The sequence below is a fragment of the Tachyglossus aculeatus genome, chromosome 14, assembly GCF_015852505.1.
Source record: "Tachyglossus aculeatus isolate mTacAcu1 chromosome 14, mTacAcu1.pri, whole genome shotgun sequence".
In the NCBI taxonomy this organism is placed as follows: Eukaryota; Metazoa; Chordata; class Mammalia; order Monotremata; family Tachyglossidae; genus Tachyglossus; species Tachyglossus aculeatus.
In genome coordinates, this window is record NC_052079.1 from 48,091,119 (window position 1) to 48,667,834 (window position 576,716).

The 576,716-nt window shown below is 47.5% G+C and overlaps 8 protein-coding genes and 3 non-coding genes across 18 annotated transcripts; 2 read left to right on the forward strand and 9 right to left on the reverse strand.

Annotated features, from left to right (window-relative positions):
• Positions 1 to 2,734: 2,734 nt before the first annotated feature.
• MYH9 (myosin heavy chain 9) lies at positions 2,735 to 129,118 on the reverse strand. 3 transcript variants are annotated; one of them, XM_038756514.1, is made up of 41 exons: positions 128,986 to 129,118; positions 80,393 to 80,744; positions 67,067 to 67,223; positions 47,959 to 47,986; positions 45,790 to 45,883; positions 38,176 to 38,268; positions 35,910 to 35,973; positions 34,246 to 34,344; positions 33,868 to 34,011; positions 31,397 to 31,492; positions 30,435 to 30,553; positions 29,633 to 29,785; positions 28,746 to 28,919; positions 28,237 to 28,410; positions 27,599 to 27,713; positions 24,987 to 25,180; positions 24,058 to 24,179; positions 23,269 to 23,338; positions 22,223 to 22,383; positions 20,731 to 20,839; positions 19,104 to 19,235; positions 17,495 to 17,701; positions 17,056 to 17,193; positions 16,306 to 16,429; positions 14,695 to 14,866; positions 14,094 to 14,306; positions 13,207 to 13,351; positions 12,701 to 12,907; positions 10,436 to 10,540; positions 9,925 to 10,077; positions 9,235 to 9,483; positions 8,789 to 9,001; positions 8,145 to 8,357; positions 7,011 to 7,172; positions 6,572 to 6,700; positions 5,759 to 5,847; positions 5,425 to 5,548; positions 3,941 to 4,149; positions 3,284 to 3,392; positions 2,999 to 3,171; positions 2,769 to 2,886 (listed from the first exon to the last, which is right to left on the reverse strand). In XM_038756514.1, the coding sequence occupies exons 2-41, from the start codon at positions 80,723 to 80,725 to the stop codon at positions 2,769 to 2,771; spliced, it is 5,883 nt and encodes a 1,960-aa protein (XP_038612442.1). In that variant the 5' UTR covers positions 80,726 to 80,744; positions 128,986 to 129,118. The 3 variants fall into 3 exon arrangements, with proteins under 3 accessions (XP_038612444.1, XP_038612442.1, XP_038612443.1); XM_038756515.1 differs by lacking the exon at positions 128,986 to 129,118 and adding an exon at positions 84,182 to 84,235; XM_038756516.1 differs by lacking the exon at positions 128,986 to 129,118 and having other exon boundaries at positions 2,735 to 2,886; positions 80,393 to 80,725.
• A 67,805-nt stretch (positions 129,119 to 196,923) lies between these two features.
• TXN2 (thioredoxin 2) lies at positions 196,924 to 214,374 on the reverse strand. The gene is made up of 4 exons (XM_038756389.1): positions 214,220 to 214,374; positions 209,183 to 209,463; positions 206,203 to 206,326; positions 196,924 to 197,608 (listed from the first exon to the last, which is right to left on the reverse strand). The coding sequence occupies exons 2-4, from the start codon at positions 209,461 to 209,463 to the stop codon at positions 197,492 to 197,494; spliced, it is 522 nt and encodes a 173-aa protein (XP_038612317.1). The 5' UTR covers positions 214,220 to 214,374; the 3' UTR covers positions 196,924 to 197,491.
• A 7,803-nt stretch (positions 214,375 to 222,177) lies between these two features.
• FOXRED2 (FAD dependent oxidoreductase domain containing 2) lies at positions 222,178 to 261,499 on the reverse strand. 5 transcript variants are annotated; one of them, XM_038756669.1, is made up of 10 exons: positions 261,426 to 261,499; positions 253,008 to 253,553; positions 251,615 to 251,866; positions 248,032 to 248,301; positions 247,523 to 247,689; positions 240,264 to 240,429; positions 239,396 to 239,637; positions 236,247 to 236,417; positions 226,042 to 226,137; positions 222,178 to 222,884 (listed from the first exon to the last, which is right to left on the reverse strand). In XM_038756669.1, exons 2-10 carry the CDS (start codon positions 253,535 to 253,537, stop codon positions 222,541 to 222,543), a joined length of 2,238 nt encoding a protein of 745 aa, XP_038612597.1. In that variant the 5' UTR covers positions 253,538 to 253,553; positions 261,426 to 261,499; the 3' UTR covers positions 222,178 to 222,540. The 5 variants fall into 5 exon arrangements, with proteins under 5 accessions (XP_038612597.1, XP_038612598.1, XP_038612600.1 ...); XM_038756672.1 differs by lacking the exon at positions 226,042 to 226,137 and adding an exon at positions 231,274 to 231,537 and having other exon boundaries at positions 222,802 to 222,884; XM_038756671.1 differs by lacking the exons at positions 222,178 to 222,884; positions 226,042 to 226,137 and adding exons at positions 230,109 to 230,522; positions 231,274 to 231,537.
• Positions 261,500 to 265,524: 4,025 nt separating this feature from the next.
• Positions 265,525 to 291,079, reverse strand: EIF3D (eukaryotic translation initiation factor 3 subunit D). The gene is made up of 15 exons (XM_038756694.1): positions 290,794 to 291,079; positions 284,679 to 284,811; positions 283,680 to 283,725; positions 281,660 to 281,796; positions 280,821 to 280,906; positions 279,818 to 279,890; positions 279,515 to 279,627; positions 279,239 to 279,371; positions 278,761 to 278,908; positions 275,782 to 275,912; positions 274,479 to 274,564; positions 273,681 to 273,810; positions 269,034 to 269,176; positions 267,230 to 267,510; positions 265,525 to 265,676 (listed from the first exon to the last, which is right to left on the reverse strand). Exons 2-15 carry the CDS (start codon positions 284,799 to 284,801, stop codon positions 265,663 to 265,665), a joined length of 1,644 nt encoding a protein of 547 aa, XP_038612622.1. The 5' UTR covers positions 284,802 to 284,811; positions 290,794 to 291,079; the 3' UTR covers positions 265,525 to 265,662.
• Positions 291,080 to 319,516: 28,437 nt separating this feature from the next.
• CACNG2 (calcium voltage-gated channel auxiliary subunit gamma 2) lies at positions 319,517 to 424,339 on the reverse strand. Of its 2 annotated transcripts, XM_038756650.1 has the most exons (4): positions 423,885 to 424,339; positions 336,371 to 336,454; positions 321,641 to 321,781; positions 319,517 to 320,098 (listed from the first exon to the last, which is right to left on the reverse strand). In XM_038756650.1, the coding sequence occupies exons 1-4, from the start codon at positions 424,093 to 424,095 to the stop codon at positions 319,563 to 319,565; spliced, it is 972 nt and encodes a 323-aa protein (XP_038612578.1). In that variant the 5' UTR covers positions 424,096 to 424,339; the 3' UTR covers positions 319,517 to 319,562. The 2 variants fall into 2 exon arrangements, with proteins under 2 accessions (XP_038612578.1, XP_038612579.1); XM_038756651.1 differs by lacking the exon at positions 321,641 to 321,781.
• Positions 356,163 to 356,300, reverse strand: LOC119937374. The gene has a single exon (XR_005454048.1). It is a non-coding gene; the product is annotated as a small nucleolar RNA SNORA7 (small nucleolar RNA).
• Positions 424,340 to 427,111: 2,772 nt separating the features above from the next.
• Positions 427,112 to 427,250, reverse strand: LOC119937340. The gene has a single exon (XR_005454015.1). It is a non-coding gene; the product is annotated as a small nucleolar RNA SNORA7 (small nucleolar RNA).
• A 25,182-nt stretch (positions 427,251 to 452,432) lies between these two features.
• On the reverse strand, positions 452,433 to 467,653 carry IFT27 (intraflagellar transport 27). Its single transcript, XM_038756621.1, has 7 exons — positions 467,381 to 467,653; positions 462,961 to 463,040; positions 460,953 to 461,012; positions 459,163 to 459,222; positions 456,230 to 456,347; positions 454,568 to 454,677; positions 452,433 to 452,687 (listed from the first exon to the last, which is right to left on the reverse strand). The coding sequence occupies exons 1-7, from the start codon at positions 467,412 to 467,414 to the stop codon at positions 452,589 to 452,591; spliced, it is 561 nt and encodes a 186-aa protein (XP_038612549.1). The 5' UTR covers positions 467,415 to 467,653; the 3' UTR covers positions 452,433 to 452,588.
• A 20,347-nt stretch (positions 467,654 to 488,000) lies between these two features.
• PVALB (parvalbumin) lies at positions 488,001 to 507,925 on the reverse strand. The gene is made up of 5 exons (XM_038756716.1): positions 507,829 to 507,925; positions 507,057 to 507,124; positions 504,828 to 504,960; positions 502,907 to 503,016; positions 488,001 to 488,220 (listed from the first exon to the last, which is right to left on the reverse strand). Exons 2-5 carry the CDS (start codon positions 507,115 to 507,117, stop codon positions 488,192 to 488,194), a joined length of 333 nt encoding a protein of 110 aa, XP_038612644.1. The 5' UTR covers positions 507,118 to 507,124; positions 507,829 to 507,925; the 3' UTR covers positions 488,001 to 488,191.
• Positions 507,926 to 530,220: 22,295 nt separating this feature from the next.
• On the forward strand, positions 530,221 to 557,392 carry NCF4 (neutrophil cytosolic factor 4). The gene is made up of 10 exons (XM_038756647.1): positions 530,221 to 530,547; positions 532,392 to 532,476; positions 533,126 to 533,279; positions 536,433 to 536,503; positions 543,127 to 543,254; positions 546,576 to 546,633; positions 550,363 to 550,461; positions 554,424 to 554,554; positions 554,686 to 554,751; positions 557,080 to 557,392. Exons 1-10 carry the CDS (start codon positions 530,516 to 530,518, stop codon positions 557,276 to 557,278), a joined length of 1,023 nt encoding a protein of 340 aa, XP_038612575.1. The 5' UTR covers positions 530,221 to 530,515; the 3' UTR covers positions 557,279 to 557,392.
• A 4,144-nt stretch (positions 557,393 to 561,536) lies between these two features.
• On the forward strand, positions 561,537 to 561,674 carry LOC119937343. The gene has a single exon (XR_005454019.1). It is a non-coding gene; the product is annotated as a small nucleolar RNA SNORA7 (small nucleolar RNA).
• The last annotated feature ends 15,042 nt before the right edge of the window (positions 561,675 to 576,716 follow it).

Below are 576,716 nucleotides of genomic sequence, written 5' to 3' on the forward strand. Positions count from 1 at the left end.
TGTCCTCCCTCCGCACATCCGCCAAGCTAGCTCTCTTCCTCCCTTCAAAGCCCTACTGAGAGCTCACCTCCTCCAGGAAGCCTTCCCAGACTGAGTCCCCTCCTTCCTCTCCCCCGCCTTACCTCCTTCCCCTCCCCACAGTACCTGTATATATGTGTATATGATGCAACATATTTATTACTCTATTTTACTTGTACAGATTTATTCTATTTATTTTCTGTTAATATGTTTTGTTTTGTTGCCTGTCTCCCCCTTCTAGACTGTGACCCCGTTGTTGGGTAGGGACCGTCTCTAGATGTTGCCAACTTGTACTTCCCAAGCGCTTAGTACAGTGCTCTGCACCCAGTAAACGCTCAATAGGTACGATTGAATGAATGAATACCCACTCCATTTCTTACTTGGGCAGCGGCTAGCAAGGGGAAGGCAAGTCAAAACTCACCTGCACTGGGTAGCAGCAGCATGGGAGAGAGTCGAGGGCGGAGACAAGTTTACTGCGTGGAAGAAGGGAGTGGTAAACCACTCCCGTATTTTTTACCAAAAAACCGTTATGAACACACTTCCAGAACGGTTGCAGATGGAGGTGGGTTGTTCTGGGAGAGCTGGGTCCACGGAGCCACTGTGGGTCAGAAATGACTCAAGAGCATAAGACAAGACTCTCCCGAACACTTAGAACAGTGCCCTGCACACGGTAAACGCTCAATAAATACGATGGATTGGCTCTGGAGAAGTCCATAATTCCCTGGGCCACTTGGGAGATCCGAATGGAAAATCCAGCTACTCCAGAAAAGGCTGCGGGGTTGGGGGGAGGACTGGAGTGGGGCGTGGCTCAGTGGAAAGAGCCCGGGCTTTGGAGTCAGAGGTCATGGGTTCGAATCCTGGCTCCGCCACATGTCTGCTGTGACACCTTGGGCATGTCACTTAACTTCTCTGACCCTCTGTTCCCTCATCTGTAAAATAGGAATTAAGACTGGGAGCCCCATGTGGGACAACTTGATCACCTTGTATCCCCCCCAGCGCTTAGAACAGTGCTCTGCACATAGTAAGCGCTTAACAAATGCCATCATTATTATCTAACAGCCAATCCCATCATTGCAATTCTCAATCGGAAATTGAGCGCTGTGTGCCAAGCACCGTATTAAGCGGTCGGGAGAGGACGATACGATTAACCACGGAGGAAAGGAACGCAACCTGCAGCTCTGGCCTTCGGTTTCCACCTCTCCCCGCGCCCCAAGAAGGAGGGAAATCGCCCAGAGCCCGGCGTGGGGAGGGAAGGGAAGCAGCGGCACGGCACGATACTTGAGAGGGGCCGGGGAATAGGGAGGGACATCACATACCATCACACAGTTTGTGTAGCACATGGTCATCTTTATTGTATTTCCCAGTGGCACCAACGCCAACCACTGATGCGTACGTAGCGGGGCGGCCGCAGCACCTATGCTAAGGCACTTTTATTATATAAAAAAAGGAGGGGGGAGGGAGGGGGTTTAAGGTCATTTTCCGGTGACGGCAACTGGGACCTGCATTCGGAGCTAGAAGGCGGACGCAGCTCTATATACTGAAGGGTCGGGGTACTTTTCTAGTTAGTTTTCCTTGCTAAATGCAGCATATACAATACGGTTAAGAATATAGGGAAATCCAGCAACCAGTGTACGGTGTAAAAAAGTAAAGACTACTCTCTATATATCCACGGTCCCAATAGGAAGGCAGTGATAAAGACCTTTATTATTCATTACGAGAGATACAAGACTTTAAAAAAAATATCTGTGCAGATTAAAGGGTCTTCGAGGGTCTCAACTACACTCGGTCAGCGGGGGCTCGCGAGAGGACGAGGGAAGGGGCTACTGGAGAGGGTGGGGGGTCCGTCTCTTTCCCTCGTTGACCCCACAGCCGCCAGGCCCTGCCCTCGGGGGTGGGGAGGGGGGGGGTCTCTGACCGTTGAACAGATTTGGTCCCCGAGAGAGGGAAAGAGAGGGGAGAGAGGGGAGGCTCTAAGGAAAGGCTTGAGGAGGGGGACTCTTGCTTCCCCCTGCTCCCTAGCTGCTCCCAAGCGGCGGGGCGGGTGGGGGAATCATTGCACTTGAGCCGGTTCCGGACACGGAGTCGGGAGAGTAAGGCTTTGGCAGACATCCCTGGGAGCGACGCCATCCCCCCCACCCCTCCCTACGGGGGAGCAGGACGAGGCGACTGTGCCCCCGCCACCCCCCGGGTCTGAGCTCCGCCCCCCGAGCCGGGCGGGTGGAGGCAGCGGGCAGCCGTGAGGTCATCGGACATGATTGCCAACAGCAAACAGGGGAGGGAAGAAGCGGGCGGGGGGGGGGACGGAAGGCGGAGAGGACTCGCCCCCTGCACCCGACGACGGAGGAGACTCCTTTAATCTGAAGAAAAATAGGCGACCAGAAGACACTCGATCCCCGTCCCTCCTGCCTCTCTTCCCGCCGGCCTCGGCTGCTGGGGTTTCCGGCGGGGGCTACCCCCGGCCCCAGCCGCGGTCGCGCTGTCAGGCTGGGGGGGGGGGGGTCCTGAGCCCTGACTCCTTGCTATTTCGAGTCACGGAAGAGCTGGTAGCCGGGAGGCGGGACGAGGCGGGTGCCTTCGCATACAAGGCACGTGGAAAGAGAAGGGTTCTCTGTGTTCTGCAGTTCCGACACTCCCGGATCTGGGGGGGTGGTCAGGGGAAGCGGGTGAGGGGGAAATCGCAGCAGTCTCTAGGAGGGTGAAGAGTGTGGCGGGGAGGCGGGGCGGGGGGACGGGGCGGGGGGAGAAGAGAATTATTCAGTAGCTTTGGCTTCGCCACCATCTGCCTTGCCGTCCACCTCCTCGTCCGAGCAGTCGCCCGTGCCCTTTCGGCCCAGTCGGCGCGGCACGACGAACGGCAGGTCGCCACGCCTGCGGGAGGACGGGAGGGGTGGTCAGACCGGCGCGGCCGCCCGGCGGGGAGGAGCCGGGGCCGTCCCGGGCGGGGGTGAGCGGGGGACCCTCCGTGGCCGCCGTCTCTCACCTGAGTTTGTTCTTGAGGGAGCTGACCTCGCGGTTCATGGCGTCAGCGGTCTCCGTGACGTCCTCCAGTTCCCGCTGCAGCTTCCGGCGGGAAGCGTTGGCTCTCTGCGCTTCCTCCTCCGCCTCCTCCAGCTGCCGCTTCAGCTGCTTCAGGCGGACGTTCACTTTGTCGGCCTACGGAGCGGACAGCCTCGTCTCAGCCGGGCCGGGCCCGCAGGCTCCGGGGGTCCCCGGCCCGGACCCGCAGGCCCCGGGGGTCCCCGGCCCGGGCCCCTCTGGGCCTCACCTGGTCCTTGTACTGCTCTGCATTCCGTCTCTCGTCATCCACCTGCAGCACGACGTCCTTCAGTTTCTTCTCTGCACGGCGCACCTGCTTGCAGGCGGCCTGGCGCTCCCTGTGCGGAAACTCGTGTCAGCGGTCAACGGCCCTGCTCGCTCGCCCACTCCCACCCCTCCCGGAGAGAACAGGGTTTCCCTCGGTCATCATCGATCGTATTTACTGAGCGCTTACTGTGTGCAGAGCACTGTACTAAGAGCTTGGGAAGTACAAGTTGGCAACATATAGAGACAGTCCCTACCCAACAGTGGGCTCACGGTCTAAAAGGTCCCCACTTGGGATGCAGAGGGGAGCAGCACAACAGGGAAAGGACCTCGGGAGGCTGATTTGATCCCCTGAGAGAAGCCGATGCTTGGCCAGGCCCAGAGCTCCCGAAGGCCCCCGGCCACAACGGCACGGCCGGGGGTGGGAAACAGGTCCAAGCTGTCCGATCCCCAGGGGCACGGTTTGGGGCCCAGTCCTGGCCTCAGACACAGGGGTGCCAAGGACTCCTGGTAGGGGGGCCCTGGTTACAGGCTACAGGAATCCGAGAGCCCGCGTCCTCTCTCCCGGGCCTGAAGAGGCCCTGGGGAGCCCGGGGGACCTGCTGGGGTCTGGCAGACATACTTGGTCTCGTTGTCCAGCTGTTCTTCCAGCTGGGCGATCTTGGCCTCCAGGGCGGTGATGGAGGCCTTGTATTTGGACTTGACGGTGCTCTCCATCTCCTGCAGCTTGACCTTCAGCTCCTTGTTCTGGCGCTCCATCTGCTGCCGGGCGTTCTCGTTCTTCTGGGCGTTGCTGCGTTCCATGTTCAGGTCGGTGTTGATCTGGTCGATCTGGGGACGGAGGGGGAGAGGATGAGGTGAGCACCCCACGGGAGCCTGGGCTCACAGGGCTCAGCTTTGGGGATGGGGAGCATCGCATGGTGGCCTTGGGGGCGGAGGGGAGGGGTGGTGACAGAAGGGCCTTGGCAATGACCGTCACGGACCCAACTTCAAGCCGAGGGCAGTGGGGCAGTCTGCTCGAGCTCCTTGACCTCTCTCCCGCTAGAAACCCGTCTACCTCTCAAGGATGTAAACACCCCCACCACCCCTGGAACATCCGAGGCACGGGCTGTTCCCGAGCTGCCAGGATGTGCCACCCTTCTTTGGGCAAAGGGTTTAGGGGGGGTGCTTTCTGATGGGAAAACTTCAGAAACCCCAATCCCAGCATCCCAGCCCAGACGCCTTCAAGGCCAAGGCTAGCGGGACCTGTGGAGTCCTGCAGATCAGCTGTGAAATAATGATAATAGTAATAATGGTATTTGTTAAGTGTTTACTCTGTGCCAGGCACTGTACTGAGCGCTGGGGTGGATACAAGCGAACCAGGTGGGACACAATCCCTGTCCCAGAGACTGGCGCAAAGACTCGGGAAGGGCTTGGGGAGGCCAGGGACGTGGGTGGGAGGGGTGGGGATGTGGGTAGGGGGGCGGAGGAAGTGCAGAGGGGGCTGGGGTAGAGGTGAGGTGAGGTAAGAGGGCTTCTGGCAAAAGGGAAGCAGTGTGGCTCAGTGGAAAGAGCATGGGCTTTGGAGTCAGAAGTCATCGGTTGAAATCCCAGCTCTGCCAATCAATTGTATTTATTGAGCGCTTACTGTGTGCAGAGCACTGTACTAAGCGCTTAGCACTGTACTGTGCCACTTGTCAGTTGTGTGACTTTGGGCAAGTCACTTAACTTCTCTGTGCCTCAGTCATCTCACCTGTAAAATGGGGATTAAGACTGTGAGCCCCACTTGGGACAACCTGATCACCTTGTAAACTCCCCAGCGCTTAGAACAGTGCTTTGCACATAGTAAGTGCTTAATAAATGCCATTATTATTATTATTATTCTGGAAGAGTCCGGCTCTACCACTGTGGCCCCAGCCCCTCTCCCGAGCCAGGGGAACGTGACCTTCTCGCCTCCGCTACTCCCACTCCCTGGTTCTCTTCCAGCCAGCTTCCCCTCGCCCCCGGATACCCTTGGGGGGCGAGCACCTGGGTCCAATTTCTACCCCTGGCCAGGAAAGCGAGCTCAGATCAGGAGCCCCAAGGGAGCGGGTGTGACCCCGCGGGCGGGCGGGCGGGCGGGCCCACCTGGAGGTTGGCTTTCTTGAGTCGGTCATTCACTAGCTCCGTGTTGCTCTGCTCCTCCTCCAGCTCTTCCTCCAGCTGGGCAATGCGGGCCTCCAGTCGCCGCTTCTCCTCCAGCGCCAGGGCTCTGGGGGACGGGCGGGACGCGGCCCCGTCACCCCCGCGGCCGCCCGGCTCGGCCCGGACGGTCTCCTTCCCCTCCCCGGTCCTGGAGCTGGCAGGCCAGGGGACAGCGCCCAGACTGCGGCCCGTAGCCCGTCCTCCCCAGCGGCCCCGGACGGCCGCCCCTCCTCAGTCTTCCCCGGCCCTCCCAGGCTGGTGGTGGGACGTCACTCACCCTTTGCCACTACTGTTGGCGATCTCATCCGCCAGCTCGTCCCGCTCTTGCTGGGCCTGCCGCTTGGCCCGCTCGGCGGCGGCAAGTTCCTAGAATCCCAGATGGCCAAGGGGGCGGGGGATCACTGAGGGTGGCCTCAACCTACCCACAGCCCAGGGGGAACGTGGGGACTGGGTGGGTCATCCCCTCCTTGTCTTTATCAATCGGATTTACTGAATGCTTATGTGAGCGGAGCACTGTACTAAGTGCTTGGGAGACTACAATAGAACACAGTTGGTAGACACGTTCCCTGGCCACAATAAGCTTACAGTCTAGAGGACCCATCCACACCCAACCAAGTAGCACAACCACCCGGCTCAGTGGAAACAGCATGGGCTTTGGAGTCAGAGATCAGGGGTTCAAATCCCGGCTCTGCCACTTGTCATCTGTGTGACTTTGGGCAAGTCACTTCTCTGTGCCTCAGTTCCCTCATCTGGAAAATGGGGATTAAGACTGTGAGCCCCCCGTGGGACAACCTGACCACCTTGTAACCTCCCCAGCGCTTAGAACAGTGCTTTGCACATAGTAAGCGCTTAATAAATGCCATCATTATTTATTATTATTAGTGCAGATGCATACATGACAATCAATCCAAGTCTTGACAGATGGCGATGGCCAATCTTGCCCCGGAGTCTGGGGTCACCGCGCCACAGCGGAATTGAGCCCAGAACGGCTCCTGTCAGTCGGTCTTCCCTAGCCCTAGCCGGCTATAGCGCAGCCTGGGTGGCTTTGAGTGGCCTCAGTTCTCGGGGCGGGGAAGGAATGGGCTCTTACCTCCTGCAGCTGGATCATCTCGGCCTCCATGCTCTTCACCTTCTTCTCATTCTCCTTGGCCTGGGCCAGGATCTCCTCCCTGGAGGTGCGGGTATCATCCAGCTCCCGCATGTAATCCTTCATCTGGGCCTGGAGAAGGGGCAAGGGGAGCCGCTCAGCAAGGGGACCGCGCTACGATCCCAGCAACCCGCCCTCCCTGGACTCCTCCCTGAGGGCTAGTCCTACCCCTGACAAAGAGGAAGCTCTGGCCAAACAGTACCCATTTTTGTTGGCCCACCCCTGCACGGTCTTGCTCTGAGCCTTGGGTTTCCCTTTAGCCCCAAAGCTTCCTTACTTCCACAGCCCCGACAGGGATAATAGGGGTCACTGGGAGACGGGGAGCAGGAGCCCCAGGTGCCCTGGGGACGGGAGCCCAGCGGAGACGACGACCCTGCCTCACCTGCAGTTTGCGAAGCTGCTTGATGGCCTCGTCCCGGTTCTTGTTGGCCGTGTCGATGTGGGCCTCCAGGTCCTTCAGGTCCATCTCCAGCTTCTTTCTGGCCGCCACGGCGATGCCGCGCTGCTTCCGCTCGTCCTCCAGCTCGGCCTCCATCTCCCGCACCTGGTGGGCAGGGAGTCCAAGCCGTCACCAGAGCTGGGCCCTGGCTCTACCCTCTTCCCTGCCCGCGCTGGTCCCGCCACCGCTCAGCCGACTCCTCGGCCCCCGGGGCAGATTTCCCTGGAGCCTCCGCCAACTCTGATCATCAGGGGCATAAATGATGTAGGGTGTGGAGCTCCCAGAAAGATGGGGAGAGGCACGGGGCGGGGTGGGAGGGGAGAACACTTAGGGTATCCATTCAATGTTTTCTAGGTGTCAAGTACACACCTAAACATACAACAGGGTAAATACAAAATAGTCAGATCAGACACAGTCTCTTTCCAACCTAATGCTAACAAGCTAAGAGACAAGGAAATCATATTTTTCCCCCCATTCTGCAAATGAGGAAACAGAGGCTAAGAGGACTTGTCACACATCAGGCAAGAAGTAGATCGTGAAGCTACTAGGACGGTTCAGTTTCCTGCTCATGGTAAGCACTCAAAAGCACAGCTTAGTGGATAGAGCACGGGCCTGGGAATCAGAAGGACCTGGGTTCTAATCGCAGTTCCGTCACTTGTCTGTGTGACCCTGAGCATGTCGCTTTACTTCTCTGTGTCTCAGTTCCCTTATCTGTAAAATGGGGATTGAGACTATGAGCTCCACGTGGGACTGGATTGTGTCCGACCTGATTAGCTTGTATCTACCCCAGTGCTTACTGCGGTGTCTGGCACTTAGTAAGTGCTTAACAGATACCATTTTAAAAAAATAAAAACAAGTGCAACTTATTGATTGGGGCGGCAGCCAGGGTCAACGGACTAAGAGACCCACGCTCTTTCCAGATGGCCACCCCGCCTGGCCGAGAGCGGACTGTGGCCAAAGGGGAAAGCAGCCTTACCCTGCCCTGCATTTCAGTCTGCTGAGGAGGAGCTCGATTAGGAAGACGGAGCTAAGCCCCAAAGGGCCCAGGGTGGGCCGTCGGCGAGCCGGCCCCCTCACCTGTCGGACCAACTGCTTCTTCTTCTCCTCGCTCTGCTCGTCCCGGCCCTGGAGGTCTCGCTCGAACTGGGCCTTCAGGGCCTGCAGGTTGACCTCCAGCCGCAGCTTGGCATCCTCGGTGGCCTGCAGCTCGTCCTCCAGCTCCTCCAGCTGGGTCTTCATCTCCTCCACCTGCTGCTCCAAGGCTCGCTTCGACTTCTCCAGCTCGTGAACCTGCGGCGCGAGAGCCGTCCCGGGGCCGCGTTAGAGACACCAGCCTGGGGAGCGGGCAGCCGAGCGCACGCTGCTCGGTGGCCAGGTCAGGGGACGGGAGGCTGGTCGGCCTCAAGTAAGCAACACCAGACTCTCCTCTTTCACGAAGCACAGCTCCTCAACTAGGGGGTGGGGAGGGTGTGGGGTCTTATCCAGCTACTCCAACCTCCTTAGATTTAGAGCCTCCTGAGAGCCCTCACTCCTAAAGGGGCAGTGAACCTTTGCCCTCCGGATGTCCCCTCCGAAACCCCACAATGGGACTGACTGTCCATCGCACAGACACCCTCCGGCCCCACGGAGAAGATAAGGGCGGGTGCAGGAGGCGGTGACCGCAGGGTGGGTCCCGCGGGAGGATGGGAAGGGACCTGTTTGTGACGGGCCGATGTACTTACGCTCTTGCCCACGTCATCCTTGGAGCTCATGAGGTCCTCCATCTCCGTGCGGAACTGCTTGTTGAGCCGTTCCAGCTCCGCTTTCTGCTCCGTGGCTTCCTCCAGGGCCCGGGCCAACGAGAGGGCCTTGGTCTCCTTCTCCCTGGCCTCGGCCTCGGCCCGGTCGCGCTCCTCCGCGTACTTGGCCGAGATGGTCTTCTCTTCGGCCAGAAGCTGGGAGGCACACGAGGCAATGTGAGTGCCGGGAAAGGTGCGGTTTCCCCACGGGGCCCGTAATGGGAGGGATGGCCAGGGCGGGGGGTTAAGGAGCAGCACGAGGGTCACGTATCGCCTCTGACCACTGACCCTACAGCAGTAGAACCACAGCCTGATTGACTTCAGAGCGATATTCTCTCCGTCTCTGGCTCTCTGAATGGGAGGAAGGGCAAGACACTGAGACTCCATACCTGATCAAACTTCTTTTGCTTCTTCTCCAGGTTGGAGACGATCTGCCTCTGGTGGTCTAAGTCCACCAGCAAATCATCCAACTCCTGCTGCAGCCGGGTCTTGGTCTTCTCCATCTTGTCAAAAGCCGCCAGCTTCTCCTCGTAACGCTGGCTCACCCCTTCCAAGTCCTTCTGCAGCTTCTTCTTGGCTTCCTCCACGGACTCCAAGCAGCCCAGACCGTCCTCCATCTTCTTCTTCATGTCGGCTACCTGAACGACGGTGTGAAAAAGCACGATCGTTCCATCGAGGGCACCGATCGAACGCTTACTCTGGGCAGAGCACTGAACCTCAGGCATCGAAACCACGGCCAACAGTCACAGGATTCAACGTGGGGGTTGGAGAGAAGCCATTTTTCCTCAAGAAGCAGGGGAAATTAATAGGGCCCAGGACGAGAGGTTGAAAAGGGATTTCCCCAGGACTGAGGACTGCTCTTGTCACCGTAAGGGCTCCCCCGAAGCAAGGAACGAGTTTCCTCAAGAGAATACTCTCCCTGCCCGGGAACAGAGTGGATTTTAGAGGGAAGGCTGGATGTCCGAAGGTTATCCCTTAAAATTCCTTTTGAGAGGCCATCGTTTCTGGGCCCCTTAGCCCAGAACCGTACCGCCTCAGGGACCAACGGCAGGGAGATGTTCCGTGCGAGAGATCCATACCTGGCCGTGCAGGGTGGAGATCTGTTTCTCCAGATTTCTCTTGGCCTCCTCTTCCTCCTCCAGTTGCTCTTTGAAGGAGTTCTTCTCGTCTTCCATCTGTTTCAGCTTGGTACTCAGACTCAGCTTCTGGCGATTCTCTTCTTGCAACAGCTCCTACTCACCGAAAACACGGAAATCAGATGGGGGAAAGGGGGTGCGTGTGCCTGTAAGCATGGATAACGGGGAGGAAACGGGGTACCGGTACTGCCTGAGCGGCAAGACTTCAGAATTCCCCAGACCTCACTGGAAGGTAGTTCAGTGAATTTTGAGGCCGGAGGGACTAATTCAGAGTGGGCCAAGAATACTGAAAGGAGTAAAAACCAGGAACACATAGCTCAGTCGACCTCTTCAGACAGAAACCTTAGGCCTGGATTTGATGACTGAGCAAGGGTGGCGGGGGCCTCCCGGGGACGGAGCTGTGTCGGGGATCCCTGGAGTTCAACGGAAGCGGCCCCGACCCCAGGCCCCTCACCTGCGTATCTTGCAGCTGGGATTCCAGAGCAGAAAAGTCCTTGGTGAGCTTGATGGACTTGCTGTCCGACTGGTTGAGAAGGCCTGTGATGTTGTCCAGCTCCACCTGTATGGGGGGAGTGAATGACAGCAAGTGAGAACGAGACCTTTATAACCCTTCCACATTAACTCATGCTCGAAGATCAAATCTCGGAACCTTAGGGGAACCTCTGCCAAGGGCAAAGGTGTAAACGAGGGCCCCTTGGGATGTTTTTCCAGGCCGGACGGGTCTACCAGACAAAAGTGATAAGTTCCAGATTCCGACATGCCTCATCCCATATCCTGCCAATGAAAGGGGAGGTTCTGCTCAGAATCAAACATCGCTATTCATCTGTAACTATAAACTGTAAGCTACCGGTAGGCAGGGATTGGATCTACCAACTCTGCTTTACTGTACTTTCCCAAGTCTTTAAATTACACATAAATTACCTTTTAATAAAAATATCTGGCTACTCCTCTGGACTGTACACTCCTTAAGGGCAAGGAACGTATCTACACACTGTTTTACTGTACCTTCCCAAGTCTTTCAATTAGATCATAAATTACTTTCTGATGTTTATGTGTCTTCCCCTCCAAACTGTAAGCTCACTGTGGGCAGGGAATGCGACTGCTAACTCTGTTGTTCTCTCCCAAGAGCTTAGTACAGTGTTCTGCACATAGTAAATGCTTATTGACTGATTGACTTAAGTGCTTAGAACAGTGCTCTGCATACAGTACGCTAGTTACCAAGGCTCTCGGGCTTCATTTGCAGTTCTTGGGCAGAACTCAACACAAGTACTGTGCTGGCCCAGGAAGGGGTGGGACTGTGGGCTGGGGGGCAAACGGGGGGGTGTGCATATGGCAAAAGTCCCACTGAGGCAGGAGAAAGGGAATCCCATATAAGCTTACGGAAAAATAATGGTATTTGCTAAGCGCTTATTATGGGTAGGCACAAGATAATCAGGTTAGACACAGTGCCTGTCCCACTTGGGGCTTCCAGTCTAAGCAGGAGGGAGAACATTTTACATTTGGGGAAACTGAGGCACAGAAGTTAAGTACATGCTTTGTTTTGTTGTCTGTCTCCCCCTTCTAGACTATGAGCCCACTGTTGGGTAGGGACTGTCTCTCTATGTTGCCAACTTGTACTTGTACTCAAGCGCTTAGTCCAGTGCTCTGCACACAGTAAGCGCTCAATAAATACGATTGAATGAATGAATGAATGAAAGTAACTTGCCCAAGGTCACAGAACAGAAAAGTAGCAGAGCTAGGATTCGAACCCAGGGTTCTCTAACTCCCAGAGGCGTTTTCTTTCTGCTAAGCCACGCTAGAGAAGCAGCGTGGCTCAGTGGAAACAGCACGGGCTTTGGAGTCAGAGGTCATAGATTCGAATCCTGGCTCCGCCACATGTCTGCTGTGTGACCTTAGGCAAGTCACTTAACTTCTCTGAGCCTCAGTTACCTCATCTGTAAAATGGGGATTAAGACTGTGAGCCCCAACGTGGGACAACCTGATCACCTTGTATCCCCCCCAGCGCTTAGAACACTGCTCTGCACATAGTAAGCGCTTAATAAATGCCATTATTATTATTATTATTATTACTTCCCAAGACAGCAGAATAAGCCCGCAAACCCAACTCTTTTGCCACATAACCCATGGGTGGTTTTTGTTGCTTCTCCTCCTCTAGACTGGAAGCTCATTGTAGGTGAGGAATGTGTCTACCAACACTGTTGTACTGTACTCTTCCAAACACTTAGTTCAGAGCTCTGCATCCGGTAAGTGCTCAATAAATGTCACCGACTGATCGGTTGATTCTCCTCGCCCACCCTTCCCAGGATTCTAGAACTCCTGGCCTTGGCCTTTTCGCATATTAGCTGAGCGCTTTTTTTGTGATATTTATTAAGCGCGTACTATGTGCCAGGGTAGACACAAACTAATCAGGCTGGACACAGTCTCTGTCCCGAATGGAGCTCACAGTCTTAATCCCCATTTCCAGGTGAGGTAACTGAGGCACAGAACGGAAGCGCCTTGCCCAAGGACACGCAGCAGACATGTAACAGAGCTGAGATTTGAACCCAGGTCCTCTGACAACCTCCGACAACAGCAAGGCCATGCTGTTCCTTGCCACTGCAGGCAGAACAGAGCCACAAGACAGCGATTTCAAGAGAACGCCGTCGGGCCAGCTCCCTCCCCACGCCGCCGCCAGCCCCTCCGGCTCGGTCCGGTCCCCCAGGCCCGCCGGGCCCCTCACCTGCAGCTTGTTGACTTTGTCGGCCAGTTCCGTCCGGACTCTCTCGCCCTCGTTGAATTTCACCTGCAGCTCCTGGAACTGGGTCTCTACTTTCTTGCGCTTGTGTTCGGAGTCTCCTTTTCCCTGCAGGAGGGCCTTGACCTCATTGGCCAATTCCCCGCGCTCACTTTCCAGGGCCTGCTTAGCCTTCTCGAGGTTTGCTTTCACCTGAGGAGGGAAGGGGGAAAGGAAATGAAGGAACGGAGAGAGGAGCCCGACGAGGTTTCCGCTACACTGGTGACTCTCACGCCAACTGGGGAGGCAGGAGGGCCCACGGGCACGGTTTTCCTCTGACGAGGACCCCAACCCTCCATCCAGAGGAGCGGCGACCAAGGGCGGTCCAGGCCTCCCGAAGATCCAGCGATCGGCGAGGGGAAGCGGTCAGTCTTTCCAGCAGATCCACCTTCTGGGCCAGGCCACTGACGATGATCCCCAATGCTCCCCCACGGCCCCACCGACTCGCCTACCCTTTTGGTCTGCTCCAGCTGTTCTGCCAGCTCCTCCACGGCCTGGGAGTGCTTCTGCCTCATCTCCTGAATCTGTGCCTCGTGAGTCCTCGCCTCCTCGTCCAGGGTCTTCTTCAGGATGTTCACTTCCTGCTCCCGTTTTGACCTGGCACAAAAAAAGACCCCTCAGAGCTGAGGCCACGGAAACTGGTCGGCCCACCCTCCCTCCCTGGGGCTCGCCCGCTGGGCCCTGGACCTAGAGGTAAATGGCAACTCGGGAGACCGACCCCGAGTTTCAAGTGGCTCTAGGCCCCTTTTCCTTTAGGCCCTACTTCCCCAAAGTCACAGACACTTTCCCCACAGCCCCAAATCACTGATCTACCTTATGAATCCATTTTTTTAATGGTATTTGTTAAGCACTTATTATTATTAGAACAGTGTCAAACACTGTTCTAAGCACTGAAGTAGATATAAGTGAATTAGGTAGGACACAGTCCCTGTCCTGCACAGGGCTACAGTCTGTTGGGTAGGGCCTGTCTCTATATGTTGCCAACTTGTACTTCCCCAGCGCTTAGTACAGTGCTCTGCACACAGTAAGCACTCAATAAATACGATTGATTGATTGAAGAAGAACAGGAGAACTGAGGCCCAGAGAAGTGAAGTGACTTGTCCAAGGTCACACAGCAGAGCCAGGATTAGAACCCAGGGCCTGTGACCCTTTCACTAGGTTGTGCTGCTGAGAACGGCTAGGAAGCCTCATGTTTCCTCTGTGCCTTTCTCTCCTGCTGCCTCTGCGAGCAGTTTGCTGCATTTGCTTCCATGTCCAAGTCTCAGGGCATCCCCACTGCCCCTCCGCCACACCGCTCCCACCCTCCGTCCCAGGACCCCGAGAGCTCCGTGGCGCCTACCTGAGTTCCTGCTGGGCAGCCGTGGAGTCTAGCGTGTCCTCCAGTTCCGTCTTCAGCGCTTCCAGTTCCTCCCCCAGGTCTCTCTTCTGCTTCTCGGCCTTGTTCCGGGAAGCCCGTTCTGATTCCAGGTCTTCCTGCAGTTCAGAGATCTGAGATTCCAGCTCGCGGATCTTTTTCAGGGCCATGTTCTTCTGAGCAGCTTCTTCCTCCACTCTATCAGAAGACACGGCCGTGTCAGAGCAAGGCAAATCCTTCCTACCTGTACTCCTCCACTCCCCTGGGTCACCTCCCGCCAGGAAGCTGCTTCTCTGGGGCCCCAGAGGGTGTTGTGTGTGTGTGTCCCCATTCCCTCCCCACACACCGTCACTAGCTCTTGGGCTTACGGCCTGTGGAAAGCCTCAAACGAGGCTTGAGAAGCAGCATGGCCTAGTGGATAGAGGATAGGCCTGGGTGTCAGAAGAGGCTCTGCTGTGTGTCTTTGGACAGACTATCTGAAACGATGCTCGTTTCTGGATTCGGTAGATGGAGGCCGGGCCGTAGGGCAGGTTGCCCCTGCCGAACCTCTGGCTTCCCCGCAGAGCTCGAGGGAAGGGGGTCTCACCGGGCCAGGGCGGCCTGCAGTTCCTCCTCCTTCTTGGCCAGCTGCATCTTGAGCTCGGCTATCTGCGCCTGCAACTCGGCGATCTGGTCATTGAGGTCGGTGGAGTCTCCCTCTAGCTTCCGCCGGGTCTTCTCCAGCTCCTGCCGCTGTTTCTCCTCTCTGCGCAGACGTTCTGGAAAGGGGGGAAAGACCGCTCTGATTTCGGGGAGGAAAATGGGCCTCTTGGATCATTCTGAGCAGGGGCCCAGAACCAAGTGGCTCTTGGCTTTCACTTCAGCGGACCTCTCAGTGCCTTCCCGGGGAATCCTACCGCTACTTCATCCATCCCATCCACCTAACTGAACCTGCCTCTCAGTCCGTAGTTTTTACTCCTGGTTGGCTTTCGGTTGTGCTCACCCTGGCGCCCTTTACAGTGCCCTGTGGCCAATAGGCGCTCAGTACAAAATCTCGATCGGCCGATTTACAGATCATCATCAATCGTATTTATTGAGCGCTTACTATGTGCAGAGCACTGTACTAAGTGCTTGGGAAGTACAAATTGGCAACACATACAGATGCCTAATCGTGAGCATGCTCGGCCGCTTGTTCCAGTGAACGGCAACTCCACTAGTTCCTTCCCTCATCTCTCTGGAAACCCCAAAACGTAAGGGCTGCTTCTCACACCTACTCCCTTCCTTTGGGACTCCCTCTCGAGATGTCAAAGCCTATGGAGGGCACAGTTCAATACTGAGATTAGCAAGAAGAATCATCGAACCTTTGGCCGTGGACAGGGAGAAAGGGAGAGGGAAACAGGCCTTTGGCTCCTGTGGGACAGGGCACCCAGGAGACAAAGTCTCCGCCCTCCAAGTCAACAGCTGCTATGGTGGGTGAGGGAGGTGGCTTTTAGCAAGAGCCTAACGAGGCCTCATTATGTGGGTCAAAGTGCTGAAACCGAAATCAAAGGGTTTGCGGCGGACTAACCAACTAACAACTAAGAATTGTCAATTCTGTGGTTTTCCAGTGACAGTGTTATGGATCTGAAAGCTGCACAGTGGAAAAACAGGACAGAAAAAGCATCGATTCTTTTAAAATGTGGCATCGGAGAAGGTTTTTGCAAATACCATGGACTGCCCGAGAAACAAACAAATGGATTTCGGGAACAAATTAAGCCAAAGTGGTCTTTGGAAAGCCAAACGACTAGACTTAAGTTAGTATATTTTGGACACATCATCAGGAGGGCTAATTCTCTGGAGAAGATACTAATGGTAGGAAAAGTCAAGGGAAACTGTGGAAGAGGCAGAACAGCAGCCACATGGATTGAAACCATAACAATGATAACAGAAGAACCGTTAGCAAGGTTACGGATTATGGCAGAAGACAGGTCGTTCTGGAGAAAATATATCCATAGAGTCGCTATGAGTCGGAAACGACTCAGCAGCGCTTGATGATAGTAATGACCCCCAAACCGGGCCCTCGGTAACTCCTGTCCCTGGGGATTCCTGAAATTCTGGGCCGAGCCCAGGCTGGGCAAGTACAGGGTTGGGAGAACCACTGCGGGAGGAGAGGCCACAGTCTGCCCAGTGCCCTGGGGGACCAGGCCAGGCAGGTCCCCCAGGCTGTCGGCCTTCCCACCTTCCAGGTCTGTGATCATCGCCTCGTGTTTGTTTTTGAGTTTAGCCAGGCTCTTGGATTTTTCCTCTTCCTCTGTGAGATTGGTGGTGAACTCAGATATCCTGTCCTCCAACAGTTTTTTCTCCTACAGGAGAAAGTGACACGGATCAGTTCGGCCCCGAAAGTCTCACCTCCCGCCAAGTACGGAACCGAGGAGCGCAGGATCGAAAGGAGAGCTGACTGACAATTTCCTGAGGGCTACAGAGTCCAAGAGAGAAGAAGGGAGGGACTCGGGAGATGCCCCCAAGACCAAGGCACAACTGCGACACCGACTCCATCTCCCAGAGTTGGCAGAACCGCTAACCCCTTCCCAGTAGCAAGGCCTAACGGAAAGAGCCTGGGTGTCAAAGGGCCTGGGTTCTAATCTGGGGCTCTGCCAGGTGTCTCCTGTGTGACCATGGACAAGTCACTTCCCTGACTCAGTTTCCTCATCTGTAAAACGAGGATCCAATACCTGATCGCCCTACGACTTAGACTGTGAGCCCCACGTGGGACAGGGACTGTGTTTGAGCTGAATATCTCATACCCGCCTCAGTGCTTAGTGCGGTGACTGGCATATAGTAAGCGCCTAACAAATGCCCAAACAAAACTGATGCCCTGCTCAACTCCCTCAGCCCCGAGGCCCGCGGGCGGCATTTTACCTAGAGTGACTCGTCCTCGGCCCCCACACTGAACGGCCCTACCTGGGGGTTCGACTGGGCGGCTACTCACCTTGGCCAGCTTGCAGTTCTGGTCTTCCATGATGATCTGTTCCTCTTCCAGCTTCTTCAGCTTGGCTTCGGTGGTCACCTTCTCCAGCTGCAGCTTCTGCCTCGCACTCTCCTCTTCCTCTAGCTGCTCCTCCAATTCCTGCGCCAGTCCCAAGAGGAGACCCCGAAGCCCTGAGTAGCCGCCTCACACCAAACCCAGCCGGGGGAAGTCAGGCAATGGAGTCGGCTTCCAGGGCCATCTGCCCAGGGGTTAACACCAGTTGTTCTGGGTGGCCGCCGAGTCCAACAAGTCCAATGCTTAGAATAGTACTCAGCACATAGTAAGCACTTAAAAACCAAACCATAATTGTAATTACTATTATCTTCTCCCCATACTGCCAGCCTCCAGTGGATTACATCCTTCTCAATCCCCTTCCCCCCACAACCCCAGGCTAAATTACCTGGATATTCTGCTGCATTTTCTTCTTCTCGGTCTGTAGATGCTGACACCTCTCTTCCTCTTCCTCTACTCTGGCCTCGAGGTCATGGCAGATCTCCTCTAGCTCTTGCTTCTTGGCGGTGAGGCGGGCTCTTAGCTCTTCCGCCTCGGCACAGAGCTCAGTTTCTGCTTGCAGCTGTTCTTGCAACTGCATCTTCTCGGCCATCAGCTGTAAACGGCACACAAGAAACGCGGGCTCCTTCCAGTTCTGGTCAGGTCCTCCCACCCCAAAGACCCAAGCCCTCCACCGAAGCAGGCCAGCTTTGGTGCTGGAAAGGATGGAAGGGACTCCATTCGGAGAAGTCACTGGGACACCAGTGAAATACAATCAATCAATTGTATTTTAGTGAGAGCCTATTGTGTGCAGAGAACTTTATTAGGCACTTAGGACATAATGATATAACGGATTACGGTATAACACACCTCAAAGCTCTTTGGTACCGTGCTCTTCCAAGAGCTTAGCAGAGTGCTCTGCAATCATTCAGCACTCAATAAATTCCATCGATCGATTGGATTAAGCGGGCCCAAGTCCCAACAGCGTTCCCACAGCTAAGCACAGGGGCACTTCCCAAAAGCAACCCCGACCCAAAAGGAGTAAGGCCATTAGCAAATCCTCTAGACTGTTAGTTCCTTGTGAGCAGGGAATGTGTCTACCAACTCTGTTCTACTGTTCTCTTACAAGTATTTAGTACAGCACACAAGAAGTACTCAATAAATACCACTGCTTGACTGATTTTCCAAAGAACCAAGTGGTCCTTTCACTCCCAATTCATTCATTTATTCATTCAATCGTATTTATTGAGCGCTTACTGTGTGCAGAGCACTGTACTAAGCCCTTGGGAAGTACAAGTTGGCAACATACAGAGAAGGTCCCTACCCAACAACGGGCAGATGAGATCTCCTTTAGCAAATCCCTGCTCTCTGGGCAAAGCAGCAATTGGTGCTGAAGTAGGGGAGAGGCAAAAAGTCTTCCCAGAGGTGTGTGATGATGAGAGACTCCTACAATCAACTGGTTTAATTGGGGCAGGTGGAGGGGAAGGAAGGTCCAGAGCCATCAGTTCCCATACTTAGCTATCCGGTGCGCCTTCAGCTCCACTATAGTTTCCCCCAACACAGAGGTCCATATTCGATATCCTACATCATACATAACTGGGGACCTGTCTGACTGCTGTTTAGACCTGCTTCCTAACGAGGAAAGAGGTTCGGGATCATGGTTAAGGACGACAACAATGGCACTCCTGGGTTAAACCATCATTATGGTCACGGCAGACCAATTTCCCATCACAGCCAGGGTTCAGTTTGACTCCAGCAACAGGATACCTGGAAGGAGAGGGTGTTGGCTACTCTCTTGACATCCACCCTACTGGCTATGGAAGTCTCTGTCTGTCTCTCTCCCAGTCTCTTCTTCCTTCTAGTTGCCATTCTGGACCTCTCCCCCAGGAATTCCTCCAAACCCCACGAGCCTCTGGAAGCTCCCCACTCCTCCAAGTTGGTGGGCAGCCCCCTGACTCCGTCTGACCGTGCCCCTGGGCACACCTGTGCCCCGCAGAGGGGGTTCTGATCGCACTCACCTGGGACTGGAGGGTCTCCATCTCCGTCAGTCTGTTCTCCGCAGCCACCTGCTTCTCTTTGACCTTCACCAGTTCCTCTTCCTTAGCCAACATCTCTTCCTCCTGCCTGCTCACCTGCAGCAGGGGTTTGACCTACAGCGGGGGGAAGAGGAGGACAGACGTTCCGTGAACAAGTCTCTCGAGAAGCCCCGAGATGGTTCGCGCCCCGGGGGGCCTGCTCTGTTGATCCATAGTTTAAGATTCGGCAAGAGTCTGTTCTGGCCACCTGGTGAAGAAGGCTGGCTCCGGACCGCGTCCCGAACTCAGCGGGGAATGGCTGGCACCGGAGATCTGGGCAGCAACAGGTGCCATGCTCCTCACTTGAGGAAGAGCGGGTGAACGGACTGACTTGGCAGAGCATCAGCCTCTCCCCTCTTGCTGAGCCACTGAAACACGTGCCCCTTTACCACTAAAAAGGCAGCATGGCCTAATGGATACAACGCATCCAATGGATCCTCTCCGATCTCCCATCCTCCTGTCTCTCCCCACTTCAATCCATACTTCACGCCACTACCTGCATCGTCTTTGTGCAGAAACGCTCTGGGCATGTTACTCCCCTCCTCAAAAGTCTCCAGTGGCTGCCAATCAACCTTCGCATCAGGCAAAAACTCCTCAACCTCGGCTTCAAGGCCACTTCCCCCTCCCCATCCCCCCGCCTTACCTCCTTCGCCTCCCCACAGCACCTGTATATATGTTTGCACGCATTTATTACTCTATTTATTTTATTTGTACATATTTATTCTATTTATTTTATTTTGTTAATATGTTTTGTTTTGTTCTCTGTCTCCCCCTTCTAGATTGTGAGCCCACTGTTGGGTAGGGACCATCTCTATATGTTGCCAACTTGTACTTCCCAAGCACTTAGTACAGTGTTCTGCACACAGTAAGCACTCAATAAATACAATTGAATGAATGAATGAAAATCCCAGCTCCACCACTTGTCAGCTGTGTGACTTTGGGCAACTCACTTCACTTCTCTGGGCTTCAGTGACCTCATTTGTAAAATGGGGATGAAGACTGTGAGCCCCACGTGGGACAACCTGATCACCTTGTAAACTCCCCTGCGCTTAGAACAGTGCTTTGCACGTACTAAGCGCTTAATAGATGCCATCATTATTATTAAGTGGCAGAGCCGGGATTAGAACCCAGGTCCTTCTGACTCCCAGGCCTGCGTTCATTCATTCATTCATTCATTCAATCGTATTTATTGAGCGCTTACTGTGTGCAGAGCACTGGACTAAGCGCTTGGGTAAAGTTTGCAACATATAGAGACAGTCCCTACCCAACAGCGGGCTCACAGTCTAGAAGGGGGAAACAGACAACAAAACAAAACATCTAAACCAAATAAAATAAATAGAATAAATGTGTACAAGTAAAATCAATCAATCAATCGTATTTATTGAGCGCTTACTGTGTGCAGAGCACTGGACTAAGCGCTTGGGAAGTCCAAGTCGGCAACATCTAGAGACGGTCCCTACCCAACAGTGGGCTCACAGTCTAGACCCCAAAATGGGTTCAGAACACGCCCGCCGGCTAACCGGGGAGCCCCAGACCCACCGCAGCGCCGTTCCGGTCCCCCGGGGCCTACCTTGGTGAACAGCCTCCACCACTGCCAGTTGCGTAGCTTCAGGTAGGCGGCACAGTTTCTCTGGAGCACCTTCATTGCCGTAAGCTGCTGCTGGCGCTTGGCAAAAGCCCTAGAAGAAAGAGCGGAGGAGCCGGACTTGGGGCAGGTTCCCCTCGCTTCCTCCCCCTCCCCCAACCAGAGCCCCCATCCGGGCAACTTGAAGCCATATGGCCTCGTGGAAAGAACCCAGGCCTAATAATAATAATAATCATCATCATCATCAGTCGTATTTATTGAGCGCTTACTGTGTGCAGAGCACTGTACTAAGCACTTGGGAAGTACAAATTGGCAACATAATAATAATGATAATAATAATAATGGCATTTGTTAAGCGCTTACTAAGTGCAAAGCACTGTTCTAAGCACTGGGGAGCATACAAGGTGATCAGGTTGCCCCATGGGGGGCTCACAGTCTTAATTTTAGACTGTGAGCCCACTGTTGGGTAGGGACTGTCTCTATATGTTGCCAACTTGTACTTCCCAAGTGCTTAGTACAGTGCTCTGCACACAGTACGCGCTCAATAAATACAATTGACTGATTAATCTTAGGAGGCTTTCCCAGACTGAGCCCCCTCCTTCCTCTCCCCCTCCTCCCCGCCTTACCTCCTTCCCTTCCCCACAGCACCTTTGTACGTATTTATTACTCTATTTATTTATTTTACTTGTACATATCTATTCTATTTATTTTGTTTTGTTAATATGTTTTGTTTTGTTCTCTGCTTCCCCCTTCTAGACTGTGAGCCCACTGTTGGGTAGGGACCGTCTCTATATGTTGCCAACTTGTACTTCCCAAGCACTTAGTACAGTGCTCTGCACACAGTAAGCACTCAATAAATACAATTGATTGATTGATCCCCATTTTAATAATAATGATGATGGCATTTGTTAACCACCTACTATGTGCAAAGCACTGTTCTAAGCGCTGGGGGGATACAAGGTGATCAGATTGTCCCACGTGGGGCTCATAGTCATCATCCCTATTTTACAGATGACGTAACTGAGGCTCCAAGAAGTGAAGTGACTTGTCCAAGGTCACACGGCAGACATGTGGCGGTGCTGGGATTCGAACCCATGACCTCTGATTCCAAAGCCAGTGCTCTTTCCACTGAGCCACGCTGCTTCTCTATGAGGGAACTGAGGCTCAGAGAAGTGAAGTGACTTGCCCAAGGTCACACAGCAGACATGTGGCGGAGCTGGGATTCGAACCCATGAGCTCTGACTCCAAAGCCCGGGCTCTTTCCACTGAACCACGCTGCTTACCTACCCGCACCTCTTCATAGCTCTAAGCTCCCCTAGACCTGTAATTTTTTTTTAAGAGTCCATCGTTGGATTATGAACTCCTTGAGAACAGGAATCGTGTCTACTAACTCTACGGTACTCTCCCAACCACTTAGAACAGTTCTCTGCCAGAGTGAGCGCTCAACTAATATTATCAATAGGTAGGAGGATCTTACTTTCTGGCCAGATAGCCCCTGCAGCATGCCTGGAAGCCTATGATGACATCAGTGATCTTCAGATCTCTCTCCTCTTCCAGATGGGCAAGCACGCCGGCTCGGAAGAACACTTTGCTCTGCCCAATGCGGTACAGGTTGGAATCCAACTCCAGGGCTTTGATCTAAATGGAAGGCGAGAGTCTCTTGTTTCACCCAGCTTCATCAGGACCCCAGGGAGAAACATCACAAGAGGCTTACTCTCCTAGCTTGGAGAAGATGAAAACCTCTCTTCCAACCGTTGAGGTAGAAGCAGAGCCTTCTGCCTGTTGGGCTGAGACAGCAGGCTATAACGGGACGAATGTGAGGCCAGAAGGGGTGGGATTGAAAATAATGAAACCTGGCTGCCCTGTGGAGCCAGGTGGCAAGACTGGTCTTTGTTGCAGGTGAATAAGGATGGGTTTTCTAGTGTGTCTGCTGGGTCTTCATTAGGTGGTTAGCTCTTTGAGGGCAGGAACTATAACTACTTGTTCAAAGGGATGTCAAGCATCTGGGAGACTAAATGGGCTTTGGAGGAGGACCCTTAGCCACCTCATAGTTGGGGGTTCCGGCGTCTTCACACCCCTCCACACTGGTCCTCTCGCAGCCAGGATGGAGAACCCCGAACCAAATGGCCTGGCAGAGGGGAAAGGGCAGGAGCCATCGCTTCTTAGCTCTTCCCCTGCCTCTCCTTACTCTTCCCACACACACCTGTTGATATCTGCCACGGACCCCGAAACGTCTTCAATTCAGAACCCCCCGGTAACTCCCCCAAAGGGGACACCAGCCTACACCCTGATGACACTCGGACCTGCCTCTGAGAGAGGAAAGGAGCTTGTGAGGGGGAAGAATCTTAGGTCCATGTAGCACAGCTGTCTATGGCAACTCCTGCCACTGTCTCCCGTTTTACATGAAACCTCAAGCAACGCTAATGTTGCACACTCTCCCTGTGTCAGAAGGAATCACTGTAAGCCCTCAGCTCCCTCCAGCCCTTAGTCAGGCAAGGAGGATGAGATGGCATCTTGGCTTACCATCAACACGCACGCCTGCTTCCCATCCATGAATCCTTTGGGAATTGAATTTGGAGTCAGGATCTCATATCTGAAGGAAGAGAGGAGGAGGGGGAGGAGAAGAAGCACCAGCTCAGGTGACTTGAGACTTGATTCGTCAAGACATTTGTAAAAGAAACACCGCTGGACTAGTGACAACGATCATGTGAGTTCTAGTCTGGGTGGGGGGCTGGGGGGTTACCCCGGCTGTGACACTGCATAAGTTAACGCTCACTTCTGTCACCTGAAAGAAAGGAACAGGAGCACTGGCGTCCTTGCAGGAATGCTGGAGGGACTAGTTAATACACAGTGAGCCCTGGGGTAATCAAGGATCCATTGTTACTACAGAATTGCTAAACAATTATTAAGCAGATAAAATATGCTGCCAAGTGCCTTTTAGACCCATGGTATGAAGGTGCGCTGCTTTAGCATTTCAATTTCCATAAAGTTGGTTCGCTTCCCAAGCCCGGGGATACTCCCCTCTATGATTTTTATAGCCCCGGCAAACCGTGGCACTCAGACATTAGACAGATCAGGAAATCACAGAGTCGTTGGGGAGTGGAAGCAAAGTCCAAGGATTGTAATTTCAAAACAGCAGGGAAACTCGCCCCTCTAAAAGGCCAATAAAAGAGGGATCGAGTCCCGCACCAGGAAGAGGCAGGCTGCCCTGAAACCAGAGCCGGCCCTGGGATCGGCCCTCGGGGAACTGGTTGGCCTGGGGGAGTGGTGGCGGATGGGAGGGGGTGGGCCCGGCCCCAGCCCCATCTTTACCTCTGCCTGAACTCCTGGAAGACGACGCGGTTGGGGAAGCCCTGCCGGCAGATGCGGATGCCCTCGAGCACCCCGTTGCAGCGCAGTTGGTCCAGGACCAGGTGGGGGTCCAGTTTGCCAGCCTGGGGAAAGAAGAAACCCCATCAGGCTACCTAGCTGGGGGAACCGATGGACGAGGGGGTGGGCTCTTTCCCATAAGACATGATGCTGACCCCCAAACCCTGCAGGATTCCCAAGAAACGTACAAGAACCATGGAGCATCACCACTGGCAGAAATCGGATCAAATCACATCAGCCCTACTAAAACCACAACTCTTCAAAGAGGCCTTTGCCGAATAACCCCTCGTTTCCCCTATTCACTCTTCTTTCTCCACTGGCTCTGCCCTTGAATCTCTACTCTTTAAGCGCTTGATACTTGCCCTGCCGCTCAATAAATACGATGGAATGAATGAATCCGTAATTTAGTTATTTATATTAATGTTGGCCTCCTCCTATAGGCTGTAAGCTTCTTGTAGGCAGGGACCATGCCTTCCAACTCTTTGTACTCTCCCAAGAGCTTAGTACAGTGCTCCGCAAACAGGAAGTGCTCAATGAATACTGTCGACAGATATGTTTCAAGGTGGCAAATGGGAAAACTGGCCCAGTCCTCAACTGAGGGCTCCACCTCTCCCAAGCGCTTAGTACAGTGCTCCGCAAACAGGAGGTGCTCAATGAATAACGTTGACGGATATGTCTGAAGTTGGCAAATGGGAAAAATGGCCCAGTCCTCAACTGAAGGCTCCACTCAGTCGACTGGTAGGTAAAGCCTGGATCGAATTTTGAGGCTGCGGAGGAGGGATGGCCCGCCCATTCCTCCAACACGTTCCCTCCGCCGCCCCCCGTCGCACTCATCTCCTCCCATTCAAACACCCACGAAGAGCCGGGCTCACCTTCTTCTCGTGGTTCGGGATGATGCAGCGGACGAAGTTGGGGTTGGTATTCCTCAGGGTGGCCATCAGCTTGGAAAGCTGCTCTTTGTAGAGCTGACCCACGGTACGGAACATACCTTTCCTGGTCTTGAAGGCCCCTGGCATGGCGGTTTCAGACATGCCAGCCACCTGGTCCAGCCCAATGATGCGGTCAACTAAAGAGACCAAATGCAGGCGCGTTACAGCCCGGACCTTCCTCCCGGCCGGTAGGGACACGGGAGCGGGATGTCTGGACCGAGAACGGATAAGGGGAGAGGAGATGTGGTGGCTTTGCCGCGACATAACACTTCGTTCTACATTGACGTAGGCAGCTACGGGCTGGATGTGGTGGGAGACGGCAGAGAGTCAAGCAGGGTGGTCGGGGGGACTCATTTCTCTCAGGGAGATCCCCCCCTGTCCCCACCCCCGATCCAAACAGCCTCAGGTGACAGAGCGTGCCAAGAGAGACAATCAGATGGTAATCCAGAACCTCTTATGACCTGGGACCCACTTGGTGCTGAAATTCAGTTCCATTTCTGCACTGAAAACATTACTTAACCACACGGTCAGAGAAGCCACACTCTTCTCCTACTGACCCAAGGTCTCGAACTCCAATTCCATGCCCTTGGATCCTAGAAAGCACTATAGAACCCAAGGCTATCCAAGCTCCTTGGAGCCTCCGTCCAGCCAAAAGTCTTATTTTGGCTTTTCAGCACTTAAACCACCAGAAACTAAATTCAGCCTCCTCTCCCCTTATCAGTGTGGCTCACTCCCAGCCCCAGAGTGGACCACATCCTCAAAAGGGAAAGCTGGAAGCTGTGTTACCCGGCCAGCAGTGCGTTATGGTCTGCCAGTCTAAGATAGTTGTTAAAATTAAGGTGGGGGGGTATTTTTTTATTTGGATTCTTTCCTCGGGACTTCAAAGAGTCACCCCGCACCCAACTGGCCAATGGTCCTCGAAGACCGCAGAAAGGCCAGTCACTTAGGACAGAAGCGGGAAATGACAGGGCCACATACAGATCAGCTGAGTTTACCCCCAAAAAACCCAAGGACTGGACAACTTCTAAAAACATTTCGGGGGGCTCATGGGAAGGTACGGCTTCAGTCCAGCCTGAGGCACCGGTGTCATAGCTGGCCAATCTGATGTGCAACCACCCCATAACCCTACGTTTCCCTGGGCCTCTGGCCTGGAATTAGTTGCCCCGTTCCAGTTGAAGAGGGGAGATTTGAGGAAGATTGGTTTGAGTGGTGGGGGTGTTGTGTAAACAGCCACAAATGTTCACATTCAGCAGTATCCTACTTGACGCAGTTTTCTACACAAAGCGTCCTGGAGAGAGGAGGTTGGGGAATACCAGGGGAAGGGAAAATGGGGGGACAGGTGATAGAAGCAGAGGATCTGAAGGCAGAGATGGGCAGGAAGAGCTGAAAGACTAAATGGAAGCATTTCTTGCATGGCTCAAAGTTTTCTTACACACACACACACCCATACACAAAGAGAGACAGGACACCTGGGCAGCCCGGTGGTCACCTGGTTCTAGATGCAGAATGGGAAAGTGTCGATAGAAATAGGCTCTCTGAGCGTTCAGCATCTCTGCAACAGAGACGTTAAAGCAAAACCCGACACAAAGAAAATGAGAAACTGGCAGTGACAGTCAAAAGGCACAGAGAGAATAAGCCTGCCAAAGGGGGAGAGAGAAAAGCAAATTCGAAGAAGCAGTGGGGTCTAATGGAGTGAGCACAGGTTTAGAAGTCGGGAGTCCTGGGCTCTAGTCCCAGCATTGTCATCACCGAATGACTGTGTGACTTTGGGCAAGTCGCTAAACTTCTCTGAGTGTTTTCTCATTTGTAAAATGGTGAAAAGTAAACTGCTTTACCACACTGTTAGACTGAGAGCACCATGTGGCTCAGAGACTGTGTTCAATCTAGTTATCTTGTCTACCCCACCACTTAATACCATCATTATTCACTGAACCAAATGTCTAGGAGATAGGTGACTTTTAGCTCATTCTTATTTTCTTGTGACAACCCCACATTCAGAAACTACAACCTATAGGGTGGACAGAGACAAAAAGGAAGACCTTTTTCTTTAGTCCAAATGTTTTGCCTTGAAGAATCATTTTCTGCATGATAGGAAGTTCATTTGAGCAGATCCTTCTCTTTCCTTCTAGAATGCTCTAATTTTTTAAAAAATGGTATCTATTAAGTGCTTATTAATGTGCCAGGCAGTGTACTAAACACTGGGGCAGATACAAGATAATCCGATTGGATACAGTCCAAGCCCTACATGGGGCTCACATTCCTAATCTCCATTTTACAGATGAGGTAACTAAGGCACTGAAGTTAAGTGCCTTGCTCAGGGCCACACAGCAGACAAATGGCACAGCCAGGATTAGAACCCTGGACCTCTTGACTCCTAGAACTGTGCTCTTTCCACTAAGCCACGCTGCTCCACACGATAGCTATCCTCTAAAATGGCTCATTCCTAAATTGGGGGCTGTGGAGGCCACATGGCCATTTCGTTTCTAGGCTTCATGTTGTATAAGAATTGGGTAACGAACAGTGGACTCCTTGGAGGCAGAGGGTTAGCGACGTACCATCTTTCCACAGCTCGGACACAAATTTATCCGAAGACTGGTGGAGAAGAGTCGCGATGTTATCGTTCAGGGGGTCCATGTTCTTCATCAGCCATTCGTCTGCTTTGTAATCCACCTGGAAGATTCAAAATGGCCTCAGCCACTACAGGAACCAGGCCGATGGAGGAGAGTGGGAAGATGAAGGAGCCAGTCCCAGAGAACCAGAAGCGAGAGACCAGGCCTGCTCTGTAGACGAGTCTACGAGAAGAGGGGCAGCCTTGCCCGCAGACCCCACCATTCCTTGACTGCTGGACCTGGGCCTAATCTTACACCTAACTGAACACTGCTCCTCGTAGGTCGTTTAGAAATTCGTTCTTTCAAAACGCGACAGGAGGTGGGGACTCACACCCCGAGGAGAGAGTATCCGTCGCATTCAAATGGCACTGGAAGATTAGGGGGTCCCACACAGATGGAGGTACCCCAAGACAACTGATTGATTCGAACTGTTGTACTGTCCCTGTCGGCTGATGCATAAGACTTGGGCATCCCCTGGAGGGGCAGATCCTCTCTGGAGCCCCCATCTCCCACGTACTGCACGGACTGGCTCCTAGGCCTCGGGTGGCCCACCTAGACCCCCGTGCCGGCCAGGGGCTCCTTACCTTGCCAGCATAGTGGATGATGCAGAAGTCAGCTTTGTCCTTCAACTGCTTTGGCTTCTGGAATTTAGGGTGCGTGCCCTGTTCCTGCATCACCTTCTCCACGAAGCTCTTGTCGGTGGCTTTTGGAAACCAACATTCCTCATCCAACAGCGCCAGGATGCCAGGAGGACCAGCCTGGACGGAGGACAGACGCCCGAACTGGTCAGTGCTGCACCCTAAGCGACTGACACAGGCTAATAGCTTCGTCCTCGGGTCCCATAGCCTTTTAACTCCATTTAGCACTCAGGACGGAGCGGGGAAGAGAGTGGAAGTCAGAGATTCCCTACGACAATGGCAAAAAACCTGATGGGCAGAGATGCCTTTACAAGAATTACCTGCACTCATTTGTCTGCCAAGAACATTCAAAGGGACTGGTTTGAAGAGGGGCGGGAAAGGAACTGCACACAGTAAGCACTCAATAAATACGATTGAACGCGCTGCCATCATAGAGGAGGGAGTCTGTTCCTCACCGGCTTCTCGATGAGCTCGATACAGGGCTGTAGGTCCAGGCCAAAGTCGATGAAGTTCCACTCGATGCCCTCCCGCTGGTACTCTTCCTGCTCCAGGATGAACATGGTGTGGTTGAACAGCTGCTGCAGCTTCTCGTTGGTGTAGTTGATGCACAGCTGCTCGAAGGAGTTCAGCTGGAAAAAGGGGGTTGGGAGAATGGTTAGGGTTGGCAAAGTCTGACTGTCCCCGGAGCTACCAAAAGGCAAGAAGACATTCATAGGAGGTGGCCACGTGGGGAGGAAGGAAGTGGCGTAGCCTGGTGAAAAGCGCATGGGCCTGGGATTCGGAGGATCTGGTTTCAAGTCCCTGCTCTGCTGCTTGTCCGCTGAGTGACCTTGGGAAAATCATTTCACTTCTCTGGGCCTCAGTCCTCTCAGCTGTAAAATGGGGGTTGAGAGTGTGAGACCCATATGGGACAGAGTTAGTGTCCAACTTGACCAGCTTGTATCTACCCCAGCACTTAGTGCCTGGCAAATGGTAAGCGCTTAACAGATAGCATAAAAAACATATGTCTGTAATCAAATGGGGAGGAAATCCAAAGTATGGAGGCAGGGAGATCGGGACAGCCGGACTTCCGAAACCATTCCCTCAACTTCAGTGATTCTACCAGACTGAGCGAATGATTTTCCAGTGGTCCCAAGCCCTGCCAGGGCAAGGGGCTGCTGCTTGGACCATGCCCACAGTGAAACGCAGACTGGGGAGGCCTTTATCCTTGACTGGCAATGGGCAGACTCAAGGGCCTCGGACGGCCGGGGGAGCGGATGGGACACGAAGACGCTCAGACAGCCAGGAGGGACCGAGGGGGCAGGAGGCCACAAGCAACTTGGGGCTCAAGTGAAAGGCTTACATCGAAGATTTCAAAACCAGCGATGTCCAGGATGCCAATGAAGGAGGCCCCTTGCCTCTTGGTCTTATCCAGAGCCTTGTTGATACGCATGACCAGCCAGCGGAACATGCGCTCGTAGGTGGCTTTGGCCAAAGCCTCGATCGCAAAGTCGGCCTGCGCAGGAGGGAGAGAAGAGTCAGTAACAGATGGAGGGCCGGATCCCAGGCCAGCGCCACTCTCCTCCGTTCGGAGGCGGCCGGGAATCCAACAGGGCGGGGCGGCTAAGAAATCCCCAGATCTGAATTTCAAATCCGCCGGTGGGCTGTTACTAGTTCAGGGGTGAAGAGCTGTCTACAAGTATTTCACCGATGCTGCCAGACTTGAAGGAGGCAGCGGGACCTAGCAGCAAGAGCAAGGAACTGGCTGCTAGGAGTCCCGGATTCTACCCCGGCTCTGCCCCTGGCCTGCTGTGTGACCTGGGGCAAGTCACTTAACCTCTCTGAGCCTCAGCTTCCGCATCTGCAAAAAAGGGGCTCAGACAGATGGGGCGGGCCCTGCTGGGGAGCGACTGGGTCCAATCTGACCATCTTGTACCCGTGCCGGCGCTTAGCACGTAGTAAGTGCTTAATAAATGTGACCATTTCACTGAAGGGCATTCCCAGCTTTCAGCAGAAGTCACCCGTGCCACCCTCTCGAATGAATCCAAGAAGAAACCCCTCAGGCAGGAAAGATCCACATGTGCCCAGACTTCTCTCGCTCCTAGTGAAATCAACTTCCCTGAGATGGCCTGACCCCGCTCTGGCTTGTACCGGGAAGGACGTACCTGTTCTTTGGTCTGGGCTTTCTGGACATAATCCCTCCCCACCTTGATGCGGGGGGTGAGAATTCCTCTGGTGAAATCTGTCACATTGATTCCCAAAAGGTGGGACACTTTCTGGGCGGCTAGAAACATAAAACAGTGGAGAAGAGAAAAGACAATTGAGGGCAGAAGAACAACTCCCTCCGCGGCAGAGAGAGGGGAGAAGAGAGGAGGACGGGGGACATCCGAGACCTCTCTCGAGGGCCTTTTGATGAAAGTTGTCAGATCTGGAGATCCAGAGGGCACTTGGCTGCCATCCAGCTGGTAGGGTGGAACAAGTAGGTTTAACTATTTCTATCTACGATTAGTCACCGAGGTAGAAAGCGAATGCCATCTTGCCATGAGCTCCTGCCAACTGACTCTCACTGCATAGGGAGTACAGGATTTCTCTAGACCTCAGCCTAACCTAATGTAAGCTTGTCCTGGGCAGGGAACGTGTCTGCCAACTCTCCCAAGCGCTCAATAAATACCACTGATGATGATAATCTCTCCTAGTATTAGTGTCTCCCCTGGTCCCCGCTAGGCCACGGTATCAGCTCAAAGTCCCAGGGCCATTTTGGTCTGCAGAGGGACTCAAGGTAACATTCCCAGCTAGGCCAGGAAATGGCTTATCCCCGATATCCTGCTTCGGATACAGTTCTGAACATTAAAGCTGTAGTCTCAGAGGGGAGGAAGCAGCAAAGGAAATAAGTGTTTTCACACCACAAGACAAGCAATTTGGTTTGCAGAATGACTCAGAGGAAGCCCGGTACAGGACATGTTACTTTCCAACTCTGCTTCCAGCAGAATTTAATAAAGAAAATCCGAATAATTGTGAGACTGGGGTGTAGTTGGGGCCTCTCTTCAGGAGAGCCCTAAGGGTTCGCCAGGATGTCACCTCCCATTCTCAGCCCTCTGTATTTAGTGGGGAAATGAGGAGAAGTTACCTGTGTTGTCGGGCATGGACGCTTGATCGGTATTGCGCTCCTTCTTGAAGACAATATTGCCGAGTTGGAGAACCCCTGAAATCACCTTCAGCAGACCTTCAGAAAGCAAGAAACAGTCCGTGTCACGACACTAGAATTATTATTAGCATTATGGTATGTCAAGTGTTTCCTATGTGCCAAGCACTGATCTAAGGGCTGGAGTACATTAAGTGAACCGGATCAGACCCAGCCCCAATCCCACATGGGGCTCACAGTCTGAGGAGGGAGAAGAGGATTTATCAAATCCTCAGTTTTTTTACAGCTGAAGAAACTGAGGCCCAGAGAGGTTAAGTGACTTGCCGAAGGTCACTTAGCAAGCGACTGACAGAGCCGGGATGAGAACCCAGGTCCTCTGATGCCCAGGCCCGTGCTCTTTCCAATGGGCTTCGCTGCTCCCTGAAGGACAGAGGGACACCGGTTTATGACCATCCACCCAACAGAGATGAAGCCTTCAAACAAGTTGTACTTCCCAAGCGCTTAGTACAGTGCTCTGCACACAGTAAGTGCTCAATAAATACGACAATGAATGAATGAGTTTTCAAGTTTCTAGTATGTCTCTAAGTGGACAGGGACTGTGTCCAACCTAATTACTTTGTATCTACTCCAGAGCTTAGAACTGTGCCTGGCACACAGTTAAGTGCTTAACAATATACCATAATTACTATTGTAGAGCATGACACATACTAAGCACTTAATGAATACCATTATTACTATCTATCCCAATGTTTAGAACAGTGCCTGGCACATTATAGGGTATTAACTAATACCCTAAAGGGGAAAAAAAAAGACAGATGCTGAATTTCCAGCGTAGGTTCCCGCTGCTAAAACCGGCTTGGAGGCCCCAAAACTTACAGCAACCTGGGAAAAGATGACGCTAATTATTATTTCTGATTCCCTACCCCCTTCATCCGGTGGTGAATAGACTTTGAGCTTGTTGTGGGCGGGGACTGTCACTCTTTAGTGTTGTATTGTACTTTCCCAAGTGCTAAGTACAGTGCTCTGTACACAGTAAGCACTTAATAAATACGATTGAATGAATGAACAAATGAAGTGACATTCTCTATCTCTTGCAATAGAGAGATCTGTGCCGGGGTTGGTTGGAGAAGCATGAGAAATTCACTCCGAAGAGTCTTTGTCTCTTTCCTCCTCCACCCCTGACACAACAGCGTGGCATAATGGAAACAGCACAGGCCCGAGAGTCAGACGGACCTGAGTTCTAATCCCACTTCCCTGCTAAGTACTAATTTACTTTGGGCAAACTGATTCACTCATTCATTCAATCATATTTATCGAGCGCTTACTGTGTGCAGAGCACTGGACTAAGCGCTTGGGAAGTACAAGTCGGCAACATATAGAGACGGTCCCTACCCAGCGACGGGCTCACAAGATAGAAGATCACTTCACTTCTCTAGGCATCGGCTACGTCATCTGTAAAATGGGGATTACGACTGAGCCCTATGTGGGATGTGGACTGTGTCACACCTGATTTCTAGACTGTGAACCTACTGTTGGGAAGGGACCGTCTCCATATATTGCCAACTTGTACTTCCCAAGCGCTTAGTACAGTGCTCTGCACACAGTAAGCGCTCAATAAATATGATTGATTGATTGATTGACTCGTATCTACCCTAGGGCTTAGTACAGTGCCCGGCACAGAGTAAGCACTTAACAAATACAACTGTCCTCTGGCTAGCAGCCTCATAGTGCACCAAAAGGCCATATAATAGTATGACAACATAGTAATAATAATAATAATAATAATAATAATAATAATAATAATAATAATAATGGCATTTATTAAGCGCTATGTGCAAAGCACTGTTCAAAGAGCTGGGGAGGTTACAAGGCGATCAGGTTGTCCCACAGGGGGCTCCCAGTCTTAATCCCCATTTTGCAGATGAGGGAACTGAGGCCCAGAGAAGTGAAGTGACTTGCCCCAAGACACACAGCTGACAACCAGCAGAGCCGGGATATGAACCCCTGACCTCTGACTTCAAAGCCCGAGCTCTTTCCACTGAGCCACGCTGCTTCTCTCAAACAATGGGGTCACGTTCACACTATACTAAGTCCTCTCCGATCCCTCAAGACCCTCAGTGAGGTGTATGTGTGAATAGGCTATTAAGGAGAACTTCAGCCATTTGACCCCTACGTCCTCCCCCAAGTTTGACCTTAATGAAATCAATGGTATTTATTCATTCATTTATTCATCCAATCGTATTTATTGAGCGCTTACTGTGTGGTAAGCGCTTGGGAACTACAAGTTGGGGGCTTACTATGTGCAGAACACTGTACCAGACACTTGGGAGAGTACAATACAGTTAGCAGATAAGTAGTGTTACACGTTCCCTGCCCACAGTGAGTCTACAGTCTAGAAATGTACGACCTGAGTATCCCCCCTCCCTCACCTCCCCAGACCGATGTGGGGCTCATACCTATCTGCTCATCATCCGGAATGCTCATGATCCTCATGGCCTCCATAGTCTCTTGGAACATGTCCTTGTCCTGCTGACCCGGAATAGTAATTTGCCCATTGGACAGGAAGCGATACTTGTTCCACGACTCCAACAGGAGATCGGCTAGGGAAGAGTCGGGGGACACAAGATGGTAAAAACAGTCACTGTCTAGCAACGTCAGAAACGACAGGAACAAACCCACGGGATAAAGGGGGAAAACTCAAGTCACCTTTGCCCCTAACCCCAGCGCCTTCTCAGATGGCTTACATCTTGCAGGAAGTTGGGAATGAACGGGGGAAATCTCAGAAATCCGGCCTACCCAAGTGTTACGCTGCACAGGGAACAGACGCTACTCACTCTTTAAGTGTTCTCCAGCCCCTGACAGGAGATAGTAGAAGATGTGAAAGGTCCTCTCTTCCTTGGCCTGACGAATGGCACGTGATTTCTCCAACAGATCTTAGAGCGGGTCAAGGAACCAGAGAGAGGTCACACGAGTTTTCCAGCGGGACCGCTTCCTCGTGCAGTGGTAGGTGTCCAAACGCACCAACAGAATTTAATTAGCGCTTCCTGTGAGCACGGCAGTGGACTAAGTGCTGGGAGGGAACTCGCAGTGGAAATTCATTAGCCTCGGTCACTGTCCCTCGTGGAGGGATCACAAGCTAAGAAGCTGCAAGTTAATACCATAAGATAAATACGTGGCTCAAATTAGTCGCTAGTCTGAAAGGGGTTTAACTAACTTCTCAGGCTAGCGGTCTATACTGAATTGTTACAGGGAAGGTAGGGATATAGAGGAGTAAGGAATGTTAGCTGGTACTTTTTTTTTATGGCATTTGTTCAGCGCTTACCATGTGCCAGGCACTGTACTAAGCGCTGGGGTAGATTGGATTGTTACAGGAAAGGTAGGGATATAGAGAAGTAAGGAATGTTAGCTGGTACTTTTTTTTTATGGCATTTGTTCAGCGCTTAACATGTGCCAGGCACTGTACTAAGCACTGGGGTAGACACAAACTAATCAGGTTGGACCCAGTCCATGTCCCACATGGGGTGCACAGTCTAATCCCCATTTTACAGACGAGGTAACTGAGGCCCAGACAAGTGAAGTGACTTGCCGCTTTTCAGTGAGGGAATTGGATGGGTGACCATGCTAGGGCAACTGGCCTAGAGATCATCCACGCTTCAGATAATAATAATAATAATAATAATAATAATAATAATAATAATAATAATGACATTTATTAAGCACTTACTATGTGCAAAGCACTGTTCTAAGCGCTGGGGAGGTTACAAGGTGATCATGTTGTCCCACGGGGGGCTCATAGTCTTAATCCCCATTTTACAGATGAGGGAACTGAGGCCCAGAGAAGTGAAGTGACTTGCCCAGAGTCACGCAACTGACAAGTGGCGAAGCCGGGATTTGAGCCCATGACCTCTGACTCCAAAGCCCGGGCTCTTTCCCCTGAGCCACGCTGCTTCTCGGTTGTATTGTACTCTCCCAAACGTTTAGTACAGTGCTCCACATACAGACTGTGAGCCCGTTGTTAGGTAGGGACCGTCTCTATATGTTCAACTTGTACTTTCAAGCGCTTGGCACAGTGCTCTGCAAACAGTAAGCTCTCAATAAATACGACTGAATGAATGAACGAATGAAAGCAAGCGCTCAATAAATACGATTGAAAAAATGAATGAATCCCTTCAAAATCAAAACAGATGCGTAGTTTGTAAACACGTTATGGGCAGGGAGCATATCTGCTAATTCTGTTGCATTGAACTCTCCCAAGCACTTAGTACAGTGCTCTGCATAGAGTAAGTGCTCAATAAGCACTACTGGTTGATTCATTCATTTACGCTAGTTTCCGGCATCTTCCAGCTCCACCAACTGTGTGAGTACCGGGAATTCACACAGTATATATCAGATTATTCCCCCAGTGGGGAAATTCCTTTTCTTCCAGCCCTAGTGTTGTTCAAATGTCTTTCCTTCCCTATACTTTATCACGGGTGACGAGAGCTGGCAGCAAGGATACACGTCTCGATATTGGCTCCGACAATGTAGCCGTTGACGTCAAAGTTGATTCGAATGAACTTGCCCTGGGGAAGAGAGAGGAATTAGTGACCTTTTGTTGTTGGGAGAGAAAGGAAAAATAAATATATATATATATATATATATATAAAAAAATCAATGGGTTCCTTTCTTCTTGAGACTGTGCAAGAGTCACTCAGCTCATCCACTGAGCCACAGGGCCCCAGCACTGTTATGCTGTTTAATTTCATTTTTGCACCGCTGATTGTTGGCCCGTTTATTCCAGCTAGAGATAGGCCCGGAAACAAGGGAACATCCTAGGAGCTCCCCTGCTTGATCCTTTGGGAGCTGTTCCGTCCACTAGACTGTACACTCGCTGTGGACAGGGAATGTACGATTGGAAAGAGCCCAGGCTTGGGAGTCAGAGGATGCGGGTTCTAATCCCGGCTCTGCCACTTGTCTGCCGTGTGACCTCGGGCGAGCCGCTTCTCGTCTCTGTGCCTTAGTTACCTCAACTGCAAAATGGGGATGAAGACTGTGAGCCCCTCATGGGACAGTCTGATTACTTTGTATCTACCAGCGTGGCTCAGTGGAAAGAGCCCGGGCTTTGGAGTCAGAGGTCATGGGTCCAAATCCCGGCTCCACCACTTGTCAGCTGTGTGACTTTGGGCATGTCACTTAACTTCTCTGGGCCTCAGTTACCTCATCTGGAAAATGGGGATTAAGTCTGTGAGCCCCCCGTGGGACAACTTGATTACCTTGTATCTACCCCAGTGCTTAGAACAGTGCTTTGCACATAGTAAGTGCTTAATAAATGCCATCATCATCATCGGCACATAATAATAATAATAATAATGGCATTTGTTAAGCGCTTACTATGTGTAAAGCACTGTTCTAAGCGCTGGGGGGGCTACAGGTTGATCAGGTTGTCCCACAAGGGGCTCACAGTCATCCTCCCCATTTTACAGATGATGTAACTGAGGCTTCAAGAGGCTAAGTGTTTTGCCCAACGTCACACAGCAGACCATGTGACAGAGCCGGAATTCAAACCCATGACATCTGACTCCAAAGCCCTTGCTCTTTCCACTGAGCCACGCTGTAAGCGCTTAACAAATAACCTATTATTATTATTAATGTATCTGCTAGCTGTTGTACTGTATCCTCCCAAGTGCTTACTACAGTGCTCTGCACAGTTAGCATGCAACAAATACCACTGATGCAGCCATATTCTTCCCTTCTAATCTGGAAACTCCCTGTGGGCAGGGCTCTTGAGAAGCAGCGTGGCTCGGTGGAAAGAGCCCGGGCTTTGGAGTCAGAGGTCATGGGTTCAAATCCCCGCTCCGCCAATTGTCAGCCGTGTGACTTTGGGCAAGTCACTTCCCTTCTCTGGGCCTCAGTTCCCTCATCTGTAAAATGGGGATGAAGACTGTGAGCCCCCAGGGGGACAACCTGATCAACTTGTAACCTCTCCAGCACTTACAACAGTGCTTTGCACATAGTAATGCGTAAAAAAATGCCATTATTATTACCAACTCACTGTATTGTCATTACCAGCTCACTGTATTGCCCTTTCCTGCGTGCTTAGTCCAGTGCTCTGCCCACAGTAAGTGTTCCACAAATACTGATGATGACAGTCTGCAGCCATATTCAACCTCTCCTTCTAATCTGTAAACTCCCTGCGGGCAGGGATCGACCCCACCGGCTACTCGGTATTGCCCTCTCCCAAGCGCTTAGTCCAGCGCTCCGCACCCAATAAGCGCTCGACAAATACCGCTGACTGGTCGAACCTGGCTGTTTGGTTTTGTCCTCTGTCTCCCCCTTTTAGACTGTGAGCCCACTGTTGGGTAGGGACTGTTTCTGTATGTTGCCAATTTGTACTTCCCAAGCGCTTAGTACAGTGCTCTGCACATAGTAAGCGCTCAATAAATACGATTGATGATGATGATGATGATGGGCTCAAGGGCAGTTGCATCTGTATTCCAAGTCATCCCTCTCTCAACACCCCTGCGGCCTAGAGGTTAAGGGAATTCCTTGACCCCAGCTTCTCCGGTGCTCGAGGTGACAGGCAGCTCCGCAAGAGCACGAAGCAGAGTCACACACCTACTGGAAACGTCAGGACTAGGACCGCGGAGGGACAACTGTTCCTCAAAACTCGGGCCCACCCAGGACCTCCACTTAGGCGGGGGTCATCCTTTTAAGTTTTAGGGCGGTACAGAGTCCGCAGCTGACCTGCTCTCAGAAAAGTTGGGGCACCATCATCTGCTACTCACAAATCGCGAGGAGTTGTCATTCTTCACTGTCTTGGCATTGCCGAAGGCCTCCAGGATGGGATTGGCCTGCAGTAGCTGCCTCTCCAGTTCACCCTAAAAAAGAATCCAGAGAACCGTAAAGCCCAGTGAGCGAAGTCGGAGGCGGGGGGACACGGTCCTCGGCCCAAAAGCCGGGGCCGGGCGGCAGACCGGACTGCCATCCGAGGCCCGGAGGGCTGAGGGTGACGCTTTGGAGTTGGACCGAATGGCTTTCCACACGGCCGTAGGCCAGATCGTAGGTCAAATTCCACCTGAAATGCCGGCTGGACAACCGGGCTTTTCCAGGGCCTTAAATAAAAGGTCCTTTCTTGCTTCCAAATAAACTCCCGTTTTTAGCGTTAAGACAGGAACTCATTCTCTTCTGCCCTCCCCGTGGCAGTGTGAGCACCTCGATGCGGCAAGCTCCTTTCCTCTAATGGGACCAACCTTAAAAAAACTGGGTTATTGTGAGTCCAAAACTAGCTTAGCCATCGAAGAATGCTTCCTCTAGAAACAGGGTGATCTTGGCAGATTTTTATTCTCCAACCCAGTGCTGGCTCCACTGGGGTGACGACCCTCCCGGCCTTCTGAACCGGACACCTTGGACAGTGTAGCCTAGTGGGAAGAGCACTGGCCTGGAAATCAGGTGATGTGGGTTCTAATCGCAACTCTGCCACATGTCTGCTGGATGACCTTGGGTAAGTCACTTGACTTCTCTAGACTTCCCAAGCGCTTAGTCCAGTGCTCTGCACACAGTAAGCGCTCAATAAATACGATTGATTGATAGATTGATTCTCTAGGCCTCAGTCCCCTCGTCTGTAAACTGGGGATTAAGACCGTGAGTCCCATGTGGGACAGGGATTCATTCATTCAATCGTATTTGAGAGCTTACTGTGTGCAGAGCACTGTGATAAGCGCTTGGGAAGGACAAGTTGGCAACATATAGAGACGGTCCCGACCCAACAGCGGGCTCACATTCTGTCCAACCTGATGAGCTTGGTGCTTAGAACAGTGCTTGGCACATAGTAAGCTCTTAACTAATACCACAGTTATTACCACAATTACTATTATGTTGAGCCTCTGACAAGTCCCGAGAGTTTCCATCGGGGTTGCCAACATCTCAAACGGTGGCTCTCTGGTCCACTGGCTCACCCTTTCTAAAATCCTCACCTCCCACCCCCGCTATCGCTCCGGGATTCAGCCAAACGTCGACACCTAGGTATGTTATGTGTTTTTATATTTTGGAGTGGGAGGGGAAGACAGGACTCCAAAAAAACTGTCTGGTCCCCTGGAGGTCTCCAAACCCCAGCACATTCCCACCCTGGGGGCAGAACGGACCCAATTCCACCCTCCGTGGGGCAGGAAACCCCACCACATAATCAGCCCAATCCAGAACCCGAACAGGGGCCCTAAGCAGTCCGACTGAAAACCCTGTGGAGCTCCTTGTCATTCTGAATCACTGGCTCTTGCTGAGCTACGGTCAGCCTTGGAAATAGCCCCTGGCCTTCCCACCCAGCCCAGGCACGTCAAAAAGAGATTGTTCATTTCACTCCTTTTACTACCGGTATCTCCACGGGGAAAGGCAGGCTGGAAAAACCTTGGTGTGGCCTGACAACTTTTTTATGCTCTTTTTATAAGCCTGGATTGGTGCCAAACTCACACACACACTGCAGCGAAGGCAGCTTTTAACGATCAGAGGGAGAACCAGAGGTAGCAGCAGTAGCAGTCGATAATACACGGAGTGGCTGGCTAACACTGCCTTCGAAAGAGTGGCGCTTAGCACAGCGCTCTGCACACAGTAGGCGCTCAAAAATTGCCATTCATGATCTTGGTGATGACGATGACCGTGAAGACGGGTGGCCTCTTCCAGAGCACTTAGGGAGTTTTCCAGTGGCAACGAGGTGCAGGGCCTGTCTCCTCTCCTCAGAGAACAAGGAAATGACCGGAATCTCAACAAGATGAAGTTACAAACAAGGGTTCTTCAAGAGGGCGGCTTTCTTACACCGCTCCTCCATCAGCAAAAGCGAGAACCACCCGATTCCAGCCGCCATAGATCGTCGAGCAAGAGGGACCGCCTCCTGACATTCTACGCTGTCAGCTCCTTGTGGGCAGGGAATGTGTCTGTTTACTGTTATACTGTATTCTCCCAATCAATCAATCAATCGTATTTATTGAGCACTTACTGTGTGCAGAGCACTGTACTAAGCGCTTGGGAAGTACAAATTGGCAACACACAGAGACAGTCCCTACCCAACAGTGGGCTCACAGTCTATAAGGGGGAGACAGAGAACAAAACCAAACATACAAGTGCTTAGTACAGTGCTCTGCACACAGAAAGCGCTTGATAAATACAACTGAACGACCCGGCGGCATGGGAATACCGGACCAGGCCCCAAAGGCGGGAGTCGCCATAGGGAAGAATTTCTCCACGGGCATTTCCGCACGTCAATAGCGACAGCGCCGCTGGGTCTCTGACCCGTCTCTTGTTTTGTGTTTAGAGGCTTGGGCTGAGGAGGGGATAGAAGGCCCACCCGAGAAAGCTGCTTCCTCTCCAAAGAGATGGACTTGGGCAAAGACCTCTCTCCACTCGCTGATGCTCCCTTCAAACCCCAGGTCCATCTGCCAGCGTGGCCACATCACCCACCCCCGCTCTTTCAATCAATCAATCGATCGATCGTATTTATTAAGCACTTTCTGAGGGCAGGGCACCATGCTAAGTTCTTGGGAGAGTATGACACAATGACAGACACAAGTGGGAAAAGCACGTCTACCAAATCTGTTGGATCGTACTCTCCCAAGCGGGTAGTATAGTGCCCTGCACAGAGTAAGTACTCCATAAACGCACAACCGATTGATTAACGGACTAGGCCAGAGCCCAGGATCCAGCTGCCCACCTCTGCCTCCCCTCCCAATCTGGCCTGCTGCTGGAATCCGGAGCAAAAGTCTGTAACTGGTTGAAACGGGGTGGATGGGGATGGGAGACAAGGGGATCATCGATAATCACCCATTATCATCTGGACTGTAAGCTCGCTGTGGGCGGGGAATGCGTCTGTTATACTGTACTCTCCCTCGCGCTTAGTACAGTGCTCTGCGCCCAGTAAACATTCAAATACGACTGACTGACTGAATTCATCAAGCTCAAACGTCACCGCTCCGCTCTGGGAGCTTTAAGGTGTAGTGATTATTTCTTGGACTTTCTCTTTACCAGACGCACGTCTGCTGCAGATTTAAAACCGGGACCATGCTCTGCGCACAGTAAGTGCTCGATTAAATACTACTAGTACAGTGAAAAGGAATCTTTTTGCTAGTTGTTCTCAGAACGGCTTTAAGAAACGCCTGTCCGGAAGAGTCAGTGTCTCCTGCCACTAGCCTCACTGTGTGACTTTAGGCAAGTAAGTTACCCAGCTTCTCTGGGCCTCAGTTTCCTCTTTGGTAAAACGGGGATATCTGCTTTCCCTCCCGCTTTGATGGTGAGCACCAACTGGGAGAGGAACTGGGTCCACTCTACAGCACAGGCCTGGGTGTCAAAAGGGCCCGGGTTCTAATCCTGGCTCTGTCACTTGCCTGCTGTGTGACATCGGGCAAGCCACTTCACTATGCTTCAGTTACCTCATCTGTAAAATGGGAATTAAGACTGTGAGCTCCATGCGGGGCAGGAACTGTGTCCAACCCGATTTGCTTGTATCACCCCGGTGCTTATCATCATCATCAATCGTATTTACTGAGCGCTTACTATGTGCAGAGCACTGTACCAAGCGCTTGGGAAGTACAAATTGGCAACATATAGAGACAGTCCCTACCCAACAGTGGGCTCACAGTCTAAAAGGGGAAGACAGAGAACAAAACCAAACATACTAACAAAATAAAATAAATAGAATAGATATGTACAAGTAAAATAAATAAATACATAAATAGAGAAATAAATATGTACAAACATATATACAGGTGCTGTGGGGAAGGGAAGAAGGTAAGAAGGGGGGATGGAGAGGGGTACGAGGGGGAGAGGAAGGAAGGGGCTCAGTCTGGGAAGGCCTCTAGTGCTTAGTACAGTGCCTGGCACAGAGCAAGCTCTTAAATGCCTCAATTATTATTATCTACCCCAGTGCTTGGCACATGGTAAGTGCCTAATAAAAACTCTCTAAAGGTCCTCAAGGGGAATACTAATGAATAAACCATCACTGTCTGGGGACTCGAGTCTGATTTTTCTCAAGTTCTGCTTCTGAGGAGATTTGGACAGGTGAAAAGTTAGAAGGGGAGGGGATGGGAGTTCCTGCCGAGAGGGAGGAAATGTAATGGGAAAGCCTCTTCTCCAGGCCAAAGCACGTCTGCCTCACCAGCTTAGAGCGCCAGGTCCCGGCTTGGCATTCCGACCCCGAATGGCCTGGGGCTTCCCTGGGGCAGCCCTGAGAAGCAAGAGAGTTGGGATGCCCTGGCTCCGGGGAGTTTGGGAATCAGAAGGCCATCTGGTCCACAGCCAGACCCAAATGAGCCCGGCCCCCTCTCTCCTCCTGGGTGGCACTGCCAGGCAGGATGGCAACCGACCGGTGCCCCGTGGAGCTTCGAATCCCAGCAGCGGCACTACAATCCCGCAGAAGGGAGTCTCGAGTCTCTTCCAATAATCGTAATAATACCTAGTGGAAAGAGCACAGCCTTGGGAGTCAGAGGACCTAGGTTCCAATCCTGGCTTCGCTGCTTGTCTGCTGGTCAGGTCACTTCACTTCTCCGGGCCTCAGTTCCTCCATCTGTAGTGCGTCAAAGAGAGGGCCTGCCTGGCGGACCACGCAGCCTAACGGATAAGGCATCTGACTTCGGATCAGAAGATTGAGGGTTCGAATCCCTCCGTGGTGAATTTTTCTTTTCTTCTAGACTGTGAGCCCACTGTTGGGTAGGGACTGTCTCTATATGTTGCCAACTTGTACTTCACAAGCGCTTAGTACGGTGCTCTGCACACAGTAAGCGCTCAATAAATACGATTGATTGACTGATCTGTGAAATGGGGACTAAGACTGTGAACCCCATGGGGGCCAGGGGCTGTAACCAACCCAATTATCTTGTATTGCCCCAGAGTTCAGTACAGTGCCCTGCACATAGTAAGCACTTAACAAATACCATTTAAAAAAAAGCACTGTACTAAATACCGAGGGAGATGCAAGATAACTGAGGCCCAGAGAAGTGGAGTGACTTACCCCAGGTCACATATCCGAGATTAGAACCAGGGTGTTCCAACTCCCTGGTTCCGCCACTTGTCTGTTTTGCGATCTTTGCTTCTCTCTGCCTTAGTTACCTCATCTGTAAGATGGGGAGACTGTGAGCCCCACGAGGGACAGGGACTGTATTCAACCCGAATTGCTTGTATCCACCCCAGTGCTTAATACAGTGCCTGGCACATAGTAAGTGCTTAACAAATACCACAATTATTATTACTATTACTACTACAAGTGGCGCAGTGTTGGTTAAATAGCTAAGCCCAGGCAGGCCCCAGAACACCAGAGTTACAACCATAAATCGGAGAGAGGCCTGTACTCCAAGCCTGCAGGAGAAATGGACGGAAAATAAGTTGAGGTCACAGAAGAGCTTCCGCCATCTCAAGGTTCCACAATATGCCTTCCCGTCCTCTGGACTTTAAGCTCCTTGTGGACGGGGAACGTGTCTACCGATTCTGTTTACACTGTCCTCTCCCAAGCGCTCAGAACAGTGCTCTGCCCACAGTAAGCGCTCAGCAAATAGGACTGACGGATCGATCAATCGGACGGGTGGGGCCCGGCAGGGATCTATCTACCTCATCGGCCAAAAAAGCTCGGTAGCCCGTAGTTCCGAGCGTCAAGTCCAGTTACAGGTGCCCTGTAAAGTTCTGATCCTGAGGAATTTCTGCGGGCTCCGGGACCGGGAATCTAGAGGTGGGAATTTGCAACCAGGCTGCTCAAGGCCCGACCACATGGTCCTATGTTTAAGCAATCATCCTAAAAAGCAGAGGATGGAAAAGGAGGGGGCAGGAGGAGGGAGAAAAAGGCTTGAATAGTTTCTAAATATAACTACCGACGCCCCATGGAAAAAGCTTCAGAATGTCTTGTAAGGTTTGGCAAACGAAGGTTATCCTTGGTCCGATTCCAGAAGCCTCGGCTCATTAGGACGTTATATGAAGTACACGCCCCGGGTCTGCATGCGGAGACGCCCACCCTTACGTATTCATATACTGCTGAACGCGACGTGCCAGGCCGTACAGGGGCCGGGGGCACCGGATCGTACTCGGAGGACACATCCGGCTCCTCGGTTTCGGAAAGAAGTTTGAAAGTATGTGCACGGGAGAGGAGGAGACACACCCGCGTGCACGCAGGCACACAGGCGCACACGTGTGCGCGCAGGCACACACACATACACACGCAGTCATGCTGCAAAGTTGGAACATCCCATCCCACGGACGATCCCTCGGTGAGCTTTCCCAGCACTCTCGCCTGTCTGGGGGCAGTGCGTGAGAAAGAACAGCCAACATCTGGTTGGAACACATGCACACGGGACCCTTGGCACCGCTCTACAAGCGCTCGCCCCCAACCGAACCACGCTCCAGTCAGGTCCCCGCAGGGGGATGCTCCAGCCACAGTGCACTGTGGGAAAGTCCGAGTCAGGGTCTCGGGCGGCAGGGACTGGGGACGCGGCCCCGGGGGAGGTCGCCAAAGGTCATCGGTTCAGAGTGAACAGAGAGACACTGTGCATCGCAAGGTCCAAAAAAGGAAAGACAGAGTCAGTGAGCGGAGTCTACGAGAGTCGTTCTAATTGCAGACGGTGAGATTGGTGTGGAGTGAAAAGCTGCTCAGAGATAAACAGATTAAAAAGTCACACAATGGGCAGAACACGCATTCCTGGTGCAGACCGTGCAGTAAAACGTGCAGCTCACCTAGCGAGGACACAACTGATGAGTTCGACCATAATCCATCAAGGGAGAGGGGAGAAAAACGTTAAGTGAGACAACTTTCGAGAGGTCCCCTCGTACTGTCAACCCGGAGGCCGTCCGTCCAGCCGAACTTTAGCGGGAATCGAAAGAGCTCAGGGAACAGATAACCGCTAGAGCCAAAGCTTCCTGAAAAAAGACATTACACCTCCCTCTTCTCACTCCCAAAGCCTAAATAGCGACCGAGATATCTCTCCCTTTCTCCTACACTCCCATCAAGGACCGGGCGTTTCGCACAGTGCTCCGCACAGAATAAGCGCTCAATAAACACTACCGGTTGATGGATGGACTGGCCCTAGGAGGGGAGGACCAGGTCAAAATTCCCTGGAGGCAGCCGGCTGAAGTCTTGATTGAGAATCCCGCTTTGGACGTCACTGGTTTCTACAGAAACCCTACAACTTACCAGACCGAGGAGGAAAAATCCTCGCTAACTACCCGTTCCAAACGAGACCGAGGAAACGACTGATGCGTTTTTTGGGGGGTAGACGTCGTAACAAATCTGCAGTCTCCTCCCTTTCTCAGAGGGCCGTTCTTCAGAGGGTGCCACTCGAGCTATGCCCCAGGAAGACCCACCCTCCCTACCCCATCCCTCCCAAAACCTACAACTTTGGGAACATGAGGAGAGTGTGAACTTCCACGTGGGCACTTACCTGATCTTTCTTGCTCTTGTGTGAAGAAGCAACGTGAGCCAAATACTGAATGACTTTCTTGGTGTTTTCAGTCTTTCCAGCTCCCGATTCACCCCTGGAAAGGGAACGTGGGGATTACTCAAGAGAAAACGGGGGCATCTCTAAATCTACCCTTCTCAACACAAGCCATCCTCTTGACCGCAAGCTTGTTGTGGGCAGGGAATGCGTCTGTTATAGCGCTATATTGTACTAACAATAACAACCATAATTGTATTTGTTAAGCGCTTACTATGTGCCGGGCACTGTACTGAGCACCGGAGTGGGTACCGGTAAATCGGGCTGGACAGAGTCCTCACTGTCCCACACGGGGCTCACAGTCTTAATCTCCATTTTACAGATGAGGCAACTGAGGCAAAGAGAAGTGACTTGCCCATGGTCACACAGCAGGCAAGCAGAAGAGCCAGGATTAGAACGCAGGTCCTTCCGACTCCTGGGCCCGTGCTCGATCCACGCTGCTTCGCCTAAGCACTGAGCCCAGTGCTCTGCACACAGTAAGCGCTCAATAAATACGACTGACTCACTGATAATGGGAAGATGGCACAGAAACACTGCCCTGCTTGCCATCCCTTTAAGCCGGCAGCAGTGACCCCAGGCGCCACAGGGACAGCTGCAGCCAAAAGCGCCCCCGAGGAATTCGCACTCGGTCAGTTTCCCATGGTTCTCAGGAGGCCCCGGCTAAAGGAATCTTCTCCCCTCGCTCGCCTGGTCACTTGGCAGCCTTCATTTCTAAATGGTTTAGGAGCGAGTTCGAAGGCAGCTGCCGAGCTGGGGGCGGTCAGAGGCACTTAGAACAAGTCTCTTCAAAACTTAAGTTGTGTCCAAAACAGAATGTTTTGTGCCATTAACTCCTTCGGCATTCGGGTGTGCCAAAAGTTTGTTTTTTGTTGGGCTGGGAGGGTGAGGACTCAGGAATGTAGGGGCTAGTCTAGCCCTCGAGTGGGAAATTACCTCCCAGATTCTACTGAGTTGGGACTGATTCTCATTAGCCTGTACTGTGAGAACTCCTATCCCGTAGTCCTTTTGGGGAAGACGAGTCCCAACTAGGGCTATGAGGTATACATTCAACTCGCTCCACCTTCCTGCATACCGCCCAGGGTATTCCCAGTGGAAGAAAGGACGAGGCGGTAAGGAAGATTTGTGTGGGGAGGTCAAAACAATCAATGGCATTTATTGAGCATTGACCATGTGCAGAGAACTATACTAAGCGCTTGGACTCAGGAATGTAGGGGCTAGTCTAGCCCTCGAGTGGGAAATTACCTCCCAGATTCTACTGAGTTGGGACTGATTCTCATTAGCCTGTACTGTGAGAACTCCTATCCCGTAGTCCTTTTGGGGAAGACGAGTCCCAACTAGGGCTACGAGGTATACATTCAACTCACACCACCTTCCTGCATACCGCCCAGGGTCTTCCCACTGGAAGAAAGGACGAGGCGGTAAGGAAGATTTGGGTGGGGAGGTCAAAACAATCAATGGTATTTATTGAGCGTTGACCGTGTGCAAAGTACTATACTAAGCGCTTGGGAGAGTACAATATAAGTGAGTTGGTAGACTCGTCCCCCATCCATGACGAGCTTACAGTCTAGAGATGTCGATTATTCCCCACAGGGAAGAGTGTCAGGCAACTCTACATGTTTTGTTTTGTTGTCCGTCTCCCCCTTCTAGATTGTGAGCCTGCTGTTGGGTAGGGACCGTCTCTAGATGTTGCCAACTTGTACTTCCCTGTATATATGTATATATGTTTGCACATATTTATTACTCTATTTATTTTGCTTGTACATATCTATTCTATTTATTTTATTTTATTAGTATGTTTGGTTTTGTTTTCTGTCTCCCCCTTTTAGACTGTGAGCCCACAGCTGGGTAGGGACTGTCTCTATATGTTGCCAACTTGCACTTCCCAAGCGCTTAGTACAGTGCTCTGCACACAGTAAGTGCTCAATAAATATGATTGATTCCCAAGCGCTTAGTCTAGTGCTCTGCACACAATAAGTGCTCAATAAATACGATTGAATGAATGAATGAATGAACTCCCCTTCCCTCTCATCGCCCTCCTCCTCCTCCCCCAGAACCTCTCTGAGCCCCCTCACGTCACAACAGGGACCACCCCCCAGAAGGCAATGCCATACTTACGTGCACAGAATGGACTGATCTTCTCGATCTGAAACAAAGGGAACACAGGATGAGACAGAGCAAAACCAGTTTCCGTCTGTTACAAAAGCCCTTTGTTCAGACTACAAAGACAGTGTGCTGCCACTGCCCCAAACATGAAGTGCACGGGCCTCTCAAAACTCCCCTACGAGAGGATCTTCAGAACGGCGGCCAAACAGAGGCCGGCCGCATGTCTCCCGTGACGGAGGCATGTCCCGTGTCTCCCCCGGGGCAAGCCGCGGCGATTCCAAACCCTCGGCCGGCCGGCCCGGTCCCCCTCCTCCACCCCGCCTCACCTCAAAATCCGAGCTATGGAAGATGGAAATCAAAACAGACTCGTGGTCCGTGATCATCCTCCTGTCCTGCTCCACCACTTCCCAGCCTGACCCAAGACCGAACAAACGGGAAGAGCTGAGCTCGGTCCAGAACTTACGACCTCGATTACAATCTCCACAGCGGTCGACACCCTAGGGGGCTCAAATCCATTTTCTGACCTCCAGTGAAGTGAGTGGTGGCCTACTTTGCATGCAAAGGTGGAGAAGCAGCGTTGCCAAGTGAGAAGGGCGTGGGACCTGAGTTCTAATCCTGACCCAGCCACTTACCGGCTGTGTAACCTTGGGCAAGAGACTTCACTTCTCTGTGCCTCAGTTCCCTCATCGGCAAAATGGGGATTCAATACCTATTCTCCCTCCTACTTCAAGTAGGAGCCTCATTTGGGGCCTGATTATCTTGCATTAAGTGCAGCGCTTGGTACATAAAAAGAGCTTAAAAAATACTACAATTATTACTATTTTTATTATTATTATCATTAATTCATTCATTCAATCGTATTTACTGAGCGCTTACTGTGTGCAGAGCACTGTACTAAGCGCTTGGGAAGTACAAGTTGGCAACATATAGATACGGTCCCTACCCAACAGTGATAATAATGATGGCATTTATTAAGCGCTTACTATGTGCAAGGCACTGTCCTAAGCGCTGGCGTGGTTACAAGGTGATCAGGTTATCCCACGTGGGGCTCACAGTCTTCATCCCCATTTTACAGGTGAGGGAACTGAGGCCCAGAGAAGTGAAGTGACCGGCCCAAAGTCACACAGCTGACAGGTGGTGGAGCCGAGATTTGAACCCATGACCTCTGACTCCAAAGCCTGCGCTCTTTCCACTGAGCCACGATGCTTATTAGGCCAGATATGGTTTTCAGAGAAAAAGCCCCCCTAAAACTCTTTTCCAATTAAGTTCCCACACCTCCAGTAGCAACAACCCAACAAGTTACACATTTCAGACCCATCCTTCTGCTCTTAGGTCTATGTGAATATCCCATTATTTAATCAGCTCTCATCCTGACCTATTCCCCGCCCTACATGCTCTACGTTCGTTCTTCCTTCTACTCTCACCACTGACAAATTATCTGCCTGTCTCTCGCTTTAGCCCGTAAGCTCTTCGAGGGAAGGAAACGTGGGTTTGACTTCAGCAGGTTGTTCTCTCCCAAGCGTCTAGCACAGTCACTGGCACTCAGAACGTGCTCACAGACCATCGGCCGATCGGAAGCCTCAGACCGGTTTCCTGCACCAATCTGCTCTGCAAAGAGTAAGCGCTCAATCAATACCACTGATTGATTGATGACAGAACTCTTCCCCTCTGCAACCGTTCCCTCTACTGACTTCACATCCCTAAGGGTTGTAAGGAGCAATCAATCTGAAAACAAAGTGCTGAACTCACAGCCGCTACAGTCGTGTGGGTCCATAGTGAGATCTTAAACCACCACCACCACCACCACACAAAACCTTCTTCCGCCCCCCCCACCCATCCTAACCTCCGCTAAGGCAGGTTCAGAGACGACCTCAATAAATACGATTGATGATGACCTGATGGTCATTCTGAAGACCATCTTCGCTTGAAAAGCAGCCTGGCCTAGTGGATAGAGCACGGGGCTGGGAGCCAGAAGGACTTGGGTTCTTAATCCCGGCTCTGCCACTTGTCCGCCCAAGATCAAATCACTTCACTTCTCTGTGCCTCAGTTCCCCCATCTGTAAAAAGGGGATTGAGACTGCGAGCCCCACGGGGGATAGGGATTGCGTCCAACTCCATTTGCTTGTATCCACCCCGGGGCTTGGTACAGTGCCCTGGCACATAGTAAGCACTTAACAGATACCACAATTATTACTAGCGTCTTTATTACTAAGGTCCATCTCACTGAGGTTGGAGAAGGGCTCACCGCACCATATGCCAGGTGGGGCTCGCATGACTGGGCCCTGGGTGACTGAATCAGGAGAATGACTCATATCACCCTTGCACACAGCCTGGGGTGATGTTTATGGTAGTTCAGTATTAGAACGGACTCCCAGGAGATCCTGGGTCACCTCCCTTCCAAAAAAGGTAGCTCTCGCTACTAGCTTGATCTCTGCCAATAGGTTGGCCCTGGGCCCTTCATCCCCACTCTCACCTCCTACCCACCGACTGTTTGAGAAGCAGCGTGGCTCAGTGGAAAGAGCCCGGGCTTTGGAGTCAGAGGTCCTGGGTTCAAATCCCAGCTCTGCCAATGGTCAGCTGTGTGACTTTGGGCCACTTCTCTGTGCCTCAGTTACCTCACCTGTAAAATGGGGCTTAAAACCGTGAGCCCCCCGTGGGATAATCTGATCACCTTGTAACCTCCCCAGCGCTTAGAAAAGTGCTTGGCACATAGTAAGCGCTTAATAAATGCCATCATTATTATTCAAGAGAGAAACATACATAACCACACACGTACCACACAACAACCCATAAGTCCCCCCACCCCTGCAACTTCCCCCAGGAGAGAAATACAGCAAAAATAAATTCTGGGGAGAAATCTTTGAGGAGGATATTAAAAGACACCCAAGCCCAGGTATCAGGACCCAGAGCTCCATCGCTTTCCTGTGAACAGACAAGTTTCCTCTTCCTCTCTTCACCCTCCCCCTTCTCCCCAACCCCTCCCCAGCCACACCTCAAAATGAAAAAGACATTCGTTCATTCATTCGGTTGTATTTACTGAGCGCTTACTGCGTGCGGAGCACTACACTAAGCGTTTGGGACACTTTCTCCTACCAAGCACGTAAGACCCCAGTTCCACAGTAGAGCCTGAAATTAGGATTTAAGCTGCAAATTGGCGAAAAATTTGCAAGCTGAAGGGACGGTGGAAGGGTGGGGAAAGTCCCACACTGCGGCAGTTTTGCGGCAGTCTGGTAAGTGGGTAAAGTCTTCTGGGATGAATCCAACCGTCAATTATACGGGATTCCCTCCTCCCCTGCCCCATTTTGTTCTCCCCTTGGTCGAAGCCGGCTGCAGACATGTTTAGTCATTTTCTCCTGAAGCCGGCAAGAATGTACCTGCAAGCGCGGGCGAGCCACATGGCGGCGGGCAGACACTACCATAAAAGGAAACATTCCCATCCGAGATCCAGAAGGAAATGCTTTCCCAGAGCAGTCGCGGGGATAGCTGGAATTCCTTTAATTGTGTGAGGACGAGTCAGATGCTGTATTGCTGAACAACAGGAAACGGGACCCTATCAAAGAGGCCTGAGAGGCAGCAGGGTTAAATTACTTCTCTCTCTTTCACACACACAAACACAAGCAAGCGCTCCAAATTCCAACCTTACTTATCAGAATCCATTACCTAACCGTCCTCCCCTGGACTGTGTCTCACAGGATTTCTGAACAACATCCACAAGAGGGGCGATCATTTTAACACGGCCTTAATGTGGAAATTACGGGCCCTTCAAAATTTGCTTCCAGCTTACTTTAGCGCTTGTACTCACCGCAAACAACCCCAACTGACCTCACTGGCCATTATTACAACCAGGTACCCTGCTCATCCCTGCCACGGACAGACAGGAATCCATGCTGGGTGAGAACTCTTTCACCCAGTTCTTTCACTGCCCAGTGTGTGAGAAGTCTCCTTGAATTTTGATAATCCCTCTAGACTGTAAGCTCCTTGTGGGAATGGAACATGTCTGGCAACACTGTTATTTCATATTCTCCCAAGTGCTTAGTACAGGGCTCTGCACACACTGAGTGCTCAATAAACACCAACAAAATGACTGATCTGAGAAACTCAGAGAGATTTGGACACGAGTTGATCCTCATATCGCCTTAGGAAGAAGTCAGGGAGCTCAGTTCTCCCCTAATTTTGAAGCATGCGTATCTTCTCAGAGGTCAACTTTCTCACTTGAAACTACGGCATTCTCATCAGTTTATGCCTATCTCTCTCCGCGTGCAAGCTCTTCGAGGGCAGGGCCCATACCTTTCACTTCCTTTCTACATGGGACCTAGTTTGGGGGAATCGACATGCTCTCCAAGAGATGCAATTCTCCCTGTGCAGGTGAGGAAGCGGAACCACCACGTGATGGAGATTGCCCAAGACACCTCAGGATTTCCTGAGCGCCAGGCCGGCAGAGGAAGAAGAGAGGGGGATCTTTAACCCCAAGCCAGTGCCCAGCCCCACTCCAGCTCACAGACTGCACTGAAAAAACATAACTCACACCCCGTCCAAACCAAACTTCTTTGAGCACTGACAAGATATGAAAAGATGTTTAATTCAAATTCAGCCTCATCAGCCGGTGGTAGTTATTATTTACTGCGCGCAGAGCACTGGACTAACCGCTACAGAGAGAACATCAGAGTTGGCAGAAATGATTCCAGCCCTCAAGGAGTTGACAATCTAGTCTAGGGGACGTTGCTTCAAAAGAGGCTGGGGACAGAAAGCCAGGGGCCTGGCTAGCTACACTGAGGTGTGGAGCCTGGTGGGGGGCCGGAGGGTGGTGGGAGGAGCCTGAAGTTTAAAAGGTTGCGGGGGAGGCTCACCAAGCTGCGCTCTGACCCCCAAATCCCAGAGATTACTTGGGGGGCCCCGTTTAAGGTGCTGGCTAGGGTAATAATAATAATGATGATGGTATTTGTTAAGCGCTTACTATGTTTCTAAGCACTGCGGTGATCAGGTTGTCTCACGTGGGGCTCACAGTCTTAATCCCCATTTTACCGTTGAGGGAACTGAGGCCCAGAGAAGTTAAGTGACTTGCCCCAAGTCACACAGCTGACAACTAACGGAGCCGGGATTTGAACCCGTGACTTCTGACTCCAAATCCCGGGCTCTTTCCACTGAGCCACGCTGCTTCTGGGATCAGCCCTCGGGATCCTTCTGTGAAACTTCCGTGGGCTTAGGGGTCCATAGCTCTTATTTCACACCAACCTCCTCCCTCCAGACCAGGGCTGGTCAGCCCCGCCGAACTTAGGGGTAAACAGCGCAGCCCCCACAAAAGTGGGGTTTATGGTGCCGATAAATCTAGGGGTCACCAGAAGACGCCCCGGGCGAATCCTAGCCTTCTCCCAAGTCCGGCAGCTCCCTCGGCTTTCCCGGGGAGGGCAGAACCTGCGTGCCTCGCTCCTTTTCAGCTGCTTGTGCTAGAATCCTGCCGGGAGGTAGAGATTGGATTTTAATTTTTGGTTTTCAACCTCTTTGATGTTCGATGCTGATGAAAAGCTAGATTACCCTTTAAGTGTTTTGTGTTTTTTAAAAAAACTACCTACTTGGGTGCTAACATCATCCGTGCCAACTGAGTCAGGAACAGCCACTAAACATGCTGGCGCATGCATTTAATGGTGGACGAGAGCCATTTCGAAGCTGGCTGTAAAAAGGAGGGAGGGGGGGGAAAGAAGTGCAGGGGGGACAGTGAAACCCTAACCTCTAGGGTTTAGCCTCTGTTACAGAATACCCAGCAGACCTTATCATTCACTTCCTCTGTAAGAAGAGCTGCGCTTGAGCCCGTTCTTCTCCATAAAAGGCAAAGCAACTCTGGTGATGACATCAGTTCCTAGAGGAAGTGTAATGCAGGGGCTTGGTTCACCACTTTTTTTTCAAACCTCGAACTGACTCACGAGGACTTTCAAAACGGGAAAGTGGCGGGGGGAACAAACCGACCAAAGACAATCCCAACCTCCTGTCTGGAGGACTCTGGCCGGTCCCTAGGTCTGGCTGAACTGGAGCCCCGCCGGCAATACTCCCTCGCTATTTCTCGTGACTATCCGGATCTTGACACAAGGTGTCTGGTGCGTGGAGGCCGGCCAGAGCGGTTTACACATTTCCAGTCTGAACTCCCCCCGTCGGGTGGTCCTGGTGGTCCCATGAGAAGCAGCGTGGCTCAGTGGAAAAGAGCCCGGGCTTTGGAGTCGGAGGTCACGGGTTCAAATCCCGGCTCCGCCGCTTGTCAGCTGGGTGACTTTGGGCAAGTCGCTTCACTTCTCTGGGCCTCAGTTCCCTCATCTGGAAAATGGGGACGAAGACTGTGAGCCCCCCGTGGGACAACCTGATCACCTCGTAACCTCCCCAGCACTTAGAACAGTGCTTTGCACATAGTAAGCGCTTAATAAATGCCATTATTATTATTATGACTGCTCGGTGGGCTACGGGCCGGTAATATTCGGGACAAACCCAGATTAGAACAGTGCTTTGCACGTAGTAAGCGCTTAACAAATGCCATCACTATTATTATTATTTAGCCACTGAAGGAGCTAACTTAGCAGACCTCCTCAAAGCCCCTCATTATAGGCTCTGTTCTACCTCCCACCTGCAAGATAAATCTTTTCTTCTTTACAGTGACAGAGGGGTGGCAGTAATAGTATTTATTAAGCACTTACTGTGTGCCGGGCACCATTCTGAATGCTGGGGAAGAGTGTACGGAGGCGGGGAGAGGGAGAGAGTAGAAAAGGACTTTGTTCTGACAATCTGAATATTTGGGTGGCTGGGGGGATGGGAGGCAGACACATCGGTAGTGAAATACTCAAACATAAGGGACAAAGGCAAATATGCAATACACAAAATAAAAAACACCTCATTACTCTCGGGTTGTTTTTGGTAACAGGGTGGGGGAGAGGGAAGACAGGAGAGAGAAGGTTTTACTTTTTGGTTCTCCAATCGATCTGACTGGTTAAGGTTTCTGGCCTAGCACAGACTCCTGGAGTTTGGGCAGCCGGTGGCTCTTGGAAAATTCCAGGAAGTGGGAGGGTGGGAAAGGGAAGGGGGAGATGAGATAATAATAATAATGATGGCATTTATTAAGCGCTTACTATGTACAAAGCACTGTTCTAAGCACTGGGGAGGTTACAAGGTGATCAGGTTGTCCCACAGGGGGCTCACAGTCAATTCCCATTTTACAGACGAAGGAACTGAGGCACAGAGAAGTGACTTGCCCAAAGTCACAGAGCTGACAATTGGAGCCGGGATTTGAACCCATGACCTCTGGCTCCACAGCCCGGGCTCTTTCCACTGAGCCACGCTGCTGGTGGAATAGTAATATATTAGGAAAAGCTCTAAATTAAGAGCTTCTAGACTGTCTTCTAGACTGTGAGCCTACTGTTGGGTAGGGACCGTCTCTATATGTTGCCAACTTGTACTTCCCAAGCGCTTAGTCCAGTGCTCTGCACACAGTAAGTGCTCGATAAATACGATTGAATGAATGAATGAAAACAGAAGCTCAAATGTTAGCTTCATCACTAAAACGCAAGATTCCTAGGTGGCAGGCGGCCTGTGGACAAAGCAGGATGTGATCCGGCTGGAGGGGAACATGACATTGGTGACCGATGGCAAAAGCCCTCCCCACTGCCCGTGTGGAGAAACTGAGGCTCAGAAGTCAAAGGCATGTCACAGGCGAGCGGTCGGGAGAATCCCACAAGAGCTGGTATGATTCCTGCCCTACCCGGGAAGCTCCACTGGGCTTCTAGACAGAGCTTGGGGGGCAGGAATGCCGAGGGAGCCCTATTCCCAGGGGGACGGAAGAGCGCACCTCGAAGCCCAAGACGGCAGCTCCGGGAATGGTCTCTCCGGGTCCTCTTGGAGCCCGGAGTCCTGACACAAGCATGGCTTAGTACATAGCGCAAGGGCTTGGGAGTCAGAAGGAACTCGGTTCTAATCCCAGGTCCACCGCGTGTCTGCTGTGTGAACTTGGGCCAATCACTCCACTTCTCTGGGCCTCAGTTATCTCATCTGTAAACTGGGGATTAAGGGAGTGAGCCCCATGGGGGACAGGGACTGCATCCAACCTAATTAATTTGTATCTACTCCTGTACTTAGAACAGTGCTTGTCGCACAGTGAGTGCTTAACAAGTACCGTAATTATTATTATTTTTGTTGTTGTTATTATTATTAACAGCTTTGCTAAGCAGGAACTAGCAGAGAAGCAGTATGGCCTAGTGGAATGAGTTCGGGTCTGGGACTCGTCCTAGCCCACCAATCACCTGCCATGTGATCTTGGATAAATCAAGTGCCTCAGTTGGTCTCATCTGCAAAATGGGGGGGGGGGGGGGGATACCCAGTCTCCCTCTTACTTCGACAAGGAGTCCAATATGGGACTGGGACAGAGTCCCACCTGATCAACTTCTCTCTACCCCAGTACTTAGAACAGTGCTTGACACATAGTAAGAACTTAATACTGTAAAAAACCAAAACGATCTGGGAAACGAGATTTGGGAAACGATCTACTCAGCACTTTGATGCTCTTCCCCCTCTAAACTGAGCTCCTTGCAGGAAGAGAACCCGTCGACCAGCTCTGTTATACTGCACTCTCCCGTGTGCTTAGTACAGGCTCGGCACACAGTAAGCGCTCAATAAACATGACTGATCTTGAGAACAGGCCTCAACTTCCCCCAAGCGCCTCCCCTTCGGTCCCCATTAACCCAGCCAGGAAATGTGTGGCTGTTTGCAGGCAAGGAGCAGGTCCAAGCATGAACTCTTCGCTTGGGAGCCACACTGCCAGGGGGGAAAAACCAAAATGTGGCAGGAGGATGGGGCGCACCCTGGAAACCAGCGGGCTTTGATGAACGCGGAAGCCATCGGCTTCTGGGCCAGGAGCCGGAAGGACCCCGCTCCAGGGAGGGTGAGACAGAGCCACAGGGTGGGGGCCGAAGGGATGAGAAATTAAGACAAACAGGGCAGGGGTTGAAGAGGAGTGCATGTGCGGGGGCGGGGGGGAAGACACCTGAACAATGCTTGGATAAATCCGGCTCCGAAGCAAATCAGAAATACGCCCTGCTCCCTTCCCGCCTGAATCGTGGAGTGTAAAAGCCAAGCGATTTCCAGATGGCTAAAGCAGCAAATGAGTAAGTCGGGTCACACGGGATAGGACAGTGACACAGTCACACTGCTTTTGACTTCAGGGAGGTGCGAGAACTACTTTTACCCACATGAAAGACTTTTTTTTTTCATTATTTTTTAAGCGTCTTAAACAGAACTCCCTGACTGGCCTTTGTCTAAGACATCCTATTAGCAGTTTGGAAAGCCGCAGCTTTTTCTAGCCGGATTCCCAGGCTGTGTTTGGAAAACAGGTTTTGCTCTGTAAACTGGCCAGAGAGGAGATAGCAGTGCAGGAGGCCTCTCTGGTCTGCCATCAAAAGCCATACCGACACACTTTATCGGCAAAAGGAATGCTGTTTGGCCTAAGGAGACTCCGGCTTTCATGTTGTAATTAGGGAAGTCTTCCTCAGCAAGACTGAGGGGATTTTAGGGGAGTACTTAGATCCCTGAAAACTTCCATTCCCTTGAGCCTTTGGATACAAGGGTGCTCCCTAGCTGACCATCTCTGTGGTACTGTACTTTCCCAGTAAGTACTCAATCAATCAATCAATCAATTGTATTTATTGAGCGCTTACTGTGTGCAGAGCACTGTACTAAGCGCTTGGGAAGTACAAGTTGGCAACATATAGAGACGGTCCCTACCCAACAGTGGGCTCACAGTCTAAAAGGGGGAGACAGAGAACAAAACCAAACATATTAACAAAATAAAATAAATAGATTAAATAGATTTATATATATGCCATTTTAGATAACTGGCATTGATCAATTGATTGGCCACCATCCAGAGCTTATTGCTGCAAAAACCAAAGAGAGGGAGCTAGGGTTAGTGCGTTGGGTAAAACAGCGGTCAGCCAGATCTTTTCCAGGGTGGACAGCCTGGCATGCCTCCCCCCTCGCCGCCCTCCATGATATTTGTCAGCATCCCCCACCTCATGATCCCTGCTGCAGGGCCTTGGGCTCTGGGCCTCAGTTTCCTCAACTGTAGACTGGGGATAAGATACTTGTTCTCCCACCAGCTTTGACTGTGAGTCTCTTACGGCACGGGCACAAGAGCTGCTTATATTGTATCTACCCCAGCACTTGGCACAAAGAAATTCATAAATGTCGCAGTTCTTCTTGATACAACCCCACACAAGCTCGTACAGATAGGAACATCGAAAAGCTCATGTCAGCAAGCTCATGTCAACTAATCTACAGTTAGAGTTTCCACTTTTTTTTAGGGCATTTGTTAAGCACTTACTATGTGCACTAAGCACTAGGGTTGATACAAGCTAATCAGGTTGGACACGGTCTGTGTCCCACAGGGGCCTCACAGTGTTTATCCCCATTTTACAGATGAGCTGAGGCACCAAGAAGAGAAGTTCATTCATTAAATCTTACTTACTGAGCACTTACTGTGTACAGAGAACTGTACTAAGCGCTTGGAAGAGTACTACACCAAACAGACACATTCCTGACCCTTAAGGTCACACAGCAAAGTGGCAAAGCCTGGATTAGAACCCGGTTCCTCCAACTCCCAGGCCCGTACTTTAACCACTAAGAATGCTGCTTCTTGTAAGAATTATGGTTTTTGCAGGAGAGAGAGAACAGGCATAACACGGAATATCAAGGATTTTAGGCCTTGAGACTGGTAAAGTATGCAACTCATACGGGGATCTAGACTATAAACTCACTGTGGGCACAGAAGTTGCCTGCTAATTCTGTTGTATTGTACTCTCCCAAGTGCTTAGTACAGTGCTATGCACTTAGTAAGCACTCAGTAAATATCATTGATTGAGTTCACAATACAGTAAATAAAGAGCGAGTCCATCGACCGTTGAAAGATAATTCCACCACCACCCCTTCTCTGTAAATAAAATGAAAAATCATGTTCATCAAAGCAACAGAAATGCTAAAAATCCTGGGCCCTGCTGAGTGAACCCGTTAGGTATTTGGTCTGTTGATGTGGGTTTATCGAATGAGGGAAGGTAACTGCCAATGTGTCTTTCCTGGGCCCGTCCGTGACTATTGATATACCGAATATAGAGCGTGCATTCAACGTAAAACCAACGATAAACACACCTTCCTTCTCGTTGGCCCTGGAAACTAACCTGGGGCTGAGAAGAGTCAAGAAGTGTCCAGCTTCCCTCCCGTCCCACAGTCCAGTGGGGCACTGGGGCATTAAATATATTTGCACACGAGATGCCAACCCAAGAACTGATAACTTTCTCCTCACACTCCCATTAAAGAGAAGACGCGGTGACATCATCACCCCCTCCAGTGAATCACGGGAAGGCAGGGAATGATGATGAAGTCAGCCGGTCCGTATTGGGAAAGTGGGGATGCGTCAGACAGCCTGCGGACATAAAGTGGGGTGGCGGGGATTGACTTGGAAGACCCAAAGGAATCAATCAATCAGTCAATCGTGTTTATTGAGGGCTTAGAGTAGAAACAACGGGTTCCGCCAAGGATTGTGATCAATCATCACAAGGATTGTGATGGGATTTATCACGGGGAGACAGACTGCTGGAGAACTGACAGAAAGGGAGCTAGAGCCACTTTAGGGTTAGAATGAGTAATAATAATAATAATGGTATTTGTTAAGCACTTACTAAGTGCCAAGCACTGTTCTAAGAGCAGGGGTACATACAAGGTAATCAGGTTGTCCCACATGGGGCTCACAGTCTTAATCCCAGCTCCGCCAATTGTCAGCTGTGTAACTTTGGGCAAGTCACTTAACTTCTCTGTGCCTCAGTTACCTCATCTGTAAAAATGGGGACTGACTGTGAGCCCCCCGTGAGACAACCTGATCACCTTATATCCTCCCCAGCGCTTAGAACAGTGCTTTGCACATAGTAAGTGCTTAATAAATGCCGTCATTATTATTATTATTATTATTATTATTATTGTTAATCCCCATTTTACAGATGAGGGAACAGGCACAGAGAAGTGACTTGCCCAAAGTCACACAGCTGACAAGTGGTGGAGCCAGGATTAGAACCCGTGACCTCTGATACTTTCACCTCATGTGCACAAGATGATTTAACTAGTCTGTCCTTGAAAGGATGATGACAGCGGTGCTTGTGGCTATTAGTTCCACCTCAGCGTCATGGTCGGAGTATTTTGTCTCCAAATGAGTCACCCCATCTGTGGCTTTCTCTTACTGTCATTTCCCCAGCACTAAGGCTTGATGGCTTCAAACTCTGCTTCAGTGTGTCCTTGGAAGATATCTTTGGAACCCAGTCTGGGACTGACATGGCCCTTTTCCTCAGAAAGGTTTCTGAGAGGGGCCAGGCTTCACGAAAAAGGAGCTCCTCTCTCCCACCCCCAACCCACTTAGCCTTTTTTCTGTTTTTATGGTATTTGTTGAGCGCTTACTATGTGCCAGGCACCGTACTAGGCACTGGGGTAGATACAAGCTAATCAGGCTGGACACAGTCCCTGTCCAACATGGGGCTCACAGTCTAAATCCCCGTTTTTTGGGGGTTTTTTTACAGTTGAGGTACCTGAGGATCAGAGAAGTCAAATGACTTGCCCGAGGTCACACAGAAAACAAGTGGCAGAGGTGGGATTAGAACCCAGGTCCTTCTGATTTCCAGGCCAGTGGTCTATCCACTTGGCTATGCTGCTTCTCACACCTGAACTGATGAGGAGGTCCCTCAAACAAGAGTGGCTCAATGGAAAGAGCCCGGGCTTGGGAGTCAGAGGTCATGGGTTCGAATCCCAGCTCCGCCACATGCCTGCTGTGTGACCTTGGGCAAGTCACTTCACTTCTCTGAGTCTCAGTGACCTCATCCGTAAAATGGGGATTAAGACTGTGAGCCCCACATGAGACAACCTGATCACCTCGTACCCACCCTGTGCTTAGAACAGCGCTTTGCACGTAGTAAGTGCTTAACAAATTATTATTATGAATAATTTGTTAAATTATTTAGTTGTCTTTATTCATTCATTCAATTGTATTCATTCATTCGTTCATATTTATTGAGCGCTTACCGTGTGCAGAGCACTGTACTAAGCGCTTGGGAAGTACAAGTTGGCAACATATAGAGACGGTCCCTACCCAACAGCGGGCTCACAATCTAGAAGTCCCCCTCGTCCCCCTCTCTATCTCCCCCATCTTTCCTCCTTCCCTTCCCCACAGCACCTGTATATATGTTTGTACATATTTATTACTCTATTTATTTATTTATTTATTTTTATTTATTTGTTTATCTTGGACATATCTATTCTATTTATCTTATTTTGTTAGTATGTTTGGTTTTGTTCTCTGTCTCCCCCTTCTAGACTTGATAGAAGGGGGAGACAGACAACAAAACATATTAACAAAATAAAATAAATGGAATAGTAAATATGTACAAGTAAAATAGAGTAATAAATCTGTACAAACATATATACAGGGGCTGTGGGGAGGGGAAGGAGGTAAGGTGGGGGGGACGGGGAGGAGGGGGAGAGGAAAAAGGGGGCTCGGTCTGCCTTATTAAAACAAGGCAACGAGGATGCTCTGACCACAGCTGATTATGCTCAAAACTAATGTTTAGGGCAAGAGACTTAGTGTCTAGAAAGTGTACCCAATGTCTACTCAACCAGGAAGGGCTCCAGGGCCACGGGGAAATCAATCAATCAATCAATCGTATTTATTGAGCGCATACTGTGTGCAGAGCACTGTACTAAGCGCTTGGGAAGTACAAGTTGGCAACATATAGAGACGGTCCCTACCCAACAGTGGGCTCACAGCCTAAAAGGGAAAGCCAACCTTCTGACCAAACATTGCTTAGGCAGCCTTCCACCACGGTGTGGGCAATTGGGGATAGCTGAGGGAGGGGACTGGGGCTGAGTAACGGGTTAAATCGTTTTTACATGAGTTTCAGCCAGGGCTGAAAGCGGTCCCTGCCGCTTCTCCCCACGAAGCTCCGAGAGCTTATTAAGAGACCATAAATTCCCTGAAACCGGACCAAATTTGGCAGCCAGACTAATGAACGTGTATGGCTTTCACTGTCAGCCAGCTGGCTCCTGGACCTCCCTCCCGCTTTCCCGCCAGCACCGGGGGTGTTTCACAGCCCCCCTTGAAGGTTTCCCGGAGAGTTGGGCTCAGGGGAGGGAGACAAGGATGCCAGTCCTCACAATAATAATAATAATAATAATGATGGCATTTGTTAAGCGCTTACTATGTGCAAAGCACTGTTCTAAGTGCTGGGGGGGATATAACATGATCAGGTTGTCCCACGTGGGGCTCACAGTCAATCATCATCATCATCAATCGTATTTATTGAACACTTACTGTGTGCAGAGCACTGTACTAAGCGCTTGGGAAGTACAAATTGGCAACATACAGAGACAGTCCCGACCCAACAGTGGGCTCACAGTCTAAAAGGGGGAGACAAAACCAAACATACTAACAAAATAAAATAAATAGAATGGATATGTACAAGTAAATAAATAAATAAATGAATAGAGTAATAAATATGTACAAACATATATACATATATACAGGTGCTGTGGGGAAGGGAAGGAGGTAAGATGGGGGGATGGAGAGGGGGACGAAGGGGAGAGGAAGGAAGGGGCTTAGTCTGGGAAGGCCTCCTGGAGGAGGTGAGCTCTCAGTAGGGCCTTGAAGGGAGGAAGAGAGCTAGCTTGGAGGATGGGCAGAGGGAGGGCATTCCAGGCCAGGTTGGCATCTGTAAATCCCCATTTACAGATGAGGTCACTGAGGCTCAGAGAAGTTAAGTGACTTCCCCACGGTCACACAGCAGACACGTGGCGGAGCCGGGATTCGAACCCATGACCTCTGACTCCAAAGCCCGTGCTCTTTCCACTAAGTTGCAGAGCCACTTCCTTGGGCTCTGACACTTGTCTGCTACGTGATCTTGCACTGGTCATTTAACTTATCTGGGCCTCGGTAAAATGGAGATCGAGGCTGTGAGCCCCAAGTGAGACAGGGACTGCATCCAACCCGATGTGCTTGTATCCAGCCCAGCGCTTAGTACAGTGCCTGGCACAAAGTAAGTGCTTAATAGACCGTGAGCCCGTTGTTGGGTAGGGACCGTCTCTATATGTTAGGAGGCCTTCCCAGACTGAGCCCCCTCCTTCCTCTCCCCCTCACCTTACCTCCTTCCCTTCCCCACAGCACCTGTACATATGTATATGTTTGTACGCATTTATTACTCTATTTATTTTACTTGTACCTATTTATTCTACTGATTTTATTTTGTTAATAAGTATTGTTTTGTATTGTTTTGTTCTGTCTCCCCCTTCTAGACTGTGAGCCCACTGTTGGGTAGGGACCGTCTCTATAAGTTGCCAACTTGTATTTCCCAAGCGCTTAGTACAGTGCTCTGCACACAGCAAGTGCTCAATAAATACGATGGAATGAATGAATGAATATGTTGCTGACATGTACTTCCCAAGCGCTTAGTACAGTGCTCTGCACACAGTAAGCGCTCAATAAATACAACGGAATGAATGAGTGAATCATCAATCGTATTTATTGAGCGCTTACTGTGTGCAGAGCACTGTACTAAGTGCTTGGGAAGTACAAGTTGGTGAATGAATAAATACCATAGTTATTATTACTATTATTAGTCACAGATCTCAGGTGACTGCAGTCCGATTACTTAATAATAATAATAATAATAATGATGGCATTTATTAAGTGCTTGCTATGTGCAAAGCACTGTTCTAAGCGCTGGGGAGGTTACAAGGTGATCAGGTTGTCCCTCAGGGCGCTCACAGTCTTCATCCCCATTTTACAGATGAGGGAACTGAAGCCCAGAGAAGTGAAGTGACTTGTCCAAAGTCACACAGCTGACAGTTGGTGGAGCGGGGATTTGAACCCACGACCTCTGATTCCAAAGCCCGGGCTCTTTCCACTGAGCCACGCTGCCTCTCACGCTACCTCTTCCGTGCGGCTTCCTGACTCCCTAAGATTTCTCCACTGAGCCGCCGGGAGAAAAAGGTCTTAGCACTTATGCACGTGGCTACAAACACGTGCTCACAGTCGATCCCCATTTTACAGATGAGGTAACTGAGGCAGCGAGAAGTTAAGTGACTTGCCCAAAGTCACACAGCTGACAGTTGGCGGAGCCGGGATTAAGACTGTGAGCTCCACATGGGACAACCTGATTACCTTGTATGTACCCCTGATTGACTTCTGCACACTGTAGGCGCTCAATAAATACGACGGAATGAACGATTGGGGTACCAAAGGACCAAGTGGATCCATCTCACCGCGGGCTCAACTGCTCACTAACCTAACCCATCCTCTTCGCAGGCAAAGTAAACGCTCACTCGCCACAAACCCGCCACTTGCTCAGAAAAGGAAGTCGTTTCCTAGTTCTTGCTTACGAAACGCAGAAATGGCATTTCCCTGCAGAAACCAGGCGAAAGGGCGGGCTTGGGTTCGGCTCCGCACCCGGGGGGGAGGGCAAGGACTCCTAGGCTAAATTGGCAGGCGGTATAAACTTTGAGGAGGGGACGGGGGTGGTGGTGAGGGGCCCCGGAACCCCACACCTACAAAGTAGCCTCTGGCAGGTGGGGAAATGGCGTCTTACTAGACCCCCTTTCTTCAGCAAGGAGGGCCAGTAATTGCGGTCAATGTTCAGTGCTCACTATGTGCCAAGCGTTGAGATAGTCACGATACAGCTCAGTGGAAAGTCCCAACTTGTACTTCCCAAGCGCTTAGTCCAGTGCTCTATCAATCACATAAATACGATTGATTGATTGATTGCTCTGCACACAGTAAGTGCTCAATAAATACCCCTCCCCCTCGTCCCCTTCTCCATCCCCCCCCATCTTACCTCCTTTCCTTCCCCACGGCTCCGTAAACATGTATATATGTTTGCACGTATTTATTACTCTATTTATTTATTTTACTTGTGCCTATCTGTTCTATTTATTTTATTTTGTTAGTATGTTTGGTTTTGTTCTCTGTCTCCCCCTTGTAGACTGTGAGCCCACTGTTGGGTAGGGACTGTCTCTAGATGTTGCCAGCTTGTACTTCCCAAGCGCTTAGTACAGTGCTCTGCACACAGTAAGCGCTCAATAAATACGATTGATTGATTGACTGATTGATTGCTCTGCACACAGTAAGCACTCAATAAATACGATTGATTGAATGAATGAATGGAAAGAGCACGGGCTTGAGAGTCAGAGGTCGTGGGTTCGAATCCCGGCTCCGCCACTTGTCAGCTGTGAGACCTTGGGTAAGCCACTTAATTTCTCTGTGTCTCAGTTCCCTCATCTGTAAAATGGGGATTAAGACCGTGAGCCCCAAGTGGGACAACCTGATCCCCTTGTATCCCCCCCAGTGCTTAGAACGGTGCTTTTAGACTGTGAGCCCACTCTTTTAGACTGTGAGCCCACTGTTGGGTAGGGACCGTCTCTATATGTTGCCAACTTGTACTTCCCAAGCGCTTAGTACAGTGCTCTGCACACAGTAAGCGCTCAATAAATACGATTGATTGATTGATTGACTGTCTCTATGTTGCCAACTTGTACTTCCCAAGCGCTTAGTACAGTGCTCTGCACACAGTAAGCGCTCAATAAATACGATTGATTGATTGATTGATTGATTGCACATAGTAAGCGCTTAACAAATACCACCATTATTATTATAAATCGGGTTGTCGGCAGTCCCGGTCCCACATGGGGTTCACAGTCTAGGGGGGAGGGAGAATGCTTTCTGAATCCCCATTTTAGATGAGGAAATGGAATTGACTTGCTCAAGGTCACCTGGCAGAAAGGTGGCAGAACCGGGATTAGAACCTAGGTCCTCTCACTCCCAGGCCCAGGGTCTTGCCGCTAGGCCACCGCATCAAGTGCTGGGCAGCTTGGTTCGGATAGGAAGCCATGAGCTGTCTAGATAATAATAGTAATAATAATAATGGCATTTATTAAGCGTTTACTATGTGCAAATCACTGTTCTAAACGCTGGGGAGGTTACAAGGTGATCGGGTTGTCCCATGGGGGGCTCACAGTCTTAATCCCCATTTTACAGATGAGGTCACTGAGGCCCAGAGACGTTAAGTGCCCAAAAACACACAGCTGACAACCGGCGGAGCCGGGATTTGAACCCATGACCTCTGACTGCAAAGCCCGGGCTTTTTCCACTGAGCCATGTTGCTGTTAAGTGCTTACTATGTGCCAGGCACTTTACTAAGTGCTGGGGTGAATCCAAGCAATGCTTAGTACAGGGCTTGGCACAGAGTGGGCTCTTAAATACCCCAATTATTTACTATTATCACCGGGAGAGTACAATCATCATCATCAATCGTATTTATTGAGCGCTTACTATGTGCAGAGCACTGTACTAAGCGCTTGGGAAGTACAAATTGGCAACATATAGAGACATACAATAAAGAAAGCAAACACGACCCCTCCCTCAAGGAGCTTACAATCTAGCAGAGGAGGAGGATTAAAATAAATGACAGGTAGGGCTGCCAAAAAAAGAACTCTCCGAGAGGACTAACTGGAAAGGTCTCACTCCTGTGAGCGCACTGCTGGGTAGGGACCGTCTCTATAGGTTGCCAACTTGGCCTTCCCAAGCGCTTAGTACAGTGCTCTGCACACAGTAAGCGCTCAATAAATACGACTGAATGACTGAATGAATGAATAAAACAAGTATTATTAACATTAGAATTCCTAAACGTTGGCTAGACCAGTCCAACGCCACCCGTGATGCATTGCTCAGGCGCTTAGTACAGTGCTCTGCATTCAATAAATACGACTGAGTGAATTGCTCAGCCACCGCTCACAGGTGGCTTATGGAAAGCTTGGCGTTTTTCGGTCTAGCTTGCTCTCCCCTCTCCAAGGAAGCCTGGTTTACAGAACAGATGGGAAAAACAACCCCGATAAGTCTTCCCAATCAATCAATCGTATTTATTGAGTGCTTACTGTGTGCAGAGCACTGTACTAAGCGCTTGGGAAGTACAAGTTGGCAACATATAGGGACAGTCCCTACCCAAGAGTGGGCTCACAGTCTAAAAAGCCCTTCTCTGTTTTAGGGGACCCTCGCATCCGACGCCCCCCGACTCACCCTGCATCATGCTCCGGTAGGCGGTGTCTGTGATGGCGTAGATGTGAGGGGGCATCTCATGCCTCTTCTTCCCTTTGTACATTTCCACGATCTCTTCAGAGTAGATGGGTAGGTTCTTATAAGGGTTGATGACCACGCAGAACAGGCCTGAATAGGTCTGAAGGAAGAGAGAAAAAGAAAAAAAGAAGCAAATGAGAAGGCCTTTTAAACAGTGCACTTCATCCTCAGCGGCCTGCCGGTTTGGCCAAAAGTTTCCAACCAGAAATGTCCTGCTGAAGACCAAAAATAAAAGAAGAACTGAGCAAAAGTGGCGAGCCTGAATTCATTCATTCATTCATTCATTCAATCGTATTTATTGAGCGCTTAAGCGCTTGGGAAGTCCAAGTTGGCAACATATAGAGACCGTCCCTACCCAACAGTGGGCTCACAGTGTAGAAGGGGGAGAATTGCCAGTCATCAATGGTATTTATTGAGTTCGTTGATATGTTTCCTGCTTTCAAGGAAGCGGTATGGCGTAGTGGACCGAGCGGGGGCCTGGGAGTTAAAAGGACCTGGGTTCTAGACCTGGGTCTGCCGTTTGTCTGCTGAGTTACCTTAGGCAAGTCTCTTCACGTCTCTGTGCCTCAGCTGCCTCATCCGTAAAACGGAAATTAAGACCGTGAGCCCCATGTGGGATAAGGACTGTGTCCAACCTGCTCACCTCATACCTACCCCAGCGCTTAGTACAGTGCCAGGCACATAGTAAGCGCTTAACCAGTACCATAAAAAGAAAAAAAAAGGGGGACTTTCCAGTCTAGAGGAGAAGCCAGGACCATTCTGCCTTGCTGCAACTTCCCAGGTCCTTCGGCCTACTGAAGGACCATCCGCTAGCTTCCATGTCTCCAAAGTTCACGCTAAATTCCCATCCCGCCTCTGCCTGGCGGCGGCAGTCCACACAACTGGTCAGCCCGTGCAGATAATAATAATAATGGCATTTATTAAGCGCTATGTGCGCAGCACTGTTCTAAGCGCTGGGGGGGAATACAAGATGATCAGGTTGTCCCACGTGGGCTCACAGTCTTCATCCCCATTTTACAGGTGAGGGAACTGAGGTCCAGAGAAGTGAAGTGACTTGCCCAAAGTCACATAGCGGACAAGTGGCGGAGCCGGGATTCGAACCCAGGACCTCTGACTCCAAAGCCCGGACTCTTTCCACTGAGCCACGCTGCTTCTCTGATGGTGAGCACTCCAAAATTCCCAGACCGGTGCTCTCTACACAACATCCTCTACCGAGGTGCCTGGCGTGCTTCGGGGCGTCTAGCCAACAGAGCCCGTGCAGGGTGCAATGAGCCGACCGTCTAGTGGGAATCAGAAGGGCCTGGGTTCTAATCCCGGCTCCACCACTTGTCTGCTGGGTGACCTTGGACGGGTCATTATTCCGTGCCTCCGTTTCCTCATTTGTAAAATGGAGAGTAAGGCTGTGAACCCCAGGCGGGACAAGGACTGTGTCTCACCTGACTAGATTGTATCTACCCCAACATATACTTGGCATATACTAAGCACTTAAATATCGCAATTATTATTATCATCAGGCTCCTGATTGATTACTAGATGCTGCCGCGGGGCAGGTTTTGAAAGTGGACCCCTCGTCCCTCTAAATTGAGGTGAATCCAAGCTGACATTGGTCATCGGGGATTAAGTTCTCTTTTCTCCTCCTCATTCTGCAGCTCTACGGAAGATGCTGTTTTCCGCTTGAGGAAGTTCACCAAACACTAATCCCGGACGGGATGGGAGGCCCCGTTCTCTCCTGGTGGCTCATTTCCCGCAGATTTTTCTACCCCATGGCTTCTTGTCACCACCTTTCCTTTTCAGCAAAATCAATCCCTCAATGCAGCAATGGTATTTACCGAGCCCTTACTACGTGCGGAGCTCTGTGCTGAGCGCTTGGGAGATTACGAAACAAAAGAGTTGGCAGATACGCAGCGAAGCAGAGTGGCTCAGTGGAAAGAGCCCGGGCTTTGGAGTCGGAGGCCATGGGTTCAAATCCCGGCTCCGCCACTTGTCAGCTGCGTGACTCTGGGCAAGTCACTTAACTTCTCTGTGCCTCAGTTACCTCATCTGTCAAATGGGGGAGTAAGACTGTGAGCCCCCTAAGGGGCAACCTAATCACGTTGTAACCTCCCCAGCACTTAGAACAGTACTTTGCACATAGTAAGCACTTAATAAATGCCATTATTATTATTATTATACGTTCCCTGCCCACAAAGAGCTTACAGTCTTGAGTGCAAATGCTTAGCAATCCAGAAGGGAGACCGAGCTGCCCTTCCCCCTATACCACAGGGAGGAATAATAACAATAATAATGATGGCATTTGTTAAGCGCTTACTATGTGCAGAGCACTGTTCTAAGCGCTGGGGGGATACAAGGTGATCAAGTTGTCCCACGTGGGGCTCACAGTCTTAATTCCCATTTTACAGATGAGGGAACTGAGGCTCAGAGAAGTTAAGTGACTTGCCCAAGGTCACACAGCAGACATGTGGCGGAGCAGGGATTCGAACCCATGACCTCTGACTCCAAAGCCTGGGCTCTTTCCACTGAGCCACGTTGCTTCTCAAGGAATATTAGCTTAGTGGATAGAGTACGGGCCCGGGAGTGCGAGCACCTGGGTTCCAATCCTGGCTTCGCCACGTGGCTGCTGTGTGACCTTGGGCAAGTCACTTCTCTGTGCCTCAGTTTCCTCAACTGTAAAATGGGGATTCAATGCCTATTCTATCTCCTTCTCAGACTATAAGCCCCCACGTGGGACAGGGACTGTGTCCAACCTGATTAACTTGTATCTATCCCTAGCACTGAGTGCTTGATAAGTGACCAGTTAAATACCCCTGTTACTATTATTACGGCCAGAACCCGACAAGAACTCCACGGGGAGGTAGAGACTTCATCATTTCTAGACTGTAAACTCACTGTGGACAGGGAACGTGCTTGCTAATTCTGTCGTATTGTGCTCTTTGAAGCACTAAGTACACTGCTCTGCACACAGGAGGTACTCAATAATCAATCAATCAATCGTATTTATTGAGAGCTTACTATGTGCAGAGCACTGTACTAAGCGCTTGGGAAGTACAAATTGGCAACATATAGAGACAGTCCCTACCCAACAGTGGGCTCACAGTCTAAAAATAAATAAATAAAATCGATAAATACGGTTGATTAATCTTAAGTAGCTGGCTCTTCCCCTGCAGCACAGAAGTCTTGGGCACTTGGAAAGCTCCAGCTGAAGGTAGTTTGGAGGTGTATTATACTCTCCCGGGTGCTTAGTACAGTGTTCTGCACACAATACGTGCTCAACAGATATGACTGAATGAATGAAAGGAATTTTTTATTCAAGAGAGCAGCTGGGCCGGGAACTGAACAAGTCAAAGATGAGAGCATTTCTCGTTTGGATTAGAGAACGGTGGGTTGTCGATTGCCTGTACTCCTGGGAATACACTGGCCATTTGTTTTCTGCCCCAAATTACCTCTTTCGCAAGGGGCCAGGTGAGCACAATGGCAAAGATGATGAAATTTGGTTATTCAAGCTCAGTCACACCCAGGAGGACTCCGGGGCCTGAGTGACAGCACTGCGGGCTTCTCCAAACAGAACGGCTGGAGACTCAGGGAGGGAGGGGGCTGTGAAGTTGCCGGTTTGGGCTTCTAGGTTTCAGGGTCACTTCACACTCGGAAAGGTGGGTGTCGGAGCAGTGTGCGGTGAGTAGGATTTTGGTGCATTTTTTAGGAGAGGGTTGCACTGGCAATGCGGAATCTCAAGGTCAATCCCTTGCCCGCATCTTTCCTTGGGCCTAGAAATCCCCCTTCACATTCACGCTCTCCCCACCTTCAAAACCCTCCAAAAAATAAAAAAAAAAATCACATCACCACTGATAGGCTTGCCGTGACTAAGCCCTTTATTTCTGAGTCGACTCTGCGCTTGGTCCTATGCCCCTTAAGCACTTTGACATTCACCTCAGCCCCAAAGCACTATGTCCACATCCTTATACTCTCCTTTTTCCCCCAATCTGAAATTTTATCTCACTATGTCACCTCCTGCAGGCTGAAACATCCTTGTGGGCAGGGAGTCTGTGCACTGTATTCATCTATCCATCCTATTTATTGAGCGCTTACTGTGTGCAGAGCACTGGACTAAGCGCCTGCAAGAGTACGAGACAACAGAATGGGTGGACATGTTCCCTGCCCACAACAAGCTTACAGTCTAGAAGCGGCATGGCATAGTGGATGCAGCACGAGCCAGGGCGTGGGAAGGTCGTGGGTTCTAATTCTGACTCTTCCGCTTGACCTCGGGCAAGTCAAGTCACTTTTCTGGGTCTCAGTTACCTCATCTGGAAAATGGGGATTGAGGCTGTGAGCCCCACGTGGGACATGGACCGTGTCCAACCCGATTTGCTCGTATCCATCCCAGCGCTTAGTACAGCGCCTGGCACACAGTAAGCGCTTAACTAATACCATAATTAGAGAGGGAGATGGACGTGAATATAAATAACAGAAAAGTACTTTAGTGCTGTGGGGCTGAGGAAGGGATGAATAAAGGGTACAGACCCACAGGCAGGGAGGGCCTCTTGGACGAGGTACGCTTCTAATAAGGCTAACTGTACTTTTCCAAGCGCTTAGTCCAGCGCTCCGCATATATTAAGTGCCCAATAAATACCACTGATCAGTTGATCGGGTTCATCTGGGTCCAGTGGGCCACGCTGCCAAAGAAGCGCCGGACTGGACGGAGCGCCGTAGCGTGACTTTTTCCCCAGCATGGAATCACACAGAGACGCAACTCTCCCACAAAGGTAAAACGGGGTGAGGATGGCCTGCTTGGAGAAGCCGCTCAGCTTAGTACAGAATAATAATAATAGCATTTATTTAAATTTATTTAAACAATTTATTTAAATAAGCATAATAATTTATCATTTATTTAAATAAGCATAGTGCTTATTTATTAAGCACTTACTATGTGCAAAGCACTGTTCTAAGTGCTGGGGAGGTTACAAGGTGATCGGGTTGTCCCACATGGGGCTCAAAGTCTTAATAAGCGTTAGTAAGCGTTAAGCACTTACTATGGGCCAGGCACTGCTCTAAGCGCCGGGGTAGATACAAGGCAATTAGGTCGGACACAGGCCCTGCCCCACGGGGGGCTCACCGTCTTCATCCCCATTTTGCAGGTGAGGTAACTGAGGCCCCAGAGACGTGAAGTGACTTGCCCAAGGTCACCCAGCTGAGGTGGCGGGGCCAGGTTAAGAACCCATGACCTGATTCCCAGACCCGTAACACAAGCATTGGAGAAGCAGCGTGGCTCAGTGGAAAGAGCCCAGGGCTTTGGAGTCAGGGGTCATGGGTTCAAATCCCCGCTCCCCCACTTGTCAGCTGTGTGACTTTGGGCAAGTCACTTCACTTCTCTGCACCTCAGTTCCCTCATCTGCAAAACAGGGGTGAAGACGGTGAGCCCACTGTGGGGCAGGGCCTGTATCCGACCTAATTACCTTGTATCTACCTGTATATATGTATATATGGTTGTACATATTTATTACTCTATTTATTTTACTTGTACATAGCTATCCTATTTATTTTATTTTGTTGGTATGTTTGGTTTTGTTCTCTGTCTCCCCCTTTTAGACTGTGAGCCCACTGTTGGGTAGGGACTGTCTCTATGTGTTGCCAATTTGTACTTCCCAAGCGCTTAGTACAGTGCTCTGCACATAGTAAGCGCTCAATAAATACGATTGATGATGATGATGATGATCTACCCCAGCGCTTAGAACAGTGCCTGGCACATAGTAAGCGCTTAACGAACACCGTAAAAAGAGAGAAAAGGCTAAGAGGCTCCCAGGCTCCATTTTGCCCGGGAGAAGGCGATCCGGGCAGAGCTGGAGACTGAAGCTCAAGGGGGTGGAGGGAAGGAGGCTCAGCTATTCAGTGAGTCACTCTCACTTCTCCGCTCTGGCAGGGCCTGGATGTGAAAAGAGGCTTGCGCCAGTGGTTTTACTCCTACATTGGGCCCACGAGGGATGACGGAGTTATAGAGGCCCTTTTTGTTTCAGGCCACCCCCCCAGCCAGGGCCACTGCGGCTCCGAATTAGTCTCACCTCCCACGGTGCCCGGGAGCCGGCTCTTAATAAAAGCTCACGAGGTACCATTTTGGAAGTCGGAAGAGGCAGGCCGCGGTGGAGAGGAGAGAGGCCGAAGAGAAGCCCGCCTTCACCGGCTGAGTCGTTTCTTTCCCCAAAAAACTGGGGGTCCTCCTAGCAGGACGGTTTCATATACAAATTGGGCTCTCTAGCAGAACTAAGACCTCTCTGTACTGAAAATTGGAAGAGCCCCGGGGAGCCGAGCTGTGGACGCCAAAGAAACAAGAACTATTAGTGTTGACGGACTGTTCTAGGCTCAGGAGGAAAGGGATCATCATCATCAATCGCATTTATTGAGCGCTTACTATGTGCAGAGCACTGTACTAAGCGCTTGGAAAGTACAAATTGGCAACATATAGAGACAGTCCCTACCCAACAGTGGGCTCACAGTCTAAAAGATAATAATAATAATGTTGGTATTTGTTAAGCACTTACTATGTGCAAAGCACTGCTCTAAGTGCTGGGGAGGTTACAAGGTGATCAGGTTGTCCCACGGGGGGGGCTCACAATTTTAATCCCCATTTTCCAGATGAGGTAACTGAGGCACAGAGAAGTTAAGGGACTTGCCCAAAGTCACACAGCTGACAGTTGGCAGAGCGGGCATTTGAACCCATGACCTCTGACTCCGAAGCCCGGGCTCTTTCCACTGAGCCACAGCAGCTTCCTCTAGCTGCTGTCCATCTAGGGATGGACAGAAATCCCCCCTCAAGAAGTGGAACCCTTCCTGCCTCTCCTTACCAACTCGTGGAGAAGCAGTGTGGGCTAGTGGATAGAGCGTGGGCTTGGGAATCATCAATCAATCAATCGTATTTATTGCGTGCTCACTGTGTGCAGAGCACTGTATTAAGCGCTTGGGAAGTACAAGATGGCAACATATAAAGACTTTACCCAACAGTGGGCTCACAGTCTAAAAGGTGGGGGACAGAGAACAAAACCAAACATACTAACAAAATAAAATAAATAGAATAGATATGTACAAGTAAAATAAATAGAGTAATAAATATGTACAAACATATATACATATATACAGGTGCTGTGGGGAAGGGAAGGAGGTAAGATGGGAGGGATGGAGAGGAGGGCGAGGGGGAGAGGAAAGAAGGGGCTCAGTCTGGGAGGACGTGGGTTCTACCTCTGGTTCCGCCGCTCACCTGCTGTCCCTCTGTGCTGTGTAACTTCTTTATTATTAATAATAATGATGGCATTTGTTAAGCGCTTACTATGTGCGAAGCAGTGTTCTAAGCGCTGGGGGGGGATACAAGGTGATCAGGTTGTCCCACGTGGGGCTCACAGACTTGATCCCCATTTTACAGATGGGGTAACTGAGGCTCAGAGAAGTGAAGTGACTTGCCCAAGGTCACACAGCGGACATAATAATAATAATAATAATGATGGCATTTATTAAGCGCTATGTGCAAAGCACTGTTCTAAGCACTGGGGGGATACAAGGTGATCAGTTTGTCCCACGTGGGGTTCACAGACTTCATCCCCACTTGACAGATGGGGTAACTGAGGCTCAGAGAAGTGAAGTGACTTTCCCAGGGTCACACAGCGGACGTGTTGGCGGAGCTGGGATTAGAACCCATGACCTCTGACTCCCAAGCCCGTGTTCTTTCCACTGAGCCACACTGCTTCTCTATTAATTAATATTTAATATTATTCAATACCATTGATAAATTAATTAATAATTCATGTTAATAATTATTAATGTGAGCTCTGAGTTCAACCTGATTAGCTTGGATCTAACTGTATGTTTAGAAAATAATAATAATAATGGCATTTGTTAAGCACTTACTATGTGCAAAGCACTGTTCTAAGCACTGGGCACTGTTCTAAGCGCTGGAAAGTACCTGGCCCATAGTAAGCGCTCAACAAATACCATAATTATTATTATTATTATGCAACTCTAGATGTCATGGCTGGCCCAATCCACCCTACGTTTTCTCCAACGACATTTAGGTTGCTTCCAAAAATCGTTCACAGTCGGTCGGGGGAAAGAGCTATGTTTGTATCGAGTAAAGGTCCAAGACAATAATAACTGTGGCATTTTTAAGTGCTTCATTCATTCATCATCATCATCAATCGTATTTATTGAGCGCTTACTGTGTGCACAGCATTGTACTAAGCGCTTGGGAAGTACAAATTGGCAACATATAGAGACAGTCCCTACCCAACAGTGGGCTCACAGTCTAAAAATTCATTCACATTCATTCATTCACATTCATTCATTCAATCGTATTTATTGAGCGCTTACTGTGTGCAGAGCACTGTACTAAGCACTTCCTATGCGTCAAGCACTGTACTAAGTGCTGGGGCAGATCCACGATCATACGGTCCCGCGCGCGGCCTGCAGTCTAAGCAGGAGGGAGAACGGGTATTGGATCCCCGTTTTGCAGGAGGCAAAGAGGAGGTGAAGTGACTTGCCCATGGTCACGGAGCAGTGGCGGAGGCATGATTAGAACCCAGGTCCAAGCCTGTGTTCGTTCCACCAGGCCACACTGCTTCCTATGAGGTGGTTTTCAGCCTGGGACTAGTAACGCATGTTCATTCAGTCCAGTCCTCTGTACACAATAATGGCTTGACAACCCCCAGCTAATGGGTGGGATCCAACCCAGCTCGAACTTCCAGCCTCACAGCAGTTATGTCAGTGTCCGTAATTTAAGAACGGTGCTTTGCACATAGTAAGTGCTTAATAAATGCCATTAGTATTATTATTATTATTATTATTATTATTATTATTATTATTATTATTATCATCATTATGATTTATATTAACGTGTCTCCCCTTCTAGCCTGTAAGCTCCCTGTGGGTAGAGACTGGGTCATCATCATCATCATCATCAATCGTATTTATTGAGCGCTTACTATGTGCAGAGCACTGTACTAAGCACTTGGGAAGTACAAATTGGCAACATATAGAGACAGTCCCTTTAACATGTCTCCCCTTCTAGCCTGTAAGCTCCCTGTGGGTAGAGATTGGGTCTGTCACCTTGCACTCTCTCGAGCAATCAATCAATCGTATTTATTGAGCGCTTACTGTGTGCACAGCACTGGACTAAGCGCTTGGGAAGTACAAAGTTGGCAACATATAGAGACGGTCCCTACCCAACAGTGGGCTCACAGTCTAAAAGAATAATAATAATGATGATGGCATTTATTAAGCACTTACTATGTGCAAAGCACTGTTCTAAGCGCTGGGGTGGATACGAGGTGATCAGGTTGTCCCACGTGGGGCTCACAGTCTTAATCCCCATTTTACAGATGAGGTAACAGGCTCAGAGAGGTTAAGTGACTTGCCCAAGGTCACACAGCAGACATGTGGTGGAGCTGGGATTTGAACCCATGACCTCTGACTCCAAAGCCCGGGCTCTTTCCACTGAGCCACGCTGCTTCTTGCTCTGCACACAGTTAGGCGCTCAATAAATACGACTGATACAGAACTCGTCCCAACTCTTGCATTGTACTCTCCCAAGCCCTTGGAACAGTGCTCTGCACACAGTAAATGCTCAATAAATACCACTGATTGACTGGCCCGCTGAGTAGAGAAGCGGCGTGGCTTAGTGGAAAGAGCCCGGGCTTGGGAGTCGGAGGTCGTGGGTTCTAATCCCGGCTCCACTGCTTGTCAGCTGTGTGACTTTGGGCAAGTCACTTCACTTCTCTGGGCCTCAGTTACCTCAACTGCAAAATGGGGATTAAGACTATGAGCCCCACGTGGGACAATCTGAATAACCCTGCATCTACCCCAGGGCTTAGAACAGTGCTTAGCACATAGTAAGCGCTTAACAAAAACTATCATTATTATCATTATTATTATTATTTATTTCTGGTGGCCCATAGAAAGAGCCAGGAGAACCATGCGTTCCTGCACGCCAGCCAGAGCTGCCGAAGGAAGCAGGCCCCATGAGAGGCCTGGTCATGCTTGTGGGCTGTGAGGTGACGTGATTTGGCATGGTCTGTACTTCCCAAGCGCTTAGTACAGTGCTCTGCACACAGTACGTGCTCAATAAATACGATTGAATGAATGAATGAATGAATGGTCAGGGTGCTTAAGTCACGTGCCACGGACAGTACATGGGAATGGCTGGCACCTTGGACAAATGAATCCATATTCAAGAAGACCCTTGACATGGGCTGGAAAAAACAGTCCAGATTTAAAAAAAAAAAAAGGTCAAACAGGGTCACATGCACAGTTAATTCACTAAGGGTGGAAAATCAAATTCCAGAAAATTCAAGATGGGGCAGGACTGGATTGCACAAGTTCAGCAAATACAAGGAAGATTTCAAATCCCAATGGACTTCAGAGTGTCATGCTTTAAATATTATTGTTAATTCAAGAGCCTAGGAATAGCTTAGTATGGTGCTTTCTGCACAGTAAGTGCTCAATAAATATGACTGAATGAATGGGAATTTAACACGTAGAATCCACAAGGTCACCCTCTGCTGACCCTCAGGATCCATCAGTTCTATGAAGGCACTGAGGGACCCCATTGTTTAAGTTTTGAGGGGAGAATTCCAAACTGAACAGAGATTTTAAAGTATATTCTGGAGAAGGAGCAGAGGCAAGCAATAAAAAGCAATTAATGGTTTGGAAGACCAGCCCCGTGAGGAAAGTTCTAACGGAGCTGGGTTTGCTTAAACTGGAGAAGAGTGGCCTGAGGACGATTTAATTATGGAGTTTTTCCGTATTCAGTGGGAGTTCACGGATCAGCGCTCAGTTTCAGAGGATAGGACTGAACGTTAAATTACAGCAGGAGGGAATTAGGGTTGATTTTAGGAAGAACTTCCTGGTCAAAGGCACTGGATACCAAGGGACATTGGGGTGTCATCTTTTGTGGGTCTTTTTTTTTTTTCCTTCAAGGACAACAGGCTGCTTATCTTTCTGAGACAATGCGAGCTCAGTCCACCCAACTGGTCGATTAGTGGCCCCTACCAGGAGTCTTTTTAGTAGTAGTAGTAGTAGTAGTAGTAGTAGTAGTAGTAGTAGTAGTAGTAGTAGTAGAAGTAGTAGAAAAAGAATTTATTAAGTGTGCAGAGTACTGAACTAAGTGCTGGGAGAGAAAACAGTTGTGAATTAGACACAGTCCCTTAGCTTCTGCTAAATTTACTACTTGGGAATACATTTGGCCAACTCCGTTACATTGTTACTCTCCCAAGCGCTTAGTACAGTGCTCTGCACAGAGTAAGCACTCAATAAATATGACATTGATTGGAATAGAGCCCTGTCCTTTTGCAGATCTGCAGGCAGGGAGGAAGTTGAGAGGTGAAGAATCGCCTTAGAGCACAAAGCAGCGTGGCCTAGTGGAAAAATAATAATAATAATAATGGCATTTATTAAATGCTTACTTTGTGCAAAGCACTGTTCTAAGCACTGGGGTAAATACAAGGTGATCAGGTAGTCCCACGGGGGTGGCAGTCTTAATCCCCATTTTACAGATGAGGTAACTGAGGCCCAGAGAAGTGAAGTGACTTGCCCAAAGTCCCACAGCTGACAATTGGCAGAGCCGGAATTTGAACCCATGATCTCTGACTCCAAAGCCCCTGCTCTTACCACTGAGCCATGCTGCTCCTGGGCATCAGAGGACCCAGGTTCTAATCTAGTTCTGCCACTTGACTGCAGTGTGAACCTTGAGCAAGTCACTTAACTTCACTGGGCCTCAGTTTATTCATCTGCAAAGCGGGGATTCAATTCCTGTTCTCCCTTCTACGTAGACTGTGAGCCCCATGTCGGACCTGATTATTTTGTACCTACCCCAGCGCTCAGTACAGTGTTCGGCACATAGTTAGCACTAACAAATTCATTCATTCATTCAATCATATTTATTGAGCACTTACTGTGTGCAGAGCACTGTACTAAGCACTTGGGAAGTACAAGTCGGCAACATATAGAGACGGTCCCTACCCAACAACGGGCTCACAGTCTAGAAGTCCTTCCCTTCCCCTTCCCTTCCCCACAGCACCTGTATATATGCATATATGTTTGTACATATTTGTTACTCTATTTATTTTACTTGTACATATCTATTCTATTTATTTTATTTTGTTAGTATGTTTGGTTTTGTTCTCTGTCTCCCCCTTTTAGACTGTGAGCCCACTGTTGGGTAGGGTCTGTCTCTATATGTTGCCAACTTGCACTTCCCAAGCACTTAGTACAGTGCTCTGCACACAGTATGCGCTCAATAAATACGATTGATGATGATGATAGAAGGGGATTGTCTCATTGCTGAATTGTACCTCCCAAGTGCTTAGGACCGTGCTCTGCACACAGTTAAGCGCTCAATAAATAAGACTGAGTGAATGACAAGATGGAGAGGTTTCCCCAGAAAGTGAGCCATAAATTACTGGATTTTTGACCCCCCCCCTTCCTTCTTAGCTGTGGGGATAACAAATGCCATCATTATTATTATCGGCCCACAGAAGTGAAGTCACTTGCCCAAGGTCACACAGCTGCCAATTGGTGGAGCCGGGATTTGAACCCACGGCCTCTGACTCCAAAGCCCGGGCTCTTCAAATCCCGGCTCTGCCACTTGTCAGCTGTGTGACCTTGGGCAAGTCACTTAACTTCTCTGGGCCTCAGTTCCCTTATCTCTAAAATGGGGACAAAGACCGTGAGCCCCACGTGGGACAACCTGATCACCTTGTAACCTTCCCAGCGCTTAGAACAGTGCTTTGCACATAGTAAGCGCTTAATAAATGCCATTATTATTATTATTATTATCGGACATGGTAGAGAGATATGAAAGGAGGAATGAACCTGGAGGGAAATCCTCCCCAAATAGGGGTAGACCCTTCACTGAGGTTCTAGATGTGGTGAGATGGGGTGGGGAAGGGGGAGGAAAGAGAAGCCAGATGTTCGCTGTGCTCATAAAAGTCATTCTCCTCCCTATTTAGTTTGGTTTGTAACTGGCTTCCTGTTTACCGCCGTTGGATGCTTTTGGCTCCACGGAGCGAAAAGTTAATGCTATTCAAAACATTCCACCCAGGCATTTAAATGCCAAAGTTCAGGCATTTAACCACAGCATTCCTTGAAGCGTCCCCTTCTCTACCAAAGGGCCTCAACCCTCCAGTGTCCACTGGTGGAGGGAGAGGGCAGGGAGGTTAATACACGTCCGCAGGTCAAGAGTGGTGTCCTAAAAGCTCCCGGGGCTAACCGGCTCTAAGGAGGGGGACGGGGCAAACTTACGTAGATGAGGCCTGAGTAGTATCTCTCCTTCAGGTTGTGCAGGACTGAGGCCTCGTTCAGACAGGTGAGCTCCGCCATATCCTCCACCTTGGAGAACTTGGGGGGATTCATCTTCTGGATGTCATCCTTGTTCACCTTGATCTTCTTGCCATTCTCCACCAGCTCCACCGTGGCCTCCTCGCCCACTTCCTCTTTGAGACTGGCAGGCTCAAACCCGTTCTTCTCCGAAGGGACCCACACCAACTTCTTGGCCGCCCAGTCGGCCTGAGCCAGGGGGTTGTTGATGAAGTTTTTATCCACGTAGAGGTACTTGTCGGCGGCTTGCTGCGCCATTGTGCTTTCCAGCCAGGACCTGCCAGGGGGACGGGGTGGTGGGGAGGAGGAGGAGGGAGAGAAGAGGAAAGAAAGAATAAAATGGAAGTTAAAAACTGCAGCGCCATAACTACCGACGCTCACTCCCTCGGTTCTTAAGCCAAGGAAACCACTGGCAAACGTAGCTGGACGTGCGTTCAGTCCTGAATCTTTTAAGGCAAGGACAATTTTACACCTGATGAAGAAGAGTCGGTTTCGAATCCAAAGACGGCCTGGATGCCTGCAAAATACCATACAAGTCTTCATGGATGGGAATAATTGATTTATTTTATTTTGTTAGTATGTTTGGTTTTGTTCTCTGTCTCCCCCTTTTAGACTGTGAGCCCACTGTTGGGTAGGGACTGTCTCTATATGTTGCCAATTTGTACTTCCCAAGCGCTCAGTACAGTGCTCTGCACACAGTAAGCGCTCAATAAATACGATTGACGATGATGATGAATAACGAGAAGACTGTGAGCCCACTGTTGGGTAGGGACTGTCTCTATATGTTGCCAACTTGTACTTCCCAAGTGCTTAGTACCGTGCTCTGCACACAGTAAGCGCTCAATAAATACGATTGATTGATTGACTAATGGATTGGAGCACAGGCCCGGGAGTCTGGAAGACTTGGGTTCTCATCCCCCTTCCTCCGCTTGTCTGCTGTGTGATCTTGGGCAAGTCGTTTCACTTCTCCGTGCCTCGGTTCCCTCACCTGTAAAATGGGAGTTAAGACTGCAGCCCCCATGTGAGACAGGGACCATGTCCAACCTGATTAGCTTGGAACTAACCCAGTGCCTAATACAGTGTCAGTCACATAGTAAGTGCTTAACGAACACCATTAAAAAAAAATAGAGCCTATAATTACAGCTCACAGCAGAAGTACCTCCTACCATTCCCCCTTACCAACTCCAAGAGACACCTGGGAGTTTGTGGTAAAATTTGTTTGAAATTTCTGTAATGGCTCAAACTCATTATCTGCAGAATTAATGCGCTCATTCACTGCATCTTTACAATGAAGGAGTGTGGCCTAATGGATAGAGCACGGGCCGGGAATCTAAGCCGGGTTCTAATCCCGGCTCTGCAACTCGTCTGCTCTGGGACCCACAGGAGAGTCACTTTGCTTCTCCAGGCCTCAGTCACCTCACCTGTAAAATGGGGATTAAGACTGTGAGCCCCTTGTGGAACAGGGCCTGGATCCAATCTGATTAGCTTTATTAGATTTATTACTCTATTTTACTTGTACATATTTACTATTCTATTTATTTTGTCAATGATGTGCATCTAGCACATCTACCCACTGTTGGGTAAGGACCGTCTCTATATGTTGCCAACTTGTACTTCCCAAGCGCTTAGCACAGTGCTCTGCACACAGTAAGCGCTCAATAAATACGACGGATTGATTGATCTAGCTTTCCTTCTATTTATTCTGATGACTTGACACCTGACCACATGTTTTGTTTTGTTGTCTGTCTCCCCCTTCTAGACTGTGAGCCCATTGTTGAGTAGGAGCCATCTCTATATGTTCATTCATTCATTCAATCATATTTATTGAGTGCTTACTGTGTGCAGAGCACTGTACTAAGAGCTTGGGAAGTCCAAGTTGGCAACATATAGAGACGGTCCCTACCCAACAGTGGGCTCACAGTCTAGAAGGGGGAGACAGAGAACAAAACAAAACATATTAACAAAATAAAATAAATAGAATAGAGTAATAAATACGTACAAACATATATGCAGGTGCTGTGGGGAGGGGAAGGAGGTAAGGTGGGGGGGGGGATGGAGAGGGGGAGGAGGGGAAAAAGAAGGAGGGGGCTCAGTCTGGGGCCAACTTGTACTTCCCAAGTGCTTAGTACAGTGCTCTGCACACAGTAAGCGCTCAAAAAATACAACTGAATGAATGAATGAATAGCTTGGATCTACCCCAGCACTTAGTACAGTGTCTGGTGTCTGGTACACAGTAAGTGCTTAATAAATACCATTAAAAAAAGGGGGGGGGGAAGTCTCTGGTTCCTTCCTCTCCCCCTCGTCCCCCTCTCCACCCCCCCCATCTTACCTCCTTCCCTTCCCCACAGCACCTGTATATATGTATATATTTTTGTACATATTTATTACTCTATTTATTTATTTATTTATCTTACTTGTACATATCTATTCTATTCATTTTATTTTGTTAGTATGTTTGGTTTTGTTCTCTGTCTTCCCCCTTCTAGACTGTGAGCCCGCTGTTGGGTAGGGATTGTCTCTATGGGTTGCCGACTTGTACTTCCCAAGCGCTTAGTACAGTGCTCTGCACACAGTAAGCGCTCAATAAATATGACTGATTGATTGATTGATTGATTGATCGGGAGGCAACATGACAGACTCGCCTACGGGACAGGACCGCTGGCACTCTCTCATCCGTGCCCGCCGTATTCACGCTGAGGGACGGAGTGCCACATCCAAGTGCCCTTCTGATCTCTAGGGTGAGGGTTAAGTTGTGAATTCCTGTGAATTAGACTGTGAGCCCACTGTTGGGTAGGGACCGTCTCTATATGTTGCCAACTTGTACTTCCCAAGCGCTTAGAACAGTGCTCTGCACACAGTAAGCGCTCAATAAATACGATTGAATGAATGAATGAATGAATTCCTTGAGGCTAGAGATCACGTCTACTTACTGTACTGCTCTTACTCTTCTTACAGTCCCTCTAGGCTGTAGGTTTCTTGTGGGCAGGGGAACCCGTTTTTCAACTGTTAGAATCTACTATCCCAAGCACTTAGTACAGTGCTCTGCACACAGGAAGCGTTCAATAAATGTCCTTAATTATTGTACTCTCCCAAGTGCTTAGCACAGGGCTCTCAATCAACTGTATGCATTGAGCACTTACAATGTGCAGGGCGCCGTCTCGGAAAAAAACACCACTGATGGAGCACAGATTGTTCTGAACAAACTGGATGCAGCTATAGGAATAACTGACATCCTCGCTTTGGGTGGGAGCCAATGGTTTGATGATTGGAAATATTGCAGACTTCAGAGTGAATCCCCTCCCTCCCGGGCCCCACAACGATCCATGCCACAAAATCCCACACAAGGGAACTAAACTCAGACAGAACCATACTCCATATTCCCCCTCACCCAGGACAGTCAACATCTCTCTATCACTAAGAGACTGACCGTCCCACCCAGTAATACTCCAGAGTTCTCTCTCCCTGCTGTGAGGTCTTGTCCTGGGAAGAACTGCAGGAGTCTTGAGATAAATGTTTCCAAATTCAATGGGAACTCACGCCAAGGAGGCTAGACGCTTAACAGGGAAGTGACAGGAGGGATCTCCTAATTAGCCAAAGGAAGGATCCAACATATTCCTTCTTATCTAAGCTCCTTAATGGTTTCCAGACAGAAGAGAAGGTTCCAGTTACAGACCCACATCCCAAGGAGGAGCTGTTTGTTTTCCAAGCACCCACCTTGCTTTTCCAAAAAGGACTTCCCAATCAGATGTACACAGTGGGAATGGGAGGGAACGGCTCTCTAAATGACTTCCTGGTAGGTAATTTTGTTTACAGTCCTCGTGCAAACAGTCTTAAACTCTGCAGAGACTCCCGGGAGGGCAGAGGGCTGGATCTCAAAAAAAAAAAAAAAGGACTGAATTAAGACGAGTTTCTGGGAAAAGCCCATCTGGTCACAAAGGACCCTGGTCTTTGCAAGGGACAGAGCGGATACTGTTGGAACAGCGAGGAAAGCCAGCCCCAAGGGGCTTCTGCAAAGGTGCAGAGAAGTTCCGGTTTCATTTTTATGGTATTTGTTAAGAGCTTACTATGAGCCAGGCCCTGTACTAAGGGCTGGGGTACATACAAGATAACCAAGTTGGACACAGTCCAGGTCTCACATGGGATTCACAGTCTACATCCCCATTTTACAGATGAGGGAAATGGGGTCTAGAGAATTGACTTGCCTAAGGTCCCACTTTTTTTTTGGTAATGGTCTTTGTTACGCACTTACTATGCTCCAGGCACTATTCTAAGCGTTGGGGTTGATACAACCTAATCAGGTTGGACACAGTCCCACATTTCCCAAGCTCGCAGTCTTAATTCCCATTTTACAGGTGAGGTAACAGAGGCACAGAGAACTGAAGCGACTTCCCCAAGGTCCCACAGCAGACAAGTGGCGGAGCTGGGATTAGAACCCGGGTCCTCCCAACTCCCAGGCCCTTGCTCTAGCCACTAGACCACTATGCTTCTCTCCTGAGAAGTGGGGTGATTGTGAGGCCGGGGACACTCTGGCAACAGGCCTCAAACAGAGCAATTCTGAGCAACTATTCAACGGCAGAAAGGTCCGGGATTTACGTATCCATCTCACTCTCAAGTTGTCAATTCGCATTATGGTCATTTCAACCCCTGCAGGAGATGATGATGATCATAATGAGGATGTGGATGACAATAATAAAAGTAAAAAGAATAATGGTGGTGGTGGGTTTTATTAAGCATTTTACTGTGTGCCAAGCTCTGTACTAAGCTCTGGAGTAGATGCATGACATCAGATCGCACACAGTTCCCGTCCCACATGGGGCTCAGAATCTAAAGGAGAGGAAGAACCACCATTTAATCCCTATTTTACAGATGACAAACAATGTGGCCTAGTGGCTAGAGCAAGGGCCTGGGTGTCCGAAGGACCCGGGTTCCAAACCCGTCTCCACCACTTGTCTAATGTGGGACCTTGGGCAAGTCGCTTCACTTCTCTGTGCCTCAGTTACCTCACCTGTAAAGTGGGAATTAAGACTGCGAGTTTGGGAGACATGGGACTGTGTTCAACCTGATTAGGCTGCATCTACCCCAACGCTTAGAATAGTGCCTGGAACATAGTAAGTGCATAACAAAGACCATTACCGGAAAAAAAAGAAAAATGAGGAAACAGGCACAGAATGGCTAAGTGGTTTGTTCACTGTCCCAGAGTAGGCAAGGGGTAGAACCAAGACTAGAACTCAGGTCTCCTCACTCCCTTAGTTTTTTTTTAATAAATTTATTTTTAAATTATTTTTTATTTTTTGTAAATTTATTCTCAGGCACCTGATAGAGTCGATTCTCAACTCCCTGTGACTAGAAAGCAGGCAAGTACCCTTCATTTTGTTCCCCCTGCCAGGGTGGAAAAAAGTCAATTTGAGATTACAGCCCTGAACCTACTCGGACTATCACGCTCAGCCTGGTCATCAGAAGCCACGGATTTGCTGATAATCGTGTTGGACTGTGCTCTCCCAAACGCTTAGCACAGTGCCCTGCCCATAGTAAGCACTCGATAAGTACCATTTATTGATTGATAAAGGCAGGAGCCTAACCGGATTCAAAAAGCAACTCTAGCAATGCCACCCTAGTGCTTCAGGGTATGCCATAAAAACATTCCAGCCCGATAACAGAAGTCCCTGACCAAATATACCCCACCAAAGGACACTGGTTGGAACAATATTTGTTCCAGATCGTTAAAGAGAGTCCTCGAATCTAAAGGCTAAAACACAAGCAGCATGACCTAGTGGTTAGAACATGGGCCTGGGCAGAAGGATCTGGGTTCGATTCCCAGATCCAACCCTTGTCTCCTGTGTGTCCGCAAGCAAGGTACTTCACTTCTCTGTGCCTCAGTTATCTTATCTATAAATGGGGATCGAGTGAGCCACATGTGGGACAGGGACTGGTCCAACCTGATTAGGTGAAATCCACCCTAAAGGTTAGAACAGTGCCCGGAGCATAGTCAGTGCTAAACAAATGCCATTAAAAAAAATAATGAGGAAACAGGCACAGAATGGTTAAGTGATTTGCTCAAATCGATCCTAGCACTTAGTACGGTGCATGATACATAGCCCTTAAATACCATTATTATAATTTTTCTAAATTATTAAAGTCATCCTCCAGCAAAAGGAGCAGGCCTCCTGCCAGCCCCCAGAGACCTGAAACCTTTGACCAGCTCTTAGGGAACAAGGCAATGGTTAAGTGATTTGCTCATATCGATCCTAGCGCTTAGTATGGTGCATGATACATAGCACTTAAATACCACTATTATAATTTTTTTTAATAATTACTAAAGTCATCCTCCCAGCAAAAGGAGCAGGCCTCCTTCCAGCCCCCAGAGACCTGAACCCTTTGACCAGCTCTTGGGGAAGAAGGCAATGGTTAAGTGATTTGCTCATATCGATCCTAGCGCTTAGTATGGTGCATGATACATAGCACTTAAATACCGTTATTATAATTTTTGTAAATTATTATTAAAGTCATCCTCCCGGCAAAAGGAGCAGGCCTCCTTCCAGCCACCCCAGTGAAGCAGCGTGGCTCAGTGGATAGATCCTGGGCTTTGGAGTCAGAGGTCATGGGTTCAAATCCCGGCTCCGCCAATTGTCAGCTATGTGACTTTGGGCAAGTCACTTAACTTCTCTGGGCCTCGGTTCCCTCATCTGTAAAATGGGCATTAAGACTGTGAGCCCCCTGTGGGACCACCTGAACACCTTGTAACCTCCCCAGCGCTTAGAAAGTGCTTTGCACATATTAAGTGCTTAATAAATACTATCAAAAAGAAAACAACTAGCTCTTAGGGAACAAGGCAAAACAGATCCTATATGTGGGTACGGGTGTGAAAAGAAGAATGCACACTAACGGACAACCTCTGCTTCAAAGAAGCCCACGAACCACACTTTCTAAAACGAGAGCTCTGCGGGGCCAAGGACATAGCATAACAATTCGGTTTTGCTGAGTTTGACGTAGTCCGCGAGCAGCGCCAAAATCAATAAGATGCTCTCAACTGCCCCTAGGACGGCAGATTTCAGAGCGATGATGGGGTTTCTATGGGACGATGGCTGGGGGTATTAACCGAACTCTCAGATTTCAAGACTTCTCCCCAGCCCCCCGAGCAACCCAGATCCCTCACTCCTCCGTGTCCTCTTCCCTCCCGAAGCTGGGATGGAGCGAGAGACCACAAACGAGTGCCGGGAATCGAGGGAGCATGACCGCATGGGTGGCCTTGGGCGAGTCGCTCAAACCCAAATGAGGAAAGAGATCCAGAGTAGTTAATGCTTACCCAACTCAAGGATTCGGTTGGGTTAACCAGCCGCTGGAGAGAGTGTTAGAAAAAATAAAGGAAATAATAACAATGGTATTCAATAAGCGCTTACTATGTGCAAAGCACTGTTCTAAGCGCTGGGGAGGTCACAAGGTGATCAGGTTGTCCCACGGGGGGCTCACAGTCTTCATCCCCATTTTCCAGATGAGGGAACTGAGGCCCAGAGTAGTGAAGTGACTTGCCCAAAGTCACACATGCTTACCCAGCTCAAGGATTCGGTTGGGTTAACCAGCCGCTGGAGAGAGTGTTAGAAAAAATAAAGGAAATAATAATAATGGTATTCATTAAGCGCTTACTATGTGCAAAGCACTGTTCTAAGCGCTGGGGAGGTCACAAGGTGATCAGGTTGTCCCACAGGGGCTCACAGATGAGGGAACTGAGGCCCAGAGAAGTGAAGTGACTTGCCCAAAGTCACACAGCTGACAGGCGGCGGAGCCGAGATTTGAATCCATGACCTCTGACTCCAAAGCCCAGGCTCTTTCCAGGGAGCCACGCTGCTTGGTGGGGGGCAATTGGTTCCCACCTGACACTTCCATCCCGGCTGGATATCTATGCCACCGAATTCTGCCCCGACATTACCAGCCCACAGACCCTCTTTCACAGAAAAGGATTTTGTCGAGCAGGGTGAGGTGGCAGGAGTCCGACAACCTCTGGGCATCCGATGCAGCTTGCAATGAGTTAAGGGGAGGGAAAAGGAAAAAAAAAAAATAATTGTCTTTGTGATTGTTATCGGTGTTGGCAAGCCGGCAGCTGGACTCTAGCTCCTAGTGCTCGACTTCCTGCAAGTGCAATTCCAGCTCCGAGAACTCGAATCAGTTGCCTTTTTTGGCCATAATCAAGTAGGACGCACCAGAGGCTGGGCACTTTAGCTAAATTAGACATCTCAGGAAATGATGAAACTGAAAGCAACCGGGTTTGACCAAAAAGCTCTGCTTTTTATCCAAAATACATAGTTCCCTTACTTGGCTCTTCTCCTCCCTTAAATATACAGTTGGGGTTTCCGATCCTTCCTCGAACCCTGCAGACAGTCTTCTTTCATTTTTTATTTTTTATTTTTTTGATTGGGAGGGGAGGGCGGCGTCACAAAGATCTCTCCCGCTGTGTAACTAAGCCACAACAAGAGGCCAACAAATTAGTCAATCCCTCCACTTGTGGGCAAGCGTATCCTTCCCCCTTTGGGGGACGATGCAGGAAACCGAGCCCCTCGAGTTGCAAGCCTCATTTCCACACACTGGCTTTAAGTGTAGGCGGGTAGAGCTCCCGGGCTGAGTGGCGAGGCCCAGGCAGTGGCAGGAATGGAAATGATTGACTTCATTATTAAATAATTTAACTGCCGACAAGAGCGGGTACGGGTTTCGGCTCCTCCCCATCCCATCACTGCCCAACGGTGCGGGTTTGCTTGCTTCTCTTCCCAAGCGCCATTTTTGGAAAGCAGTGCGGCCTAGTGAACAGAGCCTGGGCGAGGGTCAGAAGGACCTGAGTTCTAATCCCGGCTCCGCCACTCGTCTGCTGTGTGACCTAGGGCAAGCCACTTAACTTCTCTGTGCTTCAGTTACCTCAGCTCGGCCGTGCTCCGTCTCATTTAGTTCTCTGAAAGCTTGTTCCATCTAGATCAGTTCCCTCATCTGTAAAACGGGGATTAAGACTGTGAGCCCCCCGTGGGACAACCTGATCACCTTGTAACCTCCCCAGCGCTTAGAACAGTGCTTTGCACATAGTAAGCGCTTAATAAATGCCATCAGCAGCATCATCTGTAAAACAGGGATTAAGACTGTGAGCCCCACGTGGGACAACCTGATTATCTTGTATCTACCCCAGTGCTTAGAACGGTGCTTAGAGAAGCAGTGTGGCTCAATGGAAAGAGCCCAGGCTCTGGAGTCAGAGGTCATGGGTTCAAATCCTGGCTCCACCACTTGTCAGCTGTGTGACTTTGGGCAAGTCACTTCACTTCTCTGAGCCTCAGATACCTCATCTGTAAAATGGGGATTAAGACTGTGAGCCCCCTTGGGACAACCTGATCACCTTGTATCCTCCCCAGCGCTTAGAACAGTGCTTTGCACATAGTAAGCGCTTAACAAATGCCATTATTATTATTATTAACGCCCACTGTTGGGTAGGGACCGTCTCTATATGTTGCCAATTTGTACTTCCCAAGCGCTTAGTACAGTGCTCTGCACACAGTAAGTGCTCAATAAATATGATTGAATGAATGAATGAACAGTGCTCCATCACTTGTCTGCTGTGGGACCTTGGGCAAGTCACTTCACTGGGCCTCAAACTGTAAAATGGGATCACCTGGCTTCCCTCCTACTTCAACTGTGAGCCCCATGTGGGACAGAGACTGCGTCCGACCTGATTGGCTTGTTTATCCACTCCAGTATTTAGAACAGTGTTGTACACATAGTAAGCATTCAAACACACACCATTATAAGGGGGGGAAAAAAAAGCCCAACATTTTGATGACAGAACCTCCCCTCAGGAACGCCAGGAGAGCCTCAGTCTTGAGTCACCATGGCTTCCATCTGTGCACTCCCTCGCCCCTGACAGTCGAATTCCCACTGAGGCACCACGGGCCACGAATCAGGTAGGTGGGCAGAGGTGAGGCACATTGCCATGTTCACATAAAACCTTTTTTTTTAAAAAAAAAAAATGGTACTTAAGACTCGGTTCCCTCATCTGCGAAAGGGGGATTAAGACCTTGAGCCCCATGTGGGACAGGGACTGTGTCCAATCTAATTAGTTTGCATCCACCCCAGAGTTTAGTACAATGCCTGGCAAACAGTAAGCACTTAACAAGTACCATTTAAAAAATACACTAATAAGTCACTAGCTTTCCTTTGATGTTTTCCATGGTGGCAGAAGGCAGAATGTCAGCGCCAAGCTCACTAGGATACAAACCTACAATCACCTTCGTCAGCCACTCAGTCACTCGTATTTATTGAGCACTTACTGCGTTCAGAGCACTGTACTAAGCACTTGGGAGAGTGCAATACAACAATATAACAGATACATTCCCTGCCCACAATGAGCTTACAGTCTACAAGGGGAGACAGACATTATTAGAAATAAAGAAATGTACAGGTATATACATAAGTGCTGTGGGGCTGGGAAGGAGGATAATAATAATAATATTGGCATTTATTAAGCGCTATGTGCCAAGCATTGTTCTAAGCGCTGGGGAGGTTACGAGGTGATCAGGTTGTCCCATGGGAGGCTCACAGTCTTCAGCCCCATTTTACAGATGAGGTAACGAAGGCACAGAGAAGTTAAGTGACTTGCCCAAAGTCACACAGCTGGCAAGTGGCGGAGCCAGGATTTGAACCCGTGACCTCTGACTCCAAAGCCCGCGCTCTTTCCACTGAGCCACACTGCTTCTCTGATGAATATAGAGAGAAAGTCAGGGCCGAGGCAGAAGGGAGCTGAAGAAAAGGAAAAGAGGGCTTAGTCAGGGAAGGCCTCTTGGAGGAAATGGGCCTTCAATAAGGCTTGGAAGTGGGGGTAAGTATTCCTGATGCATAGGGACTATTAGGCTGTGTTCTAGATGCAGCAAATAAATCCGTTTTGCCACTGGCTTCTCCAAATGCTATTTTTTTAAGCACTTTGGGGCCTGGGAAGTAGGTTGTGGCCAGGTACACTCTGTCCACCTTCCGGGAGGCAACTGATGGATGGAGAAGGCATATTAAATAGTAACTAGCAAACGGACACTGTGAGCCCCAAAGTGGGACAGGGAGCGGTCCAATCTAATTAACCTGCATCCACCTCAGCACTTACAACAGCGCTTAGATACCACAAAAAAGGGAGTGGCTGAGGGAAAGTTTCTTAGAGAGTCAGTCCATCGTGTTTATTGAGCGCTTACATTGTGCAGAGCATTGTATTAAGCACTTGGGAGAGCATGCTATAATAATAAACAGACACGTTCCCTGTCCACGAGCTTACATTCTAGAGAGATGCTAGATGGATCCCCCAAAGCTGGCTGGGAAGTCCCAAGAAAAGGGTTCAGGGTTCAATTTCAGGGGGGACAAGAACAATCTAGAGCAACCCCGCACTTGGAATTAAACTGTTTAAACAAAACTTTAGGAATCTAAGAGGGAAGAGTAATTGAGGCTTTAAACCCTCAAAACAGAAGTGGCAACTAAAACGTTTTATTGAGAACTGGTTATTACACTACACTTGGGAAGCAGCGTGGCTTGGTGGAAAGACCTGGGTCCTCATCCTGGCTCTGCCACTTGTCGGACGTGTGACCTTGGACAAGTCACTTCACTGTAAAATGGGGATTAAGACTGTGAGCCCCATGTGAGACATGGACTGTGTCTGACCCGATTAGCTTGCATTTACCCCAGTACATAGGAAATGCTTTAAAAATGCAATTTAAAAAAACTCAAATTTTGGGGCTGTTTCAATATCACCTGGATATAATAATAATAATAATAATAATGATAATACTTGCTAAGTGCTTACTATGTGCTAAGCATTGTCCTAAGCACTGGAGTGGATACAAGTCAATCGGGTTGGACACAGTCTCTATGCCACATGGGGCTCACACTCATAATCCCCATTTTTACAGATAATAATGATAATAATAATAATGGCATTTATTAAGCACTTACTACATGCAAAGCACTGTTCTAAGCGCTGCGGAGGTTACAAGGGGATCAGGTTGTCCCACAGGGGGCTCAAAGTCTTAATCCCCATTTTACAGATGAGGTAACTGAGGCACAGAGAAGTTAAGTGACTTTGCCTAAAGTCACACAGCTGACAATTGGGAGAGCCGGGATTTGAACCCCTGACCTCTGACTCCAAAGCCCGGGCTCTTTCCCCTGAGCCACACTGCTTCCCCGGTTACAGATGAAGTAACTGAGGCCCAGAAGTGAAGTGCCTTGCCTAAGGTCATATAGCAGACATGTGACAAAGCAGAATTATAACCCAAGTCCTTCCGATTCCCAGGCCTGTGCTCTAGATTCACAGAATAAACCCGGTCTAAGATTAATAAAGAAAAAAATAAAGCGCTGGGCACCAGCTTTCTAAGTTGGTGCTCACACTGCCCTAAACCCTGAGCGTGGCTCAGTGGACAGAGCCCGGGCTTTGGAGTCAGAGGTCATGGGTTCTAATCCCGGCTCCACCACTTGTCAGCTATGTGACTCTAGGCAAGTCACGTCACTTCTCTGAGCCTCAGTTCCCTCATCTGGAAAATGGGGATGAAGACTGTGAGCCCCCCGTGGGACAACCTGATCACCTTGTAGCCTCCCCAGTGCTTGGCAGTGCTTAGCACATAGTAAGTGCTTAATAAATGCCTTCATTATTATTGTTATTATTAAGTTCTAGAAATAGAACGGCAAAAAAACACATACAAACACATACACATACTAAGCGCTTAGTACAGTGCTCTGCACATAGTAAGCGCTCAATAAATACGATTGATGATACTTCCTATTCCAGGAGCCTGCTCCGTCCATGTTCATTCATTCATTCATATTTACTGAGTGCTTACTATGTGAAGAGCACTGTACTAAGCACTTAGAAAGTACAATTCAGCAAAGACAGAGACAAGCCCTTCATGAGAAACTGCAGCTTGGACTTCACCAGGCCAACTCTTACTAGAGTACAACATACTTTGATTTTCGAGGTTCTTAACATCATGAGGCAAAGATGCCCAACTAAGAGGTTGATGAACTATTTTAAGATTTATTTTCCATTTTCTGATGCGAACCCTCCACGCGTTACGTGGTAGGGCAGATCTTTTGCCTTGATTCAAGCGAATGTGAAGCACTCCACTAAGCTTATTAATGAAATTCAAATCATGTCAGAGATAAGAAGCAGGTGACAAGCATTCACCATTTTGTGGCCGTGAAGCTGTGGCACGAATGGTTAAGGGACTTATCCAAAGAGGGTGACAGGGCAGGAAGTAGAAGCCTAACTCCATTTCCTCCTTTGGGGCTTCATACACTAGCCATACTGAATTTCACTACACTTGCTGTCATTCAGTGAAGAGAAAATGTTCAACCAAAGCTTTCTTTAGCAATAGAATGGGAAGAGTTCCTTCTACAGGCAACCATTTTGTGTTGCCTTATGTAGATATCGACCCACCTGCTTACCATCTTGGCAGTAATTTAAAAAAAAAAAAGAAGAAAAAGCCACTGAAGCGCTTAGAGGCAGTGACCAAGAACCCAGAGTGGAAAAAGCTCGCTTCCTGAGAATGGCAGAGCACTTAGTATAGGGCAGCTGCTTTTAAGACACAATGGCTGATGTGTAATGGGATGGTGGGGGAAGGGATGTATATTCCCCCAGCCTCCCACCTCAGGAATTTTGTTTGCTTTGAAAAGGAGCCTAGACATGTTTTCATTGGAAATATTCTAACCCAAGTTTGTGATATTCAGCAGATAAGAGCAGCAGGCTGGGGAAGGCGGAGAGGGATTTAGCACTCTGGATCTAAAACAGCCGAGTGTGCCTCCATTAAAACTTTATAGTCTTCCCATCACTCATCTGGACTCGGTGGTCACTTCCATTTAGGACGGTGGTCATTTCCATTGAGGACGGGTCCAACTCCCTATGTTGCCAACTTGTACTATATGTTGCCAACTTGTACTTCCCAAGCGCTTAGTACAGTGCTCTGCACACAGTAAGCGCTCAATAAATACGATTGATTGATTGAAAGCCAACGAGAGGACCGATCTAGATCTGCTGTATTCTCAGCCACAAGAGCAGAGCTCATTCATTCATTCAACTGTAGAGAAGCAGCATGGCTCAGCGGAAAGAGCCCGGGCTTTGGAGTCAGAGGTCATGGGTTCAAATCCCAGCTCCGCCGATTGCCAGCTGTGTGACTTTGGGCAAGTCACTTAACTTCTCTGGGCCTCAGTTAACTCATCTGTAAAATGGGAATTAAGACTGTGAGCCCCCCGTGGGGCCACTGATTACCTTGTAACCTCCCCAGTGCTTAGAACAGTGTTTTGCACATAGTAAGCGCTTAATAAATGCCATTATTATTATTATTATTATTTATTGAGCGCTTACTGTGTGCAGAGCACTGGACTAAGCACTTCATTCACTCATTCATTCAATCATATTTATTGAGCGCTTACTGTGTGCAGAGCACTGGACTAAGAGCTTGGGAAGTACAGGTTGGCAACATATAGAGACGGTCCCTACCCAACAACGGGCGCTCAGTCTAGAGGACAACCTGATCACCTTGTAACCTCCCCAGTGCTTAGAACAGTGCTTTGCACATAGTAAGCACTTAACAAATGCCATCATTATAGAGGGGGGAGACAGACAACAACAACAAAAAACATGTGGACAGGTGTCAAATCATCAGAATAAAGTCATAAGTTCTCTCATCTCTCATAAATCATCACTTAGAGAACGAATATAACAAACAGATACATTCCCTGCCCACAATGAGTTTACAGTCTAGAAGTGGGGATAAAGATTTAATTACAAATAAATAAATTACAGGTATGTATCTAAGTGCAATGAAGCTGAGAGGGAAGAACACTAGTTAAGGGGTCAAGAAGCAGCATGGCCTAGTGGATAGAACACAAGCATTGGAGTCAGAAGGTCACGGGTTCTAATCCAAGCTCTGCCACTTGTCTGCAGGGTGACCTTGGGCAAGTCATTTCGCTTCCCTGTGTCTCAGTTACCTCATCTGTAAATTGGGGATTAAGACGGGGAGCCCCACGTGGGACACAGACTGTGCTCAACTTGATTAGCTTTTACCTACCCCAGTGTTTAGTAAAGTGCCTGGCACTGTGAGCCCGTTGTTGGGTAGGGACCATCTCTATACGTTGCCAACTTGTACATCCCAAGCACTTAGTAAACACAGTAAACGCTCAATAAATACGAATGAATGAATGAATGGCACACAATAAGCACTTAAATACCATTTTAAAAACTCAATCAGTGGTATTTATTGAATGCTTACTATGTGCACAGTACGGTACTAAGCGCTTGGGAGGGTACAATACAACAGATTTAGCACACACTTTCCCTGCCCATAACGAGCTTACAGTCTAGAGACTGTCCTCCTGGTCAATCACCTCCTTTCATAACAAAACAGCATGGCCTAATGGACAGAGCCCCGACACGGGAGTCGGAAGACCTGGGTTCTAGTCCAAGCTCCGCTACTTGTCTGCTGTGGAACACTGGGCAAGTCACTTCACTTCTCTGTGCCTCATCTCCCTCATCTGTAAAATGGGGATTGAGACCGCTCCTCTGCCGCTCACCTCCTCACCATGTCTCGTTCTCGCCTGTCCCGCCGTCGACCCCCGGCCCACGTCTTCCCCCTGGCTTGGAATGCCCTCCCTCTGCACATCCGCCAAGCTGGCTCTCTTCCTCCCTTCAAAGCCCTACTGAGAGCTCACCTTCTCCAGGAGGCCTTCCCACACTGAGCCCCCACATTCCTCTCCCCCTTCCCATCCTCCCCGCCCTACCTCCTTCCCCTCCCCACAGCACCTGCATATATGTTTGTACAGATTTATTACTCTGTTCATTTTACTTGTCCATATTTACTATTATATTTATTTTATTTTAATATATTTTGTTGTCTGTCTCCCCCTTCTAGCCTGTGAGCCCGCTGTTGGGAAGGGACCGTCTCTGTATGTTGCCAACTTGTACTTCCCAAGCGCTTAGTACAGTGCTCTGCACACAGTAAGCACTCAATAAATACAACTGAATGAATGAATGAGCGCCCTTTGTAGGACAGGGACTGTGTCCAAATTAATAATAATAATAATGATGGCATTTATTAAGCATTTACTATGTGCAAAGCACTGTTCTAAGTGCTGGGGAGGTTACAAGGTGATCAGGTTGTCCCACAGGGGGCTCACAGTCTTAATCCCCATTTTACAGATGAGGTAACAGGCACAGAGAAGTTCAGTGACTTGCCCAAAGTCACACAGCTGACAATCGGCAGAGCAGGGATTTGAACCCATGACCTCTGACTCCAAAGCCCGGGCTCTTTCCACTGAGCCAGGCTGCAATTTCATTCATTCATTCAATCATATTTATTGAGCGCTTACTGTGTGCAGAGCACTGTACTAAGCACTTGGAAAGTACAAGTTGACAACATCTAGAGGCGGTCCCTACCCAACAGTGGGCTCACAGCCTAGAAGGGGGAGACAGACAACAAGACAAAACATATTGACAAAATAAAATAAATAGAATAAATATGTACAAATAAAATAAAATAAGTAAATAAATAAATTTGATTCCCTTGCATCTACAGTGTTTGGCACACAGTAACTGCTTAACAAATACCACAATTAATAATAACAAAATATTAATCAACAACTTCTACCCCTTCAGTAAACACGGAGGGCTGTCCACTACAGGGAGTAAGTCAGGGAATGTATCTGCTAACTCTGTAGAACTGTACTCACCCAAGTGCTCAGTACAGTGCACTGCACATAATAAGCGCTCAAAAAATACCACTGCCGGATTGATTTTTCCCCAAAGGAATCCGACAGCCCCGAGAGATTGAAGCAACTAGCCTTTGTAAAAGAACAGGAGGCCCGATTTCAGATAAGTTGAGTAAGACATTAGACTTTTGCTTTTAACCGGTTAAATATTTGAACGGTGAGCTCATGAGTACCTCACCTACTTTGTGACGAGCTATTAGAAGCCCACATTGCACTTTCCCCTGCACAGACAAAGCCTTCTGCTTTATGACAAGTTCCGACACTCCAACTGCACCCTGAAATCTGTCCTTGGGTATGACAAACCGCCGAGGCACTTCATTTGTGCCTTACATATCTATTCGATTTATTTTATTTTGTTAGTATGTTTGGTTTTGTTCTCTGTCTCCCCCTTTTAGACTGTGAGCCCACTGTTGGGTAGGGACCGTCTCTATGTGTTGCCAACTTGTACTTCCCAAGTGCTTATTACAGTGCTCTGCACACAGTAAGCGCTCAATAAATACGATTGATGATGATTTGTGGATCGTTTCCAACCGCGCTGTTCCTACACAAGCTCCCTCTGGCAGACTATATAGGAGAGATAATCATAATAATAATAATGATGATGATGATGGCATTTATTAAGCGCTTACTATGTGCACAGCACTGTTCTAAGCACTGGGGAGGTTACAAGGTGATCAGGTTGTTCCACAGGGGGCTCACAGTCTTAATCCCCATTTTACAGATGAGGTAACAGGCACAGAGAAGTTAATAATAATGATGATGATGGCATTTATTAAGCGCTTACTATGTGCAAAGCACCGTTCTAAGTGCTGGGGAGGTTACAAGGTGATCAGGTTGTTCCACAGGGGGCTCACAGTCTTAATCCCCATTTTCCAGATGAGGTAACAGGCACAGAGAAGTTAATAATAATAATAATGATGGTATTTGTTAAGCGCTTACTACGTGCAAAGCACTGTTCTAAGCGCTGGGGAGGTTACAAGGTAATCAGGTTGTCCCACGGGGGGCTCACAGTTTTAATCCCCATTTGACAGATGAGGGAGCTGAGGCCGAGAGAAGCTAAGTGACTTGCCCAAAGTCACACAGCTGGCAGTTGGCGGAGCTGGTGACTCGCCCAAAGTCACACAGCTGACAATGGGCAGGGCCGGGATTTGAACCCATGACCACTGACTCCAAAGCCCAGGCTCTTTCTACTGAGCCACGCTGCTTCTCTGGCTACACACTATCCACACCGGCTGGAGTTTTTTGTTGTTGTTGTTGCTTTTTAAATGGCATTTATTAATCAATCAATCGTATTTATTAGTATTAGTAAAATCGTATTTTTAGTACAGTGCTCGGCACACAGTAAGCGCTCAATAAATACGATTGATTGATTTATTGAGCGCTTACTGTGTGCAGAGCACTGTGCTAAGCGCTTGGGAAGTACAAGTTGGCAACATATAGAGACGGTCCCTACAACAGTGGGCTCACATTAAGCACTTACTATGTGCCAGGTACTGTACTAAGCCCTGGGGTAGATAAAAACTAATCAGGCTGGACCCAATCCCTGTCCCACATGGTCCTCGCACTCAATCCCCATTATACAGATGAGGTAACTGAGGCCCAGAGAAGGGTTGCAGCTTGCCCAAGGCCACACAAAAGACATGGGGCCGAACCGAGATTAGAACCCAGGTCCTTCTGACCCCCAGAGCTGCTGCTCTACCCACTAGGCCAACCGGCAGGTAAGTGACCGTTTTCCCCCAGTTCTGCTGAGGGAACGGTTTCCTTTCCTCAAGCATCTGAATGTAGTTGACGCAAACCATGAGCCGAAAAAGAGCCATATCTGAGAGACATAATTATACAGCAGATGTCTCCGCTGGAAAGGGCACGTCGGTTTTTCAAGGAGACGCCACAATTGCTAAAAATGTCTTGTACTCCCCCAACCGCTTAGTACAGTGATTTTGCACACGGTAAGTGTTTAATAAATACCATTAATCGATCGACTGATTGAAGCATGTGACTGTGGACTAAAAATGATGTGCATCTAGCTTTATTTCTATTTATTCTGATGACCACGGTAAGTGTTTAAATAAACACTATTAATCGATCGACTGATTGAAGCATGTGACTGTGGACTAAAAATGATGTGCATCTAGCTTTATTTCTGTTTATTCTGATGACCACTGTAAGTGTTTAAATAAATACTATTAATCGATCGACTGATTGAAGCATGTGACTGTGGACTAAAAATGATGTGCATCTAGCTTTATTTCTATTTATTCTGATGACCACAGTAAGTGTTTAAATACTTTTAATCTAACGATTGATTGAAGCATGTGACTGTGGACTAAAAATGATGTGCATCTAGCTTTATTTCTATTTATTCTGATGACCACGGTAAGTGTTTAAATAAATACTATTAATCGATCGACTGATTGAAGCATGTGACTGTGGACTAAAAATGATGTGCACCTAGCTTTATTTCTGTTTATTCTGATGACCACGGTAAGTGTTTAAATAAATACTATTAATCTATCGATTGATTGAAGCATGTGACTGTGGACTAAAAATGATGTGCATCTAGCTTTATTTCTATTTATTCTGATGACCACGGTAAGTGTTTAAATAAATACTATTAATCTATCGATTGATGGAAGCATGTGACTGTGGACTAAAAATGGTGTGCATATGGCTTTATTTCTATTTCTTCTGATGACCACGGTGTTTAAATAAATACTATTAATCTATCGATTGATTGAAGCATGTGACTGTGGACTAAAAATGATGTGCATCTAGCTTTATTTCTATTTATTCTGATGACCACGTTAAGTGTTTAAATAAATACTATTAATCTATCGATTGATTGAAGCATATAACTATGGACTAAAAATGATGTGCATCTAGCTTTATTTCTATTTATTCTGATGACCACAGTGTTTAAATAAATACTATTAATCTATCGATTGATTGAAGCATGTGACTGTGGACTAAAAATGATGTGCATCTAGCTTTATTTCTATTTATTCTGATGACCACAGTAAGTGTTTAATACTATGAATCTATCGATTGACTGAAGCATGTGACCGTGGACCAAAAATGATGTGCACGGAGAAGCAGCGTGGCTCATTGGAAAGAGCATGAGCTTTGGAGTCAGAGGTCATGGGTTCAAATCCCGGCTCCGCCAATTGTCAGCTGTGTGACTTTGGGCAAGTCACTTCACTTCTCTGGGCCTCAGTTACCTCATCTGTAAAATGGGGATGAAGACTGTGAGCCCCCCGTGGGACAATCTGATCACCCTGTAACCTTCCTAGTGCTTAGAACAGTGCTTTGGACATAGTAAGTGCTTAATAAATGCTATTATTGTTATTATCTAGCTTTATTTCTACTTATTCTGATGACTTGACACCCGTCCACATGTTTTGTTTCTGTTTAGACTGTGAGCCCGTTGTTGGGGAGGGACCGTCTCTATATGTTGCCAACTTGTACTTCCCAAGCGCTTAGTACAGTGCTCTGCACACGGTAAGCGCTCAATAAATGCTATTGAATGAATGAACGAACCACGGGGGAAGCAGTGTGGCCTAATGGGAAGAGCACTCAATGATAATAACAACTGTGGTATTTGTTAAGTAGTTACTATGTGCCAGGCACTGTACTAAGTACCGGGGTAGATAAAAGTAGATCGGCCTGGAGGCAGTCCCTGTCCCACACGGGGCTCACACAGTCTTAATCCCCATTTTACAGGTGAGGGAACTGAGGCACAGAGGAAGTGAAGTGACTTAACCAAGGTCACACAGACAGGCGGTGGAGCCGGGATTAGAACCCAGGTCCTCCTGACTCCTAAGCCCGTGCTCTATTCACAAGGCCATGCTGCATCCCAACCCATTCAACTTCATCATTCATTCAATCGCATTTATTGAGCGCTTACTGTGTGCAGAGCACCGCACTAAGCGCTTAGCACTGTACTAACGCCAAGATACGTCACATGTTGGAAAGAGCTGGCGTTTTTACCTCATTATTTGCCACTCTGCTTCAAACACGGTTTAATTAGTTTCATTTAATGTGATTCCTTGTAAGGTGGGGCAGTTTACTTCCCATTTTACAGGTGAAGAAATAAATTTACTCACTGGTGGCACAGAAGTTCATGGTATGGATAGGAGTGTCATTCGTATATTTCTGTTGTTTTAGGGGTTCGCTAGTTTGCCCTACTTCTAAGTAGGTATATTGAGGTGACTTTAAGTTGTTTTGAAGCTCTGTGACTGATCAAATGAATTCACAGCAGCAGTTTATGCTTCAGAGAAAAAAAAGATGTCTCTCACTTGGACAACTGCATTCTCGCCCACCCCCCACAAAAAAAATTTAAAATCTTATTCCAAACTTTTACAAAATCCCACCCACCTTCCGACTTCACCAGTGGTATTTACTAAGCGCTCACTGTGTGCTGGGCACTGAACTAAGCACTTGGGAGAGTAAAATGCAACAGAGCTGGTGGACATATTCCTTATGCACAGTGAGTTTACAGTCTAGAGGGGGAGATAGACATTAATATAAACTATTTGCAATATACTTGGATAGATATAATAATGAATTCTGTTGAAGAAGAAACTCACGTGAATTAAGAGCTTACTGGACGATTCTTACCATGTGCTAGGCAAGATGATAAAAGGTCGGACAGCACCTAATGGTTCCCAATCCGCTCTTTGACAATGAGGCCGGAAAGGTGGAGGAAAGGAACAGAGTGATGAAGGACATAAATTAGCTTCATTTCTTGGCGAAAACAAGTCCTAAAGAGCCTGCTGGAAAAGCAGGCGGAACTACTATAGGGACCGGGGCTTGTGCTTTTAACGGATTACAGGACAAATAGGTTTGAAAAATACACCAAGTTGTTTACAAAAAAAGAACTGGAAGGGTCCAGCTTCGTTGGTGGGGTTTTTTTTGGTTTGTTTTTAAAATTAAAAACAGGAATGGCATTAGAGTTCCAAAGAAAGCTGGGATTAAGTGGGCTTTTGCTTATTCTAGAAAATTTCTAGAATTCTAGAAAATAAGAAAATTTCTTATTCTTTCTAGAGAAGCAGCGTGGCTCAGTGGAAAGAGCCCAGGCTTTGGAGTCGGAGGTTCAAATCCCAGCTCCGCCAACAGTCAGCTGTGTGACTTTGGGCAAGTCACTTAACTTCTCTGTGCCTCAGTTCCCTCATCTGTAAAATGGGGAATAAGACTGTAAGCCCCCCGTGGGACAACCTGATCACGTTGTATCCCCCCCAGCACTTAGAACAGTGCTTTGCACATAGTATGCGCTTAACAAATACCATTATTATTATTATTATTCAAGGTAACTTGACAATGGTTCCTTCTTTGTGCCGCCGGACCCAATCAAACAAGAAATGCTATTTATTGAGCACTTACCATGCACAGAGCACTGTACTAAGCCCTTGGGAGAGCACAATATCATAGAGTTGGTAGATACATTTCCTGCCCAGGAGGAGCTTACAGTCTAGAGTAACAGTTACCACTTAAACTCCTGCTGGGTCTCTAAAGACCTGCATTCATTCATTCATTCAGTCGTATTTATTGAGCACTTACTGTGTGCAGAGCACTGTACTAAACGCTTGGGAAGTACAAGTTGGCAGCTGAAGAGTATGTTACCTTCACTGTTAGCATTAATAATAGCATTCGTTACGTGCTTGCTATGTGCCAAGCACTATGCTAAGTGCTGGGGTAGATACAAGCTAATTAAGCCAGACTGTCCTTGTCCCACCTAGGGCTCACAATCTGAGCAGGAGGAAGAACAGGTATGGAATTCTTTGGCCGAGGAAACTGAGGCACAGAAAAGTTCAGTGGTTTGTCCAAGGCTACACAACAGGCATGATGGCAAGGCCGGGATGACACCCAGGCCCTCTGATTTCCGGGTTCACGCTCTTGCCACTAGGCCACATTATTTTTTCCATTGGAGGCTTTTCAAGATTTAAGCAGGATCAATCAATCAATCAATCATATTTATTGAGCGCTTACTGTGTGCAGAGCACTGTACTAAGCGCTTGGGAAGTACAAGTTGGAAGGATCAAACCAAGACAGTCAAAGAAACACAATGACGTGGACAGAGCCAAGCTTGGCTTAACTCAGATTCAGAGTTCTTCAGGGGACCTCATCATCATCATCATCAATCGTATTTATTGAGCGCTTACTGTGTGCAGAGCACTGTACTAAGCACTTGGGAAGTACAAGTTGGCAACATATAGACAGTCCCTACCCAACCTCATAGGCCTCATAGAGAAGTAGTGTGGCCTAGTGGAAAGACCACGAGACTGGGAGTCACAGAACCTGAGTTCTAATCCCAGCACTACCACTTGTCTGCTGTGTGACCTTGGGCAAGTCACTTCCCTTCCTCTGTGCTTCAATTCCCTCAGCTCTAAAATGGGAATGAAGACTGTGAGCCCCATTTGGATCAGCAACTCTGTCTGACCTCTATTATCTTGTATTATCGAGAGAAGCAGTGTGGCTCAGTGGAAAGAGCACGGGCTTTGGAGTCAGAGGTCATGGGTTCAAATCCCGGCTCCGCCAACTGTCAGCTTTGTGACTTTGGGCAAGTCACTTCACTTCTCTGTGCCTCAGTTCCTTCATCTGTAAAATGGGGTTTAAGATTGTGAGTCCCACATGGGACAACCTGATCACCCTGTATCCTCCCCAGCACTTAGAACAGTGCTTTGCACATAGTAAGCGCTTAAATACCAAAATTATTATTATTATATTATTATTCTCTGAGCCCCAGTTACCTCATCTGTAAAATGGGAATTAAGATTGTGAGCCCCTGTGGGACAACCTGATCACCTTGTAACCTCCCCAGTGCTTAGAACAGTGCTTTGCACATAGTAAGTGCTTAATAAATGCCATCATTATTATTATTATTATTATCTACTCCATAGCATAGAACAGTGCCTGGCACATAGTAAGCACTTAACAAATACCACAATCATCATTACTATTATTATTGGCCAGTTGAAGCACTGAGATGGGGAATCAGAGTCTCGGGCGTGGCTCAGCGGAAAGAGCATGGGCTTGGCAGTCAGAGGTCATGAGTTCTAATCCCAGCTCCGCCACTCGATAGCTGTGTGACTTTGGGCAAGTCATTTAACTTCTCTGTGCCTCAGTTACCTCATCTGTAAAATGGGGATTAAGACTGTGAGCCCCACATGGGACAACCTGATTACCCTGTATCTACCCCAGCGCTTAGAACAGTGCTTGGCACATAGTAAGCCCTTAAATATCATTAATATTATTATTATCTGACCTGGTTTCTGGCTGTCCGGATACAGATTAGGTTGCCTCTGCAGCCTGAAACTAGCAGACTGACCAGAACTGGCAAGTCCAATGATGATTATGGCTACTGCAATCTTCAGTACCTCAAGCCAGTTTCTTCTCCATTGATTGGTACAAACGTACATACAAACTCGACAGCTTCCCTCACCTGTAATTTATTTGAATGCCTGTGTCCCCGGCTAGTTTGTACGCTCTGAGAGCAGTATTGTACTCACTTAAGTGCTTAGTACAGGGTTCAGCCTAAAGTAAGCGCTCAATAAATACCCCTGTTGACTGTAGGATGCAGTGCCTCAGTGCAGTGAACTTATGACTCCAACATGTTACATAGTGGACCTTGGGCGACACACATGATATCGTGTGTGTGGGTCTCTGGGTTTCGTATTTTAGAGAGCCATCACTGACCACTCTAGATAGAAGCAGCCCAAAAACCTCGCTGAATGTGTCAGAGGACTTTGCATCATCAATAAAGCAAATCAAAATAATAATAATAATAATAATAATAATGGCATTTGTTAAGCGCTTACTATGTGCAAAGCACTGTTCTAAGCGTTGGGGGGATACAAGGTGATCAGGTTGTCAAACGTGGGGCTCACAGTCTTAATCCCCATTTTCCAGATGAGGTAACTGAGGCTCAGAGAAGTGAAGTGACTTGCCCAAGGTCACACAGCAGGCATGTGGCGGGGCCGGGATTCGAACCCATGACCTCTGACTCCATTCATTCAGTCAGTCAATTGTATTTATTGAGCGCTTACTGTGTGCAGGGCACCAAAGCTAACATGAAAGAACAATGTTTTCTTTTTAAAACAAATTAAATAAATTTTAAAAATTTTAATAAGATTTAAAATTTCAATAAATTTTTAAAATAAAATAATTTAGTTCTCATCCCACCCAGCAGCCAATTTATTGAGTACCTACTATGTGCACTGCACTGTACTAAGCACTTGGGAGAGTACAATACGGTACAGTTGGGAGACATATTCTCTGCCCACAGGGAGCCTACAGTCCTGAGCGTCTTTAACATCCAAACTAAGGAGGTTACCCCGACCCAGTATCACCCCATTCTTTTTCTAGGTAAGAGGACAAAATGCAGCCAAAACAGTAACTTTCAAGCCAGAAGAGAGAGCAGCATAAAATGGGATGGGTCAATCAATAGTATTTATTGAAGAGCACTGTACTGAGTGCTTGTGACAGTACAAATCAACAGAACTGGTGGACGTTCCCTGTCCCGAAGGAGCTTACATTCTAGAGGGGGAGGCAGACATTAAAGTAAATTATGGATGTGTCCATAAATGTTGTGGAGCTGAGGGGGGAGTGAAGAGTAAGTACTTAAAGGGTACAGAGATCCAAGTGCGAGGGTCTTGCATGCTCATGGCAAATATTCATTTTCTTTTCCATTCAGCTGTCTTCCAGGGGGAAGCGTGAAGTTTGAGGGCCCAGGCAACATCCTTAGGAAGTTACTGAAAGTGGGGACCATTAGTTTATCCTCAGGATGTTGGACAATGCAAATCACCAGACGCACGCTGCTCTGAAACATCATCAGGCTACGACAGCTTGTCTGAAGTGACCAAAGATCCCTGTTGACCTTGAACCACGAGGTGTTTTTCAAGCTGGCTGACGAGAATGGCCTGACGCCGTCTTTCAAAACCGGCTGTTTGTCCCTCAGTTGTTTTCCCCCTGGCCAAGAATTACACCCTTCCTCAGGATGGGGGTTGGGGGTGGGGAGGGTCACTCAATGCTGGTTCACGGCCTGAATCAGAAAGGTGATTTGGGCTGAGCGTGTGAACTCGAGGTGAAAGAATGATGTTGTTTTCTTTTTATGGTATTTGTTAAGCGCTTACTCTGTGCCAGGCACTGTTCTAAGTGCTGAGGTAGACAAGCTAATCAGGTTGAACTCAGTCACGGTCTTAATCCCCATTTTACAGATGAGGCAACAGAGTTCATCAGTCAGACAATCGTATTTATTGAGCGCTTACTGTGGGCAGAACGCTGTACTAAGCCCTTGGGAGAGTACAATATAAGAGTATAACAGACAAGTGAAGTGACTTGCCCAAGATCACCCAGCAGACAAGTAGCAGAGGCAGGATTAAAACTCATGTCCTGCTGACTCGCAAGCCCAGGCTCTAACCACTGGGTCACGCTACCTCTCGGCCTGACGGAAGGCAGAAAGGTAGCCAGTCGGCTTCTGAAATGTGCAGCGGTGGTCTCGTTATCAGATTAAGGATGACAGAACTACGAATTTCAGGAGCATCTTTGTCAAGGGTGACAAAATTATCAAAAAGCTGCAGGAGCGTAAAGTTTATCTGGTAACGCCAACACGATATTTTTAAGTTGCAGGCCACTCTCCCCCTTAACCTCCTGATTGCTGCTGTCAGGTGCCAATCACGTCCTTTAAATTCTGGTCCAGAAGCTAAAAGTCACGGCACCTAAACTACCATATCTAAGGACCACGAGATCAATATGGCCACTTAAGAGCCACAGAACCAGCCCTTTCTCTGCCCAAAGAATCAGGGGCTGCATTTAATCAATCAATGGAATTTACCATTACTATTATTACGGCATTTGTTAAGCACGTACTACACATCAAACACTGCTCTAAGAGCTGGGATAGATAGAAGTTGATCTGATTGGGCAGCGATCCTGTCCCACATGGTACATATCTTTAAATTGTATATTATAAATTACTTGTTTATTCATATTAACGTTTGTCTCCCCCTCTAGACCATAAGCTCATTATGGGTAGGGGACATATCTGCTACTTCTGTTATACTGTATTCTCCCATGCACTTAGTACAGTGTTCTGCGCATAGTAAGTGCTCAATAAATATGATCGATTGATGGGGCTCACAGTCTGGGTAGAACAGAGAACAAATAGGCGCTGAACCCCCATTTTGCAGACGAGGAAACCAAGGCCCAGAGAAGTGATTTGCCCAAAGGTCATACAACAGATGTGTGACAGCCAGGATTAGAACCCAGGTCCTCTGACTCCCACGCTCACGCTCTTTCCACGGGGCCACACAGCTCCTTGCTCTATTGAGAATTTACTGTGTGCAGAACACTGTACTAAGCGCTTGGGTGAGTACAGTACAAGATCGGCGGAAGCTGCATTTCACAACATGCCCTATGGCTCAGGTACTGCCCGCCCTGGCCTTAGGTTTCTCCTCTGAGAGACGTTTCCTAACCTCACTGACTGGTTGGGGAATTAGCTGAACAAACTCCAGGCCTTTGTGCTGAAGGGATAAAGAGGGAAAAAAAAAAAATCGAAGCTGGAGGAAAGGTCATGGTGGTTAGGTGGGTTTTCAGCCACCCTCAGAGTAATTAGTGCTGGAATGAGGTGTTTCTCAATGACTCCCATGAGCTAGTTCTTGGCCTAGTGTTCCCACACACTCCCCATTAATATAAAAAAGTGAGCGTGTACGTAACTCGTTGGTTCGACCAGCCCAGAATCTCTCCCGATCGGCACGGGATGGGGAAAGTTAGGTACGGGGGGGAAATCTGGTGGAAGTCTCACTCTCCCTGAGGCCGCCCAGGAGACCCTGATGGATGGAGAAACCCCCTTCAGCAATGCCTTACTCCAGGTACCTTCCGTGCCCTTACAAGTCGGACGTGTCTCGGCTTGAACTCGGAGCGCCGTGTGGTTCATTCGACCAAACCAAGTCGGCGAGGCTCTCTCAGCCCGAGCGGGCAGTCATCATCATCATCATCATCATCGTCAATCGTATTTATTGAGCGCTTACTATGTGCAGAGCACTGTACTAAGCGCTTGGGAAGTACAAATTGGCAACATATAGAGACAGTCCCTACCCAACAGCGGGCTCACAGTCTGAAAGGGGGAGACAGAGAATAAAACCAAACATACTAACAAAATAAAATAAATAGAATAGATATGTACAAGTAAAATAGAGTAATAAATATGTACAAACACATATACATATATACAGGTGCTGTGGGGAAGGGAAGGAGGTAAGATGGGGGGATGGAGAGGGGGACGAGGGGGAGAGGAAGGAAGGGGCTCAGTGTGGGAAGGCCTCCTGGAGGAGGTGAGCTCTCAGCAGGGCCTTGAAGGGAGGAAGAGAGCTAGCTTGGCGGATGGGCAGAGGGAGGGCATTCAAGGCCCGGGGGAGGACGTGGGCCGGGGGTCGATGGCGGGACAGGCGAGAACGAGGTACGGTGAGGAGATTAGCGGCGGAGGAGCGGAGGGTGCGGGCTGGGCTGGAGAAGGAGAGAAGGGAGGTGAGGTAGGAGGGGGCGAGTCGGTTCCTTCCCTGAGCTGAGGAGGATGAGGAAGGGGGAGGCGGCGGTCCCATCGGCCCGACCAGAACCCTTCGGCACCGCGAGCTACAACCGGAGGCCGCCCCGCACTTCGGATCCGAGGCCCGACTGGACGACACGTTTTCTGCCACTGTTGGTTCTCATTAGTGCTGGACGGTACATGCCTCCTCAGCAGAGGAGAGAATTCCGCTCCCAGAGACACTGTGCCCACAAGGAAAACATTCCAGAGGGAGAACGCATTCCTTGTGACCACTCGAAAAAAAAAAGTCGTCCCTCTTAAGGAGGCCGGGAGAGCAGAGAGGGCAGTGAGTGGCACTGCCTCCGCCCACCAGGCCACCCTCTCTGTTCACTTAACTTCTCTGTGCCTCAGTTCCCTCATCTGTAAAATGGGGATTAAGACTGTGAGCCCCCCAGGGGACAACCTGATCACCTTGTAACCTCCCAGCGCTTAGAACAGTGCTTTGCACATAGTAAGCACTTAATAAATGCCATTATTATTATTATTCACCGCCTTAGAGCTTGGGTCAGACCTGTAGAACCGTACTGCCAACTTTAGGGGCAAGGAAATAAAAAAGAATGACAGGCTGTGGATACGCAAGTCGTCTTTGCTTTTGTCACCTTTCCCTCTCCATCCCCTCTTCACTGCCGCATAGGTTCCAGAATTTTTTTTTAAAAGGAAAAAGAAAATGAAAGCCTGTAATTTTATTAATTACTGTGGCGTTTGTAAATAATTGAGGTATTTGTTAAGTGCTTACTGCATGCCAGGCACTGTACTAAGTGCTGGGGTAGATTCAATTTAATCAGGTTGGACACAGTCCCTGTCCCACAGTATCGATCCTTATTTTACAGATAATAATAACAATAATGATGCCATTTGTTAAGCACTTACTATGTGCAAAGCACTGTTCTAAGCGCTGGGGGGGATACAAGGCGATCAGGTTGTTCCACTTGAGGCTCACAGTCAATCCTCATTTTCCAGATGAGGGAACTGAGGCCCAGAGAAGTGAAGTGACTTGCCCAAAGTCACACAGCAGACAAGTGGCAGAGCTGGGATTATAACCCACGACCTGACTCCCAAGCCCGGGCTCTTTCCACTGAGGTAACAGACACAGAGAAGTGAAGTGACTTGTCCAAGGTCACACAGCAGACAGGTGGGCAGAGCTGCGAGTACTTACTATGCGCCAAGCACTATACTAAAAGCTGAAGTAGATACAAGATAAGTGGGTTGGACACAGTCTTGGTCCTACGTGGGTTTAAGAGGGAGGGAGAATGGGTATTGCATCCCCGTTTTCCAGATGAGGCAACTGAGGCCCAGAGAAGTGGCCCACATGCCAACATGAGGAGAAGCCAGAAGGACTAAGCAGTCTGCACGGAGGACTCAGGGTGGAGGCCAACCAAGCCCTCGATCAATCAATTAATGACACATAATAATAATAACGACGGTAATAATAATAATAATAGCATTTGTTAAGCGCTTACTATGTGCGAAGCACAGTTCTAAGTGCTGGGGGGGGATACAAAGTGATCAGGTTGTTCCACGTGGGGCTCAGTCTTACTCCCCATTTTACAGATGAGGTAACTGAGGCCTAGAGAAGTTAAGTGACTTGCCCAAAGTCACACATATTAAGCACTTACTGTGTGCAGAGCACTGGACTAAGCACTTTCCAAACCTGGGTATAATAATAATAACAACGATGGTATTTGTTAAGCACAATGTGCCAAGCACCGTTATAAGCACTGGGATAGATACAAGGTGATCAGGTTGTCCCACATGGGGCTCACAGCCTTAATCCCCATTTTACAGATGAGGCAACTGAGGCACAGAGAAGTTAAGCTATCCCTTATATGGATAAGATATGGAGCTATCCCTTACCTCCACATTTAAGACCAATCAACTTGAGTCAAACCACTGTTTGAAAAGTTATCTCCTACGACAAAAAACATAAAAATGGCAACTCCAGCCCTACACGTGTTAAAACACACAAAAAATTCGCTGTTCCCTTGCTCTCCCACAAATGAGATATGTTGAACAAGTCGGCTAATTCTCTCGTACTGGGTTCTCCCAACCGCTTAGTACAGTGTCCAACACGTAGTAAATGCTCACTAGACACCACTGAACGATCGACCGAACAACTGGGAAAGGTGGGCTGCAAAGGGATGGAAACGAGCCCACCTGAACTGTGAAAGGACAGCTGACACTTGGTGGGAGAAAACAGATCACCAGTCAAGGGAAAGAACATGTCAAGTCTTCAATATTTTAATCAACTAAAAGCTCACTTTCCTCAGAAAGAGTCCATGTAAACATCTAGCTACTTGAAAGACGCTGCCTCAGCTGTTTAAACAAAACCACCCTAAAACCTAGGAATATGATCCGTTGCAACTCCTTGCTAAAAATCCCGCCGACTCCTAAGGAGGTGAACCCGGTTCCTTGTCTTGGGATAATGGTGGCCAAACATTTCCTGCCCGTCCATCACCCATTTTGGTATCTGGCATCTTACTCTTGTTCCACGGTCACTGTTCTGAAGCAGAAGGACCTAGTGGGAAGAGCCTGGGAGTCGGGGGACCTGAGTTCTAATCCCGGCCCTGCCATTAGTCTGCCGAGAACTTGGGCAGGTCACTTCGCTTCTCTGTGCCTCAGGTTCCTCATCTGTAAAAATGGGATTAAGTGTCCGTTCTCCCTCTCCGCTTCGACCATGAGCCCCTTTTGGGACAGAGACTGTACCCGATCTGATTATCTTGTATCTCTCCCAGCACATAGCACAGTGTTTGGCGCATAATAACCACATAAATACCACAATGAGGAACAGCATGGCCTAGCGGGAAGAGCACCGGATCGGGAGTCAGAGGACTTGGGTTCTAATCCCAGCTCCACCACCTGACAAGTCATTTCACTTCTCTGGGCCTCAGCTGTAAAAATGGGGATGAAGACTATGAGCCCAATGTGGGACAGGAGCTGTGCCCAACTTAATCAATCAATCATATTTATTGAGCGCTTACTATGTGCAGAGCACTGTACTAAGCGCTTGGGAAGTACAAATTGGCAACTTGATGATCTTTTATCTACCCCAGCACTTAGTACAGTGCCTGGAACGCAGCAAGTGCTTAACAAATACCATTTTTAAAAAAATGAATCATCTTTTCCTCCTCATTTCTGCTCCCCCGGTACTTGCTAGCCCCTGCTCCTTCCCCCATACCCTTTCCAGGCATCAGCCCTTAATTTCCCTCTTACCTTCTTTTCATCAACATTTTCTTGCCCTAAGGATCTTAACCCTACCTCCCCTCCTCCCCCAATTCCCTGAGAGCCCCAACTGGGGAAGCCACTTCTAGACTGTAAGCTCCTTGTGGGCAGGGAACATGTCTACCAACTCTGCTGTGCTGTACTCTCCCAAGCGCTTAGTACAATGCCCTGCACACATAAGCACTCAATAAATACCCTTGATTGACAGAGTCAACCCTTCCCTGCACTGCTGCAATGGGAAGAACCATTATCTCCCTCAGAGTCTGGCGGGGAGCTGCCTTCATGCCACTGAACATTTTTGAACATCCCATAAGATGGGGAAGGGGCGGGGGGGGGGAAATCAATCAATCAATCGTATTTATTGAGCGCTTAATGTGAGCAGAGCACTGTACTAAGCGCTTGGGAAGTACAAGTTGGCAACATATAGAGACGGTCCCTACCCAACAGTGGGCTCACAGTCTAGAAGTGGGCTCACAGTCTAGAATGTGAGTCAACATCCCTGCCCCCCCCAGGCCCTCAATCAATCAATCAATCGTATTTATTGAGCGCTTACTGTGTGCAGAGCACTGTACTAAGCGCTTGGGAAGTACAAGTTGGCAACATAGAGACAGTCCCTACCCAACAGTGGGCTCACAGTCTGAAAGGGGGACTTTTATCAGGCCCTCACTGATAAACTCCTAAAAGTTATCTGACGTTGAGGGAAACAGGGAAAAATAACTGCAGCCACAATTGACAGCCTTAATTAGGATAAATAGCAAAGCCCTTGTCCCCTCCTCAACCTGTATAACTGGAGCCATTCATGAAATTACTCTTCTGTCCCACGGCAAATCTAGAAAGGAGTCTTCTTCAAACAGCAAACTCCCGAACTCTTCAAACTCCCTGTCTCCTTCCCGGCATCCACTAGAGATAACTGCGGCTCAAGTCTCAGGGCCGCAAACAGCCTGCTGACCACACACAACCGTCCACACATCCGCTGTTCCACCAGGAATTTCCAGAAGCAGCTGCTGGGATCCCCAGATGATAAACAAGCTAGGATGAATACTATAAACAGAATGTAGATGCAGAGTGTTGACGAGGGGGGAGAGGGGCCTGTTCCAGTAAGATGTGATGCATCATGACCCCAGCTCAGGCTCCCTACCCCTTCAAGGCCCCTCTGGACTGCAAGCTCATTGTGGTTAGGCAATGTGACTACCAACTCTACTGCGCTGTACTCTCCCAAGTGCTCAATCCGGTGCTCTGCGCCCTTTAAGCGCTCAATAAATCCCACTGACTAAATCCAATCAATCGATCGGTGGGATTTATCGAGCACTTTCTGTGTGCGGAGCACTGGGCTAAACGCTCCCCCCTTCTAGACTGTGAGCCCACTGTTGGGTAGGGACCGTCTCTATATGTTGCCAACTTGCACTTCCCAAGCGCTTAGTACAGCGCTCTGCACACAGTAAGCGTTCAATAAATACGATTGATTGATTGAGCGGACAACAGACCTCCCAATGGTAGACACAACCGGACGGTTTCCGGTTGGACAGCAAGCGGGCTCCTTGGAAGACTGGTAGACTTCTAGACTGTGAACCCACTGTTGGGTAGGGACCGTCTCTATATGTTGCCAGCTTGGACTTCCCAAGCGCTTAGTACAGTGCTCTGCACACAGTAAACGCTCAATAAATACGATTGAATGAATGAATGACTGAATGAATGGTAGGGCTCCCCACGGAAGAATGGAGAACTGACAGGCTGAAGTGCCTGGCCTGAATCAATCCCGAAAGTTTGATTAAAAAGGAACCTGCCAATCCCAGCCTGAGCCAGGGACGCTCCCTAGCTCCAGGACCTTTAGTGTGTGTACTTTAAATTCCACGGGGCGGGGGTAGTCTTTGACGAAAAACAGTAAGGCCCTCTTCTACACTGTCTCTGCACTTGTTCATCTCATCTGGTTGTTGTTTTTTTAAATCATCTTTTTTTGAGCCATTCAGTTTGACTGTTAGTCTGTCACTTGCCAAACAACCCTCCTCTCCCTCCAATTCTCCCTCCCCACCAGTGGCCCTCCCAGGAATTTCCAGAAAGGCTTCAGGTGCCTTATTGTTATCTGCAAAAGGAAGGTCACCGAAGATTATTTGATTACCAGGCCCTCACCTGTGTTTGCTCACAGTCAAGAGGAACAATGAAGCCAAAGAACACCAATAACGATGGAAAATTTCAGAAACCCCAGGTATTTAAGGCCATTTCAATCCCAGGGAGAGCAGCTCATCCCAAGTGTTTATTAGTGTCTTAGTTCCTTCTGTTTTAACAGACTGGGAAGTTGCTGTCTTCTGGGCAGTGACTCAAAGCAAAACAGAGGAAGCACCTTAGCTTCTGAACACGGGAGGCTCCAAAAGAAAGGTCATTGTTCTGTTAGATCATTTGTCTAACTTAATGAAAAGACCTAAACTGGTTAGAGAGGAACAGGTATTGCCTTTCCCATATGAATAGTGAAGAGGAGTGAAAATATGAAGTGCTCACACACCAAAGCATCATTCAACAAAGTGAAAAAGCCGAGAGAAGACAACAGAGAAGTGGCAAGGCCTCGTGGGAAGAGGGCGGGCCTGTGAGTGAAAGGACCTGGGTTCTAATCCTACCCTGCCATCTGCCTGCTGGATGGTCTTGAGCAAGCCACTTAATTTCTCCAGCCCTCAGTTTCCTGCTCTGTAAAATGGGGATAAAAAGCCCTGCTCTCCCCCGCCTAAAGATGTTGAGGTCCATGTGTGACGGTGATCAATACAAAGTGAGCACTTACATGCCACCACCGTAATTATATGAATAGTGGTATTTGTTAAGCAAGCGCTTTCTGTGTGCGTGCCGAGCATTGTACTAATCACTGGGGTATATAAAAAATAATGGTGCTTACAAAGTAAGAAGGAGAACAGGTACTGAATCCCCATTTTGCAGATGAGAGAACTGAGGCACAGAGAATTTAAGTGAATTGCCCAAAGTCACACAACAGGTAAGCGACAGGGCCGGGATTAGAACCCAGGCCCTCTGACTCTCGGGCCCGTGCTCTTTCCACTAGACCATGCTGCTTCTCTTCTTTGGAAAACTGTTCTTGGATCAACGGATCATCTTTAAAATGCTGCATACAATTTCACCCAGATTGGAGGGATCAGGTTCATTTAAACTGAAAAATTTAGCCCTTTACTTCCTACGCCACAGGCTAAATATTAAGGTGATGTCCAGAAGGGATTATATGGAGAAGCAGCGTGGCTCAGTGGAAAGAGCCCGGGCTTTGGAGTCAGAGGTCATGGGTTCAAATCCCGGCTCCGCCACTTGTCAGCTGTGTGACTTTGGGCAAGTCACTTCACTTCTCTGGGCCTCAATTATCTCATTTGTAAAATGGGGATTAAGACTGAGCGCCCCCCGTGGGACATCTGATCACCTTGTAACCTCCCCAGTGCTTAGAACAGTGCTTTGCACATAGTAATAACTTAATAAATGTCATCATTATTATCTGTACAATGGGGATCAAGACTGTGAGCCCCAAGTGGGACAACCTAATAACCTTGTATCTATCCCAGCGCTTAGAACAGGGCTTGGCACATAGTAAGCATTTAACAAATACCAACATATTATTATTAAAATTATTATTATTATTAAGAACCAGGGAATAAAGTGATCTTGGTCAGAGACAGACCCCAGCATCACTTGGCTCCCCTGTCAATGGGAGGCATAAAGCCATGTAAAACCACTAGAAAAGCAGCTCCCTGAGGACAGGAATGCTGTCTACCAACTATATTGTAATCTCCCAAGCGCTTAGTACAGTACGGCCCTCATTAAGCACTCAATAAATCTCACTGATTGGATAACTGAAGACGACAGAATAATTGAACCTATACACTATCCCAGGCACCATGTCATTTTTGACCTGGAAGGATTTCCCACTTGTTACAAAATCTGTCACCTTCCCTCTCCATGGCTCTACAAAGACCCCACCTGAAATACCGTTTTCTGTTTTTGATTATTTTTTTTTTAACTTGTGGGAACTTCAGCTTTAAGAAACAGTCCAACTGGAAAGAGTTCAGAGGAACAGGAAAAAAAAGATTAAGGGACTAGAGGATTGACTCTTGAGGAAAGATTAAAGGAGCTAAGTATGTGTTGCTTTGGTAAATGATGACTAAAGGGGGGGGGAGGAGGGGGACCCCGCAAAATGGCCATAACCGCTTGCAAATATTGTAAAAGGAAAAAAATCCAAGATTTCAAGGGATAGAAGAAGGGGCATCAGGAAGGAATGGAGTAATGCAAAGGGAAAACTGAAGCTGAATATTAGAAAATGCCGTCAACTGCGGATACATCCTGTCAGGAACCGCCTTCCAAAGAAAAATGGAAGCTCCTTTCCCAGTTACATTTCAAACTAAGAGATTCATTGTAGGGATGTGCTTAGTCCAGTGCTCTGCACACAGTAAGTGCTCAATAAATACAACTGAATGAATTCCCCAGCGCTTAGTCCAGTGCTCTGTACATAGTAAGTGCTCAATAAATACAACTGAATGAATGAATGAATGCAGCAGTAGTCCCCCTCCCCCTAGGATGCGGGATAAGGCCTGATTCACTTCTCTGTAGCAAGGAAACTGAGTTCAACTTCCTCCCAAGAAGAGAAAAAGCCAGATGGATCGAGGGTGGGGCGGAGGAGGTGGGGAAGGGAGGCAAATTCTACAGTTCCCCAGCTTTCCTCCATTGGGCACACCCATGTGCTACAGCTCCTTGAGAGATGACTGTACTTGGGGGTGGCCTCTTGAAGAGCGTTCCAGCAGATGACCTGACCGTAGCCAGTTATAAAGCTGAAGGGAGAGCACAGGAGGTCAGGAGAAAGTTGAAGGTACAGGCCGGCCCATGTTTGTACATATTTATTACTCTATTTATTTATTTTACTTGTACATATCTATTCTATTTATTTTACTAATATGTTTGGCTTTATGTTTGTTTAGGGGGAGACAGAGAACATATCTATTCTATTTATTTTATTTTGTTAATATGTTTGGTTTTGTTCTCTGTCTCCCCCTTCTAGACTGTGAGCCCACTGTTGGGTAGGGACCGTCCCTATATGCTGCCAACTTGTACTTCCCAAGCGCTTAGTACAGTGCTCTGCACACAGTAAGCGCTCAATAAATCCGATTGATTGATTGACAGTCAACTGAACACGATTCGACATCAGTGGGGGTTGGGCCTGGGAATCAGGCAGACCTGGGTTCTAATCCCCCGGTCTGCTGTGTGACCTTGGGCAAGTCACTTCACTTCGTCTGTGCCTCGGTTACCTCATCTGTAAAAGCGTGGGAGGGACGACACAGGAAACGCAGGCCTCCTTCGCTCAAAAGATTCCTGCTGCTTACCACGCTATCCCGCCCCAACCGTTAGAATTCCCAAGGGAAGATTAAGAAGAAAATCCATATTCCATGTGTATCATTCTAGTATGATGGGGTACAATCAATATCAGCCAAAAGGTCAAAATGGCCAGCAACCTTCAATTTCCACAAATGAACACTATAAAAAGGCAATTATCTGTTCTATTGCTGGTCTTTTCCATTTAAGTGAATGGATGAATTTTGCCATCCAGGGTATATTCTTCGAATAAAAAGGGACAACTGTATTTGACAATTACACCTTATGTTTTAGGTCATATCTGGTATCCAAGTGTGGTGTTGTGGGTTTGAGAGTGTGGGTTCTGGGGAGAGAATAGCAGCCATGTGAGTAGATGCCGCAAAGCAATGTTGTTTCACAAATGAAATTGGGATCAATTAATCGATCATATTTATTGAGCACTTACTGCATGCAAAGCACTGTACTAAGCATCTGGGAGAGTACACCATAACACACACAGACCCCGCCCACAACGAGCTTCCAGTTTAGAGGATCTTGGGATAGAAAGTAAAGAGTTCATGCTCTATTTACCAGGGTAGGCTAAAAAATCCTCAAGAATCCTGGCAAAAACAGATCTACAATGGTCTTTTGGGTAGCGTACATGAGGCCCTTGATGTCCGCAGGCTGCAAAATTAAGGGGCCATTCACCGCCTTCGAGACAAAGGACATTTAAAGAGGAGACCTCAGTTTAAGTTTCAAATTTCTGTGGGGGGAGTTACTTAAGGACACAGCAGAGACCCCCTTGGACTCAAATACGACAAAGAATTTTGGTCAATATTTGGTTCAGAGGGGCATCTAAAGCCAAATACTGATAGCCCTCCAGTTAACCTGGGAGGTAACAGCCTCTACACTGTAAGCTCGTCGTGGGCAGGGAACGTGTCTACCAACTCTGTCATACTGTACTCTCCCAGGCGCTTAGGATAGTGCTCTGCACAGAGTAAGTGTTCAATAAATACCACTGACTGATGGGTTTGCAGCTTCAATTTCCTGAGCTCCGGAGGGAGAGGACCTGCCCTCGGAAACGGGCTGCCTCTTCAACTAGAAACTCATGCAGAAATCAATAGTCTCTCTCACAGGCTGTCAATCAATCAATCGATCGTATTTATTGAGCGCTTACTGTGTGCAGAGCACTGTACTAAGCGCTTGGGAAGTACAAGTTGGCAACATATAGACACAGTCCCTACCCAACAGTGGGCTCACAATCTAAAAATTGTCATGGTGCAATTACAGGGCCCCAGCCCTCAGGATCACTGTAATAATAATAAAAATGATGGCATTGATTAAGCGCTTACTATGTGCAAAGCACTGTTCTAAGTGCTGGGGAGGATACAAAGTGATTAGGTTGTCCCACGTGGGGCTCACAGACTTCATCCCCATTTTACAGATGAGGGAACTGAGGCACAGAGAAGTCAAGTAACTTGACCAAAGTCACACAGTTGACAGGTGGTGGAGCCGGGATTTGAACCCATGACCTCTGACTCCAAAGCCCAGGCTATTTTCACTGAGCCACGCTGCTACTCCAAACCCAACTAAAACACTGCACCAAATTGGGGACAGGGGAGTGTCTTGGTTTCCGCATAAAGAGACCCTGCTAGACACACCTGTGACTCCCCTCTAGACTGCAAACTCCTTACGGGCAGGGAAAGTGTCTACCAAATGCAGTGTGGCTCAGTGGAAAGAGCACGGGCTTTAGAGTCAGAGGTCATGGGTTCGAATCCCAGCTCTGCCACCTGTCTGCTGTGTGACCTTGGGCAAGTCACTTCACTTCTCTGAGCCTCAGTGACCTCATCGGTAAAATGGGGATGAAGACTGTGAGCCCCACGTGGGACAACCTGATCCCCTTGTACCCCCCCAGCACTTAGAAAAGTGCTTTGCACATAGTAAGCGCTTAACAAATGCCATCATTATTATTGCTGTTAGCTGTTAAAAATTATATTGGTAACTGTGGTGTTTAGTAAGTGCTTAACAAATGCCATCATTATTATTAGTTAACTGTTAAAAATTATAATAATTGTGGTACTTGTTCAGCGCTTACTTTGTGCCAGGCACTGTACCAAGTGCTGGGGTGGATACAAGCAAATCGGGTTGGACACAGCCCCTGTCCCACGTGGGGCCACAGTCTCAATCCCCATTTTACAGATGAGGTCACTGAGGCCCAGAGAAGTGAAGTGACTTGCCCAAGGCCACACAGCAGGAAAGTGGCAGAGCCGGCATTAGAACCCACGACTCCCAACTCCCAGGCCCATGCTCTATCCACTACACTCAAGTGCTTACTACAGTGCACAGCACATGGTAAGCACTCAATAAATACGATGTATTGTTTGCTAGCAAACAACCTAAATATTCGGCCTTTAAATTGATGTGCCTCCACGTAAACAGGGGCTCTTCTTGGAAAAGCAGTGTGGCTCAGTGGAAAGAGCCCGGGCTTTGGAGTCAGAGGCCATGGGTTCAAATCCCGGCTCCACCAACTGTCAGCTGTGTGACTTTAGGCAAGTCACTTAACTTCTCTGTGTCTCAGTTACCTCATCTGTAAAATGGGGATGAAGACTGTGAGTCCCCCGTGGTACAGCCTGATCACCTTGTAACCTCCCCGGTGCTCAGAACAGTGTTTTGCCCATAGAAAGCGCTTAATAAATGCCATCATTATTATTTTACGTGGATCCAGCCCAAAAATGGTTAAGCCCAAAACCCCGGCCGCTGTGCCCCAGCTACAGAAAAATGCATTTCCTGCCCCTTTAGGTTGACAAACTGCTTTGCACTTAGTGAATTAGGACATTCATTTTATTACGACACCACACACATTTTCATTATTCACAATAGTTCGACAAGCACTAGAGGGAATTTCCTTTGTTTTCCCTGAGGAGGGTGAGGCCGGGCTGAGAGGAAAGGCTGCTACGCCCTCCCCATTCCTCTTTTCTTCCCAAAATGAAGGTGTCCAGCTGCTGAGGGCTGGACCCAAGGATTAGCAAGAAAATGAAATGAGGAGAGAGAGTGGCCCTACCTTAGTTACCGGCTAAAGAGCTACAAAATCCTGCTGGGTAAAGAATTCACCAGTTCTTTTTAAATTTTTTTTCTGGAACAAAGTACGCAAAAGAAAGTGTATGAGATGAATACACGCGACTTCCTCCAAGACACGCTGGACGCTGAGAGAAATTCTCCCATCATCATCATCATCAATCGTATTTATTGAGAGCTTACTGTGTGCAGAGCACTGTACTAAGCGCTTGGGAAGTACAAATTGGCAACATATAGAGACAGTCCCTACCCAACAGTGGGCTCACAGTCCAACCTAAATTCAAAATTTGAGTGTCCCCCAACTCAGACACCTTGAAAGCCCTGATTACACCTTCTCCAGTACATGCATAACCTGCTTTAAGTTTTAGGACGGGTAACTCTCTGAACCTTTACACCAACAACTGAAATTTTTAAGAAACCGCTAAGGTTTTCAATCCTCCTTCACTCTCAAAAGGTAGCGTTTCTACAACGACTTGGCCAACTATCTTTGCCCAAGAATTCAATAAGCGGATACACCCAAGACCAAGGCAACCCAGCCCGTTGTTGAGTAGGGACTGTCTCTATTTGTTGCCAAACTGTACTGTCCAAGCGCTTAGTGCAGTGCTCTGCACACATTAAGCGCTCAATAAATACGACCAGAATTTGACAAATTCGAGCTGCCTAACTCAAAAAATCCATCTCTCTTGTCGTCAGATTCATTTTGAAAGCCGCCAAACGTCATCCACCACCAGATATTAATGGCTCTGGAATTATCCCGGCCAAACCCTGTAGCTTTAACTACCCACTTTGGGATACCCACTTTGGAGAGTGCTTTGCACACAGTAAGCACTCAATAAATACGATTGATTGATTGATCAATCAATCATTGATTGATCATGGGTTCAAATCCTGGCTCTGCCAACTGTCAGCTGTGTGACTCTGGGCAAGTCACTTCAATCAATCAATCAATCAATCGTATTTATTGAGCGCTTACTATGTGCAGAGCACTGTACTAAGCGCTTGGGAAGTACAAATTGGCAACACATAGAGACAGTCCCTACCCAACAGTGGGCTCACAGTCTAAAAGGGGGAGACAGAGAACAAAACCAAACATACCAACAAAATAAAATAAATAGGATAGAAATGTACAAGTAAAATAAATAAATAGAGTAATAAATATGTGCAACCATATATACATATATACAGGTGCTGTGGGGAAGGGAAGGAGGTAAGATGGGGGGATGGAGAGGGGGACAAGGGGGAGAGGAAGGAAGGGGCTCAGTCTGGGAAGGCCTCCTGGAGGAGGTGAGCTCTCAGCAGGGCCTTCACTTCTCTGGGCCTCAGTTACCTCATCTGTGAAATGGGGATTAAAACTGTGAGCCCCCTGTGGGACAACCTGATCACCTTGTAACCTCCCCAAGTGCTTTGCACATAGTAAGCGCTTAACAAATGCCATCGTCATCATCCTCCTCCTCTCTGTTAACTGAGGTGAGCTCAGAGTAGTGCTTAATGAGAAAGTTTTCACTAGTCCTGTGAAAGGGGGGGAAAAAAAGGGCGGGTTGCAGTTAAAAATCTGATTACCTGGTTATGAGTCAAAAGGCCTGAATGTTCACCAGCTCAAGGCTGATTGACAAAGAGGCTGGGTGAGATTGGACACACTCACCCTGTGAGTAACTTTCAACGGTAACTGGGCACTCCTATTTCTTTCCTATTTCTTTCCAATCATGCTCCTGCCAAACTCAGGTTCACAGGCAGGTTGGACGGGGGACCTTGGGCTACAGACTTTCAATCAATAGTATTTATTGAGCACTCACTGTGTGCAGAACACTGTACTACGCGCTTCAGTAAGACTAAGACTTCAGACACAAATCCTTTCTGAAAAGAGTGGGGCTTCCTGCCCACCCCCAAAAATCTTTTTAGCTTTGGAAAATGAAAAAGGCATCCCCCTCCACCCCCGCCCGGGCTCCCACCACCAGCTGGCAGGATCCTAGTCGCTTTCAGAAAGTGGCAGAAAAAAGAACATTAAAGGAGCCTGGAAATTACAGAAGTCCAGTTGCCCACCCCCAAATCTTTTTAGCTTTGGAAAATGAAAAAGGCATCCCCCTCCACCCCCGCCCGAGCTCCCACCACCAGCTAGCAGGATCCCAGTCCCTTGGAGAAAGAGGCAGAAAAAAGAACATTAAAGGAGCCTGGAAATTACAGAAGCCCAGTTGCCCGGCTCCACTGTGGGCCTGGGTGGGGCTTTCAGAGGGTGGAGGCAAGAAACCCCAGCCTTTGCACAACAGGAAGAATGCAATCGAGATAAGCAGATTTCTTTTTAACCCAAAGGTGAGTTCTCTGAAAAGTGAAGGGGGAGGGAAGGATTTGAACCATGAACTCAAGCAAGGCAGAGGAGGATCTCCCCATCCATCACACCAACCGGGTTGAGCGCTCAGTATAATCGTGGCAGGATCAGGGTCTGCTTGTTTTGTTGTCCAGCTCCCCCTGACAAGCGCTGGGGTACAGAGGAGTTAATATTTACTGAGCACTTACTGTGTGCAGGGCAGTGTATTGAACCCTTGGGAGGCGTGGCTTAGTGGAAAGAGCCTGGGTTTGGGAGTCAGAGGTCGTGGGTTCTAATATTAATAATATTATTATTAGAAGGTATTGGTTAAGCGCTTACTTTGTGCCAATCACTGTTCTAAGTGCTAGGTGGGATACAAGGGGATCAGGTTGTCCCACGTGAGGCTCACAGTCTTAAATCCCCATTTTACAGATGAGGGAACTGCAGCCCAGAGAAGTGAAGTGACTCGCCCAAAGTCACACAGCTGACAAGTGGCAGAGCCGGGATTAGAACCCATGACCTCTGACTCCCAAGCCCGGGCTCTTTCCACACTGAGCCACGCTGCTTCTCTAGACACTGAGCCCGTTGTTGGGTAGGGATTGTCTCTATCCGTTGCCAAATTATGCTTTCCAAGCGCTTAGTACAGTGCTCTGGACACAGTAAGCGCTCAATAAATACGATTGGTTGATTGCTCTGGACACAGTAAGCGCTCAATAAATACGACTGAATGAATAAATGATTACAAGAGGCATTAAAATCTGTGTCCTGGCGGGTCAGTCCACCAGGCCTGTAAAGTCCCTGTGGGCAGGGGCACGTGCCTACCGACTCTGTTCCAGTATAATAATAATAATAATAATAATGATGATGATGATGGTATTTGTTAAGCGCCTACTATGTGCCGAGCACTGTTCTAAGCGCTGGGGTAGATACGAGGTAATCAGGCTGCCCCACGTGGGGCTCACAGTCTTCATCCCCATTTTCCAGAAGAGGGAACTGAGGCACAGAAGTGAAGTGGCTTGCCCAAGGTCACCCAGCAGACAAGCGGAGGAGCCGGGATTAGAACCCACGACCTCTGACTCCCAAGCCCGTGATCTTTCCACTAAACCACGCCGCTCCCAGGAGCTCAGCACAGTGCTCTGCATTCAGCAAGAGCTCTAAAAATGCAATTAATTGCTCTGCACATAGTAAACCCTCAATAAATACCATTAGTGGAGATGATTAGTTTGTACATATTTATTACTCTATTTACTTGTACATATTTATTCTATTTATTTTATTTTGTTAATATGTTTTGTTGTCTATCTCCCCCTTCTACACTGTGAGCCCGCTGTTGGGTAGGGACCGTCTCTATATGTTGCCAACCTGTATTTCCCAAGCGCTTAGTACAGTGCTCTGTACACAGTAAGCGCTCAATAAATAGGACTGAATGACTGAATAGTGAAACTGTGTGGGGCATGCGATTCTGCCGGTGGGTTTTCGTTTGCAAAGAGGGTCCAGGGGGTAAAGTTGAACAGCAGCTGGGGAGTGTATGTAGAGGAGGCGGCAGGATGTGCGACTGTCAAGCAGTTAGTACAGTGCTTTGCACACAGTAAGCGCTCAATAAATACGACTGAATGATTGAATAGTGAAACTGCGTGGGGCACGCGATTCTGCCGGTGGGTTTTCGTTTGCAAAGAGGGTCCAGGGGGTAAAGTTGAACAGCAGCTGGGGAGTGTAGGTAGAGGAGGAGGCAGGATGTGTGCCTGTCAAGCAGTTAGTACAGTGCTTTGCACACAGTAAGCGCTCAATAAGTACGACAATGACTGAATAGTGAAACTGTGTGGGGCATGCGATTCTGCCAGTCGGTTTTCGTTTGCAGAGAGGGTCCGGGGGTAAAGTTGAACAGCAGCTGGGGAGTGTATGTAGAGGACGAGGCAGGATGTACGACTATCAAGCAGTTAGTACAGTGCTTTGCACACAGTAAGCGCTCAATAAATACGACTGAATGATTGAATAGTGAAACTACGTGGGGCATGCGATTCTGCCGGTGGGTTTTCGTTTGCAAAGAGGGTCCAGGGGGTAAAGTTGAACAGCAGCTGGAGAGTGTATGTGGAGGAGGCAGGATGTGCAATTGTGGTGATGGCCACCCTTTTAGGCTGCCCACTTCCACCGCCCCTATTTATTCTGCGTCCATCCAGGCCTCAGCCCAGCCCCCTTCCTGAGCAGAACAAACCGAATGGGGGAAGTCAAAAAGATCTGAGGGCGGAAACCAAGCCCAAGTGCCAAGTCTGGCAGAGTGGCACTCACAGGCCTCTGACTCAGGCAAAGGAGGCCCTGACTGATGCCAAACGGGTCTGCCTGTCCGTCCGTCTGTCTCCCCGTTACCTCCAAGGAGCTAAAAATAATAATAATAATAATGATGATGGCATCTGTTAAGCGCTTACTATGTGCAGAGCACTGTTCTAAGCACTGGGGGGGGATACAAGGTGATCAAGTTGCCCCACGTGGGGCTCACAATCTTAATCCCCATTTTACAGATGAGGTAACAGGCTCAGAGAAGTTAAGTGACTTGCCCAAGGTCACACAGCAGTCATGTGGTGGAGTCGGGATTCGAACCCATGACCTCTGACTCCAAAGCCCGGGCTCTTTCCATTGAGCCACGCTGTTTCTCTAAAAAGCACAGGACAAAACGCTCAGACCCCACGCTGCCCCCGGGACGGCCTCATCAATCAATCAATCGTATTTACTGAGCACTTACTGTGTGCAGAGCACTGGACTAAGCAGGGCAACATATAGAGACGGTCCCTACCCAACAGTGGGCTCACAGTCTAGAAGGGGGAGACAGACAACAAGACAAAACATATTAACAAAATAAAATAAATGGAATAGATATGTACAAGTAAAATAAATACCCGCCTGAGGTGCTGTTAACCCAGGGCTGCTCAGGAAAAACTGGCAGTCATCTTGGGCAAAACTGCCAGTGATCCTAAGAAAAAGTGTGGTATTTCCGAGGTGCCAAGCGCTGAACTAAGCGCTGGGGGAGAAAAAGGTTCTAGACTGTAAGCCCACTGTTGGGTAGGGACCGTCTCTATATGTTGCCAACTTGGACTTCCCAAGCGCTTAGTACAGTGCTCTGCACACAGCAGGCAATCAATAAATACGATTGATTGATTAGCATCACTGTCCCTTGTCCCACTTGGGACACACAGTCCAGTAGAGAAGCAGCGTTGCTCAGTGGAAAGAGCCCGGGCTTTGGAGTCAGAGGTCGTGGGTTCAAATCCCCACTGTCAGCTGTGTGACTTTGGGCAAGTCAATTAACTTCTCTGTGCCTCAGTTACCTCATCTGTAAAATGGGGATTAAGACGGTGAGCCCCCTGTGGGACAATCTGGTCACCTTGTAAAGTCCCCAGTGCTTAGAACAGTGCTTTGCACATAGTAAGCGCTTAACAGATACCATCATTATTATTAGTAGTAGTAGGCGGGAGGGAGTTCTGGGATTTCTCCCCATTTTACAGATGAGGGAACTGAGGCACGGAGCAGTTAAGCGACCTGGGCAAGGTCCCACGGCGGGACGGAGACGGTGCCAGAATTAGAACTCAAGTCCCCTGGCGTGGGAAATGTGAGGGCGTCGTAAGGAAAGGAGTTTCCCCCAACTGCTGGGGCTTTTGAGGGATGGGGATGCCAGAAAGTGAAATCAATGGTAGTTCCCCTTCAAACAGTACTTTGCACATAGTAAGCGCTTAATAAATACCATTATTATTATTCAAAGCCCTACTGAAAACACACCTCCTCCAAGAGGCCTTCCCAGATTAAGCCCCTCTTTTCCTCAGCTCCCCCTCCCTTCACGCTTCCCCCCGCCCCACAGCACTTATGTACATATGTTTATACTGATATATAATTCTATTTATTTATCTTGACATCTGTTTACTTGTTTTAGATGTCTGTCTCCCCCCTTCTAGACTGTGAGCCCGTTGTGGGCAGGGATTGTCTCTACTGCTGCTGTACTATACTTTCCAAGCGCATAGTACAGTGCTCTGCACACAGTAAATGCTCAATAAATACGACTGAATGAATTTATTAATAATAATAATAGCATGGCATCATCATAGAACAGTGCTTTGCACATAGTAAGCGCTTAACAAATACCATCGTTATTATTATTATATGCTATTATTAATAACAACAATACTTAAGTGTTTACTGTGTGCCAAGGCTCTTCTAAGCGCTGGGGTAGAGAGGAGTTAATATTTACTGAGCACTTACTATGGGCAGAGCAGTGTACTGAACTCTTGGGAGGCGTGGCTTAGTGGAAAGAGCCTGGGCTTGGGAGTCAGAGGTCGCGGGTTCTAATTCCAGCTCCGCCACATGCCTGCTGTGTGACCTTGGGCAAGTCATTTTATCTAGAGAAGCAGCGTGGCTTAGTGACAAGAGCCCGGGCTTTGGAGTCGGAGGTCATGGGTTCTAATCCCGGATCCACCACTTGACAGCTGTGTGACTTTGGGCAAGTCACTTCTCTGGGCCTCAGTTCCCTCAACTGTAAAATGGGGATGAAGACTGGGAGCCCCGCAGGAGACATCCTGGTATCCACCCCACTGCTTAGAACAGTGCTAGGCACCTAGTAAGCGCTTAACAAATACTATCATTAGTATTATTCTCTGGGCCTCAATTCCCTCAACTGTAAAATGGGGATTACGACTATGAGCCCCACCTGAGACAACCTATTACCTTGTATCTCCCCCAGCACTTAGAACAGTGCTTGGCACTAATAAGCACTTAACAAATACCATCATTATTATTCTCTGGGCCTCAGTTCCTTCAACTGTAAAATGGGGGTGAAGCTTGTGAGCCCCATGTGGGACAACCTTGTATCTCCCCCAGCTCTTAGAACGGCGCTTGGCACATAGTAAGCGCTTAATAAATGCCATCATTATTATTATTATTATTATTCTCTAGGCCTCAGTTCCCCCAACTTTAGAACGGGGGTAAAGACTGTGGGCCCCAGGTGGGACAACCTTGTATCTCCCCCATTATTATTATTATTATCATCATTATTATTCTCTGGGCCTCTTTTCCCCCAACTTTAAAATGGGGGTGAAGATTGTGAGCCCCAGGTGGGCCAACTTTGCATCTCCCCCATTATTAGAGAAGCAGCGTGGCTCAGTGGACAGAGCCCGGGCTTTGGAGTCAGAGGTCGTGGGTTCAAATCCCAGCTCTGCCGCTTGTCAGCTGTGTGACTTTGGGCAAGTCACTTCACTTCTCTGGGCCTCAGTTCCCTCATCTGTAAAATGGGGATGAAGCCTGTGAGCCCCCCGTGGGACAACCTGATCACCTTGTATCTCCCTCAGCGCTTAGAACAGTGCTTTGCACATAGTAAGCGCTTAATAAATGCTATCATTATTATTATTATTATTACTTAACTTCTTCTAGACTGTGAGGCCACTATTGGGTGGGGACCGTCTCTATATGTTGCCAACTTGTACTTCCCAAGCGCTCAGTATAGTGCTCTGCACACAGTAAGCGCTCAATACATACGACTGATTGATTCTCTAAGCCTCAGTTCCCTCATCTGTAAAATGGGGATTAAGACTGGGAGCCCCACGTGGGACAACTTAATCACCTTGTATCCCCCCCAGCGCTTAGAACAGTGCTTTGCACATAGTAAGCGCTTAACAAATACCATTATTATTATTATTATCATCATTATTATTCTCTGGGCCTCAGTTCCCCCAACTTTAAAATGGGGGTGAAGACTGTAAGCCCCATGTGGGACAATCTTGTATCTCCCCCAGCGCTTAGAACGGTGCTTGGCACGTAGTAAGCGCTTAACAAATGCCATTATTATTGTTATTATTATCATTATTATTCTCTGGGCCTCAGTCCCCCCAACTTTAAAATGGGGGTGAAGATTGTGAGCCCCAGGTGGGACAGCCTCGTATCTCCCCCAACGCTTAGAACGGTGCTTGGCACGTAGTAAGCGCTTACCAAATGCCATCATCATTATTAGCATTATAACAATAATTATCATGATGATAATAACATTAATATATTTAATTATATATGATTAATGTATATTTTAATAAATTCAAATATCCGGGTGACCCCACTAGGCCCAGGATGGGTGGGGGGGGTGAGGGCAAGGTTTCCCGCCCGCCCGCCTGGCCGGCAGAGCGGGCGGGGCGGCGGAACCCGTGAACCAACGCTGGGCGCGGCCCGGTTGATTTTATGTTTGGCGTCCTCCGCCGGCCCGCAATTGGAAAAAACCGGATTTTGCAGCGGGAGGGCGGCCGCTCTCACCTGCGCTCGGGTTTTTCCGGACGGCGGCTGCTGCTTCTGCTCCCGGAGAGGGCTTCCCAAGCTCGGGGCCGGGGCTCCGTGTAGCTCTCGGCCGCTTATCCCCTGTTCGCTGCGCTCTGCTCCGCTCGCCCGGCCGGCCGGCTCCCTTCTCTGCCTCTCTCCCCCCCACCTCCCCTCCAGGACGCCGGAGAGGCCCCGCCCCCTCCCCCGCCCCGACCAATCGCCGCCCCGGCCTTCCCCGGAGTGGCGGGGGCTTCGCCCAATAGAAGCGGAGGAGGGCGGGGCCCGCGGGGATTCCCCCCGCCGACCAATCACCGCCCAGGCCTTCCCAGGAGTGGCGGGGGCTTCGTCCAATAGGAGCGTAAGGGGGCGGGGCCCGCTGGGATTTCCCCCCCGCTCGGCGCCTTGGGGTGATTGACGGGCCCGGGAGCCAATGGAAGGGACGGAAGGGCCAGGGGGGCGGGGCCGGAGGAGGGCGGAAGGAAGGGGCCCCGGGGCCTGGGAGGACCAGAGGCCTTTGCGGTTGGCGTGACTGGGCCGACTCGGGCTACCTCATAACAGTCAATCAATCAATCAATCGTATTTATTGAACGCTTACTGTGTGCGGAGCACTGTACTAAGCGCTTGGGAAGTACAAGTTGGCAACATCTAGAGACAGTCCCTACCCCACAGTGGGCTCACAGTCTAGAAGGGGAAGACAGAGAACAAAACAAAACATATTAGCAAAATAAAACAAATAGAATAGATATGTACAAGTAAAATAAATAGAGTAATAGATATGTACAAACATATATACATATATACAGGTGCTGCGGGGAAGGGAAGGAGGTAAGGCGATGGGGATGGAGAGGGGGACGCAGCGTGGCTCAGTGGAAAGAGCCCGGGCTTTGGAGTCAGAGGTCATGGGTTCACATCCCGGCTCCACCACCTAGCTGTGTGACTTTGGGCAGGTCACTTAACTGCTCTGGGCCTCAGTTCCCTCATCTGTAAAATGGGGATTAAGACTATGAGACCCACGTGGGACAACCTGATCACCTTGTATTCCCCGCAGCGCATAGAACAGTGCTTTGCACATAGTAAGCACTTAATAAATGCCATATTTATTATTATTAAGAGCTGGAGTAGATATAAGATCATCGGGCTGGACACAGTCCCTATCCCACATAGGGCCCACAGTATTAATCCCTGTTTTACAGATGAAGGAACTGAAGCCCAGAGAAAGCCAACTTGTACTTCCCAAGTGCTTGGTACAGTGCTCTGCACATAGTAAGCGCTTAATAAATGCCATCTTATTATTATTATTATTATTAAGAGCTGGAGTAGACACAAGATCATCGGGCTGGACACAGTCCCTATCCCACATAGGGCCCACAGTCTTAATCCCTGTTTTGCAGATGAGGGACCTGAAGCTCAGAGAAAGGCAACTTGTACTTCCCAAGTGCTTAGTACAGTACTCTGCACATAGTAAGTGCTTAATAAATGCCATCTTTATTACTATTATTGTTATTATTATTATTATTAAGAGCTGGAGTAGATACAAGATCATCGGGCTGGACACAGTCCCTATCCCACATAGGGCCCACGGTTTTAATCCCTGTTTTGCAGATGAGGGAACTGAAGCCCAAAGAAAGCCAACTTGTACTTCCCAAGCGCTTAGCACAGTGCTCTGAACACAGTAAGCGCTCAATAAATACGATTGAATGAAAGTGACCTGCCCAAGGTCACACAGCAGACAAGCGGCGGAGCCGGGATTAGAACCCAGGTCCTTCTGACTCCCGAGCACTTCAAGCGCCGCCGCTTTGTGTCACCCTAGGGACCCTCCTCGCCTTTCCCAGGGACGAAGGCAGCTCTCAAGGATCTCGGCTCCTGGGGCCAAAATCCCGAAAGGAGATGTTTCCTCTTTAGCCGTTCCCCGCCGCGCGCCTTCAGCCGGCGACCTGACCCCTGGGACTTCCTTTCCCAGCTGGAGTCCAGCTCTTGGGATTACATCCCAGCTCTTGGGATTACATCCCGACTCCGCGCTCCCCTGCCCGTCTCTTGACGTAAATGGCAGGTTGCTCCCAGAACGGTTTTGGGAAGTCCTCAGTCCCTGGTTTTGGGAAGTCCCTACTTGTACATTTCTATCCTACTTATTTTATTTTGTTGGTATGTTTGGTTCTGTTCTCTGTCTCCCCCTTTTAGACTGTGAGCCCACTGTTGGGTAGGGACTGTCTCTATGTGATGCCAATTTGTACTTCCCAAGCGCTTAGTACAGTGCTCTGCACATAGTAAGCGCTCAATAAATACGATTGATTGATTGATTAATTGATTGGTGCCACCTTGTCACTGCGCTACTTTCTCCCTGCCCTGCCATCAAGACCACCTCCCACCTGCCCTCTGGTTTTATTGCGCCAACAGAACCCACCTCACCCTCCCATCTGCCCAGTCTTTCCTCTTTCACCAATTAGGGAAAACCCACGGCCGCGGCGGGGGCCTGGAGCCGGCCGTTACGGCACCTTGCTGTGTGACCTTGGGCAAGTCACTTAACTTCTCTGAGCCTCAGTTCCCTCATCTGTAAAAAGGGGGATTTAGACTGTGAGCCCCACGTGGGACAACTTGATCACACTGTATCCCCCCCAGCGCTTAGAACAGTGCTTTGCACATAGTAAGCGCTTAACAAATGCCATTATTATTATTATTATTTTTCCCGGTGGTATTTAAGCGCTTACTATGCACCAGGCACATACCTCGGTTCTACGGCCTGAGGTGGACACAAGCTAATCAGGCTGGGCACAATCCCTGTCCCACATGGGGCTCACAGTCTTAATCCCCATCTTACAGATGAGGTAATTGAGGCACAGAGAAGTCACTTCACGTCTCTGTGGCTCAGTTACATCAACAGCAAAATGGGGATTAAAACTGTGAACACAGGGACTGTGTTCAACCTGATTGTGTATAGATCTATAATCCGATTTATCTATTTTGACGGTATCGACGCCCGTCTTCTTGTTTTGTCGCCTGTCTCCCCCTTCTAGCCTTTTGAGCCCATTGTTGGGTAGGGATTGTCTCTATCTGTTGCCGAATTGTACTTTCCAAGCGCTTCGTACAGTGCTCTGCATGCAGTAACAGCTCCATAAATACGATTGAATGAATCGTCCCTTCCCCGCAGCACCTGTATATATGTTTGTACATATTTATTACTCTATTTATTTATTTATTTATTTAACTTGTACATATCTATTCTATTTATTTTATTTTGTTAGTATGTTTGGTTTTGTTCTCTGTCTCCCCCTTTTAGACTGTGAGCCCGCTGTTGGGTAGGGACTGTCTCTATGTGTTGCCGACTTGTACTTCCCAAGTGCTTAGTCCAGTGCTCTGCACACAGTAAGTGCTCAATAAATACAATTGATTGATTGAATCGTATTTATTGAGCACTTGCTGTGTGCAGAGCACTGTACTAATCATTTGGGAGAGTGCAATACAACAATAAACAGATACATTCCTTGCCCATGACGAGCTTACGGTCTAGAATCAATCAATCAATCAATCAATCGTATTTATTGAGCGCTTACTGCCAGAAGCAGCTTACGGTCTGGGGAAGCAGCGTAGCTCAGTGGAAAGAGCCCGGGCTTTGGAGTCAGAGGTCGTGGGTTCAAATCCCGGCTCCGCCACTTGTCAGCTGTACGACTTCGGGCAAGTCGCTTCACTTCTCTGGGCCTCAGTTCCCTCATCTGCAAAATGGGGATGAAGACTGTGAGTCCCACGTGGGACAACCTTGTATCTACCCCAGCGCTTAGAACAGTGCTTTGCACATAGTAAGTGCTTAACAAATACCAACATTATTATTATTATTATTATTATTAGAAGCGAAGTGGCTTGCCCAGGGTCACACAGCAGACAAGGATTCCGGGCCGTCTGCGGGAATTGACTATTTCCTCCTTCCCCACACGCCCGGGTAGTTCACAGTGTAGCCTTCTAGACCGTGAGCCCACTGTTGGGTAGGGACCGTGTTTATATGTTGCCAACTTGGACTTCCCAAGTGCTTAGTACAGTGCTCTGCACACAGTAAGCGCTCAATAAATACGATTGATTGATTGATTGATTGATTGATTGATTGATAAAAGCCCAGGCATCATCGACCGGTTTTGATATTACGAGTCCAAAGAAAACATCTTCCGAAAGGGAGAATGGGGCCACTAATCCAGCCCGGACAGGATTGCACTCGATGACTTCACCCTGCGGCCTTCTCCCGTGCTACGTAAAGCAGCCAAGCGTAATATGTTTAGTTTTGGGAAGCAGGGAGGGGGTTAGCTCTCTCTCGCCCTTCCACCCACTGTAAACAGTCAAGCAGTCTGGTAGCCCGGAGTGGTACTCTTTTCGAGCGGTAGAAAACCTTCAATCAGTCATCATCATCATCAATCGTATTTATTGAGCGCTTACTGTGTGCAGAGCACTGTACTAAGAGCTTGGGAAGTACAAGTTGGCAACATATAGAGACAGTCCCTACCCAACAGAGGGCTCACAGTCTAGAAGGGGGAGACAGAGAACAAAACCAAACATACTAACAAAATAAAATAAATAGAATAGATAGGTACAAGTAAAATAAATAGAGTAATAAACATGTTCATACATATATACATATATACAGGTGCTGTGGGGAAGGAAAGGAGGTAAGATGCGGGGGAATTGATCAATCGTATTTATTGAGTGCTTACTGTGTGCAGAGCACTGGACTAAGCACTTGGGAAGTCCAAGTTGGCAACATCTAGAGCCGGTCCCTACCCAACAGTGGGCTCACAGTCTAGAAGGGGGAGACAGACAACACAGCGTGGCTCAGTGGAAAGAGCACGGGGCTTTGGAGTCAGAGGTCATGGGTTCAAATCCCGGCTCCGGCAACTGTCAGCTGTGTGACTTTGGGCAAGTCACTTAACTTCTCTGGGCCTCAGTTCCCTCATCTGTAAAATGGGGATGAAGACTGTGAGCCCTCGTGGGACAACCTGATCACCTTGTAAACTCCCCAGCACTTAGAACAGTGCTTTGCACATAGTAAGTGCTTAATAAATGTCATCATCATCATCATCATCACAAGACAAAACATATTAACAAAATAAAATAAATAGAATAAATATGTACAAGTAAAATAAATAGAGTAATAAATACGTGCAAACGTATATACAGGTGCTGTGGGGAAGGGAAGGAGGTAAGGCGGGGGGATAGAGAGGAGGAAGAGGGGGAGAGGAAGGAGGGGGCTCAGTGTGGGAAGGCCTCCTGGAGGAGGTGAGCTCTCAGTAAGGCCTTGAAGGGAGGAAGAGAGTGAGCTTGGCGGATGTGGGGAATTCAGTGACATTAAACTATGAGGCAGGTGACGATGATAATAATAATAATAATAATAATGATGGCATTTATTAAGCACTTACTATGTGCAAAGCACTGTACTACGCGCTGGGGAGGTTGCAAGGTGATCAGGTTGTCCCACAGGGGGCTTACAGTCTTCACCCCCATTTTACAGATGAGGCCCAGAGAAGTGAAGTGACTTGCCCAAAGTCACCCAGCTGACAAGTGGCGGAGCCGGGATTTGAACCCATGACCTCTGACTCCAAAGCCCGGGCTCTTTCCACCGAGCCATGCTGATGATGCTAACTGAGCCCCAGAAGGCCTACAGAATCATAATAATTGTAGCATTTGTTGGGCGCTTAATATGCGCCAGGCACTGTACTAAGCGCTGGGGTGGATACAAGCTAATAAGGTTAGACATAGTCCCTGTCCCACATGGGGCTCACAGTCTCCCCATTTTACAGAGGAGGGAACTGAGGCCCAGAGAAGTGAAGCGGCTTGCCCAAGGCCACACAGCAGGCAAGTGGCAGAGTCGGGATTAGAACCCACGACCTTCTGAGCAGCAGCATGGCTCAGTGGAAAGAGCCCGGGCTTGGGAGTGAGAAGGTCATGGGTTCTAATCCTGGCTCCGCCACTTATCAGCTGTGTGACTTTGGGCAAGTCCCTTAACTTCTCTGTGCCTCAGTTCCCTCATCTGGAAAATGGGGATCAAGACTGTGAGCCCCATGTGGGACAACCTGATCACCTTGTATCCCCCCCAGCGCTTAGAACAGTGCTTGGCACATAGTAAGCGTTTAACAAATACCAAAATTCTTATTATTATTCTTACTCCTGGGCCCGTGCTCTATCCCTAGGCCATGCTGCTTCCCTGGAGCCTCGCGTTGCCCTGTCCTCTAGACTGTAAGCCGGTTGTGGGCAGGGAACCTGTCTCTTATACCGTTACACTTGACTCTCCCAAGCGCTTAGTCTGATGTCGTCGAGTCGTCTCCGACCCATAGCGACGCCGTGGATACATCTCTTTTCAGTGCTTAATAAATATGACTGACTGACTGACCGTCGGTCATTGTAGACTGAATCAATCAATCAATCAATCAATCAATCGTATTTATTGAGTGCTTACTGTGTGCAGAGCACTGTACTAAGAGCTTGGGAAGTCCAATTTGGCAACATACAGAGACAGTCCCTACCCAACCTGTCACCAACTTGTACTTCCCAAGCGCTTAGTCCAGTGCTCTGCACACAGTAAGCGCTCAATAAATACGACTAAGCGCTGGGGAAGATACAAGGTGATCAGGTTGTCCCACGTGGGGCTCCCAGTCTTCATCCCCATTTTCCAGATGAGGGAACTGAGGCCCATTCATTCATTCATTCATTCAATCGTATTTATTGAGCGCTTACTATGTGCAGAGCACTGGACTAAGCACTTGGGAAGTACAGAGAAGGGAAGTGACTTGCTCAAGGTCATACAGCAGACATGTAGCAGGACCGGGATGAGAAGTCACCACCTCCCAGGCCCGAGCTCTTTCCCGCCTCTGTATATAATAAATATGATTGATTGATCAATGGGGGGGGGGGGGGAGGAGAAGCTTCTCTATTTATTACTCTATTTATTATTATTTTTTATTATTATTATTTATATATGTATTTATTTATTTTACTTGTACATATTCTATTTATTTTATTTTGTTAATAAGTTTTGTTTTGTTGTCTGTCTCCCCCTTCTAGACTGTGAGCCCGCTGTTGGGTAGGGGCCGTCTCTCTATGTTGCCAACTTGGACTTCCCAAGCGCTTAGCACAGTGCTCTGCACACAGTAAGCGCTCGATAAATGCAATTGAATGAACGAATGGGCAGGGATCACCTCAACCAGTTCTTTAGTATCATACTTTCGCAAATGCTTAGCACAGTGTTCTGCACACAGTAAGCACGTAACAAATACCACAGATGGCTAATTGTGTCTTTACATTTACCGTCTGCAGAGCACCGTACTAAGTACTTGGGAGAAGACAATACAACCGGCTCCACGAATTGTCAGCTGTGTGACTTTGGGCAAGTCACTTCACTTCTCTGGGCCTCAGTTACCTCATCTGTAAAATGGGAATTAAGACTGTGAGCCCCCCCCGTGGGACAACCTCATCACCTTGTAAACTCCCCAGCGCTTAGAACAGTGCTTTGCACATAGTAAGCTCTTAAGAAAGTGTGTTTGTACGTATTTATTACTCTATTTTATTTGTACGTATTTATTCTATTTATTTGATCTGTTAATAATAATAATAATAATAATAATAATAATAATGAAGGCATTTATTAAGCGCTTACTATGTGCAAAGCACTGTTCTAAGCACTGGGGAGGTTGCAAGGTGATCAGGTTGTCCCACGGGGGGCTCACAGTCTTAATCCCCATTGTACAGATGAGGGAACTGAGGTCCAGAGAAGTTAAGTGACTTGCCCAAGGTCACACAGCTGACAAGGATTTGAACCCACGACCTCTGGCTCCAAAGCCCGGGCTCTTTCCACTGAGTCACGCTGGATTGTAGCAGGGGACGGGTTATTTGTGGGTGGTGGGCAGGGTTTAGCTTAAATAAACTTGGGCGAATGCGTTTATTATTGTTAAACGGAAAGATCCCATGCTAAAGATGTCACTCACGGAGGCGATCCGCAGGGCAAGGCGGTGGACGCGCAATAGATTTGAGGAACTTCTTGCTCAACCCCTTCTACCTCTGGAGCATCTGCCGGAGGAAATTTGAAATAAAACCACCAAAGAAGTCTTGGTCAAGAGAGGGAGGAGCCGGGAACGGGCTTGACCCAGCTGAGCATAATAATAATAATAATAATGATGGCATTTATTAAGCGCTTACTATGTGCCAAGCACTATTCTAAGCACTGAGGAGGTTACCAGGTGATCAGGTTATGCCACGGGGGGCTCACAGTCTTCATCCCCATTTCACAGATGAGGGAACTGAGGCCCAGAGAAGAAGAAGAATAATGATGGCATTTATTAAGCGCTTACCATGTGCCAAGCACTGTTCTAAGCGCTGGGGTGGGATACAAGGTGATCAGGTTGTCCCACATGGGGGTCACGGTCTTCATCCCCATTTTACAGATGAGGGAACCGAGGCCCAGAGAAGAAGAAGAAGAATGATGGCATTTATTAAGCGCTTACTATGTGCCAAGCACTGTTCTAAGCGCTGGGGTGGGATACAAGGTGATCAGGTTGTCCCACATGGGGCTCACAGTCTTCGTCCCCATTTTCCAGATGAGGCAACTGAGGCCCAGAGGAGTGAAGTGACTTGCCCAAATCAATCAATCAATCGCGCATTTATTGAGCGCTTACTGTGTGCAGAGCACTGCACTAAGTGCTTGGGAAGTCCAAGTTGGCAACACACAGAGATGGTCCCGACCCAACAGTGGGCTCACAGTCTAGAAGGCCCAAAGTCACCCAGCTGACAAGTGGCTGAGCCGGGATTTGAACCCATGACCTCTGACTCCCAAATCCGGGCTCTTTCCACTGAGCCGCGCTGCTTAGAATAATTGGGGTATTTGTTCAACGCTTACCGCGTGCCAGTCACTTTACTAAGCGCCGGGATGGTGGGGAGGGGGATACAGACAAATGGCACAAGGGGCGAAGAGGGGTTCCTGGGGAAACAAGCGCTTAGTACAGTGCTCTGCACACAGTAAGCGAGCAATAAATAAAGAAACAAGCGCTTAGTACAGTGCTCTGCACACAGTAGGCGCTCAATAAATACAAGCGAATGAATGGTGGTATTTGTTAAGTGCTTCCTATGTGCCAGGCACTGTATCCCCGGCCATGGGGAGGAAACAAAGGTGTGAAGGGAGCGAGGAGGAGGTTTAAGGGAGAGAAGGAAAATAGGAAAGGACTGAGAGGTGAAGAGGGAGTCTTGGGAGGAAGGACCTGAAGAAGATAATAATAATAATAATAATAATAATAATAATAATAATAATAATAATAATAATAATAATTGTGGTATTTGTTAAGCGCTTACTATGTGCAAAGCACTGTTCTAAGCTCTGGGGGGGATACAAGGTGATCAGGTTGTCCCACGTGGGGCTCACAGTCTTCATCCCCATTTTACAGATGAGGGAACTGAGGTTTAAGGGAGAGAAGGCAAATAGGAAAGGACTGGGAGGTGAAGAGGGACCCTGTCTTGGGAGGAAGGACCTGAAGAAGATTAATAATAATAATAATAATAATAATAATAATTGTGGTATTTGTTAAGCACTTACTATGTGCAAAGCACTTTTCTAAGCGCTGGGGGGGATACAAGGTGATCAGGTTGTCCCACTTGGGGCTCACAGTCTTCATCCCCATTTTACAGATGAAGGAACTGAGGTTTAAGGGAGAGAAGGCAACTAGGAAAGGACTGAGGGGTGAAGAGGGAGTCTTGGGAGGAAGGACCTGAAGAAGATAATGATAATAATAATAATAATAATAATAATAATAATAATAGTGGTATTTGTTAAGCGCTTACTATGTGCAAAGCACTGTTCTAAGTGCTGGGGGGGATACAAGGTGATCAGGTTGTCCACATGGGGCTCACAGTCTTCATCCCCATTTTACAGATGAGGGAACTGAGGTTTAAGGGAGAGAAGGCAACTAGGAAAGGACTGGGAGGTGAAGAGGGAGTCTTGGGAGGAAGGACCTGAAGAAGTTAATAATAATAATAATAATAATAATAATAATAATAATAGTGGTATTTGTTAAGCGCTTACTATGTGCAAAGCACTGTTCTAAGCGCTGGGGGGGATACAAGGTGATCAGGTTGTCCCACTTGGGGCTCACAGTCTTCATCCCCATTTTACAGATGAGGGAACTTAGGTTTAAGGGAGAGAAGGCAACTAGGAAAGGACTGAGAGGTGAAGAGGGAGTCTTGGGAGGAAGGACCTGAAGAAGATTAATAATAATAATAATGGTGGTATTTGTTAAGCGCTTACTACATGCAAAGCACTGTTCTAAGCGCTGGGGGGGATACAAGGTGATCAGGTTGTCCCACTTGGGGCTCACAGTCTTCATCCCCATTTTACAGATGAGAGAACTGAGGTTTAAGGGAGAGAAGGCAACTAGGAAAGGACTGAGGGGTGAAGAGGGAGTCTTGGGAGGAAGGACCTGAAGAAGATAATAATAATAATAATAATAATAATAATAATAATAATAATGGTATTTGTTAAGTGCTTACTATGTGCAAAGCACTGTTCTAAGCACTGGGGGGAATACAAGGTGATCAGGTTGTCCCACTTGGGGCTCACAGTCTTCATCCCCATTTTACAGATGAGGGAACTGAGTTTTAAGGGAGAGAAGGCAACAAGGAAAGGACTGAGAGGTGAAGAGGGAGTCTTGGGAGGAAGGACCTGAAGAAGATAATAATAATAATAATGGTGGTATTTGTTAAGCGCTTACTATGTGCAAAGCACTGTTCTAAGCGCTGGGGGGGATACAAGGTGATCAGGTTGTCCCACTTGGGGCTCACAGTCTTCATCCCCATTTTACAGATAAGGGAACTGAGGCACAGAGAAGTGAAGTGGCTTCCCCAAGGTCACACAGCTGACAAGTGGCGGAGCCGGAATTCAAACCCATGAGCTCTGGCTTCCAAGCCCATGGGTAACACCACTGTTACGTGTTCCAGAGACAGGAAGTTCAGCCCAGGGGTCAAAGTGCTCCAATAATAATGATAGTAATAATAATGATGGCATTTATTAAGCGCTTACTATGTGCAAAGCACTGTTCTAAGTGCTGGGGAGGTTACCAGGTGATCAGCTTGTCCCTCGGGGGGCTCACAGTCTTCATCCCCATTTTACAGATGAGGTAACTGAGGCCCAGAGAACTGAAGTGACTTGCCCAAAGTCACACAGCTGACAAGTGGTGGAGCCGGGATTTGAACCCATGACCTCTGACTCCAAAGCTCGGGCTCTTTCCACTGAGCCACGCTGCTTCTCAAGTGAAGCACAGGCCAGGGCGTAAGAAGGACCTGGGTTCCAATCCCGGCTCCGCTGCTTCTCTGCTGTGTGATCTTGGGCAAATCGCTTCACTTTAGCCTGGCTCAGAGGAAAGAGCCCGGGCTTTGGAGTCAGAGGTCATGGGTTCGAATCCCAGCTCCGCCAATTGTCAGCTGTGTGACTTTGGGCAAGTCACTTCACTTTAGAGAATCAGCGTGGCTCAGTGGAAAGAGCCCGGGCTTTGGAGTCAGGCATCATGGGTTCGAATCCCAACTCCACCACAAGTCTGCTGTGTGACCTTGGGCAAGTCACTTAACTTCTCTGAGCCTCAGTTGCCTCATCTGTAAAAATGGGGATTAAGACTGTAAGCCCTACGTGGGACAACTTGATCACATTGTATCCCCCACAGCGCTTAAAACAGTGCTTTGCACACAGTAAGCACTTAACAAATGCCATCATTATTATTATTATTATCATTCTCTGGGCCTCAGTTACCTCATCTGGAAAATGGGGATTAAGACTGTGAGCCCCCCACGGGACAACCTAATCACCTTGTAACCTGCCCAGCGCTTAGAACGGTGCTTGGCACATAGTAAGCGCTTAACAAATACCATTATTATTATTATTATTATTATTATTATTATTATATAAAGAATTTAAAGATCTGTACGTAAGTGCTGTGGGGTTGAGGGTGGGGAAAATATCAAATGCCCAAAGGTCACAGATCCAAGTACACAGATAAGGATTAATTGGACCCAAGGTCCTTGTCTGCTGTGTGATCTTGGGCAAATTGCTTCATTTATCACCATCATCAATCGTATTTATTGAGCGCTTACTGTGTGCAGAGCACTGTACTAAGCGCTTGGGAAATCCAAGTCGGCAACATATAGAGACAGTCCCTACCCAACAGTGGGCTCCCAGTCTAAAAGGGGGAGACGGAGAACAAAACCAAACATACTAACAAAATAAAATACATACATAAAATAAATAAAAATAAAATAAATACATATTTATTACTCTATTTATTTATTTATTTATTTTACTTGTACATATCTATCCTATTTATTTTATTTTGTTAGTATGTTTGGTTTTGTTCTCTGTCTCCCCCTTTTAGACTGTGAGCCCACTGTTGGGTAGGGACTGTCTCTGTGTGTTGCCAATTTGTACTTCCCAAGTGCTTAGTCCAGTGCTCTGCACATAGTAAGCGCTCAATAAATACGATTGATGATGATGATGATAAAATAAATAGAATAGATATGTACAAGTAAAATAAATAGAGTAACAAATATGTACAAACATATATACAAATTTATCTGGGCCTCGGTTACCTCATCTGTAAAATGGGGGTATAGTGAGCGCTTCACTAATAATAATAATAATACATATCTATTCTATTTATTTACATATCTATTCTATTTATTTTATTTTGTTAGTATGTTTGGTTTTCTTCTCTGTCTCCCCCTTTTAGACTGTGAGCCCACTGTTGGGTAGGGACTGTCTCTAGACGTTGCCAACTTGTACTTCCCAAGCGCTTAGTCCAGTGCTCCGCACATAGTAAGCGCTCAATAAATACGATCGATGATGATGATGATGATGATAACGGCATTTGTTAAGCGCAGAACAAGGTCAAGAGGCTGGGGCCTCGGCCTGGCGGGCCGCAATAATCTTGTCCCATCACCTCTGTGGAATGATAGCCATTTAAAGCCTGGACGGTCTTTTGGGCCTGCCCAGAAACCATTCATACCACAGAGAAGAAGTAAGTGCTCCCTAACAGGAGCGGTGTTGGGCCCAGGGGGACGCCACTCAAGTTTTCTACGGGAGATGACCTGGGTTTTGGAAGAGTTTGGAATGGTTTGGGAATAGCGGCAACAGGAGCCATGTGTCTCACTCAATCACTTCCCTATCACGGCACCATCCCCACATGGAAGGGTGACAGTACAGCCGTCCGTCCTAACTAATCACCTCCCCCCGTCCCCAGACGCCCGCAACCTAACGTCATATCCCTCATCATAATAATTATTATTATTATAAAGGAATATGTTAAGCGCTTACAGCATGGCTAGATTGTAAATTCTTCCTTTAGACTGTAAGCCCGTCAAGGGCCGGGAATGTGTCTGCTAATTCTGTTGTATTGTACCCTCCCAAGGGCTTAGTAATGATAAGCCTTAGTAATAATGATAAGTACTTCCCAAGCGCTTAGTACAGTGCTCTGCACATAGTAAGCGCTCAATAAATACGATTGATGATGATGATGATAATTACTGAGGCCCAGAGAAGTGAAGTGACTTGCCCAAAGTCACACAGCTGACGATTGGCGGACCCGGGATTTGAACCCGTGACTCTGACTCGTCTGTGAAATGGAAATTGAGAGTGTGAGCCTGCTGTGGGACAAGGACTGTGTCCAACCCGATTTGCTTGCATCCACCCCAGCGCTTAGTACAGTGCCTGGCACACAGTAAGCGCTTAACAAATACCACAATTAACTCCATTATATTGTACTCTCCCAAGCCCTTAATATAACGCTCTGCAATTAATCAATCAATCAGTCAGTCAATGGTATTTATTGAAAGCTGTGTGTGGAGCACTATACTAAGTGCTTGGGAGTGTAGTGGACTCCTGCACACAGCAAGCAATCAATAAATACCACTCATTGATTGATTGGAAGTTGCCAGCCTCGTCAATGGATCCAAATTCAACGTGTGTTGAGCTGGCACTCCCTCTGATTTCTAATAACTTGTACTTCCCAAGCGCTTAGTACAGTGCTCTGCACACAGTAAGCGCTCAATAAATGCGATTGATGATGATGATAATAATAATAATAGTGGTATTTGTTTAATCACTTACTTTGTCCCAAGCGCCTTGCTTTTAGACTGTGAGTCCACTGTTGGGTAGGGACTGTCTCTATATGTTGCCAACTTGGACTTCCCAAGCGCTTAGTACAGTGCTCTGCACACAGTAAGCGCTCAATAAATACGATTGATTGATTGATTGATACAAGATAAGCAGGGTGGACACAGTCCGTGTCCACATGGGGTTACAGTCCCCCTTCTCCCCCTCTCCATCTCCCCGGTCTTACCTCCTTCCCTTCCCCACAGCACCTGTATAGATGTATATATGTTTGGACGGATTTATTACTCTATTTATTCATTTATTTTACTTGTCCATATTTATTCTATTTATTTTATTTTGTTAGTATGTTTGGTTTTGTTCTCTGCCTCCCCCTTCTAGACTGTGAGCCCACTATTGGGTAGGGACCGTCTCTATATGTTGCCAACTTGGACTTCCCAAGCGCTTAGTACAGTGCTCCACACACAGTAAGTGCTCAATAAATACAATTGAATGAATGAATCAATCGTATTTATGAATTTATTTATGAATGAATGAATGAATGACAACAGGAACTGAATCCCCATTCTGCAGATGAGGAAATCGGTACAGAGAAGTAAAGCGACTTGCCTAAGATCACACAGCAGACAAGTGGCGGAGGCGGAATTGGAACCCAGATCATCTGGTTCCCCGGCCCACGCTCTTTCCACCAGGAGAAGCAGCGTGACTCAGTGGAAAGAGCCCGGGCTTCGGAGTCAGAGGTCATGGGTTCAAATCCCGGCTCCGCCGCTTGTCAGCTGGGTGACTCTGGGCCAGTCACTTCACTTCTCTGAGCGTACTAAGCGCTTAGTACAGTGCTCTGCACACAGTGAGCGCTCAATAAATACGATTGATTGATTGATTCTCTGCGCTTCAGTTACCTCACCTGGAAAATGGGGATGAAGACTGTGAGCCCCCCCGTGGGACAACCTGATCACCTTGTAACCTCCCCGGCGCTCAGAACAGTGCTTGGCACATAGTAAGCGCCTAATAAATGCCATCATTATTATTATTATTAGGCCACGCTGGTTTTCTAGGCAAGAACTCGTGTTTTTTCAGTTGATCCCACCAGTCTGGCCCTATAGGGTGTCCCAAGAAGGAAGGAAAGAGATGTTTACTTCAGTCGAGAAAGGCCATTGCTAAATCGCAACCGCGGTGACTTGTACTCAGAAGCCACATCTCCTTGTACCCAGAAGCCACTCATCAGCTGTGTGACTTTGGCCAAGTCACTTCCCTTCTCTGGGCCTCAGTTCCCTCATCTGGAAAATGGGGATGAAGACTGTGAGCCCCCCGTGGGACCACCTGATCGCCTTGTAACCCCCCCAGTGCTTAGAACGGTGCTTGGCACAGAGTAAGAAGCAGCTCAGTGGAAAGAGCCCGGGCTTTGGAGTCAGAGGTCATGGGTTCAGATCCCAGCTCCGCCAAATGGAAGCTGTTGGACTTCGGGCAAGTCACTTCACTTCTCTGGGCCTCAGTTACCTCATCTATAAAATTCATTCAATTGTATTTATTGAGCGCTTACTGTGTGCAGAGCACTGTACTAAGCGCTTGGGAAGTACAATTCAGCAACGTATAGGGACAGTCCCTACCCAACAACGGGCTCACAGTCTAGAAGGAGGAGAATGTCTAATAATAATAATAATGGCATTTATTAAGCGCTTACTAGGTGCAAAGCACTGTTCTAAGCGCTGAGCACTGTTCTAAGCGCTGATTAAAAACCGTGAGCCCGCCGCGGGACAACCTGATCACCTTGTAACCTCCCCAGCGCTTAGAACAGTGCTTTGCACATAGTAAGCGCTTAACAAATCAATCAATCAATCAATCGTATTTATTGAGCGCTTACTATGTGCAGAGCACTGTACTAAGCGCTTGGGAAGTACAGATTGGCAACACATAGAGACAGTCCCTACCCAACAGTGGGCTCCCAGTCTAAAAGGGGGAGACAGAGAACAGAACCAAACATACCTACAAAATAAAATAAATAGGATAGAAACGTACAAGTAAAATAAATAAACAAATACCATCATTAGTAGTAGTAGTAAGTGCTTGACAAATACCGTGATTATTATTACCCAAATACTTAAGCTGGTGGTCTGCCAGCAGCAGGCACACGTTCGACCCAGGTCTTAGAGGTGCCACTGCGAAAAGCCAAAGAAAATGGAAACCGAACTGAGGCGAGGGCCGGCGGACCTCCAGGCTTTGGGTGGGAGGAACCGTTTCCCGGCAACTTGCGTCCGATGAGGCCCACGCTCTCCCCGAGTCTCTTGAACTGCGAGGGAAATGCAATCCATATGTGTCTGAATCGCTCCCACCAGATTCATCCCGGCCAGCTTTCTGATGTCCCAGAACCCCTTGGAGGCTTTTTCCCTAGAAGCAAGGCTTGGGATGGGCCCAGTGCCAAGATCCAATGGTTTAAAATCCAGCCCCCCAATCCCGGGGGGCTCACGAGGCCCAGGGACGGGCCCGTCGGATGACACTGTCCCGGTTCTGACTCGGGTCGGTCAGGGACAGTCCTCCCCAGCCCTGCTTCACAGGCCCAGGGGCCGAGTAGGAGAAACTGAGGCACCTCCTCCTTCCCTCCCGGGGGCAGCTCAGGGTATGACTGTGAGCCCACTGTTGGGTAGGGACCGTCTCTATACGTTGCCAACTTCATCATCAGTCGTATTTATTGAGCGCTTACTATGTGCAGAGCACTGTACTAAGCGCTTGGGAAGTACAAGTTGGCAACATAAAGACACAGTCCCTACCCAACAGTGGGCTCACAGGCTAAAAGTCTAAACTTGTACTTCCCAAGCGCTTAGGACAGTACAAGGCCCTACTGAGAGCTCACCTCCTCCAGGAGGCCTTCCGAGACTGAGCCCCTTCCTTCCTCTCCCTCTTGTCCCCCTCTCAATCCCCCCATCTTACCTCCTTCCCTTCCCCACAGCACCTGTATAGATGTATATATGTTTGTATATATTTATTACTCTATTTATTTTACTTGTACATATCTATTCTATTTATTTTATTTTGTTAGTATGTTTGGTTTTGTTCTCTGTCTCCCCCTTTCAGACTGTGAGCCCGCTGTTGGGTAGGGACCGTATCTATATGTTGCCAACTTGTACTTCCCAAGTGCTTAATACAGTGCTCTGCACACAGTAAGTGCTCAATAAATACGATTGATGATGATGATGATGACAGTGCTCTGCACACAGTAAGCGCTCAATAAATATGATTGAATGAATGAATCAATGAATGAATGAATCAATGAATGAATGAATTAATTAATTAATTAATGAGGGGGAGAACCCCAGGGTCCAGAGGAGGGGACCCCCCCCACCACCACCCACTGACATCTGCTCTCTCAGCCCTAGGTGTGGTGGACAACTGCCAGTTGCCAATCTTTTCCTGGAGCAGGTCCATCTGACAACCGCAGTCGGCTTGCTGGGATTTCCCAGTCCATCCAGCTGTAATAATAATAATAATAATAATAATAATAATAATAATAATAATAATGTATTCTTCTTTCCCAAGTGCTTAGTAATGATAATAATGGCATTTATTAAGCACTTACTAGGTGCAAAGCTCTGTTCTAAGCGCTGGGGAGGTTACAAGGTGATCAGGCTGTCCCACGTGGGGCTCACAGTCTTCATCCCCATTTTCCAGATGAGGGAACTGAGGCCCAGAGAAGTGAAGTGACTTAATAATAATAATAATAATGACATTTATTAAGTGCTTACTATGTGCAAAGCACAGTTCTAAGTGCTGGGGAGGTTACAAGGTGATCAGGTTGTCCCACGGGGGGGCTCACAGTCTTCATCCCCATTTTCCAGATGAGGGAACTGAGGCCCAGAGAAGTGAAGTGACTTAATAATAATAATGACATTTATTAAGTGCTTACTATGTGCAAAGCACAGTTCTAAGCGCTGGGGAGGTTACAAGGTGATCAGGTTGTCCCACGCAGGGCTCACAGTCTTCATCCCCATTTTCCAGATGAGGGAACTGAGGCCCAGAGAAGTGAAGTGACTTGCCCAAAGTAACACAGCTGACAAGCGACGGAGTCGGGATTTGAGCCCACGACCTCTGACTCCAAAGCCCGGGCTCTTTCCGCTGAGCCCTGCTGCTTCTCTAGTACAGTGCTCTGCACACAGTAAGCACTTGATAAATACGGTCGAATGACTGAATACTCTTGGCTCAGTCACTTTCTGCTGCATGACCTTGGGCTGTGCTTCAGTTTCCTCATCTGAAAAATGGGGACAAGACAGTTGGTCCCCCCTCCCTCCTAGACTCTGAACCCTGGGTGCTCTGCCTTGAATCTGCCCCAGCCCTCAGCATAGTACTTGGCACAGTACTATGCCTTGAGAAGCAGCGTGGCTCAATGGAAAGAGCCCGGGCTTTGGAGTCAGAGGTCATGGGTTCAAATCCTGGCTCCGCCACTTGTCAGCTGGGTGACTTTGGGCAAGTCACTTCACTGGGCCTCAGTTCCCTCATCTGTAAAATGGGGATGAAGACTGTGAGCCCCCGTGGGAAAATCTGATCACCTTGTATCCCCCCCAGCGCTTAGAACAGTGCTTTGCACATAGTAAGTGTTTAATAAATGCCATCATCATCATCATCATCACAGAGTAAGCAGTAAGTAAATGCCAACATCGTCATCATCATTATTTTTATATTATTATTATTATTATTATTATTATTATTATTATTATTATTATTATTATCTAATTGGGTAATTCAGGCACACCCAGATGGGAGCCTGAATAATCCAGCTCTTTACTCAACCCTCCACTTGGTTGTGAGGTACTGGCTCACATCCTCATCCAGAAGAGGTTCTTCGGAGACCTCATCATGAAGTTTGAAGGAGGAGGAGTTTTCCTGAGCCCGCTCCAGTCCAATCCAATCCAATCCAATCCAATCCAGGATTCAGTCAAGAATCCTGACTGAAAGGTGCTGGGAGGAAGGTGTCTCTTCTCCCCTCCCTTGTCCACTGCCCCTAACCCCAGGACCCCCGAGTGGAAGGGCTTCCTTGTCGGAGAGGATGTGGGGCATTTCCCAGAACAGGCCAGGATTGCCAGCGCAGCCAGAATCGCCTGGTCGCCAATCACTAGGTTGTGATTCCCAACCAGGACATCAGTTTTTGTTTTTTTGGTTTTTTAATGGCATTTATTAAGTGCTTACTATGTGCAAAGCACCGTTCTAAGCGCTGGGGAGGTTACAAGGTGATCAGGTTGTCCCACGGGGGGCTCACAGCCTTAATCCCCATTTTCCAGATGAGGGAACTGAGGCACAGAGAAGTTAAGTGACTTGCCCAAAGTCACACAGCTGACAATTGGCAGAGCTGGGATTTGAACCCATGACCTCTGACTCCAAAGCCCGGGCTCTTTCCACTGAGCCACGCTGCTTCAATCAATCAGTCAATCGAACAATAGTATTTACTGAGCACTTACTGTGTGCGGAGCACTGTGCTAAGCACTTGGGAGAGTACAAAGTAACAGAGCTGGTAGGGATGTTCCCAGCCCACAAGGAGCTTACAGTCTAGAGGGAGGGAAGAGACGGTGAGAGAAGGAGGGGAACCATAAAATAAATAGAATAAACAAAGCACCTGTTCTAAGCACTGGGAAGGTTACAAGGTGATCGGGTTGTCCCACGGGGGGCTTGCAGTCTTAATCGTCATTTGCCAGATGAGGGAACTGAGGCACAGAGAAGTGACTTGCCCAAAGTCACCCAGCTGGCAATTAGCGGAGCCGGGATTTGAACCCATGACCTCTGACTCCAAAGCCCGGGCTGTTTCCACTGAGCCACGCTGCTTCAATCAATCAGTCAATCGAACAATAGTATTTACTGAGCACTTACTGTGTGCGGAGCACTGTGCTAAGCACTTGGGAGAGTACAAAGTAACAGAGTTGGTAGGGATGTTCCCAGCCCACAAGGAGCTTACAGTCTAGAGGGAGGGAAGAGACGGTGAGAGAAGGAGGGGAACCATAAAATAAATAGAATAAACAAAGCACCTGTTCTAAGCACCGGGAAGGTTACAAGGTGATCGGGTTGTCCCACGGGGGGCTCGCAGTCTTAATCATCATTTTCCAGATGAGGGAACGGAGGCACAGAGAAGTGACTTGCCCAAAGTCACCCAGCTGGCAATTGGCGGAGCCGGGATTTGAACCCATGACCTCTGACTCCAAAGCCCGGGCTCTTTCCACTGAGCCACGCTGCTTCAATCAATCAGTCAATCGAACAATAGTATTTACTGAGCACTTACTGTGTGCGGAGCACTGTGCTAAGCACTTGGGAGAGTACAAAGTAACAGAGCTGGTAGGGATGCTCCCAGCCCACAAGGAGCTTACAGTCTAGAGGGAGGGAAGAGAAGGTGAGAGAAGGAGGGGAACCATAAAATAAATAGAATAAACAAAGCACTGTTCTAAGCACTGGGAAGGTTACAAGGTGATCGGGTTGTCCCACGGGGGGCTCGCAGTCTTAATCGTCATTTTCCAGATGAGGGAACTGAGGCACAGAGAAGTGACTTGCCCAAAGTCACCCAGCTGGCAATTAGCGGAGCCGGGATTTGAACCCATGACCTCTGACTCCAAAGCCCGGGCTGTTTCCACTGAGCCACGCTGCTTCAATCAATCAGTCAATCGAACAATAGTATTTACTGAGCACTTACTGTGTGCGGAGCACTGTGCTAAGCACTTGGGAGAGTACAAAGTAACAGAGTTGGTAGGGATGTTCCCAGCCCACAAGGAGCTTACAGTCTAGAGGGAGGGAAGAGACGGTGAGAGAAGGAGGGGAACCATAAAATAAATAGAATAAACAAAGCACCTGTTCTAAGCACTGGGAAGGTTACAAGGTGATCGGGTTGTCCCACGGGGGGCTCGCGGTCTTAATCGTCATTTTCCAGATGAGGGAACTGAGGCACAGAGAAGTGACTTGCCCAAAGTCACCCAGCTGACAATTGGCGGAGCCGGGATTTGAACCCATGACCTCTGACTCCAAAGCCCGGGCTCTTTCCACTGAGCCACGCTGCTTCAATCAATCAGTCAATCGAACAATAGTATTTACTGAGCACTTACTGTGTGCGGAGCACTGTGCTAAGCACTTGGGAGAGTACCAAGTAACAGAGTTGGTAGGGATGTTCCCAGCCCACAAGGAGCTTACAGTCTAGAGGGAGAGAAGAGAAGGTGAGAGAAGGAGGGGAACCATAAAATAAATAGAATAAACAAAGCACTGTTCTAAGCACTGGGAAGGTTACAAGGTGATCGGGTTGTCCCACGGGGGGCTCGCAGTCTTAATCGTCATTTTCCAGATGAGGGAACTGAGGCACAGAGAAGTGACTTGCCCAAAGTCACCCAGCTGGCAATTAGCGGAGCCGGGATTTGAACCCATGACCTCTGACTCCAAAGCCCGGGCTGTTTCCACTGAGCCACACTGCTTCAATCAATCAGTCAATCGAACAATAGTATTTACTGAGCACTTACTGTGTGCGGAGCACTGTGCTAAGCACTTGGGAGAGTACAAAGTAACAGAGTGGTAGGGATGTTCCCAGCCCACAAGGAGCTTACAGTCTAGAGGGAGGGAAGAGACGGTGAGAGAATGAGGGGAACCATAAAATAAATAGAATAAACAAAGCACTGTTCTAAGCACTGGGAAGGTTACAAGGTGATCGGGTTGTCCCACGGGGGGCTCACAGTCTTAATCGTCATTTTCCAGATGAGGGAACTGAGGCACAGAGAAGTGACTTGCCCAAAGTCACCCAGCTGACAATTGGCGGAGCCGGGATTTGAACCCATGACCTCTGACTCCAAAACTCTTTCCACTGAGCCGCGCTGCTTCTAGTTGCTTCTAGTTGCCCGGGCCGGTTGCCCGGCCGACGTCGCATTTATTTGCGGGCAAATGAGGTTGGAATGGCTGCACCAGGCCCTGCCATGGGGAGACTGGCCCTCATCCCTGCCCTGCCCACGGGAAGTACCGCAAGAGCGTCTATTCAGCGCAGAGGGCAAGCTCGCTCTTGCAGGCCTCTCTCCCTTTCTCTCTCTCTCTGTGTCTCATACACACACACACAAAATACACAACACTCACACAAAATACACAACACACACACATAGAGCCAGCTGGCCCCTAGCAAAGATGTTCCCAGAAGGGTCAGAAGGAAAGGGAAATTCTTCCCACCCAGTCATCGGACGCAGGGGATTCAACCTCCCACACTCTCCCTTCCCAGCCACAGTCCCCCCTTTTTTTTTTTTTTTTTGCTTTTTATGGTATTTTCTAAGCCTTTACTACCTAATAATAATGATGATGGCATTTGTTAAGCACTTACTATGAGCAAAGCACTGTTCTAAGCGCCGGGGAGGTGACAAGGTGATCAGGTTGTCCCATGGGGGGCTCACAGTCTTGATCCCCATTTTACAGACAAGGCAACTGAGGCCCAGAGAAGTTAAGTTCTAGACTGTGAGCCCACTGTTGGGTTGGGACCGTCTCTATATGTTGCCAACTTGTACTTCCCAAGCGCTTAGTACGGTGCTCTGCACACAGTAAGCGCTCAATAAATACTATTGATTGATCGATTAAGTGACTTGCCCAAAGTCACACAGCTGACAACTGGCAGAGCTGGGATTTGAACCCATGACCTCTGACTCCAAAGCCCGGGCTCTTTCCACTGAGCCATGCGGCTCCTTCTACATGCCATGTTAATAAGTTTTGTTTTGTTCTCTGTCTCCCCTTTTAGACTGTGAGCCCACTGTTGGGTAGGGACTGTCTCTAGATGTTGCCAACTTGTACTTCCCAAGCGCTTAGTACAGTGCTCTGCACATAGTAAGCACTCAATAACTATGATTGAATTAATAATAATAATAATAATAATAATAATAATAATAATAATAATGTTGGTATTTGTTAAGCGCTTACTATGTGCAAAGCACTGTTCTAAGCACTGGGGTAGACACAAGGTAATCAGGTTGTCCCACGAGGGGCTCACAGTCTTCATCCCCATTTTCCAGATGAGGGAACTGAGGCCCAGAGAAGTGAAGTGACTTGCCCAAAGTCACCCAGCTGACAAGTGGCGGAGCCGGGATTTGAACCCATGACCTCTGACTCCAAAGGCCGGGCTCTTTCCCCTGTTGGGCACAGTCCGTGTCCCACATGAGGCTCTCAGTCTTCACCTCCATTTTTCAGTCGGGGGACTGAGGCCTCAGAGAATAATAATAATAATAATGATGATGATGGCATTTATTAAGCGCTTACTACATGCAAAGCACTGTTCTAAGAGCTGGGGAGGTTACAAGGTGATCAGGTTGTCCCACGGGGGGCTCACAGTTTTAATCCCCATTTTACAGATGAGGGAACTGAGGCTCAGAGAAGTGAAGTGACTTGCCCAAAGTCATCCAGCTGACAATTGGTGGAGCCGGGATTTGAACCCGTGACCTCTGGCTCCAAAGCCCGGGCTCTTTCCACGGAGCCACGAAGTGACTTCCGCAAGGTGGCACGCAGTCAAGCGGCGGAGCCGGAATTTGAACCCCGGTCCCTCTGACCCCAGGCCCGGGCTCTAGCCACTAGGCCACACTGCTTCTCCCTCCTTTGGGAGCTTATTGAGCGCACTGCCCCAAGGACAGGGGGGTGGTCTCTCCATCTCCCATGGTTTGAGAGGTCTGTGAACCCCGGCCCTCCTGGACTCGGAGCCCTGAAGCAGGGAGGAAGAGGAATAGGGAGAGGGCTTGACCACAACGAGATCATTCAGTGCTCGTAAGCATCGCAACCCACCTCGGCGTGGCTCAGTCGAAACAGCCCGGGCTTTGGAGTCCGAGGTCACGGGTTCAAATTCCGACTCTGCCACACGTCTGCTGTGTGACCTTGGGAGAGTCACTTCACTTCTCTGGGCCTCAGTTCCCTCATCTGGAAAATGGGGATGAAGACTGTGAGCCCCCGGAGGGACAACGTGATCACCTTGTATCCTCCTCAGCGCTTAGAACAGTGCTTTGCACATCGTAAGCGCTTAATAAATGCCGTTATTATTATTTGAGAGGGAGGGAGGGAGGGGGTGGGTGTCGGGGGGTGTTCCATGTTCTGCCACTTAGGTTCGGGGGGTTGGGTAGAAGTAGGGGAAGTTGCTTGACACTCCTCCCTATAGAGAAGCAGCGTGGCCCAGTGGAAAGAGCCCGGACTTTGGAGTCAGAGGTCATGGGTTTGAATCCTGGCTCCGCAACATGTCTACTGTGTGACCTTGGGCAAGTCGCTTAACTTCTCTGAGCCTCAGTTCCCTCATCTGTAAAATGGGGATTAAGACTGTGAGCCCCGCGTGGGACAACCTGATCATCTTGTATCCCCCCAGCACTTAGAACAGTGCTTTGCACATAGTAAGCGCTTAACAAATGCCGCCATTATTATTATTAGGAATGATTGACATCTCTAGACTGTAAGCTCATTGTGGGCAGGGAACGTGTCTACCAACTCCATTACACTGTGCACTCCCCAGCGCTTAGTACAGTGCTCTGCACACAGTAAGTGCTCAGTGGGTAGAGCACCAGCCTGGGAGTCATAAGGTCATAGGTTCTAATCCCGGCTCCACCACTTGTCTGCTGTGTGGCCTTGGGCAAGTCACTTGGCTTCTCTGGGCCTCAGTTACCTCATCTGGAAAATGGGGATTGAGACTGGGAGCCCCACATGAGACAGGGACTGTGCCCAACCCAATTTGCTTGTATCCACCACGGTGCTTTAGATCAGTGCCTGGCCCATAGTAAGCGCTTAACAAATACCACAATTATTATTATTAATAAATACAATTGATTGATAAGTTGATTGAACCAGTGGAGAAGAGGAAGCGCTGGAAGAGAGGGATATGAAAATAATAATAATAATTATGGTATTTGTTAAGCGCTTACTCTGTGCCAGGCACTGTGCTAAGCCCTGGAAGCAAATCGGGTTGGACACAGTCCCTGTCCCACGTGGGGTTCCCGGTCTCAATCTCCATTTTGCAGATGAGGTAACTGAGGCCCAGAGAAGTGAAGTGACTTACCCAAGGTCACCCAGCAGACACGTGAAGCTAGAAGCAGCGTGGCTCGGTGGGAAGAGCCCGGGCTTTGGAGTCAGAGGTCATGGGTTCAAATCCCAGCTCTGCCAATTATCAGCTGTGTGACTTTGGGCAAATCACTTCACTTCTCCGTGCCTCAGTTACCTTATCGTATTTATTGAGTGCTTACTGTGTGCAGAGCACTGTACTAAGCGCTTGGGAAGTACAAGTTGGCAACATAGAGAGACGGTCCCTACCCAACAGTGGGCTCACAATCTAGAAGAAGTTACCTCATCTGTACCTCTAGAAGTTCCCTCATCTGTAAAATGGGGGTGAAGACTGTGAGCCCCCCGTGGGACAACCTCATCACCTTGTAACCTCCCCAGCGCTTAGAATGGTGCTTTGCACATCGTAAGCATTTAATAAATGCCATCATTATTATTATTATTATTAAGTGGAGGAGCCGGAATGAGAAGCCATGATCTTCTGACTCCCAGAGCGGTGCTCTAGCCACCTCGCCACGCTGCTTGAAAAGGCAGGGGAGGGATTTTGGTTCCTTGGGGATCAAGGAAACAGTGGTATTCCAAGGGTGAAGTTGGAGGGAAAGCAACGCTGTGAGGAAACTACGGGATTTCTGTGTGCCCGCCCCTCGTCGACACACACAGTTTCCTTGAAGGCGGAGGCCGTGAGCATCGGCCCTGATCTCACTGTCTGAGCTCTCACTGTGACTTAAACCCTTGGTCCATCTGGGTCCGTGGGTCCGTCCAGCCCCTCTCCGGCCAGGCCGTTCCCCCCCCGGACCGGCTAGGGGTGACGTCCCCAGCCCGGGCCCCTACTGAGAGCTCACCTCCTCGAGGAGGCCTTCCCAGACTGAGCCCATTCCTTCCTCTCCCCCTCGTCCCCCTCTCCATGCCACCATCTTACCTCCTTCCCTTCCCCACAGCACCTGTATATATACATATATATATATATGTTTGTACATATTTATTGCTCTATTTATTTATTTTATAATGATGGCATTTATTAAGTGCTTACTATGTGCAAAGCACTGTTCTTGTGCTTCTACTTGTCCATATCTATTCTATTTATTTTATTTTGTTAGTATGTTTGGTTTTGTTTTCTGTCTCCCCCTTCTAGACCGTGAGCCCACTGTTGGGTAGGGACTGTCTCTATATGTTGCCAACTTGTACTTCCCAAGCGCTTCGTACAGTGCTCTGCACACAGTAAGCGCTCAATAAATACAATTGATTGATTGATTGAGTGAGAGCTCACCTCCTCCAGGAGGCCTTCCCAGACTAAGCCCCTTCCTTCCTCTCCCCCTCGTCCCCCCTCCATCCCCCCGTCTTACCTCCTTCCCTTCCCCACAGCACCTGTATATATATATATATGTTTGTACATATTTATTACTATATTTATTTATTTTACTTGTACATATCTATTCTATTTATTTTATTTTGTTAGTATGTTTGGTTTTGTTCTCTGTCTCCCCCTTTTAGACTGTGAGCCCACTGCTGGGTAGGGACTGTCTCTATATGTTGCCAACTTGTACTTCCCAAGCGCTTCGTACAGTGCTCTGCACACAGTAAGTGCTCAATAAATGCGATTGATTGATTGATTGAGTGAGAACTCACCTCCTCCAGGAGGCCTTCCCGGACTGAGCCCCTTCCTTCCTCTCCCCCTCGTCCCCCTCTCCATCCCCCCATCTTACCTCCTTCCCATCCCCACAGCACCTGTATATATATATATATATATATGTGGTTGTACATATTTATTACTCTATCTATTTATTTTACTTGTACATATCTATTCTATTTATTTTATTTTGTTAGTATGCTTGGTTTTGTTCTCCGTCTCCCCCTTTTAGACTGTGAGCCCACTGTTGGGTAGGGACTGTCTATGTTGCCAACTTGGACTTCCCAAGCGCTTAGTCCAGTGCTCTGCACACAGTAAGCGCTCAATAAATACGATTGATGGATTGATTGACAGGCAGGGAGGCAGGAGAGCCAGAGGGGCTCGGCGGGCCTCCCCGGGGCCCTGATAAGGAGCAGAGCGGCCCACAGGGATCTGCAGAGCCTGCGGAGCTTTTCCCCTCATTAATAACTGGATTTGTTTCTCAAAGAGCGGGCTGTCCGGCTGGAGAAGCCCTAATCGGGCCCGGGATCTCTGGCCCCCTTCCACCAGACCCTGAGTTCCTCCTCAGACCTCTCCCGGCTCTGTGGTTTAGAAATACTTGGGATCTTTTCTCAGCACCAGAGACGCCTCCTCCCCTTCTTAGTGGTGGGAAGAAATGCTTTGGATTCCTCAGTTAAGAGGGACTGGGGGGCGGGGGGCCATTCTTCTTGCTCAGCAGAGAGAGAAGCCACAGGGCGCAGGGGGTTGTCTACCCCCTCAGCCCAGGCAGCCCTCCCTGGGCCCCGAGTTGCCCCTCTGCTCCCGAGACTGGCACCAACCTGGCAATCAATCAATCAATCAATCATATTTATTGAGCGCTTACTGTGTGCAGAGCACTGGACTAGGCGCTGGCGAAGTACAAGTTGGCAACATCATCATCAATCATCAATCGTATTTATTGAGCGCTTACTGTGTGCAGAGCACTGGACTAAGCGCTGGGGAAGTACAAGCTGGCAACATCATCATCATCAATCATCAGTCGTATTTATTGAGCGCTTACTGTGTGCAGAGCACTGGACTAAGCGCTGGGGAAGTACAAGCTGGCAACATCATCATCATCAATCATCAGTCGTATTTATTGAGCGCTTACTGTGTGCAGAGCACTGGACTAAGCGCTGGGGAAGTCCAAGTTGGCAACATAGAGAGACGGTCCCTACCCAACAGTGGGCTCACCGTCTAAAAGGGGGAGACGGAGAACAAAACCAAACATACTGACGAAATAAAATAAATAGAATAGATATGTACAAGTAAAATAAATAAATAAATAAATAGAGTAATAAATACGTACAAACATATATACATATATACAGGTGCTGTGGGGAAGGGAGGAACCTTGGCCCCTTCTTCTCTCCTTCTCCAACCCATCCCGCACACTTTGCACCTCTAGTCCTAGCTTTCTCACTGGGCCTCCATTTCGTCCCCGCCAAACCCACGTCCTATCCGACACACAATTTTTAGACTGTGAGCCCACTGTTGGGTAGGGACTGTCTCTATATGTTGCCAATTTGTACTTCCCAAGCGCTTAGTACAGTGCTCTGCACATAGTAAGCGCTCAATAAATACGATTGATGATGATGATGACAATTATTCCCTCCCTCCGCAAAGCCGACGCACAATTATTCTCCTCCCGTTCAAAGCCTTAATTGAGGGCGCACCTCCTCCAGGAGGCCTTCCCAGACTGAGCCCCACTTTTCCTCAACCCCCACACTTGCTCCCTTTGCTCTTCCCTTTTCCCAGCTCCACAGCACGTGCGTCTATATCTCTAATTTCAATCAATCAGTCGTGTTTATTGAGCGCTTACTGTGTGCCAAGCACTGTAGTAAGCGCTTGGGAAGTACAAGTTGGCAACATCACCTCGTAACCGCCCCAGCGCTTAGAATAGTGCTCGGCACATAGTAAGCGCTTAATAAATACCATCGTAATCACCATCCGGGCCTCAGTTACCTCATCTGTAAAATGGGGATGAAGACTGTGAGCCCCACGTGGGACAACCTGATCACCCTGTATCCTCCCCAGCGCTTAGAACAGTGCTTTGCACATAGTAAGCGCTTAATAAATGCCAATTAGTATAGTAGGAGTAGTATAGTACCATCCTGTGTCTCCGGCTCACCCTGTAAACGCTGCTACCTCCACTTGTTGCAAAGCGACAGAGCCGCAGGAATAACAGTGATGATAATGACGATGGTATTTATTAAGCGCTTACTATGTGCCGAGCACTGTTCTAAGCGCTGGGGCGGCTACGAGTTGATGGAGTTGTCCCACGGGGGGCTCACAGTCTGAATCTCCATTTTACAGATGAGGGAATGGAGGCACAGAGAAGTTAAGGGCCCAAAGTCACGCAGCTGACAATTGGCGGAGCCGGGATTTGAACCCGTGACCTCTGACTCCAAAGCCCGGTAACCGGTAACCTTTTCCTGGGTCCTTTCACCATCATCGAAGCAGAAAAGGATGACTGGAACGAAGGCCGGGAGTCTCCGCGGTTCGAAGAGGCACGGGACGAATGCTGTGGGGAATATCTGAGATTGGAATCGAAAGGACGAACGCTGTGGGGAATATCTGAGATTGGAATCGAAATTCTTACTGGCCGCAATCTGATCTCTCCTGGGCTGTGGGCCTCTGGCCGGAGCTACTTGGCAAACCCGCCGGAGGAGCCTGGAAAGATAGGAAATCTAGAGTCCGAAAAAAAAAGGGTCCCTCTGGGGAGCCCTAAGGGCTGTTAATTCCACCGACCACATCCCAGCGTGGCTCAGTGGAAAGAGCCCGGGCTTTGGAGTCAGTGGTCACGGGTTCAAATCCCGGCTCTGCCAATTGTCAGCTGTGTGCCTTTGGGCCAGTCACTTCACGTCTCTGTTCCTCAGTTACCTCATCTGTAAAACGGGGATTAAGACTGTGAGCCCCATGTGGGACAACCTGATCACTTTGTATCCCCCTGGCACTTAGAACAGCACACAGTAAGCGCTTAACAAATGCCATTATTATTATTATTATTATTATTATTATTATCCCCCTCCCCAGTGGGCACTGGTCCCATTTCTAGCCTGGTCAGGAGTGACTTCACTGCGGGGAGGGAGGCATCAGCTAACGGCAGCGGGAGACGGACCCCCTAGTTATTTACCCTTGGGGGAAAGAGAGAGTGGACATATAGATGAGGGGATAAATGAAAAGTACATAAAATGATAGACGCAAAAGTGCTGAGGTGGTGGTGGTTAGGGAAATATGACCTGGAGAGAATAATTGTGGTGTTCGTCATGCGTGTGTCTGCTGAGACTCAAGGCCCCGTCCACCCCAGCCAAATGAGAATCCCAAGCATCCCAGGCCAGAGAAAACAGTGAAAACAGGGCTTGAATGCCTACTCCTCTGGGAAGCCCCACTTCCCGCAGCAGGAGCAGCAGCAGCTCTTCCTATAATAATACCTGTATATATGTTTGTACATATTTATTACTCTTTATTTATTTATATTACTTGTACATATCTATTCTATTTATTTTATTTTGCTAGTATGTTTGGTTTTGTTCTCTGTCTCCCCCTTTTAGACTGTGAGCCCGCTGTTGGGTAGGGACCGTCTCTATATGTTGCCAACTTGGACTTCCCAAGTGCTTAGTCCAGTGCTCTGCACACAGTAAGCGCTCAATAAATATGATTGATTGATTGATAATGGTATTTGTTAAGCACTTACTATGGGCAAAGCACTGTTCTAAAAACTGGGGAGGTTACAAGGTGATGAGGTTGTCCCACGGGGGGGCTCACAGCTTCATCCCCATTTTACAGATGAGGGAACTGAGGCACAGAGAGGTGAAGTGACTTGCCCAAAGTCACACAGCAGACAATTGGCTGCTTCTTTGGCTCTCCCTTCTTTCCTTCTCCAGCCCAGCCCGCACCCTCCACTCCTCAGTCGCCACTCACCTCCTCACCGTTAGGCCTCGTTCTCACCCATCCTGCCATCGACCCCCAGCCCATGTCCTCCCCCTGGCCCGGAATGCCCCCAATCCCTCCGCCCATCCGCCAAGCTGGCTCTCTTCGTCCCTTCAAGGCCCTGCTGAGAGCTCACCTCCTCCAGGAGGCCTTCCCACACTGAGTCCCCTCCTTCCTCTCCTCCTCCCCCATCCCCATCCCCCCCACCTTACCTCCTTCCCCTCCCCACAACACCTGTATATATGTATATATGTTTGTACGTATTTATTACTCTATTTTACTTGTACATATCTATTCTATTTATTTTATTTGGTTTATATGTTTCGTTTTCTTGTCTGTCTCCCCCTTCTAGACCGTGAGCCTGCTGTTGGGTAGGGACCATCTCTATATGTTGCCGACTTGGACTTCCCAAGCGCTTAGTAATAATAATAATAATGATGGCATTTATTAAGCGCTTACTCTGTGCAAAGCACTGTACTAAGCGCTGGGGAGGTTACAAGGTGATCAGCATGGGGGGGCTCACAGTCTTCATCCCCATTTTCCAGATGAGGTCACTGAGGCCCAGAGAAGTGAAGTGACTTGCCCAGAGTCACCCAGCTGACAATTGGTGGAGCCGGGATTTGAACCCATGACCTCTGACTCCAAAGCCCGAGCTCTTTCCACTGCGCCACGCTGCTTCACCTGCTTTAGTCCAGTGCTCTGCACACAGTAAGCACTCAATAAATACGATTGAACGAATGAATGTGTGCAGAGCACTGTACTAAGCGCTTGGGAAGTCCAAGTTGGCAACATCTAGAGACGGTCCCTACCCAACAGCGGGCATTCAATCAATCAATCAATCAATCAATCATATTTATTGAGCGCTTACTGTGTGCAGAGCACTGTACTAAGCGCTTGGGAAGTACAAGTCGGCAACACATAGAGACGGTCCCTACCCATCAGCGGGCTCACAGTCTAGAAGGGGGAAACAGACAACAAAACCAAACGTATTAACAAAATAAAATGAATCGAAGAGTAAATATGTACAAGTAAAATAGCGCTTAGTCCAGTGCTCTGCACACAGTAAGCGCTCAATCAATACGATGGAATGAATCATCATCATTATTAGTAGGAATTAATTATTATTATCATTATTGATTAATAATAATAATAACAATGGCATTTATTAAGCGCTTACTATGTGCAAAGCACTGTTCTAAGAATAGAAGACTAAATATGTACAAGTAAAATAGCGCTTAGTCCAGTGCTCCACGCAAAGTAGTCCAGTGCTCTGCGCAAAGTGAGCGCTCAATCAAGACGATGGAATGAATGAATCATCGTCATTATTATTAGGAATGAAAAACATATTAACAAAATAAAATAAATAGAAGAGTAAATATATACAAGTAAAGTAGCGCTTAGTCCAGTGCTCTGCACACAGTAAGCGCTCAATCAATACGATGGAATGAATGAATCATCATCATTATTATTAGGAATGAATGAATTGTTATCATTATTCATTCATGAATAATAATAATAATGGCATTTATTAAGTGCTTACTAAGTGCAAAGCACTGTTCTAAGAATAGAAGAGTAAATATGTACAGGTAAAATAGCGCTTAGTCCAGGGCTCTGCGCAAAGTAGTCCAGTGCTCTGTGCAAAGTGAGCGTTCAATCAAGACGATGGAATGAATGAATCATCATCATTATTATCAGGAATGAAAAACATATTAACAAAAGAAAATAAATAGAAGAGCAAATTTGTACAATAAAATAGTCCAGTGCTTCGTCCAATAGCTTAGTCCAGTGCTCTGCGCAAAGTGAGCACTCAATCAAGACGATGGAATGAATGAATCATCATCATTATTATCAGGAATGAAAAACATATTAACAAAAGAAAATAAATAGAAGAGCAAATTTGTACAATAAAATAGTCCAGTGCTTAGTCCAATAGCTTAGTCCAGTGCTCTGCGCAAAGTGAGCGCTCAATCAAGACGATGGAATGAATGAATCATCATCCTCATTATTAGGAATGAAAAACATATTAACAAAATAAAATAAATCGAAGAGCAAATATGTACAAGTAAAATAGTCCAGTGCTTAGTCCAATAGCTTAGTCAATCAATCAATCGTATTTATTGAGCGCCTACTGTGTGCAGAGCACTGTACTAAGCGCTTGGGAAGTACAAGTTGGCAACACACAGAGACGGTCCTTACCCAACAGTGGGCTCACAGCCTAGAAAGAGGAGACAGAGAACAAAACAAAACATATTAACAAAATAAAATAAATAGAATAGATATGTACAAGATAAATAAATACAGTAATAAATCCGTACAAACATATATACAGGTGCTGTGGGGAAGGGAAGGAGGTAAGGCAGGGGGATGGAGAGGGGGAAGAGGGGGAGAGGAAGGAGGGGGCTCAGTCGGGGAAGGCCTCCTGGAGGAGGTGAGCTCTCAGTAGGGCAGTGTGGCTCAATGGAAAGAGCCTGGGCTTTGGAGTCAGAGGTCATGGGTTCAAATCCCGGCTCCGCCAGTTGTCAGCTGGGTGACTTTGAGCAAGTCACTTCACTTCTCTGGGCCTCAGTTCCCTCATCTGTAAAATGGGGATGAAGACTGTGAGCCCCCCCGTGGGACAACCTGATCACCTCGTATCATCATCATCATCATCAATCGTATTTATTGAGCGCTTACTGTGTGCAGAGCACTGTACTAAGCGCTTGGGAAGTCCAAGTTGGCAACATATAGAGACAGTCCCTACCCAACAGTGGGCTCACGGTATAAAAGGGGGAGACAGAGAACAAAACCAAACATACTAACAAAATAAAATAAATAGAATAGATAGGTACAAGTAAAATAAAAAAATAAATAGAGTAATAAATACGTACAAACATATATGCAGGTGCTGTGGGGAAGGGAAGGAGGTAAGATGGGGGATGGAGCGCTTAGAACAGTGCTTTGCACATAGTAAGCACTTAACAAATGCCAACAATAATCATTATTATTATTATTTCTCCCTTAAGAGCTCTGGGGATTACGGCCGGCTCTCATCTTTCTGTCCCTTTCTCCCTGGAGACACCGGATACGGCCTGGCGCTTCTCCATAAATCACTTCCCCCTCTTGTTCTGGATTTCCCTCCTCTTCCCGCAGCTGCTCCTCCATCCCACTCTAAATTCCCCAAACGTTAATTGGAGGCTGGGAAGCCTCAGCTCCCAGCCCTGGGCCGCCTTCCCTTCGGAGTGAGTAATGGATGGGGGAAGGCCTGAGACCGTAGAGGAACAGCGTGGCTCAGTGGAAAGAGCCCGGGCTTGGGAGGCAGAGGTCATGGGTTCTAATCCTGGCTCCGCCACAAGTCAGCTGGGTGATTGTGGGCAAGTCACTTCGCTTCTCTGGGCCTCAGTTCCCTCATCTGCAAAATGGGCATGAAGACTGTGAGCCCCCGGTGGGACCACCTGATCACCTTGTAACCTCCCCAATGCTTAGAACAGTGCTTTGCACATAGTAAGCGCTTAATAAATGCCGTCATTATTATTATTAATTTCTGGGCCTCAGTTCCCTCATCTGTAAAATGAGGGTGAAGACTGTGAGCCCCCCGTGGGACAACCTGATCACCTTGTAATCTCCCCAGCGCTTAGAACAGTGCTTTGCACATAGTAAGTGCTTAACAAATACCATCATTATTATTATGATTCCCTGGGCCTCGGTTCCCTCACCTGTAAAATGGGGATGAGGACTGTGAGCCCCCCCGTGGGACCACCTGATCACCTCGTATCCTACCCCAGCACTTAGAACAGTGCTTTGCACATAATAAGCGCTTAACAAATGCCATCATTATTATTATTATTCTCTGGGCCTCAGTTCCCTCGTCTGTAAAATGGGGATGAAGACTGTGAGCCCCATGTGGGACAACCTGATCACCTTGTATCCCACCCCAGCACTTAGAACAGTGCTTGGCACATAGTAAGCGCTTAATAAATGCCATCATTATTATTATTCTTCTCTGGGCCTCAGTTCCCTCATCTGTAAAGTGGGGGTGAAGACTGTGAGCCCCCCGTGGGACCACCTGATCAGCTTGTAATCTCCCCATTGCTTAGAACAGTGCTTTGCACATAGTAAGCACTTAATAAATTGCATCATTATTATTATTATTCTCTGGGCCTCAGTTCCCTCATCTGTAAAGTGGGGGTGAAGACTGTGAGCCCCCTGTGGGACCACCTGATCACCTTGTAATCTCCCCATTGCTTAGAATAGTGCTTTTCACATAGTAAACACTTAATAAATTGCATCATTATTATTATTATTCTCTGGGCCTCGGTTCCCTCATCTGTAAAATGGGGATGAAGACTGTGAGCCCCATGTGGGGCAACCTGATCACCTTGTATCCCACCCCAGCACTTAGAACAGTGCTTGGCCCCCAGCGCTTAGAACAGTGCTTGGCACATAGTAAGCGCTTAATAAATGCCATCATTATTCTTCTTCTTCTCTGGGCCTCAGTTCCCTCATCTGTAAAATGGGGATGAAGACTGTGAGCCCCATGTGGGGTAATCTGATTACCTTGTATCTCATCCCAGCACTTAGAACAGTGCTTGGCACGTAGTAAGTGCTTAATAAATGCCATCATTATTCTTCTTCTTCTCTGGGCCTCAGTTCCCTCATCTGTAAAATGGGGATGAAGACTGTGAGCCCCACGTGGGACAAGCTGATTACCTTGTATCCCACCCCAGCGCTTAGAACAGTGTTTGGCACATAATAAGCGATTAACAAATGCCATCATTATTATTATTATTATCTGGGCCTCAGTTCCCTCATCTGTAAAATGGGGATGAAGACTGTGAGCCCCATGTGGGGCTAGCTGATTACCTTGTATCCCACCCCAGGGCTTAGAACAGTGCTTGGCACATAGTAAGCGCTTAATATATGCCATCATTATTCTTCTTCTTCTCTGGGCCTCAGTTCCCTCATCTGTAAAATGGGGATGAAGACTGTGAGCCCCATGTGGGAAAAGCTGATTACCTTGTATCCCACCCCAGTGCTTAGAACAGTGCTTGGCACATAGTAGGCGCTTAACAAATGCCATCATTATTATTGATTATTATTATTATTGAGAAGCAGCATGGCTCAGTGGAAAGAGCACGGGCTTTGGAGTCAGAGGTCATGGGTTTGAGACTGAGCCCCATGTGGGAAAAGCTGATTACCTTGTATCCCACCCCAGTGTTTAGAACAGTGCTTGGCACATAGTAGGTGCTTAACAAATGCCATCATTATTATTATTATTATTATTATTATTATTATTATTATTATTATTGAGAAGCAGCATGGCTCAGTGGAAAGAGCACGGGCTTTGGAGTCAGAGGTCATGGGTTCGAATCCCGGCTCCACCACAAGTCTGCTGTGTGACCTTGGGCAAGTCACTTCACTTCTCTGAGCCTCAGTTCCCTCATCTGTAAAAAAACGGGGATTAAGACTGTGAGCCCCACGTGGGACAACTTGATCACATTGTATCCCTCCCCAGCGCTTAGAACAGTGCTTTGCACATAGTTAGCTTTTAACAAATGCCATTATTATTATTATTATTATTATATTAGCAGGGGCCTATGGTGGTGGAAGGGGCGGAGGGAACTGCGCATGCGCAGGTGTGGGGCCCGGGACGCACGCGGTAGGAGCGTGCGCGGGCGGGGGAGATGCATGCGCGCGCATGCGCATTACGACTGCATTTGGCAATCTCATGCTCAGTCTGTGGGCAGGGCAAGGAGGGTTCGTTCGTTCGTTCGTTCGTTCGTTCGTTCGTTCGTTCGTTCGTTCGTTCGTTCGTTCGTTCGTTCGTTCGTTCGTTCGTTCGTTCGTTCGTTCGTTCGTTCGTTCGTTCGTTCGTTCGTTCGTTCGTTCGTTCGTTCGTTCGTTCGTTCGTTCGTTCGTTCGTTCGTTCGTTCGTTCGTTCGTTCGTTCGTTCGTTCGTTCGTTCGTTCGTTCGTTCGTTCGTTCGTTCGTTCGTTCGTTCGTTCGTTCGTTCGTTCGTTCGTTCGTTCGTTCGTTCGTTCGTTCGTTCGTTCTGTTAAGCGCTTACTATGTGCCAACCACTGTTCTGAGCGCTGGGGAGGTTACAAGGCCATCAGGTGGTCCCACAGAGGGCTTACAGTCTTTATTCCCATTTTACAGATGAGGGAACTGAGGCCCAGAGAATAATAATAATAATGATGGCATTTATTAAGCGCTTACTATGTGCCAAGCACTGTTCTAAGCGCTGGGGAGGTTACAAGGCCATCAGGTGGTCCCACAGAGGGCCTACAGTCTTTATCCCCATTTTACAGATGAGGGAACTGAGGCCCAGAGAATAATAATAATAATGATGGCATTTATTAAGCGCTTACTATGTGCCAAGCACTGTTCTAAGCGCTGGGGAGGTTACAAGGCCAACAGGTGGTCCCACAGAGGGCTTACAGTCTTTATTCCCATTTTACAGATGAGGGAACTGAGGCTCAGAGAATAATAATAATAATGATGGCATTTACTAAATGCTTACTATGTGCAAAGCACTGTTCTAAGCACTGGGGAGGTTACAAGGCTATCAGGTTGTCCCACAGAGGGCTTACAGTCTTTATTCCCATTTTACAGATGAGGGAACTGAGGCCCAGAGAATAATAATAATAATGATGGCATTTATTAATCAATCAATCAATCAATCAATCGTATTTATTGAACACTTACTGTGTGCAGAGCACTGTACTAAGCGCTTGGGAAGTACAAGTTGGCAACATATAGAGACGGTCCCTACCCAACAGCGGGCTCACAGTCTAGAAGGGGGAGACAGAGAACAAAACCAAACATATTAACAAAATCAAATACATAGAATAAATATGTACGAATAAAATAAATAAATAGGGTAATAAATACGTACAAACATATGTACATATATACAGGTGCTGTGGGGAGGGGAAGGAGGTAAGGCAGGGGAATGGGGACTAATTCATTCAATCGTATTTATTGAGTGCTTACTGTGTGCAGAGTCATCCCCCGGGCCTGGAATGCCCCCAATCCCTCTGCCCATCCGCCAAGCTAGCTCTCTTCCTCCCTTCAAGGCCCTGCTGAGAGCTCACCTCCTCCAGGAGGCCTTCCCAGACTGAGCCCCTTCTTTCCTCTCCCCCCTCGTCCCCCTCTCCATCCCCCCGTCTTACCTCCTTCCCTTCCCCACAGCACCTGTATATATGTATATATGGTTGTACATATTTATTACTCTATTTATTTATTTATTTATTTATTTTACTTGTACATTTCTATCCTACTTATTTTATTTTGTTGGTATGTTTGGTTCTGTTCTCTGTCTCCCCCTTTTAGACTGTGAGCCCACTGTTGGGTAGGGACTGTCTCTATGTGATGCCAACTTGTACTTCCCAAGCGCTTAGTACAGTGCTCTGCACATAGTAAGCGCTCAATAAATACGATTGATTGATTGATTGATTGATTGCAGAGCACTGTACTAAGCTTGTACTAAGCTGTACTAATCAATCAATCAATCAATCAATCGTATTCATTGAGTGCTTACTGTGTGCAGAGCACTGTGCTAAGTGCTTGGGAAGTACAAGTTGGCAACATAGAGAGACAGTCCCTACCCCACAGTGGGCTCACAGGCTAGAACGGGGAGACAGACAACAAGACAAAACATACTAACAAAATAAAATAAATAGAATAGAGATGTACAAGTAAAATAAATAAATAGAGTAATAAATACGTACAAACATATATACTAAGCTTGTACTAAGCTATTATGATTAACAAACGCCAACATTATTATTTAGATAAATCGAATTACAGCTATGTACACATCATTAATGAAATAAATAGGGTGATAAACACGTACAAATTTACACAAGGGGTGTGGGGAGGGGAGCAGGAGCAGAGGAAAAGGAGGGAGGGATGAGGGGGAGCGGGAAAGGGGCTGAGTTGGGAGGCCGGTGATGACAACAACCCTATTTATGGGCAGCTTTGGAAAAACCGTGGCCTTATAAGGCCACAAGAGACCCGGGAAAATGATCCTCCTGTTGGGAAAACCCCCTGGAAGCCACTCCTCTCCCCCCGTCCACGCCTTTCCTTTCCCAACCCTGTCCCGCTGCCAAGGAAGCAGCCCTCCCCTTGGGCCAGGAACCAGTCATTGCACTTCTCCTGGCCTCAGTTTCCTCCTCTGAAAAGTGCGGTGCCTGGCTTAATCATAGTGATGGCATTTATTAAGCGCTTACTATGTGCCGAGCACCATTCTAAACGCTGGGGAGGTCAAAGGGTGATCAGGTCGTCACTGAGGTTACTGAGGCCCAGAGAAGTGAAGTGACTTGCCCAAAGTCACACAGCTGACAAGCAGCAGAGCAGGGGTTTGAATCCATGACCCCTGACTCCAAATAATAATGGCATTTATTAAGCACTTACTATGCACCAGGCACTGTTCTAAACGCTGGGGAGGTCACAAGGTGATCAGGTTGTCACTGAGGTCACTGAGGCCCAGAGAAGTGAAGTGACTTGCCCAAAGTCACATAGCTGACAAGCGGCAGAGCAGGGATTTGAACTCTTGACCCCTGACTCCAAATAATGCTGGCATTTATTAAGCACTTACTATGTGCCAAGCACTGTTCTAAGCGCTGGGGAGGTTACAAGGTGATCAGGTTGTCACTGAGGCCCAGAGAAGTGAAGTGACTTGCCCAAATCCACATAGCTGACAAGAGGCAGAGCAGGGATTCGAACCCATGACCCCTGACTCCAAATAATGGTGGCATTTATTAAGCACTTACTATGTGCCAAGCACTGTTCTAAGCGCTGGGGAGGTCACAAGGTGATCAGGTCGTCACTGAGGTCACTGAGGCCCAGAAAAGTGAAATGACCTGCCCAAAGTCACATAGCTGACAAGCGGCAGAGCAGGGATTCGAACCTATGGCCCTTGACTCCAAATAATGATGGCATTTGTTAAGCGCTTACTATGTGCCGAGCACCATTCTAAACGCTGGGGAGGTCAAAGGGTGATCAGGTCGTCATTGAGGTCACTGAGGCCCAGAGAAGTGAAGTGACTTGCCCAAAGTCACACAGCTGACAAGCGGCAGAGCAGGGATTTGAACCCATGACTCCTGACTCCGAATAATGATGGCATTTATTAAGCACTTACTATGTGCCAAGCACTGTTCTAAGCGCTGGGGAGGTCACAAGGTGATCAGGTTGTCACTGAGGTCACTGAGGTCCAGAGAAGTGAACTGACCTGCCCGAAGCCACATATCTGACAAGCGGCAGAGTGGGGATTCGAACCCATGACCCCTGACTCCAAATAATGATGGCATTTACCAAGCGCTTACTATGTGCCAAGCACCGTTCTAAACGCTGGGGAGGTTACAAGGTGATCAGGTCATCACTGAGGTCACTGAGGCCCAGAGAAGTGAAGTGACTTGCCTGAAGTCACATAGCTGACAAGCGGCAGAGCAGGGATTCGAACCCATGACCCCTGACTCCAAATAATGATGGCATTTATTAAGCACTTACTATGCGCAAAGCACTGTTCTAAGCGCTGGGAAGGTTACAAGGTGAGCCAGGGCCAGACATTCAGCAGGGCTGGGGAGAGGAGGGCAGGATGGAAGGGAAGAAGTGGGATTGGGCAGGGTGGGAGGGATGGAGCGTGGCTCGGTGGAAAGAGCCCGGGCTTTGGAGTCAGAGGTCATGGGTTCAAATTCCGACTCCGCCGCTTGTCAGCTGTGTGACTCTGGGCAAGTCACTTCTCTGGGCCTCAGTTCCCTCATCTGTAAAATGGGGATTAAGACGGTGAGCCCCCCGTGGGACAACCTGATCACCTTGTAACCTCCCCAGCGCTTAGAACAGTGCTCTGCACATAGTAAGCGCTTAATAAATGCCATCATCATCATCACTGTGCAGGCTGGGGGGAGTGGGAGGGTGACATAACTATTCTGGGAAAAGCAGCCCCAAGAGAGAAGTTCCCTGGTGAGAGGCCGCAGTGCCTGCGCTTTTATAAAAACAAACAACCCTAATCTTCTCAGGCAGTTCCTTGGCCCAGCGAACAGGGATTCATTCATTCAGTCGTATTTATTGAGCGCTTACTGTGTGCAGAGCACTGGACTAAGCGCTTGGGAAGTCCAAGTCGGCAACATGTAGAGACGGTCCCTACTTAACAGCGGGCTCACAGGCTAGAAGGGGGAGACAGAGAACAAAACAGAACATATTAACAAAATAAAATAAATAGAATAAATATGGACAAATAAAATAAATAAATAAATAGAGTAATAAATCCGTACAAGCATATATCCAGGTGCTGTGGGGAAGGGAAGGAGGTAAGGCGGGAGGATGGGGGGGGGGGGGGGGAGAGGAAGGAGGGGGCTCAGTCTGGGAATTCACTTGTATCTACCCCAGAACGTAGAACAGTGTTTGGTACATAGTAAGGGCTTAACAAGTACAATTATTATTGTAATCAATCAATCAATCAATCATATTTATTGAGCACTTACTGTGTGCAGAGCACTGGACTAAATGCTTGGGAAGTCCAAGTTGGCAACGTCTAGAGACGGTCCCTACCCAACAGCGGGCTCACAGTCTAGAAGGGGGAGACAGAGAACAAAACCAAACATACTAACAAAATAAAATAAATAGAATAGATATGTACAAATAAAATAAATAAATAAATCGTAATTATTGAGCACTTACTGTATGCAGAGCACTGGACTAAGCACTTGGGAAGTCCAAGTTGGCCACATAAAGAGACGGTCCCTACCCAACAGTGGGCTCACAGTCTAGAAGGGGGAGACAGAGAACAAAACCAAACATATTAACAAAATAAAATAAATAGAATAGATATGTACAAATAAAATGAATAAATCATGTTTATTGAGTGCTTACTGTGTGCAGAGCACTGGACTAAGCGCTTGGGAAGTCCAAGTTGGCAACATCTAGAGATGGTCCCTACCCAACAGTGGGCTCACAGTCTAGAAGGGGGAGACAGACAACAAGACAAAACATATTAACAAAATAAAATAAATAGAATAGATATGTACAAATAAAATAAAAAAATAAATCGTATTTATTGAGCGCTTACTGTGTACAGAGCACTGTACTAAGTGCTTGGGAAGTACAAGTTGGCAACATCTAGAGACGGTCCCTACCCAACAGCGGGCTCACAGTCTAGAAGGGGGAGACAGACAACAAGACAAAACATATTAACAAAATAAAAAATAGAATAGATATGTACAAATAAAATAAATAAATAAATTGTATTTATTGAGTGCTTACTGTGTGCAGAACACTGTACTAAGCGCTTGGGAAGTACAAGTTGGCAACATATAGAGACGGTCCCTACCCAACAGTGGGCTCACAGTCTAGAAGCGCTTAGTACAGTGCTAAGTGCTTAGTACAGTGCTCTGCACACAGTAAGCGTTCAATAAATACGATTGATGGATTAGAAGGGGGAGGCAGGGAACAAAACCAAACATATTAACAAAATAAAATAAATAGAATAGATATGTACAAGTAAAATAAATAAATAAATAGAGTAATAAACATGTACAAACATATATACATCTCCTCCACGGTAAACACGAGAAGCCCATTCTCACCGGAAGACAGGCCTAAGAATAAGAAGCCCCGGGGCCCAGGAATCAGAGGACCTGGGTTCTGACCCTTTCTCTACCAATCAATCGTATTTATTGAGCGCTTACTGTGTGCAGAGCACTGTACTAAGCGCTTGGGAAGTACAAGTTAACAACATATAGAGACGGTCCCCACCCAACAGTGGGCTCACAGTCTCACCACTTGTCTGCTGTGTGATATTGGGCAAGTCGCCTACGTTGGCTATGCCTCGGTCACCTCATCTGTAAAATGGGGATCAAACAGAAACTCCTTACCGTGGGTTTTAAGGCGCTCCCTCAACTCGCCCTATCCTACCTCACCTCACTGATTTCCTCCTACAACCCAAGTCTGCACGCTTCGCTCACTGCCTCAGTTTCGTCTAGCTCACTGCCGAGCACTGTGCAGGCTGAGGGGAGTGAGGGGAAGGATCTAGAGTTTTATTGAAAACTGCACTAATAAAATTCTGGAATTTGTTCTCTGTGTGTATATGTATGTATGTATATTTCTTTAACTCCCCATCCGAAAGCAAGGTGTGTGCCAGTATGGAATTGACAAGCTCATGGAAGTGGCAACAGTTGTAAGGGAAGGGCTGTATTCCATTTATTTTATTTTGTTAGTATGTTTGGTTTTGCTCTCTGTCTCCCCATTTTAGACTGTGAGCCCAATGTTGGGTAGGAACTGTCTCTATATGTTGCCAATTTGTACTTCCCAAGCGCTTAGTACAGTGCTCTGCACATAGTAAGCGCTCAATAAATACGATTGATGATGATGATGATTATAACTATTCTGGGAAAAGCAGCCCCAAGAGAGAAGCTCCCTGATCAGAGGCCGGAGTGCCTGCGCTTTTATAAAAACAAACAACCCTAATCTTCTCAGGCAGTTCCTTGGCCGAGCGAACAGGGATTCATTCATTCAATCGTATTTACTGAGCGCTTACTGTGTGCAGAGCACTGGACTAAGCGCTTGGGAAGTCCAAGTCGGCAACATCTACAGACAGTCCCTACCCAACAGTGGGCTCACAGTCTAGAAGGGGGAGACGAACAACAAAACAAAACCTATTAACAGAATAGAATCAATAGAATAAATATGGGAAGCAGCGTGGCTAGGTGGAAAGAGCCCGGGCTTTGGAGTCAGAGGTCAGGGGTTCGAATTCCGACTCCGCCACGTGTCTGCTGTGTGATCTTGGGCAAGTCACTTCACTTCTCTGAGCCTCAGTTCCCTCATCTGTCAAATGGGGATTAAGACTGTGAGCCCCACGTGGGACAACCTGATCACCCTGTATCCTCCCCAGCGCTTAGAACAGGGCTTTGCACATAGTAAGCGCTTAACAAATGCCAATTAGTATTATTATTACTAAGCGCTTGGGAAGTACAAGTTGGCAACATTTAGAGACGGTCCCTACCCAACAAAGGGCTCACAGTCTAGAATGGACGGGGCACTACCTTCATATGTCCAGTGCTTAGAACAGTGCTTTGCACATAGTAAGTGCTTAACAAATGCCAATTATTATTATTATTATTATTATTACTAAGCGCTTGGGAAGTACAAGTTGGCAACATTTAGAGATGGTCCCTACCCAACAGTGGGCTCACAGTCTAGAACGGAGGGGGCACTACCTTCATATGTCCAGCGCTTAGAACAGTGCTCTGCACATAGTAAGCGCTTAACAAATGCCAATTATTATCATTATTACTAAGCGCTTGGGAAGTACAAGTTGGCAACATTTAGAGACGGTCCCTACCCAACAGTGGGCTCACAGTCTAGAATGGAGGGGGCACTACCTTCATATGTCCAGCGCTTAGAATAGTGCTCTGCACATAGTAAGCGCTTAACAAATGCCAAAATTATTATTATTATTATTATTATTGTCCATAGTGGGTGCAATGGAGAGTTCAGTAGAGTTGGCATTCAGACTCTTATTTCCCATTGAAATGGCAGTTGGCAAATGCCTGGTTCTCCAAAAACTAGCTCTCTTATGGATTCTACTGTTGGCAATAAACAGAGACTAATGTACTGTTGCACATAGTTACACATTATTATCATTATTATGTACACAATAAATAAATGGGGGGGGCTCACGGTCTTCATCCCCATTTTACAGATGAGGTAACTGAGGCATGGAGAAGTGAAGTGACCTGTCCAAAGTCACCCAGCTGACAAGAGGCAGAGACGGGATTTGAACCCATGACCTCTGACTCCAAAGCCCGGGCTCTTTCCACTGAGCCATGCTGCTTCTCTGTGCCTCAGTGACCTCATCTGTAAAATGGGGATTAAGACCGTGAGCCCCAAGTGGGACAATCTGATCACCTTGTAGCCGCCCCGCTCCCACCGCTTAGAACAGTGCTTTTCTAGACTTCTAGATTGTGAGCCCACTGTTGGGTAGGGACCGTCTCTATATGTTGCCAACTTGGACTTCCCAAGCGCTTAGTACAGTGCTCTGCACACAGTCAGTGCGCAATAAATATGAATGAATGAATGAATGGATAGATTAGATAGATAGATATAGATAGATAGATAGGTAGATGAATAGATAGGTAGATGGATGGATGGATGGATAGATAGATAGATAGATAGATAATAGATAGATAGACAGATAGATAGATAGATAGATAGGGAAGCAGCATGGCTCAATGGAAAGAGCCCGGGCTTTGGAGTCAGAGGTCATGGGTTCCAATCCCGGCTCTGCCAATTGTCAGCTGTGTGACTTTGGGCAGGTCACAACTTCTCTGGGCCTCAGTTACCTCATCTGTCAAATGGGGGTTAAGACTGTGAGCCCCTAGTGGGACAACCTGATCACCTTGTAACCTCCCCAGCGCTTAGAACAGTGCTTTGCACATAGTAAGCGCTTAATAAATGCCAGCATTATTATTATTATTATAGATAGATAGCTAGATAGATGATAGATGATAGAGATAGACAGATAGATAGATAGAGATAGATAGATAGATGGAGATAGATAGATATAGATAGATATAGATATAGATAGATAGATAGATAGATAGATAGATAGATGAATAGATAGGCAGATGGATGGATAGATAGATAGATAGATAGATAGATAGATATAGATAGATAGATAGATATAGATAGATATAGATAGATAGATAGATAGATAGATAGATAGATAGATAGATAGATAGATAGAAGATGGATGGATGGATGGATAGATAGATGATAGATAGATAGATAGATAGATATAGATAGATAGATAGATAGATATAGATAGATAGATAGATAGATAGATAGATAGATAGATAGATAGATAGATAGATCCAATTTCCCCCAGTGTGACCCTAGGCCCAGTTTGCGTTTCAGACCCGGACCCAGGCTGGCACGGGCCCGTGCCGCTCCCGTGAGCCTCGGCCGGGGCCGGGCAAGGGTCCCAAAGCCCCTGTCCCCCAGGAGGCTGGAGGGGCCGGGGCCAGGGGCTCAGGGGTGGGGGATCCCTGGCCACCCCCCCTGCGAAGAACCACCGGGGACCTGAGGTTTAATTCCCCCGAGGAAGGAGGCGGTGAAGTGAAGCGCTTCGACAAACCAGAAGTGCCAACCAAGAGAGGGCAATGGCTCAGTGGAAAGAGCCCGGGCTCGGGAGTCAGAGGTCATGGGTTCAAATAATAATAATAATTGTGGTATTTGTTAAGCACTTACTATGTGCAAAGCACTGTTCTAAGCGTTGGGAAGGTTTGCTGTGTGACCTCGGGCAAGCCACCTCACTTATCGGGGCCTCGGTTTCCTCATCTGCAAAATGGAGATTCATTCATTCATTCATTCATTCATTCATTCATTCATTCATTCAATCGTATTTATTGAGCGCTTACTGTGTGCAGAGTGCTGGGGAAGTCCAAGTTGGCAACATCTAGAGACGGTCCCTACCCAACAGCGGGCTCACAGTCTAGAAGGGGGAGACAGAGAACAAAACCAAACATAGTAACAAAATAAAATAAATAGAATGGATATGTACAAGTAAAATAAGTGAATAAATAGAGTAATAAATATGTACAAACAGAACCATTTTGCAGAGGAGGAAACCGAGGCCCAGATAAGTGAGGTGGCTTGCCCGAGGTCACACAGCGAACCTCCCCAGCGCTTAGAACAGTGCTTTGCACATAGTAAGCGCTTAATAAATGCCATCATTATTATTATTATTAAGGGGTGAAGCAGGGATTAGAACCCAAGTCCTCCGGCTCCCCCGGTCCTTGTTCTTCCCACCAGGGCCAAGCTGCTTCTCTAATGGGATTTGCAGGGGCTGCTGTGCTGTGGGCCGGTTTCCCGGGGTCAGGGCCTCTCTCTCTCTCGGGAGCCGCTCCGCTCGGAATTCCTCCTCTTCCCTCCCCAGCCCCAAAAGGCAAAGAGTTTAACCCAACATCTGGAAGGAATTCCACCGCCCGCCCCGCTCCGCTGCGGAGCAGCTGCAGGGAAGACGGCCAGGGCATGCAAAAGGAGCACTGGACGGGCGGGAAGACGAGGCCCAGTCCTTCCCCTGGGCCTGCTGCTGATGCACTGGGCGGCTTCGAGGAAACCGCCTACCTTCTCTGGGCCTTGGGTCCTGATCTGACCCGTGGAGCTACATGGTGGGTTCCGTGTCCTGTCAGACGTGAGGGGGTCCAGTTAGGCACGATGCGCCTCCCTAAGAGGACAAATGGACATCTCTAGACTGTAAGCTCATTGTGGGCAGGGAATACGTCTACCAACTCTGCTCTGTCGTCCTCTCCCATGGGCCTACATGGTGGGTTCCGTGTCCTGTCAGACGTGAGGGGGTCCGGTTAGGCATGATGCGCCTCCCTAAGAGGACAAATGGATCTATTGTCCTCTCCCATGGAGCTACATGGTGGGTTCCGTGTTCTGTCAGATGTGAGGGGGTCCAGTTAGGCATGATGCTCCTCCCTTGAGAACAAATGGACATCTCTAGACTGTAAGCTCATTGTGGGTAGGGAATATGTCTACCAACTCTGCTCTATCGTCCTCTCCCATGGGCCTACATGGTGGGTTCCGTGTCCTGTCAGACGTGAGGGGGTCCGGTTAGGCACGATGCGCCTCCCTAAGAGGACAAATGGACATCTCTAGACTGTAAGCTCACTGTGGGCAGGGACTACGTCTACCAACTCTGCTCTGTCGTCCTCTCCCTTGGACCTACATGGTGGGTTCCTAGATGTGAGGGGGTCCGGTTAGGCATGATGCGCCTCCCTAAGAGGACAAATGGACATCTCTAGACTGTAAGTTCACTGTGGGCAGGGAATATGTCCGCCAACTCTGCTCTATCGTCCTCTCCCATGGAGCTACACGGTGGGTTCCGTGTCCTGTCAGATGTGAGGGGTTCCGGTTAGGCACGATGTGCCTTCCTAAGAGGACAAATGGACATCTCTAGACTGTAAGCTCACTGTGGGCAGGGAATACATCTACCAACTCTGCTCTATCATCCTCTCCCATGGGCCTACATGGTGGGTTCCGTGTTCTGTCAGACGTGAGGGTGTCCGGTTAGGCACGATGCGCCTCCCTAAGAGGACAAATGGACATCTCTAGACTGTAAGCTCACTGTGGGCAGGGAATACCTCTACCAACTCTGCTCTATCGTCCTCTCCTGTGGAGCTACATGGTGGGTTCCGTGTCCTGTCAGACGTGAGGGGGTCTGGTTAGGCATAATGCTCCTCCCTTAGAGGATAAATGGACATGTCTAGACTGTAAGCTCATTGTGGGCAGGGAATACGTCTACCAAGTCTGCTCTATCGTCCTCTCCCGTGGACCTGCACGGTGGGTTCCGTGTCTTGTCAGACGTGAGGGGGTCCGGTTAGGCACGATGCGCCTCCCTAAGAGGACAAATGGACATCTCTAGACTGTAAGCTCATTGTGGGCAGGGAACATTCATTCATTCATTCATTCAATCGTATTTATTGAGCGCTTACTGTGTGCAGAGCACTGTACAACCTGGCAATATATAGAGATGGTCCCTACCCAACAACAGGCTCCAACTCTGCTCTATTGTCAATCAATCAATCAATCAATCGTATTTATTGAGCGCTTACTGTGTGCAGAGCACTGTACTAAGCGCTTGGGAAGTACAAGTTGGCAACATATAGAGACAGTCAATCAATCAATCAATTGTATTTATTGAGCACTTACTGTGTGCAGAGCACTGGACTAAGCGCTTGGGAAGTACAAGTTGGCAACAGATAGAGACGGTCCCTACCCAACAGTGGGCTCACAGTCTAAAAGTCTATTGTCCTCTCCCAAGCGCCTAGTACAGTGCTCTGCATACAGTAAGCGCTCAGTGAATATGATCGACTGAATAAATAGCACTGATTGATTAATTGTCCACTTCAGGCTCAGAGAAGCCCTGAGATGATAATAATAATAATAATACTGTTGGTATTTGTTAAGCACTTACTATGTGCCAGGCACTGTTCTAAGCGCTGGGGGATACAATAATAATAATAATAATGATAATGATGGCATTTGTTAAGTGCTTACTATGTGCAAAGCACTGTTCTAAGCGCTGCGGGGGATACAAGGTGATCAGGTTGTCCCACATGGGGCTCACACTCAATCCCCCTTTTCCAGATGAAGTAACTGAGGCCCAGAGAAGTGAAGTGACTTGCCCAAAGTCACACAGCTGACAAGCGGCAGAGCAGGGATTTGAACCCATGACTCCTGACTCCTAATAATGATGGCAGCGTGGCTCAGTGGAAAGAGCCCGGGCTTTGGAGTCAGAAGGCTCAGGGAGGCTCAGTACTTCCCAAGCGCTTAGTACAGTGCTCTGCACACAGTAAGCGCTCAATAAATACGGCTGAGTGAATGAATCAGAAGATAAGGCAGGATCACCAACGACAGGATTCTGAGACCCAGCCCTGAAACTGAGGTCCCCTCAGTCCAACTTGTACTCTCCCAAACGCTTAGTACAGTCCACCTTACCTCCTTCCCCTCCCCACAGCACCTGTATGTATGTTTGTACGTATTTATTACTCTCTTTATTTATTTTATTTGTACATATTTATTCTATTTATTTTATTTTGTTAATATGTTTGGTTTTGTTCTCTGTCTCCCCCTTTTAGACTGTGAGCCCACTGTGGGGTAGGGACCGTCTCTAGATGTTGCCAACTTGGACTTCCCAAGCGCTCAGTCCAGTGCTCTGCACACAGTAAGTGCTCAATACGATTGAATGAATGAATGAATGAACGGTGCTTGGCACATAGTAAGTGCTCAACAAGTTATATCTACTCTATTTATTTTACTCTATTTATTTTACTCTATTTATTTTACTCCATTTTATTTGTATATATTTATTCTATTTATTTTATTTTGTTAATATGTTTGGTTTTGTTCTCTGTCTCCCCCTTTTAGACTGTGAGCCCACTGTGGGGTAGGGACCGTCTCTAGATGTTGCCAACTTGGACTTCCCAAGCGCTCAGTCCAGTGCTCTGCACACAGTAAGTGCTCAATACGATTGAATGAATGAATGAATGAACGGTGCTTGGCACATAGTAAGTGCTCAACAAGTTATATCTACTCTATTTATTTTACTCTATTTATTTTACTCTATTTATTTTACTCCATTTTATTTGTATATATTTATTCTATTTATTTTATTTTGTTAATATGTTTGGTTTTGTTCTCTGTCTCCCCCTTTTAGACTGTGAGCCCACTGTGGGGTAGGGACCGTCTCTAGATGTTGCCAACTTGGACTTCCCAAGCGCTCAGTCCAGTGCTCTGCACACAGTAAGTGCTCAATACGATTGAATGAATGAATGAATGAACGGTTCTTGGCACATAGTAAGTGCTCAACAAGTTATATCTACTCTATTTATTTTACTCTATTTATTTTGCTCTTTTATTTGTACATATTTATTCTATTTATTTTATTTTGTTAATATCTTTTGTTTTGTTTTGTTCTCTGTCTCCCCCTTCTAGATTGTGAGCCCACTGTGGGGTAGGGACCGTCTCTAGATGTTGCCAACTTGGACTTCCCAAGCGCTCAGTCCAGTGCTCTGCACACAGTAAGTGCTCAATGCGATTGAATGAATGAATGAATGAACGGTGCTTGGCACATAGTAAGTGCTCAACAAGTTATATCTACTCTATTTATTTTACTCTATTTTATTTGTACATATTCTATTTATTTTCTTTTGTTAACATGTTCTGTTTTGTTCTCTGTCTCCCCCTTCCAGACTGTGAGCCCACCGTGGGGTAGGGACCGTCTCTAGACGTTGCCAACTTGTACTTCCCAAGCGCTCAGCACAGTGCTCTGCACACAGTAAGCGCTCAATAAATATGATTGAATGGATGAATGAATACAGTGCTCCGCTGCACGCAGCAAGCGCTCAACAAATTCCACTGGGTGATTGATTATGAGACCGGGCCCAGGAGCGATTCTCCCTTTCGACCCAACTTGGGGCCCATGGGGAGTATGGTAGACAGCAGGATACCCAGGCAGCTGTTAAATGAACGGAAATTGGGAAAATCTGCAAGCAGGGAGGGCAGGAAAAATTCTTTAAAGGCAATTCCGAGCGATACGGCATTTTAAAGGCCGCCCCGAAAGATAGGACAACTGGGTGACATCAGCAGGAAACAGATCGGCCGAGCTGACAGTACTCAGGAATTGGGTTAGGAGAAAGCTCAGATATCGAAATAAAATGGAAACCGGCAGGAGGCACGACAAATAGCAGCACGAGAAGCAACGTGGCCTAATAATAATAATAAAAATGGCATTTATTAAGCACTTACTATATGCCGAGCACTGTTCCAAGCGCTGGAGAGGTTACAAGGTGATCAGGTTGTCCCAAAGGGGGCTCACAGTCAATCCCCATTTTACAGATGAGGGAACTGAGGCGCAGAGAAGTGAAGTGACCTGCCCCAAGTCATAGAGCTGACAAGTGGCGGAGCCGGGATTTGAACCCAGGACCAAGCGCTTAGTCCAGTGCTCTACACACAGTAAGCGCTCAATAAATACGATTGATTGATTGATTGATTTCCACTGAGCCACGCTGCTTCTCTAGGGCCTGGTGGATAGAGCTCGGGCCTGGGCGTCAGAAGGACCTGGGTTCTAATCCCGGCTCTGCCAACTGTATGCTGGGTGACCTTGGGCAAGTCATTTCATTTCTCTCCGGGCCTCAGTTACCTCATCTGTAAAATAATAATAATGATGCCATTTGTTAAGCGCTTACCATGTGCAAAGCACTATTCTAAGCGCTGGGGGGGATACGGGGTGATCAGTTTGTCCCACGTGGGGCTCACCCATTTCACAGATGAGGGAACTGAGGCCCAGAGAAGTGAAGTGCATATAGAGAAGCAGTGTGGCTCAGTGGAAAAAGCCCGGGCTTTGGAGTCAGAGGTCATGGGTTCAAATCCCGGCTCCACCACTCGTCAGCTGGGTGACTTTGGGCAAGTCACTTCACTTCTCTGGGCCTCAGTTCCCTTACCTGTAAAATGGGCATGAAGACTGTGAGCCCCACGTGGGACAACCTGATCACCTTGTAAATTCCCCAGCGCTTAGAACAGTGTTCTACACATAGTAAGCGCTTAAGAAGTGCCATTATAAAAAAAAAGTGACTTTTTTTTTAATGTCATTTCTTAAGCGCTTACTATGTGCAGAGCACTGTTCTAAGCGCCGGGGTAGGTACAAGGTAATCAGGTTGTCCCACCTGGGGCTCACAAACTTAATCCCCATTTTCCAGATGAGGTAACTGGGGCACAGAGAAGTCAAGTGACCTTGGGCAACTTGTACTTGCCCAAGGGCATACGGCTGACAATTGGTGGAGCTGGGATTTGAACCCATGACCTCTGAGTCCCAAGGGGATTAAGACTATGAACCCCGTGTGGGAAAGGGAGTATGTCCAGCTTAGTTTTCTTATCTCTAGCCCAATGCTTAGTATGGTGCCCGGCAACCAGTGAGCACTTAACAAATACGGTAAAAATGACCAAATCCAACGGTTCCGCAAAGAACGATTTTTGTGTAGGATTGGGCAGTCTGTCGCCACTTTCAGCTATTCCCTCATTCCCCTGCTCCTGTCCAACGTTCTTAAATAGTAATAATAATAATAATGATGGCATTTATTAAGTGCTTACTATGTGCCAAGCACTGCTCTAAGCGCTGGGAAGGTTACAAGGTGATGAGGTTGTCCCATGGGGGGCTCACAGTCTTAATCAATCAATCAATCAATTGTATTTATTGAGCGCTTACTGTGTGCAGAGCACTGTACTAAGCGCTTGGGAAGTGCAAGTTGGCAACATATAGAGACAATCTTAAGACATCTTAATATGTTGCCAACTTGTACTTCCCAAGCGCTTAGTACAGTGGTCTGCACACAGTAAGCCCTCAATAAATGCAATTGATTGATTAATCCCCATTTTACAGATGAGGTAACTGAGGCACAGAGCAGTGAAGTGACTTGCTTCAATGGACTCCTGCCTCCGCTTTCTCTCCACCAATTCTCTTCTCTATCCCCTGCCGTCTGAATTTCACCCCTTTCACTTGAGTGAGACCACGCTCACCACAGCGTGGCTCAGTGGATAGAGCCCGGGCTTGGGAGTCTGAGGTCATGGGTTCGAATCCCAGCTCCACCACATGTCTGCTGTGTGACTTTAGGCAAGTCACTTCACTTCTCTGGGCCTCAGTGACCTCATCTGTAAAATGGGGATTAAGACTGTGAGCACCACGTGGGACAACCTGATCAACTTGTATCCCCCCCTGCGCTTAGAACAGTGCTTTGCACATAGTAAGCACTTAACAAATGCCATTGTAATTATTATTATTATTATTATTATTATCTTTATCCTCATCTTTCTTCACATTTTAGTGGCCTTTGACTCCACTGACCGCTCCCTCCCCTTCGAATCTCTCTTCAGCCTCGTTGGGGAAGCAGCGTGGCTCAGTGGAAAGAGCGAGGGCTTGGGAGTCAGAGGTCCTGGGTTCGTATCCCCGCTCTGCCACTTGTCAGCTGTGTGACCTTGGGCAAGCCACTTCACTTCTCTGGGCCTCAGTTCCCTCATCTGTAAAATGGGGATTAAAGACTGTGAGCCCCACATGGGACAACCTGATCACCTTGTAATCAGAAGCAGCGTGGCTCAGGGGAAAGAGCCCGGGCTTTGGAGTCAGAGGTCATGGGTTCAAATCCCAGCTCTGCCACTTGTCAGTTGTGTGACTTTGGGCAAGTCACTTCACTTCTCTGTGCCTCAGTTCCCTCATCTGTAAAATGGGGATTAAGACTGTGAGCCCCACGTGGGACAACCTGATCACCTTGTATCTCCCCAGCGCTTAAAACAGTGCTTGGCACATAGTAAGTGCTTAACAAATGTCATTATTATTATTATTATTATTATCTGTAAAATGGGGATGAAGACTGTGAGCCCCCCATGAGACAACCTGATCACCTTGTATCTCCCCAGCGCTTAGAACAGTGCTTGGCACATAGTAAGTGCTTAACAAATGCCATCATTATTATTATTATCTGTAAAATGGGGATTAAGACTGTGAGCCCCCCGTGGGACAACCTGATCACCTTGTATCTCCCCAGCGCTTAGAACAGTGCTTTGCACATAAACAGATGTCATCATTATGACAAGTCACTTAACTTCTCTGTGCCTCAGCGACCTCATCTGTAGAATGGGGATGAAGACTGTGAGGCCCCCGTGGGACAACCTGATCACTTTGTATCTCCCCAGCGCTTAGAACAGTGCTTTGCACATAGTAAGTGCTTAACAAATACTATCATTATCATTATTAACAAATGCCATCATCATCAACCAATGCCACGATTAGCATTACCACTGCTAGGCCCCTTCCCCCTCCTCAGGACGCAGCCCCTTTTCATTCATTCAATCGTCTCTATTGAGCGCTTACTGTGTGCAGAGCACTGTACTAAGCGCTTGGGAAGTCCAAGTTGGCAACATCTAGAAACGGTCCCTACCCAACAGGGGGTTTTGCTTCCCCTCCTCTCCCAAAGCTGCTGAAATTCCTTCTTTTGTTTTCAGCCGGGAGGTGAGGGCGAGGTCAGGGCAGACATCTGTGCTGGAGATAACATTCCTGTCTAATTAGTGGGCTGGGCCCGGGGGGGAAGGGGGAGAGCCCGGGCCATTGTCAGTCAATCCTATTTATTGAGCGCTTACTACGGGCCTGGGGCGTCGAAAGGACCTGGGTTTTAATCCTACCTCTGCCACTTGCCTGCTGTGTGACCCTGGCCAAGTCATTTCACTTCTAGACCGTGAGCCCGCTGTTGGGTAGGGACCGTCTCTAGATGTTGCCAACTTGGACTTCTCGAGCGCTTAGTACAGTGCTCTGCACACAGTAAGCACTCAATAAATACCATTGGTTGATTGAACTTCTCTGGGCTTCAGTTCCCTCCTCTGTCAAACGGGCATTAATGATGATGATGACGATGGCATTTGTTAAGTGCTTACTATGTGCAAAGCCCTGTTCTAAGCGCTGGGGAGGATACAAGGTGATCAGGTTGTCCCACGTGGGGCTCACAGTCTTAATCCCCATTTTCCAGATGAGGTAACTGAGGCTCAGAGAAGTGAAGTGGCTTGCCCAAGGTCACACAGCAGACATGTGGTGGAGCGGGATTCGAACCCATGACCGCTGACTCCAAAGCCCGGGCTCTTTCCGCTGAGCCACGCTGCTTCGAGCCCCACGTAGAAACAGGGATTCTGTCCAACCTGGTTTGCTTGTGTCCATGTCAGCGCTTAGTACAGTACCTGGCAAACGGTAAGCACTTAAATGCCATTATTATTATTATTATTATTATTATTATTATTATTAAGTAATATATCATTAACTATAATATAATTATAATATTATATATAATATAATATAATAATATAACTATGATAATATAACTATAATAATAATTAGTAATGGCATTTATTAAGTGCTAATTCATTCATTCATTCAATCATATTTATTGAGAGCTTACTGTGTGCAGAGCACTGTACTAAGCACTTGGGAAGTCCAAGTTGGCAACATCTAGAGCCAGTCCTTACCCAACAGCGGGCTCACAGTCTAGAAGGGGGAGACAGACAACAAAACAACACATATTAACAAAATAAAATCAATAGAATAGTAAATATGTACTAGTGAAATAAATAGAGGAATAAATCTGGACAAACATATATACAGGTGCTGTGGGGAAGGGGGAATTCATTCAATCACGTTTATTGAGTGCTTACTGTGTGCAGAGCACTGTACTAAGTGCTTGGGAAGTACAAGTTGGCAACATATAGAGATGGTCCCTACCCAACAGTGGGCTCAGAATGGGGAGGGGGAGAGGAAAAATCAATCAATCAATCAATTGTATTTATTGAGCGCTTACTGTGTGCAGAGCACTGTACTAAGCGCTTGGGAAGTACAAGTTGGCAACATATAGAGACAGTCCCTACCCAACAGTGGGCTCACAGTCTAAAAGGGGGGTGTGCTAAGGGGGTGTGCTAGGCGCTGGGGAGGTTCAAGGTGATCAGGTTGTCCCACGAGGGGCTCACAGTCTTAACCCCCATTTTACGGATGAGGTAACTGAGGCACGGAGAAGTTAAGTGACTTGCCCAAAGTCACACAGCTGATGGTTGGCGGAGCTAGGATTCGAACCCATGACCTCTGACTCCAAAGCCCGGGCTCTTTCCACTGAGCCACGCTGCAGCTCTACCTGTTTTGTTTTGTTGTCCGTCTCCCCCTTCTAGACTGTGAACCCGTTGTTGGGTAGGGACCGTCTCTTTGTGTTGCCAACTTGTCCTTCCCAAGCGCTTAGTCCAGTGCTCTGCACGCAGTAAGCGCTCAATAAATACGATTGAATGGATGAATGAATGAATTTGAAAAGCTCATCCCTGTCTGAGAATTATTCATTCATTCATTCAATCGCATTTATTGAGCGCTTACTGCGTGCAGGGCACTGGACTAAGCGCTTGGGGAGGAATTACAGCTCTACCTGTTTTGTTTTGTTGTCCGTCTCCCACTTCTAGCCTGGGAGCCCGTTGTTGGGTAGGGACCGTCTCTTTGTGTTGCCAACTTGGACTTCCCAAGCGCTTAGTCCAGTGCTCTGCACACAGTAAGCGTTCAATAAATACGATTGAATGAATGAATAATTCTCAGACAGGGATGAGCTTTTCAAATTCATTCATTCAATCGCATTTATTGAGCGCTTACTGCGTGCAGAGCGCTGGACTAAGCGCTTTGGAAGTCCAAGTTGGCAACATCTAGAGACGGTCCCTACCCCACAGCGGGCTCGCAGTCTAGAAGGGGGAGACGGAACAAATAGAATTAAAGCTCTATGCACATCATTACGTGGCTCAGTGGACAGAGCCCGGGCTTTGGAGTCAGAGGTCGTGGGTTCGAATCCCGACTCCACCACATGTCTGCTGTGTGACCTTGGGCAAGTCACTTCACTTCCCGGAGTCTCAGTTCCCTCATCTGTAAAATGGGGATGATGACTGTGAGCCCCACGCGGGGCAACCTGATCACCTTGTATCCCCCCCCCCAGCGCTTAGAACAGTGCTTTGCACATAGTAAGCGCTTAACAAATGCCATTATTATTATTATTATCATTAACAAAATAAAAAGAATAGTAAATATGTACTAAGCGTTTTCCAATGGCTAACGCTGTCCAAATATTTCCTAACAGATTGATGACCCAGCCAAGAGGAAAAAGTTTCAATTGTATTTTCAATACGGCCTTATAGACGTCTCTTAAATATCTGATGCAGAAAGAATCAATCAATCAATCAATCCGCATTCATTCATTCATTCAATTGTATTTACTGAGTGCTTACTGTGTGCAGAGCACTGTACTAAGCGCTTGGGAAGTCCAAGCAGGCAACGTATAGAGACGGTCCCTACCCAACAGTGGGCTCACAGGCTAGAAGAGCATATTTATTTTCTATTTATTTATTTATTTATTTTACTTGTACATATCTATTCTATTTATTTTATTTTGTTTTATTTTATTTTGTTAGTACGTTTGGTTTTGTTCTCCCCCTTCTAGACTGTGAGCCCGCTGTTGGGTAGGGACCGTCTCTACGTGTTGCCGACTTGTGCTTCCCAAGCGCTTAGTCCAGTGCTCTGCGCACAGTAAGCGCTCAATAAATACGATTGATGGATTGATTGATTGATCTGAATTGGGGACCGCCACACCTTGGCGCAACTCCTCGATTCCCTCTGCCCACGGTCCCCTTTGGCCTCCTCCCGGATTATTTCCGTGGGTTTGAGGAGAGGCCTGGGAAGATTGGGAGCAGCAGAGCGGGACTGGTGGTTTCCCAGAGGAATTCCCCCAGAGTGAGATCACCGCTTCCTGTTCTCCTAGGGGCTCATTTCATTCCCAGCATCCCGGCTCCCCCCTTCTCTGGGGTGGGAGACAGACACGTGGGCAGGAAAAAGAATATCCACCTCTGTATTAAACAAAAATTCTTCACCATTGTCTTTAAGGCTGTCCATCACCTTGCCGCTTTGCACCTCGTATTCATTCATTCATTCAATCGTATTTATTGAGCGCTTACTGTGTGCAGAGCACTGTACGACATCAATCAATCGTATTTATTGAGCACTTACTGTGTGCAGAGCACTGTACGACATCAATCAATCAATTGTATTTATTGAGCGCTTACTGTGTGCAGAGCACTGTATGACATCAATCAATCAATCGTATTTATTGAGCGCTTACTGTGTGCAGAGCACTGTATGACATCGATCAATCAATCGTATGTATTGAGCGCTTACTGTGTGCAGAGCACTGTACAACATCAATCAATCGTATTTATTGAGCGCTTACTGTGTGCAGAACACTGTATGACATCGATCAATCAATCGTATGTATTGAGCGCTTACTGTGTGCAGAGCACTGTACAACATCAATCAATTGTATTTATTGAGAGCTTACTGTGTGCAGAGCACTGCACGACATCAATTGTATTTATTGAGCGCTTACTGTGTGCAGAGCACTGTACAACATCAATCAATCAATTGTATTAATTGAGCGCTTACTGTGCACAGAGCACTGTACAACATCAATCAATCAATCGTATTTATTGAGCGCTTACTGTGCGCAGAGCACTGTATTACATCAATCAATCGTATGCATTGAGCGCTTACTGTGTGCAGAGCACTGTACAACATCAATTGATCAATCGTATTTATTGAGCGCTTACTGTGGGCAGAGCACTGTACAACATCAATCAATCAATCAATCAATTGTATTTATTGAGCACTTACTGTGTGCAGAGCACTGTACTAAGCGCTTGGGAAGTCCAAGTTGGCAACATCTAGAGACAGTCCCTACCCAACAGTGGGCTCACAGTCTAAAAGGGGGAGACAGAGAACAAAACCAAACATACTAACAAAATAAAATAAATAGAATATCAATCAATCGTATTCATTGAGCGCTTACTGTGTGCAGAGCACTGCACAACATCAATCAATCGTATTTATTGAGCGCTTACTGTGTGCAGAGCACTGGACTAAGCTCTTGGGAAGTCCAAGCTGGCAACATCTAGAGACGGTCCCTACCCCACAGTGGGCTCACAGTCTAGAAGGGGGAGACAGAGAACAAAACCAAACATACTAACAAAATAAAATCAATAGAATAGATATGTGCAAGTAAAATAAATAAATATGCTCTGCACACAGTAAGTGTTCGATAAATCAAATATTTCTTTCCGCATCAGCTATTTAAGAAGCAGCGTGGCTCAGTGGAAAGAGCCTGGGCTTTGGCGTCAGAGGTCATGGGTTCAAATCCCAGCTCTGCCACTTAGCTGTGTGACCTTGGGCAAGCCACTTAACTTCTCTGTGCCTCAGTTACCTCATCTGTAAAATGGGGATGAAGACTGTGAGCCCTACCTGGGGCAACCTGATCACCTTGCATCCCCCCCAGCGCTTAGAACAGTGCTTTGCACATAGTAAGCGCTTAACAAATGCCATTATTATTATTATTATTATTATTTAAGAGACATCTATGAGACTCTGTTGAAAATACAATTGAGACTTTTTCCTCCTCTTGGCTGGGTTACCACAACACTACGTTAGGAAATTCTAGACTGTGAGCCCGCTGTTGGGTAGGGACCGCCTCTAGATGTTGCCAACTTGGACTTCCCAAGTGCTTAGTCCAGTGCTCTGCACACGGTAAGCGCTCAATAAATACGATTGAATGAATGAATGAATGAATGTTTTGCACATAGTAACCACTTAATGAATGCCATCATTATTATTATTATTATTATTGTTACAAGTTGGCAACATATAGAGACGGTCCCTACCCAACAACGGGCTCACAGTCTAGAGCACATGGCATAGTCTAGGACATGAGCGCTGTGGGGCTGGAAGAGGGGCTGGACTAAGCGCTTGGGAAGTACAAGATAGCAACAGTGAGTCCTACTGAGAGCTCACCTCCTCCAGGAGGCCTTCCCAGACTGAGCCCCCTCCTTCCTCTCCCCGTTCCCATCCCCTTCCCACAGCACCTGTATATATGTATATACGTTTGTATGCATTTATTACTCCATTTATTTATTTATTTATTTTATTTGTACATATTTATTCTATTTATTTTATTTTGTTCATATGTTTTGTTTTGTTGTCTGTCTCCCCCTTCTAGACTGTGAGCCCACTATGGGGTAGGGACCATCTCTATAGGTTGCCAACTTAGACTTCCCAAGCGCTTAGTACAGTGCTCTGCACACAGTAAGCGCTCAATAAATACGATTGAATGAATGAGGAATAAAGGGAACAAGTCAGGGCAACCCAGAAGGGATTGGGAGAAGAGGAAAGGAGGGTTTATTCATTCATTCAATCGTATTTATTGAGCGCTTCCTTTCATTCAATCATATTTATTGAGTGCTTACTGCGAGCTGAGCACTGTACTAAGCGCTTGGGAAGTCCAAGTTGGCAACATATAGAGACGGTCCCTACCCAACGACAGGCTCACGGTCTAGAAGCAGCGCACTAGACTGAGCACCAGGCTCAGTTTGGGAAGGCCTCCTGGAGGAGGTGACAGATACAGAGAAGCAGCGTGGCTCTGTGGAAAGAGCCCGGGCTTTGGAGTCAGAGGTCATGGGTTCAAATCCCGACTCTGCCACATGTCTGCTGTGTGATCTTGGGCAAGTCACTTAACTTCTCTGGGCCTCAGTTACCTCATCTGTAAAATGGGGATTAAGACTGTGAGCCCCCTGTGGGGCAACGTGATCACCCTGTAACCTCCCCAGCGCTTAGAACAGTGCTTTGCACATAGTAAGTGCTTAACAAATGCCAATTATTATTATTATTATTAGAAGGGGGAGAGACAGACAACAAAGCAAAACATGCGGACAGATGTCAAGTTGTCAGAACAACTAGAATTAAAGTGAGATGCACATCATTAACAAAATAAATGGGATGGTAAATACTGCTACTCGTCTGCTGTTTGGCTTTGGGCAAGTTACTTCTCTGTTCCTCAGTCACCTCATCTCTAAAATGGGGATTAATGATGGTATTTATTCAGCGCTTACTATGTGCTGTTCTAAGTGCTGGGGAGGCTACAAGGTGATTAGGTTGTCCCACGGGGGGCTCACAGTCTTAATCCCCATTTTACAGATGAGGGAACTGAGGCCCAGAGAAGTGAAGTGACTTGCCCAAAGTCACACAGCTGACAAGTGGCGGAGCCGGGATTTGAACCCCTGACCTCTGACTCCAAAGCCCGGGCTCTTTCCACTGAGCCCCATGTGAGACAGGGACTGCATCCAACCCGATTTGCTTGTATCGACCCCAGGGCTTAAGCACTGTACTAAGCGCTTGGGAAGCACAGTCTTTTAGACTGTGAGCCCACTGTTGGGTAGGGACTGTCTCTATATGTTGCCAATTTGTACTTCCCAAGCGCTTAGTCCAGTGCTCTGCACATAGTAAGCGCTCAATAAATACGATTGATGATGATGATGATACAAGTCCAGCAGTGTGGGAAGCAGCGTGGCTCAGTGGAAAGAGCCCAGGCTTTGGAGTCAGAGGTCAGGGGTTCAAATCCCGGCTCCGCCAATTGTCAGCTGGGTGACTTGGGGCGAGTCACTTCACTTCTCTGGGCCTCAGTTCCCTCGTCTGTAAAATGGGGATTAAGACTGTGAGCCCGCCGTAGGACAACCTGATCACCTTGTAACTTCCCCAGCGCTTAGAACGGTGCTTTGCACATAGTAAGCGCTTAATAAATGCCATCATTATTACAAGTCGGCAACAGATAGAGACGGTCCCTACCCAACGGCAGGCTCACAGTCTAGAAGGGGGAGACAGACAACGAAGCAAATAGACGGGTGTCAATCATCACCATCATCATCAATCGTATTTATTGAGCGCTTACTATGTGCAGAGCACTGGACTAAGCGCTTGGGAAGTCCAAGTTGGCAACATATAGAGACAGTCCCTACCCAACAGTGGGCTCACAGTCTAAAAGGGGGGAGACAGAGAACAAAACCAAACATACTAACAAAATAAAATAAATAGAATAGATATGTACAAGTAAAATAAATAAGTAAATGATGGTCAGTACTATCATAATGAATAGAAGTATAGCTCTGTACACATCATTGATAAAATAAATTGAGTAATAAATGTGTCCAAATAAAATAGAGTGATAAATATGTTGCCAATTTGTACTTCCCAAGCGCTTAGTACAGTGCTCTGCACATAGTAAGCGCTCAATAAATACGATTGATGATGATAATGATAAATATATACACGTGCTGTTGAAAGAGGGTAGGGCTGAGGGAGGGGGGCAATGGGAAGGAGAGGAGGAGAGGAAAAAAGGGAAAAAAGGGCGGGCGGTCTGTGTCTGGGAAGAGAAGCAGCGTGGCTCAGCGGAAAAAGCCTGGGCTTTGGAGTCAGAGGTCATGGGTTCAAATCCCGGCTCCGCCACTTGTCAGCTGTGTGACTTTGGGTAAGTCGCTTCTCTTCTCTGGGCCTCAGTTACCTCATCTGTAAAATGAGGATGAAGACTGTGAGCCCCCCGTGGGACAACCCGATCACCTTGTAACCTCCCCAGCGCTTAGAACAGTGCTCTGCACATAGTAAGCGCTTAATAAATGCCATCATAAGGCCTTTGAAGGGAGGAAGAGAGCCAGTTTGGCGGATGTGCGGAGGGAGGGCATTTCGGGCCAGAGGGAGGATGTGGGCCGGGGGTTGACGGCGGGACGGGCGAGAACGAGGCCTAACGGTGAGGAGGTGAGCGGCGGAGGAGCGGAGGGTGCGGGCTGGGCTGGAGAAGGAGAGAAGGGAAGCAGGAAAAAAGGGGGGGCGGTCTGTGTCTGGGAAAAGAAGCAGCGTGGTTCAAGGGAAAGAGCCCGGGCTTTGGAGTCACAGGTCATGGGTTCGAATCCCGCTCTGCTGCATGTCTGCTGTGTGACCTTGGGCAAGTCACTTAACTTCTCTGAGCCTCAGTTACCTCATCTGTAAAATGGGGATGAAGACTGTGAACCCCACGTGGGGCAAACTTGATCACCCTGTATCCCCCCCCCAGCGCTTAGAACAGCGCTTTGCACATAGTAAGCGCTGAACAAATGCCATCTTTTAGACTGTGAGCCCACCACTGGGTAGGGACTGTCTCTATACGTTGCCAATCTGTACTTCCCAAGCGCTTAGTACAGTGCTCTCTGAACATAGTAAGCGCTCAATAAATATGATTAAGGGAGGTGAGGTCGGAGGGGGCGAGGGGACGGAGAAGGCCTTTTGGAGGCCTTGGCACCCAGAGTGCCAGTAATCCAAGAGCAACGCAGGGGCTGTGACTGGAAACGTTGCTTTTCCTGCGGCCCAGGCATCTCCATGGAAAACAATCTCCCAGGGTCCGGTCTCATTAGGAACTTCCTGCCGCTTGATTGCAATTAATTCGACTTCCCTGGGCCTGTTCAGCAAAGGGCAGCAGGGTTTGCCAGCTGTCAAGTCGGGTCAGCCTTGTTAGCAGCCTCCGATTACCACGGTCCTCGGCCCCGGTGCCGGTCCCCTCGGAGAGAAGGACGGAGCCACCGACGAGCTCTGTTTGGCTCCCACATGGTGACACACGTTTTCACAAAAGGCCGTGGGAGAGGAGAGAAGGAGTTCATTTGGGTCCCTCCCTTGTGGGCGCTTTATTGGCCGCTCTGGCCACTCCGAGGTAACTAAGCATCTCCTTGTGGCCCAGAGCAGCCAGATAATTCAGTCAATCAATCAATCAATCGTATTTATTGAGCGCTTACTGTGTGCAGGGCACACAGTAAGCGCTCAATAAATACGATTGATGATGTACTAAGCGCTTGGGAAGTCCAAGTCGGCAACATCTAGAGACGGTCCCTACCCAACAACGGGCTCACGGTCTAGAAGGGGGAGAGACAGACAACAAACCAAAACATGGACAGATGTCACGTCGTCAGAACAGCTAGAATTAAAGCGAGATCATCATCATCATCAATCGTATTTATTGAGCGCTTACTATGTGCAGAGCACTGGACTAAGCGCTTGGGAAGTACAAATTGGCAACACATAGAGACGGTCCCTACCCAACAGTGGGCGAGATGCACATCATTAACAAAACAAATGGGATGGTAAATACTGCTACTCCTCTGCTGTTTGGCTTTGGGCAAGTTACTTCTCTGTTCCTCAGTTACCTCATCTCTAAAATGGGGATTAATGATGATGATGATGATGGCATTTATTAAGCGCTTACTATGCGCAAAGCAGTGTTCTAAGTGCTGGGTAGGTTACAAGGTGATCAGGTTGTCCCCTGGGGGTCTCACAGTCTTCATCCCCATTTTCCAGATGAGGTCACTGAGGCCCAGAGAAGTGAAGCGACTCGCCCGAAGTCACCCAGCTGACAAGCGGCGGAGGCAGGATTTGAACCCATGACCTCCGACTCCAAAGCCCGGGCTCTTTCCACCGAGCCACGCTGCTTCTCTATCATCATCATCAATCGTATTTATTGAGCGCTTACTGTGTGCAGAGCACTGGACTAAGCGCTTGGGAAGTACAACTTGGCAACATATAGAGACGGTCCCTACCCAACAGCGGGCTCACAGTCTAAAAGGGGGAGACAGAGAACAGAACCAAACATACTAACAAAATAAAATAAATAGAATAGCTATGTACAAGTAAAATAAATAAATAGAGTAATAAATATGTACAAACATATATACAGGTGCTGCATCTCCCCATTTGCCCCTTTGCCCGTCAGGCCCGCTCAGCCCGAGACCGGGACCTCCGCATTCCCGGGAAGGCTGGTCCAGCTCCTTCTTGAGAAGGAGCCGCCTCTGCGGCTGGATCGTCGCTTTGGTCCAAATTATTTAAAAATCCTTGGCATTATTAGGGACCAGAGAGGTTGCGATGCCCAAGAACGTGAGGATGTGAAGTGGATTAGAATGCTAATTCTAATTCTAAATAATTTCCTATTTTTTGGTATATAGGGGATAATGCTAGCAGGCAGGGAGTGGGCTCTAGACCATGAGCCCACTGTTGGGCAGGGACCGCCTCTATATGTTGCCAACTTGTACTTCCCAAGCGCTTAGTCCAGTGCTCTGCACACAGTAAGCGCTCAATAAATACGATTGATTGAATGATTGAATGAATGAAGAAGGCGGCAGGCGAGGGAGACAGATGAGAGACAGACCCCAGCTCGTATCCAAGCCCACACCCTCCCTTAGAAGCCACGTGGCTCAGCGGAAATCAATCAATCGTATTTACTGAGCACTTACTGTGTGCAGAGCACTGTACTAAGCGCTTGAGCCCGGGCTTTGGAGTCAGAGGTCATGGGTTCGAATCCCAGCTCCGCCATTGTCAGCTGTGTGACTTCAGGCAAGTCACTTCACTTCTCTGGGTCTCAGTTCCCTCATCTGTAAAATGGGGATGAAGACTGTGAGCCCCCCGTGGGACAACCTGATCACCTTGTAACCTCCCCGGCGCTTAGAACAGTGCTTTGCACATAGTGAGCGCTTAATAAAATGCCATTATTATTATTAGATTATTTTCCTCCTTGGGCAGGGTCAGCGGCTATACAGGCTGGGTGGGGAGCGGTCCTCCTTCCCACCTGAGGGGAGCCCCTTGAACCCTAGTTAGAGAAGCAGCGTGGCTCAGTGGAAAGAGCCTGGGCTTTGGAGTCGGAAGTCATGGGTTCGAATCCCAGCTCCACCAACTGTCAGCTGTGTGACTTTAGGCAAGTCACTTCACTTCTCTGGGCCTCATTGACCTCATCTGTAAAATGGGGATTAAGACTGCGAGCCCCCCGTGGGACAACCTGATCACCTTGCAACCTCCCCAGCGCTTAGAACGGTGCTTTGCACATAGTAAGCGCTTAACAAATGACATTATGATTATTATTATCAGAACAGTGCTTTGCACATAGTAAGCCCTTAATACACTGGAGAAGCAGTGTGGCCCAGTGGAAAGAGCCCGGGCTTTGGAGTCGGAAGGTCATGGGTTCGAATCCCAGCTCCACCACTTGTCAGCCGTGTGACTTTGGGTAAGTTACTTACCTTTTCTGCACCTCAGTTACTTCATCTGTAAAATGGGGATGAAGACTGTGAGCCCCACGTGGGACAACCTGATCACCCTGTAACCTCCCCAGTGCTTAGAACAGTGCTTGGCGCATAGGAAGTGCTTAATAAATGCCATCATTATTTGGAGTCAGGGGTCATGGGTTCAAATCCCTGCTCCGCCGTTTGTCAGCTGTGTGACTTCAGGCAAGTCACTTCACTACTCTGGGCCTCAGTGACCTCATCTGTAAAATGGGGTTGAAGACTGTGAACCCCCCGTGGGACAACCTGATCACCTTGTAGCCTCCCCAGCACTTAGAACAGTGCTTTGCACATAGTAAGCACTTAATAAATGCCATTATTATTATTATTATGAGGAGGAACAGCAGCTTAAGGGAGGAAATGAAGACCTCGGTTGCTTCTTCCTCTTTTTACTTCCCTGTTGTGCTCAGATGCTCTGTAGGCCGGACAGAACCTCGCCAGACGGACCACAGGTGGCCGGAGGGGTGGGGACACCACAAGTTTGGACTGCCCAATTCCCATCCCAGTCCACACAATCGTATTTATTGAGCGCTTACTGTGTGCAGAGCACTGTACTAAGCGCTTGGGAAGTACAAGTTGGCAACATATAGAGACAGTCCCTACCCAACAGTGGACTCACAGGCACCCCGTAGCTCCTGAGACCCCCCCGCTTTCTCCGGCTTCTTGCCTCACTCCCATCTTTCTTTTTTTAATGGCATTTCATTCAGTCGTGTTTACTGAGTGCTGTACTAAGCGCTTGGGAAGTACAAGTTGGCAACATATAGAGACGGTCCTGCTATTTGTTCGACGCTTACTGTATGTCGACACTGTTCTAAAGCACTGGGGTAGAGACAAACTGATCAGGTTGGACACAGTCCACGTCCCACTCGGGGCTCACCGTCTTCATCCCCATTTTACCGATGAGGAAACTGAGGCCTAGAAAAGGGACTTGCCCAAGGTCACACGGCAGACGAACGGCTTCTTTGCGCGGCCTCCCCACTCTGCCGCGTGTCTGTTGTGTGGCCTTGGTCAAGTCGCTTCACTTCTCCGGGCCTCAGGTTCCTCATCTGGAAAATGGGGATTAGGACTGTGAGCCCCGTGGGGGACAGGGACTGTGTCCAACCTGACAATCTAGTATCTACTCTAGTGCTGAGAACAGTGCTTGACACGTTAGTAAGCGCTTAACAAATTTCATCATCATCATCATAATTTATTATAATTATTATTATTATGAGTGAGGGGCGTTTTAGGCCGTATCCCCGGACAGGGGGCTGATTGGCTGAGAGTATAAAACCGGTTGAATGGCCTCCCAGAAGCATGACTGAGCCCCCCTCACTTATTTGCTTTCCTTCACCTTCATACTCATCTCCCTCTCTCTGCCTTCCCTTCAGCAATAATAATAATAATTGTGGTATTTAAGGGCTTACTACGTGTCCAGTGTTGTCCGTCTCCCTCTTCTAGCCTGTGAGCCCGCTGTTGGGTAGGGACCGTCTCTCTATGGTGCCAACTTGGACTTCCCAAGCGCTTAGTACAGGGCTCTGCCCACAGTAAGCGCTCAATAAATACGACTGAATGAACGAATGGGGTCCTAAAGGCTGCTCCCTGAGCAAGCGTTGCTCAGAAACGCAAGCGTCCCGGCAGGGCATCCACGGCCACAGACGGGCACCCGATCGTCCGGCGGCAGAATCCAGTCACGTCAACGGCCGAGATGACCGAGGATCCGCAGAGGGTGGTAAATGAAATTAAAACTTCTGGTCCTCCGTGGCAGTCAGGGGGGAAAAAAACCCCAAAACCTGCCTCTTTGGGGCTGTCCACCACGCGACTCGGGATCCCGGAACGAGGAGGCAGAGATCCCCCCCCCGTCCGGGCTTGGGGAGTGCCCCAGTCAGTGGTGTTGAAGCACTTACTGTGTGCAGAACACTGTGCAGAGCTCCCGGGGAGAGTACACGAGTCGGTTCCTGGCTACTATTTTCGGGCCCACAGTAGCGGTGATCCGGCGGCAGAGAGATGTATGGGCCTCGCGGGGGGCGGAGAGCCAGCGGGACGCCAAGGAGTCCAACTGCGGCCTACAAGGCGGCCCGATCGATTACGGGCGATGGTTAGAAGGCGGATCCGCCCCCCGCAACCACCCCGCGCCAAGGAAGGACCCCCTTCCTCCGCCCAACCCGACGTAGAAAGGGGGAACCCGGCGGAGAAGGAACAAACCCCCGCAGGACCGGCTCGCCGAGGAGGCCCCGAGTTATTTGACGATGCAAAACCCAGAGTTTTATTGGACTTGACCTCCTGCTGACAAAAGGGACGGACTGGCTGCATCTGGTCACCGGGTACGTTCAAGGCTTGGGATCTTACGGGGAAAAGGGCTTGGGGGGGAGAGGAGAGAGAAAGAGAGACTCGTCCTCACCTCACCCACCCAGTTTCTGCTGCCACACCTGTCTGGTTTGAATAGGAGCCGGGGGGAGGAGAGAGGAGGGGAAAAGGTTTCACAGCAAAAATAGGACGACCCTGCTAGTAAGCCAAGCCACGAGGGAGAGATCTCTCCGGCCACTTCAGAGAGAAGTCCCCGGCCGCCCATTCCCCAAGACGGCAGTAGCGGCATTTTCCCCCTTTCTGCCAGTCTCCTGTAGTCCCATCTTAGGAAGCACATTCGCTTTCATCTCCCGCGCCGGGAGACGGGGGGCCTTCTCTTGCCTCCCCCCGGGGAAGCCCACGGGGTGGCCAGGAGGGCTAGGAAGACAGTGGTTTGGGCGGGGCGAGGGAGGTTAGGTCCGAAGAGACGGCTAGCAAGTTCTACTGGCGGCCCCGCGGGCTCAGCAGCCGATGAGCTTCTTAAGGAACGCCTCCAGCTGGTCGTCGTCCTTTATCCCCACGAACTTGTCCACCACGTCTCCGTTCTTGATGGCCAGCACGGTCGGCACGGCGGAAACCTGGGGCGGGAAGCGAGGGGGACAGGGTGATCCCGCCGCTCCGGAGGAGGAGGGCGGCGGGAGGGGGCCGGGGACCACCCCATCCGTTGTTTCGCAGGCTCCCTTTGGCGCTGCCGCAGGGCGAGGGCTCTTTTCCCAGAAGGGACGCGCCGGGTAACGCCATCGCGGAATTCCAGCCTTCCCGGCTGGAGAAATCGCGCCCGCTGAAGCAGCGGCCATCCAACCATCTCCACGAAAAAGAAAACCCCCCGACTCTTAATTCACCAGGCCGGTGGTTGGGATCCAAGAGCGGGAGGCCTCCCGGGCTCGGGGCCGACTGACCCCCACCACGAATTAGGGCCCTATTGGCCAGCGCTCTTCTAACGTATTGACTATTTATTTTATTTTGTTGAGATGTTTGATTTTGTTGTCTGTCTCCCCCTTCTAGACTGTGAGCCCGCTGTTGGGTAGGGACCGTCTCTAGATGTTGCCAACTTGGACTTCCCAAGCGCTTAGTCCAGTGCTCTGCACACAGTAAGCGCTCAATAAAGATGATTGAATGAATGATCTTAGAACAGTGCTTTGCACGTAGTAAGCGCTTAACAAACGCCATCATCATTATTATTATTAATCCCAATCATAATAACATGGCATTTAATGATAATAATAATAATGATGAAGCAGTGTGGCTCAGAGGAAAGAGCCCGGGCTTTGGAGTCAGTGGTCATGGGTTCAAATCCCGGCCCTGCCAATTGTCTTCTGACTTTGGGCAAGTCACTTCACTTCTCTGTACAGATTTACTATTCTATTTATTTTGTCAGTGATGTGCATCTAGCTTTACTTCTATTCTGACGACTTGACACCTGTCCCCATGTTTCACTTTGTCGTCTGTCTCCCCCTTTTAGACTGTGAGCCCGCTGTTGGGTAGGCCTCTATATGTTGCCGACTTGTACTTCCCAAGCGCTTAGTCCGGTGCTCTGCACACAGTAAGCGCTCAATAAATGCGACTGAATGAATGAATGAATGAATCAATCGTATTTATTGAGTGCTTACTGTGTGCAGAGTACAGGACGAATGACTTGTACTTCCCAAATGCTTAGTCCGGTGCTCTGCACACAGTAAGCGCTCAATAAATGCGACTGACTGAATGAATGAATCAATCGTATTAATTGAGTACTTACTGTGTGCACAGTACAGGATGAATGACTTGTCCTTCCCAAGCACTTAGTCCAGTGCTCTGCACACAGTAAGTGCTCATAAATACGATTGAGTGAATGAATGAATGAATGACTCGTACTTCCCAAGCACTTACTACAGTGCTCTGCACACGGTAAGCGCTCATAAATACGATTGAATGAATGAATGACTTGTACTTCCCAAGCACTTAGTACAGTGCTCTGAACAAAGTAAACGCTCAATACGATTGAATGAATGAATGACTTGTACTTCCCAAGTGCTTAGTCCAGTGCTCTGCACACAGTAAGCGCTCATAAATACGACTGAATGAATGAATGACTTGCACTTCCCAAGCGCTTAGTCCAGTGCTCTGCACACGGTAAGCGCTCATAAATACGATTGAATGAATGAATGACTTGTACTTCCCAAGCACTTAGTACAGTGCTCTGAACAAAGTAAACGTTCAATACGATTGATTGAATGAATGAATGACTTGTACTTCCCAAGTGCTTAGTCCAGTGTTCTGCACACAGTAAGCGCTCATAAATACGATTGAATGAATGAATGACTTGCACTTCCCAAGCGCTTAGTCCAGTGCTCTGCACACAGTAAGCGCTCATAAATACGATTGAATGAATGAAAGACTTGTACTTCCCAAGCGCTTAGTCCAGTGCTCTGCACACAGTAAGTGCTCATAAATACGATTGAATGAATGAAAGACTTGTACTTCCCAAGCGCTTAGTATAGTGCTCTGCACACGGTAAGCGCTCGTAAATACAACTGAATGAGTGAATGGATGAATGAATGAATGAAAGGAGGGATTTCGCACACCCACGGACTGCCACCCTCCCAACAGCTGCAAGGACGGGAGCCCAAACTTCAGGATGGCAGCTGCCGGGCCCTGATGCTCGCCAACGGACACGTTTCTAGAATGTTCCTTGTGGGCAGGAAGAGGCCGGGCCCCGATGGGCCACTTCATCCTGGTCAGAGGCCTACGGTCCGGCCTTCCCCTGAGGCAGCAGGGGAAACTGGCACATTGAGGCGGAATCAAAAGGTCACCCGACTTTCCTTCCGCCTTCCAAAACTCAAGTGTGGGAGTGGCCGTGTGGGACGGAGACGGCATGATGTTTTGAGAACAGGAATTGTCGGGGGGAGAGGGGATGCTTTTTGGCTGGAAGGCAGGGGGCTGGTAACTTTGGCTCCAAATTGGCCAGACTAATATCTGTGGCCTTGACAAGCCAGCTGCCGGAGGTACACCTGGACAGCCGGTCCTTGGCCCTTGGGGTTGTATTCTGTTGAATGCTAGTCATTCATTCATTCAATCGTCTTTATTGAGCGCTTACCGTGTGCAGAGCACCGGACTAAGCGCTTGGGAAGTCCAAGTTGGCAACATATAGAGACGGTCCCTACCCAACAACGGGCTCACAGTCAAGAAGGGGGAGACAGACAACAAAACAAAACATGTGGAGGGGTATCAAGTCATCAGACTCCTTGTCTTCCCTCCCAAAGCCTGCCCTCTCCCTGACTGTCCCATCTCTGTTGACGGCACTACCATCCTTCCCGTCTCACAAGCCCGCAACCTTGGTGTCATCCTCGACTCCGCTCTCCCGTTCACCCCTCACATCCAAGCCGTCACCAGAACCTGCCGGCCTCACCTCCGCGACATTGCCAAGATCCTCCCTTTCCTCTCCATCCAAACCGCTACCCTGATGGTTCAATCTCTCATCCTATCCCGACTGGATTACTGCACCAGCCTTCTCTCTGATCTCCCATCCTCGTGTCTCTCCTCACTTCAATTCATACTTCACGCTGCTGCCCGGATTGTCTTTGTCCAGAAACGCTGTGGGCATGTTACTCCCCTCCTCAAAAATCTCCAGTGGCTACCAATCAATCTGCGCATCAGGCAGAAACTCCTCACCCTGGACTTCCAGGCTGTCCATCCCCTGGCCCCCTCCTCCCTCACCTCCCTTCTCTAGCCCAGCCCACACCCTCCACTCCTCCGCCGCTAATCTCCTCACCGTTAGGCCTCGGTCTCGCCCGTCCCGCCATCGACCCCCGGCCCACGTCCTCCCCCGGGCCTGGAATGCCCCCAATCCCTCTGCCCATCCGCCAAGCTGGCTCTCTTCCTCCCTTCAAGGCCCTACTGAGAGCTCACCTCCTCCAGGAGGCCTTCCCACACTGAGCCCCCTCCTTCCTCCTCTCCATCCCCCCCGCCTTACCTCCTTCTCCTCCCCACAGCACCTGTATATATGTACATATGTTTGTAAGTATTTATTACTCTATTTTATTTGTACATATTTATTCTATTTATTTTATTCTGTTAATACGTTTTGTTTTGTTCTCTGTCTCCCCCTTCTAGACCGTGAGCCCACTGTGGGGTAGGGACCGGCTCTAGATGTTGCCAACTTGGACTTCCCAAGTGCTTAGTACAGTGCTCTGCACACAGTAAGCACTCAAAAAAGACGACTGAATGAATGAATGAGAATACTTCTTTAAAAGGTGCTTCCCTCACCCACTCTTTTTTCAGCCACTGTCAAGCCATTGTCATGAGGAGACACTCTCTGCAAAGCATTGAAACCAAAGAATGGAGCTAGCTGGGCAGAGGAGAAGACAAAAGAGAGGAAACAAAGCCCTCTAACTACTGAGAGAGACCAGAAAATACCACCCTCATTTCAAGAGGGTGGAAAGAGCCCGGGCTTGGGAGCCAGAGGTCATGGGTTCTAATTCCAGCGCCGCCTCTTGTCTGCTGGGTGACCTTGGGCAAGTCACTTCACTTCTCTGGGCCTCAGTCACCTCATCTGGAAAACGGGGATTAGGACTGTGAGCCCCACGTGGGACAACACAGTAAGCGCTCAATAAATATGATTGAATGAATGAACCCCCCCCCCCCCAGCCCTACCTCCTTCCCCTCCCCACAGCACCTGTATATATCTATATATGTTTGTACGGATTTATTTTATTAGTGCATATTTATTCTATTTATTTTAGTTTGTTAATATGTTTTGTTTTGTTGTCTGTCTCCCCCTTCTAGACTGTGAGCCTGCTGTTGGGTAGGGACCGTCTCTAGATGTTGCCAACTTGGACTTCCCAAGCGCTTAGTACAGTGCTCTGCACACAGTAAGCGCTCAACAAATACAATTGAATGAATGAATGAATGGACAACCTGATCACTGTATCCTCCCCAGAGCTTAGAAGAGTGCTTGGCACATAGCGCTTGGACAGTGCTTTGCACATAGTAAGCGCTTAACATTAATTCATTCATTCAATCGCATTTATTGAGCGCTCACTGTGTGCAGAGCACTGTACTATCCAGTGCTTAGAACAGTGCTTTGCACATAATATACACTTAACATTCATTCATTCAATCATATTTATTGAGCGCTTACTGTGTGCAGAGCACTGTACTATCCAGCACTTAGAACAGTGCTTTGCACATAGTAAGTGCATTCATTCAATCGTATTTATTGAGCGCTTACTGTGTGCAGAGCCCTGGACTATCCAGAGCTTAGAACAGTGCTTTGAACGTAGTAAGCGCTTAACATTCATTCATTCATTCATTCAATCAATTGTATTTATTGAGCGCTTACTGTGTGCAGAGCACTGTACTATCCAGCGCTTAGAACAGTGCTTTGCACATAGTAAGCATTTAATAAATGCCATTATTATTATTATTATTACTAAGTGCTTGGGAAGTACAAGTTGGCAACATATAGAGACGGTCCCTACCCAACAGCGGGCTCACAGTCTAACAAATACCATCATTATTATTATTATTATTAACAAATAGCAACGTTATTATTATTATAAGAGCACAGATGGCGGCCACCGAGGGCCATCGGCCCCCCAGCCTACGACCTAAGTTCTCCCAGCCTCTTTCCACGGGCCAACCCTCCTCGGAGGCCTGCTGGAAATTGGGTCCAATTGTCCGGTCTCCGCGGTCCCTACCTGACGATATACTTGGAAATGGGAATCCGGTCTAACCGTCCGGTCTCCGCGGTCCCTACCTGCAGATATACTTGGAAATGGAAATCCGGTCCAACCGTCCAGTCTCCGCGGTCCCTACCTGGTGGATTTACTTGGAAATGGAAATCTGGCCCAACCATCCGGTCTCCGCGGTCCCTACCTGCGGATATACTTGGAAATGGAAACCCGGTCCAACTGTCCGGTCTCCGCAGTCCCTACCAGTGGACATACTTGGAAATGGAAATCCAGTCCAACTGTCCGGTCTCCGCAGTCCCTACCAGTGGACATACTTGGAAATGGAAATCCGGTCCAACCGTCCGGTCTCCGCGGTCCCTACCTGCGGACATACTTGGAAATGGAAATCCGGTCCAACTGTCCAGTCTCTGCGGTCCCTACCTGCGGATATACTTGGAAATGGAAATCCAGACCAACCGTCCATTCTCCACGGTCCCTACCTGATGATATACTTGGAAATGGAAATCCGGTCCAACCGTCCGGTCTCCGCGGTCCCTACCTGTGGATATACCTGGAAATTCAAGTCCCACGTGGGGCGCGGACTGGGTCCAACCTGATGAACTCGTTCTGAGCCCTGACGCACAGTAAGCGCTTACCAAATACCATGACAAAAAAGGAAAAAGAGGGATTTTGACTAGTTTGGGCCCCACTGGGGGAGGGGGTGGGGTGTGAGCCCGCTGTTGGGTAGGGACCGTCTCTATATGTTGGCAACTTGGACTTCCCAAGCGCTTAGTCCAGTGCTCTGCACACAGTAAGTGCTCAATAAATACGATTGAATGAATGAATGAATGGGGGGGGTGGCCTGGCTTGCATGCGTCTCTAGCCCCCTCTAGCGGCCGGAAGGTGTAGTTGCTGACCCAGACACCAGGGGAACCTCAATTCATTCATTCATTCAATCGTATTTATTGAGCGCTTACTGTGTGCAGAGCACTGGACTAAGCGCTTGGGAAGTCATTCATTCATTCCATCGGATTTATTGAGCGCTTACTGTGTGCAGAGCACTGTACTAAGCGCTTGGGAAGTCCAAGTTGGCAACATATAGAGACGGTCCCTACCCAACAGCGGGCTCACGGGCTAGAAGGGGGAGACAGACAACAAAACAAAACATATTAACAAAATAAAATAAATAGAATAAATATTCATTCATTCAATCGTATTATTGAGCGCTTACTGTGTGCAGAGCACTGTACTAAGCACTTGGGAAGTACAAGTTGGCAACATATAGAGACGGTCCCTACCCCACAGTGGGCTCACAGTCTAGAAGGGGGAGACAGAGAACAAAACATATTAACAAAATAAAGTAATTAGAATAAATACGTACAAATAAAATAGAGTAATAAATACATACAAACATATATACATTCATTCATTCATTCAATCGTATTTATTGAGCACTTATTGTGTGCAGAGCACTGTACTAAGCATTTGGAAAGTCCAAGTTGGCAACATAGAGAGATGGTCCCTACCCAACAGTGGGCTCACAGTCTAGAAGCGGGAGACAGACAAGACAAAACATATTAACAAAATAAAATAAATAGAATAAAAATGTACAAATAAAATAGAGTAATAAATACGTACACACATATATACACTCATTCATTCATTCAATCGTATTTATTGAGCGCTTACCGTGTGCAGAGCACCGTACTAAGCGCTTGTGAAGTACAAGTTGGCAACATATAGAGACGGTCCCTAACCCACAGCGGGCTCACAGTCTAGAAGGGGGGGGGACAGACAACAAAACAAAACATATGAACAAAATAAAATAAATAGAATAAATACGTACAAATAAAATAAATAGAGTAATAAATCCGTACAAACATATATACATATATACAGGCGCTGTGGGGAGGGGAAGGGGATGGGGAGGGGGAGAGGAAGGAGGGGGTTCAGTCTGGGAAGGCCTCTCAGTAGGGCTCTCACTGTTGCTAACTTGTACTTCCCAAGCGCTTAGTCCAGCGCTCTGCACACAGTAAGCGCTCAATAAATACGACTGAATGAACGAATCATCATCAATCGTATTTATTGAGCGCTTACTGTGTGCAGAGCGCTGGACTAAGCACTTGGGAAGTACAAGTTGGCAACATATAGAGACAGTCCCTACCCAACAGTGGGCTCACAGTCTAAAAGGGGGAATGACCCCAGCCGCGGGTCCCGATTGCCTCGGGAGAAATCCGGCCACGGGAGGGGCGAAATCAGACGGCCGCCCGCCTAGCTGGAGTCGCTCCACCGCCGGGGCGGGGAAGGGAGCGGCCAAAAGATGCCAAGCGGAATACACTCAGGCGGGCACGGGAAACAGGACGCTGCTTCTGGGGGCCCGCCTGTTTGCCGCTCTGTCGCTTGTCCTGCCCGCACTGGGCAACCACTGAGTTCAGGAGAACGGCCAGACGATGCCGAAGGGACGCTTCTCCCACTCGAGTGCCCGAAGGGAAGGGCACCAGAGTAAGAGCCGTACCTGCCTCAGCCCAGTAAATCCAGTCTTTGGCACCTAAAGGCAGGGCAGGTCCCTTCCCAGCGCTTAGAACAGTGCTTTGCACGTAGTAAGCGCTTAACAAATGCCATTATTATTATTATTATTACCTTCCTCATTTATTTTAGGAAGGAAACTCATCACAGAAGTGACCTGAACTCTCCCAGTTAGTTTAAAAAAAAGAGACGCCCCCCCTACAGAAGCCACCTGGGCCAGGTCTACACTGAGCGGCGAATCCTAGGTCATCATCAATCGTATTTATTGAGCGCTTACTATGGGCAGAGCACTGTACTAAGCGCTTGGGAAATACAAATTGGCAACATGTAGAGACAGTCCCTACCCAACAGTGGGCTCACAGTCTAAAAAGGTCCCTGGAAGCCACTTGGTTCGTCCTGTTGGGGCTCAGTGTAGACCCACTGGGGCAGTAAAAATGAACTTGGGAGTGCGGGGAGGAGCGTTTCAACTCGTTTTCAAGTGATTAATAAAAAGGAGTCTTTCTCCTAGGAAATGAACCCCGGTTCCTTAACAGAGTTGGGGCTTGCTTTCCCTCTGGGAACTCTGACTTTTTTCAATCGTATTTATTGGGCACTTATTGGGTGTAAAGCACCGTACTATGACTTTAGCCTGGAAGACAGGCCAAACGCACACTCTAATTGATCAGGGAGACCCCAAGTTAACATGGAGGAACGCATCTCCACCTGAGCCTGCCCGGATGAGACTCCTGTAACTGGCCAGATGTAAAAGAGCCCAAAAATCCAGGGAAGATGGAAACACCAGACCGTGGTCTGCAACAACAAAAGGGCAGCAAACAGTCCCTAAAACAGGAAGAGGTGGAAAGTCAAAAAAAAAAAAAAACACCCCTTAAATCCACCCTGGTACTTCTTCTCTGGTCAAATGGAGTGACAGCTATTTTCCATCTGACGATAAGGTGGGGTAACGGTTTTCAGGGTGGATAATATCATTTTCTCTCGGCTGCGGTCTCGTTCCATACCTCATACTCAATGGCAAGATCCGTGTTGTCGTCAATGTCCACCTTGGCCATCAGGACCTTCCCTTCCTGCTTGGCCACCATCTTTTCTAACCGCGGTCCAAGGATCTTGCAGGGCCCGCACCACCTTGAGGGGAGAGGAAATGGAAGAACTCAGCAGCATGGAACTCTATTTAATCGGGAGGGCGGCCCAGCCGGCTACAACTTTCCAGCAAAGTGGCCTTTGACTCTCTGGAGAGGATCAAAGGGTTGGCACTGATTGAAAATTAACCAGTGAGGAGTACGGTGCCACTCAATATACTCCGGAAAATTTCCGCCGAGCACCACGGTTCCCTCGCGTGTAAGTGACAATAAGATTTCCATCGGGGGTCATTATGAAAAGTTCCTTCAGTTCCCTCACTATTCCTCAGACTCCTCACAGATGGTTTGTATCCAAAGGAAGAAAGAGAGAGAGCGGTGGAAGTCACTGGACCCGATAGGATCCCTTGTTCCTTTAATCAATCAATCGTATTTATTGTGTGCAGAGCACCGTACTAAGCGCTTGGGAAGTCCAAGTCGGCAACATATAGAGACGGTCCCTACCCAACGGTGGGCTCACAGTCTAGAAGGGGGAGACGGAGAACAAAACATATTAACAAAATAAAATAAACAGAATAGATATGTACAAGTAAAATAAATAAATTTCAGTTCTCTTCAGTTTTCTATTTAAATCTCAAATTCCTCACAGATGGTTTGCATCAAAAGGAAGAAAGCCGGAGAGCGGTGGAAGTCGCTGGACCCGACAGGATCCCTTTCTTAAAACGATTATACAGCTAGAATACTCCACGCAATGGGGGACGCCAGTTAATCAGTCGATCAATGTGTGCTCAGCACACAGTTAAGCGCTCAATAAATATGACAATGAATGAATTCATTACTCATTTTACTTGTACATATTTATTCTATTTATTTTATTTTGTTAATATGTTTTGTTCTCTGTCACCCCCTTCTAGACTGTGAGCCCGCTGTTGGGTAGGGACCGTCTCTATATGTTGCCAACTTGGACTTCCCAAGCGCTTAGTACAGTGCTCAGCACACAGTAAGCGCTCAATAAAGACGATTGAATGAATATGTACATATTTATAATTCTATTAATTTTGTTAATGACGTGCATATATCTATAATTCTATTTATTTAAATTGATGTCTGTTTACTTGTTTACGGGAGAAGCCTGTTTATTTTTTACACGAGAAGCAGCGTGGCTCAGTGGAAAGAGCCCGGGCTTGGAAGTCAGAGGTCATGGGTTCGAATCCCAGCTCCGTCACTTGTCGGCTGTGTGACTCTGGGCAAGTCACTTCACTGGGCCTCAGTTACCTTATCTGTACAATGGGGATCAAGACTGTGAGCCCCAAGTGGGACAACCTGATCACCTTGTATCTATCCCAGTGCTTAGAACAGTGCTCGGCACATAGCAAGTGCTTAACAAATACCAACATTATTATTATTGTTTTGATGTCTTGTACTTCCCAAGCGCTTAGTACGGTGCTCTGCACACAGTAAGCGCTCAATTAATACGATTGAATGAATGAATCCTCATTTTCCAGATGAGGGAACTGAGGCCCAGAGAAGTGAAGTGACTTGCCCAAAGTCACACAGCTGACAGGTGGTGGAGCCAGGGTTTGAACCCATGACCTCTGACTCCAAAGCCCGGGCTCCTTCCACTGAGCCACGCTGCTTCCGCTTAGAACAGTGCTCTGCACATGGTAAGTGCTTAATAAATGCCATCATTATTATTATTACAAGGTGATCAGTTTGTCCCACGGGGGGCTCACAGTCTTAATCCCCATTTTCCAGATGAGGTCACTGAGGCCCAGAGAAGTGAAGTGACTGGCCCAAAGTCACACAGCTGACAGTTGGCAGAGCCGGGATTTGAACCCCTGACCTCTGACTCCAAAGCCCGGGCTCTTTCCACTGAGCCACGCCGCTTCTGCTTAGAACAGTGCTTTGCACATAGTAAGCACTTAACAAATGCCATCATTATTATTATTACAAGGTGATCAGTTTGTCCCACGGGGGGCTCACAGTCTTAATCCCCATTTTCCAGATGAGAGAACTGAGGCCCAGAGAAGAATAATACTAATGATGGTATTTATTAAACACTTACTATGTGCAAAGCACTGTTCTAAGCACTGGGGAGGTTCCCAGGTGATCAGGTTGTCTCACTGGGGGCTCACAGGCTTAATCCCCATTTTCCAGATGAGGTAACTGAGGCCCAGAGAAGTGAAGTGACTCACCCAAAGTCACACAGCTGACAGTTGGCAGAGCCGGGATTTGAACCCCTGACCTCTGACTCCAAAGCCCAGGCTCTTTCCACTGAGCCACGCCGCTTCCACTTAGAACAGTGCTTTGCACATAGTAAGCGCTTAACAAATGCCATCATTATTATTATTACAAGGTGATCAGTTTGTCCCACGGGGGGCTCACAGTCTTAACCCCCATTTTCCAGATGAGGTCACTGAGGCCCAGAGAAGTGAAGTGACTCACCCAAAGTCACCCAGCTGACAGTTGGCAGAGCCGGGGTTTGAACCCCGGACCTCTGACTCCAAAGCCCGAGCTCTTTCCACTGAGCCACGCCGCTTCCGCTTAGAACAGTGCTTTGCACATAGTAAGCACTTAATAAATGCCATCATTATTATTATTATTATTATTATTATTATTACAAGGTGATCAGTTTGTCCCACAGGGAGCTCACAGTCTTAACCCCCATTTTCCAGATGAGGTCACTGAGGCCCGGAGAAGTGAAGTGACTCACCCAAAGTCACCCAGCTGACAGTTGGCAGAGCCGGGGTTTGAACCCAGGACCTCTGAGTCCAAAGCCCGGGCTCTTTCCACTGAGCCACGCTGCTTCCGCTTAGAACAGTGCTTTGCACATAGTAAGCGCTTAATAAATACCATCATTATTATTCTTATTCCTTAGGCCAACCGGGACCGGCCCGATACTCACTGGGCGTGAAAATCGACGACGACGGGGGTCTGGCTGTTGACGACGCGGTTTTGAAAGTCGGGCCCGTCCTGGATGTGGAAGGTGACGGCGGGGGCCGTGTTGTAAATGGTAGCGGCTGAGCGGCGGGGGGCCGGCGGGGGCGTCCTGTTCATAGTCGGGCCGGGCCGGAGCAGGAGGGCGCGGGCGGCGGGCGCGGTGTTCCCGGGCCGGGGGAGCGCCGGGGCGGCCCTCCGGCACCACGGGGAGCCCAGGACCCTCCTCAGCATCGCTCGCTGCGCCATCTGACAGGGAGAAGCAGCCTGGTTTAGCGGAAAGACCCCGGGCTTCGGAGCCGGAGGTCGTGGGTTCGAATCCCGGCTCTGCCCCTTATCAGCCGTGGGACCCTGGGCAAGTCACTTCACTCCTCTGGGCCTCGGTTCCCTCAGCTGTCAAATGGGGATGAAGACTGTGAGCCCCCACCGTGGGACAACCTGATCACCTTCGAACCTCCCCAGTGCTTAGAATGGTGCTTTGCACATAGCAAGCGCTTAATAAATGCCATTATTATTATTATTATTATTCTCTGGGCCTCAGTTCCCTCATCTGTAAAATGGGGATGAAGACTGTGAGCCTCCCTCATGGGGCAACCTGATCACCTTGTAACCTCCCCAGTGCTTAGAACAGTGCTTTGCACATAGTAAGCGCTTAATAAATGCCATTATTATTATTATTCTCTGGGCCTCAGTTCCCTCATCTGCAAAATGGGGATGAAGACCGTGAGCCCCCCGTGGGACAATCTGATCCCCTTGTAACCTCCCCAGCGCTTAGAACAGTGCTTTGCACATAGTAAGTGCTTAATAAATGCCATTATTATTATTATTATTATTATTATTATTATTATTATTATTATTATTATTGTTATCCTCTGGGCCTCAGTTCCCTCATCTGTAAAATGGGGATGAAGATTGTGAGCCCCCGTGGGACAACCTCCCCCTTCTAGACTGTGAGCCCGCTGTTGGGTAGGGACTGTCTCTATATGCTGCCAACTTGGACTTCCCAAGCGCTTAGTACAGTGCTCTGCACACAGTAAGCGCTCAATAAATACGATTGAATGAATGAATATGATTGCATGAATGAATGAATAAATACGATTGAATGAATGAACCTGATGACCTTATATCCCCCCCAGTGCTTGGAACAGTGCTCAGCACATAGTAAGCGCTTAACAAGTACCATCACTGTCAGCAGTGTGACTTTGGGCAAGTGACTTCACTTCTCTGTGCCTCAGTTCCCTCATCTGTCAAAGGGGGATGAAGACTGGGGGCCCCACATGTGACAACCTGACCACCCTTTATCTACCCCAGTGCTCAGATTAAGCACTCAGCACATAGTAAGTGCTTAACAAATTCCATCATCGTCAGCTGTGTGACTTTGGGCAAGTCACTTCACTTCTCTGTGCCTCAGTTCCCTCATCTGTCAAAGGGGGATGAAGACTGGGAGCCCCATGGGGGACAACCTGATCACCTTGTGTCTACCCCAGCGCTTAGAACAGTGCTCAGCACATAATAAGCACTTATAACAACATTATTATTATTATTACCCCAGCACTTCGAACAATGCTCGGCACATAGTAAGCGCTTAACAAATACCATCACTGTCAGCTGTGTGACTTTGGGCAAGTGACTTAACTTCTCTGTGCCTCAGTGACCTCATCTGTCAAATGGGGATGAAGACTGGGAGCCCCACGAGGGACAACCTGATCACCTTGTTCCCCCCCGCCCCCCCGAGTGCTTAGAACAGCGCTTGGCACATAGTAAGCGCTTAACAAATACCATCATCATCAACTGTGTGACTCTGGGCAAGTCACTTCACAGCTCTGTGCCTCAGTTACCTCATCTGTAAAATGGGAATGAGGCCTGTGAGCCTTATGAGGGGCAACCTGATTACCTTGTATCTACCCCAGCGCTTAGGACAGTGCTCGGCACATAGCGCTTAACAAATACCATCATCGTCAGCTGTGTGACTTTGGGCAAGCCCCTTCACTTCTCTGGGCCTCAGTTCCCTCATCTGTCAAATGGGGATGAAGACTGGGAGCTCCATGGGGGACAACCTGATTACCTTGTATCTACCCCAGCGCTTAGGACAGTGCTCGGCACATAGTAAGCGCTTAACAAATACCACCATCGTCAGCTGCGTGACTTTGGGGAAGCCCCTTCACTTCTCTGGGCCTCAGTGGCCTGATCTGTAAAATGGGAATGAAGCCTGTGAGCCTTACGAGGGACAACCTGATCACCTTGTGTCTACCCCAGTGCTTAGGACAGTGCTTGGCACATAGTAAGCGCTTAACAAATACCATCATTACTATTGCTATGCTCAGGCAATAATAAGCGCTTAACAAATACCAACATTATTATTACCTCAGCGCTTAGAACAGTGCTCAGCACATAGTAAGCGCTTCACAAATACCATCATGATGATGATGATGACCTTGTAACCTCCCTGGCGCTTAGAACAGTGCTTGGCACATAGTAAGCGCTTCAAAACTGCCATCAGTATATTATTATTATGCTCGGGCAATAATAAGCGCTTAAACTCCAACATTTACCTCAGCGCTTGGAACAGTGCTTGGCACATAGTAAGCGCTTAACAAATGCCATCATTATTACTATTATTATGCTCGGGCAATGATAAGCGCTTAACAAATAGCAACATTATTATTACCTCAGCGCTTAGAACAGTGCTCAGCACATAGTAAGCGCTTCACAAATACCATCATGATGATGATGATGACCTTGTAACCTCCCTGGCGCTTAGAACAGTGCTCGGCACATAGTAAGCGCTTCACAACTGCCATCATTATATTATTATTATGCTCGGGCAATGATAAGCGCTTAAACTCCAACATTTACCTCAGCGCTTGGAACAGTGCTTGGCACATAGTAAGCGCTTCACAACTGCCATCATTACTATTATTATGCTCGGGCGATAATAAGCGCTTAACAAATACCAACATCATTATTACCTCAGCGCTTGGAACAGTGCTTGGCACATAGTAAGCGCTTAACAAATGCCATCATTATTACTATTATTATGCTCGGGCAATGATAAGCGCTTAACAAATACCAACATTATTATTACCTCAGCGCTTAGAACAGTGCTCGGCACATAGTAAGCGCTTCACAAATACCATCATGATGATGATGATGACCTTGTAACCTCCCTGGCGCTTAGAACAGTGCTTGGCACATAGTAAGCGCTTAACAACTGCCATCATTATATTATTATTATGCTCGGGCAATGATAAGTGCTTAAACTCCAACATTTACCTCAGCGCTTGGAACAGTGCTTGGCACATAGTAAGCGCTTCACAACTGCCATCATTACTATTATTATGCTCGGGCGATAATAAGCGCTTAACAAATACCAACATCATTATTACCTCAGCGCTTGGAACAGTGCTTGGCACATAGTAAGCGCTTAACAAATGCCATCATTATTACTATTATTATGCTCGGGCAATGATAAGCGCTTAACAAATACCAACATTATTATTACCTCAGCGCTTAGAACAGTGCTCGGCACATAGTAAGCGCTTCACAAATACCATCATGATGATGATGATGACCTTGTAACCTCCCCGGCACTTAGAACAGCGCTTGGCACATAGTAAGCGCTTCACAACTGCCATGATTATATTATTATTACGCTCGGGCAACAATAAGCGCTTAACAAATACCAACGTTATTATTACTTCAGTGCTTAGAGCAGTGCTCGCCACACAGTAAGTGCTTCACAAACACTATTACAATTATGATGATGATGACCTTGTAACCTCCCTGGCGCTTAGAACAGTGCCTGGCACATAGTAAGCGCTTAACAACTGCCATCAGTATATTATTATTATGCTCGGGCAATGATAAGCGCTTAAACTCCAACATTTACCTCAGCGCTTGGAACCGTGCTTGGCACATAGCAAGCGCTTCACAACTGCCATCATTACTATTATTATGCTCGGGCGATAATAAGCACTTAACAAATACCAACATCATTATTACCTCAGCGCTTGGAACAGTGCTTGGCACATAGTAAGCGCTTCACAACTGCCATCATTACTATTATTATGCTCGGGCGATAATAAGCGCTTAACAAATACCAACATCATTATTACCTCAGCGCTTGGAACAGTGCTTGGCACATAGTAAGCGCTTAACAAATGCCATCATTATTACTATTATTATGCTCGGGCAATGATAAGCGCTTAACAAATACCAACATTATTATTACCTCAGCGCTTAGAACAGTGCTCGGCACATAGTAAGCGCTTCACAAATACCATCATGATGATGATCACCTTGTAACCTCCCTGGCGCTTAGAACAGTGCTTGGCACATAGTAAGCGCTTCACAACTGCCATCATTATATTATTATTATGCTCGGGCAATAATAAGCGCTTAAACTCCAACATTTACCTCAGCACTTGGAACAGTGCTTGGCACATAGTAAGCGCTTCACAACTGCCATCATTACTATTATTATGCTCGGGCGATAATAAGCGCTTAACGAATACCAACATTATTATTACCTCAGCGCTTAGAACAGTGCTCGGCACATAGTAAGCGCCTAATAAGTGTCGTCGTGATGAGGAGGATGATGACGATGGGGGGCGGTGGGGGAGACGCCCTGAAGGGAGAGGGCGTCGAAGGGGAGGGGGAGGGGCGGCACGTGGCCTTGGAAAGGCGGGAAACGTGCCGGCGCGTCACGTGACCCGGGAAAGGCGGGAAACGGGGGGAGCGGCGCGTCACGTGACTCGGGAAAGGCGGGAAAAGGAGGGCCCTGCTCACCCTACCTCGGCCACGCCCCCGCGCCCCCTGCCGGCCAGCGCCGCCCCTCAGCTCTGCTCATGCGCAGCTCCGGGAGGTGCGCAAGGCTCCCGGCCAGCAGGGGGAGCCGTTGGCCGCCCAAGCGCGCGCACAGGCGCGAGCGCGCTCCCTACCTTCCCGCAGCGCCCCCCGAGCGTTACAGGCGCCCCCCGCCCGTCAAGGACATGCCTTCCGTCACCTGCGCTGCAGGCGAGCGGCTCTCGACGTCACTTCCGGGGGCCGCGCGCCGAAGGGAGGGAGCGGGCCGGGCGGCCGGTGGGCCAATCAGCGGGCGGGACGATTGACGAGCCGCCAATCGGAGGGCGTGGTCGTCGAGGGGCGGGACGATCGAGGAGCGGCCAATCGGAGGGCGTGGCGTAGAGGGGCGTGCCGATCAGGGGGCGGGACGATCGAGGAGCCGCCAATCGGAGGGCGTGGTCGTCGAAGGGCGGACCAATCAGGGGGTGGGCCGATCGAGGAGCGGCCAGAGGAAGGCGTGGCGTCGGGGGCGGGCCAATCAAGGGGCGGGCCGATCGAGGAGCGGCCAATAGGAAGGCGTGGCGTAGAGGGGCGGGCCAATCAGGGGGCAGGCCGATCGAGGAGCGGCCAATCGAAGGGCGTGGCCTAGAAGGGCGGGCCAATCAGGCGGCGGGTTGGTCGACGAGCCGCCAATCGGAGGGCGTGGCCGTAGAAGGGCGGGCCAATCAGGCGGCGGGCCGGTCGACGAGCCGCCGATTGGAGGGCGTGGTCGTCGAGGGGCGGCCCAATCAGGGGACGGGCCGATCGATGAGCGGCCAATCGGAGCGCGTGGCGTGGAGGGGCGGGCCAATCGACGCGCCTCCAATCGGAGGGCGTGGCCGTAGAAGGGCGGGCCAATCAGGGGCGGGCCGATCGACGGGCCGCCAATCGGAAGGCGTGGTCGTCGAGGGGCGGGACGATCGAAGAGCAGCCAATAGGAAGGCGTGGCGTCGAGGGGCGGGCCAATCAGGGGGCGTGGTAATCAGGGGGCGGGGCTTGGGAGGTCGTTGCAGCCCGGAGTCTGAGGGGAAGGGTCTTCGTATAGTCTTAGCCCGGGGGTATTTATTGAGCGCTTACTGCGGGCAGAGCGCTCTCATAGTCATTATAATAATGCTAATAATAATAATGTTATTTGTTAAGCACTTACTATGTGCCCAGCACTGTTTTAAGCACTGGGGTAGATACAAGGTAATCAGGTTGTCCCATGTGGAGCTCCCAGTCTTCATCCCCATTTTCCAGATGAGGGAACTGAGGCCCAGAGAAGTGAAATGGCTTGCCCAAGGTCACCCAGCTGACAAGTGGTGGAGCAGGGATTCGAACCCATGACCAAGCTGCGACTTCCCACAACAACTGCCCCAATTCCTCCATCCTCCCGCTCCGGAGCTGCAGCTGCTCGGATCCCCGAGGCCTTCGACGGAAGGGAATTTATTTTATTCTATTTTATTTTATTCTATTTATTTTATTTTGTTAGTATGTTTGGTTTTGTTCTCTGTCTCCCCCTTTTAGACTGTGAGCCCACTGTGGGGTAGGGACTGTCTCCATATGTTGTCAACTTGTACTTCTCAAGAGCTTAGTACAGTGCTCTGCACAGAGTAAGCGCTCAATAAATACGATTGATGATGATGATGATGAAGGGAAACGCTTGGCACGGGACTAAATCGGCCAGGCAGCTGGCACGGAAGGGCACCTCGTCCCAGGAAAGATGAGAAGGGGGTTAAGGATACTCGTGATGGCTCCGCTCTCCCTCATCCGGTTTTCCCATCGTACCTGACCTCAGGTCGGCCTCTTCATCCGCTCCCAAATAATAATACTAATAATAATGGTATTTGTTAAGCACTTACTATGCGCAAAGCACTGTTCTAAGCGCTGGGGGGGATACAAGGTGATCAGGTTGTCCCACGTGGGGCTCACAATCTTAATCCCCATTTTACAGATGAGGGAACTGAGGCCCAGAGAAGTGAAGTGACTTGCCCCAAGTCACCCAGCTGACAAGTGGCGGAGCCGGGATTTGAACCCATGACCTCTGACTCCAAAGCCCGCACTCTTTCCACTGAGCCACGCTGCTTCTCTAGCCACCGGACGGGGCCACCCGGGAAGTTTAGCGGCTACCAGAAGATGCGGGTCCAATTCCGATGAGCCCAATCCGCGGTGCGCCCGTTCCTGCCAAGGACAAGGACATTCCAGGCCCTTCCCACTTTCACTCTCGGTCGTAATCCCGTAGCTTAGTTCTTTCCGGATTCCACCGCTGTTCTTATTCACTGTTCGGATGGCTGGGGTAGATACAACCAAATAATAATAATAATGTTGGTATTCGTTAAGCGCTTACTCTGTGCAAAGCACTGTTCTAAGCGCCGGGGTAGATACAAGGTAATCAGGTTGTCCCACAAGGGGCTCACAGTCTTCATCCCCATTTTCCAGATGAGGGAACTGAGGCCCAGAGAATAATAATAATGTTGATATTTGTTAAGCGCTTACTCTGTGCAAAGCACTGTTCTAAGCGCTGGGGAGGTTACAAGGTGATCAGGTTGTCCCACAAGGGGCTCACAGTCTTCATCCCCATTTTCCAGATGAGGGAACTGAGGCCCAGAGAAGTGAAGTGACTTGCCCAAAGTCACACAGCTGACAAGTCAGGTTGGACACAGTCCACGTCCCACATGGGACTCACAGTCTCCATCCCCATATTCCAGATGAGGGAACTGAGGCCCAGAGAAGTGCAGTGACTTGCCCAAAGTCACACAGCTGACAAGTCAGGTTGGACACAGTCCACGTCCCACATGGGACTCACAGTCTTCATCCCCATTTCCCAGATGAGGGAACTGAGGCACAGAATAGTGAAATGACTTGCCCGAAGTCGCACAGCTGACAATTGGCAGGGCCGGAATTTGAACCCACGACCTCTGATCAGTTGTGTGACTTTGGGCAAGTCTTCTCTGTGCCTCAGTTACCTCAACTGTAAAATGGGGATTAAGGCTGTGAGCCCCACGTGGGGCAACCTGATAATCTTGTTATCTACCCCAGCACTGAGAAATAAGCACTTAACGGATACCATTATTATTATTATTATTATTAATACAAAAACACACAGGGCCATTTCTCATGGCAGATACTCAAATTCATACCCATGCCAATCGAGAGAAGTCTCTTGTACCTGGGCTGTGACAAGGTCTGGATCACCACCAGATCAATGGGTTGTTTTTTTTTTTTTAATGGTATTTGTTAAGTGCTTACTTTACGCCAGGCACTGTACTAAGCACTGGGGTAGATACAACCAAATCAGGTTGGACACAGTCCACGTCCCACAGGGGACTCACAGTAGTAATCCCCATTTACAGATGAGGTAACTGAGGCGCAGAGATGGTTCTTAATCCAAAAAGCATTTGCTCTTACAGATGATACAATTTGTTGGTTGGAAAAATGTCCCTTTTTGAAGTCCTGCAGCAAAAATCTCAGGAGGCAGCAACTAGTAATCCCCATTTACAGATGAGGTAACTGAGGCGCAGAGATGGCTCTTAATCCAAAAAGCATTTGCTCTTACAGATGCAATTTGTTGGTTGGAAAAATGTCCCTTTTTGAAGTCCTGCAGCAAAAATCTCAGTAGGCAGCAACTAGTAATCCCCATTTACAGATGAGGTAACTGAGGCGCAGAGATGGTTCTTAATGCAAAAAGCATTTGCTCTTACAGATGCAATTTGTTGGTTGGAAAAATGTCCCTTTTTGAAGTCCTGCAGCAAAAATCTCAGTAGGCAGCAACTAGTAATCCCCATTTACAGATGAGGTAACTGAGGCGCAGAGATGGTTCTTAATCCAAAAAGCATTTGCTCTTATAGATAGAATTTGTTTAGTACAGTGCTCTGCACACAGTAAGCGCTCGATAAATACGATTGATTGATTGATTGATTGATTGTTGGTTGGAAAAATGTCCCTTTTTGAAGTCCTGCAGCAAAAATCTCAAGAGGCAGCAACTAGTAATCCCCATTTACAGATGAGGGAACTGAGGCGCAGAGATGGTTCTTAATCCAAAAAGCATTTGCTCTTTTATAGATGCAATTTGTTGGTTGGAAAAATGTCCCTTTTTGAAGTCCTGCAGCAAAAATCTCAGGAGGCAGCAACTAGTAATCCCCATTTACAGATGAGGGAACTGAGGCGCAGAGATGGTTCTTAATCCAAAAAGCATTTGCTCTTACAGATGCAATTTGTTGGTTGGAAAAATGTCCCTTTTTGAAGTCCTGCAGCAAAAATCTCAGGAGGCAGCAACTAGTAATCCCCATTTACAGATGAGGTAACTGAGGCGCAGAGATGGTTCTTAATCCAAAAAGCATTTGCTCTTACAGATGCAATTTGTTGGTTGGAAAAATGTCCCTTTTTGAAGTCCTGCAGCAAAAATCTCAGGAGGCAGCAACTAGTAATCCCCATTTACAGATGAGGTAACTGAGGCGCAGAGCTGGTTCTTAATCCAAAAAGCATTTGCTCTTACAGATGCAATTTGTTGGTTGGAAAAATGTCCCTTTTTGAAGTCCTGCAGCAAAAATCTCAGTAGGCAGCAACTAGTAATCCCCATTTACAGATGAGGGAACTGAGGCGCAGAGATGGTTCTTAATCCAAAAAGCATTTGCTCTTATAGATAGAATTTGTTTAGTACAGTGCTCTGCACACAGTAAGCACTCGATAAATACGATTGATTGATTGATTGATTGATTGTTGGTTGGAAAAATGTCCCTTTTTGAAGTCCTGCAGCAAAAATCTCAAGAGGCAGCAACTAGTAATCCCCATTTACAGATGAGGGAACTGAGGCGCAGAGATGGTTCTTAATCCAAAAAGCATTTGCTCTTATAGATAGAATTTGTTTAGTACAGTGCTCTGCACACAGTAAGCGCTCGATAAATACGATTGATTGATTGATTGATTGATTGATGGTTGGAAAAATGTCCCTTTTTGAAGTTCTGCAGCAAAAATCTCAGTAGGCAGCAACTAGTAATCCCCATTTACAGATGAGGTAACTGAGGCGCAGAGATGGTTCTTAACCCAAAAAGCATTTGCTCTTATAGATAGAATTTGTTTAGTACAGTGCTCTGCACACAGTAAGCGCTCGATAAATACGATTGATTGATTGATTGATTGATTGTTGGTTGGAAAAATGTCCCTTTTTGAAGTTCTGCAGCAAAAATCTCAGTAGGCAGCAACTAGTAATCCCCATTTACAGATGAGGTAACTGAGGCGCAGAGCTGGTTCTTAATCCAAAAAGCATTTGCTCTTATAGATAGAATTTGTTTAGTACAGCTCTGCACACAGTAAGTGCTCGATAAATATGATTGATTGATTGATTGATTGTTGGTTGGAAAAATGTCCCTTTTTGAAGTCCTGCAGCAAAAATCTCAGTAGGCAGCAACTCCAATTGAGTTGGATTGAAGCGAAGCAGAACAGAATAATTATCCTTGGGCTCTATTTCATTCATTCATTCATTCGATCGTATTTATTGAGCGCTTACTGTGTGCAGAGCACTGTACTAAGCGCTTGGGAAGTACAAGTTGGCAACATATAGAGACGGTCCCTACCCAACAGTCTAGAAGTCTATTCCTCCTGCTGCTGTTGGTTCACTGTATTCCAAGCAGGCAGCTTTTGATGCCTTCGTTTTGGGGTTGATTACATCATTTTGCGCCCTCCACCTCTCTCCCCTTCTGCATTACCACTTTTCCTCCTGCCTCTGGGATAACCGTATGTGGATGTCCTGCCGGCACGTCACGCTCAATATGTCAATCAATCAATCAATCAATCAATCGTATTTATTGAGTGCTTACTGTGTGCAGAGCACTGTACTAAGCGCTTAGGAAGTACAAGTTGGGAAGTACAAGTACAAGCTGGGAAGTACAAGTTGTCCTAAACCGGACTCATCTTTCTCCTACTTTCTTCCACCTCAAGGCCCTACTGAGAGCTCACCTCCTCCAGGAGGCCTTCCCAGACTGAGCCCCTTCCTTCTTCTCCTCTCGTCCCCCCCATCTTACCTCCTTCCCTTCCCCATAGCACCTGTATAGATGTATATATGTTTGTACATATTTATTACTCTATTTATTTTACTTGTACATATCTATTCTATTTATTTTATTTTGTTAGTATGTTTGGTTTTGTTCTGTCTCCCCCTTCTAGACTGTGAGCCCACTGTTGGGTAGGGACTGTCTCTATATGTTGCCAACTTGGACTTCCCAAGCGCTTAGTCCAGTGCTCTGCACACAGTAAGCGCTCAATAAATATGATTGATTGATTAATTGATTGATTCCACCTAACTTTCCCCATCGGTCAACATCGCCGCCACCCTCCTGCCTCTCAAGCCCATAACTTTGTCGTTATCTTTGACTCTTCCCTCTTTTTCAACCCCTATATTTAGTCTGCCACCAAAACATGTTAGTTCTTCCTTTACGCCATTCCAGAATCTGCCTCTTCCTCTCTATCCAAGCTGCCACCATGCCAATCCAGGCCCTGGTCAATCAATCAATCAATCAATGGTATTTATTGAGCGCTTACTGTGTGCAGAGCGCTGTACTAAGCGCTTGGGAAGTACAAGTTGGCAACACATAGAGACGGTCCCTACCCAACAGTGGGCTCACAGTCATATCCTGGCTTGACTATCACATCGGCTTTTTTTCTGACTTCCCTGCTTCATTAGTTCAATCAATCATATTTATTGAGTGCTTACAGTGTGCAGAGCACTGTAATAATAATAATAATAATAATGATGGTATTTGTTAAGCGCTTACTATCTGCAAAGCACTGTTCTAAGCGCTGGGGGGGATACAAGGTGATCAGGTTGTCCCACGGGGGGGCCTCACAGTTTTAATCCCTATTTTACAGATGAGGTACTGAGGCACAGAGAAGTTAAGTGACTTGCCCAAAGTCACACAGCTGACAATTGGCGGAGCCGGGATTTGAACCCCTGACCTCTGACTCCAAAGCCCGTTCTCTTTCTACTGAGCCACACTGCTTCTCTATACTAAGTGGTTGGGAGAATACAATAAACAGACATATTTCCTACCTTCAACAAGCTTACAGCCTAGAGCTTCCAGTGACTATCCTCTCCAGTCGTTCGTTCATTTATTCAATCATATTTACTGAGCGCTTACTGTGGGCAGAGCACTGTACTAAGCGCTTGGGAAGTACTCTGCCGACCAGACCATTTGTTCGCGATATCACTCTGCCCATAACTCCCTACTTCTCACGAACCTCTCACGGTGGTCCATTCCATACCTCAATCTCATCGTCTATGTTGCCCACTTGGACTTCCCAAGCGCTTACTCCAGTGCTCTGCACACAGTAAGCGTTCAATAAATACGATTGAATGAATCCATCAAAGCGCTTTGAACAGTGCTTGACACCTAGCCAGCTAGTATGTGTCAAACACTGTTTTAAATGCCTGGGGTCGATACAAGTTAGCGTCAAACATTAGGCTAAGCAGTGGGGTAGATACAAGATAATCAGGTCCCACACGGGGCTCGCCGTCTAAATTGGAAGGAGAACAGGGACTGCAACCCCATTTGGCAGATGAGGCAACTGAGGCCCAGAGAAAAGTGAGTTTCCCAAGTTGACGCAGCAGGTTTGGATTAGAACTCGGGTCCTCCGACGCCCGGGCCTGTGCTCTTTCCACCGGGTCAAGCGACTTACAATCGATTGATAACCGTCACGCTTACCCTCCACCGTATACTCCAGGATCTAGAATGGTGCTTAGCAAATAGTAATAATAATAATGGCATTTGTTAAGCACTTACTATGTTCTAAGCGCTGAGGAAGATAGTAAGCGCTTCACAAATACCATCATTATAATGATTATTATTGGGGGGGGTATCCACCTTGTGAAAATGAGAACCACTTTTGGGAAGTCCACCCAAAGCTCAGCTTGGCTTCCTCTGAGGCCTAAATGCACCCAAATGTGAATTCTTGCCTCTATCTATGAAGTGAAACTTTGACTATGTGACTTCTGCTGAGATTCTGATTTAGGCATTTTCAGTTTGAGCCCCAGAGACCCTGTGCTGGGATTCATTTTGAATAAATGGGGGGGAACCTGTCAGAGGCTCTTTTCAGTGGATAATTTGGTGAGAGCCCTCGATTTGGGGTTTCCTGAGGCAAATCAGTGTTGGGTGAATCAGTGGCAAGACGGCGGCTCGACGCTCTTCCTCTTCCTTGCCTCAAGACGTCTCCGTCGCCCGGCATTTTTAATCACGGGGTTGACGGATCGGCACCGAGATGAAACTCTCGGACTTGTGAGTCTCATACATTTCCCCGTCAGCTTCGCTTTGCGGCTGATTAAGTTTCAGCCCGGGACGCCAGATTGAATCAAATGCTCTTTCAGAGTTTGAAATCAGGCGAAACTCTTTCCCCCGTCAGCGCTTTTGACGCGTTTTTTTTTTTTTAATAAGCATCTGCAGAGTAATGATGCAGGCTGTGGCTGATTTCCTAGGGAGGCATCCAACTTGGCTTTTGGGATGAAGTTATAATTGGTCAGATAATGTATTATCCTCAGCCGCTGAATAGAGGCTGATGATGTTGCTGACTCCGGCGCCTCTTTTCATCGCCTGAGTAATTATGCTTCCTGACCAGATCCCAGGAAGGGACTGAGCTAATCATCTCCCCTTCCTTCCACTCGCCTCTTCTGATCCACTCCGCAAAAATCCCTCCCCGTTTGAGTTTCAGAAAGTTTGTCCTGTAGCCGGGATTAGGGAGCTGAGCTTGGGGAACGAGGAGGAGATCGTTGGAGCGGTTGGGTTTTCTGCCGGGGCAGTGGAGAGTGCCCATCGGTCTGTCCCGATCCAGATTCCCGATCTTCGGCGCTCCCCGGCCGGGCCAATGGACGCAACCATTCCCTGCGGTGACACCATTAGTGGGTGAGGAGAGTGGGAGCATTCAGGGATAATAATAATAATAATAATGATGGCATTTGTTAAGCGCTTACCATGTGCAAAGCCAATGGACGCAACCATTTCCTGCGGTGACACCATTAGTGGGTGAGGAGAGTGGGAGCGTTCAGGGATAATAATAATAATAATAATGATGACATTTGTTAAGCGCTTACTATGTGCAAAGCCAACGGACGCAACCATTTCCTGTGGTGACACCATTAGTGGGTGAGGAGAGTGGGAGCGTTCAGGGATAATAATAATAATAATGATGGCATTTGTTAAGCGCTTACTATGTGCAAAGCCAATGGACGCAACCATTTCCTGCGGTGACACCATTAGTGGGTGAGGAGAGTGGGAGCGTTCAGGGATAATAATAATAATAATGATGGCATTTGTTAAGCGCTTACTATGTGCAAAGCACTGTTCTAAGCGCTGGGGGGGATCCAAGGTGATCAGGTTGTCCCCCCTGGGGCTCCCAATCTTAATCCCCATTTTACAGATGAGGGAATGGAGGCTCAGAGAAGTGAAGTGACTTGCCCAAGGTCACACAGCTGACAAGTGGCGGAGTCGGGATTCGAACCCATGAGCTCTGACTCCCAAGCCCGGGCTCTTTCCACTGAGCCACGGATGCTCTCACAAGAGCTTAGAACGGTGCTCAGCGCTTAGAACGGTGCTTTGCACATAGTAAGCGCTTAATAAATGCCATTATTATTATTATTATAGGTTCCTCTTGAGGGACAGTAACGGCGCCCATCTGAGGAACAGGAAATCGTGTGGTGGAGCGGGCACCAACGAATTGAGAGAAAATCCTCCCCAATTCTCCCTCCCTAGACCGCCGCGGTACATGCCGAGAAGAGAGCTTCAAGGTGGGTCTAGTGTTTCCAATTCCCCCTCTCTTCTCTGTACCCAATTTCTCTAAAGAGACTGTGAGCCCGCTGTCGGGTAGGGACCGTCTCTATATGTTGCCAATTTGGACTTCCCAAGCGCTTAGTACAGTGCTCTGCACACAGTAAGCGCTCAATAAATACGATTGATGATGATGATGATGATGTTGGGTAGGGACCATCTCTATATGTTGCCAATTTGGACTTCCCAAGTGCTTAGTACAGTGCTCTGCACCCAGTAAAGCGCTCAATAAATACAATTGAATGAATGAATGAATGTCAGAGGTCCAATTCCTTTTCACCCCGGGCAGGGAGATGAGAGCGGTGACTCTCTGACAGAATAATAATAATGGTATTTGTTAAGCGCTTACTATGTGCAAAGCACTGTTCTAAGCGCTGGGGGGATACAAGGTGATCAGGTTGTCTCACGGGGGGCGCACAGTCTTCATCCCCATTTTACAGATAATAATAATAATAATAATGATGGCATTGATTAAGCGCTTACTATGTGCAAAGCACTGTTCTAAGCGCTGGGGGGATACAAGGTGATCAGGTTGTCTCACGGGGGGCGCACAGTCTTCATCCCCATTTTACAGATAATAATAATAATAATAATGATGGCATTGATTAAGCGCTTACTATGTGCAAAGCACTGTTCTAAGCGCTGGGGAGGTTACAAGGTGATCAGGTTGTCCCACGTGGGGCTCACAGTCTTAATCCCCATTTTACAGATAATAATAATAATAATAATAATAATAATAATGGCATTTATTAAGCGCTTACTATGTGCAAAGCACTGTTCTAAGCGCTGGGGAGGTTACAAGGTGATCAGGTTGTCCCACGGGGGGCTCACAGTCTTAATCCCCATTTTACAGATAATAATAATAATAATAATAATAATGATGGCATTTATTAAACGCTTACTATGTGCAAAGCACTGTTCTAAGCGCTGGGGAGGTTACAAGGTGATCAGGTTGTCCCACGTGGGGCTCACAGTCTTAATCCCCATTTTACAGATAATAATAATAATAATAATGATGGCATTTATTAAGCGCTTACTATGTGCAAAGCACTGTTCTAAGCGCTGGGGAGGTTACAAGGTGATCAGGTTGTCCCACGTGGGGCTCACCGTCTTAATCCCCATTTTACAGGTGAGGGAACTGAGGCCCAGAGAAGCGAAGTGACTTGCCCAAAGTCACACAGCTAAGTGGCGGAGGCGGGATTTGAACCCATGACCTCTGACTCCAAAGCCCGGGCTCTTTCCACCGAGCCACGCTGCTTCTGAGATGTGTTACTTTCATCCTTTTAGACTGTGAGCCCACTGTTGGGTAGGGACTGTCTCTACATGTTGCCAACTTGGACTTCCCAAGCGCTTAGTACAGTGCTCTGCACACAGTAAGCGCTCAATAAATACGATTGATTGGTTGATTGATCCTTTCTGGAGATCGAGTGGGTGGGGGGGATGCGAGGGCGCCTATCTGTAAAATGGGGATTGAGACTGTGAGCCCCACGTGGGATAACCTGATCACCTTGTAACCTCCCCAGTGCTTAGAACAGTGCTTTGCACATAGTAAGCGCTTAATAAATGCCATTATTATTATTATTATTATTATTATCTGTAAAATGGGGATTAAGACTGTGAGCCCCCCGTGGGACAACCTGATCACCTTGTAACCTCCCCAGCGCTTAGAACAAGTGCTTTGCACATAGTAAGCGCTTAATAAATGCCATCATTATTATTATTTTGAGGCCTCACTCGAAGGAAAAGCACCCGAGCGAGGCCCAAAAGAACGTCACCCCCAACTCTGTTGATTGAAAGTATGCGCTCGTTCTCAAAACAAGGACAATTAAGAAGAGTAGCTTGGAAACCAAGGCGCGCTGCCGAAAAAGAGGTGAGGAAATAATGTGGAAAATGCCCATTTCTCCGAAGGAGCGGGGTGATGCCTGACACTGATCCCAAAGGCAGGGGGGATCCTGGGGTCTTCCTCAAGCCGAGTTATGATTTCGGAACATTAGGGAGAAACAGGGAGAGACGGATGAAAAGATAAGTAAGAGAAGCAGCGTGGCTCAGTGGAAAGAGCCCGGGCTTCGGAGTCAGTGGCCGTGGGTTCAAATCCCGGCTCTGCCAATTGTCAGCTGTGTGACCTTGGGCAAGTCACTTAACTTCTCTGGGCCTCAGCGACCTCATCTGCAAAATGGGGGTTAGACTGCCAATTTACGTGCCATTACGGAACTACCTGTGAGGTCACGACCGTTCCAAATGATCCCTACACTTTTCTCTCCCGCGGCGAAGATGGCACCGTTAGGTGGTTCGACACCCGCATCAAGACCGGCTGCACAAACGGAGATTGTGAAGATGTAAGAACAGAGTCCAAATAATGGCGATGGGAATATACGGTCTTAATTTTCTTTTTTTAAAGTAAATTTTTGAGTAAATAGGGTGAGATTTGGTTTTACTTGTCCATCTTTACTATTCTATTTATTTTGTTAATGAGGCCTCCAGGAGGCCTTCCCAGACTGAGCCCCTTCCTTCCTCTCCCCCTCGTCCCCCTCTCCATCCCCCCCGCCTTACCTCCTTCCTTTCCTCACAGCACCTGTATATATGGATATATGTTTGTACATATTTATTACTCTATTTATTTATTTATTTTACTTGTACATATCTATTCATTTTATTTCGTTAGTATGTTTGGTTCTGTTCTCTGTCTCCCCCTTTTAGACAGTGAGCCCACTGTTGGGTAGGGACTGTCTCTACCAACTTGTTGCCAACTTGTACTTCCCAAGCGCTTAGTCCAGTGCTCTGCACAAAGTGAGCGCTCAATAAATACGGTTGATTGATTGATTGATTGACTGTGAGCCCCCCGTGGGACAGCCTGATCACCTTGTATCCCCCCAGTGCTTAGAACAGTGCTTTGCACATAGTAAGCGCTTAATAAATGCCATCATTATTATTATTATTATTATAAGTCGGAGAAGAAGCGTGACCTAGCGGAAAGAGCAGCGGCCTGGGAGTCGGAGGACTCTGACTTCGGCTCCGCCCAATGCCTGCGGCCTGACTTTGGGCAAGTCACTCAGAGAAGCAGCGTGGCTCAGTGGAAAGAGCCCGGGCTTTGGAGTCAGAGGTCATGGGTTCGAATCCCGGCTCCGCCACTTGTCAGCTGGGTGACTTTGGGCAAGTCACTGAACTTAGAGAAGCAGCGTGGCTCAGTGGAAAGAGCCCGGGCTCGGGAGTCGGAGGTCCCGCCTCCGCCACTCGTCTGCTGTGTGAGCTTGGGCAAGTCACTCAACTTCTCTGCGCCTCATTTACCTCATCAGGAAAATGGGGATTGAAAGTGCGAGCCCCATGTGGGACAACCTGATTACCCTGTATCTACCTCAGTGCTTAAAACAGTGCTTGGCACAAAGTAAGCGCTTAACGAATACCATTATTATTATTATTATTATTCTCCGTGCCTCAGTTTTCCTGTTCTCCCTCTTACTTTGACTGTGAGCCCCATGCGGGACAGGGATTGTGTCCAACCTAATTCACTTGTATCTACCTCAGAGAAGCCAGCGTGGCTCAGGGGAAAGAGCCCGGGCTTTGGAGTCAGAGGTCATGGGTTCAAATCCCGGCTCCACCACTTGTCAGCTGGGTGACTTGGGGCAAGTCACTTCACTTCTCTGGGCCTCAGTGACCTCATCTGCAAAATGGGGATTAAGACTGTGAGCCCCACATGGGACAACCTGATCACCTTGTATCCCCCCCAGCGCTTAGAACATTCATTCATTCATTCAATCGTATTTATTGAGCGCTTACTGTGTGCAGAGCACTGGACTAAGCGCTTGGGAAGTCCAAGTTGGCAACATATAGAGACAGTCCCTACCCAACAGCGGTCACAGTCTAGAAGGGGGAATGCCATTATTATTATTATTATTATTATTATTATTATTATTATTATTATCAGTGGCAGAGCAGGGATTAGAACCCACGACCTCTGACTCCCAAGCCTGGGCTCTTTCCGCTAAGCCACGCTGAGGTCCCTGCCCTCAGACAGTTTACCATGTGGTGGATCCCCGTCTCATCATTCTTATAAATACGAAGAGAGTACATATTTATTACTCTATTTATTTATTTTACTTGTACCTATCTATTCTATTTATTTTATTTTGTTAGTATGTTTGGTTTTGTTCTCCGTCTCCCCCTTCTAGACTGTGAGCCCACTGTTGGGTAGGGACCGTCTCTGTATGTTGCCAGCTTGTACTTCCCAAGCGCTTAGTCCAGTGCTCTGCACACAGTAAGCGCTCAATAACTACGATTGATTGATTGATTGAAAGTCACCTCAGGAACAACGGAATCGTGGCTTTATTAAAAACACGTTGCTCTGACAAATTTGAGCGAATCGTTCCGTTGGCAGCGGAGGGAAGGGGGCAGGTGTCCTTTAGATTTCAGTCAGTCACTTGTTATGACAAGTCAGACTTTCATTGGTGAAATTGGATCAAATTGCCTTGGACAAGAGCGCATTCACGTACGTAAGGGACGAAGGGAATAATAATGATGGCATTTGTTAAGCGCTTACTATGTGCAGAGCACTGTTCTAAGCGCCGGGGGGGATACAAGGTAATCAAGTGAGGTAATCTAGACTGTGAGCCCACTGCTGGGTAGGGACCGTCTCTATATGTTGCCAACTTGGACTTCCCAAGTACACAGTAAGCGCTCAATAAATACGATTGATTGATCGATCGATTGATTCAAAGAGGGCAAACGGAGAGGGGCCGCTTTCCAATCGGGGGAACTTCAACACGGGAAACAGGCGCAGGGATGAGCAACCAAAAACCAGCGAAGGAAACGGAGGAATTGAATTACGGGGGAAGGAACTAATTACATACCACTTTGCCGAGGAAAGACTAGCAGAAGGCATGGTAAGGACAGATTCCTGATGTTCGAAAGAGGAGGGTGAGAGGAGAGAACTGCGTAGGATGCCAAAGGAGAAATGGAATGACATGAACAACAGAAAGCAGTTTAGGCTGAAACTCAGGGAATGTTTCCTGGCCAAACGAAGATCAGTCTCACTAAGGAAAGAGATCAGCACACGGTAAGCGCTCAATAAATACGACTGAATGGGATCCCAACATTCATCAAGCGATTAAATCGACTGTATTATGTTGAGGACTTACTGGGTACAGAACACTGTACTAAGCGCTTGGGAGAGTACAATATAACAGAGTTGGCAGACAGTTCCCAGACTGAGCCCCCTCTTTCCTCTCCCCCTCTTTCCCCTCCCCATCCCTCCCGCCTTACCTCCTTCCCCTCCCCACAGCACCCGTATATATATTTGTACAGATTTATTATTCATTCAATCATATTTATTGAGCGCTTACTGTGTGCAGAGCACTGTACTGAGCGCTTGGGAAGTCCAAGTTGGCAACATCTAGAGACGGTCCCTACCCAACAGTGGACCTGCAGTCTAGAAGACTGTTACTCTATTTGTTTTACTTGTACATATTTACTATTCTATTTATTTTATTTTGTTAATATGTTCTGTTTTGTAGTTTGTCTCCCCCTTCTAGACTGCGAGCCCGCTGTTGGGTAGGGACCGTCTCTATATGTTGCCAACTTGGACTTCCCAAGCGCTTAGTCCAGTGCTCTGCACGCAGTAAGCGCTCAATAAATACGATTGACTGACTGAATGAATGAAATTCCCTGCCCACACAGAGCTTACAGTCTAGAGAACCTAAACGTATTTATTCATATCAACGTCAGTCTCCCCCTCTGGACTGTAAGCTCGTTGGAGGAGGGAAATGTGTCTGCCAATATTGCACTGTCCCAAACGCTTACGACGGTGCTTTGCTTTGCACTGTAGTAAGCGCTCAATCAATACGATTGATGGATTGACTGATTGCCCGCTGTTGGGTAGGGACCATCTCTATATGTTGCCAACTTGGACTTCCCAAGCGCTTAGTACAGTGCTCTGCACACAGTAAGCGCTCAATAAATACGATTGAATGAATGAATGGAGAGGCAAGAACAGAAACCATACCACTCTGACGCCCGGGGAAAATAAGCGGATAACTGGTTCGGTCCTTCCGTCTCCTGGTTCCATTAGCCCTGGTCGCTGACTGGCTGTGGTCGGAACAAGATAACAATGATGGTATTTGTTAAGCGCTTACTATGTGCCAAGCACTGTTCTAAGCGCTGGGGGCATACAAGGTGATCACATTGTCCCACGTGGGGCTCACAGTCTTCATCCCCATTTTACAGATGAAGGAACTGAGGCTCAGAGAAGCGAAGTGACTTGCCCAAAGTCACCCAGCTGACAATTGGCGGAGCCGGGATTTGAACCCACGACCTCTGACTCCAAAGCCCGGGCTCTTTCCACTGAGCCGCTTGGAAGTCGAATTGGCGCCCGGGACTGGGGCAGTTCAGCTTCTGGGTGAAGGAGCGTTTCACTTCCGTGAAGGGAAAGGGTCCCCGGCCCTTTCACCGGGAATGCGGTCTTTGGGAAAAGCCACGGCTCACGGGGGCGAGAGGAGAAGAGGGAATTAGGGCAACTTGTGGTTTTGTGCAGATTCGCCCGGGGACAGGTCCGGTTTGGGAAGAGCTGTCCTAGCCCCGTGGAAGCGGTTTTCGGGATCCTCTCTCACTGCGTGTAAACTTTCGCTGGTCCGATCGCCGTCAACTGGCCCCACTGGGTCTTTGGCGGAGGGGAGAGGAAGGGGGTCGGGAGTCCGGCTGGGGGATCTGGGAAAGGGTAACGAGCGGTTAGTCTTCAATCAATCAATCAATCGTATTTATTGAGCGCTTACTGTGTGCAGAGCACTGGACTAAGCGCTTGGGAAGGACAAGTTGGCAACATATAGAGACAGTCCCTACCCAACAGTGGGCTCCCAGTCTAGAAGGGGGAGACAGAGAACAAAACCAAACATACTAACAAAATACAATAAATAGAATAGATCTGTACAAGTAAAATACAGTAATAAGTACGTACAAACATATATACAGGTGCTGTGGGGAAGGGAAGGAGGTAAGGCGGGGGGGATGGAGAGGGAGAGGAAGGAGGGGGCTCAGTGTGGGAAGGCCTCCTGGAAGAGGTGAGCTCTCAGTAGGGCCTTGAAGGGAGGAAGAGAGCCAGCTTGGCGGAGGGGCAGAGGGATTGGGGGCATTCCAGGCCCGGGGGTCGACGGCGGGACAGGCGAGAATGAGGTATGGTGAGGAGATTAGCGGCGGAGGAGCGGAGGGTGCGGGCTGGGCTGGAGAAGGAGAGAAGGGAGGTGAGGTAGGAGGGGGCCAGGGGATGGACAGCCTGGAAGCCCAGGGTGAGGAGTTTCTGCCTGATGCACAGATTGATTGGTAGCCACTGGAGATTTTTGAGGAGGGGAGTAACATGCCCACAGCATTTCTGGACAAAGACAATCCGGGCAGCGGCGTGAAGTATGGATCGAAGTGGGGAGAGACACGGGGATGGGAGATCGGAGAGGAGGCTGATACAGACCCGTTATTCAGAGCTCCTCCTTCGTGCTGGCGAGGGAGGGCGGCGGGGGGCTCGGGGCCTTGGGACCCGCTGGTCCGGGATCAGGGAACCACTGGCTCCCGCCGGCGGGCGGCTGGTCGGGGGTGGCCAAGTCCGGCAGCAGCCCGCTCTCCACCGCGTGGCGACGCAGCCTCTCGTTACCGACGAGCCCCTGCATCCGCAGGTAACCCCGCTGGCAGAAGGGCGGCAGCTTCCGCCGCGTCAGGGCAAACAGGAAACAGGATTCTACCCCCCGCCCCCCAAAAAGAAACCAAAGTAAAGACGCTCAGCTGGGTTAGCGTCTCACGATTCAATCGATCAGTCAATCAATCGTATTTATTGAGCGCTTACTGTGTGCAGGGCACTGGACTAAGCGCTTGGGAAGTACAAGTTGGCAACATATAGAGACGGTCCCTACCCAACAGTGGGCTCACAGTCTAGAAGGGGGAGACAGAGAACAATCAATCAATCAATCGTATTTATTGAGCGCTTACTATGTGCAGAGCACTGGACTAAGCACTTGGGAAGTACAAGTTGGCCACGTATAGAGACAGTCCCTACCCAGCAGTGGGCTCACAGTCTAGAAGGGGGAGACAGAGAACAATCAATCAATCAATCGTATTTATTGAGCGCTTACTATGTGCAGAGCACTGGACTAAGCACTTGGAAAGTCCAAGTTGGCCACATATAGAGACGGTCCCTACCCAACAGTGGGCTCACAGTCAGAGAAAAAAAGGAAAGAAAACTAGCAATCATTGAGCATTTGCTATGGACTTAGGGTAGGCCCAAAGTTATCAAGTCGGACATGGCCATTCATTCATTCAATCGTATTTATTGAGCGCTTACTGGGTGCAGAGCACTGTACTAAGCGCTTATGGTCCCTGCCCCACATGCAGCGCACCCTCTTTTAATAATTCATTCAATCGTACTTATTGAGCGCTTACTGTGTGCAGAGCATGTCTGTCTCCCCCTTCTAGACTGTGAGCCTGCTGTGGGGTAGGGACCGTCTCTATATGTTGCCAACTTGTACTTCCCAAGCGCTTAGTACAGTGCTCTGCACACAGTAAGTGCTCAATAAATGCGATTGAACGAATGAATACATATATGTAAGTGGGGGCTTAACAGGAATGTCCAAAGATTGCTACCAGCCCCGATCCTCTTCTTTCTCACAGTTCAATAATGGGAGTTAAGAATAAAAAATGATAAAATCCTTGCCACCAGGCTGAATGTCTGAAAATAGGCTAGATTTGGGAATTCTAGGCAAAAATCACCTGCGACTTTCCTGACAAATATAGCAATCTGCAGCTGACAATGTTTAGTCCATCTATTCTTGGCCCAAATAAATTTCCAATTACATTTTTAAAAAATTTGCTTACCCTCAGTTATCTGCCAGAGTCAGGCTCTGGAAGATAACTGAGCTCCCCCTTCCTAGACTGTGAGCCCACTGTTGGGTAGGGACCATCTCTATATGTTGCTAACTTGTACTTCCCAAGCGCTTAGTACAGTGCTCTGCACACAGTAAGCGCTCAATAAATACAATTGAATGAATGAATGAATGTTTGTACGTATTTATTACTCTATTTATTTTATTTGTACATGTTTATTCTATTTATTTAATTTTGTTAATATGTAATAATAATAATAATGGCATTTGCTAAGCACTTACTATGTGCAAAGCACTGTTCTAAGCGCTGGGGATGATACAAGGTGATCAGGTTGTCCCACGTGGGGCTCACAGCCTTCATCCCCATTTTCCAGATGAGGTCACTGAGGCCCAGAGAAGTGAAGTGACTTGCCCAAAGTCACACAGCTGACAGGTGGCGGAGCCGGGATTAGAACCCACGACCTCTGACTCCCAAGCCCGGGCTCTTTCCACTGAGCCACGATGCTTCTCTTTTCTCTTCCCCATTTTGCAGATGAGGAACTGAGGTCACCCAGCAGGCCAGGGGCCAGAGAAATGTGAGCCCGCTGTCGGGTAGGGACCATCTCTATATGTTGCCAACTTGTACTTCCCAAGCGCTTAGTACAGTGCTCTGCACACAGTAAGCGCTCAATAAATGCGATTGAATGAATGAATGTATATATGTACGTATTTATTACTCTATTTTATTTGTACATATTTATTCTATTTTATTTTGTCAATATGTTTGGTCTTCTTGTCTGTCTCCCCTTTCTAGACTGTGAGCCCACTGCTGGGTAGGGACCATCTCTATATGTTGCCAACTTGTACTTCCCAAGCGCTTAGTCCAGTGCTCTGCACACAGTAAGCGCTCAATAAATACGATTGAATGAATGAATGAATATATGTTTGTACGTATTTATTACTCTATTTTATTTGTACATATTTATTCTATTTTATTTTGTCAATATGTTTTGTCTTGTTGTCTGTCTCCCCCTTCTAGACTGTGAGCCCGCTGTTGGGTAGGGACCGTCTCTAGATGTTGCCAACTTGTACTTCCCAAGCGCTTAGTCCAGTGCTCTGCACACAGTAAGCGCTCAATAAATACGATTGATTGATTGATTGATTGATTGGACACAGTCCCTGTCCCACATGGGACTCACAGTCTTAATCCCCATTTCACAGATGAGGTCACTGAGGCACAGAGAATTAAGTGACTTATCTGAGGTCACACAGCAGAAAAGGTGGCAGAGTCAGGATTAGACTGTGAGCCCACTGTTGGGTAGGGACCGTCTCTATATGTCGCCAACTTGGACTTCCCAAGCGCTTAGTACAGTGCTCTGCACACAGTAAGTGCTCAGTAAATACGATTGATTGATTAGAACCCAGGTCCTCCTGACTCTGAGGCCCACACTAGGTCTGCTTTTTGTGATCTTTCAAACAACTGAGCCATATCCTCTCCCACATTTCTTTGCACTTATAATACCGTGATGCGGAAATGCTACTGTAAAGAGAGAGAAGCGTCATCTCCGATGGTCGGTGTAGAAGAACAGAGAAGCAGCGTGGCTCGGTGGAAAGAGCCCGGGCTTTGGAGTCAGAGGTCATGGGTTCAAATCCCGCCTCCGCCACTTGTCAGCTGCGGGACTTTGGGCGAGTCACTTCACTTCTCTGGGCCTCAGTTCCCTCATCTGGAAAATGGGGATTAAGACTGTGAGCCTCTCCCCCTCGCCCCCTTCTCCATCTTACCTCCTTCCCTTCCCCACAGCACCTGTATATATGTATATATGTTTGTACAGATTTATTACTCTATTTATTTATTTTACTTGTACATATCTATTCTATTTATTTTATTTTGTTAGTATGTTTGGTTTTGTTCTCTGTCTCCCCCTTCCAATAATAATAATGATGGCATTTGTTACTATGTGCAAAGCACTGTTCTAAGCGCTGGGGGGGGGGGGATAAAATGTGATCAAGTTGTCCCACGTGGGGCTCACAGTCTTAATCCCCATTTTTACAGATGAGGTAACAGAGGTTCAGAGAAGTTAAGTGACTCGCCCAAGGTCACACAGCAGACTTGTGGCGGAGCCGGGATTCGAACCCACGACCTCTGACTCCCAAGCCCGGGCTCTTTCCACTGAGCCACGCTGCTTCTAGACTGTGAGTCCACTGTTGGGTAGGGACCGTCTCTAGATGTTGCCAACTTGTACTTCCCAAGCGCTTAGTCCAGTGCTCTGCACACAGTAAGCGCTCAATAAATACGACTGATTGATTGATTGATTGATTGAGCCCCAAGTGGGACAACCTGATCACCTTGTATCCTCCCCAGCGCTTAGAACAGTGCTTTGCACATAGCAAGCATTCAACAAATGCCATCCTTCATTCATTCATTCATATTTATTAAGCGCTTACTGTGTGCAGAGCACTGTACTAAGCGCTTGGGAAGTACAATTTGGCAACATATAGAGATGGTCTTATTATTATTAACAGGGGTTATTGTTGATGTGGTTACAGGTTAAGTAGTCCATTTTGTATATCTGTTTCGGTATTCCCGGCCCAGTACGATTTCCCGGCTCGCTTTCTTAATCAATCAATCAACTGTATTTATTGAGCGCTTCCTGTGTGCAGAGCACCGTACTAAGCGCCTGGGAAGTACAATTTGGCAACATATAGAGATGGTCTTATTATTATTAACAGGGGTTATTGTTGATGTGGATACAGGTTAAGTAGTCAATTTTGTATAGCTGTTTCGGTATTCCCGGCCCAGTACGATTTCCCAGCTCGCTTTCTTAATCAGTCAATCAATTGTATTTATTGAGCGCTTCCTGTGTGCACAGCACTGTACTAAGCACTTGGGAAGTACAATTTGGCAACATATAGAGATGGTCTTATTATTATTATTAACAGGGGTTATTGTTGATGTGGTTACAGGTTAAGTAGTCAATTTTGCATATCTGTTTCGGTATTCCCGGCCCAGTACGATTTCCCAGCTCGCTTTCTTAATCAGTCAATCAATTGTATTTATTGAGCGCTTCCTGTGTGCACAGCACTGTACTAAGCACTTGGGAAGTACAATTTGGCAACATATAGAGATGGTCTTATTATTATTATTAACAGGGGTTATTGTTGATGTGGTTACAGGTTAAGTAGTCAATTTTGCATATCTGTTTCGGTATTCCCGGCCCAGTACGATTTCCCAGCTCGCTTTCTTAATCAGTCAATCAATTGTATTTATTGAGCGCTTCCTGTGTGCACAGCACTGTACTAAGCACTTGGGAAGTACAATTTGGCAACATATAGAGATGGTCTTATTATTATTATTAACAGGGGTTATTGTTGATGTGGTTACAGGTTAAGTAGTCAATTTTGCATATCTGTTTCGGTATTCCCGGCCCAGTACGATTTCCCGGCTCGCTTTCTCAATCAATCAATCAATCAGTTGTATTTATTGAGCGCTTCCTGTGTGCAGAGCACTGGACTAAGCGCGTTGGGAAGTCCAAGTTCTGAAGACATCCCACCTCCCGTCCCTCCTCCGCCGTCCCGGGGCCCCTCCCGTTACCTGCGTAGAAGCTGCGCAAATCGGTGTCCAAACAGTTCTCCAGGAAGCGCCTGAGGGGGAGGACGTGGGCGTTCGGGGCGGTCCAGTCGGTGAGGAAATCCTCCACAATGTGATGGATGGCCGCCGGCCGTGGGAGGGACCAGTCCTGGGGACGCAGCCTCATCTCCTTCTCTGCGGGGAGACAGAGGCCTCATCGCAGTCACGGCGGCGGGGATGATGATGATGATGACGGCATTTATTAAGCGCTTACTATGTGCCGAGCACTGCTCTAAGCGCTGGGGAGGTTACAAGCTGATCAAGATGAAGACCGTGAGCCCCCCGTGGGACAACCTGATGACCGGCGCTTAGAACCACGTCTCTCTATGTTGCCAACTTGTCCTTCCCAAGCGCTCAGTCCAGTGCTCTGCACACAGTAAGCGCTCAATAAATACGACTGAATGAATGAATGAACGCTCGGCACATAGTAAGGGCTTAACAAATACCGTTATTATTATTAGTAGGTGTGGCCACTTCACTTCTCTGGGCCTCAGTTCCCTCATCTGCAAAATGGGGATGAAGACTGTGAGCCCCCCGTGGGACAGCCTGATGACCAGCACTTAGAACAATGCTCGGCACATAGTAAGAGCTTAACAAATACCATTATTATTATTATTATTATTGACCAGCGCTTAGAACAATACTTGGCACATAGTAAGAGCTTAACAAATACCGTTATTATTATTATTATTATTATTATTGACCAGCACTTAGAACAACGATCGGCACATAGTAAGAGCTTAACAAATACCGTTATTATTATTATTATTGACCAGCGCCTAGAACAACGCTTGGCACATAGTAAGAGCTTAACAAATACCGTTATTATTATTATTATTATTATTAGGTGTGGCCACTTAACGTCTCTGTGCCTCAGTTCCCTCATCTGCAAAATGGGGATGAAGACTGTGAGCCCCCCATGGGACAACCTGATGACCAGCGCTTAGAACAATGCTGGGCACATAGTAAGAGCTTAACAAATACCATTATTATTATTATTATTATTATTGACCAGCACCTAGAACAACACTTGGCACACAGTAAGAGCTTAACAAATACCGTTATTATTATTATTATCATTAGGTGTGGCCACTTAACGTCTCTGTGCCTCAGTTCCCTCATCTGCAAAATGGGGATGAAGACTGTGAGCCCCACGTGGGACAGACTGATGACCAGTGCTTAGAACAACACTCGGCACATAGTAAGAGCTTAACAAATACCGTTATTATTATTATTATTAAATGTGGCCACTTAACTTCTCTGTGCTTCAATTCCCTCATCTGCAAAATGGGGATGAAGACTGTGAGCCCCCCGTGGGACAACCTGATGACCAGCGCTTACAACAACGCTCGGCACATAGTAAGAGCTTAACAAATACCGTTATTATTATTATTATTATTATTATTATTGTGGACCAGCGCTTAGAACAATGCTCAGCACACAGTAAGAGCTTAGCAAATACCGTTATTATTATTATTATTGACCAGCACTTAGAACAATGCTTGGCACATAGTAAGAGCTTAACAAATACCGTTATTATTATTATTATTATTATTATTAAATGTGGCCACTTAACTTCTCTGTGCTTCAGTTCCCTCATCTGCAAAATGGGGATGAAGACTGTGAGCCCCCCGTGGAACAACCTGATGACCAGTGCTTAGAACAACGCTCGGCACATAGTAAGAGCTTAACAAATACCGTTATTATTATTATTATTATTAGGGATTCCCTTTCTCTCCTGGCTAGCGGCATCTCCTGACACGCGCTGCCCTCCGGCTCGCCGGTCAGGGCCGCGGTATCTCTTTTTTGTGCGAAATTTGGGCTCTGTGGGCAGGGTGCCCGTTTACATCATCATCATCATCATCAATCGTATTTATTGAGCGCTTACTGTGTGCAGAGCACTGTACTAAGCGCTTGGGAAGTACAAATTGGCAACATATAGAGACAGTCCCTACCCAACAGTGGGCTCACAGTCTAAAAGGGGGAGACAAAACAGCAAACGGGGCAGCAAACGGCGCCCAGAGCCGGGCCTCCTGACTCTCCCTTGGAGGTTTCCGGCTCAAACGACTCAGTTTTACCAGCTGAGCCCACTGTTGGGTAGGGACCATCTCTAGATGTTGCCAACTTGTACTTCCCAAGCGCTTAGTACAGTGCTCAGCACACAGTAAGCGCTCAATAAATACGATTGATTGATTGATAGATTTGAGGGAATTCCCCCATCAGCTTTACAGGACGCAGGGGTCCTGGGATGCGCCCAGGGGCTTCTAGTTACACGACCCCCCAGGCTCACCTCCTCCAGGAGGCCTTCCCAGACTGAGCCCCTTCCTTCCTCTCCCCCTCGTCCCCCACTCCATCCCCCCATCTTACCTCCTTCCCTTCCCCACAGCACCTGTATATATGTCTATATGTTTGTACATATTTATTACTCTATTTATTTATTTTACTTGTACATATCTATTCTATTTATTTTATTTTGTCAGTATGTTTGGTTTTGTTCTCTGTCTCCCCCTTCTAGACCGTGAGCCCGCTGTTGGGTAGGGACTGTCTCTATATGTTGCCAACTTGGACTTCCCAAGCACTTAGTACAGTGCTCTGCACACAGTAAGCGCTCAATAAATATGATTGATTGATTGATTTGAGGGAATTCTCCCATCAGCTTTACAGGACGCGGGGGTCTTGGGATGCGCCCAGGGGCTTCTAGTTATGCGACCCCCCTGAGCTCACCTCCTCCAGGAGGCCTTCCCAGACTGAGCCCCTTCCTTCCTCTCCCCCTCGTCCCCCTCTCCATCCCCTCCATCTTACCTCCTTCCCTTCCCCACAGCACCTGTATATATGTATATATGTCTGTACATATTTATTACTCTATTTATTTATTTTAGTTGTACATATCTATTCTATTTATTTTATTTTGTCAGTATGTTTGGTTTTGTTCTCTGTCTCCCCCTTCTAGACCGTGAGCCCACTGTTGGGTAGGGACCGTCTCTATATGTTGCCAACTTGGACTTCCCAAGCGCTTAGTCCAGTGCTCTGCACACAGTGAGCGCTCAATAAATATGATTGATTGATTGATTGATTCTTGGGCAAGGTCAAGAGTGGGCCAGAGCCCTGCTCACCAGTTGGGAGGCGCTGGTAATAGTAGATGACGGGATGCAGGAAGTTGGACTGCCAGGCGTCCTCCACATCCCCCACCGCCCGGTTGTAATAGAAGACGTCCTTGTCGGGCCCGGAGAAGTTCCTGCCGTACTCCATGGCGACGACGAACAGCCCGTGCCGCGCCTCCCTCCCGGTGTGCGCTTCCAGCTCGGCCAGCATTCCCACGGGGAACTCTTCCAGGTACTCGAACCCGGTGGCGTTCCTAGGGATCGGGAGCGACACTCATTCATTCACTCATTACACTCAGGCTACTCATTCATTCATTCATTCAGTCGTACTTATTGAGCGCTCACTGTGTGCAGAGAAGTCCAAGTCGGCAACGTCTAGAGACGGTCCCTGCCCAATGGCGGGCTCACAGGCTAGAAGGGGGAGACGGACGACAAAACAAAACACAGCTTATGAATGAATGAACTGTACTTTCTCAGACGCTTAGTACAGTGCTCTGCACACAGTAAGCGCCCAGTAAATACAGCTGGATGAATGAATGCGACGCCTGGCACACGGTATTCACTCATTCAATCGTATTTACGGAGCCCTACCCAACAGCGGGCTCACAGTCTAGAAGGGGCAGGCAGGGAACAAAACCAAACATATTAACAAAAGAAAATAAATTGAATAGATACGTACAAGTAAAATAAATAGAGTAATAGATATGTACAAACATCTACACATATATCCAGGTGCTGGGGGGAGGGGGAGGAGGGGGAGAGGAAGGAGGGGGCTCAGTCTGGAACCAATCAATCAATCAATCGTATTTATTGAGCGCTTACTGGGTGCAGAGCACTGTACTAAGCGCTTGGGAAGTCCAAGTTGGAACCAGCTACTCACCCCTTCAGTAGGATGACGTCCGCCAGCACGCCGAACATCTGGTAGAGGCCCGAGGCCTCATTCACCCTCCGGAGGATGGAGTTGGTCAGCTGGGTGATGGGGTAGCCCGGGGAAGGCCAGAGGACTCCATGATGGCGGTACTCTAGTAGCCGGTGGACGGCCCGGGCTGCCGGGGGGGAAACGAGGGGGAGCAAGCAGAATAATAATAATAATAATAATAACAGTATTTCTTAAGCTCTTACTGTACTAAGCGCTGGAGTGGATCATCATCATCATCGTCAATCGTATTTATTGAGCGCTGACTATGTGCAGAGCACTGTACTAAGCCCTTGGGAAGTACAAATTGGCAACATCTAGAGACAGTCATCATCATCAATCGTATTTATTGAGCGCTATGTGCAGAGCACCGTACTAAGCCCTTGGGAAGTACAAATTGGCAACATCTAGAGACGGTCCCTACCCACCAGTGGGCTCGCAGTCTAAAAAGGGGGAGACAGAGAACAAAACCATACTAACGAAATAAAATAAATAGAATAGACACGTACAAGTAAAATAAATAAATAAATAAATACAAGCAGATTGAGTTGGGTACGGTCCCCGTCCCAAGTGGGGCTCGCACTCTCAATCCCCATTGTACAGATGAGGTAACTGAGGCACAGAAAAATGAACCCAAGTTCACACGGTGGACAACTGGCAGAGCCAGAATCAGAACGCACGACCTTCTGACCCCCAGTCCTGTGCTCTGTCTGCAAGGCCGTGCTGCTTTTCATCAATCGTATTTATTGAGCGCTTACTGTGTGCAGAGCACTGTACTAAGCGCTTTTCAAAGGGAGTGGAAGAAAAAGAAAAGAAGACAACCTTCTTGAAGGAGATGTGACCTTAATAATGCCAACCTGTACTTCCCAAGCGCTTAGTACAGGGCTCTGCACACAGTAAGTGCTCAATAAATATGATTGAATGAATGAATGAATGAATGAACAAACCTGGCCCCCTGAGCTGTGGCCGTTACTGTGGCCCCGGGGGAGACCCCACAATCAATCAGTTGGTCGATCCAGCGGATTTATTGAGCACTTCCTGTATGCAGAGCACTGGACTAAATCCTTGGAAGAGGAGAAGCACTTAGTAATAATAATAATAATAATAATAATGATGGCATTTATTAAGCGCTTACTATGTGCCAAGCACTGTTCTAAGCGCTGGGGAGGTTACAAGGTGATCAGGTTGTCCCACGGGGGGCTCCCAGTCTTCATCCCCATTTTACAGATGAGGGAACTGAGGCCCAGAGAAGTGAAGTGACTCGCCCCAAGTCACCCAGCTGACAATCGGCGGAGCCGGGATTTGAACCCCTGACCACTGACTCCAAAGCCCGGGCTCTTTCCACTGGGCCACGCTGCTTCTCTAGTCCAGTGCTCTGCACACAGTAAGCGCTCAATAAATATGATTGAATGAATGAATAAGCGCTCAATAAATATGACTGACTGAATGAATGAATAAGCATTCAATTAATCCGATTGAATGAATGAATGAGAAGTGTGACAGTGGATAGAGCACAGGCCTGGGATTCTAACCCCGCCTCTGCCACCATTCATTCATTCATTCATTCATTCATTCATCCAGTCGTATTTATTGAGCGCTTACGGTATTCAAAGCACCGTACTAAGCGCTTGGGAGCGTACAACGAACAGACACATTCCCTGCCCACGACGAGCTCACAGCCCAGAGGGGGAAGACAGACGTTAATATACATACGTGTTGTGGGGATGGCGGGGAAGATTTTGACACCTGTCTACATGTCTACATGAGAAGCAGCGTAGCTCAGCGGAAAGAGCCCGGGCTTGGGAGTCAGAGGTCATGGGTTCGAATCCCGGCTCTGCCAATTCAATCAATCGTATTTATTGAGCGCTTACTGCGTGCAGAGCACTGTACTAAGCGCTTGGGAAGTACAAGTTGGCAACACAAGGAAACCAAGGATCTGGGAAAGAGTGACTCTGGACAAAAAAAAAATATTTGTTAATCAATCATCAATCGTATTTATTGAGCGCTTACTGTGTGCAGAGCACTGTACTAAGCGCTTGGGAAGTACAAGTTGGCAACATATAGACGGTCCCTACCCAACAGTGGGCTCAGTCTTTACTATGTTCATTCATTCATTCAATCGTATTTATTGAGCGCTTACTGCGTGCAGAGCACTGTACTAAGCGCTTGGGAAGTCCAAGTTGGCAACATAGAGAGACGGTCCCTACCCAACAGTGGGCTCACGGCCTAGAAGTGGTAAGCACTGTTCTAAGCGCTGGGGTAGATACGACAATCAGGTTGGACCCAGTCCCTGTCCCACGTGGGGCTCACAGTCTTCATCCCCATTTTACAGATGAGGGAACTGCCAATTGTCAGCTGTGTGACTTTGGGCAAGTCACTTCACTTCTCTGGGCCTCAGTTCCCTCATCTGGAAAATGGGGATGAGGACTGTGAGCCCCACGTGGGACAACCTGATCGCCTTGTATCCCCCAGTGCTTAGAACAGTGCTTCACACATAGTAAGCGCTTAACAAATGCCATCATTATTATTATTATTATTACGTTTTGTTTTGGTTTCTGTCTCCCCCTTCTAGACCGTGAGCCCGTTGCTGGGTAGGGACCGTCTCTATGTGTTGCTGACTTGTACTTCCCAAGCGCTTAGTACAGTGCTCTGCATACGGTAAGCGCTCAGTAAGTACGACTGAATGAATGAATGAAGGGAGCAATGCAGGGCGATGCAGAAGGGAGTGGGAGAAGAGGAGAGGAGGGCTTAGTTTGGGAAGGCTTCTTCATTCATTCATTCAATCGTATTTATTGAGCGCTTACTGTGGGCAGAGCACGTGGGAAGTCCAAGTTGGCAACATCTAGAGACGGTCCCTACCCTACAGTGGGCTCACAGTCTAGAAGGGGGAGACAGGGACAAAACAAAACATATTAACTAAAATAGATAGAATAAATATGTACAAATAAAATGAATAGAGTAATAAATGCGTACAAACATATATACAGGTGCTGTGGGGAAGGGAAGGAGGTAAGGCGGGGGGGATGGAGAGGGGGACGAGGGGGAGAGGAAGGAAGGGGCTCAGTCTGGGAAGGCCTCCTGGAGGAGGTGAGCTCTCAGTAGGGTTTTGAAGGGAGCCCCATTGGAAGGCTACAGAAACACAAAAACTAGCATCGCCAAGAGGGGCCAAATTCAACCCCCAAATGTCAAGAAGTATTGCTATTACAGAGAAGCAGCGTGGCTCAGTGGAAAGAGCCCGGGCTTTGGAGTCAGAGGTCATGGGTTCAAATCCCAACTCTGCCAATTGTCAGCTGGGTGGCTTTGGGCAAGTCACTTCACTTCTCTGGGCCTCAGTTCCCTCATCTGGACAATGGGGATGAAGACTGGGAGCCCCCCGTGGGACAACCTGATCACCTTGTATCCTCCCCAGCACTTAGAACAGTGCTTTGCACATAGTAAGCGCTTAACAAATGCCATCATTATTATTAAAACAGATTAGCCCAAGTACCACCTGCTGTGCAATGATAATAATAATAATAATAATAATAATAATAATAATAATAATAATGACAATGATGGAATTTGTTAAGCGCTACGTGCAGAGCACTGTTCTAAGCACTGGGGGGGAATACAAGGTGATCAAGTTGTCCCATGTGGGGCTCACAGTCTTCATCCCCATTTTACAGATGAGGTCACTGAGACTCAGAGAAGTGACTAGCCCAAGGCCGCACAGCAGACATGTGGCGGAGTCGGAATTCAAAGCCACGACCTCTGACTTTTGTGCATATTTATTCTATTTATTTTATTTTGTGCATATTTATTCTATTTATTTTATTTTGTTAATATGTTTTGTTTCGTTGTCTGTCTCCACTTTCTAGACTGTGAGCCCGCTGTTGGGTAGGGACCGTCTCTAGATGTTGCCGACTTGGACTTCCCAAGCGCTTAGTCCAGTGCCCTGCAATCAATCAATCAATCAATCAATCGTATTTATTGACCGCTTACAGTGTGCAGAGCACTGGACTAAGCGCTTGGGAAGTGCAAGATGGCAACATATAGAGACAGCCCCTACCCAACAGTGGGCTCACAGTCTAAAAGGGGGAGACGGAGAACAAAACCAAGCATACTAACAAAATAAAATAAATAGAATAGATATGTACAAGTAAAATGAATAAATAAATAGAGTAATAAATATGTACAGGCATATATATAGTAAGCGCTTGGGAAGTACAAGATGGCAACATATAGAGACAGCCCCTACCCCACAGTGGGCTCACAGTCTAAAAGGGGGAGACAGAGAACAAAACCAAACATACTAACAAAATAAAATAAATAGAATAGATATGCACAAGTAAAATAAATAAATAAATAAATAGAGTAATAAATATGTACGGGCATATATACATATATACAGTAAGCGCTTGGGAAGTACAAGATGGCAACATATAGAGACAGCCCCTACCCAACAGTGGGCTCATAGTCTAAAAGGGGGAGACAGAGAACAAAACCAAACAAACTAACAAAGTAAAATAAATAGAATAGATATGTACAAGTAAAATAAATAAATAGAGTAATAAATATGTACAGGCATATATACATATATACAGTAAGCGCTTGGGAAGTACAAGATGGCAACATATAGAGACAGCCCCTACCCAACAGTGGGCTCATAGTCTAAAAGGGGGAGACAGAGAACAAAACCAAACATACTAACAAAATAAAATAAATAGAATAGATAGGTACAAGTAAAACAAATAAATAAATAAATAAATAAATAGAGTAATAAATATGTACAGGCATATATAAAATAAATAGAATAGATATGTACAAGTAAAATAAATAAATAGAGTAATAAATATGTACAGGCATATATACATATATACAGTAAGCGCTCAATAAATACGACTGAACGAATGAATGAGCCACGCTGCTCTACAGTTCTAACGAGCAATCCCAAATACCACCCAGATGCAATGTTGGAATGAGTTGCCCGTGCTAATGGGAGCTTTCACATTTCATCTCTTCTGATCCGTGGGCTCTTTTGCTTACATTTGCAATCTTGGGTTCAGGTGGGGTTTTTTTCATTTGATCCCCAGGGGTGTTAAGAAAAAGGAAAATCAAATCAGCCATTCAAAGGCAACCGACCTGTGGCATAAACATGCCTGCAATGCAGCAATGCCTGAATCCTCACAAAACCCTAACGGACAATTTTATGCCAGGGAAAGAGAAACAAAGGGCCAGATTCTCCCGAGGACATCTCGGGCCCAGGTTTCAAGTCGCTCCCGGCTTCAAAATGATGCCGTTGTTGTGGACTCGCTTCACGCGAAACGTGACGCTTTGAAGATAAACCAATTTGGGCAGTTTTGTAAACAGTACGGTTAGAACAGAAATATCTACCGTACTCTTATCCGCAGCCAGAAGCGACAAGACAGGGTGGAACTGTCTCCCAGCGTGGCTCAGTGGCAAGAGCCCGGGCTTTGGAGTCAGAGGTCATGGGTTCAAATCCCGGCTACGCCAACAGTCTGCTGTGTGACTTTGGGCAAGTCACTCCACTTCTCTGGGCCTCAGTTCCCTCATCTGGAAAATGGGGATTAAAATTGTGAGCCCCCCCGTGGGACAACCTGATCCCCTTGTAACCTCCCCAGAGCCTGGAACAGTGCTTTGCACATAGTAAGTGCTTTACAAATGCCATTATTATTATTATTACAGATCTATTCCAGAATGCACTTTTCCTGGTGTAGATTATTTGCCTATCCTCTGTTCACATTCATTCATTCGATCGTATTTATTGAGCGCTTACTGTGTGCAGAGCACTGTACTAAGCGCTTGGGAAGTACAAGTCGGCAACATTCCTCCCTGTTCCAAGAAAAAAAGAAATCTGTCTCGACATGCTAATGTGGGAATAATAAGAGGGTGGATAATAATAATAATAATAATTGGCATTTGTTAAGCGCTTACTATGTGCAAAGCACTGTTCTAAGCACTGGGGAGGATACAGGGTGATCAGGTTGTCCCACGTGGGGCTCACAGTCTTAATCCCCATTTTACAGATGAGGGAACTGAGGCCCAGAGAAGTGAAGTGACTTGCCCAAGATCACACAGCAGACATGTGGTGGAGTCGGGATTCGAACCCATGACCTCTGACTTCAAAGCCCGGGCTCTTTCCACTGAGCCACGCTGCTTCTGATAATACTATCCTCCTCCTACTACTACTAATAATAATGGTATTTAAGCACTTACTATGTGCCAGGCAGTGGGGGTGAATACAAGCAAATCAGGTTGGACCCAGTCCCTGTCTTAAGTGGGGCCCACAGTCTCAATCCCCATTTCACAGATGAGGTCCCTGAGGCCCAGAGAAACTTGTACTTCCCAAGCACTTAGTACAGTGCTCTGCACACAGTAAGCGCTCAAAAAATACGAATGAATGAATGAAAAGTGACTTGCTCAAGGTCACACAGCAGACAAGTGGCAGAGCCGAGATTAGAATCCACAACCTTCTGACTCCCTGGACCTGCTTCTACCCACTACGCCACGTCGCTCCTCAGCCGGGCACCGTACTAAGCTCTGTATAAACAGAGCACTGTACTAAGCGCTTGGTAGAGTACGGTGAATTAGTCCAGAGGAAAACGCTTTGAGTTCTCTGGGTAGCGGGCGATCCCAAAACCCCGCCAGACTGAGCCCCTTCCTTCCTCTCCCCCTCGTCCCCCTCTCCATCCCCCCCATCTTACCTCCTTCCCTTCCCCACAGCACCTGCATATATGTATATATGTTTGTATATATTTATTACCCTATTTATTTATTTATTTATTTTACTTGTACATATCGTCATCATCAATCGTATTTATTGAGAGCTTACTATGTGCAGAGCACTGTACTAAGCGCTTGGGAAGTACAAATTGGCAACATATAGAGACAGTCCCTACCCAACAGTGGGCTCACAGTCTAAAATCTATTCTAATATTCTATCTATTCTAAAGTCTAATATCTATTCTATTTATTTTATTTTGTTAGTATGTTTGGTTTTGTTCTCTGTCTCCCGCTTTTAGACTGTGAGTCCACTGTTGGGTAGGGACTGTCTCTAGATGTTGCCAATTTGTACTTCCCAAGCGCTTAGTCCAGTGCTCTGCACATAGTAAGCGCTCAATAAATACGATTGATGATGATGATGATGATGAAAACCCAAGACATTACCGTTGGGGAGCAATACCAGGAGAAGCAGCTGCAGTCCTGTCTCCCCCAGGGCTCACCTGTGTAGCGGAATCCATGGATGAACCCGCCGGCGGATTTCCGGAAATCCACGGAGTGGCTGGCGGCCCCCAAGACGAAGAGCCCCCGGGTTCCCCTGGACTCATAGCTCGCTTTGATCACTGGGTATTTCTTCCTGTGCCCTGTTCCCGGGGTTAGTCTGAGGGACCTAAAGGCAGAAAAGGGGTGACACGGCCGGGAGACGGGGTGAGGCTGGGAGAGGAGGGATCGGGCAATTCCGACCCTCTCCTGTCACGTTGGGGATGCCCAGAGCACTATGGAGGCCGCCCCGTTTCCCCACGGAGGCCGGGAGACCTCCGTGTTTCTCCAAGGAGGCCGGGAGACCTCCGGGTTTCTCCAAGGAGGCCGGGAGACCGATACGATTCCCGGTGGAGGCCGGAAGACCTTCCTGATTCTCCACGGAGCCCGTGAAAGCTCCATGGAGAACCAGCACCGCTCCTTCAGCGGGACAAAGTGCCCCATCCCCGCTGGGCCCCGACGTGGAACTCACTTGCTGAAGACGGAGAAGTCGAAGTTCCAGCCCAAGCAGCGGATGACCCGATCGTAGGGGACCCGGATGGCGAAGTTGTCCACCTCGTCCTGCGGGAGGGGGACGGCCTGGGCGGGGTCGCTCAGGTTGGCTTTCTCCAGGAAGAGCTGGAGCGTGACGCGCAACTTCCCCTTCTGGTCCTTGACGATGGCCAGGTCCTCCAGGTCGGCCTCCAGGAGCCCGTCCAGCGATTTCAGCTGGTAGGTGTCTAGCAGGCCGTTGTTGACCGCCCTGGAACCCGCAGGAAGCGCGCAAGAGTCCCCAGTTAGAGGTCGGAGAATCAATCAATCAATCAATCGCATTTTTATTTATTTTTTTATGGCATTTATTAAGCGCTTACTATGTGCCGAGCACCGTTCTAAGCGCTGGGGGGATACAAGGTCACGAGGTTGTCCCACGTGGGGCTCACAGTCTTCATCCCCATTTTCCAGATGAGGGAACTGGGGCCCAGAGAAGTGAAGTGACTTGCCCAAAGTCACCCAGCTGACAAGTGGCGGAGCCGGGATTTGAACCCATGACCTCTGACTCCAAAGCCCGGGCTCTTTTCCACTGAGCCAGGCTGCTTCGCCAGTGTGCGCTCACTGTGCGCACAGCACTGTACTAAGCGCTTGGGAAGTCCAAGTTTGGCAACATATAGAGACGGTCTAAAAGAATCCAGCCCCACAGGGAATATCCTGGAATCTACAACTTTCCGGTTCGGTCAGTGACCGACAATGACTTTAGGCTATTATGGGCTCACGAGCTGGAATGCGGAAAAGAGCTTAATTCTCTTCTCTCCATTCCGTCCGTTCCTTTCTCCTTCTGTCCTTCCTCTTCCCATCTTCCACTCCCAAGTAGCAGAAACCCCAAATCAAGCAATCGGTCAGCGAAGAAACAGGGAATCTCCGGCCTTCGGTCAGAGAAGCAGCGTGGCTCAGTGGAAAGAGCCCGGGCTTTGGAGTCAGAGGTCATGGGTTCGAATTCCGGCTCTGCCAATTGTCAGCTGGGTGATTTTGGGCAAGTCACTTCACTTCTCTGGGCCTCAGTTCCCTCATCTGTAAAATGGGGATGAAGACTGTGAGTCCCCTGTGGGACAACCTGATCACCTTGTAACCTCCCCAGCGCTTAGAACAGGGCTTTGCACATAGTAAGCGCTTAATAAATGCCATTAATAATAACAATAATAATAAATAACTGTAAGCCCACGTCACAGACCCTACGGGGGGGCCAACCAACGACGAACAGACTCAGGGCCAACTGGAAGCTGGCAACGTGATAATAATAATAATGGTATTTGTTAAGCGCTTACTATGTGCCAAGCACTGTTTTAAGAGCTGGGGTAGATACAAGGTAATCAGGTTGCCCCACGTGGGGCTCCCAGTCTTCATCCCCATTTTCCAGATGAGGGAACTGAGGCACAGAGAAGTTAAGTGACTTGCCCAAAGTCATCCAGCTGACAAGTGGAGGAGCCGGGATTAGAACCCAGGACCACGGCCGTGGCGGGCTCCAGGAGGGCGAAAGTTACCGTTCCGCTCGGTGGCTAGTGCTGTCCTCGACCCATCGCTGCCTTTCAGCCTTGACTCAACTGCTAAACTCTCCCACTCCTTCCTCCGAAGCGTTTTCTGGACTCCCGCCTCCCTCTCTCCACCCCGACGGATAATAACCATCATCATCAAAGTCGTAATGGTACTTGTGAAGCGCTTACTATGTGCCAAGCGCTGTTCTGAGCACTGGGGGAGATACACGTTAAGCAGGTTGGACACAGTCCCTGTCCCACACGGGGCTCGCAGTCTTCATCCCCTTGTAACAGATGAGGTAACTGAGGCCCAGAGACGTGAGGTAACTTGCCCAAGGTCACACAGCAGATGTGGTGGAGCCGGGATTAGGACCCAGGTTTTTCTGACTCCCAAGCCCCTGCTCCATCCATCAATCAACCAATCAATCGTATTTATTGAGCGCTTACTGTGTGCAGAGCACTGGACTAAGCGCTTGGGAAGCCCAAGTTGGCAACATATAGAGACGGTCCCTACCCAACAGTGGGCTCACAGTCTAGAAGGGGGAGACAGAGAACAAAACCAAACATACTAACAAAATAAAATAAATAGAATAGATATGTACAAGTAAAATAAATAGAGTAATAAATATGTACAAACATATATACATCTATACAGGTGCTGTGGGGAAGGGAAGGACACAGTGGGGGAATTTGGAGTGTGTGAGGAAGTGAAGAGGAAGTGGACAAGATTCCTCAACGCTGGGCCTCGTTCGTAGTAAGCGCTTAATAGATATCGTTTTTTCTGCTGGGCTCGATATGAGTTAATTATGTTCGACAGTGGGGGAATTTGGAGTGTGTGAGGAAGTGAAGAGGAAGTGGACAAGATTCCTCAACCATATTGGTTTTAGAGACTGGAGCCACAATCTCTGAATCAATCAATCAATCAATCAATCATATTTATTGAGCGCTTACTGTGTGCAGAGCACTGTACTAAGCGCTTGGGAAGTACAAGTTGGCAACATATAGCGACAGTCCCTACCCAACAGTGGGCTCACAGTCTAGAAGGGGGAGACAGAGAACAAAACCAAACATACTAACAAAATAAAATAAATAGACTAGATATGTACAAGTAAAATAAATAAATAAATAAATAGAGTCATAAATATGTACAAAGATCTATACATATATACAGGTGCTGTGGGGAAGGGAAGGAGGTAAGATGGGGGGGATGGAGAGGGGGACGAGGGGGAGAGGAAAGAAGGGGCTCAGTCTGGGAAGGCCTTTGGCAGAGGGTAGGGGAATTCCTTAAATCATCATCATCATCATCATCATCAATCGTATTTATTGAGCGCTTACTGTGTGCAGAGCACTGTACTAAGCGCTTGGGAAGTACAATTTGGCAACATATAGAGACAGTCCCTACCCAACAGTGGGCTCACAGTCTAAAAGGGGGAGACAGAGAACAAAACCAAACATACTAACAAAATAAAATAAATAGAATAGATATGTACAAGTAAAATAAATAAATAAATAAATAAATAGAGTCATAAATATGTACAAACATATATACATATATACAGGTGCTGTGGGGAAGGGAAGGAGGTAAGATGGGGGGGATGGAGAGGGGGACGAGGGGGAGAGGAAGGAAGGGGCCCAGTGTGGGAAGGCCTCCTGGAGGAGGTGAGCTCTCAGTAGGGCCTTGAAGGGAGGAAGAGAGCCAGCTTGGCGGATGTGCAGAGGGAGGGCATTCCAGGCCCGGGGAATGACGTGGGCCGGGGGTCGATGGCAAGAACAAAACCAAACATACTAACAAAATAAAATAAATAGAAAAAAAAGAAAAGAAAAAAAAACCCCTCCCTTCCGATCCTAAACATTTGCTATTCCGCTGTGACATTTCCTGATCATCTGGATGTTTTTCTCTCCTCTCCAAGAAGAGAGGTAGGGGAATTCCACCCCCCGCCTTCTTCTGAACACTCAAAGAGAAACCGTCCGCCCCGCTATCCCTTCACCTGGCCCTACGGCCGTCCCCTCCGGTCCGAGGGCCGGGCCGTCCCGGCGCCGACGCCGTACCTCAGGTCTCCGACGTAGTGGGTGGCCCAGGAGAGGCGGACCCGGGAACGGCTCACCATGTGGATGAAGTTGGTGGCCCCCAGGATGTTCTCCGCCGTCTCGAAGGCCGAGTTCCCTCGGCCCAGGATGAGCACGTTCTGGCCCGCAAAGTCCTCTGGGTCCACGGACACCGTCTCGTAGCCCTCCACGTGTTCGGAGCCGGGGAAGTCGATCTGGTTGGGGACCGATACGCCGGTGGCCACCAGGAGCACGCTGTGGAGACAGAAGTCGGGGGGCGGGGGGGGGGCGAGGGGCGTTGATCGGTTCCCTCAAAGGGCGCAGGGGATGCCGTGCTATGTATGTGCTACGTATCGCATGATTAAGCGCTTAGTACAGTGCTCTGCACAAAGTAAGCTCCTCACCCTGGGCTTCAAGGCTGTCCATCCCCTCGCCCCCTCCTCCCTCACCTCCCTTCTCTCCTTCTCCAGCCCAGTCCGCACCCTCCGCTCCTCCGCCGCTAATCTCCTCACTGTACCTCGTTCTCACCTGTCCCGCCATCGACCCCCGGCCCACATCCTCCCCCGGGCCTGGAATGCCCTCCCTCTGCCCATCCGCCAAGTTAGCTCTCTTCCTCCCTTCAAGGCCCTACTGAGAGCTCACCTCCTCCAGGAGGCCTTCCCACACTGAGCCCCTTCCTTCCTCTCCCCCTTGTCCCCCTCTCCACCCCCCCATCTTACCTCCTTCCCTTCCCCACAGCACCTGTATAGATGTAGATACGTTTGTACATATTTATTACTCTATTTATTTATTTATTTTACTTGTACATATCTATTCTATTTATTTGATTTTGTTAGTACGTTTGGTTTTGTTCTCTGTCTCCCCCTTTAAGACTGCGAGCCCGCTGTTGGGTAGGGACCGTCTCTCTATGTTGCCAACCTGGACTTCCCAAGCACTTAGTCCAGTGCTCTGCACACAGTAAGCGCTCAATAAATACGATTGATTGATTCTCTGAGCCTCAGGTCCCTCATCTGTAAAATGGGGGTGAAGACTGTGAGCCCCAAGTGGGACAACCCGATCCCCCGCAGCGCTCAGAAGAGCACTCTGCACATAGCGAGTGCTTAGCAAATGCCGTCCTTATTATTATTATTATTATTTGAGCCCCAAGTGGGACAACCTGATCCCCCCCAGCACTTAGAACAGCACTTAGATCCCCCCCCCCCCCCCTTTTAGACTGTGAGCCCACTGTTGGGTAGGGACTGTCTCTATGTGTTGCCAATTTGTACTTCCCAAGCGCTTAGTACAGTGCTCTGCACATAGTAAGCGCTCAATAAATACGATTGATTGATTGATTAGAACAGCGCTCTGCACATAGCGAGCGCTTAGCAAATGCCGTCCTTCTTCTTATTATTATTACCTGCACCGGTATCGCTGGCCCCGCTGGTCGGTCAGGACGAAGAAATGGCCATTCCAGGCCTGCTGGTCCTTCTCCAGGGCAACGTGGGCGATGGCGGTGTCGTACATCACCCGGAGGCCCAGCCGCTCCGCAAAGTCTCCCAGGTAGCGCACCAGGTCGCCGGCGTCGGGGAAGTAGTCGCGGGAGTAGTGTCGGAACAGCAGCCGGCGGTCGTGGCTGAGCAGGGAGTTCCAGTCGTGGCGGAGGTTGAACTCGCTGTTTTTGCTGCCCGTGTGCCGCTTGTTGATGCTGATGAGCTTCCGGTGGCGCGGGTACAGGGTGAAGAAGCTGCCGGGGGCCCCGGCCCGCTCGAAGACCACGTAGTCCCTCCCGGCCCGCTCCAGGAAGTAGGCTCCCTGCAAGCCGGCCGGCCCGGCGCCGAGGACGCAGTAGTCGTGCCGGGGGCCGGGGGCGGCCTCCGAGGGGCCGAGCGTCGCCAGGCACAGGCCCGCCAGCAGGACGAGGACCTCCCGGGGCTCCTCGGGGCTCATGGTGGGGTGGCTGACCCTACGGGAAACACAAGATCCATCAGCCGTCAATCCACTCGTTCTTTCCATCGTATTTACTGAGCGCTTACTGTGCGCGGAGCGCTGGACCGAGCGCTTGGGAAGCACGAGGCGGCAACGTCCAGAGACGGTCCCTACCCCACAGCGGGCTCACAGGCTAGAAGGGGGAGATGGACAACAAAACAAAACATATTAACAAAATAAAATAGAGTAAATATGTACAATTCATTCATTCAATCGTACTTATTGAGCGCTTACTGTGCGCGGAGCGCTGGACTGAGCGCTTGGGAAGCACGAGGCGGCAACGTCCAGAGACGGTCCCTACCCCACAGCGGGCTCACAGGCTAGAAGGGGGAGACAGACAACAAAACAAAATGTATTAACAAACTAAAATAAATAGCATAGATATGTACAATTCATTCATTCATTCAATCGTATTTATTGAGCGCTTACTGTGCGCGGAGCGCTGGACTGAGCGCTTGGGAAGCACGGGGCGGCAACGTCCAGAGACGGTCCCTACCCGACAGCGGGCTCACAGGCTAGAAGGGGGAGACAGACAACAAAACAAAACGTATTAACAAAATAAAATAGAGTAAATATGTACAATTCATTCATTCAATCGTACTTATTGAGCGCTTACTGTGCGCGGAGCGCTGGACTGAGCGCTTGGGAAGCACGAGGCGGCAACGTCCAGAGACGGTCCCTACCCCACAGCGGGCTCACAGGCTAGAAGGGGGAGACAGACAACAAAACAAAATGTATTAACAAACTAAAATAAATAGCATAGATATGTACAATTCATTCATTCATCGTATTTATTGAGCGCTTACTGTGCGCGGAGCGCTGGACTGAGCACTTGGGAAGCACGGGGCGGCAACGTCCAGAGACGGTCCCTACCCGACAGCGGGCTCACAGGCTAGAAGGGGGAGACGGACAACAAAACAAAACATATTAACAAAATAAAATAGAGTAAATATGTACAATTCATTCATTCAATCGTATTTACTGAGCGCTTACTGTGCGCGGAGCGCTGGACCGAGCGCTTGGGAAGCACGAGGCGGCAACGTCCAGAGACGGTCCCTACCCCACAGCGGGCTCACAGGCTAGAAGGGGGAGACAGACAACAAAACAAAATGTATTAACAAACTAAAATAAATAGAATAGATATGTACAATTCATTCGTTCATTCAATCGTATTTATTGAGCGCTTACTGTGTGCAGAGCGCCTGGACTGAGAGCTTGGGAAGTCCAAGTTGGCAACGTCTAGAGACGGTCCCTACCCAACAGCGGGCTCACAGGCTAGAAGGGGGAGACAGACAACAAAACAAAATGTATTAACAAACTAAAATAAATAGAATAGATATGTACAATTCATTCGTTCATTCAATCGTATTTATTGAGCGCTTACTGTGCGCGGAGCGCTGGACTGAGCGCTTGGGAAGCACGAGGCGGCAACGTCCAGAGACGGTCCCTACCCGACAGCGGGCTCACAGGCTAGAAGGGGGAGACAGACAACAAAACAAAATGTATTAACAAACTAAAATAAATAGAATAGATATGTGCCCCGTGGGACAACCTGATCACCTTATAACCTCCCCAGCGCTTAGAACAGTGCTTTGCACATAGTAAGCACCTAATAAATGCTATCATTATCATTAAATACGATTGAATGAAGGAATGCTGCAAATACAATTGAATGAATATATGCCCGCCTTACCTCCTTCCCCTCCCCACAGCACCTGTATATATGTTTGTACGTATTTAGTACTCTATTTAACTTGTACATATTTACTATTGTTTATTTTGTTAATATGTTTTGTTGTCTGTCTCCCCCTTCTAGACTGTGAGCCCGCTGTTGGGTAGGGACCGTCTCTAGATGTTGCCAACGTGTACTTCCCAAGCGCTTAGTACAGTGCTCTGCACACAGTAAGCGCTCAATAAATACGATTGATTATTATGATTATATGTACAATTCATTCATTCATTCAATCGTATTTATTGAGCGCTTACTGCGTGCGGAGCACTGGACTAAGTGTTGTGGTACAGTACGTACGATTTTGTAGTACGATTTGGGAAGTACTTGGGAAGTACAGCCAGCTTGTACTTCCCAAGCGCTTAGTGCAGTGCTCTGCACACAGTAAGCGCTCAATAAATACGATTGATTGATTGTTGTCCACTAGCGGACTTGACGTGACTGACTCCATTTTGTGGATGCTGACCGTAACCCTCCATTTTGTGCAGGCTGAGCGATTTTCTGCAACAGATGTCTTCAAGGCCATTAACAAACGACACCTATCTATGCAGGGTCATCGGGCAGACAGCATCCTGCCCAAGACAGCGATAACAAGAATTTATAACAGCGCGTCAGTCCTAATTGAATTCCTGAAATTCCCAAATGCTCCACTCCCATGTTGCTGTAACTCCATAAAGGAAACAGAGAGCGTGGGATCGGGGCTGCTTGTCACTCGGACCTCTCTCGGGAGGTTGAACGGGCGGGTTGCCGTTTTCCTTCATCTCGGATGCCTTTTTTCCTACATTTTCCAATTCGGAGTCATTAGGACTACAATTAGGAATCATTTTTCCTACCTGCGTCACCGCCTTGGGTACACGATCGCCGCGGCCGATTGACACCGATTCACCTATTTTGCCCCCAACTTGTCGTTAACGCTACGCACTTGGGAAGTCCAAGTTGGCCACATATGGAGGTGGTCCCTACCCAACATCATCATCAAGCGTATTTATTGAGCGCTTACTGTGTGCAAAGCACCGGACTAAGCGCTTGGGAAGTCCAAGTTGGCAACATAGAGAGACAGTCCCTACCCAACAGCGGGCTCACGGGCTAAAGTGGTGGGATTAGAACCCACATCCTCTGATTCCCAAGCCCGGGCTCCTCAGTACGGTACGATAGAACGGTGTCTGGCACGCAGAAGGCGCTTAACAAATACCACAATTATTATTATCAGTGTTGCGTCGGGGCCTGGGGCAGCGGGACTGGCAAAGACGCCCCTCCGAGGGGTCCCTAACTCCCGTCACCCCACCGGACGGCCTCCCGGTCACTTCTAATTGACGCCGGCGACCCCTCACCTCTCCCCCGTGACCCCGTGACAAGCGGGGTGGCTCAGTGGCAAGACCCCGGGCTTCTTTGCACATAGTAAGCGCTTAACAAATGCTATTATTATTATTATTATTGTTATTATTATTATTATTATTATTGGGAGTCAGAGGTCGTGGGTTCCAGTCCCGCCTCGGCCGCTCGTCAGCTGTGTGCCCCCTGGGCAAGTCACTTCGCTTCTCTGGGCCTCAGTTCCCTCATCTGGAAAATGGGGATTAGGATTGTGAGCCCCGCTTGGGACACCCTGCTAGGCTTCTATCTGCCCCGGTGCTTAGAACAGTGCTTGGCACATAGTAAGCGCTTACCAAATACCATCATCATTATAGAGAAGCAGCGTGGCTCAGTGGAAAGAGCCCGGGCTTTGGAGTCAGAGGGCGGGGGTTCAAATCCCGGCCCCGCCACTTGTCGGCTGTGTGACTTTGGGCAGGTCACTTCACTTCTCTGGGCCTCAGTTCCCTCATCTGTAAAATGGGGAATAAGACTGGGAGCCCCCCGGGGGACAACCTCATCACCCTGTAACCTCCTCAGCGCTTAGAACAGTGCTTTGCACATAGTAAGCACTTAACAAATGCTATCAGTATTATTATTATTCCCTGGGCCTCAGGTCTCCCATCTGTAACATGGGGATAAAGGCTTCTCTGGGCCTCAATTACCTCAGCTATAAAACCGTCTCTGTATTGTACTTCCCAAGCGCTTAGTACAGTGCTCTGCACACAGTAAGCGCTCAATAAATACGATTGATTGACTGATTGATATGAAATGAGGACTAAGACTGAGCCCCACGTTCATTCATTCAATCGATCGTATTGATTGGGCGCTTCCTGTGCGCAGAGCACTGGACTAAACGCTTGGAAAGTATAATTTGGCAACAGACAGAGCCAATCCCTGCCCAACATCAGGCTCCCTTGTACATATTTACTATTCTATTTATTTTGTTAATGATCATCATCAATCGTATTTATTGAGCGCTTACTATGTGCAGAGCACTGTACTAAGCGCTTGGGAAGTACAAATTGGCAACATATAGAGACAGTCCCTAGCTTTACTTCTATTTATTCTGATGACTTGACACCTGTCCACATGTTTTGTTTTGTTGTCTGCCTCCCCCTTCTAGACTGTGAGTTCGTTGTTGGGTAGGGACCGGCTCTACCTGTTGCCGACTTGTAATAATAATGACGCCATTTATCAAGCGCTTACTATGTGCAAAGCACTGTTCTAAGCGCTGGGGAGGTTACAAGGTCATCAGGTTGTCCCACGAGGGGCTCACAGTCTTCGTCAGCGCTTAGAACAGTGCTTTGCACATAGTAAGCGCTTAATAAATGCCATCATCATTATTATTATTATTATCCCCATTTTACAGATGAGGGAACTGAGGCCCAGAGAATAATAATAATAATAATAACAATAATAATGGCATTAAGCACTCACTATGTGCAAAGCACTGTTCTAAGCGCTGGGGAGGTTACAAGGTGATCAGGTTGTCCCATGAGGGGCTCACAGTCTTCATCAGCACTTAGAACAGTGCTTTGCACATAGTAAGCGCTTAATAAATGCCATCGTTATTATTATTACTATCCCCATTTTATAGATGAGGGAACTGAGGCCCAGAGAATAATAATAATAATGGCATTTATTAAGCACTCACTATGTGCAAAGCACTGTTCTAAGCGCTGGGGAGGTTACAAGATGATCAAGTTGTCCCTCATGGGGCTCACGGTCTTCATCCCCATTTACAGATGAGGTCACTGAGGCCCAGAGGATAATAATAATAATGATGATGGCATTTATTAAGCGCTTACTATGTGCAAAGCACTGTTCTAAGCGCTGGGGAGGTTATAAGATGATCAGGTTGTCCCTCGTGGGGCACAGTCTTAATCCCCATTTTACAGATGAGGTCACTGAGGCCCAGAGAATAATAATAATAATGATGATGGCATTTATTAAGCACTTACTATGTGCAAAGCACTGTTCTAAGCGCTGGGGAGGTTACAAGGTAATAATAATAATAATGGCATTTATTAAGCGCTTACTATGTGCAAAGCACTGTTCTAAGCGCTGGGGAGGTTACAAGGTCATCAGGTTGTCCCACATGGGGCTCACAGTCTTAATCCCCATTTTACAGATGAGGTCACTGATCAGGTTGTCCCTCGTGGGCCTCACAGTCTTCATCCCCATTTTACAGATGAGGTCACTGAGGCCCAGAGAATAATAATAATGATGGCATTTATTAAGCGCTTACTATGCTCAAAGCACTGTTCTAAGCGCTCGGGAGGTTACAAGGTGATCAGGTTGTCCCACGAGGGGCTTACAGTCTTCATCCCCATTTTACAGATGAGGTCACTGAGGCCCAGAGAATAATAATAATAATGATGACGGCATTTATTAAGCGCTTACTATGTGCTAAGCACTGTTCTAAGCGCTGGGGTGGTTATACGATGATCAGGTTGTTCCTCGTGGGGCACACAGTCTTAATCCCCATTTTACAGATGAGGTCACTGAGGCCCAGAGAAGTGACTTGCCCAAAGTCACCCAGCTGACACTTGGCGGAGCGGGGATTCGAACCCATGACCTCTGACTCCAAAGCCCGGGCTCTTTCCACTGAGCCACACTGCTTCTCAGGCGCTTAGTCCAGTGCTCTGCACACAGTAAGCGCTCAATAAATACGACTGAATGAATGGATGGAAAGGGGCCATGTGTGACAGGAACTGTGGCCAACCTGAACTGCCTGTATCCGCTCCAGAGGGGACAACCTGACTGCCTTGTATCGACCCCGGCGCTTAGAACAGTGCTTGGCACATAGTAAGCGCTTAATAACATTATTATGACGATTATTAATGAATGGAAGGGGGCCATCATATGTGACAGGAACTGTGGCCAATCCGAATTGCCTGTATCCGCCCCAGAGGGGACAACCTGACTGCCTTGTATCGACCCCAGCGCTTAGAACAGTGCTTGGCACATAGTAAGCGCTTAATAAATACCATTATTATGACGATTATTAACGAATGGAAGGGGGCCATCATATGTGACAGGAACTGTGGCCAACCCGAATTGCCTGCATCCGCCCCAGAGGGGACAACCTGACTGCCTTGTATCGACCCCGGCACTTAGAACAGTGCTTGGCATATAGTAAGCGCTTAATAAATACCATTATTATGACAATTATTAACGAATGGAAGGGGGCCATGTGTGACAGGAACTGTGGCCAACCCGAATTGCCTGTATCCGTCCCAGAGGGGACAACCTGACTGCCTTGTATCGACCTCGGCGCTTAGAACAGTGCTTGGCACATAGTAAGCGCTTAATAAATACCATTATTACGACGATTATTAACGAATGGAAGGGGGCCATCATATGTGACAGGAACTGTGGCCAACCTGACTGCCTTGTATCGACCCCAGCGCTTAGAACAGTGCTTGGCACACAGTAAGCGCTTAATAAATACCATTATTATGACGATTATTAATGAATGGAAGGGGGCCATCATATGTGACAGGAACTGTGGCCAACCTGACTGCCTTGTATCGACCCCAGCGCTTAGAACAGTGCTTGGCACATAGTAAGCGCTTAATAAATACCATTATTATGACGATTATTAATGACTGGAAGGGGGCCATATATGTGACAGGAACAGTGGCCAACCCGAATTGCCTGTATCCGCCCCAGAGGGGACAACCTGACTGCCTTGTATCGACCCCAGTGCTTAGAACAGTGCTTGGCACATAGTAAGCGCTTAATAAATACCATTATTATGATGATTATTAATGAATGGAAGGGGGCCATGTGTGACAGGAACAGTGGCCAACCAGAATTGCCTGTATCCGCCCCAGAGGGGACAACCTGACTGCCTTGTATTGACCCCAGCGCTTAGAACAGTGCTTGGCACATAGTAAGCGCTTAATAAATACCGTTATTATGACGATTATTAATGAATGGAAGGGGGCCATCATATGTGACAGGAACTGTGGCCAACCTGACTGCCTTGTATCGACCCCAGCGCTTAGAACAGTGCTTGGCACATAGTAAGCGCTTAATAAATACCATTATTATGACGATTATTAATGAATGGAAGGGGGCCATCATATGTGACAGGAACTGTGGCCAACCTGACTGCCTTGTATCGACCCCAGCGCTTAGAACAGTGCTTGGCACATAGTAAGTGCTTAATAAATACCATTATTATGACGATTATTAACGAATGGAAGGGGGCCATATATGTGACAGGAACTGTGGCCAACCCGAATTGCCTGTATCCGCCCCAGAGGGGACAACCTGACTGCCTTGTATTGACCCCAGCGCTTAGAACAGTGCTTGGCACATAGTAAGCGCTTAATAAATACCATTGTTATGACGATTATTAACGAATGGAAGGGGGCCATATATGTGACAGCAACTGTGGCCAACCCGAATTGCCTGTATCCGCCCCAGAGGGGACAACCTGACTGCCTTGTATCGACCCCCGCGCTTAGAACAGTGCTTGGCACATAGTAAGCGCTTAATAAATACCATTATTATGACGATTATTAGTGAATGGAAGGGGGCCATCATATGTGACAGGGACTGTGGCCAACCCGAATTGCCTGTATCCACTCCAGAGGGGGCAACCTGACTGCCTTGTATCGACCCCAGCGCTTACAGCAGTGCTTGGCACATAGTAAGCGCTTAATAAATACCATTATTATGACGATTATTATTATTATTATTAGCATCACCCTGCCCTCCCCAGCCATGGGGTGGAGGGCCCGCCCCTCCCCCACTTACCTCAGGGAGGCTCCCCCATAAGCCCCCGGGGCAGGCCGAGGCCGGGCCCCTATTGGCTCCGCCCCCTCACGTGCGCCGCCACACCCGCCACGAGGCGCCGTCCGCGAGACGCCCTCGAGCCGCCTGCGCGCGCAGGCGCGTGCGCTCGCGCTCAGCCCCCGCCCCCCGCCCGCCGCCGGGGTCACGTGCCGGCGCACGGCCCGCCGGGAGAGAGCCGGAGTCGGCGCGTTGGGAGGGGGTCAGAACGCAGGCGCGCGGGGTCCCGGGTCACGTGACGGGAACCGGCCGCGGCGATTGGCTGCGGGGTCGGGCCCAGGCCCAGCTACTGCTTTGTCACTACTACTAATTCATTCATTCATTCAATCGTATTAATTGAGCGCTTATTGTGTGCAGAGCACTGGACTAAGCGCTGGGGAAGTCCAAGTTCATTCATTCATTCGTATTTATTGAGTGCTTACTGTGTGCAGAGCACTGTACTAAGTGCTTGGGAAGTCCACATTCATTCATTCAATCGTACTAAGCGCTTGGGAAGTCCAAGTTCATTCATTCAATCGTATTTATTGAGCACTAACTGTGTGCAGAGCACTGTACTAAGCTCCTGGGAAGTCCAAGTTCATTCATTCAATCGTATTTATTGAGCACTTACTGTGAGCAGAGCACTGTACTAAACACTTGGGAAGTCCAAGTTCATTCATTCATTTTGTATTTATTGAGCACTTACTGTGTGCAGAGCACTGTACTAAGCGCTTGGGAAGTCCAAGTTCTTTCATTCAATCGTATTTATTGAACGCTTACTGTGTGCAGAGCACTGTACTAAGCTCCTGGGAAGTCCAAGTTCATTCATTCAATCGTATTTATTGAGCGCTTACTGTGTGCAGAGCACTGGACTAAGCGCTTGGGAAGTCCAAGTTCATTCAATCGTATTTATTGAGCACTTACTCTGTGCAGGGCACTGTACTAAGCGCTTGGGAAGTCCAACTTCATTCATTCAATTGTATTTATTGAGCGCTTACTGTGTGCAGAGCACTGTACTAAGCGCTTGGGAAGTCCAAGTTCATTCATTCAGTCGTATTTATTGAGCGTTTACTGTGTGCACAGCACTGTACTAAGCGCTTGGGAAGTCCAAGTTCATTCATTCAGTCGTATTTATTGAGCATTTACTCTGTGTACAGCACTGTACTAAGCGCTTGGGAAGTACAAGTTGGCAACATATAGAGACAGTCCCTACCCAACAGGCTCACAGTCTAGAAGGGGGAGACGGATGACAAAACACCCAGCTGACAATGGGTGGAGCGGGGATTTGAACCCATGACCTCCGACTCCCAAGCCCGTGCTCTTTCCACTGAGCCACGCTGCTTCTCTACTCGAACTAAGTGCTCAATAAATGACACTGATTAACAGACGCTAAAGAGACTCTGCCCAGTGGTCCTTCCTAGCAGTTTTTAGTGCACCAAAGTCTACCCTCTTGCTTCCTGGGTGGGCTACCCTTCGTCAGGCCAAATCTAGGGAGGTGACAGCATTTCTTGCCCCATTACCAAGGGACAAAGTAGCAGCAAAGCAGATCACTGATGGGCAAACGGGCGGCAGACTTTTGTACTCCCCCAAGCACCTATGAAGTGTTCTGCCGGCCCACGTCATCCCCCGGGCCTGGAATGCCCTCCTTCTGCCCATCCGCCAAGCTAGCTCTCTTCCTCCCTTCAAGGCCCTGCTGAGAGCTCACCTCCTCCAGGAGGCCTTCCCAGACTGAGCCCCTTCCCTCCTCTCCCCCTCGTCCCCCTCTCCATCCCCCCATCTTACCTCCTTCCCTTCCCCACAGCACCTGTATATATGTATATATGGTTGTACAGATTTATTACTCTATTTATTTATTTTACTTGTACATTTCTATCCTATTTATTTTGTTGGTATGTTTGGTTCTGTTCTGTCTCCCCCTTTTAGACTGTGAGCCCACTGTTGGGTAGGGACTGTCTCTATGTGTTGCCAATTTGTACTTCCCAAGCGCTTAGTACAGTGCTCTGCACATAGTAAGCGCTCAATAAATACGATTGATTGATTGATTGATTGCACAGTAAGCGCCTATGAAATACCACCGATTGAAATGCCAATTGTTACTTCTTCCATTCCTAATGTGGGGCCAAACTCCACTCATCATCAATCAATAACATTTGAGGTTTAAGCTGTCCGCCATTCAGCCCGGTGGCTTCGCCCACCCGCCACTTTTGTTGCCAGAGGGGTTTGGGAACTCCCACGGAGGACAGGGGACCATCTGGGAAGCCTGTAGTGCTCAATCGGTGGGGGACCTTCTGCCTTTCAATTCCAGGCACTCCAAAGCTCCAGTTTAAACCTGGGTTCAAGGGGCATCTTCTTTGTCTTGCAGGGATCCTCTTTTGGAGGACCCATGGCTTCATCTTGCCCCCACCCCGGTCTCCTGTCTCCTGTCTCCTGTTCAAGGGGCATCTTCTTTGTCTTGCAGGGATCCTCTTTTGGAGGACCCATGGCTTCATCTTGCCCCCACCCCGGTCTCCTGTCTCCTAGTCCCCGGCTTTTTCCAGTAGGCCCCACTGCTTCACTGGCCACGCAACCGGCATCCTGATGCTGTTGGCTTCCTTCCCGCTTCCCCACCCCCAGATCACAAGTCCTAAAATTAGGAATAGCAGCAGGGTGGAGTCGCCAGTAGCTGCAAACTCGGGCCCCCCCCGGGCATAGCTCTGTAGCCTGGCTCGCCTCCTCACCCAGCAGCAGCAGCAAAAAAATCCCTCGGAGAACAATCCACGCAGTCTGGCGTGTACGGAAGGGCCTATTGGGCAAAGAGGGCCATTCTTTTGGACTTCCAGCTCTCCCTGAGCCCAGAAAACCAACAGGTAAAGGTGGGGATGGATGAAGAGTTTTCAGAGCTAACACCAGTCTCCCACAGCTTCGGCAAGGAACAGGGCACCCTGCAGTCTTTGCGATATGCGGGGTCATTTTGTAGGAAGGAAATGTCAGCTCTCATTTCCTCTTCCCGCCCCCCCGAAACATCCTCTAAACTTGTTTAGGACAGGGAACGTTTTTACCATCTCTGTTGTGCTGAACTCCCCCAAGCGCTTAGTACAGTGCTCTGCACACAGTAAGCCCTCAACTGCCAATCTGGCAGTCGCCCCCCGGCCCCCACCGGGGAAGGGGACAGAGAAGCTGGGAGCCTTTAGTGGTGGCAGGAGCATTTTTTAAACACTTACTGGGTGCAAAGTACCTACTGCTTGTACTTCCCAAACGTTTAGTACAGTGCTCTGCACACAGTAAGCGCTCAATAAATACAATTGATTGATTGCAGAGCACTGTACTAAGCACTGGGAGAGAACAGGAATCAGACACGGACCCTGTCCCTCCAGGGGCTCACAATCTACCGATCGAGTTGGAAGAGAGGACTTGCGACGGCCCAATCGATCAATCAGTCTCTTCCTCCCTTCAAGGCCCTACTGAGAGCTCACCTCCTCCAGGAGGCCTTCCCAGACTGAGCCCCTTCCCTCCTCTCCCCCTCATCCCCCTCTCCATCCCCCGCATCTTACCTCCTTCCCTTCCCCACAGCACCTGTATATATGGTTGTACATATTTATTACTCTATTTTATTTGTACATATCTATTCTATTTATGTTCTTTTGTTAGTATGTTTGGTTTTGTTCTCTGTCTCCCCCTTTTAGACTGTGAGCCCACTGTTGGGTAGGGACTGTCTCTATATGTTGCCAATTTGTACTTCCCAAGCGCTTAGTACAGTGCTCTGCACATAGTAAGCGCTCAATAAATACGATTGATTGATTGATTAAACAAATCAGTGTGGCCTAGAGGGACCTGGTTCTAATCCCAGCTCCGCCACTTGACTGCTGTGTGACTTTGGGCAAGCCACTTCATTTCCCGGCACCCCAGTTCCCTCATCTGTAGGATGGGGATTAAGACGGCGGGACACAGACCGTGTCCAGTCTTGGGTCTGGCAAACAGTAAGCGCTTAACAAATGCCGTAAACACTATAACCAAAAGACACACACACAAAAACTGGACTGACAGGCGGTCTCACCCTGCTCCTACTGTGCAAGAATTTCTTCTCAGACGCACGCCCAAAACACTCTATGATTTAACGACTTATGCTTTATTTGGACCGTGAGGCCTCCCGATGAGCCAGAGGAATCCCCAGCACGGAGGTCCCCGCGTCTCTTCCCGGTCTGGAGGAGTTATGAGTGGTTGGGCTTCCGTTTCGCCATCCGGCTTATGATTCTTCCTCTGTAAGAGACGGAGAGAGGCTGAGTGAGGGCGGAGACTGTGCCCACGCCAGATTTCCGGGGCCAGTGGGAGAGGGAAACTCTCCAGAGGGCCCTGCCTGCTCCCTAAGAGACTCAAGGAAAGATTAAGGCACGGCCACGGCTTCAGCTAAAACTCCCGAGAAGCGGCGTTGTCTGGTGGATAGGGCACAGGCTTGGGAGCCACATCCAGTAAGACCTGGGTGTTAGTGATAATAATAATAATAATAATAATAATAATAATGATGGCATTTATTAAGCGCTTACTATGTGCAAAGCACTGTTCTAAAAGCTGGGGAGATTACAAGGTGATCAGCTTGTCCCACGGGGGGCTCACAGCCTTCACCCCCATTTTCCAGATGAGGAAACAGAGGCCCAGAGAAGTGAAGTGACTTGCCCCAAGTCACCCAGCTGACAATTGGCGGAGCCGGGATTTGAACCCATGACCACTGACTCCAAAGCCCGGGCTCTTTCCACTGAGCCACGCTGCTTCTCCAGTAGTGACAGTTGTGTTTTTAAAGTGCTTACTAGGTGCCAGGCTCTGTACTAAGCGCTAGGGTGGACACAAGCAAATCCGGTCGGACACAGTGCCGGTCCCATGTGGGGCTCGGTCTCAACCCCCATCTTGCAGATGAGGTAATAATAATAATAATAATAATGGCATTTATTAAGCGCTTACTACGTGCAAAGCACTGTTCTAAGCACTGAAACTGAGGCCCAGAGAAGGGACTCGCCTAAGGTCACGCAGCAGACAAGTGGCGGAGCCGGGATCAGAACCTATTACTCCACCACTGGTCCGCTGCATGGCTTTGGGCGTGATTTGTCACTTCACTTCTCTGTGCTCCAGTTCCCTCAGCTGTAAAATCATCATCAATCGTATTTATTGAGCGCTTACTATGTGCAGAGCACTGTACTAAGCGCTTGGGAAGTACAAATTGGCAACATACAGAGACAGTTCCTACCCAACAGTGGGCTCACAGGCTAAAATGGGAATTAAGTAAAATGGGAATTAAGACCGTGAGCCCTATGTGGGATGAGGACTACGTCCAAGCAGCGTGGCTCAGTGGAAAGAGCCCGGGCTTGGGAGTCAGAGGTCACGGGTTCTAATCCCAGCTCTGCCACTTGTCAGCTGTGTGACTCAAGTCACTTCACTTCTCTGGGCCTCAGTTCCCTCACCTGTAAAATGGGGATGAAGACTGTGAGCCCCCCGAGGGACAACCTGATCACCCTGTATCCTCCCCAGTGCTTAGAACAGTGCTTTGCACATAGTAAGCGCTTAACAAATGCAATCATTATTATTATTCATCAAATACCGTATCTGAAAAACCCAACCAAACAAAAATTCCTCCCTCTCCTCAGGGCACCATTTGGCAAACGGCGGTTCTCCCCCGCCTTCTCCAGGCTCAGGGCAAAAATCCCAGTCCAAAAATCCAAAAATCCGCCGGGGGCCAGGGATCCCCTCAAATTCCCACCGGTGCGCTCCGCCCATCGGAAGCGCGCTCCGTGGCCCCCCTTCCTCCGCGGGCGGCCGCTCACCTTCCTCCTCCTCCTCGTCGTCGTCCTCATCGTCGTCCTCGTCGGAGCTGAAGGTGCCGTCGGGCAGGCTGTAGACGCGGATGACCTGCTTGTTGGGGTCCTTGAGGATGAGGTACTTGCCCTCCTCCAGCTTCATGCAGATGTCGATGACGCAGCGCAGGATGCCCCAGGCGTTCTCCACGCTCAGGTTGATCTGGTTGGCGAACTCGTTCGGCTTGAACTGCTGGGTGCCCAGGATCACGTGGCGGGCCGAGTCCTTCACGTGGTAGCGGGACACGTACCTGGTTTGGGGAGGGGGCCCAAAGGCGACCGGTCGGGACCCCCCCCCCAACCACTAGATTCCCTCTCGCTGCTCCTTTCCCCGACCCCGAGCTACGGCTTGGGGCTCAGGGCTCTGCCACCCAGGGCAATGGGTGGGTGGAGGTTTTCTGAGCTAGCCCAGGATGATGACACCCTGCCAGGCTAGCAGACCCTCACTGGGACCCCAGCGGGGTGTATTTTCATGACCCCACCCCAGGAGGATAACCCCCCCTTGCCCCCATCCCTCTCTCAACGTCGCCCATCACTGCCCACCCATCGACTGCCGATCTGGCAGCCGCCCCCCGGCCCCCACCGGGGAAGGGGACAGAGAAGCTGGGAGCCTTTAGTGGTGGCAGGAGCATTTTTTAAGCACTTACTGGGTGCAAAAGTACCTAGTGCTTGTGCTTGTACTTCCCAAACGTTTAGTGCAGTGTTCTGCACACAGTAAGCCCTCAATAAATACGATTGATTGATTGATTGCACAGCACTGTACTAAGCACTGGAAGAGAACAGGAATCAGACACGGACCCTGTCCCTCCAGGGGCTCACAATCTACCGATCAAGGTGGAAGAAAGGCCTTGCGACGGCCCAATCGATCAATCAGTCTCTTCCTCCCTTCAAGGCCCTACTGAGAGCTCACCTCCTCCAGGAGGCCTTCCCACACTGAGCCCCTTCCTTCCTCTCCCCCTCATCCCCCTCTCCATCCCCCCCATCTTACCTCCTTCCCTTCCCCACAGCACCTGTATATATGTATGTACATATTTATTACTCTATTTATTTATTTTACTTGTACATATCTATTCTATTTTATTTTGTTAGTATGTTTGGTTTTGTTCTCTGTCTCCCCCTTTTAGACTGTGAGCCCACTGTTGGGTAGGGACTGTCTCTATATGTTGCCAACTGGTACTTCCCAAGCGCTCAGTCCAGTGCTCTGCACACAGTAAGCGCTCAATAAATACGATTGATGATGATGACGATCAGTCGATGGTGTTTACAGAGCACCTACTGTGCGCGGAGCAGCGGGCTAAGCGCTTGGGAGAGTCCAACGGAACAGAGTCGGTCGACACGTTCCCTGCCCCCAGTCGGAAGCGGTGAAACGATAAAACACAGAGACAGACGACAGCCCCTGCTCCTCTCCCGGCTCTCCCAGTTCCTCCGCGCTCTTCAGACGCTCCGGCGCCATTTGGCCGAACGGAAACCGAAACCCCGGCTCTGGATCAGTCTCCCCCCTTTGTAGACTGTGAGCCCACTGCTGGGTAGGGACCGTCTCTATATGTTGCCAACTTGGACTTCCCAGGCGCTTAGTCCGGTGCTCTGCACACAGTAAGCGCTCAATAAATACGATCGATGATGATGATGATGACTAGAGAGGGAGCGTGGCCTAGGGTGAGACGAGCACAGGACGGCGAGGCCACCTCTCCGGGCCTCGCCGGTGAAAGGGGGTTGTTACGGGAGATTGGGAGGCGCGGGCGGGAGCCGAAGCCCGCCCCGCGCGCGTGCTCACCCCAGTTTGAGGTACTCGGATCCGGCCAGAAGGGCACAGCAGGTCCAGCGGGCCAGCTTGTAGCTGTTGTTCTTCAGCTCCGTGGCGATGACGGCGCCCCGCTGAGAGTCCAGCTTCTGACGCCAGTCCACGCCGTTACAGTGCTGCGAGGGAAACCCGGGCCGGGGGGCGGTCAGACCCCTGGGGGCCCGGGACGCCCCCCCCCACCCCCCTCACAAACCGGGGACAACCCACGATAACAACGATGGGACTTGTGAACAGCTGGCTAGGTGTCCGGCACCGTTCTCCAAAAGTTTAGCGGGCTGGACCCAATCCCTGTCCCCCCCAGGGCTCCCAGTTTAGGGATGAGGGCAATCAGGCCGGCCCTCTCGGCCTAAGACAGAGACCGAGACCATCTGTAAAATGGGGATTAAGACTGTGGCTCCAACCTGATTATCTTGCTTCTATACCAACACTAGGTATAGTGCGTGGCACGCAGTGAGCACTTAATACCATAAATAAAGCAAAAACCAAAAGCAAATGGGAAGGTCAGAACAATAATAATAATGGCTCCAACCTGATTATCTTGCTTCTATACCAACACTAGGTATAGTGCGTGGCACGCAGTGAGCACTTAATACCATAAATAAAGCAAAAACCAAAAGCAAATGGGAAGGTCAGAGTAACAATAATAATGGCTCCAACCTGATTATCTTGCTTCTATACCAACTCTAGGTATAGTGCGTGGCACGCAGTGAGCACTTAATACCATAAATAAAGCAAAAAGCAAAAGCAAATGGGAAGGTCAGAATAATAATAATAATGATGGCTCCAACCTGATTATCTTGCTTCTATACCAACACTAGGTATAGTGCGTGGCACGCAGTAAGCACTTAATACCATAAATAAAGCAAAAAGCAAAAGCAAATGGGAAGGTCAGAATAATAATAATAATAATGGCTCCAACCTGATTATCTTGCTTCTATACCAACTCTAGGTATAGTGCGTGGCACGCAGTGAGCACTTAATAACATAAATAAAGAAAAACCAAAAGCAAATGGAAAGGTCAGAATAATAATAATAATGATGGCTCCAACCTGATTATCTTGCTTCTATACCAACTCTAGGTATAGTGTGTGGCACGCAGTGAGCACTTAAATACCATAAATAAAGCAAAAACCAAAAGCAAATGGGAAGGTCAGAATAATAATAATAATGGCTCCAACCTGATTATCTTGCTTCTATACCAACTCTAGGTATAGTGCGTGGCACGCAGTGAGCACTTAATAACATAAGTAAAGCAGAAACCAAAAGCAAATGGAAAGGTCAGAATAATAATAATAATGATGGCTCCAACCTGATTATCTTGCTTCTATACCAACACTAGGTATAGTGCATGGCACGCAGTGAGCACTTAATACCATAAATAAAGCAAAAACCAAAAGCAAATGGGAAGGTCAGAACAATAATAATAATGGCTCCAACCTGATTATCTTGCTTCTATACCAACACTAGGTATAGTGCGTGGCACGCAGTGAGCACTTAAATACCATAAATAAAGCAAAAACCAAAAGCAAATGGAAAGGTCAGAATAATAATAATAATGGCTCCAACCTGATTATCTTGCTTCTATACCAACACTAGGTACAGTGCGTGGCACGCAGTGAGCACTTAATACCATAAATAAAGCAAAAACCAAAAGCAAATGGGAAGGTCAGAACAATAATAATAATGGCTCCAACCTGATTATCTTGCTTCTATACCAACACTAGGTATAGTGCGTGGCACGCAGTGAGCACTTAATACCATAAATAAAGCAAAAACCAAAAGCAAATGGGAAGGTCAGAGTAACAATAATAATGGCTCCAACCTGATTATCTTGCTTCTATACCAACACTAGGTATAGTGCGTGGCACGCAGTGAGCACTTAAATACCATAAATAAAGCAAAAACCAAAAGCAAATGGAAAGGTCAGAATAATAATAATAATGGCTCCAACCTGATTATCTTGCTTCTATACCAACACTAGGTATAGTGCGTGGCACGCAGTGAGCACTTAATACCATAAATAAAGCAAAAACCAAAAGCAAATGGGAAGGTCAGAACAATAATAATAATGGCTCCAACCTGATTATCTTGCTTCTATACCAACACTAGGTATAGTGCGTGGCACGCAGTGAGCACTTAATACCATAAATAAAGCAAAAACCAAAAGCAAATGGGAAGGTCAGAGTAACAATAATAATGGCTCCAACCTGATTATCTTGCTTCTATACCAACTCTAGGTATAGTGCGTGGCACGCAGTGAGCACTTAATACCATAAATAAAGCAAAAAGCAAAAGCAAATGGGAAGGTCAGAATAATAATAATAATGATGGCTCCAACCTGATTATCTTGCTTCTATACCAACACTAGGTATAGTGCGTGGCACGCAGTAAGCACTTAATACCATAAATAAAGCAAAAAGCAAAAGCAAATGGGAAGGTCAGAATAATAATAATAATAATGGCTCCAACCTGATTATCTTGCTTCTATACCAACTCTAGGTATAGTGCGTGGCACGCAGTGAGCACTTAATAACATAAATAAAGAAAAACCAAAAGCAAATGGAAAGGTCAGAATAATAATAATAATGATGGCTCCAACCTGATTATCTTGCTTCTATACCAACTCTAGGTATAGTGTGTGGCACGCAGTGAGCACTTAAATACCATAAATAAAGCAAAAACCAAAAGCAAATGGGAAGGTCAGAATAATAATAATAATGGCTCCAACCTGATTATCTTGCTTCTATACCAACTCTAGGTATAGTGCGTGGCACGCAGTGAGCACTTAATAACATAAGTAAAGCAGAAACCAAAAGCAAATGGAAAGGTCAGAATAATAATAATAATGATGGCTCCAACCTGATTATCTTGCTTCTATACCAACACTAGGTATAGTGCATGGCACGCAGTGAGCACTTAATACCATAAATAAAGCAAAAACCAAAAGCAAATGGGAAGGTCAGAACAATAATAATAATGGCTCCAACCTGATTATCTTGCTTCTATACCAACACTAGGTATAGTGCGTGGCACGCAGTGAGCACTTAAATACCATAAATAAAGCAAAAACCAAAAGCAAATGGAAAGGTCAGAATAATAATAATAATGGCTCCAACCTGATTATCTTGCTTCTATACCAACACTAGGTACAGTGCGTGGCACGCAGTGAGCACTTAATACCATAAATAAAGCAAAAACCAAAAGCAAATGGGAAGGTCAGAATAACAATAATAATAGTATTTGATTGATGAACCTAAGAGCAATAATAATAGTAATAATAATAACAACAGTATTTGATTACATATGATGAACCTAAGAGCAATAATAATAGTAATAATGATAACGGCATTTATTAAGTGCGTACTATGTGGAAAGCACTGTTCTAAGCACTGGGGAGGTTACAAGGTGATCAGCTCGTCCCACGGGGGGCTCACAGCCTTAATCCCCATTTTACAGATGAGATCGCTGAGGCACTGAGAAATTAAGCGGCTCGCCCAAAGTCACACAGCTGACAACTGGCAGAGCCGGGATTCGAACCCGTGACCTCTGACTCCAAAGCCCGGGCTCTTTCCACTGAGCCACGCTGCTTCTCATACGAATACAAAACGATACCACCGCGCTAGGTTCCACGTCTCTTTGAAAGTAGCGTAGCCTGCTTGCAGGTTGACTGGCTTTCCTGCTCAGACTCCCGAAGGGGAGCGGCACTGTTGACTATCGAGGGTTTTCTTTTTTGCTTTATGGTATTTATTAAGCGCCTATTAAGTGCCAGGCACTGTCCTAAGCGCCGGGGTGGACAGAAGTGAATCGGGTTGGACCCAATCTCTGTTCCACACGGGGCTCACAATCTTAGCCCCCATTTTTTACAGATGAAGCAGAGCTAGGAGGGGGGAATTTTTTTTTTTTTAATGCCATTCATTAAGCGCTTACTATGTGTCATTAAGCCTGTCCCGCCATCAACCCCCGGCCCACGTCCTCCCCCGGGCCTGGAATGCCCCCAATCCCTCTGCCCATCCGCCAAGCTCGCTCTCTTCCTCCCTTCAAGGCCCTGCTGAGAGCTCACCTCCTCCAGGAGGCCTTCCCAGACTGAGCCCCTTCCTTCCTCTCCCCCTCGTCCCCCCTCCATCCCCCCATCTTACCTCCTTCCCTTCCCCACAGCACCTGTATATATGTTTGTACACATTTTTTACTCTATTTATTTTACTTGTACATATCTATTCTATTTATTTTATTTTGTTAGTATGTTTGGTTTTGCTCTGTCTCCCCCTTTTAGACTGTGAGCCCGCTGTTGGGTAGGGACTGTCTCTATATATTGCCAATTTGTACTTCCCAAGCACTTAGTCCAGTGCTCTGCACATAGTAAGCGCTCAATAAATACGATTGATGATGATGATGATGATGTGCAAAGCACTGTTCTAAGCGCTGGAAGCTGCCTCGGAAGGCGTTGCTACTAGTTTTTACTGTGCGGAGCAGGCAGGCGGCAGGGACTATATAAAACGCACCACCTCTCAAAGGGGCCTAACCCAGGGTGGAAGTTGGGGGGAGTAAAATCCCACCGACGAACGACACCGGCCCTCGGAGGGGCTGGCGGTGGGGGGAGAGGAAGACTGAGGGCCCTCTCACCCGAGAATCCCACTCGTTCAGCGTCTTGATGTTGATGAACGACACTTCTCCATTGGCGCCGGTCATGACCCCGTCGTGCTCGCAGCGGACGATCAGGTCTATGTCGTCCCCCAACTTCCACCTCCGATACCTGGGGGTCACAGAGCCCGTTGGCCGCCCGCCCTTGACGGGAGACCGCCCGCTAGCCCGAATCTCCCCCTCCTCATCCCCCCGCCTTACCTCCTTCCCCCTCCCACAGCACCTCTATATATGTAGGTACATATTTATTACTCCATTTATTTTACTTGTACGTATTAATCTATTTATTTTATTTTTTTTAATATGTTTTGTGGTCTGTCTCCCCCTTCTAGACTGTGAGCCCGCTGTTGGGTAGGGACCGTCTCTATATGTTGCCGACTTGGACTTCCCAAGCGCTTAGTCCAGTGCTCTGCACACAGTAAGCGCTCAATAAATAATAATAATAATGATGGCACTTATTAAGCGCTTACTACGTGCAAAGCACTGTTCTAAGCGCCGGGGAGGTTACAAGGTGATCAGGTTGTCCCACGGGGGGCTCACAGTCTTCATTCTCATTTTACAGATGAGGGAACTGAGGCCCAGAGAAGTTAAGGGACTCGCCTAAAGTCACACAGCTGACAATTGGCGGAGCCGGCATTTGAACCCATGACCTCTGACTCCAAAGCCCGGGCTCTTTCCACTGAGCCAAGCGAATACGACTGAATGAATGACAAGCTGGAAGCCAGACCGCCGCCGGCCCCGTCCCGCCCCTCAGTCGCTCCAACTCCGAGCAGCACTTACCGGTAGGCCACTGAAGCCACTTCGTTCTTATCCATGTCATCTTCCACGAAGGGGTTTGGGTTGGGAAATTTGTATCGATCTTTACCCTGAAGCGAAGAGGCCGGACAAACCGTCGGTCAGTCAAATGTCTTTACTGAGTGCTTCCTATGTGTGCAGAGCACTGTACTAATCGCCTTGGAGAATACGACAGAATAAACACACACATTCCCCTGCCACGGTGAGCTTACGGTCTAGAAGGGGAGACAGACGTGCGTATAAATAAAGAAATTACACATCTATTAAGACTGTGAGATGCCAGGCAGTGGGTCAGAGACCAAACCGAACACCAGCAAGGACCATCTGGGAGCTTTTTCTGTTTGGGTTTACCTCTGGTTTCTACCCCGTGGAAACCTCCTTTTGTCATATGTGGGCATGCGCCGGCAGGGATGGGTGAGGGGCGGTGGTGTCCGGCAGCACGGAAATAATAATAATAATTGGCATTTGTTAAGTGCTTACTATGTGCAAAGCACTGTTCTAAGCGGTAGGCTCGACAATCAATCAGTGGTATTCATTGAGCGCTTACTGTCCATATGTATATATGTATATATATGTTTGTACATTTTTTCACTCTATTTATTTATTTATTTAATTTATTTCTACATATCTATTCTATTTTATTTTGTTAGTATGTTTGGTTTTGTTCTCTGTCTCCCCCTTTTAGACTGTGAGCCCACTGTTGGGTAGGGACTGCCTCTATATGTTGCCAATTTGTACTTCCCAAGCGCTTAGTACAGTGCTCTGCACATAGTAAGCGCTCAATAAAAACGATTGATGACGATGATGATGATGATGTCCAAAGTGCCTGGGAGAGCCATTATAAACGATCTATTTTAATGTCGGTCTCCCCCCTCTGGACTGTAAGCTCGCGGTGGGCAGGGAACATGCCTACCAACTCTATCCTACTGTACTCTCCCTAGGGTTCAGTACAGTGCTCGGCACACAGTAAGCGCTCGCTAAGATCCCCGATACAACAGAGTTGGGAGACGGCGTCCCTGTTCACAAGAAGCTTGGAGTCTAGGTGCTTACAAGGGACACAAATGCCACCTTCTACCCAGACAACCATCTCTCTGTAAAACACAGAAGGCGCTCAGTAAATACGATTAATGATGATGACGACGAGAGCACAACAGAGTTGGTAGACGGGTTTCCTGCCCACAGGAAGCTCCCAGTTTAGGTGCTCACAAGAGGCAGGAAGACGCAACTTCCACCGTCTCTCTGCCTAAACGGCCCCCATTTCCCCCCCGCCCCGAGTGGAACCACTCACCATCCTCAAGCACTGTTGGGAGAAATTGTGGTTGATGTACGTTGCCTCCATGGCCAGATTGCGGGGTGAATTGAAGGAATTGCCTTCATCCTGAGGGGGCTCGTTGGCGGTTTCGCTCACGGTCAGAAGGTCTACAAGGGCAGGGAGGGTTCAGACTTACCGCCTTCTGCCCCCCGGGGACTTTCCAGCGAGTGGGGGGGAGGACACCCGCACTCGGAAGGTGATGAATAAACCCGGGTGGAAAAAATGGAAAAAATGAGTCAAAAATGAGAAGTCTGTTATGCCGAGAAGGCCGCCCCAGACAGGACGGCCTGTGGGTTGGTGGGGGATGGCTTCGGGGATGGGACTTTCAGAAGAGGGAAGAGAGAGAATTAGGCAGAGTCTGGGGGACTGGGACGGTTGGATCCACTTGGATACAACTAAGATGAAGAGCCTGGTCATCCGCCAAGCTCGCTCTCTTCCTCCCTTCAAGGCCCTACTGAGAGCTCACCTCCTCCAGGAGGCCTTCCCACAGAGCCCCCTCCTCCCCCCTCCATCCCCCCCCACCTTACCTCCTTCCCTTCCCCACAGCACCTGCATATATGTTTGTACGTATTTATTACTCTATTTAACTTGTACATATCCATTCATTTTATTTTGTTAATATGTTTTGTTTTGTTCTCTGTCTCCCCCTTCTAGACTGTGAGCCCACTGTTGGGTAGGGACCGTCTATATATGTTGCCAACTTGTACTTCCCAAGCACTTAGTACAGTGCTCTGCACACAGTAAGCGCTCAATACGATTGATCGATTGATTCGAGACTGTGAGCCCGCTGTTGGGTACGGACCGTCTCTGTATGTTGCCAACTTGGACTTCCCAAGCGCTTAGTACAGTGCTCTGCACACAGTAAGCGCTCAATAAATACGATTGAATGAATGAGTAGTGGAAACAGCTTGGGCTCGGGAGTCCGAGGACCCGAGTTTGATTCCTGGCTAGGCCACCTGTCCACTGGGTGACCTTGGGCGAGTCTCTCAATGCCTCCGTGACTCAGTTTCCTCATCTGGGGATGCAATACCCGTTCTCCCTTATTTACAGATACGACGAGAACTGTATCAGAACTGATTATCTTGTATCTACCCCACCGCTCGGTGCAGTGCTTGGCACCTAACGAGCACCTAACAAGCATCATTATTATTATTGGCTAGGAGGGAGTCAGCCGCTACGGAACGGAGGGGCCAAGTTCTTTCATTTTTCTGGGGATGCCGGAGAACTATCGGAGGCTCACGAGACAGACTGGAGCGGGGAAAGACTAGCTCTCTTCCTCCCTTCAAGGCCCTACTGAGAGCTCACCTCCTCCAGGAGGCCTTCCCACACTGAGCCCCTTCCTTCCTCTCCCCCTCGTCCCCCTCTCCATCCCATCTTACCTCCTTCCCTTCCCCACAGCACCTGTATATATGTTTGTACAGATTTATTACTCTATTTATTTATTTTACTTGTACATATCTATTCTATTTATTTTATTTTGTTAGTATGTTTGGTTTTGTCTCCCCCTTTTAGACTGTGAGCCCACTGTAGGGTAGGGACTGTATATGTTGCCAATTTGTACTTCCCAAGCGCTTAGTACAGTGCTCTGCACACAGTAAGCGCTCAATAAATACAATCGATGATGATGAGAGACGAGGAAGAGGCCCGGAAGGAGGATGCTACAGGAATCTAGCCAGGAAGCAGCAGGGGCTCGCCCCAGGGCAGTGGTGCTAAGGATGGATATTACCGACGAAGGAACAGCGGGCCGGGCGGATTGAAAGTGGAAGGTTAATCGTGGGCAGGGGCTACAGAGGACAATCAGGGGGCAAGAGAGGCGTTCAATCCGACGGCGGGAAAGAACGACGGACTTTGTCATTAAGGCAGATGGATCACGATGCTGTTGGATGGATTCCCTCGGTCCCGGCACCTGTCTTTCCAGAACGAGCCATTCTACTCCAAGGAGGCTGAATTCCCATAGGACCAATGGGGAAACACTGAATTGATGGACTTTTTTTAAAAAAAAAGGTATTTGTTAAGCGCTGACACTAGCCAGGCACTGTACTAAGTGCTGGGGAAAACTTGAGATCATCGGGTTAGACACAGCCCCTGTCTCATTCATTCATTCGTTCAATCGTATTTATTGAGCGCTTACTGTGTGAAGAGCGCTTTGGAATTACAAATTGGCAACATCTAGAGACGGTCCCTACCCAACAACGGGCTCACAGTCCAGAATGAGGAGACAGACAAAATTAACAAAATAAAATAAGTAGAATATCCTCTATCCACTGAGTCACGCAGTAGAGTTGCTAGACATGATCCCTGCCTATTAAGAGCTTGCAGTCTGGAGAGGGGAGATAGACATTAAAATAGATTACAGTTTGGGAAAACATCATCATATAAGTGCATAGTGCCATGGGATGGGCCATGTTAGTCCGAAGGTTGTGGTTCTAATCCTGGCTGCGCAATTTGTCTGCTTTGGGATCTTGGGCAAGTCACTTAACTTCTCCATGCCTCAGTTACCTCAGCTGTACAATGGGGTTTGAGATTGTGGGCCCAATGTGGAACAGAGACTGTGTCCAATCCGATTTGCTTGTATCCACCACAGCGCATAGAGAAGCAGCATGGCTCAGTGGAAAGAGCCCGGGCTTTGGAGTCAGAGGTCAGGAGTTCAAATCCCGACTCCGCCAACTGTCGGCTGCGTGACTTTGGGCAAGTCACTTCACTTCTCTGTGCCTCAGTGACCTCATCTGTAAAATGGGGCCTCATATAAGGCTCACAGTCTTAACCCCCACTTTATGGATGAGGTAACGGAGGCCCAGAGAATTGAAGTGACTTGCCCAAGGTCACGCAGCAGACGAGTGGCAGAGCAGGGATTAGAACCCATGACCTCCGACTCCCAAGCCTGTGCTCTTTCCACCAGGCCGTGCCGCTTCCAACCCCTCCCCGGCTCCCCGGGCCCCAGGAAAGCCTTCTCACCGAAGTCAGAGTTGTCTCTCTTGTCGAAGAAGAGCTTGGAGCCGACCCTCTGGACGACGATGTCCCAGGAATAGACCGAACGGGTGCAGCTCATCAACGTGGCCAGGATAGCGTCAGTGGCAAACACGTTCCCCTGCGTTTTCGCCAGCTGCCGAGAAGCAAGGAAATTGTGAGCGTGGGAACGTGGAATCGCTCAGCTTCACCTGCTCCCCAAAAGGGCCGGACGGCCATCGCCATTTGGCCAACGGGGCAGCGGAAACCTTCAACGTAGAGCGAAACACTACCCACGCCGCTCCCGGCTCCGGGGGAAGATTGCGGGGGGCACAGATGGACTCAAAGTGTGAACTCTGGCACGTCACTTCCCTCCTCCTGCCCACTGAGAGCTCGGGTCCAGTCTGGTCTCGTAGCCCCCCGTCAAACCCCCCTGGGCAGAGGCCACGGTGGCCCTGGGGCGTGGGGCTGGCAAGGGCCGGGGTACCTTGCGGATGACGGGGTCGTCGGTGGTCGTGACGGTGTGGAAGATGCGCTTGATGCTCCGCAGGGTCTTCTCGTTCCTCGTGGTGACGCGGTCGAAGGCCTTATCGTAGTATTCCAGGGCTCCGCAGCATTCTCTGTGGGCCAGGGATCAAAATTCAGTTGCATCTCGGTGCTAACGCCTCCGTTCCGTCCCCACCATCCCAAGGCCCCCCATCGAAACTTATCCCCCTCCCACCCGAGCTGGCGGGGACAGAGAGCCGGGACGGGCACCGCTCACATGTCTTGGGGCTCCGACACCTCCAAGTAGCGCATCTTCATCAGGCGGGGGAAATCCATCTCCTCCTTCACCTCCCAGTCGCTGCGGACTTCCACAGAAGAGTCTCGGGGCTTCTGCGAGGGGCGCGGGGGGAGAGGAAAGGGAAGAGGAGGAGGAGGCCGTTGAGAAAGGGACGGCGCGGGAGTCTGCCCAGCGACTGACCGCGGGCGGCCGTGCCGACACAGCAGGGCGGTGGCTATGCTGAATGCCCGTCGATCTTAACAGACGTCAATGGAGCGTATTGGTGTAAGAGCGGTCCCTCACCTGGGATTTCTGGTCCCATTTCTGCCGCACCCCAAACTGCTTCTGGAACTTTTTCTGCAGGCGTAAGCGGTCTCTGGAAAAAGAGAGGGAAGGGGGGGGGGGGGAACCGAGCCATGGATTTAGGTCGAGCGCTATACCTTAATAGGATTATGGCATCTGTTAAGCGCTTACCACGTGCAAAGTTTAATCAGAGGGACACAGTTCCAGGCCTATGTGGGGCTCACAGTCTAAGGAGGAGGGAGAACAGCTAGGGGACCCCCATTTTACAGATGAAAAAGGAGAAGTGACTCGCCCAAGGTCACACAGGCAAGCAGTTGGCATAGCTGGGATTAGAACCCAGGGCTTCTGACCCCTAGGCCCATGATCTTTCCACTGGGCCACATTGCTCCTAATCCCTGACTGATTTTCCTTCTGTTTGGGGCAAGCTGTTCTGTTTTTCCCCTCTGGTGACATTTCCCACAACTCTACTGCTTTACGTAATACCTTGCCACTAGTGAGATAATCGATGCGTAGGTTTCACTTGAAAATGCCAAGGGAAACAACAATTCAATCCTTTTGTTCTGCAGTAACATACTCTTTGGGGTGGGGCATTAGTTAAGTGCTTACTATGTGCCAAGCACTGGGTTAGATACAAACTAATCAGGTTGGACACAGTCCACGTCCCACATGGGTTTCACGGCCGCGATCCCCTTTTACACGTGACGTAACGGACAGAAGTTATGTGACTTGCCCAAGGTCACCCAGCAGACAAGGGAAGACCCAGAATTAGAACCCAGGTCCTTTTGACGACCAGGCCCTTGCTCTAACCGCTACGCCCCGCTACTTCTCAACTCTGCCTCAGCGGAAAGTCAGTGTCAAGGTAAATTCCCAGCATCAAGCAATCAATCAGTCGCATTTACTGAGCGCTTATTGGAAGGGGGCTGTACTAAGCGCGTGGGAGAGTTCAACAGAACGGAGCTGGCCGACACGTTGCCTGCCCGCAACGAGCTTTCAGTCGCCTCACCTCTCTTTCTGCTTGGCCCCCTTGGGTAGCGTCTGCATGTTGAACTGCAGCATGTTCCGCCGGTCCTTGTCCCTCCGAAGGTTCCTCTGAGGAGTGTGGGGAGAACAGGGGGCAAGTTAGACGACGAACCCCCTAGCCCAAAGGGAGGAGCTTATCGGGCAATGCCGTCACGCCATTCCAAGCTCCATCCATGAGGTGGGCCCCCAAAACCACCGGTCCAGAGAACCCCACAGGAAGATACCCGGCCGTTAGGCTCGCTTTAACCCCTCAAGTGAAAAACACGTTAAATGAGGGCTTTCCAGGTCATTATTTAACTCCTTCGCTGACCTGGAAGGGGACGGGGGGTGGGGGGGGGGGCAGAGAGGAGGGGAAGGAAGAGAGAAAAGGAGAGAAAAGGGAGGGGGAGAGGGAGAGAAAAGAAAGGGGAAGGAAGAGAAACAATGTGTGTGTATGTTGTGATAAGGGACCTATTGGTTTCTGGGCTCAATCAATCATATTTATTGAGCGCTTACTATGTGCAGAGCACTGTACTAAGCGCTTGGGAAGTACAAATTGGCAACATATAGAAGACAGTCCCTACCCAACATTGGGCTCACAGTCTAAAAGGCTCCTGTAGGAACCCTGCCACCCCTCTCCACTCTCAGTCTGACACTTAGCCAGCCCCACACACAACCCGTCCGTTGCCCAGGTCAGCGAGGGCTTTAAGGAGCAGTGGCCGCTGGCCCTCTGGGCGTCTCAAGGGCTTCAAACTAACATCCTTCTCTAGGCCCGGCACTCTTGGAGGGCCTGGACCCCCCAAGGATGGGGAGCCCATCCCGGGCAGCCCGCCCGGGCCTCACCTGGGCAAACCGCATCCTGTTCCGCTGGTAGGCCGTCTTCTGTGTCCGGGCCGTGTCCACCAGCTGGAAGCTGGTCTCATCCTCCTCGTGGAAATACGCATACTGGCTGCCGCCTCCAAACTGGGACGAGTATTTATCTGGAGACAGAACAATCAATCAATCGTATTTATTGAGCGCTTACTGTGCGCAGAGCACTGGACTAAGCGCTTGGGAAGTCCAAGTTGGCAACATATAGAGACGGGCCCTACCCAACAGTGGGCTCACAGTCTAGAAGGGGGAGACAGAGAACAAAACCAAACATATTAACAAAATAAAATAAATAGAACAGATATGTACAAGTAAAATAAATAGAGTAATAAATATGTACAAACTTATATACATATATACAGGTGCTGTGGGGAAGGGAAGGAGGTAAGGTGGGGGGGATGGAGGGGGGAGGAGGGGGAGAGGAAGGAGGGGGCCCTGGTGAACATCTCCAAATCAACAGCTTCCCCAAGTGCAGAGCTGAAGCCTACTGAGAAGAGAAGCCAGCCATACTTCTCCCTTCTGCAATGCTCCCTTCCCCACAGGACCCCAAAACCGCCTGGATTCCCCCGCTCAGAAGCAGCAAGCAAGCCCAACCCTCTTCCCTCAACGGTCAGGGTGGGACGAGGGGTCGTTCATTCACTCAATCGTACTTATTGAGTGCTTACTGTGTGCAGAGCACTGTACTAAGCGCTTGGGAAGTCCAAGTTGGCGACATATAGAGACGGTCCCTACCCAACAACGGGCTCACAGTCCAGAATGGGGAGACAAGGAAGGCCGGCGAGAAGGGCAGAGGAATCTGGAAGCGCCAAGAGCAGCAAGTAAATACGGCTTTGGCCTGTGGTTGGAGGAATCACAAGCTAAGATTATGGCCAGACACTGCTCCGGTGAGCCTGGAGGTGCTGGGAAATTCATCTTGCTAGAGCTAAGTCTGGCTCACTCTGGTGAGTGGGGAACCAGGGGACATCCGAGAGCCAATGTGGCTCCTGGCAGGGAACAAGGCACTGGGCCTCGCTCTTCTGGCTTATGGGTTCATTCCTTAGCCGCCCCGCTCATTCCTGGGTCCTACTAGTCCCCATTAAGTTTTAATCGCCAGTGTGGCTCCGTTTGTGGCTCCGGGTTGTGTGTCCCATGTCTGCTCTGTTTTTTTTTTTTTTTTTTTAATGGTATTTGTTAAGAGCTTACTAAACATCCAACACGGTCCTAACGGCTGGGGCGGGTACAACCTATCGAGGTTGGATACAGTCCCCGTCCCACGTGGAACTCCCAGTTTTAGTAGAAGGGGGAATAGGTACCCTCATTTTACAGTGAACAAGACCGAGGCACAGGGAAGTGAAGTGACTTGCCCCCGATCACACAGCAGGCCACTGGCAGAGCCGGGATTAGAACCCAGGTCCTCGCTTTACCCACGAAGCCTTGTGTCTTTGGAATATCTTTCTTCTTGAGGCCTCCCGTCGGCGACAGGGACTCTCCCAGACGAGCCGCTATTCCCCGCCTTACCTCCTTCCCCTCCCCACAGCACCTGTATATATGTATGTACGTATTTATTACTCTATTTATTTATACATATTTATTCTATTTATTTTATTTTGTTAATATGTTTTGTTCTCTGTCTCCCCCTTCTAGACTGTGAGCCACTGTTGGGTAGGGATTGTCTCTATAAGCTGCCAACTTGCAAGCGCTTAGTCCAGTGCTCTGCACACAGTAAGCGCTCAGTAAATACGATTGAATGAATGAATGGGTGGGGGAGCCGAGCACCCCGCCTCCCACAGATGCGCTCGGTCCGCGGGGAGCTGGCTCTTTTCCGGTGGGACCGTCCGTCCCAAATAACCGCAAACGAGCCCCACGAGGCCTTTCTTCAACCTCAGGTTTGGCAGCTCTCCTGGGGACGATCAGCCAAGTGTCCCTTTTGCCCCGGAGAGCCGCGGCTGGCCCAGGTGGGTGGGTCACTGGCCCCGGAGACGCCCCGGACACAGGCCAAATGAGCGCCACTTACTTGTATACCTCTTGTCCTGGTAGGTGGCTCCAGTCCAGTCGGCAACCTAATTGGATAATAATAATAATGATGGCATTTATTAAGCGCTTACTATGTGCAAAGCTCTGTTCTAAGCGCTGGGGAGGTTACAAGGAGATCAGGCTGTCCCACAAGGGGCTCACAGTCTTAATCCCCATTTTACAGATGAGGGAACTGAGGCACAGAGAACTGAAGTGACTTGCCCCAAGTCACACAGCTGACAATTGGCTGAGCCGGGATTCGAACCCATGACCCCGGACTCCAAAGCCCGGGCTCTTTCCACTGAGCCACGCTGCTTCTCATGCTTGGAGACACGATGGGGAAACCAAAGAAGTACAAAGCGCTTAGTACAGTGCTCTGCACACAGTAAGCGCTCAATAGATCCGAATGAATGAATGAAAGAAGTGGTGATTGTTATTTTGGACTCTCCCAAGTGCTTAGTACAGTGCTCTGCACACAGCAAGAGCTTACAAGGTGATCAGGTTGTCCCACGGGGGGCTCACAGTCCCATTTTACAGATGAGGTCACTGAGGCCCAGTGAAGTTAAGTGACTTGCCCAAAGTCACCCAGCCGACAATTGGCAGAGCCGGGATTTGAACCCACGACCTCTGACTCCAAAGCTCGTGCTCTTTCCCACTGAGCCACGCTGCTTCTCTAGGTAAGACTGCCCGGCTACTCCCAGCCAAAACCCCCGACCCTTGAAAACCAGAGTTTGCTTTGGAAGGAAGGGGGTCAAATGACCTGAATGACGTAATAATAATAATGATGGCGTTTGTTAAGCGCTTACTATGTGCAAAGCACTGTTCTAAGCGCTGGGGGGGGGATACAAGGTGATCAATGCGGATCTGATACAAAGCACGCCACTTAATAATACTACCGGGAGCCTGCCTCTCGGCAGAATTAGGCTCTGGAGAGGAGGGAGGCTGGAAGCGGAGACCCTTGCCGTTTTGAACCCCCGAGTCCCCGCCCGGGCCCGAGCACCTTTCCGAGTCGATCTCCTTTGCTGAACGGCTGATAAGGCATGTCCCGAAACTGCTCCGGGACGGCACAGGGCCCCCAGCCGGAGGGGTTGTCCTGGATCACGGGCGTCATGAACTTGGCCATCTTCTACAACCTGAGCGACAGGACGGGCAGGTTAGGCAGGGACGAGGTCGTCAGACTCGCGCCGGGAGTCAGGGAACCCGAGGGCGGCCATCTGCCTGCTGTGTGAACTCAGACAAGTCCCTTAACTTGGCTGCACTTGTTTCCTCATCTGTGAAATGGGGATAAAATCAATCAATCAATCGTATTTATTGAGCGCTTACTGTGTGCAGAGCACTGGACTAAGCACTTGGGAAGTACAAGTCGGCAACATAGAGAGACGGTCCCTACCCAACAGCGGGCTCACAGTCTAGAAGGGGGAGACAGAGAACAAAACCAAACATACTAACAAAATAAAATAAACAGAATAGATATGTACAAGTAAGACTGCTTACTTGTAAAATAGACTGCGAGGTCCATGTGGGGCAGGGGCTGTGTCGGGCTACCTTGTGTTTTATTTATTTATTTTATTCTGTTAATATGTTTTGTCCTTCTAGACTTTGAGCCCACTGTTGGGTAGGGACCGTCTCTATATGTTGCCAACTTGTACTTCCCAAGCGCTTAGTACAGTGCTCTGCACACAGTAAACGCTCAATAAATACGATTGATTGTTGTCTGTCTCCCCTTCTAGACTTTGAGCCCACTGTTGGGTAGGGACCATCTCTATATGTTGCCAACTTGTACTTCCCAAGCGCTTAGTACAGTGCTCTGCACACAGGAAGCGCTCAATAAATACGATTGATTGATTGTTCTCTGTCTCCCCCTTCTAGACTGTGAGCCCACTGTTGGGTAGAGACTGTCTCTATGTGTTGCCAACTTGTACTTCCCAAGCGCTTAGTACAGTGCTCTGCACACAGTAAGCGCTCAATAAATATGATTGATTGTTCTCTGTCTCCCCCTCCTAGACTGTGAGCCCACTGTTGGGTAGGGACCATCTCTATATGTTGCCAACTTGTACTTCCCAAGCGCTTAGTACAGTGCTCTGCACACAGTAAGCGCTCGATAAATACGATTGATTGATTGTGTTTACCCCAGTGCTTAGTGTACATTAAGCGCTTAATAAACAGTCATTATTACTACTGCTTAAAGTGAAATCCGGGCCTTACATTAACTTCCCTACAAGGCCTCGAGAGATTGGAAAACACTATCCAAGGTAGCATTTTCTTTAAATAAAGGTGTTCAAGTTTCCTGGAAGACCTTACATGAAGGCTTTATAAAGACTACTATTTTGGGAGAACACCTATCAAATTGGAAATGGCAATATGATTCACCTCACATCCAATCCTGGAAGGAGGTCACTGCACTTTCCTTTCCTTCTACAACTGATATTTAGGCCACTCAACACAAGGTCGGGTTAAAGACCAGCCAGTTTTATCCCCAACCCACATTTAAGCACACAAAGGCCAGACAGAATGGGGGCCTTTCTCAGAAAGTGCGAATATTTAAAAGATCACAATGTTTGATTGTAGTTGCTGGGGAAATCTGAATCTAGACTGCGAGCTCCTTTCATCATCCTAATAATAATGATGGCACTCCTTTCATCATCCTAATAATGATGGCATTTGTTAAGCGCTTATTATGTGTAAGAACTGTTCTAAGTACTGGGGTAGATATAAGGTGATCAGGTTGTCCCATGGGGGGGGGGGGGGGGGGGGCTCACAGATTTAATTCCCATTTTACAGATGAGGTAGCTGAGGCGCAGACAAGTGAAGTGACTTGCCCAAAGTCCCACAGCTGGGATTAGAACCCACGACCTCTGATTCCCAAGCCCGGGCTCTTTCCACTACGTCACAGTGCTCCTACATCAATTCTCATCTCATCACTCTACATCATCTCATCAGCTCTCCGTGGCATTTACTGTTGCCAACTTGGACTTCCCAAGCGCTTAGTACAGTGCTCTGCACACAGTAAGTGCTCTCCCAAGAATTTCGAATAGTGCTCTGTGCACAATAAGTGCTCAATAAATATGACTGAATGAATGAATTTACTGGGCACTTACTGTGCACAGAGCACTACTCAAAATTCTTGGGAGAGTACACCATAACAGAGTTGGTGGTAGACTTGTCCCTGTCCACAACGGGCTTACAGTTAAGAGGACTTGAGGGCAGCAAACGTGTCTGCCAACTCTGTCGTACTCTCCCAAGTGCTCAGTACAGTGGTCTGCACACAGTAAGCGCTCAATAAATACTATTGATTGATCCTAATAATAATGATGGCATTTGCTAAGTGCTTATTACGTGCCAAGCACTGGTCTAACTACTGGGGTAGATATAAGGTGATCAGGTTGTCCCATGGGGGGGGGGGGGGGGCTCACAGATTTAATTCCCACTTTACAGATGAGGTAGCTGAGGCGCAGAGAAGTGAAGTGACTTGCCCAAAGTCACACAGCTGGGATTAGAACCCACGACCTCTGATTCCCAAGCCCGGGCTCTTTCCACTACGTCACAGTGCTTCTACATCAATTCTCATCTCATCACTCTACATCATCTCATCAGCTCTCCGTGGCATTTACTGTTGCCAACTTGGACTTCCCAAGCGCTTAGTACAGTGCTCTGCACACAGTAAGTGCTCTCCCAAGAATTTTGAATAGTGCTCTGTGCACAATAAGTGCTCAATAAACATGACCGAATGAATGAATTTACTGGGCACTTATTGTGCACAGAGCACTATTCAAAATTCTTGGGAGAGTACACCATAACAGAGTTGGTGGTAGACTTGTCCCTGTCCACAACGGGCTTACAGTTAAGAGGACTTGAGGGCAGCAAACGTGTCTGCCAACTCTGTCGTACTCTCCCAAGTGCTCAGTACAGTGCTCTGCACAAAGTTCGCCCACGATAAATACGACTAACTGGATCAGAAGGAACGCACCTGGCCCACTGGGGCACTCCAGCAGAATTACCGGTTTTGACACCTGTCTCCATGTTTTGTTTTGTCGTCTGTCTCCCCCTTCTAGACTGTGAGCCCGTTGTTGGGTAGGGACCGTCCCCATGTGCTGCCGACTTGGACTTCCCAAGCGCTTAGTACAGTGCTCTGCACATAGTAAGCGCTCAATAAATACGATTGAATGAATGAATGATCAGTTTAAAGCACCCATGCAGCCTCCTGGGAGTCATGACAGGCCCTTGAAGCCGAGGGAGTCCACACGCTAGTAAAAAGGGGTGAGGCGGCTGCCAATTTCCAGCCCGAATGAATCCGGGGCTGATTCATTCGTGAATCGTATTTACTGAGTGCTTACTGTGTGCCAAGCCCTGTACTAAGCACTTGGGAGAGTACAGTTAACAACACACAAAAAACATTTCCACCCACGAGCGTTCAGTCCTAGAGCTCCGTTTACTTGCTTTGTTTTGTTGTCTGTCTCCCCTCTTCTAGAATGTGAGCCCACTGTTGGGTAGGGATCATCTCTGCTGCTGAATTGTACTTCCCAAGCGCTTAGTACAGTGCTTACACAGTAAGCGCTCAATAAATATGACTGAATGAATGGAGGGAGGAGGGTGACTTGGCCTTGGGGCTGACGGAAAGCACAGAAGCAGGATGGCCTGGTGGAAACGGAGAAGCAGCGTGGCTCAGTGGAAAAGAGCCCGGGCTTTGAAGTCAGAGGTCATGGGTTCAAATCCCGGCGCCAATTGTCAGCTGTGTGACTTTGGGCAAGTCACTTCACTTCTCTGGGCCTCAGTGACCTCATCTGTAAAATGGGGATTAAGACTGTGAGCCCCCCGTAGGACAACCTGATCACCTTGTAACCTCCCCAGCGCTTAGAACAGTGCTTGGCACATAGTAAGCACTTAATAAATGTCATCATCATTATTACTGTTATCTCTGGGCCTCAGTTCCCTCATCTGTAAACAGGGGATTAAGACTGTGTGCCCCCCGTGGGACAACCTGATCACCTTGTAACCCCCCCAGTACTTAGAACAGTGCTTGGCACATAGTAAGCGCTTAATACATGCCATCGTTATTATTCATTCATTCATTCGTATTTATTGAGCGCTTACTGTGTGCAGAGCACTGTACCAAGCGCTTGGGAAGTACAAGTTGGCAACATATAGAGACGGTCCTATTATCTCTGGGCCTGTTACCTCATCTGTAAACAGGGGATTAACACTGTGAGGCCCCCGTGGGACAACCTGATCACCTTGTAACCTCTCCAGTGCTTAGCACATAGCAAGCGCTTAATAAATGCCATTATTATTATGTCTGGGCCTCAGTTACCTCATCTGTAAAAAGGGGATTAAGACTGTGAGGCCCCGGGGGACAACCTGATCACCTTGTAACCTCCCCGGCGCTTAGAACAGTGCTTTGCACATAGTAAGTAAGCGCTTAATAAATGACATCACTATTATTATTATCTCTGGGCCTCAATGACCGCATCTGTAAACAGGGGATTAAGACTGTGAGACCCCCGTGGGACAACCTGATCAACTTGTAACGTCCCCAGTGCTTTGCACATAGTAAGCGCTTAATAAATGCCATCATCATTATTATTATGTCTGGGCCTCAGTGACCTCATCTGTAGAAAGGGGATTAAGACTGTGAGCCCCCCGTGGGACAACCTGATCACCTTGTAACCTCCCCAGTGCTTAGCACATAGTAAGCGCTTAATAAATGCCATTATTATTATTATTATTATTGTTATTATTATGTCTGGGCCTCAGTTACCTCATCTGTAAAAAGGGGATTAAGACTGTTGGCTACACGTGGGACAACCTGATCACCTTATAACCTCCTCAGCGCTTAGAACAGTGCTTTGCACATAGTAAGCGCTTAATAAATGACATCACTAGTATTATTATCTCTGTGCCTCAGTTACCTCATCTGTAAACAGAGGATTAAGACTGTGAGCCCCCGTGGGACAACCTGATCACCTTGTAACCTCCCCAGTGCTTGACACATAGTAAGCGCTTAATAAATGCCATCATTATTATTATGATGATATCTGGGCCTCAGTTCCCTCATCTGTAAACAGGGGATTAAGACTGTGAGCCCCCGTGGGACAACTTGATCACTTTGTAACCTCCCCAGCGCTTAGAACAGTGCTTAGCACACAATAAGCGCTTACTAAATGCCATCACTATTATTATTATTATCTGGGCCTCAGTTACCTCATCTGTAAAAACGGGATTAAGACTGTGAGCCCTCCGTGGGACAACCTCATCACCTTGTAACCTCCCCAGAGCTTGGCACATAGTAAGCGCTTAATAAATGCCATCATTATTATTATTATGTCTTGGCCTCAGTGACCTCATCTGTAAAAAGGGGATTAAGACTGTGAGCCCCCCGTGGGACAACCTGATCACCCCGTAACTTCCCCAGTGCTTAGCACATAGTAAGCACTTAATAAAGGCCATTATTATTATTATTATCTCTGGGCCTCAGTTACCTCATCTGTAAACAGTGGATTAAAACTGTGAGCCCCCCGTGGGACAACCTGATCACCTTGTAACCTCCCCAGTGCTTGGCACATAGTAAGCGCTTAATAAATGCCATCATTATTATTATTATTATGTCTTGGCCTCAGTGACCTCATCTGTAAAAAGGGGGTTAAGACTGTGAGCCCCCCGTGGGACAAGTAACCTCCCCAGTGCTTATCACATAGTAAGCGCTTAATAAGTGCCATTATTATTATTATTATTATTACTATTACGTCTGGGCCTCAGTTACCTCATCTCTAACAAGAGGATGAAGACTGTGAGCCCCCCGTGGGACAGCCTGATCACCTGGTTACCCCCCCAGTGCTTGGCACATAGTAAGCGCTTAATAAATGCCATCATTATTATTATTATGTCTGGGCCTCAGTGACCTCATCTATAAAAAGGGGATTAAGTCTGTGAGCCCCCCATGAGACAACCTGATCACCTTGTAAGCTCCCCGGCGCTTAGAACAGTGCTTGGCACGTAGTAAGCGCTTAATAAATGCCATTATTAGTATTAGGCCTAGCCCCAGGAGAGCCTGCTGCCCAGCTCCCGCTCCCTCCCGGGGTCCCTCGGGGGGTCCCGGCCCGGGACCCGCCGCCGCTCACCTGCTCCGGCCCGGATGGGGTCGGATGGGGTCGGATGGAGGCGGATGGGGTCGGATGGAGGCGGATGAGGACGGATGGAGGTGGATGGGGTCGGATGGCGGTGGATGGGGTCAGATGGCGTCGGATGGGGACGGATGGAGGCGGATGGGGTCCGATGGGGTCGGATGGAGACGGATAGGATCCAATGGAGGCGGATGGCGTCGGATGGAAGCGGATGGGGTCGGATGGCGGCAGCAGATGATCCCGACCCCACTCAGTGCGCCGCCAACCTAGCGCTCGGCGGCCCGAAGAAAGACGAAGGGTGCGCGCGCAGCCTCCGCCGCCGTAAAGCGATCCCGCCAACCCTGTCGTAAACCCCACTCCCCCGTTGGCCGCCTTTGCGACACGACGCACCTACTTCCGGGATAAGGACCTCCCCACGGTCGTAAAGCACGGCGAGAGTGGGAAATAGTATTATTCATTCATTCATTCATTCATTCATTCATTCATTCATTCATTCATTCATTCATTCATTCATTCATTCATTCATTCATTCATTCATTCATTCAAACAATAAATAATAGTAATGATGATGGCATTTGTTAAGTACTTACTATGTGCAAAGCACTGTTCTAAGCGCTGGGGGAGATACAAGGTGATGAGGTTGTCCCACATGGGGCTCAGTCTTAATCCCCATTTTACAGATGAGGGGACTGAGGCCCAGAGAAGTGAAGTGACTTGCCTAAGGTCACACAGCAGACATGTGGCGGAGCCAGGATTCGGACCCATTCATTCATTCAATCGTATTTATTGAGCGCTTCCTGTGTGCAGAGCACTGGACTAAGCGCTTGGGAAGTACAAGTTGGCAACATATAGAGACGGTCCCTACCAAACAACGGGCTTTATCCACTAGGCTATGCTGCTTCTCAGCCTTCAATCAATCAATCAATCAATCAATCAATCATATTTATTGAGTGCTTACTGTGTGCAGAGCACTGTACTAAGCGCTTGGGAAGTACAAGTTGGCAACACATAGAGACGGTCCCTACCCAACAGTGGGCTCACAGTCTGAAAGGGGGAGACAGAGAACAAAACCAAACATACTAACAAAATAAAATAAATAGAATAGATATGTACAAGTAAAATAAATAAATAGAGAAATAAATAAATAGATAAATAAATAAATAGAGCCTTCCTGGTTCCTGTCTATGATGAGCCAAGCCTGATGACACCTTGAGTTCCTTCCCATAATAATAATGATGGCATTTGTTAAGCGCTTACTATGTGCAAAGCACTGTTCTAAGCGCTGGGGAGGTTATAAGGTGATCAGGTTGTCCCACGGGGGGGCTCACAGTTTTTAATCCCCATTTTTCAGATGAGGGGACTGAGGCCCAGAGAAGCGAAGTGACTTGCCCATCTCTCCTGGCTGACGTTCCTGAATTTCCCATTTCTTCCCTGTGCGTGGTTCCTCCCCTCGGCACACTGAAACCGTGGGGAGGGGTCGGGCCAGGCCGAGGTCCACCGTTCTTACGAATCAATTAAAATAATAACAATAATAATCATTGTTAAGCGCTTACTGTGTGCCAGGCACTGTACCAAGCGCTGGGATGGATTCCAGCAAATCGGGTTGGACACAGTCCCTGTCCCACATGGGGCTCACAGTCTCGATCCCTACTTTTATAAATGAGGTAACTGAGGTCCAGGGAATAATAATACTAATACTAATAATAATAATGATGATGGCATTTATTAAGCACTTACTATGTGCAAAGCACTGTTCAGGTTACAAGGTGATCAGGTTGTCCCTCGGGGGGCTCACAGTCTTAATCCCCATTTTGCAGATGAGGGAACTGAGGCACAGAGACGTTAAGTGATTTGCCCAAAGTCACACAGCTGACAATTGGTGGAGCCGGAATTTGAACCCACGACCTCTGACTCCAAAGCCCAGGCTCTTTCTACTGAGCCACGCTGCTTCTCAGCTTCTGCTTCTGAGCCACGCTGCTTCTCAACGAAGTGACTTGCCCAGGGTCACACAGCAGACCAGGAAAGGAGCTGGGATTAGAACCCATGACTTTCTGACTCCCAGAGACAGAATCCTGGGCTAGGTGGATTGGACTTCCCAAGCGCTTAGTACAGTGCTCTGCACACAGTAAGTGCTCAATAAATACGATTGAATGAATGAATGAATCAGCGGTCTGTCCGGGGAACCGCCTCGTCGATTGTTCTAAGAGAATAATAACCACTATAACAACGACAGCAAAAACCATAAATGATCATTTTTTGCATTTATGGAGTGCTTACTCTGTGCTGAGCACCAGAATTTTCAGAAAAAGGTGATCAGATCAGACACAGTCCCTGACCTACAAAAGGCTTTTCTCCCCATTTTCAGACACAGTCCCTGACCTACAAGAGGCTTTTCTCCCCATTTTCCAGATGAGGAAACTGAAGCCCAGAAAGGATAGAGAAGCAGGATGGTCTAGTGGTTAGAGCACAGGCCTGGGAATCAGAAGGTCATGGGTTCTAATCCCGGCTCCACCATTGGTCTGCTGTGTAACCTTGGGCAAGTCACTTCACTTCTCTTTCCTACATTCATTCATTCAGTCGTATTTATTGAGCGTTTACTGTGTGCAGAGCACTGTACTAAGTGCTGGGGAAGTACAGAGAAGCAGCGTGGCTCAGTGGAAAGAGTCCGGGCTTTGGAGTCAGAGGTCATGGGTTCGAATTCCGCTCCGCCACATGTCTGCTGTGTGACCTTGGTCAAGTCGCTTAACTTCTCTGGGCCTCAGTTACCTCATCTGTAAAATGGGAATTAAGACTGTGAGCCCCACGTGGGACAACTTGATCACCTTTTATCCCCCCCAGCACTTAGAACAATGCTCTGCACATAGTAAGCACTTAACAAATGCCATCATTATTATTATTATTACAAGTGGAGCATGAAGCAGTGTGGCTCAGTGGAAAAGAGCGTGGGCTATGGAGTCAGAGGTCATGGGTTCAAATCCCGGCTCCCCCACTTGTCAGCTGTGTGACTTTGGGCAAGTCACTTCACTTCTCTGGGCCTCAGTTACCTCACCTGTAAAATGGGGATTAAGACCGTGAGCACCCCCCCCATGGGACAACCTGATCACCTTGTAACCTCCCCAGCGCTTAGAACAGTGCTTTGCAATAGTAAGCGCTTAATAAATGCCATTATTATTATTATTACAAGTACAAGTTCAGTTACCTCATCTGTAAAATGGGGATTGAGACTGTGAGCCCCACATGGGACAGGGACTGAGTCCAACACGATCTGCTGGTTTAGTACAGCGCCCGGCACACAGTAGGCGCTTAACAAATACCGCAATTGTTATTATCATTATATCGTGGCCTCCTGCTCCTATTTAGGGCCCTGCTATGGGGGGAAAGGAGGCCCTTGGCTCAACGCCTTCTCCCCCTGCCTTCCTGCGGAGCGCTGGCAGCCCAGGATGCTTTTTAAAAATAGGAAACAGGGGAGGACGAAGGAGAGCCGGCGAAGCGCTCTCCACAAATTCAAAGAGCGGATCTTTTTTGGATTCCTCGGACCGCGAATAGCGGGGTACCCGTGGGGCGGTCCTTCCCTCCCCGGCGGGCGCCCATCCAAGTGCTGAGCCAGCCGCTTCGCGGGAGGACGTCAGGATTGCAGGCCTGGCCGCTCCGGGAGCGGGAACGCATCCTCATCTTTCCCTCCCACCGTTCCCTCCTTAGCCCAGAAATACTCAGCCCGGATGAGAACATCTCATTTGTTACAGAAAAAGGAACAGCAATTAAGGCTCTCTTGCGTCCCCCGGACTGACCCTTCCTCCCGGTCCCGTGGCTGGCGGCCTGGCGGGCCTTGCGGCCTCAGTTCACCCGCTAACTGTCCGTCTGTGGGACCTTCCAATCAGTCAATCAATCAGTCGTATTTATTGAGCACTTACTGTGTGCAGAGCACTGTACTAAGCGCTTGGGAAGTCCAAGTTGGCAACATATAGAGACGGTCCCTACCCAACAGTGGGCTGACCGTCTAAAAGGGGGAGACAGAGAACAAAACCAAACATACCGACAAAATAAAAGAAATAGAATAATAATAATAATGATGGCATTTATTAAGCTCTTGCGATGCGCAAAGCACTGTTCTAAGCGCTGGGGAGGATACAAGGTGATCAGGTTGTCCCCCAGGGGGCTCGCAGTCTTAATCCCCATTTTGCAGATGAGGGAACTGAGGCCCAGAGAAGTGTAGGCCCTGCTGAGAGCTCACCTCCTCCAGGAGGCCTTCCCAGACTGAGCCCCTTCCTTCCTCTCCCCCTCGTCCCTTTCTCCATCCCCCCCATCTTACCTCCTTCCCTTCCCCACAGTACCTGTATATATGTATAGATGTTTGTACATATTTATTACTCTATTTATTTATTTATTTTATTTGTACATATCTATTCTATTTATTTTATTTTGTTAGTACGTTTGGTTTTGTTCTCTGTCTCCCCCTTTTAGACTGTGAGCCCACTGTTGGGTAGGGACTGCCTCTATATGTTGCCAATTTGTACTTCCCAAGCGCTTAGTACAGTGCTCTGCACATAGTAAGCGCTCAATAAATACGATTGATGATGATGATGATGATGATGCAGTGACTTGCCCAGAGTCACCCAGCTGACAAGTGGCGGAGCTGGGATTTGAACCCATGACCTCTGACTCCAAAGCCCGGGCTCTTTCCACTGAGCCATGCTGCTTCCCCAATAGAACAGATATGTACAAGTAAAATAAATCAATAAATAGAGTAATAAATCTGTACAAACATATATACATATATACAGGTGCTGTGGGGAAGGGAAGGAGGTAAGATGAGGGCGATGGAAAGGGGGAGTTCCAGTTCACCTCTGGTGGCCTCAGTGGCCTCAGCTGCCCCAGGAGGATTCTTGCCCCTCGCTTAGCCTTCCTCGTGGGGCTGGTAGAGAAGCAGCGTGGCTCAGGGGAAAGAGCCCAGGCTTTGGAGTCAGAGGTCATGGGTTCAAATCCCGGCTCCGCCACTTGTCAGCTGGGTGACTTTGGGCAAGTCACTTCACTTCTCTGGGCCTCAGTTACCTCATCTGTAAAATGGGGATGATAACTGATAACTGTGAGCCTCATGTGGGACAACCTGATCACCTGGTATCCCCCCCCCCCCAGCGCTTAGAACAGTGCTTTGCACATAGTAAGTGCTTAACAAATGCCATCATTATTATTATAATAATGTCTCCTGTCACCCTGTCTCCCCCTTTTAGACTGTGAGCCCGCTGTTGGGTAGGGACTGTACATGTTGCCAACTTATACTTCCCAAGTGCTTAGTACAGTGCTCTGCACACAGTAAGTGCTCAATAAATATGATTGATTGATTGATTATATAGTAAGCGCTTAACAAACACCGTTATTATTATTATTATTCTTATTAAGGGTAGGCTGAAGGGGTGCGAGGGATTTCATTCATTCATTCAATCGTATTTATTGAGCGCTTACGGTGTGCAGAGCACTGGACTAAGCGCTTGGGAGGTACAAGTTGGCAACATAATGGGGGGTAGAAAGAGAGAGATGGCGTGCTGTCCAGTTCTCGAGGCCTCAGGGCCGTTCTTTCAATTCACTGACACATTTCGGCACCATCTGCTCAGTTCTGACATTGGACGAGTCACCCATAGGCCTTTGCTTCCCTCCCGCCAGCGAGGGCTCTGCCTGCCTCCAGTGCCCCCGGCCTGGTTCAGCGTGGCTCAGTGGAAATAATAATAATAATAATAATAATAAACAATAATAATAATAATAATAATAATAGCATTTATCAAGCGCTTGCTATATGCAAAGCACTGTTCTAAGCGCTGGGGAGGTTACAAGGCGATCGGGTTGTCCCACGGGGGGCTCCCAGTCTTCACCCCCATTTTCCAGATGAGGTCACTGAGGCCCAGAGAAGTGAAGTGACTCGCCCACAGTCACACAGCTGACAATTGGTGGAGCAGGATTTGAACCCCTGACCCCTGACTCCAAAGTCCGTGCTCTTTTCCACTGAGCCACGCTGCTTCTCTAAGCCTGGCTTAGATTCAGCCTTGAAAGAGCCTGGGCTTTGGAGTCAGAGGTCATGGGTTCGAATCCCTGCTCCGCCACTTCTCAGCTGTGTGACTTTGGGCAAGTCACTTCACTTCTCTGGGCCTCAGTTACCTCATCTGGAAAATGGGGATTAAGACTGTGAGCCCCACGTGGGACAACTTGATCGCCTTGTATCCCCCCCAGCACTTAGAACAGTGCTCTGCACTTAGTAAGCGCTTAACAAATGCCATTATTATTATTATTATTAGTATTATTATCATTACAAGTGGAGCATGAAGCAGTGTGGCTCAGTGGAAAAGAGCGTGGGCTTTGGAGTCAGAGGTCATGGGTTCAAATCCTGGCTCCCCCACTTAGCTGTGTGACTTTGGGCAAGTCATTTAACTTCTCTGGGCCCCAGTTACCTCATCTGGAAAATGGGGATTAAGACTGTGAGTCCCCCCCCAAACCATGGGACAACCTGATCACCTTGTAACCTCCCCAGCGCTTAGAACAGTGCTTTGCACATAGTAAGCGCTTAATAAATGCCATTATTATTATTACTATTCTCTGGGCCTCTGTGACCTCATCTGTAAAATGGGGATTAAGACTGTGAGCCCCCCGTGGGACAACTTGATCACCTTGTAAACTCCCCAGCACCTTAGAACAGTGCATAAGTAACCCACTGTTGGGTAGGGATCGTCTCTACATGTGGCCAACTTGTACTTCCCAAGCGCTTAGTCCAGTGCTCTGCACACAGTAAGCTCTCAATAAATACGATTGAATGAACGAATGAGTGCATCTACTTGCTGGCTTTTCCTCTCCCAAGGCTTTTTGCCCAGTGGCCTGCAGAGAAGAAGGGCTCCAGAAACACTGGTGACTGAGCGATGAGCTGGAGGCTGGCCAGAAACAGCCAGCCACGGCCCACTCCGTTCTTCCCTCCCCGGTTTCCATCCTGAGATTCCCAAGTGTTTGCTTCCTCCCCCAGGCCCGCAGGGCGCGGGATGCGGGATGCGGGATGCGGGATGCGGGATGCGGGAAGCGGGAAGCGGGATGCGGGATGCGAGATGCGGGATGCCGCCGCAGGGTGGCGCTGCTCTCTAAGCCATGAAGGGGCCACAGAGGGCCAGGGAGGGAGGGCCAGGGATGACCAGGGATGACCAGGGAGGGGGGCAGGGAGGGCCAGGGAGGACCAGGGAGGGCCAGGGTGGGGGCAGGGAGGGCCAGGGATGACCAGGGAGGGCCAGGGAGGGGGCAGGGAGGGCCAGGGAGGGCCAGGGAGGGGGACGGGGGGCCCAGGGATGACCAGGGAGGGCCAAGGGAGGGCCAGGGAAGGCCAGGGAGGGCCAGGGAGGGGGCCAGGCAGGGCCACAGAGGGCCAGAGAGGGCCAGGGATGACCAGGGAGGGCCAGGGATGACCAGGGAGGGGGGAAGGGAGGGCCAGGGATGACCAGGGAGGGCCAGGGAGGGGGACGGGGGGGGGCAGGGAAGGCCAGGGAGGGCCAGGCAGGGCCAGGGAGGGCCAGGGAGGGGGCCAGGCAGGGCCAGAGAGGACCAGGGAGGGCCAGGCAGGGCCAGAGAGGACAAGGGAGGGGGACAGACAGGGCCAGGCAGGGCCAGAGAGGACCAGGGAGGGCCAAGGGAGGGCCAGGGAGGGCCAAGGGAGGGCCAGGGAGGGCCAGGGAGGGCCAAGGGAGGGCCATGGAGGGCCAGGCAGGGCCAGAGAGGACCAGGGAGGGCCAGGCAGGGCCAGAGAGGACAAGGGAGGGGGACAGACAGGGCCAGGCAGGGCCAGAGAGGACCAGGGAGGGGGCCAGGCAGGGCTAGAGAGGACCAGGGAGGGCCAGGCAGGGCCAGAGAGGACAAGGGAGGGGGACAGACAGGGCCAGGCAGGGCCAGAGAGGACCAGGGAGGGCCAAGGGAGGGCCAGGGAGGGCCAAGGGAGGGCCAAGGGAGGGCCAGGGAGGGCCAAGGGAGGGCCAAGGGAGGGCCAGGGAGGGCCAGGGAGGGGGCCAGGCAGGGCCAGAGAGGACCAGGGAGGGGGCCAGGCAGGGCCAGAGAGGGCCAGAGAGGGCCAGGGATGACCAGGGAGGGCCAGGGATGACCAGGGAGGGGGGAAGGGAGGGCCAGGGATGACCAGGGAGGGCCAGGGAGGGGGACGGGGGGGGCCAGGGGAGGCCAGGGAGGGCCAGGCAGGGCCAGGGAGGGCCAGGGAGGGGGCCAGGCAGGGCCAGAGAGGACCAGGGAGGGCCAGGCAGGGCCAGAGAGGACAAGCGAGGGGGACAGACAGGGCCAGGCAGGGCCAGAGAGGACCAGGGAGGGCCAAGGGAGGGCCAGGGAGGGCCAGGCAGGGCCAGGGAGGGCCAGGCAGGGCCAGAGAGGACCAGGGAGGGCCAAGGGAGGGCCAGGGAGGGCCAGGCAGGGCCAGGGAGGGCCAGGGAGGGCCAGGGAGGGGGCCAGGCAGGGCCAGAGAGGACCAGGGAGGGGGCCAGGCAGGGCTAGAGAGGACCAGGGAGGGCCAGGCAGGGCCAGAGAGGACAAGGGAGGGGGACAGACAGGGCCAGGCAGGGCCAGAGAGGACCAGGGAGGGCCAAGGGAGGGCCAGGGAGGGCCAAGGGAGGGCCAGGGAGGGCCAGGGAGGGCCAAGGGAGGGCCATGGAGGGCCAGGCAGGGCCAGAGAGGACCAGAGAGGGCCCTGGAGGGCCCTGGAGGGCCAAGGGAGGGCCAGGGAGGGCCAAGGGAGGGCCAAGGGAGGGCCAAGGGAGGGCCAAGGGAGGGCCAGGGAGGGCCAAGGGAGGGCCATGGAGGGCCAGGCAGGGCCAGAGAGGACCAGAGAGGGCCCTGGAGGGCCCTGGAGGGCCAAGGGAGGGCCAGGGAGGGCCAGGCAGGGCCAGAGAGGACCAGAGAGGGCCCTGGAGGGCCGGGCAGGGCCAGGGAGCTCCAGGGATGACTAGGAAGGAGTAGGGAGCTCCAGGCAGGGCCAGAGAGCACCAGAGATGACCAGGGATGACCAGAGAGGGACAGGCAGGGCCAAAGATGACCAGGGAGGGGCCAGAGAAGGCCAAAGAGGACCAGGGAGGGCCAGAGATGACCAGGGAGGGCCAAGGGAGGGCCAGGGATGACCAGGGAGGACCAGGGAGCTTCAGACAGTGCAAGAGAGGGCCAGACAGGGCCAGGGATTGCCAGGGATGACCAGAGAGGGAAAAGCGGGGCCAGAGATGACCAGGGAGGGCCAGGGGTAACCAGAGAGGGTCAGGCAGGGCCAGGGATGCCCAGGGAGGGCCAGGGAGGGCCAGGGAGGGGCTCGGAGGGCCAGGGAGGGCCAGGGAGGGGCTCGGAGGGCCAGAGAGGGCAAGAAGAGCCAGAATGGCTGGGCAGGGCCCGGTATGACTGGGCAGGGCCAGGGAGGGCCAAGGAGATCCAGGGAGAGCCGGGCAGGGAGGTCCAGGAAGGCTGGGCAGGGCCAGAGAGGGCAAGGGAGGGCTGGGCGGGCTCAGGGAGGGCCAAGGAGGGTGGGCAGGGCCAGAGAGAGACAGAGAGGGCTGGGCAGGGGCCGGCAGGGCCAGGGAGATCCAGGGAGAGCCGGGCAGGACCAGGGAAGGTCAGAGGAGGCTGGGCAGGGCCAAGGAGAGCGGGGCAGGGAGGCCGGGAAGGGGCAGCGAGGACGGGGCACAGCTAAGGAGGGCCAGGGAGGGCCAAGGAGGGCCAGGAAGGAGGCTGGGTAGGCCCGGGGAGGGCCACGGAGGGCCAGGAAGGGCGACCCCTTCTCCCACTGGCCAGTGAGCCGGGAAAGGAGCCGGGGACCCAGTCCTCCCCGGCCGGAACATGACGCAAAGCTGTCTACTGTTTCCGCAGCTGTGGCCACCGCCGCCACAGCCGCCACCACACCGCTGCTGCTGCTGCTACTGGAGCCACCGAGGTTGCGGCCGTCTCCTCAGCTTCCTTCCGGCTCCTCTATCGGCAGGGGCCGGCTCCCTCAAACCCCTTCCTTCTTCCACTTTCTCCACCAAGGGGGCCAGTGACACGGACCTTCCTTGCCCTCCCACCCAGGCCTCTGCACCAACGGCAAAGGGAGAGGTCATGAATCCCCACAGCTCCTCTCCCGGAAACTGAACCCCGGCTGCAGGAGCCCAGGGGCACTGCCCATGTCCCTTCTTCTAGACTGGGAGCCCACTGTTGGGTAGGGACCATCTCTATAGGTTGCCAACTTGTACTTCCCAAGCACTTAGTCAGAGGTCATGGGTTCTAATCCCAGCTCCTCCACTTGTCAGCTGGGTGACTTTGGGCAAGTCACTTCACTTCTCTGGGCCTGTTTCCTCATCTGTAAAATGGGGATGAAGACTGTGAGCCCTATGTGGGACAACCTTGAATCCTCCCCAGCACTTAGAACAGTGCTTGGCACATAGTTCCCCCTTCTAGACTGTGAGCCCACTGTTGGGTAGGGACCATCTCTATATGTTGCCAAGTTGTACTTCCCAAGCGCTTAGTACAGTGCTCTGCTCACAGTAAGCGCTCAATAAATATGATTGAATGAATAGTAAGCACTTAATACCAACATTATTATTATTATCATTATTATTATTATTATTATTACTACTACAAGCCAATCGGGTTGAACACAGTCCATGTCCCACATGGGGCTCGCAGACTTACAGATGAGGTGACTGAGTTGGAGACCTCTAACTCAGAGAAGCAAAGTGATGTGCCCAAACTCCCACCGCAGATAAGTGGCAGAGCCACCCTGCCCTCCCACCCATCCTTCTACCCTATCTATAATAATAATAATAATAATAATAATGGCATTTATTAAGTGCTTACTATGTGCAAAGCACTGTTCTAAGTGCTGGGGAGGTTACGAGGTGATGAGATTGTCCCATGGGGGCTCACAGTCTTCATCCCCATTTCCCAGATGAGGTCACTGAGGCCCAGAGAAGTGAAGTGACTTGCCCAAAGTCACACAGCTGGCAAGTGGCGAAGCCGGGATTTGAACCCATGAACTCTGACTCCAAAGCCTGGGCCCTCCTCCCCCTCCGCCTTACCTCCTTCCCTTCCCCACAGCACCTGTATATATGTATATATGTTTGTTCGTATTTATTACTCTATTTATCCTACTTGTACATCTCTGTTCTATTTATTTTATTTTGTTAATATGTTTTGTTTCGTTCTCACCTGTATATACGTATATATGTTTGTTCGTATTTATTACTCTATTTATCCTACTTGTACATATCTATTCTATTTATTTTATTTTGTTAATATGTTTTGTTTCGTCTCACCTGTATATATGTATATATGTTTATTCGTATTTATTACTCTATTTATTTATTCTACTTGTACATATCTATTCTATTTATTTTATTTTGTTAATATGTTTTGTTTCGTTCTCTGTCTCCCCCTTCCAGACTGTGAGCCCACTGGTGGGTAGGGACCGTCTCTATATGTTGCCCACTTGTACTTCCCAAGCGCTTAGTCCAGTGCTCTGCACACAGTAAGCGCTCAATAAATACGATTGATTGATTGATTGATTGATTTCCACTGAGCCACGCTGCCATCTCCCTTCCTCCACCTTCCCTCTCCTCATCCTGCCCTCCGCCTGCACACGCGTGTTCTCCAACAAGGGCCGCCGTCCCATCCAATATACACGATTTAAAGAAGCAGACTCATCCGTTTGGATTTCAGAGCCTTTTTTCCGGCCCCGGAGGGAATGAGTTGCTGAATCCCGGTCCTCAGTGGTCCTTCAGCAGCTCCCCTAATCCCTCTTCCTTTCTGAAATCCAAAGAAAGCAAATCCCCTCGAGAGGAGAGAGAAACCTTAGTGTCCTCTTAGACAGCACACAGCCTCGGGAGTCAGAAGGACTTGGGTTTTCTAATCCAGACTCTGCCATTTGGACTTCCCAGGCGCTTAGTACAGTGCTCACCTGTATATATGTATATATGTTTGTACGTATTTATTACTCTATTTATTTATTTATTGTACATATCTATTCTATTTATTTTATTTTGTTAGTATGTTTGGTTTTGTTCTCTGTCTCCCCCTTTTAGACTGTGAGCCCACTGTTGGGTAGGGACTGTCTCTATATGTTGCCAATTTGTACTTCCCAAGCGCTTAGTACAGTTCTCTGCACATAGTAAGTGCTCAATAAATACGATTGACAATGATGATGATGATGATGCTCTGCACACAGTAAGCGCTCAATAAATATGATTGAATGAAGGGGGTGAGTCACTTCACTTCTCTGGGCCTCAGTTTCCTCATCTGTAAAATGAGGATTAAAACCAGAAGCCCCATAGCAGAAGCAGCGGGGCTCAGTGGAAAGAGCACGGGTTTTTCCCAAGCGCTTAGTACAGTCCTGTGCACACGGTAAGCGCTCAATAAATACGATTGATTGATTGATTGATTGGAGTCAGAGGTCATGGTTTCAAATCCCGGCACTGCCAATTGTCAGCTGTGGGACTTTGGGCAAGTCACTTCACTTCGCTGTGCCTCAGTTCCCTCATCTGGAAAATGGGGATTAAGTCTGTGAGCCCCACGTGGGACAACTTGATTACCTTGTATCTACCCCAGCACTTAGAAAAGTGCTTTGCACATAGTAAGCACTTAATAAATGCCATTATTATTAGTAGTAGTAGTGGTAGTACGGTGCGTGGTGCACAGTAAGCGCTCAATAAAGACGATTGAATGAATGAGGTGGGGACAATCACTTGGGCCAGTCACTTCACTTCTCCAGGCCTCAGCGACTTCATCTGTAAAACGGGGATTAAGACTGTGAGCCCCATGTGCAGCATGGCTCAGTGGCTCAAGGCCCTACTGAGAGCTCACCTCCTCCAGGAGGCCTTCCCAGACTGAGCCCCCTCCTTCTTCTCCCCCTCCTCCCCCTCTCCATCCCCCCTGCCTTACCTCCTTCCCTTCCCCACAGCACCTGTATATATGTACATATGTTTGTACAGATTTATTACTCTATTTATTTTACTTGTACATATCTATTCTATTTATTTTATTTTGTTAATACGCTTGGTTTTGTTCTCCGTCTCCCCCTTCTAGACTGTGAGCCCGCTGTTGGGTAGGGACCGTCTCTACATGTTGCCAACTTGGACTTCCCAAGCGCTTAGTCCAGTGCTCTGCACACAGTAAGCCCTCAATAAATACGATTGATTGATTGAAAAGGTAGCAAAAAGGGAGATTTGGGACCAAGTGACAGAAGAAGGGAGGGAGTCACTTACGGAATTTTAATCCAAGTCTCCGGTATTGATCTGTGGGAGATGGCGGGGAGGGCCAGGGAGCGTCAGCACGGGAGAGAGCTGCAGTGCTATTAATAAAGAGGACGTGCTGACGGCTCGGGCGAGCGCCAACCTTCTCCTTAAACCCTTCCCGGCCCCGACTACTTGGGCGAAGCGTTGTTGCTCGATTCAGGCCCCCCATCCCAGACCTTCCTCTCTTTCCACAGGAAATAGAGTGGTCATCATCATCATCATCATCAATCGTATTTATTGAGCGCTTACTATGTGCAGAGCACTGTACTAAGAGCTTGGGAAGTACAAATTGGCAACATATAGAGACAGTCCCTACCCAACAGTGGGCTCACTGTCTAAAAGGGGGAGACAGAGAACAAAACCAAACATACTAACAAAATAAAATAAATAGAATAGATATGTACAAACAAAATAAATAAATAAATAAATAGAGTAATAAATATGTACAAACATATATACATATATACAGGTGATGTGGGGAAGGGAAGGAGGTAAGATGGGGGGGATGGAGAGGGGGACGAGGGGGAGAGGAAGGAAGGGGCTCAGTCTGGGAAGGCCTCCTGGAGGAGGTGAGCTCTCAGCAGGGCCTTGAAGGGAGGAAGAGAGCGAGCTTGGCAGATGGGCAGAGGGATTGGGGGCATTCCAGGCCCGGGGGATGACGTGGGCCGGGGGTCGATGGCGGGACAGGGGAGAACGAGGCCCGGTGAGGAGATTAGCGGCGGAGGAGCGGAGGGTGCGGGCTGGGCTGGAGAAGGACAGAAGGGAGGTGAGGGAGGAGGGGGCGAGGGGATGGATGGACAGCCTGGAAGCCCAGGGTGAGGAGTTTCTGCCTGATGCGCAGATTGATTGGTAGCCACTGGAGATTTTTGAGGAGGGGAGTAATATGCCATTCTTTTTTTCATCTGGCCTAGCCTCCTTCCTCTCCCTCCCTTCGCCACCCCTCGCCTGCCACAACCCGAATGGCAGAAGTTTGGGGTGACTGAATAATAATAATAATAATGATAATGTTGGCATTTGTTAAGCGCTTACTATGTGCCAAGCACTGTTCTAAGCGCTGGGGGGGATACAAAGTGATCAGGTTGTCCCATGTGGGGTTCACAGTCTTAATCCCCATTTTACAGGTGAGGTAACTGAGGCTCAGAGAAGTTAAGTGACTTGCCCAAGGTCACACAGCAGACATGTGGCAGAGCCGGGATTCGAACCCATGACCTCTGACTCCAAAGCCCGGGCTCTTTCCACTGAGCCACGATGAGTTGGGCTTGGAAGACTAGGCCCCCCCCTAGTCTCCTGTGAACAGACGATGTGTGTGGTTGTGTGTTTGTGTGTGTTTGTGTGTGTTGGGGGGAGAGGAGGGAGGGTGGGCAGATGGCCGTTTGGAGGCAGCCCGACGTAGTGGACAGAGAATCAGCGTGGCTCAGTGGAAAGAGCCCAGGCTTTGGAGTCAGAGGTCATGGGTTCAAATCCCAGCTCCACCACTTGTCAGCTGTGTGACTTTGGGCATGTCACTTAACTTCTCTGTGCCTCAGTTGCCTCATCTGTAAAATGGGGATTAAAACTGTGAGCCCCCCGTGGGACAACCTGATCACCTTGTAACCTCCCCAGTGCTTAGAACAGTGCTTTGCACATAGTAAGCTCTTAATAAATGCCATTATTATTATTATTATTAAAGAGCCCGGGCTTTGGAGACAGTGGGACTGTGAGCCCGCTGTTGGGTAGGGACTGTCTCTATATGTTGCCAACTTGTACTTCCCAAGCGCTTAGTACAGTGCTCTGCACACAGTAAGCGCTCAATAAATACGATTGAATAAATGAGTGAATGAATGAGTTCAAATCCCGGCTCTATCAACTGTCAGCTGGGTGACTTTGGGCAAGTCACTTCACTTCTCTGGGCCTCAGTTCCCACCTCTGTAAAATGGGGATGAAGACTGGGAGCCCCCCATGGGACAACCTGATCACCTTGTAACCTCCCCAGTGCTTAGAAACAGTGCTTTGCACATAGTAAGCGCTTAATAAATGCCATCAGCATCATCATCATCATCGTCATCATGATGGGCCTGAGAGTCTAAAGGTCATGAGTTCTAATCCCGGCTCTGCCACCTGCCCACTGTGTGACCTTGGGCAAGTCACTTAACTTCTCTGGGCTTCAGTTACCTCATCTGTAAAATGGGGATTAAGACTGTGAGCCCCACATGGGACGTGGACTGTATCCAACCTGATTTGCTTGAATCCATCCCAGCGCTTCATACAGTGCCTGGCACACAGTAAGCGCTTAACAAATACCATAGTTGTTTTTGTTATTATTATCAATCACTCAATGGCATTTATTGAGCGCTTACTGTGTGCAGAGCACAGGACTAAGCGCTTGGGAGACGGCAGCACTGCAATACAACAGACACACTCCCTGGCCACAACGAGCTTACGGTCGTTCAGTCATTTATTCATCCAACCGCATTTATCGAGCACTTACTGTGTGCAAAGCACGTGGTTCAGTGGAAGGAGCCCGGGCTTTGGAGTCAGAGGTCATGGGTTCAAATCCCAGCTCCGCCAATTGTCAGCTGTGTGGCTTTGGGCAAGTCACTTCACTTCTCTGGGCCTTAGTTACCTCATCTGGAAAATGGGGATGAAGATTGTGAGCCTGCTGTGGGACAACCTGATCACCTTGTATTCCCCCCCCAGTACTTAGAACAGTGCTTTGCACATAGTAAGTGCTTAATAAATGCCCTTATTATTATTATTATTATTTAGAGCTTGGGAGAGGACAACACAACAATATAACAGACACATTCTCTGCCCATAACGAGCTTGAGGGGGAGATGGACGCTAATATAAATAAATAAATTAGGGACATGCACATAAGTGTCTATTTATTTTATTTTGTTAATATGTTTTGTTTTGTTGTCTGTCTCCCCCTTCTAGACTGTGAGCCCACTGTTGGGTAGGGACCGTCTCTATATGTTGCCAACTTGGACTTCCCCAGCGCTTAGTACAGTGCTCTGCACACAGCAGGCGCTCAATAAATACAATTGATGATGATGATGATGATGATAAAGACGATGGAATGAATGAATGAATGAATGAGGGGGGATCAATCGTATTTATTGAGCGCTTACTGTGTGCAGAACACTGTATTAAGCGCTTGGGTAGTACAAGTTGGCAATGTATAGACATATAGAGATGGTCCCTATTCATTCATTCATTCAATCGCATTTATTGAGCGCTTACTGTGTGCAGAGCACTGTGCTAAGCCCTTGGGAAGTACAAGTTGGCAACATATAGAGACGATCCCTACCCAACGATGGGCTCACAGTCTAGAAGGCGGAGACATAAAGGGAGGAAGTCAGGGCCACACAGAAGGGAGCGGGAGAAGAGGAGAGGAGGCCTTGGTCAGGGAAGGCCTTTTGGAGGAGATCGGCCTTCAATCAATCAATCAATCAATCGTATTTATTGAGCGCTTACTGTGTGCAGAGCACTGGACTAAGTGCTTGGGAAGTCCAAATCGGCAACACATAGAGATAGTCCCTACCAGAGCACTGTACTAAGCGCTTGGGAAGTCCAAGTCGGCAACACATAGAGACAGTCCCTACCCAACAGCGGGCTCACAGGCTAGAAGGGGGAGACAGAGAACAAAACAAAACATACTAACAAAATAAAAAAGCTTCAGTGAAGCTTCGAAAGGGAGGAGAGTCATCGTGCCCCGTGCCATCTTGGGGGCCGGAGTGCCAGGGGGCTGGTGGGAGGCAGCCGCCAAGCTGGCTTTCTTCCTCCCTTCAAGGCCCTACTGAGAGCTCACCTCCTCCAGGAGGCCTTCCCACACTGAGCCCCTTCCTTCCTCTCCCCCTCGTCCCCCTCTCCATCCCCCGCATCTTACCTCCTTCCCTTCCCCACAGCACCTGTATATATGTATAGATGTTTGTACATATTTGTTACTCTATTTATTTATTTTACTTGTACATATCTATTCTATTTATTTTCTTTTGTTAGTATGTTTGGTTTTGTTCTCTGTCTCCCCCTTTTAGACTGTGAGCCCACTGTTGGGTAGGGACTGTCTCTATATGTTGCCAATTTGTACTTCTCAAGCGCTTAGTACAGTGCTCTGCACATAGTAAGCGCTCAATAAATACGATTGATGATGACGATCATGAGGCAGAGGGTGTTGGCCATCTCAGGGCTTCTGTTAGAGGGTTTCTCAGGAGATGGAAGTGGCGGGGAAGGCTGCCAATCTCCACCTTGCCTGGCACAGGCCCTGACTACTGCAGGGGCCGGGAGGGAAGAGATGGACGGGAAGAACGCCGACGGACAGGAAGAGGAGGATGAGGAGGTTGGGTCGGGGGGAGAAGAGGAGAAGATTTAATCAATCAATCAATCAATTGTATTTATTGAGCGCTTACTGTGTGCAGAGCACTGTACTATTGAGCCCACTTTTTCGACTGTGAGCCCACTGTTGGTTAGGGACCGTCTCTATATGTTGCCAACTTGTACTTCCCAAGCGCTTAGTCCAGTGCTCTGCACACAGTAAGCGCTCAATAAATACGATTGATTGATTGATTAATAAATACGATTGAATGAATGAATGAATATGTGGAGGGACTGAGCCTCTCCTTCCTCTCCCCCTCCTCCCCCTCCCCATCCCCCTGCCTTACCTTCCTCCCCTCCCCACAGCACCTGGATAGATGTATAGATGTTTGTACAGATTTATTACTCCATTTATTTATTTTACTTGTACCTATTTATTCTATTTATTTGATTTTGTTAATATGTTTGGTTTTGTTCTCTGTCTCCCCCTTTTAGACTGTGAGCCCGCTGTTGGGTAGGGACCGTCTCTATACGTTGCCAACTTGTACTTCCCAAGCGCTTAGTCCAGTGCTCTGCACACAGTAAGCGCTCAATAAATACGATTGAATGAACGAATGAATGAATAGGGACCGACTCTATATGTTGCCAACTCGTACTTCCCAAGCGCTTAGTCCAGTGCTCTGCACACAGTAAGCGCTCAATAAATACGATTGAATGAATGAATGACTGGGGACCGACTCTAGATGTTGCCAACTTGTACTTCCCAAGCGCTTAGTCCAGTGCTCTGCACACAGTAAGCGCTCAATAAATACGAATGAATGAATGAATGAATGAATGAATAGGGACCGGCTCAATATGTTGCCAACTTGTACTTCCCAAGTGCTTAGTCCAGTGCTCTGCACACAGTAAGCGCTCAATAAATACGATTGAATGAATGAATGAATAGGGACCGACTCAATATGTTGCCAACTTGTACTTCCCAAGCACTTAGTCCAGTGCTCTGCACACAGTAAGCACTCAATAAATACGATTGAATGAATGAATGAATGAATGAATTGGGACCGACTCTAGATGTTGCCAACTTGTACTTCCCAAGCGCTTAGTCCAGTGCTCTGCACACAGTAAGCGCTCAATAAATACGATTGAATGAATGAATGAATGAATATGTGGAGGGACTGAGCCCCCTCCTTCCTCTCCCCCTCCTCCCCATCGCCTTACCTCCCTTCCCTCCCCACAGCACCTGTATATATGTATAGATGTTTGTATATGAGGCCTTCATCCTCCCCTCCTTTCTTCCCGCCTCCACTTCCCGGAATTCATCGCTCACCCACCGGCTGTTCACAGAACCTCTTTTCTGGTTCCCCCTCGGCTCTCGAAGACCACAGCCCCACAACCTTTTCCTTTTCCTTTAGGACAAACCTGGAGGATTTCTGGGGACGCTGCGACTCCGGCCTGTTGGTCTTTCAGCTCATTTGGGCAGGAGTCACTTTCCCCCTGGCTTGATCGTCCTCTTTTCCACGCTACAGCGATCAGCACACCTGGGTCCCTGGGCCTACTGTTGTCTCTCCTCAGCAGCTCCGAAAGCAGTCTGCGCGGGCTGAAGTAATCACCCCATCTCCGTTCTGACAGATCCATCCACCCATCATCTGATTACTGTTGTTCGGTACTCTCCCGAGTGCTTAGAACAGTGCTCTGCAGACAGTCAGCGCTCAATAAATACGATTGACTGACTGCTTGGTATTTATTGAGCACTGACTCTGCTCAGAGCACTGTTCTAAGCGCTTGGGAGCGTACAACAGCCTGCCCAGAGGGGAGCGGCGTGGCCTAGTGGAAAGGGACCGTCTCTATATGTTGCCAACTTGTACTTCCCAAGCGCTTAGTACAGTGCTCTGCACACAGTAAGCGCTCAATAAATACGATTGATTGATTGATTGATTTAAAAAATCCTGGAAAACTGTCCTCCCTCCCACTTAAACTGTGAGTCCATGTGAGATAGGGAATGTGTCCAGTTCACTTGTATCTACCCCAGAGCCTAGAGCGGTGTTTGACACGTAGTAAGCGCTTAACAAATATACCTGTATATATGCACATAATAATAATAATGGCATTTATTAAGCGCTTACTATGTGCAAAGCACCGTTCTAAGTGCTGGGGGGATACAAGGTGATCAGGTTGTCCCACGGGGGGCTCACAGTCTTAATCCCCATTTTACAGATGAGGGAACTGAGGCCCTGAGAAGTGAAGTGACTTGCCCAAAGTCACACAGCTGACAATTGGCGGAGCCGGGATTTGAACCCACGACCTCTGACTCCAAAGCCTGTACTCTTTCCAATGAGCCATGCTGCTTCTCATATGTATACATGTTTGTATGTATTTATTACTCTATTTTATTTGTACATATTTATTCTATTTATTTTATTTTGTTAATGGGTTTTGTTTTGTTGTCTGTCTCCCCCTTCTAGACTGTGAGCCCACTGTTGGGTAGGGACTGTCTCTATTCGTTGCCAACCTGTACTTCCCAAGCGCTTAGTACGGTGTTCTGCACACAGTAAGCGCTCAATAAATACGATTGAATGAATGAATGAATGAGAGTACCAGCCCCATGTGGGACAGGGACTGTGTCTAACCCAATTTGCTTGTATCCACCCCAGCGCTTAGTTCGGTGCCTGGCACATAGTAAGCGCTTAACAAATACCATCATTATTAATATTATTGTTACTGGTTTGTTATGGGCAGGGATGGTGTCTGCTTATTCTGTTCATTTTTATTTATATTTTATAATGGCATTTGTTAAGCGCTTCTTATGCAAAGCACTGTACTGAGCGCCAGGGAGGACATAAGGCGATCAGGTTGTCCCACGTGGGGCTTACAGTTTCAATCCCCATTTTCCAGATGAGGCAACTGAGGCCCAGAGAAGTGAAGTGACTTGCCCAAAGTCACACAGCTGACAATTGGCAGAGCCGGAATTAGAACCCATGACCTCTGACTCCCAAGCCCGGGCTCTTTCCACTGAGCCACGCTGCTTCTCTGTTGAATTGTAGCCTCCCAAGCACTTCCCAAGCGCTTAGTACAGTGCTCTGCGCACAGTAAGTGCTCAATAAATACGATTGATTGATTGATTGATTGATTAGTACATAGAGAGGCAACATGGCCAAGTGGGTAGAGTACGTATCTGGGAATCAGAAGGGTCTGGGTTCTAATCCCGATCCACCACTTGTCTGCTGTGTGATCTCGGGCAACTTACTTTGCTTCTCTGAGCCTCAGTTCCCTCATCTGTAAAATGGGGTTGAAGACGGTGAGCCCCATGTGGGACAAGGACGGTGTCCAACCTAATTAACTTATATCTACCCCGGTGCTTAGAACAGCGCTCGGCACACAGTAAGTGCTTAACAAAGGCCAGCGTTATTATAATTATTAAGCGCTCAAAAAATACGATTGATCGATCGATTGATTGGTGTGATCCTGTCAGAACCCAACATGTGGCCCGGCAGAATTCCACACACGCGGTCAGGGAGCCACGGATAGTAACGTTTGGGGATTTCTCACTTCTTTTATGTCGTTTCTCGAAGCAGTTCCCCTCTGACTCCTTGGGATTTGTGAATCTGTCGACAAAACTGACGATCCAGGGGCCGTCGGTTCCTCAGAATGGGTTACTGCATCGCTCCTAAAAAAAGCATAATTATCTCTTTCTAGTTCATGTAAAAATTCTCATTTCCCTTCTCTCTAGCTCATCCACCCCAATTAGCAGCAGGCCTGAAAGAAATTAGGCTAGGACTTCAATGGGCCAGCCAGCAAGTAAGACTATGGATCAAAATGTCGTTCACAGGTGCTTCACCGGGGAAATAATAATAATAACGATAATTATGGTATATGTTAAACGCTTACTATGTGCCAAGCATTGTCCTAAGCGCTGGGGTAGATACAAGGTAATCAGGTTGTCCCACGTGGGGCTCACGGTCATAATCCCCATTTTACAGATGAGGGAACTGAGGCACAGAGAAGTGAAGTGACTTGTCCAAGGTCACACGGCAGATGAGCGGCAGAGCCAGGATTAGAACCCATGTCCTCTGACTCCCAAGGCCGGGCTTTTTCCACTAAGCCATGCTGCTTCTCTTCTGATTCTGGAAACAGAATCCATGAGGAATATTTCCTAGGCCAGTGCCTCCTCTAGACTGTAATCTCGTTGTGGGCAGGGAATATGTCTGTATAATGTTGTACTGTACTCTCCCAAGTGCTTAGTACAGTGCTCTGCACTCAGTAAGTGCTCAGTAAATATGATTGAATAATAATGATGGCATTTGTTAAGCGCTTACTATGTGCCAAGCACTGTTCTAATCGCTGGGCACTGTTCTAAGTGCTGGATGAATAAATGAATGAACGTTCATTCATTCATTCAATTGTATTTATTGAGCACCTACTGTGTGCAGAGCACTGTACTAAGCGCTTGGGAAGTACAAGTTTTTTTTTAAAATAGTAATAATAATTATGGTACTTAAGCTGTAACTATATTCATTCAATTGTATTTATAATAATAATAATAATAATAATAATGGCATTTATTAAGCACTTACTATGTGCAAAGCACTGTTCTAAGCACTGGGGAGGTTACAAGGTGATCAGGTTGCCCCAAGGGGGGCTCACAGTCTTAATCCCCATTTCACAGATGAGGGAACTGAGGCACAGAGAAGTCAAGTGACTTGCCCAAAGTCACCCAGCTGACAAGTGGCAGAGCCAGGGTTTGAACCCATGACCTCTGAGCGCTTACTGTGTGCAGAGCACTGTACTAAGCGCTTAGCTTAACTATGTGCCAACCACTGTTCTAAGCTCTGGGGTAGATACAAGTCATTCAGTCCCTGTCACTCATTCATTCATTCAGTCGTATTTATTGAGCGCTTACTGTGTGCAGAGCACTGTACTAAGCGCTTGGGAAGTACAACTTGGCAACATATAGAGACGGTCCCTACCCAACTGTGGGCTCACATTCATTCATTCATTCAATCGTATTTATTGAGCGCTTACTGTGTGCAAAGCACTGTACTAAGCGCTTGGGAAGTACAAGTTGGCAACATATAGGACGGTCCCCACCCAACAGTGGGCTCACAGTCTGGAAGGGGGAGACAGAGAACAAAACAAAACAAAACAAAACAAAACATATTAACAAAATAAAATAAGTAGAATAAATATGTACAAGTAAAATAAATAGAGTACTTCCCAAGCGCTTAGTACAGTGCTCTGCACACAGTAAGTGCTCAATAAATACAATTGACTGAGTAATAAATACGTACAAACATATATACATATATACAGGTGCTGTGGGGAAGGGAAGGAGGTAAGGCGGGGGGGGATGGAGAAGGGGAGGAGGGGGGAGCCACATCATCATCATCATCATCAATTGTATTTATTGAGTGCTTACTGTGTGCAGAGCACTGTACTAAGCGCTTGGGAAGTAAAATTTGGCAACATATAGAGACAGTCCCTACCCAGTAGTGGGCTCACAGTCTAAAAGACTGTGAGCCACATGGGGCTCACGCTCTTAATCCCCATTTTCCAGATGAGGTAACTGAGGCCCGGAGAAGCAAAGTGACCTGCCCAAGGTCCCGCAGCAGACACGTGGTAGAGCAGGGATTAGAACCCAGGTCCTTCTGATTCCCAGGCCCAAGCTGTAGCCAATAAGCCACACTAGTCCTCTAGGAGAGGAGATGCCCTTGTCTTCAGGGGCTGGGACAGAAGCCTCTTAAAGCCAGTTTCCAGGGAAGGTTAGGCTGCCTGAGTTCCGTCTGTGAGGACGAACGACCCTCTTCCCGCCCTTCCCGCCGTCTGTCCCCAAGAACTCCTGGCAAAGAGCCGGTCGGAAAGGGATGGCGACTTGGAAACCCATCCGAGCTGCCTCTTTCTGAGTTCAGTCTGGACGGTTTCTGAGAAACGGCCTTTCCTCAAGACACTTCTTGTATTTCCTACATCCGGCAAGGTCAGAGATACCACGAGGAGGGCTGGCTCTAGAGGGATTTCAGCGTTCACATTTTCCCCGGCCACGTCGTACGGGAAATATTGATCCTACCGGGATAAATGAAATGGCTCTCTGAGCCGTCTCAAACCCTCAGAGGGCTTGGGTTTGGGCCAAGGTCTGTGTGGCGGGGACGAGGGCCAGATGCCGATTCGGAGGTGGATGGGGGGTGCGGTGGGGGAGGGATTAGGGGTAAGGGAGGATATTGGAATCGAGATTTGGTTTGGGGAAAACAGCAGGTTGGGCTGGAGTCTCGTGGGGAGATGAGGAGCAGAGAAAGGGATCTGTCTGGAGGAAAAATTTGGGTTCCAGTCTAACCCCGCTCCCGCCTGCTCCCACCCCACTGCAACCCAGCTCCCACCCCACTCCCATCCTGTTCCCACCCCACTCCCACTCCACTCCCACCCAGCTTCCACCATTGGTGCAAAGATCCCCAGTACCCGGAGGCAGAAGATTTGCCAGCTGTGTGACCTTGGACAAGTCATTTAACCACTCCACGCTTCAGTTTTCTCATCCGTCAAAGGGGTATTCCGGGCCCGTTCTCTCTCCCCCTTGGACTGCGAGCGCCACGAGGGACAGGGACTGTGTCCGGACTGATTGTGTTACATCTACCCCAGTGCTTGGTACATTGTAAGCGCTTAAAAAAATCACAATTATTCTCATTTTACTAATTGTCTAGACTGTGAGCTCCTTGTGGACAGGGAACATGTCAACCAACTCTGTTACCATACGGTCTCCCAAGCACTTAGTACAGTGCTCTGCACACAGTAAGTGCTCAGTAAATACCACTGATTGATACACTCCTTTGAGTCAACTCCTAATTTCCCCCAGAGAGCCAATGCCAGCCAAGATGTTTGTTCACAGAATAATAGCTGTATATTCCATATGACACAGCAGGAACCTTAATTTCGGAAATGAGAAGATTTAAATCACTGCAGCTCAACCAGAACTTTTCCCAACACGAAGACCAAAGCCTGGGACTCCAATTAATTATTTGCATTCATGCCTGTCTCCCCCTCTAAACTGTAAGCTCATTGTAGGAAGGGAACGTGTCTGTTGTCGTGTACTCTTCCGTGAGGTCTGCACACAGTATGTGCTCAATAAATGCCATTGATTGAGTGATTGATAATAATGGCATTTATTAAGCGCTTACTATGTGCAATGCACTGTTCTAAGCGCTGATTAGTGATTATTCAGTGATTATTCAGACTTGTTTCCTTCTCGTGCTTCAAATTTCTGTTTTGGAGTGCCACATGTGGAAAACCTTATCTGAATCGATTATCAGTCAGTGGTGTATATTGAGCGCTTACTGTGTGCAGAGCACGGTACTCAACGCTAGGATTCATTCATTCGTTGTCGTATTTATTGAGCACTTACTGTGTGCAGAGCACTGTACTAAGCACTTGGGAAGTACAAGTCGGCAACATATAGAGACGGTCCCTACCCAACAGCAGGCTCACAGTCTAGAAGGGGGAGACGGACAACAAAACAAAACATGTGGACAGGTGTCAAGTCGTCAGAACAAACAGAATTAAAGAATAAAATAAATTAAAGAATTAAATAGAATAGGATGAGTACAATACAACCAGAATAGGTGGACACGTTCCCTGCCCAAAATGAGATACAGTCTAGAGATCTCACCCAAAACTCCTTCTCCCCGACGTTAATTTTTTAGGGAGAATTCCCTCCCTGGACTGTGTGGGGGTGTAGGAGTTGTGCTGAATAAATCCACGCGAAGGAGGACCGAGGTATAAAAAAAAATCTTTATTTCATGTACCGGGATTTTTTTTTTTTTTCATTTTCGGCTTTTTAAAATTTTTTTCTTTTAACAGTCTGAAAAACAAAACGGAACCACAAAGTAAAGAAAATGGAGGTTGGTTTCTTGAACTGGTTAGAGCTGGACCCGAGCGATAGTCTTGGAAAAGGCTCCCTCTCTAGAGCCAGTCCTCTCCATTGCTCCCGTCCCCCCCCCCGTGCCCATCGCTCACTCCTTCGCCCGCCCGCTGGTCTGGGTTTAATCTACTGAGGCTGGGGAGCTCCCAAGGCCTCCAACCACTCTGGAGTTAAAACCAAACTACTCCATACGGACCAGAGAGTGGGAAACCAATTTTAATTCTTCTCTTTCGCCTTTTCTCCCTCCCCTCCCCTCCTCGCCCCCTTGATCGTTTCCAGTGGTACATGGGGAAAGGTTGGACGGAGTTTCAGAAAGAGATCTGGGTCGCAGTGGGGGTTCAGACTGAGAGAAACCGGATAGACAGATCCGTTTAACTTGGAATTTCTGGGTGCTGCTGAGCTGGGGTTGACCCCCTCTCCCAGGCCCCTTTGAGCCCCTTATGGCCCCATGTCTCTTCGTGTTGGGGTGGGGAAAAGGAGGGAAATTCTGTCCCTCTGCTTAATCCTGAAGTTCAGCCCTTCCAAGAGTGCTCCCGAGAAGGGGACCATCCACACGAAGAGCCAGAAAATCCAGGTTCGGCAGGCTGTGGCCGCTGCTGATCCAGAAACGGATCCTCCTGGCTGGAAGTTGGACCGGAACAGGACAAGGATCAGCCGGAGCAGGGGCGGGAGCCCTTGACTGGCTCTCCCTCTCAACAATCTGACCTCGGAATGTCGTCTTGCCGCCCCCAGCAGAAGTTTCTGGTTTCTCTCAGCCTGAACTCATCCCTGTCACGCTCTGGGAGAATACCCCTTTTCTGTCGGCCTCTTGTCCCCCCACCCGAGGCCTCTTTCCTGGCTGTCGGTAGCAGCGGTAGATCAGGGATGAGGAATTAAAAGTGGTTTCTGGAATTTCTGGCAGATCCTTCCTCTTGGTAGAAAGCGGCAGCAGCACTGAATGACAGGACAGATTGCCGTGACATCGTGGACCGGGGTACGAGGTGGAGGCTGGTGGATTCGCTATCTTTAAAAGAAATCCGGATGCGTGGAATGGAATGAGACGAGTTGGAATGGTAGAACCTGCTCCTGGGTGCCGGGACTGGAGCCAGTCGGGGGGCGGGGAGATGTTTATTGGGTATGAGAGGTCTGAAAAGGTCGGGGGGTGTTGCACACAAAGGGGAAAGGGGATGCCTGGGTCTGAGAGTGTGAGCGTGTCTGCGTGTTTGCGTGCGTGTGTGTGTGTGTGTGTGTGTGTGTGTGTGTGTGTTTGTGAGAGTGTGTGTGTTTGTTTTTTGCATGGCTGGGGTGGCTTAGTCGGAGTCAGCCTTCTGAGAAGCAGCGTGGCCGAGTGGAAAGAGCTTGGGCCTGAGAGACAGCGGACCCGAGTTCTCATCCCATCTCTGCCACTTATCTGCTGAGTGACCTTGGGTAAGTCACTTCCCTTTTCTGGGCCTCAGTGACCTCATCTGGAAACTGGGGATTAGGACTACGCAAACCCCATGCGGGACGGGGGCGGCGTCCAACCCGATGGCCTTGTATCTACTCCAGCGCTTAGTTCAGCGCCTGGCACACAATAAGCGTGGAACAAATCCCATAAAGAAAAAGTTTGAATAGGTACATGAGGCTGCAGTGGCTTCCGGGAGTATGGCAATCCAAGCGTGTCTGTGAGTCAGTGTGTGTGTGCGTGTGTGTGTGTTTGTGAGTCTCCTTAGAATAGTCCTTTTTCTGTATCTCACTTCTACAGTAGCAGCGTTATCCTCTTATCAGGAAGAGATGTTTTTCTATCACAGAAAGTCCGCACAGCGAGCAGGGAGCAATTTTTCCCCCTCCTGCTAGCCAGTCGAGCTCCGGTCTCTGGGTGGTTTTCTTTTTTTTTTTTTTTTTCTGTTTTTCTCTTTTTTTCTGAAATGGATTCGGTTTCTGTTTTCTCATTACAAGTTCCCTGCGAATTTTATGCCCCCCCACAACCTCCCCCCCGCCCCCCCCATCCCTTGCCCTTTTTCACAGTTTTTAAAGCTGGAAAAAAATGAAAAGAAAAAAATACTATCTGGTTTTCTTGCAAGTAAATCCACTTAACCTATTTACACTTATTTATAGTTTTATGTTTTTGTTTTATTAAAAAAAATTGCCACTTGGTTTTGTCTTCCTAAGAAAGCTTGGTTGCAGCATCACTGGTTCCCTGCAGAACCTTCGGGGACCAGTGAACCCAAAGGAATTGGCCTCTTTTTTCCTCCCCTTCCCTCCCTTCTCCCCTCCCCGCCAGCACCGGGGAGCTTGCTGGGCTGTGGCAGGTGGATCTCGGGGACCACCACTGGCTTCCTTTCTTCCAGAAAGGAAGAAGGGCCTTGTCCCCTGCGGTCGGAAGAACCATTCGGATGCCACAGGTCAAGCCCACGAAGTCCAGCTGAACTCATAGAGGCCATAAAGGAAGGTAGCCCTCCACTGGTTCCCGGAGGCCTGAGGGGTCTCCCGCTACCTTCACACACGGGAACCAAGGGGGGCACAAGCCCCCTGAACTCCTGGGATTTCTGGGAATCTGGTAAATCATGGTCAGCCCCTCCTCCTGGAGCCTGGAAAGTCACAGTGGGTCTCCATAATGCCCTGGGAGCCTCCGGGGTGGGCCAAGTCACAAGCTGCCCCCAGGTTCCTCAGGGACATGAGTAACCAAAGACCCTCAGACTCCCCCGGAGGCCTAAAGGTTGGGGGTTCCCCGACATCGCTGAGGATCCCTGGGGAACCCGCGCGGGATGGCTAGGAACTCGGACGGCGGAATCCCGTTCTGGCGGGAGCCTCACGGAGATGGGAGAGCCCGGACGGGCTCGAGTTCAACTGAAAAGAAACCTCACCAAATTAAAAAAATAAATCCTGAAAAGTTCCAAAGAGTCTCCTCCTCCTTCTCTTCCTCCTCCTCCCATTTGTTCATGTTTCCACTTAGTCTCCCCCCGGCCCACTTTTTTTGGGTCTGTTTTTTATTAAATGTTAAAATAATGGTACATGGGAAATCATGCATTTTCTTTTAAATTTATTTTCTTTTTTAGATTTTTTTAGATCTCTCTCGGGTTTTAAAGGTTTTTTTTCACTTTTTTTTTCTTTTTTTTTCCCACGCTTTTTTTGTTTCCTATCTCGTTTCCCTTATTTTCACTGTTTTTTAAATCTATCCTTTTTTTTTCCTTTTGGAAGGTTTCCCCTTGGTTGTATTTCCCCTCCCACCCCCCCACCCCGCTTTTCAACCCTCGCTGGTTCCCCCCCCAACCCCCCCCACCCCTCCCGCCTCCCCTTTCGCCCCCTCCCCGCCGCGTGCCCCCACCCCGCTTTTTCGGCCCTCGTCGACGGCTTCATACGGGGGTGGTCCGGCGGTTGGCTGTGTTGGTGTGGAGAGAGTCCTTGTTCTCTTTCTGGATACAGTTGTGAACCTGGAGGAAGCTGTTATCCCTGTCGGAATTGTAGGTAGCGGTGGGGGTGGAGGCGGCCTTCAGGGGGTCCCTGGTCAGGGTGTACATTGAGATCTCCGTGGACGGGAGGGTGTTGAACCCTTTGATCCCCACGGGCGAGGCGTCCCGGGAGTGGGAAGGCTCGGTGGAGCGGGAACTGGACCGGCTGCGCCTCTGGTAACGGTAGCGGTAACTGGGGATACGGGTGATGGCGGAGGACTGGAGGTAGTCCGTGGCCCTCACGCTGGCCCGTAGCTGTTTGTGCCGGTCGATGAACATGTGGACGGCCAGCACCCCCACCATCTCGGCGATGATGAAGGACAGGGCCCCGAAGTAGAAGGACCAGCCGTAGGAGTAGCTGTTCTTCTTGGAGTCGCTCTTCGAGGGGTCTCCGGCGTTGGCTGATATGTACACGATGATGCCGATTATATTACTCAGGCCTGCGTGGGTTGGGGAGGGCAGGAGAGAGAGAGAGAGAGAGAGAGAGGGGGAGGTGGGCGATTGGGCCAAGGAGGCCGGGCAGAGGCCCGTTGGGCCGGAGAAGGCCAGCAGTGCGGCCTGCTCTGAAGGAGGCTGGGTAGGTGGGGAGGGAGGGAGGCCCTGGCTACGTCCCGTTTCCTGGAATTCGCCCAAGAAGCCCTCTGTTCCTCAACGAGCGAGTGAGAGAGGAATTCATCACGTGCTTTCAGCCTTTACCCTCCCCCCCAAATGGGGCAGCGGCCTCCGCCATCCATGCGAGGCTGACTTCCTTGCCGTCGAACCCACCCGTCCATTCGGTCAAGGATGAAAGACAGTCAGCTGTTTCCTGGTGTGGAGAGGTTGGAAAGCGTACTCCAAACTCCTTCTATTTCTTTTTCTCCCTCTGCCTTACTCTTCTTTCCCTCTCCTTCTCTCCCTTTTCCTTGCTTTCTCGTTCTTTATCTCTCACCTCAGTCTCTTTCTTCTGGTCTCTCTGGGTGTCTCCTGTCTCTCTCTCTGATTCTGTCTCTGTCTCTGAGTCTCTCCTTCTATTTCTCTTTCCTTAGTCCGTGTCTCTCCCTCAGTTTCTCAGTGTTTTTTGTCTCTCAGTCTTTCTTCGTTTCTGTTTCTCTCTCTCTCTTTCTCTTGATCTCTCTGTGTGACTCCTGTCCCTTTCTCTCTGTAACTCAGTCCCTCCGCTTCTCTCTCTCTCATTCATTCATTCATTCATTCAATCATATTTATTGAGCGCTTACTGTGTGCAGAGCACTGTACTAAGCGCTTGGGAAGTACAAGTTGGCAACATATAGAGACAGTCCCTACCCAACAGCGGGCTCATAGTCTAGAAGACTCTCTCTCTTTCTCTCCCCCATCTCTGTTTCTATCTCTCCGTGGCTCAGGGGAAAGAGCCCGGGCTTTGGAGTCAGAGGTCATGGGTTCAAACCCCGGCTCTGCCAATTGTCAGCTGGGTGACTTTGGGCAAGTCACTTCACTTCTCTGTGCCTCAGTTCCCTCAACTGTAAAATGGGGATTAAGACTGTGAGACCCCCGTGGGACAACCTGATCACCCTGTAACCTCCCCTGCACTTAGAACAGTGCTTTGCACATAGTAAGCACTTAATCAATGCCATCATTATCTCTCTTTCTTGGTTTGTGCCTCTCCCTTCCTTGGTTTCTCAGTCTCTCCTTGTCTCAGTCTCCCCCTTTCTCTCTCAGTTTCTATTTCTGCTCTCTATCAGCCTCTCTCCTACCCTCTCTGTCACTGTTTCCCTATGGCCAGCTTTCTTTTCCTAAGTTTCTCCCGCTCTCTCTCCCCCGCTCTTCTTCCTCTTCCTCTTTCTCAGTCTCTCCCTCTTCCAAATGGTCTCTGCTTTGTGCTCTCTCTCTCTTTCCCTCTCTTTCTCTGTCTGCCTTGGTCTGGTCTCCACAGTTCAGGCCCCTCTGCCCCTTGCCCCGGAGTCACAGCCGTTTCTCTCCCCTCCTCATCCCAGGGCAGCTGGCTGGCCCCAACCTTTTCTCTTTACCTGCAGACACGAAGAAGATGCCAGCACTCAGGATGATGTTGTGTCGGGTTTTATAGAACTCGCTGGCTGCAATGCAGAGTCCACCCATGAAAAGCAGAATCACACTCAGGATTGGGAAAATACTAGAGGCCCTTACAGCCCCTGTGAAAAAGAGAGGGCAGAGAGAGAGGGAGAGAGAGAAAGAGAGACAATAGCACAACCATGAGATGCAGTGACAGGCGGGAGAAGAGACAGAATTACCAAGTGCGGGGAGAGTTAAGGACACCGATGGAGGAGAAATTACACCAGCGAAAAAGCCAGACAGATTGAATTGAGAAGAGATGGGAAAAGTCGTGGGGGGAGAGGATTGGGAGGAGAGAGTAATAGAAGCGGAGACATATGGAGGAGGGAAAGGTAAGCAGATCAAGAGAAAATGAGAAGATGAGAATGAACGGAGGCTCGTGTTTGTGTGTGCCCGTGTGTGCGTGTTTGTGTTTGAGAAAAGGTGTGTGTTGAGGGGGGGGGGCGGGGGGGGACAGGGAGGTCGACATGGGAAGGAAGAGAAGTCAGGAAGGAATGATTCAGGGAAGGATAGAGGCAGTAGGGGGTGGAGAGAACCCGAGGAATCAGAGAATAAAGTCATAAACCGATTACCAACAAAGGCAGTGAAAAGCAATCAAAATTCAGAGGGGAAACGAGTGACCCAAGACTTCATATGAGTGCATGGGAAGCTGGAGGAGGAACATTTATTGAGAATTGTCTCTCCAAACCATCTGTTCCTTCCCCCTTTTGCAGAACAAACAGGCCAGATGGGCCACGGACTGCATTCCTCCCCCCAACCCCCTAAGACTGCAAGCACCTTGAAGGCAAGTATAGTCTACCTTCCCTGTGGTACTCTCCCAAGCACTTAGTACAGAGCTCTGCACACTGTAAGTGCTCAATAAATAGCACTTGATTGCCTTTGTTAGAGCTTATTCAGAACCCAGGCCAGAATCTCCCAGCTCCTTTCTAATAATCATACTAATAATCATAACAATGATAATAATGATAACAATAATAATAGTTGTGGCTTTTGTTAAGCACTTGCTAGCCCACTGTTGGGTAGGGACTGTCTCTATATGTTGCCAACTTGTACTTCCCAAGCGCTTAGCACAGTGCTGTGCACACAGTAAGCGCTCAATAAATATGACTGAATGGAATGGAATGGAATGCCAGGCACTATATTAGGTGCTGGAGTGGATACAAGCAAAGATGATTTTCTAGTATGATTTTCCAGCGCTTAGAACAGTGCTTTGCTCATAGTAAGCACTTAATAAATGCCATTATTATTATTAGTAGTAGTATATCACCTCCTTGACTGACGCTTTATTTTTCCAAAAGGCAGCTTCCCCAATCCACTACACTGGGGAGGGGGCAGGTGATCCCAAACCCCATGGGACGTGACATTAATCAGAAACATAATAATAATAATAGCCGTGTTATTTTTAAGTGGTTACTCTGTGCCAGGCACTGTACTAGTAGTTGTGTTATTTGTTAAGCGGTTACTATGTGCCAGTCACTATACTAAATGCTGGAATAGATACAAGGTAATCGGGTTGGACACCGCCCCTGTCCCACATAAGGCTCCCAGTCTGAATCTCCATTTTACAGATGAGACAACTGAGGCCCAGAAAAGTGAAGCGACTTGCCCAAGGTCACACAGCAGACGAGTGGCGGATGCAGGATTAGAAGGCAGGTCCTTCTCACTCCCAGGACACTAGGTCTCCCCGGTCTAGTCCCTTCAAGGCCCTACTGAGAGCTCACCTCCTCCAGGAGGCCTTCCCAGACTGAGCCCCTTCCTTCCTCTCCCCCTCGTCCCCCTCTCCATCCCCCCCATCTTACCTCCTTCCCTTCCCTTCCCCACAGCACCTGCATTTATATATGTTTGTACATATTTATTACTCTATTTTTTATTTATTTATTTTACTTGTACATATCTATTCTATTTATTTTATTTTGTTGGTATGTTTGGTTTTGTTCTCTGTCTCCCCCTTTTCGACTGTGAGCGCACTGTTGGGTAGGGACCGTCTCTATATGTTGCCAACTTGTACTTCCCAAGCGCTTAGTACAGTGCTCTGCACACAGTAAGCGCTCAATAAATACGATTGATTGATAGGCAGCATGAGGAAGTGGGGGGATTTTTTTGTTTATTAGTTGTTTACTAGGGGCCATGCTCTGCACTGAGTACTAACATAGATACAAGCTAATCAGGTTGAACACAATTACTGTCCCACACGGGGCTCGTAGCTAGCTCTCTTCCTCCCTTCAAAGCCCTACTGAGAGCTCACCTCCTCCATGAGGCCTTCCCAGACTGAGCCCCCTTTTTCCTCTCCTCCTCCCCACCCCCCGGCCCTACCTCCTTTCATTCATTCATTCATTCATTCCATCGTATTTATTGAGCGCTTACTGTGTGCAGAGCACTGGACTAAGCGCTTGGGAAGTACAAGTTGGCAACGTGTAGAGACGGTCCCTACCCAACAGCGGGCTCACAGTCTAGAAGGGGGAGACGGACAACAAAACAAAACCTATTAACAAAATAAAATAAATAGAATAAATATGTACAAATGAAATAATAATAATAATTATTATTATTATTGGAGAAGCAGCGTGGCTCAACAGAAAGAGCCCAGGCTTTGGAGTCAGAGGTCATGGCTTCAAATCCCGGCTCTGCCAACTGTCGGCTGTGTGACTTTGGGCAAGTCACTTCACTTCTCTGGGCCTCAGTTACCTCATCTGGAAAATGGGGATTGAGACTGTGAGCCCCCCGTGGGGCAACCTGATCACCTTGTAACCTCCCCAGTGCTTAGAATGGTGCTTTGCACACAGTAAGCACTTAATAAATGCCATCATTATTATTAAATAAAATAAATAAATAAATAGAGTAACAAATCCATACAAACATATATACAGGTGCTATGGGGAGGGGAAGGAGGTAAGGTGGGGGAATGGGGAGCGGCAGGAGGAGGAGAGGAAAGAGGGGGCTCAGTCTGGGAAGGCCTCCTGGAGGAGTCCCCACAGCACTTGTATATATATTTGTACAGACTTATTACTCTTACTTATACATATTTGCTATTCTATTTATTTTGTTAATGATGTGCACAGAGCTTTAATTCTATTTGTTCTGATGACTTTGACACCTTTCTCCATGTTTTGCTTTGTTGTCTGTCTCCCCTTTCTAGCCTGTGAGCCCGTTGTTGGGTAGGGACCGTCTCTAGATGTTGCCGACTTGGACTTCCCAAGCGCTTAGTCCAGTGCTCTGCACACAGTAAGCGCTCAATAAATATGATTGAATGAATGAATGAATAGGCTTAAACCCTGTTTCACAGATGAGGGAACTGAGTCACAGAAAAGTGAAGTGACTTGCCCAAAGCCACACAGCAGACAAGTGGCAGAGCCGGGGTTGGAACCCAAGCCCTCTGACTCACAGGCCTGGGATCTAACCACTAGGCCACACTGCTTCTCCCCAGCGCTTAGAACAGTGCTTTGCACATAGTAAGTGCTTAATAAATGCCATTATTATTATTATTATTATTATTATTATCATTATTATTATTATTCTCCCTAGGCCAAGTTCCTTCTCGGACAAAAACCACCTGAGTGGTATTTATTAACTGCTCCCTCTGTCCCTGCTAGACTGTAAGCTCCCGTGGGCAGGAAACGTGCCTATCAACTCTGTTATATTGTGCTCTCCCAAGTGCCTAGTATAGTGCTCTGCACATGGTAAGTGCTCAATAAATATGATTGTGCAGAGCACTGTACTAAGCACTGGGAGAGAATACACAGATGGGAATTCAACACAATTCCTATTCTCTTTCAAAAGGCTGCGCGGGGGTAGGGGGACCTAACCATCTCAAAGTGAGAGGGAGCACTCTCTACCCTTCCCCAAGGGCAAGGAAGGTAATAATAATAATGATAATAATAATAATGACATTTGTTAAGTGCTTACTTTGTGCCGAGCACTGTTCTAAGCACTAGGGTCAATACAAGGTAATCAAATTGTCCCACGCGGGGCTCACGGTCTCAATCCTCATTTTACAGATGAGGTAACTGAGAGACGTGAAGTGACTTGCCCAAGGTCACACAGCAGACGCGTGGCAAAACCGGGATTAGAACCCACAACCTCTTACTCCCAAGCCCGGGCTCTTTCCACTAGGCCATGCTGCTTCTCTTGCGCTACAGTAGATACAATGTAATCAAACCCAATCCCTGTCCCATATGGAGCTCAGAGTCTATCGGGGAGAGCTTGTGCTTGTACTTTGGGGAACTTGTACTTCCCAAGCGTTTAGTACAGTGCTCTGCACACAGTAAGCGCTCAATAAATACAGTTGAATGAATGAATGAATGAATGAGAAGAGGTGCCCAACCCCCACTTTACTGTTGAGGGAACTGAGGCATGGAGAAGTTCAGTGGCTTGCAGTGTGGCCTAGTGGATGGAGTACACGCTTGGGAGTCAGAAGGACCTGAGTTCTAATCTCAGCTCAACCACTTGTCTGGCTGTGCGACCCTGGGCAAGGCACTTCACTTCTCCGTGACTCAGCTACCTCATCTGTAAAATGGGGAGAGGGACTGTGAGCCCGCTGTTGGGTAGGGACTGTCTCTATATGTGCCAACTTGCACTTCCCAAGCGCTCAGTACAGTGCTCTAGGGACCGTCTCTATATGTTGACAACTTGTACTTCCCAAGCGCTCAGTACAGTGCTCTAGGGACCGTCTCTATATGTTGACAACTTGTACTTCCCAAGCGCTCAGTACAGTGCTCTAGGGACCGTCTCTATATGTTGACAACTTGTACTTCCCAAGCGCTCAGTACAGTGCTCTAGGGACCGTCTCTATATGTTGACAACTTGTACTTCCCAAGCGCTCAGTACAGTGCTCTAGGGACCGTCTCTATATGTTGCCAACTTGTACTTCCCAAGCGCTCAGTACAGTGCTCTAGGGACCGTCTCTATATGTTGCCAACTTGTACTTCCCAAGCGCTCAGTACAGTGCTCTAGGGACCGTCTCTATATGTTGCCAACTTGTACTTCCCAAGCGCTCAGTACAGTGCTCTAGGGACCGTCTCTATATGTTGCCAACTTGTACTTCCCAAGCGCTCAGTACAGTGCTCTGCACACAGTAAGCGCTCAATAAATACGATTGAATGAATGAATGACTGTGTCCAACCTGAGTAGCATATACCTACCCCAGCGCTTTGTACAGTGCCTGGCATATAATAAGCACTTAACAAATATACCACACACACGCTTGTCCATGGTGAAGGGCCTCTAGACTGTAAGCTCGTTGTGGGCAGGGAATGTGTCTGTTTATTGTTATGTGGTACTCTCCCAAGTGCTTAGTTCAGTGCTCCGCACAGAGTAAGCGCTCAGCAAATACTATCAACTGATGGAGCAGGCAAGTGGCGGAGCGGAGTTAGAACCCGGGTCTCCTCCCTCTCAGGCCTGTGCTCTTTTCATTTTCGCCATCATCGTTGTCGGCAGGAATACGTCTCCCAGCTCTGTTGTATCGTACTCTCCCAAGTGCTTACGGCAATCCTCTGCACGCAGAAAGTGCTCAATAAATAAAGTGCTCAATAAATAAAGTGCTCAATAAAGTGCTTGGAGAAGCAGCGTGGCTCAGCGGAAAGAGCCCGGGCTTTGGAGCCAGAGGTCAGGGGTTCAAATCCCGGCTCCGTCAACTGTCAGCTGTGTGACTTTGGGCAAGTCACTTCACTCCTCTGGGCCTCAGTTCCCTCAGCTGTAAAATGGGGATTAAAACTGTGAGTCCCCTGTGGGACAACCTGATCACCTTGTAACCTCCCCAGTGCTTAGAACGGTGCTTTGCACATAGTAAGCGCTTAATAAATGCCATCGTTATTATTATTAATAAATACCACTGATTGATAATAATAATAATAATGGTATTTATTAAGCGCTTACTATGTGCAAAGCACTGTTCTAAGCGCTGACTGATGACCATTATTCTTAATAGAGAGGGTTATCTCGTGGAGTAGAAGCCAAGGAGGAAGCTTAGATTGTGGGGCCCCATGAGATACGTGGGAAATTCTTGTGCAAATACTGGTGTGTGTGTGTGTGTCTGTGTGCCTGGCACATAGTAAGCGCTTAACAAATGCCGCAATCATCATCATTATTTATGTGGGGCAGAGATGTGTATGTGGACAAGATAGACAGAGACGTGAAGAGAGAAGTCTTGTTTCATCCCTCAAAGAGCAATGGGGGAAGGGAAGACTAGGAGGCTGCATAAAGAAAGATTAGGCTCACATATGAATATGCTAAATAATAGACCGCAGATGGAAACATCGACAGAAGGCAGCTCAGTATATCACAGCCAATAGAGATACCATTTCCAGTCAAGAAACACCCCTCTTTACCCAGAGAAAAAGAAATAGCGAATGCCACCGGACAACAGCATCACCGTGAGAGCAGAAATTGCGCCTTCTACCTTGACCGGAGACTGTGAACTCCTTATGGCAGGGGATGCGTCCGCTAAATCTGTTGCATTGTGCTCTCCCAAGCATTTGGCACAGTGCTCTGCGCATTGGAAGTGCTCGATAAATACCACTGATTGATGGATTGTACCCTCCCCAGCCCGTAATTCAGTCATGACTCAATAAATCGGATTGCTTGATTGACCCATCAGTTTTCAGGGGGTCCTTGGGGTGAGTCTCCGGAGGAACCATATTGAGGCCGGGAGCCAAGAGAAAACTCCGGTGAAAGAACCGTCGTGGAAAGGCGGCATGGGTCTTTGCCAGTTCCACAGCCCGTTCACTCATAATAATCAATCAATCGTATTTATTGAGCGCTTACAGAGCGTGCAGAGCACTGGACTAAGCGCTTGGGAACTACAAGTTGGCAACATATAGAGACAGTCCCTACCCAACAGTGGGCTCACAGTCTAAAAGGACTATAATCTATAATAATAATAATGATAGCATTTATTAAGCGCTTACTATGTGCAAAGCACTGCCGGCTGAGCCATCACCACCAATGGAATTTATTGAGCGCTTGCTAGGTGCAGAACACCGAACTAAGCGCTTGGGACAGAGTCGGTAGACACGTTTCCTGTCCACGGCGAGCTAACGGTCTAGAGGGGGGAGGTAGACATTGATATAAATAAACTATTATAATGTAGAATTTAAAGATATGCGCGCATCTCTGAATGGCAAATGCAAACAAATCCGAGGGCCTGGAAAGCTTCAGATCTATTTTAGTTGTCTTTTCCAGAAGAGGATGGGATAAAAGTCGGGGGCTGCTTCAGCTATGGCTCTTCCCCTCTGAAGTTCCCCCTAAAGCTCTGGGCAAATAAGCCCAAAGTCACACAGCTGACAATTGGCGGTGCTGGGATTTGAACCCGTGACCTCTGACTAAAGCCTGGGCTCTTTCCAGTGAACCGCACTGCTTCTCACGCTGCTTGTCATGCTTCCCACACTGCTTCTAGACAGTGGGCCCATTGTTGGGTAGGAACCGTCTCTATATGTTGCTGACTTGTACTTCCCAAGTGCTTAGTACAGTGCTCTGCACACAGTAAGCGCTCAATAAATACGATTGAATGAATTAACAGCTGATAAATCCGAGACTCGTGAAGTGTGGGCAGCGAAGGTGTCCATTTATGGTTCTATTGAGAAGCAGCGTGGCTCAGTGGAAAGAACACAGGCTTTGGAGTCTCAGAGGTCGTGGGTTCTAATCCTGACTCCACCACATCTGCTGTGACCTTGGGCAAGTCACTTCACTTCTCTGAGCCTCAGTTACCTCATCTGCAAAATGGGGATTAAGACTGTGAGCCCCACGTGGGACAACCTGATCACCTTGTATCCCCCCCAGCGCTTAGAACAGTGCTCTGCACATAGTAAGCGCTTAACAAATGCCATCATTATAAGAGAAGCAGTGTGGCTCAGTGGAAAGAGCCCGGGCTTTGGAGTCAGAGGTCATGGGTTCGAATCCCGGCTCCGCCAACTGTCAGCTGTGTGACTTTGGGCAAGTCACTTCACTTTTAGACTGTGAGCCCACTGTTGGGTAGGAACCGTCTCTATATGTTGCCAATTTGTACTTCCCAAGCTCTTAGTACAGTGCTCTGCACATAGTAAGTGCTCAGTAAATACGATTGATGATGACTTCACTTCTCTGTGCCTCAGTTACCTCATCTGTAAAATGGGGATTCAGACTGCGAGCCCCCTATGGGACAACCTGATCGCCTTGTAACCTTCCCGGCACTTAGAACAGTGCTCTGCACATAGTAAGCGCTTAATAAATGCCATTATTATTATTATTATTATTATTATAGTGTACTCTTCCAAGCGCTTAGTACAGTGCTCTGCACACAGTAAGCGCTCAAATGATATGACTGACTGACTGAATGAATGAAAGGGTCCCAGCCGGCCTGGAAGAGCCCCGGGGCTCTACTCCTTGACACGGTCCATCCCTAGGTTTCGGCCCCGGCCACCGCCTGGACCGTGGCCGGCCCAGAGTCCAGATGGGCCATCTTGGGAGGCTGGAGGGCACCTCAGTTTAAGCAGCCCAGACTTCCTCAACCAGGGCCCGGTCGGGCCTGAGTTCAAGACCAGCAATGGGAAAAACACATCATCATCATCATCAATCATATTTATTGAGCGCTTACTATGTGCAGAGCACTGTACTAAGCGCTTGGGAAGTACAAATTGGCAACATATAGAGACAGTCCCCACCCAACAGTGGGCTCACAGTCTAAACACATCATCTGGGTTGGTCTGAGCCACGGCATCCAGCCTTTTCTGAGATTTTCTCTCTCTTCGGGGATATTCACTGTGGGGAGTTTCTTTAAAGGGAACGCTTTCAAGGTTAATAGATCTAAAAAAGTGACCTACTTTCAGACGTTTTGTGTAAATTCTGAAGTCTGTGGTTCTTAATGTGTGGGCTTTTTTTTTCTCTCTCTTCCACCCCTCCTCTTCTCTCTTTTCCTTCTCTCCTTCCCTCCTTCCCTTCCCCAGATCACCTGTATATATGTATATATGTTTGTACGTACTTATTACTCTATTTATTTATTTATTTTACTTGTACATATCTATTCTATTTATTTCATTTTGTTAATATGTTTTGTTCTCTGTCTCCCCCTTCTAGACTGTGAGCCCACTGTTGGGTAGGGACCGTTTCTATATGTTGCCCACTTGTACTTCCCAAGCGCTTAGTACAGTGCTCTGCACACAGTAAGCGCTCAATAAATACGATTGATTGATTGATTGATTCCCTGGCCTCCCTTCCTTCGCCTCCCTCTACTCTCACCCCTGGTGCAAATCCACTGCTACCATTTTTTCCTAAAACTGAATCAGGGCCCAGAGGTCCTGGAGCTATTAGCGGTCTTTCCAGGGTGACTGGTGGATATCTTTGCCCCTGAGGAATAGCCAGATGGCTATTCTTCTGGCCTGGGACTCCTTCCTCTCCGTATATGCCAAGCCAACCCTCTCCCCACCCTCAAAGCTTTATTAAGGTCACATCTCCTCCAAGACGCCTTCCCCAATTAAACAGAAATTCCTGACTATCAGCTTTAGAGCACTCAATCAGCTGGCCTGCTCCTACCATTCCTTGCTCTTCTTCTACAGCTCAGCTGACATACTTTGCTCCTCTAGCTCCTGTTCGTTCTTGGTGCCTTTATTTCACTGCCCATCCCTTGCCCACGTCCTCCCTCTAGCTTGGAACTCCCTCCCCTTCTATATGCACCAGACCACCACTATTAAGATCACATCTCCTACAAGAGGTCTTCCCTTATTAAGCCCTCTTTCATTCAATTGTTCATTCATTCATTTGTATTTATTATTCATCAATCGTATTTATTGAGCGCTTACTATGTGCAGAGCACTGTACTAAGCGCTTAATAATTATTATTATAGTAATTATTATAGTAATAATTATTATTACTACTACTACTACCACTAATGGTATTTGTTAAGCACTTACTATGTGCCAGGCACTGTTCTAAGCGGTTAAGCACTTAACTGTGTGCAAAACACTGTACTAAGCAGTTGGGAAAGTACAATTCTGTAGACTTGATAGTCCTTTTTTTTTTTTTACAAACAAAGACTCCTGGGTTTGTTGGCTATTTTCTGTCCTGCTCGAAAAGGATCCACTTTGGCAGGTGGCCACCTTTAAGGGGTCATGTATTAAGGGAGCCTTTAAGCATTGTTGCTGGTGGCTCCAGGTCATGTTACCTCACTGCCGACCTGTACTTCCCAAGCGCTTAGTACAGTGCTCTGCACACAGTTAGCGCTCAATAAATACGATTGAATGAACGAATGAATACCCCAATAAAGAGTGACAATCCCAGCCCACAATGAGCTCACAGTCTAGAAGCGGGGAGACAGACATCAATACAAATAAATGGTTGCTGGGAACAGTGCTTGGCACATAGCAAGCGCTTCACAAATGCCATCATCGTTATTAGTACTATTATTTCAAAGAAATAAAATTACAGATATATACATAAGTACTGCGGGGCTGGGGAAGAGTAAAGGGAGCAAGTCAGGGTGACGCAGAAGGGAGAGGAAGAGGAGGAAAAAGGCTTTGAAGGGGGGAAAGTAATTGACTGGTGGATGTGAGGAGGGAGGGCATTTTAAGCCAGAGGCAGGACGTGGACCAGGGGTCGGCGGTGAGACGGGCGAGAACGAGGTACAGGGAGGAGGTGAGCACCAGAGGAGTGAAGTGAGCTACTCTTTCCCTGACTCTTTCCTCCTTCCTTATCGTCTATGCATTTCGATCTGTTCCTTCTAGGCATTTGTTCTTCACCACCCCGCTCAGCCCCACAGCACTTCTGTACATATCTGCAATTTATTTATTTATATTAATATCTTTCTCCCCCTCTAGACTATAAGCTCCTTGTGGGCAGGGAATGCATCATTTGTACTGTACTCTCCCAAGCTCTTAATACAGTGCCCTGCACACAGTAAGGGCTCCATGAATACCACTGATTGATTGATCGATGATTTAGCCCGGTGCTACTGACTTCAGCCAAAGATTTCAACCGTTTTTACCCAGCTGAATGACCGTCCGTCTTAAGAGAAAGGGAAACTGAGTCCGTGTGGGGCTCAGAGAAGCAGTGTTGTTTAGTGGGTAGAGCAAGTGCCTGGGAGTCAGAAGGACTTAATAATAAATAATAATGATGGCATTTGTTAAGCGCTTACTATGTGCAAAGCACTGTTCTAAGCACTGGGGAGGTTACAAGGTGATCAGGTTGTCCCACGGGGGGCTCACAGTCTTCATCCCCATTTTACAGATGAGGTCACTGAGGCACCCCAGCTCTGCCGCTTGTTTGCTGTGTGGCCTTGGGCAACTCACTTCACTTCTTTGGGCCTCAGTTCCCTCATCTGTAAAATGGGGATGAAGACTGCGAGCGGCATGTGGGACACAGACCGTGTCCAACCGGATTACCTTGTATCTGTGCCCGCACTTGGAACAGTGCTTGACATGGTTAGTGCTTAACAAATACCATCATTATTATCGGGGGGCACAGTTTCCTAAAAGTTCAGTGGCAGATCCTGGACCGGCGCTGAGGGGATCTGATTCTGGGTCACTGTCACCTCTCTCATCACCAAGGTCTTATCGATTGTCCTCTCCGTCTATGGCTCCATTCGGCTGAATCGTCCGACTCATCTTACCTCAACTAGCCTTTAATGCAGGCCTGTTGGGCGTGAACAATTCTGCAGAGCCCTGCTTATTCGCAGACAAAACACACCTCTCCCCAGCCTCAGAGCCTTAATGAAGGCTCATCTCCTCCAAGAGGCCTTCCCTGACTAAACCCTCCTTTCCTCTTCTCCCACTCCCTTCTGCATCTCCCTTGCCCTTGGATTTGCTCCCTTTATTCACCCCCCTGTCCATATCTGTAATTTATTTATATTAATATCTGTCTCCCCCTGTAGACTACAAGCTCCTTGTGGACAGGGAAGGTGTCGGGTGTTGTAAGCACTCAATAAATACCATTGACTGCCTGAATGACCGACTTTCTGAGGAAGGATGGAGGTTGTGAATGCGGCCGTCCCTGTTCATCAACCACGATTCCTTCATACATTTTAAGAGAAGAAATGATGCCCGTTTCCTGGAGGGTCTCTTCTCTTTTCCATTTCAGCTAGCTGGAAAACTCTCCCAGTGGGATTTTTAGGGCCCTTGAGATACTGAGTTGACCCCATCCCTATCGGGACAATGGAAATTCCCAAACTGATTCAGAAGTGCTTAGTCCAGTGCTCCTCACATTAAGCGCTCAATAAATGCCACTGATTGATTGATTGATCGATCTGCTTTGGGGCTCTGATGGATCCGGGAGCAATGATTTAAAGAGCCTGAAGAAATTCTCTGGAGGTGTACAATAACAGGTGAGTTTAATAAGTGTGGTTTTAGGATAAGACTTGTCAGGATTAACTGGGGAAGAGCGTGATGACTTCAAAAGCCATGTGGTCTCTGCCTTTTAGATCGTGACCTTCTTGAGAGTCGGGAATGGGTGTCTTATTTCTGTCGTACCCTCCTAAGCGCTTTCTAGAGTGCTTCAAACCCTAGGGGTGCTCAAAAAAAGCACCAATTGATCAATTAATCCGGAGCAGCATGACCCAGTGGAAAGATCAGGGGCCTGAGAGTCAGAGGACTTCGGTTCTATTCTCGGCTCTTCTGCCTGTCTGCTGGGTGACCTTGGTCAAGTCACTTCTCTGGGATTCGGTTTCCTCACCTGTAAAATGGGGATTCAATACCAGTTCTCCCACCTACTCAAACTGTGAGTCCCAAGTGGGACAGGAGCTATGTCCGACCTGCTTAACTTATATCTACCCCAGTGATTATACACAGTGCTTGACACGTAGTTAATGCTTAATAATGTTATTATTATTACTATTATTAATTGATTGCTACTGCCCAGATGGATGTCCAAGGTCAGCAGCTGGGATGGTGTTTATTGTGAGAAGGAACTTTCTGGGAGCCCAAAATCACTCCTTCTCTCAATCAGTGGTATTTACTGAGCACTTACTGTGGGGAGAGCACTGTACTAAGATTTCTAGACTGTAAGCTCATTGTGGGCAGGAAATGTGTCCATTTACTATTATAGTGTACTCTCCCGAGTCCTTAGGATAGTGCTCTGAACACAGTAAGTGCTCAATAAAAACGATTGAATGATGCAAAGCACTTGGGAGAGTTTATTGCAATACAGTAAGTGGACATGGTCCTTTCTCATGAGGAAATTACAGACTAGAGGAAGAGAGAGAAGTGAAAATAAATTTCAGATGGATATGTATGTAAGTGCTGGGGATGGAGTGAATAACGTAGTATTGTGGGAGACAGACCTAAATACACAGGTGATATAGGAAGGAGGGTGAATATGGGATTATTATTATCAAGTGCTGTCGAGTCATTTCCGATTCATAGCGACTCCATGGATATACTTTCTCCAGAACGTCCTGTCCTCTGTCATAATCCATAATCTTGCTAATGCTTCTTCCGTTATCGTTCTTAGGTCTCTATCCATCTAGCTGCTGATCTGCCTCATTTTCCCTGGACTTTTCCTAGCATTAGTGTTTTCTCCGGAGAATTAATCCTCCTGATTCTGTGTCCAAAATATGTTAATCTTAGGTGGGTCTTTTGGCCTTCCAAAGACAACTTTGGTTTAATTCGCTCCAAAATCCATTTGGTTGTTTTTTGGGCCTTCAATGGCATGGGAAATGAGGGCTTAATCAAGGAAGGCCTCTTGGAAGAGGTGTTATTTTATTAGGGCTTTTCACCCAATCCATTTCCTTCAATCAACTCTAAACTTGGATAGGCCCAGCGCCCCACTGTCTCTAATCCCAGATCTGCCCTATTCCTGTTGTGAGTCCTTAGACAAGTCACTTAACCTCTCTATGTCTCAGTTTCTTTACCTGCAAAATGGGGATTAGATACCTGCAAAATGGGGATTAGATACCTGTTCTCCCTCCCGCTCACAGACTGTGAGCTCTGTGTCCAAGTGATTATCTTGTATCTCCCCCAGGGCTTGGCATCTAGTGAAGGTTAATAAATATAGTCATCCTCAATATCTTAGATTCCCTCACTGGGAGAATAATTTCTCAGCACACACACTGCCGTGGGAGCTTTTTCAAACCCTCAAGAGACTTCTTTGGGCCTCTTCCTCTCAATGACAGTTCTCTCCTCTAGTGAGTTTCAGGTTATAAATGGAAATTTTCATCACCATTTAACATTTTATTGAATTTTAAAAATTTCATCTTCTCTCTCTCTCATGTAGAAGTTCAAAGTCAGGACAGTGTGGGAGATCTGTCATCTGTCATTGAGAAGCAGCATGGCTCAGTGGAAAGAGCCTGGGCTTTGGAGTCAGAGGTCATGGGTTCAAATCCCGGCTCCGCCAACTGTCAGCTGTGTGACTTTGGGCAAGTCACTTCACTTCTCTGTGTCTCAGTTACTTCATCTGTGAAATGGGGATTAAAAACTGTGAGCCCCTTGTGGGACAACCTGATCACCTTGTAACCTCCCCAGCACTTAGGACAGTGCTTTGCACATAGTAAGCGCTTAATAAATACCATTATTATTATTCAGGGAGGAGGGAGAGACTGGGGTTTGGCCCAACCCAGAAAGACGACCGAAGTGCCAATGGGCCTTCAAGAGGTTTGGCCTGAGGCAGATTTCCCAGTGCCAGTTGTCGGGGAAAGGATGTGGGGACCCTCGGTTCTCACCCCAGGTCAGCATCCCCTTCGATGGGCTGCCGAAGAGAAAAGGCAAGGACTTACGGAGGAAATATTCTGCTGTGTCGGCTTCGTAATCTGTATCTTCGGGGAAGTGATCGATTTGCTTACAGAGACCTTTAAAATTCCCTGCAAAAACAAGAGAGGAAAGAACAAATGAGAACGCCGGAAGCACCGGAGGCTACGGCTCCCACCTGTCTCCAACTGCCATTTTGGCCTCCTTCTGAGGCACCTCTCCTTCCCCCAGGCCGACCCACATGCGCTCTCGCCCGCAGTCTGGCACGGATGGAGAGGTGGCAACCAGGCTAGAGAGCTAGACCGTCCTTGGCAGGTGCCGAATCAATCAATCAATCGTATTTATTGAGCGCTTACTGTGTGCAGAGCACTGTACTAAGCGCTTGGGAAGTACAAGTTGACAACACGTAGAGACGGTCCCTACCCAGCAGTGGGCTCACAGTCTAAACGGGGGAGACAGAGAACAAAACCAAACATACTAACAAAATAAAATAAATAGAATAGACATGTACAAGTAAAATAAATAAATAAATAAATCGAGTAATAAATATGTACAAACATATATACAGGTATATATACAGAAAGCCCGAAGAGCCCGGGCTTTCTGAACATGGCCCGCCAACCCATCGATCGTATTTAGACTGTGAGCCCACTGTTGGGTAGGGACTGTCTGTATATGTTGCCAATTTGTACTTCCCAAGCGCTTAGTACAGTGCTCTGCACACAGTAAGCGCTCAATAAATACGATTGATGATGATGATGATGATTTATTGGGTGCTGACTCTGTGCAGAGCATCGCATTACATGCTTGGGAGAGTGCGATACGACAGTGTAACAGATGCGTTTCCTGCCCACTACGAACTTACGGTCTGGAGGGGGAGGCAGACATCAATATCAATAAATAAATTACGGATATGGCTATAAGTGCTGCAGCATTGAGGGTTGGGAGGTGAATAAAGGGAGCAGATCAGGGTGATGCTGAGGGAGTGGGAGAAGAAATGAGGGCTTAGTCAGGGAAGGCCTCCTTTTTATGACATTTATTAAGCACTTACTGTGTGCAAAGCACTGTTCTAGGCGCTGGAGAGGTTACAAGGCGATCAGGTTGTCCCACAGGGGGCTCACAGTCTTCATCCCCATTTTCCAGATGAGATAGCTGAGGCACAGAGAAGTAAAGTGACTTGCCCAAAGTCACACAGCTGACAGTTGGTGGAGCGGGGATTTGAACCCATGACCTCTGACTCCAAAGCCCGTGCTCTTTCCACTGAGCCACGCTGCTTCTCTTGGAAGAGATGTGCCTTCAATAAGACTTTGAAGGGGAGGAGTGAAATTCACAGTATTTACTGAGCACTTACTGTGTGCAGAGCACTATGATAAGTCCTTTTGCGAGTACAATATACAATACAGAGAAGCAGCGTGGCTCAATGGAAAGAGCCCGGGCTTGGGAGCCAGAGGTCAGGGGTTCAAATCCCAGCTCTGCCACTTGTCAGCTGTGTGGCTTTGGGCAAGTCACTTCACTTCTCTGGGCCTCAGTTACCTCATCTGTAAAATGGAGATTAAGATCGTGAGCCCCACATGGGACAACCTGATCACGTTGTATCCTCCCCAGCACTTAGAACAGTGCTTTGCATATAGTAAGCGCTTAACAAATACCAAAATTATTATTATTATTATTATTATTATTATTATTATTATAACAATAAACAGACACATTCCCTGCCCACAGTGAGCTTACAGTTTGGTGGGAGAGACAGATATTAATATAAATAAAGAAGTTACACATATGTACATAAATGTTGAGGGGCTTAGAAGGGGGTGGTGAATAAAGGGAACAAATCAGGGTAATGCAGAAGGGAGTGGGAGAAGAAATGAGGGCTTAGTCAGGGAAGACCTCTTGGAGGAGATGGGCCTTCAATAAGAGAAGCAGCGTGGCTCAGTGGAAAGAGCACAGGCTTTGGAGTCAGAGGTCATAGGTTCGAATCCCGGCTCCGCCACATCATCATCATCAATCGTATTTATTGAGCGCTTACTATTTGCAGAGCACTGTACTAAGTGCTTGGGAAGTACAAATTGGCAACCTATAGAGACAGTCCCTACCCAACAGTGGGCTCACAGTCTAAAAGGGGGAGACAGAGAACAAAACCAAACATACTAACAAAATAGAATAAATAGAATAGATATGTACAAGCAAAATAAATAAATAAATAAATAGAGTAATAAATATTTACAAACATATATACAGGTGCTGTGGGGACGGGAAGGAAGCCACATGTCTGCTGTGTGACCTGGGCAAGTCACTTAACTTCTCTGAGCCTCAGTTACCTCATTAAGACTGTGAGCCCCACGTGGGACAACCCGATCACCTTGTATCTCCCCAGTGCTTAGAACAGTGCTTTGCACATAGTAAGCACTTAACAAATGCCATTGTTATTAGTGTTATTATTATTATTATAAGGCCTTGAAGTGTCCCCACCAGAGCGAACTACAGAGAACCGTGGTCTGTATATATATCCCAATCAGAGTTCTTTGTCTGGACTGCCAGCCAGCCCTCTGAAGTCACTTGAGAAGTAGTGTGCCTTAGTGGATAGAGCCCGGGCCTAGGAATCAGAAGGTCATGGGTTCAAATCCCGGCTCCGCCACATGTCTGCCGTGTGCTCTTGGCCAAGTCTCTTCACTTCTCTGGGCCTCAGTAACCTCATCTGTAAAATGGGGATTAAGAGTGTGAGCTCTATGTGGGACAGGGACTGCGTCCAGCCTGACTATCTTGTATCTACCCCAGGGCTTTGAACAATACTTGGCACACAGTAAGGGCTTAACAAGTACCATAACTATTATTACATGAGCCCGATGTGGGAGAGGGACTTTTTCCAACCTGACTACTTTGTATCTACTCCAGTGTTTAGAACAGTGCTTGGCACATAGTAAGTGCTTAACAAGTACCATTATTATTATTATTAGTAGTAGTAGGAGTAGTATCTTGGGGATTAAGACTGTGAGCCCCCCTGTGGGACAACCTGATCACCTTGTAACCTCTCCAGCGCTCAGAACAATGCTTTGCACATAGTAAGTGCTTAATAAATGCCATTATTATTATTATTATTACTTCAGAGAACCTTCAAGGCAAGGTTGAGGTGAAATGCGGAAGCAGTGTTGCCCAGTGGAAAGAGCATGGGCCCGGGAATCAGAGGACCCGGGTTGGTAGATACATTTATATTAATGTCTCTCTCACTCCCCTTCTCGACCGAAAGCTCGCTGTGGGCAGGGAACATGTCTACCAACTCTGCTGTATCGTACTCTTCCAAGTGCTTAGTACAGTTCTGTGAGTACAGTAAGCACTTAATAGATACCAGCGATGATGATGATGACGATAGAGGGGAGGGGTAGACACTGATATAAATAAATAATAATGATGGCATTTACTAAGTGCTTACTATGTGCAAAGCACTGTTCTAAGCGCTGGGGATGTTACAAGGTGATCAGGTTGTCCCACAAGGGGCTCACAGTCTTAATCCCCATTTTACAGATGAGGTAACTGAGGCACAGAGAAGTGAAGTGACTTGCCCATACAGCTGACAATTGACGGAGCCGGGATTTGAACCCCTGACCTCTGACTCCAAAGCCCGGGCTCTTTCCACTGAGCCACGCTGTTTCCCAATAATTCATATATATTAATAATTCATAGTATAAATATAAATACGATTACCACCCGCATCTCACGGCACCGTGGGCAAGGAGCGCCAAGAACCACCGTCTGAAGATCATTTATCCCTCAAAGCGATGTTCCGGCCACCAGGGACAAAGCACCGCAGAGTGGAAATTTCAGCTCACAGGTATTAAGTAGTTTAAAAGGAGGTTTCATCAGCTCTGTAAGAGCCGCATTAATATCTCACAACGCCAACTGCTATCTCATTTCTTTGAGATACAATAAGCTCCTCATAAACCCGATCATTAGGGGCCGAGCAGATGCTGCGTTGTTTTCTACGTGTTGGAGAGAAGCTGAAAGAACAGCTAAATGAGCTCCAAGGGAGGATGTATGGTACCCTGCAGGAGACAAGGGTGGAAGGTAATCAAGTCATTTTTTTAAGTGGAAAGGGTTTCCTTGGAACTGTTTACACCACAGCCCAAAGCTTTCCCTCTCATGGTTTTTTTTTTTAATGGTATTTTTTAAGCACTTACTATGTGCCAGACACTGTCTTAACTGCTGGGGTCTTGTCTTATGTTGTCAGTCATCTCCGACCCATAGCGACTCCATGGACTCATCTCTCTCAGAACGCTCCACCTCCATATGCAATCGTTCTGGTAGTAATAATAATGGCATTTATTAAGCGCTTACTATGTGCAAAGCACTGTTCTAAGCGCTGGGGAGGTTACAAGGTGATCAGGTTGTCCCACAGGGGGCTCACAGTCTTCATCCCCATTGTACAGATGAGGGAACTGAGGCCCAGAGAAGTGAAGTGACTTGCCCAAAGTCACACAGCTGACAATTGGCGGAGCTGGGATTCAAACCCATGACCTCTGACTCCAAAGCCCGGGCTGGTAGTGGATCCATGGAGTTTTGCTGGGGTAGATACAAGCTAATCAAGTTGGACACAGTCCATGTCCCAAATGGGGCTCACCGTCTCAATCAATCAATTAATCGTATTTATTGAGCGCTAACTGTGTGCAGAGCACTGTACTAAGCCCTTGGGAAGTACAAGTTGGCAAAATATAGAGACAGTCCCTACCCAACAGTGGGCTCACAGTCTAAAAGGGGGAGACAGAGAACAAAATCAAACATACTAACAAAATAAAATAAATAGAATAGATATGTACAAGTAAAATAAATAAATAAATAAATAGAGTAATAAATATCTGTTAAGCGCTAACTACGTGCCAAGCACTCTACTAAGTGCTGGGGTAGATACTAGCTTATCAGGTTGGACACAGTCCCTGTCCCACATGGAGCTTACAGTCCTAATCCCCATTTTAAGGATGAAGGAACTAAGGCCCAGAGAAGTCCGGTAACATTCCCAAGGTCACACCGCAGACAAGCAGCGGAGCCGGGATTGGAACCCAGGTCCTTCTGACTTCCAGTCCCGTGGCCACTCTGCTCCTCAGTTCTTCCCTTTCTTTGCGGGCAGAAGCCTGGAGGATACCTACCCACTCTGACTCCCCCCATAGTGAAGCAGCGTGGCTCAATGGAAAGAGCCCAGGCTTGGGAGTCAGAGGTCACGGGTTCAAATCCCAGCTCCGCCAATTGTCAGCTGAGTGACTTTGGGCAAGGTGCTTCACTTCTCTGGGCCTCAGTTCCCTCATCTGGAAAATGGGGATGAAGACTGTGAGCCCCCCGTGGGACAACCTGATCACCTTGTAATCTCCCCAGCGCTTAGAACAGTGCTTTACACATCGTAAGCACTTAACAAATGCCATCATCATTATTATTATGATCAAATAACTATCATTCATTCAATCGTATTTGTTGAGCGCTTACTGTGTGCGGAGCACTGTACTAAGCGCTTGGGAAGTCCAAGTTGGCAACATCTAGAGATGGTCCCTACCCAACAGCGGGCTCACAGGCTAGAAGGGGGAGACAGACAACAGAACAAATTAACAAAATAAAATAAATGGAATAAATATGTACAAATAAAGTAAATAAATAGAGTAATAAATGTGTACAAACATATATACATATATACAGGTGCTGTGGGGAGGGGAAGGAAGTAAGGCAGGGGGGATGGGGAGGGAGAGAGAAAGGAGGGGATTTCTGTTCTGTTGTTTCTGTTTTTTTGCCTGGGTAAACAGGTAGTATTTCTCTTGTCCATCTTCCATTGTCTTTGGAGATCCGTCCCTTCCCTGTTTTGGCTGAAGCCTGAGTCTTTCTAAAGAAATTGCTAGGCTGGGGTGCTCAAAGTATCTGCTCCTGTACCTGTATATATGTATATATGTTTGTACATATTTGTTACTCTATTTATTTATTTATTTATTTTACTTGTACATATCTATTCTATTTATTTTATTTTGTTAGTATGTTTGGTTTTGTTCTCTGTCTCCCCCTTTTAGACCGTGAGCCCACTGTTGGGTAGGGACCGTCTCTCTATGTTGCCAACTTGTACTTCCCAAGCGCTTAGTCCAGTGCTCTGCACACAGTAAGCGCTCAATAAATACGATTGATGATGATGATGATGCTCCTTTTAGGTAGGCTTACCTGGACGCTTCCCTCTCAAAGTTCTTAAGGCAGGGCTCTGTACAGACTGATGCAATAGATTGTGGTATTTGTTAAGCGCTTGTCATTTGGCAGACACTGTAATAATAATGGTAGCATTTATTAAGCGCTTACTATGTGCAAAGCACTGTTCTAAGCGCTGGGGAAGTTAACAAGGTGATGAGGTTGTCCCACGGGGGGCTCACAGTCTTCATCCCCATTTTACAGATGAGGTAACTGAGGCCCAGAGAAGTGAAGTGACTTGCCCAAAGTCACGCAGCTGACAAGTGGTGGGGCCGGGATTTGAACCCACGACCTCTGACTCCAAAGCCCGTGCTCTTTCCACTGAGCCACGCTGCTCCTCTGTACTAAGCGCTCGCGTAGGTAGGAGACAATCGGGTGGGTTACAGTTCCTCTCCCACACAGGGCTCAAATTATTAACCCCGTTTTACAAAAGAGATAACTGAGGCACAGAGAAGTGAACCGACTTACTGTCGTGGTAGGGGTCCTAACTCTAGTGCCCAGCCATTCTCCGACCCAAAGCTTGGAGTCCGGGTCGCTTGCCGGTTTGGTCAAGGTTGACGCCAGACCTGACAACTGGCAATTGGCAATTCCGATCTTTCCAGATTTTACTGGGAATGGAAATAGCCTCCCAACAGAGCCTCCCTCAACATCCCCTCCCAGATGACATAATGCGTTATCACAGGGATGTGAATAACGATAATGATGGCATTTGGCAAGCGCTTACTGTGTGTCAAGGCACTGTTCTAAGTGCTGGCATAGAGACAGACTAATCGGGTTGGACACAGTCCCTTCCCCACATGGCACTCGCGGTTTTAATCCCCATTTTAAAGATGGGGTAACCGAGGCCCAGAGAAGTGAAGTAACTTGCCCAAGGTCACACAGCAGACAAGTGGCAGAGCCGGGATCAGAACCCAGGTCCTTCTGATTCCCAGGACCATGCTCTATCCACTAGGCCATGCTTTTGCTAGGTGCTATTTAATTCAGTTCACAGATGCAGGAGAGAGATCTCAAGTCAGGGAGGGGCTTTAGTCACCCCCTAAACTAACTGCCATAATAATAATAATACTAATAATAATGATATTTGTTAAGTGCTTACTATGTGCGAGGCACTCTTCTAAGCACTGAGGTGGACACAAGGTGATCAGGTTGTCCCACTTGGGGCTAACAGTCTTCATCCCCATTTTACAGATGAGGGAACTGAGGCACAGAGAAGTTAAGTGACTTGCCCAAGGTCACACAGCTGGTAAGTGGCAGAGACGGGATTCAAACCCATGACCTCTAACTCCCAAGCCCGGGCTCTGGACGTTATGTGGGCTATTTACAGAAGTGATGCCATAAGAACACACAATAACCCCTGTACCACAGCACAAGATAGCACCTGATGACAAATCTCCTACGGTCAGGGTTGGACTACCCAAAGTAGGAAATATTTACTATTCTATTTATTTTGTTAATGATGTGCAGCTAGCTTTACTTCTATTTATTCTGATGACTTGACACCTGCCCACAGGTTTGGTTTTGTTGTCTGTCTCCACCTTCTAGACTGTGAGCCCGTTGTTGGGTAGGGTCCGTCTCTATCCGTTGCCGACTTGTACTTCCCAAGCGCTTAGTACAGTGCTCTGCACACAGTAAGCGCTCAATAAATACGACTGAATGAATGAATGAAACAGTGTAGCCTGGTGGATAGAGCTCAGGCCTGGGAGACTGAGGACCTGGGTTCTAAGTCACCTCACTTCTCTGGGCCTCAGTTCCCTCATCTGTAAAACAGAGATTACGACTGCGAGCCCCACGTAGGACATGGACCGCGTCCACCTGATTAGCTTGTATCTACCCCTGCACTTAGTACAGTGCCTGGCACATAGTGAGCGCTTAACAAATACCGCATCGAAACAAGCGCTGGAGAGGAAGGCCGTCCTGGATGGGGATTCTAGTAGGGTCCCCCCTGAATCCCTCTTATTGGAGTATCCCCCTGGAGGTTCTGACACACCTTTTGGGTGCTGATATTGTTGATATATGGTAAAGAGCCCTTTGGCAAATACAGTCGACGCTCAATTATTTAGAGGCTGGTTATTTATTTTGTGGATTATCCAGGCTCTCTGCCATTCCTTCTCCCTCTGGCTGAGTGCCTTTTGGCAATTTCACCGTTCCACTAGACAATTAGTCAGGGAAATAAAAGGAGCTGAAATGCAAATTAGTCAATTTTGCTGCGGGCTTGAAGCTCGGATGAAAGGTTTGCGAGAGAGAGGTGGTTGAAACTGTTGACTAAGAAGGAGATTGGGAGGCAGAGTGCCTTGGAATATAGTAAGCACCCCCCCACAGTGGACATCTGTGGTTATTATTATTATTATTATTATTATTATTATAAAGATTGTGAGCCCCCCGTGGGACAACCTGATCACCTTGTAACTTCCCCAGCCCTTAGAACAGTGCTTTGCACATAGTAAGTGCTTAATAAATGCCACTATTATTATTATTATTATTATTATTATTATAAAGATTGTGAGCCCCCCGTGGGACAACCTGATCACCTTGTAACTTCCCCAGAGCTTAGAACAGTGCTTTGCACAATGTAAGCGCTTAATAAATGCCACTATTATTATTATTATTATTATTATTATTATTATTATTATTATTATTATTATAAAGATTGTGAGCCCCCCATGGGACAACCTGATCACCTTGTAACTTCCCCAGCGCTTAGAACAGTGCTTTGCACATAGTAAGTGCTTAATAAATGCCACTATTATTATTATTATTATTATCTAGTATCAAACCAAATCATCTGTGGTTTCCATGATTTCTATGATCCTTGTAACTCATCAGCAGAAACAACAGAGTAACCTCTAGACCGCAAACCCATTTTTTTAAAAAAAATTGTATCTGCTCAGTGCTTACTATGTTCCAGACACTGTTCTAAACGCTGGGGTTTATCAGATTGGACCCAATCCGTGTCCCACGTGGGGTGCACAGTCTTAATTCATTCATTCACTCAATCGTATTTATTGAGCGCTTACTGTACGATACAAGAAGTGAAGTGACTTGTCCAAGGTCACACTGCAGACAAGCGGTGAAGTCAGAATTAGAACCCGGGTCCTTCTGACTCCCAGGATCATGTTCTAGCGACCAGACAATGCTACTTCTCCGTTACGGGCAGGGAACGTTCTACCAACTGTTGTAGTGTACTCTTCCAAGCGTTTAGTACAGTGCTCTGCACACTGTAAGCGCTCAATAAATCCGATTGACTGTTAGAGAGGCAAAACTGGTTAACACCCGAGCAAAGAAGTGGTATACGTAGCTCTATTTTACTCTCCCAAGTTTTTAGAACAGTGCTCCGCGCACAGTAAGCGCTCACTAAATACCACTGAATGATTGATCTATATTATAGTGTTTAGTCTGGAGTTGTAATCCATTTTCCTTGTTCTAATTTTTGCCGTTAATACCACGTTTCCTGTTTAATAAAACAGTGCTATGTGTGCCCACCTTCGCGTTAAGCTTCCATTATAGCACATACAAAATAATGTCTCCAATTAATTGTCTAGAAACGGAGATGTAAGCACTCTGTTCTTTGTAGAACAGAGCTTTGCAAATAATAAAACAGTGCTACGTTTACCCACATTCACGTTAAGCTTCCATTATAGCACATACAAAATAGTGTCTCCAATTAATTAAGTGTCTAGAAAGGGAGATGCAAGCACTCTGTTCCACGTAGAACAGTGCTTTGCACACAGTAAGTGCTTAATAAATGCCATCATCATTATTATTATACAATATACCATTTGCATAATCATCTACACTGATTAATTAATTAATTCATTCATTCAATCGTATTTATGGAGCGCTTACTGTGTGCAGAGCACTGTACTAAGCGCCTGGGAAGTTCAAGTTGGCAACATATCTCCTAACACACCGATTTTTGATTATTTTGATAATTAGTGACAGTGATATCTCCCTCCCCCTCAGGAAGAGAAGTAGGGTCAGTGCAGCCAGTCAGTTAATCAGTCAAGCAACGGTACTTATTGAGCACTTACCATGTACAGAGCACTGTATTAAGCTGTATCCCCCAGTGCTTAGAACAGTGCTTTACACATAGTAAGTGCTTAACAAATACCATTATTATTATTATTAAGCACTTGGGAGAGTTCAATACAATAGAGTTGGTAGATATAATAATAATAATAATGATGGCATTTATTAAGCGCTTACTATGTGCAAAGCACTTGTCTAAGCGCTGGGGAGGTTGCAAGGGGATCAGGGTGTCCCACAGTGGGCTCACAGTCTTCATCCCCATTTTACAGATGAGGTCACTGAGACAGAGAGAAGTAAAGTGACTTGCCCAAAGTCACACAGCTGATAATCGGTGGAGCCGGGATTTGAACCCATGACCTCTGACTCCAAAGCCCGGGCTCTTTCCATTGAGCCACCCTGCTTCGAGCTTACAGTCTAGAGGGGGAGTCAGACATTGACATGAATAAATAATTGATAATATAGATTCTATCTGTCAATCAGTAGCATTTATTGATATTTATCGAACACTCGCTATATGCAGAGCACTGTACTAAACGTTTGAAGATATGTACACAAGTGCTGCGGCCTTGGGGGTGGAGTGAATGTCAAATGTCCAAATGTCACAGATGACGCAGAAGGGGAAAGAGGGCTAGCGTCTCGGATGCAGGAATCCTCAGGGAAGGTTTCTCAGGAGATTTGGGAACTCTGCCGTAAGAAGAGGAGAAGGGCGGGGGCTACCATAATTAATCGATTATTGAACACAGCCCTTGGGAGAGTCTAAAGGAAATGAGTGCTTTGCACACAGTAAGCGCTTAACAAATACCAACAACAAAAAAAAAGAGAAACACAGAAGCAGCGTGACCTAACTGGCCCGGGAGTCGGAAGGACCTGAGTTCTAGTTCCGACTCAGCCGCTTGTCTGCTGTGTGACCTTGGGAAAGTCATTTCACTTCCTCTGTGCTTCAGTTGCATCGTCTGAAAAATGGGGATTGTGACTGTGAGCCTCATACGGGACAGGGACTGTGCCTAACCTGACTGGCTTGTATCTATCCCAGCACTTAGAACAGTGCCTGGCACATAGTAAGCACTTAAGAAATACCTTTAAAAAATGAGATGCAATCTCAGTTGCTCTCTTTCCTTTCTCTTCCTTCTTCCCTCCTCCTTTTTTTCCTTCTCTTTTCTTTCCCCTGCCCACTTTATAGCTAGCCTTAATTCCCGTGTAATAACCCTCTCCCCTGTTTCATGCTGTCAAAAATATGCAAAAATTGGGGCAATTATGCAAGTAAATATGGGAACATTTTAGGGCCAGAGTGGTTCATTTGCATGAACACACAGAGAATCCGTGCCAAACCCAGGTGTACCCATAGAGACTCTGGCTTTTTTGCTCCAGAAATTTGAGATCCAGCCAAAGAATGTAATATATCCGGGCAAATATCAGTCCCACAAATGCCCATTTTCCTACACGATAAAAATGGCTTTATTAGGTGCTTCTCATGCAGTGATCCCTATGCTAAGAGCTGGGTTTAAACATAAGATAATCGGATCAGTCACAATTCCTATTCCAAATCGGGCTCACAGGCTGCAAGGGATGCAGAGAAGCAGCATTTCTATTGGACCGGGAGTCAGAGGGAACTGGGTTCTAATCCAGACTCTGCCACTTGTCTGCTGGGTGACCTTGGGCAAGTCACTTGACTTCTATGTGCCTCAGTTACCTCATCTCTAAAATGGGAACTAATACCTCGATCCCCATGTGGGACAGGGACCGTGTCGAGCCTTGAATCTACCTCAGTGCTTAGAACAGTGCCTGGCATCATCATCATCATCATCAATCGTATTTATTGAGCGCTTACTGTGTGCAGAGCACTGTACTAAGCGCTTGGGAAGTACAAGTTGGCAACATATAGAGACAGTTCGTACCCAACAGTGAGCTCACAGTCTAAAAGGGGGAGACAGAGAACAAAACCAAACATACTAACAAAATAAAATAAATAGAATAGATATGTACAAGTAAAATAAATAAATAAATAAATAGAGTAATAAATATGTACAAGCATATATACATATATACAGGTGCTGTGGGGAAGGGAAGGAGGTAAGATGGGGGGATAGAGAGGGGGACGAGGGGGAGAGGAAGGAAGGGGTATGTAATAAGTGCTTACAAATACTATTAAAAAACACAGAGGGATGGGGGTAGGTATCTTTTCTCCTGTTCTATGGAGAGCAAACTGATACCCAAGGAGGTTAATCAATCAATCAATCAATCAATCGTATTTATTGAGCGCTTACTGTGTGCAGAGCACTGTACTAAGCGCTTGGGAAGTACAAGTCGGCAACATTTAGAGACAGTCCCAAGTGACTTAAGGACACAAAGCAGGCCACTGGCAGAACTGGGATTAGATCTAGATTCTCTAGATTGTAAACTCGTGGATAGGGAACATGTCTACCAACTCCCAAGTGCTTAGTACAGTGCTCTGCACACAGTAAGAGCGCAATAAATACCATTGATTGATGGATCCCAAGTCTCCTCACTGTTTTCTCCCACTGGTGGTTCTTTCCACTAGCTTTTGCTGCCTCTATTTTGGCATCAGAAAGAGCAAGAGCCTCACAGTCAGAGGACCTGAGTTCAAATCCCAGTAACCGCTTGCTCTGTTACCTTGGGGAAATCAATTCCCTGTGTCTTAGTTTCCTTAAATACTTGCCTTCCCTCCTACTTAATCAATTAATCAATGGTGTTTATTGAGTGCTTCCTGAATGCAGAGCACTGTACCATCTCTATATGTTGCCAACTTGTACTTCCCAAGTGCTTAGTACAGTGCTCTGCACACAGTAAGCGCTCAATAAATACGATTGAATGAATGTACTAAGCACTTGGGAGAGTACAATATAACAGAGTTGGTAGAAATGTTCTCTGTCTACAGAGAATTTATGGTCTATCTTCCTGCTTCCTTCCTTCCCATGTTCTTCCCCTAGTCTGGAACTCCCTCCTTATCCATATGCACCAGACCATCACTCTCTCTTCCTTCAAAGCATTACTAAGGTCACATCTCCTCCAAGAGGCCTTCCCTGATTTAGCCGTCCTTTCCCCAGCTCCCTCTCCCTTCGGGGTCATCTGTGCATTTGGTTCTGTGACCTTTGGTCATTTGGAATGTGTCTAATTGCTGTGTTGTACTCTCCCAAGTGCTTAGTACAGGAAGCGCTCAATAAATACGATTGCATGAATGAGTTTGATATTTGCCCCATCTCCAACCCCACAGCACTTGTGTATGTATCTTCAAGGAGAAGCAGCGTGGCTCAGTGGAAAGAGCCCGGGCTTTGGAGTCAGAGGTCATGGGTTCAAATCCCGGCTCTGCCAACGGTCAGCTGTGTGACTTTGGGTAAGTCACAAAACTTCTCTGTGCCTCAGTTCCCTCACCTGTAAAATGGGGATTAAAACTGTGAGCCCCCGGTGTGACAACCTGATCACCTTGTAACCTCCCCAGCGCTTAGAACAGTGCTTTGCAAATAGTAAGCACTTAACAAATGCCATTATTATTATTATTATTATTCAAGCATTTAGTACAGTGTATGTAGTATTTTACAGTTTATGTATGTATTTTTAAATTTTACGTTGTAAATGATGCATTCATATTAGTATCGGTCTTCCCCTCTATACTGCAAGCTTGTTCGGGGCAGGGAACGTGTCTGCTAATTCTGTTGTATTATACTCTCCCAAGCGCTTAGTATAATGCTCTGCACGTAGTAAGCGCTCAATAAATAAGCGCTCAATAAATAAATTCCCCCTTCTAGACTGTGAGCCCACTGTTGGGTAGGGACCGTCTCTATATGTTGTCGACTTGTACTTCCCAAGTGCTTAGTGCAGTGCTCTGCACACAGTAAGTGCTCAATAAATATGATTGAATGAATGAATGAATGAATGAATAAATAGCATTGATTGATTGATTGATTGAATGGCCTCACTTCTTCCCCACAAAAGGGGAATCTTTTTGGCTCTTTCTCCAGATTCCCAAGGAAAAAAAAATCTCAATAGTTCTGAGCCCTTTCTGGCCACCACAGTGTGATATTGCTTCCTTCCGTTCCGGCGAGGCCAACCTTCCTGAAGACGTTCCCCCCACCATATGGCGGAGTCTCCGTCTGGAATGGAACCCAGGCCCAACCAGGAGGAATGCAGCCAACGCTCTACCTGCAGGCGTTCCCCTGCGAGGCAGCTGTTCCGGCTGTCACATCGCAGGCTCAAAAGGCAGCCTTAATCCCAAACCGAGCGCTCTCTACACCCTCTCTCAACACGTGCGAATTCTGCTTCCAGGAAAGACTTCCGACGTACAAATACGCGCAAACCTTCCTCGGCCCCTTACTGCCTATGACCTGGAAAAGGTCGTTCGGGAGGAAAAATGGGCCCGTTACTCGGAAGAGTGGAAATTAAAACCTGAAGTCCAGCACAAAACTCAATACGTCAAGCCGCTTGATCAGCCTTAGCCCACTAGCCTCGGGGCCCCAGCACTTGGGGAAATAAGGAGAGGCGGCATTTCTTAGTGGATAGAACACAGGCCTGGGGGTCAGAAGGGCCTGGGTTCTAATCAATCAATCAATCAATCAATCGTATTTATTGAGCGCTTACTATGTGCAGAGCACCGTACTAAGCGCTTGGGAAGTACAAATTGGCAACACATAGAGACAGTCCCTACCCAACAGTGGGCTCACAGTCTAAAAGGGGGAGACAGAGAACAGAACCAAACATACCAACAAAATAAAATAAATAGGATAGAAATGTACAAGTAAGATGTCTAATCCTGACTCCTCCCGGTGTCTGCTTGGGCAAGTCACTTCACTTGGTCTCAGTTATCTCATCTGGAAAACGGGGATTAAGACGGTGAGCCTCATGTGGGATATGAATCGCCCCCCCCACCTGATTAGCTTGTATCTATCCCATAGCTTAGTTCAGTGACCGCCACAAAATAAGTGCTAAACAAATGCCATTAAAAAAATAAATGGAATCAGGCAACAGAATAAAGCTAGGGTGCCGCATCTCCCCATCCTATGTATCCCTTTACTACAACACTTGTGCACTTCAGTCTTCACTCAGGACACCACGAAATTTAGAAACAGTCCTTTCTCCTCCCCAGCACAGCATCTACGATCCCATCTTCAAACCCTTGGTTTCCCTCTACCTGCTATTTAATTTAGTATCCATCCCCCCAGTTCAATCGTACATTCCTTAAGTGGAGGAATTATAATAAAAATAACAATAATGGCATTTATTAAGCACTTACTATGTGCAAAGCACTGTCCTAAGTGCTGGGGAGGTTACAAGGTGATCAGGTTGTCCCACGGGAGGCTCACAATCTTAATTTCCATTTGACAGAGGCACAGAGAAGTTAAGTGACTTGTCCAAAGTCACATAGCTGACAATTGGTGAGCCGGGACTTGAACCCATGACCTCTGACTCCAAAGGCCGTGCTTTTTCCACTGAGCAAATGCTGCTTCTCTATGTCTTTATGTCCTTCAACTCAATTGTATCATACTGCCCTAAGCATTTAGGAGAGTGCTCTGCACTTGGTATGCATTCACTAGATACCACTGATTGATTGATTGATTTTCCTCCCCTTCCTTCCCCTCCCTATCTTTCCCTTTCCATTCTTTCCCTCTCTTCTCTCCCCTTCCCACTTCCTCAGTTTTTCTCCTTTTCCCCAGGCTCCGGTTAAAGGACGAGAAACGATGTAGCTAGAGCCCGGGCCTGAGTGTCAGAAGGACCAGGCTTCTACTCCCGGCTCCGTTACTTGTCTGCTGTGTGACCTTGGGCAAGTCACTTCACTGCTCCGCACCTCAGTTCCCTCATCTGTAAAATGGAGATTAAGACTGTGAGCCCTATTGTGGGACGGGAACTGTGTCCAACCTGATTAACTTGTATCTACGTAATCATCTGTAAAATGGAGATTAAGACTGTGAGCCCTACTGTGGGACAGGGACTGCATCCAACCTGATTAACTTGTATCTACGTAATAATATAATATTATTACATATAATATATAATATTAATAATATCATTATTAATAATAATATATCTACATAATAATAATAATAATGATGGCATTTATTAAGCACTTACTATGTGCAAAGCACTGTTCTAAGGGCTGGGGAGGTTACAAGGTGATCAGGTTGTCCCACGGGGGGCTCACAGTCTTAATCCCCATTTTACAGATAATACTAATAATAATGATGGCATTTATTAAGCGCTTACTATTTGCAAAGCACTGTTCTTAGCGCTGGGGAGGTTACAAGGTGATCAAGTTGTCCCACGGGGGGCTCACAGTCTTCATCCCCATTTTCCAGATGAGGTAACTGAGTCCCAGAGAAGTTAAGTGACTTGCCCAAAGTCACACAGCTGAAAATCGGCAGAGCCGGGATTTGAACCCACGACCCCTGACTCCAAAGCCCGGGCTCTTTCCACTGAGCCACGCTGCTTCTCACGTAGGAAGCGCTTAACGAATATCATAAAAAAAAGAACATTTAAAATTTCATTTTCACCTGCATGTTATGACAGGAGGGGAGGGAAGAGACACAGTAGCTCTGGGTTCTAATCTTCTTTCTGATACCTCTAACTCCCGTTCCGTAGTCACTTCGTATTTCTGACCTGACTTTCCCCAGCTGTTTAAGGAGACGGCAGTTCTGACCTACTTCCCAGGGAACACTGTCCTTTAACTAGAAAAGTGTATTTCATCGTGTACTTTCGAGTCCCGATAGGGACCTGATCCTTACCACAATTTTTTCTTTTCCTCGCTTTTTGAAATTTGATGATAGCAAGGAACAGAAATATGGAAAATGTCAGGGGTTTCATTTGTACGTTTTACTCCTTTCAAAGAAATGGGAAAAAAAAAAAAAGGTCTTTCCCAATTTGACTGGGAGTAGAAGATAAGAGCCCGAGTGAGCAGGTGAACCTTCTCTTCCCAGAAGGTTTTGTAATATTTCTGGTTTCCTCTGATGCCTGTTCATCAGGGTTTGGTTTTGTTTTTTTTTTGGCTACTTCAGGAAGGGGTACTTTTCCCAACTGAATTTTTCCGTTCAGAACGCCTGTTCCAGTTACAATTTCATTAGTGATCAGGCTGCAGATTGCAGTTTGTGCCAGAAGAAAGAATGCAGACTGAGAGATCAGGAAACCCAAGTTCTAGCCTCACCTCCAGTGTGTGATTTTGGGAAAATTGCTTACCCTCTTTGGGCCTCGGTTTCCTAACTCTCACGGGGATTTTAAGAGCTCTTACCCTTGATGTGAAAGTGACATGGGAAATTAAAGAGTTACATCAATTCAGTATAATAGTAACCTGGATTTGCCAGTCAAATCCTAAAGAATTGTTACCATTCTTCCTTGGGCTGAGTTGAAAATAATACTTTAATAATAATAATAATGATGGTATTTGCTAAGCACTTACTATGTACCAAGCACTGCTCTAAGCACTGGGGTGATCAGGTTGTCCCACATGGGGCTCACAGTCTTAATCCCCATTTTGCAGATGAGGTAACTGAGGCACAGAGAAGTGGAGTGACTTGCCCTAAGTCACACAGCCGACAAATGGCAGAGCAGGGATTAGAACCCACAACCTCCCAAGCTCGGTCTCTTTCCACTAAGTCAAGCTGCTTCTTTGAATTTGCATAGTGCTACTTTTGTTTTTTCAAATCAGTTCACACCATCCTGGCTCCGCTACTTGTCTCCTGCGTGAACTTGGACAAGTCACTTAACATCTCCTTGCCTCAGTTACCCGAACTGTAAAATGGGGCTTATGAGACCGTGAGCTCTATGTGGGGCAGGGACTGTGTCCAACCCGATTACCTTGTAGCTACCCCAGCCCTTAGATCAGTGCTTGGCACGTATTAAGCGTGTCTTACTATATTGCACAAAAAAACAAAACAACAGAAAACCATTCTCCTGAATAGGATGAGGTAGGAATTTTTGTCTTCATTTTACAGATGAGGAAATAGAAACCCAAAGGATGAAGTGACTTGCCCAAGGACACACAACAGGCTTGGGGAAAAGTTCCCCTGTCCTGCAGTTTTCTTCTTAGGCTCTGTTACCTCCCACTAGGCATTCTTTCAACTCCAACTTACTGTTTATCCATGAATTCATCCCACTTGGAACCAGCAGATAATTTTGACTCACCCAACTTCCTGTCAAGATGGATTGTCTACATTTTCAACCCACCGTGGAAAGAAGTGGGTACTTAGATTGTGAGCCCTGTGTGGGACAGAGACTCTCTGACCTGATTATTTTAGATTTTCCCCAGCTCCCAGAACAGTGCTCAACATATAGTAAGTTCTTAATAAACGTTACTCATTATGGGCAGGGAACGTGTCTGCTAATTATGTTGTATTATGCTCTCCCAAGTGCTTAGTATAGTGCTCTGCACATGGTAAGCATTCAGCAAATACCATTTATTGTTATCAATAGTGATAATTGTGGGATTTGTTAAGCGCTTACTTTGTACCAAGTAAGTACGCTGCTTACCGAGAAGCAGCGTGGCTCAGTGGAAAGAGCCCGGGCTTTGGAGTTAGAGGTCATGGGTTCAAATCCCGCCTCTGCCAATTGTCAGCTGTGTGACTTTGGGCAAGTCACTTCACTTCTCTGGGCCTGTTACCTCATCTGTAAAATGGGGATTAAGACTGTGAGCTCCCCAAGGGACAACCTGATCACCTTGTAACCTCCCCAGCGCTTAGAACAGTGCTTTGCACATAGTAAGTGCTTAATAAAATGCCATTATTATTACTATTATTACCAGGCACTGTACCAAGCGCTGAGGTGGATACAAGTGAATCAGGCTGGACACAGTCCCTGTTCCATGCGAGGCTCACAGTCTCAATGCGCACTTTACAGATGAGCTAACTGAGGCCCAAAGAAGTGAAGTGACTTGCTCAAGCTCACACAGCAGGCAAGTGGCAGAGTCGCGAATAGAACCCATGACCTTCTGAATCCCAAACCCGTGCTCTATCCACTATGCCATGCGGCTTCTCCTATTATTATTATTTTGAAGTGGCTACATTCAAAGATCATTGAGTGCTCCCGTGTCCTTCCGTTGAGGAGATTTGGTGAACAAGAATTCTACGGTCCCCCTCCTTCTCTCACCTTCTCTTCCCTCCCTCTAGACTGTAAGCTCCTTGTGGGCTGGGAACATCCCTACCAACTCTATTACTTCATACTCTCCCAAGTGCTTAGCACAGTGCTCCGCACACAGTAAGTGCTCAGTAAATACTATTGATTGAAGCAGCATGGCTCAGTGGAAAGAGCCCGGGCTTTGGAGTCAGAGGTCACGAGTTCTGCTGGGTGACTTTGGGCAAGTCACTTAACTTCTCTGTGCCTCAATTACCTCATCTGTAAAATGAGGATTAAGACTGTGAGCCCCACGTGGGATGACCTGATCACCTTGCATCTCCCCCAGTGCTTAGAACAGTGCTTCGCACATAGTAAGCACTTAATAAATGCCATTATCTCTCCCAGAACACCCCACCTCCATCAGCAATTGCTCTGCCAGTGGATCCACAGAGTTTTCTTGGTAAAAATACGGAAGTGGTTTACTTCTGTGCAGTAAATTTGATTTTCTCCCATGCCGGGGCTGCCCAGCACAGGTGAGTTTTGATTTGTAGCAGACGGCCTTCCACTCAGTAGCCACAGCCCAAGCTAGGAATGGAATGGATAGGCCTCTGCCTGACTCTCCCTCCTGTAGTCGAGACTGGTAGAGGACTGGGAACCCTCCAGGTGTGACCCTGAGAGGGGATACCTTCGTTCATTCACTCAATCGTATTTATTGAGCGCTTACTGTGTGCAGAGCACTGTACTAAGCGCTTGGGAAGTACAAGTTTGCAACATATAGAGACAGCCCCTACCCAACAGCGGGCTCACAGTCTAGAAGGGGGAGACAGACAACAAAACAAAACATATAAACCAAATAAAATAAATAGAATAAATATGTACAAGTAAAATAAATAAATAGAGTAATAAATATGTACAAACATATATACCTATATACAGGATTGGGTAGGACACAACTGGGCAGGACACAGTACCTATCTCATGTGGGGCTCACAGTCTCAGTCCCCACTTTGCAGATGAGGTCACTGAGGCCCAGAGAAGTGAAGCGACTTGCCCAAGGTCACACAGCAGACAAGTGGCGGAGCCGGGATTAGAACCCAGGACCCTTTGACTCCCAAGCCCATGCTCTATCCGCTATGTCATGCTGCTTCTTAAAATGTGCTTCTTTAACATGTGGTCGGATCATGAATGGTTGGAATATGGGATGTGGTTCTTTGTAAACTTTCATCCCATTGATTAGATTTAATTCCAGAACCAAACTTTATAAGATGGCCAGGCCATGCAGGTATACTTCCCCTACTCACTCTCTCTCTTTTGTCACCTACACACTTGGAACCATCCCCTTTAAGCATCTGATATTCAACCCACCCTCACACCCACAGCCCTTTAGGACCTACTCAAGCACTTAGTACAGTGCTCTGCACACAGTAAGCACTCAATAAATACGATTGAATGAATGAATGAATGACACATCCGTAGTTAATCTTGAAGTCCGTCTCTCCCTCTTGACCGTAAACTCCTCGCAGGCAGCGAGCGCATCTTCTAACTCTTCTGTACTATACTCTCCCAAGAGCTCAGTACAGTGCTCTGCACACCAGTAAGGGCTCAATATATACCACTGATTGATTGATTGATTGAGGCGGGAAGTGAATTATTTGCAAAGGCTGGGGCATAATAATAATAATAATGATGGCATTTATTAAGCGCTTACTATGTGCAAATGTCAGGCCTAGGTTTACCTAGGCTGAAGTAAATAAGCAAATGGTGTCAGGTTCCATCAGTCGTATTTACTGAGCACTTACTATGTGGAGAGCACCGTACTAAACGCTTGGGAGAGTACAATACAACAATAGATATTCTTTCATTCATTCAATCTTATTTACTGGGCACTTACATTCCAGCACATACATAGTAAGCACTTTACAAATATAATAATAATTATAATAATAGCAAGAATTCCCTGCCCACAGGTCATTTCCTTGAGGGGCATCTCCAGTATTGTAGGGTGGCCGAAGAGGTCCTGGTTGTGGTTCAAGGGGGCACCCAATTCTTCTAACAATCCTAGTGCTGGAAGGTTCCCTGAAAAGGGAAAGGTTAGAGTGTTTTCTATTTATTTGGATTTGCTCCGTGTATAATACCTGCTGAGGCAGACAGGAGGATGCAGAGAGGTGTCCCAAAATTTAGAAGCAAAGTCGTCTCAATTAATCGTATTTATCTAGTGCTTACTGTGTGAGGAGCACTGTACAGAGGGCTTGGGAGAGTACACAGAACAGAGTTGGTAATAATAATAATGGTATTTGTTAAGTGCTTACTATGTGCAAAGCACTGTTCTAAGCTCTGGGGAGGTTACAAGGTGCTCAGTTTGTCCCACGTGGGGCTCACAGTCTTAATCCCCATTTTACAGATGAGGTAACTCAGGCACAGAGAGGTGAAGTGACTTGCCCAAAGTCACACAGCTGACAGTTGGCGGAGTCGGGATTTGAACCCATGACTTCCGACTCCAAAGCCTGGGCTCTTTCCATTGAACCACACTGCTTCTCATTCCCCGCTCACATCCAAGTCCTGTAGGCATCAAAGGCCGACAGGATGGACGGGGGGAGCTGAGAGTTAGGGATGGTGCCTGCCAACTCTGTTGTACTGTCCTCTCCCAAGCGCTTAGTACAGTGCTCTGCACCTAGTAAGCACTCAATAAATATCATCGAATGAATGAATGAAGGAAAGGGAAAGCAGGAAGCCGAGGGAGGGCCTTTTCCAGTTAATTCTGCCTCCTCGAAGGCAAAATATAACGCCTAAAAAGCTTGGGATCCTCAAGCCTTATAAATTCAGTGGATGGGTAACTTTCTCCAGAATTTAAGTTATTTCCTTATTGTGCCACAGATGCCCAGTCACAACTGCCACATGTGTAATTTATGGAGATGTAGCCTCCACACAAAGCCATCTCCAGCTAAAAGCACAGCACCACCCCTCCTTTCCCAGCATTTTTTAAAAATGGTAATAATAATAATGATGGCACTTGTTAAGCACTTGAGCTTAGTGGAAAGAGCATGGGCTTGGGAATCAGAGGAGGTGGGTTCTAATCCCGGCTCTGCCACTTGTCTGCTGTGTGACCTTGAGCAAGTCACTTATCTTCTCTGTGCCTCAATTACCCCATCTGTAAAATGGGGATGTTGCTTCTTTGGTGTCACTGAAATCATGCCCTTCCTTTAAAAGTGAGCTAATATTTGACTGAAAACCCCAGCAGATGGGAATCCTGGTAGCATAGCTTTCTAATAAAAAAAGCCACCTCTCTCTCCCTCTATCTCTCTCTCTCTGTCTCTCTCATCTTCTATCACCTAAGCAGCTGGGAAAACACCGACATGAGCTACAGAGAAACAGAGCTGCAAGTTTCCCGGTTATTTTTAAACATGGCTGACTTTTATAGAAGCAGTGTGGCTCAGTGGAAAGAGCATGGTCTTGGGAGTCAGAGGTCACGGGTTCAAATCCAGCTCCACCATCAGCTGTGTGACTTTGGGCAAGTCACTTAACTTCCCTGTGCCTCAGTTACCTCATCTGTAAAAACTGTGAGCCCCCCGTGGGACAATCTGATCACCTTGTAACCTCCCCGGTGCTTAGAACAGTGCTTTGCATATAGTAAGCACTTAAAAAATACCATTATTATTATTATTATTATTATTTTATGTCGTCCCTGTTCATGAAATCATTCTCTGCCGGCTCCATGAAACAATAAACAACTTGTTTATAATATGTAGCTATATACAAGGAAGGATCTTCTGTGGCTCTTTCTCCAGCCACATATCCTTATTTTACTTGTACATATCTATTCTATTTATTTTATTTTGTTAATTAATTTATTTGATTTTGTTAATATGTTTTGTTTTGTTCTCTGTCTCCCCCTTCTAGACCTTGAGCCCACTGTTGGGTAGGGACTGTCTCTATATGTTGCCAGCTTGTAATAATAATAATAACGATGGCATTTATTAAGCACTTACTAGGCGCTGGGGAGGTTACAAGGTGATCAGGTTGTCCCACGGAGGGCTCACAGTCTTAATCCCCATTTTCCAGATGAGGTAACTGAGGCCCAGAGAAGTGAAGTGACTTGCCCAAAGTCACCCAGCTGACAGTTGGCAGAGCCGGGATTTGAACCCACGACCCCTGACTCCAAAGCCCGGGCTCTTTCCAGTGAGCCACGCTGCTTCCCCCTTACGGAGCTCTGCACACAGTAAGCGCTCAATAAATACGATTGATTGGTTGATTGATATGCTGGTAGTCTGCAGAACTTCCTTCCTCTGGAATTTCCCCTCTCTCAAAGTTGTATCATCCTAAATCGGGATTTTTGCCTTGTCTTAGGCTGTCACACAGAGACCCCATGGACGCATCTCACCCAAAACGCCCCACCTCCATCTGCACTCATTCTGGTAGGGGATCCTTGGAGTATTCTTGGGAAAAATATGGAAGTGGTTTGCCACTGCCTCCTTCCACACGGTGAATTTGGGTCTCCTCCCTCGACTCTCTCCCATGCTGCTGCAGCCCGGCACGGATGAGTTTTGCCTTGTAGCTGATTGCCTTCCACTCGCTAGCCACTGCCCAAGCTAGGAATGGAATGGATATGCTCTTCTTGACTCTCCCTCCCGTAGTCGAGCCCGGCAGAATTCTGGAAACTCTTCTTATTTGAGAGGGGGTAATCAATCAATCAATCAATCGTATTTATTGAGAGCTTACTGTGTGCAGAGCACTGGACTAAGCGCTTGGGAAGTCCAAGTTGGCAACATATAGAGACGGTCCATACCCAACGGTGGGCTCACAGTCTAAAAGGGGGAGACAGAGAACAAAACCAAACATGCTAACAAAATAAAATAAATAGAATAGATATGTACAAGTAAAATAAATAACTAAATAAATAGAGTAATAAATATGTACAAACATATATACATATATCCAGGTGCTGTGGGGAAGGGAAGGAGGTAAGATGGGGGGGATGGAGAGGGGGACGAGGGGTAAGTCAGGATAGTGGACAGTCCTGGTCTCGTAAACAACGGTAAAACTATCTGACAGACATTTACTCTCTTCAAAGCCTTATTGAAGACACTTCTCCTCCAAGAGGCCTCTTCTAAGCTCTCATTTCCTCTTTTCCCACTCCCTTCTGTGTCATCCAGATTTGCTCCCTTTATTCATCCTTCTCCGCTCCACAGCACTTATGTCCAGACCTAAATTTATTTTATATTATTTTCTGCCTCATCCCCTAGATTGTGAGCCTGATGTGAGCCCACTGTTGGGTAGGGACCGTCTCTATATGTTGCCAACTTGTACTTCCCAAGCGCTTAGTACAGTGCTCTGCACACAGTAAGCGCTCAATAAATACAATTGAATGAATGAATGAATGAATGAATGTGGCCAACTCTTTTATATTGTACTCTTCTAAGCAGTTAATACAGTGCTTTGCACACTGTAAGCGCTCAATAAATATGATCGATTGAGTAAAGCCTCTCATTTCAAGTCAGAGGAAAGCAGAGAAAGGGACAGTGAGTCAGAGGAGAAGATTTAATGGGAGAAGAGAGCAGGAAGCACATTTATTTTAGAGCATTATTGGGGATTGCAAGCCTGGGACACTCATGTATCTCCTCAGGCTCACCATCAGGCTCAGGCTCTCCTCAGGCTCACAATCTTAATCCCCATTTTCCAGATGAGGTAACTGAGGCACAGAGAAGCGAAGTGACTTGCCCAAAGTCACACAGCTAAGTGGCAGAGCCGGGATTTGAACCCATGAACTCTGACTCCAAAGCCCGGGCTCTTTCCACTGAGCCAGGCTGCTTCCCAGGTCTGGATTCATTCATTCAATCGTACTTATTAGGCGCTTAATGTGTGTAGAGCACTGTACTAAGCGCTTGGATCCTACCGGTGATCCCTGTTCCAGACTGAGCATCGGGGGGGAAAGGGAGGAAAAAGTGTCACAGAGAAATTAAGCAACTTGCTCAGGTGACCAGTGGAGAGGGAATTAGAACATGACACTTCTATCCCCAGATTTTTGCTCTTTCCACTAGGCCAAGCTGCTTCTCAAGCTCACTGTGGGCAAGGATCGCGTCTACCAACTCTGTCCTATCGTCCTCTCCCAAGCGCTTAGTACAGCACTCTGCGCACAGTAAGCGCTCAAGGAACACAGTTGATTGATCAGTTGATTGGCTTTGCTCTTCCAGTTAGAATTCCAGTGGGGCAACAGTTCCCATGCCCCATCCCTTCATTCATTCATTCATTCATTCAATCGTATTATTTACTGAGCGCTTACTGTGTGCAGAGCACTGTACTAAGTGCTTGGGAAGTACAAGTCGGCAACATATAGAGACGGTCCCTACCCAACAGCGGGCTCACAGTCTAGAAGGGGGGAGACAGACAACAAAACAAAACATATTAACAAAATAAAATAGGTAGAATAAATATGTACAAATAAAATAAATAAATAGAGTAATAAATACGTACAAACATATATACAGGTACTGTGGGGAGGGGAAGGAGGTAAGGCCGGGGGGATGGGGAGGGGCCTGGGGTTGTCATGGGGTTGGCACCAGAGAAGCAGCCTGGCACGGTGGATAGAGCCTAGGAGGCAGAAGGAGCTGGGTTCTAATCCCAGCTCCACCGGGTGCCTGCTGAGTGAACTTGGGGAAGTCACTTCATTCATTCATTCAATCGTATTTATTGAGCGCTTACTGTGTGCAGAGCACTGGACTAAGCGCTTGGGAAGTACAAGTTGGCAACATAGAGAGACGGTCCCTACCCAACGACGGGCTCACAATCTAGAAAGGGGAGACAGACAACAAAACAATAAATGGAGACAGGTGTCAAAATGGTCAGAACTTCATTTCTCTGTGCCTCAGTTACCTCATCTGTTAAGTGGGGATTAAGACTGCGAGCCCCGTGTGGGACAGGGGCTGTGCCCAACCAGATTTGCTTAGCACTTAGAACAGTGTCTGGCACATAGTAAGTGCTTAACAAATACCACAATTACCATTACGATTCCCTCTGAACACAATGCAACAGGATGTGGAAGTTGAAATCGCTATGTCGTGTTGCTTCTGCCATCTAAACGCGCCAGAAGGTGGTTGAACTATCTGACCGATTTAATGCAATTGATTGAGACAAAGGCTTTCGGTTTTGACCGATATAAGAGACGTCTCTGAACACCTTAATGATGGCATTTATTAAGCGCTTACTATGTGCAAAGCACTGTTCTAAGCGCTGGGGAGGTAAAAGGTGATCAGGTTGTCCCACGGGGGGCTCACAGTCTTCATCCCCATTGTACAGATGAGGGAACTGAGGCACAGAGAAGTGAAGCGACTTGCCCAAAGTCACACAGCTGACAAATGGCAGAGCCGGGAATTGAACCCATGACCTCTGACTCCAAAGCCCGGGCTCTTTCCACTGAGCCACGAACACCTTAACAATCAATCAATCAATCAATCATATTTATTGAGCGCTTACTGTGTGCAGAGCACTGTACTAAGCGCTTGGGAAGTACAAGTTGGCAACATATAGAGACAGTCCTTACCCAACAGTGGGCTCACAGTCTGCATTAACGCAGATGCAACAGCATGTTAATAGGGAAAATTAAATTCTACATCTGTTACTTTTTAACCATTGCTCTTCTCTTTCCTAACCTGTTCAATCCCAACACTCATCAAGCGATAAAAATCATAATTGTTTTTCTTTTTCCATCTGCACTCCTCATGTGGAAATAGACTAAGCAGGAGTCGGTGCGAGATGTTTGTTTAACAGATTCTGGCTCCAGAGGGCTGGCCCTCCGATACTTCAAAAACAGATCCAGTGGTTTTGCAATTATTCATACAGCGACTTGTCCAAGGTGAGTAACATCTTAGGCAGGGTAAGTAGAAAAGAATACCGATGTCTTTCACTTTACTCTCCAAGTCCCTTGTGGGGTTGGAGGAGATGATCAGGTAAAATAAAAAAACAGATGAAAGATGTTTCAGCTCACGTTTCAGTTTAAACTTTTCCCACCAGACACCTTTGCATAAAGATTTTTCTCTCTTTCCCTCTGTGAAATGGCAACTGGATCCACCCACTGGATTCAGGCTGAACTGGGGTTGCCCTCACTGAGTTTAACGTTTTGCCACTCTCAGTCCCTCCTGGTTATCATCATCAATCATATTTATTGAGCGCTTACTGTGTGCAGAGCACTGTACTAAGCGCTTGGGAAGCACAAGTTGGCAACATATAGAGACAGTCCCTACCCAACAGTGGGCTCACAGTCTAAAAGAACATTATTATTATTAGCCTCCCCAACACTTAGAACAGTGCTTTGCACATAATAAGTGCTTAACAAATGCCATTATTATTATTATAAGATAGGTTGGACAAAGTCTCTGGTTCTCTGCATTAGAGTGCCTAATAATAACGACAATAATAATAATAATAATTATGGTGTTTGTTAAGTGCTTACTATGTGTCAGGCACTGTTCTAAGTGCTGAGGAAGATACAAGGTAATTGGATTGGACCCAGTCCATTTCCCACATAGGGCTCACCATCCTCATCCCCATTTTCCAGATGAGATAACCAAGGTCCAGAGAAATGAAGTGACTTGCCCAAGGCCAGACAGCAGACAAGTGGCAGATCCGGGATTAGAACCCAGATCCCTCTGACTCCCATGCCAACGCTTTACCCACTGGGCCACACGGCTTCCGCTGTGTCCACAGAACAGCGTAAGATGCCATGCGCTTGGGAAGTACAAATTGGCAACATATAGAGACAGTCCCTACCCGACAGTGGGCTCACAGTCTAAAAGGTGGAGACAAGAGAACAAAACCAAACATACTAACAAAATAAAATAAATAGAGTAGATATGTACAAGTAAAATAAATAGAGTAATAAATATGTACAAACATATATACGTATGTTAATGTGCTTTGTTTTGTCGTGCATCTACCCCTTCTAGACTGTGAGCCCACTGTTGGGTAGGGACTGTCTCTATATGTTGCCAATTTGTACTTCCCAAGCGCTTAGTACAGTGCTCTGCACATAGTAAGCGCTCAATAAATACGATTGATGATGACTACCCATTTCGAGGCGAACCCAAAAGACGCTCGCGTCAATCCCTAATAGGGGAAGTCATCTTCTCTGCGGCTGATGACGGAAGCCAGAAACCCGTTTGTTCCTGTGAGTTGTGAAATAAACAGACGAGCGAAGCCCCAGAGAGGCTGTTCGTATGGGCACAGTTTTTATATTTTATATTATATTTACTCGACATTTCAAAGTAGTCTGCTGTTCACATCCTCGCCTACCTGCATTTTCCTATTTCGTGACTTTCCGCTTCTGCTCATTTGCTGGTTTAGACTTTAGTGGTCCGTCAGCCCTGAACTCCATTATGAGGAAACCAGCTACGGAGAACTAGACCCTCACCCAAGGTCGCTATTTGATTCAGAATGATTCTTTCATCCAGTATCCTAAATTCATTCATTCAATCGTATTTATTGAGCGCTTACTGTGTGCAGAGCACTGTACTAAGCGCTTGGGAAGTACAAGTTGGCAACACAGAGAGATGGTCCCTACCTAACAGGTGGCTCACAGTCTAGAAGGGGGAGACACATGACAAAACAAAGCATATTAACACATGTATATATGTTTGTACATATTTATTACTCTATTTATTTATTTATTTTACTTGTACATATCTACTCTATTTATTTTATTTTGTTAGTATGTTTGGTTTTGTTCGCTGTCTCCCCCTTTTAGACTGTGAGCCCACTGTCGGGTAGGGACTGTCTCTATATGTTGCCAACTTGTACTTCCCAAGTGCTTAGTACAGTGCTCAGCACACAGTAAGCGCTCAATAAATACGATTGATGATGATGATGATGATTAACATCTGAGCAGAGAGTTAAACACCAACAATCACTTGGCACTATTACTAGTGCACGATGCTTGGCCACTACGTTTATACAGCAGTTTTGAAAGCACGAAAGGGTTGAAAGATACCCTGACCGGATTTCTCTGAATTTTTCTTCATCCTAGTCTCAGTAACTGAAAAACAGTATTACAAATTTCTTTTGGCATCTCAGAAAGCAAGAAAACTTAAGACATATTGGTGGTGCTTATTAAAAAGAGTAGATCCTATATAATCTAATCAAACATTTACTCCAAGATGACTGGGTTTAATGGGCGTCGGAAGCAAGTTAGATTTTTCTTTTTCAGAACGTTTGTAGAGGCCGCGGTGGTTTTACTACAGATCGTTTGTGTAAGTATTGTAACACAATTCTCTCGTTTGTTCACTTTGTAATGTATTGTGGTCCTTAAATTCACTCTAATTATTCTGTGTGTCAGTTTACCACCTCTTAGTTTGGCAGTTCCCTGTGGTACAGGGAGGATTCATTCATTCGTTCAATCATATTTATGGAGCGCTTACTGTGCGCAAAGCACTGTACTAAGCGCTTGGGAGAGTACAATACAGCAACAAACAGACACATTCCTGGCCGCAATGAGCTCAGAGTCTAGATGGGGAGGATATTACACTCTGCTGCACCTTCCTACAATCTTTACTGAGCATTAGGGTGGATACTAGCATAGTCCCTGTCCCCCACGGGGCTCACAATCTCAATCTCCATTTTACAGATGAGGTAACTGAGGCACGGAAAAGCTAAGTGACTTGCCCAAGTTCACACGGCAAGCAAGTGGCAGATCCGGGATTAGAATCCAGGTCCTTCTGACTTCCAGAGCTGTGTTTGATCCATGAAACAGTGTGGCTCAGTGGAAAGAGCCCGGGCTTTGGGGTCAGAGGCCATGGGTTCAAATCCCAGCTCTGCCAACTGTCAGCTGTGTGACTTCGGGCAAGTCACTTAACTTCTTTGTGCCTCAGTTACCTCATCTGTAAAATGGGGATTAAAACTATGAGCCCCCCTTGGGACAAACTGATCACCTTGTAACCTCCCCAGCACTTAGAACAGTGCTGTGCACATAGTAAGCGCTTAATAAATGCCATCATTATTATTAATAGGCAACACTGCTTTTACCCTAGTACTTATCCTGCTCTAGACTGTGAGCCCACTGTTGGGTAGGGACCATCTCTATATGTTGCCAACTTGTACTTCCCAAGCGCTTAGTACAGTGCTCTGCACACAGTTAGCGCTCAATAAATACGATTGATTGATTGATAGACTATATCTCTACACAACTCATACAATGACCAAAGCACTGAAGTGAACCAACACACTATCAAATATCCCTGCTTTAATAAGATTTCTCTTTGACATTGACTTACACAGAGGGCAGTAAAACACGCTCAATAAATACGATTGATTGATTGAAAGACTATATCTCTACACAACTCATACAATGACCAAAGCACTGAAGTGAACCAACACACTATCAAATATCCCTGCTTTAATAAGATTTCTCTTTGACATTGACTTACACAGAGGGCAGTTTTTCCAACAAAGCATGAGTTTAGTTTACTACATGAGCGGGTGCTCTTCGTGGCCCATTCGCCAGAGAGCTTTATTCTAAATCAGCTATTTATGGACCAGATGACCTTGAACAAGTCATTAGCTCCCCCTGCTACTCTCCCCTTCTGTCAAAGAAGAATCATAATACCCTTCTCTCTGAAGTGCTTCTGGATTCTCAGATGAATGGTGCCGTACAAAAGCAGAGAGTTATCCTTATTCCCCATATATCGCTGTATCAGTCATTCGATCAAAAACTTGTCACATTGACCAAAAAAAGTCCAAGTCGCAGTATTTCACCGATATTGAGGCAGAGTCAGAAGTGAAAAGGATTAGCTCAAGAATTATGGGTTGAATTGCTTCTCTGAAAATATATGGGAACTGTAAACCTTCCTCCTCTCAGTCACCTTTTCTGGAATTGCCAGAATAATAATTATGGTATTTTGTTAAGCGCTTGCTATGTGTCAGAACCTGTACTGAGCGCTGGAGTCCTTATTACTATCGTTCAAGGCGGTAGGGTGGCCTCGTGGAAAGAGCCCAGGCTTGGGAGTCAGGAGGTTTGGGTTCAAAATAATAATAATAATAATAATAATGGCATTTATTAAGCACTTACTATCATCATCATCATCATCAATCGTATTTATTGAGCGCTTACTGTGTGCAGAGCACTGTACTAAGTGCTTGGGAAGTACAAGTTGGCAACATATAGAGACAGTCCCTACCCAATAGTGGGCTCACAGTCTAAAAGGGGGAGACAGAGAACAAAACCAAACATACTAACAAAATAAAATAAATAGAATAGATATGTAAAAGTAAAATAAATAAATAAAAAGAGTAATAAACATGTACAAACATACATATATATACATATATACTATGTGCAGAGCACTGTTCTAAGCACTGAGCACTGTTCTAAACGCTGAGCACTGTTCTAAGTGCTGAACCCAGCTCCTCTATTTACCTGCTATGTAACGGGAGGCAAATCTCTCAACCCTTCTGGATCTCAGTTTTTTCAACTGTAAAATGGAGATATTAATAATAATAATGGCATTTATTAAGCACTTACTATGTGCAAAGCACTGTTCTAAGCACTGGGGAGGTTACAAGGTGATGAGGTTGTCCCACAGGGGGCTCACAGTCTTCATCCCCATTTTCCAGATGAGGTAACTGAGGCCCAGAGAAGTGAAGTGACTTGCCCAAAGTCACACAGCTGACAATCGGCAGAGTTGGGATTTGAACCCATGAGATAGAATGGATTGTGAATCCCATGTGGGACCGGAATTGTGTTTGATCTTATAACCTTGCATCTGCCTTGATGTTCAGCATATAGTCAGTAAATGCCATTCTGGTTGTTGCTATCTTCATCACAAGATTATACAAATGAAGTCTATGCAAAGATTAGTGGCCACAGGAGACAGATTCTTTCTTTCATGACAAATTTATGCAAGGGCTGAATTCTCCGGACAAGATTAACTCAGTCTCTCCCCTCTGGTCCAGTCTTCACTCTGCTGCCGGGATCATTTTCCTGAAACATGATGTTGGGCATATCTTCCCATCCCTTAAACATCTCCAGTAATTGTCCATTCCACAAGGAATTCTGACCACTGGTTCCACCCCGAGGCCTTCCCTGACTAAGCCTCTTTTCCTTCTCTTCCACTCCCTTCTGCGTCACCCTGACTTGCTCCCTTTTATTCATCCCCTCTCCCAGCCCCACCCTTCCTTTTTCTCCCCTCCCCATAGACCCCCACACTCCCTCTTCCCTAATAATAATAATAATAATAATAATAATAATAATAATGGCATTTATTAAGTGCTTACTATGTGCACAGTACTTTTCTAAGCGCTGGGGAGGTTACAAGGTTATCAGGTTGCCCCACAGGGGGCTCATAGTCAATCCCCATTTTACAGATGAGGTAGCTGAGGCACAGAGAAGTTAAGTGACTTGCCCAAAGTCACACGGCTGACAATTGGCAGAGCCGGGATTTGAACTCATGACCTCTGACTCCAAAGCCCGTGCTCTTTCCACTGAGCCACGCTGCTTCTCCTGCCCTTCCCCTCCCCACAACACTTGTATATATTTCTACATATTTATTACTCTATTTTATTTGTACATATTTACTGTATACATTTGATTAATGATGTGCATATAGCTATAATTCTATTTATTCTGATGGTTTTGACACCCGTCTACCTGTTTTGTTGTCTGTCTCCCCCTTCTAGACTGTGAGCCTATTGTTGGGTAGGGACCGTCTCTATAAGTTACCGATTTGTACTTCCCAAGCGCTTAGTACAGTGCTCTGCACACAGTAAGAGCTCAATAAATACGATTGAATGAATGAATGAACATATGTACATATCTGTCATTTATTTATTTATATTAATGCTTGTCTCCCCCTCTAGACTGCAAGCTTGCCGTGGGCAGGTAATGTATCCATTATATTGCTCTATTATACTCTCCCAAAGGCTTAGTAGAGCGCTCCGTGCATAGTAAGCACTCTGTAAATATGATTGACAGATTGGCTGACTTTAAATGATGATGATGGCATTTATTAAGCGCTTACTATGTGCAAAGCACTGTTCTAAGCACTGGGGAATTTACAAGGTGATCAGGTTGTCCCACGGGGGCTCACAGTCTTAATCCCCATTTTATAGACGAGGAAACTGAGGCACAGAGAAGTTAAGTGACTTGCCCAAAGTCACACAGCTGACAAGCGGTGGAGTCGAGGTTTGAACCCATGACCTCTGACTCCGTAGCCCGTGCTCTTTCCCCTGAGCCACGCTGCTTCTCTAAAGCAATTTAAATTTGCTTCTCTTAAATTTAAAGCATTTAATCAGCTCTCTCCCAGCTAATTTATCCTCACACCTCCTCCACTACACCCCATCTCACAGACTTCGCTCCCCTCAAGCTAACCTACACACCGGATCTCACTCTCAACTCTCTCCCCCTAGAATTCTTACCCATGCCCTCTCCCTTCATATTCACTCATTTAATCATATTTATTGAGCGCTTACTGTTCACATGCAGCAGACCAGGGTCCTCCCCATCTTCCAGGGCTTTCTGAAATCACATCTCCTCCAGAAAGGCTTCCCTGATAAATCTCACAACTCCCCACCCTATTTTCCCCTCACCTGCCACTCCAGCACTTCTGCATCACACAAGCACTTGGGTTTCACATCTCCATTCGTTGCACTTATTTCAGTATAGCTACACTCCTTTCTGGAATTTATTCTAGTGTCTGTCTCCCTTGCCAGACTGTAAGGTCCTTGAAGGCAGAGATCAGGTTGTTAACTCTATTTAAAACTCTCCCTAATCTTAGTACAGAGTTCTGCACTGAGCAACAACTCAATAAATACTACTTATTATTATTATTATTAATGTTCCTATGGGCCAAGCACTGTACTAAGCTTACTAGGAAGGGTAGAAAGCTCACCTCCTCTAGGAAGCTTCCCTGACTGAGCCCCCCTTTTCCTCAGCTCCTCCTTCCCTCCCCATCGCCCCTACTCCCTCCCTCTGCCCCCCTCCCCGCCCCAAAGCACTTGCTTATACATGTACATATTTATTATTCTACTTATTTAATTAATAATGTGTATATATCAACAGTTCTATTTATTTACTTTGATACTATTGATGCTTATTTACTTGTTTTGATGTCTGTTTCCCCCCTTCTAGACTGTGAGCCCATTGTGGGCAGGGATTGTCTCTATTTGTTGCCCAATTGTACTTTCCAAGCACTTAGTACAGTGCTCTGCACACAGTAAGCGCTCAGTAAATATGCATGAATGAATGAAACCACGTCTAGACTGTAAACTTCTTTGCACACAGTAAGCGCTCAATGAATATGCATGAATGAATGAAACCACGTCTAGACTGTAAACTTCTAGACCGTAAGCTCCCTGTGGGCAGGGAATGCATTTTCCACGTCTGTCATACTGCACTTTCCCAGGCGCTCAGTACAGCGCTCTGCACACAGTAAGTGCTCAGTATATATGATTGACTGATTAAGATGATTAAACTGGACACAGTCCCTGTCACGGGATTCTCAGTTTAAGTAGGAAAGAACAGTCTAAATAGGAGGAAACAGTCTTGTTTCATAAACAAGTTTTGCCTCAGACAAAGCAAGCTCGTTTGTCTTCTTGGCAGTGTAGGGGGCTGCCCTTGAGGAAAACATCCGCCTGTGCCCCAAAATGATGTTTGTCTGCCCCAAGAGACTGCGTCATTCCAGGATTCCTGGGAAATGCTGAAGGAGTCCGGGGAAAATCGGTTAAAGTCCAAGAAACATTATTTCGCATTTACACAGTATTAGCATGGAAATCTTCAGGTGGCTCAGTCTCTAAAGCCCTCCTCCCCCTCCCCATCCCCCCCACCTTACCTCCTTCCCCTCCCCACAGCACCTGTATATATGTTTGTACGGAATTATTACTCTATTTATTGATTTATTGTATTTGTACATATTTATTCTATTTATTTTATTTTGCTAATATGTTTTGTTTTGTTGTCCGTCACCCCTCCTAGACCGTGAGCCCGCTGTTGGGTAGGGACCGTCTCTATATGTTGCCAACTTGTACTTCCCAAGCGCTTAGTACAGTGCTCTGCACCCAGTAAGCGCTCAATAAACACGACTGAATGAACGAATAAAGCCACCTCAAGTGAGAGAGAGAAAAAAGCCTGTCACCAAATGACTTCTTTCTCTGCGGCGATGTGAGGATCGCAGGGTTTAATCTTTATTAATGTGTCTTGACGGGGTCTCTCTCACCAGCTGCGGGAAGCACAGGCGTCCGGGTGAGCTGATTCTTCTCGCAGTACCCCGTATCCCTGGGTTTCCCAGATTATCGTCTGATACTGTTTGGAGCCTAGTGAGACCGCATCACTAGAACCTGCTGTTTTTTGGACAGGAACATGGTGACACACACACACACAAACACACACACAGCTCCCATCTGCACACAGGCCTCAGTCACACAGTCCTACCTCTAAGCGAGGGCAACGGCAAACCGAAGAGAGTCCGGCAGGATCAAACTTCCGAAAGCGATGAATCCTACTAATAATATTCCAGAAGGTCCCACCTAAATCCATCTAGGGATCGTACCAAATTAATATTTTCTACCTCAAGCCTATTGCTATTTTACATCCCCCAAGGCACTTAACCCTGGGCTCTAACATCTTTAATTCTATTAATGGTACGACTAGTGGCATCAGGAATTGCTGTACTTCCCAAGCGCTTAGTACAGTGCTCTGCACACAGTAAGTGCTCAATAAATACGATTGAATGAATGAATGACTGAAAGGTTGGTAAATTAGGAATGGATCCCAGTCATCCCAGAAAACAGGACTAGAATCAATCCTAGTATTTAATTGTGAGCCAGTTGTTGCGTAGGGACCGTCTCTATATGTTGCCGACTTGTACTTCCCAAGCACTAAGTACAGTGCTCTGCACACAGTAAGTGCTCAATAAATACGATTGAATGAATGAATGACTGAAAGGTTGGTAAATTAGGAATGGATCCCAGTCATCACAGAAAACAGGACTAGAATCAATCCTAGTATTTAATTGTGAGCCAGTTGTTGGGTAGGGACCGTCTCTATATGTTGCCGACTTGTACTTCCCAAGCGCTTAGTACAGTGCTCTGCACACAGTAAGCACTCAATAAATACGATTGAATGAATGAATGAATGAATGAATGAATGAATGAAAGGTTGGTAAATTAGGAATGGAGCCCAGTCATCCCAGAAAACAGGACTAGAATCAATCCTAGTATTTAACTGTGAGCCAGTTGTTGGGTAGGGACCGACTCTATATGTTGCCTACTTGTACTTCCCAAGCGCTTAGTACAGTGCTCTGCACACAGTAAGCACTCAATAAATATGATTGAATGAATGAAGGAATGAAAGGTTGGTAAATTAGGAATGGAGCCCATTCATCCCAGAAGACAGGACTAGAATCAATCCTAGTATTTAATTGTGAGCCAGTTGTTGGGTTGGGACTGACTTTATATGTTGCCTGCTTGTACTTCCCAAGCGCTTAGTACAGTGCTCTGCACACAGTAAACACTCAAAAATACGATTGAATGAATGAATAATTGGTGTATTTGTAGTGGGAGGTTCATCTGCCAATGGGGTGAGAGCCCATGGAAGGACAAATAAGAAAAGCAACATGGCCTAGTAGAAAGAAGACGGACCCGGGTTCTAATCCTGACTCTGCCTCTTGTCTGCAGTGTGACCTTGGCAAGTCATTTCACTTCTCTGTGCCTCAGTGACCTCATTGGAAAATGGGGATTAAGAATGTGAGCCCCCTGTGGGACATGGACTGTGTCCTAATTGACTATTTTATACCTACCCCAGAGCTTAGTACAGTGCCTGGTACATAATAAGCCCTTAACAAATGCCATTAAAAAAAAGGCAGAGGCTATTCAAGTATATTCAAGTACAGAGCCTGGGGAGGAAAGAAAGGATGGTCAGAGGTTGGCTATGATCAATCCGGGGTAGGTTTTAATGGATAGAAAGAGTTTTCAATGGACCGCTAAAACAGACGGAAAGTCGATGGAGGTGTCTGACAATGGGTCTGCTTTGGGATACATTTCTTTCTCTGCTCCTTCTCACAGATGAAGAGCCATAACAGAGGATTTCAGGCCATACAAACAGAGAACTAAACTCAGCTAGAAAGGCTCACCAATGCCAAGGAATTATTACAAACCCAGGAAATGAATCAAGGTCCTGGGAGTCAGAAGGACGTGGGTTCTAATCTGGGCTCTGCCACTTCCCTGCTATGTGACGTTGGGAAAGTCATTTCACTCCTCAGTTACATCATCCTTCAAATGGGGATTAAGACAGTGATCCCCATGTGGGACCTGGACTGGGTCCAAACTGATTAGTTTTTATCTGCCCTGGTGCTTAATACAGTGCACAGCAATATAGTAAATGCTGAAAAAATGGCACTGAAAAAACCTCAAAACAAAACAATATAAAACACCCAAAGAAATAATAGGACAGAAAAGGGGCTTGAAAGATCCTCTACTGAAATCAGGACTGAATTTCCACAAGCCTTCAGCTAAATGATCACAGAGGATAGCCTACCTTCTCTCTTTAAATCTCCAGAGCAAGTGGCTCCACAACTTATTTTCGTAATACACCCCAGAATGAGCAGGTATGAAGTGTAGCATCTCCCTCATAGTACCAAATTATGGCATTATTCAATAATCAATCATGTTTATTGAGTGCTTACTGTGTGCAGAGTACTGTACTAAGTGCTTGGGAGGGTACAATACCACAGAGTTGATGGATACATTCCCTGCCCACAACGAGCATTCAGTCTAGAGAGGGAGACAGACATTTTTATAAATAAATAGCTTACCGATACGTACATAAGTGCCGTGGGACTGAAGGAGGGGTGAATAAAGGATGAAAATCTGAGTGCAAGGGTGATGTAGAAGGGAGGTGGAGAAGAGGAAATGAAGGCCTAGATGGGGAAGGCCAAATATAAATAATAATGTATATATGTTTGTACATATTTATTACTCTATTTATTTATTTATTCATTTTACTTGTACATATCTATTCTATTTATTTTGTTTTGTTAGTATGTTTGGTTTTGTTCTCTGTCTCCCCCTTTTAGACTGTGAGCCCACTGTTGGGTAGGGACTGTCTCTATATGTTGCCAATTTGTACTTCCCAAGTGCTTAATACAGTGCTCTGCACATAGTAAGCGCTCAATAAATACGATTGATGATGATGATGATATTTGTTAAGCGCTTACTATGTGCCAGACACTGTTCTAAGCTCTGGGGTAGATACAAGGTAATTGGGTTGAACACAGTCCCTGTCCCCCATAGGGCTCACACTCTTAACCCCCATTTTTCAGATCAGGGAACTGAGGCACGGCAAAGTGAAGTGACTTGCCCAAGATCAAACAGCAGAAAAGCCGGGATTAGAACCCGTGACCTTCTGAGTCCCAGGCCCGTGCTCTAACCACTAGACCATGTTGCTGCCATATCTCTTGGAGGAGACGTGCCTTCAGTAAGAAGGACAGTCTGTCAGATATGAAGAGGGAGGCCATTCCAGGCCAGAGGCAGGACATGTGTGAGAGGTCAGCAGTGAAATAGAGGAGGTGGCGAAAAAGCGATTAAGTTGCCATTAAAGAAGCACAGTCTGTGGGTTGAGTTGTACTAAGAAATCAGGAAGGCATGGTAGGAGGGGGCTAGGCATTTTATTAAGCAGCTGAAGTGTGGTCAATCAGTTATGGTTTTTATTAAGCATGACTTAGGTGCCCCACGGTTGGTCCATTAAGCTCTGGGATTCAGGAGACACGGGTTCTAATCCTATTTCCACCTGGCTGGGTCTGGGCCAACGGCAGTGAGGGCAAAATAAATAAATAAATAAATAAATAAATGTTTATTTATTTATTTATAAAATAATATTTACTTATTTTACTTGTACATATCTATTCTATGTATTTTATTTCGTTAATATGTTTTGTTTTGTTCTCTGTCTCCCCCTTCTAGACTGTGAGCCCACTGTTGGGTAGGGACCGTCTCTATATGTTGCCAACTTGGACTTCCCAAGCGCTTAGTACAGTGCTCTGCACACAGTAAGCGCTCAATAAATACGATTGATTGATTGATTTCTGACCACTAGCATGTTCCACGAGGTGGACAGGCCCAACAGGAATCCTGAATCCTAGCTCTCTTCCTCCCTTCAAGGCCCTACTGAGAGCTCACCTCCTCCAGGAGGCCTTCCCAGACTGAGCCCCTTCCTTCCTCTCCCCCACGTCCCCCCTCCATCCCCCCATCTTACCTCCTTCCCTTCCCCACAGCACCTGTATATATGCATATATGTTTGTACATATTTATTACTCTATTTATTTATTTATTTTACTTGTAAATATCTATTCTATTTTATTTTGTAGTATGTTTGGTTTTGTCTCCCCCTTTTAGACTGTGAGCCCACTGTTGGGTAGGGACTGTCTCTATATGTTGCCAATTTGTACTTCCCAAGCGCTTAGTACAGTGCTCTGCACACAGTAAGCGCTCAATAAATACGATTGATGATGATGATGATGATGAAAAATAGCCGGGATTTGCTTGCCAAATCCAACGGCTCATACTCTGTCCTAATCCTCCTCGACCTCTCAGCTGCCTTCGACACTGTGGACCACCCCCTTCTCCTCCACACGTTATCTGACCTTGGCTTCACAGACTCCGTCCTCTCCTGGTTCTCCTCTTATCTCTCCGGTCGTTCTTTCTCAGTCTCTTTTGCAGGCTCCTCCTCCCCCTCCCATCCTCTTACTGTGGGGGTTCCCCAAGGTTCAGTGCTTGGTCCCCTTCTGTTCTCAATCTACACTCACTCCCTTGGTGACCTCATTCGCTCCCACGGCTTCAACTATCATCTCTACGCTGATGACACCCAGATCTACATCTCTGCCCCTGCTCTCTCCCCCTCCCTCCAGGCTCGCATCTCCTCCTGCCTTCAGGACATCTCCATCTGGATGTCCGCCCGCCACCTAAAGCTCAACATGTCGAAGACTGAGCTCCTTGTCTTCCCTCCCAAACCTTGTCCTCTCCCTGACTTTCCCATCTCTGTTGACGGCACTACCATCCTTCCCGTCTCACAAGCCCGCAACCTTGGTGTCATCCTCGACTCCGCTCTCTCATTCACCCCTCACATCCAAGCCGTCACCAAAACCTGCCGGTCTCAGCTCCGCAACATTGCCAAGATCCGCCCTTTCCTCTCCATCCAAACCGCTACCCTGCTAATTCAAGCTCTCATCCTATCCCGTCTGGACTACTGCACTAGCCTTCTCTCTGATCTCCCATCCTCGTGTCTCTCTCCACTTCAATCCATACTTCATGCTGCTGCCCGGATTATCTTTGTCCAGAAACGCTCTGGACATATTACTCCCCTCCTCAAAAACCTCCAATGGCTACCGATCAATCTGCGCATCAAGCAGAAACTCCTCACCCTGGGCTTCAAGGCTGTCCATCCCCTCGCCCCCTCCTACCTCACCTCCCTTCTCTTCTTCTCCAGCCCAGCCCGCACCCTCCGCTCCTCCACCACTAATCTCCTCACTGTACCTCGCTCTCGCCTGTCCCGCCATCGACCCCCGGCCCACGTCATCCCCCGGGCCTGGAATGCCCTCCCTCTGCCCATCCGCCAAGCTAGCTCTCTTCCTCCCTTCAAGGCCCTGCTGAGAGCTCACCTCCTCCAGGAGGCCTTCCCAGACTGAGCCCCTTCTTTCCTGTCCCCCTCGTCCCCCTCTCCATCCCCCCATCTTACCTCCTTCCCTTCCCCACAGCACCTGTATATATGTATATATGGTTGTACATATTTATTACTCTATTTATTTATTTATTTATTTATTTATTTTACTTGTACATTTCTATCCTACTTATTTTATTTTGTTGGTATGTTTGGTTCTGTTCTCTGTCTCCCCCTTTTAGACTGTGAGCCCACTGTTGGGTAGGGACTGTCTCTATGTGATGCCAATTTGTACTTCCCAAGCGCTTAGTACAGTGCTCTGCACATAGTAAGCGCTCAATAAATACGATTGATTGATTGATTGATTGATTGATTGACCAAAGAGCAGGATGGCTAGACGAAAGTCCACCCCTCTTCCGGGTCACGGTTTCTCCGCACAGAATCGGCACTCTGCTGTAGTCCCTTTGGCTATCAGCGGGGCTCTGCATGTTCATTCATTCATTCCATCGTATTTATTGAGCGCTTACTGTGTGCAGAGCACTGTACTAAGCGCTTGGGAAGTACAAGTTGGCAACATATAGAGATGGTCCCTACCCAATAACGGGCTCACAGTCTAGACGGGGTAGACAGACAACAAAACAAAACATGTAGACAGGTGTCAAGTCATCGGAATAAACAGAAGTAAAGCTAGATGCGCATCATTAACAAAAAAAATAGAATAGTAAATATGTACAAGTAAAATAAATAGAGTAATAAATCTGTACAAACATATATATGTAAAATGCTGTGGCCCACACTTGGCAACGCCCTGGCCTGAGAAGCAGCCTGGCCTAGTGTATAAAGCCCGGGCCTAATATCGAGTCTGCCCCTTGTCTGCTGTGTGAACTTGGGCAAGACACTTTATTTCTTTGTGCCTCAGTTACCCCATCTGTGAAATGGAGATTAAGAATGGGAGCCCCATGGGGAACAGGGAGTTTGTCCAACCTGTTTAGCTTGTATATACTCCTGTGTTTTGTACAGTGCCTGGAACATAGTAAGTGCTTAACAAATGCCATTAAAGCAAACAAACATGTCCCCAGGGGAGCATGATGAAGAAGTGGGTGGATAGTATCGCCACAAGCCACCAGCACTAAACTGAATCCTTTCACACAGGGCTGAGGACCCAGAGTCCTTCTTCTTTCATAACTCCATCATCACACTGATGATGGACTTTTAGACTGTGAGCCCACTGTTGGGTAGGGACTGTCTCTATATGTTGCCAACTTGTACTTCCCAAGCGCTTAGTACAGTGCTCTGCACACAGTAAGCACTCAATAAATACGATTGATGATGATGATCACACTGTGCTAAGCACTGGGCTAAGGACGGGGTAGAAATGGGATTATTAGCTCAAGCATGCTCTTTGTTCCAATAATACTAATAATTATGGTGCTTGTTAAGCACTTACTATGTGCCAAGTACTGTTCTAAGCGCTGCGGTAGAAGAAAGTTAATTAGGTTGGGCATAGTCCCTGTCCTATACTGGGCTCACACTCTTAATCCCCATTTTTCACAGATGAAGTAACTGATGCACAGAAAAGCTAAGTGATGTGCCCATGGTCACATAGCACAGTCAGGATTAGAACCCATGACCTTCGGACTCCCGGGCCTGTGCTCTAGACACTACAACATGCTGCTTCTCTATTTAGCAGACTATTTAGCTAGACTGTGAGCCCACTGTTGGGTAGGGACCGTCTCTATATGTTGCCAACTTGTACTTCCCAAGCGCTTAGTACAGTGCTCTGCACACAGTAAGTGCTCAATAAATACGATTGATTGATTGATTATAACAATAACAACACACTCCCAATCTAGTATTTGATTTTAATATTGTTATTTGCTCATTATTTATCTTCTCATTAGCACTCCGAGATAAGAATATGGGCACAGAGAGTTAGTTAACAGATGAACTGGACATTAAAGTTTAGATTAGAACTCACAACCTTTGGGTTTTCTGGTTTGTTGATTATCAAACAGATCTCTCCCTCTAGGCTGTAAGCTCCTTGTAGGCAGGGAACATGCCTACCAACTCTGTTACATTGTACTCTCCCAATCAATCAATCAATCAATCGTATTTATTGAGCACTTACTGTGTGCAGAGCACTGTACTAATCGTTTGGGAAGTACAAGTTGGCAACATATAGAGACAGTCCCTACCAAACAGTGGGCTCACAGTCTAAAAGGGGGAGATAGAGAACAAAATCAAACATACTAATAAAATAAAATAAATAGAATAGATATGTACAAGTAAAACAAATAAATAAATAGAGTAATAAATATGTACAAACATATATACATATATACAGTCCCAAGAGACTAGGACAACGCTCTGCACACAGTAAGTCCTCAATAAATGCTATTGATTGATTTATGCTGTTCTTTTGGCATTAGTATGTTGAGGACTGTGTCAACAAAATAAATGTATCTGCGGTGATACAACCTCCTTTGTTTTTTGGGAGAGGGCATTCTTTCAGATTATATTGTAGGTGTATTTATAGCTTGCCTATCTCCCAGGATTCCTCTGAGAATGACTGAAATGGGTTTTAAATTCAGATTTCTCAGATGCACTGAGTTTTCTGGGAGACGAGTCCTCTAGTGAATAAAAATAAATCCGGTTGCCCTCCAGATCAATAGAAAAATGTAATTTCCTTTCAGAGTTGAACGCCCAAGTATGCTAATTACATGGAGAATAGATCTGTTTAAATAATTGAAACGTTCTCATAAGGTCTACTGCTTTATAATTGACAGTTACTTGATCCAGACTTGTAAATGACAGGAAGTGATAGCCTTGAATGACACAGTGTGAGGTCTCTTCCTGAAATGTTCTCATCTAGAAGGGTAGGCTAAACTTAATCTTATCTTGTACATTCCCAAGCGCTTAGTGCAGTTCTTTGCACACAGTAGGTGCTCCATAAATACGACTGAATGAATGGACGAATGAATGAATGAACCTCAGACCAAGAATCCCAAGTTTGGGCTGAAGAAAAAGCAGATAAGCTCCCCTTCAACCGATGGAGAACACTGATTCCTAGCAAACAATCAGTTTGATAGGATGAATGAATGAATTCATTCATTCAATCGTATTTATTGAGCACTGTGTGCAGAGCACTGTACTAAGCGCTTGGGAAGTCCAAGTTGGCAACATATAGAGACAGTCCCTACCCAACAGCGGGCTCACAGTCTAGAAGGGGGAGACAGAGAACAAAACAAAACATATTAACAAAATAAAATAAATAGAATAAATATGTACAAATAAAATAGAGTAATAAATATGTACAAAAATATATACATATATACAGGTGCTGTGGGGAGGGGAAGGAGCGCTTACTTTGCGCAGAGCACTGTACTAAGTGCTTGGGAAGGTACAATGTTATAGAGTTGGTAGACATAATCCGGAGGGAAAATCGCTCACTATTTCCAACTTTGGCTACGACAGAAGAGTCTCTAGGAGTTCAAATGCAGTGAGTACATGGCATAGTGACATCATGTCCACTAACAGGTATTTTTTTCTTTCAATGCTGGACACGGATGCTCAATCAGGTCCTACAGAAGTACCAGCCAGCTAACAAATCAATCAATCAATCACTCATATTTATTGCGTGCTTACTGTGTTCAGAGCACTGTACTAACAATATAACAAAATTGGTAAACACATTCCCTGCCCACAGATCAGGTGGTGATAACGGCATAGTGGATAGAGCACCGGCTCGGGAATCAGAAGGTCATGGGTTCTAATCCCAGCTCTGCCACTTGTCTGCTGGGTGACCTTGAGCACCAAACTTCACTTCTCTGTGCCTCAGTTACCTCATCTGTAAAATGGGGATTGAGGCTGCCAGCCCTGTGAAGGACAGGGACAGTGTCCAACCCGATTTACTCCCCACTCTAAGCTCACTGAGGGCAGGGAGTGTCTCTGTTTATTGTTGTATTGTACTCTCCCAAACTCTCAGTACAGTGTTCTGCACACAGTAAGCATTCGATAATTATTAGCATTATTGAATGAATTAATGAAATAAGTATTCCATGAATTTTTTCCACCTTGTGCCAAGAGGAGGAGGAGAGAGAGGAAGGGGAATATTGTAAGCTAAACCTCTCCAAACCCCAAGAAGGTTGATCCCTAATGAGAGAACTCGATCAATTAATCGTATTTATTGAACGCTTAAACTGTGTGGAGAACTGTACTAAGCACTTGGGAGAGTACAATATAACACTATGACAAACTCATCCCTGGCCCACAGAGAGCTTATCATCATCATCATCATCATCATCATCAATCGTATTTATTGAGCGCTTACTATGTGCAGAGCACTGTACTAAGCGCTTGGGAAGTACAAATTGGCAACATATAGAGACAGTCCCTACCCAACAGTGGGCTCACAGTCTAAAAGGGGGAGACAGAGAACAAAACCAAACATACTAACAAAATAAAATAAATAGAATAGATATGTACAAGTAAAATAAATAAATAGAGTAATAAATATGTACACACATATATACATAACTCTTATAACTCTTCTGAGAGACAGATCAGCTGATACAACACATGTTGCGGTCTATTTTTTTTAAATGGTACTTGTTGAACGCTTACTGTATGTCAGGCAGGGTTCTAAGCGCTGGGATAGATACAAGCTAATCAAGTTGGACATGGTCCCCGTCCCACAGGGGACTCACAGTTTTATCCCCCGTTTTACAGATGATGAAACTGAGGCACAGAGAAGTGAAGCGACTTGCCCGAGGTCACACAGCAGACAAGCGGCGGAGCCCGGATTAGAACCCAGGTCCGCTCTGGGCTGTAGCCACTAGACCTAGCTGCTTCTTATCGTGCCCTAGCAACTGGTCCATTTGCCAAGTTGGAGAATCTTGCTGAGATAACGGCTTCTCGAAAGAGGGGCCTCTCTAGAGAAAAATCCTAATGTAAATCTCTCCATAAAGGTCATATTGGCTGAAGATGGGGCATATGAGACTTTCCAGAGGCGCCTGAATGAAGGAGAGTATTAAAACCAATTGCCCTGATAAAAATATATTTGCTATTTAATCTGGACTACAGCACCGAAAAGATGCTTTATTCTCTATAGGCTTGCAGATACCTATTGATTCATGCTCCTTTGACAAGAATGGGTACTCAGTAAATAGTGCTACTGCTGCTGCTGCTGCTGAAATCAATTTCACAAGCCGAGAGATGAACGTTGGATGATAACAATCAGACGTTGTCTCTTGACCTTCTTTAAATAACTTAGAAAGTTTCAAGGACTTATCTAATTAATTAGCTTACGTAACATGTCTTTGTGGTACGAGGCGGTTATTATTAGAACCATTTCATAGGTGAGGAAACTGACAGGTTAAGCTATCCGTGTTCAGTCAGAGGTAAAGCAAAGCTCTATATGAGAAGCAGCGTGGCTCAGTGGAAAGAGCGCGGGCTTTGGAGTCAGAGGTCGTGGGTTCAAATCCCAGCTCTGCCACTTGTCAGCTGTGTGGCTTTGGGCAAGTCACTTAACTTCTCTGGGCCTCAGTTCCCTCATCTGTAAAATGAAGATTAAGACTGTGAGCCGCCCCCGTGGGACAACTGGATCATTTTGTGACCTCCCTAGCGCTTAGAACAGTGCTTTGCACATAATAAGCGCTTAATCAATGCCATCATCATTATTATTAAAGCTCTTGTCTGCTGTGTGACTTTGGGGAAGTCACTTCTCTGCTCCGGGCCTCAGTTCCCTCATCTGTAAAATGGGGATGACGGCAGTGGTCCAACCTGATTTACTTGTATCTATCCCAGTGCTTTGTACATTGCTTGGCACATAGTAAAGTGCTTAACAAATACCATAAAAAATGCTTTGGAAGAACCAGGAGGGACCCTGCTTGTCACCCAGCTGGAACAAACCAGAACATTACCCTCCCTCCCTTCTGCTTCCCACAGTTAAGTGTTTTAATAAATACAATTGAATGAATGAATGAATGAAACTTAGCCTCGGCATTTGGCTCTGTACCCTTTGAGCACTTGATATTCACCCAACCCTCAGCTCCACAGCACATCTATTCATATCCTTCATCTATTTCTTTATATTAATGTCTGCCTCCCCTGCTAGACTGTAAGCTCACTGTGGATTTACTGTTTATTGTTCTATTGTACCCTCCCGATGCTTAGTTCAGTGCTCTGCATGGCAAGCACTAAATAAATATGATTGAATGAATGGGTGGGGAACATGTCTACCACCTTGTTACCTTGTACTCTCCTAAGTGCTTAGCACAGTGCTCCTCACAGAGTAAGTGCCCATAAATACTACTGGTCGAGGAAAATCCAGGGGATGTGGAACTCCTGCCTCCTCTCCCCTCCACATCACCCCTACTATAGTTCTCTCAGATCCATAATAATAATAATAATAATAATAATGATAATAATGGCATTTGTTAAGCGCTTACTGTGTGCAAAGCACTGTTCTAAGCACTGGGGAGGATACAAGGTGATCAGTTTGTCCCACGTGGGGCTCACAGGCTTAATCCCCATTTTACAGATGAGGTAACCGAGGCCCAGACTTGTCCAAAGCTGACAAGCGGTGGAGCTGGGATTAGAACCCATGACTTCTGACTCCCAAACCCGGGCTCTTTCCACTGGGCCACGCTACTTCTCATGACACCGAAAACTGACAATTCATTCATTCATTCAATCATATTTATTGAGCGCTTACTGTGTGCACAGCATAGTACTAAGCGCTTGGGAAGTACAAGTCGGCGACATATAGAGACGGTCCCTATCCAACAATGGGTTCGCAGTCTAGAAGGGGGAGACAGACAACACAACAAAACACGTAGACAGGTGACAGTGTCAATTGACACCGACAATTGTTGGACATCAGGGGAACCATGATCTGGAGCTAAAAGTAGAATCAAACTATTTCAGGGTTGTTGAACCCAATGGACAGAACTGGGTTATGGCTTCCCTACCTGCCCCGGTCACGCCACTGAACTGCATCATCATCATCATCAATCGTATTTATTGAGCGCTTACTGTGCGCAGAGCACTGTACTAAGCGCTTGGGAAGTACAAGTTGGCAACTGCAGGTGGTTTCAGAATCAGCTCTGGAAAGGGGATTTCGTTATGACGAAAATTATGACATTGAGTCATCCCCTAAATGATCCCCCGGGCTGCCTACTCTAATTACATTTATATTCACATTGTTAACTGGTCTCTCCACATATTGTTACACTACGTATTGCAATGGGGGGTGGGGGAAGTGGGAAGGAGGAAGCAAGGAAGCGGTGTGTCCGAGCAGGGAAAGCTCAGAGCCCGGAAGACCAAGGACCTGGGTTCCTCCTCTTACCTGCTGTGTGACCTTGGCCAAGTCACTTCATTCATTCATTCACTCATTCAATCGTATTTATTGAGCGCTCACTGTACTAAGCACTTGGGAAAGTACAACAGTAAACAATAACAATAAACAATGACATTCCCTGGGGCAGCGTGGCTCAGTGGAAAGACCTCGGGCTTGGGAGTCAGAGGTCATGGGTTCTAATCCCGACTCCGCCACTTGTCAGCTGTGTGACTTTGGGCAAGTCACTTCGCTTTTCTGGGCCTCAGTTCGCTCATCTGTAAAATGGGGATTAAGACTGTGAGCCCCACGTGGGACAACCTGATCTCCTGGCATCCTCCCCAGCACTTAGAACAGTGCATTGCACATAGTAAGCGCTTAACAAATGCCGTCATTATTATTATTATCACAACAAGCTCACAGTTTAGAGCAGGATAGACAGACATCAATACAAATAAATAAAATTACAGAAATGTACCCAAGTGCTTTGGGACTGGGAGGGGGGGGGAGCAAAGGGTTAAACTTTTCCATGCCTTAGTTTCCTTAGCTGCAAAATGGGGATTCAATATCTGTTCTTCCTCTTACTTAGACTGTGAGCCCCGTGTGGGGCAGGGGTTGTGTCCAACCTGATTAATTCCTATCCACCCCAGCACTTAGAACAGTGCTTGACACGTAGTAAGTGCTTAACAAATACTACGATATTGCTACTACTACTAATAATAATCAGCATATTTATTGAGTGCTTACAGTGTGCAGAGCACTGTACAAAGCACTTGGGAGAGTACAATAGAACAATATAATAGGTAAGTCCTTATTTCTGGGCAGAAGAAACAGCAGAGCGGCAGATCATTTTGTTTGGTCTCACTTTCGCCAGAGTAGCTCCAAGCTTCTGGAAAATCTAGGGGTTCATCCATAACCCCCTAAATCTCCCCCTGAGAATTGCTTTACAATTCAATTGCTCTACATTACATATGCAGTGCTAGTGCTGGAAAATGCCACCACATCTCTCTGTCTGCATTGCCTAAAGAAAGGATTTCCCTCCTCCTTTCCCTCTCCTCTGTGTGTGTGTGTGTGGTGTGTGTATATGTGTGTGTACTTTTAATCTCTTGTCTCCGCCAACCGCATCTGGAATTGCCGAAAAGATCATAACCAGCATCCTCTCTTCCCCCTTGATTCTATCTTCCGAAATCAAACAGCCCAGGCTTCAGAGAGAAAATCATGATGAATGACTTAAAATAACTCTGCAGGAGAAAATGAAGGTTTGATTTGAATTGCAAAGGGACCGACTCCTTCTAGAATCACTCCCTCTTCACTTTCCGGAGAAGGCCAGCAGAATGGGCTAGCTTCCCTCCAAATCCTCTGATGCTCAGAGAATCTAACAGATTTAAATAAGTAAAATCAAATCGTGTTATCTACCTGGTTATTTATAAGGCGCTACTGACTAAAATACCTAGGCACCGAGAAAGAATACCGAAGGGACGGATCCTTAACAACCTTGTTTCTTCGAGTTCAAAGAAACCTAAGCATTTTGCAGACTCTAGGAAATGAGGGAATGAGGTGGGTTTTTTTTACTACCGTTTTGAAATGCAAGGGCTTCTGGAGTAAAATCTTGAAGCTATTCTGGGCTCCAACCACTATAGATATGTCCATCACAAGTGTCCCTCTTTATAGCAACGTAGGCTGCTTTTGTCCATACGAATCTACGATAACTTAGAAGAGGGGTCATTTAAGAGTAAAGCATGATCATATAACCACCTACTTCAACCCCACATGCCCCAAGAGAGGAGGGTGAACAGGGCAATATAATAGTAACTCCATTTAACCCATTTGAATGTAGATGAATAGAAAGTTAGCGGAGTTATACGGTAGGAAACATGCTAACCCTAGATATTTTTTAATTATAACAAACTGATGTAGATTTAATAACAGCCTCAGTAGAAGGTCGTAGAGCAGAGAGTACTTAATTTGGTACCCTGGCTTAAAGAACAGATGGATTCAAAGACTCTTGATTCCGTCATATTGGATCGGGCTTGTGACTTGAAGGACATGGGTTTGTTTGGGTCAGAAGTGGCCAAAACTAGAACCCAAGGCTAATTCCTTTGGTTACCCGGGGGTCTCAAGTAATTCTAAGGGGCTGAACTTTCCCACCCTTCAAAAAAAGAGAGACTCGAGACCATTTTAAATATTTTGCAGGGAAGCAGCATGGCTCAGTGGAAAGAGCACGGGCTGGGGGGCAAGGGTCATGGGTTCATATCCCGGATCCACCACTTGTCAGCTGTGTGACCTTGGGCAAGCCACTTAATTTCTCTGTGCCTGTTACCTCATCTGTAAAATAGGGATTAAGACTGTAAGCCCCATGTGGGACAACCTGATCACCTTGTATCCCCCAAGTGCTTAGAACAGTGCTTGGCACATAGTAAGTGCTTAACAAATACCATTATTATTATTATTATTATTGCATGTCCCCCATCTCTGGAATGTACTAAGCCCCCCTTTTCCTCTGTTCCTCCTCCCCTCCCCATCACCCTGACTTCCTCCCTCTGCTCTACCCCCCTCCCCGCAGCACTTGTGTATATTTGTACATATTTATTATTCTATTTATTTTATTAATGATGTGCATAGATCTATAGTTCTATTTATTTATATTGATGCCATTGATGCCTGTTTACTTGTTTTGATATCTATCTCTCCCCCTTATAGACTGCGAGCCCATCATTGGGTAGGGATTGTCTCTATCTGTTGCTGAATTGTACTTTCCACGCACTTAGTACAGTGCTTTGCGCACAGTAAGTGCTCAATAAATACGATTGAATGAATGAATGAATGAATGAATGAGCAGGGAATGTGTCTGCCAGCTCTGTTAATAATAATGATGGCATTTGTTAAGCACTTACTATGTGCGAAGCACTGTTCTAAGCGCTGGGGGGAAACAAGGTGATTAGGTTGTCCCACGTGGGGCTCACAGTCTTAATCCCCATTTTACAGATGAGGGAACTGAGGCACAGAGAAGTGAAGTGACTTGTCCAAAGTCACACAGCTGACAAGTGGCGGAGCCGGGATTAGAACCCATGACCTCTGGCTTCCAAGACCGGGCTCTTTCCACTGAGCCACACTGCTTCTCACGCTTCTTCTCTGTTGTACTATCGCTTCCCAAATGCTTACGCAGTGCTCTGCACACAGTAAGTGCTCAACAAATACAATTGACTGACTGATCGATTGATTGACTAAATAAATATCATTGATTGATCAATGGCACAGAGTCTAATAAAAAACAGATTTGTAATGGGCTGAAGGTGAGTAATTTTGGATTTTAGTTTGGAAATTCAGATTTTAGTTTGGAAGGAATTACCCAGGCTTTCTCTAACCTGGAAGGCCTCATAGCTTTCAGGTATCTGAAAGCAAAACCCCTTAGTTTTGATCCCCCTCTAGATCCCCCCTCTAGCTGGCAGGGAGCCAACTACCAATTCTGTTATGTCGTACTCTCCCGAGAGCTAGTTCTGGTGCTCTGCACGCAGTAAGTGCTCAATAAATACAACTGATTGATTAAATTAATTTAATAAACATAAACCCAAGGAAAGGATTATCCCTCGTGTTGTGATTATATAAAGTTGTAGAATCACCTCCTAAAGTGTACTCTGGGATTGTTGTTCAATATCCTGAAGGAGAGAAAGTACCTTTTCATAATGAAGATTTGGTATAATCAATCGGTCAATCGATGGTACTTATTGAGTGCTTACTGTAGGCAGAGCGCAAGAGCTTTGGAGAGGACTATACACTAGAAATGGTAACATGATCTCGACGTTGTTAAAATGCAACAAGGCCTAGAGGACAGAGCATGGGTTTGGGAATCTGAAGGGTCTGGGTTCTAATCCTAGCTCCATCACTTGTCTGCTGTGTGACCTTGGGCAAGTCGCTTCACTTCTCTGGGGCCTCGGTTAACTTATCTATAAATGGGGATTAAGACTGTGAGCCCCGAGTGGGACATGGACTGTGTCCAACCTGATTAATTTTTGTACATATCTATTCTATTCTATTTATTTTATTTTGTTAGTATGTTTGGTTTTGTTCTCTGTCTCCCCTTTTAGACTGGGAGCCCACTGTTGGGTAGGGACTGTCTCTATATGTTGCCAACTTGTACTTCCCAAGCGCTTAGTACAGTGCTCTGCACACAGTAAGTGCTCAATAAATACAATTGATGATGATGATGATGATGATGATGATGAATTTGTATCTACCCCAGTGTTTAGTACAGTGCCTGGTGCTTAGTAAGCGCTTAAAAAAATCCAAGAAAAGTAAAACAGTTACTGATGCATCAGCAGCAGCAGCAACATTGATTCATTCAATCGTATTTATTGAGCGCTAACTGTGTGCAGAGCACTGTACTAAGCGCTTGGGAAGTACAAGTTGGCAACATTGATCTCAAGTGTTGTTTAAAGCCGCTCTCACGGTAAGGCTTGGGGCGAAGATTCTCTGCTTGTGAAATTCTCCTGGTAATCTGAGTACAGTGAATAAAGTTTCACCTCTATTTTCTTTTCCTTTTTATTTCTCCCCCCTGTAGGCGGGGAGCACGTCTACCAACTCTGTTATATTGTACTCTCCCAAGCACTTTGTACAGTGCTCTGCACACAGCAAATGCTCAATAGATCCAATTGATCGACTGTTTAATTGCACACAGTGAGTGCTCAATAAATACTCTTGATCAGTTGATTTCCCCTCTCTGCAAATTTCCCAAATCAATTACATAAAAAATTTTCCTTGCCATTTGCAACTAGATTCCTTTTGATGAATTCATTCACTCATTCAATCGTATTTATAGAGCGCTTATTGTGTGCAGAGCACTGGACTAAGTGTTTAGAAAGTACAATTCAGCAATAAAGAGAGACAGTCCTTGCCCACACCGGGTTTATGGTCTAGAAGGAGGGGACGTGAACCAAATGGCTACCTAAAAAATTCTGGGTAGCGATTTTCAAGCCGGGCAATAAGTAGGGATGACAAAATGGTTCATGTAGTGGAAGTGAGTGTTACAGTCAATAATAGAGTATGAGCAAGGCCCAGAAATTACTGAGGATTACTGAGAGATTTTTGGTTTGGCAGCTAAAAACATCACTCTTAACCCCAGGCAGCTGCCTCTCGACATACAGGGGACTGGGGGGAAAAAATAGTGGGGGTGATTTAGGGCAACCCATCACTATCACTGGAAAACAAATAAAATGCATGTCCTTCTGACAGAAGGAGATCCTTCACCCTATTCTGAATGAATACGCTCTGCAAGTAGTTGGTGGAGGATACTGTTTGATCCCTGAAGAGGCGGCAGAAACATTGGATGACTATCACCTCTGTGTGGATCATAATAATAATAATGATAATGATGGTATTTGTTAAGCCCTTACTATGTGCCAAGCACTGTTCTAAGCGCTGAAGTAGATACAAGGTAATCAGGTTGTACCGCGCGGGGCTCACAGTCTTCATCCCCATTTTACAGATGAGGGAACTGAGGCCCAGAGAAGTGAAGTGACTTGCCCAAAGTCACACAGCTGACAAGTGGCAGAGTGGGATTAGAACCCATTACCTCTGACTCCCAAACCCATGGTCTTTCCACTGAGCCACGCTGCTTAATCCACTTGGATAGTCATGATGCCCCCAAACTGTCCAAAACTGAACTCCTTTATCTTCCCTTTCAAATTTTCTCCTTCACTGCCCTCCCTGTATCTCTTGCCTTGGTAATAATAATAATGATGGTATTTGTTAAGTGCTTACTGTGTGCCAAGCACTGTTCTAAGCACTGAGGAGGTTACAAGGTGATCAGGTTGTCCCACAGGGGGGCTCACAGTTTTAATCCCCATTTTACAGATGAAGTAACTGAGGCACAGAGAAGTGAAGCGACTTGCCCAAAGTCACACAGCTGACAGTTGGCAGAGCCGGGATTTGAACCCATGACCTCCGACTCCCTCGTCCCCCTCTCCATCCCCCCCATCTTACCTCCTTCCCTTCCCCACAGCACCTGTATATATGTATATATGTTTGTACATATTTATTACTCTATTTATTTATTTATTTATTTTACTTGTACATATCTATTCTATTTATTTTATTTTGTTAGTATGTTTGGTTTTGTTCTCTGTCTCCCCCCTTTTAGACTGTGAGCCCACTGTTGGGTAGGGACTGTCTCTATATGTTGCCAATCTGTACTTCCCAAGCGCTTAGTACAGTGCTCTGCACATAGTAAGCGCTCAATAAATACGATTGATGATGACTCCAAAGCCCGGGCTCTTTCCACTGAGCCACACTGCTTCTCCAATATCTCTGAGTTCTTCTTCACCGTCAGTCTCCGTACTCAATTAATCAGTCCATCAATCACTGGTGTTTATTGAGCACTTATTGTGTGCTGGGCACTGTACTAAGCTCTTGGGAGAGGATAATATCAGAGAGTTGATAGTCACGTTGCCCGCCTACACTGAGTTTATAGTCTCTTCTGTCGGTTCATTCTACACAGCACTTCTAGGATTCAACCCTTCCTCTCCATCCAAACCACCACCACGCTGGTCCAGGTACTCATCATATCATCATTTCAAGCGCTTAGTACAGTGCTCTGCACACAGTAAGCGCTCAATAAATACGATTGATGATGATGATCATCATCATCATAATATAAAAATAATAATGTTATTTGTAAAGCGCTTACTATGTTCCAGGCACTATATTAAGTGCTGGGGTGGTGACCTTCTCAGGGCCTCAGTTATCTCATCTGTAAAATGGAGATTAAGGCTGTGAGCCCCATGTGGGACGTGGGCAGTGTCCAATCGGATTAGTTTGGAGCTGGAATTGGAACCCAGGTCCTTCTGATGCCCAGGTCCGGTCTCTACCCACTAGGCATCCTGCTTCTCTGATGAAGGATCAGCAGGAGGGGAATCCGTCTCCTTGAGCACTCATTGTGGGCACAGGATGTGTCTGTTTACTGTTACAGTGTAGTCTCCCAAGAATGATGGCATTTATTAAGCGCTTACTATGTGCAAAGCACTGTTCTAAGCACTGGGGAGGTAACAAGGTGAACAGGTTGTCCCACGGGGGGCTCACAGTCTTCATCCCCATTTTACAGATGAGGTAAACTGAGGCACAGAGAAGTTAAGTGACTTGCCCAAAGTCACACAGCTGACAATTGGTGGAGCCGGGATTTGAACCCATGACCTCTGACTCCAAAGCCCGGGCTCTTTCCACTGAGTCACGCTGCTTCCCAAGTGTTTAGTACAGTGCTTTGCCCACAGTACGCGCTCAGTAAGATTGGAAAACAATGGAGTCTTTTCAGGCATAACTTCTTATATAAGATCTCACTGTCACCGTCACCCTTTATTCACCCCTCCCTTAGCCCCACAGCACTTATGACTATTTGTTGCCGAGGTGTACTTCCCAAGCGCTTAGTACAGTGCTCTGCACACAGTAAGCGCTCGATACATATCTATTCTATTTATTTTGTTTTGTTAGTATGTTTGGTTTTGTTCTCTGTCTCCCCCTTTTAGACTGTGAGCCCACTGTTGGGTAGGGACTGTCTCTATATGTTGCCAACTTGGACTTCCCAAGCGCTTAGTACAGTGCTCTGCACACAGTAAGCGCTCAATACATATCTATTCTATTTATTTTATTTTGTTGGTATGTTTGGTTTTGTTCTCTGTCTCCCCCTTTTAGACTGCGAGCCCACTGTTGGGTAGGGACTGTCTCTATATGTTGCCAACTTGGACTTCCCAAGCGCTTAGTACAGGGCTCTGCACACAGTAAGCGCTCAATAAATACGATTGATTGACTGATTGATTGAATGTATCCATCATTCATTTCTGTACATTCATGTCTGTCTCTGCCTCTGGCTCACTGTGGCCAGGGAACCTATCTTCCAACTTTGTTGCATTGTACTCTCCCAAGCGTTTATTCATTCAGTTCATTCGATTATATTTACCGAGTGCTTATTGTGTGTAAAGCATTGTACTAAACACTTAATAGAACAATAAACAGACTCATTCCTGGCCCACAATGAGCTTACAGTCAGTATATGCTCTGCACACGGTAAGCGTTCAATAAATATAATAAATTGATTGACTGATTGATAGTAACACTATGTTGGAATGTGAAGGAACATTGATACCACTCAATCAATCAGTGGTATTTATCAAATGCTTCCCGTGTGCAGAGCACTGTATTAAGCGTTTGGGAGAGTGCAGTTCAACAGAGTGGGTAGACACATTGACTACAATTTCCCTCCTCAAATCCGCCAATCACACTTCCCCCCTTCAAGGCCCTACTGAAGGCTCACCTCCTCCAGGAGGTCTTCCCAGACTAAGCCCCCCTTTTCCTCTGCTCCCCCTCCCCTCCCCATCCCCCCGACTCCCTCCTTTTGCTCTAACCCCTCCACAGCACCTGTGTATATATGTACATATTTATAATACTATTTATTTATATTAATGATGTGTATCTACAATTCTATGTATTTATATTGATGCTATTGATGCCTGTTTACTTGTTTTGATGGTGTCTCCCTCCTTCTAGACTGTAAGCCTGTTGTGGGCAGAGATTGTCTCTATTCATTCCCTCTGCACATCCGTCAAGCTAGCTCTCGTCCTCCCTTCAAAGCCCTACTGAGAGCTCACCTCCTCCAGGATGCCTTCCCAGACTGAGCCCCCATCCTTCCTCTCCCCTTCCTCCTCCTCCCCATCCCCCCCACCTTATTTTCTTCCCCTCCCCACAGTACCTGTATATGTGTATATATGTTTGTACGGATTTATTACTCTATTTAATTTTATTTGTACATATTTATTCTATTTATTTTACTTTGTTAATATGTTTTGTTTTGTTGTCTGTCTCCCCCTTCTAGACTGTGAGCCCGCTGTTGGGTAGCGACCGTCTCTATATGTTGCCAACTTGTACCTCCCAAACGCTTAGTACAGTGCTCTGCACACAGCAAGCGCTCCATAAATACGATTGATTGAATGAATGAATGAATTCATTGCTGAATTGTACTTTCCAAAAATGCTTAGTACAGTGCTCTGCACACAGCAAACGCTCAGTAAACACGATTGAATGAATGAATGAATGACTTTACGGTCTAAAGGGGGGAAACAGATATTAATCTAAGTAAATAATTTGTAGAAATCTATAGAAGTTTTTCTTTCCCATTCTCACTGGCTACAAACATGCTTTTTGCGAAGCACCGCACACTATGTCACTGACATGATCTCTAGACTGTAAGTTCGTCTTGGGCAGGGAACGTTACTACCAGCTCTGTTGGAGTGTACTCAAGCACCAGACCACCACTCTCTCCACCTTCAAAGCATTGCTAAGGTCACATCTCCTCCAAGAGGCCTTCCCAGATTAAGCCCTCTTTTTTCCCATCTCGCTCTCCCTTCTGCATCATCCGTGCATCTGGATCTGTGACCTGTGGACATTTGATATTCGCCCCAACCCCAAAGCACTTGTGTAAATATCTTTAAATTATGTAATGTAAATTACTTATTAATGCCTGTCTCCCCCTCTAGACTGTAAACTCCTTGTGGGTTGGGAACACGTCTGCTAATTCTGTTGTATTGTTCTCACGCAAGAGCTTAGTGTAGTGCTCTGCACATAGTTAGCGCTCAATAAATACCACGGATTGACTCGTTGATCTATAAACTGAAAAAGCCATACTCAAGTTTTGAAGTAGCTGGGGAAGTGGATGGGGTCAATCTGAGAAACACCATCCAGGAGGTGGAATTTGGTAGAGTTTCGAAATAAAACGATTTATGAGGGGACCTTTGAAATAAAACGATTTATGAGGGGACACTTCCGTGGACTCCAATGAGAAGAAGCACGGCTCGACAACTTGGTTTTGAACCCATTTGCGGAACTGACCTAATCTCTCTTTACTCTACCTAATCTCCCCTTACCTGTCTGCTCCCAGGGAATCAATTCAATTTTGCCGGCACCTTCAACACGCTTATTCCACACACATTGAAATTTGACCCAATTTCCTCTATCCTCCAAAGACTTGACCCAATTCCTTTGTCTTCTCCCCCACAGTTCTGACCCAATTTTCTCACTGAATCAATCCAATTTGTCTTCACCCCCCGGCCCCCCGGCCCTGCATATATATGCTCTCCCCCCCTCAACATCACAGATCTGGTAAAGGAAGCAGCAGGGCCCACGAGAAAAGTATAGACTTGGGAGTCAGAGGACCTATGTTCTAATCCTGACACTGTCATTTGCTTGCCGTGTGACCCGGGGCAAGTCATTCAACTCCTACAGACCTCAGTTTCCTTTTCTGTAAAAAGGAGATTCCATACCTACTCTCCCACTTAGATGGTGAACCCTGAAATAATAATAATAATAACTGTGGTATTCATTAGAGAAGCAGCGTGGCTCAGTGGAAAGAGCCCGGGCTTTGGAGTCCGAGGTCGTGGGTTCAAATCCCCGCTCCGCCAATTGTCAGCTGCGTGACTTTGGGCAGGTCACTTCACTTCTCTGGGCCTCGGTTCCCTCTTCTGTAATATTGGGATGAAGACTGGACTGATCTTGTTTCTATCCCGTATATTTGAGTTGTTTTATCTTTCAGACTGTGAGCCCACTGTTGGGTAGGGACTGTCTCTATATGTTGCCAATTTGTACTTCCCAAGCCCTTAGTACAGTGCTCTGCACACAGTAAGCGCTCAATAAATACGATTGATGATGATGATGATGATGCTATGAGCCAGGCACGGTACGAAGCACTTGGGTGAATGCAAGCAAATCGGGTTGATGATGATGATGGCATTTGTTAAGCGCCTACTATGTGCAAAGAACTGTTCTAAGCACTGGCAGGATACAAGGTGATCAGGTTGTCCCACGTGGGGCTCACAGTCTTCATCCCCATTTTACAGATGAGGTAACTGAGGCACAGAGAAGTGAAGTAACTTGCCCAAAGTCACACAGCCGACAATTGGCGGAGCCGGGATTTGAACCCGTGACCTCTGACTTCAAAGCCCGGGCTGTTTCCACTGAGCCACGCTGCTTCTCCATACCTACTCTCCCACTTAGATGGTGAACCCTGAAATAATAATAATAATAACTATGATATTCATTAAGAGCTTGCTATGTGCCAGGCACGGTACTAAGTGCTTGGGTGAATGCAAGCAAATCAGGTTGATGATGATGATGATGGCATTTGTTAAACACTTCCTATGTGCAAAGCACTGTTCTAAGCACTGGGGAGGACACAAGGAGATCAGGTTGTCCCACATGGGGCTCACAGTCTCAATCCCCATTTTACAGATGAGGTAGCTGAGGCACAGAGCAGTGAAGTGACTTGCCCCAAGTCACACAGCTGACAAGCGGCGGAGTCGAGATTAGAACCCATGACCTCTGACTCCCAAGCCCGGGCTCTTTCCACTGAGCCACGCTGGGTTGGACACAGTCCGTGTCCATGTGGAGCTCACAATCTTAATACCCACTTTACAGATGAGGTAGCCGAGGCCCAGAGAAGTGAAGTGACTTGCCCAAGGTCACACAGCAGACAGGTGGCAGAGTTAGGATTAGAATCCAGGTCCTTCGGCTCCCAGGCCAGTGATCTATCCACTGCACCATGATGCTTCTAATTTCAATTAAAATTAATAATAACAATAATGTATTTGTTAAGCACTTACTATGTGCAAGGCACTGTTCTAAGCGCTGGGGAGGTTACAAGGTGATCAGGTTGTCCCACGGGGGGGCTCACAGTCTCAATCCCCATTTTACAGATGAGGGAACTGAGGCCCAGAGAAGTGAAGTGACTTGCCCAAAGTCACACAGCTGATAGTTGGCTGAGTCGGGATATGAACCCATGACCAGAAACAGCCAAGAATAGAAATAATGGATAGGTACACAAGGGCTGTGCGGGCAGGAAATCAATCAGTCAGTGGTATTTACTGAGTGTTTACCAAGTGTAGATACTAGGCACTTGGGAGTGCACAATAGAACAGAGTTAGCAGATAATAATAAGTTAGCAGATAATAATAATAAATTAGCAGTGCATCACAGCTCAGACATTTACTATTACTGAGGCACCTGGCCAGACCTGGGGAAACTGGATAGCTGTCCATACCCAATTCTCATTTTTATTCATTTGAAAGAAACTCATTATTTTGGCACAAATCCTGCAGCATTTAGATTTTTAAAAATGAGCCGAGTTCTAGTGAAAAGGGAAAGATTGACAGCTGGAGATGAGTTTGATTTTGTCATTCAGAGAGTAGATAATAATAATAATAATAATAATAATAATAATAATAATGGCATTTATTACTCTATTTATTTATTTATTACTCTATTTATTTATTTATTTTACTTGTGCATATCTATCCTATTTATTTTATTTTGTTAGTATGTTTGGTTTTGTTCTCTGTCTCCCCCTTTTAGACTGTGAGCCCACTGTTGGGTAGGGACTGTCTCTATATGTTGCCAATTTGTACTTCCCAAGCGCTTAGTACAGTGCTCTGCACATAGTAAGCGCTCAATAAATACGATTGATGATGATGATGATTGATGATTTATTAAGCTCTTACTATGTGCAGAGCACTGTTCTAAGCGCTGGGGAGGTTACAAGGCAATCAGGTTGTCCCACAGGGGGCTCACAGTCTTCATCCCCATTCTACAGATGAGGAAACTGAGGTCCAGAGAAGTGAAGCGACTTGCCCAAAGTCACACAGCTGACAATTGGCGGAGGTGGAATTTGAACCCGTGACCTCTGACTCCAAAGCCTGTGCTCTTTCCACCGAGCCACGCTGCTTCTCTCAGAAAACTGCAAGAAGAATCTTGAGAAGCAGCAGAGCCTAGCGGATACAGCACAGGCCTGGGAATCAGAGGGATCTGGGTTTTAATCCTGGCTTTGCCACTTGTCTGCTGTGTGACCTTGGGCAAGTCACTTTACCTCTCTGGGCCTCAGTTACCATATTTGAAAAATGGGGATTAAGACTGTGAGCTACACGTGGGACGGGGACTGTGCCCAACCTGATCATCTTGTAACTACCCTGGTGCTTAGTACAGTGGCTGGCATATAGTAAGCACCTAACAAATACCATAAAGAAATAGAACATTCTTTCCCTTCCAATGTAATTCATTAGGAGGAAGAAGAGTCTTCATGGACCATTCAGACGGCGGCCTCTCCCTAACTAAAGGATAAATAAGTCCTTATTATCATGAATATTTTTATTTACCCACTAGGATCTAGGCTGCAATTACTAACTCAGATTGGTCACAAAAGAGTCCTCGGCGACAGCGTCTTTAAATCATCATTAACTTAAGAATAAATTTGAATAAATAACGAAGAATAGAAGACTACCCTGATATGTACCACCTCCTCGAGAAGAGATGTAGTGTGGCCTAGTGGAGTCAGAGGACCTGAATTCTAATCCTGGTGCTGCCAATTACCTCAGTGTGACCTTGGCCAAATCACTTGACTTCTCTGTGCCTCAGTTTCCTCCACTGTAAAATGGGGATTCAATGCCTGTTCTCCCTCCTACCAAGACTGTGAGTCCCATATGGGCCAGGGACTGTGTCTCACCTAATTGACCTGTTCCTACACCGGTGCTTAGAACAGTGTTTGTCACAGAGTAATCGCTTAACAAATACCATAAAAACCCCCGACTCTGCTGCTTGTCCATGGGTGACCTTGAGCAACTTACTTAACTTCTCTGGGCCTCCGTTTCCTCATCTGCAAAATGGAGATTAAAAGAAACTAGACTGTAGTCTAGTTTCTAGATTATAAGATAACTGTGGGCAGAGAACGTGTTTGTTTATTGTTGTATTCATTCATTTATTCATTCATTCAATCGTATTTATTGAGCGCTTACTGTGTGCAGAGCACTGTACTAAGCGCTTGGGAAGTACAAGTCGGCAACATATAGAGACAGCCCCTATCCAAGTGCTTAGTACAGTGCTCTGCATACTGTAAGCACTCAATAAACGGAGAAGCAGCGTGGCTCAGTGGAAAGAGTCCAGGCTTTGGAGTCAGAGGTCGTGGGTTCAAATACCGGCTCCGCCAATTGTCAGCGGTGGGGCTTCGGGCAAGTCGCTTAACTTCTCTGGGCCTCAGTTACCTCATCTGTAAAATGGGGATGAAGACTGTGAGCCCCCTGTGGGACAACCTCATTGCCTTGTAACCTCCCCAGCGCTTAGAACAGTGCTTTGCACATAGTAAGCGCTTAATAAATGCCATCATTATTATTATTATTATTAATAAATATGATTGACTGACTTAACAAATGCTATTATTATCCTAATCCTCCTCAAAGTCTTGGTTGCTCTTAGCCCTAAGGATCATTCCCTTTCCATTAACTCACTAAGCTTGATTTTATTGACACAGTTTTCACCTTTGACCTCTCCGGCTGATCCAAATCAGCATCTCACCAGTTCTTCCTCTCCCTCCCACTCTCTAGCTATGGATGGCCCTCAAGGCTTTGTTCTGGGTCTTCTTCTTATTATCACTTCGCCCTCACTCCCTTGGGAAGCTCTTATCTGCTCCCATGACTTCAACAAGGTTCACCTTGTAACCTCCCCAGTGCTTAGAACAGTGCTTTGCACATAGTAAGCGCGTAATAAATGCCATTATTATTATTATTATTATTATTATTAACTACTGAGAGCTCACCTCCTCCAGGAGGCCTTCCCAGACTGAGCCCCCTTTTTCCTCTCCTCCTTCCCATCCCCCGCACCTCCTTCCCCTCCCCACAGCACTTGTATATATATTTGTACAGATTTATTACTCTATTTATTTTACTTGTACATATTTACTATTCTATTTATTTTGTTAATGATGTACATATAGCTTTAATTCTATTTGTTCTGACGATTTTGACACCTGTCTCCATATTTTGTTTTGTTGTCTGGCTCCCCCTTGTAGACTGTGAGCCCGTTGTTGGGTAGGGACCATCTCTATATGTTGCCAACTTGTACTTCCCAAGCGTTTAGTCCAGTGCTCTGCACACAGTAAGCGCTCAATAAATATGATTGATTGAATGATTGAATGAATGAATGAACTACCACTTCTATGTGGGTGACACTTCAATCTTCATCACTGACCTCCTATTCTGGAATCTCATATTTCCCCCTGCCTCCAGGATATTCCTACATGGATGTCCTGATGGCACCTCAAGCTCCATTCGTCCAAAATGAAATTCCGGATCCTCTTTCCCAAATCCTCCCTGGAATGCTACAACAACAATAATAATAATAATAATATTTGTTAAGCACTAATCCCAGCACCATCACTTGTCCGTTGTGTGATCTTGGAAAAGTCACTTCCCTTCTCTGTGTCTCAGTTATACCTCATCTGTAAAATGAGGATTAAGATTGTGAGCCCCAGGTAGGACAGGGACTGTGTCCAACTCGATTTACTTGTGCCCACCCCAGCACTTAGTACAGTGCCTGGCACATAGTAAGTGCTTAACAAATACCACAAGTATTATTATTATTATTAATATTTTTCAACCACTGTTCTAACTGCTGGGGTAGATGAGACGCAACGTGGCTTATGGGAAAGAGCCCAGACTTGGGTGTCAGAGATTGTGGGTTCTAATCCTGGCTCTGCCACTTGTCAGCTGTGTGACCCTGGGCAACTCACTTAACTTCTCTGTGCCTCAGTTCCCTCATCTGTAAAATAGGGATTAAGATTGTGAGCTCCACGTGGGACAACCTAATAACCTTGTGTCCAGGTTATTATCCTGTACCCTTGTACCCAGTGCTTAGAACAGTGCTTGGTACATAGTAATAATAATAATAATAATAATAATAATGGCATTTGTTAAGCGCTTACTATGTGCAAAGCACTGTTCTAAGCACTGGCGGGGGATACAATGTGATCAAGTTGTCCCACATGGGCTTCACAGGCTTAATCCCCATTTTTACAGATGAGGGAACTGAGGCTCAGAGAAGTTAAGTGACTTGCCCAAGGTCACACAGCAGACTTGTGGTGGAGCCGGGATTTGAACCCACGACCTCTGACTCCAAAGCCCATGCTCTTTCCACTGAGCCACGCTGCTTCTCAGTAAGCGCTTAACAAATACCATCTTCATTATTGTTATTATCATTATACAAGATAACCAGATCCCACATGGGGCTCATGTGAGGGAGGGAGAATAGGTATCGGATCCTCATTTTACAGATGAAGGAACTGAGGTACAGAGAGGTCACACGGCAGACAAGTGGCGGAGCTGGGATTAGAACCCAGGTCCTCGAACTCTCAGGCCCATGCTCTTTCCACTAGGCCACGATGATAGCACCCTCATCTTTCTCATCTCTGAAGCTTGCAACCATAGCATTCTCTTGGATTCCTACTTTCCTTCAATCCCCATATTCAGTCTGTCACCAAATCCGGCTGGTTCTCCCTCCATGACATATCCAAGAGCTCCTATTTCCTCTCTATCCACACATCCACCGTGTTCATCCAGACACTTGCTACAACAAACCTTGACTTGACTACTGTCTCAGCCTCTTCACTGTTCTCCCTGCCTCCAATCTCTCCCTTCTCCATTCCGGACGTCACCCTGCTTCCGAGATCGTTGTTCTGAAACGCCTTTCTTCACACGCCTCCCGACTCCTCAAAAACTCCAGGGGTTTCCCATTCCTCTCCTCGTCAAACGGAAACTCTCGGCCTTCGCTTCTAAGTCATTCCATCAGCTATCTCCCTCCTACTTATTTTAGTACTTGTTAAGTACATGTTGTGGGCAAAGCAGGGTACTGAGCACTAGAAAAGAACATGAGTGGGAATTAGACCTGGTTCCTGGTCCTCAGATGAGGAGAGGGAACAGATGATGGACAAAAAAGGAGAGATGACACAATAAAAGCACTAAATCTAAAGGCCAAGTGCCTCAACTAGAAGAGCAGAGTTTTGAACACTTTACAGTTCTGAGTCCAGCAGCTATAATCGCCGACACAATGATTTCCAAGCTACAGGACAAATCACAGCCTTTCCAATAATAATAATTATTATTATTATGGTATTTGTTAACTGCGTACTATGTGCCGGGCACTGTTCTAAGTGCTGGGGTTGATACAAGATAATCAGGTTGGACACATTCCCTTTCCCACATGGGGCTCACAGTCTTAATCCCCATTTTACAGATGAGGGAACTGAGGCACGGAGAAATAGTTCTAGATTTTGTAATATTAGGATTGTCAAGCAGGAGGAAGCAAACTTGGCCAGTCGGTCAATCAAATTGCAGTTTTCAGTGACCGCTTCCTGTGTGCAGAGCACCTTAAGTAGCCGCCCTCTCTGCCCTCAAGGAGTTTACCATCTAGTGAAAGCAAAGACAATACCAGAAGCGGCAAGTAACAAATAATAATAATAATAATAATAACGGCATTTATTAAGTGCTTACTATGTGCAAAGCACTGTTCTAAGAGCTGGGGAGGTTACAAGGTGATCAGGTTGTCCCACTGGGGCTCAAAGTCTTAATCCCCATTTTACAGATGAGGTAACTGAGGCCCAGAGAAGTTAAGTTAGTTGCCCAAAGTCACACAGCTGACAATTGGCAGAGTTGGGATTCGAACCCATGACCCCTGACTCCAAAGCCTGGGCTCTTTCCACTGAGCCACGTTGCTTCTCATAAATCTAACAGATCAATTGATGGACAAGCCGGCTAAGGGTCCTGAACAGTGAGCACTGGCCTTTTTAGTCACCCCCAAACCCCTAAATACACACCCATTCCTATTGAATTTTACTGCCAGTAGCATCTATTAAAATGAATTATTATGATGGTATTTCTTGTGGTATTTCTTAAGCGCTTACTATATGCCAGGCACTGTACTAAGAGCTGGGGTGGATACAAGCAAATCGGGTTGGACACATTCCCTTGTTCCATGTGGGGCTCACAGTCTCAATCCCCACTTTACAGATGAGGTAACTGAGGCACAGAAAAGTGAAATGACTTGTCCGAGGTCACACAGCAGACAGGTGGCAGAGACAGGATTAGACTTCATGACCTTCTGACTCCCAAACCTCTATCCACTCTGCCATCCTCCTTCTCACCTGCTTCAAGCACAAAGGATAGCTATCTCTCCTCTCTGTCTCTCTCTCTCTCTCTCCTTATATAGTTCAATATATATCAATTCCATTTACTTATGGATCCATCCATCAATTAATCATATTTATTGAGAGCTTAGAACAGTGCTTAGCCCATAGTAAGCGCTTAACAAATACCATCATCATCATTCATTCAATCATATTTATTGAGCACCTACTGTGTGCAGAGCCCTATACTAAGCGCTTGGGAAGAGTATAATATAACAGAGTAGGTAGACACGGTCCCTGCCCACAACAAGCTTACAGACTAAAAATAAATATTGATTTATTTCATGATTCCTTGTGGGTATATTTTCTTTCTGCTCCCACTGCGTGGTGTGGAACTCATGTGGGCCTGCCTCCTCCATTATTAATCAATCAGTGGCATTTATTGAGCACTTACTATGTGCAGAACACTGTACTAAATGCTTGGGCGAGTACATTACAGCAGAATTAGCAGGCCCCTGAGCACTTATGTGCAGAACACTGTACTAAATGCTTGGGCGAGTACCTTACAGCAGAATTAGCCGATCCCTTCCCTGCCCATAACGAGCTTAGAGTCTAGAGGAGGAATCAGACATTAATAGGAATAAATAGGTCATTTATAATATAGACATTAAAGATAAATACTTTCGGGTTGGGGTCGGTACGAATATCAAATATCCAAGGGTCGCAGATTCACAGATCCAAGTGCACAGATGACGCAGAAGGGAGAGGGAGCAGAGGAAAAGAGGTCTTTTCATTCAGTCGTATTTATTGAGCCCTTACTATGTGCAGAACATTGTACTAAGTGCTTGGGAAGTACAATTCAGCAACAGAGACAATCCTTACCCAACGATGGGCTCACAGTCTAGAAGGGGGAAGACAGACAACAAAACAAAACAAAACAAAACAAAACAAAACAAAACAAAACACAAGAAGACAGGCCTAATCGGGGAAGGCCTCTTGGACTGTAAGCTTCAAAAGAGCAGGGGTTGTTGCCTTATATTCTTATTTCACTCTCTCAACCACCTAGTTCAGTGGTCTCAATAAATCCGACTCAGTGAATCCCACTCATGTTCCGCTAAGGTTTCCATTATTGACGTTATTATTATCAACTATAATAGAATTAGTTCAGTGTTTGTTTCTTATTTATTTGCTGGGGGTTCCTTTCAGAGAACTTATATATATGAAACAAGAAACTATGCTAGATAGAAAATCCAATTAAAGAAAAATAATAACCTCACCCTAAACTGATGGGCGTTAGGGGGCCTGATTATTGGGGTGGGGCTTTGTACATTGCTGACAAACTATTATTCATATGATTATGGTATTTTTTATGGTAGTTGCTAGGTGCTTACTATGTGCTGGGCACTGTAATAATAATAATAATGATAGCATTTATTAAGCGCTTACTATGTGCAAAGCACTGTTCTAAGTGCTGGGGGGATACAAGGTAATCAGGTTGTCCCACGTGGGGCTCACAGTCTTCATTCCCATTTTACAGATGAGGGAACGGAGGCCCAGAGAAGTTAAGTGACTTGCCCAAAGTCACACAGCTGACAAGTGGTGGAGCTGTACTAAGCGCTGGGGTAGATACAAGCTAATCAGGCTGGACATGGCCCTACCCCCTGGTGAAAACACAAATCAATCAATCAATCAATTGCATTTATTGAGCAATGAATTGAGTTGGGGAGAGAACAACTTAACAGAGTTGGAAGACACGTTCCCTTCTCACAACGAGCTTACAGTCTTGAGGGGGAGAGAGACATCAGCGCTTAGAACAATGCTCGGACATAGTAAGCGCTTAGCAAATACCAACATTATTATTAATATAAATGAACAAAGAGGGCAGCTTTATAATTCTTTAGAGTCTTTTTTACCCAATTCTCTGCTCTCCCCTCTTCCTTTCCTTTGGTATCGGGAAATGGCAACCCCGTCCGTTGCTGTGTAAACGAATATAGGACTCCTGTGATTTATTCCCAGTCCCTTAGATTAACACCTAGAAAGGAACTCAAGTCCTTGTTAACGTGTTGATTCAATCTCTTGCTTTAGCAATAAACAAATATTTCTGGCAGTCTCTTGCTCTCACACCAACTTTGCACTTCTCTTGCAGGGGATTTTACCTGTGCTTTTCAAAAGTAAACACCCTGAGGTGTTAATCCTCCTTTTCAGAGAAAAGTGTTGAGAGCACCCTCCCCCACCTCCCTCCCCGGGATTGACTGGAAAAGAGAGGTTTAGAAAGACAAAGTTATTTTTCAAAGTTATCATAGAAAGCCAGGGCAGTTTTTTTTTTTAAAGTTATTTCTTGAGCACTTATTATTAGCCAGGCACTTTGCTAAGCGCTGGGGTAAATACAAGATAATCAGGTTGGACACAATCCATGTCCCACAAAGGGCTCGGAGGCTTAATTCCCATTTTACAGATGAGGTAACCGAGGTACAGAGAATTTAAGTGACTCTCCTAAAGTCCCACAGCAGACAAGTGGCGGAGTCAGGATTAGAACCCAGGTCTTTTGACTCCCATTCCTCCAGACCTCTGATTCCTGGCCCTTGATCAATCAATCAATCAATCAATCAATCAGCAGTATTTATTGATGGTTTACTATTTGGAGAGCACTGAACAAAGCGCTTGGGAGGGTGCAAAGTAGAAGAGTTGATAGACACATTCCCTACCCACAGGGAGTTTACAATCTAGAATGGAAGACAGATGGTATAGAGAAGCAGCATGGCTCAGTGGAAAGAGCATGGACTTTGGAGTCAGAGGTCATGGGTTCGAATCCTGGCCCTGCCACATGTCTGCTGTGTGACCTTGGGCAAGTCACTTAACTTCTCTGAGCCTCAGTTACCTCATCTGTAAAATGGGGATTAAGACTGTGAGCCCCACGTGGGACAACCTGATCACCTTGTATCCCCCCCCCAGCGCACAGAACAGTGCTTTGCACATAGTAAGCCCTTAACGAATGCCATTATTATTATTATATGGACATAAGTTCTATGGGGCTGAGGGTGGGGTGAATATCAAATGCTTAAAGGATACATATGTTTGTATGTATTTATTACTCTATTTTATTTGTACATATTTATTCTATTTATTTTATTTTGTTAATATGTTTGGTTTTGTTCTTTGCCCCCTTCTAGACTGTGAGCCCACTGTTGGGTAGAGACCGTCTCAATATGTTGCCAACTTGTGCTTCCCAAGCGCTTAGTACAGTGCTCTGCACACAGTAAGCGCTCAATAAATACAATTGAATGAATGAATGAATACAGATGCAAGGTCAAGGGCGAGGCCAAAGGAGGGCTTAATGGGGGAAGGTCTCTTGGAGAAGACGTGATTTGAATAAGACTTCGAAGGTGGGGAATGAGATGGTCTATTCGATATGAAGGGGTGAGGGGTTGGCGGTGAGATAGGTGAGATCAAGGTACAATGAGAAGATTGGTATTAGAGGAGCAGAGTGAGAGGGCTGGGCTTCAGTAGGCTATCAGTGAGCTAAGGTAGGAGGAGAAAAACTGAGAAGCAGCGTGGCTCAGTAGAAAGAGCCCAGGCTTTGGAGTCAGAGGTCATGGGTTCAAATTCCGGCTCTGCCACTTAATAATAATAATGATGGCATTTATTAAGTGCTTACTATGTGCAAAGCATTGTTCTAAGCACTGGGGGGATACAAGGTGATCAGGTTGTCCCACGGGGGGCTCACAGTCAATCCCCATTTTACAGATGAGGTAACTGAGGCACAGAGAAGTGAAGTGACTTGCCCAAAGTCACACAGCTGACAATTGGCAGAGCCGGTATTTGAACCCATGACCACTGACTCCAAAGCCCGGGCTCTTTCCACTGAGCCACGCTGTTTGTCAGCTGTGTGACTTTGGGCAAGTCACTTCACTTCTCTGTGCCTCATTACCTCATCTGTAAAATGGGGATTAAGACTGTGAGCCCCCGGTGGGACAACCTGATCACCTGGTAACGTCCCCAGTGCTTTAGAATAGTGCTTTGCACATAGTAAGTGCTTAATAAATGCCATTATTATTATTATTACCTTTAAAGCTGACGGTTAGGACTTTCTGTTTGGTGCAGAGGTGGATGGGCAATCCCTGGAGATTCTCAAGAAGTGGGGAAACCTGGACTGAATGTTTCTGTAGAAAAAATGATCTGATAAACAGAGTGAATTATCGACTGGAGAGGGGAGAGGCAAGACCCTGGGAGGTTGGCGAGGAAGTCGATGGAATAGCCAAGGTAGGATATGATAAATGCTTGGATCAGCATGGTGGGAGGTTGGGTGGTAGGGAAAGGGTGGTTTTTAATGACGTCGTGAAGGTAGAACAACAGGATGTGATGACAGATTGAATACGTGGGTTGAATGAGAGAGATGGGTTGGGGATAATGCCAAGGTTATGGGCTCGTGAGACAGGGAGGACAGTGGTGCTGTCTACAGTCATGGGAAAGTCACGGAAAGGACAGGGCTTGGGTGGGAAGATGAGTTCTGTTTTGGACATGTAAAGTTTGAGGTGTCGGCAGGCCTCCAAGTACAGATGTCCTGAAGGCAGGAGGAAATAGGAGACAGCGGAGGTGCAGAGAGGTAGATTTGGGAATCATCCACGTTGACATAAAGTCGTGGGAGCGAAAGAATTAACTGAGTGTGTGGGTGTAAGTGGAGAATGGAAGGGGTTGAAATGAAATTCAACCTTGAGGGACCCCCACAGTTAGGGGGTGGGAGGCAGAGGAGGAACCTGTGAAAGAGACTGAGAACGAGCTGCCAAAGAGATAGGAGGAGAACCAGGAGAGGACAGTGTCAGTGAGGGTGCGGTTGGATAATGTTTCCAGGAGACGGGGGTGGTTCAGAATCTACAGTCTTGATCCCTGCCTTTAACTCTAAAATCTATAAATCATTTTGATCAGGCCTATTTGGAACCCTGATCCCAAACTTTTCTGTCACTTGCATTTTCCTCTTTCTCTTTGTTTTGGAGAAAGATCTTTATTCAGAAATCCCACTGATTCTATCTAGTATACACTTTCTCATCTCTAGGTATAAATCCTCCTCTATATTCAAAGGACTCTGAAAAAAGAGTTAAGAAACAATTCATCCTTCTGTGGTCACCTAGAGAGGGAGGAAAGCAATTTTTTTTACCTGTATCTAGTGGAAAAAGGACAGATCTAGCAATCAGAGACCCTGGGTTCTAACCCTGGCTCTGCCACTTGTCTGCTGTGTGACCTTGGGCAAGTACTTCACTTCTCTGGGCCTTAGTTACCTCATCTGTAAAATGGGGATTAAGAGTGTGAGCTCCATGTGGGAAAGGGTCTGTGTCAGAGCACTTGTGTATAAATGTACATATTTATAATTCTATTTATTTATATTAATGATGTGCATATATCTATAATTCTTTTTATTTATATTGCTGCTATTAATGTCTGTTAACTTGTTTTGTTGTCTGTCTCCCCACTTCTAGACTGTGAGCCCGTTGTGGGCAGGGATTGTGTCAACTTCTAGACTGTGAGCCCGCTGTTGGGTAGGGACCGTCTCTATATGTTACCAACTTGTACTTCCCAAGCGCTTAGTACAGTGCTCTGCACACAGTAAACGCTCAATAAATATGATTGAATGAATGAATAAATGAATTTCTTGCTGAATTGTACTTTCCAATTGCTTAGTACAGTGCACTTTCTGCACACAGAAAGTGCTCAATAAATACTATTGAATGAATGAAAGAATGATCTTGTTATCTACCTCGGGACTTAGAACAGTGCTTGGCACATAGTAAGTGGTTAAAAAAATACAATTATTATTAATCCTGGCTTCGCCACTTGTCTGCTGTGTGACTTTGAGCAAGTTGCTTCACTTCTCTGTACTTCAGTTACCCCATCTGTAAAATGGGGATTAAGATTACAGGGTAGGGACTGTGTCAGTCAATCAACAAATCAATCATATTTATTGAGCATTTACTAAGTACAGAGCACTGTACTAAGCACTTGGGAGAGTATGATATAACAATATAACAGACATATTCCCTACTAACAATGAGCTCAGAGTGTAGAGTGGGAAATGCTCTTTAATATAAGTAAATAAAGTACAAATAAGTGCTTAAGTGCTGTGGGGCTGAGGGAGGGGTGAGTAAAGGGAGCAAATCAGGACAACTTAGAAAGGAGTGGGAGAAGAGAAAAAGGGGCACGTTAGTCAGGGATGGCCTCTTTGGAGATGTGCCTTTAGTAAGGCTTTGACAGGTGGGAGAAAAATTCTCTATTTGGCTCTGTGGCTTGAATTTGGATGCGTGATCTCTGGGTACTTGATATTTGTTCATCCCTCAGCCCCACGGCACCTATGCATATATCGATAAATTATTTATTATAAACTATAATAATACCTGTCTCTCCCCCTCTAGACTGAAAGTTCATTATGGGCAGGGAACATGTCTACCACCTCTGTAATATTGTATTCTCCCAAGTGCTTAGTACAGAGTTCTGCACATAGTAAGCTCTCAATAAATACCTTTGATGTTAATCCTCTAGCTGAGAGCCTGAGGTAGGAAGACAGGCTAAACCTCTTTATATGACTGGCAAGGTAAGGAAAGTATGTATACGTCTCTTCCCTCTGTACAAAGCTCCAGTCCCCGATTTCTTACACCCTTGATAAAGCAGTGCTTTAAAGGATTTTACTGGAGCGAAATTTGTCCTCTCTCTTTTCCTGTCATGCCACTTTTTATTTCTTTTAAAAGATGATAGGTAAGGACCCAAAGCCTTCCATCCCTGACAGGACCTCCAGTGGTTGTTTGAACTAAACCGTTTTGTCTCTGGAAGAATCCAGGGCAGGAAATGGAGGTTAACTTCCTCTTTCATTGGCAGCTTCTAGGGAAAATCCATTGGTCTCCAGGGCTGTTCCAATCCACATTCCTATTTTTCTCGGGCTACAGCTCTCAATTTTAGTCTTTTTCTCCCAGCCGCAGGCATCTGGATTGTGTGATTTTTTCCCTCCTCTTTCCGCTTTATTAGTCGTTTATCTCCCAGTGATTTGGGGACTTCCTATTCGCGCCAAGGCCTCCGGAAATAGATTCTGGGCCCCTTCTCGCACATCCGTCTCTTCTCTCAGACCAACTGTCACAGAAACCTCCAGGCTCCAACATTTCAACTGCTTCCTTAAGGGGATGCTTCCCCCCCCTTAGAAATAGTGTGGCCTAGCAGATAGAGCACGGGCCTGGGAATCAGAAGGACCTGGGTTCTAATCCCAGTTCCTCCACTTGTCTGCTGTGAGACCTTGGACGCATCACCTCACTTCTCCGGACCTCAGTTTCCTCATCTGTAAAATGGGGAGTAGGACTGGGAGCCCCTTGTGGGGCATGGGCAGTGTCCAATCCGATTAGCTTGTATCAACCTCAGCATTTAGTACAGTGCCAGCCACAAAGTCAGTGCTTAACAAATGCCATGATTATTAAATAATTTTTTCCCCACGTGTTCACTTAGCCCCTCCCTTATTCCTCACCGATCACGCCTCATTTCATTCCAACCCCTTCATTCATCCTTTCTTAGCTGCAGTTCTCTGTCTCCCGTGTTTTGAGAATCTGCCATTCACCTCTCTTACACCCTTCGCATGTAATTAATTCCGCTTCTGACCACTTCTCTTTCATTATTTCTGGAAGTCCTCCCCAGACTTCTTGCTCACCTTGGTTGAAGCTGGATAGAGGACTCTTCTAAAATGCTCTTTATCTTCCATTTAGGCTCCTCTGAAATGTTCTTTCCTTAAAGGATCAGCCTCTACTTCAGGAGCGAGGTCAGGATGGCACCTGTAATCACCGAGCCTCAAAGGCAACCTATAAAGGCTTTTAATTTCTTATGCCTATGAAATGCCAATTTCTCTTTCCCATTTGCTGATGGAAATCTAAAGAAAGCAACCAACTAAAACTGCTTTTGATAAGCCCGTACGACTCAAAGGAGCTAGGGATTGTCTGTACAACCCAGTCTCTATACCCAGTCTTAGAACCAAACATAATGATTTTTTAACTTAAACTTTGAAGTTTAAAAACATAAACTTTACCTAAGCGATGCCCTGTTCTTTTTTTTAATGGCATCTGTTAAGTGCTTACTGTGTGTTAGGCACCATACTAAGCACTGGGGTAGATACAAACTAATCAGGGTGGATGCAGTCTATGTCCCACGTGAGGCTCATGGTCTTAATGCCCATTTTACAGATGAGATAACTGAGGTGCAGAGCAGTGAAGTGACTTGCCCAAGGTCACACAGCAGACAAGTGGCAGAGCTGGGATTAGAACCGAGGCCTTCTAACTTCCAGGCCCATGCTCTTCCCAGTAGGCCACGCTGCTTCTCTGGTCTACCAAGTGCAACCTGTTTTCAAAATAATGAAAAAATTTGGCAAATAGGTCTTCACTTTATCTTTCATAAGATTCGTTTACCAATTTTAAGCTTCCAAGTATGGAAAACTGGCCTCTCCTATGTAAATCACATACAGAAAATACCTCTTCATTCTCGTCTGCAAAAATCTCTCACTAGCGAAAGCACAGGGGTTTGAAAAAAATCTCATAGAGTATGTGCTATTGAAATTGGAGTTAGACGTTGCACAGGCCTCTTTGAAAAAACAAATACAAATGTAGGAAATTAGCATTCCAATTTGTAAAAATGAGTGAAAATAAAGGAGAAAACCCATAAGGAAGGAGGAAGAAAAAATAAGAACGGAAGAAAATGAAAGAAGGGAAAAATTATAAATCCGAGAAAGCCAAAGAGGAGCAAAGATTGAGTAGAAAACCTCGTGAGTATAAGGAAGTAAGAAAAAGATAGCAGACAGCAAATTTTACTTTCATTTGCAAAATGATTCTGCTACCAAAAAAAGGCTGATCTCATTTTAGGCGGAAAAGACATTGTAACACAACAAATACAGCCAGTGGGTTTCTAAGGAACTCATACCTGGAAATTGGTGTACAATTCTTATTCTTTTTTTAAAGGCATTTGTTAAAAGCCCTCACGATGTGCTAGGCACTGAACTAAGCGCTGGGGTAGATGTAAGCCTACCAGGTTGGCTGCACCAAACACTGAGGTAGATACAAGATCATCAGGTAGGATACAGTCCCTGTCCCACTTGGGGTTCACGGGCTCAATCCCCATTTTAGAGATGAGGGAACCGAGGCCCCGAGAAATGAAGTGACTTCCCCAAGGTCAGACAGCAGACAAGTAGCGAAGGTGGGATTGGAACACAGGTCCTTCTGACTCCCAGTTCCATGCTCTATCCATTAGGCCATACTGCTTTCTCAAGTCTTGGCCCCTAAAAGCTACAAATGAGGGGAAGGAAGTTCAGAGAAGAGTGCAAAGTATCAACATGATGAAGTGTGGTAACTCAGAGAGATTCAAATAGTTGACTATGTATCCATCCCTTGGTTAACTGACTATTAATGGAAGGGAAAGGAGGCTGGTATATTAATATTCATTCATTCATTCAATTGTACTTATTGAGCGCTTACTGTGTGCAGAGCACTGTACTAAGCGCTTGGGAAGTACAAGTTGGCAACATAAAGAGACGGTCCCTACCCAACAGTGGGCTCACTGTCTAGAAGGGGGAGACAGAGAACAAAACAAAACATATTAACAAAATAAAATAAATATGTACAAGTAAAATAAATAAATAGAGTAATAAATACGTAAAAACATATATACAGGTGCTGTGGGGAATGGAAGGAGGTAAGGCAGGGGGAATGGAGACTTAATTAAAGAACCTAAATGTATTTAGCTTGGTACCAGGGATAACATGCTGGTTTGAGGATTTGGGGGAATTTCTATTTGAGTTTAACTATTTTGTAAATCTAGTCACATAGTCAGAGCTTGAAGATCGTCCCTTCAACATAGGCTATTTGAGTGAGAGGAGGATGAAGACAAAGAGAAGTGGTCGGTGAAGGGTTTGCAGGCCGAAGAAATGAAATCATTCTTCGCATACACACAAAAGAGATGAGGAAAATCCCTCCTCTGGCTCTATCCACCGAGGACCGTGACTATTTCCTTTCTTGCTGTGTGACCTTGGGCGAGCCACCTAACTTCTCTGGGCTTCAGTTTCCTAGTGTTCAAAATGGGGATTAAATCCTACTCCCTCCCATTTAGACCGGGAGCCCTACGTGGGCCGGGGACTGTATCCTACCTGATGATCTTGTATCTACCCCAGAGTTTGGTGCAGGGCATGTAGTAAATGCTTAATAAATGCCATAACAATAATAATTATCACTGCTATCAGCACTAGAAGCTGCATGGTTTAGTAGACAGAGCACGGGTCTGGGGGTCAGAAGGTCATGGGTTCTAATCCCAGCTCTGCCACTTGTCTGCAGTGTGACCTTGGGCAAGTCACTTCACTTCTCTGGGCCTCAGTTTCCTCATCTGTCAAATGGGGATTGAGACTTGGAGCCTCACGTGGGACAGGGACTGTATCCAACACGATTTGCTTGTATCCTTCCCAGCACTTAGGACAGTGCCTGGCACACAACAAGCACTTAACAAATACCCTCATTATTAGCAGTCGTACCAAATTATTCACTCTGTGGAACTGGACAGCATCCACTTAAGATCCATTTCCTCTCTTATCCACCTGTCAAAAAATTCTGGCATTCTACCCAAGATTTGGGCTTTTAGAAAGGTACCATATTTCAATCCTCTTTCACCTCAAGCCACACCAAACTCTCCAGTCAGTCAGTTGGTCAGTCATATTTATTAAACACTGTAGTATTGAAGCAGCGTGGCTCAGTGGAAAGAGCATGGGCTTTGGAGTCAGAGGTCATGGGTTCAAATCCTGACTCTGCCAACAGTCAGCTATGTGACTTTGGGCAAGTCACTTAACTTCTCTGTGCCTCAGTTACCTCATCTGTAAAATGAGGATTAAGACTGTGAGCCTCCCGTGGGACAACCTGATCACCTTGTAACCTCCCCCGCGCTTAGAACAGTGCTTTGCACATAGTAAACACTTAATAAATGCCATTATTACTATTAAGCCCTCAGGAGAGTGCAGTTTAACTATATAACAGACACATTCCCCGCCCACAACAAGTTTACAGTCTAGAGGGGGAGGCAGGCATTAATATAAATAAATAAATTACAGCTATAAATCACAGGTCCCCTCTGGATCAGAGTTCCCTATGAGTCCTCTTATGATTCAATCCCTGTCTAGACTTGTTAACTGGGATGGCACAGTTTGGACAGAGAGCAGGGCAGGGGGTAGTGAATCAAATGTTAGCCAGATATCAAGTTTTAAAGTCAGCCATCATTTCTTTCTCTTCTGAGGTCACCCACCTGATATCTTCGCTGAATCAACCAATGGAATTTGGAAGACATAAATAGTAAAGGCTCTCCCTTCCCAAATCAGGCCTTAGAAAAACCCGTTTCAACCGCAATCGGGTTCCCTGAAGAGTGCTAAAATTCTCATTTAGTCATTCATTCATATTTACTGAGCACTTACTGTGTGCAAAGCACTGTACCAAGTGCTTGGGAGGGAACAATAGAACAGCAAACAGACATGTCCCCTACCCACAACGAGCTTACAGTCTAGACGGGGAGACAGACATCAATATAAATCAATAAATCAATAAATTACAGATATGTACATAAATGCTGTGGGGCTGGGAGGGGGGATGAATATTATTATTATTATTGGGTGATGCAAAAGGGAGTGGGAGAAGAGGAAAGGAGCACTTAGTTGGGGAAGGCGTTTTGGAGGAGATTAATAATGGATTGAAGCAGTCAGGAAACCCTCACCTCTCCATTAAACCTTGATCTTACTTTTCTCAATCAATCAATTAATATTGAGCACTTCCTGTGTGCAACACTCTGAATTAGGCACTTGGGAGAGTGCAATAGAACAGAGTTGGTAGACACATTCCCTGCCCACAAAGAACTTAACGATAATTGTGGTATTTGTTAAGCACTTACTGCATGTCGAGCACTGTGCTAAGCTCTGGGGTTGATACCAGATCATCAGGTCCCACAGAGGGCTCACAGTCTAAGGAGGAGGGAGAACAGGTATTGAATCCCCATTTTGTAGGTGAGGGAATCGAGGTACAGAGAAGTAAAGTGACTTGCCCAAGATCATACAGCAGGTAAGTGGAGGTGCGGGATTAGAACCCAGGTCTTCGACTCCCAGGCCCATCTCCTTCCACCACATTGCTTCAAGCTTACAGTTTTTCGATGTTCTTTGCTGTTGGTTATCATATAATAACAACAACAATAATAATAATAATAATAGTATTTGTTAAGTGCTTACTATATGCCAAGCAATGTTCTAAGCGCTGGGTTAGATACAAAGTAATCAGGTTGTCCCACGTAGGGCTCACATTCTTAAGCCCCATTTTACAGGTGAGGTAACTGAGGCACAGAGAAGTTAAGTGACTTGCCTAAGATCACACAGCCGACAAGTGTGCAGCGAGGATTAGAACCCATGACCTCTGATTCCCAAGCCCGGGCTCTTGCCACTAAGCCATGCTATTTCTCTATGTACCAAGATCCCTTAGCCGAACACCATCAAATTAAAGGACGGAGGAGAGCTTGGATGAGAATGATTAACAGACAATTCTCCGTGTTTTCTCAATGAACATTTTATTCCCCCTCTCTTCACTTCTCTTGAGTGTTATTTTTCTAACATCGCACCCTCCTACCCATCCCATTCCATTTCTCTTCTATCCTCTGCAATTCCTGGTATGTTTGCCTGTTTAAGGTCGCCTGTCTCTTCCTCTTTTTCTCTCTCCTCTTTCTCAAATATTGATTTCATTAGCCAAATGGAACGTCAAAGGGATGTTGTTTTAAGGCACAAGAGTTCACTTTGTTCGGTTTACAGGATGATTTTCTGGAGGCAGGAACATAAACCTCGCCTAGGCCTTAAACAATATAAATTTGCTATCCCGGATCTGACATTTTTTTCAAAAAAATGCTTTTCAGTTTGACGAGGCATACCAAATTACATTTTCAACTGAGGGAATTTTCAGATTGGGATATAGCTGGGGAACTGGGCAACTGAGCTCTCTGGGTGACCAGAATCTTTTTTTTTTTTACATGCTATTTGTTAAATGCTTTTTAAGCCCTGCAGTAGATACAAGATAATCAAGTTGGTCACAGACCCTGTCCCCACGGGGCTCACAGTCTTAATCCCTGTTTTACACCTGAGGGAACTGAGACCCAGAGAAGTGAAGTGACTTTTTCAAGGTCACACAGCAGACAAGTGGCGGAACCCGGATTAGAAAATAGGTCCCCTTACTTCCATTCATTCATTCAGTCAGTCGTATTTATTGAGCGCTTACTGTGTGCAGAGCACTGTACTAAGCGCTTGGAAAGTACAAGTTGGCAACATACAGAGACAGTCCCCACCCAACAACAGGCTCACAGCCCGTGCTCTTTCCACTAGGCCCCTTCCCTAGACTTGGAGGATTTTGAGGGATCGCGGCTCGGTTTTGAGCTGGAGAGAGAGACGGCAATAAAAAAAATGCTGCTTTCGAGATGCAGTGCACAGTGGTGCGTTGGCAGAGCTCTGACTAGGGGTCTAAGGCTGGAGTTTCGGGAGATTTTGTTGGATGGAATCGAGGTGCATCACAGAGAACTATGTGCCAGAACTACGTGATGTATGCAGCGGGGAAAGACTGAGGGAAACTTAGCTGGGCCGGCCCTTCTAAAATCTAAGAAAAAGAGAAGTGGAAAAAGTGAGGGCCTGAGAGCCAGAGGACTTGGGTTCTAATCCTGGCTCCACCACTTACCTGCTGTGTGACTGCGGGCAAGTCACTTCACTTCTCTACTCTCCCCTTCATCACCCTCTCCATCCCCCTCATCTTACCTCCTTCCCTTCCCCACAGCACCTGTATATATGTATATATGTTTGTACATATTTATTACTCTATTTATTTATTTATTTTACTTGTACATATCTATTCTATTTATTTTATTTTGTTAGTATGTTTGGTTTTAGTTCTCTGTCTCCCCCTTTTAGACTGTGAGCCCACTGTTGGGTAGGGACTGTCTCTATATGTTGCCAGCTTGTAATTCCCAAGCACTTAGTACAGTGCTCTGCACACAGTAAGCGCTCAATAAATACAATTGATTGATTGATCTGTAATGTGGGGATTAAGACTATTCATTCATTCATTCATTCAATCGTATTTATTGAGCACTTACTATGTGCAGAGCACTCTACTAAGCGCTTGACAGGGACTGGGTCAATCAATCAGTGGATCAATCAGTGGAATTTTTGAGTGTTTATTGTGTGCAGAAAACTGTGCTAAGCGCTGGGGAGAGTACAATACAGCAGAGTTCCAACCCGATTATCTTGTATCTATTCATTCAATCATATTTATTGAGTGCTTACTATGTGCAGAGCACTGTACTAAGCATTTGGGAAGTACAAGTCGGCAACATATAGAGATGGTCCCTACCCAACAACGGGCTCACAGTCTAGAAGGAGGAGACAGACAACAAAACAACACGTCATACAGTGCCAGGCCTATAGTCAGAGCTTAAGAAAAATTCTATTAAAAAAAAAGATGAAGATAAAGTAGTAGAGTTGCAGGCTGAGCATAGGTTCAAATACATAAAGGGTTTTTAATAATGATGCTATCTGTTAAGCCCTTACTATGTGCCGTGCACCGTACTAAATGCTGGGGTGGTTACAAGTAAATTGGGTTGGACGTGGTCCCTGTCCCACATGAGGCTCGCAATCTCAATCCCCATTTTGCAGATGAGATAACTGAGGCACAGAGAAGGGAAGTGACTTGCCCAAGGTCACACAGCAGACAAATGGAGGAGCCACGACTAGAGCCCATAACCCTCTAATTCCCAGGCCTGTGCTCTGTCCACTATGCCATGCTACTTCCCATGGTGTAGTGGATAGAGCTGGTGTGCTGTTTGCGTGCTGTTTTCGGGGGCCAAGATTTATTCATGATATGAGAGATCTCTGAAGGGGTCTCTACTAAAACGGCAAGGAGTGTCATTCAGTCAGCACCCAGGTTTACTACTAAAATTGGGGGAGAAACTGGGTAAGCAATGAACTAACACAGGAGCTCTAAGCTAGAGGGTTGATAATAATAATAATGATGGCATTTGTTAAGCGCTTACTATGTGCAAAGCACTGTTCTAAGCGCTGGGGAGGAAACAAGGTGATCAGGTTGTCCCATGTGGGGCCCACAATCTTAATCTCCATTTTACAGATGAGTTAACTGAGGCCCAGAGAAGTTAAGTGACTTGCCCAAAGTCACACAGCTGACAAGTGGTGGAGCTGGGATTTGAACCCATGACCTCTGACTCCCAAGCCCGTGCTCTTTCCACTGAGCCACACTGCTCCCAGGCCAGGGAGTCGGAGGACCCAGGTTCTAATCCCAGCTCCACCATCTGCCTGCTCTGTGACTCAGGGCAAGTCACTTCTCTGGGCCTCAGTTTCCTCAATTGTAAAATGGGGATGAAACATCCCCTTTCCCTCCTACTTAGACCATCAGCCCCAAGTAGGACAGAGACTGTGTCCGACTCGGCTAGCTAGTATCTATCCCAGCATTTAGTACATTGTTTGCCACATAGAAAGCCCTCAACAAACACAATAGCTCTCATCCTTCTTCTTCTTCTTATTCAGGATTAAAACATGGGTGGATGATGTGGGGTAGAACGAAGGTTGGCAGGCAGAGGAAGATTAGGAAAAGTGCCTTTAGGGTTCACTCACCCCAAGTCTCTCCCTCCCAATAATCACACACCCCGCACTTTCACGATGATCACACCGGACCCTGACGTACATTATGCCCTGCGGATGACAAACACGCTGAAATGGGAAGCAAACCACTCTGTTAATTTTTCCAAGAGTCTGCCCGGGTTGGTCTCCCCTTCATTCTCCGCTGTCATCTGTGCTTCCTGTCATTCTGAGATAGCTCTGCATCACTTCTCATTGAACTGTTCTGCTATACCGATCGCTTTTCTAATAAAAAGGGCTCCGGGCAGAACAAACAGCGGTTTAACAACATTAAAACTCCCACAGTTCATTTCCATGTGTCGTAATGGAATGTTTGAGTCAACCGCTATTCCATTTTTGCGTTACTCTAGGAAGGAGAGTCAAATTATCCCATAATTATGGTAAATAACATAAAATATAACATGAAAGTCTATTAATAATCTCACTATAGAATGTGGCTGGTCCATCTGCTCAAGAAAAGAATGGTTGGGAAAGGCTGTTAGCTTTCACAGACCAAAATGGAAAGAGTTCCTTCTCCGGAGCGACAGACTCACGGGTGAAGTGAGTTTGCAAATCTCAGCTGGCTCACAAGCAGGCACACCGAAAACGATCTTGAAGCGGAAAAACCAGTCACTTGGCCTTTTCTAAAAGGGCAAAGATTTCGAGAGGGGGTTGGTGGGCCTGCCGTGACAAAGCGGCGAGGTTGGGGGAAGGAGAAACAGCTGTTTGAGTGGATGCTCAAAGGCTTCACTTAGAGTGGAATGGCCCAGAACTGATCGAGAGAAAACGTCTTTGTTTCCCCTGGAGCGTGGAGAGGAGGGGGCCCCTCAGTGGGGACTGAGGAAGGGGAAAAAAGAGAAACTACAGTCACAAACAAATCTTCTTCTTTCATCTTTTTTTTTTCCTTAATGGCATTTGTTAAGTGCATAACATTTGCCAGGCAGTGTGCTAAGTGCGAGGGAGAGATAGAGGAAAATCAGTTTGGAACAGTCCCTGTCCCACGGGAGGGCTCACAGTCTTAATCCCAGTTTTACAGACAAGGAAACTGGGGCCCAGAGAAGTGAAGTGACTTGCCCGAGGTCACGCAACAGGCAAGTCGAGGAGCAGGAATTAGAACCCAGGTCCAAACTTAGGTACATATCTGTAGTTTTATTTAGTTGTGTTGATGTCTATCTTCCCCTGCTAAAACTCTAGGCTCACTGAGGGCAGGGAATGTCTTTGTTCATTGTTGCATTGTCCTTTCCCAAGCGCTTAGTACAGTGCTCTGCACTCATAAAGTGCTCAATAAATACGATTGAATGAATGAATGAACGACTCCCAGGCCCCTGTTCTTTCTCTGCATCTCGAGGCATCTGATTCCCTCAAGAGAACAGAAAGGAGGTTCCAGGGTTGAGAATCCATCCTGATAGTAGAAATAGCATTTATTAAGTGCTTACTGTGTGCAAAGTTCTGTTCAGTCTGCTACCAAGGGACAACTAGCTAGCACATAACAGGTAAAGCTAGAACACACTGTTTTCTACTTCTGTCGCAGAATTCACTGTATTCTGTCATAAAAGGACCAACTCTGGGTTCCTATGCCTCGGCCCTTAACGTGGGTTTTCAGAGAAGTTCAAGCAGAGCAATGGTTTACCCTGACACCCTCCTTTGAGTTGCATTTACGTAGGCTACTGCCAGTGGCCCCAAACCCAGCCTTATGATGGCTCTATTACATTTAGTACTCGTATCCCAGAAGAGACCTGTGGATTTCAACTCTACGCTTTGCTCATAAACGACCAAGGAACCTGTCTACCAACTCTGCTGTAGTGTATTCTCTCAAGGCTTAGTACATTGCTCCGCACACAGTAAGGACTGAGAGTCAGAAGGACCCGGGTTCTAATCCCGGCTCCTTCACTTGTCTGCTGTGTGACCTTGGGCGAGGCATTTAACTCCTCTGGGTCTCAGTTCCCTCACCTGTAAAATGGGAATTAAGAGTGTGAGCCACACGTAGGACACGGACCGTGTCCAGTCTAATTAGCTTATATCGATCCCTGAGCTTAGCACAGTGTCTGGAACAGAGTTAAGCATCACTTAACAAATACCATAAAAATATGATTGGTTGATTGATTAACGCTGTTTGCCCACATATGTAAAACCTCTAGCCCTTGTCTCCCTCATCTCTCTTCTTTATTAAATGTCATCTCTGAACAGCTCATCGCTGAAGATCCAAATCTTCAGCGGGACTAATTAAATCCAAACGGAGAGTAACTGAGGCAAGAAAATATTTCTGGAGCTCTTTCTCTTCCGAGATGAACCAAAAAAAAAAAAATCTCAGGAGGCCAAATGTACTGACAAAACCAGAAAGAAAGATCAGAAAGGAGAAACACAAAGTTGCCTTTCATTTAGCACCACTGAAAGGCTTGTGACAAGGGTATTTGAAATATATTTCCATCTTCTAGTGAGTGGGCAGACAACAAAACGGGGAAATTTTAAAAAGCACAATTCCCTGCTGGAAAGCCAGATTCAGGGGGAAAGCTTAAAGCCAGGCGGAACTGATCCCCAGCAAAGGCCGATTTCTCTTTAAAAATTTTTTAAGTTGTCTGAGAGGAATCCAGCGCGTCAGTTTTGGTCATCGAGCTAATTCCCCAGCGCTCATCTCACTTTGCAATCTCTCCCCAGCCCCCAACTGTCTCCCTCCCTCTCTCCTCCGACCTCCAAGCCCACCCCCCAAAATACACAGACACATAAACACGATTCTCTCACATTCTGTAGTTAGAGCTCTTGTCTGGAAAGCCCTGTCTTAATGGGGTGTGGGGGGGGGGCTACTTAAATTTAGCCCATTAAACACTCGCCTGCTGTAGCCTTACACCTCATCCGCCCTGACTTTAACCACAGGTGGGAAGGGGAAGATGCAGAATGGAGCCCTTGGTTTTCCAGGCAGTGGAACAAACTCCCCCCACCCACCCACTTCTCACCCGCCCTCCCCGCCCCGGGGCTGGGAATGGCAGGAGCAAACCCCACTCCCTTTTTGCGGTGCTGCAACCCAAACCTCTTGCAGATGATTCAGAGAGTGTGTGGTTTTGTGAGAGGGTGAAAGCAGGCGGCTTGAATAGCTTGGGATGGGGACGATTATGAGGGGGAACCTTAATGAAAATGGCCTAGTATTTTTAATGTGGGAGTGAGTCGAGCATTTCCACGTCCTTAGAGGTTTGGAGGATTGGCCAGCGTTTAAAAGAACCCAGCGTTAGACGCTCACAAGTGCAATCTTTGCAATCAGATACGTTAATGACATAAATCTACCAATTCCAGAGCACATTTCTCCCCTTTTCCCAAATAATATCCTCTCCTTCTCCCGAACTCTTACTCTGAACGTCTCCGTCCTTTCTAACAAAAATGCCCGGGACCCAGATCTCTAAGATAATGCTTTCCCCCAAGCAACACTAATTCATCTCCCCTCCCTCCCCTTTTTGGTAGAAGAGAAGGTGGTATAAATGTTTAATTAACTAGATGTCTTTCCACTGTTAATGAATAGCTGCAAGAAAGGCTTTTCATTTTTTTTTTTAAGGAGGGGTGTATGTGCGGGTGCGTTTAAACATTAGCGATTAATTTACCGATATTGATTTTCTGGCTGGGGGATAGCATATAGTATTCTGCAGAGAGCTCCTCTGCAGAATATGTTAAAAGGCAGCGGCTTGGATTGAGAAAGGGCACCAAATGCAGTATGCGTCAAATAGACCATCGCTCAATGAAGTCACTTAGCTATTCAAAACATGTTCAGCCATCACTCAATCGTTTGCACCAAGAACAGGGGAGTGGGGGTGGCGAGGGAAATGGAATTCGCGCTTCTTCCCAGATGCAACCATTTGCAAACAGCAGGCTTTTTGCTTCGTTTGGTGAAAGGTTAGGATAGGACCTGGTTTTTTTCCTTCTCTCTCTCTCCCTCTCTCTTGACCCCAACCCTCCACTTCCTGCATTTCCATTCCATGTTGATCTTACAAGAAAAAAAACAAACCACTTCTGCAGTGCCCACTTCCCAGTTCCTGCCCAAGAGTGTCACCCTCACCCTTCCCAAAATAGTCCGGGTCTTTTTCAATCCCCACCCCCAAACGGATGGATTTCTATGTCCGTTAGAGCCCCTACATTGCACAGATTGGGCGACATCCACAGGGACAACAAAAAGCCCTGGAAAAGGAACCCATTTAGAAGCCAACTGCCGAAAGCCTGGCTTCCCCAGTTCTCCCCATCCCCTCCTCCCTCTTTCCCTTCGTCTGATCCCTGTAGCTGGCCGCAGTGCTGAATCTGTCCTGGTCTCTTGAGAGCAGACGTGTCTCTCTTTGTGGGAAGTGAGTTTGCTGTTTGGTTTAACCACGTTATAACTTGGACCTGTTATCTGAGAAAGGCATACTCGTTCGCGGACTCGGTAAACGCTCAACCACCCACCACGTTCTGAGCCACCTCAAACGAGACGTGGCCGTTTGGAGACATTACTGGAATAATTAGGCTTGGAAATAATACGCTTCTTAAAGGAGAAGAGGGGCTTGCGGGTGAGGATGGGCTTGGGACAATGTGGAGGAGGGGAAGAGGGGAGAAGGGGAGGGAGGAGGGAGGGGGGCGGGGAGAGGGCTTTCCAACCTAGTTTGGGGAAAACAGGCACAGCGGTCAACGGGGCAGTTCTACTCTATTACAGGGAACAGTGTCAGATCAAATCACATTTTTTTTTCTGGCTTGCCAGCCAGTCATAATCCGAACATAGGCCGATTCCCAGGACGTTTTTTTTTTTTTAATGGGAATATTTGTTCATTGAGGAGATTTTAGTAGGGGAGAGGAGATAGGGAAGAGAGAGAAAAGATAGAAGAGAGAGGGAGAGAAAAAAGAGAGAGAGAAAAGAGAAGAGAGGAAAAAGAGAGGAGAGAAAGAGAGAATAGATAGAGAAGAGAGAAAGGGAGAGAAAAAGAGAGAAGAGAAAGGGAGAGAAAAAAGAGAGGAGAGAGAAAAGAGAGGAGAGGAAAAAAGAGAGGAGAGAGAAAAAGAGAAGAGAGGAAAAAAGAGAGGAGAGAGAAAAAGAGAAGAGAGAGAAGAGAAAGGGAGAGAAAAAAGAGAGGAGAGAGAAAAGAAGAGAGGAGAGAGATAAAGAGGAGAGAGAAGAGAAAGGGAGAGAAATAAAGAGGAGAGAGATAAAGAGGAGAGAGAAGAGAAAGTGAGAGAAATAAAGAGGAGAGAGAAGAGAAAGGGAGAGAAAAGAGAAGAGAGAGAAGAGAAAGGGAGAGAAAAAAAGAGAAGAGAGGAGAGAGAAAAGAGAGGAGAGAGAAGAGAAAGGGAGAGAAAAAAAGAGAAGAGAGGAGAGAGAAAAGAGAGGAGAGAGAAGAGAAAGGGAGAGAAAAAAGAGAAGAGAAAAGAGAAGAGAAAAGAGGAGAGAAAAGACAGAAGAGAAAGGGAGAGAAAAAAGAGAGGAGGGAGACACAGAGAGAGAGAGAAAGGAGAGAGAGAAGAGTCTGATTTTCTCTTATAGCTTCCTTTCCTGTGCAACTAACCCACCTGGCTCCACGGTGGAAGGAATGAAGGCAGAAAATGGTGGAATGTGGAGGGATTTATTTGGAGGGGGTGGGGTGGGATGGGGGAGAGGGGGAGGGAGGGAGGGAGGGGAGGGGAGGAGATCCGGAATCAAATACCTTCCAGGCAGCAGGTTCTCCATAATCCAGAATGGGTCATGACTTCCTCGTTCTTTTTGCTGGTTTCGTTTTCACTGACACTTTTAGTCTTGCAAACCCCTCTGGAATAGAGCCAGTAGTCGGTTCCCACAGCTATGGTCATCAGGCTGAAGGCAGCGAAAGCACCAACCGTGGTTAAAAGCATCTGAACACCTCTGTCAAAGAGCCCCATAATTCTTCATTCTAGAAACACCCCACCGACTTCTGAGGCTCGGGAGGGTTGGTTGTGCGTGCGTGCGTGTGAAGGTAGTAAATCGGATGATAAGAATGCCGCGAATAATACAACGGGGGGGGGGGGGGGTATTTGTAGATACGGAGGTAGAAAAAGGGAGGTAAGAAAGCCCACGGAAAACGGTGTAAATTAGAAAGACCGCACGAGAAGATGAGGCTTGCCTTTTCGAAGCAGAAACTGTTCCGGTTGCAATTTCCAAAAAAAGAGGGAGAGGAAAAAACAACCCCCCCTCCACAAAAAAAGACCCACCCCCCTCCCACCCCACCCCCCAAAGAGGAGATGCCTCAATCCCTTTTCCTAAAATTCTGGTCTCCGGTTTCCATATGCACGAGCTACTCGGGAGACGGCTCCGGCGGTGTAGGGGGGGAGTTGCAGGCGCTCAGCACAGTCTCTCATGATCCGGGTGGAGAGGGAGGGAGACCGGGGGAGAAGAGATGCCGGCTCGGGTCTTCCCGCTGGCGGGCTGCGCCATGAAAGTCGTCTTCTTGCCCGGGAAGACGCGGGTGGGGAGGGCGGCGGGGCCTGGTGGTGGTGGGGGGGGGTGGTGGTGGTGGTTGGTGGTGATGTTCACAGGTCGGCGGTCGTCGGGGCGGGCCCGGCGGGGAGCGTCCGTCGTCGGTGGGAGGCGGGCTGGGGGCCCATGGGGCGGGCGGCGCTGGGTGTCCCCCCCCGGGGCAGCGGCGGCGTCGGTCCGGGCGGTGCGTGGCCCTGGCGGCCGAGGAGGCGGAGATCCGGGGCCCGGCGGGGGCCGGCTGCCGCATGGGCGGCCTGACGCGGCCCCACCACCCGCCGCCGCCGCCGCCCGCAGCCGCCCTGGCCCCGGCCCGCCGCCCCCCCGCGCCTCGCCCCCTCCGGACGGCCCCAAGCGGGAGCCAGCCTCCTCCCAGTCCAGGAGGGCCCTCCGCTGCTCGGTGCCCGCCGGTGCTGCCCGGTGCTGCCCGGTGCTGCTGCCCGGTGGTGCCGCCCGGTGGTGCCCGGCGCCGGGCCTGGGCGGGCTTGGCGCCTCGGCCGGCTGGGCAGACGGACGATGGCTCCCCCGGACTACCACTGCCTGGAGAAGGGCGGAGCCGGGGACGGACGGACGGGGGGATGGAGGGATGAAGGGAGGGAGGGAGGGAGGGAGGGATGGATGCCCCCCCACCGCCCCGCCCATTCCCGACCCCGCCTGGGCCCCCCCCCAACCCCATCCCTCATCCCGTCTCCCTCCTCCTCCTTTCCTCCTCCCCTCTTCCCCATTTCCTCCTCCTCCTCCTCTCCCTCCTTTTTTTCTCCTCTTCCTTCTCTCCTCCTCCTCCTCCCCCTTCTTTCTCATTTCCTCTCCCTCCTCCTCCTTCCTCCTCCCCTCTTCCCCATTTCCTCCTCCTCTTCCTCCTTTTTTCCTCCTCCCCTCTTCCCCATTTCCTCCTCCTCTCCCTCCTTTTTTCCTCCTCCTCCTCCCCCTCCTTTCTCATTTCCTCTCCCTCCTCCTCCTCCCCTCCTCCCCCTTTTTCCTTTTCCCCCTCCTTCTTTCCTCCTCCTAACCCTCCTCCTCCTTTCCTCCCCCTCCTCCTTTTCCCCTCTTTTTCTCCTCCTCCTCCCCTCCTCCCCCTCCTTTCTAATTTCCTCTTCCTCCTCCTCCTCCCCTCCTCCTCCCTTCTCCTTTCCTCCCTCTCCTCCTCCTTTCCTCTTCCTAACCCTCCTCCTCCTCCTCCTCTTCCTCCTCCTAACCCTCCTCCTCCTTTCCCCCTCCCTCCTCCCTCCTCCCCCTCCTCCTTTCCTCCTCATCCTTTCTCCTTTCCTCCCTCTCCTCCTTCTTTCCTCCTCCTCCTTTCCTTCTCCTCATCCTCCTCCTCTTCCTCCCTTCCTCCTCCTTCTCCTTTCCTTCTCCTCCTCCTCTTTTCCTCATCCTCCTCTTCCTCCCCCTTTCATCTTCCTCCTCCTTTCCTCTTCCCCCTCATCCTCTTCCTCCTCCTCCTTTCCTTCTTCTCCTCCTTTCCTCATCTTCCTCTTCCTCCTCCTTTCATCCTCCTCCTCCTCCTTTCCTCTTCCCCGTCACCCTCTTCCTCCTCCTCCTTTTCCTCCTCCTCATCTTCTTCCTCCCCCTCCTCCCAGTTCTACATACCCAACACTCCAGTTAGACCAGCTTTCCATCACAAACGGGCCCGCATTAAACTTCCATCAGTCGCTTCTCATCCTGGGAGGCTGTGGAAACAGAACGTGGAAGGGCCGTTGACTATCATAATATTTTGAATCAAGGCATCCATCTTCGGGATCCTCGGATTTCCTGCGAGTCGAACACGTCTATCCTCTTTCGGCTGTTCTTTTCTCCTTTCTTTGTCTCGCTATGGCCTGTGGTGTGAACAACTCTCGGTCTGCGACTCTCTTTGGTAGCTTGCTGTGAAATCTGAAATCTTGCTCCTACAAGCAGACATTCTGGAAAGATTATTAGAAAGGGGGAAGGAAGGTAATTGCTGGAGCTGCTTTGACGCATATTTTTTTCCCAATAAAGTATTTTCTTTTCTTATGCCATCGATCTGTCCCTGACCCATAGCGACATCATGGACACATCTCTCCCAAAACGCCCGCATATTTATGGAAAAAAACAAAAACTAGACAAAATCCTATCGGAGAGCTACAGTGACCCAAGTTTCTCTCGTCATTCATAAACTGGATTTGAGTAGGTACAATTTCTAGGACCTCAACATCAAAGCAAACCCTAACCCTTCCTCCTTCTTTATTCTTCTCTCGTCTTATGCTGTCATTCGTCTCCGACCCACGGCGACACCACGGATGCATCTCCCCTAGTATGCCCCATCTCCATCTGCAATCGTTCTGGTAGTGGATCCACAGAGTGGATCTGTTCTGGTAGTGTATTTGGTAAAAATACAGAAGCGGTTTCCCACTGCCTCCTTCCGCGTAGTTAATTTGAGTCATTGCCCTCGATTCTCTTCCATGCCTCTGCTGCAGAGGAGTCTTGACTTGTAGCAGATGGGCTTCCACTCGCTAGCCACTGCCCAAGCTAGGAATGAAATGGGAAGGCCTCTGCTTGACTCTCCCTCCTGCAGTCGAGACCGGTAGAACACTGGAAACTCTCCAGGTGCGACCCTTGAGAGGGTCCTTCTTCATTACGATAGGTTAATTACATTTTTTTTTCACTTCCTCTTTCTAAAAGTGCTACTTTTCATTAATGTAACCACAGTTTAAAAAAAAGTGACTCCATCAAATCTCTGATATGGCTGATTTCATTTCCCTCCTATCAGTCTCAGAGTTCAGAGAACCAGAGTCCTAAAGACTGTGGAAAAACCACAGTGATTTGGGGCGATTTTTTTTTATGCCAGAGGGGGTTGCAAGGAAGCTGAATCAGTTGGAGGGTTTAAGACAAGTTACAATTTCATAGTTCTTTTTATCTCTCTTGCCCTTTCTTCCCCCGCGCTCTCAAAATCACATGCGTAAGGCGATCTTTCAGATGCCTGAACAACATTAAAAGAGATTATAAATGACAAATGAATCAAAAACGGATTTCATGAAGTGCACTAGTCCTTCCTTGGGTATCACTAAACTTTTTTTTCCCCCAGATTTTGCACGGAATTGCCAAACCACCTGCACATTCGTGTTTCACTTAAGTTACCTGTTATCTTCACCCTCTGTGCGATCCACGTTCCTCTCTTCATCTGGTAACTTTATTCTCCCTCCTCAAATTTCTAGGCTCACTTGAAATCCTGATTCAGAAAGATCACAGCTTGGCCAGGCCAGGTGAGTCTCCTTGAAGGTCCCCCCACCACCCGCGAATCCTCCCCTCTCCACTGAAGCAGGATCTTGAAATCTACAAGTGACCTTAGGCAAGTCACTTAACTTCTCTTTGCCTCAATCAATCAATCAATCAAGCAATCGTATTTATTGAGCACTTACTGTGTGCAGAGCACTGTACTAAGTGCTTGGGAAGTACAAGTTGGCAACATATAGGGACGGTCCCTACCCAACAGTGGGCTCACAGTCTAGAGGTTACCTCATCTGGAAAATGGGGATTAAGATTGTGAGCCCATGAAGGACAGGGACTGTCTGGACTACTGCACTAGCCTTCTCTCTGATCTCCCATCCTCGTGTCTCTCTCCACTTCAATCCATACTTCATGCTGCTGCCCGGATTATCTTTGTCCAGAAACGCTCTGGACATATCACTCCCCTCCTCAAAAACCTCCAATGGCTACCGATCAATCTGCGCATCAGGCAGAAACTCCTCACCCTGGGCTTCAAGGCTCTCCATCACCTCGCCCCCCTCCTACCTCACCTCCCTTCTCTCCTTCTACTGCCCAGCCCGCACCCTCCGCTCCTCCACCACTAATCTCCTCACTGTACCTCGCTCTCGCCTGTCCCGCCATCGACCCCCGGCCCACGTCATCCCCCGGGCCTGGAATGCCCTCCCTCTGCCCATCCGCCAAGCTAGCTCTCTTCCTCCCTTCAAGGCCCTCCTGAGAGCTCACCTCCTCCAGGAGGCCTTCCCAGATTGAGCCCCTTCTTTCCTCTCCCCCTCGTCCCCCTCTCCATCCCCCCGCCTTACCGCCTTCCCCTCCCCACAGCACCTGTATATATGTATATATGGTTGTACATATTTATTACTCTGTTTATTTATTTATTTATTTATTTTACTTGTACATTTCTATCCTACTTATTTTATTTTGTTGGTATGTTTGGTTCTGTTCTCTGTCTCCCCCTTTTAGACTGTGAGCCCACTATCGGGTAGGGACTGTCTCTATGTGATGCCAATTTGTACTTCCCAAGCGCTTAGTACAGTGCTCTGCACATAGTAAGCGCTCAATAAATACGATTGATTGATTGATTGATTGATTGACTGTGTCCGACCTGATTAGCTCCTGTCTAGCCTCTCAAGGACTCTTTGGCCTCTTGCTCGATGTACCAATTTTTTTTTTACACTGACTGAACCCTAATAGCTCCTGTTCTCCCCACCTCCCTCCCGGCAATCCAATCTCCTAGTTTTACAGAAGGGATCGTCTGGGGACAGAGGGTTTGGTGGATCCCACAGAAACCGATCACTTGGTCTCCAGTTTTGTTGCTTTGATTACCTGCTAGGGGGATTGAGGGGAGGAAGAACTGTGACATCTGAAGGAGATCTATCCCAGGTCTGGGTTCCCCCCTTTCAATTTTCTCAGCTTTCTCTGGTGCCTTCTGAAAATCCACGTGTTTCTCTCGGACTCTCAGACCAAAGACAGAATCCAGGAGCAGGGGAGACTCAACTTCAGTAGTGTCTCTCATGGGGAAAGGTTTCCAGAGGTTGAAGGGATGAATTGAGGCAGTCAGAGTCGGAGGGTCCCTAGAGAAGGCTGGGGGAGACGCCAGGTGGGAGGACTGACACCCCAAGAGAAGAGGCTCCGCCACTTGTCTGCTGAGTGACCTTGGGCAAGTCACTTCACTTCTCCTGCCTCAGCTCCCTCATCTGTAAATTGAGGGCTTAAACTTGGGTCAAGGTCTCTCAGTCCTAGACTGTGAGCCCCACGTTATAGGGACTCTGCCTGATTTAATTGTATTGTGTCTACCCCAGCACTTAGGACAGTTTGTGGTACATAGTGCCTCCCAAATATCACAATTATTACTGTTATTACAGTAGACACCGCTCTGGCCATTCCTGCCCACCTCATGACTCCAATTTTCCTTGTGTTTTGAGTTTTCAGTTATTGGGTACATCCCCAAAAGATGTCTTCCTGCCTAAACCCTCAAATCCCCCTATTCGCCCTCCCCTCTGCACTGCCTATATATTCAGATCTGCTCCTCTTAAGCATTTGATATTCACCCCACAGCACTTATGTACGTATCAATCGATCACATTTATTGAGCGTTTACTGTGTGCAGAGCACCGTGCTAACTGCTCGGGAGACTACAGTATAACAATAAAACGAAGGAGCTTACATATCCTGACACTCCGCCATTTCCCCTACCAGTAATATATTTTGCTGTCTGTCTCACCCTCTAGACTGTAAGTTTCTTGTCGACAGGGACTTGGCCTACCAACTCTGTTATATCGTCCTTTCCCAAGTGTTTATTATAGTACTCTGAACACAGTAAGTGTTCAATCAATATGATTGATTGATTGTTTTTCCCTATAAGGAGGGGGAAAACGTGCAGCTGGGAGTGAAAGAGTTCAGAGATACTCAATCTGTTTCACGTTGGGGAGAAAGCACCAAAACTGAGTGTCACTGTCTCAAGGGAATGTGGGGAAAAAGGAGGAGGCACCCTTCCGTTCAGAATTGATGAGTACGAAAGGGATACACTCGAGAGGAACTTGGAAAGAGGAGGAGAGGTGATTCTTTAAAAACGATGTCTTTATTTGTGAAATAGGTCCCCGAATGGAGCCACTTCCAGAAAGGTCCTGAGAGCAAAAGCCTCTTCTCATAGTTGCTGGTTTCACGGCCAAATCTCCAGAGACCCTAGTGTGAATCTAAATGAGGAGGAAAAATGACTCTTGAAAAATGATGTCTTCATTAGTAAAATGAGTAAGCAAGATGATTATGACAGAGTCCAAATAGTGAAGTTCCTCCCGCTCCAAGATGTCAGCTAATTATGGGCAGGGAACGTGTCAACCAACTTGCACTCTCTCCCAAGTGCTTAGTATAGTGCTCTGCACACTGTATGCACTGCTTAAGTACGACTGATCAATAGGTCACATGATGATAGAAACGCAGGGAACGTAGACATGATAAGGACAAGGTGTTGACCTGAAACTGGGAAATGACTGCACGTGGAACTTGGGGTTGAATAAAATCTCAGACCTTTAGAATCCTCTTACTTGGTTTATTCATTCATTCATTCAATCGTATTTATTGAGCACTTACTGTGTGCAGAGCACTGGACTAAGCACTTGGGAAGTACAAGCTGGTGACATATGGAGACGGTCCCTACCCAACAACCGGCTCACAGTCTAGAAGGGGGAGACAGACAACAAAACAAAACATGTGGACAGGTGTCAAGTCATCAGAATAAATAGAAGTAAAGCTAGAGGCACATCATTAACAAAATAAATAGAATAGTAAATATGTACAAGTAAAATAATTAGAGTAGAGACAATACAGCAGTAGGAATTCAGAAGATCGGGGGGAGAAACTCAGGGACTGTACGTGAAGGGGAAACGATGGAGAATGAAGGATGGAGAGGAGAATGTTTTTCAATCAACTGGCAAAATTTTCACAGGAAGACTTGAAGTGAAATGAGGAGGGAAGGTCAAGAGGAGAATATTGAAGTGCAGACGAAGGCGAACCCCAAAGAGAGACATAGTACAGGCTGCGGGGAGTATATTTTTCATTTTGAAAATGTTCCCCCAAATTGTCAAGGCGAGGGAATCATATCGCTGTAGGTTTCAGCAGAAACGAAGTGGTGGTAGTGTCACCACCACGGTTAGTGTCAGACTAACCCCCCTTTTTCTCAGCTCCCTCTCCCTTCTGCGTCACCTCAACTCACTCCCTTTTCTCTCCCCCTCCCTGCCCCACAACACTTAGATGTATATTTCTATAATTCTATTTATTTGCATTGATGCCTGTTTACTTGTTCTGCTGTGCGTGTATCTATAATTCTATTTATTTATATTGATGCCTGTTTACTTGTTTTGCTGTGCATCTATCTATAATTGTATTTATGTTGATGCCTGTTTATGCATACATCTATAATTGTATTTATTTATATTGATGCTTGTTTGTTTTGATGTGCCTATATCTATAATTCTATCTAGTTATATTGATGTCTGATTACTTGTTTTGATGTCTGTCTTCCCCCTTCTAGAATGTAAGCCCATTGTGGGCAGGGATTGTCTCTATTTGTTGCTGAATTGTACTTCCAAGCGCTCAGTACAGTGTTCTGCACACAGTAAGCGCTTAATACGATTGAATAAATGAACGAAATGGGAATTATAATCAATCTAGCCTCAAGCACATCTGCCAACTTTGAAGATACTGTAGAAGGAGAAAAAAGGGGGTGGGATTGACGGCACTACAGATAATCCTAGCAGGAGACAAATCGGGGAGCTCATTTGGAGAGACTGGGGTATCAGAGGGACATTACCATTCCTTCACAAGAATATTCTTGTGAAGGATAGAGAAGCAGCGTGGCTCAGTAGAAAAAGCACGGGCTTTGGAGTCAGAGGTCATGGGTTCGAATCCCAGCTCCGCCACATGCCTGCTGTGTGAACTTGGACAAGTCACTTCTCTAAGCCTCAGTTACCTCACCTGTAAAATGGGGATTAAGACTGCGAGCCCCACGTGGGACAACCTGATCACCTTGTATCTGCCCCAGCACTTAGAACGGTGCTTTGCACATAGTAAGAGCTTAACAATTGCCATCATTATTATTATTATTCACAAAGAAAAGTGTGCTGACTGGGATACTTACAGAATGCTGAGGTCCTACTTGCGTTGAGTTGATCAGCAATCGGGTACAGATGTTGTAAAAGTCATCACACTCGTTTCAGTGGTCTGCGTCATCAGTTTTCTGAGCCATGACGAACCTGGCTCTGTTACCATCCATCCTCAGTGAATCGGGCAAGTCAATCTCTAAACCTCAGTCTCTCTAGCAGCCAAGAGAGGAGAGTAGGCAACTCACCTCAGAGGAATGCCCTCAGGGTTGAGGAGGAAACGTTTGTGAAGCCGGTGGAAGAAAAGAGCGACATGAAAACAGAATCACAGCATGGGATAGGGTGGGTAGAGATAATAAATGGTGCTAAATACTCCAAAGATGATGATGATGATGTTGATGCTGGGGTCTTGTGTCAGAAGGAACTGGCAAGCCTCAGTCCCCAAGAGAAGGACCTTCCCAAGCGCTTAGTACAGTGCTCTGCACAAAGTAAGTGCTCAATAAATACGATTGATTGATTGATTGGTGGTTTGCAAAGCAGCATACATATTCTCTTTTCCCTGCCAGACCTGAGCCCACTGTTGGGTAGGGACTGTCTCTATATGTTGCCAATTTGTACTTCCCAAGCGCTTAGTACAGTGCTCTGCACATAGTAAGCACTCAATAAATACGATTGATGATGATGATGATGATGGAGAACGTCGAGTGAGTAGGCTAGCCAAGGGGCAGCCTGTGGAGAAGTGCCTGTGCATCAAGCAAAAACTCCTCACTCTTGGCTTCAAGGCTGTCCATCCCCTCACCCCCTCCTGCCTCACCTCCCTTCTCTCCTTCTCTAGCCCAGCCCGCACCCTCCGCTCCTCTGCCACTGCTAACCTCCTCACCGGGCCTCGTTCTCGCCCGTCCTGCCGTCGGCCCCCAGCCCACGTCCTTCCCCTGGCCTGGAATGCCCTCCCTCCACACACCCGCCAATCTAGCTCTCTTCCTCCCTTCAAAGCCCTACTGAGAACTCACCTCCTCCAGGAGGCCTTCCTAGACTGAGCCCCCTTTTTCCTCTCCCCCCCGTGCCCTACCTCCTTCCCCTCCCCACGGCACCTGTATAGATGTTTGTACAGATTTATTACTCTATTTATTTTACTTGGACATATTTACTATTCTATTTATTTTGTTAATGATGGGCATTTAGCTTCAATTCTATTTGTTCTGACGACTTGACACCTGTCCACCTGTTTTGTTTTGTTGTCTGTCTCCCCCTTCTAGACTGTGAGCCCGTTGTTGGGTAGGGACCATCTCTATACGTTGCCAACTTGTACTTTCCAAGCTCTTAATCCAGTGCTCTGCACACAGTAAGCGCTAGATAAATATGATTGAATGAATGAATGATGAAGACAAGTGCCCTCTTCCCTTCTTCTTTATAGTATCAAGCACGGTGCCAATATACCCATAAACATTGGTTAATCGATTTAACGATTGTGAGAGATCTGGACTTTCCCTCAATCATTCTCATAATGGGCCCCACCCATTCCATGGAGAATTTCCATTTTGCAGGGGGGAATGCTGATATTTTATTTCCATTTCATGAATCCGTTGCATCAGAAGCAGCGTGCCTTAGTGGATAGAGCACGGGCCTGGGAATCAGAAGGACCTGGGTTCAAACCCCGGCTCTTCCACATGTCTGCTGTATGACCGTGGGCAAGTCACTTAACTTCTCTGGGCCTCAGCTACCTCATCTGTAAAAAATGGGGATTAAGAGTATGAGCCCAATATGGGACAGGGATTGGGTCCAACCTGATTGACTTGTATCTACCCCAGCACTTAGAACAGTGCTTGGTGCATAGTAAGCACTTAACAAGTGCCATCATTAAATTAAACTACATTAAATCTAGAGTTTTAGCCAGAGATTAGTTTTGAGGCTTTAAGCAGGATTTTTTTCAAATCCATTTTGCAATTTTCCTAGTTTTTAAAGTGGTATGTGCTAAGCATTTACTGTGCACCGAACACTTTACTAAGCGCTGGGAGTCATTTAGTTTCACTGCACCTCAATTACCTCATCTGTAAAATGGGGATTAAAACTGTGAGCCCCATGTGGGAACTGGACTGTGTTCAACCTGATTAGCCTGTATATACCCCAGTGCTTAGTACAGTGCCAGGGATAGAGTAAGCGCTTAACAAATGTCATCAAGAAAAGAAAAAAATAAAAAAATGATGGCATTTGTTAAGTGCTTACTATATGCAGAGCACTGTTCTAAGCTAAGCTAAGGGGTGGGATACAAGGTGACCAAGTTGTCCCATGTGGGATTTACAGTCTTAATCCCCATTTTACCGATGAGGTAACTGAGGCTCAGAGAAGTTAAGTGACTTGCCCAAGGTAACACAGCAGACATGTGGGGGAGTCAGGATTCAAACCCATGACCTCTGACTCCAAAGCCCGTGCTCTTTCCACTGAGCCACGCCACTTCTCTATAAGATTATCTAAGAAGATAACCAGACCAAATATAGTCCCTGTTCCAAGTGGGACTCAGTCTAATTTAGAGGGAGAACAGTTATTTAAATCCCCATTTTACAGTTGAGGAACCTGAGGCACAGGGAAGCTTAGTGACTTACCCAAGGTCACACAGCAGACAAACGGTGGAGTCGGAATTAGAACTCAGGTCCTCTGTCTCCTATGACCGGGCTCTTTCCACTAGGCCACGTTACTTCTCCCAGCACCTTCCTTCTCCTCCGCACCTGTGAGCCCCCCGTGGGACAACCTGATCACCCTGTACCACCTCAGTGCTTAGAACAGTGCTTGGCACATAGTAAGTGCTTAATAAATGCCATTATTATTATTATTATTATATGCCTGCTTCTCCAGAGAACCCTCACAAATTGTCCTACTAACCCACTTAAATTAACTGCCTCTGTAAGCTCATTACAGGCAGGGAACATGTCTGTTAATTCTATGTTGTACTCTCCCAAGTGCTTAGTACAGTGCTCTGCAAATAGTAAGCACACAATAAATACCATCAATCGATTCATTGATAGATTAATAAACTCTTGACCATGTGTGGATTAGAGGAACCTCCCAGTAAAACGTTATTCCTCCTTTTTAAGGACAAGCATCATGCCCTAGTGGATAGAGCATGTGCCTGGAGTCAGAGGATCTGGGTTCTAATCCCGGCTCCGCCACCTACCTGCTGGGTGACCTTGGGAGGGTCACTTAACTTCTCCGTACCTCAGTTTCCCTCATCTGTAAAATGGTAATTAAGACTTTGAGCCCACGTGGGACACGTTCTGTGTCCAACCTGATTATTTTGTATCTAGCCCAGGCTTAGTACAGTGTCTGGAAAATAGGAAGTGTGCTTCTCTGTTCTTCTGTTCTGTTCTGTTCTTCTTCTCTGTTCTTCTCTGGCACAGAGAAGCAGCATGGCTCAGAGGAAAGAGCCCGGGCTTTGGAGTCAGAGGTCATGGGTTCAAATCCTGGCTCTGCCAACTGTCAGCTGTGTGACTTTGGGCAAGTCACTTAATGATGATGATGACATTTGTTAAGCGCTTACTATGTGCAAAGCACTGTTCTAAGTCCTGGGGGGATACAAGGTGATCAGGTTGTCCCACGTGCGGCTCACAGCCTCAATCCCCATTTTACAGATGAGGCAACTGAGGCTCAGAGAAGTGAAGTGACTTGCCCAAGGTCACACAGCAGACATGTGGCGGAGTCGGGACCCGAACCCATGACCTCAGACTCCAAAGCCCGTGCTCTTTCCACTGAGCCACGCTGCTTAACTTCTTTGGGCCTCAGTTACCTCATCTGGAAAATGGGGATGAAGACTGTGAGCCCCCCATGGGACAACCTGATCACCTTGTAACCTCCCCGGCACTTAGAACAGTGCTTTGCACATAGTAAGCCCTTAATAAATGCCATTATTATTATTATTAGGAAGTACTTAATAAAGTACTCTCCCAAGTGCCCAGTACAGTGCTCTGCACATAGTAAGCACTCAATAAATATCATGAATTAGTTGATTGACCATTAAAAATAAAAAAGGAGGTAGTGACAGCAAACACCTTTGTAGAAAATCCCTCACGATGGTGGGCTTCTGTCATAGACATTGCTTTCCCCCATTCCTTCTTCTGTGCTGTTGTGGAGTTTGCATGTTCAACAGCTGCATGATCAGTGAGGCTATGAAAGAAATCAATGCATGTAAACCATTAGCTCTGGCAGAGAGCAGGCCACTAACAAGCCTCTCCAACCAGAATCTCAGCATCAGGTAGAGTGTAAAGAAAAAGCGAACTAGCAAATGCCTGAAAGCCAACGGCAAACAATCAAAACAGCAGCCTGGACACCCACACGATAAAATGAATTATCCCCCACCCCCTCCCGCCGCCACAAAAAATAACTTCCTCTTCCACATCTCGCTCACGTACAGAAACTGGCACACAGAGCTCTGTTTCCAAAGAGCGGATATAAATATCAGACATAGTCTTACACACGCACTTTTTCAGCAACCCGGATTAAATATGTTCACACTTTCTCAAACCTGGAATGTACCCTTAAGTGAGCGAGTTAGTGTATTTATTAAGCATTCGCTACAGGCGGAGCACTGTGCTAAGTGCTGGGGTACTTAGAGAGTCATCGGATCAAGCACAGTCCCTGCCCCAAGCGGGGCTCACAAGTAGAGAGATACGGTGAGGCAGGGTACCTTAACCCCATCTATGGAAGTAATGATAAGGTAAAGATTTTAATTCGGTCGGCATTTGGAGGATACATATGAGGCACGGAGGCTTCTAATAGGGAAAATGAAGTTGGAGCAAATGGGCTACGAAAATGTTTCAGATCCATCATGAAGAAGCAATGGAGAAGAGATCAGAAAGAAGAAAAAACATCATTACAGCCAGTATTTCCAAGTAGGAAGGTTTTTAGAATATTCAGGGAGTTTTCATTACTATGATTTTATTTTAAGTTGAAAAATAAGGGTGGCAGTAAAACCCATTAATGGACCTAGTCCTTGTGATCATGACCACAGATCTTTTGTTTTCTAATTAAATCCCTACAACGACACGGGCTTTTCTTCGTCCGCCAACAACATTCAAGAGAAGCTTCTCGACTTGAACCTTGAGCCAGCGGCTGCCAGTCAACCTACGCATCAAGCAAAAACTCCTCACTTTCGGCTTCAATGCTGTCCATCCCCTCGCCCCCTCCTACCTCACTTCCCTTCTCTCCTTCTCCAGCCCAGCCCGCACCCTCCGCTCCTCTGCTGCTAATCTCCTCACCGTTAGGCCTCGTTCTCGCCTGTCCCGCCGTCGACCCCCGGCCCACGTCCTTCCCCTGGCCTGGAATGTCTTCCCTCCGCCCATCCGCCAAGCTAGCTCTCTTCCTCCCTTCAAAGCCCTACTGAGAGCTCCCCACCTCCGGGAGGCCTTCCCAGACTGAGCCCACTTTTTCCTCTCCTCCTCCCCTCCCCACAGCACTTGTATATATTTGTACATATTTATTACTCTACCTTACTTGCACATATTTACTACTCTATTTTATTAATGATGTGCATATCACTATAATTCTATTTATCCTGACGGTTTTGACACCTGTCTACATGTTTTGCTTTGTTGTCTGTCTCCATTCTAGACTGTGAGCCCGCTGTTGGGTAGGGACCGTCTCGATATGTTGCCGACTTGTACTTCCCGAGCGCTTAGTACAGTGCTCTGGACACAGTAAGCGCTCAATAAATTCGATTGTATGAATGAATGAGTTGAACCCAGATCCTTTTGACTCCCAGGTTCTACCCACCGGGCCACGCTGCTTCTCTAATTAACACAGAAGTGGAGGAAAATGACTTGGCTGCCATCTTCTCAATCCTAAGCCCAAAATGACAAGCCGCTCCTTTTTAACAAAAAGGACCACTGGGAATCTTCCCTGTAACTGACCTATATTAGTTTTAAGTTCCATCAATCCTGCCCTGTCCCCACTCCTCCCTCCCCTGGCATCCACAGCCCCTCCCCCTTGAACAAACACCTTTATATATCCAAGGACGTTGTAAAAATAAAATGATCACAACCCAGCCCTCCGGGAACTTGAGTCTGACAATTTGTCCTGCTCTGATGCTGATAGAATTCACAACCCAATTTGAGGATGACAGGGAGAAAGAGGGACGGAAAAAGAGAAAGAGAAATAGGAGAGGCAGCAGAAAAGCTAGCATGAGCACATGGGTTGCGGGGGAGAAGGGACAAAAATTTAAAAGGACAAAAAGGCTGGGAAAGGGGAAGGGACATTAAGCGGTCTACAATGAGAATGAGAAAGAAATGTGACGGATGATTTTAGAAGTGATAGAGAGAAGGTTAGGGGGAGAAATAATAACCATAATGATGGGGTTTGTTAGGTGCTTACTATGTGCCAGGCACTGTACTCAGTGCTGGGGTGGATGCAAGCAGATCAGGTTGGACACAGTCCCTGTCCCACGCGGGGCTCACAGTCTCAATCCTCATTGTACAGCTGAGGGAATGGAGGCACAGAGAAGTGAAGTGACTTGCTGAAGGTTGCACAGCAGACAAGTGGTGGAGCTGGGATTAGAACCCATGACCTTTCCGATTCCCAGGCCCGTGCCCTGTCCCCCAGTAGGCCACGCTGCTTCTCTGCCGAAGAAATAGGGACCCGAAATATTGAGGGGAGAAGACCTTCTCTTCCATGGTTACCCACTCACCTCCACAGCCAACAGAAACTCCTCGCCATCGACTTTAAAGCCCTCAATCCCCTTGTCCCCTCCTATCTCACCTCAATGCCCTCCTAAGCGCTTGGTACAGTGCAAGTGCTTAATACAGTGCACACAGTAAGCGCTCAATAAATACGATTGAATGAATATTCCAGCCCAGCCCGCACGCTTCAGTCCTCTAATGCCAACCTACTCGCTGTACCCCGGCCTCCTCCGTCTCGCTGCCACCTTCCACACAGCGCTCTGCACACAATAAGCGCCCAATAAATATGGTGGATTGATTCAAGATGAGAAAGTTGAGACAGAGTGCTCTGTGCGAAGCAGCCTTCAATACATACTATTGACTGATTGATTGATTGCTTGATTGAAATCGAGAATCTCTAGACTGTGAGCCCGTCGTGGGCAGGGATTTTCTGTCTTTATTGCTGTACTGTACTTTCCAAGTGCTCAGTACAGTGCTCTGCCCACAGTAAGCCCTCAATTAATACGATTGAATGAATGAATGGTATTTATTGAGCACTTGCTATGTGCCATGCACTGTACTAAGCGTTGGGGTGGCTGCAAGCAAATCGGGTTGGACACAGTCCCTGTCCCACATGGGGCTCACTGTCTCTTTATTTTCTGTCTTCTCCAGTGCTTAGAACAATGTCTGGCACAGAGTGGGGACTTAATAAGTGCCTTATTATTATTACCTTTCTACAGCTCAACTTTATCTTCCACCTAAACTCCATGCTCTTAAATATCTTCTCTTTTGCATACAGAGTGGGTACTTAGTAAGTGCCTTATTATTATTAAGAAGCAGTGTGGCTCAGTGGAAAGAACACGGGCTTTGGAGTCAGAGGTCACGGGTTCGAATGCTGACTCTGCCACGTCTGCTGTGTGACCTTGGGCAAGTCACTTAACTTCTCTGAGCCGGTGGTTACTTCATCTGTAAAATGGGGATTGAAACTGCGAGCCCCATGTGGGACAACCTCATCGCCTTGTATTCCCCCATTCATTCATTCATTCAATCGTATTTATTGAGCGCTTACTGTGTGCAGAGCACTGTACTAAGCACTTGGGAAGTAGAAGTTGGCAACACATAGAGACAGTCCCTACCCAACAGTGGGCTCACAGTCTAGAAGGGCTCCCCCTCTCCATCCCCCCCCATCTTACCTCCTTCCCTTCCCCACTGCACCTGTATATATGTATATATGTTTGTACATATTTGTTAATCTATTTATTTATTTATTTATTTTACTTGTACATATCTATTCTATTTATTTTATTTTGTTAGTATGTTGGGTTTTGTTCTCTGTCTCCCCCTTTTAGACTGTGAGCCCACTGTTGGGTAGGGACTGTCTATATGTTGCCAACTTGTACTTCCCAAGCACTTAGTACAGTGCTCTGCACACAGTAAGCGCTCAATAAATACGACTGATGATGCTTGATGATGATAGAAGGGGGAGACAGACAACAAAACAAAACATATTAACAAAATAAAATAAAAAGAATATGTACAAGTAAAATAAATGGAGTAATAAATACATGCAAAAGATCACTGTGGCTTAATTATGAAGTAGGATTTGTGCCTTGCCAAGCACAAAATGAGAGTCAAAGGTCATAGTGGAGAAGCAGTGAGGCCTAGTGGAAATACCAAAAGCCTGAGAGTCAGAGGACCTGATCCCAGTTCTGCCACTTGTCTGCTGTGTGACCTTGGGCAAGTCACTTTACTTTTCTGTGCCTCAGTTACCTCATCTGTAAAATGTGCTTTAAATGCTTTAATTGTAAAACGTGCCCCAGCGCTTAGAACAGTGCTTTGCACCTAGTAAGCGCTTAACAAATGCCATTATTATTATTATTACCTTTCTACAGCCCAACTTTCTCTCTATATCCCACCTAAACTCCATGCCCCAGGCTCTTGAATATCCTCTCTTTCGCATCCTCTGTTTGGCACAAAAACTCAGGCCCTCTCCCTCCATCCCTCTTTCTCCATCCTTCCCTCCCTCCTCTCTCTTTTTCTCTGCCCTCTCTCTCCCTCCTTCCTTACTCTCTCCCTCTCTCTCTCCCTCCCACCCCTCTGCTCTCACCATCCCCCTGTCTCCTTCTTGTCTCCCCAGGCCAGCTCTTGGCCATTCGCCACGCACCCCAGTGTGGCTCGGTGCCCTCCCCTCCCACCCCGCACTGTCCAGACCCCTGACCGCTCCCCTCCAGTCCCCAAGAAGCCGGAGCAGCGCTGGCAGAGGAGGAGGAGCTGCAGTGCCCAGTTGCCCACTGCTCGTTGCATTGCCAGGAGGCAAACCCGTGTCTGGCCGCGTGCAGGCCGACTTCTGGCCGAGCGGCCTGCGCCTCCCTCCCAGAGCCCCGGCCTCAGCTCGGGCCCCGGAGGACCAGATGGTCTGATCGACGAGCTCAAAAGGATGCGGGGGGCGAGGGAGGGGGGCTTCCCCCAGCCACCTCTCCTCCCCTGCTCCTGCTCTGCTGGGCTTCAGACCCTGGCAGGCCCAGGGGAGAGTTTGGGGCAGATGAGATGAGATCGGCATAGAGCCAGGGCAGGGGAGAGTTTGGGGCAAGTAAACAGACCAGTCCCCGGGCCTGCATCATCATCAATCGTATTTATTGAGCGCTTACTGTGTGCAGAGCACTGTACTAAGCGCTTGGGAAGTACAAGTTGGCAACATATAGAGACAGTCCCTACCCAACAGTGGGCTCACAGTCTAAAAGGGACTCACAGTCTAAAAGACTGCAGATTGTGAGCCCACTGTTGGGTAGGGACTGTCTCTATATGTTGCCAACTTGGACTTCCCAAGCGCTTAGTCCAGTGCTCTGCACACAGTAAGCGCTCAATAAATGCGATTGATTGATTGATTGATCTGCTTGGAGACGGGACAATGAGAACCGGGATGGGGCCAGCCTGGGGAACAGGGCAGCGACAGACATACCTGAGCCCAGTGGGTGGATGAAGGGTGCTCTGGCGATAGAATTATAATAATAATACTAATAAGGGGAAGGCCTCTCCCCCTTCTAGACTGTGAGCCCGCTAATTAGGCAGGGACCATCTCTATATGTTGCCAACTTGTACTTCCCAAGCGCTTAGTACAGTGCTCTGCACACAGTAAGCGCTCAATAAATACGATTGAATGAATGAATGTTAAGTGCCTTCTTATGAGAAGCAGTGTGGGTCAGTGGAAAGAGCCCGGGCTTTGGAGTCAGAGGTCACGGGTATAAATCCCGGCTCCGCCAATTGTCAGCTGTGTGACTTTGGGCAAGTCACTTAACTTCTCTGTGTCTCAGTTACCTCATCTGTAAAATGGGGATTAAGACTGTGAGCCCCCCGTGGGACAACCTGATCACCTTGTAACCTCCCCAGCGCTTAGAACAGTGCTTTGCACATAGTAAGTGCTTAATAAATGTCATCATCATCATTATTATTTGTGCCAGACACTGTACTATGCACTGGAGTGGAAACGAGCAAATCTGGTTGGACACAGTCCCTGTTCCCCATGGGGCTCACAGTCTCAATCCCCATTTTACAGATGAGGGAACCGAGGCATGGAGAAGTGAAGTGATTTGCCCAAGGTCACAGAGCAGACCAGTGGTGGAGTCATTTGCCCAAGTCACAGAGCAGACCAGTGGTGGAGTCGGGATTAGAACCCATGACCTTCTCACTCCCAGGCCCGTGCTCGATCCACTATGTCATACGCAGTCCCCAGAGCACTGTACTAGCACTTGGGTGAGTACAATACAATAGAATTAGCAAGGTGGAGGAATTTAGGCTTATTTTATGGTCACCTAAACTCTGTGAAGATGTATCCACCTTCAGAATGCAGGTCAAGGGGACAGAAGAAAAGGTTGCTGTAAAAAAAATAAACAAACCCCAAAACATAAGGGAATCTATCTTATGCACCATGTTCTGTTTTCACAAACGGAATACAGATCCATTTGCGTGTCTGTGCAGGCGAATGTGTTTTTACATTGAAAAATATGTCTACACCTCCTTAAACCTGAGAAGCAGCATGATCTAGTGGACAGAGCACAGATCTGGGTATCAGAAGGACCTGGGTTCTAATCCCGGCTCTGCCACTTGTCCGCTGTCTGACCTGGGGCAAGTCACTTCACTTATCAAAGCCCGTGCTTATGTTGCCAACTTGTACTTCCCAAGCACTTAGTACAGTGCTCTGCACACAGTAAGTGCTCAATAAATACAATTGATTGATTGATTCATTGATTGGTTGATTATCTGGCCCTCAGTTATCTCATCTGTAAACTAGGGATGAGGATGGTGAGCACCACACTGTACGGGGACCTGCGTCCAACCTGATTAGCTCGTATTTGCCCCAGAGCTTAGTACAGTGCCTGGCACATAGTAAGCGCTTAACAAATACCACAGTTATTATCATCGTCGTTATTACTACTACCACTGATAATAAGAAGAATGAATGTCACATCGCCCAGCCCGTTGCAGGCCCAAATGGTACGTCCCTTTCCTTGAGGTTTGTTCCGACGAAGCCGTGAAGAATGAGGCAGAAATCGATGGGTTTGGCAGACACAGCTTTCTTTCTCTGCCAATTTCCCAACCCCGAGCTTCAGGTTTGGCAGCCCTGAAAAAGGGAAGCTGGGGGTGTCATCCGGTGGAAGGGGGTCTTAGTGGGAGAGGAGAGGCCTGACAGGATGATGAAGAATTCCAGTTCCCTTTGCCACTTCTTCCGTCCACTCTAACTCTCATTCAAGGGGCCAGGACTAATGTGGACATTGCTCTGGTTGCATTTCTTGGGGAGAAATTGCTACGTTGGCCACTGTCCTTTTCATGGTATTTGTCAAGCGCTTACTACAGTCCAGGCACTCAATCAATCGTATTTATTGAGCACTTACTGTGTGCAGAACACTGTACTAAGCACTTGGGAAGTACAAGTTGGCAACATATAGAGACGGTCCCTACCCAACAGTGGGCTCACAGTCTAGAAGGGGGAGAGTTAATCAGGCTGGACACAGTCCATGTCCATGAGAAGCAGCGTGGCTCAGTGGAAAGAGGCCGGGTTTAGGAGTCAGAGGTCATGGGTCCGAATCCTGACTCCGCCACTTGTCAGCTGTGTGACCTTGGGCAAGTCACTTCACTTCTCTGAGCCTCAGTTCCCTCATCTGTAAAATGGGGATTAAGGCTGTGAGCCCCACGTGGAACAACCTGATTACTTTGTATCCCCCAGCGCTTAGAACAGTGCTTCGCACATAATAAGCGCTTAACAAATGCCATTATTATTATCATTATGTCCCACTTACAGCTCACAGTCCTAATCCCCATTTTGCAGATGAGGTAACTGAGGCAGAGAAGTTAATAATAATAATAGTAATAATAATAATGATGGCATTTGTTAAGCGCTTACTATGTGCAAAGCACTGTTCTAAGCACTAGGGGGGGATACAAGGTGATCGGGTTGTCCCGCATGGGGCTCACAGTCATCACCCCCATTTTACAGATGAGGTAACTGAGGCTCTGAGAAGTTAAGTGACTTGCCCAAGGTCACACAGCAGACACGTGGCAGAGCCAGGGTTCGAACCCATGACCTCTGATTCCAAAGCCCGGGCTCTTTCCACTGAGCCACACTGCTTCTCTAAGCAACCTGCCCAAGGTCTCACAGGAGACAAGTGGCGGAGTCAGGATTAGAACCCAGGCATGGAACCAGTAGGCTATGCTGCTTCTCTTTTCTTGTCTTTCCAATGCACTTCACTTTTCAGGACATGAAGTAGTCCTGCAGTACGCTCAAAATCTCCTTTCAAAGACTCCTTTCCCCTTCTTTTTTATGGTATTTGATAAGCCCTTACTCTGCGCCAGGCCCCGTACTAAGCGCCAGGCCCCGTACTAAGCGCTGGGGTAGATACAAGCTAATCGGGTTGGACACAGTCCCATATCATCATCATCAATCATATTTATTGAGCGCTTACTATGTGCAGAGCACTGTACTAAGCGCTTGGGAAGTACAATTGGCAACATATAGAGACAGTCCCTACCCAACAGTGGGCTCACAGTCTAAGGCTCACGGTCTTAATCCCCATTTTACGGATGAGGTAACTGAGGCACAGCGAAGTGAAGCGACTTGCCCAAAGTCTCCTTCAGCTACTGCTCTCCTTGTGCCAGCTTCCTATCTGCTTTCGGATAACGTGTCATCTTTCTCGCAGCAAAACAAGCAGATAAAACTCCAAAAATCCTTATTTAATATTTTCCGCTAATGAGCTTTTCCAGCTCTGGTTTCCTCTAGGGATGGAAACAGTCTTCCTACTGTTTATTAACTCTGGTTACCGAGAGTGTGCTATGTCGGCTGAAACACCGAATCGAGAGTCAGAAAGCCTGAATTTCTTGACTGTCATTTATTCTAAGGAGCCCAGGAAAGTAATTTCCCCCCCATCTTACCTCCTTCCCTTCCCCACAGCACCTGTATATATGTATATGTTTGTACATATTTATTACTCTATTTATTTATTTATTTTAATTGTACATATCTATTCTATTTATTTTGTTAGTATGTTTGGTTTTGTTCTCTGTCTCCCCTTTTTAGACTGTGAGCCCACTGTTGGGTAGGGACTGTCTCTATATGTTGCCAATTTGTACTTCCCAAGTGCTTAGTACAGTGCTCTGCACACAGTAAGTGCTCAATAAATACGATTGATTGATTGATTTACCCATGCTGGACCTCTTTCTGCACTGTAAATAGAGGATAATGCATATTACACATTTGGAATGCCAAAGGAGAAGTGTTATGTATTCTGTTTTGTGCGGTGTCGAAAGAGATTGATAACATAGATGGCGAGACTAAACTCCTAGGGGTAGACGCCCTGTCCGTTGCTCTTACTTTATGCTCCCAAGCACCTTCGACGGTGCTCTGCACACCAGAGGGACTCCATAAATGTGAGAAAGAACTCAACGCCAAGAGCACTTATAAATTTTTGTGTGAGTGAAGAATTGCCTTCCAAAGTTATCGCCACAAGTGGCAAAATCCTAACCAGAGCTGGGCTGCTATTTAGACATAAGATTGAAGCCTCTTGAGGGCAGGAATCACGTCCTTTAATTCTCTGCTAGCTTTCCAAGTCTTTAGTACAAGCACTTGGAGTAATAATCTTGACATCTTTAAGGGCTTACTAGGGAAGCAGTGGGGCTTGGCTAGAGCACAGGCCTGGGAGTCCGAAGGACCTGGGTTCTAATCCTGCCCCGCCGTTTGACTCCTGTGTGACCTGACCTTTGGCAGGTCACGTCACTTCTCTGTGCCTCAGTTACCTCATCTGTAAAACGGGGATCAAAGGTGTGAGTCCCATGTGGGACAGGGACCGTGTCCAGCCTGATTAACGTCTATCTACTCCAGCGCTTAGAACAGTGTAGAACTAGTTACACGACCCCCTGAACCTGATGAAATGTGTCCCTTCAAAGCCCTACTGAGAGCTCACCTCCTCCAGGAGGCCTTCCCAGACTGAGCCCCCTCTTCCTCTCCTCCTCCCCATCCCCCCCGCCCTACCTCCTTCCCCTCCCCACAACACCTGTATATATGTTTGTAGATTTATTACTCTATTTATTTTACTTGTACATATTTACTATTCTATTTATTTTGTTAACGATGTGCATCTAGCTTTACTTCTATTTATTCTGATGACTTGACACCTGTCCACATGTTTTGTTGTCTGTCTCCCCTTCCTAGACTGTGAGCCCGTTGTCGGGTAGGGACAGTCTCTGTATGTTGCCAACTTGTACTTCCCAAGCGCTTAATACTAATTCAATCGTACTTATTGAGCGCTTACTGTGTGCAGAGCTCTGTACTAAGCGCTTGGGAAGTACAAGTCGACGACATCTAGAGACGGTCCCTACCCAACAACGGGCTCACAGTCTAGAAGGGAGAGACGGACAACAAAACAAAGCACGTGGACAGCTGTCAAGTCGTCAGAATAAATAGAAATAAAGCTAAATGCATTGACAAAATAAATAGATTAGTCAATATGTACAATCTAATATCTAATGCTTTATGCCTCTTATCCTACTTCTGTAATTATTAGGTGAGAATCAATCAATCCATGGTATTTTTTGAGTGTTTACTGTGAGCAGGACACTTAAAAAAAATATTTGTTAAGCATTTACTACGTGCCAGGCACTGTAGTAAGTGCCGGGGTAGATACAAGCTAATCAGGTTGACCCCAGTCCTGTCCCTCGTGGGGCTCACACGCATCCCCATTTTATGGATGAGGTAACTGAGGCCCAGAGAAGTGAAGTGACTTGCCCGAAGGTCACACAGCAGACAAGTGGCGGGGGGCCGGGATTAGAACCCAGGTCCTTCTGATTCTCAGGCCCGTGCTCTTTCCTCTAGGCCAAGTTGCATCTCTAGTTGCTTGGGAGAATGCAGAACAACAATATAGGAGACACATTCCCTACCCATAATGAGCTTATAAATCAAGGAATGACAGTGGATAAAATGGTAAAGATGCTATTTTGATGTGACCCGAGGCCCCCTGAGAGAGGTGGAGAAGGAGTACTTCTTAGAGGCATTTTAAAGCCAAGGCCACATGGGAGAAAGGATTTGTTAGAAAGACCTTTAGGCAGAAAAGAAGCGGAAAAGAATCAACACTGACGAAAAACATCCCCACTCTCAGCCCTCTCAGAGATTATTCAGGCTCTGCACATTTCTGAGCGCTGCTGCCAGAACAGTGACTCTTGAAGAAAATTTTTACTGTAGCCACATATGCGACCATCACAATATTTTGGTAGCAACACTTTTTAAAAAATTAGGCTCATAATGAAAAGCTGAACGGCATCATGTGATACATTCGGTGTTTTCAAATTCCCTTGCCATCTCTCTCTCTCTCTCTGGTCTGTCTTCTGTTCATTGTGGATTTGTTTCTCAGGCTCTATTGGGGGGTCTCTCAGTCTGATATTATTATTAATATTATTATTACTATTCATTAATGCTTACTACATGCCAGGCACTGTAGTAAGCCCTGGTGTAGATGCAAGGTAATTGGGTTGGACACAGTCCCTGTCCCACATAACAATAATAATAATGATGATGGCATTTGTTAAGTGCTTACTATGTGCAAAGCACTCACTGTTCTAAGCGCTGTGGGGGGATACAAGATGATCAGGTTGTCCCACGTGGGGCTTACAGTCTTAATCCCCATATAACAGATGAGGGAACAGGCTCAGAGAAGTTAAGTGACTTGCCCTAGGTCACACAGCAGATGTGTGCCAGAGCCAGGATTAGAACCCATGACCTCTGACTCCCAAGCCCAGGCTATCTCCACTGAGCCACGCTGCACATGGGGCTCACAGTCTTTTCCAGATAAGGGAACTGAAGCACAGAGAGGTGAAGTGACTTGGCCAAGGTCACACAGCAGACAAGTGGCAGAGCACGGAGTGGAACTCGGGTCCTTCCGACTCCCAGGGCCATGCTCTAGCCACCAGTCCACGATATAATAATAATAATAATAATAATGATAGCATTTATTAAGCACTTACTGTGTGCAAAGCACTGTTCTAAGCGCCGGGGAGGTTACAAGGTGATCAGGTTGTCCCACGGAGGGCTCAGTCTTCATCCCCATTTTCCAGATGAGGGAACTGAGGCCCAGAGAAGTGAAGTGACTTGCCCAAAGTCACACAGCTGGCAATTGGCAGAGCCGGGATTTGAACCCATGACCTGACTCCAAAGCCCGGGCTCTGTACTTCCCAAGCGCTTAGTACAGTGCTCTGCACACAGTAAGCGCTCAATAAATACGATTGATTGATTGATTGATTGAGCCACGCTGCTTCTCTATCAACCCGGCACATCAGTCCTTCCTGATCTCAGTCCATCTACTAAAGATAATAATGGCATTTGTTAAGCGCTTACTATGTGCAAAGCACTGTTCTAAGTGCTGGAGAGGGATACAAGGTGATCAGGTTGTCCCACGTGGGGCTCACAGTCCCCATTTTACAGTTGAGGTAACTGAGGCACAGAGAAGCTAAGTGACTTGCCCAAGGTCACACAGCTGACAATCGGTGGAGCCAGGATTTGAACCCCTGACCTCTGACTCCCAAGCCTGTGCTCTTTCCATTGAGCCACGCTTTCCTCCTCACCACCAGGTTATAGCCTAGACAGGTTTGTACTTTCCAAGTACGACAAATACAAATGCAAAATACAAAATGCAAAATTCGTAATTTCCAAATACAAAAAAAAAAAACCTCAACAGTTTCCTGCAAAACAACCCCCTGTTGCTAAGGTAGGAAGGGAAGGGTACAAAGTCATTCTGTCCCGTCTCTACCAACTGCACCCCTAAACCGAACATGACATCCCAAGCGCTTAGTCCAGTGCTCTGCACACAGTAAGCGCTCAATAAATACGATCGAATGAATGAATGAATAAAGTCAAAAGCCCGGGAGGGTGAGGAAATCACTTACCTTCTACTCACCTTCTTTAGTCCCTCTCTCGCCGCGTGAAAATGATCTGGGGCCGCAGTTGATTAATACCGAGGTGGAATATACTGGACTCCTAATAATTAAATCTGCTTAAAAATGGACCAGAAGAGGGCACCCTCTGGCCAAGATCGGGAACGGCCACCAGAAGACCGTGGAAGTCGGACAACTCCTAACCGATACAGAAAGTGATCCAGCCGATCAGAAATCAGAAACAGAGAAATAAATCGGGTTCATTTTCAGTCAGCGGAAGGCACGGGACATCTCCTGTTCGGCAAGTTGCGAGGAGACGTTAGTTCCCGTCGACTGCTTAGCCAGACCCTTTCCTTCAGCAATAACAAAAATATTAACGGTGATTTTTAATAACAATAACAATCACAATCATTGTGGTGTTTGTTAAGCACTTGCTAGGTGCCAGGCACTGTGCAAAGCCCCCTGGGGTAGATACAAGGTAACTGGGTTGGACACAGTTAATTTGTACTTCCCCAGCGCTTAGTACAGTGCTCTGCACGTAGTAAGCGCTCAATAAATACGATTGATGATGATGACACAGCCCCTGCCCCACATTCGGCTCACAGACACAATCCCCATTTTACAAATGAGGTAACTGAGGTGCAGAGAAATGAAGTGACTTGCCCAAGGTCACACGGCAGACAAGCGGTGGAGCCGGGATTAGAACCCGTGAACTTCCCAGGCCTGTACTCTGTGCATTAAGCCATATGAGCCGAGCACTGTACTGAGCGCCAGGGTAGGGAAAGGAGCGTGGCTCAGGGAAGCAGCGTGGCTCAGTGGAAAGATCACGGGCTTGGGAGTCAGAGGTCATGGGTTCTAATCCCAGCTCTGCCGCTTGTCAGCCGTGTGACTTTGGGCAAGTCACTTCACTTCTCTGGGCCTCAGTTCCCTCATCTGTAAAATGGGGATTGAGACCGTGAGCCCCACTCGGGACAATCTCATCACCTTGTATCCTTGGAAGCAGCGTGGCTCAGTGGAAAGAGCACGGGCTTTGGAGTCAGAGGCCGCACGTTCAAATCCCTTGTTAGCTGTGTGACTTTGGGCAAGTCACTTCACTTCTCTGGGCCTCAGTTCCCTCATCTGTAAAATGGGGATGAAGACTGTTAGCGCCTCGTGGAACAACCTGATCACCTTGTATCTACCCCAGCGCTTAGAACAGTGCTTTGCACATAGTAAGCGCTTAACAAGTACCAACATTATTATTATTATCCTCCCCAATGCTTAGAACAGTGCTTTGCACATAATAAGTGCTTAACAAATGCCATTATTATTATTATTATATAAGATAGTCAGGTTGGGCAAAGTCCTTGTCCCGCAAGGACTGGCTGGCTATGTAAGATGGAGAACAGGCTTGAAACCCCATTTTACGGATGAGGAAACCAAAGCCCAGAGAAGTTAATCAATCAATCGTATTTATTGAGAGCTTAATGTGAGCAGAGCACTGTGTTAAGCACTTGGGAGGGTACAATATAACAGAGTTGGTAGATACGTTCCCTGACCATAACAAGCTTACATTAATACACATTTTGAATACGTACATAGGTGATTGCTGTGGGGCTGAGGGAGGAGTGAATTAAGAGTGCAAATCTAAGTGCAAGGGCAACAGAAAAGAGATATGAGGGCTTAGTCTCTTGGCGATAATAATAATAATAGTAATGGCATTTATTAAGCGCTTACTATGTGCCAAGCACTGTTCTAAGCGCTGGGGAGGTTACAAGGTGATCAGGTTGCCCCACGGGGGGCTCACAGTCTTCATCCCCATTTTACAGATGAGGTAACGGAGGCACAGAGAAGTGAAGTGACTTGCCCAAAATCACACGGCTGACAATTGGCGGGGCCAGGATTTGAACCCATGACCTCTGACTCCAAAGCCCGTGACCTTTCCAGTGAGCCACGCCACTTCTCAGCGTGCTTTTAATATGGCTTTGAAGGCAGTGAGAGTGATCGTCACTTACCTTCTCTGTAAAACGGAGACTTGATAACCAGATTGTGAAGCAGCATGGCTCATTGGAAAGAGCCCGGGCTTGGGAGTCAGAGGTCATGGGTTCAAATCCCGGCTCCTCCAACTGTCAGCTGTGTGACTTTGGGCAAGTCACTTCATTATCATCATCAATCGTATTTATTGAGCGCTTACTGTGTGCAGAGCACTGTGCTAAGCGCTTGGGAAGTACAAGTTGGCAACATATATGATCACTTTGTAACCTCCCCAGTGCTTAGAACAGTGCTTTGCACATAGTAAGCGCTTAACAAATACCATTATTATTATTATTATTGGCCTGTAAGCCCTATGTGGGACAGGGACTGTGTTCAACCTGATCTACTTGCATCTCCCCCCACTTAGAACAGTACTTGACACAGACTAAGTGCTTCACATCTCTAATAATAATAATGATGATGATGATAATAACAAAAACCGTAATTCTGCTGGACTCTCTGCAAGCGAGTAGTACAGTCCCTGGCCCTCAGGTGGAACTTTATAAATGATTGACTGGTAATGAATTAAAAGGTTACAAAATTCTCCAACTCCAACTGTCCAAAGCCTCCTAAACTGGCCTGATGAGAGGAGAAAAGCAGCAGAATAGAACGCACTGGCCTGGAGTCAGAAGGACCTGGGTTCTAATCCCCGCTCTGCCACTTGTCCGCTATGGGACCTTGAGCTAGTCCCTTCACTTCTCTGGGACTCAGTCCCCTTTTCTGTAAAAGGGGTATTAAGACGGTGAGCCCCATATGGGACAGGGACTGTGTTCAATCTGATTACCTTGTACGTACCCCAGCACTTAGAACAGTGCCTGGCTCGCAGTAAGCACTTAACCAATTCCATTTAAATAATAAAAAAGGATATGTGCAACTTGGTTGCTTTTCTCCTAGGTTTATTTAAGGTTATAAGGACAAGTTGTACAGAAAATACGAATCTGGAATGCTCTCCTCTTCAGGGAGGGTGGAAACCGCTTCCCGCTTCGGAGAAGCTGTTTTGGTTGGGAGCGAGCAAGCCCCTCCAGTGAGCCAGGCTCATCACACCAGCGATTGAACGATTTCTTCTACCTCCAGGTAGCGTTGGTGGAATAACCTGGCCAAGCTGTGGAAAGGGGTCTCGAAGTTTTCCATCATCTTCTGTGGAGAGAAGGGTCAGAGTAAGTGGGGCGGGGGGAGAACCGCTCACGGATTAGAAGCCTCGTCCGACACCAGGCCGGGGCACGCTAGGAAAGCGGGGCTTCCACAAAGCCAGAGGCCGACCAAAGGGGAGGGAGGCTGCGCGAGGAGCTGTGAAGAAAGCAGAAGCAGTGTGATTTGGGGCAAGTTGCTTCACTTCTCTGGGCTTCACTTACCTCTTCTGTAAGAAGAGGATTAAAACCGGGAGCCTCAGTTGGGATGTGGACCGTGGCCAATCTAATCAGCTTGTATCTACCCCAGCACTTAGCATTGTACCCAGCACAGAATAAGTGCTTAAAGAACACCGTAAAAAAGAAAGAAGCTCGGGACATCGATATCTGCCGGAGTCTTAACCTGAGCTTTCTTGTAAAGAAAAGTCCCGGATGAAGAAAATCATTGATAAAATAGGGGAATTCACGGATTTACTTTCTCCCCTGACGAGTTTCAAAGGAACAGCCGTGACTGTCACTTACTTTGGGTTACTCACAACACGAGCAAGGCTAACGGTAGATAGGCAAGCGGCTTATGGGTTAGAAGTCAAGTATTTCACCCCTGAGAATAGAAGCACTGACCAAGATGACACATACAATCAAATCGCTTGAAACTCAAGGAAGAACCCAAAGGCCAGCTCTCTTGAGTACGAAAAGTGTACTGGATGGACAGTATTTCATCTAGTTAAGAGATGCTAGACCTTAAGCATATAGTGTCTACTGAAGAGAGGGATTTCACTTGTAGATTTAGCTACGGCTCCAGCCGAATCGGTTTATATTTCCATTTTAATCACTCCTTTCTTAACTGAGCTGTGAACCAAGCTTCCGTTACATCAACTCCGAAGGACCATGTTTAACCGGGACAAAACCAGATGTTTTACCACAGCTACAAAAACCTTAGGCAGTACCAGGAAAAAAAAAACTAATTAAAATAGCCTGGTGAGGGTTTGATTTGAGTTCAATCAAGAGTGGTAGGGAATCTGGAATACTGAGGCAAAGGGGAAGCCTCAAAGGGTGAATGGAAGAAGGAGAAATATGGAGATTGGGTCTGTTGGTAGTCAGTTATCCTAATCCTCCGCTTAGTCATGTGAGATGCAAAAACCACGTTGAGAGGAGCAGTGTGGGCTAGTGGAAAGAGCCAGTAACCTGGGTTCTAATCCAGGCCCCGCCACTTGTCTGCTGTGTGACCTAAGGCAAGCTTCTGAATTTCTCTGGGCCTCAGTTACCTCATCTGTAAAATAATAATAATAATAATAATAATAATAATAATAATAATAATGATGGCATTTGTTAAGCGCTAACTATGTGCAAAGCACCATTCTAAAATGGGGATTAAGACCATTGTTGTGTCCAACCTGATTAGTTTGTATCTACCCCAGTGCTTAGTATGGTGCCTGGCATAAAGTAAGCACTTAAATACCGTAAGAAAAAAAAGACTGCCTCGGTAATTAAAGGCCTTGGGATCAATTAATCAAATGTATTTATTGAGTGCTTACTGTTCGCAAAGGACTGTACTAAGTCCTTGGGAGAGTACGATGTAACATTATAAAAGAGTTGGTAGACATATTCCCTTCCCACAACGAGCTTACAGAGCAGAGGGGATACTGGGATAATTTAAGGGTTGACCCAGTCCTTGCCCCACATGGGGCTCACAGTCTTAACCCCCTTTTTACAGATGACGTACCTGAGGCCCAGAGAATTGAAGTGACTTGCCTAAGGTCACACAGCAGACAAGGGGAGGAGCCGGGATTAGAACCTACACCCTCCTGAATCCGACTATCCACTGGGCACCCTGCCTCTCAACTTCATCACAAAAATCCATTTCTTCCGAAGCTCTGGCACGGTACTTACCACTGACGTCTCACAATACTCCAGGCCTTGGCTGGTCGCCCATTCTTGGGCTCGCGTCCTCTCCACCACTCGTCGGCCGATCAGGTCTGTTTTATTCCCCACCAATATTCCTGCCAGGAGGGAGAACGACAACAAGTTCCGTTAAGGGTCGTGCGTCTCGCCACAGTTGGCTCGTCTCAGCTGCTGCAGGAGGCGTTGAAAGTAAGGTAGCTGATGGATCTGATGAGTGAAAAATAGTTTACTGGGACAAGACAGGGGGAAGGAAACGAGTTAAAATTCGGGGACTCCACCCTAGCCCGGAAAGGCTGAAGAACAAAAAAAAGAAAAAAAGGCAGGCTGTGTTTCCAGCACCTGCCCCTTCTCTTTTAGGTCTTTGTATTATTATTTTTCCTGTATTCGTTTAACCTGTAGGCTCCATGAGGGTTTTTAAATAAGGATTTATCTACTAACTCTGTTATCTTGTACTCTCCCTCTAGACTGTAAGATCGCTGTGGGCGGGGAATGTGTTTGGCTATCTTTATATTGTGCTCTCCCAAGCATTTAGTACAGTGCTCCATATATAGCGAGCGCTCAAAAAATACGATTGAATGAATGAAAGCTTTAACAATAACATCACCCCACCAGGTTGAGGGCAGAATCGGAAAATCGGAACTTTGCCACCAGTGACGTGACCAGGGTTTTCCAGTCACTCTCCACCAGCCAGGCCGGGAATGATATTGCCCGATCCTCTCGTCGGTGGGATACGAACAGATTTCAAGCATCCCAAACCGCTAGAGGAGAGATAAATGTGTAAGGCGTCACTTTCATTTGCGTGAAAAGAGCTGTCACTGGGAAGCACAGAAACTGCTTGTCATAGCTGGAGCTTGATAAAAACCACTGACAGATTACAGGCTCTGGACTGTAAACTCCTTACGGGCAGGGAATGTGTCTGCTGATTCTATTGTACCGTACTCTCCCAAGCACTTAATACGGAGCTCTGTACATAGCGAGCGCTCGATAAAAGCCATAGACAAACACAGAAACAGTCTGTCACGGCAGGCGCTCAATAAAAACTACTGGTGGACTACAGTCACTAGACTGTCAGCTCGTTATGGGCAGGGAACAAGTCCGCTAATTCCGCTGCACTGGACTTTCTCAAGCGCTTAGTCCAGTGCTCCTGTATATATGTTTGTACATATTTATCACTCTATTTATTTTACTTGTACATATTTATTCTATTTATTTTATTTTGTTAATACATTTTGTTTTGTTGTCTGTCTCCCCCTTCTAGGCTGTGAGCCCGCTGTTGGTTAGGGACCGTCTCTATATGTTGCCAACTTGTACTTCCCAAGTGCTTAGTCCAGTGCTCTGCACACAGTAAGCGCTTAATAAATATGATTGAATGAATGAATGCTCTGCACAAAGTAAGCACTCAATGAATACCACTGATTGAAACACAGGAACTGCTTGTCGTGGCAGGCGCTCACTGAAAACCACTGATGGATCACAATTTCTGGACTGCAAGCTCGACTCTAAACTGTAAACTTGTTACGGGCAGGAAATGTGTCTGCTAATTCTGTTTTACTGTACTCTCCTAAATGCTTAGTCTGGGACTCTGCACATAGTAAGTGCTCCATAAATACGATTGTTTGATTTATTGATTGCTCCCATCCGGTCCCCTACCTGGAATCTGCATGCCTTGAACCTTTGTCCGGACTCTCTCCAGCCACAGGGCACAGTTGGTGAAGGACTGCTCTTTGGTCACATCGTACACGAGACAGAAGACGCTGGGTTGAATCCACTGGGAGAAAGAGACACAAACACACACAAATCCATCCAGTCACTGGTGGGGGCACCAACTTTCAGGGATCTTGACAGCTCAAAGAATTCTCGGAGGGAAGGGAGGAGGAGTATGGGGAAGAAATTCGAGTTCTAGGGGACGAATAAAAAAAGACAGAGCGACAGAAGAAGCAGTGTGGTCTAGTGGATAGAGAACGGGCCTCTGAGTCAGAAGGACCGGGGTTCTAATCCTCACTCTGTCACTCGTCTGCTGTGTGACCCTGGGAAAGTCATTTCAATTCTCTGGGCCTCAGTTACCTCATCTGTAAAATGGAGATTAATACTGTGAGCCCCATGTGGGACAGGGACTACGTGCAACCTGATTAGCCTGTATCTACCCCGGCACTTAGAACAGTGCTTGACGCATAGTAAGCACTTAAAAAATACCATCATTATTATCATTATTATTTCAGTTAACTGATGGATACCCCTAGAAGTGAATAAATTCAAAGGAAGTGGTTGATGCAGAAGGACTGAGTCGCAACGGACAGTGTGCCCAACCGGGGCATAGGACAGGACAGAGAGTTTGAAACATTCAAAGAAATGATTAAGCTCTCATCTCCTCTTTTACCACACCTTTCTGCGTCACGCTCGCACTTGGATTTGCTCCCTTTATTCACCTCTCCTTCAGCCCCACGGCACTTATTTACATAGTCACAATTCATTTAATTATTTCAACATCTGTCACCACTTCTGGACCTTAAACTCACTGTGGGCAGGGGTCGTGTCTACCAACTCTGTTATACTGTACTCTCCCAAGTGCTTAGTACAGTGCTCAGCACACAGTAAGTGCTCAATAAGTAGGACTGATTGATTAACTGAAGGGGTGGCCTTGCTCAGACATGATCAGAAACAACAGTTCCAACATGGCAAATTCCCTTTATTTTGCTAAGACTGCCACCTTCCCTTCCTTCAGAAAAAAAAAGTCCGTATTCTCCTCTTGCATGCCACTTCGAGACTGTTAAAAAAGCACTGTCCACTGTATTTAATGAACGCTTTCTGTATAATAATAATAATAATAATGGCATTTATTAAGCGCTTACTATGTGCAAAGCACTGTTCTAAGCGCTGGGGAGGTTTCAAGGTGATCAGGTTGCCCCACGGAGGGCTCACAGTCTTAATCCCCATTTTACAGATGAGGTAACTGAGGCCCAGAGAAGTTAAGTGACTTGCCCAAGGTCACACAGCTGATAGTTGGCAGAGCCGGAATTTGAACCCACGACCTCTGACTCCAAAGCCCGGGCTTTTTCCAGTGAGCCACGCTGCAGAGGATTAGAGTCACGAAGATAATACAGGTATAAGACACAATCCCACCCTTGAGGAGCTTAGAGTCTAAGTGAGAGGAGAGGAGTGATCGATGCAACTTGAGTTAAAAGAACGTGTGAAGAGATAGGAATGGTTGAATACCGGAAAAATAATCAATAAAAAATTAACAGATAATTGGTAACTGCTCCCCAATGTCTTGGTACTCATCACCGCAGTATGCAGTGGGAAAATTCGGAGCCCTGGGGTGCCCCCCTATAATCGTCCGTGCTACCTGGCTGCACGCTAGGATTTTAGAGGGTCTTGTCTCAATTTCTTGGAATCCAGACTTTTTGAGATGACTGAAGTCACCCCCACTAGATCACGATTCCTGACTGGATTGTCAGCTCCTCAGGGGCAGGGATCATGTCTCCCGAATCCATTATATCGCACTCTCCCATGTGCTTCGTACAGGGCTCCGCACACAGTAAGCGCTCAATAAAAACCACTGACGGAGCAATCAATCGATCGGTGGTGTTTATTGAAGGCTTACTACGTGTCCAGCACTGTATTATGCGCTTGGAATAATAATAATAATGATGGCATTAGTTAAGCGCTTACTGCGAGCAGAGAACTGTTCTAAGCGCTGGGGGGGATACAAGGTGATCAAGTTGTCCCACGTGGGGTTCGCAGTCCTAATCCCCATTTTACAGATGAGGTAACTGAGGCTCAGAGAAGTTAAGTGACTTGCCCAAGGTCACACAGCAGACATGAGAATTAGCAGACACGTTCCCTGCCCATAACAAGTTTATGATCAAGAGATGGATTAAAGTGGATGGATCTCGGTTGGGGAGGGGACTGAACGACTGACTAGACCGGAGTCTCCTGTGGGCAGGAAACGTGTCTACCAATTCTGCTGTACTGAACGCTCCCCAGCACTCAGTATAGTGCTCTGCACCCTGTAAGCGCACAACAGACCCTTGGCATTTATAAATAATCAATTTATAAATAAATAAATTTACTGATAAATACCATGGATTGACTGGAATCCTAGGGGGACCAGCTGTTTGCCTAACTAAGCAACAGAGTGTACTCTGAAGCAGCGTGGCTCAGTGGAAAGAGCCCGGGCTTTGGAGTCAGAGGTCATGGGTTCAAATCCCGGCTCTGCCAATTGTCAGCTGTGTGACTTTGGACAAGTCACTTCACTGGGCCTCAGTTACCTCATCTGGAAAATGGGGATTAAAACAGTGAGTCCCCTGTGGGACAACCTGCTCACCTTGGAACCTCCGCAGCGCTGAGAACGGTGCTTTGCCCATAGTAAGTGCTTAACAAATACCATTATTATTATTATTATTATTACTTTTCTCAGATAGCTGCCACCTTAAGAGAAGTACCCTTTAAATGTTGCGTCAGCTGACCTCTCAGCGAACCTTCCAGACTGCAATGTTGCCATAAAGATTTAGACGGCATTTCATACTGTACACTCTTGGAGAAGGACGTGGTGCGGTGAGGGGAGGGGATTATTTACTACTTGCCAATTTTTCCAGCACGTCGGTAAACAGTTCCTTGCCAGCAGAATCAAAGATGAAGAGTTCCTAGAGGCAGAAAGAAAAGGCATCTCGCGAAAATCCAGACCCGGGGAGATTCAGCACTAACTGTGCACAGCTCACTGCTGAGTTTCCTCTTTCTCCCCCATAGGCAAAGGAAGCAAATGTCATGTTTGCCAGGACAACAAAATGGGCTAGGCGGACCCATCATCATCATCAATCGCATTTATTGAGCGCTTACTATGTGCAGAGCACTGTACTAAGCGCTTGGGAAGTACAAATTGGCAACATATAGAGACAGTCCCTACCCAACAGTGGGCTCACAGTCTAAAAGACTGTGACCCAGAGAGAACACATTCCTTGCACAAACAGGGCAGAGAGCTATCCTACTCCCTGATAAATTTTCAGGCTCCCTAAATGCCAAAAGAATGGAAAGTCCGGGACTGGGAGTCAATCAATCAATCGTATTTATTGAGCACTTACTGTGCACACAGCACTGTACTAAGCGCTTGGAAAGTACAAGTTGGCAACATATACAGACAGCCCCTACCCAACAGTGGGCTCACAGTCTAAAACAGTCACAAGGACCTGCGTTCTAATCCCGGCTCCGCCGCTTGTCTGCCGTGTGAACCCGGGCAGGTCTCTGGGTCTCAGTTACCGCATCTGTAAAATGGGGATTACGACTGTGAAGCCCGTGTGGGACATGGACTGTGTCCAACTTGATAATCTTGTATCTCCCTTAGCATTTAGTACAGTGCCTAGAGAGAAGCAGCGAGGCTCGGTGGAAACGGCCTGGGCTTGGGAGTCAGAGGTCGTGGGTTCAAATCCTGGCTCTGCCAATTGTCAGCTGTGTGGCCTTGGGCAAGTCACTTCACTTCTCTGTGCCTCAGGTACCTCATCTGTAAAATGGGGATTAAGACTGTGAGCCCCACATGGGACAACCTGATCACCTTGTATCCTCCCCAGAACTTAGAACGGTGCTTTGCACATAGTAAGCACTTAACAAATGCCATCGTTATTATTATTATACAGTAAGCGCTTAATGAATGAATGAATAAATGATAAACTATCCCAGTGCTTAGTACAGTAACTGGCACATAGTAAGCACTTAACAAATACAAAAAAAAAATAAATGAGAATAACATTATTTCCTACCTGGTGGAATGGAATTCTAAACAGGTTGGCAAGGGCTCAGGAGGCCCTTGGAACCTTATTCTAAAAAGTTAATTTTCAAGCCGAAACTGTGATTTGGGGGTTAAAAGGTGGTATTGGACATGACGATAGCATAGTAGCTAGAACCCAGGCCTGGGAGTTGGAAGGTCATGGGTTCTAATCCCGGCTCTGCCACTTGTCTGCTCTGTGACCTTGGGTCAATCACTTCACTTCTCTGGGCATGAATTACCTCATCTGCAAAATGGGGATAGAGCCTGAGAACCCCTCACGGGACAGGGACTGTGTCCAAGTCGACTTGCTTGTATCCACCCCAGCGCTTAGGCCAGCACGTGGCACATAACGTTTAACAAATACCGTCATCATTATTATTATTACATTTCCCTTTTCTGCAAGTCATGAAAAGCAAGGCTGATTCCAGCCCCATGGCGGCAGCTTAGGCGTGCCCCTGTCTGAGGAAACGGGGGTTAGACGAACTGATTTCTCCCCGTCATTTGTGCGCTTATGATTCCATCGCTAACTGCTCAGAAACATCCAGACCAGCAACTCAAAACCCAGAGCGTCCGATCATCGCGAATACAAGATGTGAACGGCTTGGAGGGGCTTACCACACTGTCACCGGTGTCTGGTATCGCCACAGACTTCAGGATCAACTCCACTCCTGTGGTCTACAAAAGAAATCCGGGGAGATGGGTGAGTTTCAGGATGCCGTCTGTCTGTTGTCGGGGGTTGGAGATTCTGCTTTGGGTCACTGGAGTATTTGTCCCTCATTCAAAGCTGGTTCTGTTGGAGATTATTCATTCATTCATTCATTCAATCGTATTTATTGAGCGCTTACTGTGTGCAGAGCACTGTACTAAGCGCTTGGGAAGTCCAAGTTGGCAACATATAGAGACGGTCCCTACCCAACGGCAGGCTCACAGTCTAGAAGGGGGAGACAGACAACAGCACAAAACATATTAACAAAACAAAATAAATCGAATATGTACAAGTAAATTAAATAGAGTAATAAATATGTACAAACATATATACATATATACAGGTGCTGTGGGGAGGGGAAGGAGGTAAGGTGGGGGAGAGGAAGGAGGGGGCTCAGTCTGGGAAGGCCTCCTGGAGGAGGTGAGCTCCCAGTAGGGCTTTGAAGGGAAGTAGGGCTTTGAAGGGAATATGATTCATTCAATCGTATTTATTGAGCGCTTACTGTGTGCAGAGCACTGTACTAAGTGCTTGGGAAGTACAAGTCGGCAACATATAGAGACGGTCCCTACCCAACGGCAGGCTCACAGTCTAGAAGGGGGAGACAGACAACAAAACAAAACATATTAACAAAATAAAATAAATCGAATATGTACAAGTAAATTAGAGTAATAAATATGTACAAACATCTATACATATATACAGGTGCTGTGGGGAGGGGAAGGAGCTAAGGTCGGGGAGAGGAAGGAGGGGGCTCAGTCTGGGAAGGCCTCCTGGAGGAGCTGAGCTCCCAGTAGGGCTTTGAAGGGAATATGATTCATTCAATCGTATTTATTGAGCGCTTACTGTGTGCAGAGCACTGTACTAAGCGCTTGGGAAGTACAAGTTGGCAACATATAGAGATGGTCCCTACCCAACAACGGGCTCACAGTCTAGAAGGGGGGACAGACAACAAAACAAAACATGTGGACAGGTGTCAAGTCGTCAGAACAAATAGAATTAAAGCCCGTGCTCTATCCACTAAGCCATGCTGCAGAAGTGAAGAGACTAGGGAGTGGTCTAGCTGCTAAGGTCCTTGTGGGCAGGGAACATGTCTACCAACTCTGGAATATTCCTTCAATCATATTTATTGAGCTCTTACTGTGGGCAGAGCACTGTGCTCAGCGCTGGGGAGAGTACAATATACAACACATACAATACATATATATTTACAACATACCCACCGTGTTGTACTGTACTCTCTCCAGCGCTGAGCACAGTAAGCGCTCAATGCCTTGTACGTATTTATTACTCTATTTTATTTGTACATATTTATTCTATTTATTTTATTTTGTTAATATGTTTTGTCGTCTGTCTCCCCTTTCTAGACCGTGAGCCCACTGTTGGGTAGGGACCGTCTCTCTTTGTTGCCAACTTGTACTTCCCAAGCGCTTAGTACAGTGCTCTGCACACAGTAAGCGCTCAATAAATACGATTGAATGAATGAATGCCTCCCTTTAATTGTTGGATTGCTCACTGCCCCACCTGTACTGTAAGAACCTTCAACTGATCCGAGGATGCTGCCTTCATCGCAAAGAAAAAGATTCAATCTGAAATCCTGGGAAGGAAAGTTCCTGAGTACTTATTTTCCCCCCTAAAGAACAGATGTATGCTCAGGGCTAAGTGGAAAGAGAACGGGCCTGGGAGGGGGAGTTGGTCAGTCAGTCATATTTATTGAGCGCCTACTGTGTGCAGAGCACTGAACTAAGCGCTTGGAGGAGTACAATACAAATTGGCAGACACATTCCCTGCCCACAGCGAGCTTAGAGACTAGAGGACGACCGTCCCTAGGGTTTCCTGACCTTTCCCCATGACTCGGGCATGATTTTCTAAGCTCTTTTCTCCCACCCTCGACCACATCTGCCCCTTCTCCGGGCTCACCATCGTGTAATTCTTCTGGAAATGAGCTCCGTCTGTTTCAAACAGCTGAGCCAAGGCACTCTTCCCCACCGTTGCATCACCTAACAAGTCAAGAAAGCGGAACAGGCTTTAGCCAGTCAAGAAGCAGCGAGGCCTAGTGGAAAAAGCACTGAGAGTCGGAGGACCTGGGTTCTAATCCTGGCTCCATCCCTTGTCGGCTGGGCAACCCTGAGCAAATCACTTGGCTTCTCTGGGCCTCCGTTCCCTCATCCCTACAGATTGGGCCCGGCCATCCCGTCGGGAACGGTTCTGGAACAGAATCACACCAACGGCATGGAAGTCTAGGGAAAAGTGCATCCCATGATACGGCTGCTTCTGATGCATCCATTCTTTCGACAAACACATCCCAGCTTTAATGATTTTTTTTTTTAATATGGTACAAGGAAGCAGCGTGGCTCAGTGGAAAGAGCCCAGGCTTTGGAGTCAGAGGTCATGGGTTCAAATCCCGGCTGCGCCAATTGTCAGCTGTGTGACTTTGGGCAAGTCACTTCACTTCTCTGGGCCTCAGTGACCTCATCTGTAAAATGGGGATTAAGACTGTGAGGCCCCCGTGGGACAACAACCTGATCACCTTGTAACCTCCCCAGTGCTTAGAACAGTAAGTGCACATAGTAAGCGCTTAATAAATCAATCAATCAATCGTATTTATTGAGCGCTTACTGTGTGCAGAGCACTGTACTAAGCGCTTGGGAAGTACAAGTTGGCAACATATAGAGACGGTCCCTACCCAACAGTGGGCTCACGGACAATCAATCAATCAATCAATCGTATTTATTGAGCGCTTACTATGTGCAGAGCACTGTACTAAGCGCTTGGGAAGTACAAATTGGCATCACATAGAGACAGTCCCTACCCAACAGTGGGCTCACAGTCTAACATTAATACCCATAAACAAATAAATTACATATATATACAAGTGTGCTGTAGGCAGGGAATGTCTGTTAACTGTCATAATGTCCCCTCCCTGTGCTTAGTACAGTGCTCTGCACCTAGTAAGAGCTCAATAAATAAATGCCATTATTATTATTATTATTATTATGAGTCAAACGCTGTTCTAATGGCTGGGGTAGATAAGAGTTAATTAGGTTGGACACAGTCCCTGTCCCACGTAGGGCTTACAGTCTATTGTGGGGGAACACAGGTATTAATTATGAGTAATTAGGATGCTGGGAATAATAAAACTCTTACAGGGCTCTGCACACAGGAAGCGCTCAGTAAATACTACTGATTGATCTCTCCTGCTTCATCTTCTCAGAACATGCAGCTAGGTTTTATATTTGGTAAGACCCCAAAGTTAAATCTAGCCAGTGGAAGACTCAAATCTTTTATCCGCCTTAATCCAATCAGCCCCGTGCGGCACACGGACTGCGTCCAATCCGATTAGCTTGTGTCCATCCCGGTGCTTAAAACAGCGCCTGGCACGAAGTAAGTGCTTAACAAATACCATAATAATAATAAAAGAACTACATTTGTCCTGTTTTGACAGGGCTTCACCCAAAATTCAAGCCAGATCCTGTTTGAGGCATTATTCCAATTCAAAGCACTGGGGTAGGCATAATATAAGCAGATCAGACACAGTCCCTGTCCCACATGGGGCTTGCAGTCTGAGAGGAAAGGGGAACAGGTATTTAATCCCCAATTTTATAGATGAGATAACTGAGGCACAGAGAAGTGAAAGGACTCTCTCAGGGTCATACAGCAGGCAAGAAGCAGAGCCAGGATTAAAACCCAAGCTCCCTGGCTTCCACCAGGCCTCACTGCTCCTGTTTATGACCACTGAGATAATTAAATATTCCATTTTAAAGCATTTACTATGTCAAGCACTACGCTAAGAGCTGAGGTGGATACAATCAGACGAGGCACGGTCCCTGTCCTATACAGTGTAAACAGTCTATGAGGGATGGAGAGCAGTTTATAATAACAATAATAATTATGGTATTTGTTAAGTGCTTACTGTTGCCAAGCACTGTTCTAAATGCTTTTAATCCTCATTTTACAGAGCAGAACATTGAGGCCCAGATAAGACAGATGATTGCCCCAGTGTCAGCACATAGATTAAAATTTAGGTATCCCGGCTCCCAGTCCCATGTTTCTTCCACTTGACCACTCCACTTCTCAACGTGTGCCTTCTCTGATTATTATTTAAAACAGAAAAACACTTTTTGGGTTAGATATTTATGTGAAGCCAGAGACAAAATTGAAGAGGAAGAAACAGTACAGAGGAAAGAATTCAAGGCCAGAAGTCAGGAGACCCGGATCCTAATACCAGCTCCGGCACTTATTATTAATTACTATTACTTGCATGCCACATGACCTTGGGCAAGTTTTACTTCTCTTTGCCTCACTTTCCTCATCTATAAACTGGGAATAAAATTCCTTTTCTCCTTCCTATATTCCTAAGCTCACAGGATCACAGTCCTAGGTGGATCTCAGACAGCATCTTATCAGCTTCTATCTACCCCAGCACTTGACCGAGAGTAATCAAATCGATCAATCATCCGTTTTTTAAATGGTACTTGTTAAGCACTTAATATATGTCAGGCACTGTTCTAAGCGCTGGGGTACACACAAGGTAATCAGGTTGGACACGGTCCATGTCCCACATAGGGCTCATAGTCTTCATCCCCATTTTACAGATGAGGTAACTGAGGCACGGAGAAGTGACTGGCCCAAAGTCTCACAGCAGACAAGACTTGACGCCCGGGCCCATGCTCCAATGGGAAGCGCTTATAAAAACCGCCAACATGATTGCTAAAGGAGCAGCGTGGCTCAGTGGAAAGAGCCCGGTCTTGGGAGTCAGAGGTCATGGGTTCAAATCCTGACTCTGCCAATTGTCAGCTGTGTGACTTGTCAGCTATGTGACTTGACACCTGTTCACATGTTTTGTTTTGTTGTCTGTCTCCCCCTTCTAGACTGTGAGCCCGTTGTTGGGTAAGGACTGTCTCTATATGTTGCCAACCTGGACTTCCCAAGCGCTTAGTACAGTGCTCCGCACACAGTAAGTGCTCAATAAATACGATTGAATGAATGACTTCGGGCAAGCCACTTAACTTCTTGCCTCAGTTGCCTCATCTGTAAAATGGGGATGAAGACTGTGAGCCCCCCGTGGGCCAACCTGAACATCTTGTATCCTCCTCGGCGCTTAGAACAGTGCTTTGCACACAGTAAGTGCTTAACAGATGTCATCATTATTACAAGTCACTTAACTTCTCTGTGCCTCAGCGACCTCATCTGTAAAATGGGGGTTAAGACTGGGTGCCCCCCGTGGGACAACCTGATCACCTTGTAACCTCCCCAGCACTTAGAACAGTGCTTTGCACATAAACAGATGTCATCATTATTAGAAGTCACTTAACTTCTCTGTGCCTCAGTGACCTCATCTGTAAAATGGGGATGAAGACTGTGAGCCCCCCGTAGGACAACCTGATCACCTTGTAACCTCCCCAGCGCTTAGAACAGTGCTTTGCACATAAACAGATGTCATCATTATTACAAGTCACTTAAGTTCTCTGTGCCTCAGTGACCTCATCTGTAAAATGGGGATGAAGACTGGGAGCCCCCCGTAGGACAACCTGATCACCTTGTAACCTCCCCAGCGCTTAGAACAGTGCTTTGCACATAAACAGATGTCATCATTATTACAAGTCACTTAACTTCTCTGTGCCTCAATGACCTTATCTGTAAAATGGGGATTAAGACTGGGAGCCCCCCGTGGGACAACCTGATCACCTTGCAACCTCCCTAGCGCTTAGCACAGTGCTTTGCACATAAACAGACGTCATCACTATTACAAGTCACAACTTCTCTGTGCCTTAGTGACCTCATCTGTAAAATGGGGATGAAGACTGTGAACCCCCGGGGAACAACCTGATCACCTTGTAACCTCCCCAGCGCTTAGAACAGTGCTGTGCACATAAACAGACGTCATCACTATTACAAGTCACAACTTCTCTGTGCCTCAGTGACCTCATCTGTAAAATGGGGATGAAGACTGTGAGCTTCCCATGGAACAACCTGATCACCTTGTAACTTCCCCAGCGCTTAGAACAGTGCTTTGCACATAAACAGACGTCCTCACCATTACAAGTCACAACTTCTCTGTGCCTCAGTGACTTCATCTGTAAAATGGGGATGAAGACTGGGAGCCCCCCGTGGGACAACCTGATCCCCTTGTAACCTCCCCAGCACTTAGAACAGTGCTTCGCACATAGTAAGCGCTTAATAAATGCCATTATTATTATTAAGGGCGGATGCAAGGGAATCAATCAATCGATCGTATTTATAGAGCGCTTACTGTGTGCAGAGCACTGTACCAAGCGCTTGGGAAGTACAAGTTGGCAACATATGGGGACAGTCCCTACCCAACAGTGGGCAAACTCACCTGCCAGGATGCACTTGGCTGATAGCTTCACCATGACAACCGATTACTTCTCCCTCCCCCTTGGCAATCAGACTGGCATCCACCCCTCACTTGAGGGTGGCAAGAGGGTTGGCAGGGGGAGAGGAAGGCCTTTTGGGAAGCCTGGGGGGCAACAATCAGGAGCAGCCCCTTCTTGGGGGTGAGGGGCCTGGTAAGGACCAACCTGACCCTGAAAATGGGCGTCGAGGCCTGAAGGGTGAGAGGAAAGGGCGGGAAAGGCCTGTTAGTGGGAGAAGATGAGGCCTGAGAAAGAGGCCTCGAAGCGCCGCCCTAGCAACCGGGCTGGAAACCCGCCCCTTCTCCCAACCTCGAAAGACGATTGGATGCCCTCCCTCCCCTTCTCCCAATCTCGAAAAGCGATTGGATGGCTCTCCCGCCTGTCAAATAGATCGGCCAATCGACGCTCTCCAAGGGGGAGGGGCGGGGAGGGGGGAGGAAGAAGGCTGTTCTTTAAGATAATTCGTGGAGGAAGCTGTCCGTCAAGCGGGTTCTGGTTGACGAGTGGCTGAGAAAAATACCCAGACCCGCCCCCCGCCAGGCCCCTCCCCCGCCTAGACCTCGGCTTTATCTGCCCAGCAACTGGTGACGAGGAGCCTAGGCCTTTTCATTCAATCGTTTTTAGCCACTCATTCATTCATTCAATCGTATTTATTGAGCGCTTACTGTGTGCAGAGCACCGTACTAAGCGCTTGGGAAGTCCAAGTTGGCAACATATAGAGACGGTCCCTACCCCACAGTGGGCTCACAGTCTAGAAGGGGGAGACAGAAAACAAAACATATTAACAAAACAAAATAAAACAAATTCATTCATTCAATCGTATTTATTGAGCGCTTACTGTCTGCAGAGCAACGTACTAAGCGCTTGGGAAGTCCAAGTTGGCAACATATAGAGACGGTCCCTACCCACAAGCGGGCTCACAGTCTAGAAGGGGGAGACAGAAAACAAAACATATTAACAAAATAAAATAAAACAAATTCATTCATTCAATCGTATTTATTGAGCGCTTACTGTGTGCAGAGCACCATACTAAGCGCTTGGGAAGTCCAAGTTGGCAACATATAGAGACGGTCCCTACCCAACAGCGGGCTCACAGTCTAGAAGGGGGAGGCAGACAACAAAACAAAACATATTAACAAAATAAAATAAAACAAATTCATTCATTCGGTCGTATTTATTGAGCGCTTACTGTGTGCAGAGCACTGTACTAAGCGCTTGGGAAGTCCAAGTTGGCAACATATAGAGATGGTCCCTACCCAACAGCGGGCTCACAGTCTAGAGGGGGGAGACAGACAACAAAACAAAACATATTAACAAAATAAAATAAATAGAATAAATATGTACAAATAAAATAAATAAATAAGTAGAGTAATAAATACGTACAAACATATATATATATACACACGGGGAGGGGAAGAAGGGGGAGAGGAAGGAGGGGGCTCAGTCTGGGAAGGCCTTGGCTTTATCTGCCCAGCAACTGGTGACGAGGCTTTTCTGATTGGGCAACGCGGTAGCAATCAGTGAGCTGGGCAACTCAGCTTGGGATTAATAATAATAATGATAATAATAATAATAATAATAGTAATAATAATAACAATAACAACAACAATAATAGCATTTATTAAGCACTTACTATGTGCCAAGCACTGTTCTAAGCGATGGGGAGGTTACCAGGTGATCAGGTTGTCCCACCGGGGGTTCACAGTCTTCACCCCCATTTTACAGATGAGGGAACTGAGGATGAGGATGATGATGGCATTTGTTATGCGCTTACTATGTGCAAAGCGCTATTCTAAGCGCAGGGGAGGTTACAAGGTGATGAGGTTGTCCCACGGGGGGCTCGCAGTCTTAATCCCCATTTTACAGATGAGGGAACTGAGGCCCAGAGAAGTGACGTGACTTGCCCAAAGTCACACAGCTGACAGTTGGCGGAGCCGGGATTTGAACCCATGACCTCTGACTCCAAAGCTCGGACTCTTTCCACTGAGCCACGCTACTTCTGAATAGCAGAGGAAAAGAATAGCAGAGGAAAAGAGAATTTCAATACATGCTCCTCTCTTTTTGAATACAGTTTTGTCCAGGGAACTAGTCAAACTCTGCGTGTGCCTGCCATTGCCCCCTTAATAATAGACTAATAATAATAATGGTGGAATTTGTTAAGCTCTTAGTATGTGCCAAGCACTGTTCGAAGTGCTGGGGTAGATCCAAGGTAATCAGGGTGTCCCACGTGGGGGTTACAGTCATCCTCCCCATTTTACAGATGAGGTAACTGAGGCACAGAGAAGTTAAGGGACTTGCCCAAAGTCACACAGCTGATAAGTGGCGGGGTCGGGATTAGAACCCACAACTTCTGACTCCCAAGCCCGGGCTCCTTCTACTATAGTCTTGTTGGCTAAATGCATTTAAGCGTCAGGCACCCTGCTCTAATCACCAAGTTTTTCATTTTACATTTCTCACTCTCCAGTTCAGCCTACTCACATTTCAGCCAGGACGTTTCAGAATTTATGAATGGCAATACTGAATTCGCTACTTACAGTCAAAAGTCAAGAAGACACCCCTAATAATATTAATTATGGTATTTGTTAAGCGCTTACTATTCACTCAGTTGTATTTATTGAGCGCTTACTGTGTGCAGAGTACTGTACTAAGCACTTGGAAAGTACAATTCAGCAACAAATAGAGACAATCCCTACCCAACAATGGGCTCACAGTCTAGAAGGGGGAGACAGACAACAAAACGAAACAAGCAGACGAGCGTCGATACCATCAAAATAGATAAATAGAATTATAGATATATACACATAATTAATAAAATAGAGTAATAAATATGTACAACTATACACAAGTGCTGTGGGGAGGGGAAGGGGCTATGTTCCAGGCACTGTACTAAACCCTGGGGTGGATATGACAAATTGGGTTGGACACAGTCCCTGTCCCATGTGGGGTTCGCAGTCTCAATCCCCATTTTCCAGATGAGGTAACTGAGGTACAGAGAAGCGAAGTGACTTGCCCAAGGTCACACAGCAGACAAGTGGTGGAGCAGGGATTAGAACCCATGACCTTCGGACTCCCAGGCCCGGGGTTTATCTATTAGACCCTGCTGCTTCTCAAATGAGCGAGAGATAATAATAATAATGTATTTATTAAGTGCTTACTATGTGCAAAGCACTGTTCTAAGCTCTAGATGATGAATACTGCTTGGGTAGCAGTGTAATCCAGTGGAAAAAGCACTGTCCCAGGAGTCAGCAGACATGAGTTCTAATCCTAGCTCTGCCACTTGCCTACTGGGTGACTTTAATCAAGTTACTTCACTTCTCTGGGCCTCAGTTTCCTCAGTGGTAAATTGGGGACTCAATACCTGTCTTCCTCCTTGAGCCCCATGTGGGACTGGGACTGTGTCTAATCTGATCATACCGTCTCTATATGTTGCCAACTTGTACTTCCCAAGCGCTTAGTACAGTGCTCTGCACACAGTAAGCGCTCAATAAATACGATTGAATGAATGAATGAATCTACCCCAGTAATAATAATAATAATGATAATAATTATTATGGCATTTATTAAGTGCTTACTATGTGCAAAGCACTGAAGCAGCGTGGCTCAGTGGAAAGAGCACGGGCTTTGGAGTCAAACCCCGGCTCTGCCAATTGTCAGCTGTGTGACTTTGGGCAAGTCACTTCACTTCTCTGTGCCTCAGTTACTTCATCTGTAAAATGGGGATTAAGACTGTGAGCCCCCTGTGGGACAACCTGATCACTTTGTAACCTCCCCAGAGCTTAGAACTGTGCTTTGCACATAGTAAGCGCTTAATAAATGCCATTATTATGATTATTATTATTATGTGCTGGGGAGGTTACAAGGTGATTGGGTTGTCCCACGTGGGGCTCACAGTCTTCATTCCCATTTTACAGATGAGGTAACCGAGGCACAGAGAAGTTAAGTGACTTGCCCAAAGTCACAAAGCAGACAGTTGGAGGAGCCAGAATTTGAATCCAGTACAACAACAACAACAACTACTACTAATAACGGTGGTATTTGTTCAGCACTCACTGTGTGACAGGTATGTTAATAAGAGCAGAAGTGGATACAAGAAAATTAGGTTGGACTCAGTCTCTGTCCCAAATGGGGTCACAGACTTGTTCCCATATTACAGATGAAGTAACTGAGGTACAGAAAAGTTCCGTGATTTACCCAAGGTCTTACAACAGACAAGTGACAGAGCCAGGATTAGAACGCGACTCTCAGGCCCGTGCGCTTACTATGTGCCAAGCCCTGTTCTAAGCACTGGATGTATTAGAGATATTCTAGCTTTATTTCTATTTATTCTGACGTCTTGACACCTGTCCACATGTTTTGTTTTGTTGCCTGTCTCCCCCTTCTAGACTGTGAGCCCGTTGTTGGGTAGGGACCGTCTCTATGTGTTGCCAACTTGTACTTCCCAAGCGCTTAGTACAGTGCTCTGCACATAGTAAGTGCTTAATAAATATGATTGAATGAATGAATAGACCACGTTGCTTCTCAATATCTTTAAATTTACGGAGCCAGAGAGCACAGCTCTGGGCTGCAAGTATCCCATGTGTGATATTTATACTGTATGGAATATCTTCAGGGTCCCAGGACTGGAAAAAAAAGGCCCATTCTGCCTCCAGGCAGAAAGATTGATGGTTTTTCTAGTCTTTTCTTTTTTACCTTTTGCAATTCCATAACCTTCCCTTGCTACTTGTTCTATAACTCGCTTCCCTTGATGATCTTTTTAATCATCACCTGATGTTTTTTGATATGCCTAACCAGACCCCTTGAAATTTAATCGTCTTCCTTCTAGTGCCGTCTTTTGTGATCACTGAAAACAATTGGTTATCGTCTTCATACAAAAAAACCCCAACACGAAACCCCCCCCGAAACCCTTTGTGTACTTGAAGAAGTTATTGCCAGGCTTTAATCTTTTTTCTCCAGGCTAATCAAGCTAAATTGTTTCAGCTTTCCTCAGAGGACTTATTTTGGATTCCTTTCTTCATTTTGGTTTCTCTTATCTAGAGCCACTCCAGTTTGGTGATGAACTCCAGAGAGAATATTTTTTCGAGAGCCTGAACTACTCAGAGTACTGCAGAAGGACTACTTGAGAAGCCGCGTGGCTCAGTGGAAAGAGCACGGGCTTTGGAGTCAGAGGTCATGGGTTCAAATCCTGGCTCCCGCACTTGTCAGCTGTGTGACCTTGGGCAAGTCACTTCACTTCTCTGGGCCTCAGTTACCTCATCTGGAAAATGGGGATTAAGACTGTGAGCCCCACGTGGGACAACCTGATCACTTTGTACCCCCCCCCAGCACTTAGAACAGTGCTTTGCACATAGTAAGCACTTAACAAATGCCAACATTATTATTATTATTAAATCCTGGCTCCCGCACTTGTCAGCTGTGTGACCTTGGGCAAGTCACTTCACTTCTCTGGGCCTCAGTTACCTCATCTGTAAAATGGGGATTAAGACTGTGAACCCCCCGTGGGACAACCTGATCACCTTGTAACCTCCGCAGCGCTTAGAACAGTGCTTTGCACATAGTAAGCACTTAATAAATGTCATCATTATTATTATTACTGCCAAGTTACCTAAATAGATCCACCCACACATTACTAGGCATTAATTGGTAATGAATAGGATATATTGGATGTATTAATATAGCAGCTATCCCTTAGTAGACTGTGTAGAATGGGAGCCTCTTGTGGGCAGGGAACCTATCTACCAAATCTCATATACTGTACTCTCCCAAGACTTTTGTACGGTGCTCTGCACACAGCAATCACTCAATAAATACAATTAATTGATTGATTGATTGCTTAAATCTATTCGCTGTACCTAGTAATGTATCCCAGAGTTGGAAGGAGCACTGCATTGCTGTAAACTCCTTCTAGACTGTAAGCTAACGGTGGGCAAGGAACGTGTCTACCAACTCTGTTATATTGTACTCTCTCAAGCGCTTAGTACAGTGCTCTGCACACAGTAAGTGCTCAATAAATAAACTGATTGCTGACTCATGCCACTATGCCCCTCAGATCTTTTTCTTTTCTTAAAAAAAATGGTACTTGTTAAGCACATACTATGTGCCAGGCACTGTACTAAGTGCTGGGGTAGGTATGAGGTCATCAGGCTGGACACAGTCCCTTTCCCACATGGAACTCACAGTCTTAATCCCAATTTTACAGATGAGGGAACTGAGGCACGGAGAAGTTAAGTGACATGCCCGAGGTCACAGAGCAGAGAGTTGTGCCTAGGCTGAATTTGGGATGTTTGCTTTTGTCCCAATGTTGTCCTCATTGAATTTCAAACTGATTCTGTTGGACCATTTATTTACTGAATCAAGGTCACTCTGAACTTTATTCCTGTTTATCGAGGTATTAGCATCCCATACAATTTAGGGTCAGCCGTAAACCAAACATTCTGTCATTTTCTTCATTGGAGCAACTGACAAAAGTACCTAATAGCCCCGCAAGATGCGAGGCACCATATCTTATTTTTCCCTTAACAATTTAAGGCATTCTGGGTTAATGCAGTTGTGAGAGGTTTGGGAGTGTTTTTAGTTTTGTTTTTTTATCGTGACTGGTGGAGCAACCTGTTTCTGACCAGAATCTGTAACAATGCTTTCCGTCGTCTCTTCAGTCCTCTCTTCCCGTATTATCCGGTGGTTTCCTTTCCCCAGCCTGCATAAAACATAAGATAAACTAGGCTGTACTAGATCACACTGATGTTCCACTGTGCCGGGTATTCCATCTCCTAGAGGGGCATCAAAGCTTCCTGGGATGACAACCTTTCTCTGATCCATTTTCACCACCCCTCCACCAAATAGAGCATCATAGAGATATTGTCGGTGATCTTAGCCCTTCTTGAGCCTTTTGTCTTCTCTGACTTTCCCCGCTAACACCTTCCTGTTCCGTGTAAAGATGTATAATTTATTGTGTAGAGAAGTGTTTCCTCTGTCTTGAGCCTGCCCCCTTCAATCTTCAGTGGGCATTCCGTATCCCTTGGGTAAGCGGGATATTATAAGCAACAATTTTGTGCTCATCTTGCCCTCAGCTTCTGCCCCCTCAGTTCATTCTTCCTTCCCATTACTGTGTTCTTTCCTCATTCCTTGCAGAGAAGCAGGATATCCTTGTAGAGCACAGGCCTGGGAATCAGAGGAGCTGGGTCCTAATCCAGGCTCTGCCACTTGTCTGCTGGGTGAACTTGGGCAAGTCCCTTCACTGCTCCATGCCTCAGTTTCCTCATTTGTGAAATGGGAATTAAATAGCTGTTCTCCCTCCTAAGACTGGGAGTGCCATGTTAGACAGGTGTCCTACGTACTTATCGTCTATCTTCCCACAGTGCTTAGTACAGCGTTTGACAGATAGTAAGCACTCAAGTGCCACAATTATTATCCTTTTTCCTTCCCCTCCTTAATCTTGTCCCTCTCACCTGTCAACTTCTCCTCTGACTCCCCAATTTTTTTCTCCTCTTTCCACAGTCCACCTTCTCTTCCGCTGCCACTCCTCTTCTCCCCCCCACAACCACCCCCAAACCTTCCCGTTTCTCCCACAGGCCTCTCTTTCTGTGCTTCTTCCTCCTTCCCTTCTGTGACTCAACTTCTCTCCCTTTTCTTTTTAGTCCTCCCCTCCCAATCATCCTCTCACCCTGCAAAGAATCCGAAATGAGATTTTGGCCACCCGTGGGTCACTTACAGGCCCAGTTTCCAGGCTGGAAGGCAGCTAAGTGTAAGAGCTGTCTCATCCTGAAACTGATTGCAGGATTCTCAGGAGATCCAAAGCTGGGCTGTGTGTTTTGGGGGGACGTGGGTGGGGGTCCTTTATGGGATCCTCCTTAGATTCCTCAGTAATAATAATAGTCGTATCTGTCAAGTGCTTATTCTGTGCTGAGCATTGTGCTAAGCACTGGGGTGGCCTAACGGAAAGAGCACAGGCCTGTGAGTCAGAAGGACCCGTATTCCAATCCCATCTCCACCACTTGTTTGCTGTGTGACCTTGGGCAAATCACTTCACTTCCCTGTGCCTCAGTTTTCTCTTCTGCAAAAAGAGGATTCAAATCTTGTTCTCCCTCCTACTTAGACTGTGAGCCCCATGTGGGACAGGGAGATGTAGTTAATATGGCAATCACAGTAACCAGGGGGAAAAATGGAGACTCCTTTCGACTCCCAGGACTGTGTTCTATCCCCTAGGCCGCACCGATGACCTGGTCAAGGTGACGCAGATAACTTCATGACCTTGGTGGACCCTGGAAGAAGTTCAAATTTGCCCAGCGATTGTCAGAGCCCAGGCTAGCCGGTGGAGTCAGGTGTTTTTCGAAGATCTAGGAAGAGAACAGAGTAGCCTCCGTTCACCTCTCTGCGTTTCTCCTAGTGCCGTCATGCCGCAATTTGGTCTGAAGCCACATTGTAATTCAGGGCGTGTATGGTAGAACCGTACTCTTGAATAGCCCGCATTTCTTTTCCAGCAGCGGTACTGCATTTTGGTTTGAAGCCACCCCGTGATCCAGAACGATGTTCTTTGGTAGCCTGTCCGGAAAGGATTCTGGCAAAGATTTTGGTGGCAATGAAAAGCGGTGAGATTACCTGGTATTCTTCACCCCGTCGGCTCAAAAAACAGACAAGCCTTCCCACGCCCCACCTTAAAAAGAATCCATCTGCTGTGGTCGGTGAAAACTGAACAAAAAGGAAATAGAAAGAAGAGGTAGCTTATAGTTGTGGGTAAGTGCTCATTTGCACGGCTGTTTTAAGGTGACGTCCCTCTTTTTCTGGTCACCCATTCATTCATTCATTCGTTCATGCAATCGTATTTTTTGAGCGCTTGCTGTGTGCAGAGCACTGTATTAAGCGCTTGGAACATGCAATTCAGCAACAGAGACAATCCCTGCCCACGATGAGCTCACAGTCTAGAAGTGGGGAGGAGAGAAGGATTCTTCTCTAGTTAAAGGAGAACTTAATCGGTCAATCAATCATTTGTATTTACTGAGCACTTACATGGGCAGAGCACTGTACTAAGCGGTTGGGAGAGTACAATATAACAGATACATTCCCTGCCCCCAAGAAGCTTACACAGACATTAATACAATTCAATAAAATGAGCTCAAATATTATGCTCAATAAAATGAGCATAATAATAATAATTAATAATTATGATATTTGTTAAGCGCTTACTTTCTGCCAAGCAGTTTTATTAGCCCTGGGGTAGATACAGGGTAATCAGGTTGTCCCACATAGGGCTCACAGTCTTAATCCCCCTTTTACAGATGAGATAACCGAGGCCCAGAGAAGTAAAGTGACTTACCCAAGGTCACACAGCAGACTAGTGGATTAGAACCCATTTCCTCTGACTCCCAATCCTGTGCTCCTATCACTAGGTCACGCTGCTTCTTAAATGCTGTGGGGCTGAAGGAGGGATGGATCAAGGGAGCAAATCGGGGCAACCCAGAAGGGAATGTGATTCTGGGGGCAGTGAACTGTTAACAATTATTCTCACACTAGAGCAAAACCCTCGCCGACGCAGGGAGGGGAGAAGCAGGGAGCTGGGCGTGAGAGAGATGGGGAAGAAGGGATGGATTTTAACGTTTGCTCCCATTGGATCTCCAGCCAAGGATTGGGGGGGATAGCTCTCCCCAAAGTGACAAAAGCAGCAAGCGTATTAGATGCAATTCCCAACCAGTGACAGCTGCAATCCTTCAAATGCAGAACTGGTTTTAATCAGACCCAATAGGGGTCCATTTGTCACGCTCACCATAAAAATTCCCCCTTCTCTTCAGTCTCCCCAGGAAGCATTTTGTTTTTTGGCGGAATAAAGACAGATGGAGGTAAGCTCACCAAGCCAAAATTTAGGGACGTAGTTTGGCCCAGTGGAAGGACCATAGGCCTTGAAGTCAGAGGATGATGATGATGGCATTTATTAAGCACTTACTATGTGCAAAGCACTGTTCTAAGCGCTGGGGAGGTTCTAAGGTGATCAGGTTGTCCCATGGGGGGCTCACAGTCTTAATCCCTATTTTCCAGATGAGGTAACTGAAGCCCAGAGAAGTGAAGTGACTTGCCCAAAGTCACACAGCTGTGAGCCCACTTTCTAGACTGTGAGCTCACTGTTGGGTAGGGACCGTCTCTATACGTTGCCAACTTGTACTTCCCAAGCGCTTAGTACAGTGCTCTGCACACAGTAAGCGCTCAATAAATATGATTGACTGACTGAATGAATGAATGAATGACAATTGGCAAAGCCGGGATTTGAATCCATGACCTCTGACTCCAAAGCCCATCCTCTTTTCCACTGAGCCATGCTGCTTCTAATCCCGGCTCCGCCAATTGCTTGCTGTGTGACCTTGGCTAATTCACTTGACTACTCTGTGCCTCAGTTTCCTCCACTGTAAAATGGGGATGTGATACCTGCCCTCCCTCCTGCTTAGACTGTGAGCCCTATGACCTTGGTGGACGGCACAGGACAGGGACTGTGTCCGACCTAATTAATCAGTACCTACCCCGGTGCTTAGAATGGCGTTTGACACATAGTAGGTGCTTAACAAATACCATAAAAAACCAAAACCCAAAGTCTGAAGACTGGCTTTGGGCTCTGGGTGGGCAAGAAGGAGTGTGGCTCAGTGGAAAGATCATGGGCTCTGGAGTCAGAGGCCATGGGTTCAATTCCCAGCTCCGGCACTTGTTGGCTGTGTGACTTTGGGCAAGTCACTTCACTTCTCTGTGCCTCAGTTACCTCATCTGGAAAATGGGGACCGTGAGCCCCATGTGAGACAACCTGATCACCTTGTAACCTCCCCAGCGCTTAGAACAGTGCTCTGCACATAGTAAGCGCTTAATAAATGCCATTATTATTATTATTATTATTAAATACGGAACCAGGGATTAAGCCCAGAATCTCCACCCCATTCATGAAAACCTCGAGATCAGGAAAGCAGCATGGCCTAGTGGATGGACAACCAGCCCGGGAGTCAGAAGGGCCTGGGTTCTAATCCTGCCTCTGCTGTTTATCTGCTGTGTGATCTTGGGCAGTGGCTTCACTTCTCTGTGCCTCAGTTATCTCATCTTTCCTTATGGTATTTCTGAAGCACTTACCCTACATCAAACGCTGAACTAAGCACCGGGGTAGACACAAGCCGATCAGGTCGGGCACCGTCCACATCCCCCGTGGGTTTCACAATCTTAATCCCCATTTTTCAGATGAGAGGACTGAGGCCCAGAGAAGTGAAGTGACTGGCCCAAGGTCACACAGCAGACAAGTAGGGACCGTCTCTATATGTTGCCAACTTGTACTTCCCAAGCGCTTAGTACAGTGCTCTGCACACAGTAAGCGCTCAATAAATACAATTGAATGAATGAATGAAAGTGGCAGAGCCAGGACTAGAACCCAGGTCTTTCTGATTCCCAGGCCCAGGCTTTATCAAATATTTATTCTATTTATTTTATTTTGTTAATATGTTTTGTTTTGTTGTCTGTCTTCCCCTTCTAGACTGTGAGCCCGCTGTTGGGTAGGGACTGGCTCTATACATTACCAACTGGTACTTCCCAAGCGCTTAGTACAGTGTTCCGCACACAGTAAGCACTCAATAAATACGATTGAATGAAATATGTCATGCTTGCTTCCACCATTCCTCAGGCCTGCAAGATTCTGCCGCGTGGCAGGAAGGGGTGAATTGTTTTAAGGGCCAGTCTTCTCTCTGTTAATTCAGGTTACTTAGAACCCGACCTGGGTTCTAATCCCTGCTCCACCACTTGGCTGCTGTGTGACCTCAGGCAAGTCACTTTGCTTCTCTGGGCCTCAGTTCCCTCATCTGTAAAATGGTGATTAAGATCGCGAGCCCCACATGGGCTGTGGGCCGCGTCCAACCTGATCAACTTGAATCTACCCCAGCGCTTACTATAGTGTGTGACTTTGGGGAAGTCACTTAACTTCTCTGAGCCTCAGTTATCTGTTAAATGGGTATGAAGACTGTGAGCCCTACGTGGGACAATCCTGATCAATCAATCAATCAATCGTATTTATTGAGCGCTTACTGTGTGCAGAGCACTGTACTAAGCGCTTGGGAAGTACAAGTCGGCAACACATAGAGACAGTCCCTACCCAACAGCGGGCTCACAGTCTAGAAGGGGGAGACAGAGAACAAAACCAAACATACTAACAAAATAAAATAAATAGAATAGATATGTACAAGTAAGATAAATAAATAAATAAATAAATAGAGTAATAAATATGTACAAACATATATACATATATACAGGTGCTGTGGGGAAGGGAAGGAGGAAAGACGGGGGAGATGGAGAGGGGGACGAGGGGGAGAGGATCACCTTGTATCCTCCCCAGTGCTTAGAACAGTGCTTCGCACACAGTAAGCGCTTAACAAATGCCATCATCATCATCACTTAGTAAGCGCTTAACAAATACTGTAAAAGAAAAGAAGAAGAAAGAAAGTTCTGGAGCAACTGTTGTGGGGCTGGTCAGCGGTTTCCCCAGAAAAACGCTCTGGGTTCAGGCAGACTTCTGCAAAACATTCAGTATGATGCTACTGCACTTTTCAACCTGTCAGTCTAGCCCGTGGAAAGTCATGTGTGTCGCCCATATCTCGGAGGTGGGTATCCACGAGTTGCCCTGGGCCACCCGGATCCTATGGTGGACAACACTGGTGTAATTAAACACCAAGAAACTTGAGTTTATTCTCCTAAATGCTTGTATTTTACAAGACTGCATTTCATGTGACTGGTTTATTAATACAGTTATTAGTTTTTATGGCTTAAAATCTTTTTTTTGTTTTGCACAGGGTAGGGTTTATGATTTTCTTGGTTTATGAAGTAAGATGCAAATCTCATTGCAGGGCCATTAGCAAGGAGGCATAGATGATGTGCTCTAAGCAGCGTGGCCTAACAGAGAGAGCACAGGCCTGGGAATCAGAAGGACCTGGGTGGGGGAAGCAGCGTGGCTCAGTGGAAAGAGCCTGGGCTTTGGAGTCAGAGGTCAGGTGTTCAAATCCCACTCCACCAATTGTCAGCTGTGTGACTTTGGGCAAGTCACTTCACTTCTCTGCGCCTCAGTTACCTCATCTGTAAAATGAGGACTAAGACTGTGAGCCCCTCGTGGGACAACCTGATCACCTTGTAATAATGATAATAATGATAATGGTATTTATTAAGTGCTTACTATGTGCAAAGCACTGTTCTAAGCACTGGGAAGGTTACAAGGTGATCAGGTTGTCCCACGGGGGACTCACAGTCTTAATCCCCATTTTACAGATGAGGGAACTGAGGCACAGAGAAGTTAAGTGACTTGCCCAAAGTCACACAGCTGACAATTGGCAGAGCCGGGGTTTGAACCCATGACCTCTGACTCCAAAGCCCGGGCTCTTTCCACTGAGCCACGCTGCTTCTCTTGTAACCTCCCCAGCACTTAGAACAGTGCTTTGCACATAGTAAGCACTTAATAAATGCCATTATTATTATTATTATTATTATTATGAATCCCAGCTCTGCCACTTGTCTGCTGTGTGACCTTAGACAAGTCACTTAACTTCTCTGTGCCTCAGTTACCTCATCTGTCAAATAGGGCTGTAAGCCCTATATGAGACGTGGATTGTCTTCAACCCAATTAACTTGTATCTACCCCAGCGCTTAGAACAGTGCCTGACATATAGTAAGAACTTTTGTTTTGTTGTCTGTCTCCCCCTTCTAGGCTGTGAGCCCGTTGTTGGACCGTCTCTAGATGTTGCCAACTTGGACTTCCCAAGTGCTTAGTACAGTGCTCTGCACACAGTAAGCGCTCAATAAATATGATTGAATGAGTGAATGAATGAACTTAACAAATGCCATAAAAAAATCGTGAAATAAAAAAACCTTTCTTGACTGAAGTCGAAGGAAGTTTTCACCCTTGCTAGGATGTTGCATGGAAGATGTACGCTGTCTGGCCTGCCACATGAGGTCAGCAGCAGGTGAGAGAAGCACTATCCATAGGCTTCTCTATTTTAAACCGTTTCGATTTACATTTAACTTCAATTATTTAAAGTCGAACAAATCATTTCTCTCTAGCTGCACGCCAGCCACTCTCCCGAGCCACTCCAGTCCTTTTGCAAGAGAAACATTGACTTTTAGGAGGGTGAATTCCACTCCTCCACTCCAATGATTGCCCATCCATCTCCACTTTGAGCAGAAACTCCTGACCATGGCTTTCAAAGCACTCGGTCTGCTCTCTAGCTCTAGCTCCTCCTGGGTTCCTCTCCCTCTTCTATTTCTCCTCCTCCTGGGCCTGGGTCACCATCTGTCCTCCCCTTTTAGACTGTGAGCCCACTGTTGGGTAGGGACCGTCTCTATATGTTGCCAACTTGTACTTCCCAAGTGCTTAGTACAGTGCTCTGCGCACAGTAAGCGCTCAATAAGTACGATTGAATGAACAAATGAATCTTTTTCATGGTATTTGTTAAGCGCTTACTGTGTGCCAGGAGCTGTACTATGCACTGGGGCAGATACAAGATAATAAGGTTGGAGACAGTACATGTCCCACATGGGGGCCTCACGCTCTTAATCCCCATTTTGCAGATGAGGTAACTGAGGCCCAGAGAAGTGAAGTGACTTGCCCAAGGTCACACAGCTGACAATTGGCAGAGCTGGGAAGAGAACCCAGGTCCTCTGACACCCAGACTCTGGATCTTTCCACCAACCCATGCTGCATCTGCTGCTCTTTCAAAATTCTCTTCTAGGTTTTTCACAGTGATGAGCCCGCTGTTGGGTAGGGACCGTCTCTCTATGTTGCCAACTTGTCCTTCCCAAGCGCTTAGTACAGTACTCCACACACAGTAAGTGCTCAATAAATACGATTGAATGAATGAATGAATGAATGATGACTGTGAAATACCTCTTTCAGTTAGTCCTCCTTTTCGATGCTCTTCCATGCAGCAACAGGAATGGGTAAAGCGTGAATTCCTATCTCTGACCTGTCCTTGAAGAGGCTAAGTCTGAAGGGGGGCGAAGTGATTCTCAGGGGATTTACTACAACCTTGCAGATCGGTTCCCCAACTTTAGCAGCTCATCAGAAATTTTACTGGGCAGCAAAACGCTCCTCATCTGTATCAGTGAGGATACATCCAAAGGCAACGATATCATAGACTGCGAGCCCGTTGTTGGGTAGGGACCATCTCTATATTTTGCCGATTTGTACTTCGCAATTGCTCAGTACCGTGCTCTGCGCACTGTAAGCGCTCAATAAATATGATTGAATAAATGAATAAAAACGATGGTTGTTAAATACTTACTATGTGCAGGGCACTGTTCTAAGCATTTGGGTAGATACAATCATTTCAGACATGCAGTTCCTTTCCCTGAGTTAGGAGTACATAGTCCAGTAGATAGAGCACAGGCATGGGAGTAAGCGGACCTGGATTCCAATCCTGGCTCCACCACTTGTCTGCTGTGTGGCCTTGGGCAAGTCACTTCACTTCTCTGTGCCTCAGTTTCCTCCTTGTAAAATGGGGATTAAGACCAGGACCCCCACGTGGGACATGGACTGCGTCCAACCTGATTAGCTTGTGTCTACCGCAGAGCTTAATATGGTGCTTGGCACATAGTAAGCACTTGACATATAACACTATAATTATTAAAAATAACAAAACAAGGTTTCATACTTCGCAATAGCTAGAAATGTGTCCTGTGAGTGACCTATGAGCAGCAGGGTGGCCTAGACCTTGGGACAGAAGCCCTGTCCCTGTGTTTCAATAATAATAATAATAATGATGGCATTTGTTAAGCACTTACTATGTGCAAAACAATCAATCAATCGTATTTATTGAGCTCTTACTGTGTGCAGAGCACTGTACTAAGCGCTTGGGAAGTACAAGTTGGCAACATATAGAGACAGTCCCTACCCAACAGTGGGCTCACAGTCTAAAAGTCTAAAGTCTAAAATACTGTTCTAAGCGCTGTGGGGGGGATACAAGGTGATCAGATTGTCCCACATGGGGCTCACAGTCTTCATCCCCATTTTACAGATGAGGGAACTGGGGCTCAGAGAAGTGAAGTGACTTGTCCAAGATCACACAGCAGACATGTGGGGGAGCCGGGATTAGACCCCATTAGACTCCCAAGCCCGGGCTTTTTCCACTGAGCCACGCTGCTTCTATCCATCTGAGTCACTGGTCAAATGCTATTTGTTAAATGCTTACTATATACCAGGCACCGTACTAAGAACTGGGGTAGATCCAAGCTTATCAAGTTGGACACAGTCCCTGTCCCACATGGGGTCACAGCCTTAATCCCCATTTTCCAGATGAGGGAACTGAGGTCCAGAGAAGCGAAGCGACTTGCCCAAGGTCGTGCAGCAGACAAGTGACAGTAACCTTGAGAAAGATTCTTCTTTTTCAGTCTGTTATGAGGCCCACCTCATAATGCTCTAACACTCCCCGCTAGCTTTCTCTGCCTGGAGGTGAATTCCTTTGTGAGAGCTAGAGAAGCAATCAGTCACTTCTGAGCAGAACATATTTTCACATGTCTGAAAATACCTGTTTACTTATTTTGATGTGTTTACAGCTATAATTCTATTTATTTATATTGATGCCTGTTGACTTGTTTTGAAGTCTGTCTCCCCTCTTCAAGACTGTAAGCCCAGTGTGGGCAGGGATTGTCTCTCTTTATTTCTGAACTGTACTTTCTAAGCACTTAGCATAGTGCTCTGCATACAGTAAGTGCTTAATAAATATGACTGAATGAATGACTACATGAATGAATGAATGAAAGAAAAATAGCTGGGTTCAGAGAAGTCAGGTTGGGAAAGACTGAAAGAGATGGAGAAAATGTAACTGAATTTGAGAAGAATTTAAAAAGTTTTAGACTCCATGGTTTTCTCCCAAGCACTGATGGACCCTCTCACCATAATAATAATAATAATATTTGCTATGTGATAAGCACTGTTCTAAGTGCTGGGGTAGATAGAGGGTAATCAGGCTGTCCTACGTGGGGCTCACGGTCTTAATCCCCATTTTACAGATGAGGTAAATGAGGCACAGAGAAGTTAAGTGACTCACCCAAAGTCACACAGCTGATATCAATAGCTTTTATTGAGCACCTATAGTGTGCAGAGCATTGCACTAAACACTTGGGAGAGTACAATGAATGCAGCACCTTCTGGGGAGGGGAGGGCTTATAAGAATCCAGAAGATTAGTTCTACTCTTGGATCATTTTATTTAGAGAAAAAAGTTGGATAACTTCAGTGAGAGCCTGGGGAAACGAAGAGCAAACAATTGTACAGTGGAGGGAACCTGAAGGAAAACCTGTCTAATCTCCACTTCTGAGACATCGGTCACTTCTAAAGTCTGTGGCAGGCTAATAAGTGGAACATGATGTCAAAGACCAAAGGACAAAATTGAAACAATCGCTAAAATATCCTTTCATTCTTGCCTCAAAACAGCTGTGTACTGGGGCATGGTAAAAATAACTTTTAATGGCCTGTAAATATAGGGATGAACCCTTGAGTTAAAAATGTAAGTGAAAAGCAGCATGGCTTAATAGAGCCCGGTCCTGGGTGTCCGAAAGATCTGGGTTCTAATTCCGGCTCTGCTGTTTGTCTACTGTGTGATCTTAGGCAAGTCACTTCACCTCTCAGTGCCTCAGTTCCCTCGTCCCTCATTCTAGACTGTGAGCCCATTTTTTGGGTAGGGACCCTCTCTATATGTTGCCAACTTGTACTTCCCAAGCGCTTAGTACAGTGCTCTGCACACAGTAAGCGCTCAATAAATACGATTGAATGAATGAATGAATCGGTAAAATGGGGATTAAGATTTTGAGCTTTATGTGGGATATGGACTACGTCTAATCTGAGTAATTTGAATCTACTCCAAGGCTTAGTACAGTGCCTGGCACATACTAAATGCTTAATAATAATAATAATTTTGGTATTTGTTAAGCGCTTACTATGTGCAAAGCACTGTTCTCAGCGCTGGGGAGAATACAAGGTGATCAGATTGTCCCATGTGGGGCTCACAGTCTTAATCCCCATTTTACAGATGAGGTAACTGAGGCCCAGAGAAGTGAAGTGATTTTCCCAAAGTCACACAGCTGACAAGCGGCGGAGCTGGGATTTGAATCCATGACCTCTGACTCCTAAACCCGGGCTCTTTCCACTGAGCCACGCTGCTCCTCTGCTTCTGCTTCTCGCTGCTTAACAAATACCATTAAGAAAATTGTTTGCTTTAATCCATTAATTTGCCCCTGGGGTTCCTCTGGGGATGAGGCTTAGTTGCTAGAGCCCAGGCCTGGGGGTCAGAAGGTGGTGGATTCTAATCCCATCTCTGTCACTTCTCTGCTGTGTGACACTGGGCAAGTCATTTCACTTCTCTGTGCCTCAGTTAACTCGTCTGTAAAATCGGGATTGAGACTATGAGTCTGGTGTGGGACAGGAACTGTGCTCAACCTGATTTTCTTGCATCCACCCTAGAGCTTAGTATAGTGCCTGCCACACAGTTCGTGCTTAACAAATACCACAATTATTATTATCATTATTATTAGAAGGGAACAAACTTCCGTGTTTTCAGTTTTAGAGGTGGAGGCTTGGAACTGAAGGGAATCCTCTAAACTGTAAGCGCTTAACAAATACTTTAAAAACAAAACAAAACCAAAAAAAACTGTACGCTTGTGGTGGGCAGGGAACATGTTTATCACCTCTGTTTTATTGGTGCAGGGCTCTGCACACAGAAAGCGCTCAATAAACACGATTGATTGGTTCAACTGATTGATTGAAAGCTGTAACATGGGAGCGTTTACTGTACTCCAAGCACTGTACTAAGCTCTTCAGAGGGTACAATATAACAGACCTGACAGATGTGTTCCCTGCCCACAATGAGCCTCCAGTTTAGAGGGGAAACGGATATTAATATAAATAAAATTACGGACACGCATGTAGGTGCCAAGGATGAGGAAACAGAGGCACGGAGAAGTGAAATGACTTGCCCAAGGTCACACAGCAGGCAAGTCCAGAGCCAGGACTAGAACCCGGGTCTCTTGACCCCCCACATCCTGTGCGCTTTTCCCTAGGCCACATTGATTTTCCATTACCCCAGTTAACCGGTGAGAAAATCTCTCATTTTCCTCTTCTCGCACTCACTTCTGTGTCACCCTGGCACTTTAATTGCAACCTTTGTTCACCCCCCCTCAGCCCCACAGCACTTTCATACACATCCATAATTCATTTATTTATATTAATGCCTGCCTCCAGCTCTAGACTGTAAGCTCATCGTGGACAGGAAACCTGTCTACCAACTCTTTGTATCATCCATTCATTCAATAGTATTTATTGAGCACTTACTGTGTGCAGAGCACTGTACTAAGTGCTTGGGAAGTCCAAGTTGGCAACATATAGAGACGGTCTCTACCCAACAGCGGGCTCACAGTCTAGAAGGGGGAGACAGACAACAAAACAAAACATATAAACCAAATAAAATAAATAGAATAAATATGTACAAGTAAAATAAATAAATAAATGGAGTAATAAATATGTACAAACATATATACCTATATACAGATGCTGTGGGGAGAGGAAGGAGGTTCTCTCCTGAGTGCTTAGCATGGTGCTCTGCACACAGTAAACACTCAATAAATACCACTGATTGATCATCTTGTATGGTTGTTTGTTTATGGTGTTTATTAAGCTCTTACTGTATGTCAGGCATTGTACTAAGTGCTGAAGTAGAGTCATTCATTCAATCATATTTATTGAGTGCTTACTGTGTGCAGAGCACTGTATTAAGCGCTCGATGCAAGCCAGTCAGCCTGGACACAGTCCATGTCCCACATGGGGCTCACAGCTTTAAATCCCATTTTACAGATGGGGTAACTGAGGCCCAGAGGAGTTGAGTGACTTGCCCAAGGTCACACAGCAGATATGGAGCAGAGGCAGGATTAGAACCCAGGTCCTCCGCCTCCAAGGCCTGTGCTCTTTCCATTAGGGTACGCTGCAGGAAGTGAGCGTCAGCTCTCATTTCCTCCTCCTAAAGCATCCTCTAGACTAGTCCTGTTATGGGCTGGGAGCGTGTCTACCAACACTGTTGTTTTCTCCCAAGCGCTTAGTACAGTGCTCTGCACAGAATAAGCACTCAATAATACCATTGATTGATTGAACCAGTATATGTGTATATACCTGTATATATGTATATGTGTTTGTACATATTTATTATTCTATTTATTTAGTTATTTATTTTACCTGTACATATCTATTCTATTTATTTTATTTTGTTGGTATGTTTGGTTTTGTTCTCTGTCTCCCCCTTTTAGACTGTGAGCCCACTGTTGGGTAGGGACTGTCTCTATATGTTTGCCAACTTGTACTTCCCAAGCGCTTAGTACAGTGCTCTGCACACAGTAAGCGCTCAATAAATACGACTGATTGATTGATTGCTTGAATCCACACAATCTATGGTACCTGCCATCTCACCCAGACGAATTATGAAAATGATTCCCAGATAGGGTGGAGGGGAGGGGGATGGAAAACGGCATCAAAGAATATAAAGGAGAAGGCACAGATTTCTCCTCCCTCCCCGACATCCCCCAAATCTAAGCCAAGGCATTAATCAGAGTGCAGATCCAGGTTGTGGTGACCTTTATTATTTTAACGACATCTTCCAGAACGAGGATTGAGTTACAGGGCTCTAGGGAATAGGGTCGGAGTAGAAAATAACATAAAAAAAAGAACAGAAACCAAGGCGGTCAGCGGGAGATGGTTGGAATTAGGCAGAGAGAGGCAGGTGGAGGGTCTGGGTTGGTCAGAGCCTTTTTATGATTCAGCCACCAGGGTTGTGAATTCTGGAAGACAAGGGGAAAACAGGAAAAAGCAAGACAAGGTAAATGAAACGGGAGGTAAATTCCCAGCAGGGCAGTTTGACCATCTTGGTAATATCCTGCGTCGGCCAGTTCCAAGGATCCCCCCCCACCCAGCTTTGCCCCCCGCTGCCCCTTCTAGGGGTAAGAAGGTTTTATGGAGGAGCGAGAGTAAGATTTTGCACGTGACTGACTGCTTCCCAGACCCCAGATCTCATTAGGCGGCCCGTCGTCACCCCTGCTTTCCAAGGCCACCTTCGCCCCGTGCCCCTCCTAAAGAGAGGGAGCTTCAGAGCACAATTTAAGTCACATCTCCATGAGGCAGCAGAGAAGCGGCGTGGCTCAGTGGAAAGAGCACGGGCTTTGGAGTCAGAGGTCATGGGTTCGAATCCCAGCTCCGCCACATGTCTGCTGTGTGACCTTGGGCAAGTCACTTAACTTCTCTGAGCCTCAGTTACCTCATCTGTAAAATTTGGATTAAGACTGTGAGCCCCACGTGGGATAACCTGATCACTTTGTATCCCCCCAAGCGCTTAGAACACTGCTTTGCACATAGTAAGCACTTAACAAATGCCAACATTATTATTATTATGAGGCCTTCCCTGATTAAGCTCTTTTCCCGGGCTCGCTCTCCCCTCTGCGTTGTCTGTGCACTTCCATCTGCGACCTTTGAACATATGATATTTGCTCCATTCCCCAACCCCACAACACTTTTGCACATATTTTTAAATTATTTATTATAAACTAAGAAGCAGCGTGGCTCAACGGAAAGAGCACGGGTTTTGAAGTCAGAGGTCATGGGTTCAAATCCCGGCTCCGCCAATTGTCAGCTGGGTGACTTTGGGCAAGTCACTTAACTTCTCTGTGCCTCAGTTACCTGATGATGTTGACGATCATCATCATCAATCGTATTTATTGAGTGTTTACTGTGTGCAGAGCACTGTACTAAGCGCTTGGGAAGTACAAGTTGGCAACCTATAGAGACAGTCCCTACCCAGCAGTGGGCTCACATCCATTTATTAAGCACTTACTATGTGCAAAGCACTGTTCTAAGTACAAGGTGATCAGGTTGTCCCACATGGGCTCACAGTCTTCATCCCCATTTTACTGATAAGGTAACTGAGGCACAGAGAAGTGAAGTGACTTGTCCAAAGTCACACAGCTGACAAGTGGTGGAGCTGGGATTTGAACCCATGACCTCTGACTCCAAAGCCCACGCTCTTTCCACTGAACCACGCTGCTTACCTCATCTGTAAAATGGGGAATAAGACCATGAGCCCCCCGTGGGACAACCTGATCACCTTGTAACCTTCCCAGCACTTAGAAGAGAGCTTTGCACATAGTAAGCACTCAATAAATGCCGTTATTATTATTATTATTAATATCAGTCTCCCCCTCTGGACTATAAGCAGCGTGGCTCAGTGGAAAGAGCCCGGGCTTGGAAGTCAGAGGTCACGGGTTCTAATCCCCGCTCCGCCACTTATCAGCTGTGTGACTTTGGGCAAGTCACGTCACGTCTCTGGGCCTCAGTTCCCTCATCTGTAAAATGGGGATTAAGACTGTGAGCCCCATGTGGGACAACCCGATCACCTTGTATCTACTCCGGCATTTAGAACAGTGGTTTGCACATAGTAAGCGCTTAACAAATACCATCATTATTATAAGCTTCATTCATTCAATCATATTTATTGAGCGCTTACTGTGTGCAGAGCACTGTACTAAGCTTATTATGGGCAGGGAACGTGTCTGCTAATTCTTTTCTATCAGTACTTAGAAAGTGCTCTGCACCGACTGAGCGCTTAATAAATACCATTGATTGATTGATTGACTGAGCTCTAGAATTGCACCCTAGAATGATTCTCAATTCAGGAGCAGGGGCATGGAGAGGACAGCAGGAAGGATGGTCCACTGAACTGATGCCCAGAGCAAAAAGCCAGATACCGGAACTTAAGTCTTGGGTTCTAATCCTGGCTCCACCACTTGTCTGTTGTGTGACCTTGAGCAAGTCACTTCACTTCTCTGTGAAGTTGCATCATCTGTAAGATGGAGTTGGAGACTGTGAGCTCCACATGGGACAAGGACTGTGTCCAACCTGATTTGCTGGTATCCACCCCAGCTCTCAAGACAGTGCCTGGCATGTAGTAAGCCTTAATAAATACCGTAATAATTATTATTATCACTGGGAGCCCAGACCTAATCCTCTGTCCAAATCCTGAGAAATACCTGGTCAGAGATTCATTGTCTCACGGGGGAGAATCACGTGGGATCAAATAGTAAAACAGCCCAATCCCACCAGTTCTTGACCAACCAGGGGGCAAGATTTGCTCCTTTCCTTAGCCTTTCATTAATCAATCATTGGTATTTGTTAGGTACTTGCTACAATAATAATTGTGGTATGTGTTAAGAGCTTATATGTTTGTACATATTTATTACTCTATTTATTTTACTTGTACATATCTATTCTATTTATTTTATTTTGTTAGTATGTTTGGTTTTGTTCTCTGTCTCCCCCTTCTAGACTGTGAGCCCACTGTTGGGTAGGGACTGTCTCTATATGTTGCCAACTTGTACTTCCCAAGCGCTTAGTACAGTGCTCTGCACACAGTAAGCGCTCAATAAATACGATTGATGATGATGATGATGATGTGCTGAGTGCTGGGGTGGATAAGAGCTGATCATATTGGACACAGTCCCTGTCCCACATGGTGCTCACTGTTTAAATCCCCATTTTAGAGATGACGGAACTGAGGCACAGAGAAGTGAAGCGACTTGCCCAGGGTCACACAACAGATAAGAGGCAGAGCAGGGATTAGAACCCATGACCTTCTTTCTCCCAGGACCATGCTTTATATATTATGCCGTAAGTGCTTGGGAGTGTACCATATAACAGAGAATTAGCAGGTACGTGTCCTGCCCACAACAAGCTTATTAATTGATCAGCACCTGGAGAGCCTGGTCTCCGTCCATCCATTCATTAGGCATGGCTCAGTGGAAAAGAGCAAGGGCTTTGGAGCCAGAGGTCATGGGTTCAAATCCCAGCCCCGCCAATTGTCAGCTGTGTAACTTCGGGCAAGTCACTTAACTTCTCTGTGCCTCAGTTCACTCATCTGTAAAATGGGGATGAAGACTGTGAGCCCCCCATGGGACGACCTGATCACCTTGTAACCTCCCCAGTGCTTAGAACAGTGCTTTGCACATAGTAAGTGCTTAATAAATGCCATTATTATTATTATTATTATTATTATCATATTTATTGAGCGCTTACTGAGTGCAAAGCACTGTACTAAGCACTTGTGAGAGTACACTATAACAATAAACCGACACATTCCTGGCCCACAAACGAGCTTACAGTCAGGCAGTGCTGAGTAACTGGTGGAGCTGCAATGAACCGTCAGCAATAAACCATCTGACAGATTGTCCTCAACTTAAAATAAGAAAGCCAACTGGCCACTCCTGCCAGACTGTAAGCTCCTCGTGGGCAGGGAACACGTCTACCAACTCTGTTATATTGTACTCTCCCAAACGCTTAGTTCAGTGCTCCACCCGCAGTCAACACTCAATAAATGTGGTTGATTGAATTGTCTATCAGATGCCCTAATAGACCGACCTCCGGTGCTCACTTCACCTCCAACCAAACCTGGAAACTTTTTCAGCTGACTCAGTGATCCAAGCCAGAAAAGTTGGTTGCTGGTTCTTTTCTCTTCCACCCTGCTGGTTCTTTCTGTGTCTGTCAGCAGCAAACATTTTTGAATGTGTTCGCTTGTTTTCTTACTCCTAATTTCTTGGTGGAGTAATTCTCCTTCTGGGGAAGGATATGGAAGACTGGAAGTATATATTTACATCTCAATGGCTCACTCCTCCGGCTTCTCTCTCTCTCCCCTTCTTCCTCTCTCTCCTCCCTTTCCCTCTTCACTCTCCCTCTCTGTCTCTCTGTCTGTCAACCCTCTCTCCTTCCCTCTCTCTTCCTCCCTCTCTCCTCTCTCACCTCCTCTCCCTCCTTCCCTTTCTCTCCCTGTCTCCCTCTTTCTTTCTCTCATTCCCTCTTTTCTTTCTCTCCCTGATTCTCCCCTTGCTCCCTTTTCTCCCTCCCCCCAACCCCTAGTTTCAAAGTGGTGGAGCCAGGATTAGAACCCAAGACTTATGTCCCAGTATCTGGCTTTTTGTTCTGGGCATCAGTTCAGTGGACCATCCTTCCTGATGCCCTCTCCATGCCCCTGCTCCTGAATTGAAAATCATTCTAGGGTGGCATTCTGGAGCTCAATCAATCAATCAGTCAATGGTATTTATTGAGCACTTAGTAGACTGCCCCTTCTAGACTGTGAGCCCCCTTCTAGACTGTGAGCCAGCTGTTGGGTAGGGACCGCCTCTATATGTTGCAAACTTGTACTTCCCAAGCACTTAGTGCAGTGCTCTGCACACAGTAAGCGCTCAATAAATACGATTGAATGAATGAATTAATGAATGAAGTCCTACTGAGAGCTCACCTCCTCCAAGAGGCCTTCCCAGGCTGAGCCCCCCTTTTCCTCTCCTCCTCCCCATCCCCCTGCCCTACCTCCTTCCCCTCCCCACAGCACCTGTATATATATTTGTACAGATTTATCACTCTATTTATTTTACTTGTACATATTTACTATTCTTTTTATTTTGTTAATGATGTGCATCTAGCTTCAATTTATTTGTTCTGACGGCTTGACACCTGTCCAGGTGTTTTGTTTTGTTGTCTGTCTCCCCTTTCTAGATTGTGAGCCCGTTGTTGGGTAGGGACCATCTCTATATGTTGCTAACTTGTACTTCTCAAGCGCTTAGTACAGCGCTCTGCACACAGTAAGTGCTCAATAAATATGACTGAATGAATGAGTGTTCCTCCTTATTAAACAGAAACTCCCTCGTCCGTCCAAGCTAACCCAAGAGGCGTTCTCCACTGGAGGAGAGCCAAGGGAGGCCAGCCAATATGATAAAAAGGATTAGGGGGCATAACCCTCAAATGGAGATTGAGGAGCTTTAACGAGCTTGTTCTCCCAAAAAGATGACAAATAAAAAACGGCAATCAGCTCTAAGTACCGGAGAAATGAAAATGCAAAAGAGGGATGGACCTCTTCTTGGTAACAGCTCCAGAAGCTGTAGTGTTCTGGCATCTAGCAGGAGTGAGCAACCTAGGTCGCCTCCCCGGGCCAGTATTCAACTGGATAGAAAGAAGTGTTGGTGTTGGGAAAAGGTGAAGGGAACTGTAAGAAAAAGCCAAAGGGGAGCCTTCAGAAGCTTCCTTCCTTCCTTCCTTTTCTTTTTTTTTTTTTTTAATGACATTTGTTAAGCGCTTACTACGTTCCAGGAGCTGTTTTAAGCGCTGGGGTAGGTACGAGGTAATCAGGTTGGACCAGTCCATGTCCCACATGGGGCTCACTGTCATAATCCCTGTTTTACAGGTGAGGCTACTGAGGCACAGAAAGTAGTAATAATAATAATAATAATAATAATAATAATAATAATAATAATGATGGTATTTGTTAAGCGCTTACTATGTGCCAAGCACTGTTCTAAGTGCTGGGGAGGTTACAAGGTGATCAGATTGTCCCACGGGAGGCTCACAGTTTTAATCCCCATTTTACAAGATGAGGTAACTGAGGCACAGAGAAGTTAAGTGACTTGCCCAAAGTCACACAGCTCACAGTTGAAGGAGCCGGGATTTGAACCCATGACCTCTGACTCCAAAGCCCGGGCTCTTTCCACTGAGCCAGGCTGCTTCTCCAATAATGACTGTGGTATTTGTTAAGCACTCTCCCTACTCAAATCTGATAATTACTGTCCCCCCCTTCAAAAACCTTATTGAAGACACATCTCCTCCAGGAGGCTTTCCCTGACTAAGCCCCCACTTTCCTCTTCTCCCACTCCCTTCTGCAGCACCCTGACTTGCTCCCTTTGTTCTCAACCCCTCCCAGTCCCACAGCACTTACAAACATATCTGTAATATATTTATATTAATGTCTGTCTCCCCTCTCTGTAGACTGTAGGCTCGCTGTGGACAGGGAATATTTTAAATGTATTTATATTAATGTCTGTCTCCTCTCCCTCTAGACTGTAGGCTCGTTGTGGGCAGGGAATATTTTTAATGTATTTATATTAATGTCTGTCTCCCCTCCCTCTAGACTGTAGGCTCGTTGTGGGCAGGGAATATTTTTATTGTTGATTGTACTCTCCCAAGTGCTTAGTACAGTGCTCTGCACACAGTAAGCACTCAATAACTATGATTGAATGAACCAGGCACTGTACTAAGCACTGGGGTAGATACAAGCAAATCAATTGGAAACAGTTTCTGACCCACATGGGGCTCACAGTTGTCATCCCCATTTTACAGATGAGGGAACTGAGGCCCAGAGAAGTGGAAGTGACTTGTCCAAGGTCACACAGCAGACAAGGAGCAAAGCTGGGATTAGAACCCGGGTCCTTCTTACTCCCAGGCCCGTGCTCTTTCCATTAAGCCACACCGCTTCCCTCTTCTGCCTTAAACTGTCTAGCCAATTAGCCTGGGAGATATTGAAACTAGTATTGGGAGCATCTTCTTAAGACTCTAATCCTCCGGTCAATAAAGGGGCAGGAGAGGGAGGAGGCAGGATGCCTGGGAAGAAACTCCCTCCTCCCTCAGGACAGGAAATTGAAATTGGCCTAATTAAGATTGTGAGCCAGGCACTGTCCCAGGACTGAGCGCCCTGGGGATAGACAGATTTAGAAGTTATTGGTAGATGAGAGCGCTAGAAATGATTGCCTGGAGCTAAAAAAAAAAAAAACCAAACAGAGGTAGCTAATGAAAAATTATCTCTTTCCTCTCCTGATTAATAATTACAATGAACATTCCTTCTTTCTTTGTCTCCTAACATCAAAAGATCTCACAGCAGCTGGCAAATAGGCTTTATTTCTCTGTTTTAGACAGAAAAGCAAAGGCCAGAAAAGAGAAATGACTTGCTTAAAGTCAGACAATAATAGTCAAAGTATTAATTGCGGTGTTTGTTAAGCTCTTCGCGCTAAGCACTAGGGTAGACTCTAGACCACAAACTCACTGTGAACAGGGAACGTATCTATCAACTCTGTTATATTGTCCTCTCCCAAGTGCTTAGTAGCGTGCTCTGCACCCAGTAAGCGCTCAATAAACGCAACTGATTGATTGGGTAGATACAAGAGAATCAAACCAAACACAACCCCCATCCTATAGTCTAGGGAGGAGGGAGAACAAGCATTGAATCCCCATTTTAAAGAAGAGGAAACTGAGGCACAGAGAAGTGAAGCTACTCAGTGGTAGGGTTGGGTTTAGAACCCAGGCCTCCTGACTCCCAAGCCCGGGCTCTTTCCACAAGGCCTCACTGCTTCTATGTCAGAACAGGGACAGATTAGAAAACAAGGCGGGTGGCTTCTAGTCCCAGAGAAATAAAACCCTGCCGGCTTAGGGTCAAAAGATCTCATGACCTGGGACAAGAAGAGCCATTAGACTAATCAGGTGAGGGAAAATGGAAGGGGAGGCTGGATAGCTTTCCCAACCTGTCCCTTCCCAGCATTCGGTTCTCTTCAACAGCTGGTAGTTATATAACAAGGTCCTCCCGCCTTCCCTCTCCTTCCATCTTATCTGGCGCACAGGCAGACAGCGGTTAGCGAAAGTGCACGGGGGAATATGAATGAGCAATCAGATGGGATGTTAAACAATTTATAACTCTACAGGTTTAGCTCTGCCTTATTATTGGAACACCCCAAAGCCCAGGTTCTGCACGTCATCACAAACCCATATGAGGTTTCAAATCAATCCTGTTGATAATAATAAGAATGATGATGGCATTTATTAAGCGCTTACTATGTGCAAAGCACTGTTCTAAGCACTGGGGAGGTTACAAGGTGATCAGGTTGTCCCACGGGGGGCTCACGGTCTTAATCCCAATTTTACAGATGAGGTAACTGAGGCACAGAGAAGTGAAGTGACTTGCCCAAAGTCACACAGCTGACAATTGGCTGAGCCGGGATTTGAACCCGTGACCTCTGACTCCAAAGCCTGGCCTCTTTCCCCTAAGCCACACTGTTGATGATAGGGAGGTGTGAGTGCAACCGAGGTGTGTGGCAAGAAGTGGCGTGGCCTAGTGGATAGAGCATGGGCTGGGGGGAGTCAGAAAGTCCTGAGTTCAAATTCCACTCCACCGCTTGTCTGCTGTGTGACCTGTGGCAAGTCGTTTCACCTCTCTGTGCCTCAGTTCTCCCCTCTGTAAAATGTAGTTTACAACTGTGGGCTCCAGGTGGGACGGAGACTGTGTCCAACCTGATTAGCTTGTATCAACATCAGCACTTAGTACAGTGCATGACACATAGTAAGCACTTAACAAATGCCATTCAAGAAAAAGGTGACTTTTCCAGGTTACTTTCCTGCTTGGAGATGGTCTTCCAATTGCCAAAGGTTGTTCTTTCTACCCTACAGTTCCGTGGGTCCTGGACAGGGGCACAGACAGTCACCCTGGGAATTTGCAGAGCAAAACCCAGGTGACAGCTTGGCTGGTCCCTTTGGGTTGGAGAGATATTTGCCTTTGGGTCAATGGCCATGGGGTTTTTACTTGAGGTGTAGAGAAGCAGCATGGGCAGGGAATGTGTCCGTTTATTGTTGGATTGTAATAATAATAATAATCATAATAATAATAGCATTTGTTAGGCATTTACCATGTGCCAAGCACTGTTCTAAGTGCTGGGGGTGATACAAGATTATCAGGTTGTCCCACGTGGGGCTCACAGTCTTCATCCCCATTTTACAGATGAAGTAATTGAGGCACAGAGAAGTTAAGTGACTTGCCCAAAGTCACACAGCTGACAAGTGGCGGAGTCGGCATTAGAACCCGAAACCTCAGACTCCCAAGCCTGTGCTCTTTCCACTGAGCCACGCTGCTTCTTATAGGATCTTGTACCCTCCAAAGAGCTTAGCGTAGTGCTTTGCACACCTTAAGTGCTCAATAAATATGATTGAATGAATGAACACTGGGCAAATCACTACCTTCTCTGGGCCTCAGCTTTCTCATCTGTAAAATGGGGAGATGATACCAGCTCTACCACTCCCAGAATCAAAGACTGTTTCGGATCTGATAGTTGTTTATCCTCTCCAAGGCTTGGCATGCAGTAAGTACTTACTACTCTGGCTAACTAAGAGATCAGAGAATGTGCTTTTCCTGCTCCTTCTCTTGGAACTCTTAAAAAGTACCGGACCTTTTTTTTAAGGGGTTGAAAAAAAGCTCTCACTTGAGCTCTGGTCACCAGCCAGCTCACCTACCTGAGACGTGCCCTTGAAATACTACTGCACCAATGTCAAACCACCTCTCTTGACCCACTTAACTGAGGTGCAGAGATTTGCAGGTGAATGTTAGTCGTTTAGAGAGGATAGAAGGGGGCAGGGGAGCTGTTGGTTGAGGGAATGAAGAGAATGAAAGAGCCGGAAGGGGGAAGGGAGAAAAAGCGAGGAAAAAAGGGAGGTTTTGGAAGTGAGGGAGAGGATGTAGGAGGGATGAGAAAAGGGAGGGAGAGGGAGAGAGAAGAAAAGGGGAAGAGAAGAGGAATGAAGGGGGAAGGCAAGAAGGGTAGGAAGAGGTTGGGGAGAGAAAAATGAAGAGCTCTAAGGAGCCAGGTTGGAGCTGAAATCCTGGGAGACTGTCAGGACCACTGAATAATAATAATTGTTAGTAATAATAAATAGTGAGTTCTTCAGAAGTATCATAACAATAGAAATAATGGTATGGTTAATAATTTTTAATACTACTACTGATAATAAAGGCATTTATTAAGCACTTACTATGTGTAAAGCACTGTTCTAAGCACAGGGGGGATACAAAGTGATCAGGTTGTCCCACGGGGGGACTCAGTCAATCCCTATTTTACAGATGAGGTAACTGAGGCACAGAGAAGTTAAGTGACGGCTGACAATTGGTGGAGCTGGGATTTGAACCCATGACCACTGACTCCAAAGCCCAGGCTCTTTCTACTGAGCCACGCTGCTTCTTTTATTACTTTTGTGGTACTTGTTAAGCACTTATTATGTGCCAAGCACTGTTCTAAACACTGGGGTAGATACAAGTTCCTCTCCCAATCTAAGTAGAAAGGAGTAGGATTTTACAGATGAGGGAACTAAGGCCCAGAGAAGTGAAGCGACTTGCCCAGGGTTACACAGCAGACACGTGAAGGAGTTGGGATTAGAACCCAGGTCCTCTGTCTCTCAGGCCTGTGCTCTTTCCATTAGGTCATGCTGCTTCTCACTGGGCGTGGAACGGGTGGCCTGTACTTTTCCAAGCACTTAGTACAGTGCTCTGCAAGCAGTAAGCGCTCAATAAATACGATTGAAAGAATGAATGAATGAATGGAGAAAGCTGGTTGAAGCAGGTCTGTGGGTAGCTCGTCCTTCATCCTTCAGGACTGCTCCGGGCAGACGAGCGGAGAAGGATCAAGGATATCTGATTCATTCCCACCAGCCGCTTTGGAAGGCTGAATTTCAACCTGGTCGCTAAATGATTAATGAGTCTCAGCTTCAAAGTTCTGCAAAGTTCTCCCAGCAGAAGGGTGGGAGGCTAATTTGTTCATTAGCTAATCTCAGATTACTCGGGAGTTTTCCAACCCCCTTTTCCCAGGGAAGACCTTGTCCTCTACCTTCGGAGCGGGGGCACATTGATGGAAAATGGAAACGAGACACTGTACGGAATGACGTGAGCTCAGGGCCCAGCACAGGGAATGGGATAGCCCAAGGTCAGTGTGAGGGTCAGACAGGATCCAGAGGTCCAAGCGCCCTCTGCCCATCTCCTGCCCAGTTGCTCAGGTTCATTCATTCAGTCGTATTTATTGAGCGCTCACTGTGTGCACAGCATTGTGCCCGTTAAATGGGTCTGGGGTAGGAGGGATGGAGATTGCCACCAACCCCAGCAAGGCGAGAGGTCCCCTGTCTCCCTCCGCCTCTTTGTGGACAAAGGAATGGCCTCTTCTTGCCATGGGGGTGATGGATTTATCACATTCCTGAACCAATGCAGAGGCACCGTGGTGGAGTGGAAAGCTCACCGGGCCTCAGAGTCAGAGGACCCGGGTTCTAATCCCACCTCTGCCCTTCTCTGGGCCTCTGTTACCTCATCTGGAAAACAGAGATAAAATACTCGTTCTCCCTCTCAAACTGCAAGCCCCACGTGGGATAGGGACTATATCAGATGGTACTTAGAAAAGTGCTTAGCGCATAGTAAGAGCTTAACAAATACCCCCATTCTTCTTCTCTGGACCTCAGTTTCCTCATCTGTAAAATGAGGATTAAATACCTGTTCTCTCTCCCACTCAGACCATGAGACTGATGGGGGACAGTGATTGGGTCTTACCTTTCATTCATTCATTCAATCGTATTTATTGAGCGCTTACTGTGTGCAGAACACTGTACTAAGCGCTTGGGAAGTACAAGTTGGCAACATATACTATCTTATATCTATCTCAGTACTTAGTACAGCATTCAGCACATAGAAAGTGCTTAACAAATAACGTTATTATTGTTATGTCATCCAAAACCACTGTCCCCTCTACCTTCCATCTTTCATACACTAACTCCTCCTTATCTGCCCTGGGAAGAGGGAGCCTTAATCTAAACTGCCATTAGCAATAATAATAACAATAATAATAATAATAGTATTTGATAAGGACTTACAATGTATGTGCCGAGCACTGTACTAAGCACTGGGATGGATACAAGCAAATTGGGTTGAACATAGTCCCCTGTCTCACATGGGGCTATAAGACTAGAGAGGTGGTGGCCAGTTACCCATAGATAAATAATAATAATAACTGTGGTATTTCTGAAGTGCTTACTATGTGCCAGGCACTGTACTAAATGCTGGGCTGGATATAATGCTGGGGTGGACAGTGCTCTGCACACAGTAAGCGCTCAATAAATACAACTGAATGCATATAAGCAAATGGGGTTAGACATAGTCCCTGTCCCCCATGGGGCTCACAGTCTCAATCCCCGTTTTCCAGATGAGGTAACTGAGGCACAGAGAAGTGAAGTGACTTGCTCAAGGTCACACAGCAGACAAGTGGTGGAGCAGGGATTAGAACCCATGACCTCCGACTCCCAGGTGTGTGCTCTATCCACTACGGCATGCTGCTTCTCTAAGATAAAGATAAGATAAAGACAAAGATAAAGGAGCAGATATTTCTTGGAGAGGACTGTCAAAGAGTTAGGCTGACCTTGCCAGTGTTTCTCTTGCCAATGTCATTTCTGCCAATCGTAAGAGGGAAAGACCTTCGTTGGGGGGAGAGGATTAGGGAGAGGAATGAGAAACAACATTGCCTAATGAATAGAGCATGGGCCTGGGAGTAAAAAGGACCTGGGTTCTAATCCTGTTCTGTCACTTGTCTGCTGTGTGATCTTGGGCAAATCAGTTAACTTCTCTGTGCCTCAGATACTTCATCTCCCCCTCCTCCCCGCCTTACTTCCTTCCCCTCCCCACAGCACCTGCATATATGTATATATGTTTGTACGGATTTGTTACTCTATTTATTTATTTATTTTATTTATTTAATTTGTACATATTTATTCTATTTATTTTATTTTGTTAATATGTTTTGCTTTGTTCTCTGTCTCCCCCTTCTAGACTGTGAGCCCACTATTGGGTAGGGACCGTCTCTATATGTTGCCAACTTGTACTTCCCAAGCGCTTAGTACAGTGCTCTGCACACAGTAAGCTCTCAATAAATACTACTGAATGAAGGAATGAATGACTGAAAAAGGGGATGAAGACTGTGAGCTCTATCAATCAATCGTATTTATTGAGCGCTTACTATGTGCAGAGCACTGTACTAAGCGCTTGGGAAGTACAAATTGGCAACACATAGAGACAGTCCCTACCCAACAGTGGGCTCACAGTCTCTATGTGGGAAAGGAACGGTGTCCAACGCTTAGTACAGTGCTAAGCGCTTAGTACAGTGCTCTGCACACAGTAAGCACTCAATAAATGCAATTGTAGCTTGTATCTATCCCAGCACTTAGTACAGTGCCTGGCATATAATAGGGGTTGAACATAAACCATAAAAAAAAATGACAGGGATGAAGAACAGTCCATGGCTGGTTCCAAGTCCATGGCTTGGACAGTTCAGAAGGAAATCACTTCTAGTTTTGAAATTCCTAATCTAGTCTCCTCTTCCTTCTTTAATGCTGGAGAGAGGATGTCAGGATTTGGGAGGAACGAAGATGTCAGGCCCCTCTCAGGGTCACACCTGAAGAGTTCCCAGTACTCTACCAGTCTCAACTACGGGAGGGAGAGTCAGGCAGAAGTAGATCCATTCCGTCACAACTTGGGCAGTGGCTAGCGAGTGGAAGACAGTCTGCTACAAGTCAAAACTCACCTGTGCTGGGCAGCAGCGACATAGGCGAGAATCAAGGGCAAAGACTCAAATTTACTGCACGGAAGGAGGCAATGGTAAGCCACTTCTATATTTTTATCAAGAAAACTCTACCGACCGATTGCAGATGGAGGTGGGGCATTCTGGGAGAGATGTGTCCATGGTGTTGGTATGGGTTGGAGACGACTCGACGGCATAAGACAAGATGTCAAGATCAATACTTTTCGGTGAAGCAAAAAAAAAAAACCAAACTGGTTTCCGATCTTTTCGGGTGAGCAAGAACTTGATTATTAATAATAATGATGGTAGTTGTTAAATGCTTACTACGTGCAAAGCACTGTTCCAAGAGCTGGGGGGATACAAGGTGATCAGGTTGTCCCACGTGGGGCTCACAGTCTTAATCCCCATTTTACAGATGAGGGAACTGAGGCACAGAGAAGTTAAGTGACTTGCCCAAAGTCACACAGCTGACAACTGGCAGAGCTGGGATTTGAAACCATGACCTCTGACTCCAAAGCCTGGGTTCTTTCCAGTGAGCCATGCTGCATCTCTGTAAGTCTCTTCTAGACTCTAAGTTTCTTGTCGGGAGGGATTCTGTCTACAAACTCTATTGGTATTGTGCTTTCCCAAGACCTTTGTATAGTGCTCTGCCCACAGTAAGTTCTCAATAAATACCATTGATTTGATAGATTGATTATGAAGTTGGTGGAATTACACGCTATTGGAGAAACTTTCATTGGCTTTTTAGAAAACACAGGGATGGACAGAATTTAGTTTCTCTCTCTAAAGTGAACAAAAATATCCAGATTCTGGGGGGGAAGGTTTAAATTCAGAGATACACTGCCAACTCAGCTCCTGTCTCCAGTTCTTTGGCATCTCAGCTCCCCCTGAGTCCCGTCATCTCTCTTAGCCAGCCTCTTCTAGACTGGATTCTCCCCTGCTGAGGCTCACCTCTGCTCTTTTTGTTCCTTTTGGCAAAGGCACAGCACAATTGGCCCAATCTAGAATCTATTCATTCATTCAATCGTATTTATTGAGCGTTTACTGTGTTCAGAGTAAGCACTAAGCACTTGGGAGAGTACAATAGGAAATAAACAGACACATTAGCTTAAGGGCTAAAGGAGGAGACATACATTAATAAGAATAAATAAATGACGGATATGGACATAAGGGCTGATGGTCTGGGAGTGGGGATGACTAAAAGGACTGAGGCAGGACGATGAAGGGAGTGGGAGAAGAGGAAAGGAAGGTTTCTGTTCTCAATCTCCAGGAATCCCAGTCACTCTCAGCCACAACCTACCTTCGACACCAATTTTGCCATCCCCATCCTTATCTCCAGCAGCCAGGAGTGTCTTGGTTTCTTTATCGGACAGGTCTCTGGCACCCGCGATAAAGCTCTGCAGGATGAGTCTAGGGAATAGAAAGGGAAAACTCTGAGTAGGACTCCAGTTAAGGTCACCTCGGATGGGATCCCATGGAAGACAAACCAGGCTACACCCAAAACAATCTCTCCTGTAGAGGTTGGTGGAATGTGGAACATCCCATGGTCTCCCTGAATTATCCACTCCCTAGTCCCTGAGGGAATTCATTTCAGGAGAGTCAGTCAGTCAGCATTTTTTTTAATAGTATTTGAAATGTGCTTACTACGTGCCAGGCACTGTGCTAAGCGCTGGGGTAGAAACAAGCTAATTAGGTTGAACGTAGTCTCTGTCCCACATAGGGCTCACAATCTTAATTCCCATTTTCCAGATGAGATAACTGAGGGCTAGAGGAAGTGAAGTGACTTGCCCAAGGTCACACAACAGATAAGTGGCAGAACCAGGATTAAAAACTAGGTTCTCTGACACCCGGGCCCCTACTCTATCTAATATCTATGCATCTACTATCAATCAATCGATCAATCATATTTATTGAGTGCTTACTGTGTGCAGAGCACTGTACTAAGCACTTGGGAAGTACAAGTTGGCAACATATAGAGACAGTCCCTACCCAACGGTGGGCTCACAGTCTAAAAGAGTGGGCTCACAGTCTAAAAGTCTACTAGGTCATGCTGCTTCTCTAAGTAGTGTTTACCATGGGCAGAGTATTGCTTTAAGCACTTGGGAGAATATAATAGAGTTGGTAATAATAATGATAATAATCATAATTATAATGGTATTTGTTAAGCACATAGTATGTACCGGGGACCGCACTAAGCGCTGGGGTGGATACAAGCAAATTGAGTCAGACACAGTCCCTGTCCCCGGTGGGGCTTCCAGCCTCAATCCCCATTTCACAGATGAGGTAACTGAGGCACAGAGAAGTGAAATGACCTGCCCAGGATCACACAGCTGACAAATGGAAGATCCAAGGTTAGAACCCATGACCTTCTGACTCCTAAGCCCATGCTGTATCCATTATGCTGCTTCCACTGCTTCTCAGGTCATGGTAGATATTATCCCTCCACTTAAGGAACTTACAGTCTAATGGAGGACGGTGTGTGTGTTTGTGTGTGTGTGTGTGTGTGTGTGTGTGTGTGTGTTGGACAGATTAGAAAATGTGCCATTTAGACACATGAACCAGGAATTTTGGTGTTACACAAGAGACAGGCCTGGCTTTTCAGAAGGCAAAATGATTACTAGGTAGAAACTGCACATTCAAAGTGTAGTATTACATTACATCTGTACTGAAACCACATCATCTAACCTGGTTAGTGCTGCCTCCTTTGCATAATTTTTATACTCCTGGAGCCCACAGCTGGAAGACTGGAAGCATTTGTCTTCTGGCATGCGGGTGTGTACTACATAGTCACGCACTAATTCTTTTCAGTCAAATGTGCAGATGGAAATAGCTGGAGACACTCCTGATGGCGTCTCCGACTTGCAAGGAGAAACTTCCTCTCTTCTCCTAGACCTCACCTCAACTCTCCCTCCCCCGAGCTTCTCTCTCTCTCTCTGTACATATATATCTATATATATATATATAGATATATATGTATGTATATATATGCATATATATGTACAGAGAGAGAGAGACTTTCCAACCGCTTCCATCTTCCTCCTCCTTTTCTCTCTTTCCATTTCCTGCCTTTCCCCACCCCTCTCCCCTTCCAACTCTTTCCCCTCCCCTTTCCCATCTCTTCTGCTTCCACTTCCAAACCCTTCCCCTCCCCACTCCCTTTTCCATCTCCTCTCTATCCTCCTCCCCTCCCCAGCCCTTCCAGACCTCTGGCCTTGGCTTACGTCAGTTCATCCTCCTCAATGTAGCCACTCTTGTCTTGATCCAGGATGTGAAACACCTTCTGCAACTCATCCTTGCTCTTATTCTTCAATCCCACCATCTCGAAAAACTTCTTGTGATTGAAGGATTCGGCGGCTGCGGGAAGTGGGGGAAGGTGTGAGGGGAAGGGGTTGAGGGGGGCGGTTAACATGTTGGGCAGGGTGTCGGAAATCCATCTTGGTGGGGCTGCAGCCAGATGGGACCTCCCCCGTTTGGAAGAACCACCAAGGCGACCCTTTCCCCAAGACTCCCTGCAGGCATTTTCTGCAAGACATCTCAGGATGTCTTGCAGAAAAGGAGTTTCCTTAATAATGTCCCCCTGGGTAAGTCTGGGGAGACAGTGGGAAAGAGTGAGCAAATGACTCAAGGTCACCCGGAATAGGAGGAGGCCGTTAGTTGCGGCAGTGGGTCGGAGTTTCCCTGTCACAAAGTCAAAATGTGGCCAAAGTGGTTTGAGAATAAAGGCGGAGGGCTGCAGGGGGTGAGGGAGAGGAAAAGTGAGTATGCATTTGCTTGTTCATGTATGTCCATGTTCCCCGTGTATGTATGTGTGAGAGAGATTGTGTGTGTGTTTGTGAGAGTGAGTAGGGGGGTGTTGAGTTGCCCCAGTGTCCACCGGCCCTCCATTCCGTCCCCCCACCCCCCGCTTCAGTTCATTCAATCGCATTTATTGAGCGCTTACTGTGTGCAGAGCACTGTATTAAGCGCTTGGGAAAGTACACCACAGCAATAAAGAGAGACAATCCCTGCCCAAAACAAGCTCAGTCTGGTGGGTTGGGGGGAGAGAGACAGCAATTCAAGTAAATAGACTTCAATATAACTAAATAAAAGGACAGGTCTATACATAAGTGCTGTGGGGTGGTGGAGGGGGGGAAGAGAAAAGGGGGCCACTCAGGGAGTGGAAGATGAGGAAAAGTGGGGCTGAGTCTGGGAAGGCCTCTTAGAGATGTGCCTTCAGTAAGGCTTTGAAGCAGGGGGGAGGACCCCCACCAAGGGTCTCTGGGGGTTGAGAAGTCAGTGGGGACAGTGAGGAAGGGGCTCCTGCTTGTCCTGCCCCACTGGCCTGGAGGTCAGCTGCAATGGGATATTTCTGGTCTCTTGTGTCTGGGAAATTTCCAGCTCCCCCCTTGCTGCGACTTTGCCCCCACAGGATGTCTTACCAGCAGACTCCCCTATCTCCTTCCCACTCCAAAAGGAGGGAGCCTGAACTGCCCCAAAGAGGTTGGGACAGGGTGCTGCCTGGGAGAGGAGGAGGAGGAGGAGGAGGAGGAAGAGGAGGAGGGGGAGGAGGCTGCGGTGGGCTGGGGTTGGGGGGAGGAGGGATGATGGGGGAGATAGATGATGGGGATGGGGAAAAGGGAGGAGGGGATGGGGATGGGGAAGGGGAGAGGGGGGTGATGGGGCTGGGGGAGGGAGGGTTGGAGGAGATGGGGAGGGGAAGGGAGGATGGGGCTGGGGGAAAGAGAGAGGAGGCTGGGATTGGGCAATAATAATAATGATGAGCCCGTTGTTGGGTAGGGACGGTCTCTATATGTTGCCTATTTGTACTTCCCAAGCGCTTAGTACAGTGCTCTGCACACAGTAAGCACTCAATAAATACGATTGAATGAATAATGATGGTATATGCCAAGCACTGTTCTAAGCGCTGGGGTAGATACAAGTTAGTCAGGTTGTCCCAAGTGGGGCTCACAGCCTTAATCCCCCTTTTCCAGATGAGGTCACTGAGTCCCCGAGAAGTGAAGTGGCTTGCCCAAGGTCACCCAGCAGACAAGTGGTGGAGCCGGGATTAGAACCCATGGCTCTTTCCACTGAGCCACCCTGCTTCTCTGATGCAGAAGGGGAGAGGGGACTGGGGGAGAGTGAGAGGAGATTGGGGCTGGGGGTGGGGAGGGAGGATGAAGATGGGGAAGGGGAGAAAGGGGTGATGGAGCTGGGGGAGGGGGGAGGGGATGGGACTGGGGATGAGGAGGGGAGATGAGGAGGGGAGATGAGGCTGGGGGAAAAGAGAGAGGAGGTTGGGGCTGGAGGTGGGGAGAGAGGATGGGGATGGGGAAAAGAGAGAGGAGGTTGGGGCTGGGGGTGGAGAGGGAGGATGGAGTTGGGGAAGGGAGAAGGGGGTGATGGAGCTCGGGCGGGGGGGGGATGGGACTGGGGAAGAGGGGGAGAGGGATGGGGCTGAGGTGGGCGCTCACCTGAAAAGGCCCCCACAGCCTTCTTGATATCATCGGCGCTGAGCAAGTCTGTCATGGCCATCCTGCAACTGTTTGATGGGGCCGGGAAAGTGCGAAAAGATTAAAAAGTGCTTTCCCCCTCATTTCTGCTCATATGACCGGCGCTGCAGTGGCCGGGCCGAAAAGGCTGGAGCCGGGCCAGGGGTCGCTCCGACCGGGACGGGACTGGACAGGAACAGGACCGGACCCCACCGGACCCCATCGGACCCGGGACTCACCGCCCCAGGACCGGACCCCGGGGCTTGGGGCAAGGGCAACCAGTCGGGGGGGGGGGGGGGGGGCAGGGGGGCTGAGATAAGTACAGAGCCCACCCTCTCCCACTCTCTCCGGCTGCGGGGGGCCATGCAGGAAGGATCTCCCCCAAACCCCTGCACCCCCTCTGCCCATCTCCCCATCTTTACTCCTTTCCCTCCTCATCCTCTCCTCTCTACCCTCCTTCCTTCCCTCCTTCCTTCCCTCCTTCTGTCCCTCCTTCCCTCCATCCTTCCTTCCTTCCTTCCTTCCTTCCTTCCTTCCTTCCTTCCTTCCTTCCTTCCTTCCTTCCTTCCTTCCTTCCCTCCTTCCCTCCCTCCTTCCCTCCTTCTCTCCTTCCATCCCTCCTTCCCTCCTTCCTCCCTCCATCCCTTCCTCCTTTCCTTCCTTCTTTCCTTCCTCCCTTCCTCCCTCCTTCCCTTCCTTTCTTCTTTTCTTCCGTCCTTCCTTCCTTCCTTCCCGGGCCAGCGCCTTAACTTGCCTCGACGCCCGGTCGGCGGATCCGTCCTTAATGCAAATTTATGCCGCAGAATATTAACGCTGATGCCGCAAAACTTGACCCGGGACAGAGGAGAAAAGGATAAGATGAGGGGAGGGGCAGGGGGCGGGGGGAGAGAGATGGGAGAGGAGGGAGGGGGGAGGGACCAAGGGATGGAGAGGAGGGAGGGGAGGGAGGGGAGCGGAGGAGAGAGGTGTGCAGGGGGCAGGCCAACTGGTCCAGAGACTGAGTTTTCATCAGCTTTTTACAAAATGAAATTTTGTTAAATAAAAATGAGACATTCCTCTCCCCACCCACCTCCGGTCTCTCTTCTGCATTCGTTCCCGGGCTGGCTTCTGGTGGCTTCTCCTGGGTAGAGAATAGAGGGTCTACCCCAGGAAGACCCTCTTCCTCACCCTCCACCCCACTCTTCCCTCCCCCTAAGAGCCCCCCTGACAGGTTAGGCGGGGGGTCTGACCACCTCTGCTATAGTACAGTGCCTGGCACAGAGTAAGCGCTCAACAAATGCCATTATTATAATTATTATTATTCCCAGGACCCGTTGTCAGACCAACTCCTAGGCGAGCCTAACAATAGCCATGGTATTCGTAAGTGCTCCTTTTTATATCAGACATTGACTTTCCCCACTTTCAAAGCCTTATTGAAGGCATTTCTCCACCAAGAGGTCTTCCCTGACAAGCAGCGTGGCTCAGTGGAAAGAGCACGGGCTTTGGAGTCAGAGGTCTTGGGTTCAAATCCCGACTCCGCCCACTGTCAGCTGTGTGACTTTGGGCAAGTCACTTAACTTCCCTGTGCCTCAGTTACCCCATCTGTAAAATGGGGATTAAGACTGTGAGCCCCCCGTGGGACAACCTGATCACCTTGTAACCTCCCCAGCTCTTAGAACAGTGCTTTGCAAATAGTCAGTGCTTAATAAATGTCATTATTATTATTATTATTAAGTTCTCTTCCTCTTTTCCCACTCCTTCTGGATCACCCTGACTTGCTCCCTTTATTCACCTCCCTCCCACTCCAGCCCTCAGTAGTTATGTATAAACATATCTGTAATTTATTTATTTATATTAATGTCTGTCTCCCCCTCTTGACTGTATGCTCATTATGGGGAGGGATTTTGTCTGTTATATTTGCCGTGTTGTACTCTCCCAAGCGCTTAGTACAGTGCTCTGCACACAATTAGTGCTCAATAAATATGATCGATTAACTGATTGCTCACTAGGTGCCGAGCACCGGGGGTAGCTGAAATACGATCAAATCAGACACTGTCCCTTGTTCACACTCTAAGTAGGAGGGAAAACTGGTATCGAATCCCCATTTTACAGATGAGGAAACTGAGGCCCAGAGAAGTGAAGTGATTTGCCCAAAGTCACCCACCAGGTAAGTGGTGGAGCCAGGGCTAGAACCCAGATCTCCTGACTCCCAATCCTGGGCTCTTTCCACTAGGTCTCACACTTTGCTTAATAATAATAATAATAATAATGGTGTTTGTTAAGTACTTACTATGTGTCGAGCACTTCGCTAAGCGCTGGTGTAGATACAAGGTAATCAGGTTGTCCCACGTAGGGCTCACTGTCTTAATTTCTATTTTACAGATGAGGTAACTGAAGCACAGAGAAGTTGAGTGGCTTTCCCAAGGTCACGCAGCAGACAAGCAGCAGAGCCAGGATTAGAACCCACATTCTCTGACTCCCAAGGCTGGGCTCTTTCCACTAAGCCATGCTGCTTCTCAGGGGAGAAGGCGAGCCCGCCGCTCCCCCCAGGAGCCCACCCTGGAAAGCTGTGAACACCCTCAGGAAGGGCCAAACACTTTCCTCTTTTCTCAGATCCAGAGGTCTGCATTGCCAGGTGACAAGTGCCTTCCTTTTCCCCCTCTCCCACCCTCTGTGCCCAGGCTGCAGGGGAAGATGCCCGGGATTGGGGGGCTAGTGGGAGCACAGGGAAGAAAGAGCAGGGAGCTCGGGATTCAGCCCCAGGTGCTGACAGTGCAGAGTTTGGTGCCCTCCCCTCACCCCTACCCACTTCCCCTCGATGCCTGGGCAGCTTCCCTCTCTGGTAGCCTGGCATTTTGTTCTCCTGTAACTGAGCAGGGCTGCCCAGTGAGGTAATATCCACCAGTCCCTGTCGGCTGGGCCAGGCGGCCCAGACGTGACATCATTCGATTCATTCAATCGAATTTATTGAGCGTGCACTTTACGAAGCGTTTGGGAGATTACACTACAACAATAAACAGACACGTTCCTTGCCCACAGCGAGCTTGCAGTCTAGAGGCGGGGAGACAGACGTCAATGAGAATGAATGAATGACATAAGTACATAAGTGCTGTGGGGCTGGGAGGCGTGATGAAGAAAGGGAACAAGTCAGGAAAACACAGAAGGGAGTGGGAGAAGAGGAAAGGGTGGGGCTTAGTTTGGTAAGGCCTCAGATATGAGCTTGGGACACCGATCTCGGCCTTCCCCTGCCTCTCCCTAAATCCCACCTTCCCCCGACCCCTTCCTCCTTAACCACAGTTGCCCTCATTGCCACCGTCTGGACTGGCACCTGCTGCTGGAAGAACCCAGGTTGGAGACCAGGGTCACTTTGGACCCTTTGGAAGCCCTTCGTCCTCACCCTTCCCGAAAAGCCCAGCTAAATCCGCTCCACCAAACCCCAGGCTAAAACCTCGACAGAAATATTTCCTTCCTCCCACGGCCTGCACCTTCGGGACCTGCTCTCCACCTGCCTCAGAGCCCCCTTCCTGACCCGGCCAAAGGAAAGCAGTCTGGGGGTGGTGGCAGGTCTTTCCCCAGCTGATGGAGGGAAGGATGTTGGCTGGAGGTTGGAAAAACCAGGAGTCCCATTAAGTTAGCTCAGCTAGCTCCTAGATTCCTTGTCCTCCTTTGTCTGCTTCCTTCCCTTCCTCTTCTCTGCTGCCGCCCCCTTCTCTGGGGCTGGACAGGTCCTGAGTGACACTATCTCCCCTTCCTCCTCCTCCTGACTTGGGCTCTCCATCCTTCTCCAAGGAGTCTTCCCTTTCATTCATTCATTCATTCAATCGTATTTATTGAGAGCTTACTGTGTGCAGAGCACTGTACTAAGCGCTTGGGAAGTACACTCTGCCACTTACCTTGGGTAGGAGGCAGGGACACTGGCTCTGGGACCTGAGGGGATTGGTTGTGGGAGAGATGATCTTGGGGAGGGGAGGTTCAGGGTGGGAACGCCACCTATATAAGCCCCAGGGTTCAGCTGTTTTGGGCCGATGGCTACCTCTCTCCCTCGATGTCAGATAGTACAAGACCATGGTGCCCATTTCACATTGACTTTCCTGGGCCATCAGGCAGCACCTATTAATAATCCTTGGCACCCGCACCCCCGTTCTGAGGGCGAAATCCATTACTTTGGCAAACTGGGGAGCCCAGGGCTTCCTGACCCCTTTTACTGGTCTTACTCAGTGGGCTGAGAAACACAGGGGAAAGGATATTTCCCACGGGGCACCAGAACTGGGATCTGTCCATGTCCAAGACTGAACTCCTTGTCTTCCCTCCCAAACCCTGCCCTCTCCCTGGCTTTCCCATCTCTGTTGACGGCACTACCATCCTTCCCGTCTCACAAGCCCGCAACCTTGGTGTCATCCTTGACTCCGCTCTCTCATTCACCCCTCACATCCAAGCCGTCACCAAAACCTGCCGGTCTCAGCTCCGCAACATTGCCAAGATCTGCCCTTTCCTCTCCATCCAAACCGCTACCCTGCTTGTTCAAGCTCTCATCCTATCCCGTCTGGACTACTGTATCAGCCTTCTCTCTGATCTCCCATCCTCGTGTCTCTCCCCACTTCAATCCATACTTCATGCTGCTGCCCGGATTGTCTTTGTCCAGAAACGCTCTGGGCATGTTACTCCCCTCCTCAAAAATCTCCAGTGGCTACCAGTCAATCTGCGCATCAGGCAGAAACTCCTCACCCTGGGCTTCAAGGCTCTCCATCACCTCACCCCCTCCTACCTCACCTCGCTTCTCTCCTTCTCCAGCCCACCCCACACCCTCAGCTCCTCTGCCACTAATCTCCTCACCGTGCCTCGTTCTCGCCTGTCCCGCCGTCGACCCCTGGTCCACGTCATCCCCCGGGCCTGGAATGCCCTCCCTCTGCCCATCCGCCAAGCTAGCTCTCTTCCTCCCTTCAAGGCCCTACTGAGAGCTCACCTCCTCCAAGAGGCCTTCCCAGACTGAGCCCCTTCCTTCCACTCCCCCTCGTCCCACTCTCCATCCCCCCATCTTACCTCCTTCCCTTCCCCACAGCACCTGTATATATGTATATATGTTTGTACATATTTATTACTCTATTTATTTATTTATTTTACTTGTACATATCTATTCTATTTATTTTATTTTGTTAGTATGTTTGGTTTTGTTCTCTGTCTCCCCCTTTTAGACTGTGAGCCCACTGTTGGGTAGGGGCTGTCTCTATATGTTGCCAACTTGTACTTCCCAAGCACTTAGTACAGTGCTGTGCACACAGTAAGCGCTCAATAAATATGATTGATTGATTGATCTGGGTCTCGGTGCTTAAGAAAACGTGAATTAGTTCATGAGGGTCAAGGGAGGGGATTGGGGGCAGAAGACCCAGACATCTTTCTATTTTAAGGGTTGTTTCCGACTTTTGTCCTCTTCCTGCTCGGGGCTGCGGTTCCAGCGGGTATGGACCAAGCCAGTGAGTCTGTCCTGGGTAAGAGCCAACTTCCTCACCCTAATTTGGTCAAAAACAACTGAAAAAAGCCCAGGCCCAGTGGAGTGGCTGAAGGTCTCCTGAAAAGCTGCTTAGTTTGCCCTTCTGAGCATAGCTGGGTCTGGCGAAGAGTTGCTTCTCCGCCCGGAGGGCCTAGAAGGGGAAACAGGAGGCCAAACCTCCTAACTGATGACACATAGGGTCTTCATCAACAAAAACATCTCTGGCCTGACGGTGTCTCCCCGAGTTGGTCTGAATAAAACTACTGGTTGAGGAGCAGTGCAGCCTACAGGATTGGGAGTCAGAGGACCTGGGTTCTAATCCTGACCCCACCTCTTGCCTGCTGTGTGACCTCGGGCAAGTCACTTCACCACTCAGTGCCACAGTTTCCTCATCTAATAATAATAATGATGGCATTTGTTAAGCCCTTACTATGTGCAAAGCACTGTTCTAAGCGCTGGGGTAAATTCAAGGTAATCGGGTTCTCCCACATGGGGCTCACAGACTTCACCCTCATTTTACAGATAAGGTAACTGAGGCACAGAGAAGTTAAGTGACTTGCCCAAGATCACACAGTACCCTGAACACAGTAGGTACTCGATAAATGCCATTGATGATGATGCAGTAGAAACAAGTTAATCAGATTGGACACCATCAATCAACCAATAGTATTTATTGAGTACCATTTTTTTTGTTTTTTTTTTTTAAGTGGCATTTGTTAAGCGCTTACTATGTGCCAGGCACTGTACTAAGAGCTAGGGTAGATAGGAGATAATTGGGTTGGACGCAGACACTGTCCCACATAGGGCTTGTGGTCTTAATCCCCATTCATCAGATGAGGTAACTGAGGCCCAGACAAGTGAAGTGACTTGCCCATGGTCTCACAGCAGACAAGTGTCAGATGAGATTAGAACCCAGTTCCTCTATCTCCGAGGCCCAGACCCTATCCACTGGGCCACACTGCTTCTCTGTCAGCAGAGTATTGAACTAAGGGCTTGGGAGAGTGCAGTAGAGTTAGTAGAACCAATCCCTGCTCTCAAAGAGTTTACAATCCAGAGGGAGAGACAGAAATTGCAACACATTATAGATTTAGCTTCTCCCTTCTGTGTCACCCTTTGGTTTGGATTTGCTCCCTTTTTCCACCCCTCTCTCAGTCCCACGGCACTTATGTCCATATCCGTAGTTTATTTATGTTAATGTCTGTCTCCCCCTCTAGACTGTAAACTCATTTTTTTAACGGTATTTGTTAAGCCCTTACTACGTGTCCAACACTGTTGTAAGTGCTGGGGAAGCTATAAGCCAATTAGGTCGCACACAGTCCCTGTCCCATATGGGGCTCACTATCTAAGTGGGAGGGAGAACGGGTATTTAATCCCCATTTTACAGTTGTTAACGTCTGTCTCCCCCGCCTCGACTGTAAGCTCGCTGAGGGCAGGGAACGTGTCTTCCAACTCTTGATATTGCACTCTCCCTAGCGCTTAGTACAGGTCTCTGCCCTCAGAAAGCACTCAATAAATGCAACTGATTGATAGGAACGGGTGTCTGCGGAGCAGGGCAGATGCACCAGTCTGTCAGCAAAGGAGGGGAGTTTGTAAAACCGGAGCATACGCTGTGTGCCCCGTGGTTAAGCGGGTGATACAGTTCTCCGAGGCTGGCAGGCTGGCACCTTTCGGTAGTGTTAGAGTGTCGGAAAAATCACTCACGCTATGGGGGTTCCATGGCTTGCCTTTGGGAGCTCACCCCCGCACAAGGATCATTAGCACAGACTAATAACTCGCACCTCAAACAAGCAGATTCTGGCATTTGGGCTCCCTGGTACCACTGTGAATCACTGGTGTTTACACGCTTCAGATATTTGTATCTTATTTACATCCTATTTACAAATCCTCTATTGCACACTACTTTCTCGTGATAGTCCTTTGAATCTCTCCCAGTCAGTCCCTCCTTCCTCATTTCCACTCTTTTCTCCGTCCTCTCTCGGTTCATCAGTTTCTCTTTAAGAACACAGGGAAATATACATGGTTTCCAGCCTATTCTCAGGAAGGAAGCCAAGAATGCTCCATCCGGTTAAAGGTTTTGTTGGATGGTAACTGTGTGCTCGTGTCACTGAGAGTGTATCTATCAATCGATCGATTGATCAATCAAGAGTCTGGCCTGATTTGACTTGCCCCATTTTGGAATGGCAGTTGCTTGTGGTCGGGATCATGTCTCCTTCTGGGCAGGGAATGTCACTGTTTATTTTTGTAGTGTACTTTCCCAAGCATTTAGTACAGTGTACCACACACAGTAAGCGCTCAAAAAAACGACTGAATGAATGTCCTCGGCAGCTGACTGTGGATAGGGAAGCAGCGTGGCTCAGTGGAAAGGACACGGGCTTTGGAGTCAGAGGTCATGGGTTCAAGTCCCTGCTCCACCACTTGTCAGCTGTGTGACTTTGGGCAAGTCACTTCACTTCTCTGTGCCTCAGTTACCTCATCTGTAAAATGGGGATTAAGACTGTGAGCCCCCCATGGGACAACCTGATCACTTTGTAACCTCCCCAGCGCTTAGAACAGTGCTTTGCACATAGTAAGTGCTTAATAAATGCTATCATTATTATAGGGATCAGCTCTGTTATATTGTGCTCTCCCAAGAGCTTAGTACGGTGCGCTGCCCACAACAAATGCTCAATAAATATGATTGATTGATTGATTTGGGGTAATGTATGCAAACCACATGCATTTTAGAGAAGCAACATGACCTAGTAGAAAGACCATGGTCCTGGGAGACAGGAGACTGGGTTCCTATCCCCACTCTATCACTTACTTGCAGCACGACCTTAAGGCAAGTCAGTTAGTTTCCTCTGAACCTCAGTCTCCCCAGCTGAAAAACGGGGCTATGATACCTGTTATCCCTTAGGTGGGAGAGGCACGGGTCTGATCTAATAACATTGTAATAATAATAATAATAATAATGGTATTTATTAAGCACTTACTATGTGCAAAGCACTGTTCTAAGTGCTGTACCTACCCCAGTGCTTGATACAGTGCTTGGACCCAAGCAAATGCCTTTCAGATGCCGCAGTTATTGTTAGGAAGAAGTCAGCAGTATTATTGAATGAGGAGGAAGGTAGATTAGGAAAACCCAACTTTCATTCTCCTACTTTGATGGCTTTGGATGGCCAGGGATTTGTGGGAGGCCAGGTAAATTTGGGGAGACTTTGAATGAGGGGAGGAAAATAGATATAGAAGAGGTGAAATGGGAATGTATGTCCCTTACCCACAGACCTTCATTCATTCATTCATTCAATCATATTTATTGAGCGCTTACTGTGTGCAGAGCACTGTACTAAGTGCTTGGAAAGTACAATTCGGCAACAGAGACAATCCCTACCCAAACAACGGGCTCACAGTCTAGAAGGGGGAGACAGACAACAAAACAAAACAAGCAGACAGGCATCAATAGCAGCATTTCTTTCCCAACTAGGACAGTTGAAAAAGGTCAGAGTCCAATATCTTTCAAATAACTAGGACTTTGGTTCTACACTAGAATAGTGCAGTGATAATTTATGCGATAATCTCATGGCAGCATGGTCTGGCAGCAGCTGGGAGAGGAGAATGGGGGCTGAGGCATGAGTTCACCGCTGGGGCCTCAGTTTCCTCATTTGCTCATTGGGGAGGGGTATGTGCTGACCCCCTTCCTTCAAAGAGGGAGACGAGGCCTGCCCAGATTCTAGAAGTACCCCAAACATGGAGGCTGGCTACTGTATCCTTCCTCCACCTTACCCAGGACAACTCCAAATTCCCGGGGGGCATTGGAGTGGCGGCGGGGTGGGGGAAGTTCCTCGCAGAATGATCTAGTTGATGACAACATAGCTCATCTCCCCATCCTCTCTCCCAGCTCCTCTGGGGATCGTATTATCTTCCCTTAGTGACATGTGACCATCTATTGAACAGGGGAGGGGAAGGGAAGCCCTGGAAAGTCACTAGGTCCCCATCCCCGGTTGATGATGGAATTCGTTGAGCCAGTCATTCATTTATTCATTCAATCATATTTATTGAGCGCTAATTGTGTGCATTTGGGAAGTACAAGTTGGCAACATATAGAGACGGTCCCTACCCAACAACGGGCTTACAGTCTAGGAGTGGGGGCTCAGCCTGGCACATAGTAAGCACTTAACAAATGCCAGAATTATCAATAACCAAAATTGTGACATTTGTTAAGCGCTTACTACTCCCCAAGCATTGAACTAAGCACTGAGGTACATGCAAGGCAATCAAGAAGGACATAGCCCCTGTCTCTCATGGGCCTCACAGTCTAAGGGGGTGTGGGGAGAGCTGGTTTTTCACACCTGTTTTCTAATCGAGGAAACTGAGACACAGACAAGCTAAGGACTTGCCTGAAGTCACACAGCCAGAAGATGGGTGGATTAAGAATCCAGGTCACCTGACTCCAAATTCTCAGGTCCTGCTGGAGACTGGGTATGAGAGTCAGTCAGTCAATCGCATTTATTGAGCACTTAGTTGTGCAGAGCACTGTACTAAGTGCTTGGAAAAGAACAATATAAATAGAGCAGACATACTCCCTGCCCACGAGTCTGCAGTTTGGGAAGAGGGGACAGTCAAGCTCACACTGCAATGGTAACCATCACTCCCATCACTCCCACAGGGCTGCTGTACAGTGAGGAAAACTTCCCTACATCCATCCACAAGGGGCCCCTCAGCCAGGAGAACCAACACTAGAAGCAGCGTGGCTCAGTGGAAAAAGCACAGGCTTTGGAGTCAAAGGTCACGGGTTCAAATCCAAGCTCCGCCAATTGTCAGCTGTGTGACTTTGGGCAAGTCACTTCACTTCTCTGGGCCTCAGTTCCCTCATCTGTAAAATGGGGATGAAGACTGTGAGCCCCATGTGGGACAACTTGATCACCTTGTAACCTCCCCAGTGCTTAGAACAGCTCTTTGCACATAGTCAGTGCTTAATAAATGCCATCATTATTATTATTATTATTACAGAGGACCTGGCTTCTGTTCCCGGCCCTGCCATTTGTCTGCTGTGTGACCTTGGTTAAGTCACTTTGCTTCTCTGAGCCTCCATTACCTCATCTGTAAAATGGTCGTTAAGACCGTGAGCCCCATGTGGGACAGGGACTGTGTTCAACCTGATTAGCTTCTATCTGCCCTAGTGCTTAGAAAAGTGACCGGGATATAGTTCGCACTTACCAAATCCCATTAAAGAAACCAACAGCAACAAAAAACAGGGGAGCTCCTTCTTTCGATTCCCCCCGACGTCCTTCTCAGCCCTCTACTGCATCCAAAATAGGATGCTTTTATCTCGTGGCCTTCTGAACCTCTCTATAAAAGGTTTTACTTAATGTTGTCAGTGGGGAAAGTGGCAGGGCTTCGAAATAAATTGCACCATGAAATTGGATCAGGAGCAGCCCGCAAGGGTTTGCGGGGTGGGGGCTTGGAGGCTTGCCTAAAATAGTCTTCGTTGTTCTTGGTGATACTCCCTGCTTCCTGCTGCAGCAGAGGGAAAAGAGGCTGAGGGAGTCTCTTGGAAAAGCCCCAGAGGGAACTGAAATGTGCTTTTAGCTTCGATAAGATGGGGTTGGGGCTCTTGTAGATGGGTACCAATTCCTTTCTCCCCAGGAATTCAGGTCTAGGTACGGATAGAAATGTGGCTGACAACAGGCATAGTTTGCATTAGGTTAATAAGCCAAAATATGTATCACTGTGTGTGTGTGTGTGTGTGTGTGTGTGTGTGTGTGTGTGTGTGTGTGCATCTCAGTCAATAGTATTTAGTGAGTGATTACTGTGTGCAGAGCACTGTACTAAGCGCTTGGGAGAGGACAAGAGAACAGACTTGGTGAGCACATTCCCCCATCCACAACGAGCTTATCTGCTGCTCAACTCCTGAAATTGCCCCACATGCTAACTGAGTGGAATTTGGACTTCTGAAACATGCCAGAATCAAAACCGGGTGTTCTCTTCCCTCAGATTCGCCCAGCCGATGACCCCACCAGAGTGCAGGAGACCTCTCATTCTTGCTGAAAATATTTAGAGGGAAAGCTGTGGTCTGGGATCATCATCACCATCAACATCGATCATCAGCAATGGTATTTATTGAGGGCTTACTAAGCGCAGAGAACCGTATTATGCATTTGGGAGAGCACAACAGTTGGCAGTCAGATTCACTGTCCACAATGATCTTGATGTCTAGTGGGGGGTGATTGTTCTTGGGAAATTCCCAAGAAAGCAGACATAATAATAATAATAATGATGGCATTTATTAAGCGCTTACTATGTGCAAAGCACTGTTCTAAGCTCTGGAACATCTGCCTGGTCTCTTAAGGGAATCGTTTCTTGCAGAAAAGAGGTCCCCAAGGTCACATTCATCCCGTGGGTCCCTTTGAGGCTTTCCAGGGATCCCACTTTGGGAGGACCCTGGTCATGCGTTAAGCCCATTGACCTCAGTCTTGACTACCTCACTGCCGATCTCTCACCCATGTCCTGCCTCTGGCCTGGAATACCTTTCCTCCTCATATCTGACAGACAATTACTCTCCCCCCATGCCCAAAACTGTCCTGAAGGCCCATCTCCTTCAAGAGGCCGTCCCTTGCTAAGCCCTTTTTTCCATTTCTTCAACCCCCCTCTGCATCACCCTGACTTGCTCCTTCTATCACCCCACCTCCCAACACCACAGGTCTTAACTCCATATCTGTAATTTAGTTAGTTATATTAATGTCTGTCTCCCCATCCAGACTATAAGCTCATTGTGAGAAGGGGATATGTCTATTACAGTGTACTCTCCCAAGCACTTAGTACTGTACTCTGAACACAGTAAGCACCCAAAAAATGCAATTGACTTACTGATAGACTGACTGAAAGAGAAAGCAAAGGAGTTTTGGGAGGAACAGTGAAGTGCATATTTCCAGGAGCCAAGCTGCTCTCAAACAAACCTCTGGAAAGATCGGGGCTCAGCCTACCAAAAACAGCAAACAAAACGGCGTGAGAAGGAGAAAGAGGTTAAGAGGGTCTTCGCCCCCTGCCTCTTAAGCCCTGGGACTCGGGGAAACACAACTCACACGCTGCCGTGGCGTAATGGATAGAGCATGAGCCTAGCAGTCTGAAGGAACTGGGTTCTAATCCCGACCCTGCCACTTATCTGCTGAGGAACCTTGGGCAAGTCACTTAACTTCTCAGTGCCTCAGTTACCTCATCTGTAAAATTGGGATGAAGACTGTGAGCCCCACGTGGGGCAGAGACTGTATCCGACCTGATAAACTTGTATTAGTTTAGCAAAGTGCCTGGTGCATAGTAAGCACTTAACAAATACGATTAAAAAACAAACAAAAAAACCTCTGCTGTCCCTAGGGAAGGGGGAAAAAGAGCTGGGTTTTCCGGGATAGTTTTCTCTAATAGGAATAATTGCAGTATTTGTTAGTACTTACTATGAGCCAAATGCTGGGGGTGGAAAAGAGATAATCAAATCGGACACATCCCCTGTCCCACATGGGGGTCGCAGTCTAAGGGGGAGGGAGAACAGGAATCAGATCCCCTGTTTACAGTTGGGAAAATTCTACTGACCATTAAGCTGTAAGCTCCTTGAAGGCAGAGATCAAGTCAACTTACTCTCTTGTATTTCCCAAGTGTTTAGTACAATGCTCTCCACCAAGTAAGCACTCAACAAATGCCATTAGTTGACTGATTGAAACTTAGGCCCAGAGATATCAAATGACTTACCCAAGGTCACATAGTAGGCAAGTGGCGGAACCAGGTTTAGATCCCGGATCTCCTGCCCTTCAATCCTGCCGTTTATCTAATAGGCTATGTTGCTTTTCCGTCTGGAGTGTGATTTCCGCTGCCGGTCTGATTATCTTGTATTTACCCCAGCACTCGGCAGCACTGTTAGGTAGGGACCGTCTCTATATGTTGCCAACTTGTACTTCCCAAGCGTTTAATACAGTGCTCTGCACACAGTAAGTGCTCAATAAATACGATTGAATGAATGAACAAATACCATCGTTGCTATTCTATTTCAGCATTAGCATTGAGGTCACGAGTCTTACCTTGATCTAATTCTCCCAAGCCTAATTAGGACACAACTTAGGATGTACTTCCTAAGTAGTAGGGAATGTCACATGGGATGGAATCGGGCTGTTCAGTGAACTGTAAACCAAGTAAAGTTATACAATATCTTTCCCTGGAGATGATCAAGAAGGCTGGAGAGAGGCTGGGTGGCGGTCCTACTTGAAAGCAGAAGACTGGATTAAATGAAATTTAGGGCCCTGCCCTGATCCCTGTGGTCCAGGAATTTGATTTGCCTGAGGAGAAGACCCACGTTTGAGTTCAGTGCTCTGTACACAGTAAGTACTCAGTAAATCCGATTGATGGATTGATCGATTCTTGGGAGGTTAAGCTTTAGGACCACATAGCAGGTCCATCCTTACCATTGCGCTTACCTTCCGAGGTTCCTTCACTGTGGTATTGGATAATGAGAAGCAACATGGCGTAGTGGAAAGAGAACAAGCTTGGGAATTAGAAGGTCAAGGTGTTCTAATCCCAGCTCCGCCACGTGTCTGCTGTGATATCTTTGGCAAGTTACTTCACTTCTCTGTGCCTCAGTTACTTCATCTTTAAAATGGGGATAGAGACCATGAGCTTCATATGGGACAGGGACTGTGTCCAACCCGATTTGCTTGTATCCACCTCAGCGCTTAGTACAATGTCTGGCCCATAGAAAGCACTTAACAATTACCACAATTACTATTATAATGAATTTCCTTTCCATTGTCCAGTGAGGATTCTGCACCCTGCAAACACTGTGTGGCTTTTGGGCTCAGAAGTTTTGCCCTTGAAGGGCAAGGAACAGCAGGCAGGTGTCCTTGAAATCTAGATGCCATCAGTGCCCAGGCAGAGGCTGGGGAGAGTTGGAGTTTGGACAAACAGATCAATCAATCAGTGGTAGCTGTTGAGCACTTACTATGTGCAGAGCACTTTAATAATAATAATAATCATAATAATAAAAATAATTGTGGTATTCGTTAAGTACTTACTATGTGCCAAGCACCGTTTAAAGCACTGGTGTAAATACAAGGTAATCGGGTTGTCCCACGTGGGGCTCACAGTCTTAATCCCCACTTTACAGATGAGGTAACTGAGGCACAGAGAAGTGAAGTGGCTTGCCCAAGGTCACACAGCAGACAAGTTGTGGACCTGGGATTAGAACCCACTTTCTCTGACTCCCAAGCCTGCGGTCTTTCCAATAAGCCGCACGCTTACTATGTGCCAGGCACCGTTCTAAGCGCTGAGGTAAATACAAGATAATTGGGTTGCATTTGGGAAGAGTATAATACAGCAGAGTTAGCAGACATGTTCCCTGCCCACACTGACCTTACAGTCTAGAGGGGAGACAAGCCTTAATATAGATGTCATTTATAATATATAATTTAAAGATATGTACAGATGCTGGACTGTAAGCTCGTGGTGGGCAGGGAATGTGTCTATTGTTATATTGTACTCTCCCAAGCACTTAGTACAGTGCTTTGCTACAGTAAGGGCTCAATAAATATGATTGGATGAAGGAATAAATGACTGAGCGTTAGGTCAGGACACCTCAGATCTCTATCGGATTGGCCACTGGACATTATTCAATCGTATTTATTGAGCGCTTACTGTGTGCAGAGCACATTATCACACCCAACAGCACCCTGGATCATATTCCCTCCTGGAGTGAGGTCTCCAAGTCCGCAGAGATGATAGGAAACTCAGATGGGAGCGATGGATTTCTTTCCCTTTAGTAATTGGGACAAGCAGCCTACCCCCTCCTTATCTCCTCAAGTGCACCTGATATGCTCTCCCAAGGACTCCAAAGTTTAATTTTGTTTAACTCTTGGCTGCGCTCAACTGCCGGCTCATTCAGTGGGGGATTAAGGACCTTATAGACCTAGTAGGTCCTTAAAAGGAGCGTGAAGAGGTGGGATGGAAGAAGATAGCAACCGGGTCAAAACCTGCTTTTAGAGCCGTTTCTGAAGGGGTGAAAGGGGACAGTGGAAAGGGGGAGGGTCAAGTCTTCCCTTGGATCTCCAGGCCTTCCCTGACTGAGGCCCTCATTTCCTCTTCTCCCTTCCGTGTCACCCTTGCCCTTCGATTTCCCTCCCTCAGCCCCACTGCACTTAAGTCCATATCTGTCATTCATTCAATCGTATTTATTGAGAGCTTACTGTGTGCAGAGCACTGTACTAAGCCCTTGGGAAGTACAAGTTGGCAACATGTCATTTATTTATTCATTTATTTATATTAATGTCTGTCTCCCCCTCAAGACTGGAAGTTCGTTGTGGCAGGGAAGGTTATACCTTACTCTCCCAAGCGCTTGGTACTGTGCTCTGCACATAGCGTGGCTCAGTGGAAAGAGCGTGGGCTTTGGAGTCAGAGGTCATGGGTTCAAATTCCGGCTCTGCCAATTGTCAGCTGTGTGACTTTGGGCAAGTCACTTCACTTCTCTGTGCCTCAGTTACCTCATCTGTAAAATGGGGATTAAGACTGTGAGCCCCCCGTGGGACAACCTGATCACCTTGCAACCTCCCCAGCACTTAGAACAGTGCTTTGCATATAGTAAGTGCTTAATAAATGCCATCATTATTATTATTATTAACTTGAAGTACGATTGATTGATTGATCTCTAATGCAGGCCTGAGGAGTTTCCTCATCTATAAAATGGGTATTAAATCCTACTCCCTCGTACTTAGACTGGTGAGCCTCATGTAGCATCATGAGAAGCAGCGTGGCTCAGTGGAAAGAGCATGGGCTTTGGAATCAGAGGTCATGGGTTCAAATCCCAGCTCAGCCAATCGTCAGCTGTGTGACTTTGGGCAAGTCACTTAACTTCTCTGTGCCTCAGTTCCCTCATCTGGAAAATGGGGATTAAGACTGTAAGCCCCCTGTGGGACAACCTAATTACGCTGTAACCTCCCCAGCGCTTAGAACAGTGCTTTGCACATAGTAAGCGCTTAATAAATACCATTATTATTATTATTATTATATAGGACAGGGGCTCAGTCCAACCTGATTACCTTGTATCTACCTCAGTGCTAAGGACAGGGCTTGGCACATAATAAGCCCTTAACAAGAATCATAAAAAAAACCCCAATCCCCCGCAAAATCCAGAGTATATTAATTCAGTCTAATGCTTGGGAGGACATTGGTGATCTCTGACCCCTTTGAAGCACAAATGGAGGCCCCCTGCCCCTTTACATCTTTCTGACAACCTAGCCTGTCACCCCTGCAAGCCTATGCAGAGGGGAGAATCGGGCTGAATATTTATGAGTCCTCACCCAGCCCTAGGTCTTTGCCCTGCATGACTCTCATTAGAACATCTGAAAAACCCGAAGGAGAAAGAGGAGCAGCAAACTATGGAGTTAGTGGAGGGAATCACCAACTCCCTCTGTTCATCACCTTCAGGCCATGTACACCCGGGGAGAGGGAACCACGGGGCAGCTTAAAGCAGCGGGACACTGCAGAAGCAAGATGGGTGAGATTAAGCCATCTACTGACTAATGTGACTTCATTAGGCAGATTTCCAGAGTGTGGGTTTCAAGCTCGGAGCGGCAAGGCACTGTTCTGAACATTTAAAAGCTGCATGGACTCTTATTAATAATAATAATAATAAATAATAGTAATACTGATGGTATTTGTTAAGCGCTTACTATGTGCCAGGCACTCTACTAAGCGCTGGGGTGGATACAAGCAAATCGGGTTGGACTCAGTCCCTGTCCCATGTGGGGCTCACAGTCTTAATCCCCATTTTACAGATGAGGGAACAGAGTTTTGCATGGCATATGATTATTCCCTCTTGTTCCCACCAAACAGACGTATATGAACTCTGATGCCCAGGTGTGGTGCAGACCAGCCAGAGAAGCAGATCCCAGCTCTGCCACTGGTCTGCTGTGTGACCTTGGCCAAGTCACATCAACTCTCTAGGCCTAAATTACCAAATCTGTAAAATGGGGGTGAATACTGTGAGCTCCAGGCGGGATGGGAACTGTGCCCAACCTGATTAGCTTGTAACTACCTCAGCGCTTACAGCAGCGCTTGACACATACTAAGTGCTTAACAAATACCATTATTATGATGATGATACGAAGTCATCATCTAAATTCATTCCTTTTTCATATAATGGTATTTGTTAAGTACTTATGTGCCAGGCACTGTATGAAGTACTGGAATAGATACAAGGTTGAACACAGTCCACGTTCCATATAGGGCTCAAAGTCTTAGTCCCCGTTTTACAGATGAAGGGACTGAGGCACAAAGAAGTGAGGCAAGTCACACAGCAGACAAGTAGTGGAGGTGGGATTAGAACCCAGGCCTCTGAATCCCAGCCCATGCTTGTTCCACTAGCTTCCCTAAATCAGTACGGGATTTTCCCATTCCTCTGAGTGCCACCTCTTCCAGGGCTTTTATACAGGCCTTTCCACGCCTCCAGTCTAGACTGTAAGCTCATTGTGAGCAGGGAATATGTCTGTTTATTGTTATATTGGACTCTCCCAAGAGCTTAGTACAGTGATCCGCACACAGTACGTGCTCAAGAAATACAGTTGATTGATTAATTGATTACGTTGGCTTGATTGATTTTGTTGGGGAAGCAGCTTGGCCTAGTGGATAGAGCCCGAGCCTGGGAGACAGATGGACCTGGGTTCTAATCCACTTGTCTGCTGCATGACCCCAAGGTTACCTCACTTCTGTGGGCCTCAGTTCCCTCATCTGTAAAATGGGGATTTAGACTGTGAGCCCCATGTGGGACAAGGACTGTGTCCAACCTGATTAGACTGTATCTACCCAGGTGCTTAGAATGGTGCTTGACACATAGTATTTAACAAATATTAATGTTATTATTGTTATTATTATTAGCTTGGTCTGAGAAAGAGGGAGAAACGCAGTTGAGGGGGACAGAGAGAAACAGCACAGCATAATGAATAGAGCATGGACCCAGAATAATAATAATAATGATGGCATTTGTTAAGCGCTTACTGCGTGCAAAGCACTGGGTTTTAATCCTGGCTCCACCATTTTTCTGCGGTGTGACCTTGGGCAGGTCACTTCACTTCTCTGGGCCTCAGTTGCCTCATCTGTAAAATGGGGATTGAAACTGGGAGCCCCACGAGGGACAGGAGCTGTGTCCGACCCAACTTGCTTGTATCTACCCCAGCGCTTAGTACAGTGCCCGGCACATAGTAAAGTACTTAATTACTATTATTATTACTATTATTATTATTATCAAGGGACAGAAGGGGAAGAAAACAACCTTCAGCCTCCAAACCATCTCTCTCACCCTCTGATCATAGGGGTAGCAGCGATACCAGAGAAGGAGGTACGACCCTTTTAGCTTGGCGTAACCCAGAAATCTCTGGCCTCAAATTACACCACATCAGAGCTTTGGGCCTAAAATTAGCAGGAGGGTTTTAAATATGAGGCGGAAATGTCCCATTCAGCAAAATTCCAAGAGGAGAGAAAAGCAGAGAGCGAAAAAAGAAAGGGGAAAGGAGAGTATTTTATTGCGCATTTACTGTGCAAAGAGTGTTGTACCGAGCACTTGGGAAAGTACAATAGAATAGAGTTGGCATGCACGTTCCCTGACCAAAAGGAGTTTACAGATGACGGGAAAGCGAACGGGGAACAGAAGCATAACCAGCACAGCCTAATGGAAAGAGCACGGGACTGGGAATCAGAAGACATGGGTTCTAATCCTGGCTCCACCACCTGTCTGCTGTGTGACCTTGGTCAAGTCATTCACTTCTCAGGGACTCAGTTTCCTCATCTGCACAATGGTGATTAAATCCTACTTCTTCCTACCTCGAATGTGAGCCCCCTGTGGGACTTGGGCTGTGTCCAATCCGAGTATCCTGTATCTACCCAGGTGCTTACTGCAGAGCTTGGCACAAGGTAAGCACTCAACAAAAATACCAATCAAAAAGAAAAAAAAAACCCAGTAAAGCAACTTTTCTCCAGGGCCTTCCACTTTCTCTCTCTCCAGGACAGGGTTCTGATTCCTGGCTAAGTCGCTGCAGAGGACCTGAGTCCGGAGGTTTCTTCAGTTAATCAATCCCAAAATTGTATCTATTGAGTGTCTACTGTGTTTGAGTCACTGTACTGAGCACTCGTGTCTGTCTCCTCCATTAGGCAGAGGGAGCAGCATGATGTAGTGGATCTCAGGCATGGTCCTGAGAGTCAGGAGGTCATGGGTTCTAATCCCAGCTACACCATTTATCTGCTGTGTGACCTTGGGCAAGCCACGTCACTTCTCTAGGCCTCAGTTACCTCATCTGTAAAATGGGGATTAAGACTTTGAGTCCTCTGTGGGACTGGGACTGTGTCCAATCTCAGTATCTTGTCTCTACCCCTGTGCTAAGTAATAATAATAATAATGATGATGATGGTATTTGTTAAGTGTTTACTATGTGCAAAGCACTGTTCTAAGTGCTGGGGTGATACAAGGTGATCAGGTTGTCCCACGTGGGGCTCACAATCTTAATCTCCATTTTACAGATGAGGTAACTGAGGTACAGAGAAGTGAAGTGACTTGCCCAAAGTCACACAGCTGACAAGTGGCAGAACTGGGATTTGAACCCATGACCTCTGACTCCAAAGCCCGTGCTCTTTCCACTAAGCCACGCTGCTTCTCTCAGTATGGTGCTTGACACATAGTAAATGCTTTTTCAGTGGCCCTAGCACCACTGACTGAGCGCTTCTGTCTATGGTACAGTTCAGCCTGGGCCCAAGCCCCTTTAATAATAATTATGGTATTTGTTAAGCGCTTACTATGTGCCAAGCACTGTTCTAAGCATTCATTCATTCATTCAATCGTATTTATTGAGCGCTTACTGTGTGCAGAGTCTGTACTAAGCGCTTGGGAAGTACACGTTGGCAACATATAGAGACGGTCCCTACCCAACAGTGGGCTCACAGTCTAAGCACTGATTAGATACAAAGTAAATCAGGTTGGACACGGTCCCTGTCCCACATGAGGCTCACACTCTTTATCTCCATTTTACAGATGAGGTAACTGAGGTCCAGAAAAGTGAAGTGACTTGCCCAAAGTTGCACAGCGTCTGCTGTGGTGGTGCAAGGATTAGAACCCACGACCTCTGACTCCCAAGCCCGGGTCCCTGCCACCAGATTACTTCCCTTTGAGAACATGCTGTTCCCTTTGAGAACAAGTTGTCTGTCAGAGACAATGAAGGAGCTGTTCTGCCTCAAGCAGGGCCCAGAGTTCAGAAATTTTTCTCTCCCAACCTGCCTGAGTTCTGGGTGAAGAAGAGCGGCCCTTGCGGATCCCGGGGCCTGGCTATTGTGTCCCTTCACTCTCGCTAGGCTAGCTGGTCTCTATATGTTGCCAACTTGTACTTCCCAAGCGCTTAGTACAGTGCTCTGCACACAGTAAGTGCTCAATAAATGCGATTGATTGATGATTGATTGATTGGTCATTTCCCTGCGAGTTTCTCCTCAACCAACTGGACTGGTTTCTAGGAGAGCCTGCTTCCAAGGTGATCCAGAGTCATTTCCCTTGGGGTTTCTGGGAAAAACAGGGGGACTGTGGTTAATGCCTTACTCAAAGAGACCCATCAATGGAGCAAGACCAATGACCCACTCATTATTATTATTAATAATAATAATAGCATTTGTTGAGTGCTTACTGTGTGCAAAGTACTGCTCTAAGCCCTGGGGTAGTTACAAGGTAATCAGGGAGTCCCATGTAAGGCTCTCTGTCATTTTGGAAGATACTGGTCACAGTCGCCCTCCTGGATGTCTATCCAAATGGTTAGGGTAAGACAATCTAACACCCCCAGCTGTTAGATTTCTCTGGCACATGCCTAACTTTTCCTTTAAGAACCCAGGATGAATCGCTCCCTCTTGAATTTATCCACACCCTACTTGAACATACTACTATTTTCGGTCTGTCCAACTTTCTGGGATCCCGGAAATGCAGGTGGTTGAGTCTGTCTCCAGTTTATTCATTCAATCGTATTTATTGAGCGCTTACTGTGTGCAGAGCACTGTACCAAGCGCTTAGCAGTTTATGCCAGAACTGCTTACTTAGCAAATCTGGCCAAGGAAGAAGGGCAGGTGGCTGATTGTGAAGGGGCAGCAGGATGCTGGTACCCACTGCCACTCAACCGTCATCTCTCTGCGGCTTTTGAGGGCCCTCAGGAAAAAAAAATCAGGGAATTTAAGAGATTGTGGGTAGGTCTGGTTCGGGCGGAATTTGGGCTGAAAATTGGGCTTCTCGGACTCTATTTCTGTCACTGACTTGTTGGAAAACTTTGGGCCAGTCAATTCTTCTCAGTGCCTTGGTTTTTCCAATCTGTAAAATGGGTCCAATAATAATGATAGTTAATAATAATAATAATGATGATGGCATTTGTTGACTGCTTACTGTATGCAAAGCACTGCTTTAAGCCATGGGGTAGATACAAGGTAACCAGGGTGCCCCATGTAGGGCTCACAGACTTCATCTCCATTTTATAGATGAGGGAACTGAGGCCTAGAGAAGTTAAGTGACTTGCCCAAAGTCACACAGCTAAGTGGCAGAAGTGGGATTAGAACTCATGACCTCTCACTCCCAAGCCCGGGCTCTTTCCACTAAGCCACACTGCTTCTCCTTTAGCATTAGCGTGAGGGATTAGTTAACAGTTATGGTATTTGTTAAGCACTTATTGTGTGTCAAGCATTGTTCTAAATCAATCAATCAATCAATCGTATTTATTGAGCGCTTACTGTGTGCAGAGCACTGGACTAAGCGCTTGGGAAGTACAAGTCGGCAACACATAGAGACAGTCTCTACCCAACAGCGGGCTCACAGTCTAGAAGGTTCTAAAGACGGTCATGTTCTAAAGCTATAACGCAACCATCACAGCCTCCAAGCAGGCATCCTGTAAAGCTTATTGGGCAGACACCCAGAAGGGGATTTGAGATGTTGTAAAGAAAGGGATATGAAATGAGAAAGAGCCACGGGGCAAAGAGAAAGTGATAAGAAGAGAAGAGGAAGAGGGGAAACTCCAATCAGAAGAGAAGATGAGGTGCCAAATTGTGGGAAAGAAAGGCCAAAATGCTGCAAGTCAGCCACCTAATTGGCACATAAACCTTTCTCCACCTTCTTCTTCCTTCCCCTCCTTCAGCCTCGGGGACGCCAAGCCATTGGATGGGTCTTTGGCTCTGTGTGTGTGTGTGTATGTGTGTGTGTGTGTTTGTTTTTGCAATTTGTTAAGCACTTACTATGTGCCAGACATTGTTCTAAGTGTTGGGCTAATCAGGAGGCTCACAGTCTTAATTCTCATTATACAAATGAGGAAACTGAGGCCCAGAGAAGTGAAGTGATTTGCCCAAGGTCACACAGCAGCCAAGTGGCAGAGCCTGGACTAGAACCCAGGTCCTTCTGATTCCTGTTTTCTTTCCACTAGGCCATGCTGTGTGTTTATGAGAATGTGCGGTAGGTTTAAAGCCCTTACACTAAAGCGGGGGGAATGACCCCTGAGTTCTTTTTTCCTGTGGCCTCTGCTCATTTTCAGTTTCAGTCTGGCCTGTTTCTCTTCTCTAAATCGGCATGGGAATCGTGACCCGCCCAAGGGGACAGAGCTGGCAGATGCAAATTCTCTTCTGGTGGACACTTCCTCAATTGTGGTGAAAGGGGGTGGGGGGCTAGCTCTGCGGGCCCGTCTTGAGACAGAAAGGAAGGGGCGATCCCGGCAAGCGAACACCCCAACCCGGCCCAGGAAAACCCTGACTAATCGGCAGAGAGAGAGAAAGAGAGTGGGCCCTGGGAGCCCGAGGGCGGTGGCGACGACCTCCATCCCTGGGCTGACAGGGCCCTGGCAGGAGCTTGGGCGATGCAGAAAGGGAGATTATCACCAGAAGACAGAAGGTGAAAGTCTGGCTGTGCCTGACTGGAGGGAGAAGGGCCTTCTTGGCCTCTGTTTTGGTCCCTCCGGACTACTGGAGAGCCATGTCTCTTCCCCGGCAACTGCGAGATGAGAGGTGAGTGGAGGGACCCAAACTCTGGCCCGTCATTACCTTTGCCCCTCCAGGCTTTCACTTCTGCACAGATTTCCTGCTGCCTCCTCCAGAGAGCTTCACGTAGGACGGGGTGGGAGAGGGCACTGGGCAGCTGGGGTGAGTGAGGTTTCCTCCCGGGCTTGGAAATTCTTAGAATGGTGTCTAGACGTTGGAGTCCTTTTTCCCCTGAAAATAGAACTCGACATCAGCTCCCGGGTAGACCACAACACTTCTGAAAAAGACTCAGAACGTCAGCCTTCTCCAAGAGGCCTGGGAAATTGACTCTTGTTTTGGAGCCTGTGTGAGGAAGGTGCGTTTTCATGACCCCCTTTTGACGTGTCTGCCCACTTCAAAAGTAGCCCCCCAGGGCTCTACCCGTGGCTAGCAGAGGCAGAGCTGAAACGGGAAGGGCCCAGCGGCTGCCGTGACCCAAACCGCTCGTTGGAACTTTCCTTTCCATTAAACCCGGAACAAAGATGCAAATATTGGGCGCTGAAAGAAACTTCGTTGACTCTGTATTTTTTCAAACAGATGTTGGGTTGCCCAGGAGTTACCAGGCCTGGAGGGGTGAAAGGGGAGGTCAAAGGGCATGGCTCTCAGAGGAGAGGGAGTTCTTTCACTTGGGAAACATATTAACACGGAGAAGCAGTATGGCCCAGTGGATAGAACCTGCCCTGGGAGTCAGAAGGATCTAGGTTCTAATCTCAGCTCCGCCGCTTGCCTGCTGTGTTGACCTTGGGCAAGTCGCTTAACTTCCCTGTCCCTCAATTACCTCATCTGTAAAATGGGTATCAAGACTGTGAGCCCATGTGGAACAGGGACTGTGTCCAACCTGATTAGCTTGTATCTACCCCGGTGCTGAGAACAGTGCCTGGCGTATAGAAAGTGTTTAACAAATACCATTAAAAATAAAACATGAAAACCTAAAAATCCCTGTACATGCTGTATTATAGAAGGCACTGTACTGAGTGCTGGGGTGGATACAAGCAAATCGGGTTGGATACAGTCCCTGTCCCTCCTGGGGCTCCGGGTAGCAATCCCCATTTTACAGATGAGGTAACCGAGGCACAGAGAAGTTATGCATTTTGTCTGAGGTAACGCAGAGGACAAGTAGAGGAGCCAGTATTAGAACCCTGGTCTTTCTTACTCACAGGCCCGGCCTCTATCCACTAGGCATGTTATTTCTCTAATGTTCATTTATGCCACCGTCTCATCTTCATTTCCCAGTGCCAGTCCTTCTGTTCTTTGCCATCCTCCTTACTCCCCTGTCACTAGGTGGCAAGCACAAATCGGGGCTCCAATTAATTGATCAATAGTATTTATAGAGCACTTGTCTGGGGAAGAGCGTTGTACTCCAACTCAACATTAACCTGCAGGAAAACTAACAGCCAAAAGAAATGAGACACAGGTGCAATTGATTTTTGAGGCCCCCGCCTGATTTCTTTGAGGTCAAGGGACTTCACAGGACTGATTCAGGGATAGGGGACCGGAAGCCTATGCACCAATTTTTAATGACACTTTGTTAAGTGCTAACTATGTGCCATGCACTGTGCTGAGGTAGACTCAAGTTAATCAGGGTGGATACAGTCCCTGCCCGACACAGGGCTCACAGTCTAAGTAGGTGGGAGTAGGACTCAATCCTCATTTTTACACACGAGGAAACTGAGGCCCACTGAAGTGAAGTGACTTGCCCAAGGCCACACAGAGGAAAAGTGGCAGAGCCGGGAATAGAACCCAAGTCCTTTGACTCCCAGGCTGGTTCTATTAGAGCCTCACTGGCCTCCTTGGGGGCCTTCAGCCTCTAACTCTCTCCTTTGGCCTTTCAGTGACTTTGAACAGCTTCCAGACGATGTGCCTATCTCAGCCAGCATTGCTGACACTGAAGAGAAAAGAGGTTTCACCAGCTACTTTGTAAGTAAATGACTCCCTCCTGCGGGCTAGGCCGGGCCTCTGCTCAGGGCTCGGAAGAGGTCCTGTGAGCAACACTTCCAGCCTGCCCTCCCCTCTCCCATTCCCAAATGTCCCAACTTGACCGGGATCCTATCTGACCCCCAATATTTGCAGCGATCTTGCCCAAATTTTGGAAACGCCTCCCCTCCGTCTTCTGCCGTGCCTCCCCACCAGACTGGAAGCTCCTGGAGGGCAGGGGTCCTGTCTAATGACTCAATTTTACTTACCCATGGGCTTAGCCCAGTGCTCAGCACATGTTCAGTGTTCGATAAATTGAGCCCACTGTTGGGTAGGGACTGTCTCTATATGTTGCCAATTTGTACTTCCCAAGCGCTTAGTACAGTGCTCTGCACATAGTAAGCGCTCAATAAATACGATTGATGATGATGATGATGATGATAAATCCCACCAGTCAAGTGAAGCGACTGGTCTGTACTCAATTCAAGACGATTCTGTTCTGTGGCAGTGGGATCGGAGTGACTTACACATAGGAGTGTCTTGAAAAATGAGGAGGGGGATGATGTGGGAGGGCAGGGGAGTCCCTTTCCCCTACTCTTCGATGGCCCGGGCTCTGTTCCGCCACTGAGCCAGCCTTGGCTTCCCTCCTCAGGTATTTGTCATTGAAGTGAAGACGAAAGGAGGCTCTAGGTACCTCATTTACCGCCGTTACAGCCAGTTCTACACTCTGCACACCAAGCTGGAGGAGCGATACGGCCCCGAGAGCAAGACCAGCCCCTATGCCTGCTCTCTCCCCACTCTTCCGGGTAGGCTGCCAGGCTCTCTAATAATGTGTTTTTTATTAAAAACTTACCCTGTGCCCCTTACTGGACCTCCTGAGGAATAATGGGGATTGGATCAAATTCCCACCCGTGTATTCCCTCCCAGCAGAGGCAAGAAGTAGGCACTTAATAAATCCATTACTACTACTAAAAACTGAGGTAGATCCAATTCATCAGTGATATTTATGGAGTGCTTACTATATACGCTGTAGCAGAGAAGCAGCACGGCTCAATGGAAAGAGCACGGGCTTGGGAGTCAGAGGTCATGGGTTCAAATCTCCACCCTGCCGATTGTCAGCTGTGTGACTTTGGGCAAGTCACTCAACTTCTCTGGGCCTCAGTTACCTCATCTGTAAAATGGGGATTAAGACTGTGAGCACCCTGTGAGACAATCTGATCACCTTGTAACCTCCCCAATGCTTAGAACAGTGCTTTACACATAGAAAGCGCTTAATAAATGTAATTATTATTATTATTATATAATTAGTATTATAATAATAATATAATAATATATAGTTATTATTATATATCTATTCTATTCTATTTATTTTATTCTGTTAGTATGTTTGGTTTTGTTCTCTGTCTCCCCCTTTTAGACTGTGAGCCCACTATTGGGTAGGGACTGTCTCTATATGTTGCCAACTTGTACTTCCCAAGCGCTTAGTACAGTGCTCTGCACACAGTAAGCGCTCAATAAATACGATTGATGATGATGATGATGATATTAAGTGCCTAGGGGAGTACAGTGGAACAGAGCCAGCGAGATAATCATATCATCTTGTGCACAGTAAGCGCTCAATAAATACGATTGAATGAATGAATGAATGATCATATCATCTGTTCTCTCTCCTATTTAGTCTGTGAGACCCATGAGGGAGAGAGATTGTCTCCAACCTGCTTAACTTGTAACTACAGTGCTTAGAAAGGTGTATGACACATAGTAAGTGCTTAATAAATACCCTGATAACAATATCGGACACAAACAATTCCTCATAAGGTGCTCCTAGTCTAAGGGAGAGGGAGAAGAGCATTTAATTCCCATCCAGTGCTTAGAACAATGCTTGGCTCATAGTAAGCGCTTAACAAATGCCATTATTATTATTATTATTATTTTACAAGTGAGGAAACTGAAGCAAAGAGAAGTGATTTGCCCGAAGATGTGTTAGAGCAGGCTGGATTAGAACTCATGTCCTCTGATTCCCAAGCCTGTGTCCCTTCCAAGGAGGCAATGCTGCACCCCCACCTTCCTCCTGCCGACCCCCACCTCCATCCTACTTTCCTCCTTAACCACTTTGGAATCACTCTATACCTGTAGGGAGGGGTGATATTTGCTGAGCACGTACTATGTGCCCAGCACTGTAGTAAGCGTTGAGGTAGATGCAAGATAATCAGTTCAGACACGGTCCCTGTCCTACATATTGTTTACAGTCTAAAGCAGAGGGAGAACCAGTATTTAATCCCCATTTTACAGATGGGGAAATGGAGGCACAGAGGAATTAAGTGCTCCCCCCCGCCCCAAAGCTACTCAGCAGGCAGGTAGAGGAGTTGGGATTGGAACCCAGGTTGCTTGGCTCCCGGGCCCATGTGCTTTCCATGGGGCTACACAGCTTCCCACGCTGTTCCTATGCTGGTAGTACAGTGCTCTGCACACAGTAAGCGCTCAATAAGTACGATTGAATGAATGAATCAATGGTAGCTGAGGATCCTGGCCTGGAAAGATCTCTCCCCAGGAGAGAGCCTGTGTAGTCACCTGGGATTCTGGACCTTAAACATTAGATCCGGTCTACTTTTCCAAGCGCTTAGTACAGTGCTCTGCACAGAGTACATGCTCAATAAATACCACTGATTTAAAAAAAATTCTTTATGGGATTTGTCAAGCCCTTACTATGTGTCAGGCACAGTACTAAGCGCTCCCAAGCAGTGCTCTGCACACAGTAAGCGCTCAATAAATACGATTGAATGAATGAATCAATGGTAGCTGAGGATCCTGGCCTGGAAAGATCTCTCCCCAGGAGAGAGTTTGTGTGGTCACCTGGGATTGTGGGCCTTAAATATTAGATCTGGTCTACTTTTCCAAGCGCTTAGTACAGTGCTCTGCACAGAGTACATGCTCAATAAATACCACTGATTTAAAAAAAATTCTTTATGGGATTTGTTAAGCCCTTACTATGTGTCAGGCATGGTACTAAGCGCTCCCAAGGGCTTAATAGAGTGCTCTGCACACAGTAAGCACTCAATAAATACGATTGAATGAATGAATCAGTGGTAGCTGAGGATCCTGGCCTGGAAAGATCTCTCCCCAGGAGGGAGTCTGTGTGGTCACCTGGGATTCTGGGCCTTAAACATTAGATCTGGTTTACTTTTCCAAGCGCTTAGTACAGTGCTCTGCACAGAGTACATGCTCAATAAATACCACTGATTTAAAAAAATTATTTACGGGATTTGTTAAGCCCTTACTATGTGTCAGGCACAGTACTAAGCACTCCCAAGCGCTTAGTACAGTGTTCTGCACACAGTAAGCGCTCAATAGATACGATTGAATGAATGAATCAATGGTGGCTGAGGCTCCTGGCCTGGAAAGATCTCTCCCTAGGAGAGAGTCTGTGTGGTCACCTGGGATTCTGGACCTTAAACATTAGATCTGGTCTACTTTTCCAAGTGCTTAGTACAGTGCTCTGCACAGAGTACATGCTCAATAAATACCATTGATTTAAAAAAAAATTCTTTATGGGATTTGTTAAGCCCTTACTATGTGTCAGGCACAGTACTAAGCACTCCCAAGCTCTTAGTACAGTGCTCTGCACACAGTAAGCTCTCAATAAATACGATTGAATGAATGGTGTAGATACAAATTAATCAGTTTGGACACAGTCCCTGTTCCACATGAGGCTCACAGTCTTAATCCCCATTTTACAGAAGAGGAATCTGAGGCCCAGAGAAGTGAAGTGACTTCCCCAAGGTCCCTCAGCAGACAAGTGGCAGGGCCGGAATTAGAACCCGGGTCCTTCTGACTCACAGGCGCATGCTCTAACCATTAGGCCACGCTGACTGATTGATTGATTGATTGGTCTAGCTCTCCAACCTCCTGCTCTCCCCCCAAGATACTAACCGACTGCCAATTGTCGCTTTTTCCTCCAGCAAAGGTTTATGTCGGTGCGAAACAGGAAATTGCAGAGAACCGGATTCCCGCTCTCAACTGCTACATGAAGGTAATGCCCAGGCCTTGGGCCAGAAAGTACACCGACTCTGGCCCTGGGCTAGTTGCTCAAGCCGTGTGAGTGTCACCCAAAGAATCTTTTTTTAAAAAAATGGTATTTATTAAGTGCTTACTAGTCAGTCAGTCCATCAATCATATTTACTGAACACTTACTAAGCTGCTTACTAGTCAGTCAGTCCATCAGTCATATTTACTGAACACTTACTAAGCTGCTTACTAGTCAGTCAGTCCATCAATCATATTTACTGAACACTTACTAAGCACTGGGGAAGACTACCATTTAACAGTATAACATACACAATCCCTGCCCATAACGATCTTACTATCTAGAGGGGGCTTACAGTCTAGAAAACACACAGAGAAGCAGTGCGGACTAGCAGAAAGAGCACCGTCCTGGGAGTCAGAGGAAATGGGTTCTAATCCTAGCTCTGCCACGAGTCTGCTGGGTAACCTTGGGCAAGTCGCTTGACTTCTCCATGCCTCAGTTACCCCATTTATAAAGTGGTGATTAAATAATAATGATGGCATTTGTTAAGCGCTTACACCTGGCTTAGAGTAAGCGCTTAGAGAAGCAGCGTGGCTCAGTGGAAAGAGCCCGGGCTTTGGAGCCCGAGGTCAGGAGTTCAAATCCCGGCTCCGCCAATTGCCAGCTGTGTGACTTTGGGCAAGTCACTTCGCTTCTCTGGGCCTCAGTTCCCACATCTGCAAAATGGGATGAAGACTGTGAGCCCTCTGCAGGACAACCTGATCACCTTGTAACCTCTCCAGCGCTTAGAACAGTGCTTTGCACACAGTAAGCACTTAATAAATGCTATTATTATTATTATTATTTCTCTGTTCAATGCACTGTTCTAAGTGCTCCCTCCTACTTAGACTGTGATCCCGTGGAGAAGTGCTTAATAAATGCTATCATTATTATTATTATTATTATTACTCTGTGCAAAGCACTGTTCTAAGTGCTCCCTCCTACTTAAGACTGTACGCCCGTGAGGACAAAGACTGTGTCTGACCTGATTAATTTGTATCTACCCCAGCACATGCTTGACACAGAGTAAGTTCCCCCCCATCTTACCTCCTTCCCTTCCCCACAGCACCTGTATATATGTATATATGTTTGTACACATTTATTACTCTATTTATTTTACTTGTACATATCTATTCTATTTATTTTATTTTGTTAGTATGTTTGGTTTTGTTCTCTGTCTCCCCCTTTTAGACTGTGAGCCCACTGTTGGGTAGGGACTGTCTCTATATGTTGCCAATTTGTACTTCCCAAGCGCTCAGTACAGTGCTCTGCACATAGTAAGCGCTCAATAAATACGATTGATTGATTGATTGATTGAAGTACCTTAATAAAAAAACAAAACAAAACACTGTTCTAAAGCGCTGGGGTAGATACCAGTTAATTGGATGGGACACAGTCCCTTGGAACTCACAGTCTAAGTAAGAGGGAGAACAGGTATTTAATCCCCATGTTAACTGTTTAAGGAGCAGAGGCACAGGGAAGTTAAGTGACTTGCCCAGGGTCACTTGGGCAGAGTTAGAATTAGAACCCAGGTCCTCTGACTCCTGGGCCTGTGCTCTCTCCACTAGACCACACAGCTTCTCTTGGTCCATCGCTTACCCACCCACACATCCACTAGCAGAGTGATCGGCAGGCAGAAATTCCCTTCAAAGGGTCGCATCAGAATGCCTTAATCTCCTCCATCGGATCGTCTCAATTTCTGAACTCCTTCTAGCACATTCGTTCATTCAGGCAGTTATATTTATTGAGCGCTTACTGCATGCAGAGCACTGTACTAAGCGCTTGGGAAGTACAATTCGGCAACAGAGACGATCCCTACCCAACAACGGGCTCACAGTCTAGAAGAGGGGGAGACAGACAACAAAACAAAAGAAGTAGACAGGCATCCATAGCACCAAAATAAGTAAATAGGATTATAGATCAATCAATCAATCAATCAATCGTATTTATTGAGCGCTTACTGTGTGCAGAGCACTGTACTGAGCACTTGAAAAGTACAAGTTGACAACATATAGAGCATACAACTCACTAATAAAATTAATAGAATAATTAATATGAACATATATGCACAACTATTGTGGGGCGGGGGGGTAGAGGGGCAGAGGAAAAAAGGGGCTCAGTCTGGGAAGGCCTCCTGGAGGAGGTGAGCTTTCACCTGAGTGACACTTTATTAGACACGCTTGGCCCCAAGAATCCCCTCTTCTACACTTCACTCAGGAAAATTACTTTTCTGTCTTTATTTATTTTTGATCTGTCTTTCTCAATGGGATCATCATTTTCATCAACACCCCAAGTGGAGGAGCAGCGTGGCTCAGTGGAAAGAGCCTGGGCTTTGGAGTCAGAGGTCATGGGTTCAAATCCTGCTCCACCAATTAGCTGTGTGACTTTGGGCAAGTCACTTAGCTTCTCTGTGCCTCAGTTACCTCATCTGTAAAATGGGGATTAAGACTGTGAGCCCCCCGTGGGACAACCTGATCACCTTGTAACATTCCCAGCGCTTAGAACAGTGCTTTGCACATAGTAAGCGCTTAATAAATGCCATCATTATTATTATTATTTTCTGAAACTCTAACTTCGTCCTGTCCAGCAGGGGGCACTGTGACAATAGAGAACATGTCAGTAATAATAATAGTAATAATAATAATGGCATTTATTAAGTGCTTATTCATTCATTCAGTCGTATTTATTGAGCGCTTACTGTGTGTAGAGCACTATACTAAGCGCTTGGGAATATGCAAAGCACTGTTCTAAGCGCTGGGGAGGTTACAAGGTGATCAGGTTGTCCCACGGGGGCTCACATTCTTAATCCCCATTTTACAGATGAGGTAACTGAGGCACAGAAGTTAAGTGCGTGGCTCAGTGGAAAGAGCCTGGGCTTGGGACTCAGAGGTCCCCCTTCAAGACTGTGAGCCCACTGTTGGGTAGGGACCGTCTCTATGTGTTGCCAACTTGTACGTCCCAAGCGCTTAGTACAGTGCTCTGCACACAGTAAGCGCTCAATAAATACGATTGAATGAATGAATGAATGAATAAGGTCATGGGTTCTAATCCAGGTTCCGCCACTTGTCTGCTGTGTGACCTTGGGCAAATCACTTCACTTCTCTGTGCCTCAGTTACCTCATCTGTAAAATGGGGATGAAGACTGTGAGCCCCATGTGGGAGAACCTGATTACCTTGTATCTACCCCAGTGCTTAGAACAGTGCTTGGCACATAGTAAGCACTTAACAAATGCCATTATTATGAAGTGACTTGCCCAAAGTCACACGGCTGACACTTGGCAGAGTCGGCATTTGAACCCATGACCTCTGACTCCAAAGCCCGTGGTCTTTCCACTGAGCCACGCTGCTTCTCTTCTCTACTGACATCTACGTCAATAGACGTAGAACGGAAAGGCTCTTTGTGCTAAAATAATAATTGTGCAGTTTGTTAAGTGCCTAACTAAGTGCCAAGCACTGTAGTAGTAGATACAAGATAATCAGGTCGGACAAAGTCCCGGTGACAAACGGTTACAGTTTAAGTACGAGGGAATCCCTGAGGCCTACAGAAGTAACTTGCTCAGGGTCAAACTACAGACAATAGGCAGAGGCGGGATTAGAACTCAGGTCCTCTGGCTCCAGTAGTGTGGCTCAGTGGAAAGAGCACAGGCTTGGGAGTCAGAGGTCATGAGTTCAAATTCCAACTCCACCAATTGTCAGGTAAGTGACTTTGGGCAAGTCACTTAATTTCACTGTGCCTCAGTGACCTCATTTGTATAATGGGGATTAAGACTGTGAGCCCCAAGTGGGACAACCTGAACACCCTGTATCCTCCACTTAATAAATGCCATCATCATCATCATCATCATGAACAGTGCTTTGTACATGATGATGATGATGATGATGATGATGATGATGGCATTTATTAAGTGCTTACTATGTACAAAGCACTGTTCTAAGCGCTGGGGGAGAGACAAGGTAATCAAGTTGTCCCACGTGGGGCTCACAGACAATCCCCATTTTCCAGATGAGGTAACTGAGGCCCAGAGAAGTGAAGTGACTTGCCCAAAGTCACACAGCTGACAAGTGGCGGAGTCGGAATTTGAACCCATGACCTCTGACTCCAAAGCCCGGGCTCTTTCCACTGAGCCACGCTGCTTCTCTAGTAACTGCTTAACAAATGCTATTATTATTATTATTATTATTATTATTATTATTACCACTGGGTCACACGGTTTCTCTGCACGATGACATTTCTAGTGGGACATTCAGGTCTCTCCACTCAGAGAAGCAGTGTGGCCTAGTGGAAAGAGCAGGGGCCTGGAAGTTAGAGGACCTAGATTCTAATCCCAGCTTCACCATTGGTCTGCTGTGTGACTTTGGGCAAGTCACTTAACTTCTCTTTGCCTCAGCTTCCTCATCTGTAAATGGGGATTCATTCACTCATTCATTCAGTCGTACTTATTGAGCCCTTACTGTGTTCAGAGCCCTGTACTAAGCGCTTGGGAAGTACAAGTTGGCAACATCTAAAGACGGTCCCTACCCAACGACGGGCTCACAGTCTAGAAGGGGGAGACAGACAATAAAACAAACATGTGGTCAGGTGTCAAGTCAGGAGAATAAATAGAAGTAAAGCTAGATGCACATCATTAACAAAATAAATAGAATAGTAAATATGTACAAGTAAAATAGAGTAATAAATCTGTGCAAACAGATATACAGGTGCAGTGGGGAGGGGAAGGAGGTAGGGCTGGGGGGGATGGGGAGGAGGAGAGGAAAAAGGGGGCTCAGTTTGGGAAGGCTTCCTGGAGGAGGTAAGTAGGATTAAATCCTACTCCCTCCTATTTAGACTGTGAGCCCTTATGTGGGACCTGATGATCTTTTATCCACCTCAGTACCTAGTATAGTACTTGATACATAGTAGATGGTAAGCAAAATACCACAATTATTACTTAGAGTGTGAGCCCCATTTAGGACAGGGACTATGTCTGATTTGATCAATGAATCAACTGTATTTATTGAGCGCTTACTTTGTGCTGAGCACTGCATTAAGTGCTTGGGAAAGTACACCATAATATTATAACAGACACATTCCCTGTTCACAGTGAGTTTACAGTCTAGAGGGGAGACAGACATTAATATACATAAATAAATTATGCATGTGTAAATAAGTTCTGTGGGGCTGAGGGAGGGGAGAAAATATAATTCTATTTATTTATATTGATGCTGTTGATGCCTGTTTACTTTTTTTGATGTCTGTCTCCCCACTTCTAGACTGTGAGCCGGTTATGGGCAGGGATTCTCTCTTTGTTGCTGAATTGTACTTTCCAAGCACTTAGTACAGTGCTCTGCATACAGTGAGCGCTCAGTAAATACGATTGAATGACTGAGTGAATGAATAAAGGGGACAAATCAGTGAGACGTAGAAGGGAGTGGGAGAAAAAGAAATGAGGACTTAGTCAGGGAAGGCCTCTTGGAGGAGATGTGCCTTCAATAAAGCTTTAAAGGTGGTGAGAGTAATTGTCTGTCGGATATGAAAATATATATTATATATATCACCTGTATGTATGTATGTACGTATTTATTACTCTATTTTATTTGTACATATTTATTCTATTAATTTTATTAATATGTTTGGTTTTGTTGTCTGTCTCCCCCTTCTAGACTGTGAGCCCACTGTTGGGTAGGGACCGTCTCTCTCTGTTGCCAACTTGTACTTCCCAAGCGCTTAGTACAGTGCTCTGCACACAGTAAGCGCTCAATGAATACCATTGAATGAACGAATTAATGAATATGAAGAGGGAATGCATTCCAGACAAGAGGCAGGATGTGAGCGAGAGGTTGGCAGTGAGATAGAAGGGATCGAGATACATTGATTACGTTGGCATTAGAGAAGCGGCGTGGGTCAGTGGAAAAGAGCATGGGCTTTGGAGTCAGAGGTCATGGGTTCAAATCCCAGCTCTACCAATTGTCAGCTGTGTGACTTTGGGCAAGTCACTTCACTTCTCTGGGCCTCAGTTACCTCATCTGTAAAATGGGGATTAAGACTGAGGGACAACCTGATCACCTTGTAACCTCCCCAGCACTTAGAACCTGTATATATGTATATATGATTGTACATATTTATTACTCTATTTATTTACTTATTTTACTTGTACATATCTATTCTATTTATTTTATTTTGTTAATATGTTTTGTTTTGTTGTCTGTCTCCCCCTTCTAGACTGTGAGCCCACTGTTGAGTAGGGACCACCTCTATATGTTGCCAACTTGTACTTCCCAAGCACTTAGTACAGTGCTCTGCACACAGTAAGCGCTCAATAAATATGATTGATTGATTGATTGATTAGAACAGTGCTTTGCACATAGTAAGTGCTTAACAAATGCCATCATCATTATTACTATTATTAGAGGAGCGAAGTGTGCAAGCTGGTTTGTAGTAGGACAGCAGCGAGGTGAGGTACGACGGGGCAAGGTGATTGAATGCTTTAAAGATGATCTTGATTATCTTGTATCTACCCCAGCGCTCAGTACAGTGCACGGCACAAAGTAGATGCTTAACAAGTACGGTTATTATTAGACTTTCTCCCCGTCCTCTGTGTGTCCCGACCCAGAACCTGCTGTGTCTGCCCACCTGGCTGCTGATGGACGAAGATGTTCGCCTCTTCTTCTACCAGTCACCCTACGACGCTGAGCAGGTGCCACAGGGGCTGAGGCGACTGCGGCCACGCACACGCAAGGTGTAAGTAGAGCGGCCAGCACACCATCCGGCTCTACACTGGACAGTCCACTCTTTCCCCCCGACCACGCTTCCCTGGACTCCCGTCCTGTCCCCCCATCTGGGTCTGACTCAGCAACAGATGCTTTTATCTCCTATTTCATTCATTCTTTCATACAAATTGGAGCACTTGCTATAATAATAATAATAATGGCATTTATTAAGCACTTACTATGTGCAAAGCACTGTTCTAAGCTCTGGGAAGGTTGCAAGGTGATCAGGTTGTCCCACGGGGGGCTCGCAGTCCTAATCCCCCATTTTACAGAGGAGGTAACAGAGGCCCAGAGAAGTTAAGTGACTTGCCCAAAGTCACACAGCTGATAAGTGGCGGAGCCGGGATTTGAACCCCTGACCTCTGACTCCAAAGCCCGGGCTCTTTCCCACTGAGCCATGCTGCTTAATTATTACCATCATTAATAATAATGATTGTATTTGTTAAGCACTTGCTATGTGCCAGGCACTGTACTAAGCGCTGGGGAGAACACAAGCAAATTGGTTTGGACACTGTTCTTGTCCCATGTAGGGCTCACACTTTTATCCCCATTTTCCAGATGAGGTAACTAAGGCGCAGAGAAGTGAAATGACTTGCCCAAGGTCACACAGCAGACAAGTGGAAGAGCGGAGATTAGAACCCATGACCTTTTGTCTCCCAGGCCTGTGCTCTTTCCACTACATCATGCTGCTTCTCTGGATGCAAAGCACTGAGCTAAGTGCTTGCAAGAGTACAATATGTATATACATATATATATATATATATAACATACATATATATATAATGGCATTTATTAAGTGCTTACTATGTGCAAAGCACTGTTCTAAGCACAGGGAGGATACAAGGTGATCAGGTTGTCCCACGTGGGGCTCACAGTCTTAATCCCCATTTTACAGATGAGGTAACTGAGGCCCAGAGAAGTAAAGTGACTTCATTCATTCATTCGTATTTATTGAGTGCTTACTGTGTGCAGAGCACTGTACCAAGCGCTTGGGAAGTACAAGTTGGCAACATCTAGAGACGGTCCCTACCCAACAGCGGGCTCACAGTCTAGAAGGGGGAGACAGACAACAAAGCAAAACATATTAACAAAATAAAATACACAGCTGACAAGTGGCGGAGCCGGGATTTGAACCCATGACCTCTGACCCCAAAGCCCATTTTGTTTCCACTGAGCCACACTGCTCATATGATGATGATGATGATGGCATTTGTTAAGCGCTTACTATGTGCAGAGCACTGTTCTAAGTGCTGGGGGGATAAAGGTGATCAGGTTGTCCCACGCGGGGCTCACAGTAGTAATCCCCATTGATGAGGTAACTGAGGCTCAGAGAAGTGAAGTGACTTGCCCAAGGTCACACTGCAGACGTCTGGCGGAGCCAGGATTTGAACCCATGACCTCTGACTCCAAAGCCCGTGTTCTTTCCACTGAGCCACGCTGCTTCTAGGATGCAATACAACAATATAACGCTGCTCATGTAGCACGATATAACAACAGACACATTCCCTGTCCACAGTACGTTTCCAGTCTAAAGGGAGCTTACAGTCTGAATCAATCAATCGTATTTATTGAGTGCTTACTGTGTGCAGAGCGCTGTACTAAGCGCTTGGGAAGTACAAGTTGGCAACATATAGAGATAGTCCCTACCCAACAGTGGGCTCACAGTCTCACATCCTATTTATTTTATTTTGTTGGTATGTTTGGTTTTGTTCTCTGTCTCCCCCTTTTAGACTGTGAGCCCACTGTTGGGTAGGGACTGTCTCTATGTGTTGCCAATTTGTACTTCCCAAGTGCTTAGTACAGTGCTCTGCACATAGTAAGCGCTCAATAAATGCGATTGAAGATGATGATGATGATAAAAGTGGGCTCACAGTCTAAAAAGGTCTGAAGAGACCTTACAGTCTAGAGGCCATTTTTGGCCCCTCAGGTTGGACTGGCACTATCACATTGCAATTCAGTCACCCTGAAGGACCACGCCAACCTGCAGTGGCACAGGAGGGCCTGGGACAAGTGGAGAGTCCAGGGGTGCCCCCCTCACCACAGAATCCCTTCAGGATCACACAAAAACATGCTTCCACAGGACATGATGTCATCACCGTGTGTGCCCATAACACATTCAATCATTCATTCAATCGTATTTATTGAGCGCTTACTGTGTGCAGAGCACTGTACTAGGGCATCTCCTCGTTCAGCGTGAGGGAGGGCTGCCTGTGACCAGGCCTGGGGCTCCTGTCCTGAGAGACAGTGTCCACCGCCAAGGCCTTCAGGGCCAGAGAGGACAAGGTGACACAAAAACATGCTTCCACGGGACATGATGTCATCACGGTGTGTGCCCATAACACATTCAATCATTCATTCAATCGTATTTATTGACCGCTTACTGTGTGCAGAGCACTGTACTAGGGTATCTCCTTGTTCGGCATGAGGGAGGGCGGCCAGTGACCAGGCCGGGGGCTCCTGTCCTGAGAGACAGTGTCCACCGCCAAGGCCTTCAGGGCCAGAGAGGACAAGGTGACACAAAAACATGCTTCCACGGGACATGATGTCATCACTGCGTGTGTCCATAACACGTGAACGGTCAAGGGCAACTCCTCATTCGGCGTGAGGGAGGGCTGCCAGTGATCAGGCCGGGGGCTCCTGTCCTGAGAGACAATGTCCACCGCCAAGGCCTTCAGGGCCAGAGAGGACAAGGTGACACAAAAACATGCTTCCACAGGACAGTGCTCTGCACATAGTAAGCGCTCAATAAATACAATTGATGATGATGTCATCACTGCGTGTGTCCATAACACGTGAACTGTCAAAGGCATCTCCTCTTCCGGCGTGAGGGGGGCTACCGGTGACCAGGCCGGGGTTCCTGTCCTGAGAGACAGTGTCCACTGCCAAGGACAGTGCTTTGCACATAGTAAGGGCTTAACAAATGCCATTATTATTATTATTATTATTATTATTATTATTATTATTCAGGGCCAGAGAGGACAGGGTGACGTCCGGCAGGCTGGAGTCCGCCTTGTCTTGCCTCGTTTGAGTTAGTTCACTTCCCCTCATTGGCAAAAGAAGAAGAGTAATTCCTCTATCCCTCCCTCCAGACATCACTCAGTCAGTTGTATTTACTGAGCAGTTGCTGTGTGCAGAGCACTGTACTAAGCGCTTGGGATGGAAGATGAGTGGCTCTGGGGAAGAGAGTACTTGGAAGTCCTATTAATGGAAGGAAAGCAGCCTCATTTGTCCTCCATCGGGTCGAGAGAGCACCCAAAGCACCCAAAGGTCCTCTCTTTGTTTCTTTCCTCAGCAAGAACGTCTCCCCGCAAAGCCCTAGCTTCGACCGCTTGGCAGTTCCACGGGCTGAGGTGAGTCTTCGGCCTACTCCAGCGCTTAGTACAGTGCCTGTCACATAGCAAGCGCTTAACAAATACCATAATTAATGATAATAATAATAATAATAGCATTGATTCAGCGCTTACTATGTGAAAAGCACTGTTCTAAGCGCTGGGGAGGTTACAAGGTGATCAGGTTGTCCCACGGGGGGCTCACAGTCCTAATCCCCATTTTCCAGATGAGGGAACTGAGGCCCAGAGAAGTTAAGTGGCTTGCCCAAAGTCACACAGCTGACAAGTGGCAGAGCCGGGATTTTAATTAATGATGATAATTAATATTACTCAGAGCAGGATGACTCTCTCAGGACCCTGGCTTCCTTCATCCATGAAGCCTTCTCTCCTGAGGGGAAATAGAAATGGTTTTGAGGAGGAGACCTGGAGTCAGGAGTCAGAACTCCACTTTTTTTTTTTTTATGGTATTTGTTAAGTGTTCATTTATTCATTCATTCATTCAATCGTATTTATTGAGTGCTTACTGTGTGCAGAGCACTGTACTAAGCACTTGGAAAGTACAAGTTGGTAACATATAGAGACGGTCCCTACCCAACAGCAGGCTACGTACCAGGCACTGAACAAAGTTCTGGACTAGACACAAGGTAATCAGGTTGGACACAGTCTCTGTCTCACATGGGGCTCAGAGTCTTAATCCCTATTTTACAGATGAGGTCACTGAGGTACAGAGAAGTGAAGTGACATGCCCAAGGTCACACAGTGGTCAAGTGGCAGAGCTGGGATTAGAACCCGGGTCCTACTGACTCCGGGGGCAGTGATCTTGTATTCAGGTTCCTTCATCAAGGCTTCACTATTTATTCCCTAATATTGTTCTGTTATTTCAGGAACAGAAATGGGGATACCTACCTAGTAACAGTAATAATCTTGATCTTTGTTAAACATTTCGTACCAAGCACTGGGCAAATACAAGCTAAAAAATTTAGCCTCAGATCCTGTCCCACGGGGGCTCACAGCTCTAAGGGGGAGGGAGCGCTGTACTTCCCCCTTCTAGACTGTGAGCCCACTGTTGGGTAGGGACTGTCTCTATATGTTGCCAACTTGTACTTCCCAAGCGCTTAGTACAGTGCTCTCTGCACACAATAAGCGCTCAATAAATACGATTGAATGAATGAATGAATCCCGATTTTACAGATGAAAAAAACGAATAATAATAATAATGATAGCACTTATTAAGTGCTTACTATGTGCAAAGCACTATTCTAAGTGCTGGGGAGGTTACAAGGTGATGAGGTTGTCCCACGGGGTCTCACAGTCTTCATCTCCATTTTACAGATGAGGGAACTGAGGCCCTGAGAAGTGAAGTGACTTGCCCAAAGTCACACAGCTGACAAGTGGCGGAGCCAGGATTTGAACCCACGACCTCCGACTCCAAAGTCCGTGCTCTTTCCACTGGGCCACACTGCTTCTCTAACTGAAACCTAGAGAAGGGAAGTGACTTGCCCGAAACCACAGAGAGCAAGTGGCAGACAGGATCAGGACCTAGGTTTCCTAACACCCAGTCCTAAATTATTTCTCACTAGGCCACACTGCTTCACTGCTTCCACATTTCTCCTACCTTGTACTCTGAATGGGACACAAACACTAAATCACTGTGGCCTAGTGGCTAGAGCATGGATCTGAGAGTCAGAAGGACCTGAGTTCTAATCCCAGCTCCACCACCTGTCTGCTTTGTCACCCCGGGCAGGTCATTTCACTTCTCTGGACCTCAGTCACCTCATCTGTAAAATGGGGATTAAGACTGTGAGCTCCACGTGAGACGTGGACTGTGTCCAAGCTGATTAGCTGGTACCTACCCCAGAACTTAGTACAGTGCCTGGCACACAATAAACCCTTAACAGATGCCATGATTAAAATTTAAAAACAGAAAAAAGATTCTTTCCAGCTCAGTTTGGGACCCCCATACACAGAGCTGGGCCACAGAATAATAATAATAATAATAATAGTAAGAACAACAACAATAATAATAATAATCATCATCATCATCATCATCATCATCATTAAGCTCTTACTACGTACCAAGGATTGTGCTAAACTCTGGAGTAGATACAAGATAGTCAGGTCCTAGGTGGGACTCCCAGTTTAAGTAGGAGGGATTCCAGGTATTGAACCCCCATTTTACAGGTAAGGGAAGCAGCGTGGCTCAGTGGAAAGAGCTTGGGCTTTGGAGTCAGAGGTCATGGGTTCTAATCCCGGCTCTGTCAATTGTCAGCTGTGTGACTTTGGGCAAGTCACTTCACTTCTCTGGGCCTCAGTTCCCTCATCTGTAAAATGGGGATTAAGACTGTGAGCCCCCCATGGGACCACCTGATCACCTTGTAACCTCCCCAGTGCTTAGAACAGTGCTTGGCACATAGTAAGCACTTAATAATGCCATCATTTAGTGCTTAGAACAGTGCATGGCACATAGTAAGCGCTTAACAAATACCAACATTATTATTATAAGGGAACAGAGGCCCAGAGAAGTGAAGTGACTTTCCCGACAAGTGATGGAGTTGGGATTAGAACCCAATGAGGATTAGAACCCAGTGCCCCTGAATCCCAGGCCTGCACTATTTCTATTAACCACGCTGATTTTTGCTTCTCCCACATCATTGCTAGGGGTACCCCACTCCCCTCAGGCAGCCATGAACACCCCAGGGACCTTTCACAGGAAAGGTAACCCCTTCCTTGTCGAGCAGACCAGGTCAGTGACCCCAGAGTTGCGTTTTTCCCCGAAATCAACAGGATGGAAGTAGGGCAAAGATCAGGGGGCCTTGGATGGAGAAAACTCAATACCAGAGTGCAACTCTTTTTTTCTAAATTTCAAGTGAATTCTTGGGGATTTTCCACCCCCAGGTGCGGCTTTCTTCTCAGGGATTTTCCCCCAGGTTGGTGTTTCTGTGGGGAAATTCATTCATTCATTCATTCAGTTACATTTATTGAGCTCTTACTGTCTGCAGAGCACTGTACTAAGAGCTTGGGAAGTACAAGTTGGCAACATATAGAGATGGTCTCTACCCAACAATGGGCTCGCAGTCTAGAAGGGGGAGACAGACAGCAAAACAAAACATGTGGACAGGTGTCAAGTCATCAGAATAAATAGAAATAAAGCGAGATGCACAACATTAAGAAAATAAATAGAATAGTAAATATGTACAAGTAAAATAGAGTAATAAATCTGTACAAACATATATACAGGTGCTGTGGGGAGGGGAAGAAGGTAGGGCGGGGGTGATGGGGAGGAGGAGAGGAAAAAGGGGGCTCAGTCTGGGAAGGCCTCCTGGAGGAGGTGAGCTCTTAGTAGGGCTTTGAAGGGAGGAAGAGAGCTAGCTTGGCGGATGTGTGGAGGGAGGACATTCCAGGCCAGGGGGAGGACGTGGGCCGGGGGTCGATGGCAGGACAGGCGAGAACGAGGTACAGTGAGGAGGTTAGCGGCAGAGGAGCGAAAATCCCCGAAAAGAAATGAAAAAGTTAGAAACAAGAAGTCGCTGAAATCCTTCCCCCCCCATGCTCCACGTTTCTGCCACCTGGAATGTGGGCAGCTCCTGCTGCATGAACGCTCCCAATGCACCACTGCTTCCGATGCACTATTGCTCCCATTGCAAAACTACTCCTGGGCGCAGCAGTGCTCCCCAGTGCATGACTGCCCTCGCTGTACGACGGTCCCCGGTGCCCGGTTGTGATTGCTAATCCCACTGAACCTTTCCCCAGGCCCTGTTCAGTTTTACTGGGAACAGTCAGCTTGAACTCAGCTTCAAGGCCGGAGACCTGATCTTTCTGCTCAGCCGGATCAACAAAGAATGGTTGGAGGTGAGCGGGACGGAGGGATTGGGAGACTGGTCGGGGGAGCAAACAGCAGTGGATATCAGAGACCCCCAGAGAGGGGTTCTTTCCATCCCTTCCCCCGGGAGGAAGGCTAGCGTGTGGCCACCTCTCCTCCCCACCCTCATCTTGCCAGCTTGACAGATTAGCTTCTGTTGGGCTCTGCCGCTCCAGTCTTTCAGTTCAGAAGCTTGGCTTTGAGACTACACCTGATCAATCAATCCATCAATCAGTAGTATTTATTGAGTGCTTACTGTGTGCAGAGCATTGTACTAAGCACTTGGGAAGTACAAGTTGGCAACATATAGAGACAGTCCCTACCCAATAGTGGGCTCACAGTCTAGAAGGGGGAGACGGAGAACAAAACCAAACATATTAACAAAATCAAATAAATAGAATAGATAGTTACAAGTAAAATTAATAAATAAATAGAGTAATAAATATGTACAAACATATATACATATATACAGGTGCTGTGGGGAAGGGAAGGAGGTAAGATGGGGGGGATGGAGAGAATGCTGCCTTTTTTCCCTCTCCCATTCCTAGTGTCCCGCTGACCCTCATGCAGCAGGGAGAATCACTCCAGCCTTAAAACTCAATAAATAATAATAATAATGATAATAATGACAATTACAGTAGTTTTTGAGCCCTTACTTTATGCCAAGCACTGCTCTAAGTGCTGGGGTAGATACAAGGCAATCAGGGGCTCACAGTCTTAGTCCCCATTTTCCAGATGAGGTAACTGAGGCACAGAGGAGTGAAGTGGCTTGCCCAAGGTCACACAGCAGACAAGTAGCGGAGCCGGTAACCCATGGCCTCTGACTCCCAAGCCCAGGCTCTTTCCATTTAGTCATGCTGCTATTATTATTATTATTATTGTTAATAATATAAAATTGTGGTGTTTGTTAAGTGCTTACTATGTGCCAGGCACTATATACTAAGCGCTGGGGTGGATACAAACAAACTGGGTGGGACCCAGTCCCTCTCCCACATGGGGCTCATAGTCTCAATCCCCATTTTACAGATGAGGTAAATGAGGCACAGAGAATCAATCAGTCAATCAATCGTATTGATTGAGCACTTACTGTGTGAAGTGGCTTGCCCAAGGTCACACAGCAGACAAGTGGCAGAGATGGGATTAGAACCCACGACCTTCTGACTCCCAAGCCTGTGCTCTAGCCACATTCATTTATTCAATAGTATTTATTGAACGCTTACTGTATGCTGAGCACTGTACTAAGCTCTTGGGAAGTACAAGTTGACAACGTATAGAGAGGTCCCTACCCAACAATGGGCTCACAGTCTAGAAGTTGTATGGTACTTGCTTAGCAATCACTATGTGTCAAACACTGTTCTAAGCGCTGACACTGTTATTATTATTACTATTAATGATAATAATAATATTAGCCACAATCGTGGTATTTGTTGAGCAATTACTATTTATTTATAGTAATATCTGTCCCCCTCTAGACTGTGAGTTCGTTGTGGCCAGGGACACATTGTTCTTTTGTTATAATTGTACTCTCCCAAGTGCTTAGTACAGTATTCTGCACACAGTAAGCGCTCAGTAAATACGATTGACTGATTGACTGATGTACCAGGCACTGTACTAAGCGCTGGGGTGGATACAAGCCAATCAGGTTGTACACAGTCTCCATCCCACTTGGGGGTCCCAGTTTTGATCCCCATTTTACAGATGAGGTGTCTCAGGCAGAGAGAAGTTAAGGGGCCTCAGAACTCAGGTTCTCCTAACTTCCAGGACCATGTACTATTTACCACGCCGCTTCTCTAGTAAGTGCTTAACAAATGCCATTATTATTGTTATTATTATCCACTGGGTCACACTGTTTCTCTGCACGATGACATTTGATTGAACGGTAGCTTAACGGATCCTAAAGAGTACAGCCTGGTCCCCGGTCCCGAGTTGAAAAGCAGCCACCCCTAAACTGACCTGGGTCCTGGGGGTCATCATCAATCGTATTTATTGAGCGCTTACTATGTGCAGAGCACTGGACTAAGCGCTTGGGAAGTACAAATTGGCAACATATAGAGACAGTCCCTACCCAACAGGGGGCTCACAGTCTAAAAGGGGGAGACAGAGAACAAAACCAAACATACTAACAAAATAAAATAAATAGAATAGATATGTACAAGTAAAATAAATAAATAGAGTAATAAATATGTACAAACATATATACGTATATACGGGTGCTGTGGGGAAGGGAAGGAGGTAAGATGGGGGGATGGAGAGGGGGACGACGGGGAGAGGAAGGAAGGGGCTCAGTCTGGGAAGGCCTCCTGGAGGAGGTGAGCTCTCAGTAGGGCCTTGAAGGGGGTCACTTCTAAGGCAGATCTGGAGCGGCTCCAGGAGTTCCTAGTCTGAACTATATACCCGTACAGGACTAGAGCAGATCTAAGTTTGAGTTGATGGGATTTACTGAGTGCTTTCTCTGTGCAGAGCACTGTACTAAGCGCTTGGGAGAGGACAACAGTGGTAGTAGCCACAGTTCCTGCTGACAATCTAGTTTTGAACTCGACTGCTTTCAGGGGTTCCCCAATCTGGTTCCCCACCCCATTGGGGCTTCCCTAAAGTCGTCCCACATGTGAGCCCGCTGTTGAGTAGGGACCATCTCTATATGTTGCCAACTTGTACTTCCCAAGCGCTTAGTACAGTGCACTGCACACAGTAAGCGCTCAATAAATACAATTGAATGAGTGAATACCCCCGCAGCCAGGACCGGGCCCAAACCAGGTGAGCCTCTCCTGGGACAGGAAGGAGACTTTTCCACCTGGGAGTCTGCTGGTGATAATCCATCCTCCAGGGTGGTGACAGGGTTGTTTTTTTTAATGGCATTTCTTAAGCGCTTACTACGTGCAAAGCACTGTTCTAAGTGCCAGGGATGTTACAAGGTGATCAGGTTGTCCCACGGGGGCCTCACAGTCTTAATCCCCATTTCACAGATGAGGTAACAGAAGCATAGAGAAGTTAAGTGACTTGTCCAAAGTCACACAGCTGACAATTGGTGGAGCCGGGATTTGAACCCATGACCTCTGACTCCAAAGCCCGTGTTCTTTCCACTGAGCCATGCTACTTGGGGGTTGGGTTGGGGGAGGGTTCTCTCTCTGGTGTTTAGTTTCACCTCAGAGCCCCGCATCACTGCCTTTATTTCGTAAGCTGATTCTGTAGAAGCGATAGGGCTTCTTTGGGTCCTCTTCAGAACGAGAAAATGCATGCTTCATTGAGATTAGCCAGCTTTCTGTTCTAAAGGATGCTCGGTGCTCGCAATGACTCACCCAGACCGGTCCAGTGGGGCTGGAGGGAATCAGCGGCCTCCGCCAGGGTGCCAGGGTCGGTGCCTCGGTGTATCCTGGATCTTCCCTCCGGGTCTCACTCCCGGACCACCTCTCCCTGCCTAATGATCCCAGGGTGTCCACCAACGGTGCTGCCAGGCTCCCGGTTTCCAGTGATTGTGCCCCATCCCCAAATCCTCCATTTCAGTCAAGCGGGGGAGAAGTGACGCGTCCCCTGGATCCGACACCGAGTCGGATGGTGGTGGCGGCATTAGGCAGAGTCTTCAGGCTATCGCACAGCAGAGACACCTTTAAGCTTGTCTCCCGAGGAAGATGGTGGGAGGGAACACAGGCCTAGAGGAAAGGGTTCATCATCATGGCTACCACTTTGGCACTGCTCTTCATCCAAAGGACGAACGTTCCTGCCCCGTCGGCAAGCCACCTAAAACAGGCAAGGCAAACAGTGAGGGGACGTTTTTACCCATTCATTCATTCATTCAATGGTATTTATCGAGTGCTTACTGTGTGCAGAGCACTGGACTAAGCGCTTGGGAAGTACAAGTTGGCAATATATAGAGGCGGTCCCTACCCAACAACGGGCTCACAGTCTAGAAGGGGCCCTCCAACTGCCCTTCTTTCTTATCCACCACTCCCCTCAGGGCACAGTCCATGGGGCCACCGGCATCTTCCCACTCTCCTTTGTGAAGATCATCAAAGATCTCCCAGAGGAAGAGGACTCCAGCAACTGGTTGCGCTGTTACTACTATGAAGACACCGTCAGTATCGTCAGGTACTGGTCTGGGGTGGACAGGGGGGAAATCAAGGCCTGCACTCACAAATTAACCTGCCTAATGTCTCCTCGGGAAGGTCCCCTGGGTTATGTCTCCTACTTTTCCCTCACCCTTGTGTTTGCTCTCTTAGGGACATTGCCATCGAAGAGGATTTGAATAGCACCCCTTCATACAAGGATCTGCTGGAACTCATGCAGTAAGGAGAAATTACCTATAATTATATTCTGTTGCTTCCCCCCCCCTTTTTTTAATGGTATTCGTTAAGTGTTCACTATATGCCAGGCACCGTACTAAGCACCAGCGTACATAATAATAATGATAATAATGGTATTTGTTAAGCGCTTACTGTGTGCAAAGCACTGTTCTAAGCACTGGGGGGATACAAGGTAATCAATTTGTCCCACATGGGGCTCACAGTCTTAATCCCCATTTTACAGATGAGGTAACTGAGGCCCAGAAAAGTTAAGTGACTTGCCCAAAGTCACACAGCTGACAATTGGTGGAGCCAGGATTTGAACCCATGACCTCTGACTCCAAAGCCCGGGCTCTTTCCACTGAGCCACACTGCTTCTCTACATACAAGCTAATCAATTTGGACACAGTCCATGTCTTGTCCTAGGGTTCTGCCCACTGCCAGCTGTGTGACCTTGCAGCAATCACTTCACTGCTCTGTGCCTTAGTTTCCTTTTCTGCAAAATGGGGATTCAATACCTGTTCTCCCTTTTTAGATGTAAGCTTTTTGTGGGCAGGGATCTTGTCTATCAAATCCGTTGTATTGTACTTTCCCAAGAGTTCAGTACAGTGTTCTGCACACAGCCAGCACTCAACATATATCATTGATGATGATGATGATGATGACGTTGGTGATGATATTATCATGGTACTTGTTAAGGCTTTCAAGCACTGTCCTGTTTGGGTAGACACAGTCTAGACAGAGTCTGCTAGAGTCTGAGCTGATTGTGAGCAGGGAATGTGTCTGTTTGTTCATTCACTCATTCATTCATTCAATCGTATTTATTGAGTGCTTACTGTGTGCAGAGCACTGTACTAAACGCTTGGGAAATACAAGTTGACAACATATGGAGACGGTCCCTACCCAACAACGGGCTCACAATCTAGAAGGGGGAGACAGACAACATCCTCTCACAAACTCTTGGTGCAGTGCTTTGCACACAGTAAGCACTCAATTAATATGATTGAATGAATGAATGAATGAATGAATAAGTTAATCAGGTCAAACACAATCCCTGTCCCACAGGGGGTTCACCGTCTAAATAGGGAGAACGGGCATTGAATTCCCATTTTACAGATGAGGAAACTAAGGCACAGAGCAGTGAAGGTCACACAGCAGACAGGTGGCAGAGCCAGGATTAGAACCCCGGTCCTCTGACTCCCAAGCCTGCGCTGCTCTTTTCACTAGACCGTGCTGCTCCTCTGACTGATCCATTGAAAATCAAATTTATCCTATAGCCGCGGGAGATAATCCATCCCCTCTGCCCCTGTGCTGGCAAACTGCTGTCTCCAGGGTGCACATGCTGAGGAATCCTAGCCATGTGAGGGGCGGGGTGGGAGTGGGGTGTAAACAAAAAAGCCTGACTCCCTGTCTTGGGGTCTGGGCCTCCTCAGCAGGAAAGACGAAAGGGCCCAAATGGGAGGGAGTTGGGACACATAGACTAGGCTGAGTTTTACCTCAGGCGAAAGGGGCTAGAGCACAGGCTTAGGAGTCAGAAGATCATGGGTTCTAATCCCGGCTCTGCCCTTTGTCTGTTGTATGACCTTGGGCAAGTCACTTCACTTCTCTGGGCCTCAGTGACCTCATCTGTAAAATAATAATAATAATAATGGCATTTATTAAGCGCTTACTATGTGCAAAGCACTGTGGGGATACAAGGTAATCAGAATGTCCCACGTGGGGCTCACAGTCTTAATCCCCATTTTACAGATGAGGGAACTGAGGCCCAGACAAGTGAAGTGACTTGCCCAAAGTCACACAGCTGACAAATGGCAGAGCCAGGATTTGAACCCATGACCTCTGACTCCAAAGCCCGGGCTCTTTCCACTGAGCCATGCTGCTTCTCTCTGTGAGCCCCACATGGGACAGGCACTATGTCCCACTCGATTTGCTTGTATCCCCCTCGGTGCTTAGTACAGTGCCTGGAACATAGCAAGTGCTTAACAATACCATCATTATTATTATTATTATTAAACGGGGAGGATGGACATGCCAACTTTTGTCTCCGGACAGAAATCAATCAATTGTATTTATTGAGCGCTTACTGTGTGCAGAGCACTGTACTAAGCCCTTGGGAAGTACAAGTTGGCAACATATAGAGACGGTCCCTACCCGACAGTGGGCTCACAGTCTAGAAAGAGGATTCTCTTGGGGGGAGGCGATTTCTAAGCCCACCCTGAGCATCGGCGGTGAAGGTGGGCTTGGCGGCTGGGGGAGGCGCAGAACCCCGGCCCGGCCCCTCTCTCCCTGTGGACCTCAGGTGAGCCCAGTCTCCCCTCTCCGTCTCCCCAGGCGAGAGTTCCAGCGCAAAGATATCGTCCTCAACTACCGGGACCCCCAGGGAGACCTGGTGCGCCTGCTGTCTGATCAGGACGTAAGGCTCATGGTGAGGCAGTCCTCCCGCAACGCTCCGCGCCAGGCCCACCTCTTCGCCTGGAAGTTGCACATCACCCAGCGAGATGACTTCAGCGTCTACAACACCTCCTCCTGAGGCGGCCCACGTCCCCCTGCTCGGACGCTGCCGCTCTATCCCGACTCTGTAATTGCCCTCCCCTCATCGGCCGGTGGTACTACCTGTTCCGCGTGTGAAAATAACAACAATAATAACAACTATGGTACTTGTTAAACACTTACAATGTGTCCAGCACTGTTCTAAGCACTGGGGGAGGGCTTAGGCCATAGTAGGTGCTTAATAAATGCCATTATTATTATTATTATTACAAGTTCATCAGACTGTGAGCCCACTGCTGGGTAGGGACTGTCTCTATATGTTGCCAACTTGTACTTCCCAAGCGCTTAGTCCAGTGCTCTGCACACAGTAAGCGCTCTATAAATACGATTGATTGATTGATTGATCAGGTTGGACACAGTCCCTGTCCCACATGAGGTTCACATGAGGAAGCAGCGTGGCACAGTGGAAAGAGCACGGGCTTGGGAGTCAGAGGTCATGGCTCCTCCAGCTGTCAGCTGTGTGACTTTGGCCAAGTCACTTAACTTCTCTGTGCCTCAGTTACCTCATCTGTAAAATGGGGATTAAGGCTGTGAGCCCCCCATGGGACAACCTGATCACCTTGTAACCTCTCCAGCGCTTAGAACAGTGCTTTGCATCTAGTAAGCGCTTAATAAATGCCATTATTATTATTATCCCCATGAGGTAACTGAGGCCCAGTTATGTGGGAGATATGTGGGAGAGACAGGATTAGAACCCAGGTCTTTCTCACTCCCAGGCCCATGCTTTAGCCACAGATGCATGCAGCAACCCATTCTCTGGTCTTCAGCTCCCTTTCCCTAGGTAGCATTTTTAAAATCTTAAGGATTCAGGCAAGACCCTCACTGGGTCAAACCACTGGTCCATCCAGCCCAGTAGCTGTCTGCCTCCGACAACCATAATGGGTCGCTTGAAGGGACTGTGTGATGGCTGCCCTCCCTGTCTTCTTCTCCTCTCCTCTCGCTGTAATTGGTTCCAGGGCAAACATCCCCTTGTTGCCAACCTGTACATCTTCATAAGAATAATTGTGGTGCCAGGGTATTCAAATCCCAGCTCCGCCACTTGCCAGCTGTGTGACTTTGGGCAAGTCACTTCACTTCTCTGGCCTCAGTTACCTCATCTGTAAAACGGGGATTAAGACTGTGAGCCCCCTTGGGACAATCTGATCACCTTGTAACCTCCCCAGCGCTTAGAACAGTGCTTCGCACATAGTAAACACTTAATAAATGCCATTATTATTATTATAACAGCAATTATGGTCTCAAGGCAGGCATCTTAATAATAATGATTATCATGATGATTATGGTGAGCGCCTTGATAATAATAATTGTGGTATCTGCTAAGCACTTGCTATGTGTCAAGCACTGCACAAATAATAATAATAATAATTGTGGTATTTGTTAAGTGCTTAGCACAGTGCCAGGCACGAGTTCAAAAAAAATCATCTCAGAGGAAATGGTTTAGATTACAGCAAGAGAACTTGACAGTCAGAGAGAGATAAAATATTCAAAGGGCTTTCCAAGGGAGTTGCCACTGTGGAGATCTTAGAAAAAAAAATAAAGGAAGAGATAGCCATCTAGAGCACCATCCTGGGAGTCGGAGGACCTGGGTTCTAATTCTGATTCCACCTCTTGCCTGCTGTGTGATTTTGATCAAGTCACTTCCCTTTTCTGTGCCTCAGTTTCCTTCCCTATAAAATGGGGAATCAATATCTTGTCTCCCTCCCGCTTAGACCGTGAACCCGTGGGCATAGTGGAAAGAGCACAGGCCCCGAAGTCAGAGGATCTGAGTTCTAATTCCAGTTCCGCCACTTGTCTGATATGTGACTTGGGCAAGTCATTTGACTTCTCTGTACCTCACAGTTACCTCATCCATAAATGCAGATTAAGACTGTGAGCCCCAAATGGGACATGGACTGTATCCAACCTGGTTAGCTTGTATCTACCCCAGGGTTTAGTACAGTGTGTAGTACAAAACAAGCACAAATTCCAGTTTTTTTTTATAAAGGGTTCTGATTAATTTGTATCTACCCCACTGCTTATTCAGGGCTTGGCACATAATAACTGCTTAACAAATGCCACAGTTATTATTATTCACCTAGCCTGGCTGAATAAAATATGCAACTGTACAGAGGCAGGAAGCTGGGACTTCTTTGAGCTATATGATTCTGTCACTTTATTACATGGCTTGCAAGTTAGAGAACCTGAATTCTAATTCCAGCTCTGCCACAAGTCTGCTGTGTGACCTTGCACGAGTCACTTCACTTCTCTGTGCCTCCATTCCCTCATCAAATAGAGATTCAATATGTGTCCTCCCTCCTTATTAGGCTGTGAGCCCTATGTGGGACCTAATTATCTCGTGTCCACCCCAGCGCTCAGTAAATGCTTGGCACATGGTAAGCGCTTAAGAAATGCCATAATTATTTATTGGTAATTCATTTTGCTAAGTCGAGTCAGTTTTACTGGAGAAATGCTACTAGTAACTTCTGTTTTCTGGAGATCCATCTCTCACTGGATTCAAAAGGCTGGAGTTTTCACAGCTTTGACATCTTTGGCTTGTGACTCAAATGAACGCAACAACCACCCCAACTAAAGCAGCCTTGAAAAAGCATCTTTTGCTCACAAGACCGAGGTTCGTTAGACTTTGTCTCTTAGTATGACATGGGGAGATGGGAGAGGCAAGCTGAGCATAATAATAATAGTAATAAGGATAACATTTGTTAATAATAGCAACTGTAGTATTTGTTAAGCCCTTACTCTATGCGAGTAAAGTTACTCGCATGAGAAGCAGCGTGGCTCAGTGGAAAGAGGACGGGCTTGGGAGTCAGAGGTCATGGGTTCAAATCCCCGCTCTGCCACTTGTCAGCTGTGTGACTTTGAGCAAGTCACTTAACTTCTCTGGGCCTCAGTTCCCTCATCTGTAAAATAGCAATTATGACTGTGAGCCCCATGTGGGACAACTTGATCACCTTGTATCCTCCCCAGCACTTAGAACAGTGCTTTGCACATAGTAAGCACTCAACAAATGCTATTTTATTATTATTATAATTATTATTATTATTATTCTTATGCTAGGTACATAGTTTCCCATCCCAGAAGCTCCAGAGCAGGCCAATTCTGAAGGCCTGAGAGCAAGAGGGGTGGGGTGGAGGTGGCTGGATGCCCTCCTCTCACTTTCACGTCTGGCCTCTCTGAGACCAGCGCTCCAATGTCCATCTCTCAACCAGAGATCTTTTTCTGTTATTTGTTAAGTGCTTACTATGTGCCGGCCCTATATTAAAAGCTGGGGTAGATGCAAGCTAATCAGGATTAGACTGTGGGCCCACTGTTGGGTAGGGACTGTCTCTATATGTTGCCAACTTGTACTTCCCAAGCGCTTAGTACAGTGCTCTGCACACGGTAAGCGCTCAATAAATAAGATTGATTGATTGATTGATTGTCCCACACGGGGCTCACAGACTCAATCTCCATTTTACAGATGAGGCAACTGAGGCACAGAGAAGTGAAATGACTTGCCCAAGCTCACACAGCAGACAAGCGGTGGAGCCAGGATTAGAACCCAGGTCCTTCCGCCTCCCAGGCTGTACTCTATTCATTAGGCACACTGCTTCTCAGAGCTTGGCACCAGCTCTGCTCTCGCTCCCCACTGCTGATCTACGTAGCTCAAAGCCCTTAAGCGTTTCCTGCATTCAGCGCTGCACTGAGTTTGCCGTCCAGAGATTCCCAGAACTGGCCAGTGAAGCTGGTATTCTTAGCTGGGCCCTTCCTTTCTTTTCTTCTGACTTCCTAGGAAGAGGTCAAAGGCAATTGTGATCTCCATTTTCCATTTCCTGGCCTCTGAGCATGAAAGGGAGAGGAAAGAGTCCCCATAGGCTCTCTCTCTGCCCCCCTCTCTCTCTCTCTTTCTCCCCTCAACACTTTCTTAGCTCAGCCCTGCCCCTGGGTGAAGAGGATGATTAGTGGCTCTGTTCCCTGGAGACCTGATCTCCACCGAGGGCTGGGCTGGGTCTTTCCCTTAAAAAAATACAGGACCGAGGAGGACTCAGCCTTGAGAATCCCAAGACCCCCAAGACCCCATCTCCTCCCACAAGCCTTTCCCACCTAGTCTTCAGGACCCCTGTTATGCGCACCCTCCAGTCATCTCCAGAATTTGCACACTTTTATATTCATCCTGACCACCTTTATATATTCCAGTGTTCATTTACTTGCTTACTTCGACTACTCTGTTTGTAAATGTTTTTAGATGGGTCCCCCCTATTTGACACCTCTCAGGGTCACACCCAGAGAGTTTCCAGTCCTCTACCAGACTCGACTACGGGAGGGAGAGTCAAGCAGAGGCCTACCCATTCCATTTCTAGTTTGGGCAGTGGCTAGCGAGTGGAAGGCATTCTGCTACAAGTCAAAACTCACCTGTGCTGGGCAGCAGCAGCATGGGAAAGAGTCAAGGGTGGCCTCTCAGGCTTACTACATGGAAGTAGTAGTATTCTGTATTTTTACCAAGAAAACTCTGTGGATACACTACCAGAGCGATGGCAGATGGAGGTGGGGCATTCTGGGAGAGATGTGTCCATGGCGTCACTATGGGTCGGAGTTTGACAACATAAAACAACAACAACAACCCCTATTTGAATGAAAGCTCCTTGTGGGCAGGGAACCATTCCTCACTTTGTACATCTGAAATGCTTAAGTACTGCCCATTACACTTAGAACGGTGCGTGACACATAGTAAGTGGTTAATAAATACCATTCAAAAAAAAAAAAGATTTGTCCAAGGTCACCCAGGAGACAAGTGTTGGAGCCTGGATTAAAACCCCGATCTTCTGACTCCTGTTACCACCTGAAATGGCCCACATTTGGGAGAGATCAACATCAGGATATTTTGCTTCTTGGTTTGCATCCCTCTCATCCCCCTTCGGAAATACACTTTTTTGAATACCACCATGTCCTAACATCTAATCCCACGGAACTTAGATTACGTATCTGGGAATCAAATTTTGCTGTCCGGTCAGCTGTTTACAGACTCTCTTTCTTATCTCTGCGGTGTCATGTGAATGTGCTGTGGCAACAAGACCAGCTATCAAAATACTGCTAGTTAAGTGTCCACCTAGGTGGGCTGACAATGAGAACAAGCCAGTCTGATCCCCAGACTGGGCAGAAGCATTGAGCTTGGAGAGGCAGGGAATGTGTCTGTTTATTGTTGTATTGTACTCTCCCAAGCGCTTAGTACAGTGCTCTGCACATAGTAAGTGCTCGATAAATATGATTGAATGAATGAACTGGCCTTCCCTGTTGGATCGTGGGGGGACAGTGAGAATCCACGAACTAGTGATGGAGTCAATCTGATCCCACCATGGGAGGCATTGTGGCCTAGTAGAAAGTTCTTGGGTCTGAGAGTCAGAGGAGCTGGATTCCAATCCCATCTCCACCACATGTCTGCTATGTGACCTTGGGGATGTCACTTCATTTCTCTGTCCCTCAGTTATCTCCTCTGTAGAATGGGGATTAAGAGGGTAAGCCCCATGTAGAACAGAGACTTCTGCATCGGGGTTAGGGAGGGTCATCCCTGGTTTCAGGGAGCAGCGGCTGAGCCTGGGGGTTCCACAGTGCCAAGGAGACCCTTAGGACTCTCAGGGATGAGGCTGCTTTTCTGTTCCCTCCCACCCACGCTTTAAAACTGTCTTGTCCTGTGGGACCCCTGTCTCACCCTCCATCACCCCCAAACAAAGCTTTTGTGGGGTCTCAGCCCCCAAAGGGCCTGGTTCTCCTGTCAGTATTCCAACCCAGCCCCCTGTGCCCATTTCAAAGCTCTCCTGTGGCCTCCACAGAACCCATAACTCACTTCTTCTCTTGCTTCCTCATCGCTCAGTACTTTCTCTACCACAGACGGTCCCATTCACTCAGAGCAGATTCACTCCCCACACCACACTGCCACACAGACTGTTTGCTGGGATCGAGCACTCCCTAGCTTGGCCGTCTTTTCCAAACCTGAACCTCTGATGAGAAATTGGAGAACCTATGGTTGTCCCCTAGGTTACAGGAAGGAAGATTGTCTTGGGGTGCCCCAACGGGTGTCGAGATTCCGAGCTTTGCCGTGACCCAGGTCTCCGACCGAGTTCCCGAAAGCTGGAGGCAGAAGGATACCGCACGCAGGAATATATAGAGAGCTGGGCCTTTGGTCTTTATGGGGATTCATTTACAGACAGGCTGAAACCTCCTGGGGGTTAGGAGGGATTTATGATCTGAGATTTTTCCATTTCTTCTCACTGAGGACTTGCCCCTCTCTCCTACTTAATGGTGTTTGTTCATTCATTCATTCATTCAATTGTATTTATTGAGCGCTTACTTGTGCAGAGCACTATACTAAGCGCTTGGGAAGTACAAGTTGGCAACATATAGAGATGGTCCCTACCCAACAGCGGGCTCACAGTCTAGAAGGGGGAGTCAGAGAACAAAACCAAACATATTAACAAAATAAAATAAATAGAATAAATATGTACAAGTAAAATGAATAAATAGAGTAATAAATACGTACAAACAGTGCTTACTAGGTGTTAGGTATTGTTCAAAGCTCTGGGGAAGATTCAAAGTCAATAGGTTGGACACAGCCCACATAGGGCTTACAGTCTAAGTTCCCATTTTATGGATGAAGGAACTGAGGCACAGAGAAGTGAAGTGACTTGGCCAAGGTCACACAGCAGACAAATGGTGGAGTGGGGATTAGAACCTGGGTCCTTCTGACTCTCAGGCTCAGGCTCTATCCAGTAGGCCATTCTGTTTGGAACTAGAGGAAGCTGGTTCCACCCAGGACTGGGTAAAATCACTGTTGGGTTGAGGAAAGCGCTACTTCTGAAAATTGCTGTTTGGGAGATTATTGCTGTGAATATCAGGGCTTGGTCTCATTCACTTTGGGGACCAGGGAGGAGCAGTGTGGCCTAGTGGATAGAGCATCAGTCCAGGAGTCAAAGGACCTGGGTTCTAATATCGGCTCTGCCACTTGTGTGCTGTGTGACTAGTCACTTGACTTCTCTGTGCCTCAGTTTCCTCCTCTGTAAAACGGGGATTAAGGCTTTGAGCCTCAGAGAAGCAGCGTGGCCCAGTGGAAAGAGCCCGGGCTTTGGAGTCAGAGGTCATGGGTTCAAATCCCGGCTCCCTCAGTTGTCAGCTGTGTGACTTCGGGCAAGTCACTTCACTTCTCTGGGCCTCAGTTCCCTCATTTGTAAAATGGAGATTAAGACTGTGAGCCCCTCACCGTGAGGCAACCTGATCACCTTGTAACCTCCCCAGTGCTTAGAACAGTGCTTTGCACATAGTCAGTGCTTAATAAATGCCATCATTATTATTATGTGGGACATGGACTGAGTCTATCCTGATTAACTTGTACTTACCCAGTGCTTAGTACAGTGCATAGTACCTAGTAAGCACTTAACAAATGTCATTTAAAAAACAAAACAAAAATGAGGGTTACAGCTGGGTCAAGCCTGTGGTTTTAGCTAGTCTTTCTTGGGCATGCGTGTTTCTCGGGCCTACGTGTTCGTCAGCGCAGATGAAGGGTGTGGCTATGAGGAAGAGGGAGAATAAAAAGCAGAGAGAGGAAAAAGGAAGGACAGAAAGAGGTGAGGGGGAGTGACAGAGACAGCCAAAGAGGGGAAATTGGAGATGAAAGGAGAGGAGAGTGAATAAACTGGAAGGGGAAATAAGAAAATGGAAAGGGAATGAGGAGACACCCAGAAAAGGCTCTGGATCCCTGCAAGGACAGAACATCCCCTGAGGGGATGGTTTTCTGGCTGTTTCCTGACATCCTGTGAAAGGGTCCTATGGAGTCAACTTTCTTTGAGTTCTCCCAGGGCTGTTCTCTCTGCCTCTTGCTCCTAGAGTCTGTGGGTCCAGTAAAATGTCCTGCCTCTGGGAAACAGGATGTTGGGACAGAGTAATAATAATAACTGTGGTATTTGTTAAGCTCTTACTATGTGCCAGGCATTGTAGTAAGCGCTGAGGTGGCTACAAGTAAAGTGGGTTGGACAAAGACCCTGACCCATGTGGGGCTCACAGTCTTGATCCCCATTTTACAGATGAGGTAACTGAGGCACAGAGAAGTGAAGTGACTTGTGCAAAGTCACACAGGTGACAAGTAGTGGGGCCAAGATTAGAACCCATGACCTTCTGACTTCCAGGCTCTTTCTGTTATGCCATCCAGGAAGACCTGGGTGTTGTGGGGGGGTCTGGGCTACAGAGGCTTGCTCTTAACTTATTTGGTTGGACTGCTTTAGCCAATGGGCACCAAAGAGAAAAGGGAAGACGGGGAGACCGAACTCTTTTAACCACAAAATATGACAGTTATGTGGCCTACTGGATAGAGCTGGGGCTGGGAGTCAGAAAGACATGGGTTCTAGTCCCGGCTCTGCCACTTGTCCACTATGTGACCCTGGGCAAGTCACTTCACTTCTCAGTGCCTCAGTTACCTCATTGGTAAAATGAGGATTAAGACTGTGAGCCCCGGGTGGGATATGGACTGTAGCCAACCTGATAACCCAGTATCTGCCCCATGCTTAGAAAACTGCCTGGCACATAGTAAGCACTTTGAAAATACCACTAAAACAAAAATCTCCTTGGGCCGAACTGTGGTTCGGATCAGGTCTCCAGCCATCTGCCGGTCAATGATGTTGGCCCCTCGTTTCCGGTGGCCGGCTCTTGGCCCAGTGGCTGAGCTCAAACTAGGGCTGGGGACTGAAGAGCTTCATCAGTTGCCCATGGCAGCTGCTTGTGCTCCTTAACTGGGGAAGCAGGTTGGATAAAGCATGGGCCTGGGGGTCAGAAGTTCATGAGTTCTAATCCAGGCTCCCCGACTAGTCTGTTGTGTGGCCTTGGGCTGCCCGGATGATCTTTCTATAGAAACATTCAGGGCATGTCAACCCCATCCTCAAAAATCTCCAGTGGTTGCCTATCCACCTCCTTATCAAACAAACACTCGTTATTATTGGCTTCAAAGCTCTCCATCACCTTGCTCCCTCCTAACTCACCTCCCTTCTCTCCTTCTCCATCCCAGCCAGCACACTCCGCTCCTCTGGTGGTGCTAACCTTCTCACTCTGCCTCGATATCTCCTGTCCCGCCACTGACCCTTGGCCCACGTCTTACCTCTGGCCAGGAACGCCCTCCCTCCTCAAATCTGCCAGACAATCACTCTTCCCCCTTTCAAGACCCTACTGAAGGATTTCTTGCAAGAGGCCTTTCCAGATGAAGCCCTACTTTTCCTCAGCTCCCACACCCTTCTGCATCACCACAAATTGCTCCCTTTGCTCTTCCCCCACCTCCCCGCCCCATAGCACTTATGTATATATGCATTTATCTATAATTATATTTATTTATATTGATGTTTCTTTACTTATATTGATGTCTGTCTCCCCCCCTCTAGACTGTGAGCCCGCTGTGGGCAGGAATTCTCTCTCTTTATTGCTGTATTGTACTTTCCAAGAGTTTAGTACAGGGCTCTGCACACACACTAAGCGCTCAATAAATACAATTGAATGAATGAATTTATGAACTTCTCTAGGCCTCAGTTACCTCATCTGTAAAATGGGGATTAAGACTGCGGGACAGTGACTGTGTTCAACCCGATTTGCTTGTATCCACCCTCACACTTAGTACAGTGCCTGGCATATAGTAAGCGCTTAACAAATACCATCATTATCATTATTATTATTACCCACCAGGACCCGGTGGGGGAAGACAGGGTTGGCGGAGGGGCCTTCAGTAGTTTGAGGGGGATGGGCTCAGCACCCAGCCTGGTTACAGGAAGTAGAATACTGCAGGATCTCATGGCTCCTTCCTTTCGATTTTTTCTTTAAAGCATTCAATCAGCTCACCCCATTCAATTGCATTTACTGAACACTTCCTTTCTGCAGAGCACTGTAATTGAGTGTTTCGGGAAGTACAATACAACAATAAACAGACACGTTCCCTGCTCACAACGAGCTTATAGTCATCATCCTCTTAGGGTATTGACATCTTCACATCACCATTATACTGCCATAATCTCATCATCAGAGAAGCAGCGTGTCTAGAGAAGTGGTGTATCTCAGTGGAAAGAGTCCGGGCTTGGGAATCAGAGGTCATGGGTTCTAATCCTGGCTATGCCACTTATCAGCTGTGTGACTTCGGGCAAGTCACTTCACTTCTCTGGGCCTCAGTTACCTCATCTGTAAAATGGGGATTAATCAATCAATCAAGAGTATTTATTGAGCGCTTACTGTGTGCAGAGCACTGTACTAAGCGCTTGGGAAGTACAAGTTGGCAACATATAGAGACAGTCCCTACCCAACAGTGGGCTCACAGTCGAAAAAGATTAAGACTGTGAGCCTGAAGTGGGACAACCTGATTACCTTGTATCTACCCCAGTGCTTAGAACAATGCTTGGCACATAGTAAGTGCTTAACAAATACCATCATCGTTATCATCACTGCCATTATCAATGCCATCATCACCATCAATCATCTTCATCATTTCATCAAATCATTAACCTCATCCTATCATCCCAGTTCTGCCACTTGCCTAATCTGTGACCTTGGGCAAATCACTTAACTTCTCTGTGCCTCAGTTTTCTCAGGCATAAAATAAGGACTGAGTCCCATTTGGATCAGAGACCTGATTAACTTGTACCTATCCCGGTGCTTAGAACATAACGCTTTCCTGAGTGCTTAGTACAGTGCTCTGCACATAGTTAACACTAATAAATAAGACTGATTGAATGAATGAATAATACGTGACACATAGTAAGCACTTAAAACAAATACCATAATTTTTAATTATTATTGCTGGGAACACTTCTATCCCATTTCCTTTGCCGCAGTAGTTTTCTTAATCAATCTAGTCAACTGCCGTTGATTGACGAGGCTCAGACCGGCCCTCAAACTGCTTATTCATTCCTTTTCTCCCTTCACTGGAGCTGACCTTTCAGGGAGTAAGGCTCAGAGGCCTAGCAACTGTCATGGAAACCTGAATGTCCAGGGAGAGAGTCAGCTCTCGCTTGGCTTCTTTGGGCTACTCGGCCTTTGGTCCTGAACCAAGATGGTCCTATCTCAGGGATCCACTGAGGCTGCCAGGTTGGGAGCAGAATTTCTAGCCCTTGAGCTAGAGGAGTGACTTCTCCTTTCCACAGAAATTGGGAGATTGGTTATCCCCTGACAATGGGAACCAGACTTTTCTGAGAAATGTAGCCCAGTGAGAAGCCGTGAGGTCTAGTGGGAAGAATATGGGCCTGAGGATTCAGGAGACCTGGGTTTTAATCCCATCTCAACAACGTCACTCAACTTCTAGTCATTCAACTTCTCCGTGCCTCAGTTTTCCCATCTGTAAAATGGAGATTACCTGTTCTCCCTCTCTCTTAAACAGTGAGCGTTACATAGGACAGGAACTGACTGTGTCTGGTCTAATTATAATAATAATGATGATGATGGTATTTGTTAAGTGCATACTATGTGCCAAGCACTGTTCTAAGCACTGGGATAGATAAAAGTTATCAGGTTGTCCCACGTGGGGTTCGCAGTCTTAATCCCCATTTTACAGATGAGATCACTGAGGCACAGAGAAGTTAAGCCACTTGCCCAAAATCACACAGCTGACAAGTGACGGAGCCGGGATTAGAACCCATGACCTCTGACTCCTAAACCCGTGATTATCTTATACCAACTCCAGCCCATAGGAAGCTCAAACCAAAAACCACTTTTTCTTTTTTTTAAGTGCTTACTATGTGTCAGGCAGTGTACTAAGCACTAGGCTAGTTACAAAATAATTCATTCATTCATTCAATCATATTTATTGAGTACTTACTGTGTGCAGAGCACTGTACTAAGCGCTTGGGAAGTACAAATAATCCCATTTAGGGCTCACCATCTTAATCCCCATTTTACAGATGGGGTAGCTGAGGCTCAGAGGGGTTAAGGTCACACAGCATGGAGAGGGGCCAAGAAATGACATTGAGGGGATCGGGGGTGTGGGGAGACTGGGTTCCGCAGGAGGACCCAATGGGCCCCCAACTTGTCTGTCAAAATGCCTCCTGGTGCCACCCCACTCTGTGTCCCCCGTTAGAATGGAAGCTCCTTTCATTCATTCATTCAGTCGCATTTATTGAGCGCTTACTGTGTGCAGAGCACTGTACTAAGCGCTTGGGAAGTACAAGTTGGCAACATATAGAGACGGGCCCTACCCAACAGTGGGCTCACAGTCTAGAAGGGGGAGTCAGAGAACAAAACAAAACATATCAACAAAATAAAATAAGTAGAATAAATATGTGCAAGTAAAATAAATAGAGTAATAAATACGTACATATATACATATAAATATATGGGAATGGGTTGCTCTGTTTCTTCTGTACATCTCCAGTGCCTAGAACAGGGATTATACTGCACCAAGTAGGTGCTCGATAAACATTACTACTTGTACTCTATCCACCTGGTGATTCTCCTGAGCTTCTGGTGTTGTTTCCTCTAGACCATAAATTCGTTACGGGCAGGGAACGTGTCAGCCAATTCTGTTGTATTGCAATAATAATAATGATGATATTTGTTAAACGTTTACTATGTGCCAGGCACTGTACTAAGTGCTGGGGTGGATCCAAGCAAATCGGGTTGGATACAGTCCTCGTCCCACATGGGGCTCGCAATCTCAATCGCCATTTTACAGATGAGAGAACTGAGGTACAGAGAAGTGTAGTGACTTGCCCAAGGCCACACAATCTCCCAAGTGCTTAGTACACTACTCTGCACGTAGTAAGGGCTCAGTAAATGCCATTGTTTGACTGATTGATTGCAGGGTCAGTGGTCCTGACCCAGTGGTTGTCTACCATGCTCAGATTTTTTGGTCATTTGAGGGAAGGCTGAGGTAAAAACCTTAATGGCAGAACATTGTAAGCTCCCCTTATAAACCATAAACTCATTATGGGACAGGAAACATGCCCACTAATTCTGCTGTATTGTACTCTCCCCAGTGCTTAGTACAGTGAAGCAGCGTGGCTCAGTGGAAACAGCCCAGGCTTTGGAGTCAGAGGTCATGGGTTCAAATCCCGGCTCCACCAATTGTCAGCTGTGTGACTTTGGGCAAGTCACTTAACTTCTCTGGGCCTCATTTCCCTCATCTGTAACATGGGGATTAAGACTGTGAGCCCCCCGTGGGACAACCTGATCACCTTGTAACCTCCCCAGCGCTTAGAACAGTGCTTTGCACATAGTAAGTGCTTAATAAATGCCATCATTGTTATTATTACAGTGCTCTGCACATAGTAAGCACTCAATAAATACCACTGATGGATGTTCCCCAAGCTATGTAGCACACAACCTTGCTGCAGACATATTCCAGATTTTCTGCCTATGGGGACTTTCCATCATATCTCCAGGGAATTCCACCCTAGCTTCCTGCCATCTGGGGATTCATTATCGACATTTTTATCGACACATCCTGAGTCCCGTTTACAGGGAACACGGTCTGCAGATGAGCGGTCTTGATCGGTAGGACTCACCAGGGAGACTGAAAAGAGGAATCTTCTAAGTAAAAATTTACTTAGAAGATACTTCAACAAATGTGTATAAGGTCTTTATAAGCAATCTGGAAAAAAAAGGAAGTCGAAGTGGCTCTGTGGGTAGGGATAGGGATGACAGCAGTGCCGGGAGTGGGAAGTGTTCCAGCTCCGTGGCCTAGAGGAAGGAGCGTAGGCGGGGGAACCAGAGGATGTAGGTTCTAATCCCGGCTCCGCCACCTAATAATAACAACTGTGGTATTTGTTGAGCACTTACTATATGCTAAGAGCTGGGACAGACACAAGATAATAATAATAATGGCATTTGTTAAGTGCTTACTATGCAAAGCACTGTTCTAAGCACTGGGGAGGTTTCAAGGTGATCAGGTTGTCCCACGTGGGGCTCACAGCCTTAATCCCCATTTTACAGATGAGGGAACTGAGGCCCAGAGAAGTGAAGTGACTTGCCCAAAGTCACACAGCTGACAAGTGGCGGAGCCGGGATTTGAACCCATGACCTCTGACTCCAAAGCCCGGGCTCTTTCCACTGAGACAAGATGATCAGGTCCCACAGGGGGCTCACTGTTTTAAGTAGGAGGGAGAACCAGTATTGAATCCCCATTTTGCGGATGAGGGAACTGAAGTGCAGATAAGTCAGTTCTCCCATTTCCTCTTCTGTAATTTATGATGATGATGATGATGATAATAATAGTACTTGTTGGCTCTTTCTTTGTTCCAAACACTGTTCCAAGCACTGGGGTAGATTCAAGTTAATCAGGTTGGGCACAGTCCCTGCCCCATATAAGGTCACTGAGGTCCAGAGAAGTGAAGTGACTTGCGAAAGGACACACAGCAGACAAGTGATGGAGCTAGGAATCGAACCCAGGTCCTTCTGACTCTCAGGCCATACTCTATCCATTAAGCCTTGCTGCTACTTATTTAAATGGAGTAGTATTATTATTTATTAAGGACTTAGTTTGTGCAGAACACCGTACCAAGCGCGTGGGAGCTAGACACAGCATGGCTCAGTGGAAAGAGCCTGGGATTTGGAGTCAGAGGTCATGGGTTCAAATCCCAGCTCCACCAATGTCAGCTGTGTGACTTTGGACAAGTCACTTAACTTCCCTGGGCCTCAGTTCCCTCATCTGTAAAATGGGAATTAAGACTGTGAGCTCCCCGTGGGACAACCTGATCACCTTGTAACCTCCATAGCACTTAGAACAGTGCTTTGCACATAGTAAGTGCTTAATAAATACCATCATTACTATTATTATTATTATTAGTTGGAAGGGCTCACCATTTATCTCTCTCTCTCCCCTCTAGTCTAACAGCTCCATATGGGCAGGGAACACAACTACTAACTCCATTATATTGTACTCTCCCGAGCATTTAGCACAGTGCTCTGTGCTATCTGACAATTACTCTCCCCCACTTCAAAGCCTTATTAAAGCCACTTCTCCTCTAGTGGGCCTTGACTAAGTGATCTTTTCCTTTTCTTCAACTCCCTTCTGCATAGCCCCAACTTGCTCCCTTGATTCACCCCTCCTCCCAGCCCACAGCACTTCATTCATTCAATCGTATTTATTGAGTGCTTACTTTGTGCGGAGCACTGTATTGAGCACTTGGAAAGTACAATTCAGCAATAGAGACATTCCCTGCCCACAACAGGCTTAAATGTCTTGTATTTATGTCTGTCTTCCCCCGTCTAATAATAATAATAGTATTTGTTAAGCACTTACTATGTGCAAAGCACTGTTCTAAGCACTGGGGGGATACAAGGTGATCAGATTGTCCCATGTGGGGCTCACAGTCTTAATCCCCATTTTACAGATGAGGTAACTGAAGCACAGAGAAGCTAAGTGACTTGCCCAAAGTCACACAGCTGACAATTGGTGGACCGGGATTTAAACCCATGACCTCTGATTCCAAACCCCGGGCTCTTTCCACTGAGCCACACTGCTTCTCACAGGGCCACGCTGCTTCTCAGTCTAGCAGTCTCAGTTTACGGTCTAGACCGTAAGCTTGTTGCGTGCGGGGAATGTGTCTGTTTATATTTCCAGTGAACTCTCCCAGGCGCTTAGTATGCCACTCTGCACATGGTAAGCACTCAATAAATACAACTGATTGATTGATTGACTGACAACTGTGCCCCAGGACCTCACTGTTGTGCGAAGCTTAGTGTTTGAACGTTCAGGGCGCTGTGGGGGTGATCTGCTTTCACAAGCTGGACGTATCCTGCAATCGCACACCTCACGAGCCCTGGCAGACTGATCTTGGAAATCTTGAGGATTCTTTTTCCGCTCTAAGATTCAGTTGATCTGGGATCTCGATAATAATCATAGTATTTGCTAAACGCTTACTATGTGCCAAGCACCGTTCTAAGCGCTGGGGTAAATATAAGGTAATCAGATTGTCCCACGTGGGGCTCACAGTCTTCATCCCCATTTCACAGATGAAGTAACTGAGGCAGCAAGAAGTTAACTGGCTTGCCCAAGGTCACTCATCATCATCATCAATCGTATTTATTGAGAGCTTACTGTGTGCAGAGCACCGTACTAAGCGCTTGGGAAGTACAAGTTGGCACAATTCCCAGATCAACACTCAAGCAGACAAGTGGTGGAGCTGGGATTAGAACCCACATCCTCTGACTCCCAAACCCGTGCTCTTTCCACTAAAGCCACGCTGCTTTTCCACTAAGCCACTCAAACCACTTGGCCCTTTTGTTCTCTGGAACACTTTTACCTTTGAAAACCAGATCGAACAATCTTGCCTCTTTCTGTTCAGATTGTTCTGCTTTCGGACATGTCAGTCGCTGAGCCCTGGTTTTCCTAGGTGGACGCGCCCAGCCTGTTTATCCTTCTACTTTGATCGTGAGCCCCATGTGGGACAGGGATTATGTCCCATCTAACTGGCTTGTATCTACCCCAGCGCTTAGAACAGTGTTTGACATTTAGTAAGCATTTAACAAATGACATTTAAAAAAAATTCTTTTTTTATTGTGATACTGGGGCCTTTGCTGTTTCCCGCTACGAGGCTGAGAGGCAGTCTGTTACTCACTGACATTTTTGGTGGAAACTTCATGATGTCTAACCAACATTGCTGAAGAAGAAATTGTCTGTTGAAATGCTTCTATTTCCCTGAAATGTGCCCCTTTACAGATAAAGCACTTCCCTATTAGTGCTCAATGAAGATCTTTCAGATTCCTCTTCTACAGGAGGAAGAAAGATCCCCTAATCTCTCTTCCTCTCACCCATGCATGTGTCTTGGTATTCATGATGTCTTTCCCTCAGGCAGAAAATAGGATGTTTGATTCAATCAGTAATAATAATAATTGTATTAAGCACTGGAGTAGATACACTGTGGGCAGAGAATGGGTCTGTCTGTGCTTACATTGTACTCTCCCAAGCACTGAGTACAGTGCTTTGCTCAATAAATAAGATTGAACGAATGGATGAATACAAGCAAGTTGGGTTGGACACGGTCCCTGTCCCACATGGGAATCACAGATGTAATCCCCACTTTACAGATGAGGTAACTGAGGCCCAAAGAAGAGGAATGACTTGCCCAAGGTCACACAGCAGGCATGTGACAGAGCTGGAACCCAGACCAGTGCTCTACCCACTAGGCAACACTGCTTCAGTGCTATTAGAGAAGGAGCGTGTCTCAGTGGAAAGAGCACGGGCTTTGGCATCAGAGGTCATGGGTTCAAATCCCAACTCCGCCAATTGTCAGCTGTGTGACTTTGGGCAAGTCACTTAACTTCTCTGGGCCTCAGTGACCTCATCTGTAAAATGGGGATTAAGACTGAGAGCCCCCCCGTGGGACAACCTGATCACCTTGTAACCTCCCCAGCACTTGGAACAGTGCTTTGCACATAGTAAGTGCTTAATAAATGCCATCATTATTATTATTAATTGAGCTCTTACCATGTACAGAGCAATCAATCATATTTATGCCTACTGTGTGCAGAGCTCTGTACTAAGCACCCCTGTACTAAATCTCTTCCACCTTCCTGCTGTTGGCTCCATAATCCTACAAGCCCCTGCAGGGCACCCTGCTGGGATTGTGGCAGGGGCCAGGACTCCCCAACTCATTTTAGACTGTAGAGAAGCACCAAAATGCCTCCCTTCCCTTCCCTTCCCTTCCCTTCCCTTCCCTTCCCTTCCCTTCCCTCCTTATCTCCCACAGGGGGTTGGGGGGCTAACTCAGCCTCTGCCACATGTTTTGGCTCAGCGGACTCAGCTCTGGGTGGCAGGGGATTCAGGTAAATTCCAGAGATCATGAGCAAGGCAGACTGTTCATTCATTCATCATATTTATTGAGCGCTTACTGTGTGCAGAGCACTGTACTAAGTGTTTGAATGTTCTGGGCCTATCAGGCCCCTCGCCTGGTGGGTGGGTGCTGGAAGATTTGGGTTCCATCTAGATCCCCACCGAGATTCCTAGAGGAATCCAAGACCCACAGACTCTGCAGATCAGAGGCCAACTTTTTTTTTTTAATGGTGTTGAGCGCTTATTATGTGTGTCTAAGTCCTGACTTGCCCTGGAGTGGATCCTATGGTACCGATGCACACCCTCTCCCAACCCAAACTCTTTCTGAACCCTTGGGGAAGCCCTAGGGGTCCCTAAAACTGCCACAGGGCAGTTGGGGGATTCAGGCTAGGGCTCATAGCAGTTGAATTTTGCCACATGGGAATCCAACTGTTCTTGGCTTGCCAAGAGCTAGAGTTTCTTCTAGTAGTGACACTAAGGGAAGTTTCGCATCGCCCTGCCCCTACTCTGGCTTTTCCTCCCGTCTGTCCTCCCGGCTCTAACCCGGTTCCCTGCGTCAGCTGTCTTAGGAGTCTTCAAATCAGTCTGCCAGTCATTTGTATTTATTGAGTGCTTACTGTGTGCAGAGCACTGTACTAAGCGCTTGGGAGAGTACAATAGAGCAATAAACAGACACATTCTCTGGCCACATATTGCTTTCAGTCTAGATGGGGATACTGACATAAAGGATTAAAGGAAAGATATAAAGGATTCAAGGATTATCCCATTAGATCTGTCTGGGCTTAGCATCCCCACCCCCAGGGACCTATGATTAGCTCAGTGATGACCCCAAGGCAATGACTGTCTGGGAGGGAAGGACCAGGAATGGGATGAGTGCCGGGAGCCATAGCGAAGAAGGAGCAGGGAAAGCCAGGGAGGAAGAAGGAACTCACTCGGGGTCTCCTTCTGTAAGGTGGATGCCAGCCCCTCCCCTGTTGTCCTACCCCACTTAGGGTGGTCATTGAGACACTGAATAATCCCATGCAACAGAGAACATGCTGGGTAATTTAGCAGACTCCCAACACTCACACCCTGAGCAGCATAGTCGGCCCCTGGGGAGAGAATCAGGCCCCGGAGGCCACTGGGTTTGGGCGGGGAAACCAAGAGGGACATCACGACCTGGTCAGGCATTCCTGCTGGAAGAAGATGGAGAAATACAGCAGGGGACAAATCTAATTTAAGATTCAAAACCTCTACATTGTGTTTGATATCTGTCTTCCCAGGAGAGTGGGTGAGTCTCACAGACATTGTTATTCATCATGTATACTTGTGTTTTATATATATAATATATATAAATATATATCTGTGTGTACATATATATATATATATATATATATATATATATATATATATATATATATATATATATATATATATATACACACACCACTCTACTGCATTAGTTTTCTCACTGATGTTCCTGGCTCCAGCCTTTCTCCACTCCAGTCCATGTTTCATTCTGCTGACCAAATCATTTTTCTAAAAAATCACCCCCGGGCCTGGAATGCCCTCCCTCTGCCCATCCACCAAGCTAGCTTTCTTCCTCCCTTCAAGGCCCTACTGAGAGCTCACCTCCTCCAGGAGGCCTTCCTAAACTGAGCCCCTTCCTTCCTCTCCCCCTCATCCC

Excerpts from the sequence above, each read along its gene's own strand:
- MYH9 (XM_038756516.1), bottom strand. The coding sequence starts at position 80,725 with ATGGCGCAGCAAGCCGCCGACAAGTACCTCTACGTGGATAAAAACTTC. Across the intron at positions 23,339-24,057 it reads TTCCAGGAGTTCAGGCAGAG|ATATGAGATCCTGACTCCAA; the intron begins GTAAAGATGGGG and ends CTCTTCCTTCAG. Across the intron at positions 20,840-22,222 it reads AGGGGCTATCTGGCCAGAAA|GGCTTTTGCCAAGCGCCAGC; the intron begins GTAAGATCCTCC and ends TCTTTCTTCTAG.
- TXN2 (XM_038756389.1), bottom strand. The coding sequence starts at position 209,463 with ATGGCGCAGCGAGCGATGCTGAGGAGGGTCCTGGGCTCCCCGTGGTGC. Across the intron at positions 206,327-209,182 it reads GTCGTCGATTTTCACGCCCA|GTGGTGCGGGCCCTGCAAGA; the intron begins GTGAGTATCGGG and ends TCTCCCCTCAAG. Across the intron at positions 197,609-206,202 it reads ATCTTGCCATTGAGTATGAG|GTTTCCGCCGTGCCGACCGT; the intron begins GTATGGAACGAG and ends TTCCCGCCCCAG.
- FOXRED2 (XM_038756669.1), bottom strand. The coding sequence starts at position 253,537 with ATGAGCCCCGAGGAGCCCCGGGAGGTCCTCGTCCTGCTGGCGGGCCTG. Across the intron at positions 247,690-248,031 it reads GACTTCTCCGTCTTCAGCAA|GTCCCTCAGACTAACCCCGG; the intron begins GTGAGTTCCACG and ends TTCTGCCTTTAG. Across the intron at positions 226,138-236,246 it reads TTTGCGCAGCTTCTACGCAG|CCGGTCTTGATGCGGGTGTC; the intron begins GTAACGGGAGGG and ends CCGTTTGTGCAG.
- EIF3D (XM_038756694.1), bottom strand. The coding sequence starts at position 284,801 with ATGGCCAAGTTCATGACGCCCGTGATCCAGGACAACCCCTCCGGCTGG. Across the intron at positions 280,907-281,659 it reads ACAGGATGCGGTTTGCCCAG|AGGAACCTTCGGAGGGACAA; the intron begins GTGAGGCCCGGG and ends CACACTCCTCAG. Across the intron at positions 275,913-278,760 it reads GAGAGACAACTCTGACTTCG|ACCTTCTGACCGTGAGCGAA; the intron begins GTGAGAAGGCTT and ends CTGCCCTTGTAG.
- CACNG2 (XM_038756650.1), bottom strand. The coding sequence starts at position 424,095 with ATGGGGCTCTTTGACAGAGGTGTTCAGATGCTTTTAACCACGGTTGGT. Across the intron at positions 336,455-423,884 it reads GAGAACCTGCTGCCTGGAAG|GGAATTTTAAAGGTCTCTGT; the intron begins GTATTTGATTCC and ends TTGTTTTTGCAG. Across the intron at positions 321,782-336,370 it reads CACAGCAGAATATTTCCTCC|GGGCTGTAAGGGCCTCTAGT; the intron begins GTAAGTCCTTGC and ends TCTTTTTCACAG.
- IFT27 (XM_038756621.1), bottom strand. The coding sequence starts at position 467,414 with ATGGTGAAGCTATCAGCCAAGTGCATCCTGGCAG. Across the intron at positions 461,013-462,960 it reads TCCAGAAGAATTACACGATG|ACCACAGGAGTGGAGTTGAT; the intron begins GTGAGCCCGGAG and ends TTTCTTTTGTAG. Across the intron at positions 452,688-454,567 it reads AGTATTGTGAGACGTCAGTG|AAGATGATGGAAAACTTCGA; the intron begins GTAAGTACCGTG and ends TTCTCTCCACAG.
- PVALB (XM_038756716.1), bottom strand. The coding sequence starts at position 507,117 with ATGGCCATGACAGACTTGCTCAGCGCCGATGATATCAAGAAGGCTGTG. Across the intron at positions 504,961-507,056 it reads GGCTGTGGGGGCCTTTTCAG|CCGCCGAATCCTTCAATCAC; the intron begins GTGAGCGCCCAC and ends CACTTCCCGCAG. Across the intron at positions 488,221-502,906 it reads TGGCAAAATTGGTGTCGAAG|AATTCACAACCCTGGTGGCT; the intron begins GTAGGTTGTGGC and ends CTTGTCTTCCAG.
- NCF4 (XM_038756647.1), top strand. The coding sequence starts at position 530,516 with ATGTCTCTTCCCCGGCAACTGCGAGATGAGAG. Across the intron at positions 533,280-536,432 it reads CTCTCTCCCCACTCTTCCGG|CAAAGGTTTATGTCGGTGCG; the intron begins GTAGGCTGCCAG and ends TTTTTCCTCCAG. Across the intron at positions 554,555-554,685 it reads GACACCGTCAGTATCGTCAG|GGACATTGCCATCGAAGAGG; the intron begins GTACTGGTCTGG and ends TTGCTCTCTTAG.